The following is a 450,445-nucleotide window of genomic DNA, read 5'->3' on the forward strand; positions in this document are numbered from 1 at the left end:
TACTTTCCTAGTTGGTCAATCTTAAACTTGTGAAATAATACTTTTTCTCTTACACTCTAAGAGTCTACACTCTAGTCTTAAAGCTACATAAAACAAAAACTGGTTGTACTGCCAATAAAATATTTTGAAGCCAAACTAGAATGTTGTTGTTATATAACTTATTACCAAGTAGAAGTATTTGATTCATTTAAGAAAACAAAACATAACTTTATATAAACATTGGACATACTCTCTTGAGCTACAACAAAATACAGATTTTTGCAGATTAAAGCCTATTTAATTTCACTTTTATTACGAAAGTTGGTTATTCTATGGTGCTCATGTAAACGGTTTCTCTCTACATCAACAAAGCATCTTAATTTTTTATTATTGGCTAGCAACACCAGAGTAGAATAAATTGGAAAAAAAAACAAATAAGAAAAAATTATATAAAAAATGCATGTCTATAGTAAAAGTTGATGCATAATAGTCAGATGCAATCTAGAATAAGTCATGTCGGAGCCTTTGATAGAGCCACAACGAGAAAACCGCGATGACGAAAAGCAAAGGAAACGTGAATGAATAGAGCCTGCAGACCTGAAAAGATCAACTTTTTACAGGGTATGTTTATGAACAACCTTAATCGCATATCAAAAGAGTTTTCAGGATAGTCTGCTATGTCTAGGTTTTTCTTTCTCCGATGTAGCCAAGTCCTTACATGGACTAGCGCATGTACGTGTTGCAAATGAGCCGTTTACAAGTAAGCCCACGCGCTGGTCCCAGGCGCTTTAGACATCGGCAAGACGAAAAATTTGTTGGGAGTTGTGTGACCACATAAAGTTATTTGCCTAAACCATGCAAGTCACAGAAAGGCCGACTCGCGTAGTATCTGTCCAATGCTTATACGGTATATTATACATGTATTATAGAGAACCATCATTTTGCAGCTGCACCATCAGTTTGAAGGGTGCACCTTTCAAACAGATAGTAGTTGGATTAAGAACTGTTCCATTAGCTACTGGCTAACTTTGGGAGTTTTTGCAATCATCGAGAGCTTGTAGCCTTTGTCAACCTGGTGGCCATTATTCCCAGCCAGGCAAGCTCTCAGTTTAGCCACTCAACTTAGCTTTACACACGCCCACCATTCTGCTAACTTAACAGTTGCTAAGTTTTTATACATTGATAGCGTAGCAACCCACCACCATATGCAATGCCATCATGAAAACAGCCATATCGCTTTCAGTCTGTCGTGATTCTGTGTTGCATTTTGGAAGCGAAATATTCGTGTGATGCCCCAATAATGTGCCATGAAAACGGCCTTAGTGACCAACAGCGTCGTGCTTAATGCTCATGCAGTAGTGAGAAAAGCTATTGATTAACTAGTGCCATGTTTATAACGAGTCAAGCAGCAGATTTTTCTTCTGATCTTTCATGGTTTGTTTTGTCCATGATCTTGTAAAGAAAAAACCTTGACATAAGCCATCGCACAACCATCCCTCTACTACAGTGCCCTATAAAAAATTGATCTGCTTGTCGGCCCAACGTAGCGCTTCAGCACTGGTGCACCCAGGTGCCGCCACTTTATCGCTGCATGGGAACTTATTAAATGTTAGAGCCATCTGCTATGACATCTGGCAAATTATATTGTCCTAATTTTTACCAAAAATATTCATTTTTATTATGGCGACATTCAATAGAGCAATCATTATTGCAGTCATAGATGTATGAGAAGGGGAGCACGAATCACTGGTAACAACAGAAAAATCAACAACTGCATTAAAAAATCGGCCATGACATATAGTTACTCAACACCATAAAAGCTACCACAATGAATATGCTCCAATAAGGAAAAGTCATTTTTAAAAAGTTTGGTCACTGTCGCATAATGATTATACACCTTTGCATACAGTAGAATATTTAAGAATGTTAGTTTTAGGAGGAGAAACATCAACATTAAATCTCTTTTTAACTAATACATTTTTTTAATTTCCACTCAAAACTTTAGCATAAACTCAACATGTCAAGCAAACAGTGCTTTGTTTGACATCTGTTCTGTCAGTGCTTTGTTTGCTTCGTTTGTATCTGTTAGTATTATTATTCATTTTAAATAAAACAGGACTTGCTTCATTTTATTACATCATTAAATAATAGCATTGTAGGTTAAATCTATAGACAAACCATAGATTTTAGTCTATGGTTTGTCGGAAATCTAACCAAAAATCTATTTTACAAACCTAAGATAGATTTTTTGCAAAATCTATCTTAGGTTTCATCATTATAATATTTACTATAATAAGAACTGTATTCATCTGCCTGAAGCCACGTTGAAAGCTTTAGGAAAGAGATTGCACCATCCAAGAATCGAACCTAAATACGGGCATTCCCAGCCATTGCACTGCCCCAGAATCGAACCTAGATGCGCGCATTTCCAGCCATTGCACCGCTCAAGAATCGAACCTAGATACGCACATTTCCAGCCATTGCATCGCCCAAGAATCGAACCTAGATACGCGCAATCCCAGCCATTGCACTGCCCCAGAATCGAACCTAGATACGCGCAGTTCCAGCCATTGCACCGCCCCAAAATCAAACCTAGATACGCGCATTCCCAGCCATTGCACTGTCCCAGAATCGAACCTAGATACGCGCATTTCCAGACATTGCACCGCCCAAGAATCAAACCTAGATACACGCATTCCCAGCCATTGCACTGCCTAAGAATCAAACCTAGATACACGCATTTCCAGCTATTGCACCACCCCAGAATCAAACCTAGACACGCGCATTTCCAGCCATTGCACCGCCCCAGAATCAAACCTAGATACGCGCATTCCCAGCCATTGCACTGCCCTAGAATCGAACCTAGATACACGCATTTCCAGCCATTGCACTGCCCTAGAATCAAACCTAGATACACGCATTTCCAGCCATTGCACCGCCCCAGCATCGAACTTAGATACACGCATTTCCAGCCATTGCACCACCCAAGAATCAAACATAGATACGCGCATTTCCAGCCATTGCACCGCCCCAGAATCAAACCTAGATATGCGCATTCCCAGCCATTGCACTGCCTCAGAATCGAACCTAGATACACGCATTTCCAGCCATTGCACAGCCCAAGAATCCAACCTAGATACGCGCATTTCCAGACATTGCACCGCCCAAGAATCAAACCTAGATACACGCATTCCCAGCCATTGCACCGCCCAAAAATCAAACCTAAATACTGCATTCCCAGCCATTGCACCGCCCAAGAATCAAACCTAAATACGCGCATTCCCAGCCATTGCACTACCCTAGAATCGAACCTACAGTAGATACGCGCATTCCCAGCCATTGCACTACCCTAGAATCGAACCTACAGTAGATATGCGCATTTCCAGCCATTGCACCGCCCAAGAATCAAACCTAGATACGCTCATTCCCAGCCTAACCTCCACCAACTGCCCCACTCCATCATCTTTTCCCCATTTAAGAATAAATGTGCACTTACTTATTACGTATGAAAATTTCTCATGAATCAAATGAGTTACTGAATAATGAGAAAGGAATCAGACTAGCGACAAAACTGAGCCGATTTCATGGGCTTTTTTATAAATGAAATAGTGCTTAGGTTGCGTACTTGTAGCAGTTAATGCAAGTAATATGTTTTCAATATTTGTTACGTAGTCAAGGCAGTTCATTATTTTTAATTTAATGAGTTATTATCGCAAAAAATTTATCAGTCTTTAAAAACAGTGACACAGTGACGTGTTGGAACAGGATTATGAGGTTCCCACAAGGCTACACCATAATAAAACAACTATCGACTAATAATAATTAAACAATGTTTATTCAACTGGTAATTTTTTGCATAACATAATGTGATAGCATAGAAACTTTTACACAACAACTTTTTTAAACATCTGCAGTAAACCAGGCGATGCCCAAGGCTTCTTTAATTTTCAAAGCCAACAAGTGGGTGGTGTTTAAAAGGCCAGCTCAGAAATCAGGCGAAATTTTGAAATCAACTAATTTAGTGAGCTAGCAGGTTGCATATGGGTGTGAAGTGTGGATAGAAACTTCATCCAAACTTGTTTCTAAAATATGTAGAAACGCCCACAAACATGCATACGCCATGACAAACTGGGATTTATCAATATAGATGGAGATGATAATAATACTTGGAATGGCAATAATATGAGTTCTTATGAAGCCTCACGAACTTGATTTTAATAATGATTCATTTATTAACCAATTTTGTTACTTTTTCCTAAAATGTTTTAATTTAACAAACTTTGTAGCAACAGAGTTTTAAAAAACTTTTGTCAGTCGTAAATCAGCAAAGGATGCCTGTAGCTGTCAATGTTAGTTGCTTTCAAAATAGTTTGGGTAAGCATTACATTACATATACTTTAAAGTATCTCGTATTAGCATAATCAGATTGCTGACGATGAACTTTTTTTAATAATTTCTGCTCTTAAATGTGTTTTTCCTAACAGCAAAGGTAGCTCTAGTGTCCAACCCTAGTTTAAGGCAGGGCTTGTTGATTAGGGGTGCTTGCACCACCAGTTGGTACACCCTTAGGTGTGCTATCACCCCTGCCTATGAGTGTTAGCACCCCTAGGCAGGGGTGCTAGCACCCCTGCCTCTTAAAGGTGCTAGCACCCCTAGAGGTGCTTGCACCTCTAGTTGGTGCAAGTGCCAACTGGGATGCTTGCACCCCTAATAGCATGCATCCTTTTGCAATGCTAAAGGTGTGCTTGCACCCCTTTAGCATTGCACCTCTAAGGGGTCCAATGTTAAAGGGTGAAAGCTGTTTGTTTGCACCTCTAAGGGGTGTAAACAAACAGCTACACCTCTTATTAGGAGTGCAAGCTGTTGTTCGTAGGAAGGCAGATATCAATTTTCATATTTTCTATATATCAAAAATAAATATCGTAATACCATCAATCCTAAAAATGACTTGCACATTTCACTCACCCACAAGGAACCACATTTTGAACCACAAATGGTGAAAGCTGTTTGTTTGCACCTCTAAGGGGTGTAAACAAACAGCTACACCTCTTATTAGGAGTGCAAGCTGTTGTTCGTAGGAAGGCAGGTATCAATTTTCATATTTTCTATATATCAAAAATAAATATCGTAATACCATCAATCCTAAAAATGACTTGCACATTTCACTCACCCACAAGGAACCACATTTTGATCAGATAATAGCAGAGAAGAGGCAAGAAAACAATCAAAGAACATAAAGTGAGTTTTTTATATGTTGCTGTTGTGAGAACATGTCAGACTCTTCGTAGAATGAATGACCTTCCAATAACATATTGTTTTCATATATTCAGAAAATATCGGTTTCTCATTATTTTTTAGCCTTTTTTGTGTCATTCTAAACAAGGGGGCAGGAGATTGCCATCGTCAGGCGTAGGGGGTTCACAGGCAAACAGACAGAGAAGCGATGGTCTAAGGTGAATTGTAATCAAGCATGAACAGCGCAGTAACTCAATAACAAACCCTTTATATTACACCTGACTGCGGCATTGTGTCTACCTATTGACACATTCTTCAGTTTCACTACTCAAGTACATTCATTCATGCTCAATCTGTTTAAGATTTACTTGATTTCTTGGCATTTAATTTCCCTATCAAACCAACTTATTAAGCAAACACTAGTCTATTGGCACAATGAAACGTGAACCTATATCTTAACAGTGAATGTTTGGAGCGATGCTTGAGTATGAAGCTATATCCCAATGCAAATAACACAAATCAACAGGTTGACCAACTTTTTTGCAAAGAAATAACTATATATGTTTTGTTTTCTAATTGTTAATTGTATTTAAAATTTTCATCAATTTAAATTTCACATTTCTGCTGTTATGCCAGGAACTTCCATCTAATTTATAATCTGTTAATGGGCAAGACTCTGTCTATGAACAGCCACTTGCTCTGTGACAATATAACCTTTTGTTGTACAAAGTGTTACACATAGTAAATTAACAAGTGTCAACAAGTTAACAAGTGTCAACAAGCTAACGAGTGTCAACAAGTTAACAATAATATTGTCAACAAGTTAACAAGTGTCAACAAATTAACAAAACAGGTGAGCAAGTTATTAGTCACAACCACCGGTGTATCCACAGTACTGCTGACAAGAAGAGGCTGAAACGCTGTCATATATAACCTGGTTTGGATTGCTAGCTGGAAACCTAAAATAAGCTCTACATGTTCTACTGTGCAGTGAATCAATTTTTGACCGGTATAATGAATTTCATAATGTCTTGTTAAGCATTCAATATGTCAGACTTTTAATGTTCAACTTTCCATGCTGTTATTTGACTGGCTACCACTTTGTCAATGATTGGCTAAAAGTTGTGTGTGATGATTTTCGACACATCTTGTGTTTGTCTGGCAGTTTTTGGCTAATAGTAATACTGAAATATGACATCGACTGTAACTTCTACCTCTACAAAACACTCCCAAACTCTCCCCCTCCAATGACCATGGCAATGAGTCTTACATGGAATGTTCATTCGTCATTAACATAAGCATTTATATTTATATATTACCCAAAGTTGGTTGCATATGTGTCTTTCTAACTATAGCTATCAAAATCTTGCAATTAAAATTCCACGTTCTGAGGGATTTGAACTTGCAACAAATGCTTCCGCAGGTTTTCTATACAAGCACTGAGCTACATAAGCCATACTGATATGTGGCGTTATCATATTCCGCAATATGCTAAATCATTTTAGCACTGCACCCACACGTTATGATGCCTCGGTTAGGAAAAAATTTTTGTAAGGTTCAATTACTATATCTAGGGTCAAGGCCAATTCTTTTCACAGGAACATTTGTATTATCTCGAGTAGGAATGGCCTCGACATTCTCTCTCTGTTTGGTCAGACGAAAAAGTATGATATCTCATTTTTATATTTGTACCAGTATTAAGGGGTACCAGTATCGTTGTATTCAAAGTTTTGATGGATAGCTTCTAGTAGAAGAATAACCCTATTTACACACACACACTTCACTTCTATGCAAGAATTGTTATTAGCAACTCAACATATTCAGGGTTTTTATTTTGTTTTCTCAGTTCGTATTAAATGTATCATTACCGAATCCTTTTTTATTGTAATCGTAGCAAAACCGACTTAATTTAGCTATTATACTAGCTAATTATTTCACATTTACATCTAAACCCTTTTATAGTTGTTTTATTTTGTTTAGTTTATTTGACCTGCACAAAACATTTTCCTCATGATATCAAGTTTTAAAGTTACAGATGTTTGACAAAGTTTGAAAACCTTTACAGTTGTTTTTATTTTCTCTCTAAACTATTTCAACTACACAAAATATTATTCTCATGATATGTAGTTTGAAAGTTATGATGACAAATGTTGTTATATGTTAAATACAAATCAATTATCTGTCCAAAGACTCTTGTTTTACCCAGGCAATGCCGGGTGGTTTAGCTAGTTGCCAATATAAGCACATGTTCAGGATAACACGGCCCAACTGACGATCAAGCATTTATAAGAAGTAGAAGCTGGATGAGCGAGAATGAAGAAGCAAGACGAATACAGAGAATACTAGGGCAGTAAAGTACAGGCAGAAGGAGAGAGTTGACGATTCAGAGAATAGTTCTAACACTCACCAGTGCAGCTGGTTCAAGCGTGATCAATTGAGGAACTGAAGCAAGAAACAGGCATCTTTCACTGTTTGCATAAAGCATGAAAGTTAAGCAATAATTGATCATGCACAATAATCAATTCATGTGAGTATGTATTGTTCAGGTAACTTACAAATACATAAGACATTGAGCTGAGTGCAAGAAGGTATTGTCTGTATGGTTGTATGCATGTCTGCATGTATGTCTGCTATGTATGCGTGTATAGCTTTTTATTGTCATTAAAAATCATCGACAAAATGATGTCTTTCATTACATTCCAGAAAAAAAATTGAAAGACAGAAATCCATTGACTTTCTTGTGAAGTTATCCTTCTAACAGTTCTCAGCCGGTTTTTCTATGATGCTCAGATCCTGTCTCAGTGATGAGTGATTCTTGGTAATTGTTTCAGATTTGCTACAAGCAATATTATTATCTCTCATTAGACTAACAAGCTCAGCTTTTTGTCACAAGCATTAATATTATTTATGACTTTAGCTTATCTAAACAGTTTACCTTCTAATGATGTTCATTAGCTGGTTTGCGAGGCCACCTCAAAAGATCACTTGAGAGTGTGCAAGTTTTCAACTTTTCATCATAAGGAACATCCGAATTAACAGTAAGTTCATTTTTTCTACTTTAATGACATGTAATTGCACTTTAATGTCTTTTTACACACATTCTAAAATGGACCTAATTTTTATATTCCAGAATGCTATATGATTCACAACAGCTAGTCATTAATATATCTTACCTACTTAATCTGGGTCAAGCCTTACTAGTGTTTGGAGGATATCTCCTAACTATTGTAAGCGTTACTGCCATACCGTATGTTCAATTCAATTAATAACTTTGTCTGTTTTTACTAATCACCCTGTATATTTTTCTTTAACATCTGTGCACATTCTTTTTATGCTTATATGCATGGTTTGCTGTATTCAGGGCACAATTACACGAATAAAGTGAATATCAACTGACAAACTCTTTCATTGTTGCCATTCATACATCCGAACCAGATGCTAGAAAAGTAATGTTATGCGTATATGCAGAGCAAGTGTTATGGTTTATTGGGTACAAGTGGACTCGGCTGTGCATTAGATAAAACCTACTGTTTATTATTATATTAATGTGCCTCCAATGTTACTAACACTAGATCCTTACAGTCAGGTGTGCAGTGAGAGATCGTCAGGTGTGCTGTGAGAGATCATCAGGTGTGCTGTGAGAAATCGTCAGGTGTGCTGTGAGAGATCGTCAGGTGTGCTGTGAGATCGTCTGGTGTGCTGTGAGAGATCGTCAGGTGTGCTGTGAGAGATCGTCAGGTGTGCTGTGAGAGATCGTCAGGTGTGCTGTGAGAGATCGTCAGGTGTGCTGTGAGAGATCGTCAGGTGTGCTGTGAGAGATCGTCAGGTGTGCTGTGAGAGATCGCCAGGTGTGCCGTGAGAGATCGCCGAGTGTAAAGTAGACAAATAGTGCAGATGCTAGCGTACCAGGCTGCTACACCAAATGTATTGAGATTGATTGCAGCATGATGCAACTCTTTCTCAACCTCCATCATTGGCTTCAATCTGACGGACACAGCATTTGTTATAGTAAAGACAATAGCAAAGCAAAAAGATGAGTTCTCAGAAAGTTTGACTACTTGGTCGTTTCAACTAATGCTGTCAGTCTGTTTTTCTGCTTTTTGACCACACACACAAGATCGGAAATCAAAATACGCTATTAGCAACGTTTTTGCGAATAGGAGCAAAGAGAAATCCCAGGTAATCCTATATTATCGACAAGTAACAATGTTTTGCATGACATACACCTAAATAACTGAGGGAGTGTGCTTTGTGCTTAGGGGCACATCGCAGCTGCTAAACTTTCGCCTAGCATCTAGTCGGTCAGAGCAAAGCGCACCTCTTTCTGATTAGTGATTGACTGTCACAGATTGCTTAATCTATATTTCCCTTCATGATAGTTTCTGCAAGAATATTATTTCATCATTTCAGAGACTATATTGTATATTGGAAACATTATATCACCGACTATTCGTTGATGTAAACACCGATGGGTTTGTAGTAGTGGGAACAATGTTATCACCGACGATTTTTAATGTATTGTGGGATTAATGCTGACATATTGCTATATATAGTGTGAAGCTGCCTTGAGGAAGGCTAGTTAATGTTATAGAACAGATTTACTTCAGCCCAATGCTTAAATGTGATTTCGTGAGGGGTTTGCTATTTGTGGCAGTAGAAGATATAGAATTCAATGAAATTTTTGTTCATGCTAAAAAATTAGCAGGCCCACTTGGATGATGCAGAGATAGTAGGCTAACACGCATACCAAAAATATTTATATTCTCTCTGTAGGAAGTACATATGGTAGATGACATCTCATGATAAGTCGGTTTAGAGGGAAAATTACAAGAAGGATGAAAATTAGGAAAATTAACAAAAAAAAGGAAAATTACAAGAAAATTACATGAAAGATGTTGGAAAATTTCAAAGCGTTTAACAAAAAAGGCCTTGTTGGTGGGCAGCAGATGCTGCAACTACAATATGGCAATTTAGGTGGTCAAAATGGCTATAAGGTTGGTGCTATACAAGTAGCATGATGATTGGATGTCATGTAAAAATAGATGTCACTTCAGAAAAGGAGATGAAGAGGCGAAAGAAAATGTATATACTTTATTATAGACTTATTTTAATAAATTTAATAATGCAGTTAATAATAATACTCTTTGACCACTTAACATCATAATTATTAAGTTGAACTATTAAATTACATAAGAATAGTAAAAACAACTGAGAGCAAGACAACAAAGAAGTTGCGCCATCAATTCCATGTCGCAGAACTTGATGGAAGCAGCCATCAAGCTGCTACGATGGCACACCAACCTCCCTTTGCCATCAGCCTTTACCACCCAGGCGATTCACCCACAGCAGAATGCTGTCAGGAATCTCACAACAGGCTCTACTGCTAACCTGTATGCAAGCAGCCTCACCGCTATACGATGGTCTCTCATGGCCAGACCACCACATGCAGATCTTCTGTGAGCAAAGGCATGGCAACTCAGCATTTCAGCTCACTTGCTCTCCCTACTCAGGCTTCTATCGTCCACCAGTATATTAATAATGTATTAAGACAATTTGATTAACAATGTTCAAGTGATTGACTGCCCATGTATTTTGCTCTAGTCATCATTTGTAAAATGATGATGTACTGGTTAAACTGAAAAACTAATCAATAAATTTTCATTATTTGTTGTTTATTTATTTTTATTATTTATAAATTTATTTATTCTTTCTTTCATCGACAGTAATTACCTTTATCATTCTATCGTAATTTCTATGACGTTATCGGCTTTGTGCACTGGTCGTAAATAAAGTTCATATTCATGACCAGAGCGGAGGCAACATTTTCTGCATTTTTGGCAAGAAACACAATATACCTTTTGACAATCTCGTTCATTTTTTTCTGTTACTCAACACTCAACTGGTTACTAACTTACAGTACATATACTAGCTAACACAGGGGTATAGATAGACAACATGGCTAAGCATGTAGGAGGCATGTCACACCGTGTTGGAGGCAGCAAAAAAAACAGCCAATAATAGTTGACTATAAGTTTAACTGTGCTTCAAAAGTTGTCGTGTGTATAACATGAAGTCTGACACACTAGATATAGAAAATCAGGCATTTATGCTGGCTGTGGCAAGGCCCTCTAGGTCGGAGTTTGTAAACCACACTCTTAGTAGATTTTTTTGTTTAGCATTCTAAAGTTTAGATAGCAAGGTTAATTAATCTGAGCTTTTTGCTTAATGTTGTTGCATTAGAATGTGGATATTTTCAATTGCATGAGTTAACAAAAGGTATGGGGAAAAGCAACAAAAATGAGCCACACAAAGCTGCATAACAATGCAAGCAGGAAGCAAACCGATGAACACACATGCGGGGAACAATTCCCGAGTTAGGTATATATATTACTCTCGGTATTAATGAACAATATGGCAAAAGTTCTTTGAAATATAACTCGATCAGGATCATGAAGAAGAATATTTGCTCTCCAGCTAGTTTACTAGTCTCTGAAACAGAAGGACACTAGTTTTCTTTTTCTTGTTTAGTGTTTATTGTGAATTAATCATATTTTCACCATAAATATACATTGTATATTGTATATATGTACATTGTATATAAATCGTACACAGACAAATATATATATCTGAACAATATATATCTATATAAGACGTATATCTATATAGATATTTCTCAAAGTATGTGTGGCATTCCGGCTGTAGCTATTAAAATCTTAGAATAAAGAATGCATACCGAAGAAGGTTTAATCTCAGACCTACTTTTACCCAGTCCGACACCCTACCCAATAGGCGACAGAGATTGAGTTATTAGCTAGCCGGTGCAAGTCCCTATATGGGAGCACATACCTAACGACTTTGCACCCTTACGGCTTTGCATATCACGCAGGGTTATTGCGTAAGTATGTGATTGTCATTAGTTGGCTTACTAAAATTTTCCATTGGAAATATGCCAGGCTAATAGCGTGGCAAGCAACTCTCATTACTTCTCACAGTATATAAGCTGATTTTTATTATTCGAGCAACGCCGGGTAGCACAGCTAGTATATGAATATATGTATATGTGGGTCTGTTAGTGTCTGCTATGTATATATAGGTATAACCAATGATATACAGCCCAATTGGGGCTGTATATCATTGGTATAACAGACTAACAGAGTTGGCCAGAGTTATACCTATATGGAAACACAGCGAGTAGACAACCCTGGTTAAGTGGTCAGCATATCCAACACTTCCTAACATGGCATTTATTACTATCATGGTGATAGTATCCTCTAGCAACTGAGCTTGTAAAGTAATATTTTTTCATTCTTGTCAACAAGGTAGAATTGACTTCGGCACTATATTTGGAGTTACCCTTTCGCGTAACACAAAACCTATTTTATTGGGCCAAGCTCAATTGTTTTTGCCAGAGCCGTATAGTTTCACAGAGTCCCGCGACTAACAGAAGCGTATACGGGATCTCGCTCGATTCCAAACAAACAGGCCACGCCTACTATTTTTATATAAGTTATAATGGAGAGGTCGCAACATTAATCAACAAAAACTACTCCCATTAGCAGTCACTTTGAAATTGATTGTTGTATCATAAACCATTTGAAAGAAAACAAAATTTCCTACAAAAAGGTGCTAATAACGTTTTTGTAAAAACGTAAAGTAAATGCAAAAAAGAGCGGTATTGAGAGCGAGGTATGAATATTCCATTATATATCAGTATGTCGATCGGGTTTGTTTGGAATCAGACGTTTTTGTTTCCGGTTTTGGTCGCGAGACTTTTTAAAGCTATATGACTCTGACAGTGCAGAGCTGTATAACTTCACAGAGTTTTGCTGCTAACGGATGCGCATATCGAAGCTCGCACGGCTTCAAGCAAACAAGCCGCGCCCACTATTGTTTTATATAAGTTATAATGGAGATGCCGCAACACTAACCAACAAAAATTACTCCCATTGGCAGTCCCTTTGAAATTGATTATTGTATTATACACCATTTGAAAAAGGACAAAATTCTATACAAGAAACGACTAATGATTTTTTGTAATAAAGTAAAGTAAATGCAAAAGAGTGAGATGTTGAGAGCGAGGTAAGAATATTCCATTAGAGATCGGTATGTCGATCGGGTTTGTTTGGAATCAGACGTTTTTGTTTCCGGTTTTTGGTCACGGGACTCTGTGAAACTATACGGCTCTGGTTTTTGCGAGGTGGAAATCATTTGTATCGCCGACACGTTATCACTAGATAATTTTCCAACATTTTTAACATCCGCTTCCGCCAAATTAGTTGTACAATAAATATATCGGCACCCGCACCGCTGTAGCTTTGACCTTGTGCGGTATTTGTTTGGCACAAAAGAATCAGTGCCGCGACGTTGCAAGTGTGGCAGCATGAGCTAGTAAGGATACAACTTATTACTAAGATGGGTGATACCACCATCAGTTCATTAGAAGAAACAGCAGACGACCCAGAAAACGATACCATGCGTCGATCAAGATCAAATTCTTTACTCGCCGCGTCCTCTGAATCCACACGTCTCTGTTTGGATGTGGAAGACGAAAAACTGAAACGAATACTTGCTAATGATGTGAGTGAAACTGATATTGCTTTAATTACTACAGCAAGACGCTTATATTTTTGCTTCAAATTTAGCATTTTCCGTTCCCATCCCCTATACCATTACTTTAGACAATTTCGTTCTACATTCGTTTGGCAGAATCGCTAGTTATTTGTTAGTCGAGCATTGTTGTCACACCTTCAAATGCATATTTTACAGCATCGACAATGTCAGGTTTGCAATGGATATTACGGCTCAAATCATTCACAGCCGGTCTGCTGGACGTGTCATCTTTTTCTCTACGCCGCACCGGACCTTGACCAAGAAGAAAGTTTTCTAACGAAGCCATCAACACCAGAGGTATCTCCGTTTGTTTGGCAATTTTCATTGAATGTTATTAATTGAATTAGTTAATTAGTTACTGCTATGTCAGGCTATTTAAAATTATATATTATGAGCAAGAATTTTGTTAATTCACAGAGACCTCCAGTCTCTGTAGAGCCAGTTCCGCTTGTTGAATCGGATGATTCTGGGACAGAACAGCCGGATCTGCCTCTGGAGTCGGCAACAGATGAAGATGCTGCGGAGGCTTCTGTTGGAGCAGAGACAACTGATGCGCTACTTAACATATATGCCAGTCTTGAATGCTGCTCTCTTGCCCGAAATGACCCTCAAATGCTTGATGCACTCATGTCGGCAAATCCAACAAGTTCACCATGTGAGTTTTCGAGATCCACAATACCTTAAACCAAACAGGAATTTAAGGAAATTAATTGATAAAAGCAACTTCAAATATCCTGTCTTCACTTGCACTTACTAGGCCTTTGTTTGGTATGCAGGTAATATCCTATGCTGCTATTACTAAAGGCAAGACGGAAACTGTATGCAACTATATGCTCTCTATTAAATGATGGACAAGTGGCAGAGGTGATATGGGAAGCATACTCATGCAGTGACAGATAGCTCAGTTGGTATTATTGTTCACTAGATTCTATATATTTCAGTGATGCCTTGGCGAGCAGATCAACCACCATCCCATTCTGTTTCTTATATCCTATACCTAAAATCACTAGAGCTAAAGAAAAGGGTGTGTGAGCTGACTGTCTATAATCCTAACAATGGCGCTCACCTTGGCAGCCTCGTTGAAAACTTGCCACCAGAAGGTCAGCATTTCAGTTTGGCAAAGCGGTGGACACTGATTTTATGAACTGATGGTGTGATTGCTTATTAAAGTTTATGTTTGCATACGTGTTAACAAATTTGTTCTTCTGTTTCATACTTTTAGCACTATAAATAATGATCATGCTATGGCTATTAATTACAAAGTTTTTATGTAGCGATAGCGTAGCGACCCTTGGGTGTACCAGTGTTAAAGCGCTACCCTGGGCGGACAAGCAGATCATGTTTCCATAGGGTGCTATAGTAGAGCGATGGTTGCGCATCATCTTATGTCAAGACTTATGCCCAAGCACAGGTGTGAGGCCGTTTCCATGGCACAAAAATCCATGGCATTGCGCATCACACGGATGTTTCGCTTCCAAATAGCGACGCTGAATCACCACAGAATGAGAGCGACACAGCTGTTTCCATGATGGCATTTCAGCGCCATATGAGGGTGTGTCGTTATGCTATCGCTGTATGTAAACATAGTAATTGTCGTAGGACATGCTTAGCACATGTAACTAAGTTCCCAAAACTAGTGCCTAATTTTTAGTAGGTCATTTTTGACAACCTGCCAAAACTTTTTTCTTTCCTGCTAATTCCAAGAGTTTAAAGATTTGTTTGCACAACTTCATGCTAGATAGTCATTAATCATTGCTTATTCTATTTATGTATAAGCATGTTTCAATCGAATATAGTTAGTCTCACATGCTAGAAATAAACGATTTCTAGAGCTCATTTGATAAGCTCATTTCTAAGAATCAAGCTATTGATTCTTAGAAATGAGCTGCCTCACATGCTGGGTGTGAGCTAAGCATAGCTGTTAAACTGCATCGTTATAAAGATTTAACTCCAAGGCTAAACCTTGACTTATGTTTTTCCATAACTTTGCTATATAGACCATTTTAACTTCCCTTTTACGATTTTCTTGGAGATGAAATTTTGCGGCAATTCTTAGCTGTTGACAGGCTAAAACTCTGTTGTTCATAGTGCAATAAGTCTGTGCCTTGAAGGAATAGTAGTCTGTTTTTTTTTCAGGAAAGTTTGTACTCTTACTGGACAGCCTGTTCTCTTACTGTAGGGTTTATTGTCTTACAGTATGGCCTGTTCTTTTACAACAGAGGCCGTTCTCTTACAGTAGGATCTGTTCTCGGATAGTAGAGTCTGTTCTTTTTCAGTAAGGCTTGTTCTTTTATGGTAGGGTTTATTCTCTTAAATTAGCGTCTGTTCTCTTTCAATAAGGTCTGTTTTTTTACACTGCAGTCTGTTCTCTTACAGCAGGGACCCAATCCTACAGCAATTTTCTACTTGTAGTGTTACTGCAGATATTTCAGTATCTCGACGACTTTGGTTTCTGGGCAGTTAAGAATGTCTGTAGCAAGTGGGCAGCCCTCATCGATAGCGAAGTGCCTGACAACGTTTGGGAACAGTTTGTAAAAAATCGCTGGCCTCTCTTTGTACCCCGGTACATTGTGAACTCTTGGAGTGATGTGTACAGTTTGTTGTAAGTACATTTCAGTATTTAAAGACTTTAATAGTGTTTATCCTGGCTTTAAATAAATGTTTCCATGAGTTTTTTTTAGAGCTGCTCTGTCCATTATGTTAGAAAGCAAACTTGTGTGCATTTGAATAAGCCATTTTAACCAAAAGGGATGGAAGCAACATTGTTCATGCAGTAAATATCATTAGAATTTTATTTAGTAATGATGAGTGTAACAAAACTCTTATGAAGTTCGATTTTGTACCATATAATAAATACTGAGCCTTTGTTAAACAAGCGTTATAAAATCTGTAGGATGTGTATATTCTTGGTGATTTTGTGGTTGTTTTTAAATTGCCAATCATAAAAGTTCTGAATGCGAACAGGAAATGTGATGTTCATCAACTGTACCATTGATGATGGCCAGCAGCTCATCTAATTTAGCTGAAATAAATTCTCACAAAAACCTAATGATTTCTAGTAAATATACTTTTCATTTATTAGCTGTAATCCAGATATCCAGTTGCGCTATTAATTACTTTGTTTATGAAATGTATAAACTGAGCATAACCTTGGTACTAGATTCATATTATTTCTATTGAACTCTGAGTGAAAATAAGTGAAGGAATACTGTATACATAGTTGTCTAGGTTTTTCTATTTCGCTACATAAGCCCTTTTTATTTTTTGTCTTTAGAATCAACTCCTCCTCCTGCCACCACTGTCTTCCCTCTATGGTTCTCTTGGTAAGTCTTCCTTTTACATTTTTACATCTGCTGGTCTTGCCGGCTTCCACATCGCATTAATTAAATGTCCGTTTTTTTGTTTTGTATCTTTTTGTGTGTTGGCAAGCGCACTTTTTTATCATGTATGTTTATCTTGGGTTTTGCATTGCGCATGTCTGGTTTTTCTTGAGCATCCATAATTATTTTATGTGTTACTAGCGTTAAGGCCAGCACTGCCTGGGGTTTATTTCATTTTCCATCAAATAATTTGCAACACGTGTGCAGATTTTCAGCACAAATTGCTGCACCGCTTTCACATCAACAATCTATGTATCCATTCATTGAGGGTAATTGTCCTTGATACATGCGGAGGTGCATTCTTGAGTTTTTAATCAGATGGTTGTTTGAGAGGCTGGTTCTCAGGAACCAGATGGAGTTTTGCAACCAATTATTTTGGTGGCCTGGCGCAAGGCATGGAAGTTTGGACGAAATCGACCACAAAATGTAAAAACACATACTATTCACACAGACTTACAGACACACAATGACTAAGCAGGATTTAGTAAGAGATATCATATTTACATCACATATTTTCAATCGCATTATAAACATAATATGGCACAAGATTACCATGTTATGCTGAATAGGTGATAGGAATCTATACATGATTGTGTTATATACGTTCACGATATATTTTATTCATCTTTATACATATTATATGCGGCTGTATGGGAGCGGCGCTTCAACCATAGGCATAAGCAATGTACTATATCTACACTGATTATCCATATTTGGCTGTGAAAGTTCAAAGACTTATTGGTTCCCTTTTTCAGAACAGCCCTCCGATATGTGAGGCGGCTTGGAAGCATCGGCGTCTAGCCAGTGAGCTTCGCAGCTTACAAAAGGAGCCTCCGGAAGGCATACAGGCCGTGCCTCTTGATAGGGACTGTCGCTTCTTCCAGGCTCTCATCGTTGGTCCAAAGGGAAGTCCTTATGAGGGTGGAAGGTTCTATCTCTACCTTCAGATACCTAAAAGGTGAGATATTTCGTGTACCTTTTTGCCTATTTACTCACATAGCCGTGCAAATCCTTGCCTATCAGCTTCCTGTTGTTTTCTCCTATCATATCGCTGAGAAGCAAGTGGTGCAAATGTTTTTCTGCTCCTGCTAAATCTGTCATGAAAATATTTTTATACACCTTTAGCAGATCTCTAAGAATGTGTGTACTTTCCCTAGAAAACACACTTTCACTTGTTAGCTCCTCAAGGTCAGCCATGTTTCAATTTAGCTGTTGGTTTCCAGAGCAGTACAAATTCCAAAATTATTTTTTATTCCACATTCGCAATTTGCTGTCTGTTCATTGACCGTCTGATCCATAAGTAGCATGCTGTGTTTTACAGCTACCCTCTCATACCTCCACTTGTACGGTTCATCACTAAAGTACTGCACCCTAATGTAAGCCTCCACGGAGACATCGGTCTTGACTCAATTAACCACAACTGGAGTCTTGCCTTGACTTTGTCCAAGCTATTGCTCAGTATACAATCGCTCTTGACTGACCCATACATCAAGGTCTGCATGGAGCCTGCAGTTGGCAAGTGAGTATCCTTCACATGTCATGGCGCTATGTATTCCATATCTCCAGTCCTGTTTTTCAAATGTGTCTAATGCTATTACAACCAGGCCAGTTTTACAGACCTTGTCAGACATTCCCATCACCCTACTTAGCTTTTTGCATAGTTGAATATGCCAGAAATACTTTCTTGCAGGCTGTACGTGGAGAACCGCAACCTATTTAACCAGGCTGCAAGGGAATGGACCTGGCGGTATGCCATGGCCGAAGTGCAGCAAGTATACTTTGGACATGTTGGCTTTGAAAATGGCTTCCAACCATTTGCAGCTCGTTCCATATAATATTCTGTGATAATCATTTGCTATGTATTTTGTGCATCTCAAGTTGTTGCATTGGCGTTACCTAAATTATCAATGTTTGATCGTGGTTTGTTATGTACATATTTTTGTAAATGTTTGTTGATAGTTCTATTGCCAGGCAATCTTGGACACCTCTCCTCATTAACCAGTCATTATAGACAAAATAATGCCAGTACTAAGACATGGCGAGCTCCTTATCACGTCGTTGTGTGAGCAAGATTTTTGTACATGTAATAATGTTGGTTTAGCCTTTATTGATTTCAACTTTTCTCAATGTCAGATGCACTAGTCCACTGGCTTTTACAATATTTTTGTATTTTGTTATGTAAGAATAGGAATATTCTGAGTGAATATGAAATGTATAGACTCCATAGTGATATTGCTTATAAAGCAAATTTAGGAGTTCCAAAATTTAATAATATTGTTATATTTAATACAATATTATTTATTAAACTGATAACTCATTATATCAGAGTATGTGAAGCATTAAATGAGATAAATGCAAAGCAAAGTCTTTAAATGTATTATTCCAACGGGAAGACTGTCGGGAAGACTGTCGTGAAGACACCATCAACTAAGCGGGAAACTCCAGGTTAGCAATTGTCTTCTCTTTGCCAATTAATCGACCATTGATGATTTGACGCGATGAAGATCATTCTGTCCTCTAAAACTCAACTAAAGATGTTTACAATGGTGAGAATTGATAGGCATAAAAGGCTTGTACAGTAGAATGCATGTGATGGCTAATTCATACATACCGGTGCTGTCAGTAACTAGAGGAAGTTAGGCTTGTTCTTTAGTTTCTTCAATTCCCTTGAGCTATCAGTTGGCACTACAGCAAACGGGCGTGGTAATCAGTTGGCGTCACGACATTCCAGTACTTGTTATCAACAATCACTAACAGCAACCTCAAAATATGCTGTTTAGTTTTCAGATGATTGCATTAATAACTTATTTGCAACATAGACTTTACAAGTAGCTCAAATGGTACAGTTGTATATGAAGAGCAATTGCTGCAGGCCACACCAGTAACAAAATATACAGGATATTTTTATTTGGTCAAACAACTACTACAGAAAATGATTAATTCTACTTATGACCAGGCGTTCCACTATGGCTAATCATAACAAATCACTCATTTTCGGACAACACATTTCTGGAAACTTCGTATCAACTTGTTTTAGTTGAAAACATTTCCACCAAACACAGCTGCTAGCATGAATCTTGTGCGTGTAAATGAAAAAAATTCTGACCAGGAAGCCATTGTTGGCAACTAGCGTTCTAGATGAGCTGAAGGGTGGGGGAGGTGGGCTCTGGTGATCGTCTAAACTACGGTGTACAGTAGAATAGGGCTAACTAAACTCCTGCATTTTCCGGACTGTTAACCACACCCCTATATAAGCCACATCTGCCCTATTTTAGAAAAACTAATAATAAAACAATACATAGGCTGCACCTTTTGTATAGGCCGCAAAACTCATAACAGTGCTTTTTAACACGGCTGCAACTTAGCTGGTTAAAACTGAACAGTGCCGTTAGGCACTGTTCCGTATTAACCACTGCTTTTTAATCTAATGCTTAACGGAGCAGTACCGGTTAGGCACTGTTTCGTTTTTCTTTCACCGCTAAAGGCGCACTAACCGGAGATTCCGGTTAATGCGCCCTAGCGGTGAAAGAAAAATCCACAGAATAGCAGCAGCCTCTAAATAAGCCGCATGGCTCAAAACGTCTGAAAAAAGTAGCGACTAATAGTCCGAAAAATACGATACTGCGATTCTGTCCATTGGCTAGAATAAACTGGATTGATGGAGGCCGACTATTACTTCCATAAAACAAAAGCAAGTTTTTTCAAACTTAGAATATTTCTAGTTGATGGAACTCGAATAATTACTGTGATAGGAATTAATAACCTACTGCAGGTGACTATTGATGATAACATACGGTATAGCATATAACTAGAACAGATCCACCTAAATGGTGAGGAGGAACGTAACCTTGGTCTTACCTGCTTTGAGAGTCGACAAAGAAATATAGGTAGGAAGGGCAGCAGTCAGCTGTTTACCAGCAGAGACCACAACATTATCAACTCCTGATTCGTCTGAGCTGCAAATGGAGCTTCAGATGAGACAATATTTCACGCTTGAAAATGGATGGAGGGTTGTAAAGGTTGACTTGCAACAAAATTCACATTACAGTTATTTGGTATCAAAAGATTCCCCGTGTCTTACTCTGTTGTGTTGTAGGTGCAAAATATGTGGGAATGTGATTACAAGCTCTTAAAAGCTCAAAAACGAAAAGCCGCCGTAGATTGGAATCCGTTTATTTTTTTGACATAGCCATGACAGTGTGGTTATTGTCTTGCCACATGATGTTCTCACGTGAATTGAAAGGCCAATAAAAAGCTCAATATAATTTTATCGTAGCACTAGTTTATGACAAACACTTCAGGTTTTACCGAAGACCCCGTATTAAATATAGATGCTCGCTACTTTACAGTTTTGTTTCGGCTTGGACTAATCGTCAAGTCGTAATCTGATCATGTGACTCAATACTTCGAAAATAATTTTGGCAGCACTTTTCGACTATCACAGGTGACCAACAGGCTCGTCATGATTATCAGACAATGATAAGTACTCCTTCGAGGTAAGGTTAAAAAATTAAATGAATTTTTACGGTAAGTTATAAGATATCAGTGCTAAAAGTGACAGCATTACAATGACGATAAAACAGACGCGTAAGAACAATAGACATGGTTTTATTGAATGCGTGAAGTATATTTGTGAAAATATTTCGACGAATAAGGTTGCATGAAAGTGTAAACAGAAACCATCTTTAAGTAGTCAAGGGATGTCGAAAATGTGAGTTCCACATCAACTTCCTGTAAAATTACCGCAGTCATAGTCTATAAAACCAGTGAGATTGATTATAAAAAGTAGAAAAATTGTCTGGGAAAACTAATAATGCTGCAGTTACGGTACAGCCAATAAATGAAAAAGTTAAGTCTAGTAGTTTTTTCTTTTTGTATGGCCACAAGGGTGAGTTTGAAAAGATCTTGGAACGAATTAGGCAATTTACATGTACTTTACAGTTCATATAACATAACATTCCTATAACGTAAACCTTCCTGGAACGGATTATTTACGTTGAAGGAGCATTTACTGTGTAGACTTAGCTGTCTGAAAAAAGAGAGCAAAACCGATCTAAATGGACATTGAAGGCGTGGGCTCCACTTAGCCTAATGTAAAATTACTGTAATCATGAACACTAAACCAAGTGAAAGTGACAAGAAAAAAAAAGTTATCGATACAAACCAATAATACCACAGTTGCTGTACAGTAATTAAATCTAAAAATTAAATTTAGCTTTTTCTTATTTAAATGGATGTTCTTGGAACAAATTAGGCAATTTGTATGTATTTTACAGTTAGAATAACGTAAAATCCTTATAATGTAAACGTTCTCGGGAGTGAATTATTTATGTTGTGGGAGCGTTTGCTGTATTTTTCAACTTTGAGAACTACACGTCGTTTTGCAGAAATGGAAAGCCCAAGAAACAAACATGAAGGTAACAACCATACCTAGTAATGTCATCAGTAGTTAGGCTTTTAGTTGATGCCTGCACTTTAGCCTTGACACTTGCAACAGGTTTGGTAGGCTTGATTGGGTGCCTGAGGCGGCATTTACTACCCTTGGAACATGAGCCTTGGCTATCTCTATTCGGGCACACGTCTGTATGAAGTTTTTTGCACTACAGTAGATGAAACAAAACTTACACTGTGACAGACTAAAACTGACAAGCAGAATTAACACATACTAGCTTACTAACCAATGTTTGATGTCAAAGCTAACCTTTTCCCCTAGATGACAGTACCGAAACTCAGCAAAACTTGTGCATATGGGAGCATCTTTGCCAACATTAACATGGAGGTAAGGACAATTATCTCGAGCGCAGCACCCACGTAGAAAATGCTGGCAGACGGGAACTTTCTCCTTTCTGGCCTCGTGAGAGAAGACACAGTTTTCAATGTTGCATGTGCCTCTCAGGTACCTAAATGCAAACAGCACATACATCTGCAAACTTCCTAGAGGTTAAGATACATGTAACTAGATAGTTGTTGAATGAGTTCAGTCTCTAAGAAAATTGAAAGCTAAACAAAGTTTTTACAGGCTTAGTGTTTTCAGGATAAACTCAGAGACTATGGGAAACAGTCTTGTCTACAGGTTTCAAAAATTAGCTATGAACTAAAGTAAAAACAGGAATCTCGGAGTACTTAAAGATGAGCTTGCAAAAGATTTTAGTAAACTTTATTAGTAAATTTTATCTTTATCGGTATTTTCTATTTTCTTCGGCAAATTTTCATCACTTGCGATTGTTTTTAATGTTTGAGGTGATCTGATTATCAGGATGTTTCAAGATTAAAATGGAAATTTATGTACGATTATGTACAGTACAATTATGTACAGTACGATTATGTACAGTACGATTATGTACAGTACGATTATGTACAGTACGATTATGTACAGTACGATTATGTACAGTACGACTATGTACAGTACGATTATGTACAGTACGATTATGTACAGTACGATTATGTACAGTACGATTATGTACAGTACGATTATGTACAGTACGATTATGTACAGTACGATTATGTACAGTACGATTATGTACAGTACGATTATGTACAGTACAATTATGACATCTATAGTTGCAAAGAATAGAGGCGCATGATGCCACAGCTTGAATGCAATAGCCGATATCACCTGTAGCAACAATAGCAACTAGGGATGTCGTTTCGCACAGATTTGTTTTCTGAACATTTCAACTGCGATGAAGTGTTTTCGATTTTACTCTTGAAACATCCTGGCAGTCAGATTACCTCAAAACAATTGCAAATGGTAGAAAAACACCGATACCTGCTGATAAAATCTACTGAAATTTTGTGCCAATCAGTCTCTAAGGTGATCAAGCAGATGATCAAGTGAAGCAAATATCTATGGTTATAAAACATTGATGAAACCGTAAGAATCACATAATACAAAAAGAATGGAGAGGATATAGCAAGGAACTATGGGAACAGCACGAATTTTGAATGACAGCAATGAGCTATGGAATATAAAAGCATATCTATTATGGAATACAGAAGAGTAATATGACCTAATAAGGAAACTACGGACAACCAACATCTATAAAATTTATAGATTTACTTGATTTACTATTCAATAGTAAATCAAGACGAGAACTAACTGGCTGACAGAACTATTATAGAATCAGAACTGTTGTTTTACTTTCAACCTGCGCATCATAGACCTGTTAACTATACATATAATAGGTATAGTTAATAGGTCTATGTTGCGCATTGTCATCTTAACAATGGCGTTAATATACAGTTGTATGTATATTTCTCAGACTCACAATATCGACAGCAGAAAAGGATATACTTCTTACAGAATACTAAGACTTGTGTACTACCAATCACGTATTCCAGCTCATCACACTTCCACCAATCACATCACAATGTCTTTGAACATATTGTCTTTTAGCAAACTCGTTCATTTCTGCATTTGTATCACAAGTTTCAAAATCCTGCATAAACCATGCCCAGAATATTTGTATTTACCCTTTCGTGCATATGACACACACAGTTTTTTCTATTCTGTGACACCAACATACTACATCCATCATCGTATCTTTCAGTTTATGAACTTTCTGCTACTACAAACTTCAATTCACTATCCTACTCCTGTGCAATACTACTAGATTACCGAATTCAAAACAAATTTGTTCAACTCAGTAATTCCTGATTTTTGTCCTTTCGGCATGTAATGAAACATGATTTTGTGATGATTTCGAAAGCCGATAAAAAGTTATACATACATACAAGTTAAACCTACTTGAAACAGTTTTGATTAGTAACTGCTTTTGGTCACATAAGCATCGGTCACACAAGAATGTCTGGAAAGCTTTTTGTGTCATCATTCTTACAAGTTATATTAAATAAGCAAACTTTCTGATCAGTACAGTCATAACTACATATGAAAAACAGGTTGTGATTAATACAGAGCCATTTATTAAATTTCGAATCCACGATGAGCTATTGATTAAAACAACAGCATATTGCCGAGTATTAAAAACATACCGAGTACAGACGGCAACCTTATCTGGGTCATGTATGTAGTAGCATTTTTCTCCTCTCTTGCATCTACCAAACCTCATGTAGAACATACAGTGCTTGTTGTTTGTACGATCTTTTTTGTACTTGGCCCTCATGCTCACCACAACACTTTTTTGAAGGCAGTGGCTGCAGGAAATATGAGTTCTTATCAAGAATGACGTCGTTATTACTTAGTATATTGCCTTTGCTGCACCATGTAAGTAAATGGTAAACATACCACCTTAAAGAAATAACACCAACCACCCAAAAGGTTCATGATAGGTTGTAAGGGTAAGCTATGGATAGCATCGGCATCATCATTAATCCAACCGTCTTTAAATAGCTAACACGACCTTATCAGCTAATGAACTACATCTATTTATTGCTACTTCATTGTATTTGTTAAATTTTAATTAAATATTTCTGTGATTAGTGGGTAGGTGTAAATTTTTAAAATTAATGAAAGGGTCAGAAAGAGGGAGATACAAAAGCTCTCGAAATATTGTTGCACAAAAACCTGAAAATAAGAAAGAATTTGATCTTCTAGAGTCCATAGAATTGTACTTGATGGCAAAAAATCAAATGCGAAATGCAAATTAGAAAGTGAAAAACAAAAGGCTATAAACAAACCCTTTTTCCAAATTTTGGGCTTTTTCTGTTGACATTTGCAGTAGTTGAAAAATGAAGCTTACCACACGTGGGAAGCTTCATTTTTAAATATAGATATATATATAAAAATACATATATATTTTTGTTTAGAACTTCACAGACTTATCACAAGTCAAGAATCAATCCGATAGTGTAACCTACCTTGCAAGTTTTCGGATCAATAAGTTGCTATCCTTTGGTTTTGGCTTAGCTTCTCTCTTCACTACAGAGAATTAAAAAGTTTATCAAAATAAAGCATGAATAAATTGCAGAACAAATGAGATCAGAAAAAACCATCATACAACCAACCAACCTGGAGGTGAATGAGAGTGACGAAGAAGCTTGTACGGAGATATAAAAGTGTGCTGATAGCTCCTTTTTAATGATTGTTTCACCCACTTATAGCTTCTTCGGTCTTTTTTTGGAGTTGTCACGAATTTCAAAGTTTTTCTTGTTTGATCTAATTTATCTATTTTATAGCGGGTCCGCAAGGCTGGGCGTTTTCGTCTGTCCACCTTGTAAGGAGAAGATTGAATACTTCTTTTGGATGTAGCAGTATGAACAGTCGGACTCGTGCTGGTTCTCTTGCGTATTTTGTACCTGGATATGACTCTTTTGCCCGAGCGAGATATGTAAGGAGATGGTGATACATAAGGAGATCGAACATTGCTACTAAAGTAGGGTGACGGAATGGAGTCTCCAGATATTTTCATAGTCAATCTAAGACCTGAAGGACTTTTTCTTGAAACAAGTTTGTACTTACCAACTCTCTGTAGATTGTTTTTACTTTTAAAAACTGGCAAACTTGTTTTAGGAGATTGCACAGGCAGATTTTTTTTGGTCAGTTTGTATCGAGATTTGACATATTGTGGCCTGACCCTCGTGCTTTGAGAAATAGGAGACTTGGCAACGATATGCGCACAATTTTCACGATTTTTCAATATTTTTGAATTGATCCACACAAACTGGCTACCGCTTGGTTTGCTTTGAGACACTTTGCTAGTGGCCTCATCTTGGTGTTTTCTTTTAAGGCTCTGCAGCTCCATTTTATGATTTTGCTTTATAACCTGCTTATGTGAAGGTAGCACTGGTACACTGCTAGGCAACGTAATATCTCCAAAGTGCCCCAGATGTTGGGGTACGCTAGGGTTTTTACAAGGGGGTACAATTAGCCTTGTAGTAGTAGAACTAGCAGGAGCATTAGAGAGGACACCACCCATTTTAGAACTTGTTTGTGTTGGGTTAAGTACAGTCCTCTTTGAACTGGAAGAACCTGAAAAAAATCCAATCTCCAGCAAAAAATGCATATTACACAATAAAATATTTGAATCAAATATAATGTAATTTATCTCCTTGATTAAAAGAAATACATGTCTAGAGCATGACTTTTTGCAGCATCTCACCTGGCTTTATTACAATCCTACGGGGAGACCTTTGAGATAAACCTATCTTAACATCTCCTTGTTTTCCTGCTGAATTATGTTTTATCAAAGAATATCTGTTGGAAACTTTAGGCTTGCTGATCCTGAAATATTTAGTAAAACTTATGATAAAAAACCAACAAGTGTGCTGAATATATCGCTGATATAGTTAGCTACAAATTACGAGCGGAATAGAAGGAAGATACACTAGAAACCAATAACTTACTGCTTTGGGTAAGATTTTTGGGGTCCTGAAAATGAGGATGCATTCTGATAGCTTTTAATCAGGTCTACAATTATAAATAAAACTGGTATGGCAATCTTACTCAGTACAAAATGGTAACGAGACCACAATTGCTAATTCTGAAATATCTTAAAGGAAAGTATATGCAGCGAAAAAACTAAGCATTGCCTTACCTAACTTGTACATGAAAATTACAAGTATATAAATAGTACCTTGATAATACTGTATTTCTTGCTGAAGTCTTTCTTTTTCAGCCATCTATGAACTCCTGTAACGTGTATTTAACTCTTGTAAGCTTGAAATATCAGAAGCTAACAAATAACCATGTTAACCCACAAGATACCTAGTAAGTTAAATACATGTAACCTAGCATATAGCCAATACAGTGGTGCCTCAGCGCTTCACCTGGCCTCACCTACGCTTAACCTCCTGATCTGAACCATTCAGTGATCAACAAGAAACTGCTTCTGAATTTGAACAGAGTTTTGGAGCTCGCATTATCCAAGTAAAGCCGGAGAGCGCCAAATCGAACCAAATACGCTTCTTGGCCCTTCTCGATCATTTAGTAGGTGTCATAGATACGACTATGCAACTCAGACTGCTAGCAAAAGAAGACATACGCTGTTCCCTCGAGTGTTTTTGCCAGTTTGCTAACTTCGTTTCCGAACTAATCAGTGTTCGATTACCAAATCCGAACGAATTACAGTTGAGCACTTATTTCTAAGCCAGAGGCACGTCATTGAAAACTGACTGCCACATTGGTTAGGCATGAAATCCCAGACTGAATGCAGTAGTGGTAAGCAGAAAAGAGTAAATGCAGTGGTGGTTGACATGACATGGTAGACAAACACCAACGGTGATTAATATAACAGAACAAACAAGACCTGGCATAGCGAGGTTGGTGCGGTAGTGGTTGACTTAACATGGCAGACGGGATGTTGTGATAGCTGATCTGAGAACAGCAGTAGTTAATTTTAGTCGGCTATAGCCCTTTCATAAATCTTGCTTACATGAGACAAAAAGGTCACACCTAAGCCTACTCATCAAAAATAGATATCATATAATTTACATCTACACGACAATACCTTCAGCAGCATAACCATGGAGGTAACAATAGCCAGGTGGTTCAACTAACATGAAGGAGAGAGTTTATAACCTTGTTGATTCTTACCTGTATGGCTCTGAATAGATTGTACAACCTATATGAACTTTGATGGTGCAATGATAGTGACCTTGATATGGCGCAAAGTTCAAGTCCACCTCTTGACTGTACACATGAAATTACCAACTTTTGGCATGAGGCAAAGTGACAAAAGACAGCATCAAATAATAGCAAAAGACTTCTTATTATATTCCAGATAAACAATAAGTGGCTTGTTAATGATTACTTCAGTGCTAGGTTATTTTCATAAATAAGTACTGGTTTTCTTTTCTAAATGCCAGATCCTCTCAACAATGGGTTAAAACAATCAATGTATCAAATTTAATCTAAAATAACCTGCATAATACATTTGTCTAATCCTATTGACTGAAACATGCATGCTAATAATTTTTAGCCATATCAAATACAGACTATTTTTCTATAACTATAATGTACTATTATGGCCAATAATTCCAACTATATCTACAAAGAAACTGAAAATTTAATCAACTTTTTTGGAGTAAAATTATAAACCAAATTTACTGTTATATTTTAAAAACCAGTTGGTGTTATATATAGTCTAACTCATTTCAGCATTGAATACACATTATTAAATGCATTTTAAATTATCCAAGCTAGCAGAAAAATTTTCCATAGTAAAAAAAGACATTCAAATGATTGGTTGTCCTGAAAGCAAAAGAGAAATGAGATTATTAGAAGCAAAATGGCCCACAGATTGTTAATCTTCAAATGTGATATATTAATTATATTTACGGGTTGTATGGAATACACATTATTTGATTAAGAAGAGTACAAGGTGGAATAAGATAACAATAATTTGCTGGTAGTTTAGGATAGTAATAAATTTTGGTCTATGCACTAGCAGAAATAAAGAAGGAATAGGATATCAATGAATACAGAAATGCAGTGCTTTATATCATTAAACATTGTACTTTACCAGAACATACATATTTTGGTCTTTTTGAAATCGATAACACCTTCGGATTCCAGCGAAACAAAATAATGAAATTCAATCCCAAAAATATGTTGACATAAAACCTATCGTAAGTGACTTACATTTCCTGATTTTTTGCAGCTCTAAAGGATGTGACAAAATTTTCACATTAGGTAAATGTTTTTACTTCTCATAAAATTTTAGACTTGAAAGAAACATAAAATAATTGTACATATCAACTCATGATGTATTGTGCGAAGCTATGTCCAAAACTGTTTAATTGATGCATCCATATTACTACTGGCAATTGAACACTACAAACATCTAGAAATATGAATAGTAATCTATGAGAACCTTGCAGATGCAAAATAGTCCCAATGTGCCTAGAAAAAGGAGAAAGTATATAATTATCTTATGAGATGTCAGAGCTAAAACTAATTAGATTTGAAATAGAATATGATAAGACATCTAGCCATCACGACAACCCCAATAATTATCACTTCACATCTTTATATTTTGTTGAAGATCAATTGAAAAGGTTTGTTGTGGTGGAGATTTATCATTGAGCAATCGTCACATAATGTATAATGATATATGGCTCAATTCTGGAAGTAGATAAGCACTGAGAAGCTATTTTACATTAGTTTTTGCCAGTACAGATAGAAAACTATTTGTAGTTTACAGACTTTTGCAGGCAGTGTGCTGGAAAGACAAAAGGGATAAGCCATGCCAAAAGGTCAGGTAATAATTGAAGAGTTGTTTTTCCACCATGATGTAGCTGCAGCTTTGATTCTTTTTTTACTTAAAAACCAAGCTAACCAATGAGCTACAGTCAAATAAAAAGATATTATCTAATTAAAAATCTTATAGGAGCATTACAAAATTAATGACAAGTATTGTTTTGCAAAAGAGCTGGTGTATAAGTGTGTAGTGTGGAAATATTAACAAACGCAGATGCAAGAATGAATACAATGCCTGAGCCATCTAATATTATAATGAAGATGACACCTAATACATCAGAAAACAATAAGGAAAAACAGTCAGCATTTGCCAATCTACAAGCGGATTAGAAACATCCCAAGAAAGTATCTCATGAGGAAAAAGACATCAATTGGCTTGCTAGAAAACCGTCAAATTAAATTAGATCTCTACCAGATGTGACCAAAACAATTAGAGTTAGTTATTATTTCCAATCACCACATTCTCATGACATATTTAAGACAAGTCCACTCAATTGTGAACCTTCTGCGACATAAAAACACCTTCTCACAGGCAAACAGAGACAGCTACAAAAAAGAACAGCTCCAATGACGCAGCCTCTTTTCTATGGGCCTGCTGAGGCTCTCTCTTTCCCAAAGGCCTACAAGGCTATCTCTTTCCCAGGAGTCTGTTGAGGCTCTCTCTTCCCTCCTGCCAGCTGAGGCTCTCTCTTCCTTCCTGCCAGCTGAGACTCTCTTCCCTCCTGCCTGCTGAGGCGCTTTCTTCTGCCTATAAAGCCTCTCTCTGTCTCTTCTTTGCCTACAAAATCTATCTTTTCTCCACCTATGGAGCCTCCTTCTCAATCATCAGCTGAGCATTTTCTACTTCACCATCTCAACTACTGAGCTTCTCTACCTATGGGCCACCATAACTCTCGTTTGACTGTCAAGACTCGCAGCCGTACAGGACTGAACAAAAGAAAATGGACGACCGTTCGAGGAAGAGTGTAACTTTTATTGGCTATTTCAACCTTTTGTCATTAATATAGTTGTTTAGAACTTTGTTAGCTGTGTATTTTATTCGTTCAACTTACAGAATAAAAAAGTAACTTCTACTGGTAAATATCAGTACTGATTACAATAGCTTAACACCTTCACCAGTACATAAACCAGAAATAATCAAATTAGTTCACGCAAGCTAAGCAGAGTGGGCAAACTGAACTTAGGCAAAATAGAATAAGATGACAAAGCAAATTCAACACTGATGTTGTGTGTGAATTTGGATTAATTGTGTACAACATATTTCTCCCTAAACACGCATAACAAGCGTCTATAAATGAAAATTCAACAAAAACATATTGCATACAGTTATATGCAACATTATCTAGATAGATTTTTGCAAACATTATAAACAGATACTGATGTAGCCAACTTATACTGACAACCTCACCTAGCTAGATAGCTAACGTGTCTAGCTTCTATGACAATCACAGCTTTAAAATCTACTTAGCTGTCCGCACCACTTTGATTCCGGCCGAAGAACCAACAACTCGATAACAGTGCGAAGTGACCTTTCTTGCATGAGCGAAATGCAAACAAATCAGTTCATGTATATACCAAATTGCCAAAATTTTAACTTTGGTATCATCAAAACTTTTTAATTATTAGCAATAGAGATTTAGGCAAAAATAAATGTTGAGACGAATACTCCTAGGATTTACCCTGAACTCCGACGGAAATACAAGTGTCACGCATGAGTTAGAATCGGTATATAGGGTAATTGCTATTTTGAATAAAACTCAAGCTTGTAGCGAGCGCTCATTATAAGCCCCGACGATCCTAAGAATAACAGCGATCTGCTCAAGTAGCGAGTCAGGATGAGTTGAGGCTTCGCTACCTGAACAGACAACTTCAAATAAAGATTACTAAAGGTTAGAGAGATCTATCACTGGCGACGTTGCAAATTTGACACGGTAATGAGGCAACTTTTACTGTTTTACACCCTTTCACATTGATTGCAATTCAACTCCCTTCCAGCTAACCAGTCTTTTTGCTTTGATTAGTTTAATAAAAAAATAAAAGTTCTAACTTTTAAGTTTTGTTCACCCATTTATACCCAGCTGTTGTTATCTAAAATGGTAAAAGTACTTCACTTTCGAGAAACCCTAGATTGTTATGAAGAAGATATTTAAATCCAAAAAGCAGGCTTTAGCTTCGATGTATTACAAAGCGGAAAGACATAATGTAAAGTTGTTTTTGTGACTAAAAATTGTATGTAAGTTACAGCAAAGTCAAGAATCGCAACATGCCACCCTGTATAGAAGTATTCAGGGTGGCTTGTTGCAGTGACCCGAACGTTATAATGGTAAATAGACTTTATTGACTAAACTTTAATCTTAGCAAAATGCAAAAAAATTGGCAAAAAGCTCAAACTACAAGTATACGAATCACAAAATTAGCTCTTGTCTGCAGGAAATATAAACAAGGTTTATTGCCTATAAAATTGTGTACAAAAGAGAGGAGACCCTTCATAGCTGAGCCTATCTAAACAAATTGAATAAATAAAACGCATTTGGACAAAAAAAAACTAAAATGAAATCAGTTATTTCGTACTGGCAATAATCAGGTATGGATGCCCTAATCAAAAAGGATTGACATAATTTTATTCCTAGTAAATGAAATACAAGAATAACTGATAACATCGGATGATTTAAAAGGCTGGCTGATTAAGGATTATGAAGAATCATTATGAGGAACATGTGCAAGAAACTTATTTAGTATATCTGATGTCTCCTTGGGAGTGTGCATGTGGAAATGGTGAGACCCGCCCACATTTATTATCTCCATCTAAAAAAGAAATCAAATATTCAGAATGAGTAAGCAACTCCAAAATTTACAATTAGTAAGCGATAGTCATGTAGATGTAGCTACAAAGATGTAGTGAAGCTTCACTCAGAATTGAGAGAACTAGATACAAACATATGGCAAAATAAGGTGGAAAACAGAGCAGCATGGAAGTCAGTGATAAGGCCTACACCATGAGACAGTCAATGCCGAAATGACTCAATGCAAGAGGGAGAGGGAGGAGAAAGATGGAAAGAAGAGAGAGTCATATAACCGATTATCAAGCGAGCAACACACTACAAAAAGTAACACAATAAAAAGATTTTATGGTAAGCTATTTCATTCCTGTTCATTTTCTTTCAAATAATCAATTTTTGTATAAAAGCAACTTGTGTCGTCTATTATAACAAAGGTGTCTAACATAACGAGATACAAGCTACATAACCCGCAACAGCAACACAATATTCTTAACAATATTCTTAACGAGCCTTGGTCAAAGATATAAAACAACATGACCATCAAATCAAAATATTTTACAAATATCATGAACCAATAGCAGGAATGTGTAGGAAATTTTACGACATTGTGTCATGAAAAACTCTGATCAGAGATAACTATAAAACAATCAATTGTGCACAATCAATTACATGTGCATACAGAGAGAGTGCTGTGTTAGATCTTTAATAAGATGTGTATAAGTTTTCATGTGACAACCTAGATGGTAGGATGGTACACATACAAGCATAGACAGAGAGAGTGAAATGCTATAATTCAGGTCATAGCAATCATGACTAGCGCCGTATGTTAGCATGAAGATAGTATGTGAACCATCAACAGTAAGAGGAGTTGCATGCTATTCAGCGACAGCTAAGCTGTACTAGAGAATTAAAAGGTGAAACACAGCCATACTATCTTTTCTCAAAACACATCAGGCAGATCTAGAACTATAGTTGAATCTAACATTGAAAATCGGATTAGTCTTTGAGGGTGTTTGTATGACTTGAAGGTGTGTGTATGATTTGAGGGTGTGTGTATTTGACTTGAGGGTGTGTGTATAACTTAAGGGTGTATGTATAACTTGAGAGTGTGTGTATGACTTGAGGGTGTGTGTATGACTTGAGGGTATGTGTATGACCTGAGGGTGTGTATGACTTGAGAGTGTGTATGACTTGAGGGTGTGTGTATTTGACTTGAGGGTGTGTGCATAACTTGAGGGTGTGTGCATAACTTGAGGGTGTGTGTATTTGACTTGAGGATGTGTGTATGATGTGACCAGCATATTGTGTATGACGTGACCAGCAAATTGTGTATGACATGATGATGTGATTTCCATATGCTTATTAGCTTGTTGTTTGCGTTGAAATTTATAAGAAACATATACTGTTGAATACAATTTTAATTTAGTGCAATTACATATTTATATAGAATAATATAACATAAAACAGTTTATTAAATTAAGTAGGCTATTACAAATAAGAAGTGTAAATACATGACACTATTGAAGACTTCAAACAGAAATACAATACGCAATAACAAGCTATTCAGTTAAATATCAATCCAAGAATGTGAATAACTGCAGAAGCTCTGAAAAACTCAATCACTCACATCTAGAGATAGCGGTTCTATCCAACTCAGCAAACACATACTTTAAGTTTTTGTTTAAAACTGGGCATGAAAAGGTAGTGAGTATTTATATCTCATCTACCCAGGATTGGTCATTTTCATTAATAACAAATTCTAAACCCGCAGACCCCCAACTGTCTTTAAAAACTGTAATTCAAAACTCCCTGATTTCTACACCACAAGTTTTGATGATAGCCACATAATGAAGGTCATTCCCACGCTTTATCTGGTATTTGACTAAATCATTATTGTCACTTAAAGTTTGATTCAATTTGAATCACAGCTGTGACTTCTTTTCCGTATGTTATGAATAGTTTTGTCTTCAGAACCACTGACAGAGCTGACATACAGCTCTTCTTGACCGGCACCACATCGGACACAACTAATTCGTTGAGATCCAATTACTCATAAGACACCCTCCCAAACTTTGGTTTAAAAGGGCTTCATTTTTATGAATCTATTAAGGCTTGATAACAATAATGGTTGCCTCTGATGATGAACATTGAATGAATCTGCAACTTTTACCATAACTCCACCAAGGACCTTTCGTCTTACCATCCTTTTCAAGCTCCCTCCCAGACCCTCAGGTCCTTTTCTGTGACCAGTGACAAAGAAGTTCCCCTCTAACTTATGTTCAAACTTTCTTTTAAACTAACTTGTTTAAAAAAGGTAGTGATTTTTAAACTGATGGGTGCTCCCACCCGGAAAAACTTTTACTCTGATTATTTCAAATACAATATCTTAGTTTTCGATGATGCAAGTGTAACCCAAGAAGTATCTACCAACCTTATTTGGATAAATCTCTGATAAAGCGTGAAGGAATTTGTCGACTGTGTCTGCTAGCTCTGGACAGTCCTTAGTAAAACTCCCAAAGTTGGAGGACCTGCAGATTACACTGAACTGAATGAAACGTGAATCCACAAAACTCATTTTGCCAGCTTTCACTATATAACCAAATCAAGCATGGATATATTTCAAACATACATCTATGTACAACACAAGCAAAGTAAATCAGCAAGAAATTGTTGTCTAGATCTTGCTTATTATAGGTCACGTTGATCTACATCTGAATTTATCATTAATAAAGTAGCAGAAAATCATAGAATGACTTATATTTAATAGAGTGATAGAAGATCATAGAATGACTTATATTTAATAGAGTGACAGAAGATCATAGAATGATCTATATTTAATAGAGTGATAAAAGACTATATAGAATGACTTACATTTAGTAGAGTGATAGACGATCATAGAATGACTAGTATTTAATAGAGTAATAGACGATCATAGAATGAGTAGTATTTAATAGAGTGATAGACGATCATAGAATGACTAATATTTAATAGAGCGATAAACGATCATAGAATGACTAATATTTAATAGAGTAATAGACGATCATAGAATGACTAGTATTTAATAGAGTGATAGACGATCATAGAATGACTTATATTTAATAGAGTGACAGAAGATCATAGAATGATCTATATTTAATAGAGTGATAGACAATCATAGAATGACTAATATTTAATAGAGTGACAGACAATCATAAAATGACTAATATTTATTAGAGTGATAGAAGATCATAGAATAACTTATATTTAATAGAGTGATAGACGATCATAGAATGGCTTATATTTAACAAATACATGTATATGTAAGGCATTGAGTGTGAGGAAACTGTACATCGATAACTAAAAGAGTTATTGTATCAGTAAATTGCAAAGAATAACAAAGAGACTGCTTATCTACAATGGAAAACCTGCATTGTTTGTAATTGTGAAGTCTTTTTGAACATTAGAAAGTGATTACATAAATGATTAAAATAAATAAAAGCTAAATTTTCTGAATGGAATAACTCCGCTTATGCTCGACAAACATACCTGTGTGCAACTCCACACATGCAAATCAAAAACAAATAAATATTCATAAGAAAATGTCCTGTCAAATTGATAAATGATATAAATATGTACATATTTATTGTCGTCGGCATTAAATCAATAATCTCACCATAAGCTTACAGCATTATAAACTTTCATAAACAAACAGTTACCTGAAATAATAAACTTAGCCATAAACCTATAAGCTAATGTTCAGCCTCATATCATCGAGCGACTGTGCCTTCAACTCGTAATAAGCCGCAATAAAAACATTATTGTAAACATTACCAATGCATTTAATATATGCTAGACACAAATACAGTTTTCGACAATCAAATTTATTTTTCTGCTGTATAAATTTTAGAGTCACTTTCTGTAATACTTCTATGCAAAAAAATAAAATATAAAAATCACATTGAGAAACATTGACGAATGAACATAATCTGAATGATGCATAGACATCGCCATCAACAACATATTTGACAAATGATGCAAAAAAATTAGAGATTCAAATTCTTTGGTATGAAAATCAGTTTTTCTCAAGGCAGACGACTGTGAGGTACACGCCGAGTTTCAAACCATGCTGAGCAAGCAACTAACTTTAACTTCAATACAACAGATTACCCATGATAATTTGTTTTAATAGAAATACATTTCAGCTGTTACTTACCTAAAAGTCTATCGTACTAGACTACTAGAGAAATGAGAAAAGTGAATTCTACCCATCAGTATTATTTAGTTTCATGTATCACAATATAAAAACCTTATAATATATAATACGAGAGATGTTAGCACGCTCAAAACAGTCCTATGCATAAAGACATGCACATATTATATGTCACTAGTCCCCGGGTCGTCAAGCATGCCGTGAGACATCGTCAGGTGTAAAAACTATACGTAGAATTATTCTTGATTCTGATTGATTGGTGTAATTGGGTGTAGTTGTTAGAATGTCGGTCTACCATGCTGACAGTTGTAGGTTCAATTCAGTATGATGCAGTCTTTTTTCCCAAAATCTAACCATGACTTCAGCCAGACACAGCCCTTATTATAGTAAGGACTAATGTCGTACTAATTACTCTGTGCCATTTGTGAGCCAAGCAGCATATGATTTGTGTGACACCCAATCATACATGATTATAGTATTATATAATAAAGAATCAATATAATTGTGAGATCAAATCCCATCTGAAACAATCATTTTTCCTAAACTCTAATGGTGGCTTCAGATGAACGGATGGACATGTCTGTTATTATAATAGAGAATATTTTCTTTCATGAGATTTAGCAGCAATAGACTAGCTATTCTCAGCGACTAAAGCTAGGAACAACACTGCTGGCAGTCTGTACTCACGATAAGACTATCTGAGGAATATGACCGAGTTTCTGCATACAACTAAATATTTCCTTCGTCGAGTGGCCAAGGACTGCATTTGTCTAAAAGTTAGAAAATAGCAACACGGTGATATAAAATGGCTGCTTCAAACTTATAAATAGCAGTTGAACACTTCCACTAGGGCTGGAATAATGCTTCAATAGCTAACTCAAGCTATCTCAAAACGTGTAAAGGTGTAACGTATGAAGAGACCTTCAACAATTTCATGTGTTAAGTTCTTCAAAATTGTCTGGCATCTACTATCTACGGTAGAAACAATTATCAGCAATCTCAGATTTTACATGTGAGGGAGTAACAACATCCCCCCCCCCTTAACTTCGATGATGATTAATGTTTGAGCAACTACAATACTAGCGGACCACAGCTAATAACTACAATCAAGCAGAGTTTATGATACAGTTTTGTTGGTAAAAAATTATATTTTTTGAACTAATGAAAAATTATATTTTTTGGGAATCCTTCATCATATTCTTTACTGTAGTGTAAAGTGAAATATTTAATTACAAACTGAAGTTAGTTAAAATGCCACAAGTTGCTATTTCTTATTGACAGAGAGGTGAGTGTCGCAGCAGGAAGGTCTACATAACCGTAAAAGCAATTTTAAGACAAGAACTATCCATGGGTTGAATCAATCTGCTTTAGCTGAATCTCAAAATATCCAATTAATTCAACTATCTCTGTATGTGATGTTAAACTATGTTTAATGTTTAAGTAATGTACATCTAAACCCTGTTGGGAGGCAGCTATCATTTCATCAGAGAAAACACAACTAGCCGTTCTAAATAAATTTATGGTGGGACAACTCCAAATCAATTGGTTGAACTCAGATTCAGCTTACTTCTAGCGTGATGTTTTCATCTCATATGTAGTGCACTATGTCCGCAACATGCAAACAATGAAAATACAACTAAAAGAATTAAGGGAAAACTCTGAGAGCAGATAATAAAGCCATGTCATATTTGTGTGTATGACACCAAAACGAAAAAGGATGTGAAGATACACACGCACTCACACACAAGAAGTTAAGCCTGCTTGCTCTTTTGCAACCACAGTTGCGCACGAAGGTGATGAAAAACACAAGGACAATGGTAACCAACGTCTCGCACCCTTCATGAGTCTGCCCTAATTAAATCATTGCAAATCGCCTAGCAACTTGACATTAATTCACCCTGGGTACCCTAGGGTATCACTCAACAATATATCACATATGATTTGTCTATCTAATTAGCAAAGGTCTTCCTCGTCATGCATGAAACTAGGATTCAATTATGATGCGCTTCAATTCTTCATGGACTTGCCAAAATTACTGGTACAGCGATGCACAATATATATTAGAGACTTACTCTATTGTGTAAAGCTGGGTCTCTGTTGAATACGTACATTCCATTAGCTGCAAAACAAAAAGAATAAGCAGTCAATGTTGATCAACAAGGTGGTTAGGTAGACTTCCAAAGATCTCAGACTGTGGCCATGGCACACCACCTCAACAATTTAGTTCTCAAAATAATAATTAATTTCTCAATTACACTGTATTTAAAAATAAACACAAATTCTAAGATTTTCAAGATTAAGGAGCTAGCGTTGTCCCTATCTATACTCAAATTAGATTAGGATTTGTCTTCTCGTCACCTTTATATATATATACATGTATATATATATATATATATATATATATATTTGTTTTTACCTCATGTGCACCTCACATAATGGATTAAGCAAGTTAATCAAGTCTGTAACAAAGCTGCTTGCCTCACAATAGAGTAATACTTTATATATTACTTTTAAACGAAACCTGAATAGTATTAAAAAACTGTTTAAACAAGTATTTAGTGTCCTAAAATATGTGTTACATGTAACTATTAAAGTTCTTCGCAGTGCGTTATAGACATGTTTCATGTGCAGAAACGCTTATCTCATGGGGAGCTATCTACTTACATATAACTAAGTGTTCCTATTTAAAGTTTTTTTATATATAACCAATGATTGAGACTTAGTTCCACAGGCTATCACATCTGATTACCTAGCTTAGTAGAGCCTCGTTCCATGAGCACTGTGAAGTTGTCTAACCCTAGGTCAGGTACAGCAGCCAGCCAACGCTGTGCCAGCTCGTCCCAAGTGTGCTCTCTTGCTTTACCATGATAGGTGTCACGATAACCTAAATATTTGTCTACTTGCTTCCCCAAGGCTTCAAATGGTGTCTTCCCCTAAAGCACACAACAAGACTTTGAGATTAGAAACTGTGCCCACCTGTGGAAGCATGAATGGCAAAGTATGCAGTACAAAATATTAGTAAACTTCACGGTTTGTCAATCAAATCCTTGGCAAGTGTTTTAGCAGAGTAAAGCGGCAAATAAGCGAATGGATCATGAAAATATCTTTGACAATTGTGTAAGATGATTAATTATGTTTGCGTATTGCTTATGGATTCTTATGTTTTTCTCGTTTGTTATATAGTTGGTTTGTGCCTTTTCAATTATATCATTTGTTAGAAAGCTGAACAAGCTTATGTCACTTGCTTTTATAAATGAGAATAAAGAGGTTGTACTATTTTAGAGGTGCCTAACAATAAAATATAGTTACACATTTTATAGAAGTCATGAAATTATGAATTATCCTCTCTTTTACTTTATATTAGGGAACAAGCAGACAGTTCTAAGTATTATGGAACCATATTACGTAATAATAATATGGAACATGATAATCTATATAAGTTTTTGTACAAATATATATATTATGAACAATTGTACATTAAATGTCAAGCATGAAATTGAGATTCACCTCCTCTTTAATCAAAGCTACTATTAATACACAATAGGACAATTTTCATATTGCAGATCCATAGCTCAATGCGTTCAAAATAGAGTTCTGTAAAAAGTCATTCGGAATGTTTGATAAACAGGCCACCAACTCTTCTGCTCAGGGTAGACCAATCTGTTATCAGGGAGTTGTAACCGTACACCATTTCTTACTCGAAGAGACCTCATTAGCCTCACATTCCCAAGCCTGATGCCTTCCTCCCTGCACCCAGCCCTGTTTGATTGATTTGTCTATGTACAGTCTAGTATAAAAATTATGAGTTGTCCATGTGCTGTTCAAGAAAAATGTCCGAAATGGTAGCTCTCTGAACTGTGTCTACCAGCTCCAGACAATTTCTTGTTGTTGTACACGTTATGGCAAATGCAAGCTTTGACACAAACTAAGGTATATAATACTGAATTATTATTGTTATTATTATCCCACGACCCAACAGAGCGAAGCGATTGGTTGGGAGATTTATGATAAATGCACATGTGCACACAACTCCCGAAAATTATTCATCAACAATGAGACGAACCCTTGTATCAAAATTTTATCAACAAATTTAACCATCGTTTTGTAGAGTCGTTAAAGTATAATAACGATACAAAACACATACAAACCTATTTAAATATGTTACCAAGTCTTTGTAAACCGTCGTTATTATCTTAAAACTTACCCATCTGATCGGATTATACACAAATAGACAGATTTATTTGGACAAAAATCGTTATTAAAACTTGCTAAGCCTCACTTTTATAAAAGTTAAGACCGGAAATTGAAACGCCAAGCGACAAAGAATAGAACTATTAAGTCGTGCGCACTTCACGAAAAAACAACGTGCACTTTTCACCAGTCTATAGCATTGTCGAATTGCCGAAGGTTTCCGTAATTAACGTAAGAGTACTGAAATCGTTTCATTTTTGCCGATTTCAAATTAACTGACATTTCAGACACATTTGAGTACTTTGGTGTTCTAATCACAGGTGTCCTTTAGCGGGATACTGCCGAAGCCGAGACCGGGCCGTAGTCTACACACACAAAAAACAACAAAGGTCCACGTAGTTATGAGCAAAAACAAAAGTACCCACCCAAATATCTCACCAATCCGATGAGCAGCACACACAAAAACTAAACCAATCGACAGAGCCACCCATCATGTCGGAATATTCCAAGTTTCAAGTCATGTCTTGCACAACTCACCTTATGGCTTGTCAAAACTTGTCCCAAAGTCCCTATTAATTTGAAACTGTCCAATATCTGTTTTAGAAATGGTCGCCGCTAGTCTAGCCTAACGTCCTGATTCAACATCTTAGTAACTATCGGGGCATTGCGAGTGCTCCCGATCTTTTTGAGTCCCTCTTAAGTTTTTTTTACAATAGTGTTAACCCGATTTTGATTGGTTTTTGCATGCTTAAGAGAGACTCAAAAAGATCGGGAGCACTCAGCAATGCCCCGATAGTTACTAAGATATTGAATCAGGACGTTAAGCTAGGCGAACGGCGACCATTTCTAAAACAGATATTGGACAGTCTCAAATTAATAGGGACTTTGGAACAAGTTTTGACAAACCATAAGGTGAGTTGTGCAAGACATGACTTGAAACTTGGAATATTTTGACATGATGGGTGGCTCTGTCGATTGGTTTAGTTTTTGTGTGTGCTGCTCATCGGATTGGTGAGATATTTGGGTGGATACTTTTGTTTTTGCTCATAACTACGTGGACCTTTGTTGTTTTCTGGTGTGTGTAGACTATGGCCCGGTCTCGGCTTCGGCAATATCCTGCTAAAAGACACCTGTGGTTCTAACTGATGTCCAATGCAGTGTAAGTAAAGGAAATGACGATGATATTTTTTTCTAACGATTTTTATGAGATTACGATATTTAATTATAAGTTTGGATATTCTTCTTGATACTTCTTGATATTGTTAGCTATGACATTTTGAAATGTAAACAAATTTGTGCATTGGTTTTCTATTATTACTGTATTACTATTACTAAGTTTGGATATTCTTTTTGATACTTCTTGATATTGTTAGCTATGACGTTTTTAAATGTAAACAAAATTGTTCATTGGTTTTTTATTATTACTGTATTACTATATTACTACATTAATAATATTGGTTATTCTAATAATATCAGTGCATTTTACTTTTAATATTGCGTTTTTCCTATTGCAGAGGGAGAGATATAAACATATAATCTTTTCCTTTCATTATTGCTGTTTGTCATAACCAAACACTTTTTTAAATAGATTTTCTAAAAATCTATATAAATATCACTTCTTGATATCGTTAGCTATGATGTTTTGAAATGTAAACAAAATTGTGCATTGGTTTTATATTATTACTATATTAATAATATTGGTTATTCTAATAATATCAGTGCATTTTACTTCTAATATTGGCCAATATTGCATTTCTCCTATTGCAGGGGGAGAGATATAAACATAATCTTTTCTTTCATTATTGCTGTTTGTTGTATATAATAACACCCACACCCAGTACATTACAGCTACCATTGCAGTTATCCTATTGCACTGCAGTGCCATTTGACTGCTAATATTGCATTTCTCAACCATCAGTATCCTTTCTTTTTTCCAATATCACTTTGGTCGTGGGCTGTATGACAGTGGAATTTCTAGTATTATTATTATTCCACGCTATTATGAAACCATAATAGACTGAGTGTACCTGAAAGAAAATCTTGATCTGCTCCAATCAATTGCTTTGAGAATCTTTGATTAGGAAAACTTTGAGAAATATTAAATCATAGCAACTCAAATTAATCCCTAACAATGAACAAACCATGAAATATCAAGGACTAACCCATAAATAAAGAGTACAATAATAATAAATTACTATAATGTCAGAATTATATTACTGGTACTTACAGTCAAACTTCTACATACAAATTTACATGTAATTTGTTTCAGGACCTGCTTTTTACGTTGAATCAGTTGTATATTGAATCAGATATTTCTATAATAATACACTGTATATGGTTTAATTTGTTTGGCAGCCTTAAACTTTTTGATGACTCCCTAACTCTTTAAAGTTGGCAAGCCGCATCACGCAGCTTTCTGACATTTCATTTGCTTGTTGCATGGCAACCACTAACAGTGGCTAAATAATTTTTTTAGTTGTGTTCTCGACAAAATTCTCTGCAAGTTACACCCTATTTGAAATCTTTCAAATTAAGTGGCTTTATTATTTTTCCAAAATCAGCAATCAAAAACGAAAGCTAAATTGCTAGAGCCAAGTATCCAGTTTACTTTTCTTATTGCTATGAAATGATACACACAACCAACAGAAATTTTGTTATGTGAAATCTCCATGAGTTTGTAATTCTGCTGCAACCAATCAAAAAGGGTTTAGCAAAGTTTTTGGTCAACTGATCTGACTGGGAAGTTACCCTTACACAACTACTGTTTTTACAGGGGCTTTTGGTTTTAGAAGGTTTTCATTAAATGTTGACTTGCAACAAAATTCACATTACAGTTATTTGGTATCAAAAGATTCACCATGTCTTACTCTGTTGTGTTGTAAGTGCCAAATATGTGGAAATGTGATTACAAGCTCTTAAAAGCACAAAAACGAAAAGCCGCCATAGATTGGAATATCTTTATTTCAATGACGTATCCATGAAATTTGGTTATGGTCTTGTCACGTATGTTCTTACGTGAATTGAAAGGCCAATACAAAGCTCAATATAAAACTTATCGTAGTACTAGTTTATGACAAACACTTCGGGTTTTACCGAAGACCCCGTATCAAATATAGATGCTCACTACTTTACAGTTTTGTTTCGGCCTGGTCTAATCGGCAAGTCGTAATCTGATCATGTGACCCAATACTTGGCAAATAATTTTTGCAGCACTTTTCGATTATCACAGGTGACCAACAGGCTCGTCATGATTATCAGACAATGATATGTACTCCTTCGAGGCAAGGTTAAAAAATTAAATGAATGTTTACGGCAAGTTATAAGATATCAGTGCTAAAAGTGACAGCATTACAATGACGATAAAACAGACGCGTAAGAACAATAGACATGGTTTTATTGAATGCGTGAAGTATATTTGTGAAAATATTTCGACGAATAAGGTTGCATGAAAGTGTAAACAGAAACCATTTCTCACAACTACGTCACATTTGAGCCGTTTTGGAAAGAGAATCCAAACTACAGCGGTCTCGCGTGGATGCGATTAACTGTTCGTTTTTTAGTTTTTAAGTGCTTGTAATCACATTTCCACATATTTGGCACCTATAACACAACAGAGTAAGACATGGTGAATCTTTTGATACCAAATAACTGTAATGTGAATTTTATTGCAAGCATAGAGTTATCTCCCCCTAGAGTGATAACTACACGAGCGTTTCCGGTGCCAACAAGGAGCGTTTAGGCCACGCCTCTTTTTTGTGCTAGTCAGTCGTAGTGATCGACTAGATCAATAACATCAGCCATGAGAAGGGTTTAACAAGGATCATGAATTTCCAGTTGAGATAGTAATTAATGCTCATATTAAAGAAATGATGATTATAGTTTATTACTATAATATATGCTTATTATTTAAAGCAATTCAATACCTACCAGGGATTGCTAAACATATTATGGAAATGTTTACTTTTTCATTTCCATAAACATAAATATTTCCATAATTTTAGGGAAATGGATATGGACATTTTATTTTACAAGTATGGAAATGGTATGAAAATGGAAATAATATGGAAATGAATTATGGAAATGCTCTGGAAATGGAAATAATATGGAAATAAGTTATGGAAATGGAATTAATATGGAAATGAATTATGGAACTTTTATGGAAATGGAAATAATATGGAAATGGAAATAATATGGAAATGAATTATGAAAATGGAATTAATATGGAAATGAATTATGGAAATGGAAATAATATGGAAATGGAAATAATATGGAAATGAATTATGGAAATGCTATGGAAATAATATGGAAATGAATTATGGAAATGGAATTAATATGGAAATGAATTATGGAACTTTTATGGAAATGGAAATAATATGGAATTGGAAATACTATGGAAATGAAGTAGGGAAATGGAATTAATATGGAAATAAATTATGGAAATGGAAATAATATGGAAATGGAAATAATATGGAAATGAATTATGGAAATGGAATTAATATGGAAATGAATTATGGAAATGGAAATAATATGGAAATGGAAATAATATGGAAATGAATTATGGAAATGGAATTAATATGGAAATGAATTATGGAAATGGAAATAATATGGAAATGGAAATAATATGGAAATGAATTATGGAAATGGAATTAATATGGAAATGAATTATGGAACTTTTATGGAAATGGAAATAATATGGAAATGAATTATGGAAATGGAATTAATATGGAAATGAATTATGGAACTTTTATGGAAATGGAAATAATATGGAATTGGAAATACTATGGAAATGAAGTAGGGAAATGGAATTAATATGGAAATAAATTATGGAAATGGAAATAATATGGAAATGGAAATAATATGGAAATGAATTATGGAAATGGAATTAATATGGAAATGAATTATGGAAATGGAAATAATATGGAAATGGAAATAATATGGAAATGAATTATGGAAATGGAATTAATATGGAAATGAATTATGGAAATGGAAATAATATGGAAATGGAAATAATATGGAAATGAATTATGGAAATGGAATTAATATGGAAATGAATTATGGAACTTTTATGGAAATGGAAATAATATGGAAATGAATTATGAAAATGCTATGGAAATAATATGGAAATGAATTATGGAAATGGAATTAATATGGAAATGAATTATGGAACTTTTATGGAAATGGAAATAATATGGAATTGGAAATACTATGGAAATGAAGTAGGGAAATGGAATTAATATGGAAATAAATTATGGAAATGGAAATAATATGGAAATGGAAATAATATGGAAATGAATTATGGAAATGGAATTAATATGGAAATGAATTATGGAAATGGAAATAATATGGAAATGGAAATAATATGGAAATGAATTATGGAAATGGAATTAATATGGAAATGAATTATGGAAATGGAAATAATATGGAAATGGAAATAATATGGAAATGAATTATGGAAATGGAATTAATATGGAAATGAATTATGGAACTTTTATGGAAATGGAAATAATATGGAAATGAATTATGAAAATGGAAATTGTGGCATACACGTAATCCCTGATACCTACATGACTTGCCAAGGCACTGAATAGATAGTGAGTGAAAGTGAAGGTAATGCAAGCAGTTACTCATAGATAACATACATAGTCATACTGGGGTTGTATTACATTGGTGTGATGGGAAGCTAATCAACTGCCATCAACTATGAGCTGTACTACCCGGTGTTGCCCGAGTAATAAAAAAAGTATTTGGACAGAAAATTTATTTTTATATAACATTTACTATTCTAACTTTTAAACTTCATATCATGAGAAAATATTTTTAAGCAGTTTAAATGAATTAAGAGGAAAAAGAAAACAACTCTAAAGGTTTGCAAGCTTTTTCAAACAACTACAACTTTTAAATTTCATATCATGAAAGAAGTGTTTTGTTGAAATAAATTAGGAAAAAAAATAAAACTGTAAATGTGTTTAAATGTAAAATAATTAGCAAGTAATGGCTAAATATAATCTGTTTAGCTATGATTACAATGAAAAATTATTTAATAAATAAGGTGATAAAAAAGTCTATTTTATTTTTATATAATTATAGTTAGTAGAATTAAGTATAATTTATTTTTATTTAACATATAACAACATTTACCACTTTAACTTTCAAACTACATATTATGAAAAGTGTTTTGTGTAATTGAAATAGATGAAGAGAAGAGAGAAAATAAAAACAACGGTAAATGTTTTCAAGCTTTTTCAAACAACTACCACTTTTAAACTTCATATCATGAAAGAAGTTTTTTGTTAAAATGAATTAAGAAGAAAAATGAAACTGCAAATGTGTTTAAATGTAAAATAATTAGCAAGTAATGCTAAATATAATCTGTTTAGCTATGATTACATGTACAATAAAAAATTATTGTAATCATAGCTAATTTTTATTACTTTATTTAATAAAAATTTAATTTTAATTTAATAATTAATAAATAAAGTAATTCACAACTACTTTTTTATTACTTTATTTAATAAATAAAGTAATAAAAAGTCTATTTTATTTTTAAATAATTATAATTTAGTATAATTAAGTATAATTTATTTTTATCTAACATATAACAACATTTGCCACTCTAACTTTCAAACTTCTTGCTTGCTTACATCAAGCAAAGATGTCCACTAACTAGTGGACATTTTTGCTTCAAGCTAGTCTATGTATTTGATTGATATGTATTGAAATCTAATATTACATGCAAGGGCTGTTTGTGAACTGAGGTGACAATGAATCACTCTATCACCATACAATGTCGATACTTTCAGTTGATGGCAGTCGATTAGCTTCCCATCACCCCAATGTAATACAACCCCAGTTTGACTATCTTATTAGTGAGACTATGAATAACCAATGATATACAGCCCTTCATGTGTGGGGGCTGTATATCATTGGAGTAACTGATTGCATTAACTCACTTACTTAACACCATCTATTCAGTGCCTTTGCAATGCATGTAGGTATTGAATTTAAATTGCTTTAAATAATAAGCATATATTATAGTAATAAACTATAATCATCATTTCTTTAATATGAGCAATAATTACTGTCTTAACTGGAAATTCATGATCATTCTCATGGCTGACGTTATTGTTCTGTCGATCACTACGGTTGACTAGCACAAAAAAGGGGCGTGGCCTAAACGCTCCTTGTTGGCACCGGAAACCCTCGTGTTGTTGAATGCACAGTTATCACTCTAGGGGGAGATAACTCTATGATTGCAAGTCAACCTTTAAGTATTAGGTTTCGAAACGAATTTTTTTTTGGAAATACCTTAAGTCAACAATTTTATTTTGTACCAACTTACAAAGAACCTCTCCACTCTACACTTCAAAGAATACAGTAGAACATTGATCACACAACTTCTACAATCCTAGTCATAACTAAACATGCCCTCTGTAGTGCAAAATAATAAAGCTACTATGATGACAAGGTTTCAGTGCTCATTATGATGTACATGGCCAGCACAAGATAGTCATAAATTTAAAGAATGTTAGCGCAATTAAGTGTAAATTGCGCTAACATTCTCCTGCATGTTAGCGCAATTTAAAAACTATTTTTCCAAACCATTTTTTCCCATAATTAGGGAATGGAAGAATTTAGTAAAGCTAGCTATTGTATAAATCATTAGAAAGAAGATTTTGTGCTGAATAAAATAGAATGTTCAGTTTGAAAAAATACCAATTACTTCCCAAGTTATGAAAGATATGGCCATGTCAACTTTTAAAATTTAAAAAAAAATTAATTCCGACTCTAAAGATTTAATAAACATGTAATTAAATGTAATTAAACAAATCATTAAATAACATACGATATAAAACTACAGAAAAACTGAATTATATGTTATATATTCAAACTAAATTAACAAAGTAATACTCAATAAAAAAGTTATTGTTACATGCTTTAGAGACACAACAGAAAATGTAGGCCTGGTGATGTGTAGATGGTTCAGAGGAAAAGGCGATGATAAAGATACATTGCATAACTTACTCAAACCCAGGCTAAGCAATACTTCAAGTAGCCTTATTTATATACTTTTGTTTACTTTCATATACCGGTATTTTACTTTGAGGTATAAACAACATCTTCATTTTTACTAAAACACTGTAATATTTAAAAAAAAGCTTTGAAACTTATTTACAAAAACTCCTTCGGGTATAAAGTGATATATAGTTGCTAAAATATTACATTATATTACATAATACGTAATATTACATATTACATTGCAAAGCAGAAAATCAGTATGTTTAGATAATCAGATACTTTAATACCATTTTCTTATATTATAACATATTATATATAATATATTTTTATATAATATATTATGTATAATATATTTTTATATAATATATTATAAAGATATAATATATTATATATATTCAAGTATATTTAATATATAGTATTATATATTATAATATATATAATGTTGCTTCTCGCCACACAACTTTTCTATGAAGTCCATAAAAATTGTAATCCTCTCCGACAACTGCAACCTACATATCACGCATTCTCAACTCAGATTGACAGGTGCTATTTGGTAAAATCAAGAATCAGTTACTCATATAACACAGTTGACAAGTGAGACACCTTCTAGCCATTGCTTGTAAGTTTCAGACGTTCTAATGACACTACATACAGATGCCAATAATCATCAAAACTTACTGGGGAAATGTGCTCTATAGGCATGATAACAGCGTCCAGATTCAAAACAGAAATGACTTCGCTAGCCCAGCATAAAGCGTACATCTGCGATCTCATAGCACCCATACTGTGACCTGCAGATATAGCATGTAGAGAGAGTAGATCTTAAAATCCATTGCTAGAAGAGAGCTTGCTAGTAGCTACATATCCTAATTATAAGAAAAGTGGGGGTGAGAGAAAACCATGACTTTTTTTTTTAAATTGAATTTTCTCTTTAATTTTTTATTTATTTCTGTTATGAATTTGATGTTTTCGCTCATTTTTACTCATGCAAATTGTCTGTGAACTGCAATACACATCAGAATACTGGTGAACCAGCTTTTCAGTATCACTGACTTCCATGTTTTAGTTTCTTCTTATATTTCTTGCATTCAGCGGCCATATAAAATCATTATTTGCAAACTACAGGTGAATTAGTAAAGTAAATTTAATAGCAGTTTCAAATAAAAAGACATGAAATATTTAAGCACATGCTTTCTTGGTGTGATCGATGCGGTTGATCATGTGCAATATAAATACCAGCTTGCAGTTTCACATAAAAAGACATGAAATATTTAAGCACATGCTTTCTTGGCGTGATCGATGCGGTTGGTCATGTGCAATATAAATACCAGCTTGCTGATTTTTAGTACCTAGCTAGTTTCTTATGTTCTGATGAACGACATGAAAAGTGGAGGGTACTCTGCCATGCTTCCTCTTGAGTTGATTGCAGTAAAAACTCTGATGTCATAATGTCATTCATTAAACATAGTAGTGAAATAAAACTGTGTCAGTTATAGTTGCTACCTCATAACTCACGCTGCTTTGAGATTTAGTAAACAAACTCACCATGTCCTTCTGTAGAATTGTACTATACATGTATTCGGTCAATTATCACACTTGCTAATTCATGGACAGAGGAATTTTACATATTTTTTTACACACTCATCAAAACAGGATTGTTTGGCAAAAAAACACTGATTATGGTGAAATTATGGAAAAATTGAAAAGAGCATTATTTTTTTCTCAAAAAAATCGTGATTGAAATCAATGATTTAAATCATAAGATTTTTTTTGTGTCAACTCTGGGATAAGTAAGCATAAAAATATATTATACAAATAATGGCAGCACTAGAAATCTCCTCTTTTTGCAATGATCTTAAAATGTCAATAGTTATTAATGCATTTTTATAGTTTTTACACCATATTATTATTTTTCAATGTTCAAAATTTAACAAGTACAGTTGGTTAAAACTCACAAAATCTGCTACTATGAATTATTCTTCTGTCATACAGAAAAAATGCCTGAAAGAATTGACACCTGAGAAATCAGGGCTTGAAAACTTCGTTAAAGCCGGTTCGCACTAAATATCGTGCATATGTGATACAAATGCATGTCGGGGTTGTCCTCTCTGTGATCATGCATTGACTATGTGCACTGTAAACTGATGACATTATTGAGGTAACTTTTTGTTGAGGTCAAATTTTCCCGCTAGTTCGCGGAGCATCCATGACAGCTGGTGCAATGTGCACCACTTCGGCGATGGTGATTGGCTGCCACAGATTGCTTCATCTATATTTTCTTTCACGATAGTTGCTGCAGGATTAGTATGCATCGTTGCAAAAACTGCATTGTATAATGAGAATGCTATACAACGGACTATTCGCTGATGTAAACATGAATAAGTTTGTGACAATCATAGACGATCACCGATGTGTTGTGTGATTAACATTGACATACGGTGATATAGTGTGAATCACTCAGCCTTTAGAGTATTCTCAAGGGTCCAGAGTCAGAGCTGTATCTATGTTATATTCTCTAGTGCATTACTCACAGCATTCACTATTGCAACCTCAAAAATAGGAGTTGTCTTTCTCTAGGCAATCAAATCTTTTTATGGCATGGCCAGTAAATACAAGCTAGTGATAAAAAAGGGAAGATTTACAGAACAAACCTGACAGTCAGGTTGTAAAATTATTTTTTGAAAAATGTTCAATTCACAACAATAAATGCTTACAAGTCCACCATACCAGTTCATCAATGCTTACAAGTTTACCATACCAGTTCATCAATGCTTACAAGTCCACCATACCAGTTCATCAATGCTTACAAGTTCACCATACTAGTTCACCAATGCTTACAAGTTCACCATACCAGTTCACCAATACTTACAAGTTTACCATACCAGTTCACCAATGCTTACAAGTTCACCATACTAGTTCACCAATGCTTACAAGTTCACCATACCAGTTCACCAATACTTACAAGTTTACCATACCGGTTCATCAATGCTTACAAGTTTACCATACCAGTTCACCAATGCTTACAAGTATACCATACCAGTTCATCAATGCTTACAAGTTCACCATACTAGTTCACCAATGCTTACAAGTTCACCATATACCAGTTCACCAATGCTGACTCAAACAGCATATTTTGTAACTAAGCAGCAGTTAATATGGGATATGTAATAGTAAAATTCTGCTTTGTAACATAAAAACAATTGCTAAGCAACAAGCCAACAGTTGCTACATAAAAGAGAAGTGGTAGACCAGGCACAAAGGTAGAAAATACAGAGCAATTCAATTGAAGTTTATGACATGGTTTATTTATTTAGTCTACATTAGTATACGACACTGATATACGAATGCTATTCATTTTTCAAAATTAAAAGCGCCAAATAGTCTGCTTCATAACCACCTTGTTTATCAAAGCCTAAACGATAATAGAAATATGCACACTGTTGAAAGAAGACAACTTCAAAAAAACAGATGATTAGTCATAGAGGTAATTGATGAGCGCAGTTGCAAAGCGCGGATTAAAGGTGACAATGGGGACATACCTAACAGATGATAATTTTGCCAGCCAAGGTCTTTGATGACAGACCGCATCGCTTGTATGTCGCTGGCATGCGAATAAGGTATGCCCTGTGGATGATGGCTTGACAGCCCATGACCAGGCAAGTCTAAGCAGGCAACACATCTTCCTGCAAATAAATAGAAAATACATTAGACTAATAAGAAAGGTCATAGCAAGAAAAACCGTTTTAGCTTTTCTCAGAGAAAAATTGCTTAGGAATTGTTGAAAACTTATTAGAGATTCCCACTCAAAAACTCGAATTTCGCCAAAAGCTATTAATAATATAAATATGTCAATATAAATAATCATTAATATAATATTAATGATGCTTAAATAAAACTAAAACACAGTTTGCCATATATTTCCTTTAGTGATTGACAGTGAATTAGAACTCCTGTGTCAATGGTAAAAATAATGAGAAGGAAAATGTTTTTTAAGTTACTTTTTAATTTAGTCTCTTTCCTATTACGAGTTCAAGAATCATGAAGGTTTTAGGAATTATCTACTCTATTGAGATGATGTTAAATAGCTGTCTGTGTAGCTATGGAAATAGAGTAGGGTTAGCAATGAGAAGTTACTAGCAACTATTGAAAATGTTCAGTCAAACCATGATTAGCTTTGAGCCATTGTGCCTAGAGGCCTTGTTAGCAGAGTGATCACCGGTTGTGAGTCAACGCAAAGTTGAAACATAAAGCTAAGCAATAATAGAGGAAGTGTGAGTTGAAAAATATAGAAAAATCATGGAAAGTATCTTTACACATTATCTTTCTACCTTGGTTTTGAAAATAGGGCATCAGTGGATCAAAAGACCCAGCGTTGTCTAGCCAACCATGAACACCAAGGAACTTCTGAGCAGATGGAGAGTTATCTCCCCAAACCTTGTACGCAATATTCCCATATCCTACTTTAATAAGGACCTCTTTGGCCATCTTGAATACCATTGATAAAAATCTACAATATTGGACAGAGGTTATGTAAGACAAGCAAGTTGTGTTGTATAAGAGTTGTGGGACTAAGGCTACATTGATGTCTAAGGCCACAGCAATTGAGGGTAGTCAAGGCAGTTACAAAGGTCAATAAAGCCACGAGATCGCGTAGTATAAGGCAGTATAAAAGCTAGTAGAAAAAAAGACAGCCCTTCTTTGTGATCATACATGTGAGTACTTCTCTTCATACCACATGACGCAGCTGATGAAACCTTTATTTTTTTAGACTATTAATGAAAGAGTGCGGTTACTGGTGATGCATTAAGTGTAATGTTTGTCGGTAACCTATAACGGGTGTGCAGATGATGTGGCGTGAAGTGTAAGAGGACGAGGTGTCAGTACCGTGAGGGGTTGGAGCAGTGAGGTATCGGTGTAGGAGAGACACAGATGAGCTGTTTATATTTATTATTCGTGAAGAGGTCGCAGTAGGCGAGAATTAAGAAGAGGTAAAAAGAGAGGATGTGTAAAACAAATTGTGTTGGGGGTGTAGAATAGATTGTGATGGTGCAAGTGGTGAAGTTCAGTTATCCAAAGTGGATAAGTTTTTTAGATGGTTATTTTCCAAGTAAGATAATTCGTGAGAGAAATTTGCAGAGAAGATAAATTTGTGTGTCGAGATTGCAGTTGGGAGAAGAGGTTATGTAGGTGAAGGTGGTATCGACAACCTATTATGAGAGGTAAAGCTACGTTAGGGCCGTTACTGAGCGCTATTGGACACATTAGTAGAGAAGTTTTGAAAGGTGCACTTGATTTGATGGAACGAATTCTACTTATGAAAAGGTATTGTAAGTATTATGGTCCACAAGAGAGCATGTTTGTGTAGGAGCATAAATTCCCGACAGCTTGTCAGGCAGTAGGTGAAAACGATAGAGTTTTTGCTACAAGTTGAAAGTTTGAGTAGATACGTAGAGGTGGCCAATAATGCTGATAAAGTAAGGTTTACCTCTAATTGTAACTGTTTGAGAGATAGAGAAGTGAGTAGACTTGATGAAAAATGCTGATTTGACAAAGAATATGTTGAATGAAGCGTTGAGGGCTCATGAGAAGGCAAATAATTCAGACAGATTCTTGAGAACAAAAAGTAGTGAGGATGGATAGATAGTGAGATTAAGGAGGTAGCAGAGGTGTCAAAGAAAAGCAGTCGTGCGATAGAAGGTACAATTTGAAAGGTAGATATTCTCCTAAGAGTAATAAAAAGTAATGGCATGCTTCTGTCATGTGGTGACAATGCTTGGTAGTGTTCTCATGTTCTCTAGTAGAGAAACACATCACCAGAACTAGTTTTTATAAGCTACCTTGGGCGGTCCCAACACTTATCAAGGGCTTCTTCTGTAATTGTCAGATTAACCCGAAGGGATGCATTTTGCAACACATCCAGTCTGACAAGAGCCAGGGAGCCATTTCACTTGGCCAATGTGCGAAGGACAGAGGTGGATCTTTAACGTGCCCATGTTGTCAGTGTGGAACACGGGGCCTCCAAATTATGGGCTAGATCTGAAAGACCCAACAATTTAGAGTTAAAGGCTTGCTGAGAGCTTTTTGTCAGATCGGCATTAAGTAGGGCTTGAACCAACAACCCCATGGTTGACAATCAAAGACACTACCAACAGGCCACCCTGACACACTCTCCTAGGAGTAGTGCTAGAAATAGTAGAAAAGATTATGGAAATAATATTGATGAGTGAAATGTTAGTAGATATGACGCAAGTAGTCGAGAATATAGAAAGAACAGGAACAGTAAAAAGAGGTATAAAAATAATAGCGAAGAGAGGTATGTCTCTAGATACAAAGCAAATAGTAGAGAATATTGTAGAGATAGAGCTTGCCACAATTGCAAGCATAGTAGTCATGGGATGAGGAGTTGTCACACCATTAAATGTTTTTCTTGTATGTTAAGAGGTCATTTATTCTGAGCCTGCAAGGTTAAGGGTAGAGAAGCGAGTTTAGATACGAGTCGTGGTAGCAGCAAAAGACAAGGAGGTAGCCGTAAAAGCAGTTATGCGAGGTATGGCAGTCAAGTTAGCAGTAAGGAGAGATATAGGGGCAAAAATAGCCCCGGTGATGTAAAAGATAAATGGAGTAACCCCAGAGACTACACTTTGAACAGATATAGAAGTAGAAATCCTGGTTATAAAAGAAACATAGGGTTACATTGAGGTGACATGAGAAGGTCAGATTCATTGATATCTCAAGTAAAAGAAGTCATGCTGAGGTGAGTGAAGATGCTAAGAAAGTAACTGGACCAGCATCCATAATGGGGAAGGTATGCTCTTTTAGCTGAAGTGTCCAGTGATGGAATGTTGGACTGAGGCAGTTGGATCAGGGAGAACTACACTCCCTGATCTTTATGATCACTAAACTAGAAAATCAGCTAACCTAGCAGCAGACTTACACTCTCTTACAGGTTGTGATTAACTAGCCCTAACAGTATTTTCACTAGCATCTCCAAGGTTATGTGCATCACTACCTATAATACTGTCACTGTCAGATTCTACAGTAGTTCCATTATCGGACTCCTCAATACTATTTTTGTCAGTTTCTACAACATCATCAGCAATGACATTAGTACTGAAGTTTACTTCATAGTCTATATTAGATGGTGAGGCATTAGGACACCAGCAAAAAATGATATCTCCTATATGCCGTGTCATATGGCATATAAGAATCATATAGAATTTTTTTTTTACCGCGTGTCTTTGATTGCATTATTAGAAATGAGGGCTGTAACATTGCCTGCTGTATTGATGAACACATTTGCATTGAGTTGTTTTACATAAGCTAAATCTCCCACTCCGTATAGATTCAAGCCAGTCTCTCTGTAGGAGTACCTGGAGCTATTGGGGCATCCAATTAATAGCTAAATCGTCTCTCAGACAGCACAATGCCGTCAGCATGAGTTTGACGATTGTACCAGTACATCAGATCAACAACTGTACCTCCCGACCTAGCTAACAATCGTTTGATGGTGCAATGATTGCGCTCTACAATGTCGTTTCCTGTGTGCATAACTGAATATATGAGTCACTTTCTACTTCTTTAGCATATGACCAAGTGCTTTAAAACAGGGACCATAGCTCTATAGGAGCACTTCGTTCTGCAAAGATGTTTTTCAGTTGCTCTTGTACTACATGCGATGTCTCACTCTTAGGTTTTCTCCATATAGCATACCTAATTGGTCCACAGTCTATGACAAATAAATATGGAATATATTTGTAATACATAATATCAGTAGCAAGACAATAGCAATCTTTATCTACACTTAATTTTCCAGTTTCCCATCGTGCCGGGGCTGGGTCAATTCTCTTGCATACATGCCAGTTCTTCACAATTTCCACAATACCTGCTTTGGTCACTGTTGAATACCATTTAGCTATAGCCAAGTATAATGTACATCTATACCTAAGTGATGACTACCATGGAGATTGCACAACTTCTCTACGATGTCCCCATCTATCACACCCACACTCACTGTAGATGCTTTACTGATTAACCAATTTTGTGGCACTCGCGACAGTTCATCTGCTTTGTTTTCACTTGACTAGATCAATGTGATGCATAGCTCTAGCTGGTACCCTACTGTCAGCTCAGTAATTATAGTCGATCGTCTTTTCACAATCATTTCACTTGGTCCACTCACTTAGGGTCTTATACTGTCCTTCAACATATCATTGCAGAATCAGATAGAATGGTTAGGCAGCTCAAATTCCATCCCAGAGCCATGTTGATTCCCTTAAAGGTTGACTTGCAACAAAGGTCACATTACAGTTATTTGGTATAAAAAGATTCACCATGTCTTACTCTGCTGTGTTGCAGGTGCAAAATATGTAGAAATGTGATTACAAGCTCTTAAAAACTAAAAAATGAGCAGTTAATCACAGCTATCACAAAAACGCCGTTGACTGGAATCCCTTTTCAAAACGGCTCAAATGGGACTTAATTGACACAATGGCTTCTGTTTACACTTTCATGCAATCTCATTCGTTGAAACATTTTCACAAATATACTTCACGCATTCAATAAAACCATGTCTATTGTCATTATGCGTCTATTTCATCGTTGTAATGCTGTCACTTTGAGCATTGATGTTTCAAAACCTACCGTAAAACTCTGTTAATTTTTTAACCTTAGCTCGAAGGAGTGCATATCATCCTCTGATAAACATGATGAGCCTGTTGGTCATCTGTAATAGGCAAAAAATGCTGCAGAAATTGTTTGCGCTGTTTGGCAGGAAGTATGGAACACATGATCAGATTACGACTAAATGATTAGACCAGGCTGAAACAAAACTGTAAAGTAGCGAGCATCTATATTTGATACGAGCTTTCCGGTAGAACCCGAAGTATTTGTCATAAACTAGTGCTACGAGACGTTTTATATTGAGCCTTTTATTGGCCTTTAATTTCACGTGAGAACATCACGTGTCAAAACAATAACCACAATGTTTGAGATCTTCATCGAAATAAAGAGATTCCAAACTACGGCGTTTTCGTGATGGCTGCGATTAACTGTTCGTTTTTGAGCTTTTAAGAGCTTGTAATCACATTTCCACATATTTTGCACCTACAGCACAGCAGAGTAAAACATGGTGAACCTTTTGATACTAAATAACTGTAATGTGAATTTTGTTGCAAGTAAACATTTAACTGCTCTCAGTTCCTCGACCAACTTGCATCTTCAACTACTTCATCATTTATTTCAACACATCAGCGTATTGCTAAGCTACTGGCATCACACCATACAATTCCCTTTGATGAATCTGCAACACTCCATACACCGTTAACGAAATCATTCTTCTTGATCCTATGAGACACCTGAGGTAACATTGCCGTGTCTCACCTGGTATGCTACCGTCCCATTTACAGAAATTTGCCTCACGTTCAAAGTAACTGCAGGCAACCTTTAAGCACTTTGCTACTGGGTAGTGTCCAAGATATCTGCCACATATAAAAAACAACTGCCTTTTGGTTACGTTTGGTTCTACTGCCGGTAACTCAAAATCTCTACACCAGTTAAGCCTACCAGTTTCAGAATCATTTACTCGCAAGCCCAAAACTCGTACACTGTTAAGCCTTTCCGGCTTCTTCGATACTAGTCCATGTTTTAGCAAGTTTTCTGTATTGTTGGCTGCTCAAACAACTGCTTCATTGACTATAATATCATCTATATAATGATCTGTACCAGCTTGCACTTCTTTATCCAATGACAAGACTAGCGGAAGTATACGTGACATCACCTTTGGTGCGACATTCAAACCAAATCCCATGCAAATGCGCTCTTTAGCAATGGCTCAAGATTAGTTTGACCAATAGCGTAAGTTTGGTAACACAGCCTGCATGTTAGACTTGCAAAAAGCATATTTGCAATTGCATGTTGTTGTATGGAAATACTGCGAAAACAGCATACCAATAGGGAATACAGCCAGACGACAGAATAAACATATAATACATACAAGCAGTAAGACGCACCCAAGCATCAAAAAATCCAATAATTAGAAAATATTAAAAGCAAATTAGAAACTTCAAAATGGAGAATATGCCAATGGAAAGTCGAAGCAATTAAACCTACCAACCACCATCACTAAAAAACCTCCAGAGAAACATTAGAGACGAATCAAATGAGTCACATACAGATCTGCCCTCTTGTCAAACATGACCTAGTTACCAGAAGTAAGTCACGAGCTCCACCCTACATGCCGACATCCCGTCCACCAGCTGAAGACTTATGCAAAGAAGATATTTTCACATGCCTGACATAAAGCACTGAACCTTAACACTTAACCTACACCCACAGGCTAGCCATCCCACATGCCAGACATCTATAAAAGAGAACAGCTCTAATGACTCAGCATCTCAATCTGCCGGTTGATCTTTTTTTCTCTCTCCTTCTCAAGGACCTGATGAGGCTTTCTCTGCCTCTGGAGCCTCCCTCTCTCTTCCCTCTGGAGCCTCTACCCTTCCCTATCTATGGAGCCTCCTTTGCCATCATCAGCTGATCTTTTTCTACTTCCCTATCTCAACTACTGAGCCTCTACATATAAGGACTGCCATGACTCTCATCTGACTATCGAAACTCGCAGCCGTATGGACCGAACAAGCTAACGTGGACATACCTGCCAACTCTCACGTGCATGAGAAATGCGTGAGATTTTTACCCAAATTTCCACAATTTTATATATACTATCATTGATACATCAATTGCCCCAAAACCACATCTCAAGCATTGTCCCACTCTTGGGTTTGCAGGCCTGAACGTGGACGACCGCTCGAGTAAGGATGTAACTTTTATTAGCTATTTTAATCTCTTGTCATTAATATTATTGTTTAGAATTTTGTTAGTTGTATTATAATTGTTGGACTTATAGAACAAAGAGTTAACTTTTGCTGGTAAATATCAGTATTGCTTACAACAGCCTAACACCTTAGCTTGTACCTGAACCAGTAATAATCAAATTAGTTCCCACAAGCTAAGCAAAAGTGCACAAACTAAACATAGTCGAAATAAAATAATATGACTGTTGTTTATGCAGATGTCTCTTGTGCGTCTGACTATGTTACAGGAACTTGGGCTAAGAAAGCCAAATAGGCTTTGAGAGGCAAAGCCTCTCACACAGGCTTGCAGGATTATGTAGCTTTCTCAGCTTATTGATAAAGCTAAGGAATAGCTAACTAGATATGGAGAAGGGTGTATAAGAGAGCATTCTTCCTCCTGCTACACGAGAGCGAACTTGTGGTAAGTGAATACACAACAATGACAAGCAATTTCAACACTGATGTGGTGTGTGGATTCGGATTGGTTATGCGTAACATAATTTCTCCACAACTACACATAACAATTTAGATGTCTCATTGCAGCGATTTCAGACAGTGCACTACAAAAGACAGAATTATAATATGACACGTACACTCAATTATAACTACTCATAACTACACAATCTACTTGTATAACTTTTGAGTGATGGTTTTCAAGCGTTGGTATTTTGTTTATGTCGAGAGACATTCACGCGATTTTATCGCTAATCGCAACTCTAGACAGACTAATTCGAGAAATCATAGAAATGTGTTAACGTGAATTGCCGTACTTTTACATTAATTCAATTTTCCGTTTCCGGTTTCGCCTGCAGACGATATTTTGTAATCTAAATAATAGCTTACTTCGAGATATCTCTCATATCACCTAACACATGCAGATATAATTTAAGCTTGATGTTTTATACATATGCGTTACACGACACTTTACGCAATGACGAGTTGTTGAACATTTAAATTGCCAACTACAGCTGCCAGAGTGAGTTGGGCAGGAATATAAGCAATATGTGTATATTGTAATTTCCTAGACATTGAAATTGTCTTCCCTATTGCTGGGTTTTGTAAACAAATTAATTGCCATAGATATGACAGGATACAAGCCTCGTTTTGAATTGAAGGTCAGCACATTAGGCTGTATTATTATGTAAGCCTTCTTTTTTGAATTGCTGCTGCTGAGCTGTACAGTCGTGTATTTATAATCTGAATATTGTGTGAATACATCTGACACTTATATAATTACAACGATGTTATAATGGCGACGAGGATGGGATCCAGACTGTTTGTGGCAACCATCTCACTCTAAAAGCTAAGTAGATTGGTCTTTATCTTTAGGGTATTTTCTTTTCTTCCTTCATTGCTGATTAAATTTGGGTTCAGAATGGATAGCAAGGGGCCAGGCAATTTCTCTCCAGACGGCGATGCTTCAATAGTTTCCACGAATTGGAGATCGTGGGTTGAAGAATTTGAGGCCTTTTCTGACTCGAAGGGATTTTTTAATTTGGATGGGGAAGGAAACGTCAACATGAGGGCTCAGAGAAAGGCGCTCTTGTTGTACCATGCTGGGGCCAGGGTTAGGGAAATTCATGGCACGTCGGCAGCTACTGATAGAGACGATTACAACGGGTTTAGGCGACATATAGACGAATATTTTACGGTGGCTCCTAACGAGACTTTTCAGCGTCATGTGTTTCGTAAGATGGTGCAATTGGAAAATGAGACAGTGAGCCAATACTGTGCGCGATTAAGGAAGGCGGGTGGTAATGGATGCAATTATCACAATGTGAATGATCAAATTAGGGATCAAATCGTGGAATATTGTAGGCTATATCGGATGTGCTAAGGAAGCGCTTGGCTTGATGGAAGAAGGAAACGCTTTAACTCTCGAACGCACACTGGTTTTGGCTAGTACACACGAGTCAGTAGAAAGTAGATTCCGGGAGATGAGTAGCAGACCGCTGTTGAACAGAGTTAGTGATAATAGGCCAGGCACCAATAGGAGTAGTAATGGTTTTCGTGGCAGTAGGACAGGCCTAGATAGGGGTAGTAGGGTTGCTAACGAATTTCGAGGTAAAGCCCGATGCAATGGATGTGGTAGGGAAAATTCACATGCTGTGTGTCCGGCCAAGTGCAGACAATGTTTCAAGTGCAAAGAATACAATCATTTTAAATCTGTGTGTAGGGGTAAGCATGTAAATTATGTAGAACAGAACGATAAGGATTCTAGCGATAGGCCTGACGCTGATAATGTTAGTCAGAACCCTTATAGATTTGCTTTTACATTAAATTCTATCAACAAAGTAGGGCTTCACCGAGCTGTGGTGCAAGTGGTAGGTGTAGATGTGAAATCTCTTTTGGATTGCAATGTCATAGATAAACCTACTTGGGAAACGCTTAAAAAAGGTGGTATTGTAGTTGAAAAGTCAGAGCGCTCTGGTCCGAAAATTTATTCATATACATCACAGAAACTGTTGTCAGTGATAGGGCAGTTTTGGGCAGAGGTACATTGTTCTGGTAATGGTAAGATGGCCAAAAATACCAAGTTTTTGGTGATTGACAGTGTGGCTGAGGCTCTATTGGGGATAGAAACATTTACGGAGTTGGGGCTGATCAGTATTTCTACAAATCTTGTCATTGAGGAGGGGGCGGCCGGGAAAAGTAAGTTTCCAAAATTGTTCTCAGGAGGTATAGGAAAAGTCGATGGTGAGATAACACTTTCAATGATCATACAGTTGTGCCTGTGGCTCAACAATATCGTAGGGTGCCGTTTTCTGTTCGCGAAAAATTAGAAAAGCACTTGGATGAGTTATGCTCTTGAGACATCATTGAACCAGTAGAGACGCTTACAACATGGAGTAGCGGGGTGGTCATTGTGCCAAAGGCTGATGGCAGCATTGGGTTGTGTGTAGATATGAGGCAGGCCAACAGAGCCATAATCAGACATCACTACCCTGTGCCCACGGTGGATGAGCTATTGCAAAACATGAACGGGTCCAAGGTTTTCTCGAAAATTGACATGAAAATGGGGTTTCATCAATTCATTTTAAACAAAAAGTCTAAGGATATTACAACATTTACCACCCATGCTGGTCAATACCGTTACAAACGGCTTAGCTTTGGTATTTGCGCTGCCCCTGAAATATATCAAAGGAAAGTTGCCGACATAATTGCAGGAATTCCAGGGGTAGTGAACTTAGCTGACAATATAGTAGTACATGCAGGTAACATGGCAGAGCATAATGAACGCTTAAAATTGACACTTGAGCGACTAGAAAAGGCAGGGCTAACTGTAAATGAAGGCAAGTGTGGCCGAGCAGATCACTTTTGTAGGACATAGAATCTCTAGCCGGGGGGTTGATCCAGGATCAGACAAGGTTAAGGCCATATCAGGAGCATCAGTACCAAAAACTGTACGGGAATTGAAAAGTTTTTTAGGGTTAGTGAGCTATTGTTCAAGGTTTATTCCTGATTTCTCATCTAGAACGGAGTTGTTGCGAAGCATGACCATCGGCAAGCAGTCTGCAATGCAACTGGAATTTGGGGGGCAGGAATTAAAGGCTTTTCAGGATTTGAAATGTGCGTTAGCTCATACAAGGACACTGGCGTTTTTTGACTTTGATTCCGATACTTTGCCGTACACAGATGCAAGTCTCATGGGCTTAGGGTGTGTGCTCATTCAAGTACAGAGAGGGGTTGATAGAGTCATCAGCTATGCTTCGAGAGCGTTGACTCAAGTTGAGAAACGATACTGTCAGACAGAAAAAGAAGCTTTGACCATAGTCTGGGCATGCGAAAGGCTCCACCATTATTTGTTTGGGGTTAAATTCACTCTCATGACAGATCACCAGCCATTGGAGGTGATCTATGCCAATCACAAAAAGAAATCTCCCTCTGCTCGAATAGAGAGGTGGGTCTTGCGTCTCCAGAGTTATGATTTTTGCGCGAAATACATAAAAGGGTCATTGAACATTGCAGACTGCTTATCTAGAATGGTGATGGGTCAATATGGATCTCCAGTGGAGTCTGTAGAAGACACTGAGCTTTTTGTTAGGCAGGTAGTTGTGGACGATTTGTTAGGTCTTGAGGCAATAACGGCTAAACAGGTCGAGAGAATATCTGACAGAGATGGGGATTTGGGTTATGTAAGGCGTGCAATAGCTGAAGGTTCATTTGACAATGCACCAAAAGACATAGCAAGACAATTTAGACCCGTTATTGATAAGCTGTGTGTTATTGGCCAAATAGTGTTGAGGGGAAACAGGATAGTTGTACCGGTGGAGTTGAGACATAAAATGATTGAGCTGGGACACGAAGGACATCTTGGTATTGTGGGTACTAAGCGTAACTTGAGAACGAGGGTCTGGTGGCCGGGTATGGATGCAGAAATAGAATGCTATGTGAAGCGGTGCAAGGGTTGTCAATTAGTAGGTCAGGCACAGGAAAGAGACCCAGTTAGAGTCACTGAGTTGCCAAATGGGCCATGGGAAGACTTAGCATGCGACTTATTGGGTCCACTAGAGAATGGTAGATATATATTTGTCGTGGTAGACTACTATAGCAGGTTTTATGAGTGTGTATTCATGCAGTCCATTGTTAGCGGCAAAATCATAGAAGCTTTGGTTTGAGATTTTTGACAAGCATGGACTGCCTTTGAGCTTAAAATCAGATAATGGACCTCAGTTTATTTCTCGGGAGTTTGCTGGATACATGGAAAGTATGGGCATTAGGCATGATTTAGTGACACCGCGATGGCCCGAGTCTAATGGGGAGGTAGAGCATCAGAATCGTTCTTTGATGAAGAGAGTTAGGATTGCCATAGCTGAGGGTAGGAGTGTAGCAGGGGAGTTAAGGAAATACTTGTTGGCTTACAGAAACACTCCACGTTCGATCACTGGTGAATCTCCGTCAGAAATGCTTTTGGGCGAAAATTACGGGTAAATGTCCCACAGGTACAAGATATCTTTGGGGAGTCAGAAGAACGGGATCGTGATGCGGAAGTAAAAAGTCAGATGGTTGTCAAACGTAATCAGAACAAGTCGGGGCATGACTTTGAGGTGGGCGATTAAGTGCTGTTGAAAAGAGATACTCAGTCAAAATGCCAGACACTATTCCATCATGATCCATATAAAGTGCGAGAAGTATGCGGTCCCATGTTGACGTTAGAGTCGGTAGATCGCAGAATAGTGAAACGAAATGTAACGCATGTTAGACGTTTTCACTCCCCGGAAACTAATTTATTTGTTGTAGATGAAACTGGAAATAGTGGAGGAACCACCCTACCACCAGCCCAAAATTGCGACTATGACCGCCGACCAACAACCATAGACCGACACTGCTTGTTGGGATTCAGTACGAGAGGAGCCAGACACACCAGTTCGACCGGATACGCCCGCAAGAGAACTACCCGCTAGTCTAATCACCCCGATGAGTGGATGAGACAGTGCGCTTGAGAGTGAATCTTCAACAAGGCCGATAAGAGACAGAAGACCACCGGCATATCTAAATGAATACATAACATGAACTAAGCCGTCAACGCATACAGTAGCTATAAAGGGAGCAAACCTTAGCCTGAGTCACTCGAGATAACGGTACAGACCTCCCGAGTGCTTGTAAGGGAAAGCACACCCGCCCTATTATGGGGCATGCCTGAAACAGAGATTTCCCAGCTGCGGCTGGGTTTATTATGCTGCCAGGGTTCAATTTACGGTGTCCGCAACAGGCGTTTAGACTAATGTAAATGGCTAAAATGTAATAATGTCATAATAACTATATATATGTATTTGTGGGTTTGATAATATTTCTTATTACTGACTGTAGCTAAATCTTATACGTAAACATGAGGTGTAATATCCTAGACTTTGAAATTGTCTTCCCTATTGCTGGGTTTTGTAAACAAATTAACTGCCATAGATATGACAGAATACAAGCCTCGTTTTGAATTGAAAGTCAGCACATTAGGCTGTCTTATTATGTAAGCCTTCTTTTTTGAATTGCCGCTGCTGAGCTGTACAGTCGTGTATTTATAATCTGATTATTGTGTGAATACATCTGACACTTATATAATTACAACGATGTTATATATAAGCTATCGATTTCGTGTTAGCCTCTTCCTTTGTCAGCCAAATTTGGAATATGGCGATATATGTCACTTTCACGTAGCAAGTAGGATATGTGCTTATATTATAAAAAGTCCGTTTTACTTCACTTTAATGTTTTCATGTTGCTGAAGTCGCTTAGAACAAAACTTATACTGATGGGTAAAGGAATTACAATGTTATATCAGAACTGTCAATACATTGTTCAGCTTAGCTACTCGGCGGTTAGAAGTTGGCCACGTGAGAAGTACGTATTCAAAGATATTTATATATTTGGTTGCTGGGCAGCCAAGACCACCTTGCAAGATAAGCCTATATTCTAAGAAGAAAATCAAGAGCAAGCTGTCCCTATTACTCTAGTCTAGATGATGGGGCATAAAAATAATTTTGATATGAGCTTGTGCCAAAGAAAAATTACGCAAGTTACAGATAACAAAAAGTCATTTATGAACAGAAAAAGCATAATTTTATTGCGTTGAATGTTGATATGTCAGTAGATTCAGACATGGTCAACCCATATAGGCTATACGCATATTACTAAAAAATTTTGAAGGAGTTAGTTTTATAATATTTTATGTTTTATAAATAGCAACATTTAACAATTTTAGTTGTTCCAGTATAGGTTGCTTTTAACAGACTAATAAATAATAACTAAATCACATGAGCTACCACTTTTAGTCCCGCATTCAGCTTAATTCAGTTTGAGATTGGTGTGAAACCAGCAAGTCGAAAACTCAACCAGAGCCTCTGTTCTCAACAGTCCTTTTAGCAAATGCAAAGTAGACTACTGTAACCCAATAAGGAACAAAAACTCTGATTAGTTTTGTTGAACTCTAGCGAACCTTTCCAGTCTGCGCTGATGATTTGCTCTCACTACAAGTTGGTAGGGAGATTATTGGAATTTGCCCTTGCCTATAGTATCTACAATGTATATGTAGACATACAATTAATCACATTTAATATAATGTTTCAATTTCTGTTATAATAAATACAGAATATTTGTAGATCAAATGTCACATTTGTTTGCCATACTCATTCAGTTGCACCGCTGCTGGAATGGAATTCTCAAAAGTATAAAATGTGCAAGGAACTATGGTAGCCCAAGCTTGCTAGTCACACAAGCAAGACAGTGCTCTCGTATGTTGGAGCTGTTCCTCTACATAGGCACTACAACAGCTCTCTTGTTTTATTGCTACAATGATTCATACCTTTACTAATTATAATTGTTGTGGTAATCTAGTTATAAAACTTGTTAGATAACCTTTACAAGGTCAGTAATGACACCATAGGCACCTTACCATCAGGGAGAGCACAACTTACCAAAGATATACGTGTTAAAAACCATAGCAAAAATAGTGATGAAATATTCCGGGGTACAAATGCCATCAATGCGAAAAAAATGTTTTAAATAATTTTATTATCTGTTTAATGTAACTATAACAGATGTTTAATAAATTTTGTAAATATTATTTCTTAGGTATTTTGGAATGGCAATTAATTTGATGTGAGCTTCTGATGAAATTTATTGTTAACCCACAATTCTTGAATCTACGGATGCACATTTTACTAGATTTACTTTGGTTTGCTACTAAAAAAAATCTGTTCAGTTCTTTTTGCAGCATCACAGCGCTTGATCAATGGCTCTGTTTAGCTTCAAGGGTGTATGGGATCAGTAGTCCAAAAAAGTCATTTTAGGCTTGAAGTAAAAGTTAAATATGGCTGCGTATTTGAATTATTCATGCTCAATAAAGTCTTAATAAGGAGCAGCAGGCGTGATTCAGTAGTTGCTATGCTGGTTTATGATCAGCAGTTTTGTGATTTTAATCATACATGTACATTGGTGGACCTTAATGGATTTAATTATCAAATCATACATGTACATGGACCACTGGTACCGTTAGGAATGGTGTGCAAACAAGATATGGCTGGCAGAAGCAACACAACAGTGAATGGGAAAGGCTAGAAGCTAAAAACAACGCTTAATATACCTTTAGTATTTGGTATAGCCTTAGTAACGACTCCTGCAGATGTCAATATTGCTTAATCATGTAGTGCTTGAAAGTTTACCATTTATTGTTCAAAGATAACATGCTATCAGTTAAATTGTTTTCTGTGCAGGTATGACCTTGGGTGACAGCCATTATCATTTTGATATCACCTAATCCGAGGTGACACAGCATTCGAAGACGTGGCACGGTTTAGCATTTAAAGACTAGATAAACAGATAAACTAATGCTGTTTGTGTCATTAAGTAAGTTGTTTGAATGGACTTTGTGAATTGCGGAACTCAATAGTGAATACAGAACACTTCTTGGACCAAACGGCTGGTCATAAGTCGAGAAGTAACCATGTCTCGAAAAGCACTTCAATCACTTTTCCTTATGACTTGTCTCACCCATTGCGGTATGTATAAACATATAATTGTGCTTTATCATGGAATGACAAGGCTGTTTTTATTATGGAAAACACCTTACTTGTTGGAAAAGCATTGCACTTATTAAAGTTTGCTATAATTTCACATATTCTAAACTGTAGGAAGTCATTGAATGACTGTTGACGCTCCTATAACATATACCCCCTCTAAAGTAAATTAAAGATAGCATATAGAACTTATGTGAAGTTTATGCTTTGTACTACGTAAATAATTCTATATAATGTAAAGTGTCAGGTCGGGCAAGTTTTCAAATTTGATTTGAATGGTGACATATCATGCTGCACTAGTGAGAAAAAGGGACATGCGAATAGCAAATTATATCTTGCTCTATACATGCGTATAGCATTCCATGACATTCTAGTTCACCGTGGTAGATCGTCAGATGTGTCAACAAAACAGAGAATAGGTAGCCGCGCAATTGTTCATAAACAATCAAAGGAGATCAATTGGTGCAGGTGTTACAGCGTCGGTCTACCTTTCTGAATGTCACGAGTTTGAGTATCATCACTAGTTATTTTTTATAAGAACCTTGACCCCTGGATACAGGTAGAGGACGAGCAGGTTGACAGTTGACACCGCTCTTTTTATAGGAAAATATATTTTTGTTCTGCTTTATTGTAGGCGTATAAAATATTTGTTATTAGTTTTACTTTGCAGAATAGACATTGCTGTCTAGAAAAAATAAGTATGTAATTGTAAATGGACGTCAATTGGTTTGATAAACTATAGATGTGTGCTCCCCATTAGGTTATTGCAAAATTACTGCAATGATGGTCTATAAAACTAGTGAGATTGAACAGAAAAAGGATAAAAATTGTCTATGCAAACCAATAATACTGCAGCTACATTACAGCCAACAAATAAAAAAGTTATGTCTAGTTTTTTCTTTTTGTATAGCTCAGAGGGTGAGTGTGAAAAGATCGTGGAATGAATTAGGCAACTTGCATGTATTTACTGTTTTTATAACGTAAACTCCTTATAATGCTAGCGTTCCTGGAATGGATTGTTTACGTTTTAGGAGCGTCTACTGTACTATAAAACAGTTCATTTCTGTACAACCACATCACTTCTTAGCAATAAATGCTTGATTGGTTTCACAAAACTTTGGCATCATCAAGTTTGTTATACATGTTAATATTATTCATACATATTAGTAGGAATTCATATTATTATTCGTAATATTTTATCCATACATGTTCCAATGTAAAAACAATATTTTTTGTGGATAAGCTTCAAAATAAGCCCTACAGCGCTTTTTGCCGCCAATATGTAAAAGTATATTTTAAGAAAACATATTAAAATGCAAATTTCGTTTGTCAAACTCAAATAAAAATTCTTGTTGTGACTTTTGATGTGAGAAGCAAAACGTTATTTCTAGAGTTCTTACAAATGGGTTTCCTGTTAGAAACAATGCCTATGATATTGTCTGATCGCAAATATTAACACATTTCATAACATTGTGTTCAACTCAATTTGTAGCGTTGTCTGCGGCGCTACTTGATGATGACAACAATGCAACAGTGGTTTCAGAACACATGAAAACATCAATGCCTCCAGACACTACCACAAAAATACTCACCATTCCTGTATCTTCTTCTGGCGACCACATTTCTGTGACTACCTCTGAAGTTATGAATACGACCTTTGGTGAACCCATAGATGTTACTACAGAAAAGCCTGTAGATGCTACCACAGATTTTGTTGTGAATGAGACCACAACAGAAATTGCTTACTCATGGAACTGCACCTTTGACCATGACTGGTGTGGTATGACAAACACTGCTAATGATGACTTTGATTGGACAAGAACTTCCCATCCAACAGGTACATCAAGAACTGGTAAGTAGCTCACTTAGTTGTTTAAATTTTGTCTAGTCTAACAAAAAACATAAGGGTGTAATAGATTACTCACCCCAAGCATACTTGTGGAGATGATTTGTTGAAATGTCAATGATATTGCATCGTTTTTAATACTGTAAAAAACCAATCATGTTGCTTTTCAGTAGCTAAACTAGGCAAAATTCAACTAGGATTGCCCTGATGAAAAACATAGTACAGTCGGATCATCAAATGTTTTTTAAGAAAATAAATTGGTATATCTAATGTAGGTCGCCTTCAGTTTAGGGCATGGTAAAAAGTATTTGACACTCTTCATGCAGATGCAAACGCGTGTGATGTCACCCGTAGATGTAAAGTGTTTTTGACATGGGTACATGCTAAAGATAAATAATTTTGTCATATCTATTCGCATCAAAGGTATAAGCTATGTTATGTATGCGTTCAGAGAGATAGATCTTTCATATCTGTATTCACATAGATAGACAATGTCAAAACTGTGTTTAGAGGTAATGAAGGATTGTCTCATATCTGCTTTCTTAGTTACAGATTAGGTCATATCTATATTCTGGCTTACATTATGTCATGTCTGTATTCAGGGGTATAGTTTGTGCCATGTTTGTGTTCAGAGGTATGGGTTGTGTCATAACGCAAAACCTCTAATTGAATGCCACCTCTATTTAGAAAGGTTAAAAAATAGAGCGCCATGGTGTTCAATTAAAGGTTTTATGGATGCATGTTTGTTTAGAGGTACAGACCGTGTCATATGTTCATTTAGAGTTGTAGGCTCTGCCATAACTGTATAAAGCATTATTTCAAATTATGGAGAAAAGTTTTGCCACAGAGTTTCTACTATTTCTTGTGTTCTAAAAGGACCAGATACAGATCACACAGGAAATGGAGGTTTCTATGCTTACATTGAGACCAGTCTCCCTAGAAAATCTGGAGATATAGCTGAGCTTACCTATCAGTTTCCCAAGCATTTTTATCAAGGCTGCCTCTCTCTTTTCTACCACATGTTTGGAGACACTGTTGGTTTCCTTCAAGTAGACCTCAATGACAATGGACATACCAAACAGTCTTGGAGGGAGTCTGGTAACCATGGCAACAAATGGCTTCTTTTAGAAATCTCTATCCAAAGCCCAGTCAACATGGTGAGAATAACTGCTGTTGGTGCACATTGCAAATATTTCTGAGTTCTATTTTGCTTTTTTGCTGTTTCATTGTTTGATAAAAGTTTCCATTTTTCTCCACGCAAACAAATTGACTCTTTCATAGAGTAGGATATATACAAAACCAATCAACTTGTATAATTTCCATTTGCACGGTTTAACTAACCTCGTCAGTTTTGATATTGATGGTTTGGTGGCATGTCTAATATATTGAAAGTTGTAATTTTTTTAATGTATAAACGTTGCATAGATGTTATTATTGAGATATGATGCTCTGTTTGGATAATTTCTGAAATTGCTAGGTTTGCAGTTGACATCATTCATTCTCTGTTCAATTAGCGCTGGCTTTGGAAAGTTGTCTCTTTATACATGCATACATGGTTTTTAAGATTACCTCGTCTGAGCACTAATTAAAGCATCACTTACATCAAAACAACAAACCCAGAATAAAATGCATGTCAATAAAGGTCATTGCAGCAAGCTATTTTCAAACTTGATACTCTCAGTTAGCACCCAGAACTCACGTTTATATCACATAGATGGAGGTGCTGCTTTGATAGATGAGGGGCAGAATTATTCAATATATCCGGTAATGACTGAGAAACCTTTTTTATGTGTGTCTATAAATCTCAGTGTCTTTCATCATTCAGCTGTCCAGATATAGCAATTAAAATCTCTAAATGAAAAATCCGCTTTGCACTGGATTTGACCTCGAAGTCTATAAACTGGCTCGTGTAACCATTACACTAAACTGTCCTTATCAATTTTTATAATACGATCTATCGTCCTCTAATATTTATTGGTTCAGCATTGCTTTCCCGCATTGCATCGGTTCAGCAACTTCTAACCGCAATTGTGATAATGCCATAATTTTTATCTTGTTTTTTCAGTTCGCATTATTAGTATCAGTATCAAATCATTTTTCATAATAGTAGAACAAACTATTTGGCAATTACTGGCTTTTTCACATTCAGACAACTTTACAGCTGTTTGATTTTTTCCAAATTTACTAGGACTGTACAAAACACTTTTCTCATTATATAAAGTTTAAAAGTGGGAATGGTGAATTTTGTATATGTTACATGAAAATAAATTTGCTGAGCCAAAACTTTTTTATTACCCAGGCAACGCCAGGCATTCAGCTAGCCTCTATAATTATTAATATGTTAGATGCATCCGTATACTAATATTACTAAGTCTGTAAACTATTTGCGTAATCAGTTGACCATCGATATCTCAGAAAAAAGCTAAATTGCAAGAAATCGGTAATTGTTTGTAAATGCATGTACATTTGAAACATGAAAAAATGTTTAAACGTTCCTATAAGTTGGCAAATACAAAGCAGCCCTTCCCACAAAGACATTGTCTGAGACCGTCTCGATTAATACCTATCAAGCCAAACAGAAGTTTGAACAATCCAAACAGCCTAGGTTGCATCATGCAACAGATTCATCTTTTTTATACCAATGATCACACTCAAGTCTTTTTTTCATTCTGCTGGTACTGTGTTTGAGCAGAGTTCAGTGTAACCTAGGCTCTAGGAAAGCAAAATAGACAATAGCAAATGTTTAGACAACCACTGTATTTTAGCTTGTCATTCAAGGGAAAACAGGAAATGGCTACACAGGAGATATTGCTATTGATGACATCATTATCACGTCTACCGATTGCCCCAGTAGTAAGTTGGTCTATGTGTACATAAGCTTGTTTGGCCAAAGGCTGCTGGTTTCAATCATGCATGTTGGTGTTTTTTATAATACCTGCACTGAAATATTTTGTTCAATAAAAATACATGTTCAAAACTATTATGTCCAATGAAAAAAGGTGTTCCAAGCTATTTTCTCCCATGAAAATACTTGTAAAAAGGTTATTTTGTCCAGTGAAAACAGACGCTCAAAGCTATTTTATCCAACGAGTGTACGTGTTCAGATCTATTTGGTCCTATGGAAATGCATGTTCAAAGTTATTATCCAGTAGAAAGATGTGTTCAAAGCTATTTTGTCCAATGAAAATACATGTTCAAAGCTATTATGTCCAATGAAAAAAAGTGTTCCAAGCTGTTTTTTTTCATAACAATACTTGTGAAAGGGTATTTGTCGTATGGAAATGCATGTTCAAAGCCATTTTTTCCAATCAAAATAGGTGTTTAAATCTATTTTGCTCAATGAAAATACGTGTTAAAAACTATTTTGCCCAATGAAAGTTCGTGTTAAAAACTATTTTGTTCAATGAAAATACACGTTCAAAACTATTTTCAATTATCTTTCTCTGTTTTAGTTGTGACAAGAATTATTGTCTAGCTTATTAGTTTCAGCGTCATTTAAAAATGTAAATAATAAAAAATAGTGTGCTCATTATCAGTTAATGAGTTCTGAGCAAACATTAACATACTGCTGAAGGCAGTGAAAGTGTCCGATAAGTACAGTAGATGCATGTGCAGTAGATGCTCATGTACAGTAGATGCTCTTACAACGTAAATAATCTGTTCCAGGAACATTTACGTTATAGGGATTTTATGTTATACGAACAGTAAAGTACATGTAAATTGCCTAATCCATTCTCAGGTCTTCACAAACTCACCCCTTTGGCCATTTACAAAACAAAACGACTCAATTTTTTAATTTGTTGGCTGTTTTGTAACTGTAGTATTATTGGTTTGCATAGACAATTTTTATCCTTTTTCTGTTCAATCTCACTAGTTTTATAGACCATCATTGCAGTAATTTTGCAATAACCTAATGGGGAGCACACATCTATAGTTTATCAAACCAATTGACGTCCATTTACAATTACATACTTATTTTTTCTAGACAGCAATGTCTATTTGGTTTGCAACGACAACTTTTCTCCTTTTTCTGATCAATTTCAGTGGTTTATAGACTATGATTGCGGTAATTTTACAATAAATCAATGGGTAATGCACGTATTCAATGTCCATTCACGCTATTTGTTTATTTTTCTAGAGCGCAAAGTCTAATTTAAACTAATAACAAATATTTTATATGCATACAATAAAAAGAGTCCTGTCTACCTGACCGTCTTCTATTTGTGTCCAGGGGTCAAGGTCAGGATAAAAGATAACTTTTGTCAATACTCTAAACTCCTGAGATTCAGATCAGTAGACCGGCGCTGTAATACCTGCACCAATTGATCGCCTTGAAGTATTTATTAGCAATTGCGCAGCTAACTACCTGTATTCTCTGTTTTGTCGACACAACTTACGATCTATCACGAAATTTCAACTAAAATTTCATGGAAGTTGTATCTATAATAGATTAAAAGTTATATGTACATCATCTTTTCTCACAAGTTCTGCGAGTTATGTTACCATTAAAATCGAGTTTGAGAAGTTGTCGCTGCTTGACACTTCACGTTACCTATATGAAATTTTTTACAACGTAAGAAGCAAAAACTTTGCATAAATTTTTGCCGTTATCTGGAATTCATGTTATAAGAACGTGTAGTGTATTTTTTACCCATGTTTCATATGTAGAAACCCTCGGATGTTAGATCAAACATTCTTATAATAATACACAGTAATTGATTTAGTTTTAATATAAATATCATGAGCGCCCAAGCACTTATGATATTTATAAAGCTTATAGGTTATTTTGCTTGATTTGCTATATATTTCCAAAATTACAAGAAATACTTCAAGTAATTCTATTGTTAAAACAAATATATTATAAAATTATACAGAAAGTGGCATTAAAAATAAACTAAATTATACATAAAAAGCAAACTACTAAACTAATAATCAGTAGAAAAAAGTCACACAAAAATTTTCTGTCAGCGTCTATGCATGTTATTTCCTTATTGAAAATTTTGACACATTTTATTATATTGCATCTAATTTATGTTGTAATGTTCTCTGTGGTGCTTTTTGATCAAAAAGGTGCTAAAGTTGCTTCAGAACACATGACAACATCAATGCCTCCAGACACTTCCACAAAGATACTCACAATTCCGACATCTGCTTCGGAGGACCAAATTTCTGTAACCACTTCTGAAGTCATGAATACGACTTTTGGTGAACCCATAGATGTTACTACTGAAAAGCCTGTGGATGCTACCACAAATTTCATTCCGGAAAAGACCACAACAGAAAATGCTTACTCATGGAACTGCACTTTCGACCAGGACTGGTGCGGCATGACAAACACTGCGAAGGATGACTTTGATTGGACAAGATCTTCCGGTCCAACAGGTTCAGCAAGAACTGGTAATCAGTTCACTTATATGTTTATTCACTCATTTGTCTAGAGTCTAGACTAACAAAAATCTCAAGTGCATAATAGATCACTGTAAACATGCTCATAGAGATGATTTGTTGAAGTCAATAGTAAGGCATTTATCCTCATACTATTAGAAAATTAGTCATATTGCTCTCCAATAGCTAAACTAGGCAAATTGCAACTAGGATTTCCTCGATAAAAAACAAAGTGTAGTCAGATCCTCAAATACGTTTAAGAGAAAACAGTGGTTTATATATCGTAAAACCTTTATTTGAACGCCATGTCGCTCTATTTTTCAACTCTTTTCTCATAGTGGCACTCAAATAGCGGTGGTGTTCAAATAAAGGTGGCGTTCAAATACAGGGTTTACGGTAGGTTATCTTTAGTTTTTGGACATTGTGGCTGGTATTTAACGCTCAAGAAACAAATATGAATGAGATGTTGCCAGTAGATGTGAAGCGCTTTTGACATGGGTCCATCCTAGAGATAGATTATGTCATATCTGCTTTTATCAGAAGTATAAACTATGCTATGTGTGGGTTTAAAGAATAGGTCATGTCATATTTGCGTTCAGAGGTATAGGTCATGTCATGTTTGTATTCAGGGGTATAGATTATGTCATATACATATATGTGTTCAAAAGTAGAGACAATTTCATGTGTGTCCAGAAAGATAGACTGGGTCGCATCTGTATTCAGAAGTATAGATTTCCATGGATCCTCGGTGTTTAAGTCAAGGTCTAAAATTTGGTTGTATAATTTTTTTTATAAAAATTTTGTTTTTTATACGCTTGGCATATAAGTCGAACCCTTTTTGGCTCGAATCGTTAGATCGCTAACAGTTCAGTCGGCCTCAGAGGCAGGCGATGCATGGCTAAGAAAATGGTATTCAACATCGCCATCAGCAAAAATGCCCCATGTTTTTGTGCAACAATTATGTACAACGTAACAAACTTACAATTGACAAAACAGTGAGAGACAACAGTTTTAGTGAAGATGACAAGGCAAGAAAAATATTACTTCACCAACGTTTTGGTCGGCTTTACCAATAGAATAAAACTTCCACCTTGGATAATATGTACGTTTTTATCAGAAAAGCCATGCCGCAAGACAAATTTCTGTCAGGAATCGTGATTCATGTACATAAAAAAGGATGGATAGAAGCTAGTGGATTTGTCAAATGGATTACCAAAGTGTGTGCTTGTGAGCAGACACAAGCACACACTACATACAAAATGTGTTAAATTAAAAGAAGACGTTAATCCAGAAAGGAATCCTAACTATGACAATTTGAATGGTGAAGGATAGGACTTCGTGTTTGATCCATCTCATGTTGAGTAGGATTGCTAGTATTTTACTATTTTATAAATAAATCTTTATATTTCATATCATGTAATTTTGATTTGCAATGGTTTTTTGAAGTTGAGTTCTACTAGAATTCGTGTCATGAAAAACGTGACCATCGTATAAGTCGAGGATGGTTTGTTAAGCTTGAAGTTTCATGTCAAATTTTTGCCTTATGTGCCGGAATTTACGGTATGTCACATACATGTATGTGTTCAAAGGTATAGATTATGTCACATCTGTATTCACAAAGATAGATTATGCTGTGTATGTGTTTAAAGGTTTCATGTTTGTTTAGAGGTATGGACTGTGTCATGTGTTTGTTTAAAGGTATAGACTGTGTCATATGTTTGTTTTGAGTTGTAGGCTCTGCCATAACTGTATAAAGCATTTTCAAATCATGGAGAAAGGTTTTGCCACAGAGTTTCTACTATTTCTTGTGTTCTAAAAGGACCAGATACAGATCACACAGGAAATGGAGGTTTCTATGCTTACATTGAGACCAGCTTCCCTAGAAACTCTGGAGATATGGCTGAGCTTACCTACCAGTTTCCCAAGCATCTTGATCAAGGCTGCCTCTCTCTCTTCTATTACATGTATGGAGACACCATTGGTTCCCTTCAAGTAGACCTCAATGACAACGGACGTACCAAACAGTCATGGAGGAAGTCTGGTAACCATGGCAACAAATGGCTTCTTTTAGAAATCTCTATCCAAAGCTCAGTCAACATGGTGAGGATAACTGCTGTTGGTGCACATTGCAAATATTTCTGAATTCTATTTTGCTGTTTCATTATTTGATAAAAGTTTTCATTTTTCTCCACGCAAACAAATTGACTTTTTCATAGAGTAGGATATATACAAAACCAACCAATTTGTATAATTTTCATTTGCATGGTTTAACTAACATCATCAGTTTTGATATTGACGGTCTGGTGGCATATCTAATATATTGAATGAAAGTTGTAATTTTTTAATGGAATAAACGTTGCATAGATGTTATTAGTGAGATATGATGCTCTGTTTGGATAGTTTCTGAAATTCTTAGGTTTGCAGTTAACATCATTCATTCTCTGTTCAATTAGCACTGGCTTTGGAAAATTGTTTCTCCATACAGGCATACATGGTTTTTAAGATTACCTAGTCCGAGCACTAATTAAAGCATCACTTACATCAAAACAACAAACCCAGAATAAAATGCATGTCAATAAAGGTCATTGCAGCATGCCATTTTCCAACTTGGTACTCTCAGTTAGCACCAAGAACTCATGTTTATATCACATAGATGGAGGTGCTGCTTTGATAGATGAGGGGGCAGGATTATTCAATATATCCGGTAACGAGGGAGAAACTTTTTTATGTGTGTCTATAAATTTCAGTGTCTGTCTTCTATCATTCAGCTGTCCAGATATAGCAATTAAAATCTCCAAATGAAAAATCCACTTTGCCCTGGATTGGACCTCGGAGTCTATAAACTGGCTCGTCTAACTATTACACTAAATTGTCCTTATCAATTTTTATAATACGATCTATTGTTATCTAATATTTATTGGTTCAGCATTGCTTTCCCGCATTGCATCGGTTCAGCATATCAGAGTCGTGTTACCACATTTACATCTAACCACGATTGTGAGTTGCAAGTTAAGTATGTGCTTTTTATTATTAATTAATATTACCTTCTGCGTTTATTTTTTTTAATTTTTTCATTATAGTAGAACAAACTATTTGGCACTTACTAGCTTATTTTTTCACATTCAGAAAACTTTACAGATGTTTTTTTCTTAATTTATTAAAACTGTAAAAAACACTTTTAAAAGTGAAAAACACTTTTCACTTTTAAAAAACACACTGATATAAAGTTTTAAAGTTAGAATGGTAAATGTCACATGAAAATAAATTTGCTGAGCCAAAACTTTTTTATTACCCAGGCAACGCCAAGCATTCAGCTAGCCTCTATAATTATTAATATGTTAGACGCATCTGTTTACTGATATTACTAAGTCTGTAAACTATTTGCGTAATCAGTTGACCATCGATATCTCAGAAAAAAGCTAAATTGCAAGAAATCGGTAATTGTTTGTAAATGCATGTACATTTGAAACATGAAAAAATGTTTAAACGTTCCTATAAGTTGGCAAATACAAAGCAGCCCTTCCCACAAAGACATTGTCTGACACCGTCTCGATTGATACTGATCAAGCCAAACAGAAGTTTGAACTATCCCAAAAGTCTAGTTTGCATCATGCAACAGATTCATCTTTTTTATACCGATGATCACACTCAAGTCTTTTTTTCATTCTGCTGGTACTGTGTTTGAGCAGAGTTCAGTGTAACCTAGGCTCTAGAAAAGCAAAATAGACAATAGCAAATGTTTAGACAACCACTGTATTTTAGCTTGTCATTCGAGGGAAAAGAGGAGATGACTACACAGGAGATATTGCTATTGATGATATCATTATCACGTCTACCGATTGCCCCAGTAGTAAGTTGGTCTATGGGTACATAAGCTTGTTTGGCAAAAGGCTGCTGGTTTCAATCATGCATGTTGGTATTTTTTATAATACCTGCACCGAAACATTTTGGTCAAGAAAATACATATTCAAAGCTATTATGTTCAATTAAAAAGGTGTTCCAAGCTATTTTCTCCCATGAAAATACTTGTAAAAGAGTATTTGTTCAGTGAAAATAAATGTTCAAAGCTATTTTATCTAATGAATGTATGTGTTCTGTTCTATTTGTCCTATGAAAATGCATATTCAAAGCTATAAACCAATAAAAATATGTGTTCAAAGCTATTTTGTCCAACAAAAATACGTGTTCAAAGCTAATTTGTCCACTGAAAATGTGTGTTCAAAGCTATTTTGTCTAGTGAAAATATGTGTTCAAATCTATTTTGTCCTATGGAAATGCATGTTCAAAGCCATTTTGTCCAATGAAAATACGTGTTAAAAGCTATTTTGTTTAACGAAACTACATGTTTAAACCTATCTTCAATTACCTTTCTCTGTTTTTAGTTGTGACAAGAATTATTATGTCTAGCTTATTAGTTTCAGTGTCATTTAAAAATGAAAATAGTGGAAAATAATGTGCTCATTATTAGTTAATGAGTCCTGAGCAAACACCAACATATGAACATACTACTGAAGGCAGTGAAAGTGTTCGATAATCACATGGTACCATTACCAGCTATGGTGTCATACATGAGCCTGTCTAGACATGTCTTCAGAGCTATCACATCGGTACCAGTACCAGATATGTTGTTATACATGAGCCTGTCTAGACATGTCTTCAGAGCTATCACATCGGTACCAGTACCAGATATTGTGTTATACATGAGCCTGTATTGACATGTCTTTAGAGCTATCACATCAGTACCAGTACCAGCTATGTTGTTATACATGAGTCTGCCTAGACATGTCTTTAAAGCTATCACATTGGTACCAGTACCAGATATTGTGTTATACATGAGCCTGTATTGACATGTCTTCAGAGCTATCACATTGGTACCAGTACCAGATATGTTGTTATACATGAGTCTGTCTAGCCATGTCTTCAGAGCTATCACATCGGTACCAGTACCAGCTATGTTGTTATACATGAGTCTGCCTAGACATGTCTTCAGAGCTATCACATCAGTACCAGTACCAGATATGTTGTTATACATGAGTCTGTCTAGCGATGTCTTTAAAGCTATCACATCGGTACCAGTACCAGCTATGGTGTTATACATGAGTCTGTCTAGCCATGTCTTTAAAGCTATCACATTGGTACCAGTACCAGCTTTGGTGTTATACATGAGTCTGCCTAGACATGTCTTTAAAGCTATCACATCGGTACCAGTACCAGCTATGTTGTTATACCTGAGTCTGCCTAGACATGTCTTTAAAGCTATCATATTGGTACCAGTACCAGCTATGGTGTTATACATGAGTCTGTCTAGACATGTCTTCAGAGCTATCACATTGGTACCAGTACCAGCTATGTTGTTATACATGAGTCTGCCTAGACATGTCTTTAAAGCTATCACATTGGTACCAGTACCAGCTATGGTGTTATACATGAGTCTGTCTAGCCATGTCTTCAAAGCTATCACATCGGTACCAGTACCAGATATGTTGTTATACATGAGTCTGTCTAGACATGTCTTCAGAGCTATCACATCGGTACCAGTACCAGATATGTTGTTATACATGAGTCTGTCTAGACATGTCTTCAGAGCTATCACATCGGTACCAGTACCAGCTATGTTGTTATACATGAGTCTGTCTAGCCATGTCTTCAGAGCTATCACATCGGTACCAGTACCAGCTATGTTGTTATACATGAGTCTGCCTAGACATGTCTTCAGAGCTATCACATCAGTACCAGTACCAGATATGTTGTTATACATGAGTCTGTCTAGCGATGTCTTTAAAGCTATTACATCGGTACCAGTACCAGCTATGGTGTTATACATGAGTCTGTCTAGCCATGTCTTTAAAGCTATCACATTGGTACCAGTACCAGCTTTGGTGTTATACATGAGTCTGCCTAGACATGTCTTTAAAGCTATCACATCGGTACCAGTACCAGCTATGTTGTTATACCTGAGTCTGCCTAGACATGTCTTTAAAGCTATCATATTGGTACCAGTACCAGCTATGGTGTTATACATGAGTCTGTCTAGACATGTCTTCAGAGCTATCACATTGGTACCAGTACCAGCTATGTTGTTATACATGAGTCTGCCTAGACATGTCTTTAAAGCTATCACATTGGTACCAGTACCAGCTATGGTGTTATACATGAGTCTGTCTAGCCATGTCTTCAAAGCTATCACATCGGTACCAGTACCAGATATGTTGTTATACATGAGTCTGTCTAGACATGTCTTCAGAGCTATCACATCGGTACCAGTACCAGATATGTTGTTATACATGAGTCTGTCTAGACATGTCTTCAGAGCTATCACATCGGTACCAGTACCAGATATGTTGTTATACATGAGTCTGTCTAGACATGTCTTCAGAGCTATCACATTGGTACCAGTACCAGCTATGTTATTATACATGAGTCTGTCTAGACATGTCTTCAGAGCTATCACATCGGTACCAGTACCAGATATGTTGTTATACATGAGTCTGTCTAGCGATGTCTTCAGAGCTATCACATCGGTACCAGTACCAGCTATGTTGTTATACATGAGTCTGCCTAGACATGTCTTTAAAGCTATCACATTGGTACCAGTACCAGATATGTTGTTATACATGAGTCTGTCTAGACATGTCTTCAGAGCTATCACATTGGTACCAGTACCAGCTATGTTATTATACATGAGTCTGTCTAGACATGTCTTCAGAGCTATCACATCGGTACCAGTACCAGATATGTTGTTATACATGAGTCTGTCTAGCGATGTCTTCAGAGCTATCACATCGGTACCAGTACCAGCTATGTTGTTATACATGAGTCTGCCTAGACATGTCTTTAAAGCTATCACATTGGTACCAGTACCAGCTATGGTGTTATACATGAGTCTGTCTAGCCATGTCTTCAAAGCTATCACATCGGTACCAGTACCAGATATGTTGTTATACATGAGTCTGTCTAGACATGTCTTCAGAGCTATCACATCGGTACCAGTACCAGATATGTTGTTATACATGAGTCTGTCTAGACATGTCTTCAGAGCTATCACATCGGTACCAGTACCAGATATGTTGTTATACATGAGTCTGTCTAGACATGTCTTCAGAGCTATCACATTGGTACCAGTACCAGCTATGTTATTATACATGAGTCTGTCTAGACATGTCTTCAGAGCTATCACATCGGTACCAGTACCAGATATGTTGTTATACATGAGTCTGTCTAGCGATGTCTTCAGAGCTATCACATCGGTACCAGTACCAGCTATGTTGTTATACATGAGTCTGCCTAGACATGTCTTTAAAGCTATCACATTGGTACCAGTACCAGATATGTTGTTATACATGAGTCTGTCTAGACATGTCTTCAGAGCTATCACATTGGTACCAGTACCAGCTATGTTATTATACATGAGTCTGTCTAGACATGTCTTCAGAGCTATCACATCGGTACCAGTACCAGATATGTTGTTATACATGAGTCTGTCTAGCGATGTCTTCAGAGCTATCACATCGGTACCAGTACCAGCTATGTTGTTATACATGAGTCTGCCTAGACATGTCTTTAAAGCTATCACATTGGTACCAGTACCAGCTATGGTGTTATACATGAGTCTGTCTAGCCATGTCTTCAAAGCTATCACATCGGTACCAGTACCAGATATGTTGTTATACATGAGTCTGTCTAGACATGTCTTCAGAGCTATCACATCGGTACCAGTACCAGATATGTTGTTATACATGAGTCTGTCTAGACATGTCTTCAGAGCTATCACATCGGTACCAGTACCAGATATGTTGTTATACATGAGTCTGTCTAGACATGTCTTCAGAGCTATCACATTGGTACCAGTACCAGCTATGTTATTATACATGAGTCTGTCTAGACATGTCTTCAGAGCTATCACATCGGTACCAGTACCAGATATGTTGTTATACATGAGTCTGTCTAGCGATGTCTTCAGAGCTATCACATCGGTACCAGTACCAGCTATGTTGTTATACATGAGTCTGCCTAGACATGTCTTTAAAGCTATCACATTGGTACCAGTACCAGATATGGTGTCATACTGATAGAAATACTCAGAATGATTTGATCTATTATACTCTAGAGACCACTTCAATTAGCTCTACTTACCTATAGATTATTAGTTTTACATAACTGGAAGCATTCTGTTAACACTCTTCGACACTTGAAGCCAGTTACATTCGTTCCGATTTGAATTTCTATTATTTCATAACATCTTGCTGCAGTTTTGCTCACTTTATCTTGTTGTTAACAAGGTTGACCAGCAATTTGTTTATAGTTTATGTTAGTTTTAGTCAAATATGTCTTTAGATTAGCCTGTATGACATGAGAAGCATAAGTACTACTATTCATTTGTTTTGTGTGATACCAAGAGACAGATATTACAAAATTTGAACAAAAGTGTTAAATTAAGACAGTATACCTGCAAAGGATAGATTGAAATGACATTTCTTATTATTTTCAACTCTATTAAAAGTTCTCTTTTGACTTTTAAGATGAAAGCAAAAAGTTATTTCAGACGACTGACTCTTTATGCAACAGATGCCGCAAAACAAATGTTCTGTTGGCGTCAATGCCTATGAAATTTCCTAACCACAAATTTTAATACATGACATTGTATTGTAATGTTCTCTATGGTGTACCTTTATGATGTCAACAATGCCACTGTGGTTTTAGAACCCATGAAAACAGCAATGCTTCCAGACACTACCACCAGAGTACTCACATTTCCGACATCTGATTCTGGCGACCAGATTTCTGTGACTACCTCTGAAGTCATGAATACGACTTCTGGTGAACCCATAGATGTTACCACTGAAAAAGATGTTACTACAAATTCTGTTATTGAAAAGACCACAACAGAAATTGCTTACTCATGGAATTGCACCTTTGACCAGGACTGGTGCGGCATGACAAACACTGCTAATGATGACTTTGATTGGACAAGAACTTCCCATCCAACAGGTACAACTAGAACTGGTAAGTAGCTCATTTAGTTGTCTAAACTTTGTCTAATCTGACAAAAAAACTCAAGTGCGCGTTAGATCACTTTAAACATGCTTGTAGGGATGAGTGTTTGAGAAGCCAATAATAATGATCCTAATACTGTTATAAAACTCTTCATGTTGCTTTTTAATAGCCAAACTAGGCAAATCGCATCTAAGATTTCTCCAATAGGAAATGAAGTGTATAGTCATATCATCAAATGTGTTTAAGAGAATTTGCGTTTTACGTTGTGTTCGGTTTTTAGGCATGATGGAGGGCTTTTGATGCTTAAAGCCTGGTTCCCATATCGATTGCTAGACTCCGGCGGTAACATGCGCAGTAAAACGCTTGCGACGCTAGGCTCTGCGGGATATGTTCACATAAAGCCACATCGTTAATAATATCGTAAACATAATTGCGTAATTAAATAAAATTTTCGCTCGCCATGCCGTTCTTATAATGGTGACCTTTACCCGTACAGTGCATTTCGGGAATGTTTTGCCTGCGGCCGTTTGCGAAATTTGAACATGCGCAAACTCTTGCGTTGACCGCCGGCATCCCCCGGCGGTGCACTGTGATCCGCGGCGTGTAGGTTCCCATTTTACCGCAATAGCCTGCGGTGCTGTCGCCAGTGCTTTGCGGCGTATATGGGAACCGGGCTTTACATACCAACAGAAATGAATGTGATCTAAAGTGCTTTTGATGTGTGTGCATCCTAGAAATAGATTACCAGTATGTCATATCAGTTTTCACCAGAAGTATAAGCTATGTTATGTACATATTTGTTCAAAGTGATAAATTATGTCATATCTGTATTCCAATGGGTAACAATGCCATATTTGTATTCAAGGGTATAGATTGTCATATCTGTATTCAGAGGTATGGATTATGTGATGTATGTCATGTGGACACGGTTTGTATCATGTTTGTTTAGAGGTATGGACTGTGTTACGTTTGTTTAGAGACATGGACTGTGTCATATAATTGTTTAGGGTTGCAGGGTCTGCGAGTTGTAGGCTCTGCCATAACTGTATAAAGCATTTCAAATTATGCAGAAAGGGTTTGCCACAGAGTGTCTACTATTTCTTGTGTTTTACAAGGTCCTAATGCAGATCACACAGGAAATAGAGGTTTCTTTGCTTACATTGAGACCAGCTCACCTACAATTTCTGGAGATATAGCTGAGCTTACCTATCAGTTTCCTAGGCATCTTGATCAAGGCTGCCTCTCTCTCTTCTATCACATGTATGGAGCCACTATTGGTTCCCTTGAAGTAGACCTTAATGATAACGGGCGTACCAAACACTCTTGGAGGAAGTCTGGTAACCAGGGCAACAAATGGCTTCCTTTAGAAATCTCTATCAAAAGCTCAATAAACACGGTAAGAATAGTTGCTGTTGGCGGGCATAGCAAATATTTCTAAGTTTCATTTTGCTGTTTCATTATTTTATAAAAGTTTCTATTTTTCTTATTTTAATAGGAGAGAATATATACAATTATTTTTGGATTATTTACTATTACAGGTTTTCGATAACTTTTTCTGTTTTGATATTGAAGGCATAGTGGTATGTCTGATGTTTTGAATGAAACAGTAATTTTCTCAAATGTATAAACAACGATTCCTAGGAGTTGCTTGACAATAGATTTATTGGTCGCAAAGTTATTATTATTGACATATGATGCTCCTTTTAGACAATTTCTAAGCTCGCACTGAACCCCATCCATATCATGTTCAACTTACACTGGGCTCAGCCAGTTTTTTCCTTATACATGTACATGTTTTTTTAAGACTACTTAGTCCTAGAACTAATTTAAATTTCACCCAAGTCAAATGACCCAAAATAAAATTCATGTCAGTTTAGATCATTGCAGTAACTCATTTAGTATGTTAGATGCATTCCTTTACCAATATTACTTAGTCTGTAAACTTTTTGCATAATCAGTTGAACATTAATATCTCGGGCTAAGAAGCAAAATGGCTAAGTAGTCTATAACCTCATACATACATTTGAAACATCAGGAAATGCTTAGAAGTCCTTCTAAGGTAGCAAATACAATGCAGCTTTCTTCACAGAGGCATCATCTGACAATGTTTTGAGTTATACCAATCAAGTCAAGCGGAAATGTTTAAAACAATGCAAACAGTCTAGTTTGCAGCAGGCATAGGTTTACACCTATTTCACCAACGCTCATACCTGAGTTTTGTGTTTTCCACTGATGCTGTGTTTGAGCAGAGTTTGGTGTGAAGACTCCAGGGAAGCAACATAAAAATTGTTATACTTATTGTTTTTTAGCTTGTCATTCGAGGGAAAAAAGGAAATGGCTATACAGGAGATATTGCTATTGATGACATCATGGTCATGCCAACCGATTGCTCCAGTGGTAAGTTGGTCTATGGATACAGAGACTGATGTTTTGCAAGAGAATACAGGTTTCATTCGTGCAAGTGATTGTTTTTTTATTATGCATGCACTGAAAATATCATGCTCGATGAAAATACATGTTCAAAGCTATTTTGTCCAATGAAAATACATAGTCGATGTCAATTTTTCCAGTAAATGGGTGTTGAAAGCTATTTGTCCAATGAAAATATGTGTTTTAAGCTATTTTCACTTATTCTCAGTTTTAGTTGTAAAAAATTCTTATAAGTTATAGCTTATGATTAGTTTCAGCATCATTTATAAATGATGCCTAAATTAGCATACTGAAACCCATGCACATTTCACAAGTTATAGTACAAGACAACTTGCGAACAAATTCGTTTAATGAACGATCGTCCAGAAAGTATCTTGTTTGTAAGTTCAGGAGCGTGTGTAGATAAATTGTTTCTTCATCCTGGTTTTACGATGTGAGTGGTCATGTCTCCTAAAGCCCGCGTCTCCTGCCAGAAACCTACTCGTCTCAAGATCTTAGTCATTTCTAATAGCACACTTTTCTGCAACTCACTTGTGTTGGCTGTTGCCGGCATTTGGCAAAGCCACATTTGATATACAGGTGTTATTGCAACCATGGCACCAAGGATTACTGGGATAATAGTTGCGCTTACATGCCAACACTTTTCCATCTTCTCTCGGAGGGAAAATATTTCTCAACTTTTTTCTTTTATTTGCTGGCTATCAATCAGCTGGGTCAATGATGTAGAATGTAATTCCATGCAATTTCATATCTTACATATCAATAATAAACTATACATCAAACTACTGTCTACTTTTGATTAGGTGTTGTTGCTATACCATATGGTCTATATTTCTACAACTAGAGATGCCCCGCTGAACCATGTCGCATTTTCAACACTCGCTCAGTTTTTTCAATCTGTCTGTCAGATCTCACAATGTACAGCTGCTAACTCTAAAGTGTGTATTGGGAAAACCTCTCCCAAGCACAAGTTTCAGAATTTTTCTGAAATGCATCAACGAATGAGCTGATTGAGAAGTTTTAAACAGATTGCATAACAATAAACCCTTAAAGGTTGACTTGCAACAAAATTGACATTACAGTTATTTGGTATCAAAAGATTCACCATGTCTTACTCTGTTGTGTTGTAGGTGCAAAATATGTGGGAATGTGATTACAAGCTCTTAAAAGCTAAAAAACAAACAGTTAATCGCAGCCACACGAGACCGCCGTAGTTTGGATTCTCTTTCCAAAACGGCTCAAATGTGACATAGTTGTGGAAAATGGTTTCTTTTAACACATTCATGCAACCTTATTCGTCGAAATGTTTTCACAAATATACTTCACACATTCAATAAAACTATGTCTATTGTTCTTACGCGTCTGTTTTATCGTCATTGTAATGCTGTCACTTTTAGCACTGATATCTTATAACTTACCGTAGGACTACCTCGAAGGAGTACATAGCATTGTATGATAATCAAGACGAGCCTGTTGGTCACCTGTGATAATCGAAAAGTGCTGCTAAAATTATTTGCGAAGTATTGGGTCACATGATCAGATTACGACTTAATGATTAGATAATACCGAAACAAAACTGCAAAGTAGCGAGCATCTATATTTGATATGGGGTCTTCGGTAAAACCCGAAGTGTTTGTCATAAACTAGTGCTACGATAAGTTTTAAATTGAGCTTTTTATTGGCCTTTCAATTCACGTGAGAACATTACGTGACAAGACAATAACCACACTGTCATGACTACGTCGGAGAAATAAACAGATTCCAATCTATGGCGGCTTTTCGTTTTTGAGCTTTTAAGAGCTTGTAATCACATTTCCACATATTTTGCACCTACAACCCAACAGAGTAAGACATGGTGAATCTTTTGATACCAAATAACTGTAATGTGAATTTTGTTGCAAGTCAACCTTTAAGTGTATTTAACAAATAAATAACATGTACCATTCGAACTTGGAAAGTATTTAGTCAGAAAGAAACTTACACGTAGAAAAACTATTTGTAACTAAGTAAATCTTTGGGATTAAAAGACTCAAGAGCAAACCAGTAGGTTTGCTCATTTGCAAACCTACTGGTTTGCTCAAATGTACTCAAATGTAGCAAACCAGATACTCACTACATTTGCAATTTACACATGGCCAATGATCAAATTCGTCTGTGTAAGACAGAGCTTGAACACTTTTGATGACCAGTGTTCAGTTTTTCTTTTGTTTTCTTCACTAATGCCATTTATTCAAAACTAAGAACCCCCATGAAGCCTGCTATTTGACACTAATTTGTATCTACTACAAACTTTAGCTCCTGCAATGTTTAAAAAGATATATTATTTATTTTGCTAAAAAAATTTCAGACTTGTCAGGAATAGGGTTGATCTTCTCATTATGACCATTTCCACAGTAATCTTGACATGCTGACTATCTTGCAAGTGGTATCATTTTTATCCATTTGGTGTCTTACAACTGATCCAAAAATACATGTTTTGACTAGATAACCTATTATTGTGGCATAGCATTTTTGAAACACCTTTGGCTGTAAAGATTATACAGGTAGTATGTAAGAGAGAATTTTTCCAAGCAAATTGGCAACATCAATAAAAAACAATTAATGACTAGACTAGATTAACTGATTTTCCACTAAGTTGAAAATACATTTTCTGGCAGTTCTGTAGAAGCACTGTTATGTTTTAGAGTATATAAACTGCAGCTTTCGACATGACTTATGTGGATGGAAACAAGACCAAACAGATTCATTTGATTGGTTGCGGTATACAGGCTCAACTCCCTCTAGTGGTACAGGTAAGATAATTAGTTAAATACTGAGAGGATGCGCACAAAATGTTTCTGATGACAAACATTGGATATCTTTGTTATATGCAATTTTTGCAATGGTGAGTATCAAGCATAGCATGCATATATTTGCTAAAGTGGAGCCGCCACTAGCTTTCCATAAAGACCTTAGAAGTTATATTCAACATTCCGCACTAGATTTTGCCCACCGTTGTAATGCAAGATGTCTTATGATATGGTGGACACAGAATGTGTGAACAGGTGTCTTAATGGCCTAAATATATATCATAAAACCAATTTGCACGCCATGTTGCCGTAGTTTTCAATCCTTCTCTCATAGTGGCATTTTATTAGAGGTGTTGTTCAAATAGAGGGTTATATTTAACTTTTCGACTTGTTGGTCAGAATTTTGGGAATATATATGTAACCCATTGATTGGCGAAGCGATGCCAATGTTGCCTATATTTTACACTTGCTTTAAGGCAGAGCAACATTGCTGCTGTCAACGTCGGTATTTTTTCTAAACGGTTTTTAATATGTCGAAGTATCAGACCGACTTAAACAAGGACCTACATTGAGTAAAACATATTAGACCAATACAGTTATTACTTATTTTGATGGTGTTTCTTTCAAAGTTTTGAAAAAAAGTCTAAAAGATTTTGGAATTATAAAACGTTCTAGTGAAATAACTTGACATTTATTGCTCGCCTCGACGTCAAGGGCAAAGCAGTAGTTCCTGAAAAGTATTCTCATCGTTCATCAAAACATGTTAGTCTTCAGCTGAGGTTGTAAACCAGCTTACAAATGAATCTGAAGACAATGGATTAGATTTAGACATTAGCGACTTCGAATCAGTGTGAAGCTCTGATGATTGTGATGATCGATCTTCTCAAGCACACCGTCACTAAAACCATGGTGCCCACTCCAGCCATAACAAAAAAATTATATTTTATTGCTGTAACCTTGTATTATTATTGCTCTTTTGTGAACAATGTTTTACTGACAACTTTCTATTATGGGTTTGTAAAGATCAAACAATGAATGTCAAAATGACAATCTATTAGAGGTGGCCCTGTATTTTTCAACTCTTTTTTATAGTGGCAATCTATTAGAGGTTTTACAGTATGTTTGTATCTATAAATCTCAGTGCTTGTCTTTTGTTTTCTGTCATTCCTGTGTCCAGTTGCATCGATTAAAAACTAGCAATGAAAAATCATCAAGCTACTGAAAATGAACCCGCTATAACTACAATCGTGAGTTTGCAAGCACGCGCGCCTAACCGAAAGGCTAATCCATTCTTATCATTCTCAACTATCTTATCTACAGTATCCTTATTGCGATTGCAGACTACAAGCTAAATAGGTATGTACTTTGTATTAGTAATCAATATCACCTTTTGCATTTTTAAAGTCATTTCTAAATACATTACCTATTTTTTTAATTTGTAATTTTCAAATGTGCCATTTCAATTTTAAATGTCTATTTACACGCTTCAATTTTTGGTTTTTTCTTATGACTATCGTTAAAAACTGTGATATTAAAAACTTTTACACGTTGACTGCTGTATTATCTCGAGTACGAATTGCATCTACATTCTCTTTCTGGTCAGTCAGACAAAGTATCAGACAAAGATAGTCCGATATCTCATTTTTACGTTTGTACCCGTATCGAGAGGTACCAGTATCGAGAGGTACCAGTATCGAGAGGTACCAGTATCGAGAGGTACCAATATCGTCGTATTTAAAGTTTTGATCGATAGCTTTTGCTGCAACAGTAAACTTTTTTATACACACACTTCTATGTACTCATCATTATCATTAATTCAACATATGATTTTATTTGGTTTTCTCGGTTCGTAATAACTGTACCAGCATCAAATCATTTTGCATTGTAATCATTGTAGCAAAACGGACTATCGAGTCATTACTTGCTAATTATTTCACATTTAAACACTTTTACAGTTGTGTTATTTTTCTCTTAATGTATATAAACTGCACAAAACACTTTGCTCATGATATGAAGTTTAAAAGTTAAAATTGTAAATGTTGTATATAATTATGTTAAATAAACATAAATTTTTTGTCTAGACTTTATGACTCAGACAATGCCGGGCATTCAACCAGTATATATATATATTTATATGTATGCATATATATACTAGCTGTGCAACCGGCGTTGCCCGGGTAATAAAAAAGTCCTTGACCAGAAAATTGATTTGTATTTAACATATAACAACATTTGAAAGTCTAACTTTTAAACTACATATCATGAGAAAAGTGTTTTGTGTAGTTGAAATAATTTAAGAAAAAAAATAAAACAACTGTAAAGGTTTTCAAACTTTGTCAAACAACTGTGACTTTCAAACTTCATATCATGAGTAAAATGTATCGTGCAGGTCAAATAAATTGAAAAAAATAAAATGACTATAAAAAGGTTTAGATGCAAATGTGAAATAATTAGCAAGTAATAGGTTTTCCTACGATTGCAATGAAATATGATTCGGTAATGATACCATTAATACGAACTGAAAAACAAAATAAAAATTCTGAGTATGTAGAATTAATAATAACAATTTTGCATAGAAGTTAGCCAGTTAAACGTTCTTATCTTAATTTTTCTACATAAATTTTTGCGTGAAATCCGTTATGATTACCAATGGAGCGACCGGAATAACATCGCAGCCGAGCCGCGTAGACGGAAGAGAACAACTCCTTATAAGTGCAGCTGATGCATCAGGTGCAGTACGTCTTGTGACAAGCTGTTGTTGCTCGCTGCTCGACGGGGGGACAACTACGCAAAAACAACAGCTTGTCAAGACAGGCTACATAGAAGTGTGTGTGTATAAAAAAAGGTTACTGTTCCACCAGAAGCTATCCATCAAAACTTTGGATACATAGACACTCGTACTCTACAGAGACTTTTCCCACAAAGGCAATGTAATGGTCCGCGCTAGAAGAATTGGCCTTGACCCCGGAAATAGTAATTGAACCTTACGAAAAATATTTTTAACAAAGGCATCGTAACGCGTGGCCGCATCAGTAAAATAATCAGCGTGCGCTATATCTATAGCCGGAATGCAGACAGACGTCATACGACGTACTTTGAGAAATATATATAGATATATATATCTATCTTTTGGTATACATATGTACCGTAAAACTTCTAATTGAATGCCATCGCGCTCTATTTTTCAATCCCTCTATATAGCGGTGGTCAATTGGAGGTAGCGTTCAAATAGAGGCTGGTCAAATGGCTCGTCAGAATTTTCGGAAGATAAGTTTAGTCCTATTACTGGCGAAGCAAAGGGCGCCTATATTTTGCTTTCTTTTCCGGCGGAGCGATATTAAACCTTTTTGATGCAATAAATCTGCTAACTTACCTCCAACTTGTCAAAGATCTCTTAATAAATGCGCATTGAAAAACCGAGAAATATCTCTACCAGTTGATATTTATTGCTTGTAATTGACCTGCGATGATATAGCCTGTGTCCTTCTTTGCAATTTGTTGGCGTTTTCGATTTTTATTTCATTCTAAATTTGAAGGCATATTTATATTTTATATCTATATTTAACATTGTTGAATAGAAGCTCTTGCACTCCCTGGTATGTTTGCTACAGTTTGCAGCCAAAACTAGCTCTTTATGTGCCATAGAAGTGGAGTTATGAGCATCGATCCATTGTAAGCTGTAAGCGCAAGGAAGCTATTAAATAACATGCTATAAATCTTCATATTTATAAGTTATACAATAATAATCTATCAAGTGATACAAATATATATTCATGAACAAGTGACATAAACGAACCATACTTATATTACATGCAGAAACAAAGATTGAGGTTTTTAAAACAAAAATATTTCCACTGTTTGCTCGGATATCTGCGTTCTAATTGTTGCTTTTGATTGAACGAACATCTTCCAGTTGTCCAATTCCTTCCACAATGTCTTCTGGCCTCAACTGTTCTGCACTGCTAAACTAGTCGATATTAGCGACCAAACAATTTTTGGCCAAGCAAAACTTTCACGCGCTTCATTTAGCACTAATGCGACGCCTAAAACATAACCTTTGGTCCAAAATGTGCGAACCAGTTTTTATATGCATGTCCTTTGAAGCATTAGGACGTGTTAAACAAGGAACTAACTATTAGCCTGAAACAGTTAGTAGTTAATTTTATGGCGTTGCTTTTAATGTTCCATCTACCGTCGTAAATTTATACCGTTTTTTATATATGTACATGTACTTCCAAGTATCAGGAACGCGTTAAACAAGGAACCATTATTAGCCTAAGACAGTAATTATTTCAATAGCGTTGCTTTGAAAGTTCATCTACCATCATAAATTGAAGCCGTTTTTTTATATTTTTAAGCTACTTCGAAGTAGAAATACTGCGTTAAACAAAGAACTACTACTAGCCTGAGACCGTTATTGATTATTGCTATGGTGTTGCTTTCAAAGTTTTAATGAAAAAAAGATAAGCTTTGAAATTGGACAACGAGAGAATTAATTATTGTTGATATAAACGATTTGTTATTAATACAATTTTGTGGACATTTTTCTACTGATCAGTTGATATCATGGGCTCGTAAAGATCAAATAATGTCAAAGTGGTAGTCAAATGAAGGTGGCGTTCAATTGGAGAGTGGCGGTCTATTTTTCAATCCTCCTCTCAGGATGGCAGTCAACTGGAGGTGGTGTTCAAATAGAGGTAGCGTTCAATTAGAGGTTTTACGGTATATATATATATATATATATATATATATATATATATATATATATATATATATATATATATATATACATACAAGACCCTTGCTTATATAACGTCTACAACCTCTATGATAGGTGCAATAACCAAAGCCATGCCGGCTCGGACGTCGCCCAGTTAAACAAGGTCCGTGCTGCCTGTAGCTGAACCAGGACAAGGCTGTGAAAAATGAGCTACTGGTTCGAAACGGATGAAATGGACTCGGACTTGCATACATGTACAGTCAACCATCGATTGTTCGGACTTATACAGACTGGGCCTTGTCCAATCTGTGAATCCTTATGTGAATTAACTTTTCAATCGAAGCTTTTAAAATACTCTTATTTATTTAAATTTTTGCCATATAACAACTAATTATCAGCTTGCGTAGTTATGATATGATCTGTACTACTATTTTAAGGCTGATATTTGTGATTAACGCACATACGCAAGCTATACATATGCAAACTATACATATGTAAGCTTTTACGCGTTGCATTTGTGCTAAATGCAACGCGTAAAAGTTTTGCACTGCCAAAAATTGTTTGGACGCAAATATTGACTAGCTCAGCTGTGCAGAAGAAAAATTTAGATCAGAAGACATTGTAGAAGGTCTTGGGCAATCAGAAAATGTTTGTTCCATCGAAAGCAACAATCAGAGTGCAGCTATCCGAGCAAACGATTCAAATATTTTTCTTATAAAATGTTAATTGTGTTTTTGTATGTAATAAGGTATGGTTCATTTATGTCACTTGTTCATGAATATTTATTTGTAGCATTTAATAGATTATCACTATATAACATACCATAAGTTTGCAGATTTATAGCACATTATTTGATAGCATCATTGCGGTAATCTGATCTTACAATTGAGCGATGCTCGTAACTCCTCTTCTATTGCAGATATAAAGCTAGTGTTGGCTGCAAATCGTAGCAAACATATCAATGAGTGCAATGAGCTTTTATGCAACATTTTTAAATATAGATATAGAATGAAAACATATCTTCAAATTTAGAATGAAATAAAAATTGAAAGCTCTAACAAATTGCAAAACAGTACGCAGGCCATAATATCATCACAGATTAATGGCAAGCAATAAATATCAACTGGTAGAGATATTTCTCAATTTCTCAATGCATATTTATTAAGAGATCTTTGACAAGTTGGAGGCAAGTTAGCAGATTTATTGCATCCAAGAAGTTTAATATCTCTTCACCAAAAAAGAAGGGCAAAATATAGGAGACATCCCCAATTCTCACAATTCTGACGAGCCAGTTGAAAAATACAACGCCAGCATCTATTTGAACGCCCCCTCTAGTTGGCCGACACTATAGAGGGAGGGTTGAAAAATAAATCATCATAGCGTTCAATTTGAGGTTTCACGGTATATAAAATATAAACAAAGTTAGCATTACTAAAATGCTAACAAAAGAGAACTATACTCTCCACTGAATATAGAACTCCGGTAGAGCAAAATAATAGCAATACATATATATAATAATACACTTAATAATATATATGTATGTGTACATAAATACATACATGTGATACGGTGGTAGATGTAAATATATATATATACATGTACATTGTATAAGTCTATACACGTATATATGCGCTGTGTTTGTAATCCAAGGCATCCTATGATTTGGTGGATATGTATACAGTGGTACCTTGAGATACGAATTTAATTCGCTTTGTAACCATCGTCATATTTCAAAAATTTGTATCTCAAAGCAATTTTTCCATTTAAAATAATGTTAATATATATTAAAGCGTTCCAACGATATAAAACCACCCCAAAACCCAGTTAAATAACATATAATATAATTTTAATAATAAATAAAATGGATATATAAATAAACAGGTAATAATAGACATAATGATAAAATAACATATTGATGTATGATAAATGTCAATAAAATCATTAAAGGTTGACTTACAACAAAATTCGCATTACAGTTATTTGATATCAACAGATTCACATGTCTTAATCTGCTGTGTTGAAGATGCAAAATATGTGGAAATATGATTAAAAGTTCTTAAAAACTCAAAAACGAACAGTTAATTGCAGCCATCACGACAACGCCGTAGATTGGAATCCTTTTCCAAAACGGCTCAAATGGGGCATAGTTGAACAAGATGGCTTCTTTTTACACTTTCATGCAACCTCATTCGTCAGAATATTTTCACAAATATACTTCACGCATTCAATAAAACCATGTCTATTCTCCTTACGCGTCTATTTCATCATAATTGTAAAGCTGTCATTTGAGCACTGATATCTCAAAACCTACCATAAAAGTTTGTTTAATTTTTTAACCTTAGCTCGAAGAAGTGCATATCATTCTCTGATGAAAAGGAGGGAGGTGCCTGCTGGTCACCTGCGATAGTTGAAGAATGCTGCAGAAACTGTTCGCACAATTTGGCGGAAAGTGTGGGTCACATGATCAGATTACGACTAAATGATTATACCAGGCTGAAACGATACTGTGAAGTAGCGAGCATTTATATTTGATACGGGCTTTCCGGTAGAACCCGAAGTATTTTGTCATAAACTAGTGCTATGAGACATTTTATATCGAGCCTTTTATTGGCCTTTAATTTCACGTGATAGCAATAACCAAACTGTTAGAGTACGTCAGCCAAATAAAGAGATTCCAAACTACGGCGTTTTTGTGATGGCTGTGATTAACTGTTCGTTTTTTAGCTTTTAACAGTTTGTAATCACATTTCCATATATTTTGCACCTACAACACAGCAGAGTAAGACATGGTGAACTTTTTGATACCAATTAACTGTAATGTGAATTTTGTTGCAAGTAAACCTTTTACAAAAAGAGGTTTTGCTGTATGGTACTTGCCATAGGGACAGGTGAGGTGCAGCCTAGAGGAAGAGGAAGAGAAGGGAGGAAATGGGAGGGAAAGGTATTATTTTTTTATTTACGTACAGTTAATAGCTAAGCAAACACTTGATAAACTAACCAAACACAAATGAAAACAGCTAAACTAATTTCTATTTGATGATAGACTAATTTGATGATACAAACACCACACTCTTGTTTCACTATAATTTCATGCTTATTTTCCATCGATATCATTTTCTTAGGCTTTTTTCACCACCCATGTCTTTAGCCTTAAAACCCATGGTTAATAACAAAATAAGGGTATATAATACAAAATAGAGCAAAGCACTATGAGTAAGCAAGCGCATGTGAATGGGCGGTGGTGACAACCAAACAGGCTGAGCAAACACTCTGCTCCTCATCAAGGCTCACAGCGATCATCGGTTTGTATCGAAAAAAATTTCGATAAGACTAGTTTAAAATTTAGAATTTTAGAATGTTTAAACTACATATAGTATATAAATTATAAACATGCTAAAATCTACTCTATAAATTCTAAACAACTCTTTTTAACTTAATTTCTTTTACCTTAATTTTTTTGAAACAACGCATATAAATATACATACCATTATATCATAAGACATATAATGTATATACAACGTATATATATACAACGTATATATATATACATTGTATATGTATAACGTATGTATATACAACGTATATATATACAATGTATATATATACCACTATTATTACATATCATAAGATGCCTTGTATCACAACACATTGTCAGAGAGTGTGTTGTTATGCGTGCTAGATATATTGTCTATACTTACATACATAGAAGGCTAGCAGCTCAAACTTACCTTGAAGGCTTCACATAGTAACTCCACATAGTAATTTTTGATTCTCATTGTCACCAAAGTTTGCTATTTCTAATTAAGACAAATGCCCTGTACCAGTTGATATTAGATACAGAATTATTTGTCGTTCAGCAGATATTTTACATGATATGTGACCCAAACAAATGGGAAGGTTTTTTGTAGGTCACAGAGTGAAGGTGTAAGTACCATAGATAACCTACTACGGTAAATGCTCCTCTAACGCATACCTCCTAAAATGTCAATTCCGCATATCATAAAGAATTTATGTACTTTTTGCTTTGCATGACGTAAAAACTTTCATATACCTCAAGTCGCAAGTTCTTGCGGCCTGTGTCAAGTCGGTCAAAGTTTTTTAATTCATTTTGAATAGCGAGAATCTTGTGGTTCGCCTTAAAAATATGGCTTTCTCTCGCGTCGCACTTGGGAAAAAAACGAATTTTTCATAGGGTTATCTGTGTTATCTATACCAGTTCCTTGACAGTCTTGTTCGCTGTTAAAAATCATCAGATGTGTCGACAAAGCACAGAATAAGTAGCTGCGCAAATGTTCAGAAATACTCAAAGACAATCGATTGGTGCAGGTGTTACAGCCGGTCTACCAATCTTAATTTTACAAGTTGGAGTATTGTTGGAAGCTATCTTTTATCCTAACCGTAATCCCTGGAAACAGATAGACAACGGACAGATAAACACTGCTCTTATTATGGAAAAGAATGTATTTTGTTTTCCTTTATAGTACTTATAAAATATTTATTTATTATTTATTTATATTCATAAAACGACTATAAAAGTGTTTAGATGTAAATGTGAATTAATTAGCAAGTAATAGCTAAATTAAATCGGTTTTGCTATGATTACAATTAAAGATAATTTGGTAATGATACAATTAATAAAAATTGCGAAAACAAAATAAAAATCCTGAATATGTTGAATTAATAATAACAATTCATGCATAGAAGTGTGTTTGTATAAAAAAGGTTACTGTTCCAGCAGACGCTATCCATCAAAACTTTGAATATGACGATACTGGTACCTCTCGATACTGGTACAAATGTAAAAATGAGATATAGAACTGTCTTTGTCTGGTACTTTGTCTGACCGAATAGAGAGAGAAAGTAGCGGCTATTCCTACTCGAGATAATACAATTATTCGCGTGAAAAGTATTAGCCTTTACCGATTTAGCAGTCAAGCCTCTGAAAAACCAGAAATAGAAGTGCAAACCACATTTAAAATTAAAACGGCACATTTAAAAACTACAAATTTAAAAAATAAGTAATGATAAATAATTAATAATCAAAAGTGCACATTCGGCATGCACTTTAGCACCGTATGCGTGTGCGTACGGTATGCACTATAATATAAGTGCAACAAAATTGTAAGGTCTGTATAGTTCAGTGGTTAAGTGTGTGGATTGGAAGATTGTGGTTGTAATCACTGTGAGTTCAAATACAGCAAGCAGCGAGCCTTTAATTCAAGATATTAATAACTATAGGTGAACATACACAAACTTCAAAAATGTATAGATATATACAGTCTAAAGGAATGTGACATGGCCTAGGGTACATACAAGTGAAATGCATGATTTTGAAAATCAGATCCGATGAACTATACCCTATGAATATGATATGATCCAATGAATTACCATATTCTTGTTCAGGGGCCTTGACTTATTAATAGAAATCAACTCAGTTTTACCAGGAAGTTGTTTAGCCATTGCCCAGTGTAATGGGATCTTTAACCAGATTTAGCCAATTAAACTCGTTACTCCATAAAAGCAGTTTGCTCAATAAAGTTGGTTTTGTAGGACCAAGCAGTGGTCGACTAGGACTAGATGATAACTACCTCTACATAGAGGCTTCACTCCAAAACCAAGGGGAGGCAGCTGCCATCTCGTACACTCTAGATGAGCCTGTTGACAGCGGCTGCTTTTCCTTCTATTATCATATGTACGGTCGGGATATCGGCTCCCTCGAAGTTTTCATTACTGGTAATGACACAAAAAGGCTCTGGCATCTCTCCGGTACTCAAGGTGATAAGTGGATTCAAAAGAATTTAACAATCAATGAAGTAACTCAATCGGTGAGTTAAGTCAGTATTAGTACTCATACACTTTTATGTTTCACTGTTCGTATACCTGGCGACATTTTAATTGGAGCTAGATGGAGCTCCTTGTAAAAACAGAGATGGAGTTTAGAGCATAAAATGTGCAGTTTTAATATTTCAAGTGATTCCTTGTAACTGATGATGCAATGAACCTCAAAGTCTGTAGACAGTTCTTCATCTAGTCGTAATATTTGCAACAGCACAGACTCAACCATTAATTCACATACAGTGAAACCTTTTGACAGTCAAAATTAACCTCTTCGTCGTCATTGTTGGAGCAAATATTCTTATAAAAATTATTTAAATTCATTCTCCAGCCTAAATACCTTCAGTAACATAAATAAATGTAGGCAACATATAATTTTAATACAATGTTAAGATACTAACACTATAGACTATTATGTAAAAAGTTATAAGTAAAAGACCAATTTTCTTTAAAAACTAAGTTAATGAAGTGATAATCAGTGAAGGGAGTTTTTTATTGTCACTATGCTTTAAAACTGCACAAATGGAAATTCATGGTCGATGATGCATAGATTTAGAGAGATAGAAATTGTAATACGAAATATGATGTAACTTACTCTAAATTTTACTAGCTGAAGTTTAAACTAACTAAACTTACATTTTTTAATCACCATATTTTTTATGTTGGTTTTTCATTTTCACACTTTCTTCAATTTTACGTTCACTTATACAGCAGTGCTTCAAGAAACTTGAAACATCATATGTTGGAAATTACTTTCTCTGGGTATAAATTCAAATTTTTGCTGTGAGAGCATAATTATGTTGTGTGTCAGAAATTGCTTCTGATGTCAATTGTCTGCTCAAATTACATGACAAATTTTGGAAAATACTCATTTCAAGATGATCATAAGTAGAGATTGTATTGACTACGAACAGCAAGTGTAATGCTGATAGGCAACCAGACCAAACTCGGATATAGGTTGTTTGTCTTCTTGCAAACGCTGTCTTAAAGGTAAACACCAAAGTGATAAAGTCGCTGTTTAGTTCTACAAATAGCAGAAAAGATCATGTCTGTTTTTATCCACAAGGACATGGTTAATAAGATAAATAAATATTCTATTGATAGATTGAAATAAAGGGAGTTGTTGGATTTAGCTATGCTGGAGATATTGCGATTGACGACTTGAGATTTACGACCAGTCCATGTTATGTCGGTTAGTAGAAACCTTATGTCGAGCAATTTCACCCTTTGTCAGTAACCATTCTGTTTCCACTGTTCAGAGCTTCATGTCTGTTACAATTCTTTTGAGATTTCAACTTCCTCTATTATTTCACAACATCTTGTTGCAGTTTTGCTCACTATATTTTGTTGTTAACAAGGTTGATCAGTAATCTTCTATAGTTTTTGTTAGTTTTAGTCAAATGTGCTTTTAGATTAGCCTGTATGATATGAGAAGCATAAGTGCCACCATTCATTTGTTTTGTATAATACTAACAGTGCGTACAGCAAAGTCAGCAAACTATAGATTTTACCAAAAAGTCATTGATGCAGATATTATGCTGATTATGTTTGTATTTACGAATGCCATTAGCTGCTACACTTTATTAATATTGTGAGAAGAGAGACAGATGTAATGATTGGTTAAAAAATTTAAAATAATGAAAATCACACTTTTGCTAACAAAGAACGGTTGTCTCCGTCTTCTGCCAAAGGCTGGTTCACACTCGGTTCTCGGCATTGATGCCACAATACTTCGGTGACCGTTGATGATAACGACATTCACTCTATCACAAACCTATCCCATTTGCATCAGGAAATATTTTGTGACGTAGTGTTCTGATTTCTCTTTGTAATTTTTGCAAAGAAATATCTTTGTTTTCGCTTGTTGGAATTAAATATTAGTTCCGCAGCGTCTATCATAAGTGGATATGAATAAATCATGCTATCTATCTGGGACCACAAATTACTATCGCCCAAATAGTTCACATTTGAAAAGCGGTCGTCGATGCTCGGCAAAATATCGAAAAAGCCAATGCCATCGGTTCAGGTTTTACATAATCGACAATGAACGCCGAGAGAAAAATGCTGAAAAACGGCGATATAGTGCGAACCAACCTTTACCAGCATGCACCAGAGTTTTACAGTTGACTGCCTTCTACGTGTATTTGTACTCTTAGACTCTGAGATGGTATCTTGATGATGTTTTATTACAAAGTTTTCAAACAGCAATCAGGTTACATACAACTAACTTTATAAATTGATTTTTGGAGCCAAAAATTGGAAAAAAATGTTAGGAGAGCCGCTGTTGGGTAGTTCTCTGGAGCACTGCCCTGTTCATAATAAGTTATGGTTTAATTACCAGCAAAGGTTACTTCTGGTTGTAGAGAGGCCATCCAAGTTTAAAATTGCCTCCTTCACCTGTCAGACAATTCAGATGAATTTGCATGATCCACTCTGATACAGAACTGAGGTCGTCCTGATGTAAAAAATATAGAAACAGTTTTAAATTTATCTGACTAGGTTTACAAGTATTGTGTAGCTGTGAGCATATGCCAACTCCTACAATAAATGCAGCTCTCAGCTTATGCGAATGGAGGTTCCTACAAACAATTCAACATGAGTTTTCAGCTCCAGTTAGATTTTTTTATTATAGCTCCTCCACCTACCATTAACTGCACATTTAACTTCGACACCTGTGGTTGGAAGCAATCAAAACATGACGACTTTGACTGGACCGGGCCATTCCGTGGTGCTACTAAATCATCTTCCACAGGTACACATAAACGTTTCTAACTGCTAAAAATTGCTTAGGACTTTGGATTATCTAGTGTTTGTTCAGTTATATAAAAGTAGGTGCATCAGTGAGCCTTGTTTTCTTCATAGCTTTTATAGTAGCCCTTGAAGCTGTTGTTAGCGGAAAATATAAATACATGTACTTCTCAGAGTGATAAAAAATATATAAATAAATGATTCTTTTACAATGACTGGCTTTTTTGTTAATAATGTGTTTAGCAGCTAATAGGTACTCTAAGGGTGTTATTACATTGGTTACAGAGAGCGAAGTACTGCTCAGGTTAACTCTTTCTAAACTGATTAATGCAGCATTTTACTCTAAGAACACAGTTAGGTTTATTGAGGAACCATCAGTCATGTAGGGGCTGACATGTTTTACATCGTTTCATTGTCAGGATTTGTATTAGCCCGTTAGTCTCAGCTAGCGTGCACATTTCTGTTAGTTAGCACTGTGGTTAACTGACTGTCAAGAGACATAATCTTAACAGGATGTACATAAAAAGTATCTATGACTATGATTGACTGGATGCGCATGAGCAATTAGTGAGCCCTATACACGCATCTATAAATTCGGAGTTGTTCTCTATGCTCGTGTTTCTAACAACAAGCTACCAACATGGTTGTGACTACCAATTCTATTAATGCATATTATATTCACGAGTTTGAATCTTGTATGCTAGTTCATTTAAATGATGTTCTTGTATGATGAGTTCAATCTTGTATGATGCCATTTTTTCCAATATCCAACCCTAGTTTCAAACAGATGGATGGGCACAGCTCTTATTATAGTAAGAATTCGAAAGGTACAATGTTCCTGCAAATTAGCATAGCAGATGAGCTAATTTTGAAAAGCTACCTAAATCCTGCTGTATTTTTTGGGAGCTTGAAGACGGCTATTAGTTTTCTACTAAACGTTCTTTGTGTTAACCTTGTACTCAAAGCAAAGCTAGCCCAAATTAATTATAGGATTTACATTTCTTTTTGATGTTTTTTTAACTAATCTTAGACAAAAATGCCTTCGTTCGTTTTACTATTTTTGTTGTATTTAATACCATTAAGTAAGCAAAGTTATTATGAATTTTTTTCATAGCCTTGGATCAATGGTTTTTCAATTATTCGATGTGTAATGAAATCAGCACTCTTGAGAAGAAAGTAATAACATTGTCATCAATACTGAATCAGGAAGTGTGGTTTAAACTAGATTCTAATGTTTGGTTTGAAATTTGCTTGTTATTCTAGGACCTTCTGGTGATCATACCACTGGTAATGGAGGGTATGTTTATATCGAAAGTAGCTTACCAAGAGTCAAGGGAGAACTCGCATCATTAGAGTACACTTTTCCAAAAGTGGTCAGGAAAGGCTGTCTCTCTCTATATTACCATATGTATGGCTCTACTGTTGGGACTCTGAGCATTACGGGCCAGGACCTTTTTGGTAATACCAAAGAGATGTGGAGCTTATCTGGAGACCAATCAGATGCGTGGTTCTCAGTTCATGTGCCCATTACTCAGCAGACACTAAAGGTGTGTGTTCTGCTAACCATGTAACTATTCGCCATACTGTTCTACCATACAGGCTGCTGTTTGCTATTTATAATAAGCTAGATGCATTTAATGAGCTACCATAAAATTTGAAAATGACTAATTGACTATCAAATAAAAGTAAGTTTTCTAGCACTTAGTCAACCAATTTAACTGTTGTTTTTATGAATTTTAGCTGAGTATAAATGGAAAAATAGGAGGAGAAGCCAAAGGTGACATTGCGATTGATGACATTTCTTACTCAGAAATTCCCTGTCCAAAAGGTTAGTTTAATCATCATCGACTGCTAGCTTATCAGTAGATATACTAGCAAGTCTTTGCTGTGTGTTACTCGTTTGCAAGGTTTACACCTAGTAATAAGTTGGTCATAACTCATGTTGCATTTAACTTGTTGGTAATATTGACAGCAGTATTATCTGCCTGCCAAAAACCCCCAGTATTTGTGGCAAAACCGGGCAGCAGAAGAGGAGTATTCAGGATTTCTACTGGCAAAGAGAGCCATGAGGTTACCCTACCTATTGGAGTCTATCCCTACACATTCACAAATGCTGTTGGAAAGAAGTGTGATCTTAATGTAACCATCTATGGTAAGTTGTATGCATACGGTAAATACCTGCGTATAGCACGATACCATGTATAGGATACAGTGAATATTTGACCCCAAAAACGATGGAAAAACTGTGTAACTGGGTATAGGACACATCCTAATATTAGTCCTAAATTTCTATTAATTTTATTAGAAATGGTGGTGGTTCATATAAATTTTCGTGAAATCATTCTACATTCATTGAATGATCTCATGAAATCATTCGTCATGTCGAATGATTGGTGACAGCGATCGGTGCTGATGTTACACGCTTTCCGATGCCGTGCAACCATCAATGTTAAATCAAAATTGAAGCGGCACAATACAGACCTCGTCTTCATCCTCGGCAGCGTGACCAGTATTCTGCAACTGATGGATGTCATTGCGAATCAGCCATTCAAAGCAGCATTAAAGCAGAAATGAAACAAATGGATGGTTAATGGTGAGCATACTTTCACCAAGGGTCACAACATGAGGAAAGTCGACATGCCTGCAATCTGCCAATGGTGACCATGAAGATAAATACTGTAAAATTGAAATTTTTATAAAAATTTTCGATATTGTCATAAATGCATAATTTTTATGATAAAAGTATCCATGGATAAGTCGCGCCTGGATTTTTAGGTCAACTTCTTAAGAAAAAAAGTGTGTCTTATACGCGGGTATTTACGGTATGTGGACAGAGAGGATATCTGCACTTATAAACTTTAAGTTAGTACGAGGAGATAGGATGACACCGAGAGAATGTTTTTATGGTGGGGTGTATCACAATGCTGCATTCAACATACACACGCATATAAGCTTCCAAGTTAAGAACTACACTTTACTTATTCGGGAACTTTTTGTAATCCTTTCAGCTGGGAAGCATGCCGAATTTTATCTCACTGAATTAAGTGACACAGCAGTGATATATGTTTGAGGAACAAGTATGACAATGTAAAAAACTTACTAGCAAAGATTCAATTTTATTCAACTGTAACTACTATATTTGATTTTAGTGATTTTTTTGTGTGCTTGAGTTGAATATTAGTGGATATTAACAACTTCAATCATCATATGAGTTCCCTCTGAGCATTGAGAATCTTAAATGAGGCTTACAAATGATCCAGAGTTATCAGCCCGCACAGCTTTAGAATGAAAGCTATGCCAAATTTCATGGTAGTTACCGGTATATGATAGCAATCAAGTGCCCTAGATGACTAGCTATGACAGGTCCTTGAGCGTAATGCAGAGACAACAATGAAGGCATTACCAGCAGCCAGTGCATGCTTGTGGTTCATAAATGTCACGTAAACCTACAACACTTTGTCATTCTGTCATATGAGTGAAAAATAAACGTTCAAAGTTTCTAGCACACATTAAAATTTTTTATAAAATTTGTACTTATCAAAGCTGATATAGTCTCCAGCGTAGACCTCTTGTAAATAAAATATCAATGCTTGTTAAGTGTGTATTTCTGCTAAATTTAGATTGCTGTTTACTTTACAGAGGGTAAGAAGTGTTTGCGAGACACTGCATCTGATTGCAATTTATACATAGCTGTATACTAGAAATTCCCCTGTCATACAGCCCACGACCTGTTAATGGAATAAGTGATAATGGAAAAAAGAAAGGGTAGTGCTGGTTGTTGAAAAAGTAGTTGTCAGCAGGAATTGACAGAGTATAGTGTAAATGAGAGTTGTTCGAGATGATATAAAATTAATTTGAGGGAGCACAACTTCAAAAAGGAAATTCTAGTAATCTAGGAATTTGACAGGGGAACTTGTTGGCATGTATGACATAGTTGTATTTGAGCATTGTATGTAATGAAATGTTTCTCAATACATCTAGTACATGTGAGCTGTGATATGTTGTTGTCAAGTCTGCCTAGAAAGTTGTTACGCAGTTCTTGAAAATCAGGACAATCTAAAGATTGAAAATGAGGAATGTGATGAAGGGGGGCAGCATTGGGAAGAGCAATATTGTTTTGTGCAATATTTTCATGGTCAATGATGTCCATAAAATCATGATCATCATCTGGAAACATAGGGGCTGCCAAGTCTATGTCATTTACATCGCTTACAACATCTATCAAAGAATTCTCTGAATCAGATGAGTTGTTGTTATTAATTTGAGTAGTGTGTTGTTGAACATTAGCATTTGATGGTTGCTGTGAGGACCTTCTATTTATCCTCCTATTGAGCTGTAATAATTGAGAGACACGGGGAAGGCCACCACGTCGGCCACGATGTGGTGTTCTGGGAAGTTGTATGTCCATGGCAGTTATCAAGTTTTTTTGAAATTAAATTCAAAAAGTCAATTATGCAAAACAAAAGGTTGTAAACAATTCACACCTAATCTACTACTATCTCAAACCTATGTTTTACAACAATAAAACGAATATTAATTAAAGCTGTAGGCCTAACCTACTGTAATGTATGTAATTTAACAACAGCAATAAGGAAATATGATTATTATATCTCTAAAATGCAATATTAGAAGTAAAATGGCAAGCTACTGTGTAATATACACAGTTTGAAAGTTGGTTGTGTTGAATGTAGAATGGTTTTGATAGCGACCTAGCAGAAAGCAAGTATGAGCGTTCACACGTCTGGAAGTTTTCTGCAAACTGGAGCAAAATAAAAAAGTGTTTTCATCATAAATGGGCATTGTAGTTCAGCCCTAGCTTGTACATAAGTTGTAGAGAATTTTGGGTAACGTTTTAAATAATTTAATAAAACCTTCAGTCATTAGGAAAAAACATAGGCTGATAGACTGTGTACCACAATTTCGCACCTGTTAATCGGTCTACGCCTCAAACGGTCTACGTTTATTACAGAAACCTTCGGACAAATAAATTTGAATAATTATTCTTATGGTAATTTTATAAAATCGAATAATTATTCTTATAATTAAAGATTTTTGCAAGATATTAAAAACGGAAAAATATTAGAAACCTTCGGCAATTAGACAATGTTATAGACTGGTGAAATGAGCACATTTTTCTCGTGAAATACGACCTTCTTAATAGTTCTACCATCTGTCGCACGGCTTTATTGGCGTATTGTGGGCCGTTCTTAATTATGATTAAAAAACCTTGTCAAGTTTTTTATTGCGAATCTTGGCCAAATTAATCTGTCTATTTGTGTATAATCCGATCAGATGGCTAAGTTTTAGAATATTGTCGACAATTTTCAAAGACTTGGTAACATATTTAAATAGGTTTATATGTGTTTTGTATCGTTATTATAGTTAAACGACTCCTTTGAAAAATGGTTAAATTTGTTGATAAGATTTCGGTACAAGGGTTTGCGACGGTGTTGATGAATAATTTTCATGAGTTCTGCGCACATGCATTTATCATAAATCTCTCAAACAATCGCTTCGCTCGTGTTTGGTCGTGAGATAAAGACATTGGCTTAATCATTGCTTTTGTTCTAGATTACAGGGTTGTACAAAAAATGATGTTTGAGGCAAGATATCGTGCTGACTGTGGAATTATCAGAGACCCTCTTGCTAAGGACTTGGCTGTGTCATCTGCAAGCCAGCACATTGATCTGATGAAAGGCTTCTGTGCTCAAGGTTATTACATTTAGGACAATTGTATGCCAAGTTGTAGAAATGCTGATGATTTTATTGGCTGTTTCTTCAGTGAATATGCTTTAAGGCACATTGAGACATTCTTAGTAAACCCAAAATAAGGAAGCAGATTCGTGCCAAATGACAAATATTTGAGATGGCATGGCCAGCAACTTGCAATCATATGACTAGCCACTTGTGATCATATGACCAGCTACTTGTTATTACATGACCAGCTGCTCGTGATCATATGACCAGCTACTTGTGATCACATGACCAGCTACTTGTTATTACATTTTCAGCTACTCGTGATCATATAACCAACTATTTGTGATCATAAGACCAACCACTTGTGATCACATGACCAGCTACTCATGATAACATGACCGGCTACTTGTGATCACATGACTGACCACTAGCGATCACATGACTAGTTACTTGTGACTACATCACCGGTTTTTGTGTCAACAGTATTACAGTGTTTAGCAACACAAAATTTTGTAAGATTATTAATTTCTCACCTACTTTTCTCACAAGAGGCAGCAGCCATTAGTCAAACTTTTACTCGTAAAGCTAGTTCAACCTGACATCTGTTTCATTGCTAGAATATCATAAGTTGGAACAATTATCTCTGAGGATAGGCTGCAATATATTTAATTTGTTTAGTAGCTCCAAAATATTATATAACTTTTGAATACGTACTGAAAGCAATTACACATAGCATTAAAACAAATGCATTATAAAATTATGTAAAAAATTAAAGTAATAATTTATTAAACTAAGCTTTGATTGTTACTTCACCTTTGAGTCATTTGAGCTGAGTTGTAGGCTCGGCGATAATAGGGCCAGAGGTAGAAGTTAGGGAGTCGCTCTCTCTCTAACTTGAACTGTACAGTTTAAACTAACTTAGCTTATAGATATCTTAATGCTGCTTTTGTAGAATTTATTTTTAATTTTGCTAAATCTCACATTTGCTGAAAAAAAAATTCAGAAATTTGCTCAATTTTTGTTAGTAATCCGAGTTTAGAGTCAAATATTTGCTTGAACTGAGCTATGTTAAAAAGTTTTATTGTATGTCAAATCTACATTGTTCATTATTTCTTTTTATAGATTGCTTAATCAACACTTCAATGACTCCACAACTTTCCTGCAGAGACAATGAGCTAGTAATAAGGTGGCCGACTAGTAAAGCATTCCCAGCAAACACTACCTCCATACCCTCTGTACTTGAGCGAAAATTGTCCAAAAACTTGTCTGGACTCAGCAAGAATTCTATTAAGATTGTGATTGGCAACCACGTATCACCGTAAGGACCTATTCTAATCCAGATAGGGCTACATTTTACAAGTAATTCAGTAATTTGTAACGCTGTCTTTTTAAAATTTTATTCCACACTTTTGTAGAGTCGTCTACCCAGAGTTAAACAAAGACGGCGCCTACCTCGGTGTCATGCTTGCTCCAGAATGCAGCAATGGTTTCCCATTGGATGTTTCCAAAGCCACTTGCCAGTGAAACATCCAAAGTCATGACCAAATACTTTAGTTGCTAGTCTTCTACTACTGTTAGTGATTTTATCAGTTTTTAATTTACTTTATTAGTGTTTTTTATAATAACGTAATGAAAAGCTACTAAAAATAAATAAGATGAATGATTTCGCACTGAATGAATGTTTATTGTACTCATGTTAATGAACACTAATTCTTCAGATTTGAATCAAGTTGCCTACTTTTGAAGTGTCTACTAACCAGTAGCTAGTTTTTTTCAAGACATCAGAAATTTGTGAAAACACGGTAACAAGGTGAAGAGAAATTCAAACTCGACAAAATCAAGCCCATTTTCAGTGATGCAATGGTTGGTTGTACAAACAGATACAGCCTCATGGTAACCTAAAATGGTTCCATCTGTAAAAACCATGGAATTGTATCCGAAAGCAAAAAAAATCTGCTCATTAGAAAATTTTAATTGTAGTGCCTGCAAAATCTCAAGCTTTAAATAAACCGTGTGGAACATTGAGGAAGAAGCTATTTTTATTTACAGTAATTTATAAGAAGACAAAAAAGCCATTCAAGTGAAGCCAAAACATTATTGTATAATTCATAATTTCTAGTAATCGCTGAATTGAACTAAAAAATATACCAATATATATTATTATTGTGGTAGACACTTATAGCATGACCCAGTAAGCACAAAAAACAGAGTAGTGGATTTAAAAAATGTAGAAGACAATTACGAACTAGGTGTATGAATTAGGTTTCTTGCATTGCTTGCCCTTGTTAAAGAATGGCTTATATCTGCTGTTTTATAATATTCACTTCATTGCACCTGCTGGCAGATATAGTCGCGTCATATGATGGAGATCTAGAGTTATCTGCTCATTAGCAGACAACTCTGAAACTTGAAATTACAGTTTTCATTGGTTGTGGCTCCTAGACTAAAGTAATTAGTATAGCTATTATTTAAGGGAGTCTCCAAAAGCATGTGCTTACAATTTGCGTTTAGTTTATATGTAACAGCATCAGGGATAATTTTTCAACTAAACATATTATATAGGGTATAATTCATTTAAACCTAGAATGCATTTAATATACAAACACAGCCATTATTAGACAGGTATTAAAGATTGGTTATTTTCTATAATACTAGGCCATTTCATATATGAAAAACATAGTTTCTATATAAGTCCTTTTGGATTCCGTTAAAGCTTTTACTAGAAGCAAATTGGTACAAACTTTCCCACCAACAGTGTCTGAGCAATCCGCGAAGACCGAGTATGATGTTTGCTTAGCAGAGGCTGTGTGTGTTTTTGAGAGTATTGTTATACAAACAATGACTCTGTAATATCGTCTGAACATTTTTGAGACCAGTGTTAATTCGCCTCAACAACTGGAGACATACCGAGTTGCAGAGAGTAATTTAAGGCTCGTTGTCATTCCTATCACCACCAGTAAATTTTTAGAAATTAAACGCTAACAGTCACATGATGAGGGAGCAGAACAATACCTTTCAGTACAAACACAAATCAAAAAGAGAGGAACTCATACTACTTTTATACATGGTATCTTTCGCCTGTGTTGATTTTTTATCAAGCATTTACAAGTGATATAGTCAGATAATGCAACTACTAACTTTCACAAAAATTCTCTTCGCTCTAGAATTCTTGTAATGATTGTATTTTGTTTAAATAACGAAACCGACTGAAATATTTATTTAAATTTGAAACATGTGTAGCATTTACCAAAAGACTAATGAAATGTTTCATTTTTCCTTTCACGCGAAGGTGTTGGGCGGTGTTAAATATTTGAAGCTAGCTATATAGTTAAAATACATCTCTAGCTACCAAGCTGTTCGTTAAAAAGTTGCTGCCACTAGACTCGGTCAATAAGACAAAAGTATAGGAGTTCATGCATGAACATTACGCTTGCATTGCAGACTTTAGTATTTGATACAAATGATAAATTCTTAAAGGCAAGAAATGCAAAACAAATTTGATATGTGCTCAGAAAATACAGTACTTAAGATCTGAATATCCTGACACATTTTCTGATTCAAAGATAAAAAGCTGATTTCATTTCAACTGATTTCAGATGAAAAGCTCATGTTTCAGTTTTGATCAGTCGGTAATACGCCAGAGTAATCTTTCAGTTTGCAGCAAAACAAGGAATGTGTTTAATCTTTGTGTTTAAATTGTTTAAACACTGTGTTTAACACTTTAACACTTTGTGTTTAATGTGTTTAAAGTTTTGTGTTTAATCTGCAGCATTAGTAAGACTCATACAAAAAATTATGTTTTGGCTTCACCTAAATGGCTGAACTAATGCAAGTTTGTATTTAATTGGCTAGTCTGCACTACTTCAGAGATTTGTCTTTTTATAAATGAGCCAAATGACTACAAATAAACACTGCGTCTTCAATGTTTCACATGGATTAATCAAACATTGGGATTTTGCCGGCACTAAAGTTAACATTTTCTAAAAAAAACTGTTTGCTTTTGGATACAACATAATGACTTCTCACAAAAAATTCATTTTAGGTTGCCAAGAGGAAGTATTAGTTTGTACAACCAACCATTGCATCACTAAAATTAGGTTTGCTTTTGTCAAGTTTGCGTCTTTTTTCAGCTTGTTACCATGTTTTTCACAACTTATGAATGCTCTTGGAAAAAAACTAGTTGCCAGTTAGTGAGAACCAGCTATAGTTCAAACCAGCCCATACACACAGTTCCTAACATAGGCTGAAGTTTCCTCCTAGGCTGGCCTAGTAAGCGAGCTCAGGCTTATCTTGTTTACTTTGAATCGGTCAGTCGCTAGATGTTTGTTAGTCTAATCTTTCTTATACACTATATCAACTATTTACTGTTAGGCATTCTCTCAAATCCTTTTAGAAAATCTAAATCGATTCTTAAATCAGGCCAACAATCGTTCTTTTGTTGAGATTTACCGATTTAACTGAATTACTAGTGTAAACATTTACTCCCTTTGTTAAAGATCAATATGGCATCCTGTAGAGCTATAGATAGAGCAGCGTTACTGCTTGACAGGTTGAGTAGGTAGCTGACTCAGCTAACCGCAAAGCATGTCTCGGTCTAGTATCGGCAGCACTGATGGAAACCTGCCTATGCGCGTCGACACACCTCACACAGAAAGAGCACGATGTTCGGCAGCGGGAATGCGGATGCAGGTAAGATGTCAGAATGTTATTTTACACTTTTGGGAACTTATGTACATGTGTGGTTTACAAGTTATATAGATGCAAAAATGTGGGTATGTAATCAATGATGAATAACTACTAGTTGGGAAATGAAGACTCACTTTTAGCCAATAAGTAAAATTCTCGTCATATGGCTTTTGTTTGTGTTTTCTGTTTTGCCGCATGACAGACTGGATGCTAAATGATATATAACATGGCCATAAAACAAAAATTAATTTTTATATAAATGAATATTTATGAATGAATATTTATTACTTGTAGCGAAAGTCAGTGTTAGCAGCATTGACAAGGTGTATTGTAAAATAAAATCTATCAACTTTTCAATCGTCAATAAATAATCAAACTTTCACTCATCTTTCTCAACTCTCTTTACTGAGTTATTTCCAAAATTATTAACTAGTGGTCTAGTTCAAATTCAACTTTTTATTGAATGTCCAACCTTTTAGAAGAGCTCACATTTCTGCCACAAAAATGGGAATTCTTACCACAAATGAACAAGCTTGAAAAAATAAGCCAGAATAACTCTAGCTGTGGTATCTTGACCCAATTCAGAACTAGCTTCCCTTTAAGAAGCACAGCACAACTGTCTTAACTCTCTCAAGTTTATGACACTTTACAGAGTTTGCTAGAATCACATCTAATACTTGTCTCAGTAAGTCAGAATCACAACCACTCACAATCTTCCATTAAACAAACTATTCAGAGATCAGCTCAGTACAAGAGGTTTGCCAATGCCTTTTATACGGTTGTCATAACTCTCTCACGTCTACTCTGTACAATGCTACACATTGTTGAATTTTATCTAGCATAGCTTAGTACAGAGTCATGACCACACATGCTAGTTCTACTGATATCAAATTCATAGCTGTAAAGCAAATAAACATGGTTGTATTGTTATAACTGACTAGCACCTTAGCAATCTTGCCATGAGAAATTGTCATGTGAGCAAATAAAGCACTGAAAATAAGTACACATAATAAAATAATAAATAATGTTATATTCATGAAAATAATGTTATATTCATGTAAGGCAAATGATTGGTAGCAAACAGAGTATCGCGGTCTCAAATCTTATATGATGTAATTTTTTTCCCAGCGTTATTTTAGGCTTCAGACAAACGCTCATGGCTTTTATTATAAGTAAAAATTGTAATTTTGAAATGTCATTAGTTACATTTAAACTTTTAACTTGGGCTATTCGGAAGGAGATTTCCTACAGAATGTCTGCTCTTAACTGTGATATTACCACAACTCTCTCACACTTAGTTTTTAAAAATTTATGTATTCTAATATTTCTGTCAATCTGTAGGCACCAAGTCTCAACCACACTTAGGCACGCTAAGTACTGTCTGACTTGGTACCCTAAAGAGCTGAGGGCAACATTTGTTGCCTTTGAGATTGAGCTCTGCTCTATTCTTCTATACAAGTCCGCATACATATCTGTTCAAGTCCAGTACATATTTGATTGGTACAACAACTCATATCAGTGTCATATAGCGTGGTGGAATGCAATTAGTTTTTGCTGACAGTGTACGGTTGTTGTTAACCAAAGTTTTTGATATGAACAAATCAGAGATACAATACAATAAAAGCAAAAACAGGCACATGTAAAACATTAATACAAAACAACAATTTGCTTACAATTTTTAGTTATTGATACATATTGCTTCCTTGCAGGAATTTACAGACAACCATGAGAGACAACCATTTCACTTGTATGAAATATACCTCCATATAGACAGTCGCTTCACTATTAAATGCATTGTCTCCGATGGTGCCAATAACTTTTTCACTGTCTTGTTAGGCTGACATGCTGATTTTATATACTGTCTGCTTTTAGGTATCTCAATGTACCTTAGCTTTTACTTCAAGATCTTTTGTTGAAGCTTATTATCGCTTAGCTTTTTTGGATTATGAGCACACAGATAATATACATGATTGGACATTAAAATCTCTTTGCATCAATCACAAAAAACCATATAAAACAAGTATGTATGTATTATTGGCATCCTAAAACGTACAAACATATGGAAAGCGTAAAAACAATTTGCAGATAGAAAGTCTATCGACGCTGACAGGCAGATAAGGCCGTGTTAGGCACAATTTAAGGTATGCAAAAGTGGTGCTATACAGATCACTCTCCTAGTAACTGTAAAGAACAGTATATACATGAGAGTGCTGATTAGGCTGACACGGCAGCAGTGTTATCACTATCATATTACTATTATGTTCCTGTTATCACTTTGGTTACCAGTTACGTATGTGTGAGGGAGTTCACCTCCTACTGTGTTGGTATGATGAATTCTGCGTATGTTGTAAGTTCTGGTTGGATGCATAATAAAGTATAATAAAAATAATCATAACAATATAATAATAGGAGTACTACTAATATTTCTATATTAATAATAAATTTGTAATAGTAATAATAGTTGGCAAACAACCTCCAGAAGGTCCTTGACATTTCAACCCATTGGAATTAGGTCAATGGTTAGAGTATGCATCAGCTAATATTGTGACTTTAAAACAAATAAGGGAAGTAATAATAAGGATAATAATAATACATATGTGTGATGTAGGTATAACATATGATAATATGGTATTTTCGCTTTTAGGAATATTAAGAATAGAATTAATAGTGACAAAGATAATAATAATGCTGATAGTAGTAGGGAACTATAAGTGTGTGTGCATGCGGGCGCGCCCGTGTGTGTGTTTATTTTCATCAACAGAAACAATATATACAGAAAAATAAACTGCATATTAGTAAATATATCAGGTTAAATACAAATTAATGAGAAAATGAAAAACTATAGCAAAATCCACTCAACCCGAGCACAAGATAATGATGGTGGAGCCATAGGTGCACTGTTACAGTAGCCCAGCTAATGTCGCGCAAGCTCCAAAGTCTTAGTCAGGTTTTGTTTTTAGTCTTGCAGGTTTGCTAGCCATCCTCCTCAATCCCGCTGGTGTCCAGATATGGGAGTCGGGTTAGTTGCCGATGACCCAACCATTTTGCGGCCTGACATTAGGGCTAACCTTGCCAAATGGTTAAGGAAGCTCGTAGACTATTTATACAAAAAATTTCAAAATATGCATGGAACATTTTAAAATCTTTTGTTATGGTTTCTGAATGTATTCTTATCTGCAATTTATGATCTTTTTGGATGAAAGCAAAAAGCTGTGTATAGTGAAAGCTTCATCATCCTACACAGTCTAATAAACATCATCAGATACGTATATCAAAAACAATTGTAAAAAAAACGCTGTCCGGAGACACTCAACTGCTGTTGAAAGCCTTAGATACATGTAATGGTTTTTCTTTTGAAGCTGGGTGTATTATTTATTGCATTGGCTCTTTGGAACAGATTTCTTGTATAGAGAAAAACAGGACTAAGAAAGACTTGTGTGGCTTCATCTGAACGGCTAGTTGCTATACTAAAATTAGTCTAAAACTTGCCTAGTTTACTTTGATTGGTCATCAGGGTATTCTTTATCCTGTTCAACAAGAAACAACATTGATTAATCCCTATGTAACAGTAAAACTTGTAGCGTAGTTTTGCTAAAAGTAAAATATCAATCATATTCGCCTCATCTCAGATCAATTTCTATATGATCTGCATCATGTTTTCATAATATATTTTTAGAAAAATAACACAAAGAATAAGTAATAACTTTTGTTGTTAAGTGTTTTAAGAATAAAAGCCAGGCAATACTTATTTTATTCATGCTGCTGTCAGCTATAAGACACCGCTGACTATGTTTAAGATATGATGCTGTCATGCATACATGACTCTTTATTTGGGTATATCAATGGGATGCAGTGCCTCAAAATGGATTGCAATAGAGAAAATATGCTTAACTTGTGCTATAGTTCACAAATGTTGCATTTTAGTAAGTGTTTTGCATTGAATTACAGTACTTGGTGTATTATTACTCTATGGTTATTTAACCAAAAAGCACCTGACAGATGGATAATAGATTTTAACAGTTTTGTGAAAATTGTGTTTAAAATAGTTACTGTGTTATACGATTCATCATACATTATGTGATAGGCTTTATGTTAGTCACAGCTGGTGACTCTTCACTTCATAAAATGTTCCTACTTCTACTTCATGTTGACAATAAAACAAGCTGCCAAGGCTTGAGACTGAAAGATTTGTCTGTCGTAAAGTGTGATACGTGTAATTGCAGGAGCTGCTGGAGTCAGCGGAGACCTCTGAAAAGGTCAATCTACTGAGAGAACAAATAGAAGCATTTCAACAGAAGGTGCAACTGTGTCAGCAGTCATACAACCCAGCAATGGCAGCGGCTATGCTCAGTGCAGTTAAACTACCGACAGGTAGTTGCGCTAACTCTGTGTACGCTTTGAAACAGTACATACAGAATTTACCAGTTGATGCTGACAATTCACCACCGGCGATCTATGTCAGGTGGTACATCGCTAACATGGCCTATCTCAAAAGTTTGAAGATAAATTTTGATGAAAGGATATACGCTGCTTTAGTCACTTACTACCAGAAGGAAAGGGCTCGAATTGAAACGCTGCCAAACTCAAAAGAAAACACAATTCTTTCTGAATTTAGAGCGCCTAGTGCTGCCTCGGTTCTCAAGTTTAAAGACGATTTGCCAGAAGTCAGCGATCTGTACGATTTTGCGGACGTAGAAAATATCTCGTCAAGATTAAAATACATACGCCAAAGATGGCAGTTGCTGATGGAAGATGAAATTGAGATAACTCCAACACTCTTCTCGTGCGACAGTCTGCAGCGAGTACCTGAAGGATGTCCGAAGGAAATAGATAGTCTTTTGCGGCTGGTTCCTGATTTACTAGTCAAGTGTGAGAAAGCGGGCTCCCTCGCTCTGCTCTGGTTGCAATGCGCATCGTCTAAGGCTATAGACATTCAGAGCAAATATAGTAAACTCGAGAGAGTTAAGTCGGTCCTCACTGAGAAGCTTTCAGGTTTGAGCGAAGAGATCGAGCAGGAAGAGATTGAGCTAGAAGCCAAGTCAACTGACCTAGAAACCCTTACTAGCAGAGAAGAACGTGCGAATGAAATTATGGCCAAATCACGACAAATCGACTACAACATAAAACAACTTGAAGAAAAAATTCGGAAACATCTGTTTAGAAATGGAAGCCTAATAGCCGACACATCACCCAATCATGAACTTTCTGCAGACCAACTTGAAGTGCTACGTTTGGAGAAAGAGAAGGAGTTGCTAATATTTGAAAAAGGCTTGCTGGAAGAAGACTTAGCAGTCGAGCTTGAAGTAAAACCAAACATAATAAGATTCACGGAACAAATTCAGGAGCACTGTGAAATCTTAGAACAAGACATTGACAACAAACGGCACGAAAAACAAGAAGTTGAATCAGCACTGATTCCAGTTTTAGCGGATCGCAATCAAACAGAAGCCAAACTCTCTGAAGATTCTCGAGGCAAAGAAACTCTTTGAAAGGATTTTCCAGAGCACAGAAACGGTCTATTCTCCAGAATATTTATCGATGTAGTTAAAATCCTAAATGAGTTATTGTATTTAAAGCTACATCTATATTATGAGTTGTCAAGAACTCACTTTGAATGTCTTTCTTCAAAAATAGTATCAGCTGTTGTATACAAACATACTTAATGCCACAAGTTTGTATACTTAATATACAAACATACTTATACTGCAAGATATGACAACTTCTTGGCTACTGAGCACTGCTGAGTGAACATTGGCAACAGGGCTTATTCAGTGATCAAGTTATTCACTGTCATGGCATCAAAATAACCAATTACTTTGTTTTCCTGTTTCACTCACATACCGTGCGTGTAGCATTGCTAGAAGTGAGTAGCCTGTGAAAATTTTTTATGTGCAAAAATCTTGGTTGAACTTTATGGAGCCAGCCCAAGAGTTTAATTAATGATGACGTTTTCACGACAGATAAAAGGGTGGACGGAATTATTAGTTTTAGAACACATGATAAATGTTTAATATTCAATAATTAAACTCTATATCTAATACAGTTGGCAATTATTTAATAAAGAACATTGAGTCTTTCATATTCACAAAATATATGTTCTTATGAATTTCGTTTGATTTCATTTATTAGAAACCTTTTTCATGTCCTATTACAATCGCAGAGTTTTACGTAACAACTTTTATAACACATAACATAGCAATAAGTGTATAACATAGTAAATTACACATGACATGTAGCATATACATAACTATAACATACTTATTTTTATAGCATATAACCTTTTACACACAACTTTTATAACATATAACTTTTGTAATAACAAATTGTTACCTTATAACAGTGATGATGTTTGTGAAAGTTTTAATCTTTGATCAATACATAAGTTTTCATAGAGTTTATGTGTAACTAACTAGCGAGCTTTGGATTAAATGTTTAACAACGGTAGTTCATTGAACTAGGCATTATGATAATCATATAAACATTATTTATGCACATTTTTTGTGATTTCCTACAAGCAATATTTTAAGAATGCTGATAAATGTAATACTTTCGTTCTTAACAAACCGAAAAGCCATATTATAGAACCAAACTAATTCATTAATGCAACATTGTGTCTATAGCAAAACTTTTATCCCCAGTTGAAAGTTTGCCTGCTGTTGCATTGTGAAATATTCTTGTTACCAATTTGTCTAAAATAACTGCTCACTGTCACATATTTGTTGTGACTATTGCAGAATAGTCAAGATATACAAGAAGGTCATTAGTCATGACCAGTCATGTTATACGCTACAGAGTGGTCTTGACACAAGCAGAGGGTGGCGCACTCCAAACATGATCATCATGAAGGTCAACGGAATTCGTGTACACAAACAGCGTACATGAAAAATTTATATGAAAACTCATAAAAATAAACGCATAAATATAGAGAGCAGTTGAACAGTTCCACGTTTTTGGAGTAATCATGTACTCTAAGACCCTTTGAGTGGCAATGATACATTATAACTATAATTACATGTCATGAGCCACAATAAGCACCTTTTAGTGTAGATGAGGATCTGTCGGGGCTGCCAGTGTTGAAGAAATCAACTCAGGCCTTAGTCAGGACATACAAGTTTGGTTAGCCCTTGCATTAGTAGTGTTTCTCTCGTGAGAGCTCTCTCTGCATGAGAGCAAAGGCAGTATTAATACATCTGGGAAAAGGCAGCAGTACAGAAACTGCCACATGAGAAATCAGTGATCAGCTCAAGGACCTTAATGGCACACCACCTTCCTGACACCACCAATGGTATTACATTCTCAGCCTGTTGTTTGGTGAGTCAAACACCATATTATTACGCTATGACAGCGTCCTGATAACAGTACACTTCTGTACAAATAAATAAAGAGTAGATAATTCATATAACAAAATGAGATAATCAGCCGACAATTAAGGTTTTTATGCCATTGATACCAAAACCCTAGGTTACCTAGTTGAAGTTAATGAAGCCTACTTACCTACATAGTCTACTCATAAGGTTTTAGTAACATTAATTGACCTACATATGTTACTCATAAGGTTCTATTAACATCAATTGACCTACATAGGCTACTCCTAAGGTTTTAGTAACATCAATTGGCCTACATTGGCCACTTCTAGGGTTCAAGAAACATCAATTGACCTACATAGGCTACTCCTAAGGTTCTAGTAACCTCAATTGACCTACATTGGCTACTTCTAGGGTTCAAGAAACATCAATTGATCTACATAGCCTCCTCCTAAGGTTCTTGCAACATCAATTTACCTACATATGCTATTCCTGAGGTTTTAGTAACATCAATTGACCTGCATAAGGTATTCCCCAAGTTCTAGTAACATCAATTGACCTACGTAGACCACGCCTAAATTTTTATTAACATCTGTTACCCTACATAGACTATTATAAAGGATCTGCTGCAACCCTTTACTGCTTCACAAACAACTACACCACTTTGAGTATGTAAGGCAATATATTTTCGCAAATATATAAATATTTCCTGTGAATGTGTATGCTCAAGAGACAACTGCATGAAATAAGTCTTTCCTTTGCTCTGCCAACCACTGCTTCACGGGCTCCATTTAAATAATAAATGTTAGCAGGCTCCGTCCCTTTGCCGGGAAGGCTGACTCGGTGGTAGGTCGGTCTTTCATCTGCCGGTTCGGTAACAGGTCGGTTATTTCATCTGTCACCTCGTAAGCAGATTGATCTTGCTCTTGCCAGCTCGGTGGTTGGCCTGGCTAACCTTACCAGCCATCAGCCAGCTGTACTTTCGGGCCGGCTTGGTCCCACCTTGCCTTGGTCTGGCAGAGCATATCCGAGTCTCTAGCAGCTCGAAGAGACCGGGTCGTCCTCTTAGTACAGTCGGCCGGTTAAAATAGCCCTCCTTGGCCCGGCTATCATCCGCCGCCACACTATTAAGTTTTTAGTAACATCTATTGACCTACATAGGCTACTCCTAAGGGCTGCATAACATAAAACCAACTGACCCTTGCAGTTTGTCTAAGATTCTAGTGAAATCAGCTGACCTATATAGGCTGCTCATAACATTCTATCAAAACCAACTGATCCACACAGCTTGACGCAGGTTACTCCCAAGAGCTCGATGCTTGTGGATGCATACTGGGTATAGTTTCCTAACCTTTTTAGAAAGAGTATCACAAATTGAAGAAAAGATTTTAAGAGCTAATTTGCAGAAGCTGATCTAACCAATTGTGATCGTTTATGATTTAACAATAAAAGAGGTCTTGCTAGCCTTAGAACCATCAACACACTCAATATCTCCTGCTCTCCAATTGGCAATAAAAGGCTTGTCAATTTTCTTTTTGTTATGAATTATTATTGCTCATTGAACAGAACAATAAAGATGGGCTGTAATTTCAAGCAAAAGAAATACTTTTTAAACGCGTTATTTAAGAGTGGGGTAGTTGTCCTACAGAAGCAATTGCCGGAGGCGGCAATTGCCCAGGGAGTAATTTTTTGGAGGGAGTTCTCCTAGAACCGCAATGGAGACGTGTAATCACTGAAATACTTCAAGCCAATATCCTTGTCTAAGTTTGTAAGCCAAGTTGTTTATTATTATAACATGCGAGCATAAAGATGGGTATTACCTGGCATACAGCCATTGCATGTATTTGACAGTGACTACATACATACATATGTGACAAATACTTCCTCCAAAATAAGTATCTCAGTCCTACTTAACTGATGCTGACGCAGTTGTATGTTTAAATGGAACTATTTAAATAAAGAAATGATTGCACCGGTTACTAATAGTCCTGGCATAACATATATGATGTGCAAGTCTATTTACAACTAAACGGTTTCTTCTTCAGGAGAAAACAAGTTTAATAAGGTATTTGTTAATAAAAATACTGAAGTGAAAAATATAGAGTGAAAAATGTAAAGCCCGAATGAACTCTTCGTCTACATTGTGGAGGTTAATAGAGATGACTGTTTGTAGAGGTCAATTGTGAGTGTACTAAGAAATACTGGTATAGAATTTTGATTATGTAAATGTTCTTCGGCAAGGTCTACTAGTGTTGATGCATAAGCTGTCTCCAGTAACTGCAGTTCTCCATCTTCTGACTCCTGCAAATATCTACCAGCTATCAAGCGTGTGTAACAGGTGTCACAGGTGGGCAACATTCTAGCATTGCGTGTCAAGCGATGGAACACAAACACAAAGTTATTGGATTGGCAACACATAACAAGTGCCAGTGAGTGTCATAGTTAAGCAAGACAGAGAGAAGTACGCTCAAGTGTCTCCAACACCACCAAAATTTACAACAACATACAATGTATATTGGAAACTAAATGATCGCAAATGGTTAAGATTTGGTCCTTTACTTTCGGGCTAACATTTTTTGGTTACAGCAAGTTCTTCGGACAAAACTGAAAACACTTAAAACGAAACCCTAGTAATGCGCCAAACACCGATATATGAATGGTAAAGAAACCAGGACCTGGAAGAGGAGGAAGTCATCAGGCGAGTTGGAGTACATGTGCATGAGCTTGTACTGCTTACTCTTTGGCACATCTAACCGATAGCCAGTCAGCTGGTAGACAATTTGACGAAACTCGAGGCTTGTGACTCGGCACATCTCCATCAGCTTTTCATAGCGCTTTTCGCTGCTCGCCAAACGCCCCTTCAACTCTGCATTAATAAGGGAAGGGCATTAACATTGACTTAAAAGTTATGTGTCTGCGTATTTACAATTAGTAAGTTCCCATAGAGAGATAGTGTAGTGACACCTGGGTGCACCAGTGCTGAAGTGCTACACTAGGCGAACAAGCAGATCATGTTTCCATAGGATGCTATAGTAGAACGATGGTTGTGTGATGCCTTATGTCAAGGCTACTTACTATGGCATTATTTGTTATGCACGTAATACTAGTTAATCAGTAGCTTCTATCACTACTACATCAATCTATAATACAACAAACTACCCTGCTGCTCATGTATTCACTGCGTGGCAGAGACCGTTCCTTGTAGTAGGAAGTACGTGTTAATTTTTATTTTGCTCAAGCTGAATCACTGCCAAATGAAATGATATCAACTAGAAATTCCCCTGTCATACAGCCCATGATCAAAGAGATAATGGAAAAAAGAAAGGGTACTGCCGGTTGAGAAATGCAATATTAGCAGTCAAATGGCACTGCAGTGTAATAGGAGAACTGCAATGGTAGCTGTAATGTACTGGGTGTTATTATGTACAACAAACAGCAATAATGAAAGGAAATGTTATGTTTATATCTCTCCCTGCAATAGGAGAAATGCAATATTAGAAGTAAAATGGCAAGCTGCTGTGTAATATACACAGGTTGGGGAGGCTGTATATCATTGGTCATAGCAACCAATATCAAGGAGTTGTGATATCTATCTAGATTTCAGTATTTATATCTAAGAAATTATGTTGAATTTACAAATCTAAACAGATTTTAGCTGGTTGTCATAAAAATAGATGTGTATCTATAAGAAAATGTAGGCCTATTACTTAATTTTGCGGATAATAAAAACGGCTTGGCAGTACCGCGACATTGGGCACAGCCACAGTATCATCAACAAAATCTTTAGAAAAATAATACCAGTAACATATTGCACATCATCGGTCATTATATACTTCGATCTTATAAATTCAAATGATTATTATTCTTATAACTAAATCTTACATGTATAATAATCTTATAAAATCAAACAGTTATTCTTACAATTAAATATTGTAACAATCTTATAAGAATCGTTAGAAAAATATCATCGTCATTTTCTTTACTTTCACTGCTTTGGACATCAGTTGGAATACCAAAGTACTCATTATAAGTGTCCAAAATGTCAGAGTCCAGAAGAATCGGCAAAAAAGAAATGATTACTTTTCAGTACTTCTACGTTAATTACAGAAACCTTTGACAATTGGACAATGCCATAGACTGATAAAATGTGCACGTTTTTCTCGTGAAATGCACACGACTTAATGGTTCTACTCTCTGTCGCACGGCCTTATCAGCGTTTCATTGGCCGGTCTTAATTTTGATTAAAAAAGGCTTGTCAAGATTTTATTGCGGCTTTAGGCCAAATTTATCTGTATATTTATGTATAATCCGATCAGATGGGTTAGTTTTAGGATATTGCATCAACTTTTCAAAGACTTGGTAACATATTTATATATGTTTATATGTGTTTTGTATCATTATTATGCTTAAATGACTCTACACAAAAATGGTTAAATTTTTTGATGGGATTTCGGTACAAGAGTTTGGTGACGGCCGTTGACGGATAATTTTTCGGGAGTTGTGTGCGCATATTCATTTATCATAAAGCTCCCAAACAATCGCTTCGCTCGTGTTTGGTCGTGGGAAAATAATGAAAATAACCGAAGTGTGACCCTATTGGTTTCCAAAGCCGTTTCCATGGCACAAAGATGGCACATCACACGGGTGTTTCACTTCCAAACAGCAACACTGAATCATGAGAGATAATGATAGAGCCGACTGTTTCTAGGATGACATTCCGACACCACATGGGGATGTATCGCTACGCTATCACTCTATAGAAACTAGGTGAATGACAAACTATTGAAAGGTATCCAAGTCGCATGGTATAGTTCTAATCATCAAACATTGCTAACTGAAAAAACCATCTGGCATGCTCAAAAATATGAGCTATTGTTTTAGTTTACAGTATTAAAAACAAAAGCATGAAATTTTAGAGGGCTGGTTGTGTGAGGGTTATATAGTTGGATAGAAAGATGATCATAGTGCAGCACCACTGAGATCTGTAAGGCTGAAAAGTAAACAATCACCTTTGAGCTGTTGATTCTCCTGGGCAGAGGGAGCCTTTAGATTCGCCTCAACCTGAGCAGTCACATCATGGGCTTCTGCTAAATTCTGTTCAAGCACTCTGATTCGCTCACGCAGTCTCTTATTGTCCTCTTGCAGCAGCCGCACTTCTTCAGCTCGATTCTGCTGTGCCTTAGAAACTGGGTTTCTCGTCAGATGCAGCACCTTGGTCTTTGTTGGGTCATATTCTCCCTGTCACGTGAGACAGTAAAATCACAGGCTATGAACTTACTGTCCGTGTGGCATCACATAAGCTGATTGACCAAACATGCTGCGAGAATAACAATGAGTCAACAGCCTTGAGGAAAAGGCAAGTAACGTAGACAGGAGAAAAGCTCGTACCTGCATGTCCCTTTGCTCTATTCTAGCCTCCAAGATGTCTCGTTCTTGTATAACTTTTTCACACTGTCTCTCTAACTTCTCCACTTTCTCTCTCAACTCAAGTAGCTGGCATCGATCAACTTCTGCTGCCGAGCTCTCCTTGGTAGACTGAGAGGCAGCAGCGAAGCTGGACTTGAGCTAAGAATTAATCAGACTAAATTCATAGACACTCAGAGCAGTCATGGAAGCAGTCAGCGATCGGTGGTGCACCTCACAAATGGGAACAACACAGATCATCCATAAGGCGGTATATGAAGCCTCCAGTTCATGGGATCAGTAAGAGTTTGCTGAGAGGGCCACTCGTTACTTCTTGTAATCAACTCAACTAATTGACTCGCTACAGGTCCTCTAAGCCCGTGGTTCTTAACCTTGTAGGACATACTAAACCAGTTTCAAACCAAACCCAAAATTTCAGCCAAACCCTTCTTTATTAAAAAAATAAAATATGATTATTTTATATTTAAGAAATTAAGACATGTATATGTTTGCTTTGTGTGCAAGATGAAATGTGTTCAAAGAACAAAATCAATACTATTTATTAACTCACAACAAACTACATATCTTTTCATAAAGACTTGACTGTGTAAATCAGTGTGACTTCTGCCGCTGGCTTTACGAGACCTCCACTGACCCACTGAGACTGACTCAATGAACCGATGGGGGTTCGATCGAGCCTACATTAAAAACCACTGCTCTAAACTAACGAAAATATAGTTTACACATGTATTTGACAAAGAGGTGAGTGCCTAAGCCTTTGATCAGTTTTAATGTACATTTTAACTAGTTTCACGATACAAACAAGTTTATTATAAATGGAGCCGTGGTTAAAATATGGAGTCTCCTTCGATACATGAAAAGATAACAGAATGCAATGAGTGTGAGTGTCAATGTTAACATTAATGTCAATGTTAACATTAATGTCAATGTTAGCGTTAATGTCAATGTTAACGTTAATGTCAATGTTAACGTTAATGTCAATGTTAACGTTAATGTCAATGTTAACGTTAATGTCAATGTTAACATTAATGTCAATGTTAACATTAATGACAATGTTAGCGTTAATGTCAATGTTAGCGTTAATGTCAATGTTAACGTTAATGTCAATGTTAACATTAATGTCAATGTTAACGTTAATGTCAATGTTAACATTAATGTCAATGTTAACGTTAATGTCAATGTTAACATTAATGTCAATGTTAACGTTAATGTCAATGTTAACGTTAATGTCAATGTTAACGTTAATGTCAATGTTAATCCTTCAGAGGCTAACTGACCAGAGCGGTACTGTTGATATTACAACTCAATGTTTTCTCTTCAAATAGCTATAACAACAAATCATCATTTTTTCGTAATCACCGCGTATCTAAAAACAAAGTTACTTTTACTTGTTTCAGAGGCTAATGCAGGGCTGAAACGAAGAAGAAGGAATCAAAGGCAAAAGATTACTTGCTCAAGTTTCAGCTTGAGGTCACAGCACTCCTGAGTCTTAGCTCGCACTTCTTCCTCTAGTTGCTTGTTGGCTTCACCCGCTCGCTCGACCATTCTCTGCAGCTGAAATGATTTGTCTCTCTCCGATGGCACGACCTCCCTCGTCACATCAACATCGTACGACTGCACTATCTTTTTATAGCCGTCTCTTTCCTGCTTACCAAGTTAAACAAATCAACCATAACTTAGTACACTCTGACCGATTTAGATTAATATCAATAATAACATCAATAACAAAAGCTAAACTGTTTGCCACTCTCCTGAATATTCTTTTTTTCAGTCAATCATGACAGAAACAGTAAGAATGAAGTCATATTTTTATACCAGCTAGTGATAATCAGTGATGCTTGACAACTCAACAGATATGTATATATAACTCTATATATATGTATATATAACTCTCTATATATGTATATATAACTCTATATATATGTATATATAACTCTCTATATATGTATATATAACTCTATATATATGTATATATAACTCTATATATATGTATATATAACTCTATATATATGTATATATAACTCTATATATATGTATATATAACTCTATATATATGTATATATAACTCTATATATATGTATATATAACTCTATATATATGTATATATAACTCTATATATATGTATATATAACTCTATATATATGTATATATAACTCTATATATATGTATATATAACTCTATATATATGTATATATAACTCTATATATATGTATATATAACTATATAACTTTATTAGCAGTAATTTCATTTTAAATAGAAATGCGTTTCAAATTATGCAATGCAACAATAATAAAACAAACAAAAAGGGGAACAGCCAATAAAATTTAAATCTTAACTGTCACGTACAGCTTTCATCGTTTTTTCTAGGTAAATCAGACACGCTAATTCCGATTTTGTACTCAAAATAAAGATTGATCCACTAACTTTCAAAGTCATGAAGGCTTTTTTACAACGCTTCAATATCGGTCTCGAAAACAACACAATCGACACAACAAGCTCCGCCCTTAAACATGTGATGCATGCTAGCTTTTTAGGAATGGAAGTTGGAGATGTTTAGTCGATTTAGAATAATAGAGATGGGTGTCTTAAAAGCCATTATTATCGAAATTCAGCCTTCAAAATAATCTGAGTATTTTATGAATGGTAGATAAGCTATTTAACATTGCTCGTAGCTTGTTACAGGATGTTCAATAGGCTGCTCGTCAAGAAAAATAAGCTCAAATAAGCGCGATAATCCCGCTAGCTTGTGATAAAATCGCGCTTTTTTGAGCTCATTTTTCTCGGTGTCAGCCTATTAAACATCCTGTTACAAGCTACGAGTAATTTTAAATAGTTTATCTACCTTTAATAGAAGACTGAGATTATTTTAAAGACTGAATTTAGATAATAATGGGTTTTAAGACACCCATCTCTATCATTCTAAATCGACTAAACATCTCCAACTTCCATTCCTAAAAAGCTAGCATACGTTACATATTTATGGGCGAAACTTGTTGTGTTGATTGTGTTGTTTTCGAGACCAATATTGAATCGTTGTAAAAAAGCCTTCATGACTTTGAATGTTAGTGGATCAATCTTTATTTTGAGTACAAAATCGGAATCAGCGTGTCTGATTTACCTAACAAAAAACAATGAAAGCTGTTCGTGACAGTTATGGTTTAAAATACCTTTCTTTGCTAAGAGAACTGATATTAGGTGAAAGATAATTAAAGCATCTAGCAACGACATTTTCAAAGTAATTGGTAGTTTGTATGAAATCTGTTTATACCATGTAAGCTGAAATGGGTTGAAAACCTGTAACTGTCCTGTGAAAAATGAGGAAACAAACCATGAAAGAACTTGAAATCTATAATTTACGTATAATAAACATTTAACATAGGTAGTGAGATGCAAAAATTTGGAAAGATCAGTCGCTAGAATAAGAAATGCTGAAAATAAGATATGCTGGAAAATGATGTAGATTTGCATTTAGTTGGAATGTTCTTTTATGCAACAAAAATAGATCATTTGTGACATATCTTAGAGCTAGATTATAATAAATGTGTATACTATAAATAATATGGCAAAAGGTAAACTGATAATAAAATACAAGGGTAGATTTTGACAAAGATAAATAGAAAGATAGCTTTAGATCTGACAATTACAATGAGCTATCATTGTAATAAAGACGTGAAAGCCGACAGACTCAGGGTAACGGCGCCCAACATATTATAAAACATGGTCTCAGATCATGCAAGCAAAAAGCATATAAAGATCAATGAAATGATAACAATATCCCATGACTCCCAGCCCGTTACAACCAGTGGTAATTACAACCCCTTCTAGAAGATTCCGATGAGATGGCACATGACAACCAACCGCGTACCTGTGACAGTAGAGTGACTTGTCGCTTCAGCCTCTCCAGCTCATCCTGCAGTAACTCATTCCTACCTCCTGCCCCTGAAACCTTTGCCTGTAAGCTTTCACTAGAGCCTTGCAGTTCCTTCACCTTCAACTCTAGCAGACGATTGCTGAAAAAAGTGAAGAACAGGTTATGAAAATAATTTCCTTTTTTAAAACCTAAATTTTAACAACTTACAATTTTGAAACATGTCAAATACATGACTAGCAACAAACAAACTAAACAAATTTACTATCAAAAATGACAAGTAAAGTGTAGTATTCCACAATATTTAAAGACTTTTTTATTTATTTATTAAAAAGAATGTATTTTAGTTAATAAATATTCAGAGAAACTTGAGTTAACATCATTAGATACTTACGAAGACTTCAGCTTTCCAATATTCTCCAACATGACAGCTTCTTTTTCCTGAGCTTCCCTCAAACGCACAACTGTATCCTCAGGAATTCTAGACATACAGAAGATGAAGACTGTTGGAGAGAGAGCAGCTCAATGATTCTATCTGACACAAATAACACCTACTGGTGATAGCAATTACTAGCACATAGGGGCACCAAACCTCACACGTGGTAAGTTAGAGACACACGTGGTAAGTTAGAAACCCACGTGGTAAGGTAGAGACCCACATGGTAAGTTAGAGACCCACGTGGTAAGTTAGAAACACACGTGGTAAGGTAGAGACCCACGTGGTAAGTTAGAGACTCAGTCGGTAAGTTAGAGACCCATGCGGTAAGTTAAAAACACACGTGGCAAGGTAGAGACCCACGTGGTAAGTTAGAAACACACGTGGTAAGCTAGAGACCCACGTGGTAAGTTAGAGACCCATGTGGTAAGCTAGAGACCCACGTGGTAAGTTAGAAACACACGTGGTAAGTTAGAGACCCACGTGGTAAGTTAGAAACACACGTGGTAAGTTAGAGACCCACGTGGTAAGTTAGAGACCCACGTGGTAAGTTAGAGACCCACGTGGTAAGTTAGAGACCCACGTGGTAAGTTAGAGACCCATGCGGTAAGTTAGAAACACACGTGGCAAGGTAGAGACCCACGTGGTAAGGTAGAGACCCACGTGGTAAGGTAGAGACCCACGTGGTAAGTTAGAGACCCACGTGGTAAGTTAGAAACACACGTGGTAAGGTAGAGACCCACGTGGTAAGTTAGAGACTCAGTCGGTAAGTTAGAGACCCATGCGGTAAGTTAGAAACACACGTGGCAAGGTAGAGACCCACGTGGTAAGTTAGAAACACACGTGGTAAGTTAGAGACCCACGTGGTAAGCTAGAGACACACGTGGTAAGTCAGAGACCCAGTTAAGAGTACAGGAGCTCATTTCTGTGGATCAGCTCAAATTAACAACTACACAAATATTTTAACTATATTTACTGATACAAACTTGTACAATTATTAACCTTTGCAACTACAAGATATCCCAGATATTTTAAACCGGCCACCAGAAAAAGACAAAGCGTTAATACATAACAAAAAATGCTGAATATTTATAAGACCATAAATGGGATAAGATAATTAATAAGACTTGATATTTATATTTATTTTTTTGCCATTCAACTTTCCGTAAGTGTGCGCTGCATTTCATCAATTAATAGAAATATAACATTAAGCAAAAGTTAAGATATATTTACAATATTGATTAACTAAAAAAGAAATAAAAGCTCAATTCCTAAATATTAAGGTATGATGAGGCCTACATGCGCAGTAGCACTGCAGCTAGTCGAAGCGCTGGGCCTTAGAAGCTGGCATATTTTGGCTGGTAAAATGAAATATTTGGCATATTTTATCAAAATTTGAATAATAGGTCTTGACTAATCTAAGCTTCAGCGTTAACAATGTAATATTATAGTTGCTTGAACCAGTTAAAGATGACAAATCACACGGTGTTATAAAGGTCTTTGCCCATGATCAGCTAAAAATTTGAGTGACTCATCTATGAATTATGATGAAGAATTGTACCAGCAGCTACTGTAGGTGCTGAGTGTTTGACAGTGCTTGTAGCAGCTCATGGGTCACAGAGATCACAGAGTCTCAAACCCTTGGACTAGAACATCGTTATGTAATTACTAGGGTTTTATTTTACTTTTGTTTTTCTGCTAATCCACATGTAAGTTGTAGGAATAAAGTCTTCTCAATCAAGATTTAACAAATGTGAGTTCATAACTCTGACACAAGTGTTAAAGCAAAAGGATTTTAGATGTAGATATCTGGTGATACTAACCTTTGAACTTCTAGCTCTTTTACCTTTTGGCAATAATTCTACAATGAGCAAAGTTACTGGTTAGTGTTAAACTGCTAGTATAAAGTACAAGAACTAGTGTATATACAATGACACTTACCTATGCTTATAGCACAACAGCAAATGCCACAAATTTGTGACCAGACAAACAATTTCATTTCAATTTAGTTAATAAGTTAATTAATTTTAAGTCTATAAGTCTATAAGTGTCTGATGTTGTCTATATTCAACTGACCTATAAATACCACAATAGCAAAATTTCTACATTTTTGCAATATCATGCTTTTATATCATCGACAAAAACACTTGGTGACAGCTATGTTTAACCCTTTCGCAGGCGAGTTTTTTGGGCTATTTGAAACCCCCTGAGCTAATTAACTTTTCACATATCGATTAAAAAAAATCCTTGATACCATCTTATTTATGATATTGTAAACGTGTATTATGTGTTTATGATACAGGTAAATACAAATAAACATGTTTCAAGTCAATTCTTCATATAACTGTTTCTCTAACTATGGTACTTTTGGAAGCATTTGCCCTTGCAGAGGCCTACACCGCAGTCATGACACCATGTGCTTCTTCTTGTTTTTTTATAGCCTTGCCTTTGCCTGTAGCCTTTGGAGGACGCCATGACAGTAAAAGAAAGTTATTGCACTCTGGGAAAGCATTCGAAAAGCAGAAACAAAAGCAGAAACAAGCTACAAACGAAATTCCCAATTTTATTTAAATTTATGTTTTTATTTCGGATTTTTCGTTCATTTAGTATTGCAAAAATGATCGTTTTTTTCTTCTCAAAACGACTTATTTTTTGTTGCTAACAGAGACCAATCTATTTTAGTTTGTTATAGGTAAAAAATCAAACAAAAAAAGGCAATAAGCCAACCAGAAATATATTTATAAAAAATACGTTCGTGTGGCGACATAATAGTTGCTTCACCCATTGTCGTCAGTATCGCAAAACGACAATAATGTTGCTATGCCTGGAAAAAGGGTTAAGACCTGCATCCAAAAACTATGCTTTAGAATTACTAACAATAGTACTTGAAATGGTGAGTCCTGTGAGACGCTGAGACAAGAAAATTAAAAAATCCGGAGAGCCTAACGAGAGCCTGTACAATATTATTTAGGTCAGCTGAAGAGCAGAAAGTCATGTTGCATTCTGGAACAAAAGCTAAATACCTCATTTTCAACTTGGAGTCGTGCCACCTCTTCTTGAAGATTCTCGTGGTTGTTCAACTTCCTTTCAAGAGTTGCAACCTGTTCCTTAAGAATTTCTATATTGTCACTTGTAATCCTGTAAATGGTACATATATCAGTTGCAAGACTGTTGCCTATCAGCAGACAGACCATAGACATATTTCTATACGCATAGAAGTATTCTCATAAAACATGCAAGTGGTAGTATGAGCAGCTAAGAAGGTATGCTTGGAATAATGCAGAAGGTCCCAGCCTCTATTGTAGGTTCAAGCAAAGTCAGGAACCCAATAGCCACTAGACCTGATGAGGTTCCATCTACATTGAAAGTGAGAATCTACCTATTCAGAGAATGAGCTTCATCTACTGGAAGATTAAGGCTACGCGTACTTAAAAAGCAATAAAGCTACACCTACTTGTAGAATAAAGCTCCGCCTACTTGAACAATAAAGCTACACCTACTTGTAGAATAAAGCTCCGCCTACTTGAACAATAAAGCGCCACCTACTTGTAGAATAAAGCTCCGCCTACTTCAACAATAAAGCTCCACCTTTTTCAACAATAAAGCTCCACCTACTTGTAGAATAAAGCTCCGCCTACTTCAACAATAAAGCTCCACCTACTTGAACAATAAAGCTCCACCTACTTGTAGAATGACACTTTTTGCTTAAGCTTCTTGTTCTCCTCAGATAAATCGGTCAGTCTGGCGAGGTCAGCCTTCCTTGCTGACATAATGAGCAGGTCATCATTATATCCCTCTTTCTCCCTCTCAAGCTCACGCACTCGCTGCTCTGAGGCTTCACACCGAACCTTCCAGTTTTTCTGAGCCATCGTTTCAGAGTCAGCCAACTTCCTGCAGAGCACATGAATGCCTGTCAGCCAAATCTCTCTATAACTTCTATATACTAGTCTCTAAATTAGCCATGTATTTCTATTACCAAGTTTTCACACAGTGTAGCTACAGATAGCATAGCGACACATTTCATGTGGTGCTGCAATATCGTCATGGAAACATTCAGCCGTGGTTCAACGTCGCTGTTTGGAAGTGACACACCCGTGCAATGTGGTATCTTTGTGCCATGGAAATGATCTTAGCAATCAACGGCGTTGAACTTGTCGTGCGTATAGGTCTTGCTTGATGCTTTAAAAGCAGATATTTTTGTTATTAAACAGCTCTAACCTGTCTGTTTTTACTTGAGATTGAAAATGGCGGAATAGAAGACTGTATGGACTCCGAAATCAAAACTTTTCTTGACTACCCGACTAACATGACGCTTGACTACCTGATTAACATGACGCTTAAAGAATCTTAGATACTAAAAAGCCGACAAATTTAAATTTGTATGTAAAGCTGTCAAAATTGCTAGCCAACAATAATTTTATTAAAACTAGCAGTTTTTCCTGATAATCCAGTTTGTTTAGTAGTTCACCTCCTAAAGATATGAACTTAACACAAGGCGTCGCGCAACCGTCACTCTACTATAATAGCACCCTATAGAAACATTATCTGCTTGTCGATCCACTGCCACACCCTGCTATCGCTACACTATTGCTGCATGGAAACTTAATAATTATCGATCAGAAATATTCCTGTCATCTACACCCATATTGACAGGCATTACCTTTACCATGTAACGCTAATCCCATCTTTATTTATAACAATAATATAGCTCAGTATCTCCTTACCGCTTCAAGTCAAAGAGCTGCTCTTTAGCCTGAGAGAGTTCACTTGACTTTACCGAGAGATCTGACTGCACACCGTGCAGATTGTTTCTCAACTCCCGACATTTGCCCTTCTGCTCTTCAAGTTGCTATCACATACAACAATATACAGTGTAGATGGCATATAATACAAATATTACTCGTGTTTTATGTAGATAACTAAAAACACAGAACACGCTATAAAAACAAGAACAAATTTAAATCAAAATTGAGCTCTACTATACATCGTTTTATACCTCTGCACTCATCAATCACTTTATCAATCGATTAGAGGTACAGAAACGCATAGTGATTGGTTTTAGTTCAATGATATTAGGTCAATGTTAGGTGACTAGTACTAGTCCCAATTAAATAACCGAGAACCTTCCGACACAACTGTTGACTGAGTTGCATTGCATTCGCTAAATTAAAATAAATGTTGAACATTGCAAACATTTTAAAATATATTAATAAATAGATAGCAATATTTTTAACTATTAAATTTTTCATATATTTCAGTCTCCCAGCACTCAACAAACTCGGCACACAGTGTTAAAACAGACCACTAGCAGCAAAGCATATCGATATTCATAGACAGTGAAACCTACGACTAAGAATTCTCCGATGCGCAATGTCAAATTTATGCAAACATTTGTATCGAGGTATGGAGTAATTTCCAAAATGCAGAGATTAGATTTTCTCGAAACACGGCAGGTTTGTAAGTAAAACAACTGGTGCAAAACATTCGCCAATTTATCTGCTCAGTTAGCCGCCGATAAGGTTCAAGTAGGTTAAGCGAGACTGGGAAGGTTGACAGACTTAAAATTGCCATCATACAACCGACATGTTGATATGGGTGAAGTACGCATCCACGTCCCATCTGTTTCCTGACAGTGCTGCACTTGGGTAGTTAATTATGTTGATTATTGTTAGAGAGATATTAGATACTATAACAAAGAATGAATGTGAGTTATGGTAAATTTTCATTACAGAGACTTCCAGATACTAGGGTACCGACTCAGAATCGTGATCTAGGTGAAGAAAGTTCTAAGCTAGGGTGCAAATTTGGGATTATCTTCTCGTGTCCCCAATGTTAATCCCAACAAAATGTGATACTCTTTGATCATCCAAGGCCGCTATCTAAACTGAGCTTGGAATGAATTGCGTATGTTAACTGCTAACAAAATATATCAGCTTGTAGAAAAATTTCTTGACATTTCATTGCACATTTTTTCAATGTCAAAGTAGAAATTGTGTTGCTAAATTAAAAATTGAGTCCTCTTTATAACACGATGTGCATCCAGTCGTGAAAGGGTTAACCAGATTTGGGGTAAAAAATGGAAGGGTGGTCTCCCCTTTGCCCCAGCTGGAAGAAGAACATTGGTTCAAGCATAAACCTTTGAGCGACAGCAATTTAAATTTTATTGGCAGCAGTTATCTCTCGCCTAAAACTGATATTGCCACAAGGCACAAGCCAAGAGATTATCAACTAACCTCAGTATACAAAATTTCCTGCTCGAGGTTGGACTTTTGGAGTTGTCTGATTTTTTCATCATAGACAGCTTTTGTCTGCTCGAGGATTTGTTTTTGTTCACTCAATTCTTCCTCACACATCTCCTGACGATGTAGGACTCGCTCGTGAGATGTTTTAAGAATGGAATAGCCACGCAACTCCCTCTGTCAAGAACTAAATATTATGTAGGTTATACCAATGTGCAACACAAACAACATGTGAGCTGCAAGCCGTTATATTAGAATTCAATCTTTCAATGACCGATATGACAGCATCTCCAAATCATACAATCTTCAATTACCACGCATGCCAATAGCTTCTACGATAAGCTTAAAGTTACATGTACATTAGGGAAGTGTAACATGAGCATTTTGGATACTTTAAGAGGTAACGATGTTCTATATCTTGATTTGTACCCAAACCTAAATGATTTGCCTCTCCTGGCTTCTCAGAGTGATGATATAGTTTCAACCAAGCGATAGTTCATATTTGTCTACAGAGTGAATGCTTGAAAGTGTTCATATTTCAAGTGCAGCTAAAATTAAAACTTTTGTTCTTTTGTTTTAATAATATCTATATAAGTTGGACTAAAAATTTTTTTTAATTTGTTATAAACTTGAGAAATGTTGCTATAGGGATAAATGTGGCGAGTCACTATTGGCAGAGAATAGTAAGTTAGTTGTCGCAGAAATTAGAACAAAGCTTCCACAATAATATCGATGGGCATCATCTTTACGACCAACAGCCAACTATCTCCTACCACAACTTTGTACATAATGAACAGCATGGTGATACTACGTCACTATTCGTGTAGTGTCTCATATATAGCACAGCAGCAATGATAAAAATATATGTTTGATTTTCACTTGTTGAATGCTTGTGTGCACACGGGCTGAATGATAAGCCAGCTATTACCGTATCATTGATTACATAAGGTTAAAATTAGTTTGTATGTCCCACCTACTTCAAAAATTTGATAAAATAAACAAATATTTATAAATTGCTCCATTAGATGCTATTTAAAAATGTATAACACAGCTATGATATGTTAAAGTTATTATTAGTTAATGAATATTTGAGGATAAATCAGAGAAATCACAATGAGATACTGAATGTTTGCAAATAACAAGTTCTAGCTGGTCATTAATTATCAGTTAGACATCAAATGATACATAATTAAACTGGTCTAAAAATCACATATTGTATACTTTAGAAAAGAATGCTGGCAAACTTGAAAATTTGCAGTAATGCTAATACTGCTGATCATGACTGCAAGTTCTACTTGACTGCCCCTCACCATATAATTTCCTATATAACCTTACTGCATTGATGCTATTTTGGGAGTTGCCTACCCAACACAACCTGACTGCTTACGACAGCCTCTATAGGAAATGGTAATTAACTCTCAAACAATTGTTTCTTTTTCAAACTGTTTTACTACCCACATACCACTTTTACATACAAATCTTAATATAGCAAATATTTTTGTAACTTCAATAGTCATGCAGACGATGGAAATTTGACGATAGAAATATTTTGCAATTGTACATTCATACTCATTAGTTGTAATATAAGGTGAAAAACACTGTTATATTCAGGTCAGCCCAGATACAATGCATATAAAAACAATAAGTTACAATACAATAGGTTTATTGTCAACTGAAAACTGGGCTGCATTTTTCTGTCACCAGTTCTAAAGAATAGGCATAAATAACAGCTGATGGCCTACAGTTATAGCTCATTACGAGCATTGATAAACCATATCGGTACAGACAATATATATATATAGGACTTTGTTTATAAATTAAAGTCGCAGATGCTACCTTGGAAGGTGTTTAAGAGGCTGGTTCTTACGAACCAGATAGCGTTTTAAAACCAAATATTTTTAATATTCTGGCGAAAAACACAGACCATATATGTACAGGTGAAGTTCGAATAAAATCGGGCAACAAATGTGCAAAATGCATAGACTTTACATGGACTAACAGACATACATACACGATAGCGAAGTGGAATTAATTAATATAGATTAATCAAAGCATTGAGTGAAATTCTGACCAATTCTACCTTGTATTGCCTCTGGGACTGAGAGCGGCAATACAAGGTAGGTCAAACTTGATATAGTAATTGAGCATCCAATTGAGCATCAGACACGGTTCAGAGCCAGTCGTGGTACTTTAAATATTTAAATGCAAATATTTTATATAACCAAATATACTGACAAACAGCCTCCTATCTGCAGTCAACATCATCTCATCAACAAGACCTGCATGTCAGGTTATCGAATAAGACTCACATCGTGCGCCTGCTTTAACTCTGCTATCTCCCGCTCATGAAGCAGGGCTCGTTCTTTTGCCTCAGTCTCTCGAGTTACTAGCTGAGACTCGAGCATGCCGATCCGACTCTTGCAGTAAATCAAGTCTGTTCTAGTCTTGAGGATATCAGGATCTGTATAGAACATGTAGACAGCATTTGATGGCAAGAAACCATTCTTTTTAGCCATCTTTTTGTATGCTTAGAGATCGTCAATTGTTTGGTTTCGATTATATTGTGAGAGCTAGTTTCAAAATCAGTGCAAATAATTATAATATGGTGGAACCTCTACTTACGAAAGACTCCACATAAAAAATTTGCAAGTTATGAAACTTCTTTTGGTAGAAATTTTGCTTTACTTCGACTTATGAAAAAATATTTTTAGATACGAAAGGCAAAATGGCCTTTCGTACTTTGGTCTGTTTGTTAGATTCGTCCCTTGGCCTATTTGCTGCCCGCGTGTATGACTTACAACGCCCCGTATGATGCGTATCACTCAGCAAAAGACTTCACTATCAAAAGACAGCAAACGACAAGTGCTCGTTTCCGTTCATTGCTTAATTTGGAGTTATCCTATGTCTCACACAGAGTAGCACAACTATCATTTCTGGCACTTCAAGTTGTGTTTTGGCCATGGCAATTTTTTTTTTGCGGAGTAAATAAATTTTTCTGCTTACATTTAAAAAACATTTATTCTGAAAAACAAAACCAAGACAAAAATACAACACCCACCTGTTCTAACCGTCCTCTCCCAGCATCACGCGGTCGTTTTTAGCCTCGCCTAGACGTCCCACGGCAAAGGTAAACAGGCAAACAAACATAACATTCATAGTTTTTATTTATCTTTTTTTTCGATGTGTACTTTTTCATTTATTATGTAGGAATATAATTAAAATATGTATTTGTTACAGGTTTTTACTTTTTACCATTATATACATGTACTTATATAATGTATTCAAATGTTATAGCTTAGTTTTGCGTAGCCTTGGAAGAGATTAGGACATTTACATGTATATGGTAAAATCGGTTTTTACTTCTTGAAATTTTCCAATAACAAAACGGTTTCTGGAACGAATTATTTTCATAATTAGATGTTCTACTGTATTTTAGCAAAAATACATGTGAGAAAATAGATTGGCTTAGTTGAAATGCATATTCTCATTATTCAAGCATGATGATTGGTCAATCATTACTGACAGACAGGAAAACTCTCTTGATCTTGCAACTAGTCAAAATAAACCTAGCTTAGTTCCTTTATGTATAAAGAGACCTTATTGGTTTAGATCCTTCTATAACAGTTAGCAATTAATCAGCCTCTGAACTGCAAACTTGAGCCCAAGACTGACACATTAAATTGTTAGCTGATCATGTACAAGAGATACAGGTGAACCCATGATAAACTTTGGCTATAAGCCCTGATTCACAGTCTGGCAATATATCAATCTTTTACATAGACTATCAACACTGTTTCTTTCTTTATAAGTACAAATAGTTTTGCCCCTCATTTTTTTATGTTCTGTTTTCTCAAAAGAAGTATGATATATAAGTTTACAATTTTTAAAGAACAAAGACGTCAAGCAGCATTGGATTCACCCCCTCGGCCTACCATTTGCTCTATGAAACTAAACTTGACATCTGACTTCCACACAATGGCAAGAACAGTATGATAGATTGTTTTCCAACTATCTTTTATGCAACTTGAAAAACAAAAGTAACATACATGTATCTCTTATCACTCTAGGCCAGCTATAGCCAAATAGTGGATCTAGATCCGGATCTTTCTAGCCTTGTTAGTGGACCTTACAAGTTGCCTGTCAAAAAACTTTTGAGATATTTATTGTTACATTTGGTTTAAAAAACATTTTTTGTAAATTTTTCTGGTCATTTATTTGGTCATCACCTGTAAACTTGGAAAAGTACCTAATAGCTACTAGTCTAGCTAGAAGACTACTTTCTTGCTTTGCTTCAACTTACCTATGTGAATCATTGTTTCCAGCAATTAATGCCTCAACTTACCTATGTGAATCATTGTTTCCAGCAATTAATGCCTCAACTTACCTATGTGAATCATTGTTTCCAGCAATTAATGCCTCAACTTACCTATGTGAATCATTGTTTCCAGCAATTAATGCCTTAACGTACCTATGTGAATCATTGTTTCCAGCAATTAATGCCTCAACTTACCTATGTGAATCATTGTTTCCAGCAATTAATGCCTCAACTTACCTATGTGAATCATTGTTTCCAGCAATTAATGCCTCAACCTACCTATGTGAATCATTGTTTCCAGCAATTAATGCCTCAACTTACCTATGTGAATCATTGTTTCCAGCAATTAATGCCTCAACTTACCTATGTGAATCATTGTTTCCAGCAATTAATGCCTCAACTTACCTATGTGAATCATTGTTTCCAGCAATTAATGCCTCAACCTACCTATGTGAATCATTGTTTCCAGCAATTAATGCCTCAACTTACCTTTGTGAATCATTGTTTCCAGCAATTAATGCCTCAACCTACCTATGTGAATCATTGTTTCCAGCAATTAATGCCTCAACTTACCTTTGTGAATCATTGTTTCCAGCAATTAATGCCTCAACTTACCTATGTGAATCATTGTTTCCAGCAATTAATGCCTCAACTTACCTATGTGAATCATTGTTTCCAGCAATTAATGCCTCAACCTACCTATGTGAATCATTGTTTCCAGCAATTAATGCCTCAACCTACCTATGTGAATCATTGTTTCCAGCAATTAATGCCTCAACCTACCTATGTGAATCATTGTTTCCAGCAATTAATGCCTCAACTTACCTTTGTGAATCATTGTTTCCAGCAATTAATGCCTCAACTTACCTATGTGAATCATTGTTTCCAGCAATTAATTTTGTGAAAAACAATCATAGAACACGATTTACAAATGCTCTTCTTCATGAACTTGTAAGAGTTGCTATAAGTAGCAGGAAACTGTGTTTTGATAGTACTGAGTAGTCAAAGCCTACTCATCATTTTTCTCACTGATATCAGACATACTTATTACAGCACATTCACACACCGATTTTTAGTCAAATTATTTTTTTTTTAAATTGTATTTCATGCATTGTTTTAAGATATACACAATTGCAAGCTTTTATTTGGTAAAAAAAAAAGGCACATCCTGCACTCGTTGTGGATCTTTAATTTGTCAGATTTGGCTATAGCGGATCATTGCAAAAATCATTTGGCCATCCCTGCTCTAGGCAAACCATGGTTATTGAGCTGTAGCTACTACTGGTGAATAAGCCCACTGAAAAATTGTTACTAACAACTGTGATTTCTAAAACTTACCTCGACTGTGGGAAAGATTGGTAGAGGTTTGTGAAGTCTCGAGGAAGCTCCCATCAGGTGTGCCTAACTTGGATCGTTTCCGTCGATCACCTGACATAAACTTCTCAAAGTTGGACTTCATATCAATGATAGCTGTGTTATCATCGGGGTCCATGATATGTTATTTCAATAGAATATAACAAACCTATATAAACCCTACAATTGAAAACAAATTTCATCAGCTAATAAAATGCTGTAAGGTTTGGTTGAAAAAACTAAAGGTTGTGACTTCTCATCTTCAGCGGTTTTCTAACATAGGAAATAGAATTTTAAGAATGAACTTTTAGCTAACCTTTGCAAATGCATTAATTTAAAACAATTGACTAACATACCAATTAAGAAATGTATGATAAGTCCTTAGAGAAAGGAAACAACTTGAATGATTTCATTCCATCAAGCCATTGAGTGCCTGCATTCAGATAATAACCATTACTCAAAACCGTATAGAAAAATGTATAATTTATGTAAGCATGCTTACATAACAAAATTTATAAACATTGTATACAGGATAAGAGCAGTTTGCCAGTGTTGATGGTATAGCCAATGGTGCCATAAAGCAATAGTTTCGAAAGAGCTCCAAAGCAGTGCAAGAGAAATCTCAGGATTAGCTGCTGAAAGCAGCAAAAACTCTTTTTTAGTACTTTTATATAAATATCTTAATGACTTTGAAAAGTAACTTAACAGTATTTGATACAATTATATGCATGAAGTATTGTATGCACAAGGTGAATATAATTACAGTATTCTTTACCAATAAAAGTTGAGTGTTATTCTGTTTTTTAAGAAAACATGCTGGATATCTCTGATCACCTTTGAGATATTTGTACACCCATCGAGTTCATTAAATTGCAAAATTGATAATTATTTGTAACACTCTTGATCGAATTGTTCACAGCTCGCTATACATTTCTCTTTTGTTTTTCTTTCAACACTTTAGATGGCAATAAAAATCTGTCACTTTACCTTTTCTCTATGAGTATCGTTCAATAAAATATCAAAAACTCACAACTAAGATTCGGAGATTTTTTGCGACAGGAAAACCGGATCTATAAGCTAATAACATTTAAAATCACATTAGGAGCCAAGTTGACCATCTCCGGTTTCTGTGTATTAATAGGTAATCGTGCAGATAAGATCTATCACTATTCAGTAAGAAAAGGGAAATGTCCAGCAGGTATGAGATTGAAGCCACATGATTGCTGCTGCGTGTGGAATTTGCAGCAAAAATAACCTAAAAGGTTTTAGACACAACAAGCTACATGTATGTATAAAGTGCATGTATGTATAAAGCTATGTATAAAGTCCTTAGAGGTTGACTTGCAACAAAATTCACATTACAGGTATTTGGTATCAAAAGGTTCACCATGTCTTACTCTGCTGTGTTGTAGGTGCAAAATATGTGGAAATGTGATTACAAGCTCTTAAAAGCTCCAAAACGAACAGTTAATCGCAGTCATCACGAAATTGCCGTAGTTTGGAATCTCTTTATTTGGCTGATGCACTCCAACAGTTTGGTAATTGTTTTGACACATGATGTCATCACATGAAATTAAAGGCCAATAAAAGGCTCAATTGATATAAAACGTCTCGTAACACTAGTTTATGACAAATACTTCGGGTTCTACCGAAAAGGCCGTATCAAATATAAATGCTCGCTACTTCACAGTATCGTTTCAGCCTGGTCTAACCATCTAGTCGTAATCTGATCATGTGACCTTAACTTTCAGCCAAATCGCGCGAACAGTTTTTGCAGCATTTTTCGATTATCGCAGGTGACCAACAGGCTCTTTATGTTCATCAGAAAATGACATGCAGTCCTTCGAGCTAAGGTTAAAAAATTAAATAAATTTTTACGGTAGGTTTTGAGATATAAGTGTTCAAATGACAGCTTTACAATGACGATGAAATAGACCCATAAGGACGAATGAGGTTTCAACAAATGAGGTTGCATGAAAGTGTAAACAGAAGCCATATTGTTCAACTACGTCCCATTTGAGCTGTTTTGGAAATGGGTTCCAATCTACAGAGTTTTCGTGATGGCTGCGATTAACTATTAGTTTTTAAGCTTTTAAGAGCTTGTAATCACATTTTCACATATTTTGCACCTTCAACACAGCAGAGTAAGACATGGTGAATCTGTTGATATCAAATAACTGTAATGTGAACTTTGTTGCAAGTCAACCTTTAATACGGCAACTTTTTCACATTTGTCTATTGATCCTCAGATATTTGCATAACCTTATGCATACTATTCAAGAAATGTTGCAAGCTTAAATCTTATTTTTATAGATAATATATAACCAAAAAGGAGAACTCCTTCGTTGCTTAATTAATATCTCTAGTACTTTAATTTAGTGTCAACACAAATCGCATGCTAGTAAAACACAACAATCCTAACTAAAGACAAGAATAACTATGCATTCTGACCCTTCAACGTAATCACAATAAAATAAGATGTTAGGAGTACTCTGCAATCCGACATTCGTATGATAAAATTCCTCCGATTCAACACTAGAACGACAACAGTTACAGCGTCGCCAACTATTCCTCCTTGAAGAAGCAGTTCTTATTAGCTCTGGAGGTGCTCATACTACTTTATTAAATTTAATATCAGCATGGTTTGCATATTCACAGTTGTACCGACTAATGGTTATAAATATAGGCAGTGTCAAATATGATTGTTAGTTTAAATTGCGGCTTTCGGACAATTTTTGATAGGAGATTCCTATTATCGCAGTGAGCTTTTCTTTGTTTAAAATAGTAAAATTCAAATGTTATACCTGAGTTTTGCGTAGCCTAAATTAAACTAAATGCCGAACTAAATTAAAACCTGCTTACATCCACGTTTCCTGGTTGCGCGGTTGTATAACTAGATGAATAATCGCTCGCCTAATGCTTCTGAAACTACAGACGTTTGTTTTCAAATCGCTGCCACCGACGTTAAAGCCTAATAGCTATAGAGGCATAGACTGTGACGTTCACCGTCTCTCAAATTACCCTAAAAAATATGGTTACCTTCGTTTTTTCTGTGTGCCTGCAGTTTTACAATCCAGAACTATTATTTATATCTTCACAATTGTAGCCGATAGAGTATTCGTTTTATGAGTGGACGTCAAATTACGATACAGATGCCCCTAAAAACATCGGTCAATAGCGTAACAACTATGTCAAACTTTTTATTGACCTCAAAATCAAAAAGATTTTCTTTATTGTTTTGGAGAATTGACTTTATTGACTTTAAATTTAAAATACACATTTTTTAACTAATTAACAAATCAAGCTGTCTAGGCGTAGTTTAAAAACATAACATTAATACGTGTAGCTACATATTGGATGCATTGTAATATACTGTCAAGTAATTAGAAATGTTTTCTGGTTTGAAATTTCTGTCTTTGGCCAAAAGCTTTCCTAGCATAGAAAAGCTCTTCTATCCAGATGCTGATGTGGGTTAATAGTTTTGTAACAGGCTGTATAGTAACGGAGATATACCTTCCCTGGACATAGACTTTATGCTGACAACGTCATTTTCTTGCAGCCACTTGGCAATATATTCTCCTATCTTACATTTATTGTCACAAAAATTCAAAGGCTTTTACATCTTGGTAAGGTTGAGTGACAGTGTATTCTGAGCTCTCCAATTTTGTGACTAGATTAGCTAGTCGTGCATATTGGAACTGTATCTCCAACAGCTGTTGAGCTAACTTAAGTTGCTGAGCACTTACTTTGGCTCTCTCAACTATAAACCCACTGCCATCAAAGCTCGCCATGATGGTGACTACTTGTGACAATTTTTCTGCATAATAGTGTGCTGCATCCAACCAACTCGCCCATCTCGTAACAATGGACTCAGGGGACTACCAATTTCCGCCAAAAGAGCTTTTCTTGTTTTATTTTTCACAGTAGCACTTTTAACTCATGCAATGAGTTCGTCAACAGCAAAGAACTGGGTTCAGACTTTAATAGCCCAATTATGCAGCAGGTGTGCAATACAAGTGACACGAAAGAGGCGTGGATACAGTTGCTTGAGTGTTTTGCCTGCTGCCTGCATGTATCAGGCTGCATCCGACAAGAGCAAGCAAAAATCCTTCCTGTCAATGCCTAGGGATCGAAGAGCCTTATCCACAGCACAGCATATCAATTGACCATTTGCTGAGCATTGAAGAAACTGGCAGTCGAACATAAACGTAACCTGTGGTTGATTTAAAAGACCCACAAGGATATTAAAATACTGCTTTCCTGATGTCAATTTTGTAAACTACCATGAATATCCCTTTTCCACATAAACATTCTTTCTGTTTCTCTGCATCTGCACTAGCTAGTTCACCGACTATATTTCTACTCGTTGTTGCTGAAGGGAGACTGGGACCAATGTTTTCAAATAACTTACGCAGAGCTTTATTGTGTAGCTTGTGCAAGGGTATATTCGCGAACAAGAAAGCACGCGTTACTTTTTCAGAAGAATCTAAAACTGCTGCTGGTAGGAACTTTTGCGTTGAGTGGTTTGGCTGCTCCACTTGTTTCTTATGCTTGGCAGTTTTCTAATGGCTTTCCACAAAAAATCGTTCAGAAGACTTTACCACACAGCTGCAGAGTTTACAATACAGCTCATTGCCTGGTGTCTTGGTGAACTCGGTAGGAAACTCTTATAATCTGAAGAACCTTCCCATGAGCTGATTGCTTAGCTTTTGGCATCTTTGCTAGTGTAAAACTGACTGCATACCAGTCATATAATTAGGCAGTGCAGGCTATAAATACCAACCAGTGGCTTGAGTAGGGTTTGCCATGCTGACTCATCCATAGAGTTATCTTCCCCAAGATGATTCCCAAGATCTTTCCCAAGGGGAAGATAACTCTATGGACTCCTCCTATACATAACGAATAAAGCAAGAGGAAAAAACTCACCAAATTTCCCATTAGGAAAGAGGAAATACTCAAATACCTTAGTAAGGAGAAATTCTGAATTTCCAGTATGCATAAAGAGTGAAAATTGACTCAAAAGTATGAAAACTGACCTAAAAAATAAAAATTGACCTAAAAGATAAAAATTGACAATTTATTGACCTTATAACTTGGCTATTAAGGTACCTACGGCACTCATACATGGTATTTCTGTGTTTTAAAGTGATCCAAACATGCAAAAACAGTTGGCTTTATTGACAATAGTTTGCCCTAGTAACAACCAATTACCGTACAGTGTCTAGATTGGCGTCGATCATTTGAAGCTATCTCAACAACTTGAACTCTTTTTCGTTTGCATTTGTTGAGAAAGAAACTCCAAATTTATTGCCCATAAAACTGAAGATATAAGTTCTACTTTCATAGTATTAGTTCTGTACATACTGCACGTAATTTTTTCACAAGCTTTTTTAATAGTACACAGTTTGTTACACAGTTATAGTTTTTGGTATGCACTTTCCTATGATACCATTGCATTCTCCCCCTGTTAACGTGTCTTGTTAGTCATATCACCTTTGTTTGATCGATTGGTTTTCTTGAGTTTACCAATATCCACATCCTGGTTTGATACCCTCTCGATACGATGTGGTGCAATAGATGATGGTGCACTGTCTGATGCATGATGCCGCACTTGTAGCTCAATATCCTTTGACTCAGATGTTTGGTTGCTTCTTTGGTATCCAGGAGACCTGACAGGACATTTGTAATGGTATCTAGACAGGACAATCTAATCATCTCAAACTCGTAGGACTGCAACTTCAATTGCCACTTCTCAATTTGCAGTGAGGTCTTCTTTGTTTGCTTCCATATATGGACTCAAAGGCTCACAGTCTGAAATAACCTTCAATTGGCATCCAAACAAGTACTGGTGGAACCTCTTACACACCTATCATCTTTCCACCTCAAACAGACCACAGCTTGCATAGCTTTCACTTTAGGTCAAAGTTTTTCACCATTCTGCTCCTGCACCAAGTTGGTGCCAAGTCCTACAAAACTAGCATTTCTGTGCAGCGGACACCCAGTGAGCTGAGAGTATTTGAACTACATAAATCAGCCTCTAACTGACTGAATAATGCCAACTCTATGGTCCAAGTTTTAGACCACAGCTTCATGTGTTGCTGCCTGTTTGAGTAGGTTTTGTAGTATAAGGCCATTTTTCTCCCTTACAAGCTTTTCTCTCAGTCTATCTGATTCACAACCTTCCACTATTTGGACCTTTATTTGATTGTTTACAGCATTAGCATTCTCGCAATCCCAGTATGGAGCTAGTTGGTTTTCAAACAAGCACAGTATTGTGAGACTATCTCAGAGTCAAGTTGCAATAAATGTTGAAATATGTGATATATGTGACATTGGGGGGCAACAAGGAAGTGAGCAGTCAGGACATCAACCCCCTCAGTTTATCGAGTCCTTTGTGGATGTTGCAGAGTGCTATGAAAATTTTTCTCTCATGGGCTTACTCTTTCCGTACAACGCTTTCTCTAAAACGTGGTAGAGGAGTAGTTTTTTTTTGTGCTCGCATATTTGATTTATCAACTGCAGATGAGATATCATCTACATTGAAAGCCCTCTCGAGTTAGCATAGGCCTCAAATTCTTCTAACCGTGGATCCTAGTTAACTGAGACTAGTAGCATCCCTTTTGAAATGGGGGATGGTCTGAAAAGATTTGGACCTCACCATTTCATGGTCAAATGGGAAGAGTGATAAAGATAGTAAATGTCTGTACTTATCTTCTATCCTGTGTGATCAGACAGCCTTTTTCCGAACCTGCCGAGACTAGCAATCTCAGATTTAGTAGTCCATTTGACTGCTTAAACAGTTAGGAGCCCATCCTCCTCACCAGTGTAATGTTTGTATATCGTCATAAGCAATAATCTGCCTTGATGTTTATGAATATGTTATATTTTATCAGTAAATTTTCACATTAAAAAACGGCATGAGTCAAGAGGACTGCTGCTGAAATACATTGGCCAAGATGGATCTGCCACAAAACTTAAATACATGTAGTACCTGTCAACTAAGGCCATGTGAATAACAGGTCATGCGAACAACAGGTGCTTGCAGTAGTGTTGGGAAAGTGTAAACCCCACACATAGATAATAAAGGTTTAAATTTTATGAAATGAGAATATGTAGAAATTTGTAATTACTTTGGCTAGTAAATACATGTAGATCATTAAAATAATTGCTGGAAAGTTTAAGTCTGCCCAGTTATGAGCATGATTACTGAAATAATTAATAGCTTGAGTTTGCATTTTGTTCTTGCAAGTGTAGTCTGTATAGTAAGCTTGAATTAAATTCTTTAATCTTTGAAAAAACCTGTCCATAACTACAGATGTTAGGGTACATGAATACACTATTGCAAAGACAGGCCCAGATTAAGATATGGCTCTACCAAAGGGTGGAGTTTCTTCCTTTTGACTTACGATATGCTGTTCAATATAAAATGACCTTTCCATCTCTGTTACTTCTCAACTGTTCTAAGCTGATACTGTACCATAAAACAGTGCGTTGCAAACTTTTCAACTATAGATAACAGCTAAAAGTTTGGCTTGAGGCCCCTTGGCCAGACACAGACTGCTCTTCTGAGCCCACTCATAATATTGACAACAGTATTAGAATTGTCGGCCTTTACTCTCTGTTGCAATATCACACAGTAAAAATATAACCGCGCATGTCAATCACCTTTTACATAATTATGGACGAAGGACCAATTCACTCATTCAAGTCAATTCATTGGTTATATACCAATGAAGTGACTTTTGACCTTAGATTACTGTCACAAAGTGGTGATGCAATGTGACAGGTTCGAGATATCTGGTGTTGTGATTGTATCCTGGTGTCTGCACAAGGCTAAGAGTTAAGACGTCCGGGTGTAATATTGCGGCTAACTATGTATAAGTAATATAGTGTCTATATAATAATATGCCGCGGATTGCTGTGAGAGTATAAAATAATCCTTTATTGCTGACTTGTAGACATGTAGTATGTAAACTGAATTGTTATGAACTGCTATGTATTAGCTGCAGTCAGACTATTTATACCTTCTTACAATTATTCTAGAAAATTCCAGAAAATCCATTCAGGAAAAACTAGTAATAGAAAAATATTCTAAATTTATAATCATGACTCATCAAAACATGTACAGTACATCTACATACATGTATATAGAGGGCTAATTATAATCCACTGAACTACTACTATATGATTCATCAGCGTATTGCGCAATAGCTATTGTCATGCTATTACTTTGTTTACTATACTACATGTATACCTACTATATACAGTACTCAGAATCTGTGACAATTACGTGATCAACAAAATGGTGGTCATCTTAGATGGAACTAGTCAAGGTGAGCTACAATAGTCACGAATAGTTGAAATAAAAGTATAAAGGTATTTTAGAATTAAAGTCACAATAGTCACGAATAGTTGAAATAAAAGTATAAAGGTATTTTAGAATTAAAATTTAAGTGATTCCTAGGATGGTATAACTACTTGAGATCAATTCAAAGCATCTTTCATTGTTGTAGGTGTTAATAGCTGAGAATGTTTTCAATTTTGTTCAATTGTTAAATAATGACAAGTAAATTGAAAAACATTTTAACAATGTTTTTGTCAAAAACTAATCACAAAGTCTTCCTTTTCTAGGTCAACAGCATAGACTGAAACAGCTTTTCGTAAATGAAGTTCTTACAATGTTGGATAATTCTGATCTGGAGATATATCTAAACATATATGTATACATATTTTAAACTGCATTTAAAACACGCTACAACAACCGCAAAGCATTGTTCACACAATGACACAAAAGAAATGCCACCAAACTCAGCAAATGAATTTGGCGATTAAAAGACTCCACTATTGACTATTCTATCAACTGGAGAATACTGGAAGAGTCAATCCCACTCACTAATGTCTCTAGATACTGTGCTTTGTGCCTAAAAGAAAAGTTTTACATCATATACAGAGCACGTCTAGCATCTCTAAGCAGATGCAATGAACTCATCAGTGCTGCAGACACGCTAGCAAGTGTTACCGTATAGTCAAATTTTAAAACTAGATGTTTCTATGAAGCCTTCAACAAGCATAATCATCCAGCTACAGAGTTTTAGTAGTTTTAAGAGTTGTAGCTACGTACATGTATATAATAACCAAAACTGGTAGAAACACTTTACCTGAAGATTTCTCTCAGCAAGCATGAAACTACATTTACTAGTTATAAAGCGTTTGATCTAAAGTAATAGTCCGTTTACCGATTTTATGTATATGTACATGTATATATACCCCTAATGATTGTTGATGTCTTGTTAAGCCACAAATTTTTCTCCTTTCAACTTTAAATATACACTGAATTTGGGGATGCAAAGTAGTTGCATTTTTACTCTTTACCTGTAAATACCTTTCTGTACAGTTAACTTCGGGAATTTCTCCACTGGTTCTTGAGAAGGATTATCTTCAGACTCGTCTGGACTGAATTATAGGCAGTGCGACAGAAAACATTAAAGGTGAACTTACACTATTAAAATGATGCAAATGGAAATAATATCAATGTAAAGCTAAGACATCCAGCGTCAATTTGATGTAATATTTCTTTTTGGAGACCTAATCACTCCAGAGATATAATAGTTTTAATGAGGTCCTTCCTTGGAACGCTCAGATTCAAGCGAAAGCTTGAATCTTGAGCTTGAAAAAGCTCAAGATTCAAGCGATTCGACATGTATAGTTGCGCTTCGGCAAAGAGACCAACAGAATAGAGACACGTAACGCTGCAATTTGAACGCAATAGCTGATATCAATAACGAGAATAAGGTAGACACGCAACTAGTGACATCATTTCGGCATGCTTTTTTTTTAATGTTTTAACCACGATAACATTTTTGTCAGTTTTAATTTTGAAACATTCTGGCAGTCAGACCTCCTCAAACATCAAAACCAATGATAGAAAATACTAAAAATTTTAGATAAATTCTACTACATTTCTGTGTAAGTTTATCTCTAAGTCACACTCTAAGTCAGTCTTTGGTAGAATTGGTATAAGGTGTTTGTGCAGGGCAGAGTTTATCTGCTTATCATTTACTTTACACATAATTGACTTTACTATTTTTGGTTTTTGTCTCATTGTGTAAATAAAGTTAATATTTATCTTATATAGGTACACAACATGACTCAATCGGCAAAATGGCCAAGGTGTACATTCGTCAAATTTTGCATCATGTGTTGGGAATTTGGTGTGATGAGGTGATTTTAAAGTGAAGTTTGGTTATACAGTTTAACCATATATGAGCTAACCATGTATACAAGTTGGTTAACAACATTTTTAGTTATGTACCTGTTTGAAATGAAGTTATTGTCTATGCAGTAATATACATGTATATACATGGATAAATTTAACATTTTTTTTGGCTCATTTTAGGTGAACTGAGTAATTAACCTATGAAAGATCTTCTTTCATAGGTTACTAATGAGCACTGACCTGCCAATTGTAAAAATATTTTTGGTGCCAACAAGTAATGAAATGCAAAAAAATTTAAGAAAACTATGAAAGCAGACATCAAATTGTATAAATAAAAATACACAATAAAGTGTATATTATATATATAGGCCTACAATATTAGAGCACATGTTTTTAAAAAAATCAACATCCCTTTCTTTAGTATTAAATTCCTTTTAACTTGTTGTAAACAAAAAATTATCAAAATACTCAATCCTTGTACTAATATTCAAAATTTAAAATGTGGTTGTAAATTGGTAGTTCTTTTAGGGAATATACGTCAACTGTTGTATGATTTAAAATGCTAAAGTTAAACTACAGTGATGTCTAAGGTAGGCTTAATAGCAAAAAGAGTACATTGTGGAGATAGGTACACAGGTACCTATCGTACCGTGTACTTGAACTGCGTAGGGTAGTGAGTAAGCCCACTTTCAGGCGTGCCCTCAAGCTGTACCTCTTGAGCGGTGACTAAATAGTTTCTGGCTGCTTGCTATTAACTTGTGGCCCAGCACCTTGACTAGCAATGCTACTGCGCAGTTTGGGCCTCATCATTATTTCTTTTGTTTTTTTTTCTGTTTTCATATCTTTTGATGAAATCAATCAAACAAACAAACAGTGAGTATATAAGTGCAGATAAGCCAACAGAGCTTTCTTCTGCATCTCTCTAAAGCAGTCATCAACAAGACAGTCACATGTTATTTTAGAAAATCTCGAATTATGCCAAAAAGTAAGCATTTTTTAATAATTATTTGGACCACTCTCCTAAAATTGGTGTCAAACAGACATTTTGCATATGTTATTGCTATAAGATTACAGCATGTGATATAATATAACTAGGGGAAATCAGCTTATAAACAGTGATAGGTAATATAGTTGTCTGCCACTTGCCATTAGCCTGACACATTGCCATTAGCCTGGCGCATTGCAAATGGCTAATTAGCGTAAGCTGGTAACCTAAATTGCTAAACTTACTAATATGAGCCGTGAGAGCAAGCTTTAGTGACATTGCGTAACACAGAGTGCTATGTCTATTTTAACCTAAATAACGGCTCATATCACCTCAGAATTCAATACATCTCACGTAGCTTAGTTGGTAAGATATTTGCCTGATAAAGGGAGATTCCGAGATCAAACCCAGCATGAAACGGCTATTTTACTCCTAAATTTTAATAGCTATAGCTGGACAAACCGAACTACAGACACACAAACTTTGAGATTTATATATATAGATGTATTCTGTAATAAAATATTATGTAATACATTATAATACAAGCTGGATGCCTGGCGTTAGTCAGCACCTTAAAATTCAAGCCAAAAGAAATTAGGATATTAAATAACTCATTTAATATCCCAGGCAATAAATCAAAAAATGCTATCCACTTTTTAAAACATTTCTCTAAATTAAAGCGTCAATTGTGATCCGGGATGCTAATACAAACCTCTTCTATTTTGGCTTAATTTATGATGATATAATAAATTAAGCAAAAATAATATCATTATAATTAAGCCAATATATTAAATTAGGCCCATAATATATGATAACGGCAATATATATGTTGCTGTTATCATATATTCTGGATATAATATATGATAACAGCAACATATAAATCGTATATACTAATGAATTCCACTTTTTTATTGTTTGTCTGTCTGTTAGTCTGTGTAAATACTATGTGTTTCCATATTTTTTAACTGATTTCATCCAAAATTCCCACACAATTATATGCTCCGTGCCTTCTGCCAGGTCAGTACAATATTTGGTCTCAAAACACTGTCTGGTTTCTGAGAACCTCCATCCTAAACACCCACCTGCAGACTATCTGATTGAAATATGAATGAATCAGTGGCAACACCAGTCTAACGGCTAGTATTTACTATGCATATTGAAATGTAGAATAGTGCATGACAAATCCTTAAAAAGTTATAACGCAAGCTATAACACTTTGGGTTTGGGTTTGTCCAACGGTTTGACACTACAGTTTGGGTTTGTCCAACCTGTCACTCTAAACTCTACAGAAGTGTTCGGATGAAGAGGAAGCATCTGGCTGTCTAAAAATATACAGTACACCCTCAGGATACGATTTTGATCCGTTCCTGGGTTGACATTGTAAGGTGAAACGATCGTATGTAGGGGTATAGAAACCATTGTAATTAGCCTATATAATGCAAACATCCCCTGATAAAAATCATCAACATTTTATATAAGCACTGTGCATATTAAAAAATAGTAACAAAATAGTAACTATAGTTGCCTACAGTAACTTTAGAGGATTTAGTGGTTATGGTTTGCAATAAAACGTAACATTATAATGTCTCATGTGAAGTACATACCACGGAGAGTTCTTACCTTCAAGGCAGGCGTACGTATAACATAAACTTTGAACTCACCTCAAATAAGTTTAGCTTACTAAACACACACTTGAAGCTAAGTTTTGGTATTTATTTTTTAACTATTTTACTGGAGTTCAACTTTTTATCACTAAAATTGTACCATTTATCAGTTTCTGCTTCGCTTTTACTATAACTTTTAGCGGACCTGCTTAAAACCTTTTGCAACCTAATTTGGCAAAAAAGTCCAAACAATGTTTTTTTAATGAAGTGGATTGTTGTTAACAGATTAAGAGAGGTTGTCTAACCATTGACCTTCAGTTTGAAGGAATTGCAACTCTAACTTGGCTACTGATTTCAAAGGGAAAACATTACCATTTTACACATGAGAGTTGCTGAGCTGAAAGATATCAGTCATTGTATCTATTTTAAGCGTTGTGAAAATGTGTTCGGCTAACAGCATTTCGGTGTCTTTATTATTTTGACGTACGTAATAAGCATACCGGCGTCCAAATTTGAACTCGATTGAAAATTTTGTTGAATTCGTATGGTGAAATAAGATTCATTTGATGAGGTGAAAAAATCGTCATGCTCCACTTCGTAAGGAGAAAATATTGTATACTGGGGTAATCATATCCTGAGGGTGCACTGTAGTTACATATTTATTGTAAATATTTATATATATATATGTATATGGGACGAGTATGGCCTTAATAAACCACAACACTGGTGGGAAGCTCCTGGTAGGTCAATGAAAATGACCGCACTAAGATCCTCTAGGACTTCTACATCCGGACTGACAAGCATGTCCTGGCAAACCAACCAGATATAGTGGTGGTGGACAAGGAGAACAAGAGAGCTACTATTAATAATAATAAATATAGCAGTACCCAATGACTACAATATAGCCAGCAAAAAAAAGAAAAAGTAAAGAAATATCTCCCTCTTGGAGAAGAGATTGAAAAATGCTGGGATGTAAGAACAACGGTAATCCCAGTAGTCATTGGAGCACTGGGTGCAATAACACCGGCACATCAAATGTGGCTTGCCCAGATACCAACAGCAATCAACTCAGGTGAGTCGCAAAAAAGTGCGCTATTGGGAACAGCTAAGATTTTGAGGCGAGTGCTCAAACTCCCAGTTCTCTGGTAGGAGACCCGAGTTAGAGCAGAAACTACCACCCATACGGGTTAATCGAGGTGAGGAAACAATTTTTTTTATATATATATAAATATTACAATTATTATGAAGCGCTAACCACGAATTACGGAGCAGTCGTAGTTCAGTAGACCGTTAGTAGTTTTAGGAAGGGCATCCAGCAACAATCGCTTCTGTGCCAAACCCCATGCGCAGATTATTACAGTATATTTAGCTCCAGGATAAATCTGGTTCGGAATAAACTGCCATACATGCAGCAGGGGAGGAATGAAACTAATGAATAATTAATAAAATGAATAATTAATATAAAAAAACACATTCCTGTGTGATAACAAGTATCTTAATTTAGCACCAAGACTTTAGACGAAGTGTGATAAGTTTTGTGTGAAGAGAGTGCATAACTCCGCTATAGTTCAAATTCATGACTACTAGGTGCTCAGATTTACCTAAGGAAGGTTACTCAAATCTGTACATGCACTGACTTGACTAAACTGAATAGTGTGATACAACATGATACTCGTCTCAGCAGTTCTGTAACAACTGCTGCCAAAATAGAGTTGAATTCATAACTTAAGCACTGATGCAGTACTGATGATGTTACAGTAGATGCAAACTCAAAATATTACCAGATACCCTGAGAAGGCAACTCTCAGTGATGGACCACATTCAAAATTCCATGCAGCCGGTATAAATATAAGCACACATCTTTTGACCTCGACACTTCAGAAGGTACATTATATGTATATTCCAATGCTTTATATTGTATATTCTGAAAGAATTTACTGTAGTTGTACATGCAGACATGGCCTTAACATGTTGTACTGGTAATCACTAGGCGTGCGAGATGCCGAGTCATCTCAAAGATGCCAAAATGGTTCTAAATCCTTAAAAAATCAGCAAAATAATTGTGCTGATTTTCTAATGAACTAAATTATTTAGTTCATTAGAAAATCATCAAAATTCTTAGGGCATGTTATCAGTGAGCAATGTTTGTATTCGGACTCAACTGTGTACAGGGCAATTTGAAGGGGCTGAACTATACACTGAGTTATAATGGATAAATTTTGCCAGTAACTTGATTGGCCAATCCTTCCGTGAAATTGTTACTGTTGACCTATTAAGTTCTGTTCCATATTCAATATTTTTACATATTATTAACTAACGTGGAATAGAGTTGTGCTATCACTAAATACTGTCCCTATTCTATTGTAATCATGATCATTGTTTGATTTATAGGTATTGCTGGTGACATTATGAAATAGCAATACAAAATTACACCCATTTTTAAATTGACATTTGGTCAAAAAACAATTGTTTCAATTTACTTTCTTATCACCTGTATAATAAAAATATTAACAAGTGTTAAGGCTAACTCACCAATTGTGACTAACTTGGTAACCGCTAACTCACCCCTTCTTTCATTTACATCTGCCAGTCTAATTAGAATGCAATCCGAATGAGGTAGGATGCAGTTCAGTCAATATCGAACATGGTTTATCAAGGTCGAGTCAGGGTCATTCAATTAAGAGCCTCCGTCTACAAGCCGCAGTCATTTTTTCAGATTCATGAACCAGATGCATGTAGGTAAATTATCTCCTAAGAGCTTAAAGCTAACTATGTCGCTAAAATCACTGCTGAGCTAAAGATAATAGATATGATATAAAAATAATAATAATAGATATGGGATATCCATCTGACTGAACATATTATTAAAGATTTCAAGATAGAATTCTCCAAAACTTTTTGTCATAAACATTATGGTGCACAGAAACCAATTATTATCATGAGCAGCACCTTAAACTAAGGTGTAGAAAGTGTGCTATTTAAACTATAACCAACTTCATCGCCTCAAAGTCAAGAACTCTAGCAGACACTGAGTCCAGATAGTCACCTATTGAGGAACAGCTAGGAAATGCTTCAAGTTCAAGATGTGCATTTCAGGACATAAAGATATAGCAATTAAAACTTATCATAAACTAGTTGATCCACTATCAATTCCTACTATCACTTACTTTAAAACCAAATTTAGAGACAACAACTCCAAAGACTGAAATATTCATTCACTGCTACGCGTGTCTCTGGTAAACGCAACAACATAGCCCATCGAACAACTTCTATCAAAGACAAATATTGAAGACGAATAGATAGCTGCTAAGTCTACAATCAAAGGACTTTGTTAATGAACACTTACTATATAAGCTGAAAACTAAACAGCACGAGCACACAATTCTGCGACAGATGATACACTCCGTCAACTGTAAATGGCTTCGCTATCTTTAGAATGTCAAACCAAACTGCCTAAAGAAAACTAAACTCACTCTAATCAGCAACCTGCTACTGTATATGAAATAGTAACATTGATTGGTGAAAGAAGTGAAACTCTAAAACACACTCATACAGCTCCTCTCGTAATAAACAAATGCACAAAAGAGCTTGTCAGTTTGTATGGTGGCAAGAAAAAGCCGAGACCATAGTGCTTCCAGACCTACCGTGGCAGTGTGTCAGCACAGATCTTTTCCACTATAAGAAACACTAATGCAATCAACTACTAATTCACATATGTGCATGAAAGACTTTTGGCTCTTCAGTGTGATAAACACTGATGTTATTCACTCATTAAAATTCATATTTGCTAGACATGGATTACCAGAAACTGTCACGTCAGATAATGGCCATGTCAGATAATGGCCCTGTCAGATAATGGCCCTGTCAGATAATGGCCCTGTCAGATAATGGCCCTGTCAGATAATGGAACAAAAGAGGTTCATTGCAAGTAAAAAAAATCCATACAAAGCTGTGACTGAAAACTCATCTCAATGCTAAAGAATAAGCTAAACTTGATACAAGCGATCCAGTATGTGTGCACCAGGCCTGTTACTGTCACCGATCACTAATAATCAATGCTGTCTCTAGAACTGAATACAGAAGCAAGGGGCTCACTGCCAAGCTTAGTCCCAAGTTCGCCGTCTCGTGGTGAAACAGCAGCTCCCAAACCAATGTCAGCCACTTTCAGTGCTACTACCAACAGCACACATTGAAAGTCATTTTGGGTATCACATTATCTTAATTATTGGAAATTTAGATGCTGAAATTAAAATTGATAACATGGAGTGTTATTTTTTTAAGTTGACCAAGCCTGTATTTCTATGTGGGTACAAAGGGTCATGCGCTATTGTGTATAGTTCTAGGCAAGAGCTTTGCTATTGTTGTGATAACCTATAACAGTTTGATGATGGGTACAATATTTCCTGAACATACACACTTTGTCTTTTGTAACTAAAAAGGTGAAAAAACCTATTAAACTGGCTGTTCATTAAAGCTTCATCAAATCAATATGCGCATTATAATAGTTTTGTAGATTTTAACAAGCAATACTTTCTGTTTGTCTCTCAAAGCAGTGGGTAGATTTATTTTATAAAGTAATTAGTTGTACTGTGTGTGGCACAGTGTGTGTTGTCAGATGTGTTAATCAAGACATCTGACTGAGCCATAACTAAATGGACCCATAGTCTGAGAAACAAGACATTAACCTTTTTATATGAATTGTACTAAGTCACAACTAGCGGGTAACGAATGAACTCAAACCAAAAAGACTTGAGAGTCATAAAAACAATTTTAGTTGTTTTTCAGAGCCTGTATTCCAATATTCAACAATGCGAATTTAATACAAACATTGACCTTTTTTTCATATCCTCATGGTTAATGAACTTAGTTTTTTTGTCAGTTCAAGCAGGTTACAATGATATGCTTCGAGTAGACTACTACCAGTGCAACTAGTAGCACTGTAAGATCCTGTCCTCAATCTACAAGTCTGAGAAACGCTAGCATCTAACTTCTTTCTAACCATTCCTTCTAGCAACATCATTCAGGTCAACTAGAACCTTAAAAAAACCACAGATAAACAATATTTGAATTTAGCCATTTTCATACATTCAATGACATAGTAAATCTAGATGTATGCTCAAAATTCATTGTACTTTTTAGCATTACAAATAAGTATCAAAGTTGACGCGCAACAAAATTCACATTACAGTTATTTGGTATCATAAGATTCACCATGTCTTACTCTGCTGTGTTGTAGGTTCAAAATATGTGAACATGTGATTACTAGCTCTTAAAAGCTAAAAAGCGAACAGTTAATAGCAGTCTTCACGATTAGCGATCTTCCGTAGTCTTCCGTAAGCCCAACAACTGAAGTATGCTCTCTACATATGTTAGAGAACCAGAAAGGTACTTTAAAGCATGTAGAAAAGAATGTAGGTGGAGACGTAACTATTTTACTACTAATTAAAAAGGTTCAGCATTTATGACTCTAAGGCTTGTACAATAATTGCAAGTTGATTATGCATGCTATGACATGCAGCAAATTTGTCTCAGTATGATAATAATAATATTAATATTTCTTTTTATGGTTTATACATATAAAATTGGATATTTTGTAGTCTTGTATACACAAGTGTATATTTTGCCAGATCCAACCAGTTTATGTATAGGTCGGTGTTACCAGTGTATAATTAAATTTTGTAATGGCTATGCCGACAACTTTTCCATTATTAGGAGAGATTATATGAGCCACCCACTTTGGTGAAAGACTAGATCTGCTTTCAAAACTGGAAAAAGTTTGGAGTACAATGACAATTTATACAAAATGACAGTGTAAACTACGCAAGACAAATTTTATTATGTTTATGAAACATAATTGTATATGATTCACTAAATGTTATACCTTATGTAGTAGCAATGTTTCTATCTTAATAAATAATATGTATTTATGTTATTAAATTATAATTATATATTAAATTATTAAATATACTAAATATATTAAAATCATTTATAAATATAAATAAAGCCTTTATATTTATAAATAATTTTTTGTCAGTGAGGAGAAGAATCCATCAAGTTTTCAAGGCTGTGAAAACGGAATAAAATGACTACTTCCTGTATTTTAAAATTAATATGCTGGTGAAAGCATTTTTGGGAAGAGTTTAAAAGCGCCTCAAACCTATAGTATTAACGGATTAAAATAACATTCAAATATTAAAACAGCTTAAAATACTTTTATCCACGCCTGTTTGTCCTACGCCTTTGCTTCAACTTTTTAATAGCATTCAGAAACCTGCCTAACAACACAAAAATGGTAAAAATAGGTACACAGATGCAGAAATTTAGAGTTGTCCTAGCTGTAAAACTTCACACATATTTTTCATCAACCAATAAAATGCCAGAAGAAAAAACTCCTATCAAGTTTTTCTGCATAAATAATAATATCAGTGTATTACAAGCTATTTAATTATACACAATATATATACTATATATAATACATACACAATATTATATACTGTAAAACGTCTAATTAGACACTACCTTTATTTGACTGCCACTTTGACAATCTTTGATCTCTATGAACCCATAATATCAATTGATTGATAAAAAAGGGTCCATGATATCGTATTAATAATGAATCGTTTACATCAATAACAATTAATTGTTTCGTTGTTCAACTCCCAAGCTTTTTATTTTTTTTGTTAAAACTTTGAAAGCAACACCATAGAAATAATTAATAATTGTATTAAGCTAATATTAGTTTTTTGTTTAAAGAAACTACTATTAGCCTATTACTTCTTGTTTGTTGTCTTGATACTTCAAAGTATATAAAAAAGGTTTACATTTATGATGGTAAATGAACGACTAGTTTTAGGCTAAAAGGTTTGCATACAGGTTAGGTTAGGTTAGCAAAACTTTTACACATTGCAAAATTTTTATGTTTTGATCAGCCAAAAAATAGTTTGTTCGCTAATATCAGCTAGTTCAACAGGGCAGAAAAAGAATTGGCGTTAGAAGACATTGTGGAGCATATTGTTCTATCAAAAGGAACAAGGACGATTATAACTACTCTTCAATTGCACATAAAAAGCTAGTTTTGGCTGCAAACTGTAGCAAACATATCAATGAGTGCAATGAGCTTTCATGCAACCTTATTTAAATATAGTTATAAAATAGAAACATGCCCTCAAACTTAGAATGAAATAAAAAACTTGAAAGCTCCAACAAATTGCAAAGCAGTACACAGGCTATAATATCATTGCAGGTTAATTACAAGCAATAGATATCAACTAGTAGTGATATTTTTGGGTTTCTAAATGCATATTTATTAAGAGAACTTTGACGAGTTGAAGTTATGTTAGCAGATTTATTTGATCCAAAAGTTTTAATATCGCTCCTCGAAAGAGAAGGCAAAATTTAGGCAACATTTGCTTTGCCTTTAAAAGGGCTAAATTTATCTTCTCAAAATTCTGACGAGCCATTTGAGAAATGCAACGCTAGCCTCTATTTGAACGCCACTACATAGAACGAGTTGAAAAATAGAGCGCCAAAGCGTTCAATTGAAGGTTTTACGGTATATACTATATATATATTAATATATAATATATATATTAATATATATTAATAGGCCTATATATTAATATATATATATTAATATATAGTTTAATTTATATATATTATGCATAATATACAAAAACATTAACATATATATATATATATCTATATATATATTAATGTTTCTCGAGATATATCAAGAAACATTGCAGCTGTCAAACTTTACTGATATTTTGCTGAGCACCCACAACAGTATGTTCGATGTGCGCCACTTTAGCGGTTGTGATTGGCTATTGTGGATTACTTAATCTACCGTAATGATTAAGAAACAGCTCAGAGCTGTGGCAAAACGTAAAAACTGAGAAACGCTGAAATAATTTTAGAAGCTAACAACAAACTACTAAACTGCAGCACATCCTGTACAGAGGTCAAGGCTATCATGCACAAAGGTTCAGGTCCTACGTTTCTGTTGATGCCAACAGAAAGCACTTTTAGTTACTGACTTGTTCTTTTGAACAAAAACAATTGATTTCCGTAATTTTGAGATTTTGTGTCAACCAATCATGTTACAGTTTACATTCATCAGCTATGATGAGTCAGCATTCTTGCTTGGCAGTACAAACCTGAATAGATGAGTGATAACATCTGATCTGACCAAGCTGTTGGAATCGGGTCGTACACTCAGGTTGCTTTCTCCACGAGAGGTTGAGTAGATGAAGCTTAAATGTCATTACTATACGTCTAAAAGATTTTTTACAGCTATTATGTTACCGCATATTGGTACAAATTCACGGTTTATTGTCTAAATCTTCCAGACTTTGATCTGCAACAAAAGTATCCCGGTTGGGAGCTCCCTTTAGAAGTGTGTAACTTTCTGCTAAAAACATTTTTGGCATGATATAGGGCTATCCATAAATATTTAATACTACTACATTGAAGTTGACAGTAGAACACTAAAAATGCAGAATTTATTTTCTTCCTCAGAAAGAAGGTTGTTGATGGATACTTTATTCATGGAAGGAATTTTCTGTAAATAACCTGGAAACTCTTTGGTGTAACTTACTATACGTCTTTGATAGATTCACACCTATAGTAATGTTACGTTTTTGTTGCATCAGCTTGGCGTAACTGGCGACTACATTCTATCAATTATCAGTGATTGCATCCATTGATGTCAATCTAAAGCGCTCTGGTCACATCGTGCTGTTCTACGCAGCATAGTAGTTCACGCCGCAATGTTTACACCACGTGACGTTAATATATAAGCCAATAGCGGACATGTTTACTTCTTTTAGCTCGCCATCTTCCAGTCGCCATATTTTTTAACATCAAAGAGTTTTACTAGAAAGCAACAGTAGTATAGGTTTATAAAATACTTGCACTGCTAGATTGACCGCAGTAGCAATTGCCATGGCTTAAATATGGCTAGCCAAGGTCTTTCCGGGAACGGCAGTCGTCTTAGCTTAGAAAATTGTTTGACCAACATATTTGCTTTGGTAAGCGATCTACAACGACTTTCTTACAACCACTATTCTTGAAATGTCGGTGCACATCTTTTTTTATTAATTATTCCTGTTGCATTTTAGCTGTGTTGTTGGATTACAGTACAATTTTCTTTTGCGTCTATCTGTAAGAGGACAGTTTACACCAGGCTACATTCAAAATACCTACTCAGTCATTACTATTGATTTGTATTTACAAGCCTTTCCATGTTATGCAAAACTCCAACAACGTGATTACAGCGAGCAACATGCCGGCTTGTAATGCATTGATAATCGCCAAGTATTAGAAGGGCAACTGTTAAATTGCTTGAAACCTGGTGAGTCACCCAAACACTTTCAGATATGAGCAATAGGCCTATAATTCTGCAACTTTAGCTCCTCTTATCAACGGTGAAAGTAGCATTTCAAAACAGCAAGAAACGTCAAGCATGATGCCAACATTTTTGATTGAGAGAATGCAAAGCTTAGTTTACAGAAGTTGGAGACTAATAAAGGGCATTCAAATCGTAAGGTTGATTGGTTGAATGTTATACAGTAGCGCTTATACAACGTAAATAGTTTGTTTCGGAAACGCTTACATTATGATGAGTTACACGAGCAGTGAAATACATGTAAAATGGTGAATTCGTTATAAGGTCTACTCAAGCTCACCCCTTGAGCCCTTCTATAAGAAAAAAGCTAGACTTCAATTTTTAATTTAATGATGGCTAACTGAAATGTTATTGGTTTGGTGTTATTGGTGGTATAGGCAAATTTTCACTTGTTTGTCATTTTAACTCGGCTTGGGGTCTATGATTACGGTAATTTAACGATAAAACAAGAGGAGCGCACACATTCAATGTCAATTTAAATCAATTTTTTTTCTAAACATCAAGGTGTATGCTACATAAGAAAGATAATAAAATATGTTGTAATGTTTAAAACAAAATGAAACAGAAAAATATGTTCACTATATTAGGCATGGTGTCGATCTGTTCATCCGTCTATCCATTGCCAGGGTTAGATGTTAGGATATAATATAGCTTTCAACAAGACTCCAAATCGTCACATTGAGCTACATAGACTGATACTAACACCTAAACCAGTTTCCGTCTCAAGCATTTCTAAATAACTATGCAGTTACTTATTCTCTGTGCTCTGGCGCACCTTGATGATCTTTAGACTGGTACCATAGACTGTCTAGTGTATATAATAGAGATAACCCTGTTCATCATTTTTTCTCACAATCGGCAAGAGAGGAAATGATATTTAAAAAGGCTAACTATGTGATTCTCGATATTGAAATCAAATTTGAGAACTTGCACTGACAACTAGAGTTATTTACGTAATACAAAGCCAAACTTTACATGAGTAATTCTTTACACTATGTGCGGAATTTACATTATAGAATTTATGTTTTACAAGCATTTACTGCATATTTAGCTGATGTCACTACATTCCCTTACTTATGTTTTTGTGGACAGTACTATATATAGTAAATTTGTATAGATGCGTTTTTGTTATTTCCAACTATGTTAATTATTTAAAGATTACAATAACTGGTGTTAGCATCATTGAAATGCAAACAATATTGTTCTATGATGTGTACATAGTCTATACAACAATTTTTGCAGTTCCGGAAAATGCCATTTTAGTATGTTAAAATACAGTCATACTTCGACTTACGAGCTTAATGCGTTCCGAGACTGAGCTCGTATGTCAATTTACTCGCATGTTGGTGCAATTTATTTATATATACATGTAGAACAATTAAATATATATTGATTGGTTTCCATACTCTAAAAAAGCAAATAAAACACTCAAAACAAGATATTGTGACAGAAAGAACATGTTGGTTATTGTCCTAACGTACTACATGCTTTCAAAAAGCAACAAATAAAAAATAATGCAAGGAAATGTGATTAATTAAAATGTAAAATTAAATACATACAATAGCAGTTAACGCTCGCATTTGCCAGGGAGGGAGATATAAGTTATCCTTCGTTACAACAGTTGACTTTGATAAATTTGGATTTTATCAAAGTGTTAAAAGACAAACTTAGAAGCAAACCTAAAAGCAAACTTTCATTTTTAACTAAACGTAATTAAAATTTCTTCGGTGTTCATAGTTTGAAGTTTCTAGCTGGTTAGCTAATTTTTCCTTTTTTTTCGCTTTCACGACTAGCCGGCCGTTTTAAGATAAATCTATCTAAGGACGTTTGCCTTTGTCGCCCTTTCAACATGTTGCGATTAGGACGAACACAGGTGTCGTCACAAATGGTGAATGCACGACCACTAGCCAGCTTGTCCGAATGTCTATTAAACAGTTTGGATGGATAGCGCCGGCATTTTCACATAGCATCGTTTCAGTTACGCTGTCACCGGCCAATTGTTTGTCCAATGCCATCAGCGGTCGTGAAGATCCCTGCACCGTTTAGAAACTATGGTTAGTCCTTTTGCGAACTAAATGCCCTGAATATAATCCTTCTGTTTGACAATTATAAATGTATTTTTGTCATATTGCCGAGCTAGCTCAATCACGCATACAAATTTCGCATATTTTTCCGTTTAATATCAATTGTTATCATTTGCTTTTTCTTTGTATTATCTTTCATTTTACTGGCAAACTTTCGGTCTACGCACAGTACGTTTAATTCACATATTTCTGCACAGAAATTCGTGCACAAAAAAAAACACGGTACAACAGTATAACCTGAGCAGTTGAAAAATTCAGAGTGATGCTGTTCTCATAAAACACCTCTGGCATACTTGGCAACTGACTCAAGTGCTCGTATCTCAAACATGGCTCGTATGTTAGTGCTAAAACTTACTTGAAAGCTGGCTCGCATCTCAAGTTTCTCGTACGTTGGAGCACTCGTAAGTTGAAGTATTACTGTACATGTAGATGTGATATTTCTATACATTTCCATCTATTTTCTACCCTTATTGTTCATGCCAACCAAATCTCACTAGTTGTCAAGAAGAAAAGTGACTTGCTGTTGTCAAGCCCCATTTTATGGTGAATTATCCTAATCTGCCATCCAGTTATGCTGAAAACCTTTATGAACTGCTTAAAATATCTTAAAACATTTATTTGAACGCCATAGCGATCTATTTTTCAATCGTTCTCTTAAAGTGGCGTTTTGTTAGAGGTGACATTTAAATAAAAGGGGGCGTTGTATTTTTCAAACACTTCGTCAAAATATTGAGAAAATAAATTTAACCCTTTCATGGGCCAATCGAGTGTCGCCTATACTTTGCACTCTCCTTTGGGTGTAGCGACATACGACCTTTTGAATGCAAGAAGTTTGCTAACCTACATCTAGCTTGTCGTAGATCTGTGAATAAAGATGAACGGGGAAACTGATACATTTCGTTACCAGTTTATATCTATTGCTTGTAATTAATCTACGATGATCTCATAGCCTGCGTTGCAATTTGTTGGAGCTTTCAAGTTTTTTATTTCATTCTAAATTTGAAAGCATACTTTTATTTTATAGCTATATTTGACAAGGTTGCATAAAAGCTCATTGCACTCATTGCTGTTTGCTACAGTTTGCAGCCAAAACTAGCTTGTTATGTGCAATAGAAGGGGAGTTACGAGCATGAATTCATTTTAAGCCGAGTTCAAATGACCACAATGATGCTATCCAATAATATGCTATAAATCTGCAAGTTTATAAGTTATAATAATAATCTATCAAACGCTACAAACATATTCATGTATAAGTGACATGAACAAACCATATTTATAATACATTCAAAAATAGAAGTTAACGATTAAAACAAAAATTAACATTTTTAAAACAAAACTATTAGCATCATTTGCTCGGCTAGTTGCGTTCTGATTGTTGCTTTGGTTTTGAACCATTTTATATTCTTCTGGCTGTTCAATACCTTCCACAATGTCTTCTGACCTCAACTTCTCTTTTACACAACTAAACTAGTCAATATTAGTGCCCAAAAATTTTTTACTAGAGCAAAACTTTTAAGCGATGCACTTTAGAATACATGTAATACTTCTCGCGCGAATAAAGTGAAACCACGTGTTATCCAAATAGCCTCAAAACAAGTCGTAGCACAGAGTCCATTTTAAATGCAAATACTTTTTCACATGCATTGAAGTATCAATAAAAATGGAATCACTAATAGCCTTATAGGTATACTAAATTTTTCTGTGGTGTTGCATTCAAAATCTTAGCGAATAAAACGTGAAGACTTGGAATTGAAAAATGGACTTCGATACGAACAGAACCAATGAATTAATGGTTATTGATGTAATCGAGTCATTACTAGTAAGACTTTGTGGACACTTCTACTGATCACTTGCTATTATGGGCTTGTAAAGATCAAGAATGTCAAATAGTGGCTTCTCCGATAGTGGCGCTCAAATAGAGGTGGCGTTCAAATAAAGGTGGCATTCAAATACAGGTTTTACGGTAATTTATGAGCAATTATTGCTGGTCATAGAACATATGGATCCTTTTGCTTCTTAAATTTTCAACATTTTTCGGTAAAACTAAAGCTGGTTGGAAAACTACTTGGTTTTATAATTGTTAGTTGTTATTGAAACTGCAGTAATGCTAAATCTCTAGTTACCCGATAGTAAGCTGTTCTTTTTATCCCTACTCATTGCACTTTCAGGCCCAACCAGAGCTTACTGTATAAGGGAGCCTAATTTTTCTTGTAAATAACTTAAATCAATGTTGCAAAAAGCTTAAAACATTTTGTATTACTTTATCATATATAAAAGCTGAAAAATGATATGTTTAACCAAAACAAGACCAACAGTACACCATTGAATGATATGTTAGTTTTTCAATCCTGAAAAATTCATCAAAACTAAATAATCTAATGCAAATCGGTTTCTCGTCTGCTGAAATGACAACAACAAAACCTTCTCAAATTCCGCTAAAATGGTTTACTGTTGCCATTATAAACCAATATTTTTATTGGACCTAATAGTTTCAAAGGAAATGAATAAATAGGCTCTAAGAAGTTCACATATTAATTCTATACAAATATATTACATTACAACTGTTTTTCATCTCCATACAAACATTGACCACCAGAATTGTATGATCAACATTTATTCAATTTTCTTGTTTTTAAAGACTGATGAACTTTTAGCTCAAATTTGTACTTTAAATATGAGGGTTAGAATGTCCACCCTCCATAGTTTATTTGATTGAATTATAGTTACATTAATTTAGAAAAGATATTAGGTGAGAATTATGCCAATTAAAGTTCATCATGGTAATGATTGGCTATTTTGTTTCTACAATCTAGATTTCACTAATATAAGTTTTATCTCAAAAACTTGTTCATAAATATATTGAGCAGCACAAACTTAGCTCCAAGACCTCCAGTTAGCCATATCTTAGTGATAGAGCAATGATGAAAAAAGTTTGGAGTAATTTTTAAAGCAGGGCTTTTCTTCAAACTTTTATACACTTTTAAATTGTAAATATCCAAACCAACCACTGCAAATTGCATGCAGCACTTTTTAATGTAAAACCAAAATATTGCTATATCTTGAATACCAGAATAGTTTTACTTTTGCTTTTTCCCAATCAGCTATTAATGATTGTTGCAATAGGTCAAATACATGCATTATATAAAGATTTTTTTTGCGTTTGAAATCCATAGTAGCTAAAATTCACTTGTTCATTTGTAAAACCCTACACTTACCTAGCGGTGTTCATGATTAAGGAGCCAGCCGTTAAAGACTATTAATTGTATTAGTGCTTACAGAAATAGACTTCAGAATACCTTTGAAATCTTATTTTTTACTTATCATTTCTCTTACCTTTATTGGTCTTTGCTACTTAGATTTACGTTGAAAAATTCAGTTGAGAAAGAGTTACCATAAGATCAGTCCAGTCTCGCAATGGATTTGCAATGTTTGGCTTTCAAAGGAGCTTTGTAGCTACCATATTGATCTTGTCACATTTATTGTCTAAACGACAATTTGGCTAGCGATCTTCTCACCTGCCCAGACTTTTTGCTCACAGAATTTATAAATGTTCGGAGTTTTTTTTTCTTAGTTTTCATTGAGCCCATCAACTTTAACATTTCCATTGGCTTCCAGGTCCTTGTTACTTTACATAATTCACATTTTGTAAATCCCAATTTGATATCTGTTTCTGGCAAATGTTTGGATAGTAATACATTTTTTATATTAATAACTGAGGATTGTTTTAGCTGCAATATGTTTTAAGGCAAAATCTATGGGCACTCAAAACCCTAATCTTATATTAACATTATGCAAACCATTTTGATACAATTTAGATTATTCAAAACCATCTTTACCTGTTAGACCAAAAATGTTGAACAGATTTTGAGTGTATAAATGTAATTTTATCAAACCGTGTGCTTGAGTTAAGTACTAAAACTTTCTTCCTCAGCAAACCATGCTGGTTTAACTACGTACATGTTTTATGCTCAATATCAAATACATAATATTGATCTTTTCTGTGTCATTGAAGATAGGTTTTTTAAGCAATGTTCTATTCATTTATTTTCTTTTATTTTGTAATAATCGGCAGACTGGCAAAAGTCATCTGTATTAGAACTAGATAACTAGTGTAGGAAAAGAATTGTAGTTTCCAATCTTTTATATTATTGGTTTGCAATATTCCATATTAAATAGTTGTTCTAGGAAAAGTACGACAATTTTTAATTCATCATCGTACAGTCATAAAAAGCTGGATGTGAAACTAATTGACTCCTCTGCAAGAGGAGCCGTGGCTAGTAAACAACTCATTTGCTCACTCATCATTTGAGTGAACTAAAAGTTGCCAACCAACTAGGATCCCAGTTGTTGGCTAATTAATTGTCCCAATGTTTCTGTGTCATAGGTTTCTTATGGCAATATGAAAAATAGCATTATAATTTTAAATCCCTTTGAATAGTTACTTTTTATTTGGTTTACACAAAAAAAATCACTCGGCAAATACAGTACAATAGGCACTCCTGCAGCGTAAATAATCCATTCCAGGGAAGTTTACATTATAGTCCACGATTGGCTGATTCATCTGTTGATTGTGACCACTCATTTGCGTAGCTGCTTTTCCATCGCTTACCACGACACAAAATAACGAGGGTATGATCGACCCTTTAATGTGATAGTTAACTAAAAATCAATTATTTTGTGTTGTTTATGTTATAACAATGATTAATATTTATTAATGATTCAAAGTACAAGATTGAATTTCATTTAAACCATTGTAAGCCTTTGTGTACACCTTGTTATTTTCTGTACACCTTGTTATTTCTGTACTGTAAATTGTTTCTATGTACATAATGTTTTTGTCAGACTGACCTCGCCGGTATACGATGGAAGCGACTTCGCTCACAAGTCGGCTGCAACATGGAGGTGCTGGACGATCCCGTTCTTTCGTCCTATGCCAAATGTTTGAAGGCCGAGATGCTCTGCTCCTGGGCAAGAGTACCAATCACAGATGAAACTCCACCTCCTAATAATTTTATGGGGTATGCCAAGGAACTCTGGGTGTTCTGGTATGGCGATGAACCCACAAATCTTCAAACCTACCTCTCTACAGAACTGCAAGGTGAGCTGTTTTGTCGTGTAAAGTTTCCAGTGTGATTTATGATATTGTGTTGCCGTTAGATGTAATTACGCAATTGATTCAACTAACTGAGTTGGTTTGAAGTTCAGGTAATTTGAGTAGCAGTGAGATGTTATTGGCAGAACAGTGAGGGCTGAAGGTAGCTAGTCAAGTCTTCCAGAGATAAGCAAGTTATCTTAGTGAAACAGTAGTTGTCCTTGGTGGATTTGTGCTGTATTGGATGAACCACAGGTTTTATTAAATGATATGTGGTTTCTACACGGATGCACTATTGGTTATATTAGGCGATGTCTAGGTTTTTCAACATAAACTATAGGTTGTATTTGACTGAAGGCGAGTTTACACTGGGCTATTTGGAAGTGCAGCCAGCATCCATATTAAGCAATTCCAGCTGGTGTATAATTCCCCTGTATAGATCAGCAATTTATACTGATTTATTTACCTGTGGCATTGGTCAATAGAGTTCACCGCACGCACGGCAATGGTAAAGTGATGATTAGATTGTCTGGTCTTTTTTTTCAAATTATTCTTTGCACGCCACAATGCTTGTAAATAGAAATAGTCATTTAGTAAGTGAGCTCCGTGATTGGTTAACTTATTGGTCAGTTAACCATGGTGAATTTCTCCAACCAAGCACTAATAAACTGTGCATAAGTTAGATTTTAGTCAAAGTTGATTTGATAATCTCAGATTATTCATGAAATCGCTTAATGTAAAAGTGTCATGCGTGTTCTTCAACATTAAAGGTTGATTATACCACAGTAGAGCCACTCCTTATTGCTGCCTTAACATGCTATTTTACAGCATATGATGTAAAGCTTCCTCAAGTTTTTGATTCTAAACCTATAATAATTTCTAGCATGTCATGCGACATTTCTGGAATCATCAGTTTCATGAGTGAAAGTTAAAGCCTGGTATAAATATAAAGACACTACTATAGAATATAAACAAAATAAAAACTAAATATAAAGCTAAGTCGATTTAGACTTGGACTAAATTAGAGTAAGTCACACCAGTTTTACCTCAGAATTGACACAGCAGCTCTTGTGACTCTAAAATTAAATAACAATATAAATGTTATTGTTATTTATTACTTTATTAATTTAGTTTTTGTAATTAGTTTGTTATATAATTTTGTATAATGCATTAACTGCATTCGTTAAGGAGTTTTCATGGCTGTACCATACGAGACAGATCTTGGACCGAATTACAATAATGAGATGTAACTGTTCAGTGAGCTGCACTAAGTGCCTATCTGTGTACTATCGTTAGGTCATGCTCGATGAGCGGTGCATCAGCATTTGTACTGTTATATTTGTGTTTTGTAGAAACCGAGCAAGGCAATTGGGAAACCACTTTGCTCAGTTATGAATGCAGGACATTTCTCTTTAAAGCTTTACACAATGTCATTGAAAGGTGAGATTATCTTAATGAATTCGTCTATGCAAAGTTCATAAGGTAGCATTTGGGTTGGTCCCTTATGAATAGCTAGCTATCTGCTGGAAGGTCTGGGTCCCTTGAAATATATGCTTGTGTTCGAGTGAACTGGTCTCTAAGTATTCCATAGTACAGTGAAACTCGGATAACTCAAACTTCAGGGGACCGAGCAAAAGTGTTCGAATTATCAGAGCGTTTAAGTTATCAGAGCGTTCAAGTTATCAGAGCACTGTCACAAGTCCATGTATTTACTTATTTATTAGTAGATACATGTACATATACAAGCTATGATATAAATCAAAAGCACAAATGGCTTGTTTCAAATTAAATGCTTCTAATGTAAAGTTTAAAACGTTTTTATCAAAAAGTATAGAGATTTTTCTATCACTTGAGATTGGTTCGTTGTTTGAGGTGATGTTATTGCCAGGACGTTTTTTAAATTGACATTGGCAAAACTTGATCGTTGTTGAAATGCTCAAAAGAAAAGACATCTTTTTCTTTTGAGCATTTTACCCACGATCAATTTTGCCGATTTTTCTTGAAGTTTATGCAAAGATTACCTTACTTTACCTGGGATTCGTTAAGAGCAACACTACGAGGCAGTTCAATTAAAAGTTTTACGAGGTTTTACGGTACATTGTATATCACTCACGCTTTTTGAATGGATACTTATTGAATGTACACACGTATTCTGTGTTTAGGTCAAACGATGAATAGTTTTTTTTAGCTAAGACAACGTATACGTTTAATTACAACAATTTTTAAGACGTTTTAAACATTCAACATTCCGACGTTGATTCAACACAGAATCAACGTGGGAAAACTATTCATCACGGGCTAGCCGGGTCACGCACTCAAGGGTTTTCGCCACGCAAATACAAAACAAAAACAACATGCTGTTTTTGTTTTGTATGTGCGTGGCGAAAATCCTTGCGCGCGTGACTCGGCTAGCCCGTGCTATTCATTGTATAGCAGTATAAATCAAATTTCACCAAACCTTTAGAAAAGTCGTTTACAAAAATATTTTGCCGATGGAGGTAATAACGACGCTTATGAATTCCGAAAAGTTGAGTTTTACCTCTATGGCTTTGAATAGAGTGATTTTCTAAAGCGATAGCAACCGTTTCGGTAGCCGTTGGGCAAAAAACAGTTCGAATTAACAGTGCTGAGTTCGAGTTATATAGAGCCATTTATCATTGCGTGGGAACGGACCAAGCAAATTCATTCGAGTTAACCATGTGTTCGCTATATCCGAGGGCGAGTTATCCATGTTTCACTGTATTTGATAAAACGTTGGAAAATAGATGAGCTCACGCTTATTCATGCTTGGTTACAATGCTTTACTTTTGTCAACTATTTTGATAAAATTGCTTTTTTCAAGTTTATTGTCATTTGAGTCAGAGGTTAGAGCCAGGCTATTCAATGACAAGGTTAATGACCCTATAAGTCATTTCATTCACATTTTGTGCTTCTGCGCTGAAGTTTATCAGCTTCAGCGAGTAAAAGCCTTTTGTCATGCATGTTTGAGGAGGTGGTCTTATATCGATTCATATAGTTAAACTATGTACCCATGCGATTTATGTGGTTATTGGGTTCGTCAGCGATATATAGCTGTTGATTTACCAAAATTTTTCCACCTTCGTAAAATTTGGGTGTAAATTCAGGACAATTTGTGAAGTACCTTGCCTGCATTACCATGTTATGGCATTTTGCTCATGTGCTCTGTGTGATAAAAAAAAGGTATTCATAGCAACAAGTCCTCTAAGAAAGACAATAATTCTTCTACATTATAAGATCAATTTGACTGATAATTATACACATCAATTGTTCCGAGCCAACAACTTAACTTTTTGTCTTTGCGTTCATACAAACCTTGTACTTGTCACTGCTGCTGATACTAGCCTAGTTGCTTTTGTAGTAGCATGCGATGTCGTAATATGCGCAATTGTAAGAAGCGCCATGGTCAAACTTCTATTGAATTAGTATTGTAAGGTGAAGTGGGTTACAACGTCTATGCAACATTTATATTAGCATGCAGAGTTGTTTTCTTTTCAAATATTTTTTTACTTTGATATACTCAGCCTAATCTTGATGTATGAAAATTAATTGTACAAATATGGAATCCTTTGCGGTTGCCTTTCTTGATCATGATTTTAACACCAGTCAAAAGCTGCCACATCTTTACAGGCATGGCAGACCTGTTTGACTTCTACAAAGGTTGTAATTTTAAGTGGTTATTGAGTAAGGTTATTTAAAAAATAGCACACGTTTTCATTTGTTTTCTGTATGCATATCTTACAAGTGTGTAGCCATTTGCTAGTTGAGTAGAGATAACATCTACCAGAAGGTAGTCACTAATGCTTCAACGATGCCATGATACTGATGCCATAATTGTTACATTGGCTCTGAAAGCTAGTGTATATTCATGTCCACTTGCAGATGCTTACTGGCCAAGCAATTCGTGAGGATTGGTAAATGGTTTGTACAGCCACAGGGTGAGGGAGATGCAGATATCAAAAGGTATGCTGTCCCAATTATCTCTATGCTTAATATTTACTTTTCCATGTAATATTCCTCTCACACAGTAGATACTATAAAACCTGTATTTGAATGCCACCTCTAATTGAGCGCCGCTATCGGAGAAGAGTTGAAAAATAGAGTGCCATGGCATTCAAATAAAGGATTTACGGTATACTCACAGGCTTTCATATCACCCCTATACTGTACCGAGAGTATCTTGATTGTCTCCATGGAGAGTTAGACTGGTGAAAAGAATTCATCTGTATTCTTTTTAACTTCTCGAAGTTTCTGTCAGAAACATTTCTATCTTTTATCTTAGTCGTTGCTCGTAAAGGTACAGGCATGGCATTCACTTTTAATCTGATAGATTTAGAATTATTCTATTAGATTAATACATTAAATATGAATTTGTATAGGTTATATGATAGTAAACAGCTGTTACATGGAAGTCCTGGTTCTCTGAGCTAAAAACTGCTGAATTAGTCTCAGAGTGTACCAGGCATCTAGCTTGTCCCAGAATGCCCACCACAAATGGCAAATACTATGTCTGGAAGATAAGCGACACGCCTTCACTCTTTCAACTTAATGTCAGTTTTGTAGATGTTGGTATGCCATCTTTCACTTGTTTGCTGCCATGGCTGATTGCGATCATTACCCTATGGCTATAATGAATTATAGTGTGACTAAATCGTTACAATAGAAAGCCAGCTAGAGCGTAACCACTCGTAATGCTCAATGTTAATGATGGGTATAGTTCTCTGCCTTTGTCTTGTCATTAATGTGGCTTGCAAAAAGGAAAGTTGAGACAGATGTAAAAAATATCAAGAAATGTTACATGTACGAGTAAGATTCCCCTAGTTGGTGACTTGACCAAAAATCGATTGGCTCTGTAATGTCACGCAAGAGCTACTGCTGTTAATATGTTGTCTAATATAGTCTTATATTATTTGTTTGTGTCGAAGAATAATATTGTTTATTGTGCTGCTGCGAATCTAGCGCTCGACCTGCTGCGCAGCCTTTGGTCAGGATGGTTTATCACAAACTGGTAGCAATATTTATCAGCATGCAAAACTGGTCATTGAACGAGAATATCTTGTTCAATCATTCATGTGTGGTCACTGCGCTGTGAAGTGGAATGCATGCTTATCTTCCCAACTCTCTCTACTAGCACCCATACAACCAGCTGGGGGTATTTAGTTTACGCGGCTAAATGTCTAGCTAATTATTCTGAGTTGTGCTTGTAACATAAGATAGCAGCCACGTGTCTCACTTGCTGAATCAGGGGTGCGCGTGGAAACATTTTGTCGCAGTCCAGAATCTGCATATCGTGACCCGCTGCCTTTCTAATCGCCATTTGTCATTTGCTCTTACTCATACATATAGTTGTGTTAATATGTTTCTCGTTTCAGGTCTCCTCTATCATTTTCATTTCAAAACTTTTTCCTACACGGGGAGAGCACGGTGTGTGTCAGCGTGGATGTGGAGCGGAGACCACAGTTGTACAGACTCACTTCTCAGGAGCTCCGTTGCGCGAAGGAGGGCCACAGTTCCAACTTAGGTACTCTTGGCTTGGTGTCTAGTTCGCTTCGAGGGCTAGTTAGTTATTCACAGCACAGCAGTCAGATGGGCTTACTCACATTCGCTTCACTGGCTGTCAGCTTCGTGATAGGCTATCAGCATTATCATTGGATTCCCCTGACGGGTATTTTGCTCCTAGGTTGTTGTTCGGAGAGGTTAATACATTGGTCGCCTATAGGCTTGCAGGGGTTACGTTGGCTGTTCATTACGAAGACCTCGTTACATTTTATTATTATACTGTTTGCTGAACATTGTGGCAGAGGAAATCTTTGCTTATGGCAAACATACGAATAAACATCTCACCTTGGCGAAGTTTCTCATTAGGGCACTCTCCAGTAGATGCATGCCAGATGTGAGCACACTCAGCCCTTGTAAATTATTTACGAGTGGAGTCCGTCTATATAGTAAAACCTCAACATCATTTGACTCGTTACTACTATAATCATTATTTATATAGCTTATGCTAAGAGTGCATCTCATATGTCATAGTAATCTGTAGTAGCTTGACAGTAATGTTCCGTCAATGTGTGTCAAGTACTGGCTTACATATAGTTCCATTAATCTGAAATATCATTTTCACATCTCGACAACCAACTGATAGAGGTTTGCCTTTAACCCATAATAAAAATTTGCTGTAACTGTTCTGATGTTGTTATCATTACTTGTATCAAGTAATATGTGGCATCGCATAAATATCGTCTGCAGTAGAGAAGGAGTTACATGTTTCTTAAACCAAGAACTAGCAGTACATTATCAAGCTAACCCTTTGCATAGGTTTGTTATTGTGATGCAGAATCTATTGTGTTCCAATGAAGTTGGAAGAACGAATTTCATACTGTGTTTAAAGCTTTAATAAATGTTTGGAACAGGTGAATAGATACTCTCGACAAAACTGAAGTTTTGAAATAGATGCTTTGGTCGTTACAGGTTCAGTTCCTTCAACAAGGCTCAGCTCCGTAATCCTTGCACCATACGGTCTCGCCGGTGTCTTAACTGGCCGTCTAGTCTCTCCTTCTGATCAGAGCCTCGCTGACTGGCAGCAGTTCTATCCTATAGCAAACCCTCCACCGCCTGATGACGAATTGCCGGCTATGGTCGAAGTAGCAGTCGGTGAGTGTCAGTTCAGCTCATAGTCATGGTTTTGTTTGCTTATAAGATTACTCTGTTATGGTTATGCCTGTGTGGAAGATGGTATCAGCAAATATTCATAGGAATAGGGAATAATTGAAAAGTTATTTTGGACTGAGCAGCTATGAGAACATAGGCTTATGTAGGATAATGAGGCTGTTATTTTTCATGCCTATTAGCGTGACTGCGCATTGAAAAAGCTTTCGTTAGCTGGTCAATAGGAAAGATGGTTCAGTTTAAAATGTTTCGTCTTTCAAAAGTACAAAGTTATTCTCATTATATGTGTTGTAGCATGCTTGGCATGTAATGAAAGTGACCATTTGGTGGCATGATGAGGGGATAGCTGTTGCTAAACGTTAGGCTTTTGTTTCGCATAGTGATCTAGAGGATACAGAGTTTACTGTCATCGATGCTAGGCTTGTTCATAGTATGTATATGAAGCCAACGCCCGCTTGATAGGTTTTTTCTTTACATGTTTTTGGTTATGGGTAAGGAGCAAGTCTATATCATTTGAGGTGCCGTAATGTTTGTGCCATAGCCTATGAAGTCTGTGTGGTATCTAAGCTTATGAGATCAAAATGTTCATTTATCGATATGTGGTTCGGAAAGTGTCAGTTGTAAAATAATAAAGTTCATAGTTTGTGAAACAAAAATACGGGTGTGTGTAAAATCGCCATCAAAACCTCTAATGTTGTAGACAAATTACTTCATTTCTGGTATTTGTCAATTGATTTGGAAGTAGTCATGGTGGCTTGTCAAACAAGACACAGCCTAATTTTATTGTATAGTTGTTTGAGGCTGTCTTGAACCGGAATATCTGCCTCTTATAAGTAGTCATATATATGTACATGTATGCGCTATCTCAAACACATTATTGGGAGTACTGTATGTACCATCGTTTCCAGTCAACATGTACTCAGTCACCTCACAAATATAAGCAGGTCGTATGGTACTTATACTTTTATTGTTTCACTGTCGGACTTGCTGTACCAGGTGGAGTTCTTATGAAATACCCAAGCGGGTTTGTCGTGACGACTCGAGCGCCATTGACGAGTGAGAGGAAAGTACGGCAGACAGACAAGGTAGAGAGATGTGCGAACTCCCTCCTAGCCCGCACAAGTCTTGACAGGCTTCAGATCGGTAAACGAGATGAGGAGAGCAACTGTTCGGCATTTGCGGAGGTTCCTGGTCGGACCAGTTGCACTTGTGTCAAGGTTGGTTGATCACTGTAGGCGCTCAGACTCTGTTGCATCAGGCTTATTAGCAGTAGAAACCGTAAGAGCTAGGTCTCATCGTTGTTTGGCAATCATTGTGATGCCACAAGTGTCGATGCATTTCCGCATGATCACATTGTATGGTTTCTTATTGAGGTTGAGTTTTGGCTGTTCAAATGTTGAATCTTTCAAAGGGAGCTGTTATTTTGTCTTGCCCAGCTGCATCAAACTAGCTTGCTCTTTACAGTCCAAGTCATGCAAGCAAAAGCAGCGGTTTGGCTCTCCTGCGTCTCCCAAGTTGGATGGAAAGCGTCAACGGGTCTCCTTCCACCGCCGCACACCTCCCATAGACAAACCGCTCGCCTCTCTGCAAAGTCTCAAAACTGCCGGTGTTAGCCAGTCTGCTTCAGGTTCTCTTCCTACTCAGACTGTTGATATGCCATGCAATGTTTCCTCCGAACGCCGTATATCTGCCAACACGCCTCAGGTATGTTCCGTCACAGTTCTCTTATCACCTCAATGTTGTGTGCGCACACGCTGATGTCAGTAATGTGGAGCGATGCCAGTCCATATCCTAGAGCTCTTACTTTATGGTGCCATTTGGATTTGACACTGGCATTGCAAATCACTCTCGGCGTAACTGCAGTAGGTGTGGCTACAGTATGGTAATCTCTGGGTCGTTATTTGGTATTCTTCACCTTATATATGTAATGTACCAGTTTCACTTTCTCTTTATGACGGAATAAGCACAACCATGATTTTATGTTCATCGTTGCAGTTCTTAAACCTTATCTTCATATTGAAACTATTCACATACGACCCACATACCACCTTATGTAAATGTCTTACATCTGGCCTCAAGGCATGCATCCGACCTCAGTATACATGTCGATACCGTATGCTTTCTTGATCTAGTAAAACTTGTGGTGTCATGCCTCTTAATCCATGTAGTTAATGCCTTTACTATTGCTATCATGGTCCTACACAGGCTTTTCAGTCTTTATATAAACAGTACATCCACGCATGTAGCCATCAAACAGTGCAGATAGCAGAATAAATATATATGATATTATTGTCGTAAATTTTTGCCATAAAAAAGATTTCTAGAGCAGTAGCATGGGGAAAGTGCTACTCGCCCATAATGGAAATGACAGCTTTTGTAAAATATACAGTTCGACTATTGAGGAGAGTTTGAATGCCATTGTATCATTACTACATAAACAACGCTCTTCGGTCACCGAAAGGTAATCGTCACCCAGTGGTGTTCTTACCAACACAACCTGCATTAAAGCTCAGTTTTTGAAAATTCAACACGCTTAGTTGGCCAGACTTAAAAGCCTAGTTAAGGAGATGTAAAAATGTCAGTGTTCCACCCGCAGTTAAGCTATACATTATTGAAATGACTAAACTCAACAGTCTTGGAATAATCCTTAGTCACTGCATTGAAATATTTGTAAGCTTAGCCAAAGCTATTCGAAATATTTCCAAAATTTTTGTTTGTTTGTCCAAACATATCTATGAATTATTATTTTTATTGTATCATATATGTTATCGAAAAGTTAATACCACATTTGTTTTAATATGAATATTTAATACTAAAAAGAGTTATGTATATAATTCACTCATAGAATTTGCATATTGTTAAGAGAACCAAAAGGTGCAGTAATTCTTTATTTGTGTCACAAATTTAGTAACCTGGTATGTCTGTGTGTATTTGTAAGAAACAGTTTTGTGATTTTATATTACTGCATTTAATGGATTACTTAATACAAAAGGTTTGGCATTGAAAATATTAGCTATTGATGAAACGGTTGAAGTTCTACAATGGTCCAGGAAATGGTTATGGTTTAGCGTTAAGGTATTTCTGCCTAATCCATTATTCGTTAGATAGTGATGAATGACATGCAATGACGCTTCAAATATTCCGTATTGGCCGGTTTATCATGCAGTCTTTGTCCGCATATCTTGAAGTTCAACTCTTAAGGTGCATACTTGGTGCTCCTCTTTTGTTTTATTGTCATCACGATGTGAATATCTTAGATCGGCCATCTTTAAATTCGACGGTAGCTGATGCCATCGGACTGGCTCAAATATAGTAGCTCCATTAATTTTTGACTAGCTTTTTTATTATTCGTCAGATCGTTCTTGTTTTGTCTCTCATAGACTGATTTAATTAATGAGATTTGCTTGTGTGTACCAGTTCAAACATAATAGCGCGAGTAAATGTTCATACACCTTTGCACAATATCTGATCAAACTTCAATTCACCATAAGTTAGACTTTTAAATGCAATTGAACAAGCAGTTTCCTGTTTCGATTTGTTAATGTCAACTGCCTTAACTCCAAAAAGATCGATTCAAGCATGCATAAAAACTGCAATATTTGTTGCATGCGCTCTTTCACCTTAGACATCATTGTTCTAGTTGATTCTGTCTACCAGTAGTGGCTGGAGTGTACTAGTAGTCTACCCCATAGTAGAGCCCTCTCCCTCTTAATCATAATTGATTGCAGCTGGTGCGAATAGATAAGTTATGTTACGGGCAATAGGCTCATCAGCAACAGACTTGTCCCCTTCACTCAGCTCATGGTGTATTGATTCCCATTTATTACCTGCTAATCTCACGATTAGATGCGCCAGTCCTCCGCGTGCAGTTTAGGCATGTCGTTATCGTAGTATGTATTTCTACTCTGCGCTTACTGCCTAACACGTTTCTTCTTTAATTTATTCTGGGAAGACAGTTCATTTGTGCGACTCCTTATGGTCGATTCGAAATGAAAAAATGTTGCCTTGTTGTACGAATATTATTCTGATATGGTGGCTAGGTTAGATTACAGGGTTGTTACAATCAAATGGCTGCTTTGATTGAAAAAATGACAACGATTGATTCTCTCTGGCACCCAAGTTAATAAGCTTACAATTGATTAAGGAGAATTTTTATTAACAGTTTTAGAATTTATTAAATGAAGCTTTTATTTTCTAAATATTAATTGAAATTAATTTTTTTTATTAGCCAATTCCATTTTATTTATGGTAAACACCAACATTCTCAGAGTGCCTCTATGGATGTGCTTGCTTTGGTTCAGCTATTTTTTTCTTCGGAATAGATCATATTGAATCAAAACAAAGTTGTATTACTCTTCCACCCAAGTATTACAGCATGTACTCGGCTTTTCATTAGACAATCCACTTTTTAGGAGTTGTGTTCTTAAAAGTTAAATCGCTAGTAGACTTTAATAAAACTAGTTTATAAGTACTCCTATTCAAATTTGGATGTGCCTTGAATAGTTGCTAGTCAATATATTGTCAAACACGAGTTTGGGCTCGGGTGTGGAAAGTATTGAACAGTTTTGATGTAATGATATATTTAATTAGGGAGGTAAAAATATTAGTTACCTCGATCACAATTTAGTAAATAAAAAGACGAAAGGTTTAGTGTTTGTGTGTTTCTGAAATTGAATTTCACCCTTCATTGCACTCGCGATAATGTTTATTTGGAAACAGGTGATCTTGGCGAATTCTGTGTTCGTTTTTGCCAGCATTAGATTACCATTGTGGTAACATCTTTAACAGTTAGCAGCCATCAAGGGTCTAGTGAGTCGGTTTTTAATATGAGGATTTTCATTTTTTCTCAGTATTAGTATTAGTTAAACTTATACAAAAGCAAATTATAATTCAGTTTGCTAACAGCTTTTGCTTATTCTATACTGCCTTCAATCTGGTGAGTCCATCATGGTGTCATGTCTATGTCTATGTCCATCATGGTGTCTATGATGCGTTTCATTTTTATACCAATTTTGCTAAGACTTGCGGAGTTTGCTATTTGTAAGGCTTTGTATGTGTATAGCTCAATTGATGGCTTTCACATTTTTTAGCTAGTTTTCTTTTAAAGTTGCTTGGCGGGGGTTTAACATTTCATGAGCTTTTATTTTGATATCCCCTCGAGTTGAACAAAGTTATAAAAGCAAATACTATATACATAAAAGTAGTCATTTATTGGAATTGCAGAAAAAAATATTTACGCCTAGCTATTTAAATTTACATATATTTATTAAACTTGTTGTTAGCGCATTTGTGTAGGTAAACCTCCATCAACTCATCTCTTAGCCATTTCTATATAGCTAGTTCCTAGGCAACTGCTGACTCAGTTTGCTTTTGCATTTGTTGTAGCTGTCTCTCAAAGAGACTCTTTCCTCTCCAGCATCTTTTCCTCAACCATCCCCTCTCAGAACTCCCAAAACACCATCAAGTAATTTGATGAGCGAGAAGCTTTCAAATTCAAGACCTCCATCAGTACGGGCTGTCGGCAGTGTGGAAGAGCAAGCTCGGAGCGTACCTCAGTCTCACCAACCCCCATTCAGCGTGGGCAGTTCTCGGCAGCCACAGACACCTGGTCAATCATCGAGTCAGGTGGGTGTCCCGTGTCCACATTCCTTTCTCATATTCGTATCCTACATAGTGTCTCCATTTGCCATTTCTAGCCTTTTTTTGCTGAAATTAGTAACTACAACAAATGCTCAACAACAAGATGAAGGATCAATAGTCTAATTACGATGTTGCCTGAAGCAATAGTTTGTTTGTGCACAGTGACCTGCCGATACATTTTACACAAGCTTTTGGGTAGGGAAGCAATTCCAATATTTATACATTTCGTACAGACGAGCACTTTTTCTTGCACTAATAGTCCATCTCATATTTTTTGAACGTGTGCAATTGTATAATACACGTCATGAATAATAATTATGTTAAAGGGAGAGTAGCGCGCAAACCTTTCTCCATTGTATAATGGTTCAGGCCATGGTGGTTCGAAAAATTTGTTTATTAGTGATATCTACCAATTCCTTCGTCGACCCTTCATCGTTCATATATGGTCTAGGTTTCAAGCAGCCAGTCAGATGGGCCGACAACTATGACTCCAGCCGCTGATTATGTTAGCAGTCAATTAGAGAATATGCAGACGGTTGAAGTTGGTACTCTAGAGCTGGGTAAACGCCCGAGTCTTCCTCTCAGTCCAGTCGATGACGATGAATTGCGGACTGACTCGCTCTACTCATTCTCGACACTGAATGCCTGGTTAGTCCGTTGTTGATGATGTAAAACTTGGGGAATATGGAGGAGTCCTGATTTAGTTATTGTGAGGAGTGCTTTGGTGGTTTGGCTGTTGTTTGTATTTTTTTGCATTCTAAATTTGCTTTTCAATCAACAAATCATCAGAATCTCATTCCGAAGCAGAGTTGAAACAGAAAGCTTTGGATATTTTTGCTTTGCATGGCAAGTAAAAATTCAAAACTCAGCATCCTCCTGAAAAGACATAATAAATCTGAAAGTTTCTCGAGCTGCTCAGTTATCTTTTACTATGCTAAAACACACAAGCTCTTTTGACACATATGCTACGCATAAACCTGAGAATACCTGATGGTGTATAAGTTGCTACGGATACCATACATTTCTTATCATAGCCCACTAGGGTGTACTTTATGTATTACCCGCTCTCTTTATAAACAGTATGTGGTTCAAACTATTGTTAAAATGCTTGAAAGTGTCAGTGTCTAGTCTTGGAACGGATTGATATTTCTCAAGTCTTTTGTAGTGAAATTTTTTTTCAGAATTTTGGCAATTCACTTTTTGAACAGATAATTTTTTCAAAAACTTACGTCAGGCGATCTGCCTTTCATGAATGTCTGACTAGATGTTTATAAAAATGTTAGGTGACTTCAATAGGGCTTTTATGCTTCCAAGTTTTGTCTATTTGGCAATGTTAAGCTCCCTCTGCTCTTTAGTTTTTATACAGCCCACCTGTTGTAATTTATTTACAAATTTATGTACAGGAAATAATCATGATTTGTCTTCTGTGAACACAAATAATTTAATGACCTTTTACAGTTAGTAAAACACCTGCTACTATAGTAAGTGATTTTGTTGAATATAGTTTAAACCATAACTGCCACCTACAACTTTTATCATATTTTCTAGGTAAATCAGACGCTCTGATTCCGGTTTTGTACTCAAAATAAATATTGGTCCACTAACTTTTCGAGTAATGAAGGCTTTTCTGCGGCGTTTTAATATCAGTCTCAAAAACAAAACGATCGGCACATCAAGCTCCGACCATAAATATGTGACATAGCCTAGCTTTTTAGGAACGGAAATTGGGGATGTTTAGTCCGATTTAGAATGATAGAGATGGGTGTCTTAAAACTCATTATTATCTAAATACAGTCTTCAAAATAATTTCAGCCTTTTCTAAAAGGTAGATAAACTATTTAACATTGCGTATTTAAAAATGAGCTCAAAAATGCGCGATAACAGCGCCAGCTTGTGATAAAATTCAGTTTTTTAGCTCATTTTTCGCGATGTTCAGCCTATTACAAACATCCTGTAACAAGCTACAAGCAATTTTAAATAGTTTATCAACCTTTTAGAAAAGACTGAAATGATTTTGAAGACTGTATTTAGATAATAATGAGTTTTAAGACACCCATCTCTATCGTTCTAAATCGGACTAAACATCCCTAACTTCCGTTCCTAAAAAGCTGGGTCTACGTCACATATTTATGGTCGGAGCTTGTTGTGCCGATCGTGTTGTTTTCGAGATCGACATTAAAACGCTGTAGAAAAGTCTTCATTTCTCGGAAAGTTAGTGGACCAGTCCTTATTTTGACTACAAAATCGAAATCAGCATGTCTGGTTTACAGAGAAAAAACAATAAAAGTTGTACGTGGCAGTTATGGTTTAAACAAGGATAAGACACTTTCAACCAGTCAGTTGTAAAATTCTTCATATGCATATTATTGTTGGTGCATGTTAAGTGTATGATTACGAGTATGTTAAGTGTATGATTACGAGTATGTTAAGTGTATGATTACGAGTATGTTAAGTGTATGATTACGAGTATTCATGTATGATTACGAGTATGTTAAGTGTATGATTACGAGTATGTTAAGTGTATGATTACGAGTATGTTAAGTGTATGATTACGAGTATGTTAAGTGTATGATTACGAGTATGTTAAGTGTATGATTACGAGTATGTTAAGCGTATGATTACGAGTATGTTAAATGTATGATTACGAGTATGTTAAGTGTATGATTACGAGTATGTTAAATGTATGATTACGAGTATGTTAAGTGTATGATTACGAGTATGTTAAGTGTATGATTATGAGAGGAAATTCTTAAATAAAGTGTAGATCTATGTTTATATATCAATAACGAAACATTAAAAATAAGTAGTTTCAAGGCTGCAGGACTTTACCATCCTTCAACTCGAATAAGTGTAGATGTTTGGAGCATTCTTAAATTAAACGAGTTCTTTTCAGTAGCGTGAAGAAGGACAATAAACCCATTCAGGCCTGTTCCCGGTTATTACGGGAAGAGTTGTGTTCTCCTAGGGCCTGATCCTGGATTCTCCGGGTTAAATTTTGATTCACTCTATTGATTAGCTGTTTAGTTACATCGGTTTTATTTATTCACCAAACGAAGTTTAAGAGCCTGGGCATCATTTTGATACCAAATATGTGATTGGACAATAGATTTTTAACTAACAAATTGCGTGATAGATATTTACTGTTCTGAAAATTTGTTGATCGCCGTTTTGGAAAAAGTTTATTAGGACGATGGCAAACTTCTTAAGTGAATCAGATGTGGTAATCAGCTCAGAGGAAGAAAATAGCAACAAAATTAATGTTCAAGAAAAAATTGAGAACTTATTCATGGAAGAAGGTAAGTTTTATGTGACTGTATATAGAATTTTATTGAAAAAAAAACGATAAAAAGCCGAAACTTTTGTTGTGAATTTCGAACAAACTATACTCTAACAGTGTAATATATGGATTTTTTTATGATACATGATTATAACATTTTCAATCAAATAAAATTTAGATTTTTATCGATTTTTAGAACTCATCACTTGATTATCCTATAATAAATAATAATTTTATGATTTTCTTGTAGAACTACAAGAACTACCAAAGCCAAGAAAATACTGCATCAATCAATTTATAATGGGAGCAAATGTGCATGGGTAGTTGGCATCAAATAACTCTCAATGTCTCGTCATTTTTTATGAATACATTTTTATATATTTTTATATATATATATTTTTATACATATACATGTAAAAAATGTTCCTTTTTCAAGCATCTTCATTTTTACTGCATTTTTTACAGTTTATTTTACTTTATTTTTACATATATTTTCCTTGCTGGTGATTGTCTGTTAGCTGGTAACTTATTATCTTGTTTTATGCATAATATATCCATAATAACCTCTGCAATGCATTTCAATATAAATTACCAAGCTGTTCGATTATGTAATTGATAAAACTGTCAGTGACGTAGTGTTAGTTAGAAGCTTGTAACACCTGTTCTATTACTTGGAATTGAGAAATCTTTTTTTGATTTGCTGCTGGTAAAGCTCCCTATTAATCTAACATAGTTCAACAATGTCACCACCAAAAAACTGCTTGATAGCTGCTGTGAAACATAAAAGTTCTCTTTGATCAAAAATATTTTTCGCTGAAGTATTAGAAATTGTAGTTAGTAGAATTTGTAAAGCTACAGAGATATTTATATCAAATTGTAGCCTGGAATGTTTCAGTTAAGCTGCAAAAAACAAATCAAGATTATTATGAAAAGTACTGTAGTTATACTCAATTTCGTGTAGCTCCATTTTAATTATAAGGCTACTGAAAAATTAATTAGGCTTGGGGGACAGTCAACCGATAACTAATTAGTACTGAATGGGTTAATGCTTTTCAATATCTGTAAAAAATGTTACTTACACTCATGTATTTTTTTGTCAAATACTAATTCGACAGTATTACAATTTTATTATGAATTTATAGAACTTCTTTTTTTAACTGTAATGATCTTATACTAGGCAAAATCGTACTTGGCAACACTCAGTGCCAACTTGTAAGGGAAAACCTGCATCCTTGTGTCATGTCACACACCAGAGAAAGGTTTCACGGGGAGCATGTTGGCCAGGTCTTTTGTGTGATTGGCTAAAGCGAAAATATTTGACTTCGAAAATTTTGGATGGAGCATATTGTGACGAGGACATATCATAGTTTACAATGACTCTATCGAGGTGGGAATCTTTAGTTAGGGCAGCTTCATTTAGATAATTCTGCCGAAGCATACAAGTTATTTCCAAGTCAAATTGTGGCTTTGAATATCTGCTGTCATAACGCTTTTAGAAGTGTCAGTTTGAAACGATGACAACTGCTTTGGAAGTTATTATCAATTAGATTTGATAGGTGTGCAAATATAAATGAATGATAATGAAAATATAGAACCATTATCCAAATAAGTATCCAAGTAGATTCGTATGTCTACTATGACACGGTACATTTTGTAACTCTCTCCTTCAGGCTCGAGCTTCCATTGAAAAAGAAATTTAAACCTGAGGTTGGGGGAAATGTGAAGTCAGAGGTAAATGTGAAGCCAGATGAGTATGTGAAGCTGGAGAATGATGTGAAACCGGAGGCATACGAGTACCTTGATCATCCTTTAGCTAATACTAAGGTCAAGATCAAGGCTGAACAGTCAGTCACCGCCACCTACTTCCTGTCAACGAATAAGTCTGACCCTGGTGCCAGCCCAGTTTTGCTTGTCAAGCCTGAGATTGCAGAAGCAAATGAGCCAGGTAAGTCGCAAACTATGAGTTTTACAGCTTTCAAGATGTCACCAGTTTCGTTTGTGGATTCCTATCTGAGAGTAAAACCAAGCTCAATAAATTAGAAAACATATACATCAGCCATGCCAATTCTCTGTTTAGGTGCTGATAGGGTATGTAACATGAAGAATTTGTATGCAACAACCATTCTACTGTCACGTATGTGGATGTATGCTACTTGTAATGGTTTAACCATCAAGGAGGGCTTTGCATAATTTCCTTTTAAATACATCCTAATTAAGGTATTTGAATCTTAATAAAATGAAGTCGTACCGCATAAGCATGCAAGCAAAAATGTTAATGTGAAAAGTGTGTTTTAATTAGTCTTTCTCCTCTTTGTTTTAGTTATGTCTGGTTTGATGACCTCTGACGATCTCAAGCCCCACCTCAGTGATCTCGACAATATCTTTGAGTTTGATGATGAGGGTGTCAAGGAGCGCATGGGAGCCACAGCTGGCAACAATTCCTCTCTATCTCAGCCAACAGCGGCCTCTTCTGGTGGTAAAAGCATGGCAAGCGCTCATGCTGTCGGCCCAGTCAGTGAGTTTGTAATATTGGTCATTGATCGGTTGCTATCAGGAAGTAGTTTTGTGGGTACAGCAACACTCGTTTCATCGGTTGCATGTATTGGTTTAGGCGCTGCTGACTTATGCATGATCTACCCAACGCCTCCTTCGCACGATAATCACAACACAGCCCTCTCCCCCACTGACCACCTCCATGTGAGTCACCAAGATACAAGTGACAATGTAGATATACCGGAGCCAACTGCTGCCATCTACCGGACTGCGAACATGGCCAAGTATTTGTCAGTCTCTGAGTATCAGCCTTTGGACCTGCCCAGTACTGTTGAGACGCTCTCCCTCCCTCCTGAGTGTTCCTATAATCCTTGGGCTAAACCTTCAAGGTTAGGACTTGCTACCTGCTCTATGATTGACATGTTAGAATTTCAAGTTTTTCAAGTATTTCAATTTTTGAAGAAAGTTAACATTGCAATAATTTTGTCATGACTTGGTATAATAAAGCTGGTGTTTTATCTTATATAAACCTTGACATTTCAACAGTTCACCCTTGACATTCTCTTGGTTTTGCGATTCACTTCGACTCCATTGATCATACTATGAAACATGGGTCATCGTTTGCAAAATGCATATCCTTGTCCTATTTTACGCACTATACTATTGTAAGTTGGTAATTGTCATGACAATACCCTAAGGCGTAATGCTTATGGGTTATAGCTACTTGGCGATGATGAATTATTTCTCGCCTCAAGGTATCCAGTGGGAAAATTTTGTTGGAAAAGAAAATACTAAATGCATGTAAATGGTAGATTTGGCATAGCATTCCGCTGATATACTAATATATTAATATAAGTTTTATATCAGCTATTATATATCAGTAATATATATATATATTGATATATTACTGATATATATATAGTAACCAACAAAATTGCCAAGGTAATAGTGTGTGATTATTGACAGTTGCTATAATTTGCTCTGGTATTAACTATACTTTTCACTGTGTAGTTTAAAGAATGAGTTGCTAGGTATATGTATCCTCATGTTCTTTGTTGCACATATATTTCAGCCTTGTACCTGTCGTTCCGGCTGAGAATCTCCCGTCCACACTTGCACAGCCCTCAAGTGTTAATTCATCCACCTCTCCAGTTTTCTATCCTCCCGGTCGTACACCACTTGGCAGTGGACCTCATGATATCCTTCAATCTCCTGGGTCTGTTCTCTCTCTGCCACCCAAAAGTGTTGCGGGTAAGCCAATCTGTCATATTAAAGGAAGTATTTGCATCAAATATTATTTTTTGTACCATAAAGGTTAGTTTCACATAGTATTTAGTGCGGTTTGACTTATGGATTTAAAGATATTCAAAAGTTTGTGCATTTATTCGTGGGTTTCTGTGTGGACTAGGCATCTGTGTGTATATAGAATTCCCTGTTGGTTCAACAGCGAGTTATTGTTGGGAAATGTTGTGCATTCCATACTGGTTTGCAAAGCACTTCGCCCATAGTGATGTGGTCAACACTGACCTTAGTATATTATTTCCAGGTCAAATGTTTGGCTCTGATTCTTTAGTTCATATTGAAGACATTGAATCTGACAGCTTACCTTTGTATTGTTCGCAAATTGCTAGAGCTCAAATCAGATATTAGCAAGTTCCAATCGGATCAGTGCCATGTATATGAAATCATTGTCACTATTATAGTGTATTACCCAAATCAGACCAACTGCCGCCATTCAAGTCACTAAACATCATTTGTGATCAAGTCTATATATTTTCAAGTGGAGTTTACATATTAATTCTGGATAATCATGCTGTTTGTTGCTCCAAGGCAAATAGGCCAACAGTTCGTAGTCTGTAGTCCGTAGTCGGCAGTCCGTAGTTGGCAGTCCGTAGTCGGCGGTGTCAAACAATTTTCCCATTTGAACTCGAGTACATTGTCCTTACCTTTATGATTGTTAATCTCCCAGCAATTGTGTTCTCCGAAGTTACATCGAAATTAACCTTGATTGTCACTAAGGTGCTGAAAAACCGTTTCAATTGTTGGGTGCATCATTGTGATCTACACTTGCAGGGTTGTCATCGGTAGAGAATCCTTCCACACATGGAGTTGCTTCCACATTCAACGCGCAGTCATTACCCGAGGCTCAGGCACTACTGGTGAACATGACTTTATCAGACAGCATGCTCAACCTTTATAAGGACCAGAACTTTGAGAGCTGCAACCTCTGTGTGTGCAACATGAATATTCTCGGCAATGACCTTGGTCTCTACTTGCCAAGAGAAAAATATGAGGTTTGTTTTATAGCTACTCTAAGCAGACGACAATGTTTCAAATTTGTTTGAACCTTAAAAATTTTGCGTTTATCTAAACCTCGTGTGCATTTAGCTCCAATGTGCCGCACAGGTTCTCTATTCAGTACAACTGTAACAATAAAAAATTATGCTTGTCAAACGGGAATTGCTGTCCACACATCCTTTTTAGCACCATAACCTCTATGGTACTGTAGAGGGATTGCTTACCTAGATGCTCAGAGACTTATTGTTTGTACGATCTGTACGGCTTTTACAGGCCCAGTACAAATGCTCCTGCGGCTTCAGTGCAGTCAGCAACAGGCATTATGGCTACTGTTCTGGTTTGTTCTATGATGATGAATGTGACATAATGAACCACAGAGATGACAGATTTGACAAGCTGAGGCTGAAGCCACTGGCGGGAAAGGGACTCCATGAGGTGAGTCAGGCATGAGGTTATAGCAGTCAGAAACTATTTAAGATTGATATGACCAGATTTTTTTTAAATGATGTGATGTCGAAAACATCAGCGAGCTCGATTGTACAATTTAAAAGTTGTTAGCATTTCTGTGAGCATCGAATCTTTAGTAAATGTAGGCAGACCTTGTCTGTCACTTGAATGTCTTGGAAGATTTAGATGAGAGATATGACGATTTAAATTGCCAGTTTATCCAGATACTGATCCGATTCACTGATTGTCACTAACAACTGACCCAATATGGATTTATACAAGGGGTCCTTGGGTTACAACGGTCTCAACTTACACAGTTACGAGGTTACAAATGTCCTCCATGAAAATATCTCAAATAATATTTAGTGCCTCTTACAACATGAGCGATAAGAAACAACTGTGAGCTAGTATCCAATAGTATCCACTAGTATCCACTAGTATCCACTGCGCAGGGGATGACTATACCTAGTTCCGCTTGTGGCGGAAAAAGACAGCAACACTGCCTCACTCAGTTTCATGGATACGCCATTATGGTTGTGCCTGTTGGTTCTCGCCGTCGCCTGTTTGAGATTTTTTGACCTTCATTATGGCAATCGAGCGCAAGGTAGATTCGTCTAGTGGTAATGGATCAAGGAAAAGAAAGGCCATCATGGATGTGAAATTATATATTAATAAGAGTACAGAGTAATTTATTCAGGATGTTCTGACTTGCACTGAAATGTGAGTTACACCACTTCATAAGAACAGATCAATGTTGTAAGTCGAGGACCCCCTGTGCAGAGCTATTGTACCGAGTAAATAGTCTGCAGAAACATAATCTTGCTTTAAACTTCAAAGTTCAATGTATAATATAACAGTAGACACGAATGAAATATTGAAATATCTATACAACCGAAGGCTGGGTATCGTCAGCTTGATTTAATTCCACAACGCTGGTAAATAGAGGTACTGCATCACATTCTTAGCGTGTGATTGGTTGTAAGAAGTTTACGGCTGCAAAGAGAAAATGCAACACATTCGATCCTCGCTAAAACAAGAGACTGATCCATAAAATTCTCAGCTGTGTTGTTCAACTATGAATAAGACTTGAACAGGATTAGAAGTCATTGGATATTTATATCTGTGTGATGAAAACATGCAGTTGTTATATTTGTTAACGTTGGTGGTCTAAGAGACGGTTACCAATTTTGGGTTAAGAGAATCTGTGTATCTGTGTTGACAGTGATATCTGGATCTGGTAACTCTAGTATTATTTACTTTAAGATTATCTTTTGCCTGCAGATAAGAAATAACCCCTTCCTCTGTGAATGTGCTCACATACGTGTATATGGAATGTTAGTATATGTGGCCCAATTACCGCTCCCTTCAACAGATTCAAATATCGAGATGAGCTCTGTGTCTCTTCTTTTCTGTTCATTATGCTCATTGCTGTTTACAGGTGAACAGGATACTGCTACAATCACTTCAGGAGCAGTTTCTACCCTCTTCTCCTTCCCTTCTCACCCGCTATACTAACTTCAGCAACGCTGTCGTCTCGAACAGCGAAAAGAAAGTCGAGTTTGAGCGACAAGACGTCTGTGCCGTGATAATGGCCGCACTCAACACGGGACAGTACATACAGGGTAGAGTTATAATGCTAGAATCAATTTTAGCCTTTCAGTTCTCTACTGGTTAGGAGGTGGTTAGCTTTTGTATTGTTTCTGCTATGGCCATACCATATGTCACCATTGCCTGTTTTTCCGAACAAGTAAGTTATGTATTCGAAGCTAAGGTATTACAGTTTAAATTATGTAAACTGTAAACTGGACTGCTATTGAGAACTGAGAAATTATAAACTATAGAGTCACATTGCTGGGCTTGTCTTTTTTTTTACAAAGCTATATTATGGAATTTATGCCGTTCCCCCAAAAATCATAGGTGCCAATATATCAATGTATCTTGAAAGTCTTTATGTACCATGTTTATGCTTGTACACAGAAATCATCATAATGGAATGGCTATAATTTTATTTAGTAATCAGTTGGGTCTGCTGCTCACATGTAAACGACAGATGCAGTAATAGTCTAAAAGCAACGATTTAGTCCAGATGATGAGACGCTTTTGTTATGGTGTATGATCGATGAGTTTGGTTTCCAGCATTTTCATAAGTGGAAGTTTGTGTCTGTATCTTGTAGATGCAATGAGCCTCAACAGACACCAATCACAATCTCAGTGCTGGAGCAGGTGGTCTTTGGAAAGAGCTGCCAAGGACCCTGTTCCTTCCTTGGATATTATACAACTGCTACGATCACTCCAGCCTGCCCTGCAAGACGCAGTTCAAAAGAAAAGAACGACGAGGTGAGATCGTATTGCAATGGCAGCTCATGCAAGTGCTTCGTTACACTCGTATGCTGATTATTCGTCTGTGGGTCAGGAAAATATATTGGTGTTTATATTTTCAGTTTGTGGGACCCTAATGCCATAAAGGTAACGGGTCCGATGACTTGGAGTGCCTTCTTCAAGCTGGCAGGAAGGAGTACAGACGAGTTGCTCGAACCGCAACCTATACCTGTCTTCCTAGTCGGACACGAGGATGATTGGTTGAGGCAGTCACCCTTTGCACTCCAATACTGGGTGAGCTATTTTTTCTTCTTTCCATAGTCGAAAAGAAAGAGCTACTCAGTTCATTTTCCCTCTCTGCAGTACAAGTAGCTACCAGAAAAAGAGTTGCTCAGCTGGACAGCTGAAGCATATTTATGTTTAGTATCGACTATTGATTGTAGTTGACTTTTTTATCAGCGATAGTCAGTTTTGCACGAGTAACTCAATTTTACAGGACAAACTTTTGCTGAAGCCGTACGGTGGAGAGAGAAACATCTCATACGTCGTCGTTGCCCCTGACAATGAACTCATAAACAAATGTTCGAAGAAATTCTTCCACGAGCTCAGCCTTGTCTATGGCCAGTGCTTGCTTGGCAGGCACATGCCATACCAGGGCCAGAAGGATGGCTTACTAAGCGTTGGAAGGTCTCATGCCGCAGCCTTTGCTGATAAGCCAATCAGCGATTGGTTTCACAAAATAGGTAAGATGCTCTTAGGTTGAAGGTATTGCAGCGATATTATTGGGGGGGAGTACGATTGGTTTCACAAGATGGGTGAGATGCTCTTAGGTTGAAGGTTATGCAGCGATGTTATTGGGTGGGGAGTACGATTGGTTTCACAAGATGGGTGAGATGCTCTTAGGTTGAAGGTATTGCAGCGATGTTATTGGGGGGGGGGAGTACGATTGGTTTCACAAGATGGGTGAGATGCTCTTAGGTTGAAGGTTATGCAACGATGTTATTGGGGGGAGTACGATTGGTTTCACAAGATGGGTGAGATGCTCTTAGGTTGAAGGTATTGCAGCGATGTTATTGGGTGGGAGAGTACGATTGGTTTCACAAGATGGGTGAGATGCTGTTAGGTTGAAGGTTATGCAGCAATGTTATTGGGTGGGAGAGTACGATTGGTTTCACAAGATGGGTGAGATGCTCTTAGGTTGAAGGTATTGCAGCGATGTTATTGGGTGGGAGAGTACAATTGGTTTCACAAGATGGGTGAGATGCTGTTAGGTTGAAGGTTATGCAGCGATGTTATTGGGTGGGAGAGTACGATTGGTTTCACAAGATGGGTGAGATGCTCTTAGGTTGAAAGTATTGCAGCGATGTTATTGGGGAGAGTATGATTGGTTTCACAAGATGGGTGAGATGCTCTTAGGTTGAAGGTATTGCAGCGATGCTATTGGGTAGGAGAGTACGAATTAGTTTCATTGTTTTTGTCAATATCAGCTTTAGATCCCTTTCACATTACCAACTCAGATTTCATGTATTTTGTAGATTCCCTGCCTATTGCCCAGCAAGTAAGGTTACTAGCTAAGGTTTGCAAGCATCAGTTGGCGCCGCTACTGTCTAACAAAAGTCCAGATATAACCTCGCCACTCCCCGCTGCATCTCAGTCTGGAGGCCATGAATTCACCAAACCTAGTCAGCCAGCATCTTCCACTTCTGCAGCTAGTGTCTTTGGCTCGCCCACCAGAGAAGAGCCCAACATCAAAGGTGAGCAAGAAATATCTTCTGACCCCAAAGCTGTTCAATTATCTTGATGAAATTTGTTTGACTCGCAATCGGTTTAACACTTTGATGTTGGTTTGTGTAGATATCTTGACGGACACCCGATACAAAGACTGTAGACCAAAAACACGTGACAATACATGCACAAGCGTAGTTATCTACCTTGTCAACCCATTTGCGACTGGAGTGAGGGGATGCGGAGACAAGGAGGGCAGTAGTGCTGAAAGTGACGAGGCAGCGAGCACCTTGGCTTTAATCATGTGCTTTCACGAACTGCTTGAGAATCTACCTGATAAGCTAAGGAGACGGTGTTACCTGGAAATAGTGCCCCTTCACTCGGTGCTAGCTGCTACCAGAGAGTCGCCCGATCAGCAGGTGCATAATGGCCGATGAAAATAAGTGGTGATAGCAGTGTTTGGCTAGTTTCTTTATTATCTAAGACGAGCCTTTACTAGGAAAAGGGTGGTAGATGTTGCATATATGTATGCGGCTTACATTGGCCTCATAAATATGGGCAAAAAATGGAGCCTAAAGAGTAGGATTTATTTTTTTAAATTTGTAACCACTGAAGACGATCTTAATATATTTATTGGTGTTCGTACAAACATATTATTGGTAATTCCTTTGAACATCATTTCAACAACTTTTACTATCTTCAGTGAGTTTCGCTTATATGACGCGGACATCTCTCCTTTCTTTTAATAGTTTGATCCAATTGATCATTACACAAAACAGATGATATTATGTTTGAACACTACAGGTTGTTAAGACTTATAGTTCTGACATTTTAGCTTTTCCAATGGCACTGACAGCTCCATATAAAAAATGTGCTAGCGTTAACCTGATTCCATGCATGGATACACTGCGGTGTATTTGTTTATTTGGCTTGATAACATGTAAGAGTAAAGATTGTGGTTGTAGAGTGTTGTGAAAGCTTTGTATGCTTCCTGCTTATAGTTTACTCTCTACACATTTACCATCTGTCCCAGTCATACAACTTGATTGGTACTTTAGAAAAATACGATGTTGACATCGTTATGCCTTTAGTTTTTGACCGCGCTAAATAGAAAGTGGGTGCCACGGCGAAGGCTATACTTGTTGCCCTGGTTTTTATTTCTTTATCAAAACAGTTGTTTCCTTTTTGGTGTTAAATTACTCTCATGAGAAATTACAATAAAATAGTGGACTTTTAAACTTTAGCAGTTGATTCACTTTTAATATGATGGGTAACTCGAGCCCAGTTATCAGTATAATATGATGGGTAACTCTAACCCAGTTTTCAGTATAATATGATGGGTAACTCTAACCCAGTTTTCAGTATAATATGATGGGTAACTCTAACCCAGTTTTCTGTATAATATGATGGGTAACTCTAACCCAGTTTTCAGTATAATATGATGGGTAACTCTAACCCAGTTTTCTGTATAATATGATGGGTAACTCTAACCCAGTTTTCCGTATGTTGAATTTCTCCTAATTTCAGTAATACAAATAGTTACATGCATTCGTAGTTGAACTAATTAACCCTTTTCATCTCTGAAGCCAACTCCTGTACTAAAGACGGCTTTGTTATGTAGGTTGTACATCATAATTATATATATTGTTATGTAGGTTTTACACTTTTAGGTATGTTGCGATATAGGTGGTACATTGTGATATATATACAATGCAACCCCGATTCTCGAACATAATCCGTTCCAGAAGGTTGTTCGAAAACCGAGTTGTTCGAGATCTGAAACAATTGTTCCCATTAGAATAAATGTATGTAGATTTTAATCCGTTCCACGGCGAGAAAACAACTTCGGTAAAATATTGTTTCAACATTTTACACCATAAACTGCACTGTATACCGCATACTATAAATAAAAATGGATAGATTTAGATCGTGTTTAATTTTAATAAAAGGTTTTCTATTTATGATGGAAAAAGAAAAGTAAACATTTCGTATGTTTTGCTCTTAAAACACCAAAAACATTAAAGGTAAAGATGCAATACCAAAAGTTGCAGAAATTTATAATGAAGCAGCAAAAAATGCAACAGATCAGCTACATCAAAATCATAGGAAAAAACTATACACGGCAATGGCACGTTTACTTCACATCCTTGAAGGAGGAGCCTCCTCCAAAACAATTTAGGGTAGCTCAACTGGAGGGGTTATCTCCCTAGCTAATCTCTTCGGTAGAGGAAACGTCGTCCAAATGGTTCCTTCCTTTTTGTAAAGAATTTATGAAGTGTAAAATGCTTATCCGTTTATTAACTAATGTTTCCATGCTATTTCCGGAGCTGTTTCAATTCTAATGCGCATGCTCCTGTTTGGTCGAAAACCGAATTTATATTTGAGATCTGAGACGAACAAATCTCAACATCTTTGGTCGAGAACCGAAGCATTCGAGAATCGAGGTTTCACTCTACTGTTATATAGGTTGTAAATTTTTATATATATACTGTTATGTATGGTTTTAAGTTTTTATATATGTCGTTATATAGGTTATACATTGTTATCTATACTGTTATGTAGGTGTTGAGAAGCATGGCCTTTTCGGTCTACTCAAAGGTGGCTAGGAAACAGAAGCCTAACTATCTTGGTCCTACGATGACTGGTTTCGGGCCAGCAGCTGACTTGTCTGGGCTGTCAGGTGATGAAGTGCCTCCCATTCACACACCTCCCTATGTGCTAGCTCCTAAACGTAACCCACTCTTCTCTGACGCTCATGGTTTGGAGGACAAGTCACGCGTGCTCTTTTGTGCCTACTGCCTCTCTGAGGACCAACGATGGCTGCTTGCTTCTGTTGTTAGGGACAATGGAGAGGTGAGTTAACATTAATATTTTTCTTCGTTGCAGTAAAGCCGTGTAGCAGTATGTGCCTCTCCACAACCCTCTAGTGTACCTACACCTACCTAGCTCTACACAACAAAAATGGTCATTTTCTTTGACCCTTTGAACCAATGTGTGTCTGGACAATTTGCCAAAAAGTAGGACATTTTGAAACTTTTATTAAATATCTAAATCTTCTCATAATCAAATGATATTTGTGAAACGCTGGAAAACAAGTCTAATCAACAACACGTGCAAATGTCACCAAGTAGAAAAACTTCATATTTTTAGGACTGAAGCCATAAAAACTCTTACGATCTTGAGATATTCTAAAAATGTTTTTAGTACCAATCATATCCATCGAGTACACGTTCATCGTCATTTTCTGACTCAAAATAATCAGCAAAATCAGTTAGTATCACATAATTCATCATCAACATCACTATCATCTATAGATAACAACAACTAAGCCATAGCAATTTTTTTTGCGATATCATCTAACACAAATTGTTATCATGACATAGGAAGTTGGTAAAGATATTTGAAAACGGAAGTAGAATTTTCGGTTTACTGCCCTATGTATGAATTAATTTGATTGGTTTGCGCTGTTACTTAGAAACAGCATTTGTAAACAAAGTCTCCGCGAATGCTAGAATACAAATGCCGTGAGGTTTTAAAGGGTGAACGCGCTTCTGAGTTATGGACCTACGTAATTTTCTGCAGTGTCCTTTTTTGATTGGTTGATTGCAGTTATGGAATTATCTTCACTTATTTTTCGTCGATGCTTGAGTTGTTGTCTACTTGTAGCAACTAGACACAACAGTTATTAATGTTCATGTTCCAAATCACTCGAGGAGGAAAAAGGCCTCCGTAATCAAGCATGGCATTCAAAGGCTGTTCAAGTACTTGGAGACGACCATGTCCAAGTCGCTAACCAAGTGGCGGCTTGTGATAGGCCGATTTGGAAGGCTCGGCCATGGCGAACTGAAAGGTAGGCATTCCTCCTGTATGTTGTTATTTCAACAGCAAATATTCTCCTCTGTTTATTCTAAGCAAGCATAGCATTGTTGAGATCTGGATGTTGCAGAATGGTCTAAACTATTGAACAAAAGGTCGCTGTTGCGTACATCGATGAGAATACGAGACAGCTGTGGACTCTGTTCGTCCATTCCAAATGACAAACAAATGGGCATTCTTGGGGCTTGCCTCATTTCTATCGAGCCACACGCATCCTTCAGTGTGCTTTACACAGAACCGAGCAGCAAGGATGACAAAAAGAGCACCAGTTGTCCTTTGAGTACCCCACAGGATGCCAGCGTCACCCACATCCTCGTCATACCCAACTCCACTACGGTGAACTTCGTTTTCCTCCGCCTTGTCTCCGTTTTTGTCTGTTCTTGCATTGCGCAGTTGTATTATATTTGTATCACATGACATAACTAGTTTCAAACATTGATTAATTTGTTAAATCCAAATTCCAGTTGTCTTTAAAATGCTATCGAGGGAGGAGAAAGAAGTGAACTCATCTGTAGGCTCCTGCTTGAAAGGAGTGCTAAGGCTAGTCATCCGTGGATTAATTTAAGTGCTGAGATTGGCAGCTCATAAGGCAGGCAGTAGTTTTACGAATCCTTGCCTAGCCCAGTGCCGTATAGTTTCACAGAGTCCCGTGACCAAAAACCGGAAACAAAAACGCATGATTTCAAACAAACCCGATCGACATACTGATCTCTAATGGAATATTCTTACCTCGCTCTCAACATCTCACTCTTTTGCATTTACTTTACTTTATTACAAAAAGTCATTTGTAGTTTCTTGTAGGAAATTTTGTCCTTTTCCAAATGGTGTATAATACAACAATCAATTTCAGAGCGGCTGCCAATGGGAGTAATTTTTGTGAGTTAGTGTTGCGGCCTCTCCATTATAACATATATAAAACAATAGTGGGCGCGGCTTGTTTGTTTGGAGCCGTGGAGCTCCGATATACGCATCCGTTAAAAGCGAAACTCTGTGAAGTTATACAGCTCTGTACTGTCAGAGTCATATAGCTTTACAAAGTCTCGCGACCAAAACTGGAAACAAAAACGTCCAATTCCAAACAAACCCGATCGACATACTGATCTCTAATGGAATATTCATACCTCGCTCTCAATACCGCTCCTTTTTGCATTTACTTTACGTTTTTACAAAAACGTTATTAGTAGCTTTTTGGAGGAAATTTTGTTTTCTTTCAAATGGTTTATGATACAACAATCAATTTTAAAGTGACTGCTAATGGGAGTAGTTTTTGTTGATTAATGTTGCGGCCTCTCCATTATAACTTATATAAAAATAGTAGGCGTGGCCTGTTTGTTTGGAATCGCGCGAGCTCCCGTATACACTTCTGTTGGTCATGGGACTCTGTGAAACTAGACGGCTCTGGCCTAGCCTAGTCAGAGATTTTTAACAATAACCACACTATGTCCTTATAGGCTGGTGGCAACCCATCCCAAACAGAGGCTCAGATATTCTCAGGCGACATTCAGAATGATTCTGAAAATCTTCTTACTAGCATTGACCTTGTTGAAGACCTTGACCTTGGTGATATCTTTGGCATGGATTTTGGTGAGTTGTTTATGTGGCCAGTTAGGATTGGTTCATCTGTATACAAGCATGATGTAGTCATTTCAGTGCTGTTTCAGATACTATTTTCTGGGATGTTACACTGTAATGTGACTCAGCACTGATGTTGTTGTTAGAGTCATCGACACTTAGTCACTTTTTCGATAAAGAAAAGAGCAATTTTTATCTATGCGCTATGGCATCTCGTAATCGAGTTGTTTTGAAAATGTTTTTACCATTATCATGTGCTGCCGTTATAGGCGCTGATCCACTGGCTGGCTCCCCTCCCCACTCTCCCACCAATGCCTCATCTATGTTCGGCGCTGCTGGAGGCCTCACTTCACGTAGAGGCACGGTCACAAGCATGGTAAGTATATCTATGGAGCTTTGTCCTCTTATTTGTTTATTCCATTTTAAGTGTTTAGGGGCTCGTAAGCTCGTATTCTAAATACGTGTCTCTAGTCCATACTTATTCGTTATTAATAAACCTGTAAATATCTACACTTGAATCATTTTGGGCTAATTTTGAGTAATTGTTTAGGTAGACTGATACATATCCAGCGTTTGAAGCAATGGCAGCTCGAGTGGCCAGACTTCAAAAGGTTGCTCTCTCGCTTTGTACCTGTCCCAACCCTGTCCTATAGGTGATAGCTACTATGGTGTCTTTGAGTGGAAGGTGTCAATTTATGTTTATATACAGATGGATGTACCAGCTGAGGACCAGGTTAACCTGCTGCAACAGCCTCTTGCGATGGGTTATATTGTCTCGACAGCTCCTACAGGACGGCTGCCGAGCTGGTTCTACTCGACAGCTCCCCAAACGGAAGGCGCATGTCCTGTCGTGCTCAAGGTAAGGAGTTGCAGAGATTTACTTGGCGTATGATACCGTATTTAGTGGTTGACATTTTAGCCGCATAAACAGTATGCCTGGCTTGTCGTTGTAGCCAAAGTGTTCAATATAATTATTTGTTATTTTATATTCTTGTAGTTATATGGTATATCTTTTAGTTTGTTATTTCTGGAACAGAGCTTTTTATACGAACATAACTTGCTATCTGTTAGCGAAATGAAGTCTCTTCCTAATTGCTGTCAGTTACTATTTACATATATTACTGCTATATATTATTATATATTGCCATTGCTATATATTATATATAACTATTATATATATTTACTATTAACATTTCCTATTAACATTTACTATTTCATTAAACGGTGTTTATGCTAAGAACCTTTTGCTACATTTTATCTCCATTTTATAGTCGGCACTGCATTTCCATATGGTTTGCTCGCAACAAAACCAGGATGACTACAATCATATGACCTCATCCAGTAACCAGCAGTCCAATACTCATCCCCTTGACTCTGGCATGACTTGTGATGTTCTCAGGTATAGCTTGACACACACATTGAGGTTGATTGTTTTCCATTCGGGTATAGTATAACATGTATAACCTATTTTGCATGTATGTATAACTCGTAATGTATGCGTGTGAAACATGATGTATGCGTTTATAATGGGTGATAGATGTTTGTAACATAGGATGTATGCTTGTGTAACATATGATGTATGCTTGTGTATCGTATGACGTATGCTTGTGTGACATAAGATGTATGCTTTTATAACATATGATGTATGCTTTTATAACATATGATGTATGCTTTTATAACATATGATGCATGCTTGTGTAACATATGATGTATGCTTGTGTAACATAATATGTATGCTTGTATGACATATGATGTATGCTTGTGTAACATATGATGTATGCTTGTATGACATATGATGTATGCTTGTGTGACATATGATGTATGCTTGTGTAACATGATGTATGCTTGTATGACATGATGTATGCTTGTATGACATATGATGTATGCTTGTGTGACATATGATGTATGCTTGTATGACAGGATGTATGCTTGTGTAACATATGATGTATGCTTGTATGACATATGATGTATGATTGTATATCATATGATGTATGCTTGTGTGACATATGATGTATGCTTGTATGACATATGATGTATGCTTGTATGACATGATGTATGCTTGTATGACATATGATGTATGCTTGTATGACATGATGTATGCTTGTGTAGCATATGATGTATGCTTGTATGACATATGATGTATGCTTGTGTATCATATGATGTATGCTTGTATGACATATGATGTATGCTTGTATAACATATGATGTGCGCTTGTGTAACTTATGATGTACACACGCATAACATATAAAATATGTATGAACAAAATATGATAAGATTTGTTTGGTGTGTCTGAATCAATGTTCACAATGTTTTTTTCAAGCAGCACCAGTGGTTTTGTTAAAGTGAACAATATTATTCATATTGCAAGCTATGTACATCGTCTGAAAGGGTACCATTCTGCCATTGTTGTATCATTACGATTTAACTATGACTTAGTTCTATCCTGGTTTAAATTTAATTATAAATTCTATTTTTGTTTGCTTACCCAGAAATTAGCCTGTTAACTCTTTGTTATCATGTAGTCTACTACTGATATTTGCAACAAAATAGATTAATGTCAATTTTTAAATAATAGTCATTGTTTAGCATCTAAACATGAAATGGAGATCACAGTAGTGTTACACACTGTTACTTGGATATCAAAAAGAATTTCGGTTCACAAACAATCAGAGCTCCAACAATCGTAATGGCATACTTCATGCCTGTAAAGATGGCTGTCGCATTGCAATGATGTTATCTACATATTTTATATTCACTGCGATTAAATTTGTCCATTGTGAGTTTTGTATCCAGAATGGCAAGTAAAGTAAGTACAGGCACGAATGTGGCAATATCTTCAACAACCTAAAAATTAATCGCTTTCAGCCCTGAATGTTCATACATGTATGTATCTCTTTGGACAGGTATGTGCTGGACTCGTACAATCGACTATCATGGCTGACTGTTGACCCGGTAACGAATGATCGGATATCCTGCCTGCCAGTGCATATAGACGCTTTAATGAAACTGTACAATGCCCTTAACACATTTTTATAGCATAATGGTCCTCGTTAACGACTCCCTCCAGCTCCGTCTCCTAACCATACCTCGGTGCTCACAACCATTACCTACATTCAACTCGCACAACCACTTCCTGCGCGAGCTGAACTCTCTGCAAATATAGTGCAATTCTCTATCGCTGAGGGGGAGAATGTGTGTAAATTACTATGTGGCCTCGTCTTCATAAACTGCACATAGATGTATCATATTCGACTGTTGTAAATATCAAGGCTCTTGCACATGTATTTATATATTTTCATACTTTGTCATGGCATTGCTGGCGTGATAGGAGACTCATGAGCTACTGTACATTGATGTTCACGCGCATGTCGCAGTGCTGTTCACCCATTTTCAAGACCAGGATTGAAGAGTATTTTTTTAATAATACAATGGACCGGTTACTGTTTCTCAAATCATGGTGTAGACAGCTTGTTGAAGAAAGGTTGATAAATAATTTTACAGGTGTATTAGATAACATATTTTTTATATTTCATGGCCATTTGTATAACTATTAATGTACAAACAAATGACAGTATTTATACCATTCAATACATTTTGCTTATATACATTCATGTAACAATTATTGGATATTGATGGTGCCAATCCTAGGATCTCGAAAATAATCCCAAAATCTTGCGGAACACATTTGGGTTGTACTGCCTATACTTGGTGTCGCGGAGCATGCTACGTCTCGGAAGTACTTTGTTAAACAGCAGGTCATCATCTATCCAAGCTAGATTATATCGCTTCGAAGCACCCTCTGTGACACTGTTGGCCATGGCATTTAGTTGAAAGCATGTATAGCCAAATGATTCGCCGTCTGTGTGAATGGTCTGTACACAGACTGGTTCATTCATGAGTGATTCGGTAGCGTTGTGATATTTAGCTGACTCCAAACAATGGGCGTATGACATGACTAGAGCATTTGCATGCCTTTGGTCCATTGTCCAATCCTTACTATGCACGAGGAGGAGGGTGTGGCTGTGTGGACAGGAGTAGTCTGAAGTATAGCCCAGGCACCCATCTGTTTTATAGATATGTGATTTCTCTAGATCCACAAAAGCAGTCATCGGCCAAATGTTGTCAATAGTCCTGTCTCTGGTAGCGAGAACTTGCTCTTTACTGGCAAACCTTGATAAAGGTTTGTCACTTGTCAATAGATACAGACTTTTACATGCCAAATAAATCGGATTCTTTTCTAATACAAAATTAGTGTTCATTTGATGCTCTCGAATGAGGCGGAGGTGATTGACTATGTAAGGATCAGTAATAGACAGAGCCTGAAAGCATCTTTGAGTGATCCCTTGGTACAGAAGCTCTGCGGCTCGGCTTTCAGGAATGCCCAACTCAGTTTTATAGTTCCAAATACTAATGTCATCGGGCTTTTTCCTTTTTGGCAGTTTTTCCCTTGTAGTATCCCATAAGTGAGCTTGCAAGATTGTCCTAAAATAATCAGAACTCTAAATTTCAATCTACATGTAGTCAATGTCTCTATCAGTGGCTCATGTAACAATTTACAAATTTTTCAATAATTCAGCTAATTTTGTATCCTTAAAAGTACCTTGGTACTTCAAAAAATCAGCATTGACTTTTCCTTAGAACATCTACATGACACTCCTGATATTTATCGAATTGTAGGCCTATAAGATAGAAGTAAGAGTTTTTGGCGTACATAGCTGTTCTATGAAAAAAACCTATAAAGAAAATGTACTATATGTAAATGTGAAATATCCACTCACTAGATGGAAATGCAACATTCTGACAACATAACGGTGAGAGGAACATGATAGAGATGTACCTCTGTATGAGGTGATCTTGGCCAGGCAATGAAAACTGGTCGAGGTTGGTCAGCACATCTGGAGGAAGTCCACGCTCGATTAGACAATTGGTAAGTATTTGCACTTGTGGCAAACCTTCCCATAGTTTTACTTGATCATTACAAGTGTAGGCAGAGGTTTGGTGCCAGTCTACATGGTCTTCTGAACGAGAAGGAAACATAAACCGTGGATCATCGGGAGGAATCCATACCTGCACATGCCATAAACTGTTGGGCATAAGATGAGGTTTAAACGAAAGAAAAACTATGAACGGATTTCTTTTAATCAGCATGGAGTTATTACTAGACATCTACAACTGCTACAGATAATAACATCAAAGATAAGCATAATACATAATGGATATTGTAAAAACACTTTTCACAAACAATGATAGTTCTAGTGAAGCTGAGGGCATTTTCTATATTACAACGCCAGGTTTGGTCGGGAATATGCGGTTATTTTTAATTAACAAGTTTATTCTTATTTAGAGTAACTACGCATAGGCTTCTACACGCCAAACCAATGAATCAACAACAAACCTTCGTTTTCTTAACACCAAAGAAATTTTCATTTTCAAGCGGATCTATTGGTTCAACTCCTAGGAATTTCATAGCTGGGCGATAATCCATTTCTTTCACTGTGGTTTTTCGTTTATTTTTCCATATATTTTTAAACCAAAATCCTCTTCTGAAAGCGAGCAAAGTTTGCGTTAGACGCATTTTCACCTTTGTTCAATGGCACTAACTTAATTTGAAGGCGTGAGTTGATTTTTGCAACGATTTTATATACATTGTCGGCTCACTTCTAAAACCCCAAATCTAATTGGGTAATCGTTGACCCGGGTATATTATTAGTTGCTGGACTGGTACCCCTACAAAACTGCGATTATGTGTAGTTTCTTTTCGGTTTTACGTCAGTAAAATAACTTTATATATAAGCTCTATGGAAATAGCCTAAAAAGTTTATTAAGTAGTCTAGTTGCGTGTTCGGTTTTTGTTGTCACGCTAAAATCTTACACTAGCTATACTTACCTACTGCTATAACGACTGCGCTTCTCATGTGGGCTACTCATGCGAAGGTATAGTTTCGTTAAATCAGCATTGACTGGACGTACGCTATATATATTTGTAAGCCCGGCAAAAATTGTAAAGGCCCATACATAATCGATTGAATAGCATATCTTGTAATGATTTAAAAACAATTCGTAGTTTTCATTTAAATCTACAAAATAGAAACGCATCGTAGTGTGGTCAGAGCCTATTCTTGACCACTTTTTGTTTAAACAATCCTCTTATCAATCCTCATAGCTTGCTTTTCACATATTTTATGATTTTAGTTCGAGCATTACTGTATTAGCTAAACCACTCATTAGTTTTGTTTGTTTAGTTTGTATACCGCCATTAAGTTTTCTTGCTATTGTACTTGAAAAAAATGGTAAAATATTGTCAGGTGGCTGTGGAGAAATTATGTTATGCATAACTAATCTGAATCCACACCCAACATCAGTGTTGAGTTTGATTTCTCATTTCATTCTATTTTGATTATGTTCAGTTTGGGTACTTTTGCTTTGTCATGTGGGAACTAATTTAATTATCACTGGTTCAGGTACAAGTGAAGGTGTTAAGTTATTGTAAGCAATACTGATATTTATCCTCAAAAGTTACTTTTTGATTCTATAAGTCCAACAATTAAAATACACAACTAACAAAATTTCTAAACATTAATATTAATGACAAAAGGTTAAAATAGCTAATAAAAGCTACACCCTTACTCGAACGGTCTTGCTTGCTCGATTCGTACGGGTGCGAGTTTTGACAGTCCGATGAGAGTTCTGGCAGTCTTTATATATAGCGGACTGCCATGTAGTTGAGATAGGGGAGTAGAAGAGGATCACCTGATGACGGAGAAGGAGGCTCCATAGGTAGGGAAAGGATAGAGGCTCCAGAGGCAGAGAGAGGGAGGCTCCCAAAGCAGAGGAGCGTGCCTTAGCAGGCAGAGGAAACCTTAGCAGGTCCTTCAGGAAGGAGAGTCTGATAGATCGACTGCCAGATAAAGGCCGAGTTGTTGGAGCTGTTCTCTTTTATATATGTCTCTGTTAGCCTGTGAGAAGCTGTTTAGGTGCTCAGCTTCTGTTCTTTCTGTTGCAGAGGGATAGCAATTGAGTGAACTTGTTTTAAGTACGTCATGAGAGTATAATTATTTGAAACAGGACTAACTCTAATTGCCTTGGTCGTGTTTGGTACAGGTCTGATATCTTTTAATGGTTTTCTGACATGTCAATTGATGTCCCTTTCCTCATGAGCTACTTCCACAGAAGGTTTCTAAGCTGCTTGTAGATGATATATGATGACTTTCTTTATTGGTGGTCCTCTAATGTATTAGGTGTCATGTTCAGTGTAATATTGCATGTCTCCGGTGTTCAGTCGTTTCTCCATTACGCTATCTGCTTTTGCTAATACTTCTATACAACAATATTACTATCGCTTACCACAATAAAGATTGCTCATATACAGGTTGAAGATATTTTTACTCTATGAATTTGTATGTATTTTAAGTTATAATTTAGCCAAAGGAAGTAGGTGCTTGTTGTGCTATCAAAAAGAGTTGCAAAAGTTATGGTGGTTTGGGTTAGACGGTAGCCTTGATGTTGATGTAAACAGTTAGTCGTGTAGAGAATAACAAGAGGCATCTAACGGCCTTTGTTTGGTACTGCAGTGAAACTTGCAGTTACAATCACCATAACATCTAATTTTATTTAGTGGTCTAAAGCACCCTTTGTTAATCGTGTAATAAATGTGACCAGTTAAACTATTGTAGCTGCTTTAGTTGAACAAACAACTCCATGGAGAAAACAAACATGCTCTGTTGGTCTTGGCTAAACGTAAGCTACTGCAAGCGGAAAAATTTGATACTAATATTATCAGAGATTCGTAACATTAAAAGTATTAAGTGACAATCATCGCATTTAGTTATCATTTATAGGAGTCATAATCTCTTCAATTAATTAATTGTGAGTTGGCTTTTTGGTCATAGAGATCATATGTAAAATCCATTCTACAAAATCTGATTGTTTGGCCAAAACCGAGAGACGCGAGTCAGTAAATTTCCTAGCACATTTTGCATGGATGTTAAAACGTTCTTACCGTTTATCGCCATCTATCTACAATGTCAGCATTTTCTGTTGGTGGTTTCTATTTAACTGTCAAATAGTGATTGGTTTCTCGCAATTTCAAAAAAATGATAGCTAAGCTCATTTTTGTTGTAAAAAGTTACATGAATCCCCAATGCAAATGTTACAACGTGAGCTCTCGAAAGGAGACTGTGTATTGTTCGCGGGAAGGAACAAAATCTTCAAAGATTGTTTCTTCACGAGAGTTTAAAAAATAAAAATTGTCAGCAGGGTTTTGTTTCAGGATGAATTCTTTGTAGTTTTGCACATTTTATGCATTGAAGGGTGCTATGAAGGATCGATATGTAAAACAAGGTAATGCAGCTATGTTACAAGATTACATGATCAAGATATCAAAGAAAATGATAGTTGACATACATTTTGTTGTAGGCCATGCTAAAGTGCGTTTTGTCACGAAGTGCTCCAAGGCACATAAGCACTACCTTGACAAGGCTCTCTAGTTCTGAGTCTTTCAAAGATCAATGGCCTGCAAAGATAACTCAACTCGAGCAGCGAAACCCAGTTCGTCTGAAACGGCGACCTATTCTGTTTGCTAACATTAAACCGAGACAGCATCACCCAAGGTAAGGATGACTAGATCAGTGTTTGAAATTACTTAATGATATGCTATTTCATTTTAAATTACACGCAATTTTCTTTCGGTTTGCTTTGCGAGAGGTTTTAGTTTGGAGAGAGCTAGCACTGCATTTAAATATTTCTAAGATATCCTTTACAATGGTCATCATTCCTCTCATGATGTAATTGCTGTTTCATTCAGTCTGTAGCCGGAGTTGAAATTGTCGTCAGTGATGAATATACTCCTATTAGATAATTTAGTGAAATTGGCAGATTTTGTTTGACTAAGCTATTTGAAAACAGTTATTTTTGATAGTTCTGATTCAGCTCTTCGTTGTAGTTTACATTCTGTTGATAATGAGTATAAACGCTGAGATATAGCCAAAAATAAAGTCTCTCCTAAATCTGTATATTTCATCTTAGCCCAGATAAAAGATGCATATGCAGCAATTAATGAATTTATTAGTGGCTTCAGGAAGTTAATTAGATGACGACGAACCGCTGAGATGGAAGTATGTTTATGATTATTTTTCATAAAATAAGTTAGTGGTTAATTAGCACAAAAACATCATTTTTTATATATATATATATTATTATGATGTTAGTCAGTGTTCAGCAAATGATTATGAAGTGTTTAATTGGTTTTTATGACAGTTGATTTCTGCACTGATCTGGTTTTGAACGAAATCTACATATCACCTATTGCCATTCATGATAGACTTCTGCGTAAAAAACGTTCTTTCAAGAATTAACATCGTAACTGTTTCATTTAAAGGGTAGTCATGATATTTTTGCTCATTTTCGTTCTTTCAAGGGTGCTACATAAGTTGAATCGTCGAATTAAAGAAATGCTGTGAATGTCTATTACCAGAGCTGTTTGAATATACCATTAAGCTGTTGAAAGGCAGCATGCTGACAGGCAATGATGTACATCTTTGTAGTCATGGTAAACAAGAGGATCGTCAAAAGGTTGCATATATCCATTCAAATGATAAGGAGATGGGCACTGAATATCCTCAGTATATACACAGTAAAAAGTCGATATATAACAGATCGAGCAAGCACGAAGACTACCATAGTGAACAAAGATTTATCCCTAAACAAAATCAATTTGTTCATTCTCATCTTGACGATGATAGAATTGATCGGTCAGATCGAAAAGTTCGGGATAAGAAGGCTCACAACCGTCATATGAGTGATATGACTGATGGTCTGCGTGGGGCAAGGTCAGATAGAAGGCACGACAGACTTGCTAGTGACGAATTGGAAAAGTTGAATGATCTACAATTAACAAAGGATGATGATGAGCTGTTTGGTCGATATTCTAAGGGCTCACAAGACCGCTTGCGAGAGCTATTAGAGCAAGACACTGACAAACGTTTTGCGTGAGTTTCTCATCATGACAAACTTGAAAAACCAGCTCTAAAAAGTCTGTTTTTAGCAGTTTTTTTGCATTATTCCGTAATTTGTATATTATAATATTTAATATATAAATGATAGTCTCTAATTTATTCTGTTTTCTGGAGTTCTTACGGTTTGTTAAAGTTAAAGTTGTTCCATCAGGTTATGTTTTTCACAGAGATGAACAAGAAGATAATTTTATTCGGTTGTCACACGAGAATCGTGGTCCAAACAGTATGCACACTTATGAGTCCAAAATAGAACGATTTTGCAAACAAGGGCGGGTAAGTCATACTAATATTCAAAGTATCTTTTAATCAAAACTACCATAATAGTGAAGAAGCAGCCTACCATACCAGCAGGTACCATAAAGTGCTCAAAAAAGTGATTTATTTTATATTAGGATGGATAATATGCTGAAATAATGTTCTCGACCAGAATTTTAGGCTGATTCTGAATATCTAGTTTCTACATCTCTAAACTAGCTACCAGACTAATTATAATGTATTACGTAATACAATAAATTAATATCATTTTTATAATTTACAAGTTGGACCAGTACAGAGCGGGACTGTGATACATCAAACTAGATCAAAATTTGTAGCTGATTTCAAATATCATATTATCAGATTTCAAAAATGCATGGATTTGATATTATATTACATAACAATATTATTATGTAAATTATATGCGTAACTTATATGTATTAATGTATGTAGTATGTATTAAATATGATTGTGGATACCACCCAATTTCATTTGTTTTTGGACCAGAATTTGGAGCTTGTTCTGAGTATGTAATTGACAATTTTCTCAACTGGCCACAACATTTTTTGTAATGTATTATGTAATACATGAATTTAATGATATAATTTCAAATTTCACCAGTTTATCATTTGGAGAAAGCAAGGAGGTTGCAACACATCAATCAAGATCAGAATTTGTAGTATATTTCAGATTTAATATTTATATCTTTCCAAGTTGCATAGATTTGAACTTATATATGGTATTATATAATGTAATGGATTACATAATTTGTCTGTCTGTCGGTCTGATGTAGCACCGTGACTGTGTGTTATCTCCTACACATCTACAAGAAGGAAAATGAATCAAAAACTGTCACAGCTGTTTAAAGATTTGACCAAGATGTAGAATCTTGTTTTTCTGTCTGGTATCAGGGAAAGGTATCATTAGTGGAAATATTTAGCAAACTTTTAAAGACATAACCTGATACTTGATGTATAATAACCTACCTTCACTAGCATTCTCATCAGAATCTGTATTCTTTTCTTCAACACCAGTTTTGTTTCTATAGTCCTTGCACCGACACATATCTGTACATTTGAGTCCAGCCTTCTGGCACTGGCATCTATTGGATCAACATCCTGTCTTCCATCGACAAAACATGTCTTTCATCACATCAGAAGGCGCTCGGTTCTGTGTCATCCATGTGATTTTGAGATTGTCATTAGACAAAATCCAGCCATGACTAGTGGGTAGGGGAGGATCAATTGTTGGCTGCGCAGCTCTACGCCATATGGCTGCTTGGTAACCAGCTCTCATTACATGCAGCCTCAATTCATCTTGGGTTGGAGGAAGATTAGCTTGGGAAATCCTTGAGAGAGAGCAATAAACCAAATACTTTGCTTCATTGACCTTTTCAGTTGTGTCAATATTATAAAGCCTGCATATAAGTTTCTCTATTATAGAGTGTTGAGTATCATCATCTACCTCAAACTCCAAGCCCAAAGAGCTTAATACGTTGATGAACGTTGATGAGGGTTCTGCTTGAGCAAATTCAGAAAGGATTTCTTTCCCTTTGAATGCAATGCGCTGGTACTATCACAACCGCTGGATGTATGTAGACCCAGAAGTGCCTGGCAGTAGGGCGGTGTTAGAATACCCGATACATTTCCAATGTGTATGTATCGCATTCGTTCTTTTTTCCCACAGAAGTAGTACAATTTATCTGATGGAAGCTCATGTACCAAAGGTATACAAATCATAAACACATCTGTACCTTGACACTTTATCATCACCGTACAGTATGATCCTTTGTCTTCCATGATGAACTTTATATGTGCTATCATTCTTGTGTCAGCTTCCTCATGATCTGATGCTAGACTCACTATATTTTTATTACTAGTTTTCCCATCCATTTGAAAACTGATCTTGTTGCACTTGGAAGAAAATGCTATGTATACATCAAGATCCTGTTTGATCTGTGCACTGCTCTACTCCTTACTCAAGAAAGCCACCAAAGCTTTGTCAGCACCCTCTGCCAGGATGTCTGACCATTTTGGTACCATTTGATTTGGTTCAAAAATTGTCACCTTTTGACTACCTTTCAATCCACGATACATTCATTCTGTTGATTTGATGCTCGCTTCAGGATAGCTATTACAGAAAAAATCCACCCGAGAAGAACCATATGATGTAGCAATTGATGCTAGCCTTTTCAATAGGACACTAGCAACCATTCCGAATGCTGCTGAGGGTTTCAAAGCTTGAATCTCAGCCATTCCATCAATGACCACAGCATCAAATTTTGGAAGGTTTTCAAATTTTGTGTAACATGTTGGATGTGGCTCTAGCTTTTTCTCCAATGCTGTCATAAGGGTAGACTTAGCTGTCTTCATCATCAATCCATCCGCATTTGCCAGGCTTCCAGCTTACATTGCCAAGAGAATAAGAAAGTACTTTTCTAAGCTCAATGTTCCTCTGCTGGCTGATTACAAGAAGACGATCAAAGATCCATTCTGTACACTGTAGACTTTTCTTACTAAAAGTTTTCTTTGCACTTTGACTCAAAGCAAAACCTTTCAGTCTGTTTGCCTTTATTGGCGCCTTGAATTCTACTTCTTGAGTTGTCATTCGTTTGGTAACAAAATCTTGAAACTGCTTTTCTCCGATCTGTCTTGCATTTTGTAAATCATAGGCAATGTCAGTTGAAGCCTCTACTCCACTGACGATAGAGACAAGGTTTTTACCTTTGTACTTGAATGGGTTGATTCGAGCTGATATGATTTCTTTGATGAGACATGCTTTCGTCAGCTTTCCATGCTGATTTTGACAAGCCGGGCTTGTCTGAGCTAGTGAACTCCAATTCTAGAAGCTTCTTTATTTCTGTGTGTACAGCTGTCCTTTGTGGATGAGCCATGGTCCATCTCTGTGAGGCAGATTGAGTTTTTGTGAATCCAATGAGACCTCCATGTGATTTAGAATCACGATTGACGGTCTGTTTTGTCGCCATATCACAGGCAACGCTGGAGAATGGGCGGTGATGCTCATATTGAAAGGTAGAAAACCACGGTGATCTGCCATTGCTTGGTAAATTAGAGGGTGAGTCTTTGCCAGCTCCGTCATCTCCATATAGTAAAGTGTACCATACCTTGCATACCCTAGGACACTTATGTATTCGCGGCATCTAACTTTCGCGTTTTCGCGGCAACAGCTTCTCGCGAAAATTTCATGAGCGAAACTAAACTATCATAACGAACGAGCAAAAACGCGAAAATAAATGGCTTTCTTCATTGATATTCACAATAAAATCGTCATATTAGAAATGCAGGCAATTTTCGTGTGTGGTTGGCTCATTGGGCAAGTTTTGCTAAACTCATTATAGCTAATACACCGACTGAGCAGCTTGGCAAAACAAATTAAGATAATAAATTTTTTTTGGAAAAGCCTAGACAAATGAAGAAGATGATGATATTAGCTTAGTCATTGAATTTGTAACTGATGAGGATGACAGTCTGGTAGGAAAAGTCATAAAATTGAATAATAATTATTGTGGTGATGAATTTTATTACCAACCAAAAGCAATAACAACCCGGTGCCATGGCCACCGCACAACCGCGTGCTATAAATACTTGAATTCTAATATTGGTACCTATCAGTCACTGCGGCTTTGACGTCATTGATAGTCTAGGAAACAAATGGCAGCAAGCGATCAAATTACATTATTGATCTAGCCTACACATTTCTACCTGCGGTTCACAAATACAAACTACCGTACTTTTCGGACAATTAGCAGCTACTTTTTTCTGATGATTTGAGCTATGCGGCTTATAGGTAGGCCTACAAGGGTGCGGCTAATCACTGTGGCTTATTCTGTGGCTTTTTCTTTCACCGCTAGGGCGCACTAACGGGAATCTCCAATTAGTGCACTTTTAGCTGTGAAAGAAAATACGAAACAATGCCTCACGGTACTTTCCCGTTAGGCACTAAGTTAAAAAGCGTCGGATAATACGAAACTGTGCCGTTCTGCACTGTTCCGTTTTAAATGGCTTTAAAAAGCACAGTCCTTAGTTCTGCGGCCTATAGTAAGGTGCGGCTTATGTATTGTTTTATTATCGTTTTTGGAAAATAAAGCACATGTAGTTTATAGAGGTGCGGTTTATAGTCCAAACAGTACGGTAGTCCCAAATTGAAAAATATTTCGTACCAGCGAACTGGACCTGAGGAATCTAATGTTTGTTCCACTGCATTTATTTTCACATCACTATATTTTCGCACTCATCAGAGCCGCGAAATTAAGTTCCAGCGAAATTTTACTCTGTATGCTACTCACGAAACTAAATACTAGCGAAATATAAGTGTCCTAGGGTAGTTGGAGTGATCGTATGCAAAAAACCATGGCAAGAGTTGTTGTAGTTAGTTGACATGGAGGTTCTAATCAGGTTCTCTTGTGGCTCAGACAAAACTTAGTAGCTGTGTCACTATTTTAGTATACTTTACCCAAAATCTAAATGTGGGGTTGCCTATTGAAGAGGTGACTATAAAATCTCGGAATGCCTGAATCATGTGGGCGAGTTCAGATTGATTACATTCAGTGTGATTGAAAACAGCTCTACTAACGTCCAAACTAAGAGAGTCAAGGGCACTAGAGGATTCAAGACTTTTAGTGAATTCATCCAACAATAGGTCATACAGTGATTCCATGCAGAGTTTGTGTGCCATGATGGACCTATTGTAACTATGACCATTGATCACCCCTTTCAGGCTTCCTTCAGCGAGACATTGCGATTCTGTGATTATTTTGACCCACCCAGCATCACCATACCTTTTGCCTATCACACCAAGGAAAGCCATCACTGTGTGGAAATCTTCTAATCTAGGGACAAGTCTTGACATGAGAATAGGATTGAGGAAGCAAATAGTTTGTGCTTTACAATATATAGCTTGATCAAACACTACTACAGCAGTTTCTATAGCAAACTTGTCAGCTTCATTGATACTTTTTTGAAGAACCCTAACCAAGGTTTCACCACAATTTTTCACACAATAGAAGACACATTCCTCATCATCCACGCTTTAATAACTCTAAAATGTAAACACTTGACTCATAGCAGTAATTCTAAGCAGGAAAATGGGAATTTCCCGAAATTTTAGGAGTTGCCCTCTCTCGAAATAAAATCGTCCTAGAACTTCTAAATGTGACCAGTTATAGGTGTAGAAACTATATCATTAAACTCAGCATAAAATTCTGGCCAAGAATCTGGTCTTACTTTATTCTCCATATTTATATAAATAAGAGTGAAATATAGCTCTGGGCTGCTTCTCCACTATAAGGAATGTTGCCACGGCTACTGGTAAGCAAACTGTATACATGACACAACAATGCTACTCACCTCCCATTGAACGAACAGAAAAATACAATATAATTTAAAAACGTTCATTTCACACACTTTTTAATTGCTAGTAGTCACCTAGTTTACTACTAGCAGTTCACACAGAAACATCCTTTATAGTTTTAACACTTCTCTTACACTAGTATAATACCCAATGTTGTCTGCTTATTCAATATGGTCATATGAAAAGGCTGTGATACAATTCATATAATTATATAAATCTCCAAGTGTGTTGTATATGTCCAGCTATAGCGATTAAAATCGTGGGATGAAAAACCCGCATCGCAAAGGATTTGATCTCGGAACCTTCCATTCCCATAGCGACAATGTAACTCATTAAGCTACACGAGAGACGACGTATTCATTTGGAAGATAGTCATTACATGAGTTAAAATACAAATAAGGATGCTGTATTACGCGCAATGTCACTAAAACTGGCTCTTACAGCTCTTAATAAGTTTAGCAATACGTATACTAGCCTACTCATATTTGCTAATGGCAACTACATTACCTGCCACTGTTTATAAGTTGTTTTATTACCCGTGCAACGCAGTGCATTCATCTAGTATATTCATATGACTAGGCTGTGATGCAATATAGTCATATGACAAGACTGTTACAATACAGTGCACCCTCAGGATACGATGTTGATCCGTTCAAGGTTGGCAGCGTGTGGTGAAAAATTCGTATGTAGGGGCATAGAGGCCATTGTAATTATACAATGCAAACATCTCCCTATAAAAATCGTCAAAATTTTATAAAAATTTGTACATATTGAACATTAGTAACAAAATAGTATGTTAACAACTATTTTACTGAAATTCAACTTTTTAACATCAAAATTTTATTTTTCATCAGTTTCTGTCTTCACTTTCACTATAAAATTTAGCATGTCTGGTTAAAATCTTTCTCAACATAATTCAACAAGAAAGGCTGAGCGATGCATTATTGAAGGCGGCCTCTCGCACACTTGACCATTTAATGGCCATCAAAAAGAAAAATGAATTTTTATTTACTATACAGGATGTACATACCTTTGGAGTAACATGAATAGAGCTGGTACATGTAGTGAGTAGAGCAGCGAGGAGGCAAAGACGTATCAATGCTAATTATGTTACTGTACATTTGAAAATAAATTTAATACGTAATGAAATGGAATTTTTTTAGCAGGCTAAAAGAAGTTGTCTAATCCTGTCCAATTTTTTCGATTGGTTTTAAAAGAAAAAGTTTAACACTTTTGGGTCCTGAAAAGCAGAAATGGCCAGGAAGACACAGCTTTCCTGCTGGTGCAGAGAGTGCTCTAAGAAAACAAGCTGGCTTGGTGCAATGTAGAAAATAGCCTACTTGATCACTTAATGAGGATTATGCTTGCTGGTGCACTGTAAATGCTGGTGCAATGCAGAAAATTGCTAGCTAGCTTACGCTTGTAAAAGGATCTAGAGAAGTTGTGCAGTAGTTTGTCTTGTATGAAATGTGCACAAGAATCAATGTAACCATACATACAGATGTTTGTATGTATTTATATCCTAGAGGGCAGGGCTTTAGCAAGTTCTAGAAAGTAATAAGGATGCATCAACTATCTTGAGTAGCTAGTTATAATATATGAGTTCACGCATACGATGATTTGTATTTACGTACTAAAAAACAGGCCCACCTGCAAAGACATGACTAAACAAGAAAATTAAACATACAATCAAAATTAAATAAATAAAATGTGAAATAAAATGAAATAAATAAAACATGAAACGAAGATAAATTAATGATATGCATTATACATACATTGTACAGTATTGTTTTTATGTACCAGTCCGCATCAGTAAATTAAACACTTGAAATTTTTCTGCTGATATAAGTTTTTCTGTCTCTTTTACTTCCTCACCCCCACTAAATGGTTGCTCCTCTTGAATGCTGATCCCGTGCATGGCCTCCAACTCCTTCAAGTCGTCAGTCATAAGCTCCTCCTTGTGTTTGCTTTAACGGATTTCTTGTTTTTAATAACAATAATTGCAATTTTTGATTGGTTGCGACCATATTCCTTGGCAGTATTAACAATGCGAGCGCCTTCTTCCTATTTATTTATGACCTCCAACTTTGTTGTCATGGAAATCATTTTTCCTTCATCTTGTAACGTTTGTATCGGTCTCAGATTCTATAGCTAACGAATTAAATATAGATACATGTAGTTATATACGTATGCTGACTAAAAGTTTATAGTAAAAGGGAGTATAACGCTAAAGATGAATATTTGCTCTCGCTTAAATATACTTTTCACAAATTTTTCTTGGTGGAATGCTGACCTGAAAAAACTCGGTCGTCGTGTCTCTTCTGAACGTTATGAAAATATTGTCGGCGAACCGCATTTCGGCGTCTTTCTTTTTTTGACGTACGTCATAAGCACACTGACTGCCAAATTTGAGCTCGGGCAAAAATTTTCTTGAATTCGTATGGTGAAATAAAAATCTTATATCAGGGTAATCGTATCCTGAGGGTGCACTGTATAGTCACATGACAGGGTTGTGATACAATATAGTCATATGACAAGGCTGTGATACAATATAGTCATATGACTGACAAGGCTGTGATACAATATAGTCATATGACAAGTTTGTGGTACAATATAGTCATATGACAAGGTTGTGGTACAATATAGTCATATGACAAGGCTGTGGTACAATATAGTCATATTACAAGGCTGTGGTACAATATAGTCATATGACAAGGCTGTGGTACAATATAGTCATATGACAAGGCTGTGGTACAATATAGTCATATGACAAGGCTGTGGTCCAAAAACTCGGTGCCAAATCTAGAACTTCAAGCTAAACCAACTTCTCTCTTTGTTGTTATGATTCAATTAAAATGTTGCAGATGGCTGAAGCTAAGGAGTACTTTGAGAGAATTGTCAAGGAGTACAGAGTCAAGCCTACCTCCTTCATGTACTCTAATTTGATAAAAGGCTATGCCAAGAAGAGTGATCTGAAGAGATGTCTTTCTTTGTATAGCGATGTTAGTGTCCCATTTTCATATTTGATTGCGTGTGTCTCTTTTGTCACACTTTCATAAGTGTAGATATGTTAGAGGGTATGCATCCATAGGTTACCATAGTGTAACTATGGTAACTCCTTGGTGCCCTCTTCTCACAATATTACTAGTTCAATTACATGTTCTTAAAGGACTATCTAAGCATTGTACAATATTACTAGTTCAATTACATGTTCTTAAAGGGCTATCTAAGCATTGTACAATATTACTAGTTCAATTACATGTTCTTAAAGGACTATCTAAGCATTGTACAATATTTAAAAAATGACAACAAAAAGAACAAAATCAAAAGATATATCTAAAACACGGTTCACATAATATATTGAAATATTAAATCTGAATCGCAACTGAACTGCAACAATCAAGGCAATTTTTGCAGTTTTTGTTGCTTTTTTTATGGACAAATTTTTAAAAATTCTGATATTTTGTTTTTCAAATGTTTAATGCAGATAGTAAACAGTTTGTATAATTTCCATGAAGTCTAACCACTATGCATTTCACTTTATGACTTGAGGTTGAAAATGGCAAATAAGGAAAATGGCAGTTTTTCTGCTTATGAACAAAATACAGTGTTGTATTAATATTATTAGTCTAGGTTTTGGGCGTTAAAATGGACCGTGTTATGTTTTATTAGAATGTCTTGTCAATGAACTAACCCAATGCAAATAGTCAGATTATGCTGATTCTGGTCTATTCAGGATCCGCTGCCTCTCTAACCATGGATGTACTATGTGTTTCATTTTATGACTTGGGTGTATGTTATATATATATATAAATATATATATACTTTCATTCGGCAGTCGATAATCATTTTGTAAAAAAGTGTTTTAAACATGGTGCCACAAAAGAAATAATAAATAAAAATAAAGGTATTGTGATATGGTATCATTAACGCAAAACCAAAAATGTTAAACAGCATCTCTCATCCTTCACTAGAGTAGCTTTAACAACCTTTTTATAATGATGGTGAAGTGATATTTACATGTAAAAGTTCATATTATAAAATGGCTTAAATATTGTTGTAGTTGGTTTTCTCAGACTGCATACGCACTGTAGTTGCCTCCTCCATTAAAGGTACAATTGATGTTTGTATGACTACTATATAAAATACCAGTTCCATAGTGCTACTATGTAATAATAACTATGGTAACAGTGATATGATTTTCAGCATATAATGTATCATTCAATGTTATACTGATCTGTTGATTTTTATGCAGAACTTTTGAGTAATTTACAGACCCAGGCTAACTCAAGTTCAAGTGTGTGTGCGTGTGTGTATATATGACACATGTATATATACATTGTATATAAGTATACGAGTTTGTAGGTGTAGGTATCTACAGCCTTACTTTGGTGTATCATGTATCTACTTGTGTGACTGTAAACATTTACTTGCTTGTATGAGTGTACGCATTTACATATGGATATATATAAGCTCTTGCATACAAGTGCGTGTCAATGAATGTATGTATGCTAATGTATGTGTGTATATTCGATAGTGCTCACATGTTTGTACATGGCATGGATAGTTATCGAGGAAGGTTAGCGTAGTAAATTTGTGGTGACTATGATAATAGGGTGAGCTTAACGAAACTGTTTTGCATAAATTTTAGTTTATTATCATATAAACAAATAACAAATAAGAGTATAGCATAAATTATGTTTAAATATTTTGTAGATGAAAAAAATGGGGTTGATGGACCGTGACAGTCATATATACACGTCTCTATTTGAGGCTTGTATGCGTGTCAGTGACAAGACGGAAGCCCTTGAAGCCGCACTCCATGTACTAGGAACCATCCGGCATGATTCGGTGGAAATGAGTGGAATAACCTACAAGGTATAACCTTTATCTTTGCTATGAAACTCTTGCACGCTGCCTTAAGCTGACTGTTTGTAGTTGTTGCATCATATCATCAGTCCATACTTTGATATCTGTGTAACTTGTTCTCTCAGGCAGCTGTGAAATGCTTTGGCTTGCTTGGAGACTTGGAGACAGCATTTAGACTCGCCGATGAATGCAAGTCTTCACAAAAGCATGACGACTACATGCTCAGCGCCCTTTTAATTGCCTGCAACTCTCATAAAACTGCTGGGTTTCAGCTTGCTATCGGTGTAAGTAGATACAGATACTATCAGAGTGAGTCTAGACATATTTTACTATCAAAGTAAGTCCAGACATATCACACCCAGGGTTGGCTCGGTTTAAACCAGCCGAAAAACACCGGTTTTTATGGTGTTTTCGTTTTTTTCATTATTTTTTGTGGAAAACATAATATTTTAAGCTACTAGTGGTTCCTGTGCGGTAGAAATGCAACTATATGTAATTATAGCTGTAGAAGTTTATTTAAGACGCAGTAGTAAATTGATGGCAGAGCTCAAGTTGAAACTACATGAAATCCTACCACAACAATGAATTAGTGAATTTTATTTTTAATTGCTTTTATCAAGTGATATAATGATCTCTTTAATGATGAAATATAAAAACCGTGTGAAATATACTAATCCAATCATCATCGCTAATAATGAATGAATACTTTCTCAAGTCTGGCCAGTGAGAAAGGATTACTTATAATTAGAAATTAAAACAATAAAATCTTTTTGTTTTTACTTTGGGCAAAAGCTGTAAGTTTGCAAACTAATATTTCATTTATTGGGCACAAGCCAAAGTAGTTGGATTGTTGGAATTCAGTTTACCAAGTTTTTTGTGTTTTGAACAGTTGTGCCTCAAGTTTCCAACATGCCTCGCAAACAGGATCCCGTATGGCAAATTTTCACTTGAACTGCAAAAGGCAAAGGTTTTAAGGGAAAATTTAATAGGTGGGGTGTCGTAACGCAATGTCACGCAGATAGGCTTGAAGCTCACGTAGCAAAATATCAAGCTGACCACCAATTTAGACAGTGATGCTAATATTCAGGTGATAGAAGTTGAGTCATCTGCCACTGCTCCAAACACTAGCAATGCATCTGCATTATGTTCTGCTCTAGACTACCACACGGCTAATCACTGGGATTAAAGTTCCTATTTATACATAGAGCTGTATGTGAAATATTCACTGTATGTAATAAGATTTTTGCTCTGTATTTCATCAATCATGTTTGATTAAAGACTCATTCCGAAATTTCCATGTTTTCTCTCTTTTTCCCCATAACAACTCCCACAGTACCATCTTTAACAGATGATTCCACGTATGTATGTTCAATACTCAATCATGCAGCTATACTAAGTGATGTTAATTAGACTTAAAATTGCAAAAACTTTGGTAAAATTATAAAAACCATAAAAACCGGTTTAAACTATAAAAACCGGTTTAAACAAAAAAAACCTGGTTTTTTCATAAAAACCGTGGTTTTTTCCAACCCTGATCACACCATAAGAATGTTTTCAGGCATATTGTACTAAGACAATATTTTCATGTCTGTTGCATGTATATTTTCTTAGGTGTGGCGGGCTCTGCGAAAGAAAAAGCACATTCATCTCAGTACGAAACAGTATAACCTTCTTCTTCGCACTCTGACTACTGGTGGAGGGAACATGCAGAGCTTCAGACAGCTCATTCAGCACCAGTCTCCAGAAGGAGACAACTCCAATTTACAAGTTTCACAAACTCTTCTGCCTCACACAGTGGACAAGTCAGAAATTGTGACAGACAATCTTCTAGTCCTTTCTCCTGGCGCTCTTCAGGCTGACACCTTAGAAGCTGGTACGAGTCACAAATCTGGAGACCCCGTTACCAAGGAAAAGTTTTCAGAGCAGACGGAGTTGGTGTCCATATCTGAGGAGCTCGTTAAGTCTGATGCGGCGGATCTGATGCCCTTTCAAGAAGAGCCTTGTTCGTTCCTACCTGACATACTAAATTCAAAGCACAAGCTACCGGCAAATATTGTTCTGCAGTCTCTGGACGAGCCACATGACCGTCTCACGTTACTAGGTTTGTGTGGTTACTTGTTGGTTTTTTTGCACTGCATTCTGAAGGCATGTAATCAGTGAATAATGACTTCACTGGTTTCTATTAAATACGTGGTAAATAGTGAATACTATTTTTGAAAATTTCACTATTTTTGTCCTGAAACTAAACAGAGTTTTCTATTGCAATGAAGTTGCTAAAACTCATTTATATGGTGGTGTCAAAGGGTCAGTATAGCTGTCCCAGCTTGGTGAGTTTCTCAAGCTGTCTTATCCGTTATTGTAGGCTAAACTGTAACCATAGTGTTTAAGTTAAACCCAGAACCACTGTGAAACACATTTCTCTAGTCTGTGATGGCCATTGGCTTGGATCAGCCAGGCCAGTGGATGTACCACCTTTGTCTTTTTGCAAGAAACAAATTGTAGTGTTCATTATCATTTGTTCTGGTAGAATCTGTTTTACTTTTTATATATGTATACATACATATCTAACAATTCTATACCAATTATTCTGTGTTCTGTGATGTTGGGGAGTTTTTGCCCTCAAATGTGTACGTAGATGAATTAATAGATTTTCATGAAATACAAAAACTTTAAAAAAATGTTTCACAGTTTTAGCTTTAAATAAAGTTATATTTATGTATATATTAAGCTCTGTGATTTTATTTTATTCAGCATTCCTATAAGTTTTACATATACGGTATATGAGTGTATGCATCTACATATATTTATATGCATGAAAGTACATGTGTAAATATTTTTGTATGTATATTTAAGACTATGTATGTATGTGTATGACTATGTTTGGATGTGTATGACTATGTATGTGTATGACTATGCATGTATGTGTATGACTATGTATGTGTGTGACTATGTATGTGTATGACTCTGTATGTATGTGTATGACTATGTATGTGTGTGACTATATATGTGTATGGTTATGCTTGTATGTATTGGTATGTTTGTATGTATGTGCTTGGCTATGTTTGTATGTATGTTTGTTTATGAGACTATGTTTGGATTACATTTATGACTACCCTATGTTTGTATGTGTGCATGCGCTCAATTTGGTCAAGATGGAGGCACCTGAAGGAAAGCTGATAGACTATATTTACAGGAGGTGTGCCCGGAGTACTCAGCCGTATGAAGGGCCATGGATGCGATCCAGATGTAATCACTTTCTTCTACATGCTCCGAGCTCTACCAAACAGCAAGAAGTATGAAGATGGACTACTGCAAGCCATGCAGGTGCTAGTTGAGATGTTTGCATACTTACTATCTTGGAAATTGTCACATCATTTATTGTGACAATTTACAAGATAGTAAGATTGTTTAACAAACAATCATATATATAATATATATGTTTGTAATATTATATATAATAATACAATTATATATATATATAATTGTTTATATATAAACAATTATATATATATATATACATATATATAATTTATGGCTATTGACTAAATTCACAATGAGTAACAATGCTGTAAATGAGAATTTTAGTTTTCCAACAGAGATCCAGTTTATTTAGCAAATCAGTGTATAAAATATTTTACTCACTTTTGCTACATACATGTATATGAAAGGCTATCTATTAAAATAATATGTTTATAATTTAGTTTACATAATCATTCGAATACCTCTACAGCTGTTTGGTTTACGTATTTGAAATTAGGACAAAATGGGGATTAATTTAATATATAATTTATGGCTATTGACCAAATTCATGGAGTAATAATGTTGTAAATGAGAATTTCAGTTTTCCAACAAAGAGGTCATTTATTTTGCACACGATGGCAATTGTCTCTTTGAAAATACTTTAAACCATTGTTCTGTAAACAATAAAATTTCAGAGGAAGTGGTTAATATACTTACAATGAAAGCATTTATTTTACAAAAATTGCAAATAATGGCTCTATAATATAATATCAGTGAAGTTAATACTGACTACCTGTTGATGACATGTCATCAACAGGTAGTCAGTTGATGGCATTCGTGTCAAGGGTTACAGTTGGCCATATCTAGGCCAAACCTACTGAGATTAGTTGGAGCTTTTTAGTTTCACATCAGTTGGTAGTCTGAAAAAAAAAAACACGAACATCGCAGAAAGTGCATCATTCTAAATCGCCTAATACAGCGATATCATTCAGCCGTAAAAAGTTTATTGTGTTGCTTGAAGAGCACACAATAGTAATGGATGACAGCACGAATATGACTTCTTTATTGCAGGAGAACAGCGTAACACCAGATGGCAAATTTTATCAATATCTATTCCTACGAGCAGCACAAAGGCGCTGCCCTAATGAGTTGTGGCAGCACTACCTTTCCTCTTGTGAAATGGATGTCACTCACACCAAAGAGGCTTACTCTATCTTAGCCGATGTATGCACAACGTTACACAAGTGTCGTCAGCTGCTCACACACATGAAGGTAAATAGGAGATCATCGTGACTGCATTTCTAGAAGCTGATGTACTTGGTAAAAACTATATTTGTCAACATTTTAAGTTATATAATTCAATGGAAATTGTATCTTGATTGGTGTAAATTTGCAATATAAAAAAGCATTGGTCATCAGCATGTTTATCATAAACTCATCAGCATGTTTATCATAAACACATCTGTGAAAAGTAAATTATTCATAGATATAACTGTCATGCATCTTATGTACTTTTACAGTAGATGTAGTAGACATATCTGTCATGTGTACTTTTATTACAGATACCGTAAAACCTCTATTGAACTCCATGAGGCTCTATTTTTCAACCCTTCCCCTATAATAGTGGCGGTCAACTAGACTCTAGCGTTGTATTTTTCAAATGGTTCGTCAGAGTTTTAGGAAGATAAATTTAACCCTTCCATGGGCGAAGCGAATGTTGCCTACATTTTGCACACTCCTTCGAGCAGAGCGACGTTAACCCTTTTAGATGCAAGAAATCTGCTTCTCACCTCCAAAATTCTCCAAATTCCAAACTCCAAAACTCACCTCCAAATTCTTGTAGATCTCTAAATAAATATGTATTGAGAAGCCGAGAAATATCCCTACCAGTTAATATCTATTGCTTGAAATTAACCTGCGATGATATTATAGCCTGTGGCCCTGATTTGCAATTTATTAGAGCTTTAAATTTTTCATTTCGTTCTAATTTTGAAGGCATTTTTTTTATTTTATAACTAACTTTAGCAATGTTGTATAAAAGCTCAATGCACTCATTGATATGTTTGCTACAGTTTGCAGCCAAAACTGGCACTTCAGGTGCTTTTTATGTGCAATAGAAGAAGAGTTATGAGCGCTGATCCATTGTAAGCTGAGTTAAGATACTGTAAAACATCTATTTAAACGCCATGGCCCTCTATTTTCCCCAAGCTTTTCCTATAGTGGTGTTTAATTAGAGGTGCCGTTCAAATAAAGGGTGGCGCTGTATTTGTTGACTAGCTCATCTGAATTTTAGGAAAATAAATTTAAACCTTTTATGGGCGAAGCAAATGCCGCCTATATTTTGCACTCTCCTTCGGGCAGAGTGACATAACGCTGTCCCCCTCAGCATTATGCTAAACCTTTTTTCATATATATGTGTCAAAGTGTCAGACCGAGTTAGACAGGAAACACATTTGATTATAACAGATTAGCGTGGTACTGCTATTGATTATTTCGGTTGCGTCGCTTTCAAAGTTTTAACGAAAAAACTGTATAGGTTTGGAGTTAAAAAATGGACATGTTTTTCATTTTTAAAGACGTTTGTAATGTTTTGAAGTTAGAATAAGTTATAAAAATGGCTTCTATTGCCTTGTACGGTGTACCTAAAGAGTATTCTCATCATTTATCAAAATCCTTTAAAGTCTTCAAGTAAGATTGTAAACCACATGGATGAGTCTGAAAACAATGGATATTATTTAGACCTTAGTGACTTTGAATCAGAGTTGAGTTCTGATGACTGTGATGATCGATTTTCTCAGGTACACCGCCACTAAAACCATGGCGACCACTACAACAGCAGCAAATGAATTAATTGATATTGATGTAACCGAGTCATTATTAGTAATATTTTGTGGACACTTTTCTACTGATCACTTGCTATTTTGGGTTCCTAAATATCAAAGATTGTCAAAGTGGAGGGAAATATAGGTGACGTTCAATTAAAGGGTGGCGCTGTATTTTTCAACTCAATTATAGAGGCGCTCTATTAGAGGTGGCGTTCACATGAAGGTGGAGTTCAAATGAAGGTGGCATTCAATTAGAGGTTTTACGATATGTCCATCATAGGTGCACTTATCACTGGCAAATTGATCGTAGGTACATTTGTCATTGTCATATCTGTCCATAACTGTCAGTATATTTATCATAAACATATCTGTCATAGTTGCGTCTATTATAGATGTCTGTTATTCAGTCATACCTCGACATATGAGTGCCCCAACATACAACAATTTTGAGATATGAGAAATATTCTGAACAAATCTTTGCCTTGAGATACAAGACAGAATTAATTTGAAAAATGAGCATACAAGACAGTTCTTGATGCCGCTGCTAGGTGTCCGAGTTTGTGGACGGTCGCTTACCATTACTCAGCCTTACTCATCGAATCATTTTGAAAAAGTTCAAAGCGTCAGGCTAAAAGTCAAAGTGACAGCGAGTCAAAAAGAGCCAAGCAACAAAAGTAAAAAACTGAAAATGAAAACAAAATTAGAAGTAAGTTCAGTGTAATGTAAAATTAAAACATAATTTTAAGTGTGTGTGTAAAGTAAGCTAAGATCATTTCAGTTTAATTTAAAGTCTCTGTTACATTATGAAGTGGCACAAATGTCTAGTGTACCGAATGTGTCACTGTCAAGTCTCTCTCACACTGCTTTTGACCGCTACTGTCCGCCTCGAAAGTATGAACTCTATGCAGTACTGTGCATAGTAATGTTACATTTATTGTAAATCACATAGATATAATATACCCTTTATTATATCTATGGTAAATCTTATTATTTAAATGGCTTTATTATAAATTTATTATATTTATGGGTTTATTATATCTATGGTAAATCATTACAAACTAGATAAGTATTTGTTACCTTGTGAGTGTAGATGGTGAATTAGAATGATTAATAACACATTTTTCCATAGTAATACCCTGTTTTTTTTGGTGGTTTTTTCAGAGGTTTGGAATGAATTACTTTGTATTTGGTTATTTTATCTAGGAAAAATTGATTTGAGATACAAGAGAGTTGACATACGACCTGTCGTGGAACGCATTAACGCATTAAGCTCATATGTCGAGGTATGATTGTATGTTTATCATAGACCTTTCTGTCTCAGTTATATTTACTTTGTATTCGCTAGGAAGCCAAGTTTGTGCCGACATTAGCAATGTTCAAAAGCATGCTCCGTCTGGCAGGCTGCACCCACTTTGATCACCTCAAGCTTATTCTTGAGGAGATCAACAGGTGCAGTCTCAGGCCTGACGGAGAGCTCTGCGACATTCTTGCAAAAAAGTTGGAGACAGGAAAATCGAAACTGGTAACGCAGGTGAGCATCATAAGCAACTACTGTTATAATCTTACACTAAGTTATGGGGAGATTGATTATTGTCTTGTAGGAAATCGAATTTGTTTTCTTTTGCAATATTAAAGCATGTTTGTAACTCTTTCTCGTGTTTTTTTCCATCCCCGTTTTATTAAACTTTAATATTTTGACAGGAAATCAACGAAAATGAGAAGCCACGGTTAGCAATTGATGGTGAAGCCATGAGAAGTTATAGTATATTCTATAAAGATTGGTTGCAAGCTAGTGGTGTGGCCTAGCAATATCATGTGTAGTGGCCCGTTTAGGCCTTTGTGTGTGGATGTGTTGAACAGTCTGCTCTGTGTCCGGCAGCGGTTTGCTCAGTCTTTCACAATCATGCATAGCGAATTACCTGGTCGTATTTTAGTGGCTGTTTAAGGCTGTGGTCACTCTGTAGCTTAGCCAAAACTTCCCCAGTGCATAACTCAGCTGCGCTGGTCAGAACTAAAGTTTAGTGGTGAATGTTACAGCTACTTCTCATGATTCCATATATTCCATTGAAATCACGATTGAATTATTTATGCCAAAATGATGTGAATATTGCACTTGCCAATAATATGCTGCCCAATCAAACGCAAGCTTCACTGTAGCTGACCAATAAGAGTCCAGTATGCCCAAAACCATTCAATTGCAAAGTTCTATACTTCAGTTGCTTCAAAGACAATGTGTTGCTTCTGATTTCGGAAGCTTTGCTTCAGCTTTTGTGTGACCACAGTTTACATCAACACAGGGTGAACAGAATCAGTGAACATGGAGATTTGTTTCTAATATTGCTGAAATGGCGAATTACCAAAAGAGTTAAAAGATGTAAGAAGGTCGATAGTCTTTATGTATCTATATTGTTTTTTGTCCAGTGACAAAACTAACAAATACTATTCATACATATCTTCACTGGTTGATTTTGTTTCATCGTTCTAATATTTAAATCTATTTTTGTAAAACAATAAAGCAGTTATGAAGATGACAACTATGTGTGTACTATTACTGATTACATACTAGCTAGCCTCTGCATCTACTAGCAGTTCATTTTGATTTTCGTTTGCAGAATAACTCCTATATCTTATATAATGGATATGACATATTTTCATTCATTGGACACAATTTGTTCAACAATTCCGAATGATAAAAATTCCTGGCAGAAATATAATCGTAACAGCGCGGGTACCAAGCCTCACAGTACCCCATAAGCTACAGGAGCTATAATAACATTTGCTACAAATACTCAACGGGGAAGGATAATAAAAAAGACAACCAAATGGCTCAAACAGAAATTGAACCAATAGATGGTTTTGGTTTAGTAATGAATACCTGACAGTAAACGGAACAAGCTTGAAGTGAATAACAAGAGCTCATAGGATGCTGAATGGTCTAGAATGTGATCTTCCCTGGCTGACAGGTGATCGACTAACTGAAGTTTGGCGAGGTGGTAATACAAATACATTCATTATTCTATTTCCATAGAGGTTAGCAGATTGAGCCTACTTTTTACCATCGTTATAACTCACAAATTTTATCTACAAACCCATAAACTACTATTATAAATCCCATGTTACCACCGCATAAGTAATAGGTTTAAAATTTTCATTTTAAACCAGAGGCCGTTGGAGCGCATTTACAGCATAATATACTGTCAGATATATTGTTGTGGTACTAAAAGGTACTAGTCTAGTGCTAGTAGCAAGCCAATGTTAGTAATGATGACATTAGACGATGTACATCAGAGTACTGGGTTATTTGCCATCTCTTATAGATTGACTTCGGTGGAAATCCTCAAAATTCAATTGGCTATTATAACAATTCCAATATGTAACATTTAGTGCACTCTTCACCTAGTTGTGATGAAAGAGTAAAGAGCTCAGAAGAATAAATGATAATGACATAATAAATGAAAAGGTGCAAAAGCACTATCTCCAATCTATTTTCGTCCGACTTTGTTAAAAATACTTATAGAAAATTGCATAATGCAATATGAAGCGACAGACGTGAGTATGCAAAAAATACTTGACAAGTATCATAACTTTCATTACACTGTACAAACATAAAAATTTCAGCAAAATTGCCAAAGCACCAAAAGCATTACAGCTCATGCATTAAAATACAAATACATGTATGACGATTGCATATAAGTGAAAAATGTTTATGAAAGCTGACTGGAGGCTTTTTAAATATTTTTAGGATCTATTGGTAGCTTGACCACTCAGCAGGAGACAGCAGGCGACCGTGCACATTACTAGTAGTCTGAGCGAGCTTTTCCCCTAAAATATTAGATAAGAACTTTCGATAAGCATGTTAACCTTGAAATCAATGAAGGAAGAACTGGAAAGGCTCATATGACTTTCCAATTCATGTTAAGGAAAGTTGGCAGCCATTTCATAGATGAGTGTAAAGAATACAAGCTTGGAAAGGGTCTCTAGCGCAGCTAGGAGGCACAAGGACATGTATGCATTATAAACTGAAGCCATGTGTTATCATTCTCCCATTAAAACAAGAAAACTACCAGCTGTGAAATGAGGTACATGTAGTATTAGTTATGTGTTAATGTACTTTCAAAAGATAAAAACTGCAGAAAAATAAGAGATAGTGGCAAATTTACAACATTTATTTAATATATTATTATATATTATTATTATATTATTTATTTAATATAGAAGTCATGAGTTTAACATCTATAAATGTGTAAATATAAAAATAGAAGACTTGTAATACAAAGACAATGGAGATGAAAGTCTAATAGTATAATTTGGGAGTTGTCCCATCACGTATTTAGATAAGTGTACGTTATATGTATATTAGTACATTTGGCAAATGCGCGACGAGAGAAAGATCGTAAGGAGGAACAAATATGTGCATAATCAACTCATTCGCTACCAAATAAGTTTATTTACTGAGACAATTACAGTATTGGTAAAACCTAATATTTACGTATAAATCGTCATAACTTATGAACCACATGGTCTATAAAAAATATTTTAATACCAAATTAATTATCATAAAATTTGACACCAGCACTTGCCAATAAAAAATACCACAATGAACGAACGCTTTTATTCATTCTCGAAAAGACTGTACGTCCGAGTCGGATGATTTATCAATATTATTACAGTTTCCCGCATTATTATTACTGATAACATATGACTCATAACTCTTAGTAGTATTATAGTTCAATAAAAGTCCATAGACCTAAATTTAGTAAAAATTTGGATCTGTAATGCGTGTAGCATGACTGGTCATTGCTAACAATAAATTACGATAAAAAATAAGTTTTTGAGAAGCGAAACTACGCTCAGGATGGGCCATATTTTTTATTGACTCAACGCACGCAGATAATTGTTTCCTTCCGTTGAAGTATAGATGCGATAAAGTAATTTAGCGGTGCAGTGATTAGAGAGCCGGACTGTAAATCAGAGTACCGAAGTTCAATATCCATGTGAGGTAATTTTATTCCTAACACTCCGGAGAGATGTGGCTCAAACAGACACGCGTGGCTCCGGACGGACAGACACTGCTCTTATTATAGACTAGCTGAATGCCCGGCATTGCCGGAGTAATAGAAAATTCTTTGCACAGAAAATTTATTTTTACTTAATATATAACAACAGTTACCATTCCAACTTTCAAACTAAATGTCTTGAGAAAAATGTTTTGTGCCGCTCAGATGAATTAAAAGAAAAAATAAAACGACTGTGAAGGTGTTGAAATGTGAAATAATTAGCAAGTAATAGCTAAATAAACTCTGTTTTGCTATGATTACAATAAAAAAACGATTTGATAATGATACAATTAATATGAAATGAGAAAACAAAATAAAAATCATGAATATATTGAATTCATAATAGCAATTAGTGCTTAGAAGTGGGTATAAAAAAGGTTACTGTTTCAGCAGGAGCTATCCATCAAAACTTTGAATATGACGATACTGGTACTTCTCAATACTGGTACAAACGTAAAAATAAGATATCGGACTGTTTCTGTATGATAATTTGTCTGACCAAATGCCAAAAAAAAATGAAAGGCAATTCTTACTCAAGATAATACGATTGTCCACGCGAAAAGCATTTAGCCTTTACAGATTTAGCTATCGAAACCTAGGAACAACTGTAAATAGAATATTTAAAATTTAAACGGCACATTTGAACTTTATAAATTAAATAGATAGGTAGGCTAAAGAGTAGTAGTGAAAAAGCTTTTCAAAAGTTTTGAAACATTGCAGTTTCCTGGGTGAAGAATAGAGGAAATAATAAAAGTTAAGAAACAAGAAAAAAAAAGAAATAATAAGCTTTAAGAAATAATAAAAAATCATATGCTAAATCGAACTTGTAAGTTTGAGTAAGCTACGCTGTATATCTCTACCCCACCTCTACCCCTGAGCCAGCGCATCGCCAAACCCCATATACGTCTTTAAGACAAATCAACAAAAACCTTTTTATGAATTATTATTACTTATTTAGCTTTTTTATTTATAATTCAGTTTTTGTAATTCATTTGTTTTAAAGCTATATGTCTTTATCAGTCATATTTATCCATAAGTTACTGCAGGTTTTGAATTGTGAAACAAATAAAACTTAATTCTCATACAAATATTTCCTCAACGTGGCAGGTTTTGACATGCGAAGCAGATCTCAGAATGTATTAATCCATACCTGCCACGTACAGCTTTTATCATTTTTGCTAGGTAAACCAGATATGCTGATTCCTATTTTGTACTCAAAATAGAGATTGGTACACTAACTTTCAAAGCCATGAAGGTTTTTTTAAACATTTCAATATCTGTCTCGAAAACAACACAATCGGCACAACAAGCCCCGCCCATAAATATGTGACGCACGCTAGCTTTTAAGGAACGGAAGTTAGGGATGTTTAGTCCAATTTTGAATGATAGATATGGGTGTCTTAAAACCCATTATTATCTGAATTCAGCCTTCAAAATCATCTCAGTCTTTTATGAAAGGTAGATAAACTATTTAAAATTGCTCATAGCTTGTTACAGGATGTTTAATAGGCTGAACGCCGAGAAATATAAGTTCAAAAAAGCGTGATTTTATCAAAAAGCTAGCGTTGTTATTACGCTTTTTTGAGCTCATTTTTAAATATGCAATGTTAAATAGCTTATCTACCTTTCAGAAAAGACTGAGATCATTTTGAAGGCTGAATTTAGACAATATTGGGTTTTAAGACACCCATCTCTATCAATCTAAATCGGAATAAACATTCCAAATTTCCATTCCTAAAAAGCTAGCGTATATTACATGTTTATGGACGGAGCTTGTTTTCGAGACCGATATTAAAACGCTGTAAAAGGCCTTCATTACTCTGAAAGTTAGTGGACCAACCTTATTTTGAGTACAAAACCGGAATCAGTGTGTCTGATTTACCTAGAAGATTCGATAAAAGCCGATGTTTGTGGCAGTTATGGTTTAATCTTGTATGAAGAGGTTAGATTGAACTCACTGTAGGTCAACTCAAACCTATTACCAATCAACATACTATTACCCTCTGGCAAGCTTATGCTGTTGCTTAGAATGACCTCTACAAAATTGCTGTCACAGCCAGCTACCGAGCACTCATGCATAGCACAGCTGACCTCATGACCTCACAGGGCATTTCAAAGCAAACTGATCACTTACAGGCCTGCGGAGATGCGAGGGCTGGATTCTTGGCCGAATCATAGTCAGGAGAATGGAAGAGAGCGTATGCTAAAATAGACTATCATAGTTATAGGGTAGTAGCTATAAGTAGTGTCCATTGCATAGCAGCTGCATATCACTCATCATAATTATTTACAACTAGGATGTCTTCGAAACTTGACCACCGCTACTGTTAGTCACTGCGTAGTGATGTAGGGAAATGGGCCAGTTTACTTTGAATGTTCAGATCTATAGGAAATGTGGAATGCAAAAAGGCCATTTTTAGAGTCAATATAGAAACTTGATGGCTAACTCAACCCAAAGTTTGGAGTGCAGTTATCTGCTAGAAGGCTCCATGATTCTCACATAAAGCCAGTGTTAATATTGAACACAGAACTATCACAGCCTTAAATCCATCTGTAAGACCTGTGAGCAGCCATATTTATTAGCTAGAGTCCACGATTGCTGCAGAATTCTAGTCCTGAGCGCTGCACTATTACCATTGTAAATCAGATAGGGTGAGTGCTGCACTACCAATTTATTAACATGTACCACTGCTTCCGCAAGTCGGATTTGGCACTCTAACGACGCTTGGTCTAATAGGTCAATTTGTCCAAAGACATTTCGTCTACAACCAATTCATCAAATATACCATTAAATCCAATAATTTTTCCTCTAATTTAACTTGTCTATACTGAATACAAGACCCATATGCAAGTCTTTGTATTTATATCCTCGCCTTTGTTTCAATTTTAGACTAACCACCATTAGACCAAATGGTATATTGGATGAATCGATTTTGGACTAAATGTTTTTGGACTAGTTGTCTATTACACCAATTTGACTTAGAGCACTCAATATTAGAGCAATCGTACCAAACCTGTTGATATCAAAATAAACCATTTTAGACATGACACAAGATACCTTTCCAAACACTATCTCATAATAGTATTGATATTTCTTACATTTTACGTACATGTACACATGTACAACATGCGTACATGTACACATGTACATCTACAACATGTGTACATGTACGTGTACAACTCAATGCACTCTGTTCGCCCATTTAGTATGAAATAGCATACGGCCCCAGCTTTAACCAACTACATGTAGGTCTCACACAAGTTTTATTTGCAAAGGTGTAACTGGTAAGTCAAAGATGACAGTCGGAGCACTTTCAGACCTACCATTTCTACCGATATTCTTGCCCAGTTCCTCTCTCCAGACGCCGAGAGCTGTGAGATCTGCCTCTTTTATAAACTCTTGCAGACTTTCTGACATGGTAGCCATCGAGGACTCGGAAGGAAAGCTGAAGGTGTAGAGATGGTAGACACCTGGAGAGCACACAAAATCAAATGATGGATTGATTTTGTATGCTTGCTAAGCTGGTAAGAAAACTGCTCCATAGTTACAAAATTTGAGACATTTCATATTATGAAAGTTAGTACCTCAATGTGTAGAAAATGTAACGAGTTTACAAAATACATCATCTATAAGGATGTGTTACATAATTAAAAGCTCTTTCAGCTGCTTTCTATGAAGAACACACTTAGAAGGCCTGAAATAATTCAGGATGTTGTTCTGTCTTCAGATTCGCCGCCTGAGAAAACTTGGCTGCGTAGTTTCACTTCGTCTCCCCCACTTTCACACTTTATGTGTGTATGTAGTTTCACTTCGTCTCCCCCGCTTGCACACTTTATGTGTGATAGGTTTTCAGTATAATTCCAAAGTTTTACGTCAATTGGACCACTAATTCTCAAGATTTTGGCATAATATTGACTGTATTTTACACTTACTGAGAAATTACAAATGGCTGCTGACAGAACATTAGTTCCTAATGGCACACTGATTGAAGATCAGTAGTCAAAATGTTAAATAAGGATTTCTGTATTGTCATGGGTTGACTAAACACTCAATCTTATGGAATGATATGTAAGGCTTGAAAGACGATTACCTTAGTTACTTTAAAAAGAGAAAAACCAGCAAATCGTGAAATTAAGCTAGTGAGTTGTTTTATCACCAATAAATTGACATGACAGAGATGAGCTCTGTTTTACAATCATGTGACTTTTTGCCTTTCACATATTTTAATTCTGTCACCTTCAGCCCATGATTACGATTTTCAGATGCATAATTTATTGCACTAATTAGCATTAATGTATTTTATTTATTTATAGTTATACATTAACAATTGCAATGCTATTGTTATTATTTCGGCTCATTGTGTTTGACATGGTTACTCATTGGTTGAGAAGTCAATCAATGAGCAAGCTCTTTATTTCAATTCCTCAACTCCTCAGTAGACTTGAGAAGGAGCAAACAAGGAGTGGCTTATTCATTACTCCTCCAAAGGCATCATTCTTCTCTTCATTCAGAATTTCACAAATAGTAAGTTTAAGTACGTAGTAAGTCTCAACAAGTTTTGACTCAACATACCTCCAGGAGCGACCGCAGTTTGAACAACACTCCATGGAAAAAGTCTCATGGTTACATTTTCCTGCTTCTCCAGCAACTTCAACATTGGTGCTGCCGCATCGTTCCAACCCGGATCACCTGCTAGACTCTTTCTAATGGCAGCCCTTTGTGCATAGGTTTCTATATAAAACACAGAGTATATATACTCTATATCAAATGATTCCTCAGAAGATTTGCTATCCTTTATAAACATTTATTTTTAAAAAAGACTATCCTAGCAGTCTTTGGGGCGCGTGAAACCAGTTTTTTGGAGTAAGATTTGGAGTCAATCTCTGAAGCCAATTCCTCAGTGAAAATGGTATTATTGTTAAAGGTTCTATTCTCATTAGAAAGATTTGATTCTCAGCTTTCTAATGATGTGCAATATGCATGGCTTATACAGATTATGCAATAAGTAAAGTCTATTCAAAGTTTCTCCAATTATTGCTAAATGGACTAGGCAACAAAGAAAGGGGTGTTAATACTTTTGGTCACGACTGTATACTCCGGATAAAACCAGGAAACTGTCATCACCTATTCGAAAGGCATTGTAGCATTGATCTGTAAAATATAGGCATAACCTACCATATTCCCAGATGTGAACAGACTCTCCAATACCGCCTATCTCAGCAAAAAAATAACCGAGGCCTGGTGAATGACTGTAACGAATAGGCAAAGCCTCCTTACATTCCTTAACTAAAGGTTTCGTGTTGGAAATCTTGAAAGAGTACACCCTTAGTTCATAGAGCTTATCAGCATATCGCCTTGCAGCACTCGAGAATTGTCGAATTGATGATTGCATCATCATTAGCAGCACCTGCAACATTTCTGACGCTTTAACTCAACCTGCATGTTTGATTGAAATGGTTGATCGTAGCACAACAAATACGCAAGATTTGCCTATAATATGACAGAACAGTCTGATAATGTTTCCCAGTGATGTGAGAGGATGCTAGAACTGCTCTCACTCGCAATAACCCACAACACCAGTAACACTTTGAACCATGCAGCGTAAGGTGGAGTTAACATGGCTTACTTGACTGTAAAACAATGCTGTTAGAGCTAGTTTATCGAAATCAGCAATCAAAATTATTCAAAACGAGAATCATGGTAAACTAGCAGTTTTGATGTCTTTTTTATATGTTTATATTCCATTCCTAGCATGATGAACCTGCCACAGACACTCTAGCTATTAGCTATCTTTCCTACCTACTTGTTGTTAGAAGTACCTACCTCCAGACAAAGCTTTGCTGTAAGATGCTTGGTTCAAATGCATAATTTTGTTTTGTGGTTTTTGTATTCTATAAGCCTGCTGCTAAATTCGCCTGTAGTCTTATGCCAAGGTTCAGGATTTAGGGCAGTTAGCAAAACTGTATTACTTCTAGGATAATGCTGGCTAAAAATAGCAAAATTTATGCAAATTCATTACAATACCAAATCAAAAATGATATTAGAGTAATTTTTCAAATCTTTTTCAAATCGTGTTTTAAATCTATTCTCACTAATGGTACTCGGTTTTCGGTTTTTGAAAGGATTGTAATAGTTTGATAAAATTAACTATGCATGCACAAGCCATACTCTACCATACTTGTTACAACTATAATTTTGCAGAATATGGATTGGTGCAGCCCTCTTTGCCTGCTATTATTGTGTTAGCCGCATACAGCCACACATTGCATCCAGTTTATTAGTTCTAAGCTGTCTTGTGCTTACTTGGTGTATAGCAATGTAGCTAGCTGGCAATGAGAGTACAAATAGTTTTCTTTTTAAGGAAAAGGCTAGTCAAGTCGCAAATAGTCAGAGTTGAACACTTCCGTATGACTGGTGCTAGGCCTAACTTGTATAACAGTCACAAACTGCAGCTAAACTATTTCATATAGCTTACAGAGCTTATAAAGTTATAGTTGTCTCTCCTTAGAAAAGTAGCACTATAATACCAGCAAACTACAAAAGACTAATCCTGTAATAGGTTTATGTACCCTCAAAATGACGAATTTATGTGGTAGAATTTACACCAATATGTTTAAAATGGAAAGTACTTAATATTGCAAAATACTTTCTATGGCCGAGAATCAACATAGATTAGATTAATGTCTGCGTTAGATTGGAGCTATTATTTACATTATTCTATTTTTATTAAGATTTTGCAGAGCTCCTTAAATTTTTAAAACTTCATTGAACAAAGCTTTTATTACGCACATACATGCTGTACCTGTTCACTAAACTACAATAAAATAGGTAGAGACAAATGCAAAGATAGATTGGTTTTCTTGAACCAAACTTGAAATTATTTTTGTTTAGTTAGTTAGTGTTCAGCTCAAATAATTTGGACCTAGTTGACAAGATCATCAATGCAGAACTGGCTCATTTAAATCGAATTTAGGCCTGACTAATGTAGATCAGACTACAGGCCAGACTACATAGAACACATAGACAGGCTGGATGACTTGTATCAAATGCAAACTTGATTGATGTGGGAGGGTTAGGGTTACGAGTACTTTTTTAAAATAAGCTGTGAGCTTGTAGGATGAAGTCTTAACAAACAAGTGAAAAAAAAATTGTTCGCTCAATCAATTATACTTTTTACAAGAAATTGGTCCAGTCAAATTTGTACACCTAAATTAATGCTATAGTTTGTCCCCTTATGAACCGTATGTATACTGACAGTCATCGATAATGTGATGGTTTATTCGAAGATAAAACAATTAGTTTATATGTTCTATTTTGTTCATTGATGAATCAACCATTACAAGAAATTGAAGCCATATTTGTGCAAAACGATTAGTGAGGGCTGACAAAAAACTCAATGTTCAGCGTATATACATACGCACTCAAAGCAGATGATTGATTGAAAATAAACATGTTAAATGATAAAACGATTACGGTATACAGATAATCTGAGAATGAGTGAGAGAAATTATGTTCAATCATGTTAGTACCAATCATTTGCAACATAGGAGTTGACAATAATAATCAAAATCTACTAAATCAAGAGAGACTTCCGACGAGTGTTGTACGACATTAGGTGTTTTTTCAGAACAAGCAAACAGCTTGAGAGTGTAAAAAACATGAACCTTTTAGGTACATAGTGTCTCTCGTAAAAAGCCAAAAAAATAAAGGCAACAAAAGATCCTCAAAACCTTGTTCTTGCAATAATGAGCTTTTTTACAAAGTTGACAGCTTCCCTTCCCTTTTGCCAAAACAAATCGCATCAGTGCAGGATGCTTCATACAATCTGCTATCTATGAAGGAAACCTCTCTAGCATCTCACAGAAATTCCAAGATTTGTCTTGGTAGTACTGATGCCAAAAGTAGCATCAGTAAATAAGCAGTTCACAGCACCACTAAAGGAAAGTATTGAGCACAAGGAAGGCATCAAACACAAATTGCAGCTCTGTTTCAGTATCCCTTGAAGAGTTTTGCAGACCCATTGCGGGACTGTCTCATTTTAGGGCTGTGTTCCAATGTTTGTTGATGTTCACACCAATTTTGCATTAGTAGTTTGAAATCATACCTGCCAACTCTCACGCATTGGGCGTGAGACTCACGCATTGGGCGTGAGACTCACGCAATCACCTCAAAGAAAAAATGAGAATGCGTGAGAATTGCGTGAGATTTTTGCCCCAATTTCCACAATTTTACACATACTATCATTGATACATCAATTGCCCCAAAACCAAATCTCACGCATTGCCCCACTCTTGGGTTGGCAGGTCTGTTTGAAATCATATGCGAATTTACATTGCAACCAACATACATGGCACACGATAAGTGCATTAACTATTAAAATTGAATATCAAAATAAAAACATCATTCAACACGCGTGTCTAGCAGGGGTCTAGCAAAAGCAAAACCGTCATTGGTCAGTAGGTATCTGAGCTTGAACGCTTTGCGTAGTAAACGATGTTAACAAATCAGTATATTATTTCATTCAGATAATATAGGGCGAAATGCATGCATCGTTGCAACAAACTAAAATGAAAAAATAGTAAAGTGCCCGAGATAGTATACTGTATTAATAGGGCGCGCGCTTTAGAACAAAAATGCGGCATTGCGGAGTTTTTTTTCCAGCTCATACTACAAGCGTGTTTTTAGCACATGATACAAAGTGCGACAGTCAGTTCTCTTATTCGTCCTTTCATGTTAAAACCCAGCCCTCTGAAGACCTGATAGCTTATTGGTTAGGTTTTAGCATGTTACGCCAATTGGCTTAGCGCTTAACTGTTTCTTGCGGAGCTACCCAAAATGGTAGCGATGTATAAACAAAAATGATATTGGGTGGTAAATATTTCGGATACAACTTCTTTTGCATTGCTGTCATAAACAAAATCGCTAGTTTTACTGATTAAAATGTAAGCAATTATTTCTTGATGATGGTGCTTTATATTCAATAATTGTAGCCAGCATAACGTTCAATCGTTACTGTGCAACTATGTGTTGACTGTTTTTCTTGCGAAATGTATGCATCAGAATTCGTAGAGCCTTGAAAACCAGTTATACGTGAATTGCTTGTTTCGAATTCGCATGGTCGTACATTTAGAAGCTCAATGTCATTTTTTAAATAAATTTGTTTTAATTTGTACAAACGACTCAAGGTTGATGTCGCTGAAAGTACTGAGTAATCTTCAGCAAATAATGTTTCAGATCTTTTTGGAACTCACAATCCTTTCAACTACACATATAGTTTTGTGATCAGTTTTTTTAAATTTAGGTAGCATTTTGTTGTTATCAATAAATATTTGTTTTGAAGGTCTACAAACACACTTGACAGTTATTAAACTATTTGATGATTTATTATTCTTCTACATCACTGTGGAATGTAAACAAAGTTTTGAAGAAAGCTCGTTAAAGTGGGCTGGGACAACTCTCATTTTTGGCGTGTCTATGATACGTTTATGCAACCAGCCCACTTGTGCTCTGCTGACACCAATGATATACAGTGGTGGCTGTATATCATTGCTGACACCAACAGAGTGCGCTGAAACCAACGCTTCCTAAAATACAACCTGCTTGAACCAACAGGAGGGATCTAAAATTAACTTACTTGGGCTCTGCTGACATTAACAGAGTGCGCTGAAACCAACACTTCCTAACATACCACCTGCTTGAACCAACAGGAGGGAGCTGAAACCAACTCATTTGTGCTTTGCTGAAACCAACAAAGTGCGCTGAAACCAACGCTTTTTAAAATACCACCTGCTGGAACCAACAGGAGGGAACTCAACTTTTTTGTAGCAACAATAATTCCTGAGTTATTTAATTATTGCTGCAATCTTGTCTGAGCTTGATGCTATTTGTTTAATAATGATCAGAAGTAATATTTCTCCAACGGATAAACAATTTTGTTATAGTAATAATATTATGTGTTTCTTTCAAAAGCCAAACACAAGCTGCCCTGTCTAACAAATTACGGCAGTATTTATATTGTATAAGCGGGCGGGTTAGAGCTTAACAATTATAGGTCAAACTGACCAATTACATCGCTTTGCTGACTGCCAACTTTGTAAGTTTTTCACAGTCGCAACAATTAAAAATTATTGCGTGACAACTAGCCATTCTGATACAACTAATTAGGCTCCAACAAAAGTCCGTGTAAAATTACATATAATGTGTAAGGAGTTCATTTCCGATGGATTGATAAAAAGACAAGGCGACTGAGCTGTTATATATAAACTAAGGACTTGTAGGACAGAGGTTGGCCTAAAAAATGAGACAGATACCTTTAACCGAGATGTTTGAGCCATTTGTTTTTTACTATATTATGTAATTTGTATTTACCTTTTTTTCAGTCTCAGCTTTTAATGACAAGTTTTTTATGATTCTCATTTTAGAACTTATATTCAGCTATTAAGGGGATTGATAAAAACGTCATTGTAGCTGGCTGTGATAATGCATTTCTATGGGCTATGAAGTCATTTCTAAATGTCAGCATTAAGAGAAAATGTTACTTCTTTCTTAATAGTATTATACCAGTGTGAGATCCTCCAGAATAATCTGAAAACCTGAGCAACGGTCTCTAGAGGGAACGTTCTCACCCCCTACAATGGATGTAGAAGCGCTAACAAGCAGCATCAAACAACTTGTAATCAGCTCAGGAAAGTTTATGCAAGAATCAAACACCTTTGAACAAGCGGAGGAACGTATTATGCACTTGGAAGAAAATGATGATCAATTTCACAAGTTAGTGCATTTGTGATGTAATTCTAAAGAATTAATTATCACTTTCTAATGAAGTGAAGGCTTTAGGGGTTGTAGCTACTACTAGAGATTGTAGCTATTACTAGGGGTTGTAGCTACTACTAGGGGCTGTAGCTACTACTAGGGGTTGTAGCTACTATTAGGGGTTGTAGCTACTACTAAGGATTGTAGCTACTACTAGGGGTTGTAGCTATTACTAGGAGTTGTAGCTACTACTAGGGGTTTTAGCTACTACTAGGGGTTGTAGCTACTACTAGGGGTTGTAGCTATTACTAGGGATTGTAGCTACTATTAGGGGTCGTAGCTACTACTAGGGGTTGTAGCTACTACTAGGGGTTTTAGCTACTACTAGGGTTGTAGCTACTACTAGGGGTTGTAGCTATTACTAGGAGTTGTAGCTACTACTAGGGGTTGTAGCTACTACTAAGGATTGTAGCTACTACTAGGGGTAGTAGCAACTACTAGGGTTGTAGCTACTACTAGGGGTTGTAGCTATTACTAGGAGTTGTAGCTACTACTAGGGGTTGTAGCTACTACTAAGGATTGTAGCTACTACTAGGGGTAGTAGCAACTACTAGGGTTGTAGCTACTACTAAGGGTTGTAGCTATTACTAGGAGTTGTAGCTACTACTAGGGGTTGTAGCTACTACTAAGGATTGTAGCTACTACTAGGGGTAGTAGCAACTACTAGGGTTGTAGCTACTACTAGGGGTTGTAGCTATTACTAGGAGTTGTAGCTACTACTAGGGGTTGTAGCTACTACTAAGGATTGTAGCTACTACTAGGGGTTGTAGCTACTACTAGCTTTTATTTTCATTTGTTTGCATAGCTTAGTATTATCAGAAGTGAACAGGCTAGTAATGAACAAAATTGCATTTTAAACATTAGTACAAGCTTATTTGCATATTAAAAATGTTATAAGAATTACATCAGAGAATGATTTGCCCATTTTGTAGTTGAAATCTTATGCAGTGCTATTGATTATGATGTTTAGGTATGAGCTAGTAAAGTTGTTAAAGCAGGAGATTGAAGACTGCGTTGGACCAATTGTGGATGAGGAGCTCAGTCGCTGTAATGAAGGCGGTCATGAGAACTCATTTGACCCTGACACTCTGGTATCTCGAATCACGGACAAAGTTACAAAGTCTCACGAGTTAGTATTTCACCTGGACAATTTTTTTGTATTTTTGTTTTGTATTTGTGCTGCATTCTGCTCCATACTTTTTTGCAAATCTTAGTTGATTTATGGTTTTAACAGGTTTAATGAACTTCATCGAGATATCACTAAGGCAGTCCACAAGTCTGTTGAAAAATTGGTACATAATTTTGATGAGCATTTTCGAGGAATCTCTGAAGATGATTCCCCTCCTGGCACACCTAAGCAACGAGATCCTTTGCAACTGAGGTAAACACCAGTATACCATAACTAGCTGTGCTACCCGGCGTTGCCCGGGTGTTAAAAATCAGCTTGTAAACAATGAGAGATAATGAGAGTTGCCTGCCACTTCCTATTAACTTGACACATGGCCAATTAAAAATTTGAGTAAGCTTACTAATAAGAGCTACCGCTTCTCATGATGTTACGCCATCACTTTGCGCTATGACGGAAAGCGGTAGCATATTTGCACCAATGTAGCGACATATATCGCCTAATCAATCCATCCATTGGACTGCTTAGGCATCGGACTGGCGAATTAGAGGGTCCGAGATCAAATCTTTTGCGATACAGATTCTTTCTTCCAAGCTATTAATTCACAGCTATGGCTGGATATACTGGAGGACAGATGACAGACAACAAACAACATTTTGAGATATATATATGTATATATGAATTAGCTATAATTATCTCCGGTAGTCATGTTATAGTTTGTCTGTTTTGCTGGTGGTCTGCGTCCTTGGTGGTCTATATTGTAGGTTCCTCATATTGAGGGTTATATACATGTATGTCATCAGTTGTTTTCATATAGTGTTTATACCATAGGTGATCTTTATTGCTTGTGGCCCATATTTAAAGAGGTCAATATTGTAGGTAGAACATATCACGTTTGTACATTTTATGATAGTCCATATTACAAGTAGTACTTATGGTAGCTGGTTCATATCGCGACTGGCTCATATCACTGCTGGTTCTTATCGCGGCTGGCTCATATCACTGATGGTTCATATCACGGCTGGTTCATATCATGGCTGGTTCGTGTCGCAGCTAGTTCATATTGCAGCTGGATCATATCGTTGCTTGTTCCTATACAACTAGATAATGACACTGCTGAATCATATCACTGCTGGATCATATCACAGCTAGATCGTATCGTATGCGGTCAATCGCAAGTTCTCATTTTATTCATCATAGTTCAACTATGTCTTGCCAGAATATTCTGTGAAGATTTATTCCTTGTTTATCCAGTGATGAAGAATCTAATTTGAGTGGCTCGTACAACCATGAAGGTTTTCTGTTTGTACCTTTGCAACAGCTACAAAAGTACATCGAGCAGCTAGACAAGAAGAACAACATCCAGGTAATAACCTACGGTATATCCTGCATTTGTACTAAAACTTAAGAAAGCAACATCAGACTGACTTGAACTTTGAACTTGTCTCTTTGAACTTACTTCCACATACACCATAAATATTAATTAGCTACACTTAAACATTTGTACATCTAGATGGTATATACTAATTACATACTTGGTACAAACTTCAAACGGAAACATGTGATCTAACTTATATATATATACAAAATATTCTTGTACAAACCTTATGAACAAGAATGTCTTTGTCACACAAAAATATGTGACAAACACATTTTTGTGCGCTAAAATTATCTCCCCCTATTCTTACATGATTTGCTAATGAGTGTATTGAATTTTATTTTTATCAAGTGAGACAATTGCGAAAAATACATAAAAATCATTGAAGAAAGCTCCAAGCGCACAATAGCTTGGTTAATTAAGCTGCATAGCCCAGTTGGCAGGCAGTGAGCAGGCTGGGGCAGGCTGAGGCTCTCACGGATGAAAAATCACTGCAATTTTAAGGAAAAAGTAAAAAGGCAGACTACTCCAGTGTCGACAGGAAGTACACTTCAAAACCGTCCTAAATAGATCAGCATTTTTTATTCATCAGATGTCAGCAGGTAGCAGATTCCTTGCTTCTGAGGCTTGGTATGAAAGCTGGCGATGTCCAGATTTTTTCATGCCTTCATACAGTATACCAATTTAGAATGAACTAAAGCATTATACATCAAAATATGAATCGACATGAGCATAAATTTTGATGCATGAGAAATAATCTGCATAATCAAGTTTTACAAAGTATGATTTCATACCAGCACAGCTCACTTCCATTTTTCTATTTATCTTTGATGCTGGTTATAAATTTTTACAAACCTTTACTGCAATACCTCCGTTTCTAACAGTACTCATCTGATTTGGATATAGTCAAAACTCCCATTAATATTTGCTTAACGACCCACTTAACTTTTTGGATGTCTCGACTAATATGAATATTTACTGTGGCTTAGTAATAACATTTGTTGTTATAGGGATATCCGAGCTTAATTGAAATGGTATTACATAGCAACATACTGCTTTATTCAAAAACCAATACATTTATTAAAATTTCGCCCCTTCAAAAGTGTCCTTAAAGATTCGTCTTATTTTTAATTTGTGAAACTTGCTGTCTCTTCAGACTCGACGGGCAGCTTTGAAATCGCTGACCCACATGTCTCTGAATGATGTTTTGGCAAATGATGAAAGTTACCAGAGAGTTTGGCCGTATCTGGAGAGAGGAATTGTGGATGCGTTGAGTGAGGATGAAGATCAGATTCTACAGGTGATGATAACTCTTAATTGTAGCTTAATATTTCATAATGCATAGACCACAAAATGGTTTGGAGGCATCATAGAAATGCAGATGTAAACCACAACTACAGGTCTCTGTAATTCTAGTATTATTTGTAGCAGCAAAAAGCGTTGACTTTCTGTCTGACTTTCTGAAGGTGGTTAATAGTAAGCTTGCTATCGGTTGAATTTCCAGAAAATTGCATTTCGAAGGAAAGACATCCCCAATAGCCAGTGCCCTAATCTATATTATATTAAAACTTAACAATTTAAATTATGTATGAAATCATGTTAGGATACTCCCAAAATATGCAACATGGATTTTCTATTTTAAAAATAAGATTCTTTTGTTTATCTATTTTAGTCGATTTGAATTACATTAAAAATCTAGAGTTCTTCATAAACTCTACTTTAGTGATTGGAACTTTGGAATCTAGCCATTTAGAAGGCCAAGATGCTGTTTTTTGTTCTTTTGACCTGGTTTATTTTGGTTTTTTTTCACAGCAATATACTATTATAATTTTTAATGTTTCGGATATCAGTTTGTTTCTTTAATAAAATATTGCCACAGAGTTTAGCCGCATAAGATACGCCTGACATCTGATTAAATTAAAAATAACAAACGAAATGAGATATTCTAGTACATTTTAAATCCAAACATTGCAGGATGGCTTTATGTTAGTTTTTTGCAATTAAAACTGCCAGCTGCTAGTTTCAAAGAGCGAAATCTTTTGTTTGCAGAAAAAGGCACTCTCCTTTATTAGTCGAGGTTTTTCATCAAGCCAAGGGAATCATCGAGAGTTGTATGGGACACTCACCGCCTTCCTTTATGAGTACTTTGCTGACAACACTCGACAGCGTGTTATGAAGGTGAAAAATGGACTGGATGCCACCAGGCAGGAACTATCCACAGTACTACAAGCTGTGAGTGAAATTCAAATCTATTGACTAACTAAACTTTTATATTATTTTGGTGTCATCAGGCTACCCTTGTCACATGTCACACTTTCTGATGTCAGGTTACGTGTCATACCTTTGTAATGAATCATCTACTGTGACCTTGTATGAAGTCATTCTCGTCTCTCCATCGCTCATGTAACATGACTTGCTCTTATTGACGCTTTATATAATGTTTACCTGTCAAGTTATGTCGCAACTGCCTATTGTCAACCTGTCTAATAATGTCACAACTGCCAACTGGCACCCTTTTTAATGTCAACTTTCTTGCGCCTGTCTAGTGCTAGATTGTTTCATGGCACACCGACTAAGGCCAGCTTGTCTTGTGTCACTCTGTAGAGTGTAGAGTGTCATCTTGTTTTATGGAAACTGTCTACTGTGACACTACTTAGTTTCATGATGTCTTGTCAGGTGTCAGGCTGGTCAATGTCACACTAAATCATCCCATCAATACTGAAGTTTGTCATAGCTTGAGGCATGCAAACTTACACCCATTAGCTAAACAGAATATTTAATGAACGCTATGAAAAGAAAAAAGACAACAAAAAACAACAAGTCCTTCAATAAAATTTCAAATGGTTTTAGAGCTGCTTTGAAGCAGTACTCGCTGGACTCTCTGAAATAGATTTGTTCTGATTTATTTTGCTTCCATGTTTTCCATGACTATCCACCTTTTCTTCATTAACAAACTCATCTGTTAACTCGGGCTCTGCACCTCGAATAACCATGCTACTGCGCATATGGGCCTTTATTGCACCTTACTTTTTCTATCATTTGGTTATGCTGTGATTTAGCGTAAAAACAAACAAACAAAGTTGCACTTTTAGATTTTAAAACTATGAAAAAATTAACTTGTTTGTGCTACTTCAGTTTTTAGCAATGTTCTCTCGCAAGCTGCAGACGATTGTTTTGTAGAACTCGTCAACTTCCAAAATCATCATTGACAAGGCTGCCAGCCTTCTGGTTGTTAATACTTTCTACTAAAGCTGATTTGCTGTGTAGTAATGAGAAATGAAAAATGAAAACCTAGTTAAATAAATTTGTAACTTTCACATGATTTTAATTGCATAGTTTTTTTTATGAGACAAATGCCAGCAGTTATATATATAGTTATATATATATACACTATATAGATTACTCCAATATGTGTATCAGTATTTTTCAGTCTATTAGAAGCCCATTTCAGTCATTTTCTTTGTTAAAGCTTATAGCCAGGGTAGACAGGCTGGCTCTATATCGCTTTTCTGCATATAACTAAATTTACACAGGCTATCTTCCTGTTAAACACAATGCCTGCAAATCCAAATGTATTTGTTTCTCCACGTGTTCACAATTCATTTCGTTGTTATCTCTTGGTTCAAGCTGAGCTTAAATATTGAAACGAATAAAAAGCCAGTTAAATAATTATAATCCAGCATCAGCCATTAAATCATGTAGTATTGATAAATTATTACGCATAAACTCTATTTACATTATAGTCCATTGCAATGTTAAACCAATACAATGGGGTTGGCTAACTTCTTAAACCATCTTTATGGTAAGTCCATGATCATTGCCTCAAGATGTACAGCAAACAATGCAGTCTGACTGCAATGGAGGATAGCTCTGAAAATAGACTAGCAAGAGATTTGAGGTTATGTAGGATTTGGGTTTATCAAAAAAAGCAGACAACTCTGACAGTAAACTTGCAGGCAATGTTAGATTAGGATTCGTGCGGAAGACAACTCTGAAAATAGCTGGAAGACGCGCTTCCATATTTTTTTGCTGCTAATCCGTAGCTTAATTTCTTTGTAACAAGAGCTCAGGTGCAAAGTCTGCTCCTTTTGATTTGATAAGTATGTTTAATTCATTTGTAACCCGGTGGGTTATTGGCATATATTTTCTTCTCTAACGATCAACCTCAGTGATTTGCTTCAAAATATAGGTATATGATAGCCTTTTCTCTACACTCACAATCAATCATGCAGATTGTTAATATAATGAGCTACTACACTTGTCCTACTGCTGACCTTGAGAGTTATTCCTCTTGTTTTCTATCTTATCAGCAACTTCTCTCTTTTCCTTTGGACATGTTTAGATGTGATAGAACCTTAGGAAGAGAGCTGACTCTAACCGCTGGATGGCTGACCTAATTAGAAGTTATTAATATGTTTAAAAAGCATCAAATAACCTCAAAAACTATCTCTGCTGACTATTATGTCATAACAACAAACAACAGCAGCTTCGACAGCAGATTAATGTAAAGACAAGCTAAATGATAGCTACCACTATTATTCAGTTTATAATTAAAATTGAAGCATAAATGATTATCGTTACTATTTTTCTTTACAATCATTAGCCATTTTGAACGATAGCATTCGTAATTGATGAATGAGAAATAGTTCATATATATTTGATTTGTCGAAATGAGTGGTTCCCATCGGACAGGTTGCAATTTTCATTGAACTATCATAGCCGAGTTATCCAATAAGAGACTGTATCTCATTTTATATCAAAGTTATAGCCAAGTTATCAAATAAGAAACTGTATTTCATCTAATATCAAAGTTATAACCAAGTTATCCAATAAGAAACTGTATCTCATCTTATATTAAAGTTATAACCAAGTTATCCAATAAGAAACTGTATTTCATCTTATATTATATTAAAGTCATAGCTGAGTTATCAAATACAAAACTGTGTCTCATCTTATGTCAAGGTTAAACCTCTAATTTGTTAACAGAATTGATAAGAGTATAGTCAATATGACAGCTATCAACCAATCCGAACCAAGTAATAAGTAAATATCTGTCTCTACTTATATTGTATTGCATTTCTTACTAGCCACTTGCCGTCATATTTGTGTTTCATCACCATTTTAGCTCTCATTTCCACTTGCATATTTAATAAACAACAGAATAATATTAGCAGACTATGTTTGTTTCAAGCGTGTTGCTCTATTTTGCTCTCCGTAGTTCCGACTGATGAATGACTTTCAAAAGCACATTCCCAACTACTGGGTGCGCTACCAGACACGCTTTCTGAATGACGTACTAGAAAAGACGGTGATGCTGGTATCTGTTGGTGGAAGAGGAGGGATGGAAATACAACCTTTCCTTAATGTCACTCCTGTACATCTGCTAGCACTTGTGGACCCAATAGCGGAGTGGTTCACCAGATGGACAGTGAGTTGCCCTTTACCTATTACATAATTGTTTTTGTTAGAAAATTGTGTTTAGAGCTATTACACTGGGCTGACATTGCGAAAGGTTCAAAGTAATTGCGTGATGTCCATGTTGTGGTGTTTGCCATCATGGTTATTTTAGTTTCAAAAACTTAAAAATGGAGTGTAGACGTTTGCGTTTAGTTATACATGTTGTAAATGCAACTGTTGATGCAATAATAGTCTGCAACTATCGTTTCAAAAATGTTCGTCCCTGGGTGGGCTTGAACCACCAACCTTTCGGTTAACAGCCGAACGCGCTAACCGATTGCGCCACAGAGACTCACTGATTATTGCAGTGGTATAAAGGCGATAATAACGCTCTACTTGGCTAAGAGATTGATTTTTGATTACCGTGGCTGCTGTAAGTCAGTGTCGTATAGGGACACTGCTGTAAGTATGCTAGGCTTAGGAAAGACATGACGCATATGCACGCGACCATGACATCCGTATTATTGAAACTGGAAATGTATAGCTTGGTGAAACGTTTCCAACGCAGAACCAATGCGAGCCATACAGGTATCAGACAATGTCTCTGCTGAATAATAATTGTTTTATATTGTATGTTAAAAATATATGTACAAACAGTTACCAATTTTGTTTTAGGCAAACAAGTAAAGATAGAATCATAGATAGTTAAAGAGAGATTTGTAATCATGATATTGCATGTTGCAAAAACATTGCTCTTATAATGACAAAACCATAACTATTGGCAGCTTGTTGTGTTCCATTCCTGGCCGTATTGTTCAGCCCAACTAAAAATGCCAGCCTATTCTCATGCACAATACTGTGCAAATGGTTGCTCTACTAGAAAAAAAAACCACCAGAGAAAAAAACTAAGGAACGCCCATGTATCAGCACAAAAACTCTAAATTTTGCGCGTGTATGACTTGTTTCATAAAAATGCATTTCACAAAATGTACAAGAAGAAGCTCATATGTCTGGGTATTAATACAGCTTGTGGAGTTGACCGCTTTACCTACCATGCATACAAATTTAATATAAATTCTAGTAGCTAACAAAAAACAGTCTTTGTGATGTTCCGCATAAACATTGCGTGAAACCTATTGCTATACACATAGTTAAGATAAGCTTCAAAACTACATGAAGGAAAGACACCCCTTTACGGGCGTATGTGAACAACAACCATAAAAACGTAAATAGCCCGTGACATGCATAGATTCTAATTTGTCCCAAATAAGCCAGGCGTTGAATTCAGCTATTAATCATGATGATCTCCCATTATCTGTAGTGATAGTGTCAGGTGTTCATACTAAATGATTGATACCACTTTCACAGCATGGCTCCTACAGTCGTCTGCCCCTGTTTGAGGTCATGAAGCGACAGCATGGGTTCTTGGAGAGTCTCGTGAAAAGTATCCTCGAGTTTGTAGAGTCTCGACGTGTACCCTTTGACCTCATCAGTGAGGCATCGGAGAGCGTGGCAAGTCAGCGAGGAACAGTTGGTACGTGTTAAGGTCATTGATCACTCGTAGGCTTTGTGAGACCAAATAGGTTGGGTGTAGAATATTTATTCTGTTTTATTTTTCATTTCAAAACTACATTACTTGATATGCATGGAATCACTTTATGGTACTGCATAAACATAGTCCATACCAGGGAACCGTGAGAAGACAACTCCGCTAGTTTAAATAGGTATTGTATACTACAAAGCTTGGCTTGAAGGAGATTTTATAGGCTAACTTGTACAAAGTGACAGCACTTATATACATGGGATAAAAGTAGCTTGGTAGTTAGTTATATGTCGTCTGCTTGTTTAACAGGATCCCACCAGCAGAGATTCACCTACACTGGTCTAGAGCTGGAGTACTTCTACTTTGTACATGCCATCAACATTGTGGGCCGTATTCTTATCTATAAACAGGGTCTCGAACTGTTTCCTGTTAAAATCGAAGGCTACAAAGGTGAGCTTCTAACATCAAGCAGTGACATTCTATCAACCTACAGTGTTCATGTTAATATCTAATATATAATGACTCCTTCATGCTAATATTCTGCATGTCGGAATCAAGATAGCTTTGGGAGTTTCGAAAAAGATGAATTTTGTGTTTTCCTTTCACCATGAATACTGTAAAACATCTAAATGAACGCCACCTCTATTTGACCACCACTATTTGACCACCACTATTTGACCACCACTACACTACTACAGGAGAAGAGTTGAAAAATAGAGCGTCACCCTTTAATTGAACGCCACCTCCATATGACCACCTCTATGACATTCTTTGATCTGTACAAACCCATAGTGGCAAGTGATCAGTAGAAGTGTCCACAAAATCGTATTAATAAGGACTTGGTTACATCAATAACAATTCTTTAGTTGTTTATGCTTGTATTGAAGTCCGTTTTTCAACGCCAAAGCTTTTCGGTTTTTGTCATTAAAACTTTGAAGACAGCACCGTAAAAATAATTAATAACTGTATCAGATTGGTAGCGGTTCCTTGTTTAACGCAATCTTGATACATCAAAATATAGGAAAAACGGTTCACATTTACGATGGTATATGGAACGACTAGTTTTAGGCTTAAAGTTTGTCATTATTCGTGCGAAATGCAACGTTTGAAAGATTTGCTCAGCCAAAAAAATGGTTTGGACACTAATATCGACTAGTTCAGCAGTGCAGAAGAGTAGTTGAAATCAAAAGACATTGTGGAAGGTATTGAACAGCCAGAAGAAGATAAAATCGTTTCAAAGGAAAGCAACAATCAGAACGCAACTGTCCGAGCAAATGATGCAAATATTTTTGTTTAAAAATGTTAACTTTTGTTTTTGCATGTATTGTAAGTATGGTTTGTTTATGTCACTTGTTCTTAAATATTTGTTTGTAGCATTTAATAGATTATTATATAACTTTTAAATTTGTAGATTTATAGCATAATATTTGGTAGCATCATTGCGTTTATATAAAGCTTATGATGGATCGGCGCTCATAGCTCCTCTTCTATTGCACATGAAAAGCTAGTTTTAGCTCCAAACTGTAGAAAACATATCGATAAGTGCCATGAGTTTTTTTATAGAACATTGTTAAATACAGTTATGAAATATAAATATGCCTTCAAATTTAGACTGGAAGAAAAAGTTGAAAGCAATAAATTACAAATCAAGGCCACAGGCTATAATATCATTGCTGGTTAATTGCAAGCAATAGATATCAACTGGTAGAGATATTTGTCGGACACCCAATGCATATTTATTTAGAGATCTACAAGAATTTGGAGGTAAGTTAGCAGATTTTTTGCATCTAAAAGAGTTAATGTCACTCTGCCCGAAAGAGAGTGCAAAATATAGGCAACATTTGCTTCACCCGTAAAAGGGTTAAATTTATCTTCCCAAAATTCTGATGAGCTATTTGAAAAATACAACGCTAGCCTTTATTTGAACGCCACTTCCATTTGACCGTTACTGAAGGGGTAGGGTTTAAAAATAGAATGCCATGGCATTCAAATAAAGATTTTATGGTAATTGCTATGAAGTTGGTTTCTGAGGGTGTACACGTTTGTTTTAGATGAGATCACTATTACAAAGTTGATATGTGCCATATGTGAACTGGTAACCAACCCTGCTGGCCACGCTAGCAACTTTGTAACTGGTGAGTCTTATAGCTACTTTCATGTGCTTGTTCATCTCAAGAATCTTTACTATAATAAGATCCATGGATAAGATCCATCCATAAGATAATAAGTCTGTCTGTCCGAAGCCATGCTAAGAGCTTTAGAAAAAAGATTGCCTAGCATGGGAATTGAACCTGACGCATCAGAAAAAAGATCGCCTTACATGGGAATTGAACTCGGATATTCCTTTAAGCAGCTAGGCACACTACTAACTGCACCACCCGACCACCTTTTCACATTTAGGAATAGTTGTACGCATAGTTATTACACTGGATAATCTATCACTGCGCACTGTACTGCCAGCGTACTAGTTTCTATAATATATTTTCATGAATGACGTTAAGAAGGGAACTTTATGGAGATTATGTCTTTAGAAAATATGTGTTATTCGCTGACTATTTTGCTGTGTCACATGACCAGCTTTCTTTGAAAATTTTTTTTAGTTGTTTAAAGTTTGATAATACAGCTAATAGCTGAAGACAGAAGACATCTATGCGAAGACAGCTAAGCATAAAGACTTAGCTAATCACATGCATCTATAGATATACTTAGAGCTTGGCAGATACGAATTTATTTACTATCTACTAACATTTTGCAGTTAGCATGTATTCGTAGAAGTATTTAGTGGAGCACACTTGTTCATAAATGTACTTTGTACTTAACACTACTACAGCTAGTACTGTAGTAGTGTACTGCTGGTGTACTACTAGTACTGTAGTAGTGTATAGCTAGTGCTGTAGTAGTGTACTGCTAGTGTACTACTAGTACACTAGCAAAAATTCATGAATTCGTTCGCGAAATTCGTTATGATTACCAATGGAGCGACTGACATAACATCGCAGCCAAGCCACATAGACGGAAGAGAACAACTCCCTTTCAGTGCAGCTGATGCATCAGGTGCAGTGCGTCTTGTGACAAGTTGTTGTTTTGCTCGCCACGCTCGCTGGAGGACAACTCCACAAAAACAACAGTTTGTCAAGACAGGCTAACCTGATACACACACAGAGTGTAGGTAAGGTGATGTGTAGGTACAGAGGTAGAGGTTATGAGGGTGTGTAGTAACTTCAACTTAAACTAGGCAAAGGTTAAACTTACTGAGCTTACATATTTTTTATTACATTTTTTTACAGTTCCTTTTAGATTTTTGCTAGCCTCTTCAATTTTACTGGGGAAGCTGATGTTTCAAGAACAGTCGAGTATTATATGGTGGCAATTATATCAAGTATAGAGTTGAATAGTCGCTAGATTTTTGCGTCATATTTTGAAAATTTTAGGAGATCGTTAAGAGAAGCTTGACCGCATATTTTGGTTTTCTAAAGCTCAAACTTGTGGTTTCAGGTGGATTCGAACCTTCGATAGTTGCTACGGAGATACTGAAAAAGCTCTGCTACTCCGAGTGTACCTACAAAGTGTGTTTGTGCAAGGATGATGTCACCAACACTATGTTGATGCCTATAGCTCATTGGCTAGACAGCAGCATCCCTGTACGTGTTAACAATATTCGCTTAGTTTATGTAGGCCTACAAGTGCACTTGCTATTGTGGTAATATAACTGCAGGGGAGGACAAACCTCTTGTGTTATTTATTCAAGGAGGGATCACTAGCAGGGGAGGCAACTTTGCGAAACATAGCGGACATTCTCTCAGTAATGGCCTCGAAGAGTGTTGGCAGACGACATCTTCTGTATGGAGAGAGAGGTGACACTTTTTCACGCAGCAGGTTAGTAAATACTTCCTTTTGTAGAAAAGTTTTGAATACCTGCTATGGTATAGATGAATTCTTGTGATACTGTTATTGTAATCTACTGTTATTGTAATCTAACTATAAAAAACTTACAAGTTGGTTTTTTCAGTTTGATTACTGGCACTCTGTTCTGAGATTGGAGGAAAATAATTATCATCATACGAGGTTCACTTACTCTAATGTTTGGTTTGTACATCAAAACCGTCAAACATTGGAGCAAATATTCATATAACAATAAGTAATAGTTTGTTCATTTTACATGTTAGAAATGATGATAAATACTTCAAATAGTATTGAGGCAAATACACAGTGTACAATTATACGTGATGTACAATTATACGCGATGTACAATTATACGCGATGTACAATTATACGCGATGTACAATTATACGCGATGTACAATTATACGCGATGTACAATTATACGCGATGTACAATTATACGTGATGTACAATTATACGCGATGTACAATTATACGCGATGTACAATTATACGCGATGTACAATTATACGCGATGTACAATTGTACACAATGTACAATTATACACAATGTACAATTATGTAAAAAACTAAGTTATATGGAAAACTAAACTAATAAAATAATAATCAGGTTATTTCACCTTACAGACATGAGAAGGGAAGTGTAGGTTTGACATTGTTGAAGTTCTGTAGTAGCATGACTTCCTCTAAGTGCTTCTCAAATAGCGGGTGCCGACATCCACCCCATTCGTCAAGGGGTGAATGTGAGCACCCCGCTATTTGTCAAGCATTCAATTAGAGTATTTGTTACCAATTTGTCTTCCTTTCGTTTAATTTGTTTTACTTTAAAGTTCTATTGTTTCAATAAACTTCAGATGTCATGTGTTGAAAATCACTTCGTACCTTCAGTCGAATATTTGCTAAAATCGCTTGTCAAAGACTTTGAACATAGAGGTGATCATAAACTGATGTTTGTTTGTGCCACTGTTTGTACTACAAGTATACTGTTTCAGCTCTGTACCTGTATCTATGGCTATTGAGCCGTAAGTATTTAGGCAAACACACGCTGCTAATACCTGTATATTATTTTCTTATTAAGGCCTCACCGCTTGTATACATATTTTTGTTCTATGTTTTCCTTCCTATCACTATTCTTTGCTCTTCACACTCATCAGATGTTACACTTACAGGATTCACCTACAGTCCTCTTACATGTATGTAATCATTGAAATCTCTCATCTTACTACTCTGTCTGCATTTCGACTAAGTGAGCAATGTCATATTATGATGGTGGATACTAGACCAAGTTAATATTCATCTAACCTATTAGGATGACAGATAGGTCAAGTTGGTTGTTCTCTCTCATTTTAGCAATGCATATAAGTCAAGTTGACATGTTTCTGCCACAATATTACTGTATATTTGCCAAGATGGTACTTATATATACTGGTATAAGTGAAGTTTGCAATTTTCTACTACCGTATATAAGCACTAGGCATAAATCAACTTGGTACTCTTTTTGTGATAGCTTGGTGTGTGAGTGCGTGCACGCATGGGATCATGCGTGATCATGCGCCCGCATGTGCATGCGCTCGTGTGTTAAATTGGCACCTCTAGTCATAATAGTCTTGTATATAACTCAAATTGTTACTCGCTAGAATAGATATAGGTCAAGTTGATACTCTTCAGCCATTTAGGCATTTGATATAGGTTACTTTAACACTCCTCTCTCATATTAGCAATATAGATGTGTGAAATTGGTACTTTTTAGTTATGTTAGCGATGGATATATGTCTAGGTGGCACTCAATCAGGCTAGCATTGTATAAAAAGTCATGCTGGTTCCCTTCTGTCGTATCAGCATTGTTTATAGATGAAATTAGTATTTCTTTGACATATTTGCAGTGTATATAGCAATCATACATAGCTCAAGTAGATACTACTCTGTGGTATCAGCACAGTATATAGGTCAAGTTAGTACTCCCCTGTGGTATCAGCACAGTAGATCAGTTAAGTTGGAACTCCTCTATTGTATTAGCACAGAATATATGTCAAGTTACTACTCCTTTATTGTATTATCAGTGTTTATAGGGCAAGTCAGTTCTTCGCTGCTGTATAAGCACTGTACATAGGTTGAGTTTGATCTCCTCTGTTTTATCAATACTGCATATAGTTCAAGTTGGTACTCTTCTATTGCATTAGTACAATGTGTGAGCAAGCTGGTACTTCCACACCATATAAGTTCTGTATATACCGTACTTTTCGGACTAATAGCCGCTACTTTTTTCTGATGGTTTGAGCCATGTGGCTTATATAAGGGTGCGGCTAATCTGTGGCTTTTTCATTCACCGCTAGGGCGCATTAACAAGAATCTCCTGTTAGTGCGTTTCTAGCGGTGAAAGAAAATACGAAACAATGCCTAACGGTACTGTTCTGTTAGGCACTAGGTTAAAAAGTGTCGGTTAATACGAAACAGTGCCATTAGGCACTGTTCCATTTTAAACAGCAAAGTTGCTGCCGCGTTAAAAAGCACCATCCTGAGTTCTGCGGCCTATACAATGGTTTGGCCTATGTATTGTTTTAATATCGTTTTTGGAAAATAAAGCAGATGCGGCTTATATAGGGGTGCGGTTTATAGTCCGAAAAATACTGTAGGGCGAGTTGAGATTCCATCAGTTTTGATGCAAGCATAGCTAGTTATTCAGGCTATGTTTGCATTCCTCTAACATAACTTGTAACAAATTTTACTATACTGATCATGGTTCCAAACTATTAAATATAACTGGTCTTAGTCAATACCTGATCTTCGAAGGTAGGTTCACCTAATATGGCTCATTGTAAGTTTATTAAAGACTGGCGTAAATATAGCCAAAAAAGAAGTTGAATATTTGAGTATTTTCAGGTCATCTGCTGCTCACTGTCTGACCGACTTCTGTAAGAAAGCTCTGAAGAATGCTTTACCAGCTGCTCATGGACAAGTATCTCGGTTGGTATCGGGTAGCTATCTCTTTCTCTGTAGACAACTTTACAACAACGGAGAAGGACTACAGGCTATATACGGTTACGATTTGCACACTGTGCTCAGTGAGACTTGGAGAGAGGTTAGTACCTACATGTAGTTATTAGTATTGCGCGGTTTAGGGGGCTGCCTGTCTTACAATATCACCATCGGTGGTTTTTGTGTTCTTGTAATTTTATTGGTGCTTTCAATTAGCTATTCTATGTAGGAGTGTATGTATGCAGTTGATCATATCATGCTGTATGGCTGGGTTGTAGGCTTTCTGACCAGCAGAAGTGTGTGATTTTTTGTTAACCGTATGAAGGAGCAAAAGCAAATGTTAGTCGAAGACTTGTGTATATGCGTTTATATTGTTCTTCCATATCATATTATTAATATCTGCATATTGTTCTTCTCTTATTTAATATTAATCTCACGACCAAAGACGAGCGAAGCGTGTGTTTGGGAGCTTTGTGATAAATGCATATGCGCACACAACTCCTAAAAGTTATTCATCAACGCTGTACCCAAACCCTTGTACCGAAATCTCATCAAAAAATTTAACCATTTTTGTGTAGAGTCGTTTAAGTATAATAACGATACAAAAAACATATAAACCTAGTTAAATATGTTACCAAGTCTTTGAAAAGTGTAGACAATATCCTAAAACCTACCCATCTGATCAGATAATACATAACTAGACAGATTAATTTGGCCTGAAATCGCCATTTAAACCTGATAAGCCTTTTTTAATCAAAATTAAGACTGGCCAACAAAATGCCCATAAAGCCGTGTGACAGATGGTAGAACCATAAAGCCGCGCGCATTTCACGAGAAAAACGTGCATATTTCACCAGTCTATGGCATTGTCCAATTACCGAAGGTTTCTGTAATTAACGTAGAAGTACTGAAAAGTAATCGTTTCTTTTTGCCGATTTTAAAGATAATTCTGACATTTTGGACACTTATAATGAGTACTTTGGTATTCCAACCGATGTCCAAAGCAGTGAAAGTAAAGGAAATGATGATATTTTTCTAACGATTCTTATAAGATTATTACAATATTTAATAATAAGAATAATTATTTGATTTTATAAGATTATTATAAGATTTAATTATAAAAATAATCATTCGAATTTATAAGATCGAAGCATATAGTGACCGACGGTGTGCAATATATTACTGTTATTGTTTTTCTACAGATTTTGTTGATGATACTACGGCTGTGCCCAATATCGCGGTACTGCCAAGCCGTTTTTAATATCTACAAAATTAAGTAATAGGCTTACATTTTCTTATAGATATACAGCTATTTCTATGACAACCAACTAAAATCTGTTTAGATTTTTAAATTTAGCATAATTTTTTGCATATAAATACAAAAATCTAGATAAATATCACAACTTCTTGATATTGGTTGCTATGACGTTTTGAAATGTAAACAAAATTGTGCATTGGTTTTGGTTTCTCAAACTTTAACACCAGTTTTCTCAGAACTATGTTTTCGCACTAATGGTAAACATGCATTCAGTTTATTGACCATAAAATCTGCTGTAATTAAGCTGGAATCAATATTTTTTGCAAAATAACTGAGAATTTTCTCCCTCTGCTAGTGTAAATAACTCTAAATCTCACACACCCGACTTAACCATGGTTTTTGTGATCATGACCCATTTCTTCACTTCGGTTACAGATCGCTGTCAAAACCATTCTACATTCAGCACAACCAACTTTCAAACTGTGTATATTACACAGCAGCTTGCCATTTCACTTCTAATATTGCATTTCTCCTATTGCAAGGGAGAGATATAAACATAATTATAATCTTTTCCTTTCATTATTGCTGTTTGTTGTACATAATAACACCCAGTACATTACAGCTACCATCGCAGCTACCATTGCAGTTCTCCTATTGCACTGCAGTGCCATTTGACTGCTAATATTGCATTTCTCAACCATCAGTACCCTTTCTTTTTTCCATTATCACTTTGGTCGTGGGCTGTATGACAGGGGAATTTCTAGTATATTATTCTTCTATTATATATAAATAGCATGTATATGTTATTCTATTATATATTATTAATATATATTATTTTTCTATTGTATACAATTTTTATATATGCCTATATTGCTTCTATATACCGGTATATTATTTTTCTATTATGTATTATTTACTTATATGTATTTATATTATATATTGTTTCTATGTATTATTTACTTATATGTATTTATATTATATATTGTTTCTATGTATTATTTTTTCATTGTATATTATTTTTATACGTGTTATTGTTCTATTGTTTATTGTCCATGTATATGTATTGTTCATATATATTACTTTTCTATTATCTAGTATTTTAACATTATATATTATTTTTCTAATTGAATTTTATTTTTGCATGCTCTAATATTTTTCCATAATATATTTTTTCCATTATATATTATTCTTCTATTATATACTATTTGTATATTTTATATATACCATATATGTATATACTGAATGTCAAGCGATCACAGTTATTGTAACTTGGTTTAGAGTGGCACGTTTCATAAATTGCTTAACACAAACATACAAAAGTTCTAAACACTAAAAATTAGACACCATAAATATTGAAAGACCGATTTAACTATAAATCTTTTGACTCTCACCATTGAAACGCACAATCAAAGATTGTTATATGTTTATATAAACATGTGACATGTTATTGTAGGCATCCAAAGCATTGAACGGTGTTAGGGAAAAACAGTCAGCTGCTAGTAAGGAAATGTACGTACTTAACAGGAAGTTCTTTCTGCTCCTATTCTTATATGATGCTACTATGGTTGTTTGTAGACATCTACTTACGACTCTGAACTAAGATAATTGGCAGCATTCAACACTTATCAATCATTGTTTGCATGTTCATGCTGCTGTATTCACGGTGGTGTGGTAGAATACAAACCAAATGTATTTGAAGCAGTAAGGGAAATTTGATTTAGGAAAATTTAGTGGAAATTTTATTTTTAAATTAAAATTTAATTTATTATTTTAGCTCTACTTATACAGTTTCAATATAGTATATTCTTGTTATTTCATATAGGTGTAGTCTTGCGTGTATATCTCCTGTGTTGATTATCAGTGACTATAGTCTCTTTTGTACAAAATATCTGTTGGGAAATAATCACACATAAAAATAAAATAAAAATTTTTTTAAAATAAGTTTTATTAAGTTTTTTAAACTTAATTATAAATTAAAAAGGATATTTAGTCAATTCAGTGTTTAATTTTTACAACTTATTGTCAGAATATCCTGGGAGGAGGAGTTGAAAGACAACCTTTTGAGTTATGCGACAACTCCAAAGGGTGTGCTGCTAATGCAACAGTCAACAGCTATGTACGCTTGCATAGAGCATCTCTGTAAACGCCATCGCAACAAGATTCAAGTCAGCTCTCTGGAGAAGTTTGGCTATGGCAGCGTCATCACCCAGATAGCTGGTACAGCTTGTGGGATGCTGGAGTTTGAAAAACAGGGTGAGTGCTAAATGGGTGATTTGGAAGCTTTTTTGTATGTTAAGATTGCAGTAGGTTTACAAATTTACACTGATTGTCAGATCTCATGCCTTTCTAGCATGGATTGTGGCAAGATTAACCTGTGGTTGCTTTAATACCAATATTGTTTTGATTTAAAAATGGTTGGTTGCTGTATTGGCTAATCTGTTACTTACACATAAACTAAGACTCAGCTATGACTCAGCTATGACCCAGCTATGACTCAACTATGACTCAACTATGACTCAGCTATGACTCAGCTATGACTCAACTATAACTCAGCTATGACTTAGCTATGACTCAGCTATTACTCAGCTATGACTCAGCTATAACTCAGCTATGACTCAGCTATGACTCAGCTATGACTCAACTATAACTCAGCTATGACTCAGCTATGACTTAGCTATGACTCAGCTATTACTCAGCTATGACTCAGCTATAACTCAGCTATGACTCAGCTATGACTCAACTATGACTCAACTATAACTCAGCTATGACTCAACTATAACTCGGCTATGACGCAACTATGACTCAGCTGTAACTCAGCTATGACTCACCTATGACTCAGCTGTGACCCAGCTATGACTCAGCTATAACTCAACTATGACTCAGCTATGACTCAGCTAAAATTAATTAGATGCAAATCCGAACAAATTGAGTTTTTTTAATAAAATTTGCTCACAACCTGTTCTAGGAGTATAAAATCTGTGCAATGTGATGTTAACCCAACTTTGTTTGATGAACAATTAAAAAAAGTTATAAAACCGCGTTTCGTAGCGATTGCCCGACTGTGAAAACCCATAATCAATTCAAACAACTTTCTGTCCATCAAACTGCTATGAGACAATAAGTTACCAGTTAGTATTTTTAGCCATGAAAGTCTGGTTAGAATATAGACTCAGCTCTAGACTTTGGCAAATAGATATAGTAAGGTTAACAACTGTTGACCATTAATTTTGTTCTCAGTAATAATTATTTTCGTATAAACCAGAATCAGTTGAATACATATTGTACAGAGTTAAATTTGACATACTTTAATATACATGTACATGTATGTAATTAGTTAAATATACTTAATATATGCTTAACCTAATATATACTTAAATAGATGATGTTATATGGCATGTAGATATATGATGTGATTTGCATGTGGATTGTCTAATGCACCCTTTATCTGTTTCCTGCAAATCTTCAACAATTAAAGCAGTTGGTGTACTGTGAAATGTAGCATCCAATGAGCTAGGTGTTTGATTCCATTATAGGTCTTGTGAACCTGTTATGCCAGGAGGCGTGGGACAGCATTGAGCCCGGAGAAGACTTAGAAATTCCTTTTCAGCCCAAGGTCTGGGCAGTTGATGCTATTGATAAGTCTGCCCACAAGGTATGTCCAATCATATGAACAAGTTATAATTACTTAATAGGTAAGTGCAATCATATATACATTTCACACACATACTCAAGGTAAATTACAGTTCTAATCAATGGATTGGAATTCACACCAAATATGGATTTGTACAATCATGGATCTCCTTGTAATTAACTTAATGTATGGATTTTCCAAAATGCGATGTCAATTTTCTAAGATGTGATGTGAAATTAGAGCAAAGATTTGCCTCACTACTCCAAGAAGCTTTGAACTTATGATGTTAAAAGCTTCTTGAAGCATTGCAGTTATTGTAAGTAAAAATAAAATTAAAAAACATCACAAATATAGAAAATAAAATGATACAAGAATTTATAAATTAAGTTAGTTTAAACTTCATTCAGTTAGAGAGTTAAATTTGTTGCATATCTCTATTACCACAATATACCTCTTTGTCCACAATATACTCTCTTTGTCCACAATATACTCTCTTTGCCGACAATGTACTCTCTTTGTCCACAATATACTCTCTTTGTCCACAATATACCTCTTTGTCCACAATGTACTCTCTTTGTCCACAATATACTCTCTTTGTCCACAATATACCTCTTTGTCCACAATATACTCTCTTTGCCGACAATGTACTCTCTTTGCCGACAATGTACTATCTTTGCCAACAATGTACTACCTTTGTCCACAATGTACTATCTTTGCCTACAATGTGCTATCTTTGTTCACAATATACTCTCTTTGCTGACAATGTACTATCTTTGCCCACAATGTACTCTCTTTGCCGACAATGTACTGTCTTTGTCCACAATATACGCTTTTTGCCGACAATGTGCTATCTTTGCCCACAATGTACTATCTTTGTCTACAATGTGCTATCTTTCTCCACAATATGCTATATTTGCCCACAACATACTATCTTTGTCCACAATTTACTATTTTTGCCCACAATTTACTATATTTGTCCACGATGTATTATCTTTGCTCACAATCTACTATCTTTAGTCACAATGTACTATCTCTGTCCACGGTGTACTAGTAAGAATGTCTGCTCTATTATTTGTGGCAACTCAAGTTGTTTTTTAGCCTTTAGTCAATCTTATACACATCCTCTCCAACTTCACCTCTGTATTTGAACTGCTTGGAGGCGAGAAACTGCCTGTGAACCCTCAGTACACCTTCCGAGACCGACCGTCATCACTCATCGTATGTTTACAATATCTCAACCAGTTCAGTTTTTTTAACACTTGTCATCACTTGACTACCTTGTTGTATTTGTTGCAAGTTGTCATCTGTGTCATGCCTAAACAACCCTAGGGCAATGACAACTTCTTGTGCAAAACTATCAGATTTTTTGGTTTTATCAAATATTCAAGTACATACATGTATACCACATGTACCAAGGTAGAGATTTGCTATCACTGTACAGATGTAAGACTTTATTTTTTCATTGGTTCATTATGTTTCAAGTTATGCATCGAATCATATACAGTGTTTATATATCGTGTATAGATATTAATTTGTTTCAGCGTTGTCTTTGTAATTAGAAACCCATAGTAATTATCTAGTTGTTTTTCACCCCCTGGTAGAAAACATCGAAATTTTATATACGTACTTTACATATTAAAAATTAATAACCAAGTGGCATATTAACCTTAGTAACTATAGTTACCTATAGTAACTTTATTGTATTTAGTGGTTATGATTTGCAATAAAATGTAACATTACAATGTACTACGTGCAGTACGTATGGTAGGGGACTCTTACCTTCGAGGCAGACGTATAATATAAACTTAGTACTTAACTTAAATGTATTTAGCTTACTAAACACACGCTTAGAGGTAAGTTTTAGTATGTATTTTACTAAACTAAAATTTAATTTTGTCATCATCTTTAATACTTATTTCCAGTTTCATTTTCAATATAACATTTAATGAATATGCTGAACTGAGAGAGAGCGAGCATCAGATCTCTTTCAGGCAATGCGAGATGGATTTCAGCGAATAGCATATTCCCATTTTCATTATTTCAACGAATATAGCATACTGCCCGTCAATTTTGAATTCCGAGAGACATTTTTGTTGATGTCATATGGCGAAAAAAATGCCATATTTATGGGACAAAAAAATAGCGTGTTCCACATTGTAAGACGAAAAAAAAATGATTACGGGGACATTGTAACCAGGGAGTGCACTGTACTTAGCTTGGTTGAAAACTTCTCTTAAAAGCTATTACAGGTTCAATATTTTAAATTATATTTCAATAAAAACATGGCAATAAAAAAGTGAAATAACTAACCCCCAGCTACTCAGCAATTACAAGTTCAACGTATTCTGCTTAAAACATTTAAGCAACACTTTTCGCATAGTTTCTACTGTAAAATTTGGCATGACACATTAGAAAGTCCAAGAGGTCTGGGAACAGAATTTATCCATTCGCGAGTAGAAAACGTGGAGGGGTCCAAAAATTCACAAACATTGATTAAATACTTTATCCTCCATCTCCTCAAAGCATGGCATTCTGAAAGACACATTTGACCACCTTATAACAGGAAGTTAAGAGATAAATAATAAGCTTTGACCTCTTGACCTCTAGTGTCTTGTGACAACTCATGACACATATTATATGTTTTTGGTACAGTGTGGCAGCCATGTACAGAGTGACAGCCATGTACACATGGCAGCCATGTACAGTGTGACAGCCATGTACACATGGCAGCCATGTACAGTGTGACAGCCATGTACACATGGTAGCCATGTACAGTGTGACAGCCATGTACACATGGCAGCCATGTACAGTGTGACAGCCATGTACACATGACAGTCATGAGTTGTGGCACTAACAGTTTCAACTTACCTACTATTGTCTGCCATCTTTTTTATTGCTTGGTATCACCTGTCATAGCTTGTCAACAATGTCGTTTTAAAATGCCTGTCATTGCTATTATTTCAGCCAGCATATAGCCAATGCTTTGAAAGTTATTGCCTCTCTTAGTCATGATATTGGCTCATTTTCGGTTGCTAGCCCTGCTCTAGCGTTTGTCATCTTCTACATTGCCTGCAATGTTTTTTGCATTAGTCCGACATGTCGGTTAATTTCTCTTCTAATAATGTTTGCAGTGAGCTAACAAAGTTAAGAACCAGTTTCCCATTTACAGACAACTTTTCGTTTGTTTCTTATGTATAGCAAGTGACGATATCTAATGTATAGCAAGTGACGATATCTAATGTATAGCAAGTGACGTTATCTAATGTATAGCAAGTGACGATATCTAATGTATAGTAAGTGACAATATCTAATGTATAGCAAGTAACGATATCTAATGTATAGCAAATGACGATATCTTATGTATAGCAAATGACGATATCTAATGTATAGCAAGTGACGATATCTTATGTATAGCAAGTGACGATGTCTTATTTATAGCAAGTGACAATGTCTAATGTATAGCAAGTGACGATATCTAATGTATTGCGTATTTATTTGCCTTAAAAGGGCTAGTCACATCAAATTATAGCAGATTTTATCAGAAAGTAAAAACATTTTTCTACCATTTTAGCTTTTTTGCTGCTTTAGCTGATCTGACTGCCTTATGTTTCAAGATAGAAACTGACAAATAATGATCGCAGATAGAATGTTCAGACAAAAGACGTGCTCAGACTAACCTAAAAATGATGTCAACAGTCGTGCTTCATGTTGATAAATGATAAATATGCGGTTTCATCAGCATTCGGTACTCATATGTTTAAACGGCATTTTGAGAAAAATATTGGGACAAATTCTAACCAACTATCTTTAAATCATCTGCAACATCTATAGTAATGCATCTGAGGCTATATTTGAAGTTTTATTCCAACAATCATGAGCAACTACAAAATAAAAATATGTCAATATTTTTATTTTTTTAATTTGTCATAGGCCTATTAACTATTTCGTATAGTTAATAGGTCTATAGTGTCAATAGAGACTTGCGAAGCACTCCATCTTGAACACTATAGCCGATGTCATAACGAGAGGGACAAACAGGAAACACGACTACTGATGTCATTTTTGGGAACGTATTTTTCTTCTGAGTGTTTTAACCGCGATCAAATTTTGTCAATTTTTATCTTGAAACATCCTGACTGTCGGATGAACTGAAACAATAAAGAAAAGCTAAAATGGTAGAAAAATGTTTTTACTTTCTTAGAAAATCCACTAGAATTTGATGCAACCAGCCCTTTATTTTTGCTTAAGTCTTGTTCGCCCGAGTTACTGGTTACTTACAATAAATCTATGATACCAATGAAAATGTTTGACTAAATCAAAAAATTTCGTATATATCACACGTCTTTTGCATCTAAATGGTGACGAATGTGAACTAGCTTTTTAAAAGGTTTCGGCTAGTAAGCCTTATTATTTCAATTTGCTGAAGAGGCTAATCCTGGCCAAAATTATGTTTCAAGCAGTAAATTCTTCTCTCTGTAGTTATTTTGCTCTTGCAAACAGCAACCCAAGTAAACCAAGTGTTAACACAGCCCGTGTTCCAACAATGCTATCCAACATTCCGATGTTACAACTGTTATACCCCCAATTCTTTTTATGGTTCGTAGGAACTTCTTGACAGGATAGCTATTATAAACACTAACAAGGATGAAGATAAAATGCATTTCCTGTTCAATGTTGAGCAGTCACACGTGTTTGGCCTGCGTCTGCTCAATGCACTCACCGCGTGTTTAGACACACTGCTCCTCCTTGACAGCCAGTTCAAGGTGCTTGACACTCTCATAAGCAGTCAGACAACAGATGAAAAGTGAGTTGAATGTATTAATCGTGAGAGAATAAATACTTTAAATATGTATTACCATAACTAATGTGTATGTGCCTTTATCTCTTCTTATTTAGTGCCGGTGGCCCTTTGATTATTGATGCGATCAGTGTGGAGAGGAGCCATATTCTAGCCCGAGCTCTTATTATAGGTGGGCCATCTGAAAGGGTGCTTCCTTCGCACTCCCTAAATGATGTAAGTTATATTTTTGCTCGGAAAGCGAATAGACGAGTTTTAGGAAGTAGAATCCTTAATTTTTTTCTTTTTTGCCACAATATACTATCTTTGGCCACATTATACTATCTTTGCCTACAACGTGCTATCTTTGCCCATAATGTACTATCTTTGCCTACAATGTACTATCTTTGCCCACAATGTACTATCTTTGTTTACAATGAACTATCTTTGCCGACAATATACTATATTTGCCCATAATATACCATCTTTGCCCACAATATACTATCTTTGCCTCCAATGTATTATATTTGCCCACATGTACTATCTTTGTCCACAATGTACTACTAAGAATGCCTGCTCCATTATTTGTAGCTACTCAAGTTGCTGTTTTTTTAGCCTCTAGTGAACCTTATACACATCTCCTCCTCTTTAAAAATCAACAGTTTTAAATTTGTTTTAAATTGTGCCACTTTTTGAAAGTGGCATAATTTAAAACCAACTCTCTAAAAGTGTTTGTGTTTGTAAGTTAGTTATTTATTTCTAATAAACTAATCAACGGCACCAGTTTTAGTACAATATGAAATTTTCCATAGTAGTCCAATGAAGGGGTGAACAATAAATTCTATATATTAAAGGCTCACTCAGGCGGACTGGAGTTACCCCTCATCACATCTGCCACCCCACAGAAAGAGTACCTGCTTAACATTGCCAGCAAATCGTCAATGAAACAAGGTGCGTCCATTGTCAACCTTTCAAGCACCAAAATATAAACTCCATTTAGATCAGTTTGATTCATAGAGACTGGGTTGAGCTGATGGAAATTCTTCTCAAATATATTTTTAGTCTCGCTTGGAAAGACTAAATTGTTTAGACATGAAGCTCCAAAATTTACTTTGCTGCCAATAAAAAATAGTTTGAAGACATGATGGAGTGGGGGAGGCAACTTTAGTTCAAATAGAATCTCATTAGCATTCAATTGGATATCTCCTAGCTGACGTGTAGCAAAATACCCTGTCACAGAACTGCATTAGGTGTATTTTATGTGTTTGTATGTGGCTGTCAGTAGTGACAATATGCCGGTCATGTGAAGTAAAAGCACTTTATTTTTAACTCAGTGTAAATACCAAAATAATTTGAATTAAATGCAAGTACTCAAGAGCAGCAAAGGCATTATGGGTAATGCACATATGTGAAAAAGTGTTGCTGCCAAAGACCTGAGATTTTTATATTTTCTTTAATTGAAAATATAGGTTAGAGTCAGAAAATAAAATTTGTCAAATTACTTAATTAAAAATATTACAGCTAGAAAAAGGTAGTCGTTTAAACAGCTTAAAACAAAAGTGTTTCTGTCTATGTGTATATGATTCATATTAACAATTATAGATAATAGTTAAACAAAATGTTTTTACTGATACTGTGTGCAAAAGCTGAGTCAACGGAAGTGTGAACTCAAATCAACAGACAGAATCAAAATCTCTCAAACCCATCAATTTAACAATCACTGCTGTTTGGAGACTAAGGCTTCTGCTTATTTGAAGAAAACGTCCAGGATTTCAACAATTTTAATCTAGTTCACAGTCTAACCAGACTTAGACAATACACTACTCTTAAACTACAAAGGATAAGATCACAGTCTATCCAAACTTAGACAATACACTACTCTTAAACTACAAAGGATAAGATCACAGTCTATCCAGACTTAGACAATACACTACTCCGAAACTACAAAGGTTCACAGTCTATCCAGACTTAGACAATACACTACTCTTAAACTACCTTGAATGAGATTGTAAAGTTTTGTGAATTTGAGAAGACAACATTTGTAAAATCTGACACAGTTGCTGATTTAAACATTATGAAGTGTGTCTGTGTGTCATTCCTGCTTCCATTTCTCACCAGAGTTAGATTAAACAGTAATCTTCAATTTTGTTTTAATATTTAAAAATCTGATCAATACTTGCTGGGTGAGCAAGAAGTACAAAATATTGGGAGCCTCTGACAAAAGTGTAATGCACATTCTACCTAACTTTTCTATATTTGAGTCACCAGTTTACTGGTCTTAATATTGATGTACATGTAAATTCATTCAGGAAGTTCATACAGGAAGTTCATACTCTCATACAAGCTCATCTCTCACGCAGGGTTACAGTTGGGCTCTGCAATCGTAACTCATACCTACACATATGTTTCGAAAATCCATTTACAATTGTGTTTATAATGTCTACCTGCTGTCTGTATGTATGTACTTATGATGTCTATTAGCTGTTTGTAAGTATGTACTTACTTATGACGTCTATCAGCTGTTTGTATACATGTATGTACATACTTATGAGGTTTAATAGCTGTTTGTAATTATGTACTTAGGATGTCTATTACCTATTTGTATGTACAGTATGTACTTACTTATGAGGTTTAATAGCTGTTTGTAATTATGTACTTATGATGTCTATTACCTATTTGTATGTACAGTATGTACTTACTTATGATGTCTTTTAGCTGTTTGTATGTATGTACTTGCTTATAGGGTCTACTAGCTTTTTTATGTATATATGTACGTACTTATAGGGTCTACTAGCTGTTTGCAAGTATGTACGTACTTATGATGTCTATTAGCTGTGTGTAAGTATGTACTTACTTATAAGGTCTACTGGTTGTTTGTAAATATGTATGTACTTATTAATGAGGTTTACTCACTAGCTGTTTGTAGGTACATGTAGGTATTTAGCAATGAGATTCAAACGAGATTATATCAAAAAATTTCAGTACATCTTCTATTTGCTTGTAATTATTATCTGTTGGAAATCAGTTTCAGGTATCCCCTAAGCTATATCATTTATTTCTCTCATATTTTGGAGTAGGGAGTATGGTTCTCAATAAGTGCGATATGCTATATAATATAACTGTATGATATGCTATATAATATAACTGTATAATATGCTATATAATATAACTGTATGATTTGCTATATAATATAACTGTATGATTTGCTATATAATATAACTGTATGATATACTATATAATATAACTGTATGGTATGCTATATAATATAACTGTATGATATGCTATATAATATAACTGTATGATATGCTATATAATATAACTGTATGATATGCTATATAATATAACTGTATGATATGCTATATAATATAACTGTATGATATGCTATATGATATAACTGTATGATATACTATATAATATAACTGTATGATATGCTATATAATATAACTGTATGATTGTACTGCAGTGCGTGGAAAAGCATCAGGTAATTTGTTGCGTTTTGCTACAACTTAGCGTGGTTGGGTGCATCCGCTACCTGCACAACTACTGCTTTCCTTACCTCCCACCAGTGAGAGCTGTTCTAAGTACACCTGTGTTCATTGCATGGTTTAATGGTTGATTATAAACAGCATGTATATGATGTAAGAGTAATATTGTTTGCTGTACAAACAAACCACAGATGGATACACTAAGAGTGGATGTTATAAATTACTAACTGACGATGTGTGACGCCTAACTTGTTTCTTGCTCTCTCATTGTTTATCATGAACATAAAATTGATAGTTTTTGCTTATACATGTATGTTAGGTAGGCACTTGTAGGACACTGTTACGCAGCTCTCGCCATAGTCCAGAGCTTTCCAACTACGGGTGCTTGCACCCCTAAGAGATGCGGGCAATTGTTCACAGCGCTGCACAGTCAAATGTGAAAACGAAGGTGTCTTTGTCGTCACAACGACTTATCTATGTGAACCCTGATTGTCATCTCTTCTGTGTATCAAAAATATATATAATAATGCCATCAACCCTAAAAATAATCTGCGCATTTCACTTACACACAAGGAACCACATTCTGATCAGATAATAGAGATCATCAGGTGTGCCAATAAAGCTGAGAGGATAAGTACGTGCACAATAATTCTAAGGTTGTGGAAGGTGAAAGACTAGCGTAGATTGTACCATATCATGTAGCCAATCCATGAGTTTCGGGTGTGAATTATAAGTCTGTACAGTAGGCAATCCTACAATGTAAATAATCCGTTACAGGAACGTTTACGTTATAAGGATTTTGCGTTGTACGAACAGTAAAATACATGTAAATTGCCTAATCCGTTCCAAGTTCTTTCTAAACTCATCCTTTTGGCAATATAAAAATAACTGTAATGTTATTAGTTTGCATCGAGAACTAGTCTCCTTTTTTGATCAATTTTGTTGTTTTATAGACTATGATGGCGGTAATTTTACAATAAGTTGTATTATAAGCGCATATTTGACGCCCATTTACAACGATTTTTTTATTTTTTTTAGACAGCTAAGTCTATTCTACAAACTAAAATTAATAACAAAAATTTTATACGTCTACAATAAAGCAAGATAAAATATATTTCTGGTATAAAAAGAGTGGTGTCTACCTGTTCGTCATCTACCTGTACCTGTACCTTGGGGTCAAGGTTAGGATAAAAGATAACTTTCGGCGATACTCTAAATTCCGTGACCTTCAGATTGATCGACCGACACTGTAACACCTGCACCAATCGATCGTATTTATTAACAATTGCGCAGTTACTTATTCTCTTTTTTGTCGATGCATCTGACGATCTATCACGACAAACTAAATGTTATTGGAGTTGTATATACAGCACTACATAAACATCATTTTTCTCACAAGTGCGGTGAGATATGTTACCATTCAAATTGAATTTGAGAAGTTTCCCTTCTTGACACTTTACGTTATATGGAATTTTTTACTTAGTCTGAATCTGGAATTTAAGTTATAGAAGGTATATGTTTAGTATCGTCTACTATTATTGTAGATGGTGAACGATTAGCTCAGTTGGTAGTGTTGCCGGGCAGTAAAGCTGAATGTCATGGGTTTGAATCGTGTATTTTGCAATATTCTCTTTCAACATCCAATAGCAATTTCTAACAGACGAATAGACATGGTTCTTACTATAGTAAAGATTATAGTAACAATCGCCAGCAAACACCAGCCATATTTGTTGGGAAGGTCTATACTAGTATTTTAGTCGGTACAACTTACCGGCGCAGAAAGCCATATGTTTAAAACATATCCTCTAGCTCGTAACAGGCTTCTGTAAGCTTTTCATGCAGTTCATTAAAACTATTTGTAATCGGAAGGTCTGCGGAGTAGAAGATCCATGAAGCAGGCCAGTAGAAGAAAGGAGCTGTAGGTTTGGAACAAATTTATACAAGCTGTGTAATGGTTTATTGCAACTCTGAGCCATTTTTCTGTTTTTCAAAATGGATGTAATGCATTAGTTGTAATGCATATATAATACATTTGTAGTAATGCGACTGTATTACTGTTGCAATAATGCAAATTTAGTATAGTTGCGATAACGCAAATCTAATGCAAATGTAATGCAAATGTAATGCATTAAGATCGGTTCATCAAAATAGCTAAAGCCAATAGGCAGATATGCCATTTCTGTGAAAAAATGAAGTTAAACATCAGCTGCCACAAAACAAAAGGCAAAAGATGTAACTGCAATGTGATTTCGCATTTGTTTTACAGAGACAGAATTAAGTCGCTTTCTTGTGGAAAGCAAGTCAACTAAACTGGATGCAGCTTGGCTGGAAAAGTGTAAAACAGTCTTTTGTAAAACTATTGAGAACAAACCAGATGCCACCAAGGGCAACAGTAAGTATTGTCATTGGACCTACACGTTGGTAAAACACTCTCAGCTGCTGGCCTGTGTTATTATCAACCTAGTATATGTTTAATTAGCTCATTCAAGGTGCCTGTTCATGTTTGCTGTTTTAACAGTTCCTATTGTTATAAGATAAAATGATATTTCGTCCACTGATTCATTTACATACATGAATGTGTTGAGAGACACTGTAGATAAAAGGAAATTTAAAAACATACTCATTTGCGCATAACTTAATTATGAAAAACGCAGTGATTAATCACAGAATTTTTGAAAGATTTTAAAGTTAAGCTTTGTATTAGTGGACTTTCTTATTGAATGAGCAAATAATTTTACAGTAAGTTTTTCATAGCTGTTTCTTTATCTTCTATTGCCGTCCGAGAAAGTAGAATTGTCTTCCCTTGTTAGCTGATTAGCTTGGACAAGTCGACGCTCTGCGACTAAACCTCTTGTGACATCATCAGGTCTTGGTGATATATTGATAGTGATTTATTGTAGTGATTCAATTATCTATATTTATTTCTTTTCATAGCTCTGCAGGATGTGCTGGAGAGAACAGTGGCTGTTAAGTCTACAATCAGTGCAGAGGCCATCTTCACTGCTTCTGTTTCAGGTCATTTTAGTGTACAACATTATTGGTATTTCCATTTCAACTCTGCCTTTTTGGCTTCAGCTTACTTTGCCATTCTATCAGTACATAACTTTATTGCATTTCACTCTATTATATCATTTCTCCTTCCCTTGATAACTCTATGGCATTTCATTCTATCGTATCATTTCTCCTTCTCTTGATAACTCTATTAAATCTGTACTTAGTCCTTCTTTTACTCCGTCACTACCTCTTTGTGATTTTAGAACTAATTCTACTTCTCCACTCTGTTTTCCATTCACCTTTTCAACTTGTTTTGAAATTGCTTCACCCTATAATCCTTTTACTTCCTTACTCTATCACTTGATAGCAATATTGTAGCAATATTTTACCACTCTATTATTTTATCTCTCTATGATTTTTTCATTCTATTATTTTGTCACTCTATTATTTTGTCACTTTATTACATTGCCACTCTAATATTTTATCGTTCCATTATTTCGTTACTCTATTATATCACTACTGTATTACCCGCACTAAGAGAATTACATTTTTGGTTCCTTGTTTGTTGGAGTTACCTATACATACTAGTTAATCTGTATATATATAAATTATAGTTTGTTTTAACTTAATTCTGATGACCTAATTACTACAATACTGGCTATCATGATACCTTTATGGTTTAATATGAACCATGTAGAATTCATAGAGTTATAATGCAACTCCCCAACATATCTCTAAGTTTTCTGCCATTATGAACAGTTATAATTGAGACCCTTCGATAGATCTAACGTGTAAGCAGCTTTTTAGTATGTTATCACTGTGAGTTGTCTACACAACCGGATAAGGTTTAACAAGTTAACAATTACAGATTCAGAGAGTGGTTTCAAGTCATTCAAGTTAACAACCCTGCAAGAGCTCGGGGTGAAGAAAGCCATACAATACGGGGTTCACCTGAAGCAGCTCGCTTCCACTAGCGAATCACAGGAGAATCTCACCAAACTCCTTCGTCATGCTGGATTCTTTCTCAAACAGCAGCAACGTCAGGTCAGCGAAATAAAAACTGTTTTAGTACTTTACAATGACTTTGCAATTGTAAGTTTGAAGGTTGGCTTGGTGAGCTCACACCAGCTAACGTATGTATGTATGTACGTACATACATATGTACATATATATGTACGTACATATGTACGTATGTACATATGTATGTATGTACATATGTCTGTACGTAGATATGTACATACGTACATACATACATATGTACATACGTACATATGTATGTACGTATGTACATATGTACATATGTATGTACATATTTACTACTCTAGTACATCTAATTATACATCCAATATATTATCCTATCAGAGCATCTGTACAAGACTTTGTAATTTGCACATTTGATCGTTGCTTTCATCTATCGACAAGCTGCCAAAGAAAGCTCTGATCAGATGCATTGTATAAATCAAAAACTAACTTTTGGAATTTTCAAAGTTTTTCAACCGGGTATTCTCATAATCAACGTTGTTTGATCTCATTTTTTGCAACACATTCGCTTCCTTGTAGGTTGGCAGCAATCTCCGTTCTCTCAATCACATTTACGTGGGTTTTGATTGGTTCGCTGCTACCATCTTTCTCATGATGAGGGGCAGCTACGATCGGTCTTGGAAGTTTCTTCAGTCTTTTTCGAATCTGGCATCATCAGCCTACTTGTGGATGGCAAGGATGCACAGGTCTATTCACCTACCAGCCAGTCTTGCCTCCAGCAGTATTTCTCCAATCCTTTTCTCATCGTGCCACTGCGTCGAGCTATTGCTGCAGGTGGAGTTGCCACTAGTCTACCACGCCTTCCGTATGTCTGGCTTTACAGCCGCTCAGGTTTGTCTGCTCACGTCTCTTTCATTCTGGTACGAGTTTACATGATTTAACCATGGCAATTTAGCATGGTCCTTTTTTGAGCAGTTTTAATAGATTGAGTATCAATCATAAGATTAATATAGACATTTAGATTTAAATTCGTCAACTAGGCCTCATATAATATCTACTTTTGCAAAAAGATGTATACATAAATTTAATTAAACAACAGAAAAAATACATACTAATTTTGTGTAAAATTGGTAATTATAAAATTTTAAACCATTGGCAAACTGAACGAGCAGTATTCTGGATGGAATGTTTTGTTTTTTGTTTTTGTCATTAGAATTCTAACGTGTCTTGTCATGAACATAATTTTCTCCAAAGACAAGGAGTAATTTTCTGTAGCTAATGAATAAATATCTCTTAGATATTTTACAATAATGATAATTACATTGTGACAAACATCAATTATAAATCCATTTGCCATGAAACCAAACTTGTAAACACCAGCTGGAGCTCCTTGTTCATATATGACGAGAGTTCCAGGAGAAATCTACCGTCATTAGCTATGCAGACGGGAAGAGTTGCACTCAGATATCGTTTGCTTTTTCAAATTTGAACAAATTTTGCTGCTTAAACATATACTGAACAAGCTGGTGAAATACGGAGATAAAAAACTGCATCAAAATATAGATTCTACAGTCTTCAAATATTTCTAAATTGAATACTTAAATTGTTTTCTGTAAATTTTAACTTTTTACAAAGGTATTTATAACACGCGCTCACTCATCAGTATGAGTATTTATTATAAGTTGCATGAACACAATGCAATCAATTTACAAGCAGATAATCATTTTTACTAGTAATTTATATATGACTTGGTAGTATTACCAAATAGTGCTTCTTAAACAAAACAGCTAACACAAATGTGTTAAACTATCTCGTTATTCCCCAAACACTGCTTGCTATTACTATTGGATAAGTAACCTAAAATCACCTTCAGTTAGCTCTTTCTTTGGCAACGGGCGTAGACTATCAGTCTAGCTTCGCAACGTGCCTATCTTAATGTTTTAGACTCAAAAACTTAGCTATCTTTTGAACCTTAAACAAGAACATGTACAAAAAGACTCATAGAAGTAGAATCAAAATGATACGCTTTGCATTCTAACACTAGCTGTGCCTCCCAGCGTTGCCCGGGTATTAAAAATCACCCTATAAACGATGAGAAGTGATGAGATTTGCCTACCACTTGCTGGCAGGCAACCCTCCAGCAAATGGCAGGCCATTGCCAAGTGGCCTGGCACATTGCCAATGGAAAATTTCACTAAGCTAGTTAATAAGCGCTAGGTTTCTATTTTCTAATGCCGTTAGGCCATGACAATTCTCAGCATTGTTGTCCAGCAATGCTACTAATCGTTATAGCTGGACATACCTGGACAGAAAACAGACATACTTTAATAAATATATATATACATATATATATATAGATAAATTATGATTGTCTAGGTCTCTAGGATATACTAAATATGTTGTTTTTTGGGGCTGTCTAATCTCAAATTGTAGCATATCAAATCTCAAATTATATTATAACTGCTCCATCAACTATAATAATTAGTATTACTATTAGTGTCCGAGAAAAAGGCTCCTCTATTTCCCCTTTTCACTTCTTAGTTGAAGACAAACTCTTCTAACCACACGACCTTCTGACCTGCCTGTTTATTTATAGATTTGTATTGCATACCATTAATGCTAGTTACTATCATAAAGAATGATGAAAAAAGCTGTGACTCGCTACTTGTGTGGTATGTCACAGATCTGTCAGTTATGGATACGACAGTGTTTCTGGAACTACCTTGACTGGAGTGAGATCTGCCACTATGTAACCATGTGTATGCTGCTAGGAATAGACTATCAGGTCTACATGTGTGTCGCTATTCTTCGACATCTTCAGAATGATATTCTTCATCACCAGCAGCAGCAGGACCTTGTTATCTTTCTCAGGGTATGACATCACTTCCTGTCTACTTGTTTATACTTGTGTTAGCAATTGTTCCTAGGGGACAATTGCTGGCGCATTCTTGGAGAATCAGATGTACGTTTAAATGGCTGGTTCGCAGGAACCAGGAGTTTTGGTATAAATTATTTTGGTGACCTGGCGAAAAGCATGGAGAATATGGGTGTAAAGTTTAGACAAAATTGGCTGAAAAATGCGAAAACTCATGCTTTAAGCAATTTCAACTCATTCAAAAATCACATCTCATTCTTTGCAGTTGTCTCAGTTTTATCAGTTAGTAGTTGTTGGTTAGTTAGTTCACTAGTCTAGTTGTTCTCTGTTTAGCGGTTTGTTGGTGAGATTTTCCTTGATAAATAGTCTGGTAACTTGAGTAATTTACTCATTATTTATTTATTAATAAACAACAGCATTCAGGCTAGCTAATGGGCATGTGTTGAATTGATAGAGAATTGATTTTGTCTATTTGGGATAATTTATTTAACCGATTCATTGGAGTTGGGTTAAAAAATTGATAAATTGTAGTCGTTTTGCTTAAATACCAAATTGAATATATTCTTAAATGACCTATGATGCAAAAGAATTGTGAATTGACTTGTTAATTTATTGATGAAAATTGAATCATTTTCTAAAGCCTAAAAACATCTCCATCAATTTGTAAAGAGTGTACAACAGTTGCCAACCAGCCATGTAATATTCTTTGAACAGGAGCAGCCAATTACCGGGTTCAAGGTTGGCAAGCATTTAGAATACATGCAGAAGTTGGAAGCCAAATATCGTAAGACTGTTTTACCAGACATGCTGCATCTATCCAAGCCATGAGTCTCATCAACTGAACACCGGACTTGTTCTTTTACTACATTATATTATATATATTACTTTTATATATTTAGATTGACACAGAATTTATTTTCTTTTTATTACATTGTTGTTTTTTAACCCGATCTCACTTGATGTCCGATATTTACACCAGTAGGTAATTGTGTTGCTTGATAGCTTGCTAACTCTTACTTGTTCTCTGCAGAATGTAAGAATCAAGCATGACAGACTGTAGCCTAAATCATTTGCCATTAAAATAAAACAATAAATTTTAAGCATTTTACAAACTGTGATAAGGGCTTTAAAGATGATCGCTAGTTGGAGATTGAGCTCAACGCAAGTTTTAAAGCGAACTGAGTTCTAGTGGACTTCTGACATCACACAAAACTAGTAAATAGTAAAATGTGCCAATGATAAATATTGCATCGGTTTTACCACATCTTCTATAGTTAGTTATAGCATTAGATGGGTGCAATGTTACTGCTATGCTATTCCAGGGGTTCATCCTTCAACTCGACTGTTTTTTGGTATGTCCAACTAAGAACCAGCTCATTGGACTGTACTAAAACGTTTGTTCGGTTAATGTTAATCAAACATCATATCAAAATTATCAAGACAATCAAATCAGGTGCATTTAGATTGGAATGTAAGCTCACATCAAAAAAGAACACAACTTCTCAGTTCTATCAAGATACACTTGAGCACTTTTGTCAGTTTACATTTGTACACATCTCCCAGATCACATTTATACAAATCTAAACGCCCATGTCTTATGCATCACATCACAACTGTGCACATCACTTAGATGAAACGTATGCATTCTGTCAGACCACACCTGTGCACATCTGTCAGACCACGCCTATGCACATCTGTCAGACTACGCCTGTGCACATCTGTCAGACCACGCCTGTGCACATCTGTCGGACCACGCCTGTGCACATCTGTCAGACCACACTTGTGCACATCTGTCAGACCACCCTTGTGCACATAACAAAATACTGCCCCCACATTTATAAATGGTGCTCCGTGATGATAAGATAGTATTTGAACATTTTATAGAAGCATCTTTCCATATTGTGTATGTTTTCAATGTCTTATAATCAAGGCACTAACATCTTCATGCCATCAATCAACTGCTGATCACAAGTATATTTGTATCATATCATCATCAATAATATCCGGAAACATGTATACGAATATAAATGAATATTGGAAACCAGCCAATGCTTCAATTTGCACAAAAAGATAAACAATCATTGAATAAAGTTAATAAATTGGTACATTAATAAATACAATTTTTCTATTATTAGATAAAAATGCAGAGCTGAGCAACCAGGCTAACTCTATGATAGTTCGAATCCTGTGTTATTAAGAATGCTGTAACGCAACTTGTCTCGGAGAATTCGTTTTTTACTATAATTTGGCAGCTTAAGCAGGTTGAAGCAGGTTGAGGAAGTTGGTAGACGTCCTGCAGGCTCATTCTTCCTGATACTGAAGAATCCTTTTAAGACACTTCCTATGGTGTCCCCTGTGTCCTACAATAACAATGCTAGGTTTGCTACTTCTTAGCAACAAACATCAACAGCCATTAAATTCAACTACAGGAATAAAACATATGGTATCGAGGTTGTTCATATTTGATGAAGGATGGCAGTTACCTGGTCATCAGAGACTTCTACACAGCGGATGGAGAACGGAGGCTCAAGTTGGCCAAATCCAAGAAGAGGAGGCTTAGAGCATGACGTTATAAACTGGAACAACAATACACCTGACAGTGTAGTACAGTGTAGCATAAGGAGACATCTGTATGCCTGCGGGGACTAGCAACACAGCTACGACTTATAATATTTTTAACTATACCTGGGCACATTGAGAATTAGTAGAACATATTCCTGTACATATCAAATACCACATCGCAGTTACCCGCAAACTCTGAATCAGTACATCTATATGTACATCCCATGCATATCTGGCAGACCAAATTTCTGTACAACTATCAGACTATACCTGCATATATCTGTTAGACTAGTGTATATTATGCAGGTCACTGACCTTAAGAAACTGGCCCCTCTCTTTTTCATTGAAATCCTTCTGAAGAATATCCCAAAGCCAGTTGACCACTCTGTGGTTATTGTGGAAACCACCATAATACTGGGTATGTTTCCTGTGAGATAACGACGTTAAGATTAGGCCATGACTGCAGACAGATAGGTAAAAGTACATCAAATAAAACACAGCAGTAATGAATCCGCAAGTCGCCAAGATTATCGGCCAGTGAAAAATCTTGTGTTTTCTAGACGAAAGCAACATAAATAAAACTAACCATATCCTGTCTCTGTCTGACTGTCAGCATTATCAGTATATCTAATTTCAGAGATAGTGTAATGTCTTTGACAACACAAAACATTTAGTAACAATACAGAATAAAAGCAGCTATGTAACCGTACTTTTTCGGACTATTAACCGCACCCCTATATAAGCCACATCTGCTTTATTTTCCAAAAACCGATAATAAAACAATATATAGGCCGCACCTTTGTGTAGGCCACAGCACTCAGGACGGTGCTTTTTAACGCGGCACCAACTTTGCTGTTTAAAACAGACGCTTATTAACCGACGCTTTTTAACCTAGTGCCTAATGGAATAGTACCGTTAGGCATTGTTTCATATTTTGTTTCACCGTTGGAGGCGCACTAACCAGAGATTCTGATTAATGCGCCCTAGCGGTGAAAGAAAAAGCCACAGAATAGCTGCACCCTTATATAAGCCGCATGGCTCAAATCATCAGAAAAAAGTAGCGGCTAATAGTCCGAAAAGTACAGTAAGTGCTCAAATGTTGTTTTGATCTAGTCAGCTTCCCTTTGAAGGCAGTACAACATCCTACTTCAGGCTTCTTTATAAATCTTGCCCAGCCAGTCTGAGCGCAGGATAGACACACCCTTCTAGTCAGTGGTGCTTTAGTTATAATCATACCACATTATGACTAACATTCTTACAGAAAAATCCTACCTGGAGTAGTGTTGAAGGCTGCCGCAGTACCTAGAGTGGTAATGAAGGCTGCCAAAGTGCAATAGAGAAAAGTTGAAATGATCTTACCTCAGATCCGCGAGGTCGATATCGATAGTGTCACCCGAGATGAGTTTCTGCACTTCTGGTGTAGAGAACATTTGCAGCCATTCGTAACTGACGATTGACCCAAACCCTCGAATAAAAGCCTTTGTCTGTTCTCGAATCCGTGTGTGCATCTTGAACCGCGCCATGTAATGCACATAACTGATTCTGAAATTAAAGAAAACTGGCTTCAGAACCCAGTCTTAAGTATTTTGGCTAAACAATCAAATTTCTACTTTCGATTGCCAAAATATAAAATTTTTTCAAGATCTGAAGCAAAACTTGAGCAAATATTTGAGTCTACATTTTAAAAATGAACTAAAATGATTTCTCAAGATTAAAATCAACAGAACTTGATTGCGATTAAATATGTTCAGAAAAATATATGCCAAGATGACATCACTAGCTTCGGTCTGCCTGTCTCTGTCGTTATTGATATCAGCTATTGCATTCAAGTTGAAGCGTTGACATCTCTCATTCTGTCGGTCTCTTTGCCGAAGTGCAATTATAGACATAGTAATCGCACTTCTGCTTGAATCTGACCGTTTTAACCGCGATCAAGTTTTTTCAATTTTAATCAATAAACATCCTTGCAGTCAGATCACCTCAAACATAAAAAACAAATGCAAATGATAGAAAATTACCGACACTTTCAGAAAAAAACTACTAAGCTTTTGTGTCAGTTTATCTTTAAGTCATTTCCAACCTAAAATGCTGGAAGTTTCTCAGTGTAGTAAAGTTTGCCGGTGAACGAAAAAAGGTTGAAGGCGAAAACTGAAACTTACTTATTGGCATTCGTAACAGAGATGGCTCGTCCTCCAGGTTTCAGTTCATAATTTTGCAATTTCCCCATAACATTCTCATCATAGGAGAAATTTAGCTCGAGCTCCTCTATATCTCCATCATAGTGCTACAACAGGACTATATCTCTATCATAGTGCTACAACAGGGCTATATCTCCATCATAGTGCTACAACAGGGCTTTATCTCCATCATAGTGCTACAACAGGGCTATATCTCCATCATAGTGCTACAACAGGGCTATATCTCCATCATAGTGCTACAACAGGGCTATATATCCATCATAGTGCTACAACAGGGCTATATCTCCATCATAGTGCTACAACAGGGCTATATCTCCATCATAGTGCTACAACAGGGCTTTATATCCATCATAGTGCTACAACAGGGCTTTATATCCATCATAGTGCTACAACAGGGCTATATACCGTATCCATCATAGTGCTACAACAGGGCTATATCTCCATCATAGTGCTACAACAGGGCTATATCTCCATCATAGTACTATAACAGGGCTATATCTCCATCATAGTGCTACAACAGGGCTTTATATCCATCATAGTGCTACAACAGGGCTTTATATCCATCATAGTGCTACAACAGGGCTATATACCGTATCCATCATAGTGCTACAACAGGGCTATATATCCATCATAGTGCTACAACAGGGCTATATCTCCAACATAGTGCTACAACAGGGCTATATCTCCATCATAGTGCTACAACAGGGCTATATATCCATCATAGTGCTACAACAGGGCTATATATCCATCATAGTGCTACAACAGGGCTATATCTCCATCATAGTGCTAACACAGGGCTATATCTCCATCATAGTGCTACAAAAGGGCTATATCTCCATCACAGTGCTACAACAGGGCATCACATGTGCAGTGCTACCAGTGAATGTCAATGTAACAAATGGCAGACCAAAAACAATTGCAGGAATAAAATTTGTACAGTTAAATTTTACCTAAAGATATAATGATAGTTATGCTAGCAAATATTGAGAGTTTAAGGTCTTGTCATCTTCCACTGCGAGTCAGTGACTGCTGCCATTTTTAGACTTGAAAGCATATTGTATTTATTCGCATGTGACACAGAACAGATAAGAAGGCTTTCCTTAAGAATGCTTAATATCCCTGACAACTGAATAGCATGATAAGGTTTGAATCAATGATAGAGAATGACACATAGCCTGATGATGGCACAAGCCAATAAGCAGACTGTTACTGAATGATAAAACTAATAATACTAAATAATAACGATAAACCATAAAAAGAATAATATTGATGTTGAAATTTTGAAAGTGGTTCAAAAACGTAAATGATAGTTTCCTTGGGGCACTTGGTTAAGTTTAGTGGAGCATATGAAAGATAGGCAGACTCTGTTTGTCTACTGCATCTTGTAATGGAATGTCACTTTTCAGAGATTAAATGTACAGTAAACACTCCTGTAACACCAACCTCCTTTAACATACAGTAAGTTCCACTTAATGTAAAGAATCTATGTAAAGTTTTTGCTTCGTATTACATAAACAATTCATTAAAGTGTCAAGTCAGAGCAAGTTCTCAAATTTGATTTGAATAACACGAGTCCCATAGTTGGCCTTAAAACATTTTTTCTCTTTTGGCACGCACGCTTGGGAAAGAAAACGATGCATATACTAGCACCCTGGCAGTCTAATGAGCTGCGTGTCAAGAGTTGGAGACTCATCGAAAGCAGTGTTTTATGCTAATCTCTAACACCGGCTACGGACGGGCAGACAGATACCGTTGTTACTAGGGTAAATATATATTCTTGATTTTCTTTATTTTAGACATAAATTTTGTTTGCAGCATAGACCTTGCTGTCTAGAAAAAAGTGAACGAAACTGATTTAAATTGACATTAATGGTATGCGCTTAATGTAAAATCACCATAATCATAAACCCTAAATCAAGTGAAAGTAAGAAGAAACAAGAGAAAAAGTTGTCTTTACAAACCAATAATACTGAAGCTACTGTAAGTCCTTAAAATAAAAAGTTTAGTTTTTTTCTATTTGACGTGCCAAAGGGGTGAGTTTGAGACGATCTTGAAACGGATTAGACAATTTACATGTACTTTACAGTATAAAATGTATTTTACGTATGTTCGTATAACATGCATGTAAAATCAGTATAACGTTAACGCTCTCGAAACGGATTATTGTAAGAGCGTCTACTGTAAACATCTAAATACTAATTAGGTCAAATTACGCTAAGGGTATGATGAGAGTCAGTACGATTACTGTACACAGACAGCTGCAACCTTCCTGAACTAACTGAAAGGAGTAATTTGCTTTTAAATGCTGTGAAACAGTGAGTAAGATCTGACCTTGACATAGGCGAGGTTCTTGTAAAGTTCTGGGTCAAGAGAAGGCAATTCATCAAGATAACTGTACATGGAGTTTTTGGTGTTGTCTAACACTTGTGTAAGGAAAAATGGTGCAAATGGAACATCTACAACGATTCCCTACAATTAGGAATGCATTGTTATGATACCAGCAGAAGGTGATATCAAAGCATATATAAATTGAACATTGACTAAAAAGGATATTCCTATAGCCATTGTAGCATATTATAATAATTATACAGTCATACTTCGACTTACGAGCCTAATGCGTTCCAAGACTGAGCTCGTATGTCAATTTACTCGCATGTTGGTGCAATTTATTTATATATAGAACAATTAAATATATATTGATTGGTTTCCATACTCTAGAAAATGCAAATAAAACACTCAAAACAAGATATTGTAACAGAAAGAACATGCTGGTTATTGTCCTAACATACCACATGCTTTCAAAAAGCAACAAATAAAAAATAATGCAAGGAAATGTGATAAATTAAAATGTAAAATTAAATACATACAATAGCAGCCAACGCTAGCATTTGCCAGAGAGGGAGATATAAGTTATCCTTCATTACAACAGTTGACTTTGATAAATTTGGATTTTATCAAAGTCTTGAAAGACAAACTTAGAAGCAAATCTAGAAGCAAACTTTCATTTTTAACTTAACGTAATTAAAATTTCTTCGGCGCTTGTAGTTTGAAGTTTCCCGCTGGTTAGCTACTTTTTCCTTTGTTTCGCTTTAACGACTAGCCGGCCGTTTTAAGATGAACCTATTTAAGGACGTTTGCCTTTGTCGCCCTTTCAACATGTTGCGATTAGGACGAACACAGGTGTCGTCACAAAGGTTTAATGCATGACCACTAGCCAACTTGTCCGAATGTCTATTTTTATAGTTTTGATAGATAGCACCGGCCTTTTCAAAAAGCGTCGTTTCAGTTACGCTGTCACCGGCCAATTGTTTATCTTTTATCCAATGCTTGAGCGTTCTCTCCATCAGCGGTCGTGAAGATCGCTGCGCGGTTTAGAAACTATGATTAGTCCTTTTGCGAGCTAAACGCCCTGAATATAATCCTTCTGTTTGATAATTGTGGATGTATTTCCGCCATATTGCTGAGCTACACTGTAGCTCAATCACACATACACATTTCGCATATTTTTCAATAATTTTCCGTTTAATATCAATTGTTATCATTTGCTTTTTCTTTGCATTATTTTTCATTTTACTGGCAAACTTTCGGTCTACGCGCAGTACTTTTAATTCACATAATTCAGCACTGAAAAGCGCGCACAAAAACACAGTACAAAAGTATAACCTGAGCAGTTGAAAAATACAGATTGATGCTGTTGTCATAAAACACCTCCGGCATACTTGGCAACTGACTCACGTGCTCGTATCTCAAACATGACTCGTATGTTAGTGCTAAAACTTGCTTACAAGCTGGCTCGTATCTCAAGTTTCTCGTACGTTGGAGCACTCGCAAGTTGAAGTATTACTGTATATCCATATGTTAATGCAGCCTATTGAAGAGAGGACAACTCTCAACTTAACATTTCTTAATTACCGCAGTGTATGTCTTATATGTACATAGTGTACAATGCTTAAACTTCACCAAGTCCAAGTTAGTCACCTATCACCACCTCTGAACCAACTCATTGCTGAACCTATATTTCTGTTCACCTGTCTATTAGGTAAAATAACAATAAATACATATTTTTGTTTAATAATATTATTGCTAAACTATATTAAACTTATAAACTATTATAACTTTGTTAACTCAGTTTATCATATTTAATTTTTGTTGCATAGTGTTATATAATGCATTTGTTTTAATGTTATTCGTAATTACCTGCAATATTTATTAAAGAGTAATCATAGGCAGTTGGATTGCAAGACGAATTACTGTACAGCTGAACCTTCACTTATGAAAGAATCTTCTGCATACAAAATTTTCAAGTTGAAAAACATTGAGAAATATTGCTTCGACTCACATGTCTCTAGATACGAAAGTTCGATGAAACAAATGAAAGAAATGGGCCATACTTTGGCCCATTTCTAACAGATATTACCTACAAAAACATAGTGATGCATAGGAGCCTGTTGATAATGAAGACACTTGAAGAGTTTTTGTCTTGTTTTTGCTAATCAGTAATGTTAGAAACTTTGGCACTTCCGACCTGTATGCACTCAACAATGAAAGGTTTAAAAGAATAAGTAATATTGGTTATATAAAGTAAGTTTAATTTAAAGGTTACAGACGGCCATAACAAAAAATTGTACAATGACCTTGATGGGACTCGAACCCACAATCTTCTGATTCGTAGTCAGACGCCTTATCCATTGGGCCACAAGGCCAGGTGCCAAGCATAGAAAATATTCGGTTTGAGAAGTAATTATGTTATTGATGTTTGTGTTTTGGTCTTTGAACGCTGTGCAGTTCAGCCAATCAGAATAGAGCGAAAAAACACACTGAGGATTTAAATTATACGGGAGATTATGTCGGGGTTTTGTGCGGGCTCGGAATGGATCTAGGCGGTTATATAGTAAAATGAGTTTCTTACGTACAGTTTTCTTTTTACAAAACACCTTCCAAAACGAATTAATTTCCTTGATAGAGGTTCCACTGTACATTTTCACAGGCATATTTTTCCTATATGCGACGGTTTCAAATGGAAAGCAGCAAAAGGTAAGTGTTCCTATGTGCAGCAACAGTAAATTACAGCTTATTTCAGCTGGATAAAATTAAGCTATGAGCACCTCGTAAATGAGTAGGAAAGTACTTAGTTTTGACAAAATATAAATATATGTCTCATTTCTGTAAACGGAAGTAGTCTCACCTCATATACAGCCTTGCCAAGGATCCTACCAACAAACTCGAACAGTTGAAGGTGATTTTCTTGCACAGAGGACGTTGGTGATGGATAGAGCTTTTGCTCGGCTGTAGCCTAAAAAAGGAGGCACTGTATCATCATACAGAGTGCTGAGACAGTATACACTAACCTGTGACATAATACATCGACCTCAGATAGAACTTATAGCTTCTCTGTACAAGTAAAGCCCAGCATTAAAGATACAAGTGACTATCTGAAGCAGCATATACTGTACATAAAGTGACAGCTCAGCCGTACCATGAACAGGTTGAGTCCAGGATCAAAGACTTTCTTAATGGTTTCTTCAAGGAACTCTTTGAAGACTCCATCTTGGTCAATACCTGCCTCATCCAAGCCCTGTAATAAGAGAAAGCTGCTATAGTCTCACACAAAAATTAGTGCCTTATGTAATATATATATACAGTGGACACTGCCATACAACATTAACTTGTTCTAGTGTTGGGATCGTAAGGCAAAAATGACGTATGAAGGGATATCGGAACCTATAGCAATTAATGCTAATTCCCCGGTAAAATTACTAAAAGTTTATATACATTATATATTAAAAATTAGTGACAAAATAGTATAGTAAGATTAGATTGTAATAGTATATTGTGGGTAGAGCTAAGCTTGTTTGACAACTGTCAATAATAAGAATTGTGGGTAGAGCTAAGCTTGTTTGACAACTATCAATAATATAAATTGTAGGTGGTGTAATATTCTTTAAGTAATATTGTACCAGTTTATGTGTTATCAAGATTCAACTGTATCCTCTGCTCTCTAGCATAAAACTGAATAATATGGTCAAAGCTGTAGGGTTAAACGCAAGCATAGTCAAGGCTAATGTGAGTATAATAGCTCTATAAACATAAATGTGGGAAAGTCAGTGTTTATACAAACATTGCGTAGTATGCTATTGCTATGAGAAAATAATATCATCAATGTCAACATACAACATCCCTTTTCATCTTTAATTGAATTCAGTGCACCAGTATTGAATATGCATATACCTCTGAGTGTTACACAAGCTAGGATACAGCCAATGGCTACCACAGGCACCAAGGAGAAGGCACCAAGCAATGCCAGCCCCACAGCACAGCCACAAGCCAAATCGAAACCCAAAACTCAATGACGCAATGCTCAAGCTACCAAGAAACACCCAGCTTGATGCACAGTTCACCCAGAATTCCAAAACTACCTCATACTGAGACTGCTTATATGTATATATTTGCTCAATGATAACAACTTGTATTACTATGACGGGCTAATACAACAGACTAATACGAATACCCAGATTTTCTCTTCTTTTTGTTTTCTTTTTTTTAAACTTTTTATTTCTACACCACACCACTATCCCTACAAAAATAATATGACTAGCACTACTTTCTATTCCTACTCAACTAAATTCACACAAAAGGACACTACTGGCTAATCAATGACTAATAGGATTTCCATACCGCACAGGCATATTCCGCACCCTCGGTGGCCTGATTGGCGTATCAAACTTAGCACTCTGACCTTCTTCTGGTGCTGCTGGGTTGCTACTTTTATCTGGTATATTAACTGCATTATCAGCAGTACCTACACCACTCGAAGCTAAACTCGAATCAACTGAAGAACCATTGTTAGAAACACCTAGACTACCCCGCTGAACAAATCGTTTAACTTCAGAAACATTTCTACGCATTCTTTTTCCCTCGGAGCTCTCTACCACCACCTCTGAACCATGCTTTCCTACAACCTTTTGTTCCAGTGGATGAAATGTAGAACTAAGCTTGTCAGTCTTGGCCTGCCTTACCAAAACTTTATCTCCTATAATTATGTCATCCTGTGACCGACCTTCATCTGTAAGAGTCCTACTTTTCTCCTGAGCCAGTGCTTGATGATCCCGCAGTTCACCATCCAGAGATTCCTGTCTCTCAAGGCAGGGTAACTTTGCCCTCATTGGTCTTCCCCTCATTAGTTCACCTGGAGCTACACCAGTCACTGTATGAGGTGTGGAACGATATGCTAACAGAAACCTTCTAAGCTCAGCTTTGTAGTCCTTACCGAACATATGTGCTATTTTGAGACTTTTTAACAGGCTCCTGTTCTGCCTTTCCACCTCTCCATCAGCAGCAGGCCACATAGGGGTAGTTGATAACCAATAAATACCATAACTTTGCAAAAACTCTTGGAACTTGCTGCTGACAAATTGTGGACCATTATCAGTCCTGACACTTGAAGGAACACCCCATCGACATATTATGGAATCAAGAGCTGCCGTGATTTTATCTGATTGAGTAGACTTCAAAAAACACACATCAAAGTAACGACTGTAGTAATCAACTACTACAAACACACTTTCTCCATTAGGCAGAGGTCCCAAAATGTCACAGGCTATATGCTCACCATAAACGATCTGGCATTTTAGTAGATACCATAGGAGGAGGTTTTGAAGGTGCACTAACCACTTGGCACTCATGGCACTCTCGACATTTAACTTCTGCCTCTTTGTCCATTCCTGGCCACCATAACTTGGATTGAAGTAGATGTTTAGTCTTTTCTATTCCTTGGTGACCTTCGTGTGCCAACTCCACAACCTTTGCTCGCAGCACCACTGGCATGACTATATTGTTGCCTCTGATGACAACGCCTTCAACATCACTCAACTTCGTGTACACTGACCTGTAAGCTGGTAAACAAGTAGACCACCTTCCATCTAACAAAGCATCTCTCACTAGTTTCATCTCAGAACAGTCAATAGATGCCTTCTTGACCTCGTCAAATGACATTGCTTTAGGAACTGACAATCTAGCTACAGTATGTACATATTCATCAGCAACATTAGCCACATTCCTGATGCAATCCGGACTAGCAGAAAGCCTTGACAATGGGTCAGCTATGTTTTCCTGACCTGGCCTGTATACCACTTCATAATCAAATGCCATCAGTCTCAACACCCATCACTCAATGCGAGCAGAAGGTCGAGATTGTACTTTGTTGAAGATAAACTGCAGTGGATGATGATCAGTGACAAGACGAAACTGCAAGCCAATGAGATACATTGCAAAATGCTCACAGTCCCACACAATAGCTAATGCTTCTCTCTCTGTCTGGGAATAGCGCCGTTCCACAGAGGATAAGCTTCGATGCCTATAAGCTATTACACGCTCCACACTAGCTATCTTCTGACTTAAAATGCAACCCAGCCCAAATGGACTGGCATCAACTGTAACAGTAGTTCTAGCACTAGGGTCAAAATATGCTAGTGTCTCTGTCTTTGACATCAAGGCCTTTATGCCTTCAAAAGCAGACTTCTGTTTTTTACCCCACAGAAATCGAACCCCTTTCTTAGTTAGCCGGTGCAACGGCTCCGCCAAAGTTGACAAGTTCGGAAGAAATCTACCAACAAAGTTTACCAACCCAAGAAAACTTCGTAACTCTGAGGCATCTTTAGGTTCCCTAGCACTAACAATAGAGCTCACTTTCTTGGGACATGGGGAAACACCATCAGCAGAAATCTGAAATCCTACAAAGTCTATTTTGGTCACCCCAAAGACGCACTTGGATACGTTTAACGTCAGACCTAGACCACTCATTCGCCTCATGAACTCAGCCAAGCGTTCATCATGCTCTACACGATTCTTACCAAATATCACAATGTCACCTGCATAGTTTTGGCACCCTGCCAAGCCCGTGATAGCTTTCTGGATTTGGTACTGAACCAGTTCCGGTGCTGAAGCTATCCCAAACATTAGTCTCTTATACCGATAAAGACCAAAGGGGGTAATGAAAGTTGTGATATCTCTAGAGTCAAGATCCAGTTCGAATTGATGAAACGCTTGTTTCAAATCTACCTTACTGAAATACTGGGCACCGTTCAAATTGTACAACAACTTTTTTACTGTAGGTATAGGGTGCCTCTCTCTAATAATAGCTTTGTTAGCCTGGCGCATGTCAACACATAGACGAATATCTTTCCCTTCATCTTTCGGAACAGTAACTATTGGGCTAACCCATCTAGCGGGTCCTTCAACACACTCAATAATTCCTTGCTCTAGCAATTCGTCTAGTTTGACTTTTGTGAGCTCACGAAGGCCAAATGGCAGGCGTCTTACAGGCTGAGCCACTGGTGGAACACTCGGATCAATGTGCAATGAAACCCGAAAATCTCTCAGCAACCCAACACCATCAAAGCATTCCGGGAAGCAATCAACCCATGAACGAACTCCAGGACCCCCCACACCTAGAACACTGTGGGTGGAACTAAGCTTGTTTGATAACTGTCAATAATATAAACTGTGGGTGGAGCTAAGCTTGTTTGACAACTGTCAATAATATAAACTGTGGGTGGAGCTAAGCTTGTTTGACAACTGTCAATAATATAAACTGTGGGTGGAGCTAAGCTTGTTTGACAACTGTCAATAATATAAATTGTGGGTGGAGCTAAGCTTGTTTGACTACTGTTAATACAGTAGACGCTCCTACAACGTAAATAATCCATTACAGGAACGTTTACGTCATAGGGAATTTACGTTATATGAACAGTAAAATACAGTGAAACATGGATAACTCGCCCTCGGATATATCGAACACACGGTTAACTCGAATGGATTTGCTTGGTCCGTTCCCACGCAATGATAAATGGCTCTATATAACTCGACCTCGGCACCGTTAACTCGAACAGTTTTTTGCCGAATTCACAAACGTGGTTTCCGTTCAATTTGTTTCGAAGGAGTTTCCACTAGTCGCGGAGCTGAGACTACTCTGCTTTCTTAACGAAAGCGCTTTTTATATGCGTATAGTGTACATATAATTTCCCCCGTACCGTATAATGGAACCGAAAAAGAAATCGTATAAAAATGATTAATAGGGTCGCTAAGACGTTCGCTTAGTTACAGCCAAGCTATAAACGTTAGAAGGTATTAGCGATAAAAATTTAATAAAGATAGACACAGCATGCAAAATACATATTGTAACAGTGATTATATGCGGATACATAAAGATAAAATGTCACAAATAGGCTCGTGGCTTGGCGTCCGCTACAACAGACATCTACTTTACGATGGCATCACGCAAGCAAAGAAAAGCGTGGAAACTTTCTGACAAACTTAAAGTACTCGAGGAAATCGAAGCAGGACAAAAGCTATCAGCATTATCAAAAAGAGAATAACTTCCAAAAACTACAGTGTCAACATGGATTAAACAAAAAGAAAGAGTAAGATCGTTATGTGACCAAAATTCATCAAGGCTAAGAGATCGTTCAACGTCGCACGATGATTTGGATGGTGTATTATTGACTTGGTTTAGACAAGTGCGTAGTGAAGGCGTACCTATCGATGGGCCAATTTTGTTAAAAAAGACTAACAAGTTTTTAAGAACTATAATAACTGTTTAAAATCTATTTCTACAATAAGTCACACTGTTGATCTTTGTCAAAAAAATACCTTGTCACAGACTACACTCGATAAGTTTTTTAAATGAAATAGCTGATCAGATGTAAAGCATGCTTTTTTGCATTGGTCATAAATGTTTACCTATGTTCAGTTTTAAAAATTATCAGAAAGAATAGATATTTTTCTATTGGGCTGAGATTTGTTTGCAGTTTTAGGTGATGTGACTGACAAGACGTTTTAAGATTAAAATTGGCAAAATTGATCTCGAGTAAAACACTCAGAAGAAAAAATGTTTTCTGAGCGTTTTAACCGCGATTAGGTTTTGCCAATTTTAATCTGAAAAAGTTCTGGCAGTCACATCACCTAAAACAACACACAATCTCAAGTGTATAAAAATATCTATACTTTCTGATAAATACTTTAAAACTCTACATCAGATGCCCTTTAACTTACAACAAACAACCTATACTTTAGTTTTATATATACATGTAGTTTGTATATGTATCTACTGATAAATACATTCACTTGTGACTGTGCTCTGATAACTTGAACGCTCTGATAACTCAAACACTTTCGCTCGGTCTCGTGAAGTTTGAGTTATCCATGTTTCACTGTATATATAAATTACTTAATCTGTTCCAAGATCCTTCCAAACTCACCCCTTCGGCCATGCTAAAAGGAAATACTTTACTTAACTCTTTTAATTTGTGGGCTGTACCGTAACTGCAAAACTATTGGTTTGCATCGACAACTTTTCTACTTTTTATAATCAATCTCACTGGTTTTATAGACTATGACTGCGGTAATTTTACAACAAATTGATAGGGACTGCACATTTTTGATGTTCATTTACAACGATTTACTTATTTTTTTAAACAGAAAAGTCTATCCTGCAAAGTAAAGCTAATAACAAATATTTTGTACGTCTACAATAAAGCAAAACAACAAAATCTTTCTACTATAAAAAGCAGTTCTACCTGTTCGTCGTCTATCACTACGGAGGGGGTCAAGGTTAGGATTAAAATAATTTTAGACGATACTCCAACTCGTGGCATTAAGACTGGCAGACCGACACTGTAACACCTGTACCAATCAATGGCCTTTTTATTTATGAACAATTGCGCAGCTATCCTATTCGTCTTTTTGTTGACACATTTAATTATCCATTAAGACGAACTAGAATGTTGCGAAAGTTATATATAATAGATTTAGCGGTAAACGCACGGCGTTTTGTCTTCCACAAGTACAGCAAAATAAACTAACATTCAAATCGATTTTGAAAACTCGCTCGACTTGACCCTTTACGTTATATGGAATTTTGTACGTAGTAGAAAGTAAAAACTTCACATAAATTTTTTATGTTATTTGGAATTTACGTTATAGGAGCGTCTACTGTAATATAACTTGTGGGTAGAGCTAAGCTTACCTGAGCATTGATGAACTTGACTCTGATGAGACCTTTGAGCGCAACAGGAGGCAACCCAGCCAGCTGATTGTAGCCATCCTGTAAGCAGGATAAAACAACTCCCTAGTGTGTGAGGACATTTTCCGAACTGAGCAAATTACAAACTTTTACAGAGTATCTATGAAGAATAGAGATATCTAGCCGCTACAGATCTACCTCAAGTAGCCGGCGCCTGGAGACATTGATGTAGGTAATGTTAGGCATAGCATTCGCCGAGTCAGCGATGCCTTGAGATTCTTTATCATTCTGTACAAGTTTTCGGAAGAGAATCACGCGCTGTAAATAGACAAGCAGAAGCTTTGGCTAAAGTCATGAGCTCTTATCAAAGTGGCAACATAAATATCACTAACATTACTATTTCAGCTCATGAAAAATTGACTGGAAAGGCACTTTATTGTGTATTATTGTTTGCTTCAGTATTAATAGAGTGATCAACGGCATTAATGTTGATTATTACAGAATAAACATGTTAGAAGCTGAACATAAACTGTTTCTTATTACTTTTTGAATGACTGAGAAGATGTTTATCTACTTTGTCTAAAAATCTGTAGACTACTGACAAGGTAACAAATCCAGCAAAACAAGTGCTTAACATTTAGAGAAAATAAAATGCGGAATTTGATAAAACTGAAAATATCGGAAAAGATATGAATCCATACGCCATTCTAGATACTCCACACACAATAAATATACAGGAATAAATATATTCCTGTATATTTATGTATACATGCATACATAATTACACACTATGTACAAGTACCGAAACTAAAATTAACAAAACTCTATAGGAGGTATACGTTATAGAAGCATCTACTGCATGTAGCTATATAGTCACATGCGTATAATGAATAGTAAATATTATATTGAACGCTGAAATACACAATAAATTTTCACTTTTTACAAATTTTCGTTTCACTCACGCAATATCAAGTATTTACGAAACACGAAGATTGTTGAACTAATGGCGCGAGCATCGTATCTCTTTCAGGCGTTGTGGGAGAGATTTTGGCAAATAGCATATAGACATTTTTGTTATTCAACCGCATGCAGCACACCATGCCTCAAATTTGAATTTCGAGTGACATTTTTGTTGATGTCGTATGGTGAAAAAATGCTGTATAGAGGGGACGAAAAAACATGTTTCACATCGTAATCCCAAAATACAGTAAAACAGGGACGTCGTAACCCGAAGGTGCACTGTATATTATCGATCTCAATATCTATTTGTAAAGTTCTACGAATATGCCATTAAATGTTAGCCTTAGCACCTACAGTAGATACTTACATCTTTATGTCCGACAACATGGGGCATCTTCTGGAGAAGAAATTGTGAAGTTTTATTACCTTTATCAATACAGGAGATAAACTGAGCAGGACGCACATCTCTGCAAGAGGAATCACCAACAATCACAGGCATGCAGTGGTAACATCTGGTGCTCCAAGCAGTTGAAGATTATTACATATTATTGCCAAATATCAGGCTAATAAAGCCAAACCTCAGCTTACACTGTAAGTCTTACAGCTAACATACAAATCTTCCAAAGTATAAGAACAAATACAGTGGAACCTCGGTTCTTGAACATAATCCGTTCCAGAAGGTTGTTAGAAAACCGAGTTGTTCGAGATCCAAAACAATTATTCCCATAGAATTGATGAAGGTAACTTTTAATCGGTTCCAATTAAATTTTAATCGGTAAAGTATTTTTTAACATTTTACACCATAAACTCTCATACACCAGACGCATACTAGAAATAAAAACTGGTAGATATAGATAGTGTTTATTTTTAATAAAAGATTTTCTATCTATGATGATGAAAACATGAAAACAGAAAACAGAAACTAAACATTTCGTATGTTTTGCTCTTAAAACATCAAAAACATTCCATGCTAAGATACAATACCAAAAATTGCAGAAATTGATAACAAAACAGCGACAAATACAACAGATCAGTTACATAAAAATCGTGTAAAAAAGAACATATAAACAGCAATGGCAAGTTCACTTCATATCTTTGAAGGAGAACCCTCCTTCAAAACAATTTAGGGTAACTCGAATGGAGGAGTTGTCTCTAGCAAATCTCTTTGGTAGAGAGACGTCGTCCCAGACGGTCCCTTCCTTTATGAAAAAAATTTATGAAGCGTAACTTGTTTCTCCCTGCGTTAATGAATGTTTCCATGCTGTTTCCAGAGCTGTTCTGAATATTTAATTCTAATGTGCATGCTCCGGTTTGGTCGCAAACCGAATTTTTGTTCGAGACGAAAAAATGTTAGCCAAGTGCAGCGTAACCTCGAAAACCGAGGTTCCACTGCGCTTGGTTCTACACCTTAAGCCATTTGTAACATATAGCGTTCAAAGCTTCTAAAAGCAATGTACAAAAGCTCCGTATGTGAAAGGGAGATAAACTGGTGGAAATAAAAAACGGTGAAAGATTAAAAATGATAAAACATGTTTACGCTAAGTGTAAAGTTTACCTAATATAAGTAGTGAGCCTGAGTACATTAAAGTAAGTTGAAATAGTAAGTTGGAAAAGTAAGTTGGAATAGGTAAATAGTAAATTAGAGTATGTTGAGGTAAGTTATTCCATGTATATCTTTCATTACCTCTACTTTTAATCCTACACAAGCCAAGTGTGCTATTCCTTTTCTCCAAGGTAAAGTAACCCTGAAAACTTTTTCTATTAATCATTATTTAATTGATTTAGTTTTTATGTATAACTTAGTTTTTGTTCATGAATTTGTGGCAGTAACAAGTTAAAAAAATTACAGTGTGTTCCTATAAAAATAATTGCTCCAACATGTGATAATCTTAACATGAATAAAATCTTGAAACGTATTAACTCTGGATGTAGAGATTTGACTGTACAGTATATGTACGTATTGTATAGGCTACATGTACAGCACATGTACATATACTATACGTGTAGCCTGATACACAGTATAACAAAATAGAACTATGTATATAATGTGAAACTTTTTGTTGAACATCAAATCATCTCATCGCTTTCATATCGGTTTTTAGTGTAATGCTTTTGATTAATAAAGGCTACACTTTTAAATAAAAGTAATTACATAAAGCGGAGCCGACTTCAACTCATTAGAAATATTTTCTAAAAGAGTCTTTGTGTAACAATCAGGAACAATAAGAACTATTTAACTGATCAATAGATCTTTTGAAATGAAATGTTTTTAAATAGGAAACTTGTAAGTTTAAAAGCTTTCTATTTAAAACTTTTTAATAAAAAAATCTTGATTTTCTTTTGCCATAGCAAATAGTGCTAGAGCAATTGCTACATTTAGCAAGACAAATTGTTCAAAGTTTGCTTTAGATGTGGGCCAAAACTCGGAACATAAGCTATTGGAGATGAACATTACCTGAAGTACCCTAGGACACTTATGTATTCGCCTCATCTAACTTTCGCGTTTTCGCGGAGTCATCCTCTCGCTAAAATTTCATGTGCGAAGCCAAACTATCATAACGAACGAGCGAAAACGCGAAATTAAATAGCTTTGTTCATTGATAGTCCAAGAAACAAATGGCAGCAAGCGATCAAATTCCATTATCGATGTCGCCCACACCATTCTACCTGCGGTTCACAATTACAAACTAGTCCCAAGTTGAAATTTTTTCTTATCGGTGAACCGAACCTGAGGAATCTAATTACGTTTGTTCCACTGCATTTATTTTCACATCACTATATTTTCGCACTCATCAGAGCTGCGAAATTAAGTTACAGCGAAATTTTACTCTGTATGCTACTCACGAAACTTAATACTAGTGAAATATAACTGTCCTAGGGTATTGCTTTTTCTTAGTAGAGTGAATTGTCTTTATTACCATCCTTACTATCTATCCCATCATTATCCTTACTATCTATCCCATCATAATCCTTACTATCTATCCCATCATTATCCTTACTATCTATCCCATCATAATCCTTACTATCTATCCCATCATTATCCTTACTATCTATCCCATCATTATCCTTACTATCTATCCCATCATTATCCTTACTATCTATCCCATCATTATCCTTATTATCTATCCCATCATTATCGCATCAGAATTACAATATCTATCTCAGCATTATCCAATCTGAATGACAATATCTATCTCAGCATTATCCAATCAGAATGACAGTAATCATAATTTAGCTGGTAAAGATACAAATTGTAAAACCTGCAATTAGAATAGCAGGTTTACACCAAACATGTAGATAAATGTTAGATGTTAGTTGTATTTGTCATCTTTTAGAGAAATGAGTCATGCTCTCCTTAGTTAGTCTTTGATTACATACTTAATGATCCACAGATCAGGGGGTGCAAACGCCCGACGACTGTCTCTCTCATGCAGCAGTTGAAGCAATGAATGGGCAGATGTGAAAACTGGGTCACTCTCAGCCTTCCGGTAGTCTACATACAAACATCATGACTAGCCATTTTACCTGCACCTTTCTCAACCCTCCTTTCATTACATACAGTACAAAGGCTAACTTATACACCAGTGCTATATAACACTATATGCACACCCATAATGTATGTGAGTGCAGGCACATATCTACCACATCTCATATGATTTTTCCTATAATATAACAGAATAATAGTGGATCATATGAATCTGCTCATTTACCTAAGTGTGTCATACTGAAGTCATATATCTACGATATCATAAATGATTTGATCTCTTAATAATATAACAGAATGATGTCTCCATGCACTCCGTTTACTTCTTATAGCATGCCATATACCTACCTATAGCACATCTTATGGTACGTTTACCTACCTATCAAAACATTCTGTCTCTCTATATACATACCTATAACATCATACCAGATAATTCTAAAGACAAGCTGATTGAGAAGGTCAGACAGCTCAACAAGTTCAGACAAGCTGAAGGGTTTCTGTTCCTCATAAACTTCCACATCATCAAGGATCCTACAAACACCAGCATCCGACTTAACTCCCATAATTCCCTGTGTATCACACTCGCTGTATTACATTCGTATCACTCCATACATCACACAACGACATGATGTACTTCTATTCAATTTTACGGCGTCAAAAATTCATATAATGTAGTGTCCAGGGTTGGAAAAAAATTTCGATTTTTTATTTTATTTACAACAGGTTATTTTTTATTGACATCAGATTTTTTTGCAAACATCAATTACCAGCTTATTTTTCATGACCGCTAACATAATATTATTTTATTTTGTTGAAGTGTGCCACAAGAAAACATTAGCAACATAACAAAACAGCTTTGCATCCCTTTAATTTATTAAAAGTTGTTTTTATTTTAATTTTGACCATGTTATGCAATTCATATTTACAGTAGACCCTCTATAAGTCTCATTTTTGGGGGTCAGCCTTTGAGATGGGAAAGTTCTGAAAAAATAAATCAAACATGAAATTTTAGGATGATTTAAATCACAGCCTTTGACGTGGAAAAAATCAAAAAAATCATCAAACCTGATTTTTTTAGGATGGTTTAAATTATTCATTTAAATAATTAAAAGCAAATGATTTAAATCATTTGATTTTAATTTTAACCCTGAAAGTGTAAAATCGAGTCGAGCGAGTTTTCAAACACTAATAAATCTGAAGAAACACTAATAAAACTGAAGAAACACTAATAAAACTGAAGAAACACTAATGAAACTCTGATTGCTTTCTAATCTTGCTTAAATCCATCACACTGAAGAGATAATATCGGCAGTAACTAACAGCTTCATAAAAGATTACCTTGCGCAGGTCTTGAACTCATGACACTCAGTTTAGTACACTACAACTCTATTACTCCAGTACTTGCGCTAATCGAGCACCTTCCAAAATTGCAGAATAATCTTATAAGAGTGGCGTTTTTCAACATAAAAATTCTTGTAAAAGGGAAGAGTTACAGGGGCAGATTGCCATAGTTCCAAGCGTTGCATTAAGCTTATTGAATGAGAAAAAGCAGGACAACTTCAAGCAACGCAGGGCTCAATTGGCAATCTTAAAACTTTCATTTCCCATATAAATGGGACACGATCTATCCGATTTGAAACTCAAGCATGTGCCCTCACAGGAATTAAGAACAATTGCCCTCAATAAACATGTTCGTGAATAGTTGCCGTGAAATCAGAGTAGAAATTCGTGTTAAAAATCTGCAAACGTGCTGCAGGATGTCTGATTAAAAATGAAGAAATACCGGGAAAACGCTTGGCTTACTGGTAGCTACTATGGTGTAAACACCGTAAAACCTTTATTTCAACATCATGGTGCACTATTTTTCAACCCTTTCCCTATAGCAGCGGGCAAATTGAGGCGGCGTTCAATTAAAGGTTTTACGGTATGTCCATTCTATCACAAAGCCAGTACTTTACTAACTGCTACGGTATGATGCTCATAGGATGGCGGACAGGCGTATTCAACCCTAGTAACTCACATGAAGAGCATGACAGCAGCATCGGCGAAGAGTGTGAGCATGGAAGATACATTGAGAGAGCTAGCCTCAGAACCAATGGTGTCCAGAAATATCTTAACCATATGGCTGGTGCTTCCCATTCCCTTCATTAATAGCCATAAATTTCTCAAGAGACACGAGTTAAATGCTAGTCCTACAAAAGTTCAAAAACCCTCTGATTTCAATTCACTATCTTGTCTTTAAAACGGGTAGACATGTTATTAATACGACTAATCAAGCAACCCGATGAGCTATGAGAGACCATTTGGTATGACAATAATGTGCAGAGAATAAGTACAGGCACCATCTTTACTATAATAAGAGCCGTGTCTGCCCGGCGCCACACTAAGAGCATTAGGAAAGAAGATTGCCACACACGAGAATTGAACCCAGATATTTTTTCCAGAGCAAGGTTGCTACCATCTGCACCACTCGACCACCTTTCCACACCTGAGAATAATTATGCGCATACTTATTACGCATGGCAATCTCTCATGGCGCACCGAACTGTCAGGGTACTAGTAAATCTGAAAAAATAAAGGTGAATGATTGGTGCCAGTGGTAACGTGCTGGTCAGTGAAGCCATATATCCTGGGTTCGAACCCTGTATGATACAACCTTTTTCTCAAGTTCCAACTGTGGTTTCAGACATGCAAAGATTAAGAGAAGGCTTACCAACCTGAGAGTATTTCCGCCTGAATTTGGATAAGAACAGTGATTGCAGCCTGATACATCACGCATGCAGAGCACGTTACTCGGAGAAGATTGCTGTCCGCCTTAAGTGTTGTTGGCTTTTTGTCTTTCTTCTTTTTTAGCCCTAGTTCACAGTCGCGATATACAGACAGGGCATTGTACATACTCGCTCTTATACACATAAGAGCTATGGAAGCTTAAATAACGGTCTAACAAAGGTAACCTGTTTTTCCATTCAAGTTAAAAGGTTTAAACAGTTTGTTTGAAAATAGAGCAAAATTAAGCCGCAATGGAAGTGTTTTAAAATATAAAAAGGTTGATGAATACAATAATTGAGCAAAACGATAAACCTGCAACATATTTAAAATGTCACTAGTACCAGATTTCCTTCCATCCTCTGATGAGAGAGACATGTCTTTTGTGGAAGCAAAGTCATTCATGTCAGCAAACAGGATAGATACTGCTCGATTAGACCATAGGACTTGCAGTTGCCTCATTATGTATGGTACAGCCTCACTGCAACCAGAAGGATGCTGGAAGACATAGCGAACAGATAAAAACAATGAAGAAATATCTGACAACTTCAACTTTATATAGGAGACAAAATGATTTCACGGACAATATACTGGCTCAGTTTTTTTCAGAGCATAGAATTCAGAGCTGGAAATACTAATTAACATTTTGACTGTTCTAGCTAGACGTGTGGGCTAAAGCATTTGAACTCTGAATACACAGATTGCTGCAGTATTTCTAACGATAAGCACCAATTGTGAATTATACAATGAATGGTGAACTGCAGTGTGAAATTTCATATAAAATAGTCATGTTTGAATATCAGAAATCTCCTGGTCAATGTCATTTTAAACATTTTATTTTTGTAATATGGCAAAGTATTTATCTCAAAGGCTACAACATTATTATAAACTATGTTTTAAAACTCCAAAAAACACCAGGTACCACCATAGATACACCATCTCTCCCATTGAGACACACAGATCAAGACACTGCACAAGACTGAAGGAAAAGCATAGAACATACTTGTGATTGAATGGCTGAGCAGCCCATCCGAGTATAGGATGCCAATGTGACTTGGATGTTTGTTTTTTACCCATAATGCATTGACCACAAACCTGCAGCAACCTGTTGACTACAGTCTGCAAGTAGAATGTCATACTGTATGCAAAGATGGACATTATACCAGCTAAGACTTGTCTCTACCTTCATTATTTTTTATTTTCACTTGTGGTAGTCTTCATATCCCAACTCATTTTCACATGGGGTAGTCTTCATATCCCAACTCATTTTCACATGTGGTAGTCTTCATATCCCAACTCACTTTCACATGTGGTAGTCTTCATATCCCAACTCATTTTCACATGTAATAGTCTTCATATCCCAACTCCTTTTCACATGAGGTAGTCTTCATATCCCAACTCATTTTCACATGTGGTAGTCTTCATATCCCAACTCACCTACCTCAACTCTCTTCTTTTCTCTCACTCTCTTTTTCAACCCTCTTTCACTTTCTCTCTCCCTCTTTCTCTAAAATCTCCTTTTCCTCTCCCTCCCCTTTTCAACCCTCTTTCACTTTTTCCCTCTCTCTCTTGCCTCTTTCTCTAAAATCTCCTTTTCCTCTCCCTCCCCTTTTCAACCCTCTTTCACTTTCTCTCTCCCTCTCTTGCCTCTTTCTCTCAAATCTCCCCTTTCCTCTCCCTCCCCTTTTTCAACCCTCTTTCTCTCTCCTATCTCGCCTTTTTCTCTCAAATCTCCCTTATCCTCTCCTCCCTTTGTCAACCCTCTTTCCCCCTCTCTCTCAAATCTCTCCCTTTTTCCACCTTTTCGCCCTATTTCTCCCCCAAACTCTCTCCTTTCCCTCCCTCTCCTTCTACCCAATTCCTCCTTCTATTTTTTTTAATTTTCCCTTTTTTCCCTTCCTTTCTTTCACCCTTCTCTCTTAATCACTCTCAATTTCTTCTCTCCTTTTGGTGGCTTCTTCACCCTTTTTACTTTCTAACTTGATCCTCATTTGCCATTCCCTCCCACCCATTATCCACTTTTCCTATGCATCTCCAAACTTCTACATCTATTACTAATTATACCAGCAACAGTGAAGACATTCGTAAGTTATAGACTGTAAGAAAAGCTAATTTTGACACTAGCTATATATGTTACTAATTATAAATAAAAACCAGTAAGATTTGTAAAGTCAGCAATTTCCTAAAACTTACGGTAAAATTTATCACATCCATGACGACTCCTTCAACTTCTGCAAATCCAAGATGAATGACATTGGCTATAAAAAAGAAACAAATCACTGGCTATTAGATGGAGTACGTCTTCAATGCAGTGGCACAATTCTTGGTTGTCACAAGCACCAGCGTAATATCTGGCTGTCAACAAAGTTTAGAAACTGAAGCCTGGGCCAGAAATAATTCGGGTAGTTGTTTTCCCACGTGATTCTACGCCAGAATCAACTCGGCTGTGCAGTTTTGCTTCGGTTTTTCAGTATTTCCAGTTTACGTAGCATTACAATATTCTGGTTGCTTTATGCGAGATTCATTTTCAGTATAACTGCAAAGTAATGATTCTTCAGTTCTCTCTTAAACATCGCTTCTTTGAAAGAGTGTGAAAAAAAACTATTTAGTTTATTTGATTTTTGTTTTTTCATTTCGACAAGCTTGAGGCTTGTTGGAATTTAAAAAGATAATTTAAATACTTTCACAGTTGATGGAAAGTCGTTAATATGGTCTATAATCAGGGGACCTGCTTGTGTATACGGGATGAGACTTCAAAGTGGTAACCAAAAACTTTTCAAAAGCAAATTACGTTAGATATAAGGTAAATACTGGTCTTGTTAAATAAAATCTTAGATTGGCAGCTCACTACCACATGGTGACAATAGATGAACTTTCCTGTTTTCTGGTGACAAATCATGAGACCATTTTATGAACATTTTGATAATTTTAACCTGACACGTATGACCAGCGAGAGACACTAGAAGCAGGCCTGGCAAAGCCCAGGAAATCTTTCATCTCTAATCAGATAGGCAGCAGGTGGGTGTTTAAAATGGTGGTTCTCAGAAACCTGATGGAGTTTTGAAACTGAATATTTTAATAACCTGGTGGAAGGGCCGGAGCGCATACAGGTGAAATTTAGACGAAATCAGCCAAAAAATGTATAAACGCAGACTAACAGACAGACACACAATGATAAAGCGGGATTTATTAATACAGATTTTCAGTTTTTGCACTCTATCTTCTGACATCCTCTACTAGACAGTACATCAGAAATATTATTAAGAAAAAATTACGAATCCAAGAGAAATAGGAAAAGCAAGTACACCATTAACTTGAGATGTGCATTAGAAAAAGGTGTGTAAGAATATATAACAGCTCAAGTTGAGAAGGATAAGGTGAAACATGACAAATATATAGCATTGCTTGGACTAGTTGACTAGGAACTTTCTGATGTTCACGTCGAAAGCTATCAAATGGACAACCACGTGACTGTTACCATTACAACGGCTCAACAGAGAAGTAATATGAATGAAGACTCGCCGAATGCTTGGCATTGCACGGGTATTAAAAACAGCTTATAAACAGTGGCAGGTAATGTATTGCCACTGTATTGCATTGAATTTGAGTAAGCTAGCATCCGTATTACTAAACTTACTAATGAAAACCGAGAGAGCAAGCTTCAATGAGGTTGCGCATAACGCAGAGTCGCTATGCATATTTTAACCTAGATAATGACTCATGTCCCTCAATGAATCCATTGCATCTTGTGTAGCTTAATAGGTTAGCTTGTTGCTTGTGAAAAGGAGATTCTGAGATCAAATCTTTTGCGATACAGATTAGTCTTTGCGAGATTTTAATCGCTGGACAGACATCGAATTATGACAAACTTTCAGATTTATATATTACCCAACTAGACACCAGAGACGCAATGAGATTAACAAAAACTCATAAAAAACATAGAAGACCAACCGAGGAGGCAGAGGGTCCGATTACCCTCGAGGGTCACAGCTAAAGCCTGTAGCCTCTCGTAGTCTGAGAGATATTGTAGACAGTGCGTAATAAGCCTCTCGCCCATAAAGCGTAGATATATTTCTGGAGCCAAGGCAGCCATATGGTAAGTCAGCGCTGGCACTGAGAGGATGTGCAGCAGAAATCCTCTCTCACCGTCTTTAGACTTGTTTAGGTAAACTCTTTAAAAAGACCAAAATAGAATGATATGCAGTAATCCCGGCTACTTCATGGCTTTAGATTTTACAGCCGGCTTCAGGACTTCGGAGGGTACAAAATATTCATTACAAATTAAAGTAAAAAAATAAAAACTAAACTATATAAAATTATAAAATCTCTCTCAAGCTCTAGTCCAGTGAAATCCTCCTCATCATTGTTTGCCGTTTTTCTGATTAGTTTTGCTAAGTGTAAAAGTGCCAAGTGCTTGCAAGTGCACCCTTCATTATGCCTCAGAACCATGAACCTAAGAAAAATGCTTACGATTAATGAAAAAATGGCTCTCTTAGATATTAGTTTTTATTTTGCGGATTTCCACTTTTCACAAAAAAGCGCCGGTCCTGAATACCTGCGCAAAATGCAGAATTGCTGTAATTATGATTTTTTTACATAATATATGTATACAACACCAACCTTATTAAAAGCGTTAAGATATTGTAAAAGCTTTATCTTTTTGGTAGTATACATTAAACTCTCATCAACTTGACATGTGGTGTATTCATAAGAACACTTATATAACAGCTCCCCTACCTTAAAAGGAGAGTACATACAGCACACATTGTGGCTGGCTTGAAGCAAGGCTTGGTTTTAACGAGTCCATTAAATAGCAGCACCTACAAAAAGCAGGCAGGCATAGCATCACATGCCAAATATTGCTACTCAATACCATGCCTAAGTTTTGCGGGTGAAGCATTCATCAGGTTAATTGTTTCTTAATTAACCTACCAAATTAAACTTCATTAAAATCAATTAAAATTCTCATTAGTTATACAGCTGACTTGAAAATATAAAAACAGCCCGTTTTTTATTTGTTCTCATAAATCAAAATTCAGTTTCTTGTCAATCAGTAAGTGTAAGAGCTGCTTCTGTTTAAAATTGAAAATTTCATGCCACAAATCCTTTATATAAACCTATAAGTGCTGACTCACATTACCATAAACTGTAAATAGAAGTTGGCAAAAATGTTTAACAGAAACCATAAAGAACAAAACCTACCAGCATTTCATTTGCTCGTGTGTGAACACAGCCACCTTACACAATTGAGGTTTCAAGCTATTGGTGAAGTTCACAAGCATAAAATATGATAGGGAATGCAAACAATAGGTGGACAACTCCAACCAATCATTGCTAGGAAATGGTGATAATGCACATTAGATTAAAACCTACTACAATCTAACATATGACTATGTACTGACTAAACAATGTCAGCCAACTATACCAAAGAGAGGCATAGCGCACCTCCATGGACACGTAAAATCCATTCTCTCTGATATGAGAGAGAATATTGGCACAGATTTGGTTCATAGCGGGTCGAAGCACATCGCCTCTCTTGCCAGACAAGAGTTTCCAGTTGAGAGTAGATGTGAAGGAGACAAGCACAGTGAGCAGAGTGTTTATAGAGCGCAGTTCTGCTGGAGTGTCAGGCTAAAACATATGATCAGCATGTAGGGCATATAGTAGCTAGTGCTGAAACATGATCAGCAAGTAGGGCGTATAGTAGCAAATGCTGAAACATATGATCAGCATGTAGGGCATATAGTAGCTAGTGCTGAAACATGATCAGCAAGTAGGGCGTATAGTAGATAATGCTGAAACATGATCAGCATGTAGGGCATATAGTAGCTAGTGCTGAAACATGATCAGCAAGTAGGGCGTATAGTAGATAATGCTGAAACATGATCAGCATGTAGGGCATATAGTAGCAGATGCTGAAACATATGATCAGCAAGTAGGGCGTATAGTAGATAATGCTGAAACATATGATCAGTAAGTATGGAATTGTTTTAAGTGATATCTGTTTGTATTTAAAGACTGTGTTGTAATTGTTTTAAGTGATATCTGTTTGTATTGAAGACAGTGTGTTGTAATTGTTATAGGTGATATCTGTTTGTATTAAAGACAGTGTGTTGTAATTGTTATAGGTGATATTTGTCTGTATTAAAGACAGTGTTTTGTGATTGTTATAAGCGATTTCTGTTTGTATTTAAAGACAGTGTGTTGTAATTGTTGTAAGTGATATCTGTTTGTATTTAAAGACAGTGTGTTGTAATTTTTATAGGTGATATCTGTTTGTATTAAAGACAGTGTGTTGTGATTGTTGTAAGTGGTATCTGTTTGTATTAAAGACAGTGTTTTGTGATAGTTGTAAGTGATATTTGTTTGTATTAAAGACAGTGTTTTGTGATTGTTATAAGCGATTTCTGTTTGTATTTAAAGACAGTGTGTTGCAATTGTTATACGTGGTATCTGTTTGTATTAAAAACAGTGTGCTGTAATTGTTACAAGTGGTATCTGTTTGTATTAAAGACAGTGTGTTGTAATTGTTGTAAGTGGTATCTGTTTGTATTAAAGACAGTGTGTTGTAATTGTTATAAGTGGTATCTTTTTGTATTAAAAACAGTGTGTTGTAATTGTTATAAGTGATATCTGTTTGTATTTAAAGACGGTGTGTTGTAATTTTTATAGGTGATATCTGTTTGTATTAAACACAGTGTGTTGTGATTGTTGTAAGTGGTATCTGTTTGTATTAAAGACAGTGTTTTGTGATAGTTGTAAGCGACTTATGTTTGTATTAACGACAGTGCGTTGTAATTGTTATAAGTGATACCTGGTTTATATATTAAAGGCTGTGTTGTAAGTTATTTGTAGTAAATCATAGCAGTTTGATATAAAAACGACTTCATGCAATTTTAATTAATAATAAAACATTAAAAACCATTTATTAACAATTTTTTAAATATAAACAGCCTCAAAAAAGCCACTGACATCGTGATAAATAAACACCCAGAATAAGTTAATAGCCAGATAAAATGTGATCAGCAGGCAGTTTGTAAGTCTGTGAACATGCCGAAGTTCCAACAAGAAAATTAGAACATATCAAATCAATCTTTTTGTCTTCTTCTGACTGTACATGAGGAACACGCTTGTGATTATTTCTTAAAAGCACTTGAAAGGACTTAAAAGGACTTGAAAGTTGACTTTCATGAAGGAAATATTTCTAGTATGATAACACAGTAAATGAGACCATCCCCTAACCCCATGACAATAAGAAGAGACTAACCTGTAGCTTAGTGAGGCAATGCAGGCAGTGAAGTAAAAGATACTTGATATGTTCAATCCAAGACCCAGCTAGCTCCTTGTTCAGAAGCAATGACAAGTAATTCATCTGCAAGTAGCATGTATACTGACTGACCGAGTGAAGCACGGTTTAGCTAGTGAAGTTACAAGGCAAGTACCAAAGTCTCAGAACGATGAGGGCAGATTCAAAACCAAGTCCATACAGCTTGACACTGATGTTACAATTCAAATAATATAGATAGCCAGCAATGGCATCAGAAGCATTTCAAAGCTGGCATTTCTATAAGCAGACAGTCTTGAAATAGATTGGTTAGTGCTTCCACAAAAATTTTATTATCATATATTTTTGAAAAAGTAGTTTTCTGCATTCATAAACAGAATTTTTTGACAGAAACGTGTGTAGCTAAATATGGATAGGTGAGTGTGACACTTCACCAAACGACTAATTGAATGTTAATTCAAGTATGCAACCCATAGACATATACAACTCACAGACATATACAACCCACAGGCATATACAACCCACAGACATTGTCGTCAAAGATATAGCCAGACAAAGATGGTCAGGTGTGCCATAAAAGATGGTCAGGCGTGCCGTTAGAAATCATCAGGTGTGCCATGAAAGATCGTCAGGTGTGTCATGTAAGATCATCAGGTGTGCCGTGAGAGATGGTCAGGTATGCCAATAAAGCACAGAGCAAGAATTTGTAAAACTATTCTAATATGCTGGAAGGTAGACATTAGCCAGGGAGTAAAGGTGTCGGGCTGTGATGGCAAATATCACATTTTTAAATCCTGTTCCATGCCATCTTTCCCCATGATTACGAATACGGATGAATACGGCGCTTATTATAGTAAAGAGTTTCACGCTTAAAAGCTGTGATAACCAAATAATTGTTTTACGACAAACGCTTTCGGTGAATAACAATGTGTTATAGGATTCAATTGCCGGTCATCAACAGAGTAATCACCGTGTCGGTAACATATCACTGAAAGTGGCATAGAAAGAATAACTCATAGTTTCTAAATAGAGTAGGTGTAAAAAAATGCTTATTGCATACACCATTCCACAATAGATATTTTTTGATACTTTGTCATGCGGTCCCACCTAGAGTATGCAGAGGGAATTCAAGAGTGCCCTTAATAAGGTTGAAAAGTTACTGGTTGAGTCTTAGATTTAAATTAAATGCATATGAATTAGAAAAACTCATACTCATTGAACACCTAAATCAATAATTATTACAATAGAAGTTCAATTAGCTGCTGAACACATGACAAAATAAGTTGTCTCCTCTTTATCCGATGATGGTTAGAATATATGAGAAGACAATTCTCAGTTTTATGTACAGTAACTATGTAGTAATGTACAGTTGTTTGTGATATATTTGTGGCTAAACGGCTACTAATTTTTACTGAAGACTTTTACTGAGCTGTCCACGAACAGGCCATAACATAAATTCCCTTGCTGGCATAAATTTTGTAAATAAGCAAATACATATAATATAAAATACACATTATTAATACAAAATGTTAGTGCTAAGAATAATCTAACAATATGGCAATATAATTATATAAACAACTGCAACTGGTTATGCCACAAACCTTCATATTGTCAGAGCTCAGTGAGTGGATGACGTGCTTGCAGAAGCACTCAAATCTCTGTAAGGAAAAAAGGACAACAAATAAGTGTAACATTAATCAGTCAAACTACTATCATTCTTGCGCGGTAGTTCGTAATCTGTTCGATCAAACCCTTGTGGTTCAGTGAGTCAGTCTCAGGGGATCAGTGGAAGTCTCCTAAAGCCAGCAGCAGAAGTCACCGTGATTTGTAAGGTCAAGTCTTTATAAAAATATATGTAATTTGTTGTGAGTACATACATTGTATTGATTTTGTTCTTTGAACACAGTTCATCTTGTGCACCAGGCAAACATACACGTCTTGAATGTGCAAAAAATCATATTTTATTTTTTAATAAAGAAGGGTTTGGTGAAAGCCCATGTAAAACTGGTGGGTGCGTCCGACAATGTTAAGCACCACTGTTCTAATAGCTTCCATAGAGTCTGACTGTGTGTCCTACAAGGTTAAGAACCACTGCTTCAGTAGTTTCCATAGTAACTGACTGAGATGCTGATGACACTGAATGTTCCTATCTGGTGACAATTCACACAAACTTATTACTTGTAAAGTCAACTATAAAGATGGAATACAGGCATGAAACAGCAGAGTGAATACAGAAATAAAGAATAGGAAGAGAGGATATGAGTAGAGCTAATTAATGAAAAATATCCATGTACAAAAATGGGCGAAACACAACAATGAATGAATGACACTTATAACCAGCTTGTACAGAATACACACAGGGATGATGCTCTGGAATACAGAATGTGCTAAGATTCTCAGTTAAGCCAAAAGACTGGGTGAGATAAACTCTTCAGCGAAACATAAAAGTGGCACAAGTTACTAGTGGACATTGTCTCAAGACTACAACACTGGAACGCAGATATCAGTTGACTGTGGTATCGCTGAACCAATGAAGTGCAAAGGAAACATATTGTTGTACAAAAATATTGAATGAACATATATGACTAGACATAGGCATGCCTGAGCTGATGAACAAAGGTTTCGAGTGTTTACTGCAAGACAAAGGCATTGCAGATGCATTGTGAACAAGAGGTGTTGTATGTATACTGCTACACGGAGGTAAGATAAGTTTGGTGTATAAAGATGTTACATTACAAAGGTAATGCAGGACAAAGATATCAGGATATTGTAGAACAAGTGTTGAAAGACACAGGTGCAAGAAAACCAAGAGAAAGAGAGAAAGATTCACCAAGTCTGCCACTGAGCATCAGCTAATTGTATTTAGAGTGTTTATAAGAGGTGTGACAGGGGCAATGCAAGTACTAATGTCAATTACTTTTACATCAATCATTAATTTCCTGGTGAAACCATTTATAATCGTTTGGCATACTAGCGCACAAGTACACTCATGACAAATGTGAAGTCTTGTTGGTAGCTGACTATCCACTCGATTAACTAGAAAATTTAACGCTCTAAGCGATGGGTTTGCCTAAGCCTTCCGAAGAACTTTGTTTAAAATAGCCCAATATTCTGTATGAAAACAAATCATGTCTCTTATATGGTTTTGGGTGCATTACAGTTCTACCTACTTCGTCAGATTATGTATTGCAAGGAAACTAAGTCTAGTACATCCTGCTGACTATCTATAATAGTAATATTACATTGTTATTGTAATATATTAAAAGTCAGCAAGGTGTAATACTCGTTGAAATTTTGCTCTGTTTTCATCAAACCTATTAGCTGTTGCAAAAATGAAAAGTGAACCGCCCATTTTTAGCAGCACTAAAAATATGAGAACAGCCCAATTTATCGCGATATATTCATGTATAAATTATTGCATAATTAGCGATTCAAATTCTTAGTCACCAAAACTTTAACATTCTACCAGGCTAAGGGAGGCAAGTCCATAATTGAGTGACATAAATCCGAGCAAAAGAAGTTACATGCCACAAGTTTTAATGATCCTTCAGCTAGGACAATAGAGAAAACATGGAGACAGCCTTCATTCTCTGAGCAATCTAGCAGAGGCGAGTTAAAAACTCAACAAAGGTTGGAGGTCAAAAGAGGTTGTCTAGACCAAAAACTGACAGTAAAGATTACCTTTGTGAATGTTTGGGACTTTCTGGCCACTCTGATAAATCTCTGAGCGTGAGGAAATAGAGCCAAGGCTATAACAGAATGAATTAGCAATTTTAGGAATTTCATGAGAACACATTTAAAGCTGCAATAAAAACCATTCCACCATACGAACAAACCAATGGGAAACTCATGTAATACCTCAGAAACATATGAGAAGCACGTAGAATTAGAGCTGACAAATACTAGCAATCAAATAGGATTCATGAGCATTGACAGCAATAGGATTGTAGGCGGTAGCGGCTACAGCCATTTGCCATCCGACTGAAAATCTGGTGTGCTCGCTTTCCATTGGTTGAATTTCAATCAGGTTTTAGTTTGCGACAGCATTTTAGTTGTTGACTCGACCATTTTTGCTACCTAAATTTTACTAAGTATATTGCATCATCCCTCTTCGTAGTATGTTTAGTTCAGCGAGTCAGAAAGTCTCAGGGACATTTACTGTTTCACCAATCAAAGTTTAGCGGATAATGTGTTTTGGCATAAGCAAGGATAAATCCATGATAAATGAAGAGGAGTGGCTAGTTAGCAATGCTTCAGCCATACACTAACAATGTCTTGTACAAGAATTCTTTTAAAATAATTTGAGCGAAAAGCATAAAAAATAAATTCAGACAGATATTCTAACATTTCTTAAAAACAACAAGCTATCAACAATTATGAAAGACTACAATAAAGATACTGTTACAGACCTTACAAATGATAATCATGTTACTGACCCTACTTACAACTAAGGATAAACCTCAAACTGCAGTAATACCTTGAAATACGAGTCCCTACATATGAAAAATTTGAGATACGAGGATAATTTTGAGCAAATCTTTGCCTTGAGATATGAGAAAATTTTGAGATATGAGCATACAGGACAGTTCCCAATGAGATTGATGGGTGGCTGAGTATGCGAGAGGTCGCTTATGAGAACAGTATCATTCAGTCTTTCTCATCGGCTTAAAAAAGATTCAAAAAAGGCCTGACTAAAGTATTTAGATAGAAATCACTGTTTATAAAATTAAGCCAAAGTAGCATTAAGAATGCGGAGGCAGGTGGTAGGCAGGTGGGATGCTGATACCTGGGGAGAGAGAAGGGGTATATTCAGTTTGCTCATCACTGTAGTTTATTATATCATCTAGATTCTTTCTAAAACATACAATCATATGTCTCATATATATGTTATGTGCTCACTCATATATATACACAAATATATATACACAAATATATATAGTGTACACAAATATATATACACAAACTAACATATATCTATACAAACATATATTAACACAAAACATACATATATACACAGATGTATATATATACATGTATACATATATATATACATGTACATCTATATATACTTCTCAAAGTCCGTCTGTGGATCCATCTGTAGGTTTTCCGGCTATAGCTATTATTAGAACAGCTGAGCTGGACAACAATGCAGACTCAAAGTCATGGCTCACCGTCATTGGAAGCCTAACCTTATTAACTAGCTTACATGTAGTGGAGTTTTCCATTGGCAATATGCCAGGCTACTAGCTTGAAAGGTACAGTTGTTTGACAAAGTTTTAAAACCTTTACAGTTGTTTTTATTTGTCTCTTAATTTCTTTCAACTACACGACACACTTCTCTCATGATATGTACTTTGAAAGTTAGAATGGCAAATGTTGTTATATGTTAAATACAAATCAATTTTCTGTCCAAAGACTCTTCTATTACACGGGCAACCGCTGGGTGGCACAGCTAGTGTATATATATACATGTATATATACACAAGCGCATATACTTTATACAAAAACGCATATATTTACACAAGCGTACATGTATACGCAAGCGTATATAAACACAAATGTACAAAAATATTTCTATACTATATTCATGAGAATGAACAAAAAAAACCTGTATAATTCCACAAACAAGTATATCTATATGCATTGTATATATTTCTCAAAGTCTGTATGTCGTCTGTTGTTGTATGTCTGCATTCCAGCTATAGATCTTAAAATCTTGATATTAAAATTCCCTGTTCTGATAGTTTTGAACTCGTGACTAATACCATGAACGTATCGACAAGTTTCTTATCCGGACGCTCTATCACTGAGCTAGAACGCCATAGTGATCAAATATCTTTTCATATAACGCATACGCCATGCGTATTCGCCGTTACGATGCTCCTGTTCAGAAATATTTTGGGACCCAAGTATATGCAACACGATGCTTATTCGTCTTGTTTCGTTAAAGCTAATAATTTATCTCGAACTTGAAATTTGGCGATTTTTGTACTGATTATATAAGTTACCAAACTATATACGTTGAATCGACATTTCGTAGTTTACATACTTGCTATTTATTTTACATCTACCTTCAATTCGTTACTAATGTATTCCAGCTGCTCAGAAGACTTCTTCCCAGCTACATTATGTTTTTTGGATTCTGATTTGGTACCTTGCGTTCCACAATCATTAAATACCAACAAAATCTTTGTTTGTTTAAAATATCTTTTACATTATTTCTTTTAGTTAAAATTAAAACATACTGGTTTGTATGAACATTTTTCATTTTGTTATTTATCGTTTATATTAATAGCGACATAGTATATTAACAAGCGCTATTTTTTTGCCTCAGCAGCCGAATGTGTCGTTCGTTAAACGCGTGTTTCCAAAAAATTCCTATCAGTGCTCGCTTTGTGTATTAGCTTACACATATTTCCTTCTAAACCTAACCAATTAATAATCCGTATTTACTTTCATATTTTACAACAATCATTTGTAAGATTCATGTAAGATTATCTGTAAGATTTGTCGTTAGTATCAGTTATTCCTCACTCTCTTATACTTACATACATTTACATTTTTGAGAAATAGATATATAGGTAGATAGATTTACATTCTCTTATTACACTTATAAACTTCGTATAACTTTTGAACTTTGAAATATATGTTTTTAAAGTTTGTTGCATTATCGTTTTTATTTCAACTTGCATTTTTAAACATAATTTGAGTATAATATCTATTTGAAGTTTAATCATTATTTAGTTTCCAATCTTTATCATTAATATTAATTTTTCATTCAACCATTTTTAGCAGACATTGTTCTAATAAAATTTCAACTGCCATACTAACAGAATACTACCATATTCTGTCATATTTTTTTATTCATCTGTTAAATACATGTATTCTCAGAAGTTACACATTGTCTAATGCCTCAATTGCCTCTAATGCCTCCAAAGAAAAGAACCTGTTTGCACAAAATCGTTTCCTCATGATATAAAGTTTGAAAGTTACAGTTGTTTGACAAAGTTTGAAAACCTTTACAGTTGTTTTTATTTTCTCTCCTAATTTATTTCAACTGCACAAAACACTTCTCTCATGATACGTAGTTTGAAAGTTAGAATGGTAAATGTTGTCATATATGTTAATAACAAATCAATTTTCTGTCCAAAGACTTTTTTATTACTCTGGCAACGCCGGGTAGCACAGCTAGTATATATATGAGCATGTATATATATTTATATATGCATATGCAAATCAATGACCTATACAGTGAAACATATATCCAGATACTATGGGATGCTGAATCAATGTTCTTGGTAAACAAAGTAGGAATTCGAGCTATAGCTATCAGCAATGTGCAAAACATTCCCTATTTCTTATTTCATATAAATATCAAAATAGAAAATAGAACAGAAAAGTGAGAATTGAGATTGTTGGCAGAGCAGTGGCATGTGAAAGTGTCAAGATACATCAAAACAAGTCATGTCAATAACCATTAGGTCATGACAGGTTACTAGAACAATGAATGTCATCGCTAGAAGAACTGATGTCATAGGTAGATGAGATGATGTCAGTGAAGTGATGTCATAGCTGGATGAGGTGATGTCAGTGCAGTGATGTCATAGCTGGATGAGGTGATGTCAGTGAAGTGATGTCATAGCTGGATGAGGTGATGTCAGTGAGGTGATGCCATAGCTAGATGAGGCGATGTCAGTGAAGTGATGTCATAGCTAATTGAGGTGATGTCAGTGAAGTGATGTCATAGCTGGATGAGGTGATGTCAGTGAGGTGATGTCATAGCTAGATGAGGCGATGTCAGTGAAGTGATGTCATAGCTAGATGAGATAATGTCAATGAAATGATGTCATAGCTAGATGAGGTGATGTCAGTGAAGTGATGTCATAGCTAAATGAGGGGATGTCAGTGAGGTGATGTCATAGCTAGATGAGGTGATGTCAGTGAAGTGATGTCATGGCTGAATGAGGTGATGTCAGTAAAATGATGTCTAGCTAGATGAGGTGATGTCAGTGAAGTGATGTCATAGCTAAATGAGGTGATGTCAGTGAGGTGATGTCATAGCTAGATGAGGTGATGTCAGTGAAGTGATGTCATGGCTGAATGAGGTGATGTCAGAGAAATGATGCGTTAGTTAAATGAGGTCATGTTAGTGAAGTGATAGTTAAATGAGTTAATGTCAATGAAATGATGTCATAGTTGGATGAAGTCATGTCGGTGATGTCATAGCTAGATGAGGTGATATCAGTAAAATGACATCACAGTTAAATGAAGTGATGAGGTTTGATGATGTCATGCCATTTGGTCACATAACCAGTTCTGATGTCATTTAGTCTGATAATATAACTTGGTCTGATGATACCAGAATGCCTAGCCGTGTAACATAGTCTAAGGATGCTCTAAAGCCTGAGAATAATACAATAAGATCTACGATGGCATAAAGTTTGGTCATGTTTGTACTCTCATAGTTTGTAATCCGTTTCAATTCAATTTATAGTTTGTTAGTACGGTCATACCTTGATATACGAGCGCCTCAGCATACAAGAAAATCGAGATATGATCAGAACTTCAAACAAGTTTCTTCCTTGAAATACGAGTAATCTTTGAGATACGAGCACAGAGCCGGTTCTCGATGGCCACTATATGATCAAGGATGTGAGAGGCTGCTTTCGAGAACAGCATCGCTTGGTCTTTCTCTTCGAATCAGTTTGAAAAAAAGTTTTTAAAAGGTTGGCTAAAAGTTATAGTGAATGCGAGACAAAAAGCGCCAAACTGGAAACGGATAATAAAAAATTAAGACTACAAAATTTAAGCGAGTTTAGTAAATGATTAAAACTTAGACTCAAGTATGTGTTTAGTAAGATAAATTCATTTAAGTTAAATTCAAAGTTCCTGTTACATAGTGTCACAAATGTTTAGTGTACCGAACGCATTGATGTCAAGTCTTTCAGACCACCATTAGCCTGGTCTGAGCAGGCAACCACGTCTGCCACGAAGGTAAAAACTTACAGTATTGTATATACTAATATAGTAATGTTATATTTTATTGCAGATTCTAACAACTACATAGATACTTGTTACTTTATTAGCGTAGATATTGAATTAGGACAATTAAAAACACGTTTTTCTGCAGTAACACCCGTTTTATGTGGGTTTGTCATAGTAAGGTAACGGATTAATTTGTATTAAGTTATTTTATATAGGAAATAGTGCCTTGAGACACGAGTATATTGACATACAAGCTCAGTTCCAGAACGCATTAAGCTCGTATGTCGAAGGATGACTGTATAAGGAAGCAGTTTTAATGTAGGTTATTTTTACATGTACATAATCCAGGGTAATAAAACAACATTGTCCTCACATATTCTCCATCACTTCTTCATACAAGTATAATACCATCTTATGGATAACGCCACTAGGTTTGATAGTTAAAATGATTACATTAATGTTAAATTGATGCTATCAGAACAAGTAATACTTTTTAATTATCTACAAATCTACATGTAAAATTATCCGTACATACCGAATAGTAGCCAAATAAAATCTCCGGGCGCTGATGCCACGCATGAATGCCTAAAAATATACCAAAAAATAATTTCGAACAATGCGTAAACTCTGCTTCTCCAATAAGTATGACCCAGAGTATTCAATCTAAAACTGGACTTTAATTCTTGTTTTACTGGACAATAATGCGACTTCAACCAAGGATTTGAAGAGAGGCTGTTTAAAGGGCAGGCACACTAGAGCACTAGGCCATCAACATAACTCGGTCAAAAACTAGATTTGCGTATGGTTAGTACCAATTTTAAAGTAACTTAAAGATTTATTTGCAACAAAATTCACATAACAGTTATTTGGTATCAAAAGATTCACCATGTCTTACTCTGCTGTGTTGTAGGTGCAAAATATGTGAAAATGTGATTACAAGCTCTTAAAAGCTGAAAAACGAACAGTTAATCGGAGTCATCACGAAAACACCGTAGTTTGGAATCTCTTTATTTCGATGACGTACTCAAACATTGTGGTTATCGTTTTGACACGTGATGTGATCACATGAAATTAAAGGCCAATAAAAGGTTCATAGCACTAGTTTATGACAAACACTTCAGGTTCTACCGGAAAGCCCATATCAAATATAGATGCTCGCTACTTTACAGTTTCGTTTCAGCCTGGTCTAATCATCTAGTCGTAATCTGATCATGTGACTCATACTTCTGGCCAAATGGCGTGAACCATTTCTGCAGCATTTTTCGACTATCACAGGTGACCAACGGGCTCATCATGTTTATCAGAGGATGATATGCACTCCTTCGAGCTAAAGTTAAAAAATTAAACGAATTTTTACGGTAGGTTTTGAGATATCAATGCTCAAAGTGACAGCATTACAATGATGATGAAATAGACGGGTAAGGACAATAGACATGGTTTTATTGATAGCGTGAAGTATATTTGTGAAAATATTTCGACGAATGGGGTTGCACAAAAGTGTAAACAGAAGCCATCGTGTAGAACTACGGTACATCCCATTTGAGCCGTTTTGGAAAGGGATTCCAATCTACGGCGTTTTCGTGATGGCTGTGATTAACTGTTCGCTTTTGAGCTTTTAAGGGCTTGTAATCACATTTCCACATATTTTGCACCTATAACACCGCAGAGTAAGACATGGTGAATTTTTTGATACCAAATAACTGTAATGTGAAGTTTGTTGCCAGTCAACCTTTAAGTAGACCAACAATGCAACTAAAAATTCTAAGTAGACTTGAAATAAACAAGAAATACACTGATTAGATGAAAGTATGAAAATGTCAACCTGAATAAGAATAGAAGACTTCTCCTGAATCACCCGTCTAGCTCTTTCCTCTCTCGCTTGTTTAGCGTGTTCCAGAAAATGGGTTTTCTCATCATTGGAGCTAGTTATTTTAGGCTCTTGGCTGCGATTATGCCCAAACATGATTCGAATAAAAAACCTAAAAAAAGTAAAACTGGGAGTCCTTCCCAACCTCCATATGAACACATTTAGTAGAGTTAAAAGTCAGGCCCATTAGACAGACCAGGCATACAGTGCTGTTACATGTACATTATCTTGAAAACCAGCAGCTCCGCACTCTGTGATATCCATGCATAATAGGGTGTCATCTGCATAAAGTCGGCAGAATGCACCCTTCACACCCAGAGGAATGTCGGTTACAACAATCAAAAACAGCAGAGAGCCCAGAATCAATCCCTGCGGGACTCCAGAGGATCAGCAAACAACTTAGACCTCATGCCATTAACAGTAACAAACGAAGTTCGGTTCTTCAACCACATCTCCACCTACTGCACAACATGAACATCTAATTCATAAGCCTTGATTTTACTGATAAGTAGATGATGAGGTGATGATGATGATGATGATGATGATGCTTATCAAAAGCCTTAGCAAAGACAAAAAAATAAGATAAGCCTTTCGCTCAGCTAGAGCGTGTGTTGTATGGTGAATAACATCAAGAAGTTGAGTTGTGGTGCTATGTCATCTGCGGAAACTAAGTAGGCTACTACTTACCAGATGGAACTAACTATGACATGCTCAATCCTTTTAGAGATACTACAAGTGAGGCCAATAGGTTTCACATGTGGTATCTCAATAGCTATTGGGAAGATTTCTTCTCCAGCTCTTAAATATGGGAACAACATTAGCTGTTTGCCAGTAATCAGGAACGTATCCTTGGTTCAGACAGGCTTGCATTACAAGTGTTAAGTATGGTATAAAATATTTTACTTAACTGGCGAATGCTTTTAAACAGTACGGCGATATATTATCAGGGCCGGATGTCTAATGAGATTTCCGGATGTCTAATGAGTCGATTAGGTTGGCAATTCCTATCTTTGTTATTATTATTATTTTCCAAGGGAGGCATTAGGTTAGAGGCATTTAGAGAAAAATTAGGTATTGGATGTATGTCTTCATTATAAACCTATGAAAAATAAGTTGCAAAGGTATTGGCCGTATTCTCTGTAGGAGTATTATCTAGGCATCTAATATTGTTTGTTTGGCTTTGTGATTTATTAATGAAGTTAAAGAAAGGCTTGCTATTGCCTTTTTCAAGCTCTTGAGTCGAATGACACTCGATGAAATTAGATTTAGCATCATTGACAGCATTTTTCACTTGGTTTTCAGGTGATTCAGGTTATTAGAATTTTTTACTGAGGTGTACTGCCTTGCTGTTTTATACAACCTGTCTCTTTTTCTGATTAGGCGTAAAAGAGGCTGTGTCATCCAAGGTTTCCCTTTCGGGCTTGAAACCAGCATAGGAACATATTTTGACATAAAAATAGTGTGGTGCTTTTACACAGGTCACAGTTCTTCGAATAAATCCGAGAATAAAATGCCAATATTCTCATAGTTTGCCTATTTGTAATTGAATTTCACTTTGCTACTATCTGAGATATTTTTAGGTGTAATTGTACTGGGTCAATTTCAATTAAAATCATATCATGGTCTGACAATCCAGATAGACCTAGCAGTGATGATGCATTGTACCTACTCTATCGTTCTAAGATTCAATGAAACTGGGAGACGGAAATTTCTCAATTCACAGACATAGCATAGATTGATGGCACCTTTTGCGACAACAAAAAGTTACACACGTGAACCAACATGATGATAATGATGTTATGACTGAGTGCGATAAACCATTGTAAAGACCAATCTAGTATATTTCCCAAAATCTCTTGTAAGGAAAATGGCAATAAATTGCATAATTAATGACTATGTATAACAAATATAGATTATGAACACATCCTTCAAAGAGAACGAACCATGCGTTATTATACTCTACAGATGCCACTAGTTGTGAGAAGAGTCCTCGGTAAGCTTCTTACATATCGTCATACTTGCGCAGCTAGGAGCCACTTCGGGGAAGCGCTAGCAGTAGCACACTAGGGTTTAGAATTCGACTTGCAATATTTGTAGTTCCAAGGCTATGTTAAATATGTATCGTATATACACGTATTTCGTTTTAAATAGACGCTTACCCGGTAAGGCAATTCCGAATAGAATTTTTTACTTGAGCATATCGGACAACTTTTGCAGCTAAGAAAACCTAGCTAAGGCAGGCAATGCTGAACGTTATGAAACTAACATGATTATACAGTAGCTTAACAATGTACAATATTATTTTCGACGTTTTAAAATTTTTTCTGCGTTATAAGGCCTTGATTATCACAACAGAACTACATTCACAACCCACTGCCTAAAAGCAAACACCCAATCAACAACTTCAATACACTGGGAGATTGCTAAATGTTATTATGTTGGTTCAATGGGTTAAATGAGGTTGTTTGCTTACTTTTTTAACAGCTAACAAATTGACTTGCTGGAATGGTTATTTTGTTGTTAAATAGCACAAACCTGGCAAATTTTACAACATCACTGAGCATTTCATGCATGAAACCAAGCAATGTACAACGATTTATTGGTCACATGACATACAAATTCAAGAATTCTGATGCTTTGATGAAGCTTGAAAAGTATAGAAAACTATGTCATCCACAGAGATTTATACAAAACCATGTACAACTACACATTACATTTTCGGCTGTTTCAATTTTTTTGTATTATTCACAAGGCCTTGATAGGCACAACAGAACTACCTTCACAATCCACCCACTCCACTGCTCAATAACTGAACTACCAATTCATTTACTTGAATACACTGGGAGATTTAAAGTGCTTGCTTATGTTACATGCTATGAAAAACCAGGAAATATTAGCCAAAAACGGACAGTGTGGAACGAATTGACCAATGGTACAACTAGTAGTGTCATATGGAATATTGCCGCATAACTAATAATAAAAATGCTATGATGCCAAGCTTTCTTCATCACTTCAGCGAAGAAGGAATTGACATTCTCATGAAGAGCGGATTACTCATCAGCAGTACAATCTCGTGCCATGTGACCCATACCCCCACATCTGTAACACTTGATATCTCGACTTCCACCACTGTCACCACCGGAGGGGCATTCACGAGCGAAATGACCAGCTTCACCACATCTAAAATACGTGCATGAAAATCTGTATTACAAGCCATGCAACCCAGAAGCATGATAACATAACGAGCTATGATAGCGTTTAATAAAACTCTAGTAAACCGAGTACTCTTTACATTACTCACTTGTAACAATTACCACCGCCGCCGCCTCCTCCACCACCACCAGATCGACCGCCAGTCCTCCTGCCATCCGGGCAATCACGTGACAGATGACCATCGCGACCACAATTGTAACAATTGCGACCGCCTCCGCCACCACCTCCATCACGCTTGTCAGGACAGTCTCGAGATAAATGACCTTGATTACCACATGTGTAGCAGGAGCGATCTCCTCCAAAGCCTCCTCCTCCTCCTCCACCTTGCCGACCACCTCCACTGTTTGACCGATTAGGACAATCCCTTGACATATGTCCCGACTCACCACAGTTGTAACAGGAACCTACAAGTTCAAACTAGTCCTGAAATTTCAGCACACCAATATAACAAATAATATACCACATGTAACTGCAACACGTGTTACCAGTACGGCGCACGAGCTAAAATTGACACACATGTGGTTAGCAATCAGTGAAGAAGCACACATAACAACAGATTGTGCCATCAAATCAAACCACTACAACACACTACACAACGCTCTAATCAAAGCTGCAAGATAGAATTGGTGAGTAGAAATGTTGGTTTTCAATGAAGCAGCGAATGGAAAACTATGCAAAAATAAAATAAGCGTTATGGTAAAGTGCGAGATACCAGGTTCCAGAGGTTCCTGTGGACACTCTTTTGCAATGTGTCCAAACTCATTGCAATTGTAGCAACGTTCAGACGACTGTCTGCAGTGACGAGCAATGTGCCCATAGCGACTACACCTGTAGCAACGCTCTACAATAATACCCCAAATTTTGTCACCCTCTAAAGCCTTTGTGATGCTACATCAAAGGAGCCATGCCACACTTCAACAGAAACGATTTATAGAACATTTTAGCATTGTACAAAGCTTTGCAATATTATTAGTAAACTTATTTAAAAAATGTCATCCATACACAACAACTGAGAAACCCATATAGCCCAGATTTAAAAATCAAGTGTGTAGCTGCATGGAAGTCCCGACCAAACAAGCACTGATAATTTTGAAAGCTTTGAAGTTTTCCATTTATTGGTTTTAATGTGTAGAATGGCTCCTTTACTGGTACTACTAGATCAGCAGTCATCTGGTCGGTTAGAATGAAGCCAAAATAGTAACTCACGATCGCCTCCGCCTCCTCCACCTCCTCTTCGTTCATTGCCTCCTTCAGGACACTGCCGGGCCATGTGACCTGGCTTTTCACATTTGTAACATAAGCGCTCACTCATGATGGTATCAATACCTTACTCTACCTAAAAAATGACAACGATTAATACATTCAAAGTGTTCCACAATTTGACGTTCAGTAAAACTATTAGCATTTTAAGTAAACTTATTCACAACAACGAATTATTCTGCTAATTAGACAACCTATTGAACGAAGTTAAAGAGACCTACCTCAAATCACAACACCTAAGCACTGAAACCTCCCAACACTTCTCCGCAACAAAAATTTAACCTTTCTTCGTTCCACATGTGGAGCTAAAAGAAAGAAGGAGGAGGGAACATTTAGGATTTCCGCTTTATACAAAAAAAAGGAGCTTTTATCGGTTTTGTCATCACATTTTTAATAAAGCTAAGCAACCTATAATATTAGCTTACCTATTATTTTGTTACTCATGAATTTTTTAATGTGAATATTTTCAAAAAGAGCAGCATTTAACAAAAAGTGCGCCTTTCAAGGCCTCATATTTTAACACTCGTTAGCATCGCAATATCGTCATTCGAATCGAAATGTAAGAGCCGACGTAGACAAACGCACCATCGGTTTAATAGATCTCATTGCGCGGTGCCATTGTTGCGCCAATATCTTACTAGTCTCGAAGATAGGATTTTGTTTGCAAACAAGCCATTCTAGTATCTTATTGATTGTTCAGACAAACTAAAGAAGTGGCTTCTAAGCATAGTACGTGCTTGTTTTGGTTATATGTTTTCAAAAAAGTGAAAACAATTGCTAAACTCGCATCTTTATTGTATCGTTGACACTCATGACGTGTTTGCTGTTTGCATAAACATAAGATGATATAACTTTGTATTTATATGTATAATTTATACAATGTTACAATGATTGTTCTGCTCATAAATGATATTGTTTGCATGATTTTATTGCAAATATTAGTTACATGCCAAGTCATCTTTACCTACGCATCAATTGGACCAAGAGATCATCTGCTCGGAAAGTGTGCTTTTGTTTGTACGTTAGCACCAACTCATTGACAGCCATTTTACCCACACACACAAAAAAACAAATATCATTTTCAGTAATTACTTTAGCGTTAGCTTTTTGCATCTGATTTGGTTAGCATGTGTATTCACCTAGTAATGAGAAATTTTGATATATTCGGCTTCTTGCAAATCCTACTAAAAGTTTTGCAAATGCCCAATGTTAACAAATATTGAAACTGCTAAAGATTTAATGTCTGCTTTCCAATTTTCTCATTAGCGATGGTGCAATACCTAAAGCTCACTAATAAACTGATATGTAGGACCTATATCTTATTCTGATAATACTTAACCACTTTGGGTTGGGTGCTTGATTGTTAAGCAGTCTTTGTTAAGTACTTGTTAATACAATGGATGTCAGAGTTGTTTTTTTTGCTTTAGCAAATTATTTTTGAGTTGTTCATTATTTTGAGACTTAACCCTTTTGCAGGCATAGCGACATTATTGTCGTTTTGCGATACTGAATGTGCACGCACACTAGAGCGAATTTGATACGAAAGTGGAGTGATGTGACAAAGCGGCAGGATTGTTGTGTTTTCAGAGCATTCAAACATGTTTGATTTTGGGTGCGACCTCTTGCACGCTATTGGCTGTACCAAGGTCAGGCTGCAAAAACTGCAAGCCTGATCGTACCAAACACTAGTGTATTAATTAGAGTAACTTGATTAATTAGTTAATATTAGTAGCGTGATCAGATGTGGAAGAGCAACTCATTGCGCTAGTAAGAGAGAGGCCATGCCTCTATAATCAAAGACACCAAAATTAGAAAAGAGACGATATCAAGAAAAATAACTGGCGAGAAATCGCAAAAGGGTTAAAGCTAGCTGATAAGTACATAAATAATAATTAATATATTTTTGTTAAAATTTAAATTAAAACAAAATAACATCACTTTATTAATCAAAACTGTGTACTGTATTTGTTATTTCTGATGGACGCAAATGATATCGTACTAAGTGCGCTTTGAGGTGACATTCGTTTGACGCCTCAGCCGCTACAGCTTCGTTTCATTTGCTTTTAGTGTGGGCGCACACTTTGACGCTAATGGGCAGAGCGACAATTATGTCGCCACACGAGCGTTTTTATAAAATGTTTTCTGATCAACTTATTGCCTTTTTTTGTCTTATGTTTTTACCAATAGTAAACTACAATATATTGGTCTCTCGTAACAATCATAAAATGAGCCGTTATGAGAAAAAAAAAACGATCGTTTTTGCAATACGAAACGAACGAAAAATCCGAAATGAAAACGCCTTTAAATATGTGGTTGCGTCAAAAAGGTCGATTTAATGAAATTAAGACCAATAAAAGGCTAAAACGTCAGCTACAATTTCATGTCATTTTTGTCTTTGTAGACCAACCTGTCCAGAGATGTATGTGTTTGAATGAGGCCATTTTTTAAAAAGCTCAGTCTCCAGCGTGTGCTTTATTCTTGACGTAACGGGTGATACATGTGAAAAGAGTCCACGAGCAATAAATATAAGATCTCTTCTTTAGCCAATCATCAGAACGAAATTTTTATATTGGTCATGTTAAATGTGATCGCTCGTAAAACGAGTTGTCTGTGATGTCGAAGATTCTCGTTTTTAGGGAGATTACTAGTTAGTTACGCGCATCGATTACTAGTAGATTCTAGTAGCTACATGCATCGACATATTTATTTTACGTTATTCATCAGACGGGTTATGGTTAGAGCTGACAGGCATCAGCAGCGTTATGCTGCAGAGGAAGATAGGAGAATGGAGGTAAATTTATCTTCAACTTTGAGTATCCTATACATATATTCTAAGCTAAAGGTAATACTTTTAGTACTCATGAATACATCTACTAGTAAGTAAAATTACAACTTTTTGCTATCATGAATCATCGTTGCATAACTTTTTAATTGTATCCCAACTTTTTATCGTTGCACCTAGCTATAGCATTTTCTTTGGCATTTTTAGCTAGTAAATTAGATTTATGATTAGAATTATGCTCAGTGTGTAAAAAGTGAGAAAAATCGATTGATCAATGCTCATCTTCAACTTTCAAAAACAAAGCTTCGAATGGTTGGCTTTGTGTATATATGCTTTTGTTAAGCATTTATTAGTTTTGAAAATTACACTCGCTATCTATCTAACTCTAAAATTGAAAGCTTTCAGTAGATACGCGTTAGAACGACATATATATAAATGAATGACATTTATTACATTTGTTTTAATGTTGCATGATGTTTATGTTCACAGGTTCACTAGTGGAGCAGTTGTCGGTCTGGAAAAGAAAACGAGACACAAATGTGTGCTGCACAAGACATATGTTTTGTTTGAGTTTGCTGCAGTAGATTAATTTGTCCTATTGTATGAACTGAAACTATGTGAATGGCCACGACTTGGATGGATGTTTTAATAAAAACTTTGTGCTGCGATGGAAATGTTTTGGCTTGTAAAAATTATACAATAAAATTATATTGTTAAAGACAATGCAAAACATGATTTACAGAACATATTGAATACATTATAGCTCTGTTATCGTCTGTGCTGAAATCTTATCTGATAGATGGGTTTATGAAGCGTAATCAGAGCTGTAATGACAGGTACTTTTGAAAGAATGAAATGAAAATAGTAACATCCAATCATCAAGTCGAAGTAGCAACACTGATTTGCACAAAAGTAGAATTGCAATAATGTTCCTTTTGTATACAAGCCTTCACAAAGTGTTATAAGCTTTAGTTAGATGCGCATGATTGTGAAAAACAAACGCAAGCAGACATTCTTGTAAAAACCTGCATTTGCTTTAAAACAGTTGAAAAAATGTAGACATCTTTATTGAAATTCTCTGTTCTACGTTGTATGGCTTTGTTTGCCTTTCTTGTAGGTGAAATGGCGAGTGATTCATCAGCATTTCCACCCTTCAGTCGTCTATTCATAATTGGCGATAAAAAGGCGACCGAAGATGATTACAGAACTACTTTCAGTAAGATAGCAGAACCAGCTATAGTGACATTTATTAAAGATCGAGGCGGCGAAAATAAAGGTAGCTTTAAATTACATCGTCTAGTAGTATTTAATCATAAAAATTAATCGTTCTTCTATGCATTTCTCATTGACAATGTTGTCTTGTTTAGGTATAGTGTATGTGCAAATGAACAAGACCTCGGATGCTTGCAAAGCTGTTGAACAACTTAATGGTGTCTGTGTAGGCAGCACAACACGTTCAATGAAGGTAAAACCTTTCTTTAAGGATTAAAGGTTTTGGGTCATCTTCTATAACAATACAGATGCGTTGTATAGCTGATATTTTGTCGCCTGTATGTATGTTTTTATGAACTATAATAATATTATATCACTTGATTTAAGCATACATTTCTTACTAGCTTGTAATTATTCCACCAGGGATTGTCATATTTATCTATGTTGCAATGTTGAATTTAGTGTACCTCGAATGTTTATTTCTCGTACAGGTTTTGATAGCGACTAATCGGTCTGAGACCATATCGGATGAGGATATTATGGCTCAGGTTTCCAGGCTCTTTGTGGTAGTGCCCAAAACCTTCACGGAGGATGATGTGACTCAAGCTTTTGAGGTAACTCATCATATCCGTATTTTTATGCTAGGCCTATGATGACATCGATATTTCTTTTGTTTATCTCAAACCTTGAAAGTGCATTTACCTGAGGTGATTATACAGCTTCAACCGACCATAGATCAATGATCATGCGTAGACAGCAAGTTTCGTAACACGCTCGTAACATAAATAATTCAAAAGTTCAAGTTCCGAGTTTGAAGAGATTAATAAAAGCAGTTAGGGATCCTTTTTTTGCAATTCCACGTTTTCTTTTGTCAATTTTATCACTTCGCCTTTGTTTTTATGTATACTCAATATTTAATTTGTTTGAGGAATCAGATATCCAAGTATTACATTATTGTCATTGGCTATTTTGAAGTAAATTCTATCGATCATTGCTGAAGATATACAAATCGATGAGGACAATCACTGTTAACTATTTGGATCTCTAGCAATGTCCAATGTGTATAACCTTGGTTGCGAAAGGTTCATGTCGCAACTACCTATTTTAGATCTATCTGATGTGATTCTGTTCTGATATGTTTTCATCAGTAGGCATGTGGGTTGGAAAGGAGATGCATCCTTTTTGCGCGACTCTAAACATCACATTTTGCAGGAATATGGTGCCATAAAAAAGGTTGTTACAATCAAGGATAAGAGAACGAATGAATCGAAAGGTTTGGCATTTGTGACCTTTGTAAGGTCATCAGATGCTGCTACTGCTTATGAGAAATGCAGCTCGGGTGAGTCATTGTATATTCCTTTCAATTTGCTAAACTCCGATGTCAATTATAACGAAAGTTTTATCTTGATGATGGTGACCATTTTGTTACAAAATTCTGCTACAGAATGTTTTAATTCTTTGACAACATTGTTACATTGGTATTGAAATTACTGCAAAACCTCTAATTGAATGCCATGGCACTCTATTTTCCAACCCTTTTTATAGTGGCAGTCGAATAGAGGGGGGGTTCAAAAATAGCCTGGCATTGTATTTTCAAATGGATCGTCAGAATTTTGAGAAGATCAATTTAGCTTTTTTACGGACGAAGCAGATTTTGTCTATCTGCTACCCTCTCTTTTCAGCGGAGCGATATTAACCCTTTTGAATGCAATAAGTCTGTTAACTTACCTCCAACTTGTCAAAGATCTCTTAATAAATATGCATTCAGATGCCGAGAAATATTGATAGCAATTTCTTGCCTATCACCATATAATATCATCATCTTATCTGTGATGATATTATAGCCTGTGTACAGCCTTGCAATTTGTTGGAGTGTTCAATTTTTATTTAATTCTAAATTTGAAGACAATTTTGTTTTACATATATATTTACCAATGTTGCATAAAAGCTCATTGCACTCATTCGTATGTTTGTTACAGTTTGCAGTCAAATTAGCTTTTTATGTGCAATAGAAGAGAAGTTATGAGCATCGATCCATTGTAAGATCAGATTATCGCAATGACGTTGTTAAATGAGATGCTATAAATCTGTAAATAAGCTGTATAATGATAATCTATCAAATGCTACAAATACATGTATATAATTTCATGTACGAGTGACATAAACTAATCATTCTTATAGTACATCATTATATTGCAATGAGAGAACTAACTGTTATTGATGTAAACTATTCATTAATACGATTTTGAGGACACTTTTCTACTGATGACTTACTATTATGGGTTTGCAAAGATCAAAGAATGTCAAAGTAGCGGGTAAATGGGCATTGCGTTAAAAAAAGTGGCGCTCTTTTCTTCAACCCTTCTCCCATAGTGGCGGTCAAATAGAGATGGCATTCAAATGTGGGTTTTGCAAGAAGTGGAATATTCTGAAGTATTCAACATTACGTTTATATCTTATCCGATCTAGGGCTTCACTAGTGTCATTTGGAATGCCACTTGCTTCAGGCTTTAATGCTGCTGTAAGTTTGGCAAGATATTTGCTACTAGAAGTCGCATTGTTGAGTTTCAGATGACTGATGCCTGTAAGCATCGGTATGAACACACTTTACGGCGCTACGTAAAACATTGTTTTCAGTATACCCAGTGTGTTTGCCATTTAGTATCTATTAGTTACCATTGTTCGGTTAAGTGTATCCGTTTTAAACTTTAACAACATTGTGGGCAGTTATTGCTATAATTTGAGGTATGGTAAAAATTGAAAAGTTACTGGAATTTTATATAATTTCGTTTACTCTTACTAGCATCTTTATCATCACGCTATTCTGTTTTAGTATCGTTTTATTATATCCTTTTGGTACCTTTGAGTGGATATTATTTTAAGAGTACAAAGTTGGAATATATTTTCTCTGTTGCGCTCTTGTAGGTTATGATTGGATTTGTGTTAGTCATATATTTCTGTTAGCTTAAATCAAGAGGCTCTGTAGATTACAAGGCCAAGTTTGCCGACCCTGTCTCACGAAAACGACAACACGAGGACTCAAATGACCGACATGGAGGCTCTTTTAATGCTCCTATGGGAAGACATATGGGCAGCCAAATGGGTGGACAGATGGGCAACCAAATGGGTGGACAAATGGGTGGACAGATGGGCAACCAAATGGGTGGTCAGATGGGCAACCAAATGGGTGGACAGATGATGTCTTCCAGTAAGGATCAAGGTGAGTCATACAAATATATCACTTCTCAGATCTTATTTTCCCGGTTCTATTGCAATTAACGTAGTAAGTTGTGTGGGGTTACTTGTTTAGTTGGAGTTTTACAATTACCTCTCATCAACTATTGTCTCTTTCATGCGTTACAAATGACTAGCTTTTAATTTTATTTGTAACATCGCTGTTGTTGGTTGCCATCAGCATTGACATGTTTGTCGTGGTACAGTGCTACCACATGCGTGTATATCAATTGAAAAATTGTGGATGTGCAACATTTCTCTATCATTTTTGGTTTCGGGCCCTAAAGACGAATATTCTCATCACCTTGACTTATAGTACACGGCACACTACAACAATATGAAAAATCTCGGCTCATGTTTTTGGGCAGTTTCATATTCTTCAGTTACCGTCATAGATTACTGTTTTCCTGAAAAACTGGTGAATAGGCATTTTTGATGCCTTACACTCGTTTAAAGGATGTGGAACACTGGAGGGAAAATATTGCTTATACAATCTTCTCAACTTCTACATACGATGATGATCAATTTTGATGTTTGTTTTATAAAAATGCAAAAAACTAAACTGTATTATAGACTACTTGATAATGAAGTAGTTTATCAATAAAAAGTGTTTCATTTAAAATATCACTTTTACGTGAAAGACAAACAAATTGATGCGTTGGCATGTCACTGCAGAGACAGATGGTGTGTAGGTAGACATGGTCATATGGTCATATGATGCGACTTTAATTATCTCAACTTTAACTTTTCTTAATTTACATTTGTTGTACCGTACTTTTCGGACTATAAACCGCACCCCTATATAAGCCGCATCTGCTTTATTTTGCAAAAAAAATGATAATAAAACAATTACATAGCCCGCACCTTTGTATAGGCCGCAGAACTCAGGACGGTGCTTTTTAACACGGCAGCAACTTTGCTGTTTAAAACGGAACGGTGTCTAACGGCACTTTCGTATTAACCGACGCTTTTTAACCTAGTGACTAACGGAACAGTATCGTTAGGCATTGTTTTGCATTTTCTTTCACCGCTAGAAGCACACTAACAGTAGATTATGGTTAATGTGCCCTAGCGGTGAAAGAAAAAGCCACAGAATAGCCACACCCTTATAAAAGCCGCATGGCTCAAATCATCAGAAAAAAAGTAGCGGCTAATAGTCCGAAAAGTACGGTATTTATATTTGGTAATTTTTACTTTTGTTTAATTATCATCTCCAGCCTCTCCACTCTACTTTCAGTTATGTTCATCTTTCCTTGCTTCACACTACTTTTATGTTCCTCCTCGCAATAACTGCCAAATAATTTTATATCTATATGGTTTTAAGATTTTGCTAATCTGTTTCTGTGATTTTATTTTTTCAAGTTTTTTTGTTACTCCAACCATTGACGCTGCTGGTCTTCTTGGAATTCATGATTTCAAAATGAAAAAGACAGCTATAAAGCACTACCTATTATTAGTTGAACTCTTAGAACTAAGCCATGTGAAGCAGAAATGTATACATTTGTACTGATTTACAAAATGGCAATGTTTTTGTAAACTGCCTCATGTCGAAAAATACTTTGTCGAGACAAATGTTTGATCCAATTTTATGTTGTACGTTTCAAGTTTGATAAAGCCCGACCGTAGCTAATATCTAAGCGAGGGAGAATATTTACTTACACAGTCTTATCATTTTTTCCTTAGGCAGCTTTACAACGATGTAGTTACGCTGTGTTGTCATTTTGCTACATTGAATTGTTGTTCGCTCACTCATGGCTCTAACATCAATCACCAACGATGTGCTGATGAAGCGTGGTTGTGCCTTATGTCCTGCTATTTGTGTTCTGTCTTGGTTAAATTACACAGACGGCTGGTTGCTTTAGAGAAATGCGTGTAAATTTTAGGTCCAGCGGAGTTTCTTGCCAACTACCCGAACTCAAATCAGTTTTACCTGAAGGTGAGAGTGCCCAAGGGCCTGACCCAACACCAGCTGACTCGACTATTCAATATCGTACCATCTCTTGAATTCTGTCGACTCGCGACTAACCAATACAGCGCGACAGGTTTGCTATTGCCAGCACACTGTTAGTTACACTGTTCAGGTTTTTGACCCTGCTATCTATTCCCACATAAAGCTGTGAGCTGAGGGGGGCACTGATTTGCACCACCTCTTAGCTCGCACCTGACATCACTGGCTTTTCATCGACAGCCAATGTACTGCATATTGCGGCCCACCGGTTTACATGTAGACTTGTGTACAAAACCTACTGGTGACCACAGAGATTACTTGACACCCACTGACAGGTACTCTTCAATCATTTATACTTCGGTTGTTTTATCGGCTCAAAGGAGCATTTTTCAATTTATGAGTAGTTTTTATTTTGACAAATGTGGTTTGAGTCAGTAATTACAGTTTGGCTATAGCCATATATGTTGAGGGAAAAAGGCTTTACGCTTGAACTCAGAATTAACAGTATCTTAATCTCTTTGATCATCAATGCTTCATCGCTTAAATCTTATGCCTTTATTAGATTGTTCTAGCCTGTTTTGGAACATTTTTAGATGTTGCCATAATTGGCTACTCATCTGCTAACTGCTGCACGTATGCGAAGGAAGCGTTTCATGGATTTGAGTATCCTCCCGGTTGCCCCCTCGAGATTGAGTACTACACGGAGAGTAACAGGTGCTTTTTTCAGCCTTTATATTCCTTGAATGCTTGACAAAAGCAATGAGAATATTCTGCTGATTGCACCGCGGCTACTCATATGTTTTGCCATTACTTGCAGGGGGGATGGGATTTCTCCAGACAGCTTGCCAGCCATGAACATGGGAAGCATGAGCATGAATTCTAGTGGGAACAGCATGGGTGGTGGATTCGGTGATCGAAGTAACTATCAGGTAAAGCAGGAGTCTGTGCCATTAGCTCCAGCAGATGCTGAGGCTAAAAGACGTCTCTTCATTGTCTCTCACCCGGAAAGGATTTCTGTTCGCCTTCTTTCAGACATGTTTAGCAAGTTCGGAAACTTCATATCTGTAAACTATATTCCAGGTAGGCTTCTTCGCATACCATAATGCTTCATAGAACCTGCATTGCTTGCATTTCAGTTCCTTCCTGAATACCGAATGCGACGCACATGTTTTATTCTAATTGTGCGGTGTATTAGGTGATTAGGACACGGTGTGTTAGGTGAAGGATGGGGGTATTAGTAGCACCTTTGTTAGCACCAAACATCGACTTTATGTAATCAGTTTGTTTGAGAAGAGCCATATCGGGCATTTGTAAACAAATATTTCATACCTGGTATTACCAGGTGAGATGCAAACAATTAAAGCACATCAACTACATAAGTACTTTTATCATATATTTCAGTACATCAGAGTCTTGGCTTTCGAATGAGGCTATATTCAATACCCAAAGAATAATAGAATTATGAAAAACAGGATGTCAAAAGTATGTCCTGCAATATAAAAAACACTTGGTCGTGGTTCCCACAATGTGATGTCATAATTAGCATTTAGCCGTAGGTCGTCGATCCCTTTCGCTGCCATTGAGGCTGCGCTTTTCTGTGACAACTGGTGCTATTAAACCCAGTGAGCGCTAATAATAAACTAGGATTCTAGATAATCAACAATGCCCGGGGATCATGCTAACGCCTGACCAATACAAACACATGTTCTGGGTTAATAGATTCCGGGTGATTGTTAGAGTTTACTTTATTATCTTTTCGTTCATTTTAAACATTTATAGTAATTATTATCACATCGATTTTAATGATGGCATTGTTTGTCCCCTACAGAAATGTCTAATAACTAATTAGTAATTAAATATAAAAATTAAAATATTTATATTATATTCGAATAAATTACAGTATATGGAAAATCGAAAACAGGTGTATTGGACAGTTAAATTAATCACTTTGTGTATGATACTAGCTTATAGACAGACTAAGTTATTTACATTAGGCTTCTCTATTTTGAACAATCCCGGAGTGTAGTTAGTCAACCCCGACGAATGATTTAATTAAATTGGCTTCTACAACAAAATTAAACAAAAACAGAAATGACTACTAACAACATACCAGTTGTTAAAGGTAATGGAATTACTTCCATTAAATTGTGACCTGCAGTGGCATGGCCCTAAGACTATCACTATGTTTCCATGACTCGCATAATCCGTATGATTCACATAATTCGAACGATCCGCAAGTGGAGTTACTTAGCAATCCAGTGTTTCAATGAAACACCTGGCGATGCGGATTTAACACCACTACTTGACCCCGTAGGTCAAGTATTAGCCTAATTAATGAATCTATAAATAACTAAGCAGTCTTGTCACGCTTAGCTTAGCAGCGATCGTTCGGAACGTTTGCGGAACGTTTGCGCATTGAGACTGGTGAAATCGAAATAAAAACGACTGAAGCGTGAAAATGGTTTTAATGTAATAGCCATCGATATTCTAATGCGAATTAATCGCAAGTACCGTTTCCATGATTCGCAAACACGATGGATTCGATAAAGTTTTGCGAATCGCAAAACTCGCTTAGCTTGCGAATTTATGCAAATACCTTGCGGATTTATGCCGTTTCCATGACGCGGATAACTTGCGGATTGGCTCTAATTTGCGAATTATGCGGGTCATGGAAACACAGTGTATATGTAGATTGCACTCTTGCGAGATCACGCAATGCTTGAAATTAGTTAGTCTCAGCCGTGCCCCTCAACATCACAATGAAAAGAGAGGGCTAGTGCATAATATCATCGGGAAAACATAGTATGGTGCTTGGAATCTGAGTTATTTATCATAAAAATGATCTGTACATGGAGAGCTAATGACACTGATTCCTTTGTCATCTTCATTGGCTCTTTGGAGTTGTCCTACCTTCGCCTGCCACTAGCGTCATTATCGTAGGTGATAAACATAAGCGGTAAACGATAAAATTAAGCGGTAAGAGCACACAACACCGAATATGAAAATTGTGCCGTCACCATTTCCGAGCCTATACCATTGAACATTTCTGCGGTAGAGCTCTGGGGAAATCCTATAAACACCAACCAATGTTTGTCTCGCCATGTCAAACAATGACTCATTCGAAAGCCAAAATATTGAAGAACAATAAGCTGAAACAGTACTTATGTAATTGATGTGCTTTAACTTACTGATGACAATAAACAGCTATTAAACTGGTATGCTAAGCCATGACGATGTAGTCTCTAGGTAGTATCTACGTAGGTGGATTGGGTGCTCAGGTGGGTGTGCCTTTAGTCTGAGCGATGTTTATCATTTCTTTTAGGTAAGAATTATGGGTTTGCTAAATTTGCGAGTGAAGAGTGTGCTGATAAAGCTCAGAAGCATATGCATGGTGAGACAATCGGAGGTAACCATCTCAAATGCCTTGATGCGGAGGACCCTCCCCCGGATCACAAGAAAAGCAAAAAATGAGCATGCCAAGGCTATCGATGTAAAATCTTGTACAGATGTTTTAAATTTTATTGACTGTTCTCTCACTTACTTTTGAAGTAGTTGTATATATAAAATTACTGCTTTGTTACTGTTACTTATCGTCATCATCCTACAATGTTGTACAATATCTGTAATGCTAAAAAGATTCCAGAACAAGTTAGCGTGTCACCTATAATATTGTTCAATAAAGTTGGGATATCACAGTATGCAGAAAAGCAGTAGTAAAATAGCATTCAGCAAAGAAGTGTAATAGTAACCAGAGAAAAGGTATAACATTATCCAGTAAAGTGTAGGTTTAATAGTATAAAGGTATAATAATATTAGGTAGAGATATGCTATATATATATATATATATAGTCACATCCAAAGACCGCTAGCAACACATTAACCAAATCAAGTAAAATCACTATTTTCTATTTAATTTGTTTGTCTTGTAATCCATCGCTATATGGTAAAACAGTTTTAACACAAAATATCAATATGTGAGATGTATCTTGATAGTGTATCTACCAGTTTTGATTGACTGCTATCAGGCTGTGGGGTTTACTTTTGATCAGGGTCTGCAATTCACACATCCCAATTCAGTTTTTTCAACAGATTCGATGACCTTATCGAGTTCCCAGGAAACACCTTACCAGGAGTTTGAGGGGCATGTTTTGTTACTCTATTTTTGGGAATGACAATAATAAATACTCTTGGATTCAAGTCCAGGCTGCTTCCTCAGACAGTCTAAGCCAGGGGTGGCCAAACGATTTTGGTCATGATCCGCTACAACCAAATCTGACAAACTAAAGATCCACAACGAGCTGAAGATGTGCATTTTTCTTTTTTGCCAAATATAAATATTGTGTACATCTCACAACAAAGCGACAAATACGATTCTAAAAAACTTTGTTTATATACATAATTTGATTAAAAATTAGTGAATAAATGTGCTGTAATAAGTATGTCTGATATCAGTGAGAAAAATGATGAGCTAGCTTTGACTTCACGATACTATCAAAATGCGGTTTCCTGCCACTTACAGTGACTCTTGTAAAAAACAATCTAAGAACACGGCTTGCAAATACTCTTCTTCGTGAACTTTAAAATTCATTGCAGAAAGCAGTAAATTTATGAAAATTCCAAGAAAAGTTTACAAAAGCATTTTTCCAACCAAATTTTTGAAAAAATATTTATTGACAGCTAACTTGAATGATCCACAACCAAACCACAGAGATCCAGATCTAGATCCGCCATTTGGCCATAGCTGGTCTAAGCCCTGATCTGCTTATTATTCCACAACATACAATCTTAGTGGTGTCACAAGGAGCTTATTTGGCATTAAGGTTATTGCCTGAGAGACCCCCTTTCCTATGATAACCAGCTTTTCTTTCAGCAGTTAAAAGTACCTTTTGTTTTTCATAATGTTGTTCTTTGACAAAACAACAGCTTTCACAGATATTGCACCCTAGATCATTTGGCTTGGGAACGCGTCATGCTTATCCCAGTATGGGTGATCATTGAACATCTCGCCTGATGGATGTCACACATTTTTTTCTGGAGATAAACTGCTAGATCGCATACTTACTAGAAGAATAATCCTATTTCAGTGTTGCACTGCTAGGTGAAATCCAGGCATTTTGTCTCTGAAGCAGGTGTGACCTCTGAGTTGGCTTGTAGGGCTTCAGACCAAGCTTGTTACCCAGCCATCGAAATAACCATAGCTGTTGATACCCATACACCACTTTCAATTAATTTTCCTTGAACCTTGAGCTGTTGGGTGGTCTTATAACTTGGTAGTATATGATGCCATCATCATAGCGTGTCTGTGTATAAGGTTGTCTGGAACATTTGCAATCTGAGAGAGAGTTGGTCTGTGAATACCGGCCAATCGCTTGTTATTCAACAGTTAATTTTCCCAGTTGACTGTCTCTGCTGTGAATATCTGATGTGAGAAACCACCTCATCCGTTTGAAAATTAAGCTTGCCCATATTGATGTTCAATGCAGGCTCCAACTGATTGTTTTGCAATGACTAGTTTGGTGGAGTTGAGTAAAACGTCACGTCACAAAACCCTAACTAAACACTGACAATGTTGCTGACATACGTCTAGCATCATGAGATTGTGTGGTTATGTTAGCACTGCTACAGAAATACGTAGGAACTTAAATTACAAGTCTGCTGAGAATAGCCTGTATTAACAGGCTTTCTCAAACTTATAAATGACTGATGTCCAGCTTGAGTAAATTAGAGCTTTTGTTCAGTGCTGGTGCATTTTCCTAGCTGTTAAACAAGCTGTAAACCGCAAGGATGACTCTGAAAGTTCTTAGCTAGGAGCATTTAATCAACTCGTCCAGCTTCTTAGTATTAAAAATATCTAGCATTTTGTTGCTCTTTTATCGCATAATTGACTCAATACCCTTACCATTAGACAACCATTCACTTATTACCAACTTGTCATACGAATACATTTTGGCAATGGTCAACTGGAAAAGTAGAGTGTCTATCAAGCAAACAGAAGCTCGAGTTTGCGTGGAGACATACATAATAACAACAGTTGTAGCTCACCACTACCTTATGTACGTTGTCAGTGACAGGACATTGATACGTGTTCTTTCAACAAATATTAGCTATTGGTAATTTGATTAGTACTAGCAGTTTAATTTTTCACAAAATAATTTGGCCTATATGGCTTGAACTGATTACGAAAACTATATGTAGATAATGAGTTGCAAACAATGACAAATAAAACAAATGAGTCAGTAATGAACAAGTAACTCGGGTGTTTAGTGTTTGGGTATGAAAATGTAGCGCCATTGTTGCAGATACACATCAAATTTCATTTGACCAAAAGAATCTACTGTACATACATACTAGTTCATTGCATAAAATTTTACAACGTGGAAGTATCCACCATACAACCTTCCTGCCAACCATGTTTACATCAGTTTGTTGCAGTCTAGCCTGTCTCGCACCAGATGCCTTCAATCATTGTTTATGTAGTTGGATGTCGAACAATTGTTGGAAGCGATGCATATTTATATCACATCAAACAGATTGATTAAATACATAATGATATCTTGTTTTTAGGAGCTGAAAAACTACCTCAGCTCCTTTGGGCCACTATTGGTGTATGCAGAACCAAACATACTAGCAATTACTTACTGTCTGGTGTACTTGAATAATTGTCTGTATTATATATACTTCCATACAAGTGGACAAAAAAGTTAGTCGTAACTTGCAAACATCAATATAACTCAATATTTGACCAAAGAACAAAAATAAAATTGATCATGTATTCTTGTTAAATATAAAAAAATTGCAGTGAGACATCTTTGAAGCACATACATGTGGTTAGCACGTCCAATTGGGATGACAGGGCAGGTAATTTACCACATGGTCATCCTATGTCACCAATACAAAGTACAAGAGGGAAACACCTCACAACAGACGCAATCAACAAAACTGAGAAGACATCTCTTAAGCATTCAACCAACCACTTCTGTATGGAGCAGGCAATTTAGCAAACAGTCTTGGTTGTAGCCTTAGTTAGACTATCTCAAAATAGCCATTATAGTCACGATGAGTGTATTGTAATTCACTCCTTTACCACCTGTTGATATTCTTCCAGTCTGCTCAGAATGGTGTTCCATTTCTCAAACTGTGTGGAAACTGCGCTTATCTATTACTTGAGTTAAGGAGAGACAAATCCTGGCATATAAGTTCAATCAAGCATTTTAATAGCGAGCTTAATTATACATGTACAATGCACATAGTTGCACCTTATACCATTCTCTTCGGCACAGAATTCTGAGTCTGTTGATATGTATATTGTACGGACTAAATGAAAAGTTGAGGCTGTAACAGTGATCAAAATAGAGATATTTTATGATTTTTGAAAACTGAGGGCGGTCTCATAATTTTGTATAGTTAAAGATATTGTCTTATCATGTAATTAAAGATATGGACAATACATTTAGAAAAATGCTTCAGCCGCATGAGTTGTACTATTACTTATGTTATGTAACTGAAAGCTTTTATGACTATACGAGGAAGCTAACTTATTTTTTGTGACCAAATCTGACGAATAAACCAGCTTTCCACTGCTTGTAATTATCCTTCTGAGATTTTATTTCACCGAGGTGGCTCTGTGTCGGGAATATAATCCCTGTCGCCGTGTGACAGGTGGTAATACTCTCCACTATACTAACTCAACTGGTTTTCCTATGACTTGGTTGAAAGTTACCAATGTATCACAACCTCTGCCTAATCTTAAAATTCCATCTTATCAATCGACATGTTACACGAGTAACACCATTTCTGACAAGTCAGGAACTTTTTTCAATTTGCTTTATTGCTAACTGATTCATTTAAAAAATTAGCCCATTCTACGCAAAACCTAGAATTTATTTCACTGGTTAATATTATTTCGTCCACCCTCCAATACATGAAAATTCTAAATTACCTTCAAAATGACAGAAGAGACACGCTCTGACGAAATTGCAACAAGTACATGTGAAAGGATACAGCTTTGTTATAGTTATCTACCAGCTGTTTTGTTTGGGTAAGCTTCTTAGAAACTTCCTCCTCCAAAATAAAAGAAAGAATCGAGTGAGCTTACAGGTGATTTCACCAATGCTCAGCGTGAGCATCCCACATCAGATAGTAAAGGAAGTGTTTACTAGCTGAACGTATACACAGCGAGGGCATACGGGTGAGAATGGAGTCTAGTCCTTCAACATATAGATCTTCAGATGCCATCATCTAGATTATCGGATATGTGGACAAATTACCTCACCTCCTGCTTTAACAATCTAAAATCTAAGCTTATATCAAATCAACCTACAAACCTTACATATTTATTTTATCAAATCAACCTACAACCTTACATATTTATTTTATCAAATCAACCTACAACCTTACATATTTATTTTATCAAATCAACCTACAAACCTTACATATTTATTGTATTAAATCAACCTACAAACCTTACATATTTATTGTATTAAATCAACCTACAAACCTTAAACATAGATAAACTAATTTCTATTTTATGTTAGACTAATTTGATGATACAAACACCACACTCTTGCTTCGCTATAATTTCATGCTTATCTTCCATCGATATTATTTTCTAGGCTTTTTTTCACCACTCGTCTTGAGACCCATAGTTGGGAACAAAATAAGGGTATATAATACAAAATAAAGCAAAGCACTATGAATAAGCAAGCACATGTGAACAGACGGTGGTGACAACCAAACAGGCTGAGCAAACGCTTTGCTCCCTAGCGGCACTCACGGTGATCGTCAATTCGTATCTCAATTTTTTTTATCATATGTCAGAACAAAATTGTTAAAGATTTTCATGTCATATCTCAAATAAATCGTATGTCTGAACAATCGTACGTCCGAACAATTGTATGTCCGAACAATCGTATGTCCGAACAATCGTATGTCCGAACAATCGTATATCAAGGTGTGATCGCATATACATATCTTTTGAACAGCTATAAGTAATAAACTATATACACACCTTCTGAACAGCCTGTCGCTCTGATACTTGCAGCAACTTGACATTCAGATTCGATGTGACTATAAAAAACATGGATGTACATCAACTGTGCACACATTTCATATTTACAGGTATTTATATGTAGGTGTAATAAGTTTTAAATAGATAAAAGTACATTTTGAACTAGCTGCAAAAAAAAAACAGAAAACTATTTTTGAATATTGATTGTTACCGAGTAAACCAGATCACAAAATAAGTTTTGACAGCTAGCCAAGCCGCTGAAAACTTCACTCACTCCTGGTCCTTAGATGCTCGCTGTCCAGCACCCACTTGAGTCTCTCTACATTTTCTAAATGCTTGGCTTCCTCCTGCAGTTGCTTCTCACCTAACAAGAAGTACTCACGATTCAACATCCACATTTCTAACTAACAAAAATTACCTGCATCAACAGAAGACCGAACAATGCAGCACTAGACCACATTCCATATGCAAAAAAAGATGAGCATTTTAGAACTAACGCATGTTAGTAAAAATCAACTGAAGGGTCATGTTTGTGGAACAAACAGCGATAATAGCGAAATGCTATTAAGACATGACATAAACCTTATTAAGCTTTATTACATAATATTACGATATTTTAATAATATATATCATTGAGGTATTAATCATACGTCAAAGGATCTTAGCAATCTTTAGCATGAGAAAGGTGTCTGTCTGTTTGTCTGTCCAAAGCCAGGGTTAAAGGATAGGATAAAAGATTGCTCCGTATGGGACTCAAACTCATGACATTTGGCTTAATAGACTGACATTCCTACACCTGCGCTAATTGACCACCTTGCAACACGTCAAAATAATTGTGGGAATACTTATTCTCTGTGCTTTATGATAGAATAAGTGAACATAAATAATATACATCAAGTTTGAAAAATTGATGATTCTCAGGCACACCAGACAATTTTTTACAGCACATTAGACTGCCAAGGTTAAAAGTTAGAATAAAAATATAAAATAAAATTATTAAATAAAAAATATTTTATTAAATTAAATAAAGCGTTTAATTGGTGATTAAAATAGTGATTTTCTTAATTAGACATGTTTCATTCGCTTGCCTTTTGTCAAACATCAATTATTTTAATATTACACTCACAGGTTTATTAAATGTATAGCACTGACATCGTATAACAAATGACGCAATTGAGACAATCTATCCAAGTTTGACCAAAGTGGTGACTGTAGCTCTAATTGGTTCATTTAACTGTAAATAAACCTTAGACGAGTATTACACACGAAACTTGCTTAAAAGAAAATAAATCTACAAATGTTGAAGTTTTCTGTACGACACATTACATTTAGTTTGTACATTTAGTCAATGTACGGCAGGAGATAAAACTCAATCATAAGCGTGTTATTACGAAAACAACACTTTTTGGTTGTGAACAGCATAATGAAATCTGCCTATTTAAGTAGCAAGTCTTAGAGGTTTCTTAACTCATTTTAATAGAGCTCAAATAAAAGTTTTTGTTATATAAAAATCCTTTTACTGTATATACTTCATGATCTTTCTTATAATCACTAAATTAAATTAACTTTAATATCTTCGGCTACTAAAAGCGTTCATCTATTTAGCCATAATTGATAAACATCAGCAATGATTTCTATTGAGCAGATGCATTCATTAGAATTAATCTTAGCTAAAAGATTTGACACAAATAGACATAGACTTCTGCATATTCAAGCCTTTGTTTGGCTATTGGAACACTAATGCACAGTGATGCAATGTGTCTCCAAACATATTCTATATATATACTAATTGAATTGTCAAGGTGAACAACCTAGAAACTACAAGAGTAGTGAGCGATGCAAAAGTAAATATGGCTACACAAAGAGCTCTCTTGTAAGTGAGGCATAAACAGCATGCGAAGGCGTGTCCAAGTAGGTCATCTAAAGGTGAAAATATCAAGCCATCTAAACTATTATTCAACTGACACAGAAAGTCAAAACTCAACTTACAAGGGCCTTCTCATAAAGAATTTTTTACAAACAATGTAAAACACGCAAATTATTAATTCAAAATACAAAGTGTTTTGAACACAACATGAATGAAAATCTTGAAATATTGCAGTTTCACAACTACAAATGAATGAACTGGTAAACCGTGAAAATTAAAAATAAAAAGTATAAAGCCAATAATACATATCTATTTAATTGGTTGCAATCTCCCCTTCATGTTACTTAGATCAGGTTACACCGCCAAACATCACATACCTTCATGCGTGGCCGAGCTCACACTTTTGATATCGTGTCTATATGGAGTAGTGTAAAAATAAAAAATCTCTTTTTTATTACATTTTCATATTTTCAATTTACTTTTTGTGTTCAGTGTTTTACGCAGTAGTACATCATGCATTTGTTTTAACGTTATATATATACTTACCTGAAATATTTATCCTTAAGTTTTTGAGTTGCACATCAAATTAACCTGTTCTAAACTTTTTTTTTGAATGTCAAAGTAAGTTGGAGCAAATATTCTTGTAAAAATATGTTGTGTTTCCTTTAACTTTGTATAATTTAAGTTTTGACAGTATCATACATACATTTGAACATCAAGCTAGGTATAAAGATAATTAGGTGAGTTAATGATTTAATGGGTTAAGATAAGTAGTGAGTTAATGTTCACGAGAAACCTATTAAAATTGAGAGATGACGATTCCTAAGTATTAACGGTAAACAACATCCATAGAGGACAGATGAGTCGACCTAACATAATGCTACTGTTACCCATTTTTTCAAAGTTATCAAGATGAATCACACTTACTGGCTTCAATGTAGGCTATTTTAACATCTGCTGGCTTCTCCAAAGCATCGGCATGACACATGTGTGTAAACCTTTCAATATCACCCACTAGAGAAATGAAGGTGGATATGTGAAGCATTTCAACACACTTGACATTTATCACGCTATTCATTCACTGATAACACGCTATAAACCTGACAAACAAGAAAGGAGTAGCAGCAGAGTGGTGGTAGCTCTAACCAACTCATCAATGAGTAATGACTATTGACTATTGAGTAATTGGTTATCTTGAAAGAAATAAAACCCAAACAGAGCAATATTGACAAATTTTGATTGAAATTTTCAAAACAGACAGAGTATAATGCTTCCAAGCCACTTGAAATCTAGATAAGCATATTATTGACTGACCAAAACAAACATACGCATATCTATGTAAATCATCAACAATTTCACAATAAACTAGTTTTCTATGGTGGGTGGTCATCACCATCAGCGAGTGCCGTCAGGGCAAAACAAATATAGCCGTATGTCATCAACAATTTCACAATAAACTAATTTTTCATGTTGGGTGGTCATCAATATCGGCAAGTGCCGTCAGCTCCAAACAAATGTACACGTACATCATTAACAATTTCACAATAAAAGTTCACAATAGTTTTTTATGGTGAGTGGTCGTCAACATCATAGGCAAGTGCCATCAGCGCAATATAAGTGGATGAAAGGACAACAACATATACAAACTACAAAGGTCATTACATTTGCATGGTTAAACCCCAAACTATAGCAGATAAAGCTTAAAAAGCTGCTAAGATGAATGGATAGCGTAGCATAAGCCATGAAATGTAGCCAAGTTGAATGCGATACTTTCTAGTTGAAACATACCAATCAGCATTAATTTAGTAATTTAAAAGTAAATTTAATTTTAATTTAATAATTTAAAAGTAACATACTAATTGGAATAAGTATGATAAAAGAACCCAAAAGTAAAAAAACACTTCGCATAAATTTAAAAGTTGACTTACAACAAAATTCACATTACAGTTAATTGATATGAAAATATTCACCATGTCTTACTCTGTTGTGTTGTAGGTGCAAAATATGTGGGAATGTGATTACAAGCTCTTAAAAGCTCAAAAACGAACAGCCACATGAAAATTGAGGTCAAGTTTTTATGTCTCTGAGAAAACAGAGGTGACTGCTGACTGCTGAGCAGCTGCCTAGCAGCCAACAGGAATATCTCATCTAGTAACCAAATGACAGCAATAAAAGTAACTGTGTTAAGTAGATCTGTGTCCTTCCCGATATGGCCTATAGCATTCCCGCAAAAGCTTTAATCTCATGAATAAAATAGAGCATTTAAAAATGTTACCCGTTAAATTCTAGGAAGCGGTCAATTTATGAATTTAAGAACATTTCCACAAAGCGTCAGTATTAGTCAAAGTAATTATTCACATAGTTATTATGTCAGCATTGTGTAGCAATATATTCTTTTTATTCAAATGAAAATATGTACTATAGAAAGATACACCAGAAAGAAATGTACCATAAAGAGGTATGTACCATAGAGGTATGCCATAGATATAAAAAAGTACTATAGAGGGATGTACCATTGAGAACAATCTACTGTAGAGAGATGTGCTATAGAGAAAAACGCACTATAGAGAGATCCACCCTACATAGACAGCGATGTACCATAGACAGGTGCGCCCTAAACAAAAAATCCCTAAGAAATGCATTACCTATAGAGAGAGATGCGCTACAGAGAAAAACACCATAGAGGAATTTACTAAGAAGAGGTATACTATAAAAGAGAAGCTTCACCATAGACATAGAAAGATGCACTACGTAGATGTAGAGATGCATCCCATAGTGAGAGCAATGCACAATTAAAATGGAGAGATGTAGCCTACGACAGAGATATAGATGCACAATATAAAGAACATGGCACCATAAAGAGACGCTCCATAGAGAGCAGCACCACAGATGAGTTCTGCTAAATTACCTAAGGAAACGGAGAAATGCCAAACAACTTCGAGACATCACACATTGAGCTAAACTAATACTTTAAAAGCTTTATCTTTTTGAAGCTCAACTAATTAATGAAAGCGGCACTTGCTTCAAATACAAACTCTTCGTCTGAGATAGAACATGAGGCAGCATTGCTGGTGTAAGGCACAAACAATCTGTAATATATAAAATAATACATACATTGGGCATAAACCTGTTTGAGATTGTTATTAGATCCCTCTGCCTCCTTTGTTTTCGTTGCAAGCTTCGTAATTGTAGGTATTATCTGAAATAGATTCATGAGCTGCTAAGCCATGTGTTAGGAACTAAGATGTTCAACGATGCAAGTGATAAGACCAAATGCAAAAGCTAGTCTAATTGATTGACACAACAAATTTCCATAAACAAAAAGTGACCAGCAGAAAACAAGTAACTTTTATGCACTGCACCAGTTTTGTAAAACTTTAAACCAACAGCTTATTCACGATACAATGAGCAAGTTGAAAACAGCTCTTTAAGCAACTTTACTTTAACTATCTAGAATTTTATTTGTTTGAAAACTTGACTGAAATTACATGGCTTAGAATATGTAATACCATTTTAGATAGTAACGCACACCCAAAGCGTGCGTTCCTATCTAAAATGCGCACCAAAAGCTTTTTAATTAGCTGCTTAAAGCTAGCTACATTTTGGATGTGTTTATTAGCAATTAAAACAATCTTGGCTAATTGCGTCTCTGTGTCGATGTGACTAGTATCAGTTGCGTTTTCTCTCCTAATCGGTGAAGTACAGTTCTTTCCGTAATTTCCCATATTATTACGTGGGTAAAGACTACTGAGAAATATTGACATGACAATCTTAAGGTTAATCATAGTTGTATGCTTAAGAACAAATTCTATTTGTTTTTGATGCAAAGAAAACTTGGGAATATTTTCAGGCAAAAAAAATGTGTGATGCCTATTGTGCAACTTTGCGTGAAGCGCTCAAAGCCATGCATTTGATGAATCGTAAAAGGAAATAAAACCGTACAAAACTTTTTTTGTCAGACTGAGTCTCACGATTCGATGTCTACAAGTCTCACGATTCGATGTCTATTATTTTTTGTTGCTCTAACTGCTACCCCTTCTCTCGGCTCCTGATGAAAACCTTTGTAGGTATTCCATAATTACACTTGGGTCACAGTAGGTTGAGCAACTTGTAAGCTGTTTACCATGAATAGTATGTAAAGCTTATCAGGTAAAATTAATCATCAACACTGTTGCAATTCATAAAAATAGTCTCAAGTCGATGGAAGCTTGATTATACGCTTAGACATATATGGAGATCGTTTCCGAACCATATAACAATAATAGTCGTCTGGTAGCAATAATTTCTTTGCTCGATAGTTACTTAGTTCTGGAATTGTTGTAAAAGAAATTATCCAGAATGCTTCCTATAGCATAAAAACTGTAGTTGGGACTACATGTTGTTAACATACATTTACTTGCTTTAGAGTTCCACATGTCAACCTTACTTAATGTATTTGAATCAAACCAAATGCCTTCAAATTGCATAATAAAACTTGAAAGCATTTTATTTCGTTTCAGTGTTATCTTATAAACTTTCATTCTTACTAAATGCGCAGACAGCTATGAGAATAAAGAGTGTGCGTTTATTATTTTACGACTTTAACATCAAACACTAAAAAAGCTTTTTACATATCGCAGTTTTAAAAACAATTTTTAAGCAACGATCTGTTTCGATGACACATACAGTAGGATTTTTGTGACAGTGCATGTCGTTGCCCAATAAAAGCCGTTCCAAACTCCGGACTCTCAGTTCTAACGTTGATAAGCTGTCTAACTTTGCTCCTTCCATTTTGGTAGGCCAATTGAGTTTTTCTCAGCGAGCGGAAATTAGCTCATAGCCCTAAATTGCACACAGTACATCGAAGCCTTTATTGTACCACAGCGAACCTAAACCGTTCATTGACATCGACTAATAGATTTAACGAATAGTTGGAAATAATCAGACACAACGGCCATGACCTCTTGGTGGAGAAAAAATGATCCAATTAAAATTTATTGTCACCGCAGTTGTCCAATAGCTGTAGGTGAGAGGCCTTGGAATGTCGCAGATGTGGAAGTGTCAACAAGTTACGGATACTAAACGCTCACTTGCGCGACCGTCTTCAGTCGCTGCGACACGCGTGTTTCACATCGTGCAGTTGTAGCAAACAAGGCAGATATTACAGGAACAAAACATTACTTTTGCTGAATTGCTGCATTTGTTGCACACTCTACGACTGTGTATGATATAATAGTTGATGATTAAGTGTTATTTAGCTCTCATCAGCCTAACAACACGCCCTACCAACTACCAGCTGCTGTTGTAACAGATTTTTATAGGTATGCATTATTCTATTTATATGTCATAGACTCATGGTTCACCAGATAATGTTAACGCTAGGTTTCTTTATAAGATGTGGACTAGTTCCGTTATGTAATGGAGTGTAAAGCACTGTAGTTAACGTGTTATGTTGACCGCGATACTTGACAAACAAACGTGGAAAAACCGGTTGTTAGAATAGACAGTTCACTAACTATGCAGTGTATATGTTTGGGCTCGTACTGTGTATTGATAGCTAAGCAGGCCATCAAGAAGACCTTTTTCTTTCTCGTTATAAGGGATCTTGAGGATGAACGCATTGATGCTTTTTCTAGTTTCCATGACCCAACACCGGGGCTAAAATTGTGTGTAAAATGTTTCTATTTAAGAAGCCCGGTAGAATTATTTACATGCAGAGTGGTAATTATTAATTACACGCAGGGTAGTCACTCAAGATAGCTTAGAATATATCATATGAAAAGGTAAATCAGTGTTGTGAGGGTGAAATACTATAATCCATTGTTGTTGTCAACTATGTTTGCATTAGCAGAATGAGTTGCTATTTTGCTCACTATTTTGCTCAAATTACTTTAAGCAATACATTCCGCCCAATGCATAATGAAATTTTGACTCTTGCTTATTTCACTGGCATTCTCCATATAACATTCAGTCTGACCATAACACCAGACGGTGTAAAATAATTTTGTTGTTATAACTTGTGGCAAATACGTGATATTTAAAATATCTGAACATTGCTAATTTGTATTTATTCAGCTAAAAAAAAGTCAAAAACTGCTGCTGACGTGCAATTATTCATTAGTTATTTAATAATTAATAAATAATAGTGATTGTTTACTCTAGTTTGTAATTTCTAAACCAGCAGCAGCCTTGGAATCACCTACATCATCAGTGACTTTTTTGTTAGTTTTGTTTTTGTTATATGATGCTCCTGCCACTTAAATCTTTACCTATTGGTTTTGGAAATTTTACACACAAATTTTGACAGTGTCGTTGACTTTTTTAGCGTGGCAGCATGGCTGATACAGGCGATGCTGCAAGTCCCAAAAAGGAAAGAGCTCCGCTTGATTGTACAACAGTAAATATAGTCATCAATAATTCTGGAGATGACTCATCATCACCACAAACCAGTCCCGGTGAGGGCTCACCCTCATCGAAGGGTAAGAGGCCTTCTTTAACTCTGCCGATTCTGCGTGTGGAGCAGTTGAAAGAGGAAGGATTTTCTTCAGGCTCTTCAGCTTACAACAGTGAAGATTCGGAATTCTCAGATACGGACATCATAAATCGGTTAGGTGAATTCGTCCCGCCAAATGAGGAACTCTCGTTGAAAATAGCGGAACAGGTACGTGCAATCGTATGGCTAGATTTTGTTAACTCCTTAATTTGCATACTGTAACAAAGATGGAGTCATGTCTCGTGGTAACACTTCGTAAGGAAAATGTCACCTGCCTACAGATTCAGTTTTTGAATATCCTTTTTCTTTGATCCTTTTTAAAATACTTGATACTTTTATTGATATTTGAAAATTAAAATATCTGATTTGATGGAACTAAAAGCTTTGGCTATCAGCAAGTAAATAAGTTGCAACAATATTTAATACTCCTCGAAAATTATGTGCTGCCAAAAACTAGACAAGTTGTAATAGTTATGTACGCGTAGCAATGGTCTCTGCTTACGCCTGCATCTAGAAATATCATTACAGTAGTTGACCTGCATGTGTATAGGGTTACAAGCATTAGTCATCGTTACGTTAACATCAGTTATCTTCCTACGACAAACATATTTGTAAACAGTCTGACTTATTTCATCCGTTGACGTTTGCACACTGGCATGCTAGAGGAAATATGACATGTGAAAATGGTCATCACTTGGGGTTAGGTTATGCTGCCATTTAATGTGGTATAGGTTGTTTGGCCAAGTTTTATAATCATAAAAACGCAGTAGGAGACTAGGAGAAGGCAAACTGAGGCTATGGGACTAGCCGGTAAACCTAGCTCATTACTTATCGGTGCATTTATGCATAGAATAGATCATTTTTTTAAGTAACAGCAATATCAATGAAACAGCTTTTTTTAGTTTTTAGTCGAGTGAAGGACTGTTAGCTTGAGTTCCTGTAAAAGTCCTTAAATAGAATAGGCAGCAGACTCGACATCTTTAGTGAGTAGAAAGTCCTTCGTAAATCCATTAAGGTGATTATTAAATTTCAACTGGCTGTGTGAATGCCCCACAAGTGACTGACTAACCATGCATTGCCCGGTACTTGTTCTGCCTGGCTGAACCAGCATGGTCTATTTCCTTCGATACTTGGCATGGTCCTCGATACTTATACTAAGACAAATTAATGTTAGGCTTCAACCAGCCGGCTGCTCCCATGATAAAGTCACTCACATATTTCCTGATTCTTTTCTATTGTAGATGGATTTCTACTTTTCAGATGCGAATATTCTTAAGGACTCATTCTTGCTCAAGCACGTTCGCCGCAACAAGGAGGGTTTTGTTAATCTTAAACTCATCACAAGTTTTAAAAAGATGAAAACATTGACGAGAGACTATCGGGTGGTTGCATATAGTCTGAGACGGCACTCGCAGACACTGATAGTAAATGAAGACGGTAACAAAGCTAAGCGACGGAACCCACTTCCTGACTACGATGAAACGAAGCCATCACGAACTGTAGTGGCTGTTAATATACCTAACGAAGAAAAGGCTAATATGGAATCCATATCTAGCTTGTTCAAGAGCTGCGGTGAAATCACAATGTTACAAATTCTCAAGCCCGGGTCGTCTATTCCTCAAGATATAAAGAAGCACTTAAGCAAGCACCCAGAAATATCCAATTCTGTATGCGCTGTAATAGAGTTTGAGAAACACGAATATGCTGCCAAGGCAGTTGCTCTCAGCGAAGGGAAGACGGGCATACAGGTGGCCATGCTCGCCACATCTGCAACCAAAACCAAGGCTGCTGATGATTCAGAAAGTGACTCGGAGTTTGGTAAAAACAAGAAGCGAAACAAAAAGAAGGCAGTAAGAAGCACTGTGGTTGATCGAGACCGAGAGGGGTTGAGTAGTGGTTCAGAGGGTGACTTTCTCATGCCTAGACCAAGATCTCGTAACAGCTCTTTTGGCTCGGACAACAGCTATGGTAGGGGTGGTTACCAACGGTCTCTCCTCAGTCCTACACATGCAGACAAATCGTGGACATCTCCAAATGGCAACTCAATATCCAATCAAAGAAGAAGAAGCATGCCGATGCCGCAGTCACCTCTTGCTGACTCTTCTAAGAGCTCATCTAAAGCTTCTCCCAAGCCATCACCAAAATCTAGCCCGAGAGCCTCGCCAGAGATGCGTCGGAGGGCTAACTCCGGATCCATGCCCGCTTCTCCGCCAGAGCCAGGTAGCAGTCCATGGGTACAGCGGCGAATGCAAGCAAGCCGAGAAATGAGTCCACTGGCGAAAGGAGCAAATGGTAAACGACTTGAATCGATAATACGAGCTCCACGAGGCCCAGAAGCAGGCAAAGGCTTCTACTGCGGAAAAGGTCGTGGTAAACCTGTGCTGATTGAGTGTTGACATACTTGAATCGGAGGAGGCGGTGCAATGTGTATATCATGCCAGTCTTGTATATGCTAAATTATCTCAATTTATTATGATCTGTACAGCTTGTTGCATCAAAATCCAATTATGTTTTTAGACTCAGTTGTATTTTAAATGACCATAGAGTTGAGTTAACTATGCACTGCGTAGCATTTTATGGTGGCTTTAATGGTGAATAAAATAATAATATGTTTGTCAAAGTAATCGCTGATCAGCCCACCCATTAGAATTACAAGCAATCAGTTCCACGCCCTTCCTATCTAGTTTTTGCACACGTTTGAGCTAGTCAGTAACTGGTAGTTTCTCAAGATTTGTGCTGTTTACGTATTGTCAATCATCCGGCTATAATCTAAAGCAATTACAGATTAATTTGCTCGCAGTGCCAGCCTGCGCATTGCTCTTGCTGTTACAACTAGCAGTAGTAGGCTACCTGTCCATCCGGCTTGCAAAGCTGCCTGCACACTCGGCGGTCCCCTATCCTACATAAATCTCGCCGGCATGTGTTAATTCTGTGTCACATTCCTAACGTATTCGTTGCAGTACAGTTTGGTAATAAGTGTTTGGATTGTCATGCCATAAACTCAGGAATTTATGTCATTGAGGACAACATGAAGGGTTTTTGGTTTTACAACAATCTGCATCAACATTTTGCAATGTTAGGCCAATTGGTGGATTAGTAGGCAGTGCAGCATTTAGCTCTGAAGGTTTTAAAATAACCAATGAGCAAAAAGTGTGTAATATAGCTTTTGCATTACAAAACATTGCGTAATAAAAATTTTCTGGCTTGTCATTTGGGAATGATTTGATTCTCTGGCAGCAGACATTGTTGATACACATTGGCTGAGACCTGAATGTCAACAGGGAAAAAAAGATGTTCGTTTGTAAAATTCTTTCAACATTTCCTGTTGATCAGCTCACTGAGGCTCAAGTGAATATGATATACTACTAGTCCACCCTAGTTATAGATGAGCAATATGTAAAATTCTGGTGGATAACACTTCATAACTATCAAAATGAAACCCATAATCTCGCATTTACAGACAAATCTACTCTTCTTCGTAAAACACTATAAAAATCAAACTAAACACTAACGCTTATAAAATATTGCATGTTTACACAGTAGTACAGCTGAGAAGATGACAATTTAATTTCTAGACAAGTAAACAGGCGTTATAATACCTCCGGCAGGATTAACAAAGAGCTCTATAAATAGCTATTTATATCAGTAATTATCCTGTTCAAGAATTGATAGCACAAAAAATGTATGTGTATCGATTTAGTTTGGTATTTTAATTATCTTTTGGATGTGTTATCTTAAGCTCTCGGCTTGTTAATCTCTGGAGTTAAGCATCGACATAAATTAGCCTTAAATGGAGCTGTTCTAATACTTAAGCATTCCTGAGACAGGCTGGAGCTAGACACACCCACAAAAATGGTAAATATAGCAAATGTGGAATTGATAGATATTTTCGGCCAGCCGTAAAAATTGACATAAATATCTTGAATTGCCAGGGTTTACTATTTCATCTGCTTCTGTGCAGGTTTGACATTGTGGTTTTTTTTGCTTAAACTTTGTCAGGTACAGCCTCTGCCACAAAAAGCTTTACAGTTGAAAAGAATTCTCAACTTGTTCATTCCGTAAGTTAATTTGATAACTTATTGTTTTTTCAGCAAATGCCGGACATAGCTGTTTGTTTCATTTGCGTAATTGGAAATATACATGATATAAAATATGGTGCATGTATAGAGGTACATATTAAAACATGTTGCTTGTTTTTTCCTTTTCATGTAGCCTTTTACATCATAACTAGCCGAGGTTCAGCCTCAGGGTTGATACTCTGAAAAAAATACCCACCTGGCTAGGCCCAGACTTGAATATTGTATCCCCAATCATCTGGTTGGTCAATTTGAAATACATCCCCTAAACGCTGGGAGTTTCCTAGGGGGCGCTCAGGTTCCACGCCCCATTTTATCTGTTGATGAGATATCTACATAAATCGGCCTGCTGGTGAATTTAGCTTGTTCTTGACCTCAAAATCACCATTGAACAGTGTGAAGAAAGCTATGAGAAACATGGGCCCTCTCACTGGCTTGACTGTGAAAACCCCCCTAAAGTAGCAAATTCACTGACAGTGCTCCATGATCTGAAAACCCTCTAAAACGTGATTTTGGGCCGAGCCTTTTGGGGGAGTACCAACCCTGGTGGTTCAGCTAGCAATCTTTAGAAAAATTTTCAGAAAATGCCAGACATAGATATTGTTTTGATTGCATAATTGGAAATATAAACAATTTAAAATACAGTATAAAGGTTCGTATAAAAAACATGTTGCTTGTTTTGGTCCTCTTTTAGTCTTTTACTGCCTAACTAGCCAAGGTTCAACTAGCAATCTTTACTACAAGAAGAGCCACGGTTGGAGGTTGAAAAAACATGCATCGTATAGAATTCAACTCCCAACTTTTAGCATGGTAGGCCATCACTCCAACAACTGCGCAATTGACCTTCATACGGGTATGAATACTTGTACATGTAATTATTCTCCGTGCTTTACTGACAACACCTGACAATCTTTCTCGGCTCATTAGACTGCTAGGGTACTAGTAACTAATAACAGTGGCTGTTTTGAGCGAATTTACCTTTAGTAACAAGAGCTTTATTATCTATTAAAAAACCTCTTTGTTTCAAAAATTTTATAAGGCATGCTTAGATACTTTACAGTCTTACGTAACAAATGAATGAATGCGGAATTGAAATTCCAACCTACCATATGTCCTTATTTATGATTATTACCGTTTGTTGAGCTATCATGAACACGGTATGAGCATTTCGAGCTTTTAATATTTTAAAGATTAGTAAAGACAAAATCCAATCAGATCTGTTGTCCCTAGACTTGTTTTCCGATCTGCCATATATCGACAGGATCTGCCATATATCGACAGGATCTGCCATATATCGACAGGTTCTGCCATATCGACAGGTTCTGCCATATATCGACAGGATCTGCCATATATCGACAGGTTCTGCCATATCGACAGGTTCTGCCATATATCGACAGGATCTGCCATATATCGACAGGTTCTGCCATATCGACAGGTTCTGCCATATATCGACAGGTTCTGCCATATATCGACAGGTTCTAATGAAGATGTTCAGGTTATTAATAACCAATACTAAGTTTATTTTATTATTTTTCGATTGTTTATTTACTTTCATGCTTTTTGTGAATAGACAGTAAACTATGGTGATTTACACTACATGAATAAATGTTACACTGCGCCATCAAGAAGGTTAAGTTTTGATTTTGCCACTATTTTACAAGCCGTTTTACTCCAAATCTTTCTCTGCTTTAGTCAGAAGAGTTTAGTATAAATTACTGCTAATATAAGCATAGGTTAGCGATAGCCAGAAGGTAGCGAGCATGTCCATCACAAAAATTTTCCATACTAGCATTGTTCAATTCTCTTAGGACCAACGTATGATGCGACAAGACTAAATAATTGGAGTTGTTTCACTAATGTAATTAATAGTTACAAATTATGCATTAATGTGGTGGTTTCACTATGTACCTAATGCCGTTGTTGAGTGTGCTTTCACTTCTATAGTTAGTAAGGATTACTCAGATTGGTTCTCAGCCAATAGCCAGCCACCAGTTTGTTTTGGTAAAACACAAGTACAAAGGAAGAAGCGTAACGGATGATGAAACTAATGCGTTTTGATTGATTAATATTGGTTATTGCCTGTAAAAATATAAGCCTTGGTATGTATACAAAAGCGCGTACACATGGTATAAAAATAAAAAGTCAGAAATAAGGCTAAGTACATAAGCAATACAATATACCTATGTTCATGAGATAGCTGCGTGTATGACATACTGTGAGTGTATGAATGCCATTATATGTAATTCTGTCACTAATTCGTAATGTCCGTACAGCTTAATATGTAAGTTGTAGAAACCAATCAGTCAATCATTGTATGCAGCAATTGAATCCTACAATGGCAGCATTTTGAACAATTAAATCTCAAATTATATTTTCCAAAAAAGATTTGAGACAAAATGTCATAGCATATAGGTATTGCTATATTATACCATAGCAATTTATTAGCAATAAATGTAACTTAATTTACGTTAGGTCTAAATTTTTGTTAATAAATCTTATGATGTTGTACTTTGCGGCTAGTGTAACAGTGTACATGTGCATATTAATATCGTAAAATAAAGCTGCTCAATTTAACCCCTTGCGAAATTTGTTCAAGGGAACTTTGTTCAAGCGAACTTTTTTAATTGCATGTAACCGAAGTTGTGTCCCCTTAACTTGATTACTAAGCGAATTCAACCACGTGACGTTCATGTGACAGTTTCACTCCTCAATGGATTAACCTTTTCAAACTGATATTTAGTGTTTATTTTAGCCATGTCGGTTCTTAGTCCTCCTGTGTATGACATTCCTTCAGAAGACCAAGGGTAAAAAATAGTTAAATATTTGTTAGCTAGCAAGTTGTAAATCAATAAAAAGTAAATCCTTTCAACTATTTTGCTGCCGGCTCTATGTTGCTTTCAAAACTGATCTAGCCAATACGTCGCCGTACATGTTGATTAGGCTAACATGATGCCCTGTGTTAAATTATCTGATGCAAAAATTTTCAAATAAATAAATAAGAGTTGATGATTTGTCCGACGCTTTTAGTAACGTAAGCATTTCGAGCCCGACTGGAGATTCTGCCAGTCTGCAAGATTTGTGCTTAATCTAACATGAATTTGGTGTTCACTGATATCTTTGCGATGCTTATTGTAAAAATAACTGACTGATATGTTAACTTGTTTTTCATATTGAATATGATTTTTGCTAAATCTATACAGAGAAGTGTTAGAAGCTGGGTAAGTACTTTTTCATCATGGCTGTCAATATTGGTTGAATTTTTACAGCCCCTTTGCAGATTTCACAAAATCATAGCATGTATTTTACATGATGCCAATAAACTTGCTTGTATTTAGTTCAGATAGAATGACTGCTACTTTACGGAAGAAGCAAACAGTCAATTCATTCAAACTAACATGGTTGTACAACCAAGTGCAAGCTAGGCCTACCTTTTTTCTTATTAAAATTTACTTTATGGTTCATAATTTGTCTTGCAACTTCTGATTTTATTGTGGATGACTTTTACGAAAATAGTTTTTCATTTCTTTTGTAGGGTGGAGGATCTTGTTGGTGTCTTCGAAAAGAAGTTTGGAAGTAAACCATCTTTTATATCTCGTGCTCCAGGACGTGTCAATTTAATAGGTAAAATTAGTCTCTAACAAGTTTATTGTAGGCCTACCCCAAAATCTGTTACGGAGCAAAGCAAGCAATTTTGTTTTAAGATGTTCAAAAGTAAAATATATGGCGAAATTTTGTGAATACTTGTAGGTGAGCATATAGACTACATGGGGTATGGTGTCCTTCCTATGGCGATTGAACAGGATGTTATGGTAGCAGGACGCACTAACAATCTCTCTCTTCTTCGGCTATCAAATGTTGATGATGAGTACAAGTAAGCTTAGTGACCTTGTTTGACATCGGCGGTTTTAATACCTTCCATTGCTGGTATTATGTTGTGAAGCTCACCTTAAACTCGAAGTTGGTTTCTCTTGAGCCAGGCATGAATCTAACACTGAAGTAAACAGATAACTTCTCTCTTGTTCTTGCCTTTTTCTTCTCTCTTCGGATGTCTTAGCAGCGCCAACCTGATCCAGTTGGTCATCCCCACGCTATCACTGTTTTTAACTGATTCAAGAATTCTTAGATTACACTACAGCTGCTGCCTGAGAAAAGTCATGCGATTGCTTGATTTTATTTCGAACATTTATTTTATTATTATTTCATAATATTATTTTTCGGGCATTTTATATCGGGTTTGTTTTTGTTACATTAACAGTTTTACTCAAAAAAATTAGTAAATATGTCAAAAAGAACTTGTGATTAGATTATTGGGTTATGTTCATATTGAAATGGTCACACATATGTTCAGGTTCTGCATTCACTCCTTGTTTCTAGTCATATCGCAGTAGTTACTTGTCACTAGCAGTCGCTTGTAGTCTAATTATGCGTCTCTACTTGTGCGCCTTTAGTCATTGCTTTTTTGTGGTCAGAAAGTATCATATGTCACGTCTAGTCAACGAGGAAGTCTCTAATCCTGACTTGTTGTACTAACATATCTGTGGTCACCACCAATTTTTAGTAATGCCTGAGTGAGTACTTGCGGGTGTGCTTACGGAGTACAGGAACTGCAAAGAATAAAATGTCCACAACTATTAACCTGCAGCTAATAATTATAAGCAGACGAGTGATAAGGGCACAGTGATTACAGTGATTCATAGACTGCTGTTTTTCTGTCTAACCAAGGGAGTTTCTTATGCCGACCTTTTAGATCCTTATTCATCCTGATTGGTCCGTTCCAAAAGGCTTTTTGCAAAGCTTTTTACTTATCCTAATCTACTTTGGTACAACGGATTATTTAATGTGTCGTTTTAATTACCATGTCTAGCATTTTGTCTCATTGTTAGTATTTTGTAATACCTTAGCTGCACTGCATCTCTAAAATCTCTGCATTTCTAAAAGGTGTTTACTTCATTTCTGTTATACTATTGATTTGTCTCTAGTTATATCTGGCCATATCTTTTCTGATAGCTGAAGGTTTTATTTATTTAACCAGTATTTTAGGTCCCGTATTCTGTTAGTATAGCTATAACAACAGTTAGTATAGCTATAACAACAGTTAGTATAGCTATAACAACAGTTAGTATAGCTATAACAACAGTTGTAACTTACCCAGGCTATAACAACAGTTGTAACTTACCCAGGCTATAACAACAGTTGTAACTTACCCAGGCAGTCTTGTGTGAAATTGTCTGGTGTGTCAATAAAGCACAAAGAATAAGTACATGTACAATAAATCCAAAACATGCAAGGTGAATGATTGGCACAGGTGGTACCATGCCGGGCGGCAGAGCCAAAAGTTGCGGGTTCAAATCCTATGTAACGCATTATTTTCCCAACTTCCAATCGCTGCTTCATGGACAGGCTCTCATTATAGTAAAGGTTGATGAAGGATATTACAAGTGAGTCCTATGTAAAAGCTTTTCTATCAGTGCTGGTCACATGATCTGACTGACTTTCAGGAGCTATGAATGTTCCTCAGCAATAGACAGCTTGGCTATAGACAGGTCAGCTCCCAAGTGGCATCATTATGTCCTCTGTGGTTTCTTGGGCATAGTTGAGAAATTCAGCGTGCCTTTGAACATGAGGATGGGCATGGATCTCGTAATATGCGGAAGAGTTCCTCCTAGTGCTGGGCTCTCTTCTTCTAGCGCCCTTGTATCTGCCTCAGCACTCATCACCTACCAGCTGATTGCGCCATCTCAACTCAGTAAGGTAGGTTTAGAATCAGAGGCATAAATCTGTTATACATTGTAGACAGCGTCGTGAATTTTTTTAAGTTTAAAATATTGCTAGGCATGTTCAAAATATCAACGCTAAGATTAAGATAAGGTTTACAGAGATGACCTTTCAAAGATTTAGCAAAATTTTGTCTGTCATGGCTTGACTAATCCTACCTCATTGGTGTCAGGAACCTACTATTTCATGTTGCTAGTTGCATTTTGTCAAGGGGAGGAGCTGTGGTTCAGTGGTTAGTGCTCAGGCATATAATCAGTAGGTCAGTGGTTCGAATCACAGAAGGATCATTGGTGGTGTTAGGAAGGGCATCCAATCCCAATTGCTCTTGTGCCAAATCTTGAGCAAATGGTCACAATATATTCTGCCTCAAGATATACTATTTGTTGTGGTGACCCCTAAATGACCCCTAAATGGGAAGAGCCAAAAGAAGATGAAGTTTATGCTAAAATTGTAAAAACTAAAACAAAACTGCTACCAAGGGTTAACTAATAAAATCATATGAGCTACTGTTTGTAGGGGAGATATTAATGATTTTCCTGTTCATTGCCAGACCTCATAACTAAAGCAATTGAAGTGTTTTTGTATTGTGCTGACAACTCCACAGGTGTTTGTATTGTATACATCTGTACATGATGTTTGCTGACAAATGTTTGCTGACAGATCTCTGGCCAGCTATAGCTGGCCAGAGATTTTCTGACAGGTTGCTGACGTGATGATATGCATTTGTATAACAATCTAGCGATTTTTGATTACTCGTTGGTCAGTTTCATTTTTAGTTCACACACTGATCATCTAATATCCTGTTTAGTAGGCATTATATGAGCTATTAATATTAGCTATATGAAGCAGATTAGGCTACTAGCCCAATAGAGGCTTTTTAGGTTAAACTTACTTTAAACAATCTTTAAATGGTTTTTAAATGTTGAAGGGATACGTGAAAAAATGAGCTCTTTATTTGCCACGAGGGTTTGAGATAAATCATGAAGTTTACTAAAATAATAGCATCGCAATAGAGGGATTGTGAGACTGCCTTTACTGATGAGACCAATCAAATGCGTAATTATAAAAGACCCGGGGTTTAGCATTACAGGTCCATCAAATGTAAAACATGGTGTTGGAGTTATGCACTCCTACATTGTTGTTATAAATTACTAGCCTTAACAATATAGAGTTTTTTGTGAACTCGTTGCATACATTAGGGTAGCAAAATATCTCAGCGATATAAAAACGAGGTATTTGGTCGTACAATTTAAGAAGTGAATTTGGAAACCTCAATTTACATCTTGCAGACAGACCTGGCGCAAATATGCTGTGATTGTGAGAGGTATATCGGTACCCAGGGCGGTGGCATGGACCAATCTATATCATTCTTGGCTGAAAAAGGAAAGGTAATTTTTGTTGGAACCGACCTTTCTTACTTGTAATAGCCAAGTTTTCTTGTACACTAATCATAGTTTCTTGGCTATTTTCATCAGTTCTTTAACAGACGGTAATACCTGTAGATAGAAAAGTATTTCCTTAGCAACTGGTCACACTTCTAACAGTTTTAGATGTCAGTAGTTATGCTTCCTTAGCAACCAATCACATTTCCTTTTTATTCATCTAGATTACCTTATCAACCAATCACACATATTCTTGTTATGCTGTATTTACTAGTCGAACTTCCTTAGCAAATAATCACATTGCCTTACCATTTTACTACATTCCTTTAGCCACCAAACAAACATTTTAGTTAATATCATCCTGAATTCATAATAAGTTGTATTTCTTTAACAACCAATCACATCACAATATTTCTAAAATTAGTTTTGCGGCATCAAATCGGATTAAAATTACAATGTAATCAGTATACATGTATTAAATAATGTTTATGCTTTTGTAACTATTTGCTATAGCTTGTGTTAGACCTTATTGTACATGAGACCTTATTGTTGCTCCAAGTTGCATGAATGTAAGTTGGTCAACTTTTCCTACTATGACATCATTTATGCTTATATAATTGCACTGGATGCAAAAGAAGCTATGGTGTGTTTTGGTTCTGATGTCAATCTGTATGTCTAATTTTTTGTTTTTGCTCATAATCTGATAAGTTTGGGATTGTGTTTCCGCATACTTTTGTGTTTAGACCGTACCCTTCAACAAGCCAATAAAAGTTAATTTCAGGCTAAGAAGATTGACTTTGATCCTATTCGGGCAACAGATGTTCAGCTACCAGATGGTCATCTTTTTGTGATCAGTCACTGCCTTGCAGAGTTGAACAAAGCAGCAACTAACCAGTTCAACCAAAGAGTAGTCGAGTGTCGTCTTGCTTGTCAAGTAGGTCAACCTGTCAAGTAGGTCAACCTGTCAAGTAGGTCAACCTGTCAAGTAGGTCACCCTGTTAAGTAGGTCACCCTGTCAAGTAGATCACCCTGTCAAGTAAATCACCCTGTAAAGTTAGTCACTCTACACCTTGTACTACTACTACTACTCCTCATGATACTACTACTATTAATACTACTACTCCTATTACTACTCTTGCTATTACTTCTGCTATCACTCCTTATACCACTACTACTACTCCTTATACTGCTCCTTATAATACTACTCCTTATACTACTACTCCTTATACTACTACTCCTTATACTACTACTCCTTATACTACTGCTCCTTATACTACTACTCCTTATACTACTACTCCTTATACTACTACTCCTTATACTACTACTCCTTATACTACTACTCCTTATACTACTACTCCTTATACTACTACTCCTTATACTACTACTACTTATACTACTACTCCTTATACTACTGCTCCTTATACTACTGCTCCTTATACTACTACTCCTTATACTACTAATGTTATTACTCCTGCTATCACTCCTTATACTGCTACTATTACTATAGCTGCAGTCACAAATAAGTAATCCTTTTGCAGATACTGGCCAAGAAAAGTGGCTTGCAGTGGAAGGAGTTCAGGCGACTTGGAGACTTGCAGTCTAAGCTCGGTAAAACCTTGGAAGAAATGATAAGTCTTGTGAAGGAGCATCTTCATGAAAATGTTTATAGTAAACTGGAGGTATTGGAGACGCTGGAATGTAAAGCAGACAGCCTCCTGCAAACAAGCCTTAGTGACAACACTGCACACCGTAGGTAGAAGTATTGTTTCTATCTAACTCTAGCTAAATGTAGTGCATGGGAAATGATATAGTCTGAGGGGAAAACTGTAGGTTAGTCTAGAAATTTGACTAGCATACTGCTGGTAAAACTATAGTCTTAATGAAAAACTGTATGTAATCACACAGATACTGTAAGTAAGTAAATCTATGGTTTTATTAACGCTTTGACAATATTAATATCTCATTCTTTTGGGGCAAAGTTAAGCTGAGTTATAGCTGGCATTGTGCCCTGTAGGTAAGGTGTTCTTTTCAGGCTCTATACAGGAAAGTCTATGTTACCTGCGGTATCAGCTTGCTGCAGTAAGATTAATGCATTCAAGTAAAATGCTATAGCTTTTGTCCGTCGTGTTCTCATTGTCAGAATGATATCCATGTTATCTCCGTTGTTACAGACGTAAAATATTAATTATATGTGACGAACAATATGTACATCATCTATATAAATCTCAGTGTGCTCTGTAGTTCGTCTGTCCAGCTATAGCGATAAAGTTATAGCAACAAAAAATCACGATCGTGCGAGATTTGATCTCGCGACATTCAAGTCACTCAACAAACAAGCGTTCGTAACCGCCAAGCTAAGTTATTCTTTACATTTTCGACTCTTTATCTATCCCCATCACGATTGCAGATTACAAACTAAATATGTACTTTTTATTATTTATTAATAATACCTTTTGTGTTTGATTTTCTTTTGGAATTTTTTTAAAAGCCATTTTAAAGTTCGCCATCTATTTTTTAATTTATAATTTTTTGTGCCTTTTAATTTCAAATGTGCCGTTACACTCCTATTTCCGGGTTCTCTTAAGGGTGATAGCTATTAAGTATCAAATAATTTTTCATTGTAATCATGGTTAAAAAACGGACTATTTAGCCATTGCTATTATTTCACATTTTAACACCTTTACAGCTGTTTTATTTTTTGTTTCAATTCATTCGAACTGCCCAAAACATTTTTCTCATGATACAAAATTTAAAAGTTAGAATGGTAAATGTATATAAATGGTATATGTTAAGTGAAAATAAATTTTTTGTGCAAAGACTTTTTTATTATCTGGGTAATGCCAGGCATTCAGCTAGTCTTTTTTAAATTGTGCAGCAGGTAAATTTACGGCTGTTGTCTGAGCTAGTAAACTATATACATAAGATGCTAACACTGAGTTGTACACACCAAGAACCTGCAGCACTATAGTCCAAGTTGGTACACTTTCAGAAGGGCTATAATACTCTGAGTGGACATACAAAGTTTTATGCACTTGCAGTACAGGAATTCAAGTTATACCAAAGAGCAACACATGTCTTCACCGAGTCGTGGAGAGTCGAGGAATTCAAGAAGGTAACAGAGCAGGTGCCAGTTGATGCACAAAAGCTAGGCAAGCTTATGGATGAGAGTCATGCCTCTACTAGAGACACATATGAGTGCAGCCATCCCAGTCTAGATATTCTCACTCAGCTCTGCAGGTTTGTCCGATGTCTTTCTCTCATTACCTCTATAATTCACTGCACGCGAATAGTTATGATGTTGAGAGTTTTCTACTCTTGTCCGATGTCTTCTAGTTACCTTTATAATTTACTGTATGCAATTAGTTATGCGAAGTTGATGGCTTTCTACTTTTGTTTAATGTCTTTGTCTGGTTACCTCTATGATTCAATGCATGCAAATAGCTATGTAAAGTTAATGATTTTCTACTTTTGTGTGTTGTCTTCCTCTGGTCACCTCTATGATTCACTGCATGCAAAAACCTAGTCAATGATTTTCTGCAACACACTTGTAATGCCGTTTAATAAATCCATCAAAAGTATTATACTGCGGCAGCTTTGCATTTGGCTAACATACAGTAGATTGTGATAGTCAAATCAATAATTGATAAAGTTTATTCTTCATTCAATAGAATGTAACTCAGACAGCTGAGTTTACTATCAAATCATGCAGTTCTTGTTGACTGCATGAAAGCTACAAACCATGGCACTTTCAGGTTCCCTATGTGTAGTAGGTATGCGATTGGGTGCACTCGAGGCATTCGGAACCCAATCGTCTGCTCATTGTTTTTTGGAGAAATATGGTATTTTTCACATTTATTGATCACACAATGATACACAGTAACAGTAAATAGGATAAATTCATGCATGACGATGCACCAGCAAAAGCTATGGCCCCAGATCTTTATAAATATAATATGGATTTCATGCTACAGTAGATGAATGCCCCCTATAACAAACACTTTTGGGTTATGGTAAAGATGTTTAGTGGCACCGTTCCCTGATCTTCGATAGAGTAATTACCATGTCGGAGTAGGGGTATCATTTACAAAAATATCATTTGTAGAAAAATACGGAATGTGTTGTACTGAACACATTAATAGAGTAATAATTGTATTGGTCACTGAATGGGGCATATAGAAGATAACTCGTAGTATATGGATATGCGTAGGACTATTCACAGAGTAATAGAGTAATTCATATATTGGTCACTGAAAGTGTCATATAGAAGATAACTCCTAGTTTATGGATTCATGTAGGATTAAAAGAATGCTTTTTGTGCACTTCATAACATAGATGGTTTTGCAAATCTACCTCTCTACGTTACGCATGAAAGAACTCTGACCGAGTTATTGCATGACGTATTTCATATCTCATTGCTAGTGAAATGTATCTCAATTAAATCTTTCACCTGAATAGATGTGACCACTGAGCATCGAGTAACTGTATGCTAAATGTTTTCTGTCAATATCTTTGTAGAGAGAGTGGAGCCTTAGGATCTAGACTTACAGGTGCAGGGTGGGGAGGGTGTGCAGTGTCCCTTATACCAGAATCGAACAAGGAGAGTTTTATGGAGAAAGTCAGCACAGAATTCTTTAGCGGGGAAAAGTTGAATGGACGACCTTTGAGCCAAGTGTTATTTGTGACATCACCAGCCGCAGGGGCTTGTCTCTATAAATGTTAATTTCATCACATGTCATACTAAAATTTCTATATGCTGATCATATTCTTGTTGATTTAACATTATAATGGTGCCTTTTTTATTTTTTCAAATCTTCAGAATATAAATAATTTACAAGCTATTATTGAATGTGAAAGAGAAAATCAACATGCCAACTCATGTTAGAAATAACCTGTTGAAATGAATGAGTTATTACAAATTTAGTTGAATTATCAAATTTTTGGTTTAGCTTTTGTCATAAGAACTTCAGCTACAAAATCAAGTCATTTGTTTGTCAGGCATTTTTCTATCACAAAGTGTAGCTTGACGAAGCCACTCTCTCATATAAAAGTTTTCAAAAGAATGTGTAAGTTTTTTTCACGTTTCAGTCTAGTTCACAGTAAATCTTGTTATCGACAGCTGGCTGGTAAATAAGAGGTTTCTCGTTTTATGGATGAGAATATGAAATACAAGAATTAGACTTGCAAGTTATTTGTTACAGCGAAGGGAGGATAAGTTAGCTGTAAGAGTGCAGATGTATGCGGTGAGAAATATTCAGTTCAAAAGATGAAAAGAGTAATAAACAATCAATCATGAAGGAGCTGCATATTTGTCTTATAACCATTGATGGTAAAATGAGGCTAACGTTTTGTTTGGTAAAATGCATTAAAGTACATTAGATGTGGACATTATCACGAGTTGGTGTAGATGTGAACTGCGAAATCATCTTCTCATTTCTGTATGTAACCAACTAGGTATGATAGAAGCCCATAGTCTCTGATGAACAACAAAGTGTATGTCTCAATTTCAATACATTTTTGCAAATGCTCAATGAATAAAAATGTTGTTATACATCCAACTAATCTAGTTCTGCACACATGCTACTCAACATTTATTGTTATTGTGCAATTGCTAGACAAAAAGGGGTTGTACTGGCAGTACTGCTATCTATAATCTAAGACTATGCACCAGCATCTATGATAATTCCATTGCTTATAATCATATTAATATGGTGCTATTTCTATAACCAATAGAAAGTTATGGCTAGACTACTCCAAGTTAATGGTAAGTGGCCAGTAAACTGAGCTTGAAATGCTTATAAAATACAATCCTTGTTGCTATATTAGCTCAGCACTGGTTAAATACTCCTTCATGCGTTATACTGTATGTGGCACTCTATTGGACAGTAGGTCTGGTTCTGTTTGCTTTTTAAGGTGCTGTGCTTAGTAGTAAAGAATGTCAGAAGAAAGACATCACCACACTAGATTTGCCATGTTTATACGCTAACTCTAAGTGAACCTTGAACATACAGGTTTAGTTTCCGTAAGCCAGCTTTATTGACCTGTGACATTTATATTTATAGACTAATAATGTATAAAACATCAAAAAACATTCTGCTTTTAAATACACGTGTGGATAAAAAACATGTTGTGCAAGCCATAACATTACACTGACCTACATGTATATAAGGCTTTATAATTTATGATGCACACAGATGTTACAATTTGCTGCTGCTATATGATTATTCTAAACACAACAAGTGATAATACCATACCACATCATAATATTATTGCACATAATTTTTATGTGATGTTCAATGCATTTCTTTTTTCTCAATGTATGGCTATCTGTTCAGTGACCATGAAAACGAGGCTGGTGAGACTGATAGAGATATTAATACAGTTGAACAGAAACAAGCAGTGCAAATTTGAATATATGGTTTTCTAATTATTCATTAGTGTTTTCATCAGCAAGTTAAATATTTGTTATTAGGTAAAATGATAAAAGTCTAATGGAAGGTCTCAGTCCACTAGAGGGACTCAGTCTATTAGAGGGTCTTGGTCTATTAGAAGGTCTCAGTCTATTAGAGGGTCTCAGTCTATTAGAGGGTCTTGGTCTATTAGAGGGTCTTGGTCTATTGGAAGGTCTCAGTCTATTAGAAGGTCTCGGTCTATTAGAAGGTCTCAGTCTATTCGAAGGTCTCAGTCTATTGGAAAGTCTCAGCCTATTTGAAGGTCTCAGTCTATTAGAGGGACTCGGTCTATTAAAAGGTCTCAGTCTATTAGAAGGTCTCAGTCTATTGGAAGGTCTGGTCTATTAGAAGGTCTCAGTCTATTAGAGGGTCTCAGTCCATTAGAGGGTCTCAGTCTATTGGAAGGTCTCAGTCTATTAGAAAGTCTCAGTCTATTAGAGGGTCTCCGTCTATTATAAGGTCTCAGTCTATTAGAGGGTCTCAGTCTATTGGAAGGCCTCGGTCTATTAGAAGGTCTCAGTCTATTAGAGGGTCTCAGTCTATTGGAAGGTCTCGGTCTATTAGAAAGTCTTAGTCTATTAGAAGGTCTCAGTCTATTATAAGGTCTCAGTCTATTAGAAGGTCTCAGTCTATTGAAACACTCAGTGTCACTCATAACTGAGGAGTCACTGTAGCACTGGTTGTTCCAATCAAGGCTTATGTTTAGCTCATAAATTGTTCTCACAATGTCTATCAGCAGCTTTGGGAGTTCTATTCAAACTAAAGAGTTCATGCATAGAACATACACCTTTTCTAGTTGTACTTTGTACGTTTTACAAACTATAGAGTGTATACATAGTATATGCATTTTTTAGTTATACTTTGTACATTATATAAACTAAATGTAGTACAAATCTGTGTCTCACTTTAACACCTAGAGGCTAGAACACAACATGACAATTCTTTCACTAAAAGGTTGCTCTTTACAAGTGACAATGTCGAGATGTTCAGGTCCACCATTATTTTAAGATTTTTAATCTCAAAGCTCATTACTTGTGGTAAAGAAACAAAATTTGCCAGCATTGACAGCATTTAATCAATAAACTCAAATCAATCAGTCAATAATCAGGCTCTTGAGTTGTATAATAAATGCTAATCATAGACACTTAAAAAACCAATCTTTCCTTTGTTTGAACACGGTTAGACTTATACAACAACTTAGCTTTACGTCTTGTTCGTTATTATTTGCTAGTTGTTAGGCTGTGAAAGATGCTAGTTGCCAGTTAATTAACTGTGAAAGACGCTATTTGCTAGTTGCCAGTTGATTAACTGTGAAAGATGATTTTGTTCTAAACCAGTTTTCTCTTCCAATTTAACATGTTAAATGTTTTAAAATACTCATCAGTTTGCAAGTGCATGTTATAGCACAAGGAATGATCACCATTCTTCTATCTTGCTATTTTGAATAACTTTTACTCTCTTTTGCAATCAGTCGAGGTGACTAAAATTGTTTATAGTTGTGTTCCATCGAGCTGCGTGTGAATTTTTAAGTGATTTTTGGCTTCTTCTAGACCAGATTATCACCTCGTCAATAAGGAAATGTTATCCAGTAAGCAAGAAAAAGTCAAGACATGCTATCATTTCCATCCTGTTGCAGCGGCTTGTCAATGGATAGGTTTGTTTGTCCTCTCCTTCGCGATGCTGCCACAGTGTATCACTGGAATAGCACAGTGCTTTTCCAAATGTTATTTTTGATTATGTAAGGGTGTCCAGTTAACCCTCCCGATTGGTATGGGAGTTGATGGTTTAGTTGCCATCGACCCATGCACAGGCGTTACCGGGCTACATAATTATATTACCTGTAGCAGGTTCATATAGCCTTTCTTGACCTGATTGAATAACTTCCTTATTGGTCATCATATCTTGCTAGTTTTTACAATGTGTTACTAGTCTTTGCAATTTTAACTATTCCATGTGCTATATCAGCAATCACATATCTACACAAAAATTATGATTGCTAACATAGAATTATCGTGCAGCTCATATTTATATTTATCTGGAAGCTTCATACAAAAATCCATGCAAAATTTGCAACAAAAAGGCTTATCACTCTTTTACCAAAGTCGTATAATGTTTATTCTGTCACCTGCTGCTTTAAATTGGTATCCCTTTATATCAAAGACTGGTAAAAGAAAATTAGAGCGCTTTCAAAAATTATGTCTTGGAGTTATGCTACCTGATATGGACAGTTATGATCAGCGTCTAAATGCCCTGGGGAGCTGAGGAGCTGAATGTATGTTTAGATATTTGCTGTCTAAAATACTCTAATCATATCTCCAATCTGCCTGACCATCCATTACATTCCTCCTTCCCCAAAAGAACCACTACAACTTATACCAGACACAAACATCTTCCCAATTTATATTATAAAACAGCGTTATACCAAAATAGCTTTTTCTTCCAATACGCATAATTTACTTTAATTTTTTCTGATTTTGTCTCATGGTCTAATTTGATCAAAACAATATTGACCGGTGTAAATAAACCTATCTATCTACTGCATTTTCTCACTGGTTCTAAACATTGCATCCTAGTATAATATGTAGTACATGTAAAAGTTTCAGTATATTTCAGTTTGGAGTTGTCATCTCAAGAAAGCAAGTTCAAAGGTGAGAATGGGAGGAGATATTATTACTTGGCATGAAATCAAACTGAAAGCACTCAACCGCTGAACAGCCTGACTGCTGGACTGAACAATAAGTTGCTGTAACGGAATAAATTTGAGTTTCAATTGAAACTTCCCTGGAAGTCAGACAGTTGATCTGAAGGTAAGTTGTGAAGCAAATCAATTTGGAAGGATACTTTGGGGAAAATTAATGGTCAAACAATAAGGCGCAAAAGGGTGATGCAAAAAATTTGAGATGGTGCTGTTGTTGTAGTACTAGTATTTGAGATGGTGCTGTTGTTGTAGTACTAGTATTTGCTAGTCAAATTATGATAAGATGCAAAAGGCTGGTCCAACACTGTCACCCATTTGCATTTATATACCTCACCTCAAACATTAAACCTATGAGCCTACTGCTCTGTACTATCCTAGTACTATCTACTCCTCTGTACTATCCTAGTACTATCTACTCCTCTGTACTATCCTAGTACTATCTACTCCTCTGTACTATCCTAGTACTATCTGCTCCTCTGTACTATCCTAGTACTATCTACTCCTCTGTACTATCAAATTAGAGCTCAATTAACACTGCAACGAATGGCTGAAACTAAGTTTGTAGAAAGGATTCGAAATCATTTACTGTTTCAGAAAATGCGCTTTATGATTTTTTACATTCGCTCGATTTTTTCATTTATAAACCAGAAACTACACAAAACTCAGAAAAAATGGAAGTTATTTGAAAACATTTTTGCATTCCGAGCATTTTTAGAGCAAATTCTATAATTTGTTAGTCAGAAATACTCTTCATCATATAGATTACAGTAGGTGTTGGTGCTTAGCAACTATTACAAGTAGGTGCAACCGAGCCAGGTAAGTATACTTTCCCCTATTTAACATTCAGCCAGCATGTGTTTGCTTTTCTGATTTAGTTTCAGCGTAAGCAAACATAATAACTATTCATTATTTCCAACATTTACTTGTACTACAGTTCCAGGATTGTAAGTTTACTTGCAAACAAAACTTTTCCGTTATTTTAATTGCTCCGACTAGGCAGCGATTCACTAATACTATCTGAATGAATGACAGCAGCTTGTATAGATGTCATTGATAGTGCACACACATCTTATTAATCATCCTATCAGATTGTCATGCGCTAGTGAGTCAATTCTTATATATTTGGGGGCTCATCCCTTATCTGACACTCCGTGACCTATTTTATGTTAGTCATTGTATACACTCTCCCACTGGTCATGTGAACATAACACTCTTGGCATCCTATGCAAGCTATTTAGGCCATGCTGGTCTCTGCTACACCCCTTATGTATGACTAACCATGCACTGGGCTTCATTCAAGTGCGTTGGCGTGTACCCTCAAAAACAGGTAGAACAAAGGCTTGTAGTCTATAGGACTGACAAATTACACGGATTAAGTTTTTTCACAGTCAACTATCCTATAAGTAGGTATGCTATCACAATATTCTACTGATTAAACCGATTCCTAACAATGCAGTTTTTAAGAAGCCTAGGCTAACACAGTCAACCCACGAGTATCCAAGGGAGGAGATAGCTGCATAGCAATGTTGTACACCTATGGTAACTAGGAGACTGTGTCTAACAGTATTGTCTATTGGAGTTGCTCAAGATAAGACAGCAATCTGATCTACCTTGCTTACATTTCACGTTATCATCTGCGATCAGAGTCAACCATTTATTTAAAGCTTTGGTTTGCTCTCAGGATTATGCTCTGATATCAACTTTTACCTTTCACATCTCTCTGTTGAAATTTCTTCGACGTGAGAGATTGTGACCTTCACACCAGCTTGTGATCTTCATACCAGTTCGGATAGTTTGACCACTAGCAACCTAGAGTCGTGAAATCCAAAGCTAAAATTGAAAAATGGGAACAGCTTGTGAAACATTTTTGAATAGTAGAAGGGAGGATATTTATGGTCTTGCATTTTTCACAAGCTTTACACTGCGCTTTGGTTTGCTATAAAGCAGATATATGGTTCGCTATAAGGCAGATACTGTATATGGTTTGCTATGAAGTAGCTATATGGTTTGCTATGAGGCAGATAAAGGGTGTTATTACTGGGAGAGGAGGGTTCTGATGTTTTCACTGATTTATCTTATTGGCTTGTACTCAATGTTTGAATATATATTAAATGTTTCAGCATATAAATTAAGTTCATCACACAACTAGGTTCTATACTTTGGTTAGCCAAGCTATTGCCCATATGGAGCCTACAAAAATTATCTTTAACAGTGTATTTTTTGTTTGGTAATAATCTTACTTGATGAAAATATAAAAGTCAATTTAAATCAGCTTTCCCCAAAAATTCAGTTTGGAGAATTAACAAATGTACTATTGTATGCTTTTTTCCTTATTCCTGAAGAATATTCCACAGACTATGCCTGCTGTTTTTGAAGCTGTTGCAAGCAATATATCAGCTACCAAGCATATTTTACTCAACAACAGCATGTCCCTGGTACAATAACTATAAAGCCAGGATTTTCCAGCTGGCAGTTTGGAGCAGATTCATAGGGGGTGTAAACTTTAATTCAGTTGATAGAATATACAATAGTTCACAGTGAAGATCTTCGCTATTGTGTTTCTGAATCTACAGAAATATGAGTCTATTGCATAGCATCAGCCAGAGGAGGATAATTAGAAACAGCCTGCAAGTTTATTAGGCTCAGGAATTGCGTACATGATGGGACCCGCAGCCACTCCGACGCCCACTCTCTAATAGAGTATTTGCATAGCTGACTTATCAGTACATGCAATCACTAGCTCAGTCTCCAACTAAGATGAGCCGTAGTAAACTGACCTTTTGTGATGCCGATTGTCCAGCGTGTAACTGGACAGAATAGACTAGAAGAACAAAGGCAGCAAGTATAACAAGGGTGGAACAATGAGAGGAGGAAATGGATAGGAGTGCAAGTGGGTGGAAGAAGAGGGGAGTAGAGGAATAGGAATGAGAGATACAACGTAAGCCTTGAAAAGACTACAAGAGAATTTGCTGTTACTCCCACCTTCAATTCACTATCCCGACTTCTTTACAGTATGATTATATTATGAACTTTCAAAACACGTGTGTTCACCTCGCTCAATCAATTTTTTTTTTTTGACATGTAATGAAAAATATCATTTTGTTGATAATTACCAATTATACATACAAACTTGTACATGAACATGTATGGGCAAAAATAGTGTGTGACGTTCAAGTATGATCGTTGATGGACTTGATCATCAACGATCATGTCCATCAACTCGATGGACTCGATCAAGTATGATCATCTGCTTAGCTTATTACAAGCAGAGGCTGTGCATGTTTTTTTAAAGAGTATTGTTGTACAAACAATGGCTCTGTGATTCTAGCTTCATAAGTCTGAATCTAATGGCAAAGGAACCTCAATGACTGGAGACATGCCAAGTTGCAGAGAGTAATTAAGGTTGGATGTCATTCCTGTCGCGACCAGTGATCTTTTTGGGGAATTGAACCCCATCCTGTTGCTTACAGATCAGCACTCTAGAACACTAGGCTACGGCTGCACTCTACACAAGCTAGTTGAAAAAGGGGAAACAGCTGAGTACACAAGGAAAAAATATATAAAAGCAATAAAGGAGATTATAATCTAGATAGGAAGAAACCAATTTGTATTAGCCAATCTCACAAAACAGGAGCATAACAGTTGCCAGTGACAGCAACATACATTACGAGTGAAAGGAATATAGCACAGCAATGTTTGTTTAACCATTGTGTAAAATAGATAAGGTCTTTCATATATGCATTTGACACGGATGAGAGATAAGTATCACAGTGAGCGGACAACTCTCACCAAACAACCTTATCCACCTGAAACAAAAACTCAACACGCTGTGCCTCAAATGCTTTAAATATTATTTGGTTTGTTTACTCTTGAGATGCTGGTGTTTCTTTTGCAGACGTGAAAGATGGGTAAAGGTGGAGCAAATCTGTGTCCAGGCTTGCTGTGGGCTTTTCTATGGTTTCTCATCTTACTGCTAGCCTGGTGGTTTGCCTTCATCATGGCCTGGTTCTACATATTCTTCCTTCCATTCACAGCTTGTATAGACCCTTGTAAGAGTGTCTGCGAGTCTCTGCTGAAGCTAGTCCAACTACCTTTGACATGCGCTGAAAACATGGTTGCTATGAAAGCATTATGCTAAGAAATTTTTTACATTTTCTAACGAGCCTATCACAATCTCTTGTATTCTGATGATCACCATGTGATACTTACATATATACCAATCTATTGCGTAGAGAGAAACCTTTAGCTCTGCTTCTTCCAATGACCTATTACCCTAGTTAAACATAAGCTGTTAGGTAATAGTATTTATATCACTGTTATACATGTACTTACTCATAAATGAGAAGTCATCCCAACCCACACTTATTTCATTTTTACTTTAACACACATTGATTTTTAACCAATCTTATTGAGCAAAACTTCCTTGAAAAAAATACAGGGTGATAAAAATGATAACCACAGCAGCAAGGCATTAACTATCTATTCTCTTACATTACGGCTAATGGGGCCAAAACATGCGATTTCGGAGAAAATTTGCATAAGGCATCAGCCTTGTTATGAGAAACACTGTTTTTAGTTGTACTTCTTTCACGCTTGTCAGATCTTGCAAGAAAAACATGAAACTTTTTACCATGGGTTACGGACCAATAAATGAGCTGAACCTGCAACAAACAAGAAAACTAGTGATTTCCCCTTTTGAGTTCTTGATATTGGCAGTAACCCCAATAGACATAAACCTAAAAGGAATTAAATGTAATGGTTGTCATTTCAGGGCCGAAGTAACATTCAATTATAAGCAGTAATACAGATGTGATCATAGAGTACATCAACGATGGCTTTGGTAATTTTTGCTATAAAAGCCACAATGCTAATGAATAGGCTTGTCATTCGAAATTCTGTAAGTGTGTATGCTAGAGTTCATTGGACAAAAGGAATGACTGATAGAAGCATCACCAAGAACAATTATAAAACCTGTCTAATTAACAGATAGATGAAGGCATAACAAGTTTAGTTTTAGTCAAGAGAAACAACAGAAGGAAACGCGAATATATTTTAGTTGAAACACGAATAAAAATGAATAGCCCATTGACCTCTTATTAGTGTTACCCATTTGGTTCTTCTTCAAGGAGCATTTTCAACTGTATTGATCTCAACTCCATTGCCAACATAACAAACCTTAAATGAGCCTTAGACACCTAAACAACCATTTTTATCAGTTTGTCATCTAGTGTCAGAGGACAACTCCTAATTTCATTCAAGTCAACCATCAGCTAGCGAGGATGTGTTATGTACCCGGAGCTCACCACTTCTTATACCAGCAGTTTGGTAAAAAAGTGGGGATTGATTGCAACATGACCACCTCATTACACCCTCCAAACGCTTACTTCACTACTTCCTGTCGGAGGTTTCATGTTATGAAAGATTTGCACACTGCGGTAGCTCTCGTAATGGAAGTACAGTAGTAATTTCCAATTTCATGTTTTCATACATTGTCTGTTACCCTTCAGGTTGGCAAGCATAGAAAATCATGGCGTAATGTTCAATTTGTACAAATATTTATATTTGGGGTGGTTCACAAGAAAGAACCAAATTAAAATGATTTATACTGACGACTAGAAAATATTTATAGAAAAAGGATACCGATTCACAATTGCATTAATAGAGCCCACTAAGTGTTACTCAAACATATCTCCTGTAGACACATGCAAAAATCCTTGGGAGACGAGTTCTGAACTGTCAATACCATGTCAGAATTTAGGATGTTTTCTATATATATAAATCTTAAATATATGTCATCATGAGTAGCTGATCAGTCTATGAGTGGCGGACAACCAATGGTAAGACAACTCAAAACCATGTTATAACAAGGAGTTGTCACCGATATCAAGACACTAACAATACAGAAGTTAGACATTAGGAAGGGCTATAGCTAAGTACTGTCTGGCAAGATGTATGTGTGGTGTAATTAGCAAACTCAATGTAAGAAATGCTGCTCATCAATTCCACAAAATGAGCACATGTGTCCAATTGATGCCGGCCACCTGTCAATGTAGTGAAACCGACTGACGGAGGAAAGAGGAAAGCTATACATGGAGGGAAATAGAAAGAAATAAACTGAAAGAGCAGCTACAAAAATAAAAAGTACAGTATACTAAAAAAGCCTGCCTTCTGCTTTAGCATAAGGAAGAGTAATAATAATATAAATATGATTATGCGTAGGAGCACAGGCTAACTATCGGGCAGTCAGTCAGCCAATGCAGGATAAGGTAACTCAAGACTTACAGCTTGCTATCGTGTATAACAGACTAAAAACTAGTATGTACAGAGGTTTAGTCTTCTATTTACAGTGAGAGCCAGTTATACAACAGAAGTTTGGTCTCTCTACGACAATCCACCATGTCAAAGAAGAACTTAGTTCAACATGACATTTTCTTGTGAATGCGTATTGCATTATCCCAATGAACAATATTTCGTACATTTACATGTTATTGAGCATTACTTCCGGCTACGGAATTCGGAGTAAGGCAAAGCCTAACTCGGAAAAAAGTGAGTTCAAACCCCACCCATCTTGCTGCCATAGTAAACCTTTGGAAGCTTTTTTACGCGTGGTCGACGACGGAGTGATGGTCGGCGAGATTTACACACAAAGTTAACAAAGAAGGTGACAACGATGATAAGGGAGAGAAGAGCGAGAGCGGCGAAAAATGTTGTTGGATCCGAGTCATGTTCATGAGTTGATTTAGACCAGGTCTCCCAGGGCATCCTAGTAACGTCTGTTGAAACAAAAACATCTGGATCATCACCATCTACAGGTTCCCCAGCAGTCACCTGTGATACAAACATACAATAATATCAAGCTGTACTCGTACACGGTGCAAAAGAAGCATAATTGCTATACATGAAGTACTGTAGATGCAGTTAAAAAGTAAGAAGGTTGTAATAACATGAGAGCAGGATGTTGACAAATAATTAAGATAGACCAGCGTTAGTCAAATGGCCTAATAGACTTTATACCACATAGCGTCTGCGAATAAGTAAGTCAAAATAGTGTCTGAAAATGAGTAGGTCAAAATAGTGTCTAAAAATAAGTAGGTCAGAATAGTGTCTGAAAATAAGTAAGTCAAAATAGTGTCTGAAAATAAGTAGGTCAAAATAGTGTCTAAAAATAAGTAGGTCAGAATAGTGTCTGAAAATAAGTAAGTCAGTATAGTGTCTGAAAGTAGGTGAGAATAGTGTCAAAAATAAGTAGGTCAGAGTAGTGTCTGAAAATAAGTAGGTGACAATAGTGTCTGAAAATAACTAATAAATAGGTCACGTTAGTGTCAGAAAATATGTAGGTCAGAATAGTGTCTGAGATTAAGTAGACCAGAACAGCGTCTCAGAATATGTAGGTTAGTTAGTAACTGAGGTTCAGTAGCCAGCTTCAAAAAGCTGGAAGATTTAGATATACATGTAAATGAATGGCCTCTAAAACGGAAAGAGTGATAGTTTGATATAGAAAAGGTTTTTACCGATAGAATTGTTATATCTAAAAACACAAAGAGTGACAGTTTGATATAGAAATGGTTTTTACCGATAGAATTGTTATATCTAAAAACACAAAGAGTGACAGTTTGATATAGAAATGGTTTTTACCGATAGAATTGTTATATCTAAAAACACAAAGAGTGACAGTTTGATATAGAAATGGTTTTTACCGATAGAATTGTTATATCTAAAAACACAAAGAGGGACAGTTTGATATAGAAAAGGTTTTTACCGATAGAATTGTTATACCTAAAAACACAAAGAGTGACAGTTTGATATAGAAATGGTTTCTACCAACAGAACTTTTATATGTAAAAGCAGGAAGAATGAAATAGATAAGGATGAAGTTCTTACCGATAGAATCTTTTTATGTATCGTGCCGTCAAAGCTAATGTTAAGAGGATTTGCAGTGGCCCACGGGTATGAAGGGCATTCAGGTAAAGGCCTTTGTCCAAGACTGTCAACCACCTGAATTTAAAGCAAACATTAAACACGCGAACCTACTCTCGCACTATCAAATTAGAGCTCGACTAACACGGCAATGAATTTTTGAAACAAAAATCTACAAGTGAATAAATTGATGAGAGGTATTACGATACCCAGTGTGAATACTAGTAACTGTTTTTCTCCTGCAAAAGCGAGATATAAAACAAAATCATGCAAATCTTAACTCCACTACACCTCAATTGCATGTACAAAGTGCAAGTACTTTGTACAAAGTACAGATTGCACAGTACTTGTCGCAATAAAAAGTACATTGTACTGCGACATACAAAGTTAATCTGCTTCGAATATTTCGACTGTCTAGACCATCGTATATAGGAGCAAATATTTTCACAAGGATACGCTGTACTTCATGTAATTCATTCTACAGCCGGAAGACTTCATCTAATTACATATAGCATTGAAACAAGCGCACTATATAAAACTGCAAAAACTAAATTTAAAAAAGTAGATTATATGCAAAAAACTAGATGATGGTTTACTAACTTTGACTTTATGTTAACAACATGCGAACAGAAATATAGCCTTAGCAATACAGAAAAGGGACGGTGTGTAGGTAATGGTAGTGACAAAGAGACAGGGCTAAATACAGTTTAATTTAGACCATGTGAACTTTACCTTCTGTTGTTTTTAGTTGACACTATTTACATTTCATATTTTAACATCACTGCAACTACTTGCACCAGTCTTCTCATAATCTATGATTTTCAATCTAAAAATCCAAGCGTATTGCATACTGTTTATTATCATTCAAAATTCTTAGAGCCAAACTATGTGAAGGAGATCCGTGTACATATGTACTGATTTACCAAACTGCAGTGTTTTGAGATGCTACAGATGTCACAGACTGGAAATTATTTCAGGTGCTGAGACCGATATTTGCTCTTAAATTACACCGTGTGTGTTTAAAACCATGTTTGTTAAAATGATAGTAGGCCAAGGTTCAACAGCATTTTCTCATCTTCACTCAGTTCCTGCGGCAACCAGTGAAAAAAATAAAATGGTGACAGCGCTGTCTCTCAGTTCTAGCTACACTCAGTTAATGAAGTATGCGAGATGCTTAAACCACAACTGCCACGTGCAACTTTTGTCATTTTTTTCTAGGTAAACCAGACACGCTGATCCAGATTTTGTACTCAAAATAAAGATTGGTCCACTAACTTTCAAAGTCATCAAGGCTTTTTTACAGCGTTTTAATATCGGTCTAAAAAACAACACAATCGGTACAACAAGCTCCGCCCATAAATATGTGACGTACGCTAGCTTTTAAGGAACGGAAGTTAAGGATGTTTAGTCCGATTTAGAATGATAGAGATAGCTGTCTTAAAACCCATTATTACTTAAATTCAGCCTTCAAAATAATCTCAGTCTTTTCTGAAAGTTAGATAAGCTATTTAACATTGCATATTTAAAAATAAGCTTAAGAAAGCCCGATAACAACGCCAGCTTGTGATAAAATCGCGCTGCTTTGAACTCATTTTTCTCGTCGTTCAGCCTATTAAACATCCTGTAACAAGCTACGAGCAATTTTAAATAGTTTATCTACCAATCATAAAGGACAGATTATTTTACAGGCTGAACTTAGATAATAATGGGTTTTAAGACACCCACTTTTATCATTTTAAATCGGACTAAACATACCTAACTTCCGTTCCTAAAATAACGTTCTTAAAACAACGCTCATAAAAAACGTTCCTCCGTTCATACTTATGAACGGAGCTTGTTCTGCCGATCGTGTTGTTTTCGAGACAGATATTAAAGCGCTTTAAAACAGCCTTCATGGCTTCAGCCGTTATGGTTTGAAAAACGATCAGGAAGTCAAATTTAGACCAAGAATCAAATTTTCTTGCTTAGCTTCAACAAAAAAACACCAATTTCAGAAAAAACCCAAGTCAAGACCAACCCAACCCAAAATGTGACGAGAAAAACACACACTTACCAACTAGCAACAAAGTAGATGATGCTATGGACCAATAGGAAAAGCAATGAGATACTTAGCCAACCAATTAGTTACTAGAAGGAGCTGATGAATGACTATAAATATACCTTTGAGTATTTTTGCAGTCTGTTCGTGTCGAGCCTTTCTACAGGCTCAGAGGGAGAAGAATGCCTCTCATGCTTTAGAGACCCAAATGTCTTACTCCTCTCATCGAGCATAGGTGCAATCTAGAAAACAAGACAACTTAGCACACGTAATTACCACAGATAACATCACCGGTAATAAACATGGCCGGCGACACTGAAGGCAGGTTAAGAAGATATAGTTGAGAGTACCTGTCCATGCATTGTGAACTCTAAGAGAGCATCGAGCAACCAGAAACAGTCTTTAGCCATGTGACTGCTGTCTAAGCAGTTAGAATCACCGTAGACAGCAATCCGCCCAGCAAGCGGCGTTGACCTATTCTCGTATAAGCCAAGGATTGGTACTTGCTTGTGGGTGGTGACAACGCCTTCAACTACTTCTAGACCTAAACGCATGAGTAGAAATGTGTATTTTGTTGAAAATAGTACGAGTTGCTTACTTCAACGATCAAATGAGATCTGATGCACCTATATTATATCAGGTGACAGCGTAATATTCTAAGGTCATAGAGTAGAACCATGTTGTAATTGGAAAAGTTCAGCCAATAGTTACTCTTGGAAATAAAAGATCGTGATAATAAAATCGCAAACTTTATAAACAACTATGACATAATAAGTTAAAATTGGATTCGCTAATAATAAATTATCCAATCAAACTCAGTGAAAATCGTTGAAATCTAAAAAGCGCAGAGCTGTTCTTAAATATCCTGGCTTGTTTTCGTGTGATTCCTTCTTTAGCAAATAAAGTAATAGTAAAAGAGTGAAAGTTGAATTGGCTAGAGCTGAATAGTTCAATACGATTTAGTTGTACTCAGTTTACAATTTAGTTGACAAGCATTTCTGCTTTGGTTACTTCAACTTTTCCCAATAAAGTTGCCCACCTCGAAGGTTTGAGGTTTGTTGAGGTGTAGCCAGCTCTTTTGGTATCAAATGTTTAAACGTTTCAATGAATGAAATAGCTAAAAATGCCTATAAATGAAGGAAAAAGTAAAATGCGAGTATCAAAGACCATAGAGCACGAATGAAAGGTTAAAGGTGACAATACGGTCTCACAAGGCCATTGAGTTGTGATACTCTCATAGACAATCTAAATTGCCTTCACTGACAACAGAACCAATGTTTGAATTCTATTGAAAATTAGCCCCAGCGACAATGTCCTGAATATGATCTCACGGCAGAATGGTAAGCAAGCCAGTGAGACAGTTATGGACTTAATCATTGCCTTCTCTGCACCTTTTAGACAGCTGATATAATGAATATGACTAGCCAGTCCATTATCCAACCGCTGCTTCAGTACCTTATCAGCTTCCAAAACTAATTTACATGGCAATAGCATGACAGAAAGCTAATACAGACAATATAATATAAAGATAGTGTTGATTAAATAGTGATTATAGACATGGCACTGAGACCATTAATCTAATGCATAGCAGCGTTTGATCAATAGACATCAATATGTCAATTATTCATTAACAACCTAACTACTACGTACATAGAATTCTTTTCGTCGTTTCCACACACAAAATAGTTGAAGCATCAATTGATGCCGTTACACAAAAGGTTACGAAGATTACTCAATCAGAGTTTAAACTCAAAACATATGTTCAAATAATCTCCTTTTCACAGCATGGCAACAGCAATAAATTACAGATTCTGTGTAGCTTCCATGATTGTAACCATGACAAAATTAGTCATACATCGAACCAGCCTAGTGATGATATGAATGGACTGACCATATCAATCACATGGTCATGTGTCTGACATATCTGTGGTGTGTACTAGTCTATCATATTTACTACTGGGTACTAGTCTATCATATTTACTACTGTGTACTAGTCTATCATATTTTCTACTGTGTACCAGTCTATTATATTTACTACTGTGTACTAGTCTATCATATTTACTACTGGGTACTAGTCTATCATATTTACTACTGTGTACTAGTCTATCATATTTACTACTGTGTACTAGTCTATCATATTTACTACTGTATACCAGTCTATCATATTTACTACTGTGTACTAGTATATCATATTTACTACTGGGTACTAGTTTATCCTATTTACTACTGGGTACTAGTTTATCCTATTTGATAACAGTTGCAGACCACTGTGGCTCACGCCTACCTTGATTTTTAAGCAACTCTGTTATGACAAGGCCGTTCTCTGGAAAATCTGCTATGCTTGTACCACTGGCGTAGTACATCTCATGTCTTTCAATCTTATAGCTTCCTTCATACACACTGTCGCTGAATGATATGTTAAATGCTGACAGTAGATCATTCAGAGCTGGTATATTTGCACCTCCAGTGTCTGGCATCCACCTGAAATGTTGACACCTCATCCCATATGAATATGCAAATGTACAGCTCTTTCTTTCTGATTTACATTGCTTTTATTGTTTAGCCATTTAGCTGTGAGATGACTATAGAAAATACTGAACTACAATGAACAACTCAAGCTACTTGTCAATTCAACCACCCAGCTTCTATATCTATAAATCTCAATGTCTGTTACCCGCCTGTCCAATTAGAGCTATAAATTTTTAGAAACGAAAAAAGATTCCCCGAGGGTTTGATCTCCGAACCACCAAGTCTGAAGACTTGCAATCTAAATCCCTACGATCGTTCAACTGACCGTAGCGATGCATGATCGTGATAACATTCATTACATCGGTTAAAATACTCCTTTGGGGCTCAGATCAGTGTTGGCATATTATTACCGGTGTGGTAAATATTGATGGTATTTATCGTTCTGGAAAAGTCTTTAGTAGGAAAAAGTGAAATAAGGAATGAATACTTACAACTTGCAGAAAGAAACTTGAGCAGCAATTTGTTAAGTTATATATATTAAAAATTTATAGAACAACTTTATTTCATTAATATTTTAACAACATGCATATATTGTAATATATATAATTGTATACATATATTTCTCAAAGTATGTCCGTGTGTATGTCTGTATGTATGTCTACATTCCGGCTATAGCAATTATTAGAATAACTGTAGCTGGACAACAATGCCTACGCAACGTCTTGGAGTACCATCATTAGAAGCCTAGCAGCTTACTGCAATTTTCCATTGGCAATGTGCCAGACTAATAGCTTGAAAGTTACAGTTGTTTGACAAAGTTTTAACATTTTTACAGTTGTTTTTATTTTTCTCCTAATTTATTTCAACTACACAAAACACTTCTCTCATGATATGTAGTTTGAAAGTTAAAATGGGAAATATTGTCATATGTTAAATATAAATCAATTTTCTGTCCAGACTTTTTTATTACTCAGGCAACGCCGGGTAGCACAGCTAGTAATTGTATACATATAATAGATATACATACTGAAGCATTAATTTTTAAATCACACGTACATATCACAAAAATAACATTTGAACTAATAGCACTATTGAACTAACTTATATGAAAAATATAATCTAAGAAATTGATAAATGTAACCACGTGTATGATGATTACACAGACAGTATTCTTTAGTCTCTCCCTTATTTGCACTCACTCTGGCTTCGCAATTTTTGCAGATCAAACCAAATGTTTCTCATTTGGCCATCTTCATTGCTATCCGTTGGCCTGCCTAGTACTAACATAGCTATGCTATACTCAATAGTCAATACTCAGTTATACTTAACACGGTGAAAGTTGAGTCGGAAATGAGAAAGTTTTACCAGTGTTATGTGAGCTCAGTAACAGTAAATGAGCGAAGACAAGTTCATTACAGCTAACATTACTCTGATCCACTGTGATGAGCTTACTAGCGTGGATAACTAGCTAAACTCAGAATTTCTAACCTTATCTCACCCACCATAAATTATATTTCATCTTCTCATAACTTAAAGATTGACTTGCAACAAAATTCACATTACAGTTATTTGGTATCAAAAGGTTCACCATGTCTTACTCTGCTGTGTTGTAGGTGCAAAATACGTGGAAATGTGATTACAAGCTCTTAAAAGCTCAAAAACGAACAGTTAATCATGAAAATGCCGTAGGTTGGAATCCCTTTCCAAAATGGCTCAAATGGGATGTAGCTGAACATGATGGCTTCTGGTTACTTTCATGCAACCTCATTCGTCGAAATATTTTCACAAATATACTTCACGTATTCAACAAAACCATGTCTATTCCTTACGCGTCTATTTCATCATCATTGTAATGCTGTCACTTTGAGCAGTGATATCTCAAAACCTACCGTGAAAATTGGTTTAATTTTTTAACCTTAGCTAGAAGGAGTGCATATCATCTCATGATGAACATGAGGAGCCTGTTGGTCACCTGTGATCGTCGAAAAATGCTGCAAAAATTGTTTGCGCTGTTTCGCAAGAAGTATGGGTCACACGATCAGATTACAACTAGATGATTAGACCAAGCTGAAACGAAACTGTAAATAGCGAGTGTCTATATTTCATGAGGGCTTTCCGGTAGAACCCGAAGTGTTTGTCATAAACTAGTGCTACGAGACATTTTAAATTGAGCCTTTTAATGGCCTTTCCATTCATGTGATACCATCATGTATCAAAACAATAACCACGTCGAGTTGAGTACGTCATCAAAATAAAATGATTCCAAACTACAGCGTTTTCGTGATGGCTGCGATTAACTGTCCGTTTTTGAGCTTTTAAGTGCTTGTAATCACATTTCCCTATATTTTGCACCTACAACACAGCAGAGTTGGACATGGTGAACCTTTTTATACCAAATAACTGTAATGTGAATTTTGTTGCAAATCAACCTTTAAGCTGGCCTATTGAGTGAAACACATCAGCATTTTTAACTGACCCAAGGCAATTATTACATTGTCTTTGAAATATGTAGCTACATGTATTGAGCTGAGCTGAATGTAGGTATGTTCACTCATTAATAAAGTCTCAGCCTCAGGAGAACTACTCACAGACTTCATCATTCGCATTTTCATCTTTCATGAAACATTCGATAAGAATTTACAAGCAAAATAACTCGCTTGAATTGCGTGTTTTCACCGTTTCCCAATTGTGGATGATGACTTGCAGATGATACTAACATGAGGATTAACCGCGCCATGGAAACGCAGAGAATGAAAGAACACTTGGAGTAGCTATACTTATGAGACACTTGGAGTAGCTATACTTATGAGACACTTGGAGTAGCTATGCTTATGAGACACTTGGAGTAGCTATGCTTATGAGAAAAACAAAACCAAAGCAACATGCTCAAATACGTCCTACTAAAAATAGCCTCCAGTAGTTGGCAAACGACATGAAAAGGAAGATAAGACACTAAAACCTACCACTGCCGTGTGTTCTCATCATAGAACTTGACCTTCTGCATGACAGCCGTGTTATACCAGTCAGCGAACACAATCAGTGACAGCCCATTCTGCATATCATCAGCAAGCTTGCTTATCTCCTCCTGCCATACAAGGACAACTCCAGTTGTATTAGAACAGATAACTCCGCACTCATTGGAAATGGGCAACTCCCAAATCTTTTAGAGATTGGCTGATAGTAGCAAATGCTACTTACCACGAAGTACTCTTCTTCGCTATCAACTAGCATGATAGTACCGTAGTTTGATGCTTCAAAGCAAGTGAAGGGGGTCCCCAGCGTTTCCACAAAATAGCCTCGGCTCCTAAGGTGCTGTGAACAAGTATATTTTATGAAGTAAAATCTTAGGTATCGGGGAGTTAGCAGAAATTCAACAAAAAATTGAACAAGAAGCAAGCTATTAGCCTTCAGGCATCTAGGAATAAAAACTAGATCCAAATAAATGTGCTACAGAGCTAATTTTTTGTTTCTCAAAAGCTAGATGGATGAAGTAATCCAGATGAAACACAAATGATTTCAAAGCAGCATTTTTCCTACATACGAACAGGTAAACGTACAATTGTTTCAAGATAGAGCATAAAGGTGAGATAGAATATTTAAATTATGGGCTATACCTTTTTATTTAAATCTGGCTTACGACAAACTATGACTGCTCCAATGTTTCTAAATAAATGGGTTGTCCTCTTTTAACGATCAGCGCTGCCCCATTAACCATGACAACTGACAGACCCCTGCATACTCATCAAGTCATGCAAGCATCGCATATATATGCTACAGAATAAACAGTAGATACACCATATAGGTCTCACATACATTATAGAGATCTCTGAAATTTGTGTGTATGTGATCTCCATGCCAGTCAAGAGGGTCCGATTTGGTTCTGAGATTATCCCTAGGGAAGTATCCTGGTGGGTACCTTTTAAATGAAATCATCACAGCAATGCAGAAAGAGGACAAACATAAGGTAAGGATACTATTTATATAGTTTTTATATATTAATATTATACCATATATTATGATATATATATTATATATACTGTATATTATTATATATACTAATCAATATTATACCATATATTATGATATATATATACTATATATACTATTAATATAAATAGTATATATTATTACATATACTAGAAATTCCACTGTCATACAGCCCATGACCAAAGTGATATTGGAAAAAAGAAAGGGTACTGATGGTTGAGAAATGCAATATTAGCAGTCAAATGGCACTGCAGTGCAATAGGATAACTGCAATGGTAGCTGTAATGTACTGGGTGTGGGTGTTATTATGTACAACAAACAGCAATAATGAAAGGAAAGGATTATTATGTTTATATCTCTCCCCCTGCAATAGGAGAAATGCAATATTAGAAGTAAAATGCACTGATATTATTAGAATAACCAATATTATTAATATAGTAATACAGTTATAATAGAAAACCAATGCACAATTTTGTTTACATTTCAAAACATCATAGCTAACAGTATCAAGAAGTTGTGATATTTATATAGATTTTTAGAAAATCTATTTAACAACACTATTTAGAAAAAATAATAACAGTAACATATTGCCCATCATCGATGTTGTTAGTGTGACTATAGCACTTCAATAGTCATCCAAACTTATAATTAAACATTGTAGTAATCTCATAAGAATCGTTAGAAAAAAATACCATCGTCATTTCCTTTACTTTCACTGAGTTGGACATCAGTTAGAATACCAAAGTACTCAAAAGTGTCTAAAATGTCAGTTACTTTGAAATCGGCAAAAAAGAAACGATTATATTTCAGTACTCCTACGTTAATTACAGCAACCTTCAGAAATGCTATAGACTGGTGAAATGTGCACGTTATTTTTTCGTGAAATGCGCACGATTTAACGGTTCTATTCTCTGTCGCTCGGCGTTTCAATTTCCGGTCTTAACTTTGATAAAAGGCTTATCAAGTTTTAATAACGATTTTCGGCCAACTAAATCTGTCTATTTGTGTATAATCCGTTCAGATGGGTAAGTTTTAAGAATATGTCGACACCTTCCCAAGACTTGGTAACGTATTTAAATATGTTTTTATGTGTTTTGTATCGTTATTATACTTAAACGACTCTACACAAAAATGGTTAAATTTGTTGAGATTTCGGTACAAGGGTTTGCAACGTTGTTGATGAATAATCTTCGTGAGTTGTGTGCACATGCATTTATCATAAAACTCTCAAACATTCACTCCGCTCGTTTGGTCGTGGGACTATATATTATTATATATACTATATATAATTTTTTTTCTATCATCTAACTGGGCCTTGCCTTGACCGGTTCGTCGTTGCATATAGGCCTCATCATCACCTCCTTTGTGTTGTTATATTTATTGTTCATTATTAGAAATTAATTATATACTCTTATGTTGACAACCATGTGATGTGTTTATTACTTTAATTTTTTGTTCTATTTTCCTATTGATGAAATGAACAAGCAAACAAATACGCTATATATTACTATATATAGCATATATTATTATGCATACTATATATTATATATAGTATATATTATATACAGTGGTGTGCATAAACTTGGAATCACATTGTTTTGTTCACTCTATATCGAATGGATCTTCCATTTGCTTTCTATTTTCCCGCCAATTATGATGCCATGCCAGATACTATATATCAATCTGATCAGCAGAAGATGTGCTTTCAAACAATGCATTGATTGATTTAACACAATCATTTCTGAGTGATTTATATTAATCCTATTAAACAGATTAGCAATTTTATCTGGTCTTGTACGTAATCTGGTTATAACAGGTTAGCACAAACCTTCCCAGCTGAGAAAGTTTACTGCTTGTCAAATTTCAAAGAAAGTGAAATATCCTAAATCCCATCATGATGGCATTTCAGTTATGCAATTTGCTGACTGTTGCATATTTAAAGCAGGACACTTGAAGTCTTATTCATTCTCAGTTTAACTTTGAACTCAGTTTGACTTTGAACTTTACCATGCCTAAAGTGTTATCTACAGAGAGAAGAGCCATCATTCCGCACCTTCACAAACAGCAAAAGACCCAAAGACAGATAGCTGCGGAAGTTGGTTGTTCTCAGAAGGCAGTCTACACAGCAATCAAGACTTGGACCTCCAATGGCAGTCTTAAACCCACCTACTCTGCTGGACGACCCAAGAAGACGACTATCCGTGAAGATCGGTACCTGGTACGAAGATCCCTTGCTGACAGACATCTGAACAGTACTCAACTTTGTAAGGAGATCAAGGACAACAGAGATATTGAGATTCACCTCAGTACAGTGCGAAGAAGGCTGCTTGCAAATGGTTTGAAAGGCTGCAAGGCAAGGCGCAAGCCCTTAGTTTCTGAGAAACAGCGAAAGCGTCGTCTAGAGTGGGCTAAAGATAAACGGTTCTGGACAGCAGCCCAATGGCAAAGGGTCTTGTTCAGTGATGAGTCAACATTTACCATCCAAAACCACTCTGGAAATTGTTACGTGAGGAGACGACCTGGAGAGGAGTACAGCCCGGCTTGTACGCTACCAACCATCAAGCACCCTACTGGAGTCATGGTATGGGGTTGCATGACAGCTTTTGGTGTGGGAAGACTCTCCATTTGTGAAGGCATGATGAATAGAGACAAATACATCAAGACCATGGAAGATGTCATGCTTCCAAGTGCTCGGAGCCTGTTCACCAGCAACGACCAACCCTGGTACTACCAGGATGACAATGCACCCTGCCACCATGCCAAGAGAGTCAAGGAGTGGATGACCAGAAGTAATGTGAGGGTAATAGACTGGCCAGCACAAAGCCCTGACCTGAATCCCATTGAAAATCTTTGGCAGCGTATTGGTGTGATAGTCAGCAAAGATAAACCAAAGACAAAACGGGAGCTCATAGAGAAGATTATTCATGCTTGGCATCACATCATCACTCCTGAAGAGCTCAGAAAGTTGGTAAACAGCATGCCTCGACGGTGTCAGATGGTGATCAAGAACAAGGGCTGGCCAATAAAATACTAATGCTCAGCTCAAGACACCTTACCAGTCCTTCTGAAGACCAACAATAACCCAACGGCCCTTTTCAGGGCCACCAATTTGTATAAAAGAGTTTGTTTGTATCCTATTTTATCAATTTTCACTAACAACATTCATAGCCTGCAATAAGTCTGCCTTTCGGTAGATCCACCCCCAGCGATAAAAATCTGAGAATATTTTTGAATATTTGGCATCATCTTGTTCTTCAGAAATTTCCCTTTCAAATGATATATATATTGATGGGGTTGAGGCACTTAACTCCAAAGAATTTCTTAGACAACAGCATATAAACATACATATTTGAAGATTTAACTGGTGATTCCAAGTTTATGCACACCACTGTACTATACATTATTATATATACTATATATTATTACATATACGATATATTATTATATATACTATATATTATTATATATACTATATATTATTATATATACTATATACTATTATATATACTATGTATTATTATATATACTATATATTATTATATATACGATATATTATTATATATACGATATATTATTATATATACGATATATTATTATATATACGATATATTATTATATATACGATATATTATTATATATACTATATATTATTGTATATATGCTACTATTATATACAATATATAATGGTATATACGATTGTAAAATAGAGTTTTGGCAAGAAAGAGAAACAACATGTAAACTATAGCTTTTTAAATTGATAGAAAATTATTTCAAGTAAAATGAATATATTTTTATATAAGCATACCGAACCAAACACAAACTGCACCCTTATAAGAGAAGTAAAGTGAAACGAGCGTTACCTGAGATTGTGAAATTGGTCCCATAGAATCCTCTTGTTCTTGGGGGGAGTTGGAATGATTTGAATACGAAGTGGAAGCTGTACAGTGGAAACCTGTATCTCTCCATTTTGCTCTGACGGAGGTGACTCTATGGTGATAGCTACTTGACCTAGTAATAAGCAAGGAGCCCAGGCTGCACAAGTTCAACAAGTGAATGAAGCTTGGAGAGAATAGGATGTACACTTATTTCTGTAGTGTTAAACTGAAAATCAGTTCTACTCAATAGAGCATGCGAGTCCTGTATGCTGTCACGCCTGGTGTCGTCTTAACTTTAAACCACCTGACTTTTGTCATGCCAACTTGCAAACCAGTCATACCACCTGTAAACTGCTGTCATGCTAACTGCTGTCATGCCGACTGCTGTCATGCCAACTGCTGTCATGCCGACTGCTGTCATGCCGACTGCTGTCATGCCGACTGCTGTCATGCCGACTGCTGTCATGCCGACTGCTGTCATGCTAACTGCTGTCATGCTGACTGCTGTCATGCTGACTGCTGTCATGCCAACTGCTGTCATGCTAACTGCTGTCATGCCACATGCTGTCATGCCGACTGCTGTCATGCCGACTGCTGTCATGCCGACTGCTGTCATGACAACTGCTGTCATGCCGACTGCTGTCATGCCGACTGCTGTCATGCCGACTGCTGTCATGCCGACTGCTGTCGTGCCGACTGCTGTCGTGCCAACTGCTGTCGTGCCAACTGCTGTCGTGCCAACTGATGTCATTCCAACTGATGTCATGCCAACTGCTGTCGTGCCACCTGCTGTCATGCCATTGGCTGTCGTGCCAACCTTTAACCCCTGTCATACGAACTGTCAAGAGTTGTCATGCTAACTGTCAACTGTTGTCATGCCAGCCTTTAACCCCTGTCATACGAACTGTCAAGAGTTGTCATGCTAACTGTCAACTGTTGTCATTCCAACTGTAAACTGTTATCATGCCAACTGTCAACAGTTATCATGCTAACTGCCAGCAGCTGTCATGCCAATTAAAGGAACCAAAGTATTATTATATGAATATTTTGATAGTTCAATCTTTTGGCCTGTTGGTATTCGCCCAACAATAATGAAAAATTCAGGTAACTTTGATCAACATATAATATTGATATAATATATACAATATATATAATAATCAGTAAAGATATAAATACCTTGAGCCACACCCTCAAAATTGTAAGCAGTGTCCTTGACAGATATGTAAACTGAGATCCAGCCAGACCAAGGCCAAAGTATGCTGGACCAGGTAAAAGCCACCTCCAGGTGAGAGCCAAATTGAGGGGTGTAGGGCTGCCAAACCGGTGGTCCTACGATAAAACAAGCGGAATCTTTAGGCTAACAATACCCCCATTCATCCAAACAATGCTCCTTTAGCACAACAATAATCTCTTCAGGACAACAATGCGCTTTTCGGCCCAACAAGGATCTCTTCAGTAAAGTAACATGTTCCTCGCTTAAAAATGCTTTCTTCAAACTCACAATAAAAAAAGGCCCAGATACACAACTTTTCAGTACACCCCACATTTGTCAGTAGAAAATAAAATTGTAACTTAATTAAATCAACCATTTTTTGAATTGATGCTGCAAATTACAGCTATGCCAAAAATTGTATGTAGACCTTTTTATTGTTTTTGATTGGCTACCACCGGTGCAATGATTGGCTAAATCGCCTGTAATTTTTGATACACCCTTATTTGTATTTTGTTACTAGTTTTGACCAACACTACTAGTCTTATTAGTTGTTACATATTTTTTAATGCAAATTGTTTAACATGCCAAATTGTTCAACAGCAGCTACTAGATGGACTAACAATACAAATGACTGAAAGGCTATAACTGTATATCACTAACTTCTGAAATTACTAAAATAATAGTAATAACATAACAAATTAACGTAAATAATTTATAATTTAACTTGAAGAATTTATGTAAAATTTTTGCTTCGTACTATGTAAGAAATTCCATATAGCACAAAGCGTACGATCGCCACAAACTCCGTTTATTTGAATAACTAAAGCCCTATAAACAGCTTCAAAAATATCATTTTCTCTCTTGCTGCACTTGAAGCAAACGACGTGCAGAGATATCTCTATTCTATATACTAGTACCCTCGTAGTCTAGCGGGCAGTGAGAGATCATCAGGTGTGCCGATATAACAAAGATAATAAGTATGTGCACAATTATTCATAAATACTTAAAGGCAGTCAATTGGTGCAAGTGTTAGAGTGTCAGTCTACCAAACTGATTGTCACGGATCAGAGTCTTGTATAAATCACACTTTTATCTTAGCATCTAGCCTTGGCTTTGGAACAATGGACAGACAGACACCACTCTTATTATAGTAAATATATTTTTGTTTTACGTTAGTTTAGACATATACAATTTATTTGCAGCATAGACCTTGCTATGGAGAAAAAAAGTGAAAAAAATTAGTTCAACTTGACATGAAAGGTGTGATCTCCTTAAAATTACTGTAACCAAGAAAACTAAACCAAGTAAGTGATAAAAAAAGATAATACATGTAGTTATCGATACAAACCAATAATACCAGTTACTGTACAGTCATAAAATTAAAAAGTTAGGTTTACTATTTTTCCTATTTGAAGAGCCAAAGAGATGAGTTTTGGATGATCTTGGAGCGAAATGGGCAATTTGCATGTATTTTACTGTTCGTATAATGTAAAACCCATATAACACAAGCATTCCCGGATCGAATTATTTACGTTGTAGTAGCTTCTACTGTACAGAGAAATAGGGATCATATTACAGTGATCCTGAGTTAGCGGTTAATGAGGACCTTGAAAAGTTAAAAACCATACAGCGCCATGAACTCTTTGTCTTATATATAACCAGCTGCGGGTCATGTTTTAAGGCAGTTGCGGCAAAATAAAATTTAGCTTAGAATTAGAATGTTTGATTTACTTGTTTTCATTCGAAAAATGATTTAGACTGATTTGCTTGCTCATTTTTTCAGTTTGAGGAAAATGTTGAAAGAAGATCTTCCAACATTCTTCAAGCGATAAATTTGAATAACCTTTACTTAACCTTTGAATAACCTTTACTTATATTATATCCTTTGACAATGGCAACAAGTCCAGAATAGGCTGTTTCCCAAATCTAGTTGCTACGAAGATTGTAGGCTAATAATATTTTTTCAAACTAAATAAATATAATATGTTAATACAAATGAATATTCCCTTTCATCACCTTCCTGATGTGTCACGCTCGATGGAAATAAGAAAAATCTATAGAAAAAATATAGAAAAATCTGAGATGCACTGAGGCTTCAGAAGATAAAACACAAAGTAGTCAAAGATGACTGTACATGAAAAGTCTGTCTATCAGCTGGTGAAATTCTGCGTTTGTAGGAAGTGATGCGTAGAGCGCTTGAAGTGTGACCAAGAGAGTAATACGAGTGGTGAATGTAAAACTCCCACAGCGGCATCATAGCTAAAAATCAGAGACAAATAAAATCGAGGAAGGGTTAACTCACCTCTCAACCTTCCACTAAGTCCCATGCCATTGAGGATGGTAATGTTGGCGATGAGAGGCATAGCTGTGTAGTAGATGGGCTGGGAACAGTAAGGCCACATGTACGGGCACTCTAGCATATCTATATAGGGTGGGAAGAGGGAGGCCTGTGGTTTGTAGTTAATCAGTGCCTTGTATGCCTTTCTCAAGTCCAGCCTACCAGCTCCTACAGTACAGAGACACGGAGTAGCTCTATGATAGAATACATAAAACAATGAAACAATGAAACAATTTAACTTCATGCAAGATAAAAATATACTAAAGTTTCTAGTTTGTTATATCTAGGTATAATAAAGCATGTGTGACATGCAGGGGGCATATTGAGCCTTAGCAAGGAAAGAGTTGATAGAACAGATCTGTCATTTCTGTGAGTTTAAATATCAATTTTTGAAATAATACTAGAAATTCCACTGTCATACAGCCCACGACCAAAGTGATATTGGAAAAAGAAAGGGTACTGATGGTTGAGAAATGCAATATTAGCAGTCAAATAGGATAACTGCAATGGTAGCTGTAATGTACTGGGTGTGGGTGTTATTATATACAACAAATAGCAATAATGAAAGGAAAAGATTATATGTTTATATCTCTCTTGCAAAAAGAGAAACGCAATATTGGCCAATATTAGAAGTAAAATGCACTGATATTATTAGAATAACCAATATTATTTATATAGTAATAATATAAAACCAAAGCACAATTTTTTTTACATTTCAAAACGGCATAGCTAACAATATCCCGAAGTTGTGATATTTATATAGATTTTTAGAAAATCTGTACTACGTAGTCATTGTTCTGTAGTCGTCCAAACTTATAATTAATTATTGTAATAATCTCATAAACGTTAAAAAAATATCATCGTCATTTGCTTTACTGACACTGCGTTGGACATCAGTTAGAATGCGAAAGTATTCAAATATGTCGGCAAATGAAATTGAAAATGAAAAAATTGAAATCGGCAAGAATGAAACGATTTCTGTACTCCTATGTTAATTGCCGAAACCTTCGGCAATTCGACAATGATATAGACTGGTGAAAAGTGCACGTTTTTTTTCGTGAAACGCGCAAGACTTTATCGTTCTATTCTCTGTCGCTCGGCGTTTCAATTTCTGGTCTTAACTTTTATTAATCCCAGCTTTTCAAGCGTTTTGTGGCGACTTTCGTCCAAAAAAATCTGTCTATTTGTGTAGAATCCGATCAGATGGGTTAGTTTTAGGAATTTGCGGTAACCTTTCAAAGGCTTGGTAACATATTTAAATAGGTTTATATGCGTTTTGTATCATTATTATACTTAAACGACTTTACTGAAAAATAGTTAAATTTGTTGATAGGATTTCGTTGCAAGGGTTTGGTGACGGCCATTAACGGATAATTTTTCGAGAGTTGTGTGCACATGTGCATTTATCATAATTCTCCCAATCAATCGTTTCACTCTTGTTTGGTCGTGGGATTATAATCGCATTTAAATCAGACATTTAAATTTTTCCAGAGCTCTTTGTCATGAACACAATATGACAACGATAAATTAATGATATGCACATGATACGAAAATGCACAAATTGAAAGCTGTAAATGTTATTTATTGAAATGTAGCAAACCTTTTATTGATTTATGCACAATGTGTATTGCTTTTAGATAATTATATACCAAAGTGATTTGAGGTAAATTTTATATGGTCTAACAGTGCAAGGAATAACTTATGACAGCACTATAAAAATATACCGTCCACGCAGAGCATAGAATTATATTAAAAACTATTTTCTGCTATAACCAGACTTCACTTAATAATTTTTCCACCTGCCTTGTTCACAGAAGAACAACAAAAACAACATAGCCTTACAATAAGATTGCTTGGACCAATACAATGAATCAGTTAAGGTTTCGCGGCACCTAGCATGTTTGGTTTTAAAAAACCGCTCGGGGAGATTGAGTAGCTATAGCTTTTGTCACCACCTTAGTGGCTGTTGCTATACCTATGCCATTGCTCAGTTGTCTTTTGTCACCACCTTAGTGGCTGTTGCTATACCTATGCCATTGCTCAGTTGTCTTTTGTCACCACCTTAGTGGCTGTTGCTATACCTATGCCATTGCTCAGTTGTCTTTTGTCACCACCTTAGTGGCTGTTGCTATACCTATGCCATTGCTCAGTTGTCTTTTGTCACCACCTTATTGGCTGTTGCTATACCTATGCCATTGCTCAGTTGTCTTTTGTCACCACCTTAGTGGCTGTTGCTATACCTACGCCATTGCTCAGTTGTCTTTTGTCACCACCTTAGTGGCTGTTGCTATACCTACGCCATTGCTCAGTTGTCTTTTGTCACCACCTTAGTGGCTGCTGCTATACCTACGCCATTGCTCAGTTGTTCACGAAAGATTAACAATGCTCAGGCTCACACAGAATAAAGCTTGCATTATCATTGGCTGAATCTTCGAGTAGTACAAATGGTCAGAGGAATTTTGTAAGTGACCTGGACGACACCAATGTTTTTTTTTCAGCCTACGGTTCATTGATAGAACTAGACTAAAGAAAGCGCTATTAAGACATCTTGTTTCAAGAAATTCTTGTTTTATATAAAACACAGCATAGATTAATTTCTATCAACATCCCACATCATTTAATGAGTTTACATCTGAATTGCTGACACAATAAATCAGGTATGTAAAATGCTGTCACCCTTCCAACTCACATTCTCTAAACCCCTTGCCGGAGCAATTCCACCATCTGAATTTTGCTTGTTACAACAAAAATACCACATGTAACACAAAAGCATTATGTTTGCGATAGAAAAAACTGCAAAGAAACAACAGACTGATCGGCCTCACCTTGTTCAAACATGTTGGCATCTGGTAATCGTTTGGCAGAAGCAGTCAGTGCCTGTTTCATAGATGCAGGGTTCACAGGCACACCTGCAACAATTCAGTTTTTTTAAAGCGATCATCTGTAATACCATCTCTACATTTAAACTCTTCAAAACAGAAGATCAAGCAACAGGCAAGTTTTATACTAACCCAACACTTACATAAACCGTGTCATAATTCATAATAATAATTATAAATATGATTGAATATAGTCAGCATACAGCTGAAATATACTTTACGGCTGGACTTATTCAGAGAAGGGAGAGCAATGTACGAATCACTAAAGAACGTGCTAGCGCTTGTACATTATTATCAATTGCTAGTACCAAACATTAACGTGACAGTGTCTACGCATTGTGTGAAACTCGTTACAAAGTGAAACACTATTATTTAAATCAAGAGTCGTTTCCTCATGAGATAATTTATATTTCTTCTACAAGCTTGAGCAAGGGCTGTAGCACAGGTCAATAACAAATTCATGCTAAATGCTAATTTCTACTATAATCAGTCATGTACATGTAATATGGTTTCTAAGACGTGGTTTCTAAGACGAGGTTTCTAAGACGTGGTTTCTAAGACATTGTTGAATGTTCAAGAAAGGATTGCATTGTATGAGATCCGGACCCACGACATTCCGCTTGGCAAAGCTACCACCTACCCCAATCATCACCTTCCACGATTTTAGAATTATTGTGCACGCCTGTTGATTTCTCACAGCACACCAGAGCGCTGGTATTGTTAGTTAGTTTGACTATATACTCCGCTGGAGTATTTGAGTCTCCATATCAGTCTCCTTTGTTCAAGGATTTTGTAGAGCTTTGTTGAAGACATGTCCAAATTTTTCAGAAAAAGGATCCTACTGATAATTTATGTGCATTGTTAACACAGATAAGTTGGTATAAAGTGAAATCTATTATCTTTAAATACGAGCATTATTATATCATTACTGCAATAGCTCCAAAGTCAGCTAAGTTGAATATAATACAATTTTTTTTGTTTCAATCAAACTTGTTTAAAAATTACAAAAACGCCGAATGCAGAATCTCCTATATTGGCAGCACTACAAATATTAAATGGCTCAGTTTTCAAGATATATATGGGTATAAAGTATTACAAAGGCATCTGCGAAAATACGTAACTGGCAGCATTTAAACCCACTATTGCATAAAAGGGCAGACTGAGTCAGACAAATCTGCCAAAAAACATAAAACAACATCTATATATATATATATATTTCTCAAAGTATGTATGTGTGTCCCTCCAGCTATAGCTATTATTAGAATAGCTGTAGCTAGACAACGTAATGCAACCTCATGGCATACCGTCATTAGAAGCCTAGCGTTTATTAACTAGCTGACTGAAATTTTCCATTGGCAATGTGCCAGGCTAATAGCAAGTGGTAGGCAACTCTCATCACTTCTCATTGTTTATAAGCTGATTTTTAATACCATTTTCCATTGGTAATGTGCCAGGCTAATAGAGAGTGGTAGGCAACTCTCATCACTGCTCATTGTTTACATGCTGATTTTTAACACCCGAGCAACGCCGGGAGGCGCAGCTCGTATTAACATAAAGCATGAAAAATTACACTGCAAAGTTTGTGAAAATTTTCATGTCATTCCTTTTTCACATACCAAGGACCATGGCAACACTAGTTTTCTGCTTTTTCCAACTATACCGTTTTATTAACAGATCCATCGTAAGAGCAAAAATATGACAATAGATCAACTTGCTGCTTCAGTTACTCATGAAGTTACTCAAAATCAGTAAAATTATCTAAACATGTATCAATAGCTACAAAAACTAACAGATTCATTATTTTACCGATTACTATGTTTAACAATAAATTTTTAAATGTAAATATTTTATATTCAATGTCAGCCAAAATGTCAGTCCTCAAACTATTTAACTAAATGTATGTACATCCTAAACAAAGCAGAGAATTGAAATTTGCTATTTTTATCTGGTATAATATTTGGAGAAAAGCACAAATTGTGTCTAAATGGCCTTATATGACTTATTGCTTAGACAGAAAAAACGCAGGTTTGGTACTGAGCAAATGGTAAGTAATGCAAAGTAAGTACAAATTTAGATTTAGGCTGCCTTGTAAGATGGAAAGATTACCACTAGTAAAATCATCATGATCCACCTTCATCAACAGCCCTTTAGTGTTGCCTACCTTAATATAGCCTTGGAGGGCAAAAAGAGTGACTCTTGCATCATCAAATCTGCTTAAATACTGGACTACAAAATCCCACTTCAAACCTTTCTTACCCATGACTACACTGACAGCCCTCAAACACTGTTTTCAATGGATGATTTTTCTCTGCACAAACATGCCAGGGCCTCAATTAGTAATAAAGTGCTGGTTTTTTGTTAAACCTAAATTGAACACTTATTTTTCTGCAAAACACAATTTAACTGTATCAGCACTTCAACATAAATCAAGGGCCAGCACTGACATTTCAACTCACTAAATATTCCTTCTTTCACTGACATAATAAACAGCAAAAACGTTATAAAACTGAGTTAAATGGAACAGATTTGAAGCTTAAAAATGTAATTGTTAAATTTGAGATGATTCATGGGACAAAAATAGCCAGGATCGGAGGAAAAGGTTGGGGAAGGGTTAGCCAAAAACCTTGATTAGGACTGGAGGATGGAGTATGTAAGAACTTTGGCTCCTTCTTATGACACTTTACAACAAAAAATATTTTTACTCAAGTTAAGAATCGTGTGAAATGAATGAAGGACTTGCAAACACGAGTGGATAGACATCCATTGGCTAAGTCTATGTATAAATCTACTGCTGAATGCCCGGTGTTGCCTGGGTCATGAACAAATCTTTGCACAAAGAATTTATTTTTATTCAACATATAACAGCATTCAATTTTTTAAATTTCGAACTTCATATCATAAGAAAAAAATGTTGTGCAGTTCAAATAAATTAAGAGAAAAACTAAAACACCTGTAAAGATTTTCAAACATTGTCAAACAACTGTAACTTTTAAATTTCAAGATCGTGAAATAAGTGTTTTGTTGAAATACATCAAGAGAAAAAATAAAACTGTAAAAGTGTTTAAATGTAAGTGTGAAATAATTAGCAAGCTAAATAAAGTCTGTTTTGCTACGATTACATTAAAAAATTATTTGGTGTGATTTATTTATGAATTATATGATTTGAATTTGTTGGTGTTGGCACGGTAAGGTGAAAATATCATATAGAGTAGTAGAAAAACTATCGCAATTCTTTGATGCAAACACCTCCTGGTAAAAATCATCAAAATTTTATATACGTACTGTAAATATTAAAAATTAGTAACAAAACAATATGATAATCTTAGTAACCATAGTCACCTACAGTAGCTTTAGTGTACTTAATGGTTATGATCTGCAAGAAAATGTAACATTACAATGTACTACATGGAGTACGTACCGTGGGGAGTTCTTACCCTTGAGACTGATGTATAACATGAACGCTGAAGCTAACTTGAATGAATTTAGTTTACTCAACACATACTTGAAGGAAGTTTCAGTATGTATTCAACTTTCAAACTAAAATTTTATCACTAATCTGTTTTCAATTTTGTTTCAACAAATAACGATGAACTGAGATAGCGAGTATTGTATATCTCTTTCAGGCATTTTGGGAAGGATTTCGGAGAATAGCATTTCAACATTTCTGTTATTTCATCGTAATCAGTACACCAACTGCCAAATTTTAATTTCAAGATAAATTTTTGTCGATATTGTATGGCGGAAAACAAATTCGCCCTAGTATGGCGAGGACGAGAAAACATCGAGCTTCATAGAGTAAGATATAAAACATCTTATAACAAGGGCATTATAACCCGTAGGCGCACTGTATTAATTAAAAAATTAGCGTGTGCAATCACGAAAAGGGTATTCAGTACATGGTAAGAGTGATGGAAATGGTAAGAGTGATGGAAATAGTAAGAACTGCATGGTCTTGTGGTTAGACACGCGTGTTTACAAACTTGCGGTTGCAATCTTCGTGAGTTCTAAACCAATACGAAGCAGATCTTTCATTCCCAGATTTTAATAGCTATAGCTGGACAGGCACCGCATGAGAAAAGACAGATGACAAACTTTGAGATTTTTGTATATAGAAATGTTTGTTTGTTGGTCTGTTGTATGTCCAGTTAATAGTGATAAAATATGCAAACCTTGCGTCGCTAAGAATAAAAAACCTCTTTGCACTAGAATTGAACTTCTGGAACACCGGTGTTTCCGAGTGCTAAAACCTTTTTCATTGCTTGTGCCCCCTACGGGGATTCACCTAGTTGAATAATAAAATTGTAACATCAATGTTGATTTGCAGCGTCTCACAATGCTGAGATTATGAGACCTCGAAAGCTAGCCAATATTCTAAAGAGAATAATACCTCTGCCTTTTACTGCTGAATAGAGAAGCGTAATAGCCCCAGCTACAACTGGTGACGCAACGCTTGTACCCGAGAGAGTCTTGCATCCACCCTTTATGCTCGAGCCTCTTACTGATTGGCCATAGGTTACAATGTCAGGCTTGACTCTGCCATATCCATGGGATGACTCCCATGCAGTCATACCTAAGGGAGACAATTAATAAAGTCTTGCTGTTGATTGCAGAGGGTTAGAGGATTATCCAAACCATACCCTGAAACCCATGTGCCAAGAAACAATAATCTAAAATGAGATGTCTATCGGTACAATTTTTGGAATGATACAAAAACCAACAAACATTAAGAGGTAATAAGTACCATACCAAATGGAATTACATGCCTTGGCCATTTAAAACTTCAGACTATAATATAAAACAGTCAAGAACCTGGTCATTTGTCATAACAGCAGATATGCTATATTAAAGGTATATATAAGCTATATTGAATGTATCTTTTTATGTAGAACAACTTTGAAATGTTCTCAAAACAGGCACAACTCACTAATCATCCAACTTACCTCTAGAAGAGAACTTTGCTACTTGATCTTCATAATTAATTCCACCAACACCAATTGTGTCCATTTGATCTGCTGGGTTGTTGAGGGTTCCGTACAAAGGCCCATCATTTCCGATAGCAGAAACAAGTATTACCCCATTGGCAGTGAGCTCCCACACCTAAAAGAATACACGCTAATAACTCCACTAACTTCTGCAATAACACTTCTGAACAATAGCAAAAATAAAAATGATGGCAGTACCTGTACTCTGACACTGCTTACTGACATTAATAGTGTGATTGTCTAAGCAGATACTGCTAAAACCATTAGTAACTAAATTCTAGACACAACCCAACAGAAAAACTCCTTATGCTAGGCAGCTTGTTTAAGTGATTCAATAGCAGGACTATCTGCACTTACCTTGTCCACAAAGGGATGGTCCATGAAGTCAGGTCCCCCAATACTCAGATTAAGAATGTCTATTTTCTTAAGAATTGCATAGTTGAATGCATCGAGGAACCAGGAGGTGTACGAAACTTGATTGTTTGTGAAGACCCGGAATATGTACAAATCAGAATCAGGTGCAAACCCTAGACAATCTTGACTACTGGCTATAATGCCTGCCACAAAGGTTCCGTGGCCGATAGCATCATTCTTTGATTTTTCCCCGGTCCAATCAGTCCTGTCTTTAATTCTCCCTTTTTTAAAATGCGGATGATCATCGGCCAAGCCTGTGTCAAATATGGCAACCTTAACACCTTGCCCACTGTAACCGAGCTGCCATATTGACTCGGCGTTTAACGCTGATGTGATCTGACGAGGCACACTTCTTTTTAGACCACGACTTTTAAATCTTACAGTGTCCCAGAATGCATTAGCGCCTGATCCAACAGATGTAGATGTAAATAGTGTTCTGGCATTGAAAGAGGAACTATGAGCTTCATCTGAATGGAGGGATTTTAGGTGGCGCTGAACTCTAACATTAGGCTTTACAGTAGATATTAGTGGATGATGCAACAATGATGCAATGCAGTCATCTTGCTGTTCATATAAATGTAGAAGTTCAAAATCACTCGGATATTTTCCAGCAGGATTGTGTCTAATGATGACATCCCACAGTTTTGTCAGACGCAAAGCGGCTTTGATAAACCCATGACGTGCCTCCTTGGTGTAGTATCCTTTAAACTGCACAATGTATTCATCATGAACGGGACTTGTGGTTATAATGATATCTTGTGTAGTATTCCCATCCGCATCACAAAATCCTTTTGATGATGCTATGTCCAAGTCAGGGTGTGCCCACGACCCCAGAGTAGTCACAAATAGGACAGCACCAAAAAGGACCAGGTTCCAATTCATTTTTAGAAATAGCTCAGTATAGCATATCCATTTTTTAATCAATCCTCCACTTTTCACATGACTGTCTGCCCCCTGCAATTGAACAAATGGTTGAACAGGCATAGAAACAATTTCCTGAAAACTGTGATAAAAGCTAAACTAAAACCAGCAGTGATTCGAATGTTTGACATGACTTCTCTTCGTAGCGGTTTGAGGTAATAAGTTTTGACTTCAGCAAATGCAAGAGTGATTTGATTTGAAAAACAAAGTGATTTAAAATTTGGATTTGACAAGCAAATCACATTATGAAAAGGACACGTTCCAATGTAGGCCTACCCATGCTAATCTCTAATTTACTGGTTACAAGACAGCTAAGGTATCCAATTGCCGAGTCTTATTATTCTAAAATCACCACCAAAGGTAGCTTAAGTAATACACTTGTTATAAAATAACACCCAGGGTAATATTACATTCCATGCTCTGTTAATAATATTTTTAGGAAGTAGATACACGATTGAAGAAGCACAATAGCAAAATGGCAGACAGTAATGGGAGAAGAGTTAAGTCTTTGCGTATAGCCATTTGCTGCTCACTAATCTCAAAAATTTATTTTTATATGACGATTTTGTTTAATTTATTGCTATATATTTTGAAATCTTAATGACCCATGCAATATTATAATTCAGTCAAAATACTAATCTAATAACCTAATGTATATATATTATAATATGCCTAGAAAGTCTGCTGTGCAAACAAAATGTTGAATAACTAAATGTCGACAGACTAAATGCCGACAACCAAAATGTCGACAACCGCAAAGCCGACCGTCATAGTGTTGACGCATAATGGACTAAATGTCAACGAATCCAGCAGCAACATTCAGAAACTTTCGCTCTTGATAGGTTCTTCTAGAGCTGTTTGGGTATGTGTATACCTACCATGTATTTTCAATTTACACAAACTACTTATATGGATAAAAATTGAAAACTTGATTAACAATGTTTTAGCGAATACCCAATGCTGGACTTTCGAGAAAAAAGTGTTGTTAATTGAATAAAGAAATTTTGAATAAAGAATAAAACATATATTGGAAATAAAACAAAATAACTGGAATTGATGACATTTAACTTGAAAAGTCTGAGTTTCTGTAGGTCATCATTTTATTGTGGACATTTAGTTTGTTCTGTGTCGAGATTATTAATGTCGACATTTTGGTTGTTGACATCAAATTTGCCAACATTTATTCATTTGGCATTTTGAACCAATACCAAAAATCCAGTATATAAGTTGATTATTCACCTATTCTATGCTGTATAAATTAACAGTATTTAGAGCAATGCCTTTGGATCGCCTGTTACCCAATATTAAGATATATGCCAAAGTCTATGGGCAGTAAAAATTGTTGATAAGGTCTTACAATATTGCAAATACACTTTAGATGTAAAAACTTTTTTAAACAAACTAACATATATACATGCATCTGCGTTTTACAAAATCATTTATCTGTTTGCCACTCTGTTTATTTATTGTATAATCATGTCATTTACGGCTCACACAAGAATTTATCTTGTTTTAAGTGTTGTTAGTAGTCAAAAATAAGAAAAACGTTCGTTATAAAGGGAAAATAGAAACAAGTTGCGTGTTTTTTATTAGAAGTGTAACACATAGAAACACGAACGAATAATAATTGGTGTCAACTCGTAGATTAAAAAACCCTTGATATTACAAGCTGTCTAAAGATCTGACTTAGCGATGCACATGCATTATTCTTCTGTTTTAATGCGTACTCATGATGAAGAGAACAGAAAAATAAATAACGGAGCATCGATCAAGACCGAGCCTAGTTTTATGATGTAGTCTTAGATCAAAAACTCCATATTCAGAAACCGGTTAAATATGAATTTCATAAGCTACTTTTTTATCCATAGCATCGGCATGTAAACTTACATCGTACGACTTGAGCTAAGTATGTTTGATTTAAACAATGATAGATAAACAATTATATCTCTACATACGGTTGGCAGCTACGATTCATTAAAGTTTTTCATCAATACATAATCAGTTTCGTGTAGCCGTTGACAGGACATGAATAGTGCGTAGTAGACTTGTGACGAGTGATGGATCCTGCAAAATGATTTTGCGATGAGTAGCACTAACATGAACTGTACGTCGATTTATAAAGCCTGGCGCAATTAAACGTGCTTACAATTAATAGTTAGTAATCCTAATTTATCTCTTTTATAACATTAAACTTTATAAGAAAAATACTGTTCCGCTAAATCCAAGGCCATATAGTCCCAATACGTTAAGCCGACTAATAGACCGAGAAAAGACTCGCACATTTTAGATATTACGATATTATAAAACGTGAATGAGTTTCTACAGCATGAAAAAACATCGGGTCTAAAGGTCACGCCTTCGCCGGCGTAGCTCGTTTTTTTCTTCGCTTGCAAAGGATTGAATCATGGCGTTTGCTCAATGCATGACAAAGCGAATGTTAAGCAGCACTGCAGTGCGAAAAGCAATTAAAGATGTTACTGTCATTGGTGGTGGACTTATGGGATCAGGCATTGCACAAGTATGCACCACTATTACTTTACATGCGTGATATTTAAACGCTGTAGCATGAGCCCGTAGCTTTGCAAACGTTATCGTAATTCAGATCAATTGTGTGTGCATACCTCATGTGCAATTGTGTAAATGTTCAACTGAACTACAGCTGACGTGTATAATATGATTTTAACATTTTATAATTGTTTCCTAGCTTTCTCACCACGATTGACTTCGTTAAATGTGCTTGTGTTGCTTTGTACATAGGTGACCGCTTCTGCAGGAATCAATGTCACTTTGGTAGACATGAATGATGAAATCCTAAACAAGTCATCAGCAAGCATTAAGAAGAGTCTTGATCGTGTTGCAAAAAAGAAATTTTCAGATAATCCTCAGGTATTTATGTGATTACTTGTGCCTGTAGATGCAATAATGCTCGTTTTCGCGCACATAATTTGACAATTATCTAGAAATTTACGAATATATGATATGAAAATAATGCAGGTTTGATTTTTCGATGGTCAGGCTGTATGATGAGGTATTGCATTCATTAATATGCTTTCAACTTTGCAATAATTCTGTGTACATTGAACAGAATCTTACTGGGCTCCCTTAATGTTGTTTAAGGTGGTAAGTAAATATATATTATGTTGCATGCTATAATGTAATACATTATCATATTTTATGGGAGAAGCTCTGGCATAGTGATAAAAAGCAGGCTGTTGTTGCTTAATTCCCAGAAAGGCCAATGTCGGTGACAAGAAGGGCATGTGATGTTAAAGTGCTCTCTGCAACTGAGCATGTCTCCAGTCGTCAAGGTCTTTTTGACTTGTTTCAGACATGTTCAGCCAAGATCACAGAGTCTATTTTTCGGCAACAATGCTCTTAAAAAATGAAATGCTCAGCCTCTGCCTGCAGTAAGCTAAACAGACACACTCAATCTTCGGGGAATTGCTACCCACCAATTGATGTGGTTTTTTATTAATATTTTATATTGAACACATTGGAACAAGTCAAATGTGTTTAATACAAAGTTTTACAGGTTATAGCTTTTTTGGCATTCTGTTTAAATTCTCTTAATGTGCTCTCTCTGCTAAATCTGCACACGGACAAAAAATCATTCAGCTGGAGTTTTATGAGAAAAAAAGTGTAAACATTCTATATACCCACGATTTGCACATGATCTTCACTATTGGGTGGCAGGATGAACAAGTTTGAAACATCAAATGATAAAAAAATTATATAACTGTTTGATCTTATGTTAATTATGATCTGTTAATTATATCTTCAGAATTGTAACACGTAATGTATGTTAGTTTAAAATCAAAACATTTACATTTGTTCTTTTTGTGTTGATGGAGTGGATATCTTTACGTATTTCTAGTAGTGTTATGAACAAAAGGCATTCATTATTTTTTGTAAGTTGGAGAATTGTTGCAATAAAATTATGATGGAAAAAGCTATACCATTTAATAAATAGTTTTTAAATTGTGATTATTCTATTGCATGATTCAAAGACATGCTCAGATAAAAAGTTTAGAAACATTTGAATTGTTGATAGTTTGTATGTGTATTTGTAGGGTGGAGAAAGTTTTGTAAGTGATATTGTGGGTCGCATCAAGTACTCAAGTGATGCCCTCGAGTCAGTCAAGTCAACCGATCTAGTCGTAGAAGCAATCGTTGAAAATCTAGATGTCAAGCAAAAACTGTTTGCTTCATTGGATAAGGTCGCACCTCGGTATGTTCACTTGATTATTGTACTTTAGTTTGAGAATATTTAATTTTATTATATTTTTATAAAACGATGTCTAACAATATTAAAAAGAGGTGACATTCATTATTTGTATCTAGCGGAAAATGATTTTATATTATTGTTCATTTAAAAAAAATTGGTTACTGGGAGCTGCTGTGGCCTAGTTGTTTAGAGCTGAACAACAGGTCGGAAATCAATTTCTAGATAAGGCCATCTGTGGTGACGATACGGTGGTGACGGTACGGCGGTGATGGTGCGGCGGTGACGGTGCGGCGGTGACGGTGTGACAGTACGGCATTTGACCATAAATAACTCTCACTGCTAAATCAACTCATGCACATTTGTCTGACACTAACAGAGAATCACTTAACTAGAGTTTCGAAAAAAAATTATCGACAAATATTTAAAATGAAATACATTTATTTAAAATGTCTTTTTTGCTGTTACTGCTGGTGGTTTTTGGCATTGTAAGGAACTATTCTTGTATTACTTAGTTCCCCCAACCACTTTGGGGTACAATCTATTGTTTAACAAACATTCGCAATAAGCCATTTTTGACACCTGTTCACATCCATCTTATTGTTATATCATTAAGGTGGTTCTCAGATTACATAGCGGTATGCTAGACAGGTACGTGTGACAAAATTGTGGTACGCAATGATTATTAATATTTTAGCTATCAAACTCAGTGTTTGTTTGTTGGGTGTCTCCAGTTATAGTATTAAAGTTTTAGGAACCAAAAACAGCTTCGCCCTGGAATTGAACTCAAAAACCCCAGTTCAGCAGACAGGCGTACTATCCACTAGACCACACAGCCTTCCCATAATATTGAATAATTGTGCACATACTAGTTACACCTGCCAATCCTTAGTGGCCATTGGTTAAATTGCCAACACTCCACGCTTCAGTAGCACGCATGAACTAATTTACTAGGAGAAACATATGTGCCCAGACTTGCCCAAAATCTTATGAACATATGTACGTATATATATATATAGCATAAACCTAATTAAACTTATAGCACCCACAGAAATAAACAAACATCTTCATTTAAAATTTAGAATGGTGCATGTTCTATATGTGGATGGAAAATTTAAAAAAGTGCAAAAACCTTTTTATTATCGGTGCAACGCTGAGCATTTAGCTAGTTTTGTCATGTGTGCCCATAAGCTTGGAGTTATCCTCTACATGCCCTGTTCAATGCTACAGTCAACGCAGTAATTGCTCTATTTATTTGAGGATGGCGTGGAGACGAATCCAATAAAAACACTTTTAATCGTCACCAAGCACTTTTGTTATTCAACAAATGGTCAGATATGATAGCTTGCAAAAACATTAACTATTAGCAAATATCTCAGACCTCTATTTTTTATGAAGTATAGAGAAGCATAGGCCTGCTAACTGCCCGTGAAGATTCGATGACTCGGTTATTTTGTACCATCTTGTACCAAGATAATCACAAATCTACCGTAGCTTTACAATGGTGAGGAGTACATGATTGGAATTCAAATACCTTCTGCATAGCCTTTATTCGTAAGAAACCTGAAGGTGTTTTGTGAAAGTAAGTCAATGACCGAGCTCATCACTTCTAAATGCCAAATTAGGAGTCGTTTACTCATCGCGACTCTTAGTCGTGTGTACTGTTCTCCTTGTTTAGTTTTTTTTTGTGGTTGTGTAGACGCTCCTTATTGGTTGACTTGCAACAAAATTCACATTACAGTTATTTGGTATCAAAAGATTCACCATGTCTAACTCTGCTGTGTTGTAGGTGCAAAATATGTGAAAATGTGATTACAAGCTCTTAAAAGCTAAAAAACGAACAGTTAATCGCAGCCATCATGAAAACACCGTAGTTTGGAATCTCTTTATTTTGATGGCGTACTCAAACATTGTGGTTATTGTTTTGGCAGGTGATGTTATCACGTGAAATGAAAGGCTCGAGATAAAACGTTTCGTAGCACTAGTTTATGACAAACACTTTGTTTTACTGGAAAGCCCATATCAAATATAGACGCTCGCTCGCTACTTTACAGTTTTGCTTCAGTTTGGTCTAATCATCTAGCCGTAATCTGATCATGTGACCCATACTTCCTGCCAAATATCGCGAACAATTTCTGCAGCATTTTTCGACTATCGCAGGTGACCAACAGGCTCGTCATGTTTATCAGAGGATGAGACTCTTGATAAACATGAGGACTCCTGATGAGAAGACTCCTTCAAGCTGAGGTTAAAAAATTGAACGAATTTTTACAGTAGGTTTTGAGGTATCACTGCTCAAAGTGACAGCAGTACAATTTTGATGAAATAGACGCGCAAGGACAATTATAGACATGGTTTTATTGAATGCGTGAAGTATATTTGTAAAAATATTCTGACGAATGAGGTTGCATGAAAGTGTAAACGGAAGCCATCGTGTTCAATTACGTTCAATTTGAGCCGTTTTGGAAAGAGATTCCTATCTACAGCGTTTTTGTGATGGCTGCAATTAACTGTTCGTTTTGAGCTTTTAAGAGCTTGTAATCACATTTCCAAACATTTTGCACCTACAACACATCTGAGTAAGGCATAGTGAATCTTTTGATACCAAATAACTGTAATGTTGTTGTAATTTTGTTGCAAGTCAACATTCAACTATTTTGCTACTGCGCTAAATTCGCTATTCTTACCAAATTAATTCAAAAGGATTTTTGAAAATTCGATATACCGCTAGTATTCATGCAATATCTCAAGAATCAATGCAGATATTGTTTTACTACGAAATGCATCTTATTCCGAACAAAATTCTCTACAAGATAAGTATAAAATTGTTTAGTGAACCCTACTCACAAATTTTCTGACGCTTTGCATTGAATGAACGCAGTGAATTTAGTTTTGCCATGATGATAGCAATCTAGTTTTGCCGTTTTGAAATATAACGAAAGTGGAATTGCTTTGCAAAAAAAACTGTCGATCAGTTGCACACGATTGGCAACAAGGTTGTTTCGTTAGTGACAAAATTTGATTAGTCTAGCTAATGCGTAGGCTTCGTAACGAAAAGGAAGGTGAAACCTTATCGCTTAGCCGATTCATCGGCTTACGGTCTACACTTCTGTTATTGCGATTGCCGATACATCGGTTAAGCGGGTAATTCAAAGTAGTAGGAAGAGGAATAATTAATTGGAAACTAATCATTCCTCTTATTGTCGCTCTATTCTTTCTCATCGTTAAAAGGAGCCAATAGTCAACCCGTCTATTAGCGACTGTATGTTAATCTAAGGCTTTCTCTACATTGCAGAGAAACCATATTCACAAGTAACACATCCTCCATTCCTATCAAAGATATTGCCAAGGCAACGCAACGACTGGATAGGTTTGGTGGTCTCCATTTCTTCAATCCAGTTCCAATGATGAAGTTGTTAGAGGTATTCTATACAAGTATATGTACTGTATATGATAGGTGTTATTAACTTTGGAGCCGGCGTTTTAGCAATCTGTAGCGCTAGGCTACACCAACAGATTTCATGTTTAGTTTTATGAATGTGACTCTCTGCTTGGTCAATGCTCATGCATAAACTGTCAGCATATCACGAGTCCCGCTAATGGATCCGACAGCATAATCGTAACTCAAAGGTGTCACCGAACTACCATTTACACTGCATTGCTCTATGAAATATTGTGCTTTACCTATTGCTCTGCTGTCAAACCTACCTACTATATCTTTCTCTTTGGTGTTCTCTCCTTTGTCGGCAGAAAATTTGTTCTACAGTGGCTTTAGCTTGTAATCAAATATCATCATTCTTGAAATTCTGCATTTACATCCTTTTTAAATTTTTGGCATGCTTTATTTGCATGTTCACAGTTTTTTTAAGTACAGTTCAACCTTAGTTTTTTGATATTTTAGATGCCCAGTAAATTGTAGCTTGAACAAAAAGTTTGACTCTTTCTTTGAATGCTAAACAAAAGTTTGTAACTCGAACACACGGAGATAACCTTGATGACGCCTTTCAGTTACCAAGCATATCCTTCGATATCTTTAATATTAAGACTGTGTTACAATACTTTTGATATTTTGTGTTATTTTTATGTTTTGTTATAATAAAACGCACAAGCTATTTCTACTTTTTTATTTCACATGGAAGTCTGGAAAAAGATGGCTGGCATACGAGCTGTTACAGATACAATACATTCCCCAACATCACCTACATTATTAATAGATTATTTATTTCAACAAACCCTATGTATTACTTGCCCTCTTAATAAACAGTATGTGATGTGAAATAACGTAAAATGCTTAAAGTCATTTTTCAGCCTTGGAAGAGATTAACCCAATTTACAATACTTGTAATGAGACAAACTGCTGCAGAATTCAAACAATAATCTTTTAAACAGCCTTCTGGGACTGATTGCGCTCTATTCCTGAAGTCAGACTGTGTGTAATAACTTTTCTCTATCTTAATTTCTATTACGCGTTTCAATTTTTACTTTCACCAAAGATGAGTCTCTGCGCATTAAACCATCATTGACAGTCGTAAGGTAACTCTGAGCTTCAATCTGTGATGATACTTTAAAAATACAGAAGGCAGGCTCTTTTTACACCTGAAACTGTTTAGTTTCTTTGTTTCATTGTTTTTCAGGCATAATATTTGGAGATACTATTAATATATGTATTTGAAACTTTTGAATTCCCTTGCTATTGTTTTTATTTTACATGGCATCACTTGCTTTTATCGGCATCGGCCGGTGAAATAAAGTTACGATCAAAATTTTGAAGTCAAAGTCGCAATCAAAATTGTTCATTACAGACCAGGGTTTAGTAGTTTTATGGTATTGTATCCTCACCATTGTTCATAAATAAACAAATCATTGTATGTTCTTTTTCCCGAAACTAGAAGCCCAATGAAAGATGTTGAACATGTGACATGTGTTGCAGGTAATTAGAATTCCAGAAACAACAGACGAGACATTCAATGCTCTTCTTGAGTATGGAGCTGCTGTTGGTAAAACTACCGTTAACTGTAAGGTAGGTAATCTTTATTATACAACAGCTAGTAGTGTGTAACCAGTATAAGGGGATAAAAATGTAGCCTGGTGGGTTGTGGATAGGGTGTAACCATTTAGCTGGTAGATGGAGTGTAATCAGGTGAATGGTAAATAAATACTCTAACTTTGTGGGTATAACCAAAGAGGCTTTATAACAAATTTTGAATCAAGGTTAACTTTTGGAAAATATGAATTTTATCATACACAAAAGTTGCATATTTTGCAATGCTCATAGTCAATTGCTGCATACTTCGTGTTTCAGTTTTTCCATTTTCAGCTATAATAAAAGATTTTTGAACAAGAATATTAAATAAATATGGCTGTAGATGCGGAGACTGCCAGCTGCTTAAACCATAACTGCCACGAACAACTTTTATCATATTTACTAGGTAAGTCAGACATGCTGATTCCGATTTTGTAATCAAAATAAAGATTAGGCCACTAACTTTTAGAGTAATGAAGAACTTTTTATAGCGTTTTAATATCGGTCTCGAAAACAACACGATCGGCATAACAAGCTCCGCCCATAAATACTTGACGTAACCTAGCTTTTTAGGAACAGAAGTTACGTAGGGATGTTTAGACCGATTTAGAATAATAAAGATGGGTGTTTTAAAATCCATTAATATCTAAATTCAGCCTTAAAAATAATATCAGTCTTTTCTGAAAGGTAGATAAGCTATTTAGCATTGCATATTTAAAAAGCGCAATAACAACGCTAGCTCGTGATAAAACCGCGCTTTTTGAGCTGATTTTTCTCGGCGTCCAGCCCATTTAAACGTCATATAACAAGCTGCGAGCAATTTTAAATAGTTTATATCCCTTTCATAAAAAACTGAAACTATTTTACAGGCTGGATTTAGATAATAATGGGTTTTAAGACACCCATCTCTATTATTCTAAATCGGACTAAACATTCCCAACTTCCGTTTCTGAAAAAGCTAGGTTTCGTCACATATTTATGGGCGGAGCTTGTAATGCCGATTGTGTTGTTTTTGAAACGGATATTGAAACGCTTTAAAAAAGCCTAAATGACTTTGAAGGTTAGTGGACTAATCTTTATTTTGAGTACAAAATCGGAATCAGCGTGTCTGATTTACCTAGAAAATACGATAAAAGTTGTTCGTGACAGTTATGGTTTAAGAGAGGTTTAACAACTTTATACACTAATATTTTTTGGCACTTGGATCTATGCCAAAATCAATTATATATTTGCCTCCCTTCATGTGTTTTTTCTGTTATGAGATGTTAAAACGCTGACAACTACGTTAATTAATTAATGATTTAATTTAATGATTGATGTTAATTATTATTATCCGTTATTTCTTGTATACATATATAATGAGAAATTGAAAATTGTGTGTTTTAACATTTAAGCGCAGCTAAAAAAGAGAGATTTTGTGTGTGCTGTTTTCATAGTATTTCAATATGTTATATATAGAATGAACACTCAAATAAAATGTTGCTAAATTTCAAGCTGTTGTAGTAAAAATTAATACTGCTGGTATTGATTGAAACATTGATAGACATCAACTTGCAACAGATTTAAAATTGATAGCAGCGCTTGTCTGAAAAATTTGGTGGATTGATGGAACACTGCTAGTTATATTAGTGATAAGTTTAGTCATGATGACAGACATTAGTCAATCTTACATGAAGTACTTCAGTGACAGAAACCTAGGCAGCACTGATGCTCGAGGCAGCACTGATGCTCGAGGCAGCACTGATGCTCGAGGCAGCACTGATGCTCGAGGCAGCACTGATGCTCGAGGCAGCACTGATGCTCGAGGCAGCACTGATGCTCGAGGCAGCACTGATGCTCGAGGCAGCACTGATGCGTTGCCTAGAGCATTGAATTCTTATCTAATCAGTTGAATAGTCAACTACACCACACAATTATAAACAACAAGACTCATGAGTTTGTCTCAGAGTTTGTCGTTGATATCAATTATTGCTGGTCTAATATTATGCTGAATGATTATAAGTTATTTTTAGAAGGAAGCTACTCAGGATAAATGTAGTTGTCTGTATTTTAATCATTTCACATGATGGGTTGGTTGCCACTGTCACTGTATCTAGTAGAGGGTATCAACTAACCAAACTCATCCGCAAATTAACTCGTAAGGCTCAGACACACTGGGCGATTTTATCACGAGCGGCATAAGGGGCGTGGAGATATCGTTGGCGTGTGCCTAAACGCACTTCAGCAATTAATCAGGAAACGATGACGTAGGTACACTCACAAACTGCCAATAAAATTCCGTATCATTAGTTTCTTCGGAGTTATTAATAAATTTAGGTGAATTAATATGGCGCTGTCTTGGCAATAACGTAAACAACTTTCGCTTTTGTTATTAGGCCTATCACACTTTCACGGATTGTAAACCACATAAAGACATAAGAAAAAACAATTTCTGTATTTTTAACAGAAATATTTTACAATTTTTGTATAAATAGTTCACTTAATAGTAGTTTTTCATGTTTAATATATTAAATATTTACCATTCTCAAGATGGTCAACCTGTGCAACGATCGACTCCAAATGTTGGTTTTCAACTGGGTTTTTTGTAATTTTTATGTTATGTCGTACAGGACTGAGAGTGCTTCTATTAAATTTATAAACAATTCAGTGTTCGTTTTGATGGCGTTTCAATTGTAACAAAATAGCAAAATGTTGCTGCTATACGTTGGTGAACATCGATAAGAAATATTTACCCGCCATAAAATTGCATTTTGGGGGAAAATCAACCAATCGAAAGGCATCTCACGAGCGATAAAGTTGTGCTAGAGAATGTCTAGCGTTATCACTCTGCATGAGCTCGCCGAGCGAGTTCTAGCGCAGATTAGCTCTAGCGCAGATTAGCGCCACACTAAGTATCGCCAAGTGTGTTTGTACCTTTAGGGAGAGCATTTCAAAGTAAATGTGTTACAACACAATTGTGGACAGCAGGAAATGATTAACGTTTAAGTCAAGGCTTCTTGACTGGGGTGATCGCATCCCTAAGGTGTACACCCCTTGCACCCCTGTGAACAACTACTTGCCACCTAAAGCCTGGCTCCTATATCGATTGCGGGACTCCGGTGGTAACTTGCGCAGCAAAACGTTTGCGAAGTTAGGCTTGGAGGCATCTGTTCACATATAAGCTGCATCGCTAAACATAATCGCGTAATCAAATAAAATGTTTCTATAATTGTGACCTTCACCTGTACAGTGCATTTCGGGAAGGTTTTGCCTTCGGCCTTTTGCGAAATTTGAACAGTGCTAAATTATTGCGTTGCCGCCGGCAACTACCGGCGGTACCCGGCGCGTAGGTTCCCATTTCACCGCTAATAGCCTGCGGTGCTGTTGTCGGTGCTTTGCGACGTATATGGGAACCAGGCTTTAGGGGTGCTTTAGTTAAAGTTTGCAGTTTGCAAGAATCAATCATGAAGACGAAGAAAGTGTCTTTCTCGTCATAACAACTTGCTTATATGAGTCCAGGTTTTTAACTCTTTTATATATTAAAATAGATATCATCAAGCCATCAACCCTGAGAATGATTTGCGCATTTCACTTACAAGGAACCACATTTCGATCAGATAATATCAGAGTTGAGGCAGGAAAAAATATTATAAAGTAAATCGGTTTTTTATATGATGCGTAAAAACGTTCAACTCATCTTAGAATGGCCTTCCGATAACACATTCTTTTCATATATTTCATTTCATATATGTGTTTTCATTGTGCTTTGAGTTCTTTCTTATCCATTTATTATAAGAGAGTGCGAGTCGTAGGGGATTTGGTGATAATAACTAATAGGGAGGCGCTGGTTTAAGTCAAGAGGAAGGAAAATATACTTTTATTTCTCTTTGCAATTCTTCTTCACACAGGCAGGTGTCTGTTTGCTAGGCTATTTATATGTTGAGCTGCTGTGTGGTCTAGTTCACGACTCGCATCTGTTTGGTCATTTAGATGTTCCACTTTTATCTGCACTATGTCTGTCTTTGCAATTTTTTGAGCAGTTTGGTTGGGATCAAAGAAACATCGCTTCAGATAGCGCTTGTGGCTATCTTTGAAGCATTTCTCTGGTCTCTTTGTTTTCGTTTACCTCCTGGAGTCCACTCTGTAGGAGCTATTTCGGGAGTTAATGATGTGATGCATCATTTGAGTCATTCAAATGAAATTAAAAGCAATACAAGGCTAAAACATCAGCTACAATTTGATGTTATTTTTGTCTTTGTAGACCAACCCTGTCCAGAGATATAAGCGTTTGAATGAGATCAATTTTTGGAACGTGCAGATTATATATATAGTCAGCATGTATGAAAGAGTCCGTGAGCGATAAATATACAATAAATATCTTTCATCCGGATACCATGACCTGCCAATCTCAACATTTTTTGACAGCGCCTCTATGCTAGGAATCCCACATTGCATAATGACCGTAGTTGACCATAATGACCACTGTAGATGAACTGTATGATAGAAACAAGATTAAAAAATGCATATTTGCATTGTGTTTACACTAAAGCGTTTGTCTGCTCAATTTTTATGCGGTTAATGTGACCAATGAGGTTAAGGCTGTCGGTTTAGACGGTGTTTCAGAGCCTTCAGAGCTTACAATGTACGCCCTGAAGGCTCAGACCTTATTTGTAGCCTTGGTTGAAGTTTTGCAAGCTGCCAGCTCTGAATTGGGTAAACGTAAACTTGACCACACTTGTATTCATAATATTGATGCCATGGTCCATCTGCTACCATTATATTCAGCGTCGTAATAGATATTATAAATATTTTGGCTTCAAATATCAGTAAAAAGTCTTTGCTCACAATTCTAGGGTTTCAATATCAAGGAGTCTCACTAACAATTAAAAGTTGCTCTATCTGTTTTACAGAGTTCCCTTAATAGCTCTTAGTTGAAATGTTTTGTGCAAATGAGAACTAAAGGAAATTATCATGTCTTTTGCAGTTCCTAAATTCTGAGGTATCATATTGGTCGATAGAATGTAATATATGATTCATTTGATATGATATATGGTCGATTAGATATGATATATGGTCGATTTGATATGATATATCATCGGTTTGATATGATATGTGATCGATTAGATATGATATATGATTAGTTGAATAAGATATGGTCAATCATATATTATCCTTATTGTACGTGTATAGAGTTTAAACTGTTTTACAACTGGCTGCTCTAAGTGAAATGTGTTTTAAGAAGTTGTCTACATCCACGTATGTCAGTTTGTTTCAGCGTGTGATCACAGTCTATCATTCTAGTAGTGTCACATGTTGTGTAAATTGTCTAGTTTTCAAATCTAACAAACTTTTACAAAGTAAATTTGAAATATGCTGCTTCAGTTTGCCACACACCGCCAACGCCCCCCCCCCCCCCTCCTATCGTCCAGTCATCTATCATGTTGGGCTTTCCACCTTTCCATTTTTACAACATCAATACGCACTTCTGTCTAGCTCTTGATTTGAGGTTGTTCTGACCTGAAACATTTTCCTCTATTAGACCTTGTTGACTCTGTGAACAGCACTTCTATTAAGTTGCCCTTCAACTAACAATATGCATATATGTTTGTATTAGAATACTTCCGTCCAGCGTTTTAAAGAGCCCTTTTCTTGCATTCCTAACATATAGTGAGCGTAGTATCCTTTTTCAACACTTGAGTTTCCCAGAATTGTCTTGCAGGACACTCCTGGATTCATAGTCAATCGTCTCCTGGTACCATATGTTGCTGAGGCAGTGCGAATGCTTGAAAGGGGAGACGCGTCCGCAAAAGACATCGACACGGCTATGAAACTGGGTGCTAGCTATCCGATGGGGCCATTTGAGCTCTCAGATTATATCGGCCTTGACACCATGAAGTTTATATTGGATGGGTGGAGCAAAAACTACCCAGACATTGAGTTGTTTAGACCCAGTGAGCTGTTGAACAAACTCGTCGCTGAAGGCCATCTTGGTCGCAAAACTGGGAAGGGCTTCTATGAATATTAAATCAGCTCCGTAGATAATTCAACAAAAACTGATCGATTTATGACTAAAATTTACAATTTCTTCCTTTAGTGAGTCTGAGAGACCAAAGCTAGTGATATTTTTTGTGATTCCAATTTTTTCAATTATTTTCTGCTTGTTGATAAAATAATATTTCTCAATCTATTGTTGTCATGTGAATTTCCACTGTAGCTAGCTATACAAAAATGCAAAGATTTATACATTAAATAATGGAATCATGCAAATATTGTTTACCATGTGGTTGTTAGTTAAGACAAGCGTTCTCTGGAGTTCTGCAAACTGCAGTAAAATCTTATGTTAAGAGTTATAGGCTCCTCTTTTACCTAAATTTACATGTAGTTGGATTGAAAAAGAAGACAATTCTTTATTTTGTGTGTCATCGTTAGTCATGTACAGTTGGTGAATATTCACAATCAGTTTACTATTACCTAAATTTGCTACAAACAGTCTTCGTCTGTCTCGTTGGGAGAATATTCCTAATATATGATTGCTGCTCGATGGAATGGCCTATCATTTCTGTTTTCAGCTGTATATTATTCTTCGGTGTATAAACTCTTAATCTCGTGTGCAGTTAACTGATTGGCTGAAATGTGACAGCAATACTTATCAGCAGGCCATCTCGAGGCAGAAATATATAGAGGTTGTCTTATTGTTGCGGCAGCGAGTCAGCAGTGAGACCTGCTGTTAACTCATATGGTGAATTGGGTTGTGACGCCAGGGTTATCTTTCTTACTTTTCTTATCTCTCAATTTTCCCACTCCTCCTTCTGGTTTATCACTGTCAACAGCAGCAGTTGATTGCAATTGGTATTCGACGATTTGGCGGTGACGATGTCGATACTTGAACATTTGGGACCCATCAGGAAAGTCTTCATGCTTTCTGCTGAATTTCAAGCTATGTGTACAGTAGCTATATATTCGCTAGTTATGTGTACACTAGTTATGTGTATATTAGTTATGTGTATACTACTCAAGTGTACACTAGCTATGTGTACACTAGCTGTATGTATATTAGCTATGCTTAGACTAGCTATGCTTACGCTAATTATGTGTACACTAGTTATATCTACACTAGCTATGTGTACATTAGCTATGAGTACACATATGTAGTGTACATATCGCTAGTGCACATCATCTATGTGTATGCTAGTCATATGTACACATGGCTAGTGTACACATAGTTATATGGTTGCTAACTATATTTACACTAGCTATGTATGCGCTAGATAGGTGTACAATAACCTACAATCACATTTTAGCCACATTATTTTTGCCAATATGTAGCCAATAATCTGCTAGCTTGCATAGTGCAACTATGCACAGTTTGAACTTACTTTCATAATCTCTGTAAAAATCTGAAGGTGTGATGGAACAAAGAGTTTGTGCACTCCTAGTTATAATACTGAGTTATAATAATTCTTTGCAAGATTAGATGCACTTGCTGAAGGGAATTACAATATGCATTCTGAGTTACTCAGTAACATGCTTTCTAAGGTGAACTTACACCATTGAAGTAACGCAAATGAAAGTAACATCAAATAAAGTTAAGGTATCAAACTTCAATTTGATGCAATTTTTGTCTTTGTAGACCTTCTCAGTACAGAGATATAATAGTTTCAATGAGATCCTTTCTTGCAAATCTCAGATTCAATTATGACATCTTTAGTTGCATTTCAGCAAAAAGACCAACAGAATAGAAATGCCTAAACTCGAACGCAATAGCCGATGGCACGAGCGATAGAGACAGGCAGCCGTGCAATTGGTGACATCATTTTGGCACATATTTTTCTTCTGAGTATTTTAATCGCAATCAAGTTTTATCAATTTTAATCTTGAAACATCCTGGCAGTCAAATCACCTCGAACATCACAATCAATCTCAAATAATAAAAAACATACCTATACTTTCTGATAAGATTTACTTGAATTTTGTGTAAGTTCATCTCTGAAGTGCCCTTTTTCAGTTTTAGCATGAGTTCTTTTTACAATACTTGATCTGCTGAATTATTTTACAGGACACTCCAGGATTCATCGTCAATCGTCTCCTGGTACCGTACATCGCTGAGGCAGTCCGGATGCTCGAGAGGGGAGATGCGTCTGCACCTGATATCGATACAGCTATGAAATTGGGCGCCGGCTATCCAATGGGGCCGTTTGAACTCTCAGACTATGTTGGCCTTGACACCATGAAGTTTATATTAGATGGGTGGAGCCAAAACCACCCGGATGTCGAGTTGTTCCAACCCAGTGAGCTGTTGAACAAGCTCGTCGCTGAGGGTAACCATGGGCGTAAAACTGGGAAAGGCTTCTACGAGTATTAGATCTGAGCAACTGTCGAAACTAGTCCTTTTTGTCTATCTCCAGAATGCTAACATCTGCTTGTCCGTTGCTAATATGGCTGCCTCTTTTCTAGTAATTGCATCTTTCTTTTAGTTTTTATCAAAGTATGTACTGATTTGTATTGACGCTACTCTTCTCTGACAGATTCAACTAATCTCTAGCTGCCAATAGATAACAAGCCATATGGCCTACATATATGTAGATGTACATGTCAGTAAATCTACTACGTTGCTACTATCTAAATGTACAATGGGCGGCAGCAAGGGAGCTAAATATAAGACAATATATATAAGAAATAATGTAGTAAAATGGGAACAAAAGAGTGCATAACTCCAAGTAGTGGACTAAAAAACATGCACTTTACATGAGAGTGAGTATTGAAGAGAATGCATAACTTCAAGCTGTAGAGTACAAAAAATAGAGAGAAATTAATCCCAATTACTTGAGTAACCCTTGTTACTCACTCGAATGAGATTCAGGTGAGTAACAGGAGCCAGTCCTGTGGACTGAGAGCAACTATAACAAACTGTCAGGAGGGGTTGAGCAATAAAAATGGGTATAGTAAAGATGTGCGAAGACTGAATGAGCCAATCACTGGCAATAGGTTAGCGTCTCCCAATTTGATATAGGTTCTAGTTTTCATGTGTAGTCTGCTGGTAGTTACGGCTGTAGGAAGTTTTATGCTAGCTCGGAACTCAGTCTGGTTGATAAACCAGCAGTCAAACATTGGATAGAAAATTTTTGTAGGCCTGAAGGTGTCCTACAGATCTCCTCTAGTATTGAGATGGTTAATAAGGATTATAGGTAGTTGAACACAACAGATGGTAAGAATAGCTACCCGCTACTGATTATTGTGCAGACAAATCTTGTAGAAATATTTGAAATGGCCTGATACATGAGATAATGCTAATTTACTTGCGTGCACATATACATATTGAAAAAGTGAATGATAAAATTTCACTCTTACTACTCCATTAAATTCCTTGTTTATTTAATTTTGTTACTTTTATTTAATATCTTTCTTATGTCATTATTGTTTGGCTTTCGGCATTTTTTTCTTGATGTGAACTAATTGTGAGGAATTATTACTTCATGCACTAGATATGATTAGACCAACAACTACATGTAGCAGCCATCCTGATTTTGAATAGAATTCTGTGAGAGTTGAGTTGATATAATAGGTTATCTCTGTTGTTGAGGAGTCACCTCTACATAAAGTTAATGATGGTAAGACGACTTTAAATTATTATATTACAACAGTTATGTAGATGAAGCATGCCATTGCAGATGAGGGTAGTCAAATTGAATATCATTTTGAGAATGTAAGTTGATCACAATATTTAAGATACTCAACCTGTACAAACGTTATTATTATTGTGTATATAAATCGTGAAAAAATGATTTACATACTAGTTTAGCCTGTGTCTCAAGGCCCCTTCGTTTAACATCACTGCTTTGAGTCACTAACCTGTATAGCCACTTTCGAGCACAGTTGTTAATTTGTTATTGTCATGCCTTATGCTTCATAGTCTTGGATTACCATGACGACATTGATTCTAATCGAACATTTTTGTTTTTTGTTATTTGCAGCTAACTTGATATTCCCGTATTGTGATCAAATCTGTGACCATCTATGGAATTCATGAACATCTATGGAATGTTGTAACAAGAGCTGCTAAGATATTTATTACAAAGGAATATGACTAGTTAGTCTTTTCCCAAAACAAGTTATAGATGTCATCATCTAGCGAGGCATAGAAAGAGTTAATCAATCATACTTATATGGTAATGATGGATATTATATCAATGTGGTTTCAGCCATTTGAGTTAACTCAGCCAGATAATTCAATACAAATAGTTCAGGATCTATTGAGCAATGTATGACACTTTGTAGGCTGCTAATGCGTCTTTCCCTGGGTTCTTCCAAGTTATTGATAAGACATCCTTAGCATAGTTTTATAATAACAACTCTAGCGAATGCTTATGGCAACCAGCTTTTTGTGAGTTATGTAAAGCGGTTTTGAATGTCATTGTTTGACGTAAAATTGCAGAATTTTGACATGAAACTGATAAGCAGTTCAAAGTGTCAAATCTGCAAATCTTAAAAATCTGCAGTTGTGAGATTGATGTTGTTTCAATGTACTATTTATATTGTATTACTGTATTACATATATTATATTAATGTATTACTTGCTACCAGTAATACACGTAATCCGTTAGCACCTGTACATGGGTCATGGGTCGATGGCAACTAAACCATCAACTCCCATACCAATCGGGAGGGTTAACTGGACACCCTTACATAATCAAAAATAACATTTGGAAAAGCACTGTGCTATTCCAGTGATACACTGTGGCAGGATCTAGAGGGAGAGTACAAACAAACCTCTCCATCCGCCAGCAGCTGCAACATGATAGAAATTTTAGCATGTCTCGACTTGTTCTGGCTTGCTGGACATCATTTCCTTCATGATGAGGAGAGAATCTGGTTCAGCGAAAACCAGAAATCACTTAAACATTTACACGCAGCTCTATGGAAAATGACTGTTTCTATTGTTTTAATTTTAGACAAATGTATTTGACTTGAGGCCTCAGTCTCATTCACTGGAAGCATATAACTGATTACTGTGTTGAGAGAGTTGGTCTAGAAATGCTATAAACCAGTTATTGTGTTAAGAGAGTTGGTCTAAAGATGGTATATACTGGTCAGTGTGTGGAAAGAGTAGCTCCAGAAATGCTATAAACCAGTTATTGTGTTAAGAGAAGTGGTCTAAAGGTGGTATAAGCTGGTCAGTGAGTTGAGAGAGTTGCTCCAGAAATGGTATAATATATTTATGGAATAGAATATATTATTATATTCTATAAATTTACATATATTATATATATATAAATTTATAGAGTTATATAAGTTACATATTTATAGAATAAATAATCCTTAAATGCTTCTAGAGCCGGAGTCTGAGACAATTCAGGGAGTTGTTTTCTCATCAGATCCAACACCCGATAAAATGCGGCTTCGTAGGTTCACTTTGCTTTTCTCACTTTCGGTTTAGCTGAAATTAAAAAAATTATGCAGCTTGGTGGGGGATACATCTTCAGTGTAATGCTGAGGTTACAAGTTGATCGAAGAATTACTTATTGAGATATTGTCAAATTACTGAAGGCATTTCAAACTAGCAGAGAAATGAAGAATGGCTGCTGACAGAACATCAGTTTCTATTAGCACACTGATTGAAGTTTGTAATGAAGGTTCAAAAACAGACAAACCTAGAAAACTTCTTCTCAGCGCCAAAAGTTTTACACCCAAATTAGCTGTTTTTTGATTCCTAAAAAGATACACCCCCTCTATCAGACTCTGTACTGCAATTTGTACTGTGTACTCGGTGTACTGTAATCATTGTTTTACCAGTTATCATCTAAACATCACTTGCTTAAGAGATTGTGATATAAGAACTATTTACGCTATTTAATTTCTGTTTTTTTTCTCGTTTTTTTTCTACAAGCTTGAAGCTTTGAAATGATATTCAGTTCAAAAGGAATTGTGCTACCCTATGTACTTTCTCCGTTGATTGAAAGTCGTTAATACGGTCTAGTACTCTAGTATTAGGGAAACTGCTTTCATATAACCTTGCATATGCTTTCAAGATTAACCTTCAAAATGTTTAACACTGATTTGTGATAATTAGTACCATACATTTGCACTAGGCTGTATTATACTCCATATATTCTTATTTCCGGAATGATTGCATCATCCTAGGAACTTATTTCGGAAAGGTTTTGTTTAAAGATATTTGTGAGGCCATTAATCTCTATTGTGGGAAGAACTGCCAGCTGTAGCATTTTGGTAGCTATGGACACCCACTTGTCAAAGAACCAAGAAGTTTTACTCTTACACAATGCCTTCTATACAGACAGCCGAGGTCATTGTGACTAAACTATAGTTCTCAAAGCTAAGAAGAATAATGATTAAGGAGGCCTTTGATATCCATCAGCAAATGCTGTTTGAATCACAAATTCATCATGAAGTGGTGATACAGATGTTTGGCATTTCTTCTCACATGGCTGTAGCTTTAGCTAAAGAAACAATGTGTATAGCTATAACTAAAGGAACAATGATTGCTGTCTTTTAGTAAGCATGGCATTTATTAAATGAGTCAAGTGACTTTCTCTTTCAAGTTAAAAAAAGTAATTGTTTATGTTGTTTTTGTTGCGGATTCCACAGATTCTTTTGATAAAATTTGTTCATTAAGAAGCAATGTAACATTACCAAAGTTCTACCATTAATCAACATAATAACTCATTCCCAATGACAGCAAATAATGATCAGGCCTGTACCAATGACAGCAAACAATGATCAGGCCTGTACCAATGACAGCAAACAATGATCAGGCCTGTACCAATGACAGCAAACAATGATCAGGCCTGTACCAATGACAGCAAACAATCACTCAGGCTATATGTTTTGGAGACAAAACACAACATTAAAGTCGATATTATATTTGCAATAGATCAATCATTTTGATAATTATTTTCACCCAAACTGACAATCAAAGCGGTATTCTCAATAGAATGGCAGTAAACAGCCATTCTAACGGTACTTATATGAAACTGTCTAATGTGTGCTTATTTACATCAACTTGTAAGACACAATTTGCACTGCTATGTCAGTTAGGCTAAGATTAGGTTGCTTTCAAATATTGAAAATATATTGCAGAATGTGGTAAGCATTGGTTTAGCTCTTCTTGCATCTAAAGATTATAATTCATCCTCCATGCCCGACTTTCAGCAATGCAACTCTGACATACTAATTACTCTCTTGATGACCCGTGAACAGATGTAATAAAGCATTTTTCGCCTATATTCAACATTTTTGTTATAAGGCAAGTGTCCGGTTAACATAGAATAACAAAACATTAGAATACTTATAAATATTGCAGTCTATTGCTTTGGCTGATATGTCACCGTGCTTTCGCTTACATAATGTCAATGAACCCTACCCGACTTTTTAGCACTCACCTTCATGTACCATAATCAACGCATAACTACTACAATGCACTTAATTTAAGGCCTTCCCGATTAGAGGTGCTCGCACCCCCTTCAGGCTCGCACCCCCTTAAGGGATGCGAGCAAATTCTCACACCCCTTCAGTAGTGCCCCTTAGAAGTGCCCCTTAGGGGTGCACTTACGGGGTGCACCCCTTAAGGGAGTGCAAGGTGCACTTCCTTAAGGGGATGCACTCCTTAAGGATGCACCCCCTTAAGGCACGCACCCCCTTAAGGGGTGTGAGCAAATTCTCGCACCCCTTCAGAAGTGCCCCTTAGAAGTGCCCCTTAGGGGTGCACTTACGGGGTGCACCCCTTAAGGGGGTGCAAGGTGCACCTGGTTAAGGGGGTGCACCCATTAAGGATTTTGTACACCCTAAGGGGTGCACAACAATCACAACAATCACAACATCTCGCACTCCTTAAGGGGTGCGAGATGTTTTGGTGGTTACAAGAATCAATGATAAAGACTGGTTGTGCAACTCTCTCAAAAAAGTATTCACAAATTATTTTTCCATTTCAAACAACTTGGTTTTGTAAATCTGAATTTTCATCTCTTCTATACATAAAAATAAATATCGTAGCGCCATCAGTTCTTAAAATCATCGGCGCATTTCATTCACCCACAAGGTTTGATCAGATAATAGTAGAGAAGAGGCAGAAAAACGTCAAAGATCATACAGTGAGTTGTTTTTTATATGTTGCTGATGTGTGAAAACATTAGACTCTCCGTATAATGACCTTCAAATAACATTGTTTTTATATATTCTGAACATGTCTGTTTTCATTGTGCTTTGAGCTTTTTTGCTTCATTCTTAATAACGAGATTGCCCTTGTCAGTTGTAGGGGGTTGGGCGATGAATACGGAAGCGCTGCTTTAATTGTGTACACCCTACACATAAGAAATCCAAAACTCCCAAAACTCCCAAAACTATGAGTTTGATAAACTTCATTTCAACATTTTCAACTTCTAGTTCAACTTGATCACAAACAAAACATACTGTCTGATTGGTGACATCTGATTGGGGCATATTATTTTTTTAATGATTGTCTGATTCTTGTGGTCAACACCGTTGCTGAGCAACAAGTTTTCCTGTCTATACTTCCTGCCAATGCTTTGTAAAGTTTCTATGGAGATAAGAGATTTAGCTGAATCTCATTAACTTCGACTAAATGCGTAATTCCCTATCAGCTTTACCTAAAGACAGACATGGCTTGTGATGGCTGATTTGATGATATGTAACTGCTAGCCATTGCTGACAAACTTATTCTTCTCAAAAATGCTTTTTATGGCTAGTTCACAATGCATCGCAGTATAATGGCAACAATCTCACAATACTTTGGTGTTCGTCTGCGATCACATTGTTCACCATATCACAAACCCATCCGCGTTCACATCAGCAAGTATTCCGCGGCATATCGGTCTCATTATACAATGCAGTCTTGGAAACAGAAATACTAGTCTCGCAGTAATTGTCATAAAAGAAAATATAAATCAAGCAATTCACGACAGCCAATCACCATCGTCGATGTGGTACATATTGCTTAGGCTATCGGGAATGCTTGGCGAATTATCGAAAAAGTTTGACAGCTGCAATCTTTCCCGACGTATTTTCATTGCCTCAACGATGCCATCAGTTTACCATGCGCATAGTCAGCGGGTAATCACCGAGAGGACAACTCCGACATGTGACACTATAATGTGAATTAACCTTTAACCGTTTCATGAAAGCAAAGATGTCTGTACTTCTTTGTATGCAATTTCACAACATGAGATGAAGTCTAGACTGGCAAAGTAGATTAGTTGGAGGTCAAGTACAACAGACATAAGTATCTACGAAACTTTGTTTAACACTCCTTTGTGTTCCAACCTTTTAGTAGTCTAACACTCGACACTTAAAGTATTCGACTCAATACGAGCAGTTTCCACTTCCGTTGAAATACATGTATTGAAAAGGAAAAGGCAGGTAAAAATGCTAGCAAATTTTATGCACAAGGCTACAAAATGTTAGCACAAGGCTACACAATCTAAACATGCTTATCAATGCTTTCTTCCCAATGTATTATACAGTCTCACTTCTTTTCAGCCCAGTGTATGTATTTTGTTGAATATAATGCTGTCTTTTTTCAGCTCCTGTTCTTATTGACATGTTTCACTTGTACAACAATATGATTTTGTGCTATCTGCGAAGCTGAAATGCCTAGCCATGTTGAACCAACTTATTGTCTGATCCTCGTTATATTTTCACCAAAACTGTCCAACCACAGTAATTAGCCATTCGTAGTCATTAGTAATATTTGCTACCAGCGAAGACAGACAGAATATTGTTCATGCCAACAGCATACATAACTGTTTAGTGATTTAAGACTAGAACAATTCTGTTGTTGATTTGGTGTTCTGGCACAACGCCCTCTATAGCGAACTGACAGAGCTTGACATTTGGATCTTCCATAATTGATTGGCTGTTAGTAAAGCTGGTACAGATGCTTGTAAAATGTCTTGTACCAAAATTAGATTAATGTTACTTATAAAGTTACAATTCTAGCAATTTAAAACTGGTTTGTTGTCTAATCCTTTCTATAACTTCACCAGCAAAGGTCATTAACTACTAGTAAGTAGTTAATGACTTTTGAGGCCAGCATAGACTGAATATTGTTAATGCCAACAGCAAATGCACGTAGATGATCTTTTAAATAAAAAACAATGAATCTATTTAATTCTAAAATCTAACTATTACAGTTGAAAAAAACATGAGACGTTTATATTCGCAGGCAGGCTGAATTATAAAGCGCAGAATTTGAGGGCTGCAATATAACAGGAGCTGCAAGACCTGTATAGCCTATTACATATATATATATATATATATATAAATATATACATGTATATATATATTATAGTCTGGATATGGACTATTGATAATAATTAAATCAATTAAACGAGGTTTAGCTAAAGTTGTTAGAAGCAGCAGATGAGACGTCATTTCTGCGGCAGCAGTTCATATGCTATCTTTGTGGCAGCGTGTGTTCTCTCATTCCATAACTTTTCAAGTTCTAACTTTTGCTTGTTTCTTGTCAGCAAAAGCTGCTAATTGAAAAATTTATTGCGCTCTGGAGTTCTTTGAACTTTGACAGGTGTCTTTGAACTCGAAGGCAGAAAAGTCATGTCTTAAATCCACCCAATCGCAGCTGCAGCCAGAATAAATATATTTTGCCATAACTTTGTGGCATCAGGATTTGAACCCACTGTCCCAACTTCTGAACTAGATGTTTTATGCAATTTTTCACAATGTTAGTTCATCTGACAGGCTAGTGAGAGTTTACATGAAGACATATTATTGTACGAGATGGTCTCATGCTGATTGTCAACATCTGATAGTGATTATTGAAAATTGTTATACCGAGGGGCCATAAAAAATCTTTATTGTCAAATTAACCTTTCTCCGATTCTGAAGAATAATGGAGACACGTTCATCTAAACCATGAAATATGAAGAGACTATTTCAACTATGAAAGCTTGTTAAGTGATCCCTGGCATTTCTAGAGATGTGTCAGGAGTTATCTATATCATCTACTCTCTCTATAGAGACACGGAGCCATGGCAAGCTCGTTTGAATCTGAATGTAATTTTTTGTTGAATGTCAGGCTGTCTCTTTCCAGATCATATTATTACAGACGGTTTATTTTTCTAACCTCAAATTTCACTTATGATACACATAAAGTCTTTCTCAGTTCAACAGACAAAATATTATTATTACTATTATTATTATTGTCCTTGGTTGATTTCCTCAGCTCATCAGCCGGTGATACGTGGGTATCGGGCTAGGGCCCCTTACCTGGAATATCCAACGCCTTTTTCAGTATTCTAGCTGATCCTAGTAGGGCAGAGAATTGTACTCTATCTAATTTCTTCTTCTCCATGTTCAGCAGCTGCATTTGCTCATGCAAGTTTGCCACTGCTCCCAGTGCTCCCACGATGATTGGTACCACCGTCGCTGATGTTTTCCATATTCTTCTTATCTCTCTTGCCAGGTCTTGATACCTCCCCGCTTTCTCTTTTTCTATTATCCTTGTGTCTACTGGCCAAGGCTATGTCGATGATCCATGTGTCGTTATAATAATAATTATTATTCTTGTTATTGCAGTATTATTATTATTATTGGTTTTATCACAGCTTAGGCTGGTGTTGTTTTCTGTCCTCGACCTTAGTTCCGCTAAGCTGGGATGGACAGAACCTTTCCAAGGATGTTAGTTGATCCTAACAGGGCTGTCTGTTGTAGCATCGTGTATTTCTTCACATCAACTGTCTGTAGAGCTATCCAATCAGTCACCCGATGTTTGGCACCAACAGCTCCTACCACAATGGGCATAACTTGTGCTGTTGTTGTCCACACTCAGATTACCTTCAATGCCAGGACCTGATATTTACCAATTTTTTACGACTGTTCTCCCTCACCAGGGAGAGTATAATAGCTAGAATCAGTGTTCCTGATCTTAGCTTGTCCACTACCATAATATCAGGCCTCCTAGCCTCTATGACCCTGTCAGCGTGTATATTAAAGTTCCATAAAATCTTTACTTGTTCTCATTTTTCAACACTGACTCAGACCAGTGACCAAATCAGTTCTTGCTTTTTGGGATTCCAGGAGTACCACACAACTCCCAGTGAATGATTGAAGCAGCACAGTAGTGTCTCTTTTTATTATTATTATTATTATTATTACTAGTTTTATCATAGCTTAAGCTTGTGTTTGAATGTTATGGGTGTCAGGGTGGCCTAGTGGTAGCATCGTTGACTGTCAACTATGGGTTTGGTGGTTCGAGTCCTGCTTAATGCCAATCCGTCAAAAGCTCTCAGCAAGCTTTCAAACCTAAACTGCTGGGTGTTTCGGACATAGACCATAACTTGGAGGCCTATTAATTTAAGATCCACCTCTGTCCTTCGCACATTGGGAAAGTGAAATGACTACCTGGCTCTGTCAGACTGGGCGTGTTGCGAAATGCATCCCTTCAGGTTGATCTGACAGCTCCAGAAGTGGTAGATACTGGGAACAGGATCAACTCTACTCTACCATACTGCTTGACCCAAGCATGCATCACTAAGATGCAAGTCATTGTCGATTTCGACGGACATCCAGAAAAAAGCTAGTGTTATTTCACGTCATCGACCTAGTTCCTGCCTAGGCTGGTATGGACAGAAGCTTCTTGAGGATTTTAGCTGATCCTAACGCAGTTGTCCAATGGGTATTTCTTAACATCAACTTTCTTATTATTATTATTACAGTACTAGCTGAATACCTGGCGTTGCACAAATGATAAAAATTTTTTGCACAGCAAATTTATTTCTTATCAACAAATACGACATTCATTATTCTAACATTTAAATGAAGATGTTTGGTTTATTTCTGTGTACTGTGCTTATTTCTGTGTAATTCATACTGTACCTACTGACTACAGTGCCTACATAGTTCTATACTGATTGCATGCAATAGTCTTGTTGGCCATGTGAGTTTAAGCATTACTTTTTCTTCTGACATGGCTTCACGCATAATGCTAGCTGCATTTTTAAGGGAGAAGCCATTAAAGATTGGCATGCATAATAAGTATGTGCCCAGTTCATTCTATAGTATAGCAAGTTGGGCAGTGTAGTGAATTGGATTAATGCCTGTCTGCAAAACTGGAGATTCTGAGTTCAAATCCGGTATGCAGCAGATTTGTCATTTCTAAAATTTTATCACTTTAGCTGGACACACGGACAGACAGACTAACAAAAACAAACAAAAACCAAACTTTGAGATTTATATAATTATTATATAGATTATTATAAATTATTACAATATTATCTGGTTCAACAGCGCATAGCAGCTATATTTTTACTGTTGTCATATAACTTATATTCATAAATCGTTTTTCATTGCAGAAGTTTCCGCATCATACATCTTCGCAAAAAGAGATTTAAAGGCTGGCTGTACAAGCCAGTTATTTTAAGGCACCAATCTTAGCATGTTCAATAATATTTTCTTCTCAATGCACTATATACCCTTGTACTACTTTTCAGACCAGTGTATATTGTTTGTTGAAAATGATGCTATCTTATTACAGATCCTTTTACTACTGAAAAGTTCATTTCTCTTGTCTCATATTTCATTTACCATATACTCAAAGAGATGAATTCCTTATGACAATCAGATCTCAGTTCAACAAGTAAAATATCATTACTCTTTTCTACACAGTCTGTACGTTGAGTAACAACTTGTAATACATAACATAAAGCATATAATAACATGAAATAACAGGTATTAATTAACATATAAAAATAGCAAAAAATAAATATCAAATATTATATATTATATAATAAATAGCATAGCATATATGTAAAACAATAGGTAATATATTTATATAAATGTGCTCTCCATCAACTTATTGTAAAATTACCGTAAGCATGGTCTGTAAAACCATGTAAGTTGATCAGAAATAAAAGAAAAGTTGTTGATGCAAACTGATAATACTGCAATTATGGTACAGCCCACAAATAAAAAAGTTAAGTCAAGTATTTTTTATGCTAAAGAGGTGAGTTTGGGAAAGATCTTGGAACAAATAAGACAATTTAGATGTACGAACTAGTTAACTGGAAGCACAAGAATGTACCTCTCATTAAGGACAATTACCCGCTAAGTCTCTCGGATTGTTGTAGAAGCATTGTAGCAGTTTGCGTTGGCATGCTAGCTGATTGATGATAAAAGAAATTCCAGACAATTCCGGGCTTACTGCTTGTAATAAATAGCATACCATATACAGTATATGATATAATAAGTAACATATAATAAGTAACATATAATAAGTAACATTTAATAGATACCATACAACCAACACCCAAAAATCATCTTTTCTGGTAGACATTTCTACACCGTAGTTTTTCCTTTTCTATTTTACAAAATGAATGGTTTACATTGGCTATAAGAGCTGGTATTTTAAAGTACTGATCTTTATTAGGGAGCATCACATTGATATGTTAGTGATGTCTGTAGGCATCCCGATGCTTTCTTCAAGTTCTTTGTTACAGTAGCGTAATGTTATATTCTGTGTAGTGCGGTGACAGCACGCATGCTCTGTGTAGTACAGTGACAGCACGTATGTTCTGTGTAGTATGGTGACAGGACGTATGCTCTGTGTAGTATGGTGACAGCACATATGCTCTGTGTAGTACAGTGACAGCACATATGCTCTGTGTAGTACGGTGACAGCACGCATGTTCTGTGTAGTATGGTGACAGCACGCATGCTCTGTGTAGTATGGTGACAGCATATATGCTCTGTGTAGTATGGTGACAGCACATATGCTCTGTGTAGTACGGTGACAGCATGCATGTTCTGTGTAGTATGGTGACAGCACGCATGTTCTGTGTAGTATGGTGACAGCACATATGCTCTGTGTAGTATGGTGACAGCACATATGCTCTGTGTAATATGGTGACAGCACGTATGCTCTGTGTAGTATGGTGACAGCACGTATGCTCTGTGTAATATGGTGACAGCACATATGCTCTGTGTAATATGGTGACAGCACGCATGCTCTGTGTAGTACGGTGACAGCACGTATGCTCTGTGTAATATGGTGACAGCACGTATGCTCTGTGTAGTATGGTGGCAGCACGCATGCTCTGTGTAGTACGGTGACAGCACATATGCTCTGTGTAGTATGGTGACAGCACGCATGCTCTGTGTAGTACAGTGACGGTATGAATATTCTGTGTAGTATGGTGACAGCACGTATGCTCTGTGTAGTACGATGACAGCACGTATGCTCTGTGTAGTATGGTGACAACCCGCATGCTCTGTGTAGTACGTTGACAGCATGTATGTTCTGTGTAGCATGGTGACAGCACGTATGCTCTGTGTAGTACGATGACAGCACGTATGCTCTGAGTAGTACGGTGACACCACGTATGTTCTGTGTAGTATGGTGAGAGCACGCATGCTCTGTGTAGTATGGTGACAGCACGCATGCTCTGTGTAGTACGGTGACGGTATGCATATTCTGTGTAGTACGGTGATGGTATGCATATTCTGTGTAGTAAGGCGACGGCATGCATATTCTGTGTAATTGTGAAAAAGTAAAACTCAGCAAAAATAAGGTTTTATAATAACAAGAAATCTTAATTTATACGAATTGTTTTTTTTTCAATAACGCTCAGCTAATAAAGTTACGTTCTAAAGAACTTTTCATTCGTTAACTTTTGTCATAAAATTTATTACGACAGCTGGCTTACGAGTTCTATCAAATTTGGAAAGTGCTTTTGTTAACAGAATTAGTCAAAGCGACATGAGCTAGACCTAGTATTAGCCAATAGAACATCTGTCGAGATTGTCTATAAGCCAATGAGACACATGCGAAGACTAAAATTAGCCAATGAGGTACAAGATAGATATTGAATTAGCCAATGAAAATGATCTTGATTCATAAGTAGCAATAAGACACAAGCTAGACTAAGTGCAAAACAACTACTTATGTAATGAAAGAAATGGTTAAAATATGACAAAAGTGGAGATTGCAGTTCAAAAATCCATTTTTTAGGCACCATTTTAAAATTTAAGTCTTACATGTAGTTCCCTATTCCTATACATTGGCTAGGTAAATGCCCAGCATTGCATGGGTAATAAAACAATTACCCAATGAATTTGAGTAACTTGGCTAATAAAGCTAGTAATTTACTATAATAAGAACCATTTCCTACATCTGAAGCTCGCTGGTGATGTTACCCGTAATGATCTATCACGCAATCATGAACTTAAAGCGTACTAGTATTTTCGCGAGCGATGTATAAGTATGTGCCCTATTACACCTTAATATGGCAAAGACAACGTAGGTTAGTGAGTTTAGCAAGATCTGGGTCCGTCAGTATACTGAAGCACTGCGCTAGGCTGACCAGCAGATAGTGTTTCTATAGAGTGCTATAGTAGAGGGATGGTTGTGTGATGCCATATGTTAAGGTTTTTAGAGCATTTTAATAACAGAAGTTTCAGCATATTAAGCAACAGAAAAGCAATACCTATGTGCAGACACAAGTGCGGCGGGGTTGGTCGCTGAGGCCGTTTCTACGGCACAAAGATGTCGAACAGCGGCATTGAATTACGACAGAATGAGAGCGACACAGCTGTTTCCATGATGGCATTGCAACACCATATGGGGGTGTGTCGTGTGTCATTACGCTATCACGGTATGAAAACTTAATATTTATATATTCTTCTTGTCGACTAGCCTCATCTGATGTCAGCACCCGCAACGGATTATTCATCTCGACCTTTGGATCTTTTGCTGACAGCTCAGATTTTCACCAACTGCTACGCTTAAGCATATCAGACAGTGTTCTATTTGATGTTGAACATAGTAAAGGTGTCTAATGTTACAAGACTATAATTAGACCTTTAAATGTCAGCTAATTATATCTGTAGACTTAACATTTGTTTCTCTACGGAAGGCCTGGCTAAACAAACCGATAAAATGCATCGCCAATGCATAGTGTAGATATTTGCTGTGTGGCTACACACACTGATTCTACTAAACGTGTTGACAAATAGAGTGACCAATGAGATTTGAGGTCAGTCGTGTAAATCCATCACATTTTTGCTCCATTTACCAGTAGATTTATCGGAAGGATATTTTGGTTGCAAAATAAATAATAAGTAATAATTATCAATAAAATGGAACATCAGCAATTGTTAACATTTGTGCAGTTATATTTTCATTGCTATACTTTGCGCAAAGAAAAAATGCTGCACACTATCCGTGAAAACAACCAAATACCAAAATACTTACAGTTCATACTATACAAAAAATATTATCAACATGTTTAATTATCAAAAAAATATTGCTATTTATATTAGTGATTTCCTTATATGTTATAAGGGAAAACATCTTTATCCAGATATAAACAGCTGTTTATGTGAAGCCTTGTTATCCAGATATAAACAGCTGTTTATGTGAAGCCTTGTTAACCAGATATAAACAGCTGTTTATGTGAAGCCTTGTTATCCAGATATAAACAACTGTTTATGTGAAGCCTTGTTATCCAGATATAAACAGCTGTTTATGTGAAGCCTTGTTATCCAGATATAAACAACTGTTTATGTGAAGCCTTGTTATCCAGATATAAACAGCTGTTTATTTGAAGCCTTGTTATCCAGATATAAACAGCTGTTTATGTGAAGCCTTGTTATCCAGATATAAACAGCTGTTTATGTGAAGCCTTGTTATCCAGATATAAACAGCTGTTTATGTGAAGCCTTGTTATCATCGTCATTTAAAAGCCAATCTTGGACGCAATAATCATGCGTTGGAAATGAATAAAATTGAATCGAGATTGTAACAACCGACTATAACAGCCAATCACAGATGGGTTGGTTCTATTTTTATCGACATAGACTAACAAATTCGTAACAACTGTACACGAGCGTTTCCTAAATCCTTATACACCATGTTGAGACGGCACATGTCCATGCAAATTATACAGCTTTAAGATGACATTGGTTGAACACACATTGCCGACACGTTGTTGATGAGTTGGTTATGCAAAAGATAGATATATATATATATATATATATAAACTTTATTACCACCGGTCAATGCTGTTTAGAATGAATTAGATCATGAGACACAAAAACAAGGAACAGTAAAATAAATTATGCATATTGGAAGAAAAAGCTCTGTTTGCATAACACTGCTCTATAATGTGGATTGGCAAGGTGTTTGTGTCTGGTATAAGGCGCGGTGGTTTTTGGAGAAACTAGGAATGTAATGGATGATCAGGCAGATCGGAGATACAATTTGACTATTTAAAACAGCAACACGTATTTTGTCTGTCAGTGTAACCAAGCTTTTAGACTTTTTACTCTTTGATAGAGCATGAGGCAGCATGATGCCAATAAGGTAACATCATAACTGTCGATACTTAAGTGGCTATGAATCTGAACAAATGATTGTTTCTATAGAATGCCAAGATGCAGCCATAGAACGCAGTTAGCGCAAGAGACTGAGTGCCCTTTGATATTTGATGACGCGACTCATACCCTGAAATACACACCTTTCATACAGCCCAGTGCTTCGTAGTTTTATCCAGTTTCCCTTTGAAGCTGTATCATTAGCATGAATGTCTGCTGTCTCAACATTGTGTCTGGGTATTTAGGAAATGCTCTAGAGTAGGTGACTTTCTAGATAATTTTTTAAATGCAAAATTGTTTAAAAATCACTTACACAAAGTTTTAATTGATTTTATTAGTTTCAACCACGGATCGGGTTCTGTTGATGTTAGTCTAGAAACATCCTGGCAGTCAGACTACCTCAAACATGAAAAAATCACAAATAATAGAAAAATAGCGATACTTTACGATAGAATCTACTCAAACGTTGTGCAAATTCATCTTTACACTGACAGACAATCAGAAAGGAAGAATATATCGCATGTTAAGAAAAGTTACTTTATCCAATTTGCTACTTTATCATCCGTGCCCGGAGTTTAAAAAATGAAATTAATAGCTTTTTCAAATGAAAAACAAAGAAATGCAGACTTTCTAAACTAATTAATAATATGAACTTTTAAATTAAGTGACAAAGAGAAGGCTTTAAAAAAAAGGGAAAATTGAAAAAATATTGCCAGTTGCAGCAATGTAACTGCAATAAAAAGGCAGAAAATTTGTATTTATAACTTACCAGCAGTAAGACTGGTGATGCCAGGAAATTGTTTCATTTTCAATCAGATAACCCCGGGTGAGTATTTAATAGACTGGTCCTCAGGAACCAGATGGAGTATTGAAATCAAATATTTGTAGTGACCCGTGCAAGACATGAAATATTATCATGGATGTTTGGATTAGCTGGAAAATTGACCACAAATGTTGACTAATGGAAACACGCAATAAAAAACTGGAATTTATTAATACGGAGGACGTAATAACAGCGTTTCGAAGTAAAGATTTATTTTCTACTAAAAGAATGAGTTGTATAAATGTCAGTACAAAATGAAAAAAATGGAATTGTGCTAGAACTTGATTTTTAGTAACTTCCAGTGATTTTAGGTAGTTCTCTTTTCAAATCAAATATTTTAGCTATTGTCTTTCCCAATCCTTAGTAAACTCTTTATACTTATAAAACTCTTTATATCGCGAGTGTCAGGTAAAAATAGTTGAACAAGGTAGATCGACAAACACCACAGCAAGAGTTTTTACCTTGAATCCGGTGCCGTGAATGCATCCTGTGAATAATTGATATACAAACAGCAATTAAATAGCTATTAATTACAAACAACACTCAGAGAAAGGAAATGGAAGTCAATAAAAATAAGTGCATGCCGACATAATAACAGTATCATTACTGTTTGTTTCGTGCTCTCCTATGCAATTTGCCACCAGCTGACAAGTGCTCCTTTAGCTAGTTGGCTATAACAACCGGCACTTTCCGCCGGACAATATCGAAAACTGATGGATGCTAACATGTTTCGTAGGTCAGCATGTCAGGCTCTTGAAAAGAACACTTCGTTCAATGGCAGAAAATAAAAGAATCAATCAAACTTGACAATGTAAATTGTCTGTCTTGAGCTAATAATAAATCAAAGGTAAGTTGACAATAGAAGTTATCTCTCTTGAGCTGATAACCAACCACAAGTAAGATGACAATGGAAGTTATCTCTCTTGAGCTGATAACCAACCACAGTAAGATGACAATGGAAGTAATCTCTCTTGAGCTGATAACCAACCACAAGTAAGATGACAATGGAAGTTATCTCTCTTGAGCTGATAACCAAATCACAAGTAAGTTGACAATAGAAGTTATCTCTCTTGAGCTGATAACCAATCACAAATAAAATGACAATGGAAGTAATCTCTCTTGAGCTGATAACCAATCACAAGTAAGTTGACAATAGAAGTTATCTCTTTTAGCTGATAACCAGCCACAAGTAAGTTGACAATGGAAATTGTTTCCCTTTGAGCTGATGACGAGTCATTAGTTGTTAATGGAAATCGTCTCCCATGAGTTAATAACCGAAACTCTCTAATCATTTGTATTGTAGGGAGTACGGCTCTTAGAAAGGGGATGTATGAGCAGATATCTACTTTTCACTCACTCCTTTAAATAACACGTCATAAGTTTAGTAATTACAATCCGTCATCGATTAATAAATGTCTCAGATCTCTTACAAATCGGAGTTCCAACAAAAAATTTAGATTTTTTGCTTTGGATGCCAGTCAGGAATTATTAACTTTGGATTCAAAATTTTTAATAAATCATCTCGAGTGTAAAACAAAGTTAGAATTCTCAAAAAATTGCTTTTTCAGTTTTAAAAAAGATTAATTTTATTTATCTTATTTTTAATAGGAAAAAGTGTTGCAGAAGTTAAACAAAATAATTTTTGAACAACTTTCTGGAACAGACATAAGTCGGTAACCAAGGTCAAGCAATACGAGTGTTTATATAGAAAAATACCAGAGGTAGTCATTGTAGTATTACTGCGATTGGCTAAAGGTAGAATTGAAGAGTTGCGGTTTTATTCGTAGTTTATTGCGTTAACTTGCGCCCAGAATGATCACCAATGTGAAGAACAAAACCACGTAACATAACATAAGCAAGGAAAGACAACACTTAGAGTAAAGCCAGCCCAGTTCCACTACATCTCCCCTTTTGGAATTTGAAACAAACAACAAATGCAACTTAAAATGTGTACGGCAAAAGATAGGATATACAACGAAAATGATTATCAGTAGGATTTGTCTCAGTACAAAAAGTACATCATAGGATATGAATGTCATGATTATCCAAGGGATGTTTGGTAGTTTTTTACAAGATATGGTGGTGGCTTGCGATCACGTCGCGGTCTACTGTTAATGTTCGAAGACTGAATGTCTTGCCCCATTTCTGGTATATCCACTGGTCTACGCTGTAGCTTAGCTGGTGTGATCATCTGAGTATCTGAGGGGCTGTCACTAGAATGAGGGCTGATCTGTTTTGACGTACTGTGTTGTCTGCTTCATTGGTTATAGTGTAGAAATGAGGAGCTACTTGTCGTAAGACTACTCCTGTGGCTTTCTGATCCCGGATGTATACTTGTTGACCTGGTTTCACCTCTGGATGGTCTTTAGCACGATGACAATTATTGTAATGCTCCGCTGCATACTTTCGCCTGTCCTTCTCCCGTCTGCAAATCTCTTGTTGATTAGCAAGAGCAGGCATAAGGTGATCTGGAAAGATAGGTATACGCGTTTTGAGGCATCGGCTCATCAGAAGCTGTGAGGGAGATGATCCATTCTCCAGAGGGATTGATCGATAATTTAGCAGAGCTGTGGAGAGGTCCCCTGTCTTAACCATTAGGCGTTTCATGGTGCCAACTGCGCGTTCAGCTTCTCCGTTAGCTCGTGGATAGCGGAGTGATGAGGTAATGAGTGTAAAATTGTTGTCTCTTGCATATCGCTCAAAACCTTGTGATGCAAACTGAGGACCATTGTCCGATACTATATAGTCTGGAAACTCATGTGTCGCAAAGACTTTGTCTAGGATGGCTATTGTGTTAGCAAAAGTCTGGTTCTTCGTGGTTTCATGAACCTCAATCCAACAACTATAGTAGTCTACAATCAGAAGGTAGACCTTCCCGTCTAATTCAAACAGATCCATCCCGAGTCTCTCCCATGGGTGATCAGGGAAGGAACTAGGTGTCAGTGTCTCTCTTGGAGTAGGAAGAACTTGTTGGCAGATGTCTCATTGACCAACTACCGCTTCTATGTCGCCACTCATACCTGGCCACCATATATCTCTCCTCTCTCTCGCTCTTCATCTCGCTATGCCCTGATGGCCTTCGTGTACAAGACTGAGCGTCTCCAGCTGAAGACCGCCAGGTATCACAAGTCTCCCATCAAAAAGCAACACTTCCTTATCTACAGTCAGATGGCCCTGATGATCAAAATAAGGTGTAAGTGATGGATGTTCACTTTTGTAGGCTGGCCAGCCACGTTGACAGAATTCTATTACCTTCCACAGGATTGGGTCATCATTTTGAGCATCCCGTATGCGATTCACAGATAAGTGCTTTGGTATGAACACCTTTTTGAAGTATTCCACTTCATCAATGAACTGCACCTCGCTAACAGTAGTCGGCGCTCCATTGGTTTTAATAGATAGTCTGCTACATGGTGCTTTGACCTTGGAACATAAGTAACTGTGGGAGAATACTTCATCAGACGAAGATGAAATCGAAGAAGACGGGCTGGCATATCCGCAAGATTCCTCGAATTGAGCAGCGTGACTAGAGGCTTGTGGTCTACTTCTACCATGAACATTAGCTCGTGTAAGTACTGGTTGAATCGTTCACAGCCCCACACTACTGCCAGTGCCTCTTTCTCGATGACTGCATATTTTCCTTTAACCTCCGTTAAGGATCTTGAAGCAAAGCTGACTGGTCGTCGTGCACCATCAGTTTGAATCTGAAACAAGGCGCTCCTACTCCGCTGTTACACGCATCTGTGGCAAGTACTGTCTCGAGTTTTGGGTCATACGGAGCAAGAACTTTGTCAGAAGCCAGTATTCCTTTCAGTCTTGCGAATGTGTTCTGCTGGGCCGTGTCCCAGACCCACTCTTGGTTCTCTCGGAGTAACTGACAAATCGGTGCCGTGAGCTCCGCTAGATTAGGGATGAACTTCATTAGCTGATTCAACATACCGTTTAGGCGTCTGATGTCTGATTGGTTCTGAGGTTCAGGAAATTTTAAAATGGCCTTGGTCTTCTCTGTGTCAGGGTGTATGCCCTCCCCATCTATGATATGTCCAAGAAATTTGACCGATGTCGGCCTGAATAGACACTATTTTCTATTGACAGTCATGCCTGAGTGAGCGATATGGTCAAGAACTTTTCTGAAACGGTCGTTGTGGATTTCCCTAGTAGCAGCATGGATCAGAATATCATCCATGTAAATTATTACCCCCTCGATATCACTTAGTAGTTCATTCATATATCGCTGAAAAACCTCTGGTGCGGCTGAAATTCCAAATGGAAGTCTGTTGAATGCATATCTACCAGACGGTGTAAGGAAAGTGGTCAGCAATCGAGAGTGTTTTGTGAGGCTGATTTGATGATACCCAGAATTGGCATCCAGATGAGAAAAAACCTTACTCTGTTCAAGTTTGGCTTGGCTATCCTTGACACAAGTAGTTGGATAAATCTCTTGCCTGACTCATTGATTTAGGTGGGAAAGATCCACACATATGCGCACGGATCCATCTGGTTTTGGTACCGGCACCATTCCACTACACTATTCTGTGGCTTCCTTTACTGGGGATATAACGCCCATTTTTACCATCTCCTGGAGTCTATCTTTAACCTTCGGTAACAGAGGCTGTGGTACAGAGCGGGCGGTGTATATACACATAGGTCGGGTATCTTCTTTGAGATTTATTTTGTAAGAGTAGTCCTTGACAAACCCCAGTCCGTTGAAGACTGTAGGGTATTGCTGATACATTGTCTCTATGCCTGTCTCAACCTGGTACACATTGCGTGTTAGCAGCCCAAGGTTTTTGCAAGCCTCCCTACTCAGTAGGTCGGTGTTCTGGTTAGCTATCAAATATATAGTCTCGCTAGTAGATTTTCTGCCATATCTGAAGTACGCTGTAAAAGTTCCTAAGCAATTAATGCTGTGATTTCCAGGAACACGAAAACAAAACCGGGCTTGGTCTAAATTGACCCCCTGAACCATGGGTTCCGTAATTTTCATAACTGAAGCATCTGCGCCAGAATCGAGCTTGAATTTCACTGGTGTCTTATCAACTTCTATAGTAGCTGACCATTCTGGATGGTTGATCAGCCAAATTAACTCGCTTGGAATAGATCGCTGATTTGCAAGCCTTTTCCCAGTGGCCAACTTTGTTGCATTCCTTGCACCTATCTGACCGAGCTGGGCATTGAGACCTTAGATGTGTTATTCCTCCACAGTAGCCACATGTGCCTGACTTGCAAACACTTGGTTTACCTACATGGACTGGTTTTTGTCGTCGCGATGACCGGGAGACGGCTTCGACTGGTTTAGTTGGCAAGTCAGAGGTGAGTGCTTGTGAGCTGATATCTTGCATTGCCCTGGCAGCCAATTCTTGTGATCTGCAAATTTTTATGGCCTCTTCCAGTGTAAGATTATTCCCAAAGGCTATCAGCTTTTTTCTAGTACAGTCTTCGCGGATGCCTAGAACAATCCTGTCGCAAATGAGGTCTGAATCTACATAACCAAATTGGCATTTCTGTGCCTTTTGACGCAGCTCAAGATAAAATACCTCAAATGACTGTCCTTCAGTCTGTGACGTAGAGTTGAATAAATATCGATCATGGATGGCATTACATTCTTCGACAAAGTATACGTGTAATATTTTAAGAATATCGTCCACTTTACACAAATCTTCCTCATATTGTGGGCTTGTTTCAATGATTTTAACCGCTTCAACGCCTACACAATGTTTTAGCATAGCCACTTGGTATTCATTTGGCCGTTTGCTTAGCTCGGTTAGTATATAAAACGTTTTCCAGCTTGACACAAATGACCTGTAACTTTCCTCCTTGTCTTGCAGTAAGCCAATCGCAGCTTTGATAATGATACAACAATGATAATGATTTTGGGACTCAATGTAGACATAGTGATGAAAAAGGATTGTGGAGCCTAAAGATCTATAGCAAATAATGCTCTATTGTGGACCCTATAAAACTAATATTTTGTAGCAGAATACAGCTTTTTATAGATGGCTAGTGAGCCCTGACATATTTCCCGGTATAATATTACTGTGAAAAAGGGTATGGATTGTGTTGTCTTGGAAACGCGCATATATTTTTGTAGCATTTATTTTATTTATAACTTGTCTTCTGGCAGTCCTGAGTGCCATGAGAGATCGTCATGCGTAATAATTATGCATACAATCATTCTGAATACCATTAGGTGGTGGATTGGTGCAGGCGACAGCGTGCCGAGCAGTAACTCTAAAGGTCACAAGTTTGAATCACATAGGAGGCAATCTTTTTTTCCAACTTTTGAACAGACAGTTGGATGAACAGAGAAGCGAATGAGCAATCGCACGGACATGGCTCTTATTATAGTAAAGATTTAATAATAAGAAATAATTATTTATGTAATAATATGTGACAGGTCATTTCATTTTCAATACAAATAAGGTTAAATCACAAAATTGCTTTTTAACTCTATGTAATAAAGAAATTTCTTAGCTTTAAAAAACCGTTTCCAGAATTGAAATCGAAACAATAGAACCTCAAATACAGCCTTTTATGATAGTAAAGATTGAAATGTGTTGAAATAAAAACGCTCAATATTCTTGGTCTTTACCAGGGCTTCCTAATGACCTTGGAGTGATATAAGAGAAACAGTTGGTGATAATCTGACGGGGGAGGGGGGGACAAAAACTTGGTAAGTTCACAACCTTTGTCAAATGAATGTCAAAAAACTACAAAAATCGTCTGATAAACAAGAGAGAGCTGTCACAGTGATAATCTAAAACCCAGATTGGCTGTTATTCTTTAGAATTGGAGAGAGGTTAATTTGTCAATAAAGAGTTTTTATGGCTTCTCGGTATGACAATTTTCAATAATCGAGATCAGATAATGTCAATCAACATGAGAACCTTTTTTACAATAATATGTCTTCATGTGAACTTTCACATGAGAAAGACCGGTCAGATGAACTAACATTGTGAAAAATTGCATAAAACATCTAGTTCAGAAGTTGAAGACAGCTAGTTCAACTCCCGCTGACTCAAAGTTATGGCAAAAGGCATTTTTCTGGCTGCAGCAGTGATTTGGTGGATTTAAGAAATGGCTTTTCTGCCTTCAAGACACCTGTCCACATTCTTTATTATTATTTATTGCAAAGAAACATAAAGACTCTAGACACAATATCTAATAACAATTTGTTTGCTATAATAACTGTGTTTATGTAAATGATTTCAAAATGAAGTAAACTTGCACGCAGTACGAGTAACAAAAAGCTCAGCAAGAGAAAACCTAGTCATCGCTAGTGTCACCCGTGAGACAACCGGTTTCTATTATTCATCATTTTTGTTGCTGCCATTTATGACTTCAATCAAGTACTCTCTCTTCAGTGTTATATATGAATGACTAATGCACCATCAGGTCTGCAGTAGTTACTTGTGACCAAACCTTCTGATACACAGGATAACCTCATGAGCTTGTAGAGGGAGGGTAGAGCTAGATTGGTACACGCCGTGCATCTTGCTATGTGAGAGTAAAGTTTTCTAGAATGTCCCTGGAGCGCTCCAGCCATTTGGCACTCATCAGAATGAGCGTATCACTAGTGAGGGGGAAAAAGTGGTGCTAGCTGTTGCTTTTTGGTTTATAAGCAAGGTTTGTTGTCTACTACAACCAGTTTTCATTTGTAATCATGATCAGAAGACCAGATACCTGATAGGAAGAATGGAATATAATATCGACCAGCACTGCCTTAGCTTTATGGTAAAAATAGCTCTGCCATTCGGCTAGCTCGCTTAAAGTATAATAGTCATTAATCCAAGATTCTTCTGATTTTCAGTACAGCAAGAGAATTGTTACTCTAAAGATAAACTTGCAAAAACTTTAGTAAATTATACTAGAAAGTATCGCTATTTTTCTATCATTTGCGATTGTTTTTAATGTTTGAGATGATTTGACTGCCAGGTTGCTTTAAGATTAATTTCGACAAAAACTAAACACGATTAAAACGCTAGGATCAAGTGAAAGTGTAATTATGAGGTCTATAGTTGCAAAGAGACTGACAGAATAGAGGCGGGTAACGCTGTAACTTG

General features: G+C 36.2%; 18 protein-coding genes, 2 non-coding genes and 1 pseudogene across 25 annotated transcripts; 9 read left to right on the top strand and 12 right to left on the bottom strand.

Annotated features, from left to right (window-relative positions):
* Nucleotides 1-13,504: 13,504 nt before the first annotated feature.
* On the top strand, nt 13,505-19,788 carry LOC137390037 (uncharacterized). Its single transcript, XM_068076268.1, has 9 exons — nt 13,505-13,791; nt 13,981-14,121; nt 14,242-14,479; nt 14,766-14,924; nt 16,237-16,426; nt 17,099-17,147; nt 17,960-18,162; nt 18,526-18,723; nt 18,895-19,788. Exons 1-9 carry the CDS (start codon nt 13,627-13,629, stop codon nt 19,037-19,039), a joined length of 1,488 nt encoding a protein of 495 aa, XP_067932369.1. The 5' UTR covers nt 13,505-13,626; the 3' UTR covers nt 19,040-19,788.
* Nucleotides 18,051-29,027, bottom strand: LOC137390035 (zinc finger CCCH domain-containing protein 3-like). 4 transcript variants are annotated; one of them, XM_068076267.1, is made up of 12 exons: nt 28,696-29,027; nt 27,737-27,792; nt 27,507-27,570; nt 27,263-27,384; nt 26,173-27,132; nt 26,022-26,082; nt 25,197-25,358; nt 22,906-23,104; nt 22,635-22,804; nt 21,063-21,160; nt 19,816-19,889; nt 18,051-18,155 (listed from the first exon to the last, which is right to left on the bottom strand). In XM_068076267.1, the coding sequence occupies exons 2-11, from the start codon at nt 27,780-27,782 to the stop codon at nt 19,831-19,833; spliced, it is 1,941 nt and encodes a 646-aa protein (XP_067932368.1). In that variant the 5' UTR covers nt 27,783-27,792; nt 28,696-29,027; the 3' UTR covers nt 18,051-18,155; nt 19,816-19,830. The 4 variants fall into 4 exon arrangements, with proteins under 4 accessions (XP_067932368.1, XP_067932367.1, XP_067932366.1 ...); XM_068076266.1 differs by lacking the exon at nt 18,051-18,155 and adding an exon at nt 19,603-19,721; XM_068076265.1 differs by lacking the exon at nt 18,051-18,155 and adding an exon at nt 19,603-19,732.
* A 3,659-nt stretch (nt 29,028-32,686) lies between these two features.
* LOC137391631 (serine hydrolase-like protein) lies at nt 32,687-54,038 on the bottom strand. The gene is made up of 8 exons (XM_068078149.1): nt 53,865-54,038; nt 53,076-53,219; nt 50,215-50,327; nt 40,079-40,262; nt 39,402-39,448; nt 38,017-38,099; nt 35,572-35,668; nt 32,687-33,165 (listed from the first exon to the last, which is right to left on the bottom strand). The coding sequence occupies exons 1-8, from the start codon at nt 54,031-54,033 to the stop codon at nt 33,052-33,054; spliced, it is 951 nt and encodes a 316-aa protein (XP_067934250.1). The 5' UTR covers nt 54,034-54,038; the 3' UTR covers nt 32,687-33,051.
* Nucleotides 54,039-118,260: 64,222 nt separating this feature from the next.
* LOC137391487 (chromosome partition protein Smc-like) lies at nt 118,261-119,686 on the top strand. Its single transcript, XM_068077979.1, has one exon. It carries the CDS (start codon nt 118,358-118,360, stop codon nt 119,513-119,515), a length of 1,158 nt encoding a protein of 385 aa, XP_067934080.1. The 5' UTR covers nt 118,261-118,357; the 3' UTR covers nt 119,516-119,686.
* A 3,447-nt stretch (nt 119,687-123,133) lies between these two features.
* LOC137391198 (mitotic spindle assembly checkpoint protein MAD1-like) lies at nt 123,134-145,919 on the bottom strand. Its single transcript, XM_068077589.1, has 15 exons — nt 145,828-145,919; nt 142,951-143,145; nt 139,607-139,758; nt 137,292-137,474; nt 135,783-135,907; nt 134,743-134,949; nt 134,082-134,196; nt 132,882-132,919; nt 131,017-131,103; nt 130,620-130,764; nt 128,204-128,398; nt 126,719-126,895; nt 126,340-126,568; nt 124,006-124,196; nt 123,134-123,631 (listed from the first exon to the last, which is right to left on the bottom strand). Exons 2-15 carry the CDS (start codon nt 143,102-143,104, stop codon nt 123,467-123,469), a joined length of 2,163 nt encoding a protein of 720 aa, XP_067933690.1. The 5' UTR covers nt 143,105-143,145; nt 145,828-145,919; the 3' UTR covers nt 123,134-123,466.
* Nucleotides 145,920-164,613: 18,694 nt separating this feature from the next.
* On the top strand, nt 164,614-206,294 carry LOC137389742 (mediator of RNA polymerase II transcription subunit 13-like). The gene is made up of 30 exons (XM_068075827.1): nt 164,614-164,799; nt 172,103-172,358; nt 173,705-173,792; nt 176,253-176,333; nt 177,743-177,891; nt 178,839-179,021; nt 180,033-180,253; nt 180,501-180,740; nt 184,422-184,661; nt 185,128-185,324; nt 189,624-189,898; nt 190,274-190,468; nt 190,565-190,835; nt 191,519-191,697; nt 192,520-192,740; nt 193,018-193,179; nt 194,630-194,813; nt 195,366-195,528; nt 195,633-195,804; nt 196,007-196,253; nt 197,046-197,264; nt 197,365-197,654; nt 199,798-200,088; nt 200,902-201,085; nt 201,182-201,447; nt 202,563-202,695; nt 202,953-203,059; nt 203,393-203,542; nt 203,955-204,082; nt 205,587-206,294. The coding sequence occupies exons 1-30, from the start codon at nt 164,725-164,727 to the stop codon at nt 205,717-205,719; spliced, it is 5,700 nt and encodes a 1,899-aa protein (XP_067931928.1). The 5' UTR covers nt 164,614-164,724; the 3' UTR covers nt 205,720-206,294.
* A 1-nt stretch (nt 206,295) lies between these two features.
* Nucleotides 206,296-208,329, bottom strand: LOC137389743 (large ribosomal subunit protein mL37-like). The gene is made up of 3 exons (XM_068075829.1): nt 208,079-208,329; nt 207,521-207,750; nt 206,296-207,165 (listed from the first exon to the last, which is right to left on the bottom strand). Exons 1-3 carry the CDS (start codon nt 208,256-208,258, stop codon nt 206,328-206,330), a joined length of 1,248 nt encoding a protein of 415 aa, XP_067931930.1. The 5' UTR covers nt 208,259-208,329; the 3' UTR covers nt 206,296-206,327.
* Nucleotides 208,330-208,579: 250 nt separating this feature from the next.
* Nucleotides 208,580-231,785, top strand: LOC137391113 (pentatricopeptide repeat-containing protein 1, mitochondrial-like). Its single transcript, XM_068077477.1, has 12 exons — nt 208,580-208,617; nt 211,099-211,292; nt 212,226-212,669; nt 212,864-212,969; nt 221,186-221,323; nt 223,038-223,199; nt 223,316-223,474; nt 224,802-225,291; nt 226,384-226,514; nt 227,502-227,702; nt 230,601-230,786; nt 230,957-231,785. Exons 1-12 carry the CDS (start codon nt 208,597-208,599, stop codon nt 231,059-231,061), a joined length of 2,337 nt encoding a protein of 778 aa, XP_067933578.1. The 5' UTR covers nt 208,580-208,596; the 3' UTR covers nt 231,062-231,785.
* A 923-nt stretch (nt 231,786-232,708) lies between these two features.
* On the bottom strand, nt 232,709-239,767 carry LOC137391534 (protein NipSnap homolog 3B-like). The gene is made up of 5 exons (XM_068078038.1): nt 239,489-239,767; nt 238,886-239,044; nt 237,637-237,783; nt 236,447-236,515; nt 232,709-233,077 (listed from the first exon to the last, which is right to left on the bottom strand). The coding sequence occupies exons 1-5, from the start codon at nt 239,727-239,729 to the stop codon at nt 233,001-233,003; spliced, it is 693 nt and encodes a 230-aa protein (XP_067934139.1). The 5' UTR covers nt 239,730-239,767; the 3' UTR covers nt 232,709-233,000.
* A 5,179-nt stretch (nt 239,768-244,946) lies between these two features.
* Nucleotides 244,947-282,461, top strand: LOC137390190 (protein broad-minded-like). The gene is made up of 26 exons (XM_068076482.1): nt 244,947-245,083; nt 246,096-246,254; nt 246,360-246,506; nt 247,506-247,617; nt 248,786-248,929; nt 249,679-249,861; nt 252,848-253,057; nt 254,395-254,560; nt 254,879-255,019; nt 256,621-256,697; nt 258,013-258,210; nt 258,318-258,445; nt 261,348-261,546; nt 264,155-264,210; nt 264,728-264,954; nt 266,235-266,353; nt 267,431-267,550; nt 270,937-271,136; nt 271,229-271,346; nt 271,964-272,060; nt 276,861-276,986; nt 277,529-277,609; nt 278,457-278,632; nt 279,149-279,460; nt 281,253-281,441; nt 282,159-282,461. The coding sequence occupies exons 1-26, from the start codon at nt 244,947-244,949 to the stop codon at nt 282,270-282,272; spliced, it is 3,936 nt and encodes a 1,311-aa protein (XP_067932583.1). The 3' UTR covers nt 282,273-282,461.
* Nucleotides 253,305-253,378, bottom strand: Trnan-guu (transfer RNA asparagine (anticodon GUU)). Its single transcript has one exon. It is a non-coding gene; the product is annotated as a tRNA-Asn (tRNA).
* Nucleotides 282,462-283,398: 937 nt separating the features above from the next.
* LOC137392011 (ubiquitin-protein ligase E3B-like) lies at nt 283,399-323,862 on the bottom strand. The gene is made up of 27 exons (XM_068078599.1): nt 323,526-323,862; nt 322,239-322,288; nt 317,505-317,572; nt 316,400-316,467; nt 314,320-314,376; nt 312,701-312,805; nt 310,879-311,064; nt 310,171-310,253; nt 309,385-309,605; nt 307,627-307,691; nt 306,437-306,552; nt 305,778-305,914; nt 305,385-305,522; nt 304,688-304,859; nt 303,080-303,198; nt 302,562-302,676; nt 299,551-299,650; nt 298,422-298,541; nt 298,227-298,304; nt 291,681-291,779; nt 291,390-291,497; nt 288,536-288,673; nt 286,166-286,290; nt 285,366-285,548; nt 284,322-284,433; nt 283,928-284,020; nt 283,399-283,804 (listed from the first exon to the last, which is right to left on the bottom strand). Exons 1-27 carry the CDS (start codon nt 323,664-323,666, stop codon nt 283,613-283,615), a joined length of 3,189 nt encoding a protein of 1,062 aa, XP_067934700.1. The 5' UTR covers nt 323,667-323,862; the 3' UTR covers nt 283,399-283,612.
* Trnar-acg (transfer RNA arginine (anticodon ACG)) lies at nt 290,835-290,907 on the bottom strand. The gene has a single exon. It is a non-coding gene; the product is annotated as a tRNA-Arg (tRNA).
* LOC137392111 (uncharacterized) lies at nt 292,855-294,352 on the bottom strand (annotated as a pseudogene).
* A 2,290-nt stretch (nt 323,863-326,152) lies between the features above and the next one.
* On the bottom strand, nt 326,153-328,385 carry LOC137389709 (DNA-binding protein HEXBP-like). 2 transcript variants are annotated; one of them, XM_068075787.1, is made up of 5 exons: nt 328,261-328,385; nt 327,990-328,115; nt 327,496-327,624; nt 326,872-327,187; nt 326,153-326,750 (listed from the first exon to the last, which is right to left on the bottom strand). In XM_068075787.1, the coding sequence occupies exons 2-5, from the start codon at nt 328,023-328,025 to the stop codon at nt 326,578-326,580; spliced, it is 654 nt and encodes a 217-aa protein (XP_067931888.1). In that variant the 5' UTR covers nt 328,026-328,115; nt 328,261-328,385; the 3' UTR covers nt 326,153-326,577. The 2 variants fall into 2 exon arrangements, with proteins under 2 accessions (XP_067931888.1, XP_067931889.1); XM_068075788.1 differs by lacking the exon at nt 327,496-327,624.
* Nucleotides 328,386-328,642: 257 nt separating this feature from the next.
* Nucleotides 328,643-340,917, top strand: LOC137389916 (RNA-binding protein 45-like). Its single transcript, XM_068076096.1, has 10 exons — nt 328,643-328,772; nt 331,943-332,101; nt 332,193-332,290; nt 332,529-332,651; nt 333,250-333,376; nt 335,024-335,257; nt 337,155-337,313; nt 337,813-337,933; nt 338,037-338,299; nt 340,542-340,917. Exons 2-10 carry the CDS (start codon nt 331,948-331,950, stop codon nt 340,688-340,690), a joined length of 1,428 nt encoding a protein of 475 aa, XP_067932197.1. The 5' UTR covers nt 328,643-328,772; nt 331,943-331,947; the 3' UTR covers nt 340,691-340,917.
* A 2,953-nt stretch (nt 340,918-343,870) lies between these two features.
* LOC137391274 (dynactin subunit 3-like) lies at nt 343,871-352,906 on the bottom strand. The gene is made up of 7 exons (XM_068077694.1): nt 352,759-352,906; nt 351,208-351,292; nt 349,021-349,107; nt 346,501-346,590; nt 346,227-346,285; nt 345,221-345,280; nt 343,871-344,375 (listed from the first exon to the last, which is right to left on the bottom strand). Exons 1-7 carry the CDS (start codon nt 352,861-352,863, stop codon nt 344,292-344,294), a joined length of 570 nt encoding a protein of 189 aa, XP_067933795.1. The 5' UTR covers nt 352,864-352,906; the 3' UTR covers nt 343,871-344,291.
* Nucleotides 352,907-353,156: 250 nt separating this feature from the next.
* On the top strand, nt 353,157-357,185 carry LOC137389907 (la-related protein 6-like). The gene is made up of 3 exons (XM_068076077.1): nt 353,157-353,393; nt 354,398-354,733; nt 355,807-357,185. The coding sequence occupies exons 2-3, from the start codon at nt 354,407-354,409 to the stop codon at nt 356,959-356,961; spliced, it is 1,482 nt and encodes a 493-aa protein (XP_067932178.1). The 5' UTR covers nt 353,157-353,393; nt 354,398-354,406; the 3' UTR covers nt 356,962-357,185.
* Nucleotides 357,186-361,319: 4,134 nt separating this feature from the next.
* Nucleotides 361,320-370,639, top strand: LOC137392308 (N-acetylgalactosamine kinase-like). The gene is made up of 9 exons (XM_068078979.1): nt 361,320-361,445; nt 362,174-362,262; nt 362,389-362,512; nt 364,140-364,392; nt 365,706-365,804; nt 366,580-366,732; nt 367,337-367,547; nt 368,837-369,035; nt 370,314-370,639. The coding sequence occupies exons 1-9, from the start codon at nt 361,396-361,398 to the stop codon at nt 370,516-370,518; spliced, it is 1,383 nt and encodes a 460-aa protein (XP_067935080.1). The 5' UTR covers nt 361,320-361,395; the 3' UTR covers nt 370,519-370,639.
* Nucleotides 370,640-380,483: 9,844 nt separating this feature from the next.
* LOC137389626 (membrane-bound transcription factor site-1 protease-like) lies at nt 380,484-410,024 on the bottom strand. Its single transcript, XM_068075686.1, has 16 exons — nt 409,934-410,024; nt 407,001-408,011; nt 406,602-406,758; nt 406,049-406,231; nt 401,608-401,691; nt 398,747-398,950; nt 396,408-396,560; nt 395,217-395,364; nt 391,183-391,285; nt 390,568-390,681; nt 390,333-390,454; nt 387,185-387,381; nt 385,251-385,444; nt 385,023-385,142; nt 382,827-382,940; nt 380,484-381,773 (listed from the first exon to the last, which is right to left on the bottom strand). The coding sequence occupies exons 2-16, from the start codon at nt 407,937-407,939 to the stop codon at nt 381,498-381,500; spliced, it is 3,108 nt and encodes a 1,035-aa protein (XP_067931787.1). The 5' UTR covers nt 407,940-408,011; nt 409,934-410,024; the 3' UTR covers nt 380,484-381,497.
* Nucleotides 410,025-410,314: 290 nt separating this feature from the next.
* On the top strand, nt 410,315-426,799 carry LOC137389508 (hydroxyacyl-coenzyme A dehydrogenase, mitochondrial-like). Of its 2 annotated transcripts, none has more exons than XM_068075523.1 (6): nt 410,315-410,496; nt 410,736-410,864; nt 412,049-412,206; nt 415,496-415,622; nt 417,131-417,220; nt 422,922-423,390. In XM_068075523.1, exons 1-6 carry the CDS (start codon nt 410,383-410,385, stop codon nt 423,225-423,227), a joined length of 924 nt encoding a protein of 307 aa, XP_067931624.1. In that variant the 5' UTR covers nt 410,315-410,382; the 3' UTR covers nt 423,228-423,390. The 2 variants fall into 2 exon arrangements, with proteins under 2 accessions (XP_067931624.1, XP_067931625.1); XM_068075524.1 differs by lacking the exon at nt 422,922-423,390 and adding an exon at nt 425,259-426,799 and having other exon boundaries at nt 410,316-410,496.
* The last annotated feature ends 23,646 nt before the right edge of the window (nt 426,800-450,445 follow it).

Source organism: Watersipora subatra, chromosome 3 (assembly GCF_963576615.1).
Source record: "Watersipora subatra chromosome 3, tzWatSuba1.1, whole genome shotgun sequence".
Lineage (NCBI taxonomy): Eukaryota > Metazoa > Bryozoa > Gymnolaemata > Cheilostomatida > Watersiporidae > Watersipora > Watersipora subatra.

What these genes read in the sequence shown, in the direction of transcription:
- LOC137390037 (XM_068076268.1), top strand. Translation starts at nt 13,627, where the DNA reads ATGGGTGATACCACCATCAGTTCATTAGAAGAAACAGCAGACGACCCA. An exon ending in AAATCCAACAAGTTCACCAT is followed by an intron (nt 14,480 to 14,765) that starts GTGAGTTTTCGA and finishes TATATATTTCAG; the next exon opens with TGATGCCTTGGCGAGCAGAT. An exon ending in AGTGATGTGTACAGTTTGTT is followed by an intron (nt 16,427 to 17,098) that starts GTAAGTACATTT and finishes TTTTGTCTTTAG; the next exon opens with AATCAACTCCTCCTCCTGCC.
- LOC137390035 (XM_068076267.1), bottom strand. Translation starts at nt 27,782, where the DNA reads ATGGCTGAAAAAGAAAGACTTCAGCAAGAAATACAGTATTATCAAG. An exon ending in TAGGATTGTAATAAAGCCAG is followed by an intron (nt 27,133 to 27,262) that starts GTGAGATGCTGC and finishes GATTTTTTTCAG; the next exon opens with GTTCTTCCAGTTCAAAGAGG. An exon ending in ACTACTGATGACATTACTAG is followed by an intron (nt 21,161 to 22,634) that starts GTATGGTTGTTA and finishes CTCCATTTGCAG; the next exon opens with CTCAGACGAATCAGGAGTTG.
- LOC137391631 (XM_068078149.1), bottom strand. Translation starts at nt 54,033, where the DNA reads ATGGTATTCAAGATGGCCAAAGAGGTCCTTATTAAAGTAGGATATGGG. An exon ending in GCCCTATTTTCAAAACCAAG is followed by an intron (nt 53,220 to 53,864) that starts GTAGAAAGATAA and finishes ATTTATTTGCAG; the next exon opens with GAAGATGTGTTGCCTGCTTA. An exon ending in CAGAGATTTATCCAAATAAG is followed by an intron (nt 33,166 to 35,571) that starts GTTGGTAGATAC and finishes TTTCTTTTTTAG; the next exon opens with ATGGAGATAATAAATGTGGG.
- LOC137391487 (XM_068077979.1), top strand. Translation starts at nt 118,358, where the DNA reads ATGGCAGCGGCTATGCTCAGTGCAGTTAAACTACCGACAGGTAGTTGC.
- LOC137391198 (XM_068077589.1), bottom strand. Translation starts at nt 143,104, where the DNA reads ATGGACCCCGATGATAACACAGCTATCATTGATATGAAGTCCAACTTT. An exon ending in CAAAAAGTGTCATTCTACAA is followed by an intron (nt 134,197 to 134,742) that starts GTAGGTGGAGCT and finishes TACCATTTACAG; the next exon opens with GATTACAAGTGACAATATAG. An exon ending in ATTGGAAAGCTGAAGTCTTC is followed by an intron (nt 130,765 to 131,016) that starts GTAAGTATCTAA and finishes CACTTTTTTCAG; the next exon opens with CAATCGTCTGCTAGAGTTGA.
- LOC137389742 (XM_068075827.1), top strand. Translation starts at nt 164,725, where the DNA reads ATGGCTAGCCAAGGTCTTTCCGGGAACGGCAGTCGTCTTAGCTTAGAA. An exon ending in CCTCTCTACAGAACTGCAAG is followed by an intron (nt 172,359 to 173,704) that starts GTGAGCTGTTTT and finishes TGTGTTTTGTAG; the next exon opens with AAACCGAGCAAGGCAATTGG. An exon ending in TGCAGAAGCAAATGAGCCAG is followed by an intron (nt 189,899 to 190,273) that starts GTAAGTCGCAAA and finishes TCTTTGTTTTAG; the next exon opens with TTATGTCTGGTTTGATGACC.
- LOC137389743 (XM_068075829.1), bottom strand. Translation starts at nt 208,258, where the DNA reads ATGCGTCTAACGCAAACTTTGCTCGCTTTCAGAAGAGGATTTTGGTTT. An exon ending in TTGGTGTTAAGAAAACGAAG is followed by an intron (nt 207,751 to 208,078) that starts GTTTGTTGTTGA and finishes TGGCATGTGCAG; the next exon opens with GTATGGATTCCTCCCGATGA. An exon ending in CAAGATCACCTCATACAGAG is followed by an intron (nt 207,166 to 207,520) that starts GTACATCTCTAT and finishes TGATTATTTTAG; the next exon opens with GACAATCTTGCAAGCTCACT.
- LOC137391113 (XM_068077477.1), top strand. Translation starts at nt 208,597, where the DNA reads ATGTGGGCTACTCATGCGAAG. An exon ending in TGTGGGCTACTCATGCGAAG is followed by an intron (nt 208,618 to 211,098) that starts GTATAGTTTCGT and finishes ATTTTGTTGTAG; the next exon opens with GCCATGCTAAAGTGCGTTTT. An exon ending in TGACCGTCTCACGTTACTAG is followed by an intron (nt 225,292 to 226,383) that starts GTTTGTGTGGTT and finishes CTATATTTACAG; the next exon opens with GAGGTGTGCCCGGAGTACTC.
- LOC137391534 (XM_068078038.1), bottom strand. Translation starts at nt 239,729, where the DNA reads ATGTTGCAGGTGCTGCTAATGATGATGCAATCATCAATTCGACAATTC. An exon ending in TGTTCACATCTGGGAATATG is followed by an intron (nt 239,045 to 239,488) that starts GTAGGTTATGCC and finishes TGTTTTATATAG; the next exon opens with AAACCTATGCACAAAGGGCT. An exon ending in AACTGCGGTCGCTCCTGGAG is followed by an intron (nt 237,784 to 238,885) that starts GTATGTTGAGTC and finishes TGTGCTCTCCAG; the next exon opens with GTGTCTACCATCTCTACACC.
- LOC137390190 (XM_068076482.1), top strand. Translation starts at nt 244,947, where the DNA reads ATGGATGTAGAAGCGCTAACAAGCAGCATCAAACAACTTGTAATCAGC. An exon ending in AAAGTTACAAAGTCTCACGA is followed by an intron (nt 246,255 to 246,359) that starts GTTAGTATTTCA and finishes TGGTTTTAACAG; the next exon opens with GTTTAATGAACTTCATCGAG. An exon ending in TTGATAAGTCTGCCCACAAG is followed by an intron (nt 266,354 to 267,430) that starts GTATGTCCAATC and finishes GTTGTTTTTTAG; the next exon opens with CCTTTAGTCAATCTTATACA.
- LOC137392011 (XM_068078599.1), bottom strand. Translation starts at nt 323,666, where the DNA reads ATGTTTGGGCATAATCGCAGCCAAGAGCCTAAAATAACTAGCTCCAAT. An exon ending in TGAGCTCTGACAATATGAAG is followed by an intron (nt 312,806 to 314,319) that starts GTTTGTGGCATA and finishes TGCTACTTGCAG; the next exon opens with ATGAATTACTTGTCATTGCT. An exon ending in TAGAAGTCTCTGATGACCAG is followed by an intron (nt 283,805 to 283,927) that starts GTAACTGCCATC and finishes TTGTTATTGTAG; the next exon opens with GACACAGGGGACACCATAGG.
- LOC137389709 (XM_068075787.1), bottom strand. Translation starts at nt 328,025, where the DNA reads ATGAACGAAGAGGAGGTGGAGGAGGCGGAGGCGATC. An exon ending in ACAGGAACCTCTGGAACCTG is followed by an intron (nt 327,188 to 327,495) that starts GTATCTCGCACT and finishes TTGAACTTGTAG; the next exon opens with GTTCCTGTTACAACTGTGGT. An exon ending in GGCGGTGGTAATTGTTACAA is followed by an intron (nt 326,751 to 326,871) that starts GTGAGTAATGTA and finishes CACGTATTTTAG; the next exon opens with ATGTGGTGAAGCTGGTCATT.
- LOC137389916 (XM_068076096.1), top strand. Translation starts at nt 331,948, where the DNA reads ATGGCGAGTGATTCATCAGCATTTCCACCCTTCAGTCGTCTATTCATA. An exon ending in GTCTTCCAGTAAGGATCAAG is followed by an intron (nt 335,258 to 337,154) that starts GTGAGTCATACA and finishes TGTAAATTTTAG; the next exon opens with GTCCAGCGGAGTTTCTTGCC. An exon ending in TAACCAATACAGCGCGACAG is followed by an intron (nt 337,314 to 337,812) that starts GTTTGCTATTGC and finishes GAACATTTTTAG; the next exon opens with ATGTTGCCATAATTGGCTAC.
- LOC137391274 (XM_068077694.1), bottom strand. Translation starts at nt 352,863, where the DNA reads ATGGAAGGAGCAAAGTTAGACAGCTTATCAACGTTAGAACTGAGAGTC. An exon ending in ACTGTCACAAAAATCCTACT is followed by an intron (nt 351,293 to 352,758) that starts GTATGTGTCATC and finishes AATCTATTTCAG; the next exon opens with ATAATACCTACAATTACGAA. An exon ending in CAAACAGGTTTATGCCCAAT is followed by an intron (nt 349,108 to 351,207) that starts GTATGTATTATT and finishes TCATTTCTCTAG; the next exon opens with TGGGTGATATTGAAAGGTTT.
- LOC137389907 (XM_068076077.1), top strand. Translation starts at nt 354,407, where the DNA reads ATGGCTGATACAGGCGATGCTGCAAGTCCCAAAAAGGAAAGAGCTCCG. An exon ending in CGTTGAAAATAGCGGAACAG is followed by an intron (nt 354,734 to 355,806) that starts GTACGTGCAATC and finishes TTTCTATTGTAG; the next exon opens with ATGGATTTCTACTTTTCAGA.
- LOC137392308 (XM_068078979.1), top strand. Translation starts at nt 361,396, where the DNA reads ATGTCGGTTCTTAGTCCTCCTGTGTATGACATTCCTTCAGAAGACCAA. An exon ending in TCTTGGCTGAAAAAGGAAAG is followed by an intron (nt 365,805 to 366,579) that starts GTAATTTTTGTT and finishes AGTTAATTTCAG; the next exon opens with GCTAAGAAGATTGACTTTGA. An exon ending in AGTGTCGTCTTGCTTGTCAA is followed by an intron (nt 366,733 to 367,336) that starts GTAGGTCAACCT and finishes ATCCTTTTGCAG; the next exon opens with ATACTGGCCAAGAAAAGTGG.
- LOC137389626 (XM_068075686.1), bottom strand. Translation starts at nt 407,939, where the DNA reads ATGAATTGGAACCTGGTCCTTTTTGGTGCTGTCCTATTTGTGACTACT. An exon ending in ACTTAGTGGAAGGTTGAGAG is followed by an intron (nt 396,561 to 398,746) that starts GTGAGTTAACCC and finishes GTTTTATCGTAG; the next exon opens with GACCACCGGTTTGGCAGCCC. An exon ending in GACTGCAAAAATACTCAAAG is followed by an intron (nt 382,941 to 385,022) that starts GTATATTTATAG and finishes CTTTAAATTCAG; the next exon opens with GTGGTTGACAGTCTTGGACA.
- LOC137389508 (XM_068075523.1), top strand. Translation starts at nt 410,383, where the DNA reads ATGGCGTTTGCTCAATGCATGACAAAGCGAATGTTAAGCAGCACTGCA. An exon ending in AATTTTCAGATAATCCTCAG is followed by an intron (nt 410,865 to 412,048) that starts GTATTTATGTGA and finishes GTGTATTTGTAG; the next exon opens with GGTGGAGAAAGTTTTGTAAG. An exon ending in TTGGATAAGGTCGCACCTCG is followed by an intron (nt 412,207 to 415,495) that starts GTATGTTCACTT and finishes TCTACATTGCAG; the next exon opens with AGAAACCATATTCACAAGTA.